Source organism: Zophobas morio, unplaced genomic scaffold, assembly GCF_036711695.1.
Source record: "Zophobas morio isolate AGI-343-1 ecotype UQ-CSIRO unplaced genomic scaffold, CSIRO_AGI_Zmor_V1 ptg000007l, whole genome shotgun sequence".
Lineage (NCBI taxonomy): Eukaryota > Metazoa > Arthropoda > Insecta > Coleoptera > Tenebrionidae > Zophobas > Zophobas morio.
In genome coordinates, this window is record NW_026972112.1 from 12,708,728 (window position 1) to 13,261,908 (window position 553,181).

The window sequence follows — 553,181 nt, forward strand, 5'->3', positions numbered from 1 at the left end:
CTCATTTTTTTCAGTTTCTCAATTCTTAATTTTTCAAGCTTTTTCATTTTCCCGATAGTTTAATTTTCATTTTCTCGATTTTATATTACAATTTTTTGTTTTTTCATTTTCGGTATTTTTTCAACGTTTCTTTCCATTCTGTAATTTTTCGTTTAATCAGATCTTCAAATTTTCAATCTCTGATTCAGTTCCTCGATTTTTGAATTCTTAAATTTTTGGATTTCTAAATTATCTGATTTTCTGGTTTCTTTAATTTTAAATATTTAAATTTTACAATATTTCGTTTTTTCGATTTTGCACTTTTTCGATTTTGAAGTTTCTCAATTTTTAATCTTTCGATTTTTCAATTTTTCGTTTCTTCAATTTTTCAGGTTCTTAATAATAATAATGAACTTTATTCCAGCGCCAACAGAGGTTAGTCTATGGTGGACATAATCATGTATAAAAAATTCTAAAATCTAAAACCCAGAACTACTTGCTACGTGCTGGTATTTTTTTTATGTTGCTTTCTTAAAATTATTATGAAAAATATCAATACTGTCATCTCAGGGTACAGTTGTTATAAAGTCTAAAACATGTAATGAATGGGCTATTAAAATGGTGGTAAGAATTTGGAATTTGTTAATAAAATAAAGCTCTTCTTGATTTCCAATTTTAAATTTTTTTTTAAGTTTATATTTTATATTTTTTCGTAATTTCAGTTTTGGCTTTTTAATTTTACAATTCTATAATTTTTCCTTTTTTTTATTCGAAAAGTTGAAAAACGGAAAAATTGGAAAACTAAAAAATCGGAAAAAATTGAAGAACTGAAAAAGCGAGAAACTGCAAAATCGATGAAGCGTAAAATCGAAAAATTGCAAACTGAAGAACTGGAACATTGATAAACTAAAAAGGGAAAACTTAAAAACTGAAAAAATTAATGAATCAACTAACACTGGAGAAATTGAAAAATTAAAAATTGAAAACTCCACAAATTTTAAATCGAAAAATTGCAAATTTTAAAAATTGCAAATTTTAAAAATTGCAAATTTTTAAAAATGAAAAAATCAAAAGTTGGAAAACTGAAAAACCGAAAAATTTAAACGTGAAAACTCGAAAAATTGTAAATCGATAAACTGAAGAAAAAAAAATGAAAGAATGAAGAATTGGAAAATTCAAGTCAAATTTACGCCATTGGTTTTAACTTTATAGAGATTATTATCAGAAAACAAAAATCGGAACATTTTTTTTTAATTTTTCAAAGAAACGAGATTTGTTGAACTGTAGGTACTTCAGGGGCAAGGGAAGTTCTGTCGAAATAACTTTCGATCATTTCTTTTTATTGCATTATTGTTCCTTCCTCTTATTGACGCCACTGATTTCATATTTCAAATGTGACAACTGGTAAGTTATTCGTTTGGTCCAGAAACTACGTACCTTAATTTTTGCAAAACCCAATTTGAATTGAAATTATTTAATTGGACCATTTTAAATTAATACTTATACCCGTTAAAATAAAATAAAAGAAAACAATTAACAATAAGAAAAAAATTTGAGACAATTTATTTTTCTTGATTGGACATTTGATTATGGTGGTAACATTACCTGACCCTATATAAAAAAAATAAATAAATCTTCTAATTGTCCCAAGAACACATTTGAAATGTATTTATCGTACTTTTAGGAACACTTTTCTTCAACGCATTCTAGAATTGGTATTTTTGTGGATAATTAAAAATCGGCCATAAATAATAATCTTTAAAATGTTTACCAAAAAATACATCAAAATGAAGATAAACAATACGCTTGAGAACTACAAATTAATCATTTATGAAAGTTCTGCTGTAGATCATAACTATAAAGCAGTTATCCCGGTTGAAGTTTGAATTTACTGTTTTCCCTATAAAACACATGCGTCCTTTACTTCAACTTCTACTTAATAATAATAATATGTAATAATATTAGGGATAAGAAACATTAATGTAGATACACGTATACATTCATTAGTTATCACTTGTGGTACAATAAGAAGCTATTGAATATAAATTAAAAATTTAATGATAACGGTAAATAAATCAATCGATGGTTCAACAAAAAAAGATCGATACTCCGTAGTACCTACAACATTAACAAATATGGATAGTAGGAAGCAGCAGCTAGGGACCCGACGTTATTGCAAAATTTCAGCCGTTTTTCAATGTAAATAAACTGAAATAAGCTCAAAGTTGTTTCCACTTCAAATATATGCACTAGCTAATACTATTACTTTGACCACGACGTGTATGTTCAACGAGAACTTTAACCCTTATTTAATTAACAAATTAATTTCCTTAATTTCCACTTGACTGTTTTTATTTTAGGAATTATCACTGTGGAATAATGTTAATCTTAGCAAGAAAATGAAAATAAATCAATATGAAGCGACCGCAAGAGTTAATCTCGTGCAATGTCACGACATATGTAATTGCGCATTTACGATAAGATAGCGCCAAAGTATCGAGGTCTGTGCGCTGCAGTTTGCCCCAGGTCAGTAACAGCAACAGCAGCGGGCGACGACACCCACGCGAAGTCTGGACCTGGAGTTCGGCCAACGCAGACCTCGAAAACACTCCTGAATGATCCCGCAAGGCCCATCTTGGAGAACTTTTTCTCCCTATTTTAATCATGCAAAATATGCGTAAACATCTCTTCGATTTGCCCATTTTGTAAATACCATTTTATGTCAGTAAATATTTTTATACACGTGGTGAGTGCAGTGTGAAAACAAGTCAGGGATACGGCCTTCTCTGATGCGTATTTATAGAAAATTTTATTTTATGGCCTTCTCATTTATATTGAATGTGTATACGTTTAATGACCGCCGTATATTTCGTTTGCAACAGTTATCGGGGCAAAGAAACACGTTCATATGTGGGTATTTATTGGCATCTTAAAATTTCAATTTCATTTCGTTCAATTATTTATCGCCAAATATTTCTGTCTGAAAAGGTTAACTTAGGCGGCATGGTCAAATGTTATAGTTAACCTTTAACAAGTCATGACAAATTATGTATTAACTGTTTGATTACTAATACATCCAACTGTTTCAACGTACGTTACGTATCTGTCGAAAGCTTCTGAACTTCCTAAAGGATTTAGGAAGGTTTAAGAACAATATATATCCATATACAGGGTTGCTAAAAAGTATGGAATTATTTTCTGTATTTTTTTAACTTTAAACTTCATTTGTTTTGAAAATGTAAAACTAACCTGATCTTTTTTAAATAGCACCACTAGATAAATCGTCAGTTTTTGGATAGCAGATTTTTTTCTAAATTCAGAATTGTATTACGTGCATACACTTTTTTTAGCTAAAAAGGCAAATAAAATAATAAATAATTTATTATGAATGAATTATAAAAAATAGAATTGTAGTTAGTTTTGAAAATACTGTAATCGCTTTGTTGGTGTGGTGTACTGAAAAGTAAACTTCTACATCCAGGTTAAAAATACAGTAAAACACTAAAATGGAACCATTACCAGAAACTGAACGAAGAGAAATTAATGATGGTAGGCTATGGCGACAGATGTCAAGGCATGTCATAGACATGAAGTAGGAGCACTTTTTAACAAAACTCAGTCGAGAACAAGTCTCTAGATCGACGGTTTCAAAAACATTGCGCAGTTTAACGAAATTGTAACAGTAATGTATTCCCAAAATCGTTCCTGATTTAAGTATTCAGTTTTGCAATTCTTGATTTAATCAATAAAATAAATTGGCTCAGTCATTATTTTTTTTGAGTAACCCTGTATAATCAAATCTAAAAAATATTAATGCAGTGATAAATCAGTATAAACTCATCATATTTTGCACATTTAAGATAGGATTTATTCAGCAATATTTTTAGGTGACGTCATCAATTTTTTAGGGAGGATGAGCCAAAACATATTGATCAAAAATTTGCCATGTTTATGATAACTTTAAAACATCTACAAGATTTCAAAGCATTCGGTTTTGCAGTTCCTGATTAAATCAATAAAACAAATTCACGAATTCGTTAATTTTTTTGAGTCACCCTGTATAAGCAAATCCAAAAAATATTAATAGAATGGTAAATCACAAGTAAAAACTCATAATATTTTGCACATTTTAGATAGGATTTATACGGCAATATTTTCACGTGACGCCATCAATTTTTTGGAGGAGATAAGCAAATATATTTTGACTAAAAATTTATTATGCTCTTCATAACTTTAAAACATCTGCAAGATTTCAAAGCATTCGGTTTAGCAGATTCAAAGTTAAATTTCAAAATGTTATTTTATAATTTTGACTTTTTTTTCCAAAAACCTGGACGTTTCGGGTAAAAACTCAACACGTACTTATAAACTACATGTGTAAGACTATGTTATTTTATATACTTTAAAACCCATTCACTATGTATAATTTTGACATGACGTCATCACATTATTGGTTAGGATGATTAGACTAATTTTGGTTAGCATTTTACCATCTACATGATATTCCAAATATAAATAGAAAATTTGACAACAATCGACCCAGCACTTTCGGAGATTATCTAATAAAAACCGGGAGGGCAGACAGACAGACGGACAGACAGACGCTTTGCTTACGCTCAGGAAGTAATAAAAAATAGTACAAATAAGGTCAAATTTGTCAGAGATTCTGGACTAGCTAATTCACAAGGGATAACAACTGTGAAAAACATGTGTTCATTTTGAATGAGTGATTTTAATGTCCTTGCGTAAATTGCATGTTACAAATTATTTAACGATTAAATAATCTTCAAGTAATTTAACTTTTATAAGGAAAAAAAAATTAATTGGCTTCACGAGTAATAAAGAAGTGAAACATTGTAAAAGAGATTTGATTTTAAGTCTTCATGGCGTTTCATAGCTCACAGTGCATGAAAATAAAGGTTTCTTGTTTACGTTTGTCTGTCTGTTACTGTTAACACGGTAATCTCCAACTACCTTGAAATTTTAAGCATCTCTACATTCTCGTCTGGATAATGGCAAAACGATAAACACCGTTGGTTTTCTCATTCGCTCCAAACAACTGATGACATCATCTCAAAGTTTTATGAAATAAATATTACTAGAAATGTACATCTTCGAAATTATACAGCGAACTTAAATAAGTATATGAGTGATAGGTAATGTGCTGAACTACTTTTGGTATATCGGAATTAGGAAATATTGGGCCTACTCGGTCTTGCTCCATCTCCTATAAAAAATTTTCTTGGGAGGTAAGGAAGATGTTTTTGTCATTTAGAATTTTTTGGAAGTCTTAAGAAACGTATGAGTCACCATTTATTTAGTCATTTTTTTAAAAAAACATCAATTTATGTATATTTTCTAAAGTATTTTTTCACATGCATATTATGGGATATGTTGATCTTCAGATGCGCAGGAAGTTCTACGTATGTATCATCATAGATTACTAAAAAAAAGCGGGAATAACGTGATAATAAATTCTGACGTGTATATCAGTAAAATACAATGTGATAGCTGTTATTAGTGAGATCATTAAAGCCGATTTATTGTTGCTATAGACAATTAAATGAAATTTTTTGTCAACTATAATAAAAACTAAACAAAATACAATGTGAAAGGATAATTTAATTTATTAATAAATTATCATAATATATTCGGAACATTCGCGCTGGAATTTTAATTATTAAATAAACTTATTTTGCTTAGAGTTTATGCATAATAATACCAAATATAATAAATAAGAAAATAACGGTTCTTGATAACGATGTTCAATTTACATAATTTAAGTTTACACAGCTTGAAAATTAATTTTTAAAATCAATTTTTATCGAAAAAGATACCAGTAATAAAGTGAGCAAAGGTCAAAAAGAAAATCGCATTTTATATACATTTTATATTTTTCTGGGTTAACACGAATTGGAGGTCGCAAGTCAAAAACTTGGCAAAAATTCAAAAATGAAAATTTATAAAACGAAGAACTTTAACAACGCACTTCAGTGACACGTTATTGTTGTAAACAATATGAGGCCCGCGGGGTATAAAAACTAATTAAAGCTTTTTACTTGTTTGTTTTATTTATCAGATATGATAATAATTAATCACCTATAGATTAAAAGATAACACTTTCAATATTGCTAATTAAGGTATTCCATAACGGAAGAAATGTTTGGCATCACTTTTATCGTGTGTCGTGTAAAATATTCCGTTAATTTTTGTTTTTCCATAAACTGTCGCAACGGAAGATATTAAGTTGTATGACCTCTAGGTACGCACCTCGCTTAATATTATCAATAAAGTTAGACGAATGATTTTATTTTACTTGAAAATGATATGTAGAAATATTTATAGCGAATCTTATGGTATTTGCAGTTTTGGTCGTTGGTGTAGTTAATTATTATCTGTTTTATAAACCAGAACGATTCCTAATCCGTTAATACAAGAGAAAGGGCGCGAGGCCAAATTCGTGAATACATTATGAATATTTTATAACTGCTTGAACTGAAGGGTAGCGTCCGTAGACAATTAAGCCATACAATAAATCTAAATAATAGTCGCTTTTGGCTTCGTAAGTTAATCTAAGCCGTTAGCATTGCTGCTTCACTTGAGCTAATTACTTCGCAATATGGGTTGGGCTGATAATAGAAGCTTTTTAGATGTTAAATCTGATAGAAAGACACCATTAACTGTTATAATAGTTTTTAAGTTTAATGACCGCTAAAAATCGTAAATTTCTTTTAACACAGGGAATTGGCCAAACCAAGGCTAATACCTCCTACACTTAATTATTTTTCACAATTAGGAAGATAAAGGTCGATTTTGACATCACGGTACAACGCCACTTCAAAGGCTTTTTATCTTAAAACTATCATCACGAAAAAAGTTGTCTTGTATTTTTAACGCTGCTATCGATGATACGCGGCATGTGGTTTGAAATTGCCATGAACAACAAAAATGTGGAAACATTCCCGTTTAAACTCCATCGACGAGGACGGAGAAGTATTTATTTAAAAAATAAAACTGATGCAAATCTCACTTTCAATGTTAAGATTTACGCAGCGGGTTCTCGATTTAAACGAGACAGGCTTTTATCAACCACGTCCGGTATTGAGCAGTCGTGTAAAGCCGATTTTCAATGTCTGCCATGACGTACACCACTGGCATTTTGGACCGTTCTGTGCCAATTTGCCATTTGCTACTCATATAGAAATAGCCCAAGGTCGCAATGATTGTGACAAAAATAATTTATGTGTATCTATAATCTTGCTCATGCCCGAAAGTCAGTAACATATGCGATTGCTGAACGATTAAACAAAAAAGGAATTCGGTTCATAAAACGGGTTTTACATTAAGTAAACGTTTTAACGGAAAAACAGCCCATTTAAAACTATTTTTGGCCGTGAATCTCTCTAGTTCGTTGTTTCGAATTTAAACCGTTCCAAAATTGTCACAAAAATAATATAAAACACTAGTTCAATGAACAAGTTTAAAGAAAATGAAGTCATTATCCTCATTATTTTGGCCAGGTAGAATATTTTCAGAGTTATTTTCGACAGGGTCATAAACAAATATATTTTGGTTCGGTTTCGCTAACAGACGTTCAAAATTAATCACTCACGCATAATTAACTTCAATATTTCTAATTACTAAATAAAATTTAATTGAGTAGATTTAGCTGGATTTTAATTGGCATTTAATTGGTATATTTTGGCTGGAATGTGAATATTTTTCCGAGCAAATTAAGGATTTACAAAATTTGTCAATCAATAATGTAAACTGTTGTAGGATAAAACAACGTCATTCGTTTCTAGAATGAATTATCGGAAGTTATTATCAAGTTCAATGACATCTATAAACGAGTTAAAACTCGCGAATCATAGAAATTAGCAAAGCAGTCATGTGGCGCAACATTTCGTCTGAATAATCTTCTAAGGAAAATAATTCCAATTTTAATGAAAGTCAGTAGGTCGCAACTATCATAATTTTCCGTTTCAGCCGGAAAATGCATGCAAGGTTGATTACAAACAAACTCTGAAAATAGAATATGCAAATTAAATACTCAATATAGAGAATAATATCCTTGAAAATACATTACAGTTGTTACCGGAATAGAATAAGTTATTGAAATGAATATGATTAAGTCTTGCAGCATTCTGTTTTGCAATCTTGGCTTTTAAGCCAATAGTAGAAATTCTACGTTTAGAAAATTTCATCAATTTGTCATCAGATTACGGAGTTAGATAGAGGTACACGTACCGGCATGATGTTATTGCGGAAGAAATTAGTTCTAGAACATTAAAAAAATCTTTGCAATTTTAATACAGTTTTATTTGCTATTTTGACGATCTACAACGCATATGTTTCTGTTTAACATATTCTTTTTTCTAATTATATTATCTGTGTTTCTTCTCCTTTTTGATACTGATAGCACAAAAATAAATCGAGGGGATCAAACAAAATCAATTAAAATTTTTATTTGACGGTACTTACTAACGGCAACAACAAGCTGTGATGATAAGTGATAACATGATGATAACACTACATGTTCTTCAAAAATGTCAACAGAAAGGGTGATTTACTTGCTTCTAATTTTTATAATATTACACAGTATTGCAAGAACTAATTTCAAACATCCGTATTGTGTATCATTATCCTTTGAAGAATAAACTGTAAGACCTTATAGTAAGAGGTCCATACTCACATCATACATAAATAAATTACTGTAGGCGGCTTTAATTTGCTGTATGTAGGCACATTTGATGCTTTGAAGTAGTGATTTCCGAATAAATGATTTCTCATGAATTTAATTTGTGCAATGTTAGTCACATTAAGAAGGATCAGGTTGGATTATGATACATAACCTTTTATTTTCGAGGTTATTTTCATTATTTATGTGCCGACTAGACTCGACCTATTTCTGTTTCAGTCATTCTTAGATGGTGATTATAATAAATAAGAATTCTCTGAACGGTACTAAAACAAAACGAGAAGTCGGTCGCTACGTGTTGACCTACCAAAAATTTTTAAATTTAAATTTTAAAATTTATTTATTTTCGTACCCTCTACGGAGCAAAGTTTTTTTTAATCGAAACTAGCCTAAACATTATTCTAATTAATTTATTTAGAAACCTCAACAAATCGCTTAGAATTTTTATAGTAACTTTGCAGTACATTTTGATTTAATACAGGCAAAATAAACCTAATAAGTTACTTACTTACCATACAAATAAATCTGTCAGAAGTTTTGTTAACCCAGAATTTCACAGAATTTCACTCCCTAGAGGGTCGAATTTGGGAAATTCCTTCATAATGATTTCCTACATGGTAACAGAAATCCACTCATAAAATCTCACGTATTTAGATCCGAGGATTTGGTTTGGTGTTGATGAAATAAATAGTCATTCACGGCCCTCCTTTTTATTATGTAGGGTTATTTTTTATAGGTTTATCATACATATATAGTTATTCACTCGAACCTCCGCGCCTAAAAAATTCAAGATGCAACCAGAAATACAATTTCAAGATGTCTGATATTTCATACCACTTTATACTATCTGTTTCGTCATAATTTATAATAAATATTGACGTAATGTCAGACTACCACGTTACAACTGGCACTTCGGAGGAATATATGCAAAATGTGTTCAAATGATGAATAGACTTGCATAATTTTGATATATGGTGACTGCAAAAAAATGCGGCTACTGTTTCGGGTTTGCATAGAGAACATTATCCATACAGGAGACAGCCTGATGACCTCTTCTTTGTTTTTGCTTTTATCAAAACCAAATAGCTAACAATGTTTAACTTTAAGAAATTATGATAGTAAATGCAAACGACTGTTATGGGAATTGTATTGTTGGTTGCGTTTTTAATTTTTTAGGCGAGGAGCTTCTCGTGAATAATCCTGTATATACAGGAGTCACTACGCGCGCTCTCCTCGATATCTCATTAATTAATAGTGATAGAAAAAGTTACAGACCCGAGTTACACAAGTAGCATACATTAAAATAATTATTTTCTATAATACGTATGTTTTGTTTCTGAGATCTAGCATGTAACTTTTTTTTAAATAGAACATCTGTATACTTTAATCTATTCTCATTAGCCTCTTCCTAGGCCATAGTTTATTTTTGAAACTGTGGTACGACGTTATGTAATTCCAATTTTCTTAAAATTTTTGGCAATGGAGGGGTTCACAAAAAATCGCAATAAGATTATTTTTAAAATTTGTATTACCGTATTTTGTTGACAGTTAAATAAAGGTACGCGCTTTATTGTGGTACCATTAAACCAAATTTTAATATACAGATTGGTTATAAATAAATCTAAAGCTTTACAATTTTCATATATCAATATTTCGGTTTTTCAAATAGGACACATTGTGTTTTATTTTTCTCACTCTATTTTTTGCCCTTCTAATATGTCGATGTATCTCTTAAGAAAGTAAAAAATCGCAGTAACTATTACCTTTAAATACAGAAAATAAAAATTACAAACAAGAAAGAAAACATAAAACAGAAATAAAATGCAGTAACAAGATACAGGTATTTGTAAAAACTGAAATATTGATATTTGAAAATTGTAATAATGATTATTTTGTTAATAAACACTCCGCATAGGAAGATTCAATTTTATTTGTCCCAAAACAAATGTCTTGATTTATCTCTCCACAAAATATTAACATAGATTTTCAAAATAGTCCTATCGCGATTTTTTCGTGAACCCTTCCAGTATTTCATTTAAAAAAAAACTAAGCTGTGTGTTAAGCCTTAAAAACAGAACAATCTACATAGTTGAAAATAATTTTGGAGTATAGTCCTCAAAGAACCGTACAACTTTGGTCTTTCAGTTTTTTTCTATTTCTAATAATAATTAATGCTTTATAGAGGAAGCCGCATTTAATGACACCCCTATGTTTCGCAATAATGAGAACAATGAGAATTCAATTATTCCTATTAACTGACGGAAATAAACACATTACTTTCATTGGATATTTATTTAACTTTTAACTTGCTCTATAGTCATTTTCCCACGAATAAATAATAACGAATAAAAATCATTACATGAAGAAGACGGGTAGCAACACATAGATAATATTCTGACGATGAAAGTGACAATAAAAACTTTTGCAAATTAGAACTACTGGATCCCCTGTTTGAGAAAGAAGACAGAAGCCAAGATGATGTATTCAGGAAATACGTTGCAAGATCACCAAGAACTAGAAGTAACGCAAACAGTTTTTCAAACTGCACCTGAAATATCAAATCAGTTTTGACCTGTAGCACCTCCAGATTTTACGCACCGTTGTTGATTTGCAGATTTTACAAGAGTATATTTTAACTTTTTTGCATTGCATTTCAAACCAATTTATATTACGAATAAAAGAAGTTCGACACTGGGAAAACGTATGAAAAAGTAAATAATGAATCTGAGATGTAGGCGTTTTTGGGTCTGAAACGACTTCTTAGCTAGAAAGAATACTCATCGAGCATACTTGAGTATTTAATGATCCGTATATCAGTTGTTTTGAACATTAAAAGATTTGAATGGGCAGTTACACACAGGCGCGGATACAGGATTTCGTTTAGGGGGGGGGGGGGGGCAACTTTTGTGCGATTTTAAAAAAAATTTACTCCTATAAAATTTTAGCTAGTATACTCTTTTTCACATAACATGGGTGACATTTGGTTGTTTTCGTTACACGTATAGTGTTCAGTAGAACCTCGATAATCCGAATTAATTGGGAAAAAGGTGTGTTCGGATTTACGATTTGTTCGGATCAGCGATTTTCCCAAAAATATGAAAGGGAATTGAATAACAACTTTATACACAGTTGAAAACAAACTTCAAGAAATAAACCTTAATTTTAACACGCTATCTTTTTGGAATCAACACGCCGGGATCTATACCCTGAATTTTTTCAAAATTTTTAGATGAATTTTTCAAAAATGAAATTTTCCATTATGTATATTACCTCCATTATGCAAATTTCAATCCATTCTCGACGATTTTCGAAATTTAACTAAATACATTTTCTTGTAGATTTTGGGCCTCAAAAGTCACTTCTGGTTTCATTTCTTCGATAACTTAAACCATTTTTCCAGATTCGTCCAGTTGAAATATCGCAATTTTTAAAAATTTCGAAAAATTCGAATTTTACACCGAATTTTCCGAAAATATTGCTCGGTTGTCATTAAATGCTATATTTTTGGAATCAGCACGTCGGGACATACATATATCCCTGAATTTTTTCAGAATTTTTAGGAAACTTTTTCAAATATGAAATTTTCCTCATGCAAATTTCGACCCATTTTCGATGATTTTCGAAATTTAACTAAATACTTTTTCTTGTAGATTTCGGGCCTCATTTCTTCGATAACTTCAACCTGTTTTCCAGAATTAGTTAATTAATTCAGTGCATTGAAATACCGCAATTTTTAAAAATTTCAAAATATTCCATACAACATATGCAGAAAGATCTTGCGTCATTTTTGCAAGTAGGTGCGTGTTTCCAAGTTCAGTTCGGATTGCAGAGTTTTTGTTCGGATTAAAGAAGCATCGGCTTCAAATAGCCTCTGTTCGGATTACTGGATGTTCGGTTAATCGTGAATTCGGATTATAGAGGTTGTACTGTATTTACAAAATGAAATGCGATTTCAAAATTTTGAAGTACAAAATTCTAAAAGTAACTTCGAATACTGGAACATTCTGATAAAAAAAATTCTTACTGGAAATCATTCGGAGATTCATCTTTTCTACAATGGTATCAGGAAGAATAAGATAAAGTAAAATCAGAATAAATTTTCCATAGAAAACACAACCCATGTGTTTTCTGAGTGTAATACTGAAAATCATCTGGCCATCAGCCCACCCGGCGACGATGTGCCATTTGTAGTACAAAGGTAAAAACTTTAGAACAAACCGGGACTTATATTTTATAAGGTACCGTACCATTCTGTTTATTAAAAACAAGATTATTTTTAAAAGTTTTATTCATAATTTTTAAAATTATTTTCTTTTAATTTAAATGTAATAAACGTGTTTCCAGGGAATTAAAAACAAATCTTTTGTTTTATGTTTTTTAAAATATAAATAAACTTAACTGATGAGCTGGTCTACAATTCAACTCACAAATCATATTTATTAAAAGCTTCGTTCTTAGTCACTTATGTTTATGCTTCACAAACGTTGAAGTTGGACCAAATTATGTGCTTACTTGTAAGTATTTGTAAAAATTTTTCCAAGTTCTAAGATTCTCACGCGTAGGTAAGTACCAAAAAAAAAAGTGCAATTCTTGTAACTACTCTGATTTGTACAACTACTAGTACAAAATCATGTAATTAAATATGGTTTATACATGTTATATGTACGACAACAATAATTAAAGAAAGTGATGAAGTTCTTTAATATTCAGATACATAACCCATAAACATCATTAGTGGTTTTGAAATGAGGAAGTCAAAAGATAAATAGGTACTTAATAAACATACTACAGGATTTTACAAGGTTTTTTTATTAAATGTGTAGTGTTGTCAAACAAGCGACCAATTAACTAAATACAACGAATCTTTGACATCGGCAACAACAAAAAATTTAAAAATACCCTATTAGTAGGAGGCCGATTCAACAAATTTTTATCTTTCGTGTCCAATTTTTAAAAATTTAGCCCCTAAATCAAAGGTAGAGAAAAAATATCTATATGCACATTTACAAAATTCATTTTCGTGTTACTGCTGGACGACCACGCTAGATTTCTTCTATTCTCCTTTTGACAACGGGGTATGAAAAAGTCAGATAAAATTTCGAGGAAAATTTCTGCCGATGACATGTAATTTGAAATATTATCAAATGTGTTTTCTAAATCTACGTATGTTCTTATACGACACAAAAGTATAAACAAAAGAAACTGGCCAAGCTCTAATACTGATTTTAAGCCTTTTAGGTACATTGATAGGTTTCATTTGTGTCAACTTCTTATGTTTTCTCTTCTAAGAGTCCTATGACAAGGTATTAAACTTCGCTTTTTTGAACAAAACCGAAACAGAAATATGTACGCATTATAGTAGGAACGACGTTTTATTATGTTTATATTACGAGTACATTGTTTATTATGGTTTATATAATTGTACCGGGACATTTTTTTAACATATGTTCAGTTTTAAAAAACGCAAATCAATGCATTGGAAGTACACAACCAATATTACGTCAACCTACTTGATTAAAAAAAAATTGGTTGAAAGTTATTTCGACAGGACTTCCCTCGTCCCCAAAGTGCAGTGCCACAAAACCCGCTTTTTTGAAAAATTACAAAATTTTATTTTGCGAATTTGTATTGATAGGGAGATTGGGCAAATTTTTGTTAGTGTTTCACCACCTACACGATATTCATAACATACATATAAAATACAATCGGTCCGGTAGTTTTGGAGATTATCTGCCTAATAACAATCTGAACAGACGGTACACAGACTGAGCCAGGAGACCTAATTTTTCACACTCTATGAGTCATGAAATGTCGAGAAAACATAGTAGCCAGTCGCCCCCCGATAGACTCGATTACCATACTTTCTTTGCTTACGCTCAGGAAGTAAAAATAAAAGCGCAAAATTAAATTTTATAATTTTTCGCACATTTTGTATTTGATAGAACGTGTATTTCCACAACACCGAAAACACAAAATATTTGTCGACGCGTTTCACCAACTGTGTTGGCATTACATATCTAAACAAAGCTAAACTATGTATTTGTTCGACTGTATTTCAAGGGAGAGGGAAGTGTATAAGTAACCCTAGACCACATTTTTGTTCAACATTCAATGAAGTAACACACTTTACTTCGCTACAGCATCCACATCACGTTTGTTTATACATATATTTGGACAAATTGTTTATATGTCTGGGCGCGACGGCGACGGTAACTCCGCCGATAAGCAACTCATGTAGTACACCTAATTCGTTATTCTGGTAACGTTTCCGGGAGAGACTTTTTTATGCATTGATTAATGAATCATACTTTAGTTTTGTTTATTACATCCAGTGCATTGATTGATGTATCTTATCAACAGTAATGGAAAATTATGAATGCGTTGTAAAGCACATGGATAAACTACAGTATAATAATAACAGTTATTTATTCTATTATTGTATTCGCAAAATGTGAAATTAGGATGTGCTATTTGATTTGAAGGGAAAAAAAAAGTTGGAACTGCCAGGAATTGTAACCGGATCTTCTGTTTGAAAACCACATACACAGATCCCTGCGTCAATTCTGCAGTAGGCGACGCATTATGTGGTAAAAGACAGTGATGGTGAGCAATAAAAATAATAATAATAATAATAAACTAAAGAAGGGTGGATTCACAAAACACAAATGTGGGAGTACAATATTTTATAAAATTTAAGATATATTAATTATAAAAAATTTTACGGGAATGTCATCACGTTGTTGGTGGGGATCACAAATTTTGATTAGCGTTGGACCATCTACATGATATTCCTAATGTAAATACAAAATTTGACAACAGACAGACAGACAGACAAACAGACAGACAGACAGACAGACAGACAGACAGACAGACAGACAGACCGACAGACCTGGGCAGAAACGGAAGAACAAACATGTGCAACTTACGATAATTCGGTCCCAACAAACACGATCAGTTCCTTGGTTTAATTTTCTGTTCAGAAGATATCTCAGCTGAAGTGTCACGTTGTGAATAAGCCTTGGTAGATAAAGACTTGCATCATTCAACCACAAACATCCTTTAATTTCCACTGTTGTCATCAGTAGAAGAGATTGGTTGTAGTCACATGTATTTTTGCTGAAAAAATTTAGCTGAAAAGTACGGAGCTTAAATGTAGAACTCGGTAAAGCTACCTGAGAAGCGAAAAAAACGTCGTTGTGAAATACATATATGCAACACAATATATGTGTTTTCCTATTTATAGCATGTGTACAGTAATTTTTGTTCTAAATAAAAATGTATGCATATTAGTATTATTCCCTTTTAAGCTCTTCTTAACTACATTAATTTAATTATTACTAAGAAAGTAAGAAGTACTGTTTTTGATTTTTTTTATTTTTATAATTTTATACCTTCCCACATTTTTGTTTTTTTTTTGTTGTTTTATAAATTTTGCTGTAACACCTTTTTTATTCATATGGATTCCATTTATAATACGATTCTTAAAACAAGTAGTATAGAAATAGGAATAATCTACGTTTTAGGTACGATGAGCTTTCTGTTGTTGTTACATTTCTCGTACAAGATTAGGAGACATAATAACATTTTTTGTACATCTCCCAAAAACGCAACATATAATGTCATTATTGTCTAAACTCATTGGTCCAAATATTACCTAAGAAATGACCTTATACCAAGACAGCATTAAAAACAAGATCATGGATTTTTTCTTTCATCACTGCAGTTTCAACTCAAACTTTCAAATTGACGATAATTTATCAAGACGAAAATTCGATTAATGACAAATCTTAAAAATCCATGGCTGTCTTTGATCGTGATTTTATTGCTCTCTCGGTACTATTGATCTAGTTTGCTTGGGACTAACCTACCTTAATTGAGAACATACAAAATGGAAACTACATTTTAAATTGAAATTTTGTTAAGATTTAACATCACCTTTAGTTCCATGGACACTTGTGGCTAACTCTTTGCAAATTTTGTGTAATATATTTGTGTTAAACTGTTTATAGTAAGAATAGCAATACAGTAGGAAGAGCTGATTTGGTGTTCTTCTTTATCAGTATGATCTCCGATATGTCGATCGTGATTTGAAGTGTCGTCTTCTAGAACTCCACTGAACAACTAAAAAACTAAATTTTGGAATCAAATTTGTACAATTGAATCTGGGATCGAATTACAGGATATTTTTGCAGTCTATGAAAACAACAGTTTTCCTGATATATATTTCTGTTATCTTTACTTGTATATTCACAGGTGACGAAATCGATAATATTTAGATTTTTTTTTTTTATTAAACCACCTTATATGTATTTTTATGTTCGTCGATAGTAATGTTTAAGTTCATAGTACAGTGTTTAATTTTTTTTTGTGCTATGAAATTCGAATTTTGTAAAAAAAAAGTAAACAAAGCAGACCCATATTTTGGTTAATTTATTGCGTTTTTGTCTATTTGTTTAAAATATGTAGAAAATGTGGATGGGTTTTGGACAAACTGGTTAAGGTTTCTAGTAAATGAGGGTGAACATAAACGAACAAGTTCTAGATTCTCTCTGATTCTAGCTACTTCTCTTTTTATCTTCTATTGATAATATTCTTCAGTTCGATGTCTGTTTTTAATAATCCTCAGATTCATTCCATAGAATAGTTAAATTCGGATTCTGAAGAGACGCTTGTTGAACAGAAAGTTGTTACCTCCTGTGAACTTGAAAGTCCATTGGTTTTATTTGCAACGGTTAAATCTCTAAAATAATTTTTCGCTGTTGGCAAGCCGTGTGTTAGGAATTTTCCTGAGATATGTTTGTATCTTTAAATTCTTTTGCTGCTTGTTGAGTTTCTATAACAGGGTGTCCTCAATTTGAGTTAGTGTTGTGTTGTGTTCGATGTAATAAGTGAGACTGACATTATTTTTAATACTGCTGAGTAATATTGATAGAGTAAAAAAATTCTAAAAGGTCTTCAGCTATGTGACAAGAAAAAGTAAAGAATCTTAAAATTTAAAATATAGAACTAGTTTCAGAAGAGTTCTATTTACCAATGAGCAGAGAACACAATGTTGATTTCTTAAATAAGTTATCGTTAAATGTGTATTCGTTTCAGTCATGAAATCCAAAGTTGAAGAACTAAAAAACAAGGTAAAGATTGTGACAAAAGAGTGATAGTCAAGGGAGAATAGAATGTACAAACGAAAAACGAATGAAGATATCAAACGAACAAAAAAAAATGAACAAAGAGGAAACAAATTAATATAGTGGTATAAGGCAGAAAAGGTGAAATAAAGAAACAAGTTAAAAAAAGAGAGAGTAGCGTAATAAGAATATCAAAAATTAGTTAATTCTAATTTTGTTGATTTGACCAAAGCTTCAAAAAAAGTATCAGAGAGAAACTGTCAAAAAAAACGAGGTGAAATGAAAAATTCCATGGTTATGCGAGTAGTACAGGAACAACTAGCCGAATATTGACATACTAGAATGTCTTGCCTTCTCTCATGTTACCTCCACGAAACGTATTATACTCAGCATTTCCTGTAGAAACTGAAAGGAGCAGTTTATCAAAGACACATCTCCAAAAAGCCATAGCTGTTTTTGATTGTGTTTTATTGCTCTCTCGGCACAACGTCGCTGAAGATGTAAATACTTGAAAAAGTGTTAAAAAATTTTATGACCATTAGACAAATTGCAATTAGCGTTATCTACATGATATGTCTAAAATAAGTATAAAATTTGACAACAATCGGCCGACAGGCAAACGACACACGAAAGACAGACGGAGAAGAAAACCTATGTTTTCGTACTCTAGGAGTCATGAAACGTCGAGAAAACATTAAGGTAGTCATTCGCCGGATGGACTCTATTACAATACGTAAATTCTTCTTTAGTCTACGTCGGGAAGTAAAAATAATAATAAAAAGCTCTGGTAATTATTAACTTTGGTCTAAAATATAAATAGTAAATTGTCGTAGAATAGTTTTAGAATATATTTAATTTTGATACATTATTATTGCAATAAATAAGAACTTCCTCACATACTTGTACTGGATGTGCTTAATTGGTTCCACGTTCTCTATAAATTCTTTAAACAATTTAACTGTAATTTGTCGACTTTTAGACATAAATTTCATTTTATTCAGATTTTGTTACCCATTAGGACATTAAAAATACACAGTTAAATATTTTTCCGCATATGATCTGAAATCAAACATGATAAACTCGACATCCGTTGCTGCAAAGATTAGGACCGTTAGAGTGGTTTCATTCACTCATCCTGTATTTGTAAAAAGTGTATTTGAAAAAGCGTGTTTTCCTTTGCTCCTTCTTCCGCCATCATAATTTGTCAACTTAACGATGCTACATTTGAACTAAGTCGATTTCTCAAGTTTTTTACGTTCGGGCGAACAAACAAATGTAAATAAAATGTCAACATATTCTTTTATAAATGTTTAAACGATTTGTTAAACCTAGCATGAAAAGAAAAAAATCCTGCATTGTAAACATCAGTGCGGTCCTCTACCGAACATAAATGTGCTGATGGCATGAGCAAGATCATAATCATAATCATTATTATACATTTTCTTATGGGCCACCGAAAACAAACATGCATAACCACTTCTTTCCTTACGGCGCATTACTGGCTGCATTGATTAAAACGAAAAAAAATTAATCCCTCCTCACGTGGAGTATCAGTAAACAATACGTACAGTAATTAGGTACATCGGAAAATACTTATTTAAGAATCGTTATCAATATTTTATTGCTCCAAATTGATTCCTCTCCAATATCGCTTCAAAGCTGTAATTTATTTAAAAATATTGATTACAACCTTTAGTTATTTAAACATTAAAAATCAATTTTAAAAAGTCTTTATCACTTAATTTTGTGTTTGTTCATAAAACAAACCAACAGAACGACGACCCCATTTTCGTTTAATTAGAACGGTACTTTATTTACAGCGCGTGATAAGCTCTGCAGATGTAAGAGAGTTACATTTATTTAAATTGTAATAAAATTAGCTACAATAACAAATGGTTGTTATACCTACACGTGTAACCAAAAAAAAACATAATCAAACTTAAAAATACTCAGTGACATTATTATTATCCACTCCACTGTGGTAAATATTTACATTAGTCAAGTGCGCAGGAAACTTGTCTAAGACATCGTTTAAAAATTGACTTAAAATACGAACACTTGGAAATACGTTCTGTCTGATCATAAAACAGCCGTTAAGTTGTTCCATGTCCTACCACAACATCGACGTCGCTTCCATGTGTGTATTTTGCGTAGTTACCACATTATTCACTTCATTGTTGTAATAGGCGTCTTTTTCTATCTCACGCCACGTGCAAGCGTAGTGTGATAAGTCGGGAGGTAAGTTTCAAGTGGGAAATGTTTATATTTATATTTAAGGTCACACGTCACTGTGAAATTTTATGCGCTGTTTGCCAATGGATTTACAAAATTATTATTGTAAATATGAAATATTATTATTGTATTTTATACTTTTAAATTATTCCACCGACCATAAATTTATTTGGTCGTTAAATACAGCTAATCATTTTCGCATATTGTCGATATGGTCAATTTAAGACCGAATTTATTAAGTTTTTATCGACAGAAATTGTTGGCAACATTTAAAGAATTTTTAGTATTCCACAGATCTCTGCTATTTGTTTCTGTAGAAGACGTTACCGATTTATTATTTTATTATATTATTAGACGTTATACTAATTTCATAAATAAAAATGCTGATGGTCTGACGAGTTTTAAATCCAAGTAGCAATAAATCTATTCCCCTCCTGAAAAATAGAATGTCCAATCTCACATGCATATTTAATAAAAGGGTTCATACTAATAAAACACTATTATTAGGTGATTTTTATAAACAAAACTATTTTGTCATTACAATATTATCGAGCAGTTTTTCAAATTTCTTAGAAAAATTGAAATAAGTTTTTTTACTTTAAGAACTCGTTTTGTGCGTAATAGTCGATGTATTTTATAAAGCATTTGTCAAGTTTTCTACTATATTTGCAATGGTTATAGGCATCAGTTTTGTGCAAGCATTACTAGGGCATTATTTCTCAAATGAACTGATTTGTGACATTTAATCAATTTTTTAGTATGATAGTCTGAAAATGGAACCCTGCGTTTCATCAGTAGCACTTTGAAACATTTTGAAAACTTGTTATTAACTAACCACTTAACTAACGACTAGCAATTGTGTAACTAATATAAAATCTAAAAAAGATAATTGAAAAAAGCGATAAACAAAATTATAATATACTTCTGGTAACTCCGAAATTACAGGCGTACAACAATCAATAAATTAGCAAAGACATTTGAATTTGTAATTTATGAAAGAATTTTGGATCAAATTTCACATAAAATATCCATTAATCATGAAATATTGTGATGAATGAATGATGTTATCATGAAAAAATCGACGATTAGTAAGTTAGATTCTTCCATTATATATATTTTTTTTTTGAAATTGAGATTGACAGCAGACTGTGGACTTACAAGAAAGAGTTCAAACCGTCCTGGCAATATCTAGTTTAAAACAATCTTGCCACTCATAGTTTTTGGCATTCATATGTTCTCACAGAGATTTGAGACTGAGTGTGGTCTTAAGCTATAATTATGACTCCATTGTTCTGAATAATTTTTTATTATGTGCACATAATTTAAATTGTTTCTGTACATTTTAGACAAAACTGATTGCACTGAGCTAAAAAACAGTCTAGCTTGTCTAATTTCTTAATATTAACACAATTTGGTCAATAAATGTCTGAAATACCTGTAGTTGTACTTGTTCTGTATCCTCTATTCAATAAAAAAACAATATAAAAAATATAATTTTGTACATATTTTTTAATTAAACCAACAAAAAAACTTCTGAGTTACCTGACATCCTAGAGGGCTGTGATTTGCTCCGCCTCCTGGTGCAATATGTAACTATAATGACAACGACAGTTCAAGTGTCAAAGATCTTCTGAGATATTAAGAACACTAATTAAAATTCTAAAAATGTATAGGTATATCATTACTAAGAAGTGGCAAATCTCCAACATTTTTAAATTTCATTTCACAGGTCACTGGATGCAAAAAATAATTATGAAAGTGCTGTGTAAGTAACACTTTGACTGAATGTTAGTAGGTGCAAATGAACTTCCATTAAAATTCAATATTGTCTGAATTAATTTGTGTTCTGTCATTGTGGATTACCTAACGCTTGTTTTAAGGTGCACAACTTCAAATTACGAAAGCATAATTGGTCCTGAATATATTCAGTTACCAATAAAACAACTGCGCTTTTGTATCAAACATTTAGTAATTTATTAATCTTCTCTTAGCGTTGTCACTGAGATAACACTTAAAGATAATTTTAAGCTTTATATTCTATACAAAGAAATTTGAATGACAAGTAACAATGTAATAATTAACAACTTTACTACTTATCTGATAACACGATTTTTTTGCAATTGAATGACGCTTATTGGCCGATTTTGACTAATACTTTTATATGTCGAAACAACCAAAATGTTAGAAAATATCAAACAAAAGATGATTCATTATCATCCGTTATCGAATTTTTAATTTTGAAGTACTAGGTGGAACATGCTTTATACTTGCACGTGCAATTTTTAATTATTTGCGTGGTTAATATGTCATTTGTTATGATAATTATGACATCTGAATTGCTCTTCCTGTTGTTACAACCCGAAAAAGACGAGAAAAATTAGTGCCCACTTAGAAGTTAGTCCTGTATTTTGTAGATATCGAAGCATAGTGCCGACGAAAGGACTGAAACATCAAAGATTTACTGTTTACTGTAGTTATAATAGCCTTCAAGAGAGTGGCAACTATGTTTATAGGGGCAACTCTCAAATAAGTAAAAAAAACAATATTTATGTTTGTCAAAAATTTAAATAAAACGATTAATTATAAATGATAAATATCTAGTCCTAAGTACTCAGCGACTCAACCAGTACTTAGCCTTCACTGCAATACCCAAGATAATCCAAACAAACGTATTAGAATTCAAATCCAGATGAGTGCATAATATCAAGCGACGCCACTGAATCCGTCAAAATGGAGCAGACGGTTTAGTAAGAAAGAATTTCACTTGTTTTTCGTTTGCTTATGTCTATTACAAACAAACATGGATCGTGTGTCGTGTAGTCATAAAATATCTAGTTTCTCTGCATTCTGGTACCTACTTCGACGTATTTTAAGTTGTGCAAAAACTTCTTGCTGTAATAACTTTGCCAAGATTACATTTAGTTTTAGTTCACAAGTTTACAAGCTTAGATGGTTCACGCTTGAAAGTGGACAGTGCCAGAAACAATAATCTTGTAAATTTGTCTTCAGATGTGGATGATTAAATCGCGTGGTGATTAAATGAACAATACAATTACGATTGTGTTAAATGTTACAAAAACAAATGTTTGAGTAAAGTTATGTTCGCTTATGTTGAAGGAATTCCGCACGTCAAATTTTTGTGATATATCATGTATCTTAACAATGCAGAAAACGAAGTGACAAGATTCCAGCAAAATTTGGCAACCATGGAAGCGATATCAGGGCTGGTGCGATACAAACATATTGGGGGATTACTGTTGGTCTTTTATTACCTTATTAGGGAAATACATTCCAATATGTTCCAAAAGGTTTCAGTAAATATATTCTTGGTATTTCTTTGTGAATACTTTAAAATTCTGTCGTGATAAAAAAAATGGTCGGAAGTTGTTTCGACAGAACTTCCCGCGCTTCTGAAGTACAGTGAAACATATCCAGTATTTTCGAATGGGCGTACCCTTAGAGGCGTCCATTTGGGTTTCTCTGTCATAATAAACTTTTACTACCAGCGATGGGTACCTGTACCTGTTTAGATTAGTGCCTAATAGATTCATTCGCATTCATGCTAGCGTTCATTTAAGTTTATGTTTCCGTGTGTTATTGTTTGCGATTTAAAAAAATTAATTTAAAAACCACCCCCTTCTGAAGTGTGGATGTTACGCTACTGACTGACAGTCCGAGAAAATGGGGTGACTCGTTCTTAATTTGACCAATAAAAAATTGGTCGAAAGTTGTTTCAACAGAACTTCCCTCGCTCCTGAAATACAATGATAATTTTTTTGAGTCACCCTGTATATGCAAATCCAAAAAATATGAATGGAATGATAAATTACAAGTACAGACTCATCATATTTTGTACATTTTAGATAGGATTTATTTGGCAAACTTTTGAGCTGACGTCATCAATTTTTTGGAGGGGATAAGCAAATATATTTTGACTAAAAATTTATTATGTTCTTTATAACCTTAAAATATCTGCAAAATTTCAAAGCATTCGGTTTAGCAGATTCAAAATTAAATTGTTTTATAATTTTGATTTTTTTTCCAAAAATCTGGACGTTTCGGGTCATAAACTACAATTTCACAACAATCGATCCAGTGCTTTCGGAGATTATCTGTCTAATAAAAATCCGGGACGGCAGACAGACGGACAGACAGATGACAGACGGATAGATGGACAGACAGACAGACAGATGAAAACGGGAAACCTATTTAAGTAAAAATTGAAAACAGATTTGAATTCAGTACTAAAAGATGCACACTAGACACATCTCTCCATTGTTTTCATAAAACTGCTATAAACTAGTGTAATCAATAATAATAATTAATCTATTTTTATAGTTTTATCTAACCACAAAGGTTTTGTTTTAAACCACATATGTGTACAAACTAAAATTGAAAAATCATAAGGTGAGTGAACTCCTTGCAAAGATGTATTATTTTGGTTCAAATTAGTTCAAACAGTGAAGCCTTTTTGTATGTCTGAACATTTTGCTACAATTTTTAGAATACCTTTTTTGAAAGAAAACCACGTACTCAACAGTTTCCCATTCTTTACTTCAAAAGAACTCTTGTACACTTCTAGAGATAACTGCAATTTCACAACGTACTAAATATACACAACCAGAACAAAAATTAAGCGATTATTGAGATTTCAGGATTACAGATTAACTTGAACACGTATCTATTATGTTATTGCCAAGTCATACAGTTATTAGTAGATTTACATTATTTGTTGTCTAAATCATTAATTATTTTGTTCTTGGTGCATCTATTCAACGTTGGGTCATATTCTTCTAACCGAACTTGTTTACAGCCATTTAGAATAGAGTGAATGTCCTCTATGTACCTCTTATATTTCAGATTCTTTTGCCCGAGTCGTTCTTTGACAACATAATTTGTTTTGATCTACCGTATTATTAGATTTTTAGTTCTATGCCTAACAGACTCTTAAACTAACCCATTATCATCGAGGTTTCTACATCAGCAACTTTCAAACAGTAATGACGATATTAGATGATTATTTTTACCTCTAAATTAACTTATCGTGAGAAATAAGTCTTTGTACTGCTTATGAGATCCCGTAGGTTTAGAAAGTGTGCACTACAGCGTTTTTATGCCTACTAACTCTCTATACGTTATACATAAAGGAAACAAAACAGCATACCCTGGGCAATATAATTATGGTATAAAACCATTTTTTCCAAAAATTTTGTACTAATATATTTTGTAATGACGTGCTGCAATATTTACCGCCTTCATAAACCAGCCAGGTTCTTTCTGACGAATGACGAATCACTGTGTTTATACGTATCATAAGATGAACAAGCATGTTTGCCGTTGTATGTTTACCAAAAATTTAAAGTTAATAAACTGTTCAAATCTTTGAATAAATATTTTTTTCGTTGCCTAAATATTTTTACCTGACCTTTGCCAACTTGAACATGGTGTGTGGGGTTATGGTTTACTTATTTTTACAATCTGTCAATCAGCAAACTTCGTATACATAAATATTGTCAAAATTTATTTATTTATGAGCTCCAGTATCGCAGCTTACCTACCATAATTCATTATGATTATCTTTTCTTAGAAACGACGATTAGGACAACACATTTTAATAAAAATCTCATATTTGTAATGTAATTATATTATTTTATACCAGTGTTAAAATCTCGCTATACACTTAATATTTTTTAGATTTATCATCCATTTACGCGCAATAAACATCCCAGAGTAGCAAGTAAATATAGACAGTGAACTAAAATTTATTACTAAATATTTATCCTGCATTAAACCTTGTCTGTCTGAGGTTGGGAGCAATTGCAGAATTGAACTGTTTTATTTGAAACCACAAGTGAAATTAAATTCGTATATACTTTCTTCTATTGTTGGTACATAATTAAATCAAAAATCGAACGGTAAAGCCGCCGCTCACGTATTCCCTTTGTAAAAAAGACCCATACCATAGATTATGGAGCTCAAACCGCAATTACAAATTGCGTTTATTTTCCGACTATCGATGTTCAATGCCACATTTCATATGGTTGCAAAACCCGAGTCAGTTCACTGACTGCAAGCTGCATATTAAAAAACCAAAACACATAAACAATATGCGCACCTTCTGCACAAGCTAACAGGCCAGACAGAGAGAATAAATGCCTTCAATAACTTAAAACACTCGTCCCTACTTGCAGTATTGGCCATGAGACTGTTTATTCGAGTCGGCGGGAAAGTATCATTGAGATTTCCTTTTTAACTGCTGTAAAAATTGCATTTCTCTTGTGCGGTGTTATACAAAATATGGAATAACAAAAAACAACTATATTAGTAATTCGGAGAAAGAATTAATCATGCACTAAGGTTCGCGTGTTTGAGCAACTAGTAAAAACGACCACAAACTTCTCGTTTGTCGCGCTACCATCTACTCACTCACATTCGTGAATAATTTAAAAAAGCTAAATGTATTAATGTTCGCATTTCTCTAATCAATACCGTGTTTTATTAAAATAAATCTTATGCGAACGCCACTTCTTTTAGCCTAGTACAACGTAATAAAAATTGGACAAAATTAAACCCAGCGAAACTGGGATATATGTAAATTTAGAGTCAAGAGTCAATTTCTCTGATACGTACTGTTGATTTTGTTCTAGTTTGGCATTTCTTGTGAAATCAGACAAAACATGAACAACAACCTACGCGGAAATCAAAAGATGTCGTTTAGGTTTCCAATAGGGTGACAGTTAAGCTGAACAATGCTTACAGTTATATTTTGTACTTTGTCTTAATATTTTCTAATTTTGCAACAGTTTTTAGCATTTAGCACATTTGTCGCAATTGCATGGGGCATGAATGGATTGTTATTATGTTTTATCTTATTTCACAAGAAATAAGCGAACAGAACACAAAAATATGAGAAAAATAGACACTGACTTTTAAATTATATTTAACCTGGTTTCAGTCCAAATGTTTTACACGCCATGCTTAAGAGTTTTGTAATTTAAATCGAAAGTCCGTTCAATTTTCTTTTTTCTAACACATGTTCCACTAAAATCAGGTGATTGAATACTGTTCATTTTATACAAAATATTACAAATACGCCCAAAACAGTTACAAAACATATTAGTAGTACAAAATAAAACAATATAGCTTGAATAAATGCCCTCGATATTTTAGAATTTACACACCTACTTACAAAAAATATGTATCGGAATACAATACGCAAATGAAAAGTTGAATAAGTGTGGTCTACATTATTTAACAAGGAAGTCGAACAGAAATTGCAAAATACACTACTAGACAAAAAACCCGGACACTTAAATATTTGTAACTTTACGCCAATGTTTAGTGTTAAAACTTTTTTTACTTTTTTTCTATTTCCACATGTATTAGAATAGAGTTATGTTTTCTGTTAATGAATACATAAATGTTTTGCTTTTTAGAATATTTTTTACAAAAGTTACACCAATTGCAGGTAATCACGCTAAATTCAAGTGTCCGGGTTTTTTGTCTGGCAGTGTATTTATTTAATTTTAGAGAGCCGTATATTTGACTTAACAACCAAGGACGGCAGACATTCTGGCACTAATGTAGCTGATAAAAATATTTTTCAAAATTTTTTCAAAAAACCAATTATTATTGTGGATTTAAATCAGATCAACACACGCTGTTTGAAAAACGAAAAGTAAATGATTTTGGAATCTTGTAATTTTTCAATAGTATTAAAATATAACTAGGAGATGAATGTTGTTTTTAATTCTACGATTTCTACGCATCTAGTTTCCATGTTTTCCTTCGTTTTTACTTTTCGAGAGTGAGTCGGGAAAGTATTGTAAAAGTATTGTAGAATCGTTAATTTTGTTTTGTCGACAATTCGTTGTCCCTACAATGTGAAAAGACAATTTCCAGTTTTCGTTTGTTTTGTCTGACTGTTGACGATTTTATTGGACAGAAAACATCCAAAACTACTGAACTGATTGTGTGAAAATTTGGATATATTTCAAAAATGTAGAGTGGATCATAAGTCCTAACCATAATTGTGTTAATTGCTAATCTACAATTTCATGAAGTAGTAATCGTAAAATTTTATTGAGTAATCCGATTCAAAATATACAAAATAATATCCTTTTGATCTTATGCATGTGGGTTTTTGGAAAAAATAGATCGAAGGTTATTTCGATAAAATTTCCCTTGCTCCTGAAGTACAGTAGAACAAATCTAGCTTTTTCAAAAAATTGTAAGATTTGATTTTGCGAATTTAATTAAACATTTTAATTAAACACTTATAAGTCAAAATTAATACATGTTTGTAATGTTAAAGTAAAAGTAAAGAAGCGTGTTAAAGTGTTTCTAAAGATATTTGGAAACAGAATTAAATGCTTCATTGCAGTGGGCCGGATTGTACTGGGATACTTTTATGGGGCTTAAGCTCATTAGCAGGCAGTTGAAGGTTGACCAGGTACTAATGACACTCATAACGTGATTAACTCTGTTTCCAAATATTTTTGGAAATACTCTACGCGTTTGTTTCAGGTGAGTGTTTCCATTTTCAAAATTTTGTGATGACGTCATTAACATTTTTGCAAGGACACGTATCTCAGTTTGGATAGATGCACTGTAATACTGATAATAACAGTACTATATTTCCAAATTTTCGGAAAATAGAAGAAACATTCGTTCTTGATTTAATTAATACAATAAATTTCCTCATTCATTAATTTTTTGAGTCACCCTGTACAGGTAATTCTAGGAACGATGAGTGCATTGAGAGGTACAGGGTCATAATATTTTGCATATTTCAGAGTGAATTTATTAAGCAAACTTTTTTTTGGCATCAATTTTTCAGAGGGAGGGAACAAACGAATTAATTGTGATTAACGATTTACCATGATTACGATAACCTTAAAACGTTCGCAAAATTTGGTTTTTGCAGTTTCAAAGTTAAACTCCAAAATATACAGTTTTATTATTATTATTATTTTTAATATCTGGACGTCTAGGGTGAAAATTCAATACGGTTCATACATCCCAAGTGAACAAGTATCTAATTTTATAAATTAAAAAAAAATTATTATGAATTTTAGAGAACACATCATCCAATGGATGGTGCCAAATTTTAGTTAGCGTTTTACCGTCTACATGATATTCCATACAAAATTTGACAACAAGCGGGCCAGTTGTTTCGGAAATTACATGTCTAATAAAAATTGACAGAGACGTCAGCCAGCCAGACAGACAGGCAGACGTAAAAGGAATATCACAAATTTTGTACCTAGGAAGCATGATGGGTTACGCTCGGGAAGTAAAAATTCAAAACTGTAATAAAAGTTTTCAATTTAACTTAAAAGTGCAGCACGGATCGCTCTGGGATTTTGCTAATCAGAATTACCTGTTAATTTCTTTCACAAACGTGTGACTCAAAAATGATGACGCTATCTAAAAATTTTGTTAAGTAAATATTGCTTGAGGTATACAGTTTGAAATGTTTATTTATTTATGGTTTATCGATGGATCCATATTTTTAAGAGACTACAGAACTTATTGTAGAAACAAATAAAATTAATATATTTTTTTTTTTAGAATCTAAAAAGGATGAGTGGATTAATTTCATTAATTAAATCTAAAATGTTTCATCAAATGTTATAGAACACTATATTATTTTTCATTTTAAAATTCACTGGATACAGTTTCAAACCAATTTTTTTACATATTTTGAATAAACGCAAACCAGTTCATTGTAGGCGACTCCACCCTATGTAACAATCAGCGCCTTGTTAGACAAATAACTATTAAACTTTTCTATCTATACAGTTATATGTACACATTTTCTACACATATATTTTGTTTAATTTTCGGATCCATTTTCTTTATTTAATTATCAAAATATTAAAAAGTTTTTTTTGACGAAATCTGACTACTGTTTTGCGTAGACTCCGCGAATTCGGGTCTTGAATGTTATGTTAAATTTATACAAATTCAAATTTCTTCGTCAACATGTTGGTGGTTTTTCAGTCTAAGTACAGCTAATGAAAGAAAATTGGTAATGCAATTGCATCAAACTGTATCTACGCAGTTTTTAAGTATACTACGCATTTATTTTAATGTTATAGATCCATCAAGCAAAGTGATAATATTTTTGAGAGTACCTATCCACTAAAAATTCTTGACTGTCTGTACCCATTCGTAAAGGAATGCATCATGTAGCTTGTGGGTTCCCACGAGTTGAAATTACTGTTTTAAATGTGGGCATTTTGTCAGATTTCATCATTATTACCAAAATCGGATAATTTCGTTGATTACTCACTTATGTCAAATTTTAGGTTAAAAACATGATAACGAAAATAGCTAATCTAGTCAATGGACAATGATGTTGCTTTTAGCCGATGTCTACTTGCAAAAAAAGTGTATGGCTTTTAAAGCTGTAAATATTTTCCCCAAAAATGTATGTTACATATTAAACGCAAACACTTGAGGCTTGTGAGTGAAATGACATATAGATTATTCGAACTAGGTACTAGCAATTGTTAATATAATATGAGTAATATGAAGTAGGTATATAGATTACTAGAAAATGACTCGGTTTTCTTTTTATTCATAAGTAATTTAAAAGTAGTGAATAAATGTTTGCGGGAAATAAACTCTAAAACTGTTCAGATTAGTCATAATTGTGGGGAATATTTACGACGGAATAATAATCAATACAGTGCGAGGATATGACATTCGTTGTATTACGGATCGATGAAATACATAAAAAATAAAATGCATTTAATGATAAGACACAACTTTTCTAGAAGATTGGTATATGGCCAGTAATAAACAATGACAAGACAATTCAAGCAGAACAATTGTTGATCAATACGCGCAGTAGTTACACCCAGAATAGTGCCTCCCTTATCATCTAAAAATTACAAAAAGAGCAGGTTGTGATGATGACTCCTAAAAATAAGTCGCAGTTTCTGTAAAAAAAAATTGCAATGTTGATTGACGTAACTGTACCTCGTAATAGGTACGTATAGTGGCTATACAGTCATCTACTTCAATACATAAACTTGCACATCATCAATCACTTGGGAGCACATTAATAACCTTTAAGAAAATTGATTTAATGAAAAAACCACCAAGATTCGATGTTTTCTATTTTGTATTAATGGTTTTTATATAATGTATAGGTACAGTGCTGTTAATTACTTTTGATACATTGAATGATTATTCTCTGGTAGTGTATTTCTACATCCTAGGTGTTTCCAGTTATCGTAAACAAAGTGAGAATTACGCGGACAATGATGGCAAATATCATCGCGCCTCATTATATCAAGCTCTCGACCTTTTTAATTCACAACAATTTGTACTAATGTCGCTGAAAACTGTAATTTGTTTCAGATTAACCGACATGATTAATGATACTTCATGTTGTCTTATTGTTTCTCCACGGTTTTTCGCGAACTTGCTCGTCGATTTCGCCTAATTACACACAAATCTAGCCATTTCTGCTAGTGGTTAATTTGGGAATGTGGCACGCTACAAGGGACATATTAGTCCTCTGATTAATTAGAAACAGGTATCCCAGCTTGTCTAATACATTCTGTACTTGTGTTTGATGTGTTTGATATACCTACATAATTAGCAGCTTTGTGATCAAACGCTTGCTAAACGTACCTATATTACAAACAGCGACCGTGGTGATTAACAAGCTGCGCAGCAATATTATTGCATTCCATATCTCCGTGAATTTAAAAAAGATGGATAGCAACAAAAATCATGTTTGTTGCAGTCAAATGCACGGTGATGAGGCATCCGTTCTACTATTTCAAATTTCGCAATTTGGTGAAACACGTCGTGATTGGACCGTATCTGCTGTCGAAACAATTTAATTTCCTATTTAGAGCACCACGGTTGATAGCCTAGACACTTTGACGCACATCATACAAACAAAATTGAAGAGATAAGATAAGAGGCTACAAAATAATTGGAATAAGTTTAAGGTTTTACTTTTACATGGATTTTGTGTAGCAACAATGCCGAGATGTTAAAAACAATATCTGATCTGCATAGTGAGGATGTTTTCGTGATGGTCGCATTAACGATGTTGCAGCACGAAGATAATTATGATTAAACACGACCATTTTTCATGTATTTATTATTGATTGTAAAATCTGTGTACACTGTGTAAGAGACTCGTTATGTGTATGTAGCGGGTGTTTCGAATTCAGTTTAAAGGACAATATTTTACATACAAAATTAGGTTATTTTTTAAACAAAATAGGTAGGTTATAAAACAATTACAGAATTCCATCAGACTTTAAAATATAAGATTGTACATTTTTTAGGATCCGTCCTAAAGTTTCTGTATTACACCAGAAGTATACTGCTTTGTAAGATGTGAGATATAAAAGGATACAAATTAATTTATGTAAGTAAATACTGTGCTTTTGTGTAGTATACCTCACTAATGTCAAATAAAAAAAAATCATCAGTTTAAAAAATTATTCGATACACGTTGCAATTAAATAACAAAACAATGGTCTCATTTCATTATGTTTTTTACGTCCCGATCGTAAGCTAAGGTCGGTGGCTACTTTAATGTTTTTTCCATATATTATGATCCCTACAGTACGAAAAAATAAGTCTCCTTTTCCGCCTGTCTGTCGTCTGTCTCGATTTCTGTTAGATAATCTCCGAACTACTGGACCGATTGTGTGTAAAACACTAACCAAAATCGTCTGTTCATCCCCAACACGTCACTTCCAAATTTTGTGTAGTAAATGTTATGTACATGTAGTTATGTAGTAAATAAAATACCCCTACACTTGTGATTTATGAATCCGTCTTGATTTTTTACCCTAAACATCCAAATTTTTGAAAAAAAAAGGATTGAAATTGTATCAAAACATTTTCCTATTTATCTTTAAAACCGGAATACTGATTGGTCTGAAATCTTGCAAATATTTTGAGGTTATCGTAAGCATCAAAATGTATCCTTTTATCTCCTCGCAAAAATTGATGAAGTCATCACAAAATTTTGCCCAATAGATCTTGTCTAAAGTATGTAAATTATTATCAATCTATAATTCTGGTTTATCAGTGCATTCATATCTTTAAGAAGTGCTGATACAGAGTGACTCAAAAAATTGTTGCATGAGGCAATTTATTTTATCCATTAAATCAAGAACGGCTGACCCCATTGGCCCGAAAATTTGAGAATTTAGTATTGTTATCATTAGTATCACAGTACACCTATCCAAATTGATATACGTGTTCTTGTTAAAGTGTTGATGACATCATCACAAAATTTTGTATTATTTAATAACTTTAAACATATTGTCCTTCTTTACTTTTACTTTAACATTACTGTAAACCTTACATACACAACTTTATTTAATTCACAAAATCAAATTTTATCATTTTTCGAAGGAGCTGGATAATAATAATAATAATATATTTGTTAGCTACGTTATGTGCAAAGTATACTTGCAGCACGTCCAATAAGATATGTTGTAGTGTACTTCAGTGGCGAGGGAAGTTCTGGTTATACATATAACCTTAAACTAATTTTTTCGTTTTCGATTAGAATACTGCATATTTTAGAACTATTCAATTCCTTTCTTATTTTTCTGAACAGTTGTTCATTAATATGATTAATTTTATAATTAATAAATAAATTAATAATACAACCATGAACAACGATAATTTATCAATTTACAACAAACATTTTTTGAATTGGTGTTTTTTCATTACAGTCCAGTATAATAAGAGAAAATTATCTAGGAAATTAAAGGCGGTCGTTTCAAAACAAGAAAATAATAATAATAAAAAATGTTTGACTATAAGAAAGAGAATATTATGTTATACACATATGTAGAGTGTCTATAAATGACCATAGGCTGAAAATAGGTAATGGAAACGTGCCGCCTCTCATTTATATAGACTTTACTAAATGCCCAAGGACTCGCGATAAATCTCACAAGTATCTGTGTAACTGGTTGCCTAAATATGTCATATCTTATTAAAAAATAAAACTGATTCATGACAATAAAAAGAAACAAATTTATTGCGGTTAAACATCATACTAAATGTTGAAAATTTGCACCATTTTATTCAAGCCACTTGTGCACTCTATAATTTAAAAAATGTTCTGTAACATTCTTTCGTCAATACTTTGGACCCATTGTTCAATTTCATATTGCAACAGGAACTCCTGAGTGCTGAAGAAAACTTGTCAAAAATGTTTGCAAATTCTACTAAAATTGTCTCAAATCATCAACAACTTCCTCAGATACTGAAGGTCTTCCAGGAGATTTCCTTTTGTCGACACTGCCAGTTCGAACAAAACTATTGATTACATCTCTAATGTGAATCTCTAACGATGTTTCTTGAATTATCAACTCACGATATTTGGCCAGATATTCTTGCTTACAAGCGGTCTTTTTTTCCTAGTACAAAAACAAAATTTTCGCACACAAGCACCAAGACTTTTGAAAACGATTGTTTTGAGCTTGGATCAACGAAAATTACTGTAATTCACGCTTGAAAAACGTTAAAACAATAAAAACGATTACTTAAATGACAGGTTACAAATGAAATTAATGACCACTGAAAACTATCATAATGAGGCATAATTTCAGCGAAGTGGGATTTTTGAAATCCATACGCAATTACGCCCTTAGAATCATTTATAAAAACCCTACATATAAAAAGTGAAAAGACAAAAATAAAAAGGACAATTTAGCGCGAGTTACGCAAGGAAAAAAACGTGTCCATCACAATTTTAAAATAGTGGTAACAAAATGCAAATTTTTAGAACAGTCTATCTATCAAGACCATTACAGTGTTCCTAATAATGGTTCTAGATCTTGCATTTCTTCACAGGGCCTACGAATCTACGACTTTTTGGACGTGTATAAGATGAGACAACTAATACGCTACTAGGATCCTAATAAGGTTTGGACTTGATTTTATTACCTTTTATTGAAATATTATGTTTTGAAGCCAATTTCAGTCTTCGTAGAGCCAGGATTTTGTTATTCTTTACCTTAAAACCGACGGAGAGAGAAAGGGAGAAAGAGAAAGAAATTCTTTCCATCCTACAAAGTCTCTTATCATACAAATTCTCGTTCTCAGGTATCGATATATACAAGGTTTTGATGTATTGGCAAAATTAGTAATTATCTTCAAATATAACAAAGGATCGGATCATGTTCTTGAGTGTACTCTGGTTTAGTATAATTTATATGGTTTTTAGTGTCAATATGTGGTCTGTCACCATAAGATCGTGACGTTATTACAAATTGCCGTTTTTCTGGTTCCTCGTCTTCTTTTTGTTGTGGGAATAGATAATGTAGGGTTTTTTATAGCAAGGTTTTCTCACCTCTCTATTTTGTCATTCAGGTATTATCTAATCTAATAGTTAACTGAAAAGACAATGGTTTAGACATTTGTCATCCCTAATGAATGAGACATTTTCGTTCCAATTTTTGTTCGGATTCTACTCCATTGTAATGTTTTTTTGTCCTAAGAAATAATGGGAAGTGTCTAAGTGTTTGGGTAGCCTTCTCCAGAAGAAACTGTAAAGGCTGTTAATAATTTGGTGTCCAAAAAGTTACGTCGTCCTTACTATGTTACCTCCTACTTAGTCCTGAAACACCAAGGGATGAACCAACGAGGTTAAGGAAGATGAGCTGTGCGGGAGAGAAGTTCTTAGGCAGAAGGTCAGGTGAAATTTTTGACGTTTTTTTTAAATAAAGCATCCAACGGGTGGTCAAAAAGATTTCAGATTAGAGTGAGCTATGGAAATATTTTTCATTTCTTTGATTAAACCTTACGCGTCAAATTTCAAACTTGTCAAATTAAGTTTCGAATTGGTTACAATTGTTTCCCTAGAGTAAAAGGGTGAAAACTGCGAACGACGATTCCATGGCGGCAAAAAGTTAATTTTAATTTGAATTGTGGCTTCCCATTTTAATTGTAACATTTTTGATTTGCTGACATTGACATTTGTAAGAATGAACTCAGGCAAGTTTTGTCAGCTACACGAATGTGCATAAAAATCCGTATTGCATAGGTAATTTGTTTTCTGGTTAAAAGACAATTCAGTTGCAAGCTTAATCCTGATTTTTCTTTAAAGTGAAATCTGTTCTGCTTAAAATGAAAGCTAAAGATAAAAATAATTTGAACTTAAAGTTTAACCATACAAGGTTTCCTAAAAAAACTTTTTGGTGCCTTTTCAAGGAAAAATAAAAAATGCATACAATACAAAGTTATGTGTTACTAGATTCTGCCATAATAATGTGTTACAATCAAAATATGACATTCTTGAAATCAAACTATTTTACGCATGGCTAGTTATTAATTACTTCTACATACAAATTTTACGACTTGTGCAATCAGGTTTCGAAAACATTTACCTAATTGTTTCATCAAACTTACATTAACTTTTCAAAAATCGGCTAAACTTTCGTACTTTGAATCATTCATTGCTTCCTCTCACCACTTTTTTAAGCTCTCTAGTTTTAAATTACACATACTGTAAACAGCAGTTAGCAGTCAAATTACAGCTGCCGCAGAATGTTGATCCGAGTTTTAATATCTTGATCTCATCGTTGCTATTTGGTAAAAGTGCCTCTGTTAATAACATTTTGCCACACATTTATTTCTTTAACTTCCCACCTACTTCAAGTTTAATTTCAAATTAGGATATGATTAAATTATAAGAAACCCCGTATTAGGTCTAGACACGTCAATATACGTCAACGTTTAATTAAACTCTGGTGAAGTTTTTGCAGTCAAACTAGCTTTGCTTAAAACTTAATATCGTTTTGATAAAATCAATTCCACATAACGCACATGTATTCGAGGTAGAAAGTATAAGAACTTAATAATAGGTTGTTATTATTTTAACGATATAATGTTAATTACAAGTTATGTATGTCCAATTTAACAATTGAATCTCTACCTTCAGTCACAACGCAAATTTATTTGATGGTAGTTTAATGTAGGTTTTTAATGGTGATACTTCCTAAAGTGCTAAATTAAAACCTTACTCCGATGCTCACATGGCTCTGGGGAACAATTTTATAAATTTGTAGAACTACCCTTACTTCTCTGTAGTGACAAAATGCGGTTTACTTGGGTAAAAATGGTATCGTGGTAGCTCTAATTACTGCAGTGACGGGCATCCACCAATAAAAGACATGCACTCTATTTGCGTGTGCAATACATAAAGTTGCATTTGACATTTGACTCGAGCATTCGTGAGGTAATTATTCTTCAATGCCCCGTGTATAATTATCTCGACTAGCTTCACACACATGCATAATATTAAAAATGATTTACGTTAACAGTCTTTTATGTTGGGTAGACGCAATGCTCAATTTGTAGATACCGTATTCGGTGAAAAATGATACCGCAAAACTCTGCACTAGAAAAGTCGCCATAATATTGCTTCAACAACATTAAATCGCTTGATTATCCAAATTGTGGTGAAAAATTGGTGGCATTTGTATACATACGCTGGCAGTTATATTGAGATATTGTTAATTGAGAGGATTTATGTTGCGTTTCAGCCGAAGTAAATTATCAAGTGACTCCAGTGAATGAAGAAAGCGGTCGCTATTTATTATTTATTGTGGTCTCTGAGACAACTTAATGCAATAACCCTGTTTTTATTTTCTGTATTGACTTAACTCAACTGCTCGAACTTGTACGTTTTGCTTAAATGAATTATGAAATGCATTTGCAAAGCAATAAAGGTAGCCAGGTTAGAAATGTTATAAATTACCTCATTTCTTCTTCGCAAGCTGTGCTTACGCGAGACAGAAGACTACACCGTCGAGCGAACAATTTATTAAAATGCATTTTATCAACATTTCTAGATCGCAGAGAAACTGATTGTTTTGCAATAATTTACGCCAACCAACAAATAACTGTCTGCAATGAAAGGTCAGCAATGTTTACTAAAAATTTAATTAAAATCGTTGATGCTGCATGTTTACGAAATGGATTATTGCTCGCGTTGGTTACCTAGCTTTAATTAAAATTATTTTATTTGGTTAAATGCACCACTCGGCTATGTAATACTTGAAAACAAATATTTGAATAATGATGGAGTTATACTAAAAGCAAATTGATTGTTTACATCATGCGTGGGAATTAAACATTTTGCAACATCTAGTCCAGCTGCAAATTTCCAACTTTATATTCAACAAATCCTTTTCAGTAGCTCTAGATATTTATTTACACAATATGAACAACATAAACATACAGTCAGTTTGAAATGTTAATAGTAAATAAATGTATTTCTGCTCCATTTCTACTTTTTCTTTATTATATACCACGCGCTCAAACACAGCAAGGGGGACATTACATACCTAAACGGGACTGCTGTTTGTTCGTCGAAGAATATTTTTTAGTTAGAAAATTTATCATTTTGAAAGTCATCCTATTAAAATTACTTGAATGGAAGAACAAATATATTTGTTTAAAATAAGCCAGGAACAAATGTTTAACGCAATGCAATCATATAGCAGAAGACATTAATGTAGCCAGCAAAATCGTGGATAAAGCAGTAGACTTGAAATCCATCTTGCCGTCCTTAACTGGCTGATAGGAAACTGGATGTTGTATTTCTGTAGAGAACCTTTAAGTATTCTATTCGACGAGAATGAAGCGACTAATTTGCAACCAGGAGATTGGATATTGTCAGCGTAAAGTTATCTTATTAATATATCACGTGACATGCAGTCAAAGGCTTTTAAAAGCTCCAAGCATCCGTCCATATGAAATTACCTTTCTCTGAAACTTGTTTCTATACACCAAACATGTATTGTATAAGAGCATCTCCATACTGCGTCCCGTCATAAAACTAATTTGACTACTAGTGAATAAGTTTCCAAAGTGCGTTGAGAGTTGTACTGCCCGGATTTTTTCTAGTATCTTAAAAAAAAATCGGTAAGGAAGATAATATTAGTCTGCAATTTCGAGCACCGTTGGGACTACTGTATAAGTTTACTGTACAACTTTGGACCCCGAAGAGAATGCTAAAATTGTGCAACAGCTTGAAATTTTTACAATTAAATGAATCAACAATAATTAATTGTCAAAATTCAAAAAGTTGTTCGACCATTAGAAACGAACATATCGCATTGCTTGTAAGTTTCTTAAAAAATTTGGTCATGATAACCAAAATAGGTTAGCACAACCAGATCAGAGTAGTGTAGAAGTAATGATAGAAGTTTTGCCTGAATGCCGGTCATTAACAATTTTACAAACAATTAAACTAACAAATTTGTTTTTCTCGGTGTATCTGCACCAATCTAACTACACTGCTTTAGTATTTCACTAATAAAATTACGACAAAATTATGTATAAATCTGTAACCAACGAAATTGGTTATTTCATGATACGAATTAAACGGAATTGATTTAAAGGGATCTATCGTTCTAATTATAATAAACTTATGGAAAAAAGTACATTAACTTGAGGTGCTTCAAGATCGCGAGTGTAATAATCTCTTCACACTACACTAACTGATAAAAAAATCCGTATTCATTTTATTTTTGTTAAATGGTATTAATTAAATGGCATCACGCTTTGCAAACAAATGTAAAAAAAGCGATTGTTCAGATGATAGAGTTTGACTTGATTTCAGATAGGTATAGTTTATTCAAGCGTTGAACGAGGCTATTAATAATTCAAAGTCTTAATGTACATTTTAGTAAATTGCCTTAAAAAAATATGACGTCAATAGGAAATATTTTAATCAATATATTTGATATCACTGTATTAATGAGAAATATACAAAGTTCTCTTCAAATTTACACTTAAAAACTGGACTCCAAACATTTATATTTAATTCAAAAATATTTAGAATGACTCAGTAAACATTTCGTTTTTACTATTTCGGATAATAATACCGGAATATAGATAGTTACGTATCAACTATAAATAACAGCGGAAACTATATTTCTTTTAACGTTGTTCCATCATTAAGAAAACCGTAAAATCCTTGAGGCTTCATTCTGTTAAACTTAATAGTGTCGATCTATGAACACTATTAGAAGTTAGTGAAATAAAGGTCAACACTAATTTAAATAAAATCCGTTAATTCCAATAGATTCTTTGTGTTTTTAATAGCTCGTTAGACTTAATTACGGTTTTTTACAGATTAAGATATATCATTTTTAGATTCGTCCATTTCGATTTAGGGGTATGCATAAATTTTCGTCTTCATTTATTTCCTTACATTCGTTAATTAACAGACAGACAGTTAAGCGTTTTGTTTCCGTAACTAATATTTAATTTATGATTATATTGCAATAATGATCTCTAAATAACATTTTACGCTTTTAAGATGCACACACATTTTTTTTGAACAATTTTAGAGTTTATTACTATTTCTTCCATTTTTTGTTTTAATCATTTTTATTTTACACTTATGTCTAGGGTGAAAATTTCAATAGAAATGCGGTCGGCAGGAGTTACACTGATTTTTCCTTTCTGCAACTCTTAATAAGTATATTACGAGAAAAATAGAAAAGAGTGAATAAATTAAGAGCTTTTCCAAAATCTAGTATTTTCTACACTTTTTTATCAGTACTCAATGCTTGACTATGTTATATGGTATTTATGAAATGCCTGCTTGTCAAAAAACGTCGGTTTCGTGTTTGTAAACGCGAACTCGGTAACCTGCTTTCTTCTAAATAATTTGTAGAAAAATAAGTTTTGTCATGAGGTTGTTCTGAAACATTTTCTACTTGTAGTGCACCAAGTGGTATTAAATTGTCACAGGCTATTTTGTTATAATTAGCTTATAGCAAGAGTGATTCCTGTCCATCAAGTTTTGTAAAGTTCTTAGACTTTACTGATAATTGTCCAACTATAGGAATATTTTGCACAAATTGTACGAGCAAAATAAAAAGCCAGCAAATAGTTTTCCTTAATTTGACAATAACTGACTCGTTTGATACGAGTTGAAATCGGAAGTGGAGGAACCAAGATTGTAGTGGTGACTAAAATACGGTTGAATGGTTTAATCATACATTAAGATATTGTCATTTTTTTCACATTTAACGATCCAACGCCTAATTTCCATTTGAGACTTGCAACTGCGGTTATCAAGGTGACTCTTCGGTTAATTATAAGCTTGACATATTGAAAAGGTCAAGTTCATGTTTAAAGATGTAATGATAATAACCTGAAAATGAAAAAAGTTATCGTTTTACATCTTCTTCCAGGTGACTCATTTCAGTAACCGAAGTTTTACAATATACATCTAAATGACTATCCTCTTTTAAAATGCTGAATTAAAAATAAGCTTGACGTTGAAAAAAAAAAGCGTAAAAGGGGTCTAGTGTTACAATATTTTGGAATTGCAGAATTTTTTGATCATGCAAAAGCGAATTTCTCTTTGTTATAATAATATGAAATTTATTTACATAAGTAGTGTTACGACGATTTCGAAGCTTTCAAAATTTAGTTCTGTCAGACAAAGATGAAATACTTCTTGTTTTAATTTTATAGCACTTATTCTGTCTGCTTGGTAAGCAATTTTGTGTAACTCTCGTTTTCTTATGCTTTGCAGTTTGAACTAACATATGATTTTGATATAGTTTTTAATGTTTTAATTTAACTTCTTTATGGGAAGATTCACAAAACCGATATAAATGAATGGAAACTTCGGCAGCCCGTTTACAAAATTTTAAATCTTAATTTAAAACCTTGACTAAATGTTAAAAAATATTTTGACTTGTAATTACTGAAATCTTAGCATTTATTCCATATTTTTTGGAGGCACTAATTTATTTATTGTAATACTAAACCTTGGTATGAAGCATTTTATTCATACTAAAAAGTTAATAATTGTGATTTGTACATATATGATAATGGAATATTAGGTTCGAAAAAATCACTAGGACCTAGTTGTGATGATGACGAGGGCTTCTACACCTCTAAAGATTGAAGCAAAAAGTAGATGCTATTTCCTTAAAGCACCAAATGTGGCAAATCTTTTGTCTTACGTAATCAGAAAGATAGCTGATGACATGCTTATTAATGGTTCTTTTGATTTCAACTGATGGTATTTGTACCGGTACGTATTGATGATCAGTGATACATCGAAATAATAAGGTAGCACAGCGTAATTTTTATTAGCCAGTAACAATAAATGTTTTCAAAAAATTGTGCAATGAAGCAAGACGGAAAAAAATAGGCGAATAAATAGCCGAACCGGGTGAATTCTCGGAACGGCCGGTGAACTTGGGACCTTGGCTGGCAAGTCACGGCGCGCCGGCCGCAGTCGTCGGACCCATGCCATGGTCTCTCTCGGCTCACAATAAAGTTCCTCATCATTCCCTATACTGTTTTGTTGCTGAATTTTCGGATTCTCACCTTAGTTGAAAATCAATAATTTCGTTACCTGAATTTATTTACATGATTCAGTTGCTGAAAGAAAAACAACTATCGATGTTTTGGAAAATTTTTCGGACACAACTCATTGACAACAACAAAAATAACTTATAAGAGACTATGGGTTTTTTATTTTTTCACATGTGTAATTTTAAAAACTGTAGAAAAGGCTGTATATAACGAGTGAACACATAGAGAGCATTGAAGATGAGTCATCCTGTTGCTTTATTTAGCGAAAAATCCTCCAAAAGCTTATTTATTGTTTTTAGGGGAGGACACATTTTGATGTCTAATTTAAAACTGTCCCCTCCACCCCCAACTGAAGAATTTGAACGCTATTTTAATAGTTTATCTAACTTAATATACTATTTTGAGACCATTCTTCCATTTGTTTAAAAAAGCGATGAAATTTTTTCAAGTTTAAAATGAAAAATATGTGTATTATGATTTTAATGATAGCTACCCATAGTAAGTACCTCCCTTTATTTAACTATTAATTAATTTGTAAGCTGTCAACAAACATTTTAAATGTATTACATATAATGATTTAATTACACTAATTAATTAGCTTTAAATTGATAAGATGTTTAAAATGAGCCACACTGACGTCCTTGCCGTGGTAGAACACACTGCCAAAGTTACTTGAAATTACACTCCCAAATCATTATTTTCCTTAATTCTTCCAAAAATTTTGATGTAATTATGTCGACTGACGAATTAAGGTAAGCAAAAAAAATCAACTAGCGTGAAAATTGGTGACTTGGCTGGTCATTCTACAAGACTTCTACCAATCCAGTGCCTCGGTAGCTAATTATATAAAAAACTAAACTAAATTCTCAGCTACAGATCAGAGAGAGAATGAATGCTCAAATAATGAATCCGAAATTAGTCGACAGTAACTGCCACTCTAAAAAGTAAAAAAACTTTTAGTTTCATTTAGAAAAGCTGTCAACGATCTAACTGCCTTGGCAGCAACATCTAGAAGATGGTATTGTTTTGTAGAATGTAATATCGATTTCAATCATATGTTAACGCGATTCCAATTAGTTCTATATTTGAAGTTAGCTGTGCATCACGGATACAATAACGTCTTACCATGATTTATCAATTTAGGCTCAACTTAAATATCAAAATCATGTTTGTGATAGCGATCATGGAACATGACATGGAATATGTTCAACGATACACAGCTGTAAACTTGAAATTTATTAATATTCATGTACAGTGAAAGATTATATGTTAATATGTATATTTAATTTTTTGCAAACTTTTAACTGTGGGTAAGCCCACTCTTTTGTCGTTAATTTTTATTAAAATGATCCTCAAATGTCACTATTATTTCATCATCAAAATTTATTTTAGTTAGCTTCGACCACTTTCGTATTTTTTTGGTGTGGTTTCGGGTTAAATAAAATAGTAATTGAAATAATGGAGATGAAAATTTCAACTTTCATGTGTCATTTCAGGTGTGGTTTCTCACGGTACTATTTTATTAAATTTACACTATTTTTCAAGTGAGTTTAGTTATAATTTGGTTTCAGGGATTAGAAAGTTTCTGTAGCATGTGCTGAAACGTACGGTAGACTGTAATAGTATATTAAAGAACGAGTTTCATAAGGCAAATATTGAGGCACGAATCCAAGTTTATAGAACGAGCGGCGAAGCCGCGAGTTATATAAAGGATGAGTGCCTCAATGGCCTTATGAACGAGTTATTTATACTATTTTTTCTACCGCACACGTTTTTTCCCAAAATTTAATTAAAATTTGCATTTTTTTTAATCTGGGGACTTTTGTCGTGGTTGGTGATGGGTTGGTCTGACACTAACCACGAAATATTTGAGGTTCGAATTTTCACAACAACAATTATAATTCGAATCAATTCGAGTTTTCGTAATTTAAAATTGGTTAAAATGTCTTGCGAAGAAGTTACGCGTCCGGAAACGTGGGAAATTTTAAGTTTAGATTTGCCACTGACATTCACCTGACATTTCTCGTCATTGCTACCAATCTTACCGATCTAAATTACACCAGATCTATTAAAGAACGCCTTTCCGCTATTAACGAACTGCTGTGACGTCATTTGCGTGCGTTAATAGCTCTATTAGAAAACCAAAAAACGTGGGCGGTAGAAAAACCATTTTAATGGCTCTACAAACTCGAGATGATCATGCGTAGACTTCAGTTTGCAAAAATATTGTCTATATAGTATCTCCAACGATCAATTTCAGGTTGTCAGTTTTGAGAAGTTATAACTTGGGGGTTTAAGAAAATATGCGATTGGCAGAATTCTTGTCTTTTTGTGTAAAAAATATATAATCAAAAAATGTCGACATAGCATTGTTGACAAACTGGCATGTACTTGTGGTTTAAGTTACGGATTATTGTAAAACTGCGTTTTTTGAGAGATAGTAACAAACAAAGAAAGTATTCGTAAACTAACGTATATGATGATACAAGGATATAGTGCAACACCTTTTTAGCACAACAGCATTTGTTTTTTTTTTTTTTTTGTTGGAAAAAATCCGTGTACACCGTTTTAACAAGTTTGTCCTAATTTAGTTTAAATATGGTATCGACAATATTAAACAATAATTAAAACTTTATGGTACTTGATAGCGACTTTATTTTTAATGTGATAAAAGGACGTTGAATGTTTTATCATGTTTATCCACCTACGCCACTTCAGAAGATATTGATTTTCACACGGTGCTTAAAAATGAGCTTTCATGTTTTTTATCTATATAAATAAATGAGGCTCAACTAGGTACATCACAAATTACAGTCGACGAAGAGGCTCACCTGGGGGTTTACACACCTGTGATGAAACAACAAACGTGTTTGAAGTGTTTTTACATTGCTGAAACTCCAAAACGCAATATCATATAACATCAATTCGTGACTATTTTAATTTTCTTTTTTTTAGATTTCGTTTTTTGTACCAATTTTCTTAGATAAGCAGTACGATTTTCGAATACTGTGATATTTACTTTGGTTTCTCGTGTCCATTGGTGGCATTTTGGTTTGTTATATTTTTGCTTTTTTAATGTTGTCGTATGGCCACATATTTAAATTTCCATACAATATTTTAGATTTTTTTAAATCAAGCATCAAGTAATGTTTCTATGTAAAATACGTTTTTTGCGAAAGTGCATTCGCTTCTGTTATAAAAACTTGCACCCTAATAAATGTTACTTCAATTTTGATTTTATTTATATCTGAAAATCTTTTTGTTTTATTTACTTTTTCTCGTTTTCCATTTATGGATTTACATACGAATGAGAAAACTGAACCCATTAAATGATTAAATTCCTGCCAACATTTAGAGAATAAATAAATCAATAACCACATTAACTTTTTCTAGTCACATTAAGTGCGTGCACTATAGTGAAAAATGTTTTTGTATATTTCATGCATGTGTGATTTAAAATGTATAGGTAGGTTCTTTATCTGCACATGTGATTTAAAAAATATTCTTTATTTTGTGTAGTTTTTCCCGAGACTAAGGTTGAAATTATTGTAATGGGATAATTTTGACTTATTTCAATTTTCGTTCGTCTATCGTATGTCTGTTGGCGGTTTTTGTAGACAGATAATTTCCGAAACCACTAGACTGATTACTGTAAGATTGTAGTTGTACTTTAAGATTAAGTAGATAGTAAAACTCAATTGAAAATATGTTTGTTGCTCTCTACAAAAAATTGATGAGGTCATCTCAAAATTTGCTGAGTAAATATCGCTCAAATAATAAAATATTTAATTTAATGGTGTAAATAATACCCAGCTTATTTTTAGCAACACACCTTTTTACATGAATAAAACAAAATTATCAGACCTGACGGTTTTCAGTTTCATTACAGATGATCATCGAAGTTATAAAAGCCAAGACTGATTTCTGTCCTTGATTAAAAATTTGAATGCTTCGGTCATTCTGTCTCGTTAGTAGTATTTACTACGTTAAAAAAATAAAGGCTAAATTAGTAAAAACAGAACAACGTAAAAAAATTGTTAAATCATCAAACAGAAGAGTGTAAATCACATTTAATAAACCTAAAATTGTAAGACCTCCAGACCTCCAACAAGAAACTTTATAAAAAGATGCCAACGAACTTTGATCACTAAAAGGATCATCATCTGTTAAAGGTATTGTGTAACATCTAATTACTACTTAATTATTATTTATAATTCCGGAATTTAAAGAAGCATTTTTTTGCTTCATCTGTTGAAATATAATTTATTTTTATCTTGCTAAATAATGCAGAATGCAGTTTATGAAAAACTGGACAGCGAATGTAATGATCGAATTACCACTGAATGTTCAAAATTGACTACTGCGATATTTTAGGTAGTCGGAAATCTAACAGGTGAAACTTACTCCAGATTAACGGTATGGTAATAAACAAAAAATGGGCTTTGCAGCTTTAGAAGGTTTTTAGTTAATTAGTTAATATAATTTTAGCAAAAACGTATTTTGGTTGTTTATAATACGTAATACAACGTGGAAGTTTGTTCGTTATTGCTGAAAATTTTTTATACAATTTGGAAGTTATTTCGGGAATCCTCAAAGCTCTATCTAATTAAATCATATAGAACTACTCAATCATCAGATAAAATGTTTTTATTTTCTGAGTGTAAGCTACAAAAGTGTTGTAATTGGGTCATATTGCACACAAGATAAGAAATCAAAATTTTCAAATCTGTTGGTTTTCTGTCAAATTTGTATCTATAAATATCTAATTAAATTTTGTTAGATGTAAAGCAGGTGCCGTTTAAAAAAAAATCGTGAAGTAACTGAAGTGTAAATCTGTGGTGTTAACAGCCAAAAAACGTGTCCTGTTGTGTTATACATGGTAGTAAAGGGCGGTAACCAAAGTGGTATTTTCAACACGCAATGCCGTGTCAAAGCCGTTTATCCTGACTGATCGAGTTAATAAATTAATATTTAATAAAATGCCATGATCGTTGCCAGATGGGTCTCACTAGATATTTGGGGATGAAATGGGAAAGTTATTCGTTTTATAGTGAGCGCAAAACACGCAAACGGTTCTACAAAGTTCATATCATAAATCTGTAAGAAAGCATTATCTCCAGTTTTGTACTTAAAGTTATGTCTCTTCCAGGCAATAAACAATTGCAGTCAGATCCTTCCTCTGCCGGTTGATTAAGTTGTCTACTTTTACGAAAATTGGTGCAGCAGCAGCAGCAACAGCACCGCTTTAAAATTATGAAATAATGAGAAACTTGGCGAATATACCCCCGCACAGTTACAAGAAAAACAAACTTGAAAAATTTTGATTTAATACACTTCGCTAGCTTTTCCTAAAAACAAGCAATTATCCGAGGAAAAGTTTGGGGAGAATCATGTTCTAATTCACTTGTCGACCGCCTTGTTATTAATGGACGTCCTTAATAACAGATAATAATACAAAAATCGGGTAGGTGTGTGAATTTCCGTTGAAACTGGTTTAATTAGAGAGACTAATGTATACCAGGCCCCTGCAGTACACTATTGCTAACATTAATAATATAATAAATTGGTTCTCCACTCTTTATGAATATTGTTGGTGTACCGGGAGCGGCCACAGTACGGCAAGCATAAAATGTGGTAGTTAGTAGTACCTATATGACGAAATGCATGCTTCAGTGAGTTTATATTCAATTTCCCCAAGCTTATATATCCACTACGTCAAAAATTTAATTTGCATATCCATAATGGCTTAAGATTAGATGCAATCGTTACCCCAACACGTTTTGATATTGCACCACTTAAATTTATTTCTTTTTACTTCCCTAAGGGAAGTACTGTAATAAGGTCGTCTTCATGAATGTCTAATTTCATATTTTCTCGACGTTTCACGGCTTGTAACATGAAAATGTCGGTCTCCGGTTTCCGTCTCTCTATCATTTCTCTGTCTATCTGCAGGCGATTTTAGTAGACAGACAGATTACTTCCAAAATTGGAGACTGATTACTTCAAAAGTTTAGTTATGATTTTAAGTTATAGTTTAACTGTACGAAGCTAATCAATATTCGTATTCCCATTTATAATTTTGTTTTTGTTAAGTAAATTCTGCTTGAAATTTGTGTTTGTTTACACGGTGTCTAGTCCTAGGAATACGAGTTATCCTAAAAAATAATAAAGTTTCCAGAACGAAATTTTACGGTTTTTATCATGTTTCTCTGAAAACGTGGAAAATTTCAAAAAGGTCTAACTGAGAAAAAATTGGAAAATAATAGGTTCCAGAGCTTTTTTTTTGCAAACTTACTTGAAACAAAAATTAGCAATATTCCTACAATGAATTATTTTATTCAATGTTGCCAACAACGTAAGGACAACCATTTGATTAAATTTACTTTATAAATAGATAATGCTAATTCAAAGGTGACATTAAGCCTGAAATGTCACAAATTATTCATAATAAACTTGTTCAACAGAATCTCCGAGATTGAAATCAAATGCAAAGATTGCAGACCGAAATTAATGAAATAAAAAAAAAACTGCGGCCCGGCATTGATCCCCGGAACTCTCATCTGCGAACCGGGCGCATCACGCTAGACCACGGCTATATTTATGGAGGTATTTAAGAGCCTGAACATTAAGACACTTTAAACAACAAAAATATAATAATAATAATAACAATAAACAAAATCAAGGTATATGCATGAACTGCAAGTACAGGGGTATGTTATTTTATAAAATTTAAATGACCGTTATTAAAAAATAATTTTCGTAGTTATTCGTTGCGTGGACCCTATTACACTACTTCCTTAAGGGGACTCGCTAGACGAGGTATAACATTTTTTTGGTTTTTTGTATGAAAAAATGATATTAATATGGATGTATCATACATCAAACTGCAGCTTTTTTCATATTCTAGAGCGCAGAGACCAGTTCAATCAACTAAAAAAATATGGCTGACAAATATCGCAAAAAAAGCACCATTGTATGTTTTCTTCACAAGTTTTTTGAGTCATAACCATCATAGAATCGCTTGAAAATTCGCACATGGATAAAACATCACTTTTTACAGGGCGCAGAGTCATTAAATGTTTATTAGTGGTCCAATTTGTTTAAATAATAATGTGTTTATTAAAATCAAAATATACCACAAATTAATGCAAAATACGTAGAATAATTTTAACAGGAATATCAGAGGAAAATTAATGATCTATTGGTTAGCAGAGTTTTTAACAAAAACTAACAATTATTGAAAAAAATGGATAACAATTCGACAGAATTTGAGCAGTTAGTTCAGTATTTTGCCGATAGGAGCGCCACTAAAATTTACGGAAGCGACTTTTCAGGTAAAACCCTTATCGCCTGCTCTACCATAAGCTGATTGTTAGAGTTCTCGGCTGATTTTTCTAATTTATGACAAGGAACTCAGTTTTATAATAAGCCACCAGGACCGGCCGTAGTAATCTATTGTTAAGGAAATTAACTTTTACGCAATGAGGTACTATCATAAAACCGAATTAAAACTGGGGAACTATAATATTTTTACTCCACTCAGGATCCTGAATTCAATACACATGATTACTAAAAATTCATTGTAATATTATTGTTAATATATATTTTACTTTGTTAATTAATAAAACTAATAAGCATATTTATAATAATAATAAAAAATATATAAAATACAGCTTTTGTTTAACACGTATAAGTAGCTAAGTGTATCTACTACTTATCCCAGAAAGGAGGTGTTTTAAAAAAGCCCTACGCCCAGTAACTTCTCCCTTCATTGTTTACTCGAAAAAAGTGCTCGTATATTTTTTAATTGGCGGGAGATCATTTTCAAAATATATTTATAATAAAAATATGCAAGTCTTGGTGATGAAAAATGTACTCCTAATAAATTATTAAAGTACATAAAAAAATAGAAACAAATTTTATTTATTTAAAAAAAATCTCTCGCAAAGGCAGGTTCCTCATTCTTCTTGAATCAATTATTTCGGGCAATAATGCGCCAAAGTTAAATCTGTCAAGTTTATCTGCCATCTTTTTACATATATTTCTTCGTCTTTATAAATTTTTTCTATATTTATTCCTTTGGGTGTCCATACAACAAAATAAACTTGTGAAATACCCCTAACAAGCATTTGTTCCTGGACTTGAAAGTAGTAATCATGATTTTTTTTTTAGTTTCAATTCTCTGTCTGTCAATGTACAAAATTTGATTATTTTTTTTCTAATCGCTTCTTCGGGAGAGAAATCTTGCGATTTTGAAGGGCATTTAATTTCGACTAATGCACTCCTATCCTCTAAAACCCTGTCTGGACTAGCAGCCAAGTGAGGAAATTGTTTTGAAATAAACAAGACACACCTTTCCGTTTTTATATTTTTATTTATTTCAAAACACTTGACAGCTTTTTCCTCACTTTGCTGTCCATAGTATGTATGACTATTACCTCTAAATGTACTGTACAACAGAGACTCCACAGTTTTAGCTATTGCTGTAGTCGGTCTATGTTTGTAAATATGTCCAAAATTTGAAGCCGTTACCCTAATTTCTCTTTCTTTTGCTCAAATGTGCCTGTTGCCTAGTGTCTATTTCAATTTGGTCTAAATCCAAAGATAATTTTCTCAAAAAAACCTCTTTGGCTGTCACAAATATTTCTACATCCATGACAGGATTTTCTAAAAAATATTTAAACCATAATCGCAATCGGGACCAGCATACGTAATTTTTTTTACGACATATTTTTTTTACGAATACTTTGTCTAAGACGAGCTTGTTTTATAGACGAACAATATATTTTTGTTATTAAACCAGGACCGTTTTAATCACAATATATTTACTTATCCCCTCCAAAAAATTGATGACGTCAGCTCAAAAGTTTGCCGTATAATCCTATTTAAAATTTAGAAAATATGATGAGTCTCTTCTTGTAATTTATCATTCCATTCATATTTTTTGGATTCGGATATACAGGGTGACTCAAAAAATTTAATGAATGCGCAAATTTATTTTATTGATTTAATCAGGAACTACAAAACCGAATGCTTTGAAATCTAATGTGGAAAAAAAACATAATAGGCTGCAGTCGTCACGTTTCCGATAGCGAGGGAAGTACTGTCTAAACTCTTTAGACCAATTTTTTCGATTTTCCCATTTTTCCATTTCTCAATTTTTCAATGTTTCAGTTTGGGATTTTTTCACTGTTTCGATTCTTTAAATTTCCTTCCATTTTTAGGTTTTTCAATATTTCAGCTTTGGAATTTTGCAATATTTCGTTTCTTCAATTTTTCAAATTTTTGATATTGTGATTTCTCGGTTTTTAAATTTTTCGATATTTTAATTTTTCAGTTTTTAAAGTTTTAGGTTTTTAGATTTCTCACTATCTCGACTTTTCGATTTTTCAGTTCCATGATTTTTCAATTTGTCGAATTTTTAAATTTTAAATTTTTTGTTCTCGATCATTCAATTTTCTGAGTTTTCAGGCTTAGATTTTTTTTGTTGTTCAATTCTTGGATATTTAAAATTTTTGTTTTTTAAATTTTCCTATTTATCAACTTACTGGGATTTCAATGTTTTGATTATTTGATTGTTCAATTTCTCGATTTTTTGAATTTTTAGTTTTTGATACGATTTTTTTTTCAAAAATTTTCAGTTTTTCAATTTATTAAGTTTACGATATTTCAGTTTTACGATTTTTAATTTTTTTTATTTTTCAGTTTTCAATTTTTGACGTTTCTGAATTTTTCGATTTTTCAATTTTTCGATTAACTGATTTTTCGATTTTCCCATTTTTCCATTTCTCAATTTTTCAATGTTTCAGTTTGGGATTTTTTCACTGTTTCGATTCTTTAATTTTCCTTCCATTTTTAGGTTTTTCAATATTTCAGCTTTGGAATTTTGCAATATTTCGTTTCTTCAATTTTTCAAATTTTTGATATTGTGTTTTCTCGGTTTTTAAATTTTTCGATATTTTAATTTTTCAGTTTTTAAAGTTTTAGGTATTTAGATTTCTCACTATCTCGACTTTTCGATTTTTCAGTTCCATGATTTTTCAATTTGTCGAATTTTTAAATTTTAGATTTTTTGTTCTCGATCATTCAATTTTCTGAGTTTTCAGGCTTAGATTTTTTTTGTTGTTCAATTCTTGGATATTTAAAATTTTTGTTTTTTAAATTTTCCTATTTATCAACTTACTGGGATTTCAATGTTTTGATTTTTTGATTGTTCAATTTTTCGATTTTTTGAATTTTTAGTTTTTGATATGATTTTTTTTTTTCAAAAATTTTCAGTTTTTCAATTTATTAAGTTTACGATATTTCAGTTTTACGATTTTTAATTTTTTTTTTTTCAGTTTTCAATTTTTGACATTTCTGAATTTTTCGATTTTTCAGTTTTTCGATTAACTGATTTTTTGATTTTCCCATTTCTCTATTTCTTGATTTTTCAATTCTTTCTTCAATTGTGATTTTTCAAGTTTTCGATTTCTGGATTTTTCAATGTTTCAGTTTTGGATTTTTTCACTTTTCCGATTCTTCAATTTTCTTTCCAATTTTCACTTTTTCCATTTTTCAATTTTCCTTCCATTTTTCAGTTTTTCAGTATTTCAGTTCTGAGATTTTGCAATGTTTCGGTTCTTCAGTTTTTCCATTTTTTGATGTTTCGATTTCTCGGTTTTTCAATTTTTCGATAGGTATTTTAATTTTTCAATTTTTGAGTTCTAGATTTTCCGTTAATTTTTTTGTTTTCCTTGATGTTTTGATTTCTCGATTATTCGATTTTTCAAGTTCTCGGTTTAGATTTTTTGGTTTTCCAATTCTTCGATTTTTAAATTGTTTAATTTTTAGATTTTTCAATTTCTCGATTTATAGATTTTTCAATTATTCGGTTTACCGATTTTTTTCATTTAAAATGTTTAAATTTTTCAATTATTAAGTTTTCGATTTTTCAATTTTGGTGTAATTTGAAAACAGTATTAATAATACATTTAGGCGAATAAACTAATAGACGGGCGTGATAAGCCTTGTTTGCTCTACAGTGTCTAAATTGTGTTTGAATAATATAATAATTATCTCGAATATTAAAATTAATATGTCAAAAGAATACCAGAAATGATTATTCTGTGCTGAAGGTATGTTGTGGGCCGCCTGTCATAAATTATCATTATTCTGCATTATCGGCTTACGATGCTTTTATGACCTACGTCCGGTAGTCGTCTATCCCAGCGCGTCAGGTAGATTTAAAGAAGAATTGCTGGTTGCGTTTAAGGCAACAAATGGCGCCTAATTCAAACTTGTCTCTCGTCTAGCGTTCTCCCTTAGGCTCATGAAGTAAACTAAAATCAGAAGTTACAGTTCTGTGATAGTTTTCATTTTCATTCCTACCACATAATTTTAGAATTACAGAGACACTTGTGATTAAAAAAATTGAAAATTTTTAATTTGAATGCCCATTATAAAATAAGTCTCGTCTTTTACGAAGGCTTTCGATCAAGTGAGGTAAACAAATAATTATACATTAATGTTAGATATAAGAGGTTACGTTGAACGGCTATTTAAAAATCGGCGTGGGTAAAACTCAACAATAATTTATTTCTTAGTAATTCAAATTTACATGACTAATTACACAACGACTATGTACAAAATAATTCCAGCGCGACTTGTCTGGATTTCCTCAACACTCGCTGGACTCGACTCGACTGAATAATAATTGTTCCCGAGGCGGCGTATCGGCTTATTTTATAACAATATATTTATTTGGACACTATAGTTCATAGTGTACTGACACCCGATTGGATGGTTCTATGACGATATTTAGGTCCAATTCTGGCAAAATTGCTTTTCTCAAACTTATGTAAAAAGTATTTGAGGTATGTGTAATAAACGGTGTATTTACCATTACGGCTATGATGTTAAATTATCATGTATATCAAAATTAATCTGCACCGAAACATTGTGCACTTGAATCCGTTTTGGCAACTACAAGTAAATTTATTTAAACCGGTCTTTTGTCAACTGAGTTACATAAGCAAAATAATAACAGTGGTTGTGGAAAGAAACATTTCGGGACATCTCAAATTAATTTCAGCTGTGTTGTTATGGTGTAATAATATACTTTAATTAATGAAGCGACGATTCTTAATCGGATAAAATGGCATTATAGAAGCAAACACTGAATATTAATAGAAAAAAGTAATTCGTTAAATATTAGCTTACTTGTGAAATAACAATGTTGACCAACCTCATTATCAAATATTCATAACTTAATGCTAGATTTATCGTCATTGCTCGGAAGGAAATTTCCATATGTTTGATCACGGATGCTTCAGAGGAGGTCTAATAGCAGGGGCGGGAATGGGGTGTATCAGCCGTGCCGCCGAAAAACAAAGTTTATTTATTACACATAGGAAAATGTGGAAGCCGGAACGAGTTTCGGAAAGACCGCGGCAACGAAGAAACAAATGCAAGCGGCTGCGCGTTTCCGGTTTACACCCAGCGTCGGAAGTGCACCGTGTTGTGTTTACATACTTATGCAGCATATGCAAATGTTCCACTCATTAAAAATGTAACGTTGTGCCAGGTTATGGCTGATAGACGAACTACGGTAAGCTTGTCATGTTGGAAATGTTCTGATAACACCCCAACTACCACTTACTAAAAACTTTTGCTTTTTCATTTTATTCTTGCTGTTTTTTTACTGTTGCGGTAAACACTTCCACGAATTGTTGCAGTGGCGTCGTTATACCTGAAACCAGAGGGGGAGCTGTAAATTTCTTGGATGAAAAATTTCCTGAATGTATAAAATTGTTTTTTATAAAAATTATTTCTAGAACTTGAAATTTCCGAAAAACTACACGTAATGCTTCCGGTGAAAAATTTTGATATGTAACTATTTTCACGTCTAACTGACCCGATTATTGTACTCGTATATATAAATACAAAAGAAAAGTTTTAAATAATCTACCTGGAATTTCATTTTGTCTTGTCATGGCAATAATTTTTATTCTTAGGCACAAAGGGGCAGGAAAGAAGAAACTCCGTCTCGAGCACGCTGAAACTTTGACTAATAATTATAGTAAATGGATCTGAGCGTACGAGTCAAGAGCGTTTTTTTTTAAGGAAGGTTTTGAGTTTTTATAATCCAACCTAGAAATTCATTTTTGCTGTCTTTGCCGTTTTACATATCCGTCGTCAATTTTCTTTCAACTGAGAAATTTATTTGAAATAAATATAGTATAAAATCTGTTCACAGTTTAAGAATCCATCAACAGTGTGATATCTAGAAAATAAACGTGGTAAGGCTGGAACTACTTATAGTTTTAGGTTAAATTTTCCAGTATTAAGTACAATTTCCCGCACATAGGAGACTTAACAGGGTACTATTAAGAAAATAGATTCGTTATTTTTTTTACGTTGTATGTTGTATTAAATTCGATTTTGTTTTTTGTGCTTGCAATCGATGACAATTAAATGGTCAGTGACTATCAATCGATAGGAATATTTATTTTGTTACAGACATGAATCAACACTTGGTTCACCTTTAAAAAGTAAATAGAAATAAATACGTTAATTGTCTAATCTGATTATTGGTAATTAAAAAAACTTGCGAAGTCGTCAACGGTTTGGGAATGCGTATCTACGGAAATTAGTCACTGACAGTGTTATCATTAAGCAATAATGTATTAACACTATTATGGACAAAGTAAATGTAAGTTTTATGTAAATTTCATATAGTATGATCTAACACATTCTGATTCACAAGTGGTTGGTTTGAATTTATAGGTGTAAGTAATAATGATAAGTAAATTTTGTAAACTGCGAAGTTTTAGAATATGTATAGGAAAATAAATAGAATTTCTGATTTTATACTTTTTGGAAATACGTATGTATAATTTGCTTTAATACTGTTACTAAATTTTTTTCATTTTAAATTAAATACATACTCACTTTACTATGTGGCGAAAAATATCACCGTTCAGTTTTAGGGCTGCTCTCCAACTAGAATTGTGCCATTTCATAATATTCAAAGTACTCACAAATAAAATCAATTTTTCTAGCTTCAGGAATAGTCTTATTGAGTCAAATTACGTTTAACATTTTCTAAATACTGCACAAATTAAAATATGTAAAATGTTTAGTGCCCTTATTTTTATAAAGCACTGGACGAATATGAATAAGAAGAATTCGATGACCAACCAGCTTTCATAATATGACGTCGCCTGAGAACTTGTTTGATCCACAGACCGGAGTGCACTCAGGCCAATATCGACTCTAATAAGCGTTCAGAATTTCTAAGGAAAGTGGTTATTATTTAGTTGCTTTTATTTACAAACGTAATATCACATCTCATATGATTCACTCGATTTTGGCATGTAACTTTTTTTTTTGTTTAACTAAGAAATAATTCTTTAATTGTGTCTGAAATTAACAAAACGCCCTACATTAGCAATACTAGTGGAACCGTATTCATGCAATAGATTTTTTTCGGGAAAGTGCAGTTATATTTATGTTTTAGAGGCATTGTGTTCTATTTATTTTGTATTCATTTTTACAAATGTTTGGTGATTATTTATTTTCCATACTTTCTCAATTTTTCGATTTCTCGATTTTTTAATTATCCGATTTTTCAATATTCCAATTTTTTTCAATTTTCGAGTTTCGATTTCTCGATTTGTTGATTTTTCAGTTTTTCGATTTTTAAATTTTAGATTTCGAATTTTTATTTTTTTGAGTTTTTAAGGTTTGGATTTCTCCTCAATTTTACGATATTTTAATTTTTCAGTTCTTCAATATTTTTTAATTTTTCAAATTTTGAATTTCTGAATTTTCAGTTTTGCGAGTTCTCAATTAATCTGTTTTTTTATTTTTCCATTTCTCGACTTCCCAAAGTTTCGATTTTTCAGTTTTTCAGTTCTTCAGATTTTTAATTTTTCAATTTTTCGTTTTTTAAGTTTGCGAATTTTCGACTCTGCTTTTTTGACCTTTCGATTTCTCAGTTTTTCAATTTTTTAATTTCCCAATTTTTGGATATTTCGTTTAATTTTGTGATTTTTCAATTTTTCGATTCAATTTTTCTTCTGTTGTTCAATTTTTCGATATTTCAGTTTTGGGATTTTTTAGTATTTCGACTTTTCGAATTCTGGACTTTTCAATTTTTTAATTTTTTGGATTTTCAGTTTTTGGTTTTTAAACTTTGGATTTTTCAATTTTTCGACTGCTTTATACTTCGATTTCTCAATTTTTCAATTTTTCGATATTTTAACTTTTCAATTGTTAAAATTTTAGGTTTTTCGATGTCTTGAGTTTTCAGTTTTTTTCTATTCATATTTTTCAATTTTTCGATGTTTCGAAATATCGGTAAATAGGCTAAAATCGAAAAATCGATAAGTAAAAATTGATAAATCGAGAGTTTAAACAATCAAAACATCGAAACATCCCAATCTCCATAAATCGAGATCTCAAAAAATTAAAAAATCGAAAATTTAAAAATTCGGAGAATTAAAACATAGACGAACTGAAAATTCGAGAAATAGAAAAATCTAGAGTTTCAAAAATTGAAAAATTTAAATATCGAAAAGTTGAAAAATTTATAAATAGAGACATAAAACAGTCGAAAAATTGAAAAATCTAAAGTTTAAAAAACGAAAAATGAAAATCCAAAAAATAAAAAATCGAAAAGTCGAAGAATCAAAATATTGGAAAATGCCAAAACTGAAAGAAATATCCAAAAATTGAGAAATTAAAAATTTGGAAAATTGAGAAATCGAACAACCAAAAAAGCAAAGTCGAAAAATCGGAAAATCGAAGAATTGAAAAAGTGAAAAATCGAAACTTTTAGAAGTCGAGAAGTAGGCAAATCAAAAATAGATAAATTGAGAAATCGGAAAACTGAAAATTGAGCAACGTCAAAATTTGTAAAATTGAAAAATAGAAATACTGAAGAACTGAAAAACCAAAAAATCGAAAAATCGATAAATCGAGAAATCGAAACTCCAGAATTTAAAAAATTGAAACATGAAAAATCGGATAACTGAAAAAACAAAACATCGAAAAATTGGAAAATCGAAAAATTGAAAAGCCAAAAAGTAAAAAATCGAAAAACTGATTAATCAAAACATCGAAACATCTGAATTCGATAAATCGAGAAATCAAAAAATTGAAAAATCGGCAAATTTTAAAAAAAGAAAGATTGGGAAATCGAAAATTTTAAAAATTCGAAATATTGAAAAATTCAAATATGTATGTACTCGTATATAAAAACTAATAATTCGAGAAATCGAAAAACCTGAATTTTAAAAATTGAAAAATTAAAACATCGAAAAGTTGAAAAATTGAAAAATCGGAGGATAAAACAGTCGAAAAATTGAAGAATCTAAAGTATAACGAAAAACTGAAAATCCCAAAAAGTAAAAAATTCGGAAATCAAAAAATCCAGGAGTTCAAAAATCGCAAAGTCGAAAAATGGAAATACAGTATAATCTCACTAATCCGGCACTATTAAAAATTGGAGGGTGCCGGATTATTGGAATGTTCGGATTACTGGATTATAGTGAAAAAGTCATAGGGAAAGAATAAAATAAAGCATTTCATAGAGGGAATAAATGTATGTAATGTATTAAAGGAGGTGTAGAGGGGCGAGGGGGGCGTGGGCGGAGGGTGCCGGATTATTGGACGTGCCGGTCTATCGAAGTGCCGGATTAGTGAGATTATACTGTATTGAAAAATTGAAAAACTGAAAGGAATCCAAAAAATTGAGAAATAAAAAAATTGGAAAATTGAGAAATCGAAAAACTAAAAAAGTAAAGTCGAAAAATCGTAAACTTAAAAAACAACTGAAACATTAAAAAGCTGAAAAATCGAAAATTGAAGAATTGAAAAAAATCGAAACTTTGGGAAGTCGGGAAATAGGAAAACAAAAAAACGATTACTTCAGAAATCGGAAAACTGAAAATTTAGGAAAGCCAAAATTTGAAAAAAATCGAAAAATCGAAATATGTTTAAAATCGTAAAATTGAAGAGAACAAAATTGAGAAATCGTATCATTGAAACATAGGAAAACTGAGAAATCGAAAAATAAAAAAATCGAGAAATCGAAAATTTGAAGAATGGAAAAATTGAAAAAGCCCAAAATTGAAATATTGAAAAATTGAGACATCTAAAGTTGAAAAATAGAGAAATCGAAGAGCCGAAAAATCTCATCTCGTACCTATTTATAAATCACAAGTTCAGGACTATGCTACTTTTTAACAATTAAATAACATTTATTCGACAGAATTGTAAGATGACATCATGAATTCCTGGGGGCATTAACCGATAAATGTTGACTAACGATTTAACATGCGTCCAAGGTATAAATTGGAAAATGTTGATTTTGTTTCCAAAAATGTTGACGCCTAAGGTAAAAACTCAACACGGATTCATAAACCGTAAACGGAGGATATAAAATTTAAATTACATCTACTATTGTAAAATTTGGAGATTACGTCATTTAGTTATTGTTGGTGACAAATTTTGGTGAGCGTTGTACCATTTGATAATACAATTTGAAATGTAAATTTTGTCATTCGGGAATGTATTAAATCGTTAAAATGTTCAAGAACTTTGTCACTTATTCGTTGTAAAGTCAGACCAGATGGTCTAAACGGGTTAGTTCTTCGTAGTGGATGTGTATCAGATCAGCTTTAACGAAAGTCGGGTTATAGATATATCTCTTAGAGACGATATTAGCCTGAGTTCGCTCTGGTCTGCAGATCAAACAAGTTGTCAGGCGACGATGATAGCTGATTGAAACACTGAAAAAAATTGGTCGAAGATTATTTCGACAAAACTTTCTTCGTTCCTGAAGTACTGTAAAACAAATCCAGATTTTTCGAAAAATTATAAGATTTGATTTTGCGAATTTTATTTTTTTTTTGAGAATCCTTACATGTTAAAATTTGACTTTTTTCCCAAAAATCTGGATGTCTAGGGTGACATGGAGGGTCATTTTGGAGATGATGTCATTTTGGTGATGGGGATGATTAGACGAAAAGTCATACGTACAAAATTTGCCAACAATCGGTCTAGTAGTTTGGAGATTAGGTGTCAAATAAAAATCGACATAGACGCTGTGCAAACAAACAGACGGACAGAAATGGTACATTACTTTTTTCGTACTCTTGGAATCACGAAACGTCGACAAAACATGAAAGTGACAAGTCGCCCCATGACCTCGATTACTATATTTCGTTAGCTTACGTTCAGGAAATAAAAAAAATAACAATAAAGAGAAAATTTAAGCGAACTTTAAAAAAAGGCACCATTCTGATTAATTCCTTCACGACTCAACATTTATGACTAAAAATCACCTTATTCTTGCATAAGGAATATCATAAAACCAGTGATCTTTCTAACAACTTACAATTCGCAAGCAACAATTAACTACTCACTGGAGGCAAACAAAAAATATTAATTGGTTAATTTTGGTCACATCTACATAAATAAATACGTTTGACTAAATATCTAATAACGGGAATAAAATTCATTACGATGACTTGCTGTTCATCGCTAAGTATTTCGGCAAATACTTTATTTTAATTGGTTAATTTTTGGCACATCTACGGAAGGCAAGAACATTCATTCGACTACTTGCTGATTATAAATAGCTAAGTATAAGCATAATAGCAAATACTACACTGCTGACGGTAATTTGATAAGCTCGTATTCCACGTTAATAATAATTAGCATAGAAGAAAATTACTCTTCTGCATCGCATGTTTCAGTGTAGTTACATTTTAATACGTGTCTAGTTACGGTAGTGCACACCAACATAATGAAGTTATTGAAAATTTAGACCTGTAGCTCTAGAATTGAGGGGTGTCAAAAAAGACCGGATGTGTGCGCCACTGGCATACTTATCGGCACACTACCCTTTGCAGGGGAAGGTAAGTTTTGACGAACTACTTTCAAGGAACGATATATACCAAGCACGCAAATAAGCCAGCCACTTATTTTATTTGCTTTAATAAACATGATGCACAAAGCACCATTTTTACCCAAGTCGAGCGATAACGTCAACAAAACTAGCCCAATAACTTACTGACACAATTGTTAAGAACAATTTTCTTTTACACTCCCGGTTTTCGCAGCTCTGAAATTATTATCAAAGTTTGGAGAACGTAAATGTTAGAACTAATGAAAACGCTGAGCAACACGAACGCTATATTGAAAAACCGAGCCCAATATTAGAGCATTCCCAAAGGATAAAGCGATGTTCAAACATGAGATATTGTAGGCAAGACGTATTAAATTATTGCTCACGTTTTATATTCATTTCTGTTGACGTTAATAAAGTAAGTACGGGGAAACTGTCGAGGGAGCTTATTACCTTGCCGTTAAAGTTATTGAATACACATTCCGTACTGATAAAAAGCCCACTTTTTTGTTAAAACGGAAAGTAGTTTTAGTTTCAAGTATGTGGTAGGAATTAGAACTGGATACAGACGTAGAAAATTTTGTTCTCCTGCGACAGGTGTTTAATCGTCTGAGTCGCGAATTTCATGATTATGTAAAACCTTAGTCTTAGCAAAAGCGTGGTGTACTTAATTAACGATTCGTATGGAGTGCTTACTTATTATACATTTCATACTTGTGGAAAAATTGTAATATACAACTTCAACTCATAGTTGCCTTCAGCTGATTCGGCAGATTATCATACTCGTGAGAAATGAATACCACTAAATGGTAGTTGCACTACTTACTATTTATTATCCATGAGATGCTATAATAGCAGGTCGTGTATAAAATAATACCAAATCAAGAAAAGTTTCTGTTGCTGGTAATACAGGTATTCAATTTGTCATTGCTTTTGGTCTGTTATTACATTTTTTCTTTTTTTTATCCCAAAATTTAATTTCATTTCATTTTTAATACTTCTAAATGTGTTGCTTGTATGTTCGCCTTAATTTAATTCAACTTGTTAGAATTTCATATCATTGTCTACAACTGCTACAGAATTTACCCGAGGTAGTATTTATTTAACATGTAGTTAATAAAACCCGTAAGTTTTACTAACGTTTTCAGGTAAATTATTTTGAGAAAAACTTGCTATACGTATTTGTTTAACTGTAGATTCAAAACATAACAATGTTTACACATACGAACATAGTGTTCTCACTGCTTATAACTCATCAGAAAGCTTTGTCTCCCTTTTGTACAAACGTTCCGCACACATGCCTGATTTCTTGTTGTAATTTATTTTGGTTACAAAAAGTATTTAATCACATAAATTAACACCAACACATTTCAGCAATTTATTATTAAATTAAAAGTTGCGCTTTATTTTCAGTTACCACTGAACGCGGGGGTTAGTTAATTGGTGCATCGAACAGATGTTTCATTGCACTTTACATTTTCAGAGGTCGACCAGCCGAAAATAGATCTACGTTTCCATATTTTTTTGGCTCTGTTTCCAAGGATTTCTGCATTAACAACTATGAAATTTATTGAACCTCAATTAAAGTTCAGTGATGTCTAGCTGATGTATATGAGAACTATAAAAGCCGGAACATAGAAAAGCAAAAACTAATTGCTCAAGATTAAAGTAAACGGGTATCGTACATATATTAGTCAGTGAAATACTGGTGCGTTACACGAAATCATGCAGAGGTCAAAAATCTGTATACCTACTCTAAATTGCTGAAATGATGACAAAGGAAAAAACACTCGATTGTACCAGTAATTTGTGATAGCATAGTATTTCCGCAACTTTGTTGCTTTAATTGGATTGCATTTTTATTTAAATTATGTGTGCATAACAGAGTAATTACTGAATATTCACGCACTAGAGGATATAGTAAAACTAGTAGTGAAAAAAATATTCATCATCATTTTATTAATATCTATTATCAAACATTTGTATCCACCCCCAGAATTTAATATACAATCTAGTAACAAATAAATAATTTATAAAGTTGGAATTTCCGTAAAAATCGAAGGGTAATTACTAATTACATTTTTCTGCTTTTGTTAATGTTCATATGATTTCTAATCCTATAAGAATATTGACAATGAAAAATTCTGTTGTTTTTTTTACTGATTTGAATATTCATAATGCTGTAGGTATAATAGTAAAAACTATTAAGTCACATTTTTGAAAAAAGAAGAACTAATGGCAAAATTAACTGTTAGATACATATTTAGTTAATAGCGAAACAGAAAATTACAACCAAAAAAATAAACCCCCTTAACACTTCATCAGAAAATAAATTAAACATACATACAACATACGTGTATATTAAATATTTAATTAGATTAGTAAAATGTATAAATTATGAGAACATCAAATATTGATTAAATTCAAGTAATAGTAACATGTCCAAACACGTGTCTGCTTTAGTTTTCAGTATTTCGTTGGATGTTATAAATTGAAACAGAAAACAATTTTGACACACCAACCTGTTTCTTGCACTAATAGTTAGTTTCCTTCTAACGGTCGGCTTCGAAGGAAGTCAACTTACATAAGAAGCTAATGCGCAAAAAAATAAAGCGATGATAAAAGCTAAACCTGAATAGAAATTTGAACGAAAACAATGTACTTGGTTTTAGAATTTAGTAATTTTTGAATACGGCCTTCGCACAACACAAGTTCTCCATTTTATTCAATTTTTCTATTATTTACAAGCTTAATCAGTTGTTTAATTGTGAGTGGGGTATTGGGGTTATTATCAACTTTATTCCAAAACTGATTAAATTATGTGGAAAAATTGTTGTTCAACTTATGTTATTAAAATTCCAAACCCAGATAATTATTTGAAACATCTTGGGAAAAAATACTAAAATCGGTCGCTATCTTTTTCAACTAGAAAGTGCTGCTATTTAACACTATAACATCTTCAATTGACATGCATATTCTTGAATATACCGAAAATTTTAATCTTTTATATTCACCTCAACAAGATTCATTTGTTAATTTTTCATGAATATAAATATTTTAATTAAATATGTAATACAAACGCTATCGTTACTTCGTCGACATCAGCTGCTTTTACTGTATCTCATTTCCGACGACAAAAAAATGTCGACACAGATTTTCTTACTGGAAAAAACCGCGTTTCAAAATTTCTATAAATAAGTGAGATATTGATTTTTAAAGATATCATGAAAAATCAATATCTCAATTATTTATGGAAATTTCGGATTGCGGTTTTTACCATCTAACCTGTGACTTTTTGTTGTATTTGGCTACCATGCTTTACCAAAACAGGACCGGTTTAAATTCAGCCGTGTGAGTTTAAAATGCTCCTTGTTCACAAACGAGGTTTCATTACTAATTTCGTTGATCTGAACTTATCCATGGGATAAGGTAAGATTATAGAACCCATCAAATAGCTAAACATGTGCGGAATTTTGTCGAGGAAAATACGGTTTAAACTTTACCTATGTCGTATGTCAAAATTTTAAAAGTAAGCAGGCTGTTCTAATTTGTTCAGTATACATAAATATATTAAGCAACGTTATGGTACAGTGCTTTGATGATGATACGTTTGCCGAAATGTTGTAGTAAGGATAATATTAAATCCGCGCTTGAGAAGAACATGACAGTGACAGTGGTTTCGGTTTCACGGTGTCTACCGATTACAAAATAATAGTCTCGGTAATAATAATTATACGTGTAGTTGCTCGAGGCGTCTAGTCGTTAGAATTTTTCTCGCGTATCTCGTTACACGATGTAAATGCATCATTGATCCGAAAAGTACCTGTGCCGAGTTGAATCCTTTCATTGCTCTAGGATATTCTGCCATCTTGTCTAAGCTGTCACTTTGACGTGAAGCGATTGTTTTTGCCCGACGTTCTGCAATGATCTAGTATCCACCCGCTTCAGTGAGGTTAGGTTAGGTCAGGCATCCACTCACGCTATTACAGACAACGGCGTTAAATTGCTATTTGTTCGGCGCCTTGCAAAAAGTAGGTGTTGTACACGGAAGAGGTGATGAACCGCGCTGAGGTCATATGCTGTTGGATTTTTTTCATCGTGTTTGAGTGCATTGACGAAGTATTTTTAGCAAGTTCGATTGAACAAAGCATCTTTAAAGCTCAATGCATGTCATTCACACACTTCCCCGAAGTGGAGTGTTTGTTTTTGTACTCTGTAACTAACGGGAAGCCTTAAATAATAGAGACATGAGGAACTCCACATTTTCATTACAAGAATCATTGATTTTTTCTTCAGCAGGCGGCTCACACAACACGATTTTGGAGAACAATGTATTAAGTGCCGATTTTTACTTCCCGGGCGTTATTTTCAGCTTTTCTCGACGTTTCACAATGCCCAGTGTATGACAAAGTATGTCCCGCATTTCTCTCTGTCTGTTTGTCTGTCGGTCTTCTGTCTGCCGTTTGTCTCTATCTCTCCGTATATTTGGCGATTTTATTAGACATATCGTTTCCGAAAATGATTGTGAAATTTTAGGCATACAGATTTTAGGAATATCGTGTAAATGGTAAAACGCTATTCAAAATTTATCTGGTCATTCCCACCAAAAAGTTAATGACGTCATCTCAAAATTTTGGAAAGAAAATCCTACTTAAATTTTATAAAACTATATTTATTTTTTACACGCCATCTATCCAAATTGACATAAGCTTTCTAGGTGACGTCATCATACAATTTTATTATGAAAATCTCACTCGGTACATATGCCTCTTTACCTGTTTAACAACTTGGAAGCAAAATTAAAAAAAATCTATTTTTATAATCTTATTTAAAATTTGTGGTATTTTACTTAAGGGATGAGGAAAATTCTACATCCCTGTTTTGCAGTCTATCTGTTATCAAAAAAACATTTTTTTCATTTTTACAAGAAACTGGTGTTCGATAATAAATTTCTTTAACCTCTTGAATCAGCTGTGGATGATGGAGCGTTTGCCGTGTTTTAGAATTGCTGTCAAGCTAATTTGACGGGAGCTTTAAACACGTACTGAACATGTACCAGTTATTTCTCACCACATGCCATAAAGTGGCATATTTTTTACTTTCTGTGAAAACCTCGTTATACAATTTTATTTAAAACAACGTTTCACCATTAGTGCAGATTATGACGTGTGGCTAATCTGAGTTTGATAATATATCTCACAGTATACACTGTGTTCCTAAAGTCTGAAATCAATTTTGATAAAAATGTAAGAATTTAATTTGACAAAAACTCTCAATCAGGTCAATTTAGTAAGTATGTTTTAGACAGCGTATGAAGTCCTATTTTAGTTTAGATGCGTTGTATAACGATGCATAGTCAAATAGATAAAGGTGAATTTGAAAAAAAAAATCAGTAATCCTTTCTTATAAATAAGATACTACAAATGCTGTTATAATTTTGATGTCATCAGATAGGTAAAAAGTTTCCTTAACTTTTTGTCTAATTCATGTCGTATAATAAAGACTAACTTTGCGTACATATCGTGGCGTATTTTTCTGTGCAAATTTATTTAACAATTTTGAAACCCAACATGCTTCCGAACATTAGTTTTTTGTAAATGCCTGTGCAAAATATTCTGAAGAACAAAAGTATATGACATATAGAACAGTAATCAATTATAAGTCATTTAATTTTTATATTTGTGTGATTAAAGTCGTTCAGTCCATACCATTTTGTACTAATAACAATAATTTCAACAATCGATTCAGTCTTTGAACACCCAGCTTTCGGCATTTTGCAGTTTCACGTCGATACAAGAACTCTTTCAACGAAAGCAAGCAGTGGAATAGCCGGAACTGGTTCACTAAATTTTTACATCTGTCTTGACGGAAGTAAGGAAATTGGGCGTATTGTATATTTTATAACAAAAATAAATAATCCGTCTAAAAATTCCTACCTGCATATTAGTGAAATGTTTATTGGAAGCCCTTTATAAAGTGCTATCAATACCATAAATCTAAGTGATTTATGAGGACTTCGGACGAACACTTTTCGAAAGAGAGAGACGGTATTCACTAAATGGTCTTTACTTTAAACTCTTGTGGCCGAAATTTTAGCCTTTAAAAGGATTAACAAACAGATGTCAATCAAGAGACAACTGTCTAAGAAAATAACAAATAATATAATCTCATTCCTACCTGCACACTTCTTGAGTTTACTACCTGCTCTGCTCAAGCAATACTAGAAAAAACATTAAAATCATAAGAAATAAAAATAATACGTAAAAAAAAGAATTATGTATAAAATATACATTTATATATGCAGTAAAAACCCAAAAATACTTAATTGAAGAGAAACAATAAAAAATATATGTACAAGTTTGAGTTCGATATGCCCAACAGTTTAGATATGCAAATATGCTTTGTCTCTATTCATAATAGACATAAAATTTGACAATAGTTTCGGAGATTATCTGTCTAACAAAAATTGACAAAGAGGGCGGACACATGGCCAAACAGACAGACAGAAACGGGAAACCCACTTTGTCGTACTCTAGGCGTCATGACCCATCAAGAAAGTATGAAAAAAAAACGTTCTACTAACGTCTTGTACTACTTATTTTAAGTGGAAATTATTTAACAAACTTTTGAGGTAACAAATCAATTTTACTTACTTAGTGTTCTACTGACCTCTTGATAAGGTAAAATTGCAGAATCATTGCGATAGTTTCCGACATTACGTCTTTACAATATTTTCAACATACAAACCGCCAAGCGGAAACGGAAAATGAACTTATTACAAAACTGCCCTTTCCTATCATCGAGAGTAAACGTAACTATAATAATTTAATTAATTAATTAATTAATTAATTATGTAAAGTGGACTGATATCGTATAATTCAATTTTGAAAATCTATTAACAATAAGATGTACTTTTCAGTAAAGCAAGTACAAGTAAAAAAAAAATGTACAAGTCGCGGTAGAGCTTATAGTTGTGATTATATTAATTTTGAATTAAAATTATCAAATTTTTGGTGAAGAGTATTGTATTATATGAAGTGGTATAACTTTAACATACTTTATAGTTCAATACTACGCTGATCATATAGTAAATTTATTCCCCAAATTTAAGGAGAAGAAGAAGCGACGTTTCGGAGACAAGCGATGAAATAAATTGGTTTATAATTAAATGCTGAGACATTCGGTGTAAGTAAATAATTATAAAAATAAAGACATTTTATCGAACCTTAGGTATTCCACGTCCCAAGACATAATTATTTCACAAAAAATCTGGATGTCTAGGGTAAAAACTCAAGACGGTTCATAAACCACAAGTGTAGGAATATGTTATTTTATAAAATCAAAATACCATTTACTTCGCAAAATTTCAATTTGACGTCATCATGGTCTGGGAATGATGAGACATAATTTAGTTAGCGTTTAATCGGTTTAGTAGCTTCTATCTACTGTCTGTAGATGATAGTAGCCATTCTACGGGCCCTCACAATATTTCCTTAGCTTATGAAGCAGAAATGAATCAATTTTATTTAATCCTTTGCAATTCCTAAATCAATGTTAGTGTCTTTTTCTTTTTTTACGTTACGCTGTGCAGATTCCGGTCTAAACTACTGTTAAAAGTAAAAGTTTTTTATGGTAAAGCTTTTTCTTTTTAAGGTCTCGAAAGTTATGTTGTACAGTAAAATGCTTTCCCCTAGGTGTTTTTCGACTTTAAAATACATATATTTTTTGTAGACAATATATTTTTTGCAGTTCCAAAAAATGCCAGAAATAGGAGTTCACAGTTTCATTCGTATCTCTTCAAATATTTATATAACAAGGTTTAATGAAATGGCTACGCTAGTGGTCAGATGATAAGACGAATGGAAATTATAGGAACTATCTAATATTAATTTAATTACCTATCTATTGAGACATTGAGAGGCTTTATACCTTGAAAAAATTAACTGTATTTAAAATTAATGGAATAGTGATGTTTAATTTTTTTTTGATGAAGTGTAAGTAACTCACACTTCTTACAAAAAAATAACTTTTTCAAAGTGAATGCCACTTTATTATTATTATTGCATTTTTGAGTATACTGTCAATTTTACTATTGTGAGAACAAAAAGCCAGTTAGTGTTAACTTGGCATGTGTTTTGATTTCGAATTACAGATTTCTTGCCTAGGACTGTGTTACGAAAAAAATGGAATTCAGGTCACGAAATTTGGTGTCATTTAGAAAATCCTCTGAATCAGGACTACCTGAAACAATTTTAGTCTAGTAATACTATTACTCCGTTAGTAGTGGTTAAAATTAGTTGCTGATACCATCATCTTAGCTTGTATTGTGATTCATTTTTATTTTTTATTACTTAATTGCCATGCACTTTTGCTGTATAAGTAGCCACTTACCTTTGAAAATCTATTAGTAACTTCCTTGTTTAACCTCTTTGCGGTAGCTAGTATAATTTTAGTATATAATCACTTGTAATGAGGAAACACTGGTTTTAGTAACCTTCTGTTGCAGACAATAATTTATTAGCAATAAGCTACCGCATTATTCTTTTACGTAGGTGAAACCCAAATTGGTCAAAAATATGTGTACACCCATTTTACTTTTAATGCATACGTTGCTAAGCGCTTAAACCAATGAGTGATTTTTATTTTTCCAAAATTATTAATTTTATTATTTAATATTTATCTCTTCAAAATTGTCCATAATTCCCATATCGTCTTCTAAAGGCGATAACTACCAGTTCCCGTTAGAGCAAGCAGTCTGATACAACAATTTGAGATTTGAGATACAATCTGCAATATCCACGAAGAACGATTTACCAACATCGACCATCTGGTTGTTGACCTCATAACTTGTTAGATAATGGTTTTGTATATGGATTACCACCACGTTTCCCGTGTTTTCCGATATTGGGCATGATTTTTGTAGAGGTCGACTCGTGGGAAACGAGTTCAAAACAATTCCGATAATGTATCTTTCACCATCGACCAATAAAGCATCTCAGTGCGTGCAAGATCATGGAAACTTGAACATTTTATCGCATGCCACCAATAATTACTCTTTTTATTTCCTCTATTTGGTCTTATTCGTGTTTGGTTCCTATTACTGTTTCATCACGGAATCTCTATTTATATTCTTAAACGACAAATTTTTAACGGTTTCAAGAAGAGTTTTATTAATTTTTTTTATTGCCTTGGAAATATTAATTCGGTAAGGATAAGGTGTTGCCACGTAGCACTTCTGTATATAGTCGTAGTGTTTGTTTTACGTTAACATGTACATACATGCACATACGAGTTTGTATCCGTAGATCATTAAACATTATAATAAATATGTATATGAACTATTAGATCTTTAATTTGATCATACTACTTTTTGACTGATTTGTATGGCTTCTAAATATTTAATTACGTTCAAGCATTTTTATATAATAATTTTACTCAGGAGTGTTGGTATAGCGTGTAAGTGCGTGCTTAAGTACAATACGCGTGTTATACTATAGGCATAAAACGTATTAATTTGTATGGAAATGCTAAAGAGAATAACACATATGCATGAACCTTGAATTATTTATTGCGTTTGGTTACACGGAATATCTGGAAGAAAGCAATTATAGCTCAAATTATGGTGATAATTTTGATAAAGATCACTGAATACAAGTATTATTTTCAACCAGAAATATTATTTGATTTACGAGTTAAAATTCGCAATTCTTTAAGAGATTAAAATAATTGCATTCCACGGTAATTTATTATGATTACAATTTAACGCAATACAGTGTGTCCTAATGCATGGAATAAACTCGATAAAGAACGTAAAAACAAAAATTCGCTACGACACTTTACTAGATCATGAAACGCTAAACAAGATCTACATTTTAAGAATAAATTTGGAATTTATTGCTACCAGTCTGATAAAGTCAAGTTTGTAATGACGTCATCGCTACTGTCTAGCCACAACTTTGTCTAATAAATAATAAAAGCTAAGTTTAATATTAATCGAAATTTTTACTTTGTGTACTGCAATGCAGGTAAAAATGACAAAATTTTAAATTAACTACACACAAAAAGCTTAACCTGTAATGACATTGTTTTCTGAGTTGTTTAACTTTGTGCTATAACATTGCAAGACACAGTGCCTAATTTTTGGTTGTTTATAGCTGAAAATAATCAAGAAGTCAATGATAAAATTGCACAGAAATTCTACTCCAATTAAATACACAAATAACTTTTCTCTGATCTATTTTATTAATTATATACGACGCAGATGAGATTTGGACCTTTTTTGTAAACCTTTTTCAAAATGTATAATTTTATAATACGTAAAATTATATAGTTCTGACGAAAACCTACATAAAGATCGAAACGCCAACGATATTTTAAGTATATAATTAATAAAACTGGTTGGAAAGAAAAAAAGAAGTTATTTATATGTTTCACCATCAGTAATAACCAGAGTGAAATCACCGTCATTATCGTCAACTTGTCAAACTGAATCAACTACAGATAAAAAGTGTCAAATGTGTTCTCAAAAATTGGTAGAACATCTAAAAACAGTTTTTTCGTATGTAATTTGTGACTTTTTAACATCTATTTTTCCGGTTCCAATCATTTAGGATTTTATGCTAACCAGTTTACAAAAGGGAACTTAGAACAAAGTTGATACAAAACGCGTTTTTTTTTTGGCATTATCTTGTCAATTTAAATAACGTGTTTCTAAAATGGTTGATAAAGGAATCATTTCAAACATGCTTTTTATTTGAGACTTCCTATGTAGGTAATCCTAAAGTAGATAAAAAACATTTGGGCATTTTTAACATGACGTCATTTTCTGCAGTCTTTGAACTAAAGGCAAACTTTGCCTACGAAAATGTGACGTCTTAGGATTAGAGTAAAATTATCACTATGTAAATAATAACTTTACCTCTAGACTTTTCTATATTCATATTTTACAATCCAGTCGTAAAATAATGGCATAGCAATACAAGACAATGTCAAAAGGTCAACAAGTGAAAAATATTAATGTTCGCTATTAATTTTCAATTCGAAGTTTTTTGTACTCTGTCTGACACCGTTACTGGCAACAAGATACATTTCACCAAAAGTTTGACGTCAGATACCAAGATCGTCCTGTTTCACCCCAGTTCCGGACCATAAGTGACGGCTTAGTGGGTAATACATTGGATTGATTACTGATCAAGGGGTGCGGATTGGAGCTCATTTCCCACAAGTATGTTTCATTTTAAATAAATGTACACACATGCCGTTTTTATATAACACAAATATGAATGGATACACCAAATTGAAGTTGGTTGGTATTGATATCTGTATAGTGGGCTTTTTTATATGTAGTTTATGGACCTACTAGTATAGAACTCAGGCATTTCACCACTGCAAGCACGTAATAGAAGGATGTTTGTTACCCCAAGTCAACATGAAACATTTGTAACATTTATAATTTTTTAAAGATAGGGTGTCTCAAGCTCGGGACATTAAATATTTCAATTTTCACGAATGTCATTACGAATACTATAAAGTGAGGAAGTCGCGGTGACTGGAGGCAGTTATCGTCAAAGTTAGCGGCGCAGAACTCGCATTTAGTAGCTTTAAAACAACAAGCTGTAAAATATAAGGCTTCTATTAAGATTACAGTTTATAATCTACGTGCAGCAACGTTATTATTTTAACATTACATGGGGATGATTTTACTATCACTGAATACCATCAAACAAATTAAATCAGTTTCGTAAAACGTAGAATGTTGTCGCGTGTTTTAGAGACAACAAAATATTGTTGTAACAAATAAAGTTTAATTTTGGCAAGTGCTGGTGCTTGGTGGGTAGAAACACCGTAACGGAGATAATAAATTACTTACCTTACACAAATCGTCATCATTTCCTCTGTACAGCTTTCACTTGTAATGAAATAAAATAGCTACAATTAAGTTGAAAAAATCTTTTATTGGCCATATAATTAATATATTTAACAGCAACTACAATACAAAATTTACACACTATATAATAACTTCAATATAGTAATATGAATATAATACATGGGTCTAGAAAAATGCAGGGATCTTTATGATACATCAAGGTAGTAATATGCAAAAATATTGCTAAATTTGTAATCTCTCAATCGTTTACCAGAACAAAAAGGGTCAACAATGCCGCACAAAATAACTTTTTACAATATTGCCTAGTTCGACCTCACACTGTGACTGACAGCATTTTATGAGATAGTCCGAATTAGTGACGTTCACAGCAGGATGTCGTCCAAGACTTGTAGCGGTAGTTATTGCAATGATTTAAAATGATTGCATAAACAGTACGATTCAACAAAAACAATTTTTTACATGAGCAAATCTATACATGTCATATATACAGGTCGCGAAATACAAGAGCAGAGCCGTTTCTCAAAAGACAGTCGAACCAAAGAACGGTAATTAATGAAAAACAAAAATAAGTTTATTATTATCAACTCGTAGCTCATAACCAGTACAGCTCAACATAAAAACCTACAATCTAAGTCAGTCACCGACGTGTCCCCGCCAACTCTGCGCTTGCACCGCGTGAACAAACATTGGGTACAAAAATACACCGAATATGTTATACTCTACATTTTCATACTGTACCAGGCCTCATAAAATTTTAAAATTCGAAAACTCTTATTATACGGACAGTCCGATCTAACTTTAAATGTTATCGTAAAGTTTATTCTATACATTGAAAGCACACGTAGAGCGTTGGTCGTGCCTCAATATCATATTATAGAAGAATATCGATGTCGCTCGCTAATCTATTTTTGTAAATTTGAAAAAATGTTTATACGCTACGTTTAATTCATTACAAAGTTTGTGCATTGACTTTGATTACATTGAACAAAAATTTTGTAAGCGTATATGTAAAATATGCAGCTTTTGCAATGACATCTGCAAATCTTAATTAAATTTTGTAGGAAAAAAAAGTACATTAAATTTGGATGGACAGTAAAGTAAAATCGAATGCCCGAGTCGTTGACAGCAGTAGCACAAACAAACCTATAGCCTATTTGGATATCTTACTGTTAATATCAATTCCTACCACTAACAAACCCACAGTGCTCACTTAACCTTACAGCTGTACAAGATTTTAGGACCATTAAGTACAATTCTGGACGAACGAATTAAAAGAATACATTTTTTAATGAAAGCAAAGTCGCCCTGTCCGCGAACAAGACGTCTTTGTGAGAATAACGATGACATAATAAAATACATGGTGAGTAAAAAAAGACAGAAACATTGCGTTCGCGGTTGGCAGTAACGAAACAATCAGCTGTTTGCCGTCGTCGCTAAATGCGCCCGAACTAATCGTAAAGCTGGAGGCAGAAATTGTAAAAACTACACTGACTTTTGACAACTAAATATTGGTCATCAAATTGATGAATCACAGCCTGATTTTGTGTCCCGTCGTCGCCAACAATGTACAAAATGGCGACCAACAGGATTTTACATGTATCGAAACTAATGACGGGCGACCCGGGTAATGTCCGACATATTATACTGAGCTAGGCACTAACAACTGGTTGAATCCGGGAATACGTATGATGATGAACCTAACATGAACGAAACGGCGACGCGCTACTACGATAAATACAAAAAATAATAAACACAAGATGAGATCATTTATCGGGGTTAAATAACAATAATAATATAAAATATTGTCGACACGGTCGGTCCGACAAATTGAGCTGGTGGAGCAACACTTGCGACCGCTTCGACTGGACTGCATCGAATGTTCGATCGATGCGCGTGTGTCTGCATCTTCAGATGATAACAATGATTGTGCCAACACACGAATTTCAGTTACCACAGTCTTAGAGTCTCTTCTTTCAACAGTCAAACATCCCGTCGCTCCACGGCGAGCCGCCCAGACTCGAGAAAATGGGGATGTCTCTGGGGCAGTCGAAGTCCAGGTGGGAACCGGACCCGTTCGACCCGCTGTCCATTATCTCGATGTCTGCTAATTCTTGGAGATCGATTTCCATCGGTTGCAACAAATTAAAATCGTCGATCCTGTCCAGATCGTCGAGGGTGGCAGTGGAACCGTGCGTGAGCCTGTCTTCGGCCTCGTGATGTAAAGGCGCCAAAGAGTCGTCGTAAATCGTCGCGCTCTCTGGAGAATCTGGGATATCGCAAGAAGGACTAGATGGCACCTTTGCCAAAATGCTTACAGGTGGCAGTGGTAGCGGCGTCATACTCGGCGATAAATCTAATCGTTCCTTCAACTTTGAAGCCGTCGATTCTGGTAATGCTGTACGCCTAGCGTACAGTCGTTCCTTAACAAGGGAATTGTTGTTGCTACTATTGTTATTGTTATCGTTCTTGTGAAGCTTTGAGGATTTTTTAGACGTTTTTTTACTCGCAGAGGATGTTTTGGGTGCGGGTTTAGACGTCTTTTTCCTAGGACGGTATTTGTAATCTGGATATTCGCGTTGGTGAAGTTGTCGAAGCCTCTCTGCTTCCTCGATAAACGGTTGACGCTCATCGTCTTTTAATTCCTTCCAACGGCGACCGAGCTTTTTGGAGATTTCGGCATTGTGCATGTCAGGTTGAACCTCGCAGATCTTTCTGCGCTCAATTTGTGACCAAACCATAAATGCATTCATTGGTCTCTTGATGTGATTGGGGTTGTTTTTCTTCGTCTGTAACAAAAGAAATAAACGATCAATAGAAATTAATCTTTAAGCGATAAATAAACAAATATATCACTTGAATACGATCAAAAACAATTTTAAAAACTACATGTTTTGTTTACTGCGGTATGTCGACGATGTGCCAAAACAGCAATAGCCAAGGATAAATAGAGACATAAGACACTCTAAATATGGACACTGTCCTTTCACGAAGTAATTCTCATCTCGTGCGCAAACCCGGAAATAACATACCAAACGCAATCTTCACGTTCACTTCGTATCAAGGATTCGACAACAGACGTGATAAACGTACGTATGTTATCTTTATTAATACGTGTATAGCTACTGAATGCAACAGATACATGTTTTTTTAACCAACTCAAAACAAGTAGTTGTCGTTTTCTTAGTTTCCAAGCTCTGGACAAAAAGTAAGTTGACATAAAATGACTGGTACAAAATTGTTCTACAGTTACCAGGTATTTAAGGTTGAGGTTATCTGCTTATAATAATAATAATTATAATTTATAAAAACATCTTATAATACGACTTCTTCAACGAAATTTTACCACGTTAATGAGCTGTAATCAAATAAGTGCTACAAGTATTTCATTATTTCATTATCTGCCAAAAAACTGAAACTTCCAGTGCCGCACCAACAGTGAGTAATTTATTATTATTTGATTTTATGAAAAGATATTCAATTTAGAGCAACCTCATGAACGTATTCATCTGACAAGAGATAGAGATTAATTTTCGAAACGCCGAAACATTCCTTTCTGTCGTTTTATTTTAATTATCTTGAGTGGAAACTTCGGGGCGAAATTATAATGTTACTTTAGTCAGATACACAATTATAGCAGAAATGTGACATTTCAGTACAAAAACGTCTAAATAAGATTTTAAAGTAATTGCTTTAGTGTAAATGGAAAAACAAGCTTTTAGCAACAGAGTTATGAAAGTGTTACAATAAAAGCTTGAGAAAGCTTCGCAGAATAACAACTCAATGGGGTTTCACATTTTGCAGTCCAAGGATAAATCCTCCTGTGTCCTAGTTGCAGAAACCTTGCACAAGGAAATAACAGGGAAGTAACATACTGTACATATTGTAGGGAAGATGACCTATAATGCTTTCTCTAGGTAAATAGGAGCTTTAAGGTCGCAAAATATCGTAAACAGCTGAACAGTTTTCGCATGACATATTCGGGTCACGTGTGGCGCCTCTGTCATGGCGGACACGCACAAACCCATTGGTATGGTACTCACGCACGATTCGATGAGTTTGCATGTTTTTGCGACCGTTCATTGAATATATAATTTTGATTTTTCACGAGGCTCGTGCTCATATTTCTTTTTCAAGTGTTTAATTGCCCGACAAGCGATCGTAAATATTAATTTGGAAAGAACACTTTTGTTTTAAAAAAAATTCAGTGGCAGATTCCACGAAGTTGTTGCACGATATAATTATGACTAACCACGTTTCTTGGCTACACCTTTTCCAACAGTCATAGAAAAAATATTGCAACCGATATTTCTATTTGTGTTATTTTCAACAATGTGTTTATTTACCCTCGCCTTTACCACAAAGTAATTGCAAAATATTTTAATTCAGATCCGACAATGATGGAAAAGCATTACGACTTTACACCTTGGCCCAGTTTGATAATTATGCCGATTTGAAACGCATCGATGAACAGACGAAAATTAAAAATATGAGTGGTACTTACAATTACAACAGGCCTTAATTAGTTCTCGTTGCGACATCGTTAATGTACGAGAGTGGTACAGTAATCGATCGCAAATACAACCATTCTTCTTCCCGTATGTAATATACCATGCAAATGTTTGCATTATGTTAACATTTTTAAAGTGTTGAGTAGATTTGTGTACAGTTTATGATGTTATTTATAATAGTTTCATATTTAATTAAGTGGCACATTAACAACATAATAGCCTAATATATTTCAGACAAACAGGAACACTTGCCTAGATATTTTTTTATGTCGCCTGTTTATCATTGCCTGCTGATATTCTTATTTTTGAAACTAATATGATTGCATCGTTATCGGCTACCGCGGTAAAATTTCCAACGATCCTTTGAATATCAGTTTACTTCTTATTTCCGTTGGGTTCGACAAAAGCAAAGTAATGGTTTTAAAAAAACATTAATCATACATGTTTAATAGCTGCCACATTTTAAACAAAATAATAAACCTCGCGTATATTGCTCATAAAATAATTCAACATTAGCAAAAATGAAGCAAACTGTTTGTGAGTGCAATTATGATGAACTTAAATAACACATAAAATCCAGTTAGCAGTTTTTGACAGGTTAACAATCTTTACATTTTTAAAATAATAATTAGATACTTGGTAACAAGTAGCAAGACAAATAATAAAGAACAATTCATACTTCTAACAAATGCGCAGATAAATTTTGCACAAATTTTCACTTCGAACAACCAGTTTCAAAGGTCTTTAATACTTCATCACGTATTTTCACAGTTATTGTAATTTGAAAATTCGTATCGGTGTGCTACCTATTTGTTATTTTTGTATCGCTGAAATTCTCTTTCGTTTTTGTGTAATTCGACTCAGCTGATCAATACACGTTTATTTGCTTCATGTTAAAACTGGCGGAAAATCTGATCCATGTGAATTGTCATAATGATTAATAAGTAAGGTTTGGAGTAGTATCGTTAGGTCCCTCATCAAGTTGAAAACGGCTGACATTTAATTGGAGATACAAGGCTGAATCTTGTAATGTAAACACATATTTGGAGACATCCTCAGATAAGAATATAAGTGATAACACAGTCTAAGTTTAATCTGCTTATAGGAAGCTGCTAGTCCGGTCATTAGGATAATTAAAATGGCCGTAATGCGTTGTCTAGGAGGCCACTAGGGGGCATGATTAGCTGGTAAAGCGTCCACAAGCCAACACTAATCTAATACCAAATTGCGTATCGATTTTCGGATTGGACGTACGATGTTTAGGCCATAACTGCGTATATTAACGGACCGACATTCCTAAAAATTAACGAAACAAACACTAAAGTGATTTACTCTGTTGTTCATTCTAACGCAGTACAAGTACTTGTTTAGTTGCACAACTAACAAGAAATTTCTTTTAATTTCCTGTCACAGTAAGAACGTTTTAGCGATGCAACATTACATGCAAAAGTTATGCGTTCAGGTGCAGACGTAATGTGGTTAATTGCAGAACAGTCAAGTTTATGTTTAACTACGTTTCGTAAAATCCATCACTTTTGAATAGTGCGTTTATTTGTATGTACTTAGAATTAGTAGATTAGTGTCCCGAAATACGAAATGCAGATTGGTCGGTTATTGTGTGGTGGTTGAATGAAAAACGCATCGCGTAAATAGATCGATAACGAAAAATTTCGCAATTCCTGCTTAGATATATTCACTGTCGCATCCTTATATTTACAATTCTAATATGTGTTCGAACATGCGATTTTCCGTGTTTCGTCGGAGGCGCTGATAGATAACAGCGTCATTTTTCTTGAGGTCGTTCTGCTTCCTGATTCATCAGCGGGTTACCAAAATGTAAACACAACAAGGACTCCACCATGTTAGGTTGACCTTCTGGTGACGATACCACCCGATATCGCTTCCGGGCCGGAAACGTGTAATTTTTACACTTGTACGCACTAAAGTGATTAGATTTTTCCAATGCGAACGATACACTAAATTATGAGAAACCTTGAATAGCAAGCATCGTCACACACAGGCGTGGTTAGAAACAAACAGATCGTGATTATGGCGGACGTTTTTCATCGGTTTCCTAATTTTTTTTTAGATACAACTGAATCTTGTTTTCAATGCGAGATGCGATTTAATTCCGACTTGACAGCGACGATGAAAGTTTTTAATGGAAGAGGCGATCGCTATTTTCAGACCAAAACTAATGATTGTAAGCTCGATCCATCAAGATCGATCATCTTTTTGTGGATGGGTGAAGTCGTGAAAGGGAGCCTCGTAGGAAAACGTAGACGCGCTAACGGTACCGATAAGTCTAGTGAAAATAATAGATGAGTAATTGAAAATTGTATACAAAACCTTGGCAATTATCTCACAGCTAGTCTCCTCATTTATCATGAGAGGATCATAATCGTCGCTGCAATAAAACACGGAATATAAAATATCTAATAACCACACTTAAGAGAGCATCGTGCTGCAAGAACTGGTTTTCAGAATAAATCAAGGTGCCTGGAGAAACAACAGCACGACTAAACAACTAACAGAGATATGAGGTAGATCGCAGCAGGTCATGCGGTTCATGGACTACTGGATCGCCGTAAAAAACTACGTTTTTTATCGCGCACCTCCCGGCCACAAAACTTGCGTGATTTACTATTTATTCCTGATCACGACAAATATTTACGAAACTCTGGCCAGCGCACATCAGATTTGGACTTTTCTTTATGGAAAGTAATTTAGCTTGTGTGTATAGTCCGAAACTCGTTTTTAATCGACGAAAATTACAAGACCTACACATCTAATAATACTAAAGTTAGGACTAATTATACGAAATTGACTAATTTGAATACTTGTAATTAGGAAAGAAGTTTTTGTCGGCGAGACGCGAATAAATAAATGATCAGGATCGAGCCATCCATAAAAAATGGTTTAATGATTTGTTTTTCGCCGGACCGCTCATTTAATTTCGTGTTGATAATTTGTAATTCATTGGAATAAAACGAGGCTAATATTTTATTTAGTTCGTTTTGCTTCGCAGAGCCCGATAGCGCGTTTCGTTGCATAATTCGCAAGTTGCTGCAGCACGAACTTTCCCTACAACTTGGGCCGTAAATTTTGTTCCGTCACTTTTCCTATATTGCAACTTAAAAATTAATACACCGCACCTTCGTCACACGATTATCTACCTAACTAACTAGCGCTTTGCACACAATTTCAACACTTCTACGGTAACTGCATCGAAAGCGAAAAGATTGTTGTCAACGCTCCGGATCTATATTTATTACGAAGTAAACAGGATTTTGATTAAAACAATTATCATTCCACCCACACATTCTATTTTACTGATGCGTTCCATAGATAAAGTCGCCGATAACTGGTTTGTGCATTATTAGTCTATTAACCATTTCTATTTTATAGAAAAAGAGGCTTTAGTTACATGTAGTTGTAACAACGGTCGCGTTCCGAAAGCGGTGAAGTGAGATCAGGGATTCCTTACCAGAAAACCATAATTTAATCAAACGAATGTTGTTCGAAGATTCAAGGTTAAGCTATTATTTCCGCAGTCGTAAAGGTTACCAATTATAATTTTTTATATATCGTGCACTGGTATCTATCTGCTACACAGCGACATGAGTCAGAGACCTTGAAAAAGCCAAACACCTCAGCAGCTGATCATATGTCGAAACAACTGGTTGCAACTTGAATTCTAGCTCGAACACGTCCGTAAGTTACACGCGGACATCCTTTTTCTGTCTTTTTTAAAACAACCTCGTCTCCTACAAATTCCCTTTTGCCATTTTCCGATTTTCTTCAATTTCGATTCCCGTTTTTAGACTCGCCGTGTTCCGTGTATGTATATGCACTGGATAAGCACATCCGTCGACTGGAAATTTTACATTTGAAAGAGGAAACAGACATCGCTTCGTTCGTTGTCTGGAAAATGCACACGTGCGAAAAATTGGCAACCTTCGTGTACGACAAGAGAGTAAATTTAAATGCGACCCGAGCAAGTCGTCGGAAATGTCTCAACGTTTATTAAATAGTGTTTTGCTCCGACTCATTTAGAAAACATGAAAGCCTCTTCAGTGCGTCGCTGAAATTCTGAAACTATTTTCAGCTGAAACTTTCTGAAGATCATTTTGGAGGCTCGAATTATACAGCTGTAGTAGTCGCGAACTGTATCTGATTTGTTAATGCTCTAAGGTTTCCTCGAGTCTGTTAAACCTGAGAGGTGAAGAGTGCAAAGTTTTACAAGGTCATCCATGTTTTCGATAATTGTCACCTATGAGTTAATGACACTCGGTCATGGCTTCCTGCGACCGCAAAATTGTTAATCCTCTGCGCATATTTCTGTTATCACAATAATGCAAAATAATTTATATTTTGCAATAACCACGATAAGTTCGAACGGAGAGTAAATTCCGATAGCGTAAGTCCATACATATTATAAATAAATACGTCTTCCGAAAAAAATTTTCTTCGACCTACCTGAGTGGCATCAGAGTAGGGTGTCGCTGAATTTTTGTCAATTAGTTGCGAGCCGAATTTGGGTATAGCAGCACTAATCGGTGTTTCTGACCTGGATGAATCCATGTTTTGTTGGGGCACCATATCCAAAAAAATGAGAAACTAAGTACACATTCACTTTACACTTAAGGGCGGAACAGTCAATCAATTCTGAACTGTTTGCATAAAATCTGTCTAAGTTCTCAAGTGCATCCACACTCGACTAAACTTAGCATATTTGTAACCTACGCTTATCACGACCACAACGCAACTGACAACCTGAACTTGATGTTTTCAGTCTGTATCCGATTCTCAGCTGTTTACCCCCACTTGCACCTCGTAGTGGGGAGGAGCATGCGTTTTATTGGCGCTACCCAGCTGATGAACACAATACGAGTCCTTTTTATATTTTTAAATTAATTATGAAGGTTTCGCACACTTTATTTTATTTTTATTTTGTTTACTTTATTCGGATTTTCTTCTATCAAGTCCCCGTAATTTTTTAATCCGTCAAAACTGGAGTTAAAACGACCGGAAAAATGATATCCAAAGGACTTATTACGCGGGTTGTAGGTGCGTAAAAATCGAAAACTCGATTACGTTAATTAGGATTAACTATATTTATCATCTCACGCCAACGACCGTTCTACTGGCACTGACCGAGCTTCAAACTTGATTTCGAGTAAATCTTTTCCCCCACCAAACATAAAATTTTAGTTAAGGTTTTTGCCGTAGTCACCGCTATGGTGGCAGCACCATCCAGCTTTCAGGCAAACTCGTACTCAAGTTTTCAAGTAAGAAAAATATACTCATTCCGACAGTCCGCAATCAAAACAAACAGTACACACTGATTAAAAAGTAAAATTCAGTATAGTTGCAGTTCTAACCAGTTTATCACAAGTTCGTATGTACGATGTGAAATTTGTAATGTGTGTTTCAACACATTTTCGGAATAATTAATTACGACGTACATATTATAGATAAAAAGAAAAGTGTTGGTACATAGCAAAATATTTTGTAAAAACTTGCTTTTAATTAAAGGAGCTGTTTTATCTCTATGAATAATATAGTGATTATTAATAAACTAGCAGTTCCCATTAGCCTTGAGTTTGCAAGATCCGTACGTATTTGACGACGACCATACCATGTCAATCTACGGTATTTGCGCACCTGAATTGTTAATAATTAAGAGAAATTGACTCACAGATTTAGAAAAAAGGTTGTTCAATATTTTATCGCTTCAATATTAAATAAATACCTGAGTCGTTGGAATTCGCAGACGGTATATGATTTTCCCAATAAAAGAGAAGTAGATAATTACATGTCTGAAAACTAAGTTGAGTTTATATTTTTTATTCTCTTTAATTATTCAAGATATTTACTACTTGCATGTTTGCAGCTGATGTTATTGTCTTTTAATTATAACTTTAATATTTCAGTTAGCGTAACACTTTACTTTCGGTATACGAGATAATTGTTATCTGTACATTAAGGTGTCATTTATATTAATAACATCCACGAAAGTTCCTTATCAAATAGAAAATTAAGCAAAACTAAATAGTAGGTGTATGCTATGCTATACTTTTGGACAGAACAAAAACGCCTATAGTTCCAGGTCCAACTACTGTGCATTAATGCATTCGCAAGGGGCGCATTCGACGGCATGTCACGGCGCACCAACAAGGTCAACTTGCCACTTACGTCTTGGTGTTGGGAATTCTCTTCGAAAGTAGTGGGTTGTTTGGGAAAGTTTTTGAGAAAAAAATGATTCATTATCTTAAGAATTCTTGCTTAAGATTAAACTGTTTTGTACCATTTACATTACGTAAAAAGAAATAAGTGCTGAGTAAATAATTTTAGGATTTTTAGGAAAATGTATACATATATTAAACGTGTATTTTGTGTATTTTCTTACTTCAGGTGTACTTTGTACATTATGAGAAAAGTTGGTAAGTTGCACCAAAAATACTCGTACTTTACTTGTAGTAAAGCAATAAGTAGACAAGTTTTTTTTTTAAAAGGAGGTACATATAAGGAAACAAAATTTTTTTTATTTCGTGATGAAATATGTGAAATGAAAATATGTTTTGTAAAACCGGTGAAAAGTAGTTCCGTCCCTAGGGGCAGTATTTCCTTGATGACTGTGTTTTTTGGAAGTTCGTAGAACTGCAATGATTTTCGTTTCGGCAGAGTTTAAGATACAGTTCAGTAAAAAGCTAATATTAATTTTGCCTTTTTATTTTTTTTAATTGTCATTATTTTGATTATATCTAAACAATTACGCACAAACTATTAAGATAAAAATAATATAAACAACAATAAATAAATAAAATAAAATAAATCTGAATATGCTACTTCATTTGAAAAAAATATTTATTTGTTTTTCTAAATAAAACTACAAACAAACATTTGAAGAACTTAATATTGGACAGGAAGCACTTATGAAATTGTAATTTTGCGTGCAACTTATGAACAAACTACTTCTATGCAAAAGCTAATTTTATTTTATGAACCTACATAAATTTTCTCACTATGTTTAAAACAGTTTTTTAAAAGGTACGAAAAACGGGCCATTATCAAACCATTGGTCTTCCTAATCTTCTAGTTGGCAAGAAAACGACAACTTTTCTTATGTTAATTAATTTACAATCATTGTTTCAAACTAATTACCTCAGTTGGGATGAATATGTCCACATTATGAATGATTACTCGCCTGTCAAGAATATGGTCTTAATAAAATAATGCTGTTGACCAAATTGTGCTTCTTTAGCAAAACAGTTAGCTGTTGGACGCTTTCCAAATTTCCTTTTTTATGCTCCCTGGAAGGCAAGTAAATAATTCTTCAGAATTTAGAAAAAAGTGCTACACAATAGATAGGGAAAACCATGTTTCAGCTTAATTCACTTAAATTATCTCTTCTTAACGTACACAAACATAAACGTCTAGAATTAGGAACTATGTGTTTGGATAACTAAGTTAAGTTTGAAAAACTTTGAAACTAATACGATAATGACGGAATGTATGCAATAAAACTAATCTGTTGACACCATTATGAAAGACTGGTTCATTAATGGATTTTCTGTCACAGTTGAAATAATTTATTGTTTATATGTGGGGTGTTAAATAATTAGCTATTAAAAAAGTTAGATAATAATTAAAGTCGCACATTTTCAGCATCGTTGATTCGAAGCTTTCAGAATGTTGTTTAATTTACATTACAAATAATATGATTAACTACCTTACGTTAGTAAGTTCTCATCTAAAACATTTATGCATGAACTGCCCTCATGTAAACCAATGCTAGGTATTTAACCATAACTTTCAACTAAAAGCACACCAATTTTGGAAACAAAGAGTAATGTCTTAATGACACACACCAGGTCAATTACACGTCGAGGTGTGTTTTACAGTCCTTGATGATAACGATATCAATTAATTATTAGTTTTACAAAAAGCAAAGTGACTTAATTATAGGTTTAAAAATTAATTTGCATGTCAAATGAGCTATTTACGTTGTTGTGTAATTCGTTTCGGCGAATAGACAACATAAAATGACGGCATAATGCAACAAAAATCGTTCCATAATTTTCCTTGAAGTATCAGACTGCGTGACTCCGAACGTTTAATAACATTCTATTAAGCCGCTCAATGGCTTTGCGTATATCGTATGCCAATCGCTCATTAATGGAAATACATACTTTATACTTCAAAATGCGGTCTCCGCATAAATTATTTAAATTTTTTCCTGCAGTACTTGCTAATGCGAAAATCTCGGGGCGAATTTAGTAATGACCGCAGTCGCCTCATTTATCTATTAATGGCAATACTTTATAGATAGATAACTTTGTTTTTTTGTCAAATTTTTTTTCAGACTATCTGTCTCCACGAGTGCTTTCGTATGCGTAGGTAAAAATTGTATATGATATCATCATAAAACTATCGAACATGTTGTTATCACAACAAAATAAATTTTTGAATCATGTGGTACTTCACAACACTTAAATAAGCATGCTTATCAAAAGTATATTTTCGGATGAACTTGTTTAATCTTGCACTGGGCTAGATGACGAAAATTAAAAAAGAATTTTTGTTGGCAAACAAGTAGTTATACAAAATAGGTGACTGTGTGGACACCTGTCGCTTTGACCACATCCGTTACGCATCCGTTTCCGTTCCGCCTCAAACTCAGGATCGATTACTATTGACTCGCTGTGTGGTGTACAAAAATACTAATTTGATTCTCTCTAAGATACACTGGAAAAATATTTCTTAGATTTATAGTAGGTACATATACCCAAATATTTGTAAAAATGGCACTACAACTGGAAGTGATACATTTGTATGGAATTTTTCCAATTTAGGAATAAAACTTATCCTTTAAATGCAGTAGCTTATTTTTGGTATTACGTCAATCACATGAGTAATTTTATAATACTTACCTATACAGAGATTGCGTAAATTTTTATAACTCATATTGCTAACGTCATAAAAATACACAGTGCTAAATTTGAAACGCTCGGTTTTGAAACGCTGACGTATAGATAGCTCAAATTGTAATGGACAAAAATGTGGTGTAATTGTTTGAAACAGTTTCGATGTTAAAACGACTGCGTTAAAACGAATTAAAATAGCTACAGAGGGAAAAAACGGCTATGCCTTTAAATACTGTATCAGTTTTCAGATTCTTTCTGTTATTTATTCAAGCGTCTGTTGTTTAGACAATATTTTGCACGATAAAGTTTAGGGTCTTTTCTGAATTTATACCTTTTTTAAAAACTCAAGAAGGCGACAAGATAAAATATTATCTAAAAACACGGATAATTTTTCTTAGTATTGATAGAGGAACCTGTCTCCAAAACTCAGTATAACTTGCATAATCAACATTTACCACGTAGTGTTGCTTTAAGTGAAAAAATATGATTGATAACAGTTTGGCTAAAATAACTTTTCTCAACATATATCATTCTATATCTAGGAAATAAGTAATTTGATTTTCTTTACTCTTTATAAACTTTTATTTACACTACAAGAGTGTTAAAAAGTGTTAAAATCTAAGTATGTACTGTACAGTGTGTCCGTAATATGTGGGAAAAATTTGATACGAGAATTCGAAATGTATTACAACAGAACTTTCAATGTCTCTCTCAAAATTATAACATTTTTTCAACAGAAAAACTTTGGAACTCATTAAAGGCAATTAAATAAATATTGAATACAATCATGTATGATAACATTACGATAATGCAGTATTACACACAGTAAAATTAAAATTAATACTACGTGCTAAAATGCATGACAGAAGTGTTCCTTAAATAACACTAAAACTGGTCAAGTATTATAGAATAAACCTGTCTATTAATCCTTTCCGGAGAGTCGATGTGTTTTTAGTGGTTTAAAAAATAATATCTACGTGTACATCTGAAAAAAAAAGATCAAATTCTCGAAATATATTTATTTTTAAATTAGCTACATATGTTTTGGAGAAATGAGAAATGTTAAAGATGTTGATAATGCTTTTTTTTTTAATATGATTTGATTTAATTATGTAAAATATTATACATAATATGCAATCATTTCGTTATGATCTTACAATGTAGAAAAACATCAAAACCATGCACTAATTTAATTGTGGCATAGCGTTATTCTCTAAAAATAAAGTAGGTAGATTAATTTTGGGGACTTGATTAAAAGAAATGGTACTAACTACCAACAGGTAAAATGATAGGAGTATTTTTTACGATTAATAAATCTGCCAGTTGTCGTTTGAATGAATCAGATAATAAACTTTAAAGATAGTACCTATTTATGAAGATATGATATGACAAATTATTTGATTAGATCAGCTGTTTTTAATAGAAATTAGTGATCACCTTGAGTATACAGTTTCGTAATTTTGGGTTAAACCTAAAATAAGTACGTCGATTGACCATACAATTGAAAATGTTAATGAATCATTTTGAATTTTTTTTCCAATAGACTACATTCATTAAAAATGAGCACGAAGTTCAAGGTAAAGATGGATTAAAAACTCACAAGTATAGAAGTATATTACTTCGTATACTTTAAATAGAACTTACTTGGCAAACTTTTTCCAAAACATTACATTTTTGGTGGATGATCCGACAAATTTTGATTGGTGTTGTACTGTCTACACGATATTATGTACTACAGTAACTCTAAAATATCAGAACAATCCGTCAATAGTTTCGGATATTATCTGTCTAACAAAATCGCAACAGATGACAGAAAGACAGATTTTCACATTTTAGAAGCTTGACAGTCCGAAAAAAGATGAAATTGGCTATTCGCTAAATGAACTGCATTAGTACTACCATAGTTTGCGCTCGAGAAATCAAAACGAATCTATAAAACTTAAAACAATGTGATTTCCGTAAAATGTGATAAATCTTGATTACTCTCCTTCAGAAAAGACTCTTTTTCCAATTAAAAGTAAAGATAAATGACAGTCGACGACGTTTGTAATAAATCGTTGAATAATGCAGTATTGTATTTAATTTGAGATTTATCAAAATTTACAACAGCTGCACATAGTATTTTTGGTTTATAAATTGAAAAATATAACCTACTACGTTATGTCCGTGGAAATAAAGTAACGACATCCTAAATAACGCTAAATAGTTGTCAAAATGAAAACTTATCCGACAAAAACCAATAAAACTATTTGTGAAGTATGCTTTAAAGTTGAAAGAAATTGGAAATAGTACAAAATTGGAAGAGAAAATTAGTTTAAAGAAAAGGTACACTCAATACTTGTTCCCAAAATCCTAGAAACGAATGTCCACAAAGAAACACAAACACACTAAAAATTTGAGAAGTGTAGTCGGGCTGGGAAAAAATGAATGCAAACCAGTTTTGAACGCTTACTTCCAAAACGCACAAGAGGTACAAGTTGTTTGAATTTAAAATATCTCAAGTTTTATCATCATTGGACCTCTCGGGTTACTTGTGGTTTCAAATGAAGCCATGCGAGAAAGCCTATTGTCAGAACGAACGAACGTGTATTTCATATTTAAATAACGCCGAAATGTTATATGACAATTAGGTCGTCGCATTTATATAATACCTTCGTGTTTTTTTTAATTTATGCGTTTTGTCTAACGGATTTTAGACCAGTAAGATACAAAGACAGGACATGGATAACAGCATTTTGAAATGCTTAACTTGGTGCATAAACTGTATAACTAAGAAATAATGAACAAAAATTATAAAGTCAGTCGTCAGCTTTTACCTATTGTGGGTAAAATTTATAATTTTTCTACCTGAACTAAACTAAACTCTCTGATCTGGAGTTTACTGCGCTCTCCAGGATCTGGCAATTTTAACATAAAATGGGTTGGAGATATTTTATTAAAAATTTTAGAACTATAATCACTGAACAGTTACCAACTAAATTTCATATGCCATGTTATAAATTAAAAATAAAATACAAGTCGGAACTTCTATTATTACTAGGTCACTTAGCTTTTACGCTCCATGAATGTAGTAGGTAGCTACCGGTAATAATAGACCTAAAAGTTAAATGTTTAATTTATTTTTTATGCACATCTTGTTGCATTATATATATACAACGTACCGCGTTGTTGATGTGTCTTATGCATAAAATGAGTAACACTTTACGCATTACGGAGTCATTCTAAAGAGTCTTTATCTTGCTTTAGATTACCGACAAAAAAAGAATTTACATATTCTAACTGTACATAGAAAGAATAATTGCAGTTAACAAGTTGGAATGTTGTATTGTTAAATGGAAATAAATCTCATTTTTCCATGTTTTAATCATCATAAACCCATTTTAAAAGCAAATAAGTAAAAGTTTTATATCGCAATGTACAGTATTTTCAAAGTCATAACTACGAAACGTGAGAGTTAAAGTTAAGTGTTCGAATCCTTTAAAAACATGAACTGATGCAGAGAAATAAGTACATAATGTACCGGTGATAAAACACTGCAACCAGCGAAGTATGAACTCTGTGTAAAAAGTGCTAGATATATTGAGTTAAGATAAATTAAAAGACTAGCTTTCCTTGATTTATTCTGCTTATATCTGTTGTGGTGGAATATGGACTGCAAACAAATTGCAACAGTCATTAAAAAATTGCTTTGATTTTGAAATAACCTGATCACCAATAATAAAATAAAACAAAAATGATTAAAGTTAATTCACAAAAGAAATTAATTATGTCTGTGAAAACCGCCTGCAAATCGAGTCAGATATATATGTTAATATTTTTACATAAAACAAGACTTATGTAAGTAAAAATTAATTAATATCGACCGTGCAAATCGTGCGTCATAGATATCTGCACTAAGTTTAATGAATTCAGGGTTTAGTTTTCTTTTTGAGTCTATACGAGATTAAGCTAGAGGAAACTAATATTTTTATAGCGTAAGACCCGTTCGTTTCTGCTTGAATAAATAATTCCTATAGACAAATGAAAGTCAACAATTCTTTTATCCCGTGGAAGTCGCTGAGATATCGTGTTATAACTCAGACACAAAAATATTTGATCAAAAACGCCGCATCATAATTCATGTGGCCTTGGTGATTACCTCCAGCCTCCGGGCTTGTCGAAAACTGCATTTTGCATAATATGTGAAGAATTAGTTGCCGGTTTGAATTAATTATTGTTTGTTCGACATTATGTGAAACCGATAGTTTATTTAGGTATACAGTTAAAAAGAGTTCAGTTTCGAGAAATGACGAAGTGATAGAAATTAATCTAGAAGTTAGCGGAGGAAGTGCATTTCTTTGTGCACAATTACACAATAAGATTGCTGATGTTTATCGAAGCACTGACAATAATATGTGATAATTAGTTATCGTTAACTCGTTTGTTGCACTGTAAACATTACGTTAAAAATTAGTGACAATTATTTTGTCTAGTAGGTTTATTACTGCAGTTTTCGCATTCTGAATTTTAAGCGAATTAATTGTTTTCTGCGCCGAGTAAATTTGGTTTTCACTTGGAAGAAATTGTTACCTTTCTAAAGAAAGGTATCATTAAAATCACTGTAGCACATGGATTTGATTCTATTCACATTTGGTAAATTTTAGGTTTATTTGAGAAAGAACTGCAAAAAACTAAGCATTATGGTCTCGTATATTCCATAAGCAACTGAATTTGTATGCAAAATTTCGTGGTTTTACTATTTATTCACGTGTTTTTGTTTCACAATGTATCACAGAATTTTTGTCATGTCGAATCTGTAAAATTTAATTTTTATCTGTTGATTAAGTAATAATTGAGATTTACTACCAGATTTAATACGTGCACATTGAAAATGTTCTTTGTTAAATTATGCTGGGTTTATGTATTGATTTCTTCGGAAACTCCTGATGCGTTTAACGTTTTCGTACAAAGTATATTATTTATGGACTCTATACAATTCCAGCTAAACGTGAACTAAAATGTAGACAGTATAATATTTAAGTTTATATCTAAGTTATAAATATTTTTGTTCTGGCAAAAATGTCGATTTTTTCGTAGGAGTATTAATATCGTTTTAGAAATATTGTTACAAAAGAAACACATACGCCGCCCCGGTACGACGCCTATGTATTCTAGTATGTACGGCGTAGATGACTCATCGGCGGTCGGCGCCGCGTTCGCTAAAGGAAAGCCTGGAAGCGGATGTCGCAACGGGCCCAGAAAACCCTCGCAGCGGCGTTCTCGATCCATCGAGAGCAACGTATAGGTTTAAATGGGAACCACCGTCGGGAGCAGTTAGTGTAGTCTAGGCAACGAGAGCTGAATTCAGTTAACAAGTCGAGTCCAACGAATGTCGAGAAAACCCAGTGAAGTTTTCGCCGGGGTTATTTTATATATAATCGCTCTGTAATTATTCGTGTAAATCCGAGTTACTAAGAAATAAATTGTTGAGTTTTACCCACGCCGATTTTATTTATCGATCAAAGTAACAATATCATTGGGGTTGCATGTACGAATATTTGATTTTTTGAATTAAATGTGAGAGACTTAAAAACTACTTCAAAATCATCACTTGAAAATTGTATAAAAGCTAGCATTTTGGCTTTTCTTGTCAAATATTTGATGCTGATTTGTTAGAAATGCACTTGACTGACTATGTTGATTATCAAAAGCTTCTCATCGAATGATCTATTTTTTAAAGAAACATTCTTACGAAATTTGTGCTTCGATCAGAGGTACAGGAAAATGTTTAACACAGTTTGTTTAGCACTGAAAATTGCTCCAAATCCGCAAGTTTAAAACAATAAAAGATTTTTACTTCCCGAGCGTAAGCAAAGGAAGTATTGTAATCGAGTCCGTCGGCCGACTCTCTACTTTTACGTTTTCTCGATCTTTCATGACCCCTAGAAGACGAAGAAATAGGTCTCACATTTCCGTCGGTCTGTCCGTCTGTCCGTCTGTCCGTCCGTCTGTCTATCCGTCTGTCGTCCCGGATTTTTATTAGACAGATAATCTCCGAAAGTACTCGACCGATTGTTGTGAAATTTTGTACTTATATTAAGAATATCATGTAGATGGTAAAACGCTAACCAAAATTTGTCTAATCATCCCCACCACTAATGCGATGACGTCACTTCAAAATTGTACATAGTAAATGGGTTTTCAATTGTATAAAATAACATAGTCCTACACATGTAGTTTACAACTCTGAATCGACTTTTCACCCGAAACGTCCAGATTTTTGGAAAAAAAATCAAAATTATAAAACAACATTTTGAAATTTAATTTTTAATCTGCTAACCAGAATGCTTTGAAATGTTGCAGATGTTTTAAGGCTATAAAGAGCATCATAAATCTTTAGTCAAAAAATATTTGCTTATCCCCTCCAAAAACTTGATGACGTCAGCTCAAAAGTTTGTGGAATAAATCATCTAAAATGTACAAAATATGATGAGTCTGTACTTGTGATCTATCACTCCATTCATATTTTTTGGATTTGCATATACAGGGTGACTCAAAAAAATTAATGAATGCGTAAATATATTTTATTGATTTAATCAGGAACTACAAAACCGAATGCTCTGAAATCTTGCAGATGTTTTAAGGTCATAAAGAGCATAATAAATGTTTAGTCAAAATATATTTGCTTATCCCCTCCAAAAACTTGATGACGTCAGCTCGAAAGTTTGTCGAATAAATCATATCTAAAATGTACAAAATATGATGAGCCTGTACTTGTCATTTATCACTCCATTCATATTTTTTGGATTTGCATATACAGAGTGACTCAAAAAAATTAATGAATGCGTAAATATATTTTATTGATTTAATCAGGAACTACAAAACGGAATGCTCTGACATCTTGCACATGCTTTAAGGTTATAAAGAGCATAATAAATTTTTAGTCAAAATATATTTGGTTATCTTCTACAAAAAACTGATGACGTCAGCTCAAAAATTTGCCGAATAAATCATATCTAAAATGTACAAAATATGATCAGTCTGTACTTGTGATCTATCACTCCATTCATATTTTTTGGATTTGCATATACAGGGTGATTCAAGAAAATAAATGAAAGCGTAAATTTATTTTACTGATTTACTCAGGAACTACAAAACCGAATGCTTCGAAATCTTGAAGATATTTTAAAATTATCATAAGCATGGTAAATTTTTGATCAAAACGTATTTGGTCGTCCCCCCTAAAAAATTTATGACGTCACCACAAAATTTTGCTGAATAAATCCTATCTAAAATGTACAAAATATGGTGAGTCTCTTCTTGTGATTTATCATTCCATTCAAATTTTTTCGATTTGCATATACAGGGTGACTCAAAAAAATTAATGAATGCGTAAATTTATTTTATTGATTTAATCAGGAACTACAAAACCGAATGCTTTGAAATCTTGCAGATGTTTTAAGGTTATAAAGAGCATAATAAATTTTTAGTCAAAATATATTTGGTTATCTTCTACAAAAAACTGATGACGTCAGCTCAAAAGTTTGCCGAATAAATCGTATCTAAAATGTACAAAATATGATGAGTCTGTAATTGTGATTTATCATTCCATTCATATTTTTGGATTTGCATATGCAGGGTGACTCAAAAAAATTAATGAAGGCGTGAATTTATTTTATCGATTTAATCAGGAATTACAAAACCGAATGCTTTGAAATCTTGGGAATATTTTAAAGTTATTATAAGCATGGTAAACTTTTGTTCAAAATGTATTTGTTCATCCCTCCTAAAAAAATTGATGACGTCACCCTTAAATTTTGCTGAATAAATGCTATCTAAAATGCAAAAAATATGATGAGTTTGTACTTGTGATTTATCATTCCATTCATATTTTTTAGATTTTCTTACGAGGTGGTTCAAAAAAATTAATGAAGTCAATTTATTTTATTGATTAAATTAAAGGCAACACTTATTATTAGTATTACACCCCAACCAACCCAATTTGGTAGACACAAAATTTGTTAAAGGAAAAACTCGGTTGAAACATAAGGGTAGCACGCTTATTTACATCGACTTTAACATTACAGACCTGCATTTGTTTTATGCGTTCACTTGGTTCCGCGAATGTGAAATAGACATGTTTATAATCAACCAATTGTGAATTTCACCGTCAAGAATTAAAATAAAACCCAATGTTTTATAATATAAGCGGAAGTCGAAGCAATAAAACCGATGGTCGTTTTGTTTACAGTTTCTCTGTTTGACTCTCACGTATGCTGTTACGCCTGTCATCTTAAATTAAGAATGTTTATACATATACGATTTTCAGTTGCCTCTGATACGTATACGTGAGTAAATTGTTTCGTTATTTTATTGATTATTACAAATCAATATTCAAAACGACCCAATTCATTTTCCCGAAAATTTGAGAATATAATAATTTTATTCTTAGTATTACACTACATCTATCCCAACTGATATACGTGTCCTTGCAAAAATGTTGATGACGTCATCGCAATTTTTTTTAAAATTCCCACTACAAAAATGTAATGAGAAAAAAAACACAATAGGCATGCAGTCGTCAAGTTTCCGACAGCGAGGGAAGTACTGCCTAAACTCTTTAGACCAATTTTTTAATGTAATTATGGAATTTTATTTCAGCTTTCTTATAAATATATATATATAAAAAAAGTCACGTCTTTTCTCACATTTATTGATTCAAGGAATTAAATAAAAATGGCTTGTGTTAATTTAATTACAAGACCCACTAATCATATTATAAGTTTTTTCGATTTTACGAAATATGCAGGATGTCCCAGATAAAATTCCCCGGTCTAATATCTTCAGAAGGGATAGCGATATTGAAATTCTTTGATCGTCATTGTTTTTAGCTTGAAGGGGAAAGCTTAATTTTAATTACATTAATTTTTACTACATTTCAAATATAACACATACATAAATGGCGTCTATGTTTTTTAAATTCCAACGTACCTATATATTTTTAACGGATTTTGATAGATTATTAAATTACGTTTACAGTGATATAAAAAAAAGTTATTTCTAAATATAAATATATAAGTTGAAAGTAATAAAAAACACATATTACATTTTACAAAAAACTGCTTATTGTAGTGTTAATTAAAAAACTCAACCACATCTACCTGAAAACCGTTAATGTCGAATTTGTTAGATGAAAATTTCTGAAGTTGTAGGATAATAATTTTGGTTTTATGTTATCATTTTCCTGCCACTGAAAATTTTCCTTGTGGTTTTTAATTGTATCTCCGTGGTAGATAGTTTAAAGGAGTCGTAAAAATGTTAAAAACATAACAGCCTTGATTTTCTTACTATTTGCTACTTAGGTAAGAATGTGGTCCCCCAGGGTACGACATAAACTCACTGACTATGTGCAGGTATATGTGCTTACATTGAATGAGTTTTTGAAGGATAAAAAGTTTGTTTTAATATATCCTCGGGCAAATGTGATGAATAGTAACGATTTATTTATTCATCACAAACTACGAGTACATTCGTTGCAGGACATTAAAATGACTTGAAACGAATGTAATTTGTGAGGACTAGAAAATCAATAGTATGTCTACAAAGCACAAAAGAGTGATAAATGTCTCCCGCAAATCAAATTTTGGGTGACAGCAATTTACACATCATTTGCGGATGTAAAGTAATTCAACGTATAAGCGAAAGAAACCCAGTATCCTATTTAGACGTTTTATTATATAAGAACCCTTTAAAAATATTATATAACCGGGAACTAGAACTTCAGCTACACTGGAAACCTTTAAATTAAAGTAAAGAACAGATCTAGTTTAAAAGATTAATTTTAAAAGTTGGTATTTGCATTTATGTGTATTTGATTATACTTAGTACTTCTATCATAAGCTATTTGGCTTCATATTACATTACTTCTGGCTTTTTTTGTTTGAAGGATGATTTTAACTTAATAGATACTGATTTAAGGCTGTACTCAGTAGACGTATGCTAAAATAATTGACATGCCAATTATTCTAAATTGTTTGAAAACGAGCAAATCTATAGACAATTAGAGAGTGATTCAATTGAAACCATTAACTCTTCAAAGCTACCCAAAAATAGCACGAGAATATTAATTTTTTGTGCTGCCACAATCTACATTTACATTATCTTGTAAAATCACTGTTATGTAAAAACCATATGCTTTCAGTATTAAGACTGAAGAAATTTTGCTAAAGTGGAAAACTGCTTTTACTGTAGAACAGTTTTACTTTAAAATTTAAGACATACGTATATAGTTATATACGTTATACCTAAGTCTTGTACTAATATGACATATATTCGTTTGCAATATTCATTATTTTTTAAATGGAGAAAAACAGCAGGTACTGAAATGATACGCAATTCATCGATCGAATCATGGAAATAAAATTCTTGTCTTGTATTTTTATAACTGAAAATTTTGGGAGCTGTACCCTCCTTCAACCAAATTACGACTTATGAACTGTTGTAGTATCAGCCGCAAATTATATATCAACATTTTAAATCTTAGCTCCAATTGTGGTTTTGTGTAGTTTAAAACAATTCAAGAGAGAAATTAATGTATATTCGCTACCTAGAGGTTTTCCTGAATTTAAAAACAGTCTGAAAACAGTGCATTTCAACTCGTTAAATTATGAAATTCCATTGAAAGTGTCAACATTAATAAATAAGCATATAAAATGCAGATAACAGAGAGAGTTCCGGACAGCATCCATGGCTGTTTTCTCTAATACACTGAGATGCGTTTTTTGCAGTTGGACGGGTATGGTTTTGATAAAAAATAAATATACTCAATTATTTTAACAATTTTAATAAGCATTGTGGAAGGATGTCCTCAGTTTGACATTATCTAGTAGATTAGTAGTACACTTGATCACTTTTATTCCAAATTTGGTTTTATTTCGTTAACTCGAACGTAACACCTTGTGAATAATAATAACATAAACAAGTGTTTATATGTTTTATATTCATCATTACATTTTATAAATATGCATGAAAAAGTTCAAGTGAAAATGCGCCGCTTTTGTACCTTGAACAGAATTTATTTTAATTTGTTTTAGTATTTGCAATTTTGCAAAGAAAATATGTAAAAAAATGTTTAGAATTTGTTCAATTACTGAAAAGTAGGTATATTATTAAACTTAATGTGGCCGCACCAGTTTGAAAGATTGCACCTTTATTATTTGGAACTCGCTGAAAGAAAATTTGCATGACATAGAACGTATTTGTGACAGCCAATTGACATCATATAAAGCAGTCACGTGGGGTGCCCGATTCATGAAGTACTAAAATAGATACTTGTCTATTCTTCAGTCACCCCTCAAGGTTGCAGTAGCACATTCTGCAGCTTGTTACCTACTGTAAATGACTTTAAAACGGAACTCGTTCAAAACTCACCCGTGCTACTGGTTAAATAGTATTCACCAATGCTTTTACAGGAACAATAAGGGCCAACCGTATTTGTATTATTAGAGGTTGTAAAGTCCTGACCGTACCAGGTCTCCGGGCGTTGCAGTTTTTTCAGTCTAGTTTTTTTCTTTAGATGTGGCGGATGGCACCGGAACAATTATTTAAATCATTGCCAAAAGTACAACGAATTGCAAAATATCTTTATCAATTCAGTGTCACACAAATGAAAAATATGCCTACATTCTATCTACGTACACCTCTTCCACTGAATACCTACTTTATGAAAGGAGTGAAGTATTAATTTAACAGCAGGAGGTTCGAGCTGGTAAGAGTTGCAAGCAAAATTGGACAGATGTGTAGTGTTTTGTAAAAAACTCTTTCTATATAAGAGGGACAGTTTAATGCTCTTATTGGTGGATTTTATGGGGCTCTAAGCTTTACTGTACCCCCCACTGGAGTTGTAAACTTTGCTATATTATTATACAAAGGGCTAGTGAACAGAATCATCCATTATGCAAAATTTGGATTAGAGTTTTCTAAACATGTATGCGTTTCTAGTAACGATTCAAGTTTAATTTCATTATACACTTCAAATGTCAGTTGGTTAAATGACGAATTTCTGCTTTCATCAGTGAAGCTCCACTTGAATAGTGTTACCTACTTATAGACAAAAAGGGATGTTTCTTTTTCCAAAGCCTAGCCCATACAAATGGTTTTGAATTTTAAAACAAATAATTTTGATTATTCACGTGTACTTTAGTTTTATTTACATATAAAAACTTAAGGTAGCATACACAATTTTAGTGAAAATAATAAATTATAGAGTAATTAAAACTAATACTGAACAGTATCATCACAAAATAAACTACATATTAAATAATGTAAAAGATGATGTCTAATAATATATTACGTAACATATAGGTACTATATTTACTCTAAGATAACAGACAAAAAATCTTTTCTATAACATTTTAATAAAGAACATTAACATTTTAATTTTATTAAATATTGTAATAACGTTTTTGTAGTAACTGAAACTCCAATACCCCAGTTTTCTTATAATATTGTCTGTGTTTTTAGGACCGCGTTGCCACTCATCGCCTTACCCGGGTCCTGCGGAGCGCTTATACTCTCCGCCACATTATAATCTGCAATAGTGACATGATTATTTGATGTAGTGCGGCTGCTGTTTCTTGCACAGGCGATTTTTCTGTATTGTCAGTTTTACTTCGGATAGAATTATTCACATAACCTTCAGCTGCACCTGACGACCACCATCCACTATATCTTTTTAACGGTAATAGATTAAATCTAGATGAGCACCAGGACCAACACGGATGGTGGTGGAAGATCGCCTGAAACAATGGCCGGTGTATTGTTTTGCATGGCACACCCATATTCCGGGAATTTTTTTGGTGCACTACTGAATTTATTTATGCCCACGCATTGTTTACTGCTTTTTTATTTTAAATAATAAGAAAAATGGTCTTCTCCTGAAGGGCGTAGGTTCCTATATTTCTTACAAGTTGAATAAAAAGTTTTAGATACAACAAAAGGAGTCTGTTTTTGAATCAGGAATAGTGATAATTAATAATTCCGGTTTAATATTTGCATCTCCTGTTTTCTGTACGTTCAATTTTTTACTTTTTGTTTTAAAGTCATCTGTTTTTCTTTTTATTAGAGTAATTTTGAAGCTATTATTTTAGGAAAAGTGGCAATGTAGCTGTTGTCATGTTTTATTTTTATTATAGTCCTTAATATCGAAGTCCAAAGAGAAGACGGTTTCATTATGATAGACAACTCCTCAATACAAGGCAACATCATCACATTCTCGGAAAACGAATTTACTTTTTTTTAGTTTAATGACTTTTTGATAAACAATTTCATACCTTCCTTTTCTCCTTTTAAAACTTCTTGATTATGTTTTATTTTTCTATCACTAACAACGTATACAATTTTCTAATAAATTCAAAGTCCCTGAGTTAGTAGAATGTAGGGATCTAAATTAGTACTAATTTGATCATGATTAGCGGGTTGTGTGATATTAACTATTTGTCATGGTGATCGTAGAAAAAACTATGAAACTAACTAGCTGTGAAACAAATGAGTTGAAGAAGTTGCGGTCAAAGGAAGAAACATTGATGAAGACTGTACAATTCGCGTGTTCGCCACACAGGATAACTTAAGTGACAATACATAAAAATTTGCACCAGTGGGTATACGACATTAAATTAAACTGATACAATTTAACTAAAGTGGATTTTTTTCTATCACTGTTAGGAAAATGTCTTATTAATGAATTCGTTTCACAGCAGATCGAGTTTCATCTTTCAAACTTGTAACAAAGACTATGGTTCATTCAATTTATGTTTTATTTAGCGGATCATACTACCATAGAATAAAAAAAACTCCCCGTAGGTTGTGTAATTTATTACTTCCCGAACTACCACTTTTATGTTTTCTCGACGTTTCATGACCCCTAGAGTACGAAAAAAGTAGTCTCCCGTTTCTGTCTATCTGTCTGTTTGTCTGTATAATATTCATAACATTTTGTTTGATTGTGGTGTAATTAATAATAATTTTAGTGCGCTGTTTTAAGAAGACAAACTTATTCAAATCAAACTATTTTCTACGTCACATTCTTTCGATGTATAAACATAAATAAATACTTGAGCTTCAGATTACTATTCCCTAGTGCTGAAAGACATTTTATCTCGTTAGTTATGTGCTTTAAATATATTTCACATTATTCGTACAGCGCAGGGGCTGCGGGGGTGTTATTTATGCCGCTGGTTTTTACTTTAGAAAAATTATTATCACAAAACGAAAATCGTAAAATCAAATTTTATAACTTTTATTGAGGAGCTGAATTTGTCGGATTATACTTATAGCCTTCGACTAATTTTTTATTGATCAAATTAAGAACCTCACTTTCTAGAAAATGTGAGAATACCCACGTCTTCATTTAATTATGATCAAATAAGAATAATAATCATATTGAAAATATTTTTTCCATTGGTTATTTGCTTTGAATATATATTGTCCGGATATCTGGGGACGGCATCCCCTTGGAATTTCCACCCGCGCGGCGCACGGCGTCCGAAGTGCCATTTACACCAGTGAATTTTACTGTACTAAGGTTATCAGAAAATAAAAATTTTGTATAATTTTTCAAAGAAGCCGTATTTGTTGGACTCTACTTCAAGGGCGAAAGAAGTTCTATCGAAGTAACCTTGGACCATTTTTTGTAAATAGTAGTAGCCAAGCCATCGTGTTCGTGTTTCTTGTTCAATTCGACAGTTGCATTCACATAACTGTCAAATAAGGGGTCAAAGAGCTGCAATACCAATATCGTTTTTACAAAAATAAGTCCCAGTTTTTTTTTAGATTATAGGGTATTTATTTTAATAGTACCTTGAGTTAAATTGAAAATATTGTCACCTTTTAATGTACAAGGAATTATATTTCACAAAGAAAAAAATTTGAATGAACAATCATTTAAATATCAATATTCTGCACATATTAGTAAGATTTCGCATCCATTGATTAAATATGACAATAAACATAAATTATCTTCGTATAATTTTTCATGGGTTATATGAAAGGGTTTTGCATAGTACAAAAGCAGCGTTGATAGATTATATAGTAAATAACAAATGCAATAATAATTAGTAATTGTCTTTTAAACTTGATTACTCTTTTATAACACTTTTATTTCAACTGACTGACTTGTATGGAAAACAAATTATACCACGAAACATTTGCAACAAAAATGTTTTTGGGAACATTATAAACTTGACTGTAGCCTACTTTGCTGAAAATAAAGTTAAGTTTTATCATGAAAAATAATTTTTGATAATTTTCGTAGTCTTGCCACTAGGTAAAATTACAACTGCTGGATAAAAAAATTATCATTTCAATCATTTCTTCAAATTTCATGACACTTATTTAAAGTACCGTATCTAATATTGGGTGATGTGTTCGATTTCTGCTCTAGTTGTCCCTTACGTCAGCCGTTTCAACTGCACTGCTGACCTACGCGTCATAGCCAACTACAGCATTTGAGAAAAATAATTTTGAAGTAATTTGATGGACGAGTTGTAATACTATATGTGAAATATTTAATTTTTAATGAGTTATTAAACAGAAGATGTCGCTTAGGAAAATTATTCAGTTCAGTGAGAGTATTTCAGATTGTGTTAATACTAAACTTCACAAAATTACTACTGATGTAGCTTAAATGTTCGCACTTAAAATCATATTGAATGGTTCGGGAATTTGACCCAAAACGTTCATTAAAATTTACGACTACAATACCTATGTAAATGAGTCAATGAAATAAACGAAGTTAAGAGACCTTTGATTGTATTAAAGACATATTGTGATCTAAGATAAATTATGCAATTCAATAATCAGTGGGGCTAAAATTATTTAATAAACTAAAAAAAAAAAAAAATTCTAAACATGTCTATTCTATTAAAATTCATACAAATGCACGTTGAGTTTAGGAGGGATTTTTCATGTCTGACTTGTTTAATTATTAATGCAAATATAAAACGTTGATGTTGAAAGATCTTGTCAGGGGATTAAAGTTAACACCCCACATTATGTTTAAAAGTAGTAAAAACTGTACTTTATGTATACGATGTTGTACACAATGGCGTCGTCCCCACATAAGATTAGGATTACTGGTACTATGCAAAAATGCGTTTCTTTAGTGTCGATCTAATAAAACATATCTATAACCGTTCATACGTGAATGAAGGGAGTGTGTTTGTTATTATTCAGTAGGGAGGGACCAATGCGGAGCTGGTTCTTGCTTTTCGGAGTCATATGTCAATATAAATATTTTGTAAGGGCTGTTAAAACTTGGTGTTGGCATATGCGGTTGTTTTCTCACGGACATTAGGGTTTCACATAAAAATTTTATTACTCAAGTGATTTCTTTTATATATAAAAAATGTCCGTTATCCGCTGATGTTCCCAGCCAAATTTACAAGTTAAAACGAAGTGTGTGCAGCTCCATTGTCGTATGTATGATCTAATTAACGGCAAAATCATGCCGAAACGTTACAAAAACAGCCAAGTCTAGGGTGAGGATAATAACACATCCACATGTAATTTCAGCATCCTTTCCACTCATTAGATCGGTAGGTTGTTCATACTATCTTTGTTTAGCACTTTGCATGTTATTTGATTGACACTTTCAGAAAAACTAGTAATTAGAGGGTACTTATTCTCGCTATTACATAGTTAATCCTTTGTCTGTGTATTCCTAGGAACAGATAATAGCCACAGATATCGGCAAGTTCTGCTTATTTACTTTTTTGTTAATTCGAACATGAAATTACTGCTATTTTTAGGATACGCATTTCGAATAAGTTGCGTATGAAGCACTTTTAAAGATTTAATTTGCTTGTTTCGTAATAGTCCGTGATATCGTTAGAAGATCAAAAACAAAGCACTAATCAAAAACTTCTGACCAACTGTTTTTAAATTCAGATCGTATTCACCATTCTTTACCTATATAATCACACCCTTCATTATGCTGGTTGAATGTCAGTGAAATGATGAAAAGATTATGATTTGGCGTTGCTTTGGATTCGTGCGAGACGTATTAAAACTAGACCTTAGAATAATCATATCTGAACAAGCGCGTAATCAAACGAAGTGTTGAACGTGAATAATAAAAGACAATTATAATCAAACGTGCAGCAAACTTGTGAAATAATGAAAGTTAATAAAACTATGGAAGCTTTTAGTTGGGGTGTAATTCAGTGCACATTGTTCTATTTTGGCCGGAAGCACTTCGAAAACACCATCACCGCTCGGCTTCTTATTAAATAATAAATTTTCAATTAACTCCTGTCTCAAATGCTTCATTAATTTTCTTCTAGTCTTGAGGGACTAGCGATGTAGGTCAAAATATTTACATGCCCTTTGGCTATAAACTGCGTCCAAGTATCCATCCATGCTAATTATCTGTAGTTTGACTTCAAAATATTAATCAAGAAGACAACTTGTTTTTCTGTCAGCGATTAATTTTTGCTCAGCCATGAAGGTTTCTCACGATTCGATGCAGATTTGCCAAAATAAAAGCAACATAAGTTTACCCTGTTGACGGACCTGCAGCAGTTTATATTTTTTCGTTTTTTTATCGTCTGCACACGCCAGAACTATTTTAAATGACGTGTTTATAGAGAAATAGAATTTTGTGTAATGGCTGATTATTTTCCAATAGCTAATAATTTATTGGGTTAACCTCCACCTTTACGATATGCGAGCCGGCCAATTAATTTGGTATATTGTCAATATAAACCACTAGTTTCAAACGAGCCGACGAATACCTGAACACATATTTTGATGTTGTTGACTAAGAATTTCATTGCTACTAAATGGTGACATTCGGTCTATTTTAATTATCTTGATTTATCTGTGTCTTCATGGAATACTAATTGTTCCTAAGAAATTATTAAATACAGTAAGATTTAGATAGTTATTTAGGTTAAAACACATATTTCCAAGTTCTGCTTGGAGATGAAGAGGAAAAGGAGACGTGTTTAAACACTGACTAAGTTTTTAGAAAATTTGTTAATTGTGATAGTTATTCACTTACGATATTATAAATTAAACAAAAACTGTCCCTAGTTAGTGCTGGTGTTAAGACAATCCACGGTAAATATGATTTATTTAACTTTGCGAAAGGTAGAACAGAATCAGCTTATGTATGTATGTTATTTATTAACAATTTAAATGCACCTTAGGTAGAAATGCTGGAATATTTCACCCAGAAAGTCTGATTGTTAAATCTCCGCAAAAGCTTTTAGCTAAACATCGTTGAGGCAGGCTAAACATTTTTAATGTGCGGGAATAATAGTTGAAAATAAAATAGTGTTCACACCATTAAACAGGATGGTTGGAATAGCAAATTTTATTTTATTTCACCAATTTTAACCATATTTTATGAATCAAAGACTCACGATCGGGAACAGACGACTTTTATATTTTTATTCGATCCGAAATAACAAACCTTCGTGCCTAAAAAGAAATTTTTTAAAAAATTGCGTGCATTTGACACTGCGGAGCCGTCTTGTCGCTGTGAAAGTTTTCTTTTTTAAGATAATTATTTTTAATTTAAAATATTAATGAATGAGCACGACTGGAGTCGAAAGCAAGCTTTAAAACTGCGATGACATCTATTTCTATAGAAATTTAAATTTAGGCTTGCGTTATCTCGTAATCGAATTTCACCGCAACAAAACCAAACCTCTGCAATTTCAAGAACTGGCAAAGGGTAAAATATTAATGACGGCTGGGGTGTGCACGACCGCAATAAGTAACAAACGTCTTGAATCGCAAGATGTGACAAAAAGTTCTGCTAGTTTGTTAAGCATAGAAGGAACATCCTTTGTCGGATTAAATTTAATTCTCTCCCGTCGACAATTTATATTTTCCAGTCAGTGAGAACTGCCACTTTTTCCTCCGCTAATTATCATACTTTGCGACGGATTTCCGTTTTTCTTATTAAACCACATGCTGTGGGTTTTTGAAGAAGATTTTAATTGTGATATTTCTACCGTTCTCTGTTGTCTAGTCAATGGTTATAATTGATTATTATTTATCCGCTTTAATCCGTTTGTGTCAAAGATTATGTGAATTGGTTAGTTGATATTTAATTAATTTCATTATGGTAGATCTTGTAAAGCTGGAATCACGCGTCAGTCCATTTCATTTCTAGGATTTTTCTTGAAATGAGATGCTAGAGGCGGTAGACAATTACAGATATTCAATGTGTGAGAAGATTTGTAATGAAATGTACAGTTACACAACAATCAAAGTTTGAAATTATTCAACTCTGGATTACGAATTCTATTCAAATGGAAATAACCTGACTCCACGTGCACCACTCAATAATTTGCACTTTGACACGACACTGTTGGCTGGCGGTGCTCCAGCTTTATTAAAATGTTCAATTTAAATTACAATTAGTATCTTAATTTAAATTCTTATGCATAAATGATTAAGACTAACTTTTCTTGAACAGAGTTCTGTTCTAAAGATTCATCACGAAGTTACAAGATCATAAATGCATTTAAATTGTTTCAACAAGTGACAGTTGTTCTTGTAGATGTTATAAAACTGGACAGGGGTATTACTGCGGCTGTTATGACTTCATTTCTACTTAATTCTGATTGTTAGTTAAAATCTTAACTAAGGTGACCGGATGATTTGCGTGCCAAAGTTGTTATAAAAGTCTTTATAGTGTTTTTACGAGTCATGCAAAAGAATTTTGTGAGATTTATTAATCTGTAGTGGAATTATCTAAAATTTTCAAAAGTAGTGGCACTTAAACGGCACCATAATAAAATACGATAAATACTGCTTTCGCGCAAAGAATAAATGTGTGTAATTTTTTAAATTATGATTTTATATTTTTGTAACGCAAGAAGAACTAATATAAGATTATCCTTGGAAGATAGCCACAGTGTAAGAAAATTTTATTTAAAAATCCTACTAATTGTACTCTGTGTTATCACGGATCATGGCTACAAAATTGTAGAATGAATTAAACATTTTATGGAAAATGCTCTGGATGAAATGAATATTTCATCCAGAGCATATGTATTTTTTTTTTTTTTGTTAGAAAGACCAGTAATAAAACCTCTACTATCAACTTTGCCAGTTGAATTAAATTTCCGGTCACATCGTATAACATTATACTCGAAAGGAAATAGTTCCCCATTTTTGACTGATTTATTTAACCAAGATTCAGTATCTACAATTATGTCATAAAACAATTCACATGCACTGACATAAAAATCGTGTGTCTTAGTTCGTAAACCACGAGTGCTTTGATAGTAAAGATTAAGTTTATATAAGGAATTTTGTTGGGCAAATTTAGTTTAATGGTTTGAGTGATACCACTTACTGTAGCACTCCCATTTTTATATTTAATTCCTAAGTTCTGTTCCGCAGTAGCTATACGCTTATTTAGTCAGTTTTAATGTTTTTATAAAGAACTTGTTTCAACTAAAATCGTGATACCATTAAAACTTGGGGAAGATTTGGTTTCGAAGAACTACCTAAAGCAGTCTTGACATTGTTAGTGAAGGATAGACAACCTTTTATAAAACGACAGTAGTTCTCATTATTTACTAATTTAGAATTAAAGTTTACAACGGCACGTTTTAATAAGAAAAACTATAGAAATAATACACGCTCTTTTGATAATGTCTTACATGGAATGTAAATCATTGTTTATCATAGAGGAATGTATTGTTACGAAATAAACTCATACGCCGCCCCGGTACGACACCTATGGGTTTATCGAGGGTTTTCTAGTATGTGCGACGATAATCTCATCATCAGTGACAGCGGCCGGGCGACGTTCGCGATCCATCCAGAGTCCAACGAATGTTGAGAAAAGCCAGTCAAGTTGCGCCGGAATTATTTTGTACATAACCGCTGTGTAATTAGTCGTGTAAATTCGAGTTACTAAGAAATAAATTGTTGAGTTTTACCCACGCCGATTTTAATTGCCGATCAACGTAACACAACACTAAATATTATGTCCCTTTACCACTATACGTACTGTATGAAAAGTTAGTAATCTTTTACAACTAACAATTATTGGTGTAGGGCTTGCCTACAGAGATCAGTTTAGAGGAACCAAATAAAAAATTATTGCCTCATTAGTATTTAATATTCTCCTGTCTGTTCAATGTTGATGATGTGGTGATACATATATGATCTCTTCGACACACCGGGCGCCAATACACTAAATTAATTCTTCTTGTTATTTAAATTAAAATATGTAAATAAGCATAATTTTAAAAGCAACGTTGTTACATAACTGTGTCTGCGGGAATGGTAAGTGTTAAAAAAGTAAATAGGAATATTATAGTTTTTAAAGATCTGTTTATTTAAATGACATTTAAATTTAAGTCTTAATTTAGTTATACAACTGGTTAAGTGACGAGTATGTGTGTTATAATCACACTGTGTTGTGAGGAACGTGGTTTTACCTATACACCTGGGACGCTTTATCGCTGTAGAATTTTATAGAAGGCAGACAAGTTTCTTAAAAATTCCCAGAACTCCTTTGACCCTGTTATTTTATTATCAGGATGTGTATGTCGCATCGTCAGCTGTTCCTTTGACATGAATGGTAATGGTCCATCACGTGAAAGGAACAGAAGAGTCTTGTGTACGAACAATACATTTTATGGCACGTAAAAACTTGAACTGACTGTAAAAGTTTTTTGTTTAGTTGCTATTTTTATGAATTTCGTAGGTAAATTAAATAATATTAATAGTTCTATATTCATATTCATTTTACAACTGCCCATTTTATGGCGATGGTAGTAATCATATTACTAAGTATTTTTAAGTATAGTAAATAAATCACTAATGTCAACTTACTTTGTACTCTGTAAAAAGTACTATCCCGTCTTATAAGTACATAAATGAATTTGAATTTCCTGTTTCTGCTATTATTTAAAAAAAATTCCAGAGGAAAGTGCATTATGTGAACACCTTTTCTACGATGTATTTTGATAGCACAGCAGATTTCGGTTTTTGTTAGTCCTTTTAATTTTTAAATGCCGTTCGGTGCTTAGTCAGAACCTTACCTGAGCTGGTATACAATTTATCTAAAAACCAAATGCAACCTTTTCAAAAGATACGTAGCGTGCACAAGCTGCTCTTTACCTACTTTTAACGTCTTATTGTGAAAAATATAAAGCTTATGTGTCTTGATTTCGGTACATAACATATTTACAACTTTTCAAAATAGATCGTACTGAGGAAAACTATTGTGAAATTTTGTTATATTTAGCAGTATAATCTTTTTTCAAATCTAAAAATTACACTTTTTAAAAATAATGTCAAACTAAACTATGTTTCATAAACTAAGTTGTTATTTCTCTAATTCACCACTTTCTACTATAAAATGCATCATCAAAATTTTTACGTAATTTTAGATTAAATCTGCAAAAAACCGTTTCCAATTATTTTGCAATGACTGAAAACATTATATCAAAAAATATTTACATGTGTAATGTAACTGTTCTGGCTTCTATTTATTTTTCCTCTGAAACATCAATGCAAGAATTTAATATTTAAAAATAACTGTTTCCGTGTGTACTGACGTGAAAGAAATTAATTGTAGTATAATTCCAGCTTTAAAATTATTTTTACTATTTTCTTAAACCGAAGTACCTGCTATATGAACTGCACACATATAAGAATGTAAAGAACTCCCTTCATTGTTCCCTTGTCTTCATTAAAAAATCATTTTTCATTCAAGTCGACATGGTTTCAACTAATTTCGTTTATTTATCTCGCTATCCTTTTTTTTTAAACGGGGAAGAAAAGTTTTCGCAAAAACGCATATAATGCGTCGTGCACAATTTAGTACCTAATTAGTTGCATCGAATAACTTTGTGTAATAAATACAAATAATATTGTGTTATATAGTGAACCAAGACCTATAAGGTTATATGGCCATCATAAAAGTAGTTGACCGCAAATAAATACCCCCTTTGTGTGGTTCGCACTAAGCTTACCGGTTGGCAATAAATCATCTTCTAAACATTTCTTGCTCATATTTAACAGGGCCGGCTTTCAAATCGAGTGGTTATTTCGGAACCCTCAGCGGCTGCAGATAGTAAAGAAATAGTGGAGTGGTGGATTTTCATATTTAGTGAAAGCCGCCCCTGAACGAAACCACAAGAGCCGGTCGAGCTGCAGTGGACACGTTATTTACGACTCTAAAACCTTTTCTATTGTAAACAACTTAACTTCGACACAATGGGATGATTTTATGATGGCCATATAACCTTATAACTCTTGGTTCACTATATATCAAATATATATGTAATAAAATACACCCACAATGTCGTCATCGACGTATCGAAAAGGGATAGAGTTTGAATTAGTTCAGAGCCCCAAGTAAGATTGATGTCTGGCATTAGAGCTTTCGAATATTCCAGATCCAAGCATAAAAAGAAGTTATGCGTAGGCAGTTTCACCGAACTCATCCACGGCTGGGTGGACTAAGCAGGCTGCCACATCTTCGGGAGGAAATAGATTAAAATAATCTTATGTGGCGGCAGACCATAAAACAAATTATCATTGACTACGAAATGACTGGGTTATACTAATATTTAGGTGTTCTGTGTTATTACACACAAGAAAATTTACATGGACAGTTGTATTGTTTACCTACCTGTATTTGTCTCGGTTGCCAAGTTTCACGCTTTTCATTATATTTAGTGGAATAATTATTACTATACATATACAAAAAATATATATTTGTAATATACCGATTCTGGCATATGTCAACATACTGATTTAAAATAAAAGCTCTTTTACTTATTCATTTATAACTATCGCTTCCAGGAAGTGTAATAAAGAAAATTAATAGTTTCACACAAAATGAATTTTTAATTAAATAGGTTGATCTATTTCTATTTATAGGGCATTCTAAAAATTCTTGTACTTAAAAATAAACACCATGATAAATTGCACTAAAGTAGAGTTACAAGACACATTTTTTCATGTACGCATTCAAGAATATTTCCTCAATGAAAACTCATAGGAATTAATTAACAAAACCAAATAATCATAATTATTGTAACCTCAATTAGTATCGTTTTAAGGTTGAACCTAACTATTATCTTTAACTAAATTACCTGTTTAAAGTAACTGTGTATTTGTCACATAAGTAAATACAGCAATTTGAGCAATAATCTAGTAGTGACTAATCAGAGTTAATGTTGTTCTAGTTTTTAACGTATTAGGACCATTAACGATGTCATTCTAAAAGAAACTGTATATTATATATTTGACCTGATTTTAAGCAGTTCTGAATTTATCATCTTTATTTAGAGTGTGGATGTATGCATTCATAAAGTTATTAAAAGTAAATACGATAAACAAATAATTCGGAAAACAGAACTGTGCCTAAGAACATTCAACATTTGGGCTATTTTTTTTTCAAGATAAGGATAATTTACATTTAATACAAAAGCTTGAATTTACAATAATATATATCACCAGTAGGGCGAAGACGTAGCCTCTTACAACTTTGTATAAAATGTTTCTCGTATCTCAACTGACACTGAACAGACAGATTGTAATTAGCGTTCTACCATCTGCATGTTAATCTAAAAGCACAGCCTAAAATTTTCAAGTATAATCAGTTCTGCAGTTTCGGCGACTGTTATCTGTTTTACAAAATCTCCAGTAAGCAGACAGACGACAGATAGGCGACAAACAGACGACAGGCGGACGACAAATAGACGACAGACAGATGAAAATATTTATCAAAATGCCCACATCATAATAGTTTCTTAACTTATGCCCGAAGAAATAATATAAATAAAAGATATCACTCGGCTTAAAAAAATGTATATTTTGTGTGATTTTTTTACGGCTCAAGATTTAATCGTCACAAATTGAATGATCAGTGTGAAAACTCAAAGAATTAAGAATATTGCTCACCTGTTGGAGCTTTTACGAAAACATATAATTTGACCAGTTTATAGATTAAAATTTAATCACCACTTACCCATTATAAAAAAGACCGGTATTATTTACTGCAACTTGTATAAATGAAAATTTATTTGTGTTTATAGGTCAGTGTTGTATGTGTTGAAAAACTCTGAAACAGGATGCGGGTTTTATAATTAAATATCTTTTGAATATCGGGCAGGTGCTAGCTGCATTTGCCATGTACTTTAAAAGCATCAAGAAATATCTCGTTAAAAAGTAGTTACATTCGTATTTATAAATTATATCATTAATAAGTTTAAACATTTAACAGCGTTATATTAAAACAGGTAATTAATTTCGTTAACTTATTTTACCCAGTCTGTGCACTCGGATTCAAACATCATTTCAATTTATTCATTTGTCATATACATTTCGCAAATAAATATTGCTGTGAAGCACGATTTATTTCAATTATTAATTAGATAATTATCTCATACACTGTATCTATGTACAAATATTTACTATATCAAAAATTAAAAGGAAATTGCGATTTTATAATAATATTATATATTATGTACCACCGCATTACAAATTCATAATTACACATATGTTACTATTTATGTAACCTTTTCACGAAATAAATAGATAGTTCTAAAAAGAACATATGTTTTTCTACTTTGCATATTCTTGAAAAACGTTTCCGAATTCGAATTTATATGATAAATTTGTCATGTAACCTAAGCAATAAAGCGCGAGCTTGAAAAAATTGAATAATATTTTCATTGGCATAAATGAATTTTCTCCATAATTTCAACTAAAACGTGTGAATAAAATGTGCATGTCACCCTTCCAAAATAAACCGAGTATATGCCTGTATGTATTATTTATATTATTATGTTCAAGTTCGAAACTACTGAAGCAGATTATAAACGAAAAACTGAATAATGATCTTTCGCCAACAATTTAGACCCGAATACAAGCAGGTAATAAGTATAGGCAGGCAGGTAGAGAGATAAGTCTTCTTTCGGACACACCAGTCAACGGACGGTTCTTGTAATAGCACAACTCCAACTGATGGCAACAGCTGATGGTCCGACGTATAATTGCATGACGTCACAGGATCCGCATGTTTCCTGTCACCTGGACCGCATTCTTTTACATGCGATATGCAGGTCTGTGGGACGTTTGATACCCACTGTATAAAAATAATATGGGTCAAATTTTATTGTTTGATTGTTCGGTAATAGAAGAAGGATTCAGGAAGGATCACTGTACATCCTCTATCCACTTTTAAAAGAAGATTTGTTTTATAATAACATATAGTTTTTATCTCAAATATTAAAATACTCTTGGAATCATTACAGATACATTTTTCAACAAATTCAAGATCAAATTTCCTTTTTGTATTAATTTATTTATTCGGTGTATTTAATTTCTAAAACTAAAATTAAAAAAAAAAAAGTATAATTGTTAATCAGTCGTTTTTAAACTTAACTTTAGAACACACCGTGGGGTCACACTGACTTGAAGATTTAGATTAACGGAAAAGTGCAATTAATCGATAAGAATGTGAACTTCTGCTAAATTCAGTATTTAGTACCCTGTAGTCTACGGTACACTGTTTCATCGAGAAATAAATATACTACAAGAAAAATTATGGAATTACGTTGTCACACCCTCTTCTCGCTAAATCTAAGCTGAAATTAGTTGTTCACCGTTGTAAACACTTCGTTATTGACAATTTTGTAAGATGGATTGAAAGAAGTGACTACTCACTCAAAAATAATTTGAAGACATTGCAAAACGTTTAAAAAACAATTACCAGCTTGGTCATAACTGTATACCTAATAGAGCCAAGAATTTTTCCACAAAATTCCACTTTTAAGCATAAATGTTAAAGAATTTTGTCAAATAGGGAAGCATATCAATAAAAAAATTTCTGTTGATATACTATTTACCCACGTAAAAATGCCACCATATGTGTCCACACTGTTGAATAAATTTATGTGCTGAGCACATTTTTGATGATCGTGATGCAAACTAACTAAAACATGCGTCAAAATTATTTTCGTTCGCGATATTAATTACTAGAAAACTGCTTGTTTTATATTACTCCTACCTTTTTTGTGATAAAAATATAACATAAATATTACTCCTTATCATTTATTTCATAAAGGAGCCGACAAAGTTATGCAGCTCATAATACACACTTCAATTTTAACTTGTTCACTCCTTTAAAAAATGTACTGTAATAATTATTTATCATTTTTTGTATCAGTCTACTGTAATTAACGTTGAATAAAGTACATTCGTATGTTGAATTACGGTAGCTGAAGAACCAGGAGAATTAAGAAGAGCAAGAAGAGCCGAGAAACTTGTTAGTTTACTCCAACAAAGGTTGGTGTTTTATTTTCTGATTAGTGTATAAATTTTATTCGAATTATTGCCGCTCCAAACGATGTTGGATTCCTCAAAATGTTATTTTTGTTGTTATGCTTCCACTATATTGATATTTTCCCATTTTAAGAACACTGATGTACGAGCACTTCTTCGTCTTCGAGAAGATGTTTTGTCAGTCATTTCATAATATTTAGATTTTTCCAAAGAAAATGATACAAATTTTGCTGCATTTGGTTCAAAATCTGCATCAAAAAGCAGTAGATTTGAAAAGTAATACAGTGAAAGTCGAACAACCTCTAGAAATATAGCAAAATAATAAAGGAAGAATCCACACTGATCAGTGGTAGTAGCAAAAAAATTGGTCGAAACTTGTTTTGATAGAACTTCCCTCGCACCGAAAGTACAACAATGAAACATATCCAGCATTTTCAAGTTGAGTTTATTACTTCACACAATTTTGTGATGACTTCATCAACATTTTTGCAAGGACACGTATATCAACCTGAATTGGTGCAGTGTAGTACTTGCTAAGGTAAGACTGATTGTGGCAAATTACAAACCCCCTAAGAAAATAGAGGGCGGGTGGGCATAGCTAGCATTTGTTAAAATAAGATTGATTTTGGTAAATGACTGAACAATATTAAGAGTAATCACTAGAATGAAGAGGGGGTGGGTGGGCGGGGCGATTGCTTGCTTATAAAAGATTATGTACGAAAAAGTTATATTAGCCCCGCCCACCCACCCGTTCTTTCATTTTTTATTCAGAAATAAGAAATAAATGTTGTAGCAAATAAGCAGTATAATAACAAAAAAATTACGATTAACGCTTTTTTTCAACAGCGTACGTTCTACTGGTTCCCATTCTCAGTTTACAAAAGAACACATAATTCACCCCGCCCACCCACCCTGTCTCCATTCCAGTGATTCCCAATTGAAGAGAGATAAAATCGTTAGAATGGGAACAGCGTGTGTGGGCGGGGCTAGTATCTGCTAACATAAAACTGATTTTGGTAAATGACATACCCTCTAAGAAAATAAAGCGTCAATGGGAGGGGCTAGTACTTGTTACGATAAAACTGTTTGTGCCAAACGACATGCCCTCTAAGAAAATAGAGGGCGGGTGGGCGGGGTATTACTTGCTTATAAAAGATTCTGTAAGAAAAAGTTAAACTTATCCTCGCCCACCCGCCCCTTCTGTCATTTTTTTTATTCAGAAATAAGAAATAAACGTTATGGCAAATAAGTAGTATAACAAAAAAAATGAACAGCCTACGTTCTATTAGTTCCCATTTTCATTTTACAAAAGAACATATAATTCAGCCCGCCCACCCACCTCGCCTCCATTTCAGTGATTCACGTTGTGTAGCCCGAATGAAAGGTGGATCTCAATTGAAGAGAGATAAAAATCGGTAGAATGAGAAAAGCGTGTGTGAGTGGGACAAGTATCTGCTAAGGTAAGATTGATTTTGGTAAATGACATACCCTCTAAGAAAATAAAGGGTGGGTGGGAGGTTCTAGTACTTGCTAAGATAAGACTGATTGTGGCAAACCACATATCTACTAAAAAAATAGAGGGATGGTGGGCGGTACTAGTACATGTTGAGATAAGATTGATTTTGGTAAATGACATATCTTCTGAGAAAAAAAAAAGGGAGGGTGGGCGGGGCTAAAATTTGTTATGAACAATATTAAGAGTAGTTACTGGAACGAAGAAGGGGTAGGTGGGCGGGGTTATTGCATTCTCATAAAACTAGAAAAAAAGCTAAATTTAGCCCCACCCACCTTCTTTCTCCACTTCACTGACTTATTTTATTTAGTGTAAAATTGAAATCCAAAAATAACAGTATTGTATTCCCTTCTGGGCAAATGGAGTTCTTGATTTAATCAATAAAATAAATTGATTCATTCATTAATTTTTTGAAGCCACCTGTCTAAGAAGATCTAAAAAATATGAATGCAATGATAAATCACAAGTAAAAAGTCATCATATTTTGCACATTTTGGGTAGAATTTTTTCGGCAAAATTCTGAGATGACGTTATCAATTTTTTGGGGGGAATAAACAGATATATTTGGATTAATAATTTACCATGCTTACAATAACTTTAAAACGTCTGCAAGATTTCAAAGTATTCAGTTTTACAATTCTTGATTTATTCAGTAAAATAAATTGACTGATTCATTTTTACTTCCCGAGCAAAGGACGTATTGTAATCGAGTCCGTTGACCGACTCTCTACTTTTACATTTTCTCGACCTTTCATGACTCCTAGAGGACGAAGAAATAGGTCTTCCGTTTCCGTCTGTCTGTCCGTGTGTCTGCCGTTCCAGATTTTTATTAGACAGATAATCTCCGAAAGTACTGGGCCGATTGTTGTCGAATTTTGTATATTAGGAATATCATGTAAAGTCTATTTGTTATCAGAATTCCATAGTCTTGTAAAACCGTAATAAATAATACCGAGATTATCTGTCTAATAAAAATCCGGGATGGCAGACAGGCGGACAAACGGACAGACGGACAGACAGACGGAAACGGGAGAATTATTTCTTCGTGCTCTTGGTGTTATGAAAGGTCGAGGGTCGGCCGATGGAGTTGATCACAATACTTCGTTCCTTTACGCTCTGGAAGTAAAAATGATATTCCAAGACTTCTGGCTTCGATTCTAGCATAGAAATGAAAGTTTTAGAGATTACGGCTTAATGTAACCGCCCTTTCTAAGACGATTTTTTTGTGATCATAAGCTATCACTGTGTGTGAGTAAAGTGTTTACTGTAATAAGATACATCCGGTGAATGGCTACTTTAATGTTTTCTCGATGTTTGATAATCCCCTATAGCATAAAGAATAGGTCTCCCTTTCTGTCTGTTTGTCGTCTGTGTTGATTTTTATTAGACAGATAATCTCAGTCCGAATGTTTTCAAATTTCATATGACGTAAATGGTAAAACGCTAACTAAAATTTGTCTAAACATTTCTACTAAAATTTGATGACGTCATATCAAAGTTTTGCATCATAAATGCTATTTAAAATTTATAATATAACCTGTTCCTGTACTTGTGGTTTACGAATCTGCCTTGACTGTTTACCTTGGACATTCAGATTTTTGCAAAAATGTGAGTAAATAATTATTTAAAAAAATATTTATAATAGGAACATTGTGATGAAATGCTTTTTCTTTTGAAATCTCACCAGTCGTGTAATATGAAAAGGTAGCTTTCGTATTTAGTTTTAATATGTGTCTTTTGTTGTGAAATTTGTTGTAGTAAAACAATAACGCATTTATATCATTACAAAACATTTACTCACTTCGTCGGTAGAGTCGATCAGATCAAGTCAAAGTTAATTTTCAGTTTCTTGTGTGCAGAGAAATTTAAGGTGACAATTATACTAAATTTTAACTAAAATGCGAATTCCTAAACATCACTGCATACCTACTTGTTATTTAATACCGATATGTTGCCAAAAATCTCTAACGTTTCAAGGACTAGGGTACTTCTGCTTCAGAGTCTGAAATAAATGCTTAGGTTTCCACTGCCGATACATCAGAGTACGCATCCACGATATACAAGAAAAAGTAAACGATATCTCGCGTTTGTAGAAAAGTGTATAAATAAATTGATCGGCTAATAAATCAGCACCTTATCTTTACACACACTTTAACAACACACAAAAATGTTGATTTATTTTGAAAACTGCCGGAGTTAATAAATATATACACATCCCCTAAAAGCGATCTGCAAAATACAACGGAAAAACCGACACCCCGCGGCGGCGTAGCGGTGTGCAGATTTGCGGAGAAGGGAAGGCCCATATGAGCTGCAAATCATCAGCCGGAATTCCTAAACGCACCCGCTTCCGGTCGAGTATAAATCCGAAGCCGGATCTGCCAGATTGCCTTCCAGTGTTCTGAATCATATGACTCCCGATCACAAAACGGGATAGATTTATTCAATCGACACAAAGCATTATTACCAAAACTGCAGCTTGTAGATTAAATACTTGTTGAAGTTTATTGTAATACGTCGAAGGTAATCAATCGGAACAACCTTGATTATATTGATTACTCCTCCAACAGGGACTTTAAGTGATAAATTCGATCTATAGATTTGAAGAAACCAGGCTTCATCCAGCTGTGCTGTAACTAAATTTTATGCACGAATTTACACAAAACATATGACAGTGCTTCGCTTTAATTAGATTTTGGTAACAGTAGTTGAATCCTGTGTGAGCAAAAAGAGGTAAATTGTAGAAACTGAAATATAATTATACGTTCGCTTATTTAACTTATATAGAATATGTAAAATACATATTTGTTACATATTTCGGCATATGGTGTGCGAGTCTTGTGTCGTAAATTATAGACAAAACTCTAATTAGGTATCATCTGTTTTTTCTCTTTATTTCTTAAAAGTATTTATCTTATTGTAAGAATTTTGGTATACGCTAAACATACGGAATTGTTTTCATTCGATTAGTACTTTCGCGGAGTAATGCAGGGATTTTGACGAATGACTAATTGCATGTTTTCTCGACGTTTCACAGCTCGTCTTTCGTTTGTTGATGATTTTATTAAGACAGATAATTTCCGAAATCGCTGGACTGTTTACGATAAAATAAGAATGTCGTGTAGATGGTAAAACTCTTAACTAAAATTTGTGCTTCCCTTCGCTACAGAAAAGATGACGTCACCTCTAAGAAATTAAATTTTCCAATTTGACGATTGTTTCAATTATATCTCAACTATTTTGGACCGTGCAGTACTGAAGATAAGTTAAATGTTTGTGCTTTGGCACTTACTTTCAGTATACTTTGCTTAATAGTTGCTTCAGTTTATTTTCATTTTCGCTATTTACTGGTCGAAAGCCAATTGTAAAAATGACAGGTGCATTTAGCAAAGAGACATGTTTGGGTTAACATCATGCTACTTAAAATTAGTGATGCCAACTGTAACCTGTTAGACCCAGCTGCGTATGAATCAGAAGGTTTTCGATGGTTCGGTATAAATTAAAAATAGACACTTTTTAAGCTTCTATTTTTTTGCGCCTTTTGTGCGGACGGTATTTAAGGGTAAATATTTTTGAACAAATTTTTACAATTCAGAACCTTTCTGAGGGATAATTTTAAACCCATTATATGTTGGTTAAGCTTTGGGCTGAACTTATACTATTAACTTTTGAATTATTAAAACTTGACATCTGCGGAGCGTCACTACCGCAGACCAACACACGCAAACTATAATTTTCAGTAAATAAGAGATTTTCACAAAGCTCTGTTTTGTTTGGTGAATTGGTGATGCGAATAAAAGGCGCACTATACATATTTCATTATTTTGTGGTATTCATTGACTCTCAGTGTAAGCACCTTACTTTAAAATTAACATTCCTTCTTTTATATTTCAGCAGACGGCTAGTATTTAATACGGCGTTTATTTATTAACTAGTAATTATATTCCTTCAAATTGTTGTTTAATAAAAATGTGCAAACGGATTTTGTTTTTACTTGCCGAGCCTTAGCTATGGAGGTATTGTAATTGAGTCCATCCGGAAAATGACTACTTTCATGTTTTGTCAACGTTTCATGACCTGCAGAGTTTTCCTGTTTCCGCCTAGCTATTTGTTGTTAGATTGTCGTTAATCTTGTTTTAAACGATCGGTTCAAAATACGTAACACGTTAACCAAAATTTGACGTTAACAGTTTGATGACTCTCTACATTTCCCAGAAAATTTGGGAAAACAGCATTGTTATTATTATTAGTACTACATTGCACCTATCCAAATTGATATTATGTTTCCTTCTTTATTTTTATTTATAAAAATAGGTGTAATCACAAAATAAATAAAATTTCGCAAAATTGAATTTTATATCTCTTCGAAAAAGCTGAATTTGTTGTATTGTAGGAAAATTCTGTCTAAATAACGCAGACCAATTACACTATGCAACAAATTAAAAAAAAATAAATTTCACAGAATGCACAGTATGTAGTTAAAATTTCTTACCTCAAACTCAATTGAGGATTATACTTGAAAGAATCGTATCACATCAGGTTTCAAAATGAAAAGCGTTTATTGAATTTTTTGAAATCATACAAAATTAATAAAACAAAACTTTATTTTTCATTGAAAAAGGTCTTTTTTTTCGAACGATTGACATTCCTATTGTAGCCAGATCTCGCAGTATCACTCTGAAGACACCAACAGAAGTCTGCAAGCATGGGTGGATACATAAAAGCGATATTTTTACGATTAAATGCAATCAAGTGTCCCAAAAAGTAAGAAAAACAAAACACCCGTTATCTATGTTTTGTGATGTGATATGGGTATAAAACATTTTTTCTTTAGTATATGGAGTATAGGTACCTAACCTATCACATCAGGTTTCAAAATGAAAAGTGTTTATTGAATTTTTTGAAATCATACAAAATTAATAAAACAATACTTCATTTTACATTGAAAAAGGTATTTTTATTCGAACGACTGGCATTTCTATTGTAGCCAGATCTCGCAGTATCCCTCTGAAGACACCAACAGAAGTCTGCAAGCATGGGTGGATACATAAAAGCGATATTTTTACGATTAAATGCAATAAAGTGTCCCAAAAAGTACGAAAAACAAAACACCCGTTATCTATGTTTTGTGATGTGATATGAGGATAAAACATTTTTTTCTTTAGTATATGGAGTATAGCTACCCAACCTATCACATCAGGTTTCAAAATGAAAAGTGTTTATTGAATTTTTTGAAATCATACAAAATTAATAAAACAATACTTCATTTTTCATTGAAAAAGGTCTTTTTTTTCGAACGATTGGCATTCCTATTGCAGCGAGATCTCGCAGTATCCCTCTGAAGACACCAACAGAAGTCTGCAAACATGGGTGGATACATAAAAGCGATAATTTTACGATTAAATGCAATCAAGTGTCCCATAAAGCAAGAAAAACAAAACACCCGTTATCTATGTTTTGTGATGTGATATGACTACAAAACATTTTTTTCTTTAGTGTATGGAGTATACCCAATCTCAAACACTATCTGAACTTTCTGTGAATTTTTTAGTGTTGCATAGTGTTATCACTTCCCGAGCGTAAGCGAAGGAAGCATTGAAATCGAGTCCATCGGACGAATGGCTACTTTTCTGTTTTTTCGACGTTTCATGACCCTTACAGTACGAAAAAAGTAGTCTCCCATTTCCGTCTGTCTGTCTGTATCCATTTTTATTAAACACACGTAATCTTAGAAACTTCTGGACCGATTGTTGCCAAATTTTGTAAACTGCTAACCAAAATTTGGCTAATCATCCCCACCAACAATTTGATGACGTCATTTTAATGAATGGTATTCTAAAATGATTTGAATCTTACACCAACCCACTTTTAATTTTTCACTAAACATTCAAATTTTCGCCAAAACATTTACAAGGTATAATAACGGTTTATTCCCGACACGGTTTGAATCGAAGATAATGGCGACCTGCGGTACTGCGATTGTGGTTCGATGCCGAGCTTGACCTTTTTTTTTTCTTACATTGGTACAACGCTATGACTACTTTTCTTTTATGCTGTGACTAGAATTATCTATGTCGATGACGTCTTCACGAATTTTTTATTGGTCAAATTAAGAACGAGTCTCCCCATTTTCTCGAAAATGTGAAAAATATAGAATGTCTTTACGTAATAATGATAAAATAAGAATTATAATATTCATTTTGTTCGACTGTGGTTTAATTAATAATTTTAATCCTGTTTTGAGAAGACAAATTCATTCAAATCAAACTAACTTCTACGTGACATTCTTTCCATGTGTAGACATAAATAAACACTTGAGCTTTAGATTGTTATTACTGACTGCTGAAGCAGAAGGGGTGTTATTTATGCCTCTGGTTTTTTTTACAGCGGTTATCACAAAACGAAAATCGTAAAGTTTTATAATATTTTTATAGAGCTGGATTTGTCGGATTATACTTATAGCTTTCGACCATTTTTTTACTGATCAAATTAAAAACCTCATTTTTAAATTTGTTTATACAGGATCATTCAAAAAAATTAATGAATCAGTCAATTTATTTTATTGAATAAAACAAAAATTGCAAAACTGAATACTTTGAAATCTTGCAGACGTTTTAAAGTTATTGTACGCACGGTAAATTGTTAATCAAAATCTATCTGTTTATCCCCCCAAAAAATTAATGACGTCATATCAAAATTTTGTTCAATAAATTCAACCCAAAATGTGCAAAATTTTGATGAGTTTTTACTTGTGATTTATCATTGCATTCAATTTTTTTAGATTCACTTAAACAGGTGGCTCAAAAAAATTAATGAATGAGCCAATTTATTTTATTGATTAAATCAGAAACAGCTCACTCCATTTTCCCAGAAAATTTTGGGAATACAATACTGTTATTTTTAGTATTACACTGCACCAATCCAAGTTGATGACGTCATCACAAAATTGTGTAAAGAAAAAACTCAACTCGAAAATGCTGAATTGGACTTCAGGAGCGAGGAAAGTTTAGTCGAAACAACTTTTGACCAATTTTTTTCTAAATAAAGGCTATTCTCTTTTTCTCACAATTCTTATTTTTAAAAATATTAAAAACGTATTCAAATTAGGTTACATGGCCACATTTTAAGTCTAAAATGTTGAGGTAAATTTTTGAAAATTTCTATATATTCTTTTTGTAATGTAATATAATTTATTTCCTGTACAGTTATTATTTTTGATGATCATTTATATAAAATGAAACAACTTTTGTATGTTTATTTACATATAAATTTAGATAATGAAAACTGACGTACAGGTGTAAAAAAGTATGATTTTTTTTTATTTTTCAACATTTTTTATTTCTAAAATTATATAATGTAAAGAACACAAAAATATAAATGAATTTATTGCATAATGTTTTACTCTGCTGTAGAAATAATGGCAAATGGTTTATTTAAGTCTTAGAAGGGGATCTTTTTATTATTTTGAAAAATTATACTCTTTCAAAATTATTGGCAGTAGGTAGTTATAAATTTTTGGGAACTTATTTAGACGTGGCACAAGTGAAAAATGTCTGAAATGTCACTGGGTAGTTAACGAACATTAACAATACCCCACTTTCTCCGAGTTTCATCAGAGTCTTCATTCTTATAATTTGTAAAAAAATCACAAAGTCAGGGAAATAAAATATTTTAATATTTTTGAATTTATTTTTGAAAATGCTTTGCTGAAACCTGATTTGATAGGAAATTAAAGAGATATAAAAAAGCAACTACTCAGCGAATTAAGAACTGACAACAAATTTGTTAAAAGCACTCGCAAGATTTAATAAAACATCATTCTTATTAAACTATAAACAAATTACCAAATAAAATTTTTGTATTGTAATTGTTATACAGCTCGTGGTGAAATAATGTTTTGAAATTCTAACAAAATACTGCCAGCGGTCCTCACCGGCTGCGACTGTATGAAATAAGAAAAATTATATAAGAAAACTTTTCTTTAAATAACATATGCAATTTTGACTGGCAGGCGTGACAGGAGGTTTTAAATTGCCCAAATTAGAGAAATTAGCACCTTGGCGAGTTGTCGATCGACTTGCACATGTCGTCGGATACCATGGTGGCCACATACCTTCCAGGTATTCAGAAAAGTTCAATCATTCATGTCCACCTGCTGATCAGCTGCGTTTTAGTAAGAAAGATGCAATAACTTATATTTGTGATAGTTGTAATCGCCCCAGCCGGTTTTAACTTGCCAAAAAAAGTAAATGTTCATCTGCAATTTTTTTATTAGTATTTTAATTTGATTATCGTGCAAGATTATTTATTTATTAGCTTCATAATATTTAACAAACAGTTATAGTAGAAATTTTATAATGGTAATTTTCAGCTGTCGTTCTCATTAGGAATATTTTTGGGATTCAAAGACCTCTACAAGCTAACAGTAGGAGTAAGTTTATTGTACTTAATATAACATCAATAATTACAGTATTTTAGAGCAATAAAAAGTTAAAAAACTGAGAACAATTTAACATTCTTGATGTTATGCGTAGATACCGCTTAATTATAATAATGCCTCTGTTCAGGAATAGCACATTAACGAACGTCATTGTGCGGAACGACCGTATCCTAGTTTGAACTTTAAAATGAGGAGATTTAAGGTATTGTCCATAAACGGCTTTGAAAAATGAATCAGATACAATCAGGGAAATTCTGTATTATAAATTACAATGTTTGAATGTTTTATGAACTATCTCAAAAGATCTTGGTTTCCGCATGTAACATTTTGACGGCCCAGTTCTACAAAGATGAACTTTCCGTAAATGTATACATGCATATATGTATTGTTAAGGTGAGAATCCTTTTACAACAACAAGTCAGTGTTATAAGTCAATTTAAATACATTAATATTTTACGGTGAAAATTGGTAGAAAAATAAAACTGGATAACAATTTATTTTAAATATTAACAGAAGCTCGCAAAAAATTTTACATTTTTCTCCCAAATGAGATGTTAGTAAATAACATGGAACAGGTGATTTTACTTGGTAAATGTGGTGGCACGTGGCACATCAACCTGCCTTCTGCGATCGGTTATTAGCATATCAATTAATGGACCAGCTGTCGCAGCCTCTTATTATGAACTGAACACGTGTTTACGGCAATATTCGTTACGAGTAACTATTGCAAACGGCCTTGAAAGGATTTTTTTCAGTTAGATACAGATTATTATAAATTATCATCGGTTAGATAATCTGAAACACTGCAGTGGTATTATTAATTATTAATGCTCAAAACGTTCTCACACTGTTGAATCTCGTTTGTTAACACTTAATCCGAATGAAATAACACTAAAACAAAATCTGATTAATTAAGACAGAAAATTAGTCTTTAATTAAGTTTCTACTAAATGCGTATATGATGGCATCCTATAAATTATTATAACTACGAACGTCAAAATATGATAAAAAAATCAAGTTTGTAAATGTTAGTTATTTTAATAGGGTGAAATAATGTAAACGTTACAAATTCATTATAAACCTTACTCCTAACCATATACGTTATCTGAACTGGGGGTACTGAATTTATATAAATATTTTCATAATTTAGAATTAATTCAAATGCGGTTTCTATGAAATATGTAAATACAATTTCACAACATAGGATTGTGTTCCGACAAGAGGGAAGCTTATAAAGAATTCAGAACAAAAAACTTTGAAATTGACATTGGGGAAGTTTGGCTTCATATATTGCTTCTTTAAATGGAAACTCATTTTTGATTTGATACTGAATACCTATAAAAAGCTATGTACGACTGTTTACATTTTTGATATCTAAATACTAGGTAAACCTGGAGATAAAATTTGCAAACAAAACAAATTATGTGTTTTTTAAACATTGTAAAATATTGGTTTTGTCTGTTTTTTTACTCTTACGGATTAAAACTCGAAAACATGAAAGCAATTTTTTGACAATTAGTATTAAATGTTTTCAAGTTGGCTTGAATGTTAATGAAAAGAAATATGTATCTTGCTAAACTTACAAATAGAGTGCCTTTTAAATTAAAATTATTTGTTGAGCTATATACTCATAAAGTAGGCACTCACTTATTGAATAATGTTCTTTAGTACACTCTTGAAAGTTAATGCAATAAGCTGAGTCATTTAAATTCACAGTGGCATATTCTTATAAACGATCAGTTTTTACGATTTTCGAGATATTTTATTGCTACTATTTCAAGAACCAAGTATAAGTATTTTAGGTCCTCTGCCAAAAATTATTTTAATATTTTCATTGGTTTCAGACAAAAAAATCCTTTCGAAAACTAGTGCAGATGCTAGTGTGCCATTTGTTTAACATTTAAAGCTACAGGGTAACGCTGAATGTACAAAAAAGTTCTGTTATTCTGTTTTATTGCTCTAAGTAGTAAATCATGAATTTTATTATTTTTTTATGTTTAGTAAGTGCGCACATAAAAAATAGTCAATCGCTTTGTAAATTTTACAAAACCAATAGTTAACAGCGTTGTAACGTTCATAAAGCTAAAGCTAACTTTATTTCGTGTACTTGCATATTTAAATCTGGTGTTAAACTGGAATATTTATAAAACAATGCGGTGTAACGTAAATTGCCGTAATATTATTTTGTACCCACAGTGAGAATCAATGAACTCTTCCTTTTGTGATGACGTGCAGTATATACATTCCCCAGAGCTCTTTTAAAACTTTATGTTTCATATAATTTTATGAGAATGGATAATAAAGTTTTGTCCGCAAATCGTGGAATAATGTCGTGCCATATCCAGGCTGGAGGACTATTCCCTTCTAAAAAATTAATAATTAAATTTTCCATTTGGCATTTTATGGTCAGAAAATATACCTCCAATCTCACAAAAATGCACAAAATAACTTCTGTTTGCGCTTTTAATTAAATATTTACAAAGACGGGACGCGAATGGAAGCATAAAAGCTGCATTTTCGCTTTATAAATTCATGAGCTTACACTTTTCATAAAGTCGAAGGCGTTAAAAGCAAAAAAATAGGGGTTAACTTTGTTCCGCACCACTTACAATTAAACTCTTCATTATTTCATAAATATTTATCACAGATGGTTTACTCTAAACTGTTTTCTTTTAAAAATTTTTCTGAACATTTTCCTTTAATTTATGAAAATATAATTGCGTATGCTTTTTAGACTTATGCATATTCATAAGAATAGTGGGGCTATTACATTATATATGGTGCGAGTAGCAGTTTTATAAATTATAATTTTGCCATTTATTTTTATTTCACGATCCTTAAGCATGCTTTAAACCCTCACTTTATGTAAGATACAATCTTTCTATCTAGATAATTAACACTTAAATGCACACAAAACTTGTATACTTTTGTTCGGTAAACTTAATTTTGATTATTTAACTGACCGTTCTAACGTGCTACCCAAAGATGTTATCGTTTTCGTAAATTTAACACTTTAATAGAATTATATTAAGATGAATGCTTATGCATAGTCAAATCTAACATTGTGATATAGTTAACTGATACATTATCAGTAAAGACAAAAAAGGTTATTTAATCCTTAATCATATGAAAGAATTTTAATTATTAATATTTGGTTTGATTATCATATTAACTGTTTTTCTCGAACAAAAAACTTAATTTATTTAAAAAGCAAGGAGTCAGTTGTTAAAAGGACTGCATTTTTTTAATTCTCGAACGTAAGCCGGAAGAAGTCTCGTAATACTACCTATTTGGCGAAATTTTGCATTTTTTCGACGACCGAGGAGATTACCGTGAAAAAGTGCACTTTCGGTCTATTAGTTCGTCTTCGTCTCTCTTTAAAAATATGTTGACGTCTCAAAATTTTGCTAGGTTCATCGTATTCAAAAGGTGCCCTGTAGTACTTTCTAGCTGAGGTTTATTATTACTAGTTACCTTTATTTTTAATTTTAAGTACGTAGGTAGCGTTCTGGAAAAATCGTAGTTGTACAACAAAATTGTACAGTTTAACTTAGAAACTACAGAACCAAACATTATGAAATTTTGTGCACATTATAAGATTATCGTAAAATTTTTAATCAGGATTTATATGTTCATCCCTTTCAAACTATGACGTCATCTCAAAATCTTGTACAATCTCAACTGAAATGTGCAAAGTAGTGGCATATTTATATAGTTTTATGTAGATTCTTGGTCCACCATTCTTTTTTTTAATTAAAAACTTTTTTTATTAAATCAGAAACGTTTATCACATACTTTTATTAAGAAAATTCTTGCTTTAATTATTTGTTTTAAGTAAGTTTACCAAATCAAATTTTATTATTTATCTAGAAAACTGGACTTGTTTATTTGGTTGTGCTTCAGGGACGAAGAGATTTCGGTGTACATAACTTTACACCAATTTTTTTATCAATGCTAGATAATATTTTTTATGTAAATGCACCAAACTATAACAATCTAAATCGGTGGTGCATATCTGAATATTACTTTACGATAAAAAAACACAATTTCATTTTCTGATTACCTCTCAAATTCACGCCTTGGGTTATCAAGCTCCCTCTTCACTTCATCATCCCCTCCCGATCCTGACAGATCTTTTCACGCTCTACATCTCATCTTAAATATTGCTCTTTTGACATGAAATGCAAGAGAGTGTTGAACTTAAAAAAATAATCCGACGATGGATACTTTTCACTTAAAAATTAGAAAAAGATGAATTCTTAAATTATACTGTATTGCTTTGCCTAGTGACAGGTAAATTCATAAAAAATACCTAATACATTTTTACCTTATAAAATCATGTAATTTTTATGCATTAAGCACCCTTACTAATGCACCCAAGCATCAGCGTCTTTTTAATGCTGTCCAATTCACCAAATTCTTACCACCAAATATGAATTGTGTTAAGAGTTCCAAATAAAAGCATATAAACTCAAATTCATTTTTCATGTAGGCCTGCCGCGTCCAGAATAGCACCATTACTTCAACGAAACAACATAATTTCATATGAATGTATACTAATGATGCCACAATGACGCTACATTTCTAAAGCGAAACAGAAAAAGTAGATTAAAAGCAGTTTATTTACGCAGTGTACCTAAGCTATATGTGTTACCTTGGATTTCATCACAAAAGGTTAAAGGTTATTTAGATTTAAAGTGCATTTAAATAATTCGTATGCGAGCTGACGCTGTAACATAAACCAACTTTAAATTTAACCCCTGTCAAATACCTGTCGCACTTTTAAATGTACTAATCGTTGACGGATATTACTTTCATATTACATGTGCGACATATTACAGATAACATGAAAGACGCATCAGACGATATTATAAACTAGCCTTAAGCGATGTCGTTCGTTTTCCCCTACACGTGGAGTTCTCAATTGAGCTGTACTTGGACGGACCCCCCTCGTGTATCCAGGGCAACGCTCTTGGATACGTAATACGCAGATTCTAAGATTTGGAGCGTATATTACAGTTTTTGGATTTACGGTGAAACGTACCTTCTTTGGGAGCAATTTCCTGACAGTGATTGACACGCATAACACTGTTTCCGGCAAAGAAGTAATTGGAAATATAGCAAGTGGTCTACTATTTGTGCGTTAAATTGAAACATGATTCTGGAGCAGTGTTCCATATACTGTATGTACATATTTAGATACAAATAAATATACCTTAATAAACAAATAGTGCATTCAGTTTTTTAACAACTAAACCCCTATGTAGAGAAACAACGGGGACTACTTTCAGATCAAAACCACGCTACTGATGCTTACAATTTGTATTTTATGTTTGTCAAAATGGTTCAGCTTGGGCCATTATTGTAACACTAGGTTTGTCTTAAATTTGCGATATTGCGATTGTTTCTTTGATTTTACCAAGTCGATCACACAGACTTTTTAAACTTTGCTTTGAAAATTTAAACTGTTTGAATTTCCAGGGGATATGTAAACTGCGGTGCAACTAATTCATCCTAGCGCATGATGTAAATTTTTATACCATGTAACTTGCGTCCGAATAGTAAAATCAGGTACCAACCTTTCACAGGGTCACTCGTTTACGTATAATAATTGGGAATTATTAAAATTCCTGTCTTTTTTAATCTTTTTTAGATATAAGAATAAAATTAAATGAAGATGAGGGCAGAGATCTTGTTACTTTTTACTTCCAGAGCATAAGCAAAGGAAGTATTGTAATCGAGTCCGTCCGCCGACTCTTTACTTTTACATTTTCTCGATCTTTCATGACCTCTAGAAGACGAAGAAATAGGTCTCCCGTTTCCGTCTGTCCGTCTGTCTGCCGTCCCGAATTTTTATTAGACAGATAATCTCCGAAGTACTGGACCGATTGTTGTGAAATTTTGTATTTATATTAGGAATATCATGTAGATGGTAAAACGCTGAGCAAAATTTGCCTAATCATCCCCACCAATAATGGGATGACATCACTTCAGAAATGCATATAGTAAATGGGTTTTAGATTGTATTAAATAATATAGTCCTATACATGTAGTTTACGACTCCGTATTGACTTTTTACCCGAAACATCCAGATTTTTGGAAAAAAAAATCAAAATTACAAAACAACATTTTGCAATTTAATTTTGAATCTTCCAAGCCGAAAGCTTTGAAATCTTGCGCAGATGGTTTACAGTTATCATAAGCATGGTAAATTTTTAATCAAAATATATTTACTTATCCCATCCAAAAAATTGATGACGTCAGCTCAGAACTTTGACGAATAAATCTGTCTAAAATGTACAAAATATGAGTCTGTACTTGTGATTTATAATTCCATTCATATTTTTTGGATTTGCATATACAGGGTGACTCAAAAAAAAACTGAATGCGTGAATTTATTTTATTGATTTAATCAGGAACCACTAAACCGAATGTTCTGAAATCTTCGAGATGTTTTAAAGTTATCATGGTCTTGTAAATTTTTGATCAAAATGTATTTGCTCATCCCCCTTAAAAAAACGATGACGCCACCCCAAAATTTTGCTGAAAAAATGCTATCTTAAATGTGCAAAGTATGATGAGTCTATACTTGTGATTTATCACTGCATCAATATTTTTTAGATTTGCTTATACGGGGTGTCTAAAAAAAATTAATGACTGGGTTAATTTATTATATTGATTAAATCAAGAATTGCAAAACTGAATACTTTGAAATCTTGACGTTTTGTAAGCATAGTAACTTTTTAGTCAAAATGTAGCTGTTTATCAACCCCAAAAAATTGATCGTCACCTCAAAATTTTTCCGAATAATGTGTCCGTTAATAATGTACAATTTCTATTTTACAATTTAACTGTCAAATGCACAAATCGATACATGGCAGCATAGGTTTTATTATCAATAGTGCCAACATAATGTCACAAAATACTAACATTACTGATTTAGTGATGACAAGTGTCAAAGAAACGACTCCTATCAAAGGTAGAAGAATTAGAAATTCGCAAAAATAAGCCATACAGGAGCTCCGATATTGTTACCATCAGACCGAAATCTAAACAGAACACAAGGGGCCGAAAAATGTGACCTTTGCTCAGGTAGCTCACGTGACAGTGACGTCATCGTACGTCACGATGAGATTGCAAAAATTATTTTTCATATTTCGGCCGGGAAGTTGCACATTTTCGAGGTTAATTTAATAATATTTAAACAAATTGCTTTGTTTTTAGTAACTTTGTGTTTTTAAGAAAACGGTGTTTGATTTAATTATCATATATTAATACGTATCGCATTTAAACATTATAAATAATGTTAATTATATTTAAATATTATTTAATTATATCGTGAAAATTTATAGCTTTGATCGGCCAACTTCAATCGTTTTGAAAATTTCCTCAAAATTTAAACTTTGTCGAGGAAACGAATCACGGAACCTGATAAATTAAAACTGAAGTCGTACTTATCCTGTTTTCGGTCCTTTTCGGAAAAATATCCATTTTCTTCCATGTTCACAGCAATAACACAACACATTTTCCCAAATATTTGTTAATAATAAATTAGAAATTCGCGAAATTGCTCTATTTTTATGCCAAAAGGACACGACGATCTTGTCGCCATCAAACAGAAATTAAAACTGAACACAAAGGACCAAAAAATGTGACCTTTGGTCAGGTAGCTCACGTGACAGTGACGTCATTGCACGTCACGATAAGATCGCAAAATTATTTTTCATATTTTGGCCGGGAAATTAAGACATTTTCAGGATTAACTTGACAATATTTAAACAAATTGCTTTGTTTTTAATACCATCGTGTTTTTAGTAAAACGGTTTTCGGTTTGTTTATCATATATTAATAGTTACTTACCACATTTGAGCATTATAAGTAATATTATGTCTAAATTTTATTTAATTATATCGTGAAAATGTATAGCTTTGACCGATCAACTTCAACCGTTTTTTTCCAAAATTTAAACATTGTCGAGTAAACGAATCACGGAACTTGATAAATTAAAACTGAAGTCGTACTTCCCCGTTTTCGGTCCTTTTCGGAAAAATATCCACTTTCGTTCGTATTCACAGTACTAACACAACACATTTTCACTAATATTTATTAATAATAACTTAGAAATTCGCGGAAAGAAGTCTACATTTAAGCCAAAATATTTTGCCTTTTTTTCTTGTTCGTAATCTTCTTTTCGTAACAGAAAACTTAAAACGTGTTTAAAACAAGAAATACGGATTTTGTAATTACGCTCCGCCCCTCAGTCTGGCAACGAATGAAAAATTCATCACGATTAGGAACTGAGATCGGGGTGGGGCTTATCCTTTTTTTTGTGTTTTTTTTTTTAGTTAATACATACAGTTTTCCCTGAGCAACACCGTCACTGAAGAACATGTTTCACATGGCAAGCAATTTTTGTAGAAAAATACGAATTTTACAATTAAATTCCGCTCCTTTGGCTGTCGACGATTAAGAAAAATCATCACAATTGAGACAGGATTGGTAGGTGGGGCTTATGTTTTGCATCTTTTTTTCTTCAAAATATATATTGGTTTTTCCCCATAACAAGAAACTGAAAACATGTTTAAAATGGTAAATTTTATCCCATACACTTTTCTACAAATTTACCATTTTCTTGTCGTGAAACGAAAAGTACGGACATACTTATATTAAGAAAAAAAAGGCAAAATACAAAACCAGCCCACCCACCCTCGTCTCAACTGTGATAAGGTTTTTATTCGTTGTGAGCCAAAGGGCGGAGTTTATTGCAAAAACTTCTATGTGAAACATGTTTATAAGTAACATGTTGTTGAAAAGAAACTATGTATATGTTAAAGAAAAAAATCCAAAAAATAAGCCCCATCCACCCATTTTGGGGTTGTTACGTATATCCAGAAAAAAGGTAAAATATAAGTTTCGCCTTCCCACCGCCATTTCAATTGCAATGATGTTATTCGTTGTGAATATTGAAATTCTAAAAAATCCTTATATTTCATATTGTAAATTGTGGAGATGCAAGGGAAGTTCTGTCGAAACAACTTTCGACCAATTTTTTATTTTATTACGTGTCATTTTTCGTATAAGGAAATCACAAAAAGTTGTAGAGTTTTTCTAATTGTATACTCTAAGTATGTTACAAGAATAAACATGACATGGTAAGATCTAAGCTGCGCTTCAGTAAAACTATCCTGATTAGCACAGTCAGGCGAAAAACTTGCATTCTATGGTCAATGTGTCTAGCAGAACCGTTTTAAGAATTTGTTCCCTGATTGCTCGGTTTTAATTTGGTATTTATTAATTTTAAACTAAACTTTTTGGCAATAACTAAACGGACTTCTGTATTTTGGTTAAGATTTAACATTACCTATTCTGTGGGTAACTGTAGGAATTTTGAAACTTTGTTGTGATATGAATGTGTTAAACTGTGTTTGTTTGGAATGGCACTGCCAACAACACGCAATATTTTAGTGTTTATATCAAAATGATGTACGAGTATGATGTCAGATTGTTAGCCAGATTGTTAGCTGTATTGTTTAAGTTGTTTGCGTTTTTTGTGCTCTCTTTGTGTATGTCGTAAACGATATGTGATATAGTAATTTTGACAAATTAATTTATTTTTGGTTTTAAGTATGTTGTATAGTATGCTAATGTGGACAGTATTGAAAGATTCCGAATACATCGATTCAACTGTTTTAGTGATAGTGGATGCTAGAGCCTGCACCTTACACATTTGATGTTTTAATGTAATGTTCCTTAGTTCGTTAAGTATTATTTGCTAATCCTTGGGACTTTTTAAAAACGTGTGAATTTCACGTCGTAAAGTGATTTTATTTTATCAGTTAAGAGTCGATTTACGAAAGCTCAATTAAATATTTCATTGCGATTAACTTAATTTCATGTTTTTATTTAAACAAAACAAAATGGAAACGAAGTTTTGCTGAATGCAGTACTGCAAAAGGTTTTCCAGTAATAAAGCACAAAAGAGAAAACAATTAAACTAAGACTATTGTACAGTTAATATAATAAATAAGAAATTGAAAAACTCCCTGTTTCTTCTGTAGAGCGATTGTGAAAATGACACAAGACTCGATCTTATTCCGAACTAATTTGTAATAACAAAATTTCAGTATTTCTAAAATTTTACTGTCATTTGATATAATTAAAATATTACTGTGCTTTTAAGTCTTCTCTGATGAATTTCTCTGCTATAATTTCCTCTTTTTGTAAAAAAAAAACATACGCAAGATTGATCGTATTCATGGGAATATGCATAAGGTCGTAATTTAAATTTTACATAAGGATGTTAGGATGAATGCAGTCTAATTAGCGTAATTTATGCATCATGCATTTACTGCAGGAACATTATAGAAGCTTAATAAAATTGGTGAGTTATTCATTTTTTAAATACTATAATACATTTTTTCCCTTTACTTTACATTTTACTTTTAACTAATGCGCATACTAAAGTGTGTTGTAGTTGGGTGCAAAATAAAGTGTTACAATATGAAAATCGGGGAAACAGATAGAGAATATAGAACGCGATCAAAAAACAATGCTGATAACGTGCAACGGCAATACGCCAACATGTCTTGGGTTTGTTTTTAATATTTCTCTATAATGTGTCTTGAATAGATATTGCCACATTAGAGGGTGGATTTTATGCGAAATAAATGCTTGGAAGGCGGAAGGGTATGGTCAAATGATGACGCCAACTTTTATGAAAATATGCAAATATTGCCAACAAATGTCGGAAAATTTCGATTTCATTCCTAAGCGAAAGATGATTAAATACTGTGCATGACGCGTATCGGGATAGAATTCGAAAAAGCTGAGTAAAGAGTAAAATTTTCAAGTTATCATTTCTAGAGAAAAATACATTTTTCAGCAAAATACTAAACCATAAAATGTCCCTCCTTTCTAACAATTATCTAATATTTCTTAGAGGTAAATGAAAAAAGTATCAATAAAAGCACATAATTTTAAATGCCTTCTCTTGAATTGCACGGAAAAAATTGTCAAAAGAAAATAACTAAACACAATGAAATTTTGTAGATAAATTACGAAGTTAGCTTTTGTGGTTTCTAATTTCTTTTGTGATAAGCTCTATAAGTTAAAATAAGAATAGGTATGGATTATTAAACGTCCGGTAAGGAAGCTTGGCATGCACCAAAGCAACGAGTCGGTCTCCTTGGTATACACACTTGGTATTGGGAACCACAAAAAAAACAAATCTAAATCCCCTTCTGAACTTCCAAAGAGCAAGGGAAGAAAGTGTATTAACGTATTTAATAAAAGGAAAAGTAATGTCACTACAAGATCATTCTTATCACTTCTTATCACTTATCAGTAACCAGGAAAGGAGAAAATGTTTCACAACTGGAAACCCTTGCAAAAAAGCCTTTCTATATATTACGATTATTTAACACCACCATTCCCGATCCAATGAAAAACTCTTTCTCCCTACAGACCCTTTAAAGTTGCAATTGACTTAAACAACGTGAAGACAGCTCAACAATCAAGCTTTTGGCCCAATGTCAGTCAGTCCAAAAGTTTTCCATCACGCTAAATTTAACTAAGTGACCCACTAATCTTCTAGTCATCAGTATACCATGTGTTTATTAATTATTTAAATCAAAGAATGCTGTGAAATTTTGAATGTATGTCTTCTCGCTTTCGGATACTTTTTAGATTATGTAATTAAACAAACACAGTGTAATGTTGGTTGCATACCGACTTCAATCAATTTACAAACGAAGGTTAGCTCTTGCTTGTTGAAAACTAGAAAAACTAGTGAAACAAAATAACTTCTGCAGATTTGTGAATAAGTTTACTTAAAAGACGAAAACAAAGTTCAAGAAACTGTTGGAAATGGTATCCATTCTCCTGTATACATAAATTGGCACGTCTTTTCATATTATTATCAAACTTATTTTGTAGTATAGCAGGAGTAATGCGAGCACACTCTTCGGTAATTCTGTCTTTCAATTCTTGTATGGTGTGAACGGAAGTTTTAAAAATACTGTTTTTTAGATGATTGAACAAGAAGTAATCCAGACGGGTTAAATCTGGTAACCTTGGGAGATACTCAGGAACTGAATGTAAACTTATCACTGTATCATCAAAGAATTCACGTAAAAAATTCAAATTCTCTACTATTAATTACTAATTACTAATACTATTTAAGTCGATATTAAATAACTACTTTTGAAAATAAACGAAAAAGCTTAAAAGGCTATGACAAGATTCAAGGTTAAAAGCACCTCTTGGCCTGTCTTACCTTATTACCTTACTACAGGAAACGACTTAATGTCTTGTAGTTTTAAGTTATATTTTGTTTAATTTACAAATAACACTTTTTAATTTTATTAACCTTGGACCCTATTTTACGTTAAAACTCTTCTGACCCACCCTTCACTCCTCGACGATGCTTAGTTTCGCAGGTAGTTTATCATTTTTACTTTTTTGTTTAAGAAATAATTTCACCAATGTCAAAATTTTAGTCAACTTAGTTGTGATAATGAAACTCGGCCGCTGACCTATAATCGAGAAAGCACTGGAACCACCTGAGCTCTCTCACAGGTCACCTGTGTCGGTCACAGTCTACAGATATAATCAGTCGTGGTGGATTTCGGCACATGCACTCCTTTTATTGTCATTCGTCGTTCCAGATGCGTGCTTCCTTCGCCTCTTTGATGGGAAATTATTGTTTCGTACGGAAACCAGCTTTGTTACGTGATGCAGCTAGTGAGGGTGTGCATTTCACGGTCTACAGTTTCCTTCATTATCGGCCATTGTCGTCTGGAAGAAGATTTTTCGGGTTGCAATTTTATGCAACGAGGTTTCGTTAAATTACTTAAATTACAATAAAACCTGAATTAATCGTAAGTCGCAATCGCGAATTTCGCGTGTCTGTGGCCACTTTAATTATGCTTTCCTGTATACTGTGTGTGTTATATTCCGGTAAAGTACCGATTGTTGACTCTGGTAGACTGAAGGTCTTTGAATGCATGTAGCAAACGGTTGTTCCTGGAAGGTATCTTATCGGATTTTATGTGTTACCATTGTGTGAGTAATATAATGAGATAATGTAACACAATTAGTGATAAAAACGCTTCATTATTTAGTAAATTCGAGGACGATTTGTAAGAAATACGATGTGACAGAATTGTGTAACATGTGACTAACACCATTACAAATATAGAACACACGTGTTTTTAATAGTTGAGCAAGGTGGTCATGTTAGTGGTATTTACCCACACGTCTTTCAGAAAATATTTTTTTAATTTTAGTAAACAAAAGAACATTGGGTTAAGGTCAAAATCGTTAAACCTGAACTACAAAAACCACTCGTAACGATTACCCACTTTTTTTTTAAGTAATCTTGTCGTTGTTAGTTTATCACAATTTGACACAAATGTTTTTGTTATGTTAGTAATACCTTCGAACTTTATTGTTTCGACGTAAAATATTTGAGATAATGTTTTTTTTTCGCAAAGTACCCGACAAACTGTACTAAAATTAAATGCAGAAATATGTGTCATTTATTACTGCATAGGTACAGTTGTCCCAGAGTGACTTCGTTTTTACAATTGCATCCTATTGTGGAGGAGTTAAGTTCCTCTACAATAGGCGGATTTTGTCCACACCACCCATACCTTCAGTGAATGAAAGCGGATGCGGTCCTGTATTTCGAGCTTTTGAAAACCTTAAGATGATTTATTGCATAGCCATTTACACTTTCAATAGAGCTCCTAATGCTTGCGGTACTTGAGTTCGCAGGCCTTAAAAACGAAGTCGCTCTGGGACTACTATACGTTTAGTTTGGAATTATTTTGTTTTTCAAAGAGTGACTCATACTGGCGGTTTAATCCACCTTAAATTAGTCTTTGTAAAGTGACAACAACAAACTTCAGTTTCAGTAGATACTCGTAATTCTTAGAAGAATCCCAATATGCTGTGAACAAAGTTAGAATATCTTGCGATAAAATACCAATATCCTTGAAAAGAGAAATTAGATGTAACGTAGAGATGACAATGTTTATTATTATGACAATAATAATCTTTATTAGTGAAAATGTTTCTTTTAGCTTTATAGCTGTATATATTTTTTTGATTTTGTTTCGTTTTTCTCTTACCAATCAATTTTGAGGTAATTTGTCATTACTTAAACAAACCTGTCTTGAATTATTTGGATTGTTAAAAAACTTTTGCATGACGATTCCCGTGGAACCAATAAATAAAAGAATTTCATTATTTTTATCCACCTACATTAATTTTTAATGGAAACGCAAAGTTTACTACCAAGCAGTAATAGTTTGTGTTGATAAAAGTTTTACAGATAATTAACAATTTACTTGATTATTTGAAAAACAAATTTTGTCGTAAAAATTTGGAACAATTTTGTTATACTATAAATGAAACTGTCATTAAAAAGCTTCACACTCGTTATAATGTGTTCCCATTGGTTCGTTGATTGTTAGCTAAGCGAAGGCGCGCAATTAAAATGAATCATAAAATTTATATTTACACATAATATTATTGTGTTTTGTCTACTTTTTAATTTCCAATCGCAATGCGTAATATAGTTTTGTATTTAACATAAACACTACTTACGTGAAAAATAGAGCATAAATGCTGACCTGTGTCCTTGAAAATCAACAAAGTTAACAGTGTGATAGTGATATCACATCAAATGTGCACAAGAAAACTGCACCCATTCCGGTACTAAAATTAGCTACCTAAACCTAAACTCAAACCTTGAGTTGCAGTGCGCGTCCTTCAGAAGCTTCTGTGGCGGGTGAACATAAATTTGATTTAATTGTTAATGTATTTCAGTCGAAACGATGTATAACACAAACATTTTACACATTTGAAAAACAAAAACATGCTTCAAATTTTTGGAAAGCACATGTTCCTGTGTCTTATATCACGAGCACATCCAGAGTTCTGTGATCGATTTGGAGGACCGCAAAAGTCTTGCAAAAGAGCTACTCCTGGTTCTATACATTTCACCATTTCGTTTTGAAATTCCTTTTGTTCTATTGCTGAACAATTATTGTCTTCAATAACTCCGAGTTAATTTCTCTTAGTACGTTCTTATATCCGGCATCATAAAAGTTAAACGCAATGCATGAAACTGATGAGTGATATTCGTTCTAACGGAACTCCGTTGATGCAATTTTTTAATTTTTATGATTTTAAATATTTTTCTGGTATGACTCTTAACACTGTTTTTATAGTATTAGGACAAAATACATGAGGTTAAAAAACACGAACTATATACACTCTATAATTTCCTTAGATGTATTAAAAATAAGAAGATATATGCATATTAGGGATGTACCGACTAGTGGCCGACCGGTCGGATAAGCCGACTATTCGGCCGTTTTTCATCGTCGGCTGCAGTCGGCGACTAGTCGGCTAAACAGCCGATCGGTCGGCTTTTTTTATTAAAATTAAAATAGTAAGTAGGTATATAAAACAATTAAACCCGGTTTACAGAACCTCAATGAAATATTTAATTGCGATTTAAGTTTTAACCCCGCTTTGAAGTACCATGTGACCGACTGTACGCCAATCAGACGTCGCTAATGGTTTTGTTAAATGCGCGATCAACTTAATCTCAGTTAAAATATTGTATAAACTGGCCCTAAATTGTGTTATTCTTTATTTTTGTACTGAGTTACTAAAAAAAATTAAATGTTAAAATTATCCAAACAAATTTAACACATTTTTTGGAAAACAAAGGAACTTTAGTTATTCCTTTTATTAAAATAAAACAAATTTTTAAGGTAGTCAGGGAAATTGAAAAAAAAACACACTGTCTGTTGCATTTATAAACCGGTTTTAGCAAAGCCGAACAGTCGGCCGACTAGTCGGTTTTTACTGGCCGAACAATCGGCTAGTTGGTTAGTCGGGCAGACCTACAGTCCGTACATCTCTAATGCATATATTTAAATTGGACGGTTTACTGTCATTGTTACATATTTTTCAACAAAATAATTCTGGAAATGCCTCTCTACAAAACGTTGGGAATGTCAATTTTTATATAGAAAATAAATATTTATGTGCATGTGTTTTATATTAATGCGCATGCAAATATGGTTATTTTTAGAATTACGAAAAAACAGACACGCATACAGAGTTTTAAAGAAAATTTGCGTTTAACATCAAGGGCAGAAAAGAACATGTAATGAATTAATGTAAATAGTAAACTTATTAGTTGATCAAAAAGTGAAAATAATTTGCAAAAATTCCGCAAAAATGTTAAAAAGCCGATATTGTGTATGAAAAATAAAAGCTGCTACAATGTTTAAAAACTAATTTTTTGTTAAGTTTACGTTTTAAATGTACCTATCAGAAGAAATTTTGGTGCTTGAGAAATTAAGACAAATGGCTGGAGAGTTTGGTGTGAAATTATTTAAAACGCAAAAAATAACGAATAACCTCGGCAGAGGAAAAAACAGAATATAATTTATTGTCATCAAAAACAAACTACACCACCCAGTGTACGTAATTTTAAGTTTAACTACAATAAATAACAAACTATATATCTTGATGGCGTGTTGATGGTTGAATTAACGTTTTATTCCTCGCATTACCTGGCGCGACCACCGCAAAAAACTTACAATCCTTCCCGTAATTATTTTTTTCCGTGAGATGCAGACATAAAGGTACCCACATGTGGCTGGTCGACGGAGGTTGAAACGGGCAGGTATCGAATATCTCCGTAGCGTTTTCATTCGGCCTTCTCTTCTCGCCTTTCAGATTAGACAAGGAGCGCTGGTACCCATATTTATTTATTATCAGCTGCAGCAATTAAATATCACCTTGTTCTTGGATTACTGTGAAGGAAACTGGCAGGTCCAGCTGTAATACAAAATTCAATAATAATTATTACGATTATTCTAACAAATGCTGCAGCTGAACGTGCCGATGTTTGATAAACTGCAGGCATATCACTTGTCGGCTCTGAATATCAACTAGGTTGCCCTATGTTCGTCTACTATAGGAAGGAGAGACCGGAAAATGTGTAACCTGAGCTTTTTATACAAATCAAATATTTCTACTCTAAAAAATATATAGTTTTGATGGGAGTAACCTATGTTTCAGTTCACTCCAAATTGTGGTTAGGATATATATCCATCAGAATATAATTGAGCTTTAAAATCTTCACAAAATATCACAATATCTGGATGAAAACCAATGAAGAAAGCTATATAGTAAGCGATCAGTTGCAGATGACACTATAAATCATAATTTTTTCTCTTAACTTTTTCGATTTGTTTCTAATACTGTACCTATACAAGTGTCCCAGACAAAACTCAGCGTGAATAACCCTGTATAATTCATTTTTGTGGTGTACTAAGCTAAGCTAATAACAATGTCGTTTACAAAATTTCAATATTTCTATCCATTTTCAAGATATAAGATCGCAGAATTTTTGATCTGGGACACCTGTAAATCAGATTTGGTAGTCAACAGAAAAAAGTTTTGTGTTAAAAGGTTTCATAATCTGTACTCTACACCACTGTGGACATTTACATTTTAATAATAATCATTTAGATACTATATTTAGTTTTAATTATTTCATTAATTTTACCCAGTTGAACTCACATTTTGTCAAGGGTTTTTTATAAATGATTGATATAAGAAACAACCTCCGGAAATATTTGCCAGTCGTTTTTTTTTATGAAACGTGATAATAAAAGAACAACTTTTAAGAAACGATAGGTCAATCTTTATTGTCTCAAGTTTTACTAAGGTATTCGAACAAATCCTTTACCGAGTCATTTATAATCATGTTCGTCATCATATCCACTATTACAAATCTTGCGGTTTTTACTGAAAAAAATCAGTGAGGTATTGGATCGATAAGAACAGGTTGGTGTTATTTATTTCGATGTTCTTTTCTTCTCCTTGAACTTCTTAGATCTTACAGTCGCAACGAATTAATTATGTTTTTTACAATTATTTCTACTCTCATGAATTTATGTCAACGATCGGTAATCCTCAAAGCTCAAATCTTGACCCGCTGATCTTCAACATTTTCCTTAATGATTTATTGTTAAAATGCGCCATATGATTCCCTCATTTAATGATAAGATGCAAAACTGCATTGACAAGTTCACGCTCATAAGCTTGTTTTAAAAACACTAATAAATGTTTTTATGTATCATATACGCGTAAATGAAGTCATATTGATAATTTTTACTTCCCGAGCGTAAGCAAAGGAAGTATTGTGATCGAGTCCGTCGGCCGACTCTCTACTTTTACGTTTTCTCGATCTTTCATGACCCCTAGAAGACGAAGAAATAGGTCTCCCATTTCCGTCTGTCTGTCCGTCTGTCCGTCTGTCCGTCCGTCTGTCCGTCCGTCTGTCCGTCCGTCTGTCCGTCTGTCCGTCTGCCGTCCCGGATTTTTATTAGACAGATAATCTCCGAAAGTACTCGACCGATTGTTGTGAAATTTTGTACTTATATTAAGAATATCATGTAGATGGTAAAACGCTAACCAAAATTTGTCTAATCATCCCCACCACTAATGCGATGACGTCACTTCAAAATTGTACATAGTAAATGGGTTTTCAATTGTATAAAATAACATAGTCCTACACATGTAGTTTACAACTCTGAATCGACTTTTCACCCGAAACGTCCAGATTTTTGGAAAAAAAATCAAAATTATAAAACAACATTTCGAAATTTAATTTTTAAATTGCTAACCAGAATGCTTTGAAATGTTGTAGATGTTTTAAGGCTATAAAGAGCATCATAAATCTTTAGTCAAAAAATATTTGCTTATCCCCTCCAAAAACTTGATGACGTCAGCTCAAAAGTTTGTGGAATAAATCATATCTAAAATGTACAAAATATGATGAGTCTGTACTTGTGATCTATCACTCCATTCATATTTTTTGGATTTGCATATACAGGGTGACTCAAAAAATTAATGAATGCGTAAATATATTTTATTGATTTAATCAGGAACTACAAAACCGAATGCTCTGAAATCTTGCAGATGTTTTAAGGTCATAAAGAGCATAATAAATGTTTAGTCAAAATATATTTGCTTATCCCCTCCAAAAACTTGATGACGTCAGCTCGAAAGTTTGCCGAATAAATCATATCTAAAATGTACAAAATATGATGAGCCTGTACTTGTCATTTATCACTCCATTCATATTTTTTGGATTTGCATATACAGAGTGACTCAAAAAAATTAATGAATGCGTAAATATATTTTATTGATTTAATCAGGAACTACAAAACGGAATGCTCTGACATCTTGTAGATGTTTTAAGGTTATAAAGAGCATATTAAATGTTTAGTCAAAATATATTTGCTTATCCCCTCCAAAAACTTGATGACGTCAGCTCGAAAGTTTGCCGAATAAATCATATCTAAAATGTACAAAATATGATGAGCCTGTACTTGTCATTTATCACTCCATTCATATTTTTTGGATTTGCATATATAGAGTGACTCAAAAAAATTAATGAATGCGTAAATATATTTTATTGATTTAATCAGGAACTACAAAACGGAATGCTCTGACATCTTGTAGATGTTTTAAGGTTATAAAGAGCATAATAAGTGTTTAGTCAAAATATATTTGCTTATCCCCTCCAAAAACTTGATGACGTCAGCTCGAAAATTTGCCGAATAAATCATATCTAAAATGTACAAAATATGATCAGTCTGTACTTGTGATCTATCCCTCCATTCATATTTTTTGGATTTGCATATACAGGGTGATTCAAGAAAATAAATGAAAGCGTAAATTTATTTTACTGATTTACTCAGGAACTACAAAACCGAATGCTTCGAAATCTTGAAGATATTTTAAAATTATCATAAGCATGGTAAATTTTTGATCAAAACGTATTTGGTCGTCCCCCCTAAAAAATTTATGACGTCACCACAAAATTTTGCTGAATAAATCCTATCTAAAATGTACAAAATATGGTGAGTCTCTTCTTGTGATTTATCATTCCATTCAAATTTTTTCGATTTGCATATACAGGGTGACTCAAAAAAATTAATGAATGCGTAAATTTATTTTATTGATTTAATCAGGAACTACAAAACCGAATGCTTTGAAATCTTGCAGATGTTTTAAGGTTATAAAGAGCATAATAAATTTTTAGTCAAAATATATTTGGTTATCTTCTACAAAAAACTGATGACGTCAGCTCAAAAGTTTGCCGAATAAATCGTATCTAAAATGTACAAAATATGATGAGTCTTTACTTGTGATTTATCATTCAATTCATATTTTTGGATTTGCATGTGCAGGGTGACTCAAAAAAAATAATGAAGGCGTGAATTTATTTTATTTTATCGATTTAATCAGGAATTACAAAACCGAATGCTTTGAAATCTTGGGAATATTTTAAAGTTATTATAAGCATGGTAAACTTTTGTTCAAAATGTATTTGTTCATCCCTCCTAAAAAAATTGATGACGTCACCCTTAAATTTTGCTGAATAAATCCTATCTAAAATGCAAAAAATATGATGAGTTTGTACTTGTGATTTATCATTCCATTCATATTTTTTTGATTTTCTTAAGAGGTGGTTCAAAAAAATTAATGAAGTCAATTTATTTTATTGATTAAATTAAAGGCAACACTTATTATTAGTATTACACCCCAACCAACCCAATTTGGTAGACACAAAATTTGTTAAAGGAAAAACTCAGTTGAAACATAAGGGTAGCACGCTTATTTACATCGACTTTAACATTACAGACCTGCATTTGTTTTATGCGCTCACTTGGTTCCGCGAATGTGAAATAGACATGTTTATAATCAACCAATTGTGAATTTCACCGTCAAGAATTAAAATAAAACCCAATGTTTTATATAATAAGCGGAAGTCGAAGCAATAAAACCGATGGTCGTTTTGTTTACAGTTTCTCTGTTTGACTCTCATGTATGCTGTTACGCCTGTCATCTTAAATTAAGAATGTTTATACATACACGATTTTCAGTTGCCTCTGATACGTATACGTGAGTAAATTGTTTCGTTATTTTATTGATCATTACAAATCAATATTCAAAACGACCCAATTCATTTTCCCGAAAATTTGAGAATATAATAATTTTATTCTTAGTATTACACTACATCTATCCCAACTGATATACGTGTCCTTGCAAAAATGTTGATGACGTCATCGCAATTTTTTGTTAAATTCCCACTACAAAAATATAATGATAGGCATGCAGTCGTCAAGTTTCCGACAGCGAGGGAAGTACTGTCTAAACTCTTTAGACCAATTTTTATACTATTAATGGTTTGAACTTAAAGAAGTCAGTTGTTAGAGATCTTGGTGTTTCTCAGGATTCTGAATTCACTTTTAATATCCACATTGAAGACTTCAGTAATTTAGAAAATAATTTCGGAGCCTTTCACGGTCGGAATCAATACATGATCGTTTTCCGGGTTGGAACCGTGTTAATTGAGTTTTTGGGCTCAACGTTTCGCACACTTTCGTAAGTGGCATCTTCAGGAGTTTGTTTTAGGTCCATCACTTGATGAACGTAAAGCGTCCTATTATACCTAGGGCATAATGAGTAGGCATAAAAAATTAAAGATGAATTTAAAAATGTATTCTTTATTTAACTACATATTTATTTTTACTTCCCGAGCGTAAACAAAGGAAATATTGTAATCGGGTCCATCGAACGAATAGCCACTTTTTTTGACAACTTATTTAATTATGCAAATAGAAATTACAATTTACAAACTTACTATCAGTTCCTGAAGATGCCACTTATGAAAGTATGCGAAACGTTGAGCCCAAAAACTCAATTAACCGGTTCCAACCCGGAAAACGATCATGTAATTTAGCAAATAGATCATTAAATTTTATAATATGCCTCATTAATTTGGCACCCCATCCACATGAAACAACATATTATTATGATGTTTGACAAGATACAAAGAAAGTTTCTAAAGTCTCTCTCTTTCAAAATGGATGGCTTATGTAATACCAGTAGAGGCACTGATATGAGCTTGTTACAACGCCATGGAATGCAGTCCCTTACGACCAGAAGAGATTTTCAGTGTGTTAAATTTTTTATTAAACTGCTTCATAATAAAATTGATTGCTCCATCTTATTCTGTACAATACAATTTCATGTTCCACGTTTATCAACAAGATTTGTTAATAGCCCGGTATTAGTACTCCCCGGACCAATATTTTAGCTCATGAGCCTATAACTATTACATCTTAATGTACTAATAAACTGATAAACGACATTGATAGTTAGTGTTAGCTTTGGTTGATCATGTTAATTCTGTATTTATTTTTCACTTTTACAATTTATGTTTTGTATTTAAACACTTAATTATCTTCTTTTTTTTCTTTCTTTGTTTGTAATTTTTCCTTTTTCCTTATAATACTTTGTCTTGTAGTTAGAGTCACCTGTTGGGCAATAAAGATTATTATTGAACATCCACTTTAGTATAAAATCAATCTATATTATTAATGGATGTTAAAATTGGCAATTTAATAATCAATTTTTGTGTGTATCTAGCACTACTGTTTTATTATTTTATTTTTCGCTCGTCTACAATGTTTTTTTATAACCATGATTTGATGAATGTAAAGTGGCCTGCTATAACCGGGGCATAATGAGCGGGCATAAAGAATTAAACAAATTTAAAAATGTATTCTCTATTTAACTACATATTTATTTTTTCACAATTTATTTAATTATGGAAATATAAATTACAATTTACAAACTTATTAAGTTATTCATACAAAAATTTTCAGGTAAACTTAAACTCTGCAACCAACTGCTAGCACGTAATAAAATATTATATAAAAATTCAGAATTATGTGTATTTAGTTAATTTACCTCTTTGCTGTACCACCAACAATGTTGCAGATGTGTGCGCAAACAATGGCCCGTATATTCTTTAACATTTTCTAAATTGAGAAACCAAAAATTTTGCAATGGTCATTGGTACACTGGTTGTCTGGTGCACTAATTGTTTATATGGATCTTGATCTTCCAGGTAGCACATTTTCATTGGCTTTTTGCGCTTTTTTCAAAATGGGTTCTGGAATAATTTTCCTTATTCATTTCCGCCGTCGAAAACATACGTGTTGAAACCGCCTGAATAGACTCTGTGTTTGCAACAAATAAATAATCATAGAATCGACTTGACAACAAAACAACGCCACATTTTTATTTAGGAATTAATTAATTAATAATAATAAATTAATTTTTTATTTTAGATTTTCTCGTGAACAATGTTTATATTAAACCACGGACATAACTTGATGTTTATAAATCTCGGGCAACTCGAATATAAACATCTTCATTATGCCCTTGGTGCATAAATAACTATTATGACCTCACTATTTTAATGTTCAGTCTTTAATTTTATGTTTTTTAATTCTTCTTAAGTTAAACTTTTTAGTTATCGTCTCAAATCACAGTTTAACTTTTCTGCTCTTTCTTTCATTTTTTAACATCATGCCCATCGTCAGATTGTCAGGCTAGTACATGTTGCGTGATGAATAACACTATAACCAAAATCTAAGGCTTTTTGTAAGATTCCTAATCAATTTGCACTACAGTTTAGAAAATTTTTTTCTTTAACAGATGATATTCTACAGTTTACATATACCCAGAAGGCATATAGATTTATTTATATTGTTGGGAAAAAAAGGAAATTAACACATTCAACGATGTATAAAATATTAATTTCTGCATCCAACTTTTTAAATTCATGAGTATTACCTACGTCATTCAAGTAGTAAATCCCCATTTTAATTTGTACGAGCGTTAGTAATCTCAAATTCGGAATTACCTGAATTTAATTTCGTGAAGATGTTAGACTTCGTTTTTGAGATAATTTGCACCATATTCTTTGATTTAAAAATTAGCATACATGTTTTCTTATATTTTTCACATATTTCGTAGTGTAACAGAAAGTTTTGGCGTTTAAGTCAGTAATCAGATTACTTAATAAACTGAAGTGTTCAAGGATATTAAATATCAGATAAATTAGCTTAAGAATTCGTATGTGTTTCCATTAGTTTTGTGGCAGACATTTAACGCCGTACATTTAGTTAGTTTTAATAAAATCTCGGGGGAAATTATTTTAAAGAGACGCAAGTTGCATTTAATTAAGGCACATGATAATTCATAGAAGATTCTTATTTTGTGGTCTTGAAAGCAGCAGAAATTAAAAATAGCAATTGAAATATTTATGTGTATTCTGCAGAGGTAAATGTTCCATTAATAAATTTCACATGCTGCCCCATTCATCTTAGCGACAATTAACAGATTAACACAGATAAATCAAAACGAAATCTGTGGTAAATTAGATTTCCGGTTTAGGAAGCATTCAGATATAATGAGTCATTTGATTTTTCGTCTTTAAAATGGAGAGGTATTCGTGGTTCTCTCGAATATTAAATTATAATTAAATGAACCGTGCAGTGCAACAACGTAAAAGCAGACAAGCTTTGCCTGACTCACGCTACAGGTGCTTGCTTTGTTTATTTTATGAGCACGATAGAATCATGTAAACAACGAAATAAAAAGACAGTTTTATAAAATTTGCAGGCAACCTGTTATGTTGGACCTTCTTGTAGCAAAATCGCTTAAAGCGGATGATCTAAATTAACTACTGATTAGATTTCCAGTGCCAAAAATAAGCACACCGTTTTTTTATTTCGCGCGTTTTAACAAGCAATAATGTAACGAATTATAAGTTATAAGCTAATTGTTAAAACGTTTTTTTTTCACTGTGTATCTTGTGGCTTCACTGACGTTAAAACTGAAATTCATTTGTTGGAAATGTCTGAAATGCAATTAATTTTTCTAATTCACACTGTTCAATATTTTGTGTATTTCTTCTGCAAGAATTGTCGTTCTCCACTTTTTGAAGTTTTTGGTTAAAAACAAGATCCAATCCAAAGTGGGTTGGTAATAGAGTTATAAAAAAGGTCCTGGCTTTTTATTTAGATATATTTTTTATAAGTACATACCTATTGTATAACTTAATTAAATAAAAACATTGATTTCGAAATATGAATGATCTTAATTAATTGTATGGGTCCTATATTAAAATCAGATAGTTCATTTCCAGAATTTTGCATAATCAAGAAAACAAAAGTGTGGAAAGCAAAGTAGGCAAAAACTGTAATTTTACAACTGCGACCGAACAAAGTGTGTCATTTTCAGGAAGCACTTAGCCCCCTAAGAACTGTTTCCATTGTGTGATCTAATCTATTTTTTATCGTGCACAGTAATAACACTGTTAAAACATAGTTATACAATTTTAAACTAACTATGTGCTCTATTGACTTATTATAATTCCGTTGTAGTGCAGTGAATGGATATTATAATATTTTATTATTACCATTAACACACTGGCGGTTTCTTTAAACAAAAAGTAGATATTAGAGTGTTATGTGTTCTAAGTAATTTGTTATATTCGGTCCGTTCATTGAAGCAACTATTTACTTTTTCTTTATATACTAAGTGCAAAAAAAATCCGAACACTTGGATAGAATAATAATTTTTTGAAAATCTTTTGGGTTTACAGTCTACTAGTTACTACTAGTAAATGATGAAAAATTCAAATGGAAATATTAACACCTAAGCTAGTAATGGGTTGGAGCAGCCCTGTTATTGAGGCATTCGTTTACACGTCTTGGCATGGACCTAATGAGTCGATCAATGTCATCCTGATTTAATTCATCTCGAGCAGCTTATCCTTCACGCTTCAGGTCGTTTAAAGTTTGTGGTGGCCGCTGAAGATGAGTTAAACGTTGTCCTATCATATCCCATACATGTTCTATGGGTGAGAGGTTAGGAGATCTAGGAGGCCATGGCAATAACTCCACTTCATACTCTTCAAAAAAGTTAAAAGTTTTTCTAGCGATGTGTGGACGCGCATTGTCTTGTTGAAAACCAAGCCCAAGTTGCGTTCTTAAGAAGTGAAGCAGATGTGGTTCTACCACTTCTTCCACATATCGCGGAGAGGTCGTACTCCCCCTAATAAACACTAACGTAGATCTACTACCGTAAGCAATGCACGCCCACACCATTAATCCTACTGGGCGGTGTACATGTCTTTCCACAGCAAATTGAGGATTTCGTCTTTCTCTACGTCTTCTTCTCAATAACATACGGCCATCATGCATGGATAAACAAAAGCGCAATTCGTCACTGAATGCAACAGTGTTCCATTCCTTGTCCCATCCACCACGTTCCCTGCACCATTCGAGTCGTTGACGCTTATGTGCAGGTGTTAAAGGTAAAACAAAGTGTGGGTGGTAAGTTTTAAGGACAAAAGATCTAATACGGTAGTATACGGAACTCATGTTTATAGGTCTAACAACATCAGCAAACCATTCGTTGGCAATTGCCCGAGTTGTAGACTTTCGGTTTCTTAGAGCTAACAAACGCAGACGATGGTCTTGGCGCCCAGTGGTAGCTCTTGGTCGCCCGGATCCTGTAGCTATGTGTCTTCTACCGTCTTGACTTCACGCCTGCCAACATTCCGTCACTGTAGACACAACTCTGTTAACACGAAGTGCAATTTCTCTAAAGGACAATATTGCTTCATGCATGCCTATTATTCGACCCTTATCAAAATCACCTAATTGTGAACACTGAAGACATCTTCGCACTGGGGGCATGTTAACGGCTTTTTAAGGAATTTAAATTGTCGAAATCGAATACCGAAAAACGTCAAAATTTTACAGAACAGCCCCATCTTGCTAGACCTCAAATCAGCACAATAAAAATTAAAATGACGTAAAAGTTCTTCAATTGTCTTCATATGTTCATCATTTCTTACTTATACAACAACAAATGTGTGTATAAAATTTCATTTAAAAATATTGACGTTTTCAAGGTGTTCGGATTTTTTTTGCACTTAGTATAGTTAGGTATTAACCTAAGAACCTGTGTTCAGAATGTTGAGTTTTTTAAAATAAGTAAAGCAGACAATTTTGATTCGGCAAACTACCAAAAACATAGAAATTAAAAATCGAACCACTTTCCAAAAAATCCACAAGATTAGATCTTTAGAAAGGAGTTGGATGTTGACATTCTGTTATCGTCAATTTTTTTAGTTGAAAGAGTAATCTTTATCAATTAAGTTACATATATACTTTGTATGTTTATATTTCCTTATCTTTCATTAAAAAAAAAGTAAACTGTTAGCGTAAAAAGGCTATAGCTTTGCAAACCCCTACATTTTCCTTGTTGTTTTTATTTTTTATTAAACGTTAGAATTTTGTCTGTGCTCTGATTCCTTCTCAGCGAATTTATTAAAAACAAGTCAATGCAAGGAACAGTATTTTGAGATAAATAGATACTAAAATACACACTTTTAATTTTTTTGTCTATGGACACTTCACTCACATTTTTGTAGATTAGCCAATATCGTAAAATGTATCTGCTTATTTGACCCTCACCATACCTGGCTAAAACTAGATTGTTAAGCCGTGTCGTCTTACGTTTAATCAACCGTATGCAATGCCCATAATTAAAACTGACGAAGCTTCCTCCTGTTTCATTCTGCTGGTGGCAGATTAAAATGTTTGGTTTTGTTTTCTATAAACTTTGTAAAGATCACAAACATATGACGCATCTCCTATTTAATTTACTTTTTTCATTAACCACAGACGTAAAATTATGGTTGATCGTACGCTTACTGGGCGCCGACCCGAGAAGGACCGGAAGTGCCTGTAGAGGTGAATCACAGCAGACTTTACAGGTCACTTGATCGAAACCACCATCAAGCAACCTGGTTGAGTCATCTATTTAATTTAAGTTGAAACATGGTATTTATTTATGGAACTGTAAAAATTATCACCCGATTTTAACATTTTCCGTACCGTTGCTATTTTTTAAAGCGTTATTTGTAGGAACATGTTTTTAATGAGTCACCATTAACTGTCGACAAATTCAAGATATTTTATCTTCTATGATTCATGCGTTAATTTAAATTTAATCAATTTGCGTAGGTACAACAAATAGCGCAGTTATCTTTTTTTGGGAGAAAAAAAGTTGGCGCCTTAAATGAAAAAAATTTGGTTGGTGATTCGAGTTCAGTTTGATGGAGTGAATTCCTTGTAACGTTTTTTAGGTATTTCAAGTTCAGAACGAAACATTTTTTTGTTGTTAAAAACTGTTAGTCAAAACTTGTGACGGTATGACCTACCAATTGATTGTTCTTGTTTAAAGTACCTAAAATTGGGTTAAAAATAAGAGAAGAATATGAAAAAGTAGGTTTCCCTTATCCGTTTGAATGTTCCCTATCTGTCATCTGTCATGTTATTAGACAAGTAATCTTCAAAATAGTTGGACAGATTATGGTGAAATTTCAGATTTATTTTAAACCCAAAAAAAATTATATAACCGTCCCCATCAATCACTGGATGACGTCATCTGAAAATTTTGTTAAGTAAGTCCTATTTAAACTGCAGAATAATATGCTTATATACCTGTGATTTATTGATCCACTTTTATTTTTAGCCTTCTGGAAAACGGTTCAAATTATACAACACAATTTTACAATTTAAGATAGAAATTACGAAACTGTTAACTGCGAAACTTTGCATACGCCGTACCATTATCACGAAGAGGCCGAATCACCTCTTCATCCTCTCCAAAAATTAAAATTAATAATTTGGTGTCGTGGTTTAATAATGCTTTAAAAATTAGTCTAAAGCAATTTATTCTATTGATTAAATCAAAACAGTTCACCTACGTGTATAAAATTCCACCCTTATTTATTATATTGCCAGAATCAAATTTTATAATTCATCGAAAAAACTGTTAGTTGCACTTATATTTGGTGCTGTTTGTTTTGTAAAGATGCTAGAGCCAGTTTATATTCAAATTTTTAAAGAGTGATAAGTTCTTATTTCGGTGACATACACAGATTCTTTTTTACTTAAAATCCCTTCTGCCTCTTAAAAAAAATCTGCGACGCTATTTACATTTAAATCCCTCGTCTCTGAAGCACGTATGTATCCCAGGACGTATTTTCAGCGCATAGAGTTGCTTCGTAATTCCTTGAAATAACGTCATAAACTTGTTGCTAAGATTAACATACTAATAAGTTTGATATGAACACTGTAGCACTAATCATAACGTTACAGTTCATCCAGAATTTCAGGGAAGTAGCAATAATTAACAGTTACAGTATGAATTGTAATAATAGGGAGATTTCGACTAAGTTTCTTGCATGTTTCTTATGTGTGCGATGATTCCTGTGTCTATGTTAATGAAAGTTTGCTAATGTGAGGGATCACATTATTGCTTATATCAATAGATCACCGAAAGGCGTTTTCTATTCCTGATCAATGTACGTACACTCTAAAGTAAATACTTAATTAAAATTGAAAAATTGCTGATGTTGATATAGATTTGAATAGTGCTATTAAAAAAATTATAATCGGTAAGAGCTGATTTAATTCTGCAAAGCTAATATTATGGGAATTACAGAACGACTGTAGAAACACTGGTTCTTTCAATGAATGTAAAGAGTAAAAAATTAAGACGGATTCATAAACCACAACTGTAAGTTGTTTTATAAAATTCAAATAGCATTTACTAAGTAAACTTTTAGGGTGTCGTTATCACATTGTTGGTGGGGATGGTTAGAGAAATTTTGGTTAATGTTTTACGTTCTACACAATATTCCTAACAAACAATTAAAATTTGACAGACAGCAGACGACAGGCAGATAGAGAAAACGGGAGACTTATTTTTTATACTCTTGGTGTCACGAAACGGCGAGAAAACATGAAAGTAGCTGTTTGCAACATTTCCTTAACTTACGGTCGGGAAGTAAAAGATCGATTTCAGTGAATTTTTATTTAAGGAAAGAATTTTCCTATGATTCTATTAATTGCTTTTGAGAGGAAATCAGCCAGTCATTAATAGCTGGTTTGGGGCGACGAGTTTTCAAAAATTGATGAGTAGTAGTGATTCCAGAAAATCTCCAGGAGTACTAGAATTATTTTAAATAAAATAGGTTGTGATTGGACGTTGCGTTGCATATATGTTATTTATATTATGTATAATTGTTATTACGTGGTATTTTTACTTCCCGAGCGTCAGCTAAGGAAGTATAATAATCGAATCCATCGGGAGAATTTCCATTTTCATATTTTCTTAGCGTGTCATGACCTCTAGAGTACGAAAAAAGTGGTCTCTCGTTTCCATCTGTCTGTCTGGTGTCTGTACTCATTTCTATTAGGCACGTAATCAAAATTTGGCTAACCATCCTCACCACCAATGGGATGACGTTATATCCAACATTTTTAATACTAAAATTTGTAAATTTTATAAAATAAGATACTCCTGCATTTGTGGTGTGTGAATCCGTGTTTTCACCTTAGACATTCAGATTTTTGGAAAAAAAAATCAAAATTCTAGAGTATTTTGCAATTGAACTTTGAAGCTGCAAAGCCGAATGCTCTGAAATCTTGTAAATATTTTCAAGTTGTCGTAGTCATGGTAAATCGTTAAGCAAAATTAATTCGTTTATCTCCTCCCACAAAATTGATACTTTATCTCAAAATTTTGCCGAATAAATTCTCTCTGAAATATGCAAAATGTTATGACTCGTGGTTTACCAACGCACTCATAGTTTTTAAAATTATTTATACAGGGTGATTCAAAAAATTAATAAAATAGTCAATTTATTTTATTGAGTAAATCAAGAACTGCACTACCGAACGCTTTGAAATCTTGCAGACGTTTTAAACTTATCGTAAGTATGGTCAATTTTGAATCAAAATATATCTGTTTAGCCCCCGATTGATGACGTCATTTCAAATTTTTTTCGAATAAATCCTATCCAAAATGTGCAAAATACGATGAGTCTACATATACTTGTGATTTATCGTTAAAAGTTTTTAAATTTCTTATACAGGGTCACTCATAAAAAATAACGAATGAGTCAATTTATTTTATTGACTAAATCCGAAAATTTGGCAATACAAAACTGCTATCATTAGTATTACACAGCACCTATCCAAAGTGTGATAAACGTGTCTTCGCAAAAACGGTACCTGCATACATATCTTTATTTCAACTTATTAAGGGTTCTCAAATTTTATAATTGTTCGAAAGAGCTGGGTTTGTTTTATTACACTTTAGGGGCGAAGAAAATACTATCGAAATAACCTTCGACCAATTTTTCACGTATGGGTAAATCCGTAAATCACATTTTCGGCAATTGTTGAAACACCATTCAAAACCTACAGAGTCCTCTACCATGATTTAATCCAATCACTTTCGGAAATGAGATATAAAATATATTTCTTGCATTCAGGTACAGTTTTCTTTTATGAAAATTATAGATTTTGATAGCAAAAAATATCGATCGCTATAAAAATATTCGTGGTTGCACTGTATCCAGTTAGTTCATTTCTTCACTGTAGTTGCCGAAAGTTCTCAAAGTTATCGTATTGTGTGTTGCATATCAGTCGATATTTTGCAACGAGTAAATCCGAATTTCAGGTCAAAAATACACTTATTGTTGCACACAAGGGCAAACAGTGTTTGTCCGTGTTTAACATGATTATTTTTTTAGGGCACATGCAGGTGTTTTTGGCATCTCTTCAAATATGAATACGTTACGTTTGTACATGAAAAAAATTCTCCACCACCTCCTATTGACAGAACTCTGATGTACCTATGTACTAAAATTATCGATTTAAAATAATTTAAAAAAATATGGGAATCACCGGATGTTACTATTTCTTTTTTCGGGTACTCATTAGAAAAGCATACTTTTGTTTTATCGAAAACAATAAAAAAAAGTGACAATTTTCCAGTTAGCAACTGCATTATCATTTATTTTTATATTTACTAATGTCAATATCTTCATGATCTGTAGTTGTTGTTTTATCATCGAGTACATCCACCATAAGGTCGACGCCTTTAAAGTTTTCGACTATAAATAAAACAGCTATTAAATTGATAGGTACTTAAGCAAAGAGAAACTGTAGTAAACTTTTCATAAAAGTACGTCAGCATAACTGCCTCATCCGCTTTTTCGGTATTTTTTTGTTATTGCTCCAATCATTGGTAACACTTTTCGTACTTACTTTTTGTTTTAGCGGGTACTAAATTAACTGCGACTGCTTCCGCAGCTTCGCTGAAAATGTCGAGTTCTTTCTGAATTAATCATTTTGTGAACTTGTTTACTTTGTTGTTATCAACAAATTTGTTGTTATGGTAATACGTTAGCGTAATTATTATAAATCAAAATCAAAAACGATTACACCAAAAAATAGTATGTTCCACGCGTAAGAAATAGTATATTATTAGCCAAGGTTGCAGAGCCAAGCATTCTAGACCGAGCGCAAATTAGAACCCGAGACGCGCAGCGTCGAGGGCTCTAAGTGCGAGGTCTAGAAGTGGCTTTGCAACCGTGGTTAATATACTATTTTTTTCACTAGTAGAAACCATAAGACAATAAACTGAAAAATAAACGTTAAATTTTTTGACACAACATGATTTTGTTTTGATTTCTAATCAAACTTAATCTAAATCTTCAACACAAAGAAAACCGTTTATATTTGTCGCTGAGTTAATCATTTTATCCTGTACCATCTACCAACTACCATGCGTATACTCAAGTAATGTTTGTGGCACACATTTGTTCATTTTTTAAGAAATAATCACATCAAACATTGCGTACATAACCTCAATTTTTCTTTTTGAACCGGTGGTAGCAAAAGTTGAATTTGCTACCACTAAATGAGTCGACATTTGCATGCGTCCAGGCTGCTAGTGAAAAAAGTGATTTTTTGTACGACCATCGCTTTTTCGATCATTTACCGTATAGGTTTCCATAGCAGTAAGTTCAGTTTACGGGTTGCTACGACTAACAACTAAGAGGCGAACGGTAAGTAATCATGCATTCAAGATTTTTTTTATTTTAAATTCCATGCGTGTTCGACTTCAACATTTTCGCTTTCGGAATCACTCATGACTGATATTTTAAGCAAATAAATCACTCACTAATGGTCGCGGAAAGAAAATTAACTCGAAATCAAGCCAGATCAAATCTAAATCGACAGCGGTCAAAATGGAAACTGATTTTTAAAATTGTTGTTTATACTAATCGAAACCATAGTAACAAATTTTAAATTAAAAAACGACCTTGTTGATGTTTGATATAAATTCTTTCAATTTATGAATTTGATAAAAAGATGCAAATCTTTTGATGGTCGTACAAAAAATAGTATAAGCATCACGAACGTTAAGGGGTTTACTGGTCTCAGACAAATTTTTGCCTTCGACCAGTAAACGCCCCTTACCGTTCTTAATACTTAATATACTATTCTATGCTCGTGTAAAAGTTAATTCACTCGTTGCGCTCTTGAAATAAACCTTTTGTACTCGTTGGAAAACTACCACTTTTCTTTAGGTAATTATTGTAGAACAATCTACTATTAGTTTTCTGTAAGTTAGGTATTAACAAGAAAAAAAACTTTCATAAATCTATATATATTAGGGTGATTCAAAAAAAAAAAATAATTTTTTTTTTTCGTGCAAAGAGGTTCAAAAGTTTCTTTTCAACGTAAAAAAATACCAGTTAAAATTTGAGCTCTTAATATTAATATTAAGACCGTCCGCATCGCGTTTTTCTATTTCCCATAAGAATAACATGGGAAAATTTTTGTTTGCACCTTCTGATTTTTATTGCTAGCCCGTCGTGTGTCGTGAAAAAAATTCAATCACATATTTTTATAGAGAATTGAACGCTCTACAAAAAGTGTCTCCTATGATTGTGCGAGAAACCTGATAGTTGAAGAGTTATTTTAGGCTAAAGTTAAATTTATCCAAATTTTGACGTTTTTGATGCATTACAATAAATTTGATGGTCTTATTGGAATAAATCACCACAAAAATTTATACACATTTTAAATTTAGTTTTTTAAACAGTAATTGTTTATAATTTTATGCTATAATAAGGCCAGTAAAACTCTTTCCGAACATTTTCAGCATCAGTGGGTTAAAAAATCATAGTCAGGTTTCTCGCAAAATCATAGGAGACACTTTTTGTAGAGCGTTCAATTCTCTATAAAAATATGTGATTGAATTTTTTTCACGACACACGACGGGCTAGCAATAAAAATCAGAAGGTGCAAACAAAAATTTTCCCATGTTATTCTTATGGGAAATAGAAAAACGCGATGCGGACGGTTTTAATATTAATATTAAGAGCTCAACTTTTAACTGGTATTTTTTTACGCTGAAAAGAAACTTTTGAACCTCTTTGACACGAAAAAAAAAATTATTTTTTTTTTTTGAATCACCCTAATATATATATAAAAATCAATTGCTGTTCGTTAGTCTCGCTAAAACTCGAGAACGGCTGAACGGATTTATCTTATCTTGGTTTTGAAATGTCCGTGGAGGTCTAGGGAAGGTTTACTCGTAAAAGGTGAGAAAAATTCGAATAATTGCCGGTAAAACCCTAAAAACAGCACTTTTCTTCTTGTCAACCAAGTGACAATCTTTTATTTCTAAAAAGACAAAAGACATCAAATGTTTCACAGCTCAGAACATGTTGTATTGGAAAATAGAATTTCCTTTTTTAGAATTTTTGTTTCTCACCGTTTAAACCTTCTCTGAATTTCCATAAATATTTCAAGACCAAATTTTCAGTTAAAAGATAAAAAAATTCTAAAAATTTTGCATGGCAATCGCCACTTCGAATTAATTTGAATAGTTGGCGTTCCTGACGGACATGTCGTCTAACTGACGTGTCATACAAAACTAATTCTTCCGTGCGATTGTGAAAAGTATATTGCATTTCAAGTCGTTCTTTGTTTTTTCGTAAAAAAAAACGTCGTTCATTTTAAGAAAAGTCTTGGTTAAAGTGAATTTAGTTACACATTGCGAAAGTGTCTTATTAATTTTGATCTGCCATTCTATTTACTTATAGTCACTTTGTTGGTTTCGACAAAACCTCAAACTTTACCGTTATTCCAGAATTTAATTTGAAGTTTTCCATATTTTAAAATTCTCAAGACAAAATTTACAGATTTGATTGACTGTGAAAATAATTCTGTGTCGTTTTATGAAGTTCATTACAAAGCCGAGAAGACGACAAGTTGACATAGGTCCACGAAGTCAATCCGCAATGAATTATTTCATGGGTAATTCGGATATGGAAGTTGATCAGCGTTGTGCTCATAATCAACATAATCGAACATTGAAGCGAGACATTGGGTGGTATGAATAAAACTGAATAGATACTCATATTCGAAGTACGAAGTACCTACTTCATTATTACTCTTATATACCTGAGCATCTACTCTATGTACTGAGTACCTACTTGAAAACATTGCATCTCCTGACACAAATTGAACATCTACCTATGCGTTTTGTGACCATTTAATCTAAAAATGAGCATCGGCATGGCAAATGACTGAGCTGTCTGTAAAGCAGCTTAGAAAACGAGTAGGATCGTTGTAAGAGTGAACTAAACATGGATACTTTCATGAACGTGGAACGTCGTCAAAAGGTGCATTCAGTTTGAAAAACACATTAGGAGCGGGAATATCGAAAATTTTTCAGGTAATTGACTTTTATTTATGCATAAATTGTGCAGTGCGTTTTTTCTAACAGAGAGATTCCCATCTCAAGGTGTCTACCCCATACTAACTTATATTTTGGTGACTCGAGTTTTGCCTTGATGGACACTGTCACTGTTTTCCTTTTTTGTTATATCGAGATGCTACTTGAGCATCATTTGTTACGTACTGAAGTATTAGCATTATGTAGAAAAACTAGAAATCTTTTGATTTGATATTCGAGTAGATACTTCGTATTTCGAGTATGAGCATCTACTGAGTTTTATTTATATCAACCATTGTCAAAAAATTGATCGACCGTTGTTTCGACAGAACTTCCTTCGCACCAAAAGTATAATGAAACATATTCAGCATTTTCAAGTTGAGTCTTTTCTTCACACAATTTTGTGATGACCTAATCAACATTTACGATCAACATGTATACCACCTTGGATTGGTGCAGTGTAATACTAAAAATAACTGTATTGTATTCCCAAAATTATCTGCGAAAATCGAGTAAGCCGTTCCATCAATTTTTTGGGGGGAGTAAATAACTATTCTTAACAATTTACCATGTTTACAATAATTTTAAAACGTCTGCAAGATCTCAAAGTATTCGTTTCTGCAACTTGAGTTATTTTCTAAAATAAATTGACTGATCCAAATATTTTTTTGAGTCACTGTAAAAGCAAATCTAAAAAATATTAATGCAATGATAAATTACGACAATATACTGATGATATTTTGCACATTTTAGATAGGATTTATTCGGCAAAATCTTGAGATCACGTCATCAAGTTTTTGGGCTTGATAAACAGATATATTTTGATTACAAACCTACCATGTCAAACAGTAACTTCAAAACGTCTGCAATATTTCAAAATTCAGTTTTGCAATTCTTGATTCAATCAATAAAATAAATTGACTCAGTGATTAATTTTTTTGAGACACCCCCTATAAGCAAAACTAAAAAATATGAATGGAATGATAAATCACAAGTATAGTCTCATCCTATTTTGGACATTTTAGATAGGATTCATTTGGCAAAATTTTGGGCTGACGCCATCAATTTTTTGGAGGGAATAAAGTAAATATATTTTGAATAAAAATTTATGATGCTTATCATATGTTTAAAACATCTGCAAGATTTCAACGCATTCAGTTTTGCAGATTCAAAATTAAATTGTAGGTGAAACGAAGTTCACAGGATCAGCTAGTTTAAAATAAATACCTGCCTCAATTCAGAAAACTTCGTTCTGGATTTCATCGTTCGATTAAAGAAAATAAAAAGGCTAATTAGATCACATTGTGGTGGAATAGTGTTCAAGAGGCGACTTACAAACTTATTTGAGAAATGTCTGGGATAAATTCTGCAGCATGTTAATATAAACGCCATTATACAAAAATTTGTATTCTGGTGACTGAATTTAAATCAAAATTTTCGCGCTGAAATTAATTAACAGCAGCGCGAAATCATATTTGAATAATTTGAATTTGAAAGAGAAAAAAATTCCATAAAAAAAAATCGTTAAACATAGGCAACCTGGTGCACGGAAACGCTTGCTTGGTAGCCGGACAATTTAGCGCTAGGGGTTTTTAGTTAGAGGGTTGGCTTTTAGACAGAGGCTGCATGGCGTAGCGTCAGTCTGAATGTGCTTGTGTGAGTGTAAACACGTGGTAAGAGCTAGGTTTAAATTAGTTGGTTTGGTACTTAATAAAATGGGAGGAAGCCTTTGTTTAACGACAATCAATGGTAGCCAACGTCACTGAGGTGTCTCTAACACGCGCGGTTAATTCTATTATTTCCTGCGCTCTCGACTCACACGCAATGTATGCACTTGTATGAAAAAACGTCTTCCCGCCACTTTTCAAAAAAAAAACACAACGTAGGTTCCCATTTGTTAGACGATCACAGCCAAGGCCAAATTTGATTTTTTCGCTGTCTTTCAAACTTTTTCAAGGTCAATTAAAGGCGGGAAGTTTTGATATGAAATTAGATCTTTAGATTAATCTTGAAGAGAGCCTAAACAACGAAAAAAATTACTTTGTAAATAAAACATATGGCATCAATTTGGGAGATGAATTTATGATTCAGCTAAAACACTTATTATCAATTGCACGTCAGGTAGCACTAGGTACGGTAAGCACCAATTCTCCACATGTCTCATGTGTGAGTTAACGGTTATGTTGTGGTTATCTGTAAACAGAAATAACATTTTCATTACATGTCGGGCATAGAGTTCACGACTTGGTTTCAAAATAAGGCTGATTTTAAACTTAAAAAAACTCAATGCATCACATAATAAGACAATCTGGCGCATTGGATAAGATTGGTTTATGGGCTGAATTTTTATAGCATAGAATGCCTATTTGCCCATTAAAATTTTAAGTACGGATCTGACACGAAAGACATGAATGACACATTAGCCACGCTTCGACATGTTTCTGTGAATGCGTGTAGAATGGTAGGACCATGCGAGGGATGATTTATGAGGCCAGACTATTGAAACTCTTTTACGATTGAGCGAGCAAGTGGTTGAATTTCAATCTTGAAATTGCGTCCTTGCTTGTTCAGGACTATTACAATCGACGAAAAAGTCTGAGTTAGGCAGAAATTGAAATTTTTAAGCTCGAAGTAAAACGATTCCTGGCGAGATGTCGATTTTAGCGCAAATATTCATTGTCAATGACTGTCCAACACCCACAGTCAAATCATAGAAGTTATTTATATCCAGTCTACCGACTCCTTCATTCCCAAATGTGTGACACCCAAGTACAGACCCGGTCTTGCGACAATTTTAGCTCCATACCTGATTTATTTATGGTCGTCATTGTTTAAGATTTTTTACACGCCAAGTTCATCCTTAGCAATTGCCAAAGCACAATCTTGTGCGGATCCACCAGAGAACGGCATCCGCTCCCGAGGTTCCAGACTATGTCTACCGCGGAGGCACAGTAAACACACTTCTATGATAGAAAATATATATTTTTGTTAAGCATAAATAATAACCTTAATAAAGCATACAAAGTACTTAACGTTATACCTAAACATTTACAATTTTTACAATGTAATTTTACATAAAATTACACTAAGTTTATCAAATGTTAAGTCTATTGCTTGTAAATTTAGGAATGTATTTACACAATACTCAATCCACTTGTAGCACAAGTGTCATAAATATCACGCTGTATTTTAACAGTGTACAGATTAGAGACCATCTGGTTTTAAGGCGGTATCTTCTTTATCAACTGGTGGTGGCTGCAATGCTACTTTGGCACTTGAACCTTGCGTTAAATAACCTGCTGCAGTTGGTGTTCCTGCTGGAATAGTGGATTGGTATTAGGAGAAAAAACATCGGCGGTAAATAAACAATACCTGTCAGATAACCAGCAACTGGAGCACTCGAAATAAACAAATCGTGTTTTTGGTCTTTATATTCGGCCCAAATGGGACTTTTTTCCAATATACTGACAACCCGTTCACCATAGAGCAAACTACGACTCATTGATTTCAACGCTTTCACAATTTGAGCTTTTGTCATAGCCGGGTTGTCAATGATATCCAGTCGTCCTTCCAACAAGGTTAAAAGGAACTGAACAAACTCCACGTCTAGAGCTTGTTTGACTAATTGATCTTGGTTGTTTGAAAACAAACGGTGAAGAGCTTCACACGCAACAGCGACCATGTCTTTCCGTACTTGCATCGCTTGCTTTAACGGATGCATACATTCGGTTTGTGCTATTGCCGCAACACAAATCTAAAAAATTACAAATTAGCGCATACGTAAAGCTCAGTTGAAGGGTACATACACTGCTACTTGATAATGCATTTAAAATAAGTATCGCCGACTTGGGTACAATAGTTTGTCGGATGTTTGCACCCATCTGTCTACACAATCGTGGAATATGGCCCATAGAAGGAATGAGGTCTAATAAAGCCGGTTGTGCTTGTAATAAAGAACAGAGAGCGGTGGTTCCCATTTCTAGAAGTTCAGTCTGGAAAATACATTGGTTACATTTATAAGTTAAGATAAATTTGAATGTGCACACACATAACGAAAGTACTTGGGCGCTGAAATACAAGACAGAAGAATCAGAAAGTTAACATGTGTATGATTTCTAATTTTTCGGAAAGGTGGTCGCAAGTCTAAACACGTATTAATGAAGTATCTGAAATACTCACATTGGGTTTATCTTTGGTCATAAGAGTTAAACATGTTTCCAACAGTTCTGAAAGAAATTCTTTTGGTTTTCTAAGAGTCCAGGCAGGATTGGCGATAAAAATACGGAGATAAACCCCTCCCACAATAAATTCATTTGGCGTTGCAAAATTCGTAAGACCATTGGCATCCGGTATTTTCCATAGCGCTGCAGGATTAGTGCTTTGGACAGTCTGATGTCTACAAATCAGTTTTAAAAACCCTACTTAAGTTGGACATAAAACACTTACTCTCTTCTCAAGCGAGCGACAGACGTACAAACCCGGTCTTTCGCTTCTTGGTCCCATATTAATTCGGGATGTTCATGTGCCGATTCGAACATATTAACAGACGCTTCAGGACTGTCTCTCATCGCGTCTGCGAAAATTGGTGGCAAAAAAGTTCCCAAGCATAGTCTCACTTTAGGCCCCACTAGTTTATCAGAGCTCATTCGCGCTAATAATTCTGCGCACGTTAGCCGTACTTGCGAATTGGTAGAATTGCAGAAAAGATCCAGAAGGTAGATAACAGCACCTTTGCTCAGGGCCTCTTTAACAATTTTTGTTGTTGACATTAAAGCGTAAAGTGTGTCCAATATCTGAGGTTGTGAGTCTTGTATAGTATACAACACCAATAACAAAGAGCCGAGAACTTCAGTGGCGGCGATGTCATTGATGCACTCGTTATTTCTGGTCACTACTGATATTACGTTCAGTGCACCTTTTTGTATTGGACTGTGAGTTACGTTAAGTAAACTAAATAATAAACGGAAGTGTCCTATACTCTGCATTTCGACAGACGTATTGTTTCTTATCACATTTGTTAAAGCTTCCAGAGCCATCACAGAGTGTTTCAGCCTATCTTCTATGGTGACTGAATATGCTATATTTACCAAATTGAAAAGATGCTCTGATTGTTCCGATAGGAAAGTTAGAAGTTCTGTGGCAAACATTTTAGGATTCTAAAACAAAATTAATAAAAAATATGTCACATATATCGTAATATTACTCCCAATTACCTGAATTGGATACGTTGGTTGTTGATTGTATATTCTAACGAAAATTCCACCTATTCGTAGTTCACCAGTATGTGCAGAATACGTGAATTCTGGCAAAGCACCAAAATCTAAATCTTCTCTACCACTGCGTTGAGTCTCTAGAAAATCTGTAAGTTCTGCTCTTGTACCGTTGTCCCAAACCAAGTATGGTGTTTCGCTATTGCTGTTTAGGGTTTTCAAAATCTGAAATAAATTATTATTCCGTGTTGCTTTTATATTCATTTTCTCTACACAAATTCATACTATCTTACTTTAAGTACTACTCACCTCTTCGGGATTCTCTCCTCCTAGTTGATTGGCTAAGAAATTGGTAAGAAGTGATTCCAGTATGTTTCTCGTCAAATTATTAGGGGGAGGAGCGTCCTCTGCTACAAAATAACCACCAAGTGCCCCACAAGCCTTTACAGCTTCTTTAGCTAATCGGTTACTAACTTCTTGTTGATTAGCGTCTTCGCTACGTTCGACACCGCCTTCATCGAGTGTGAAATCATAATTGAACATAAAGAGCAAAAGATGCCACAATGCACCCGACTTGATTAATTCCAACTGAAGTATAGAATCGATTGATAAAGCGCTGACGCATTCTGTAGCCACAGAACAAAGTTTGGTAAGATGCTGCAATGAACATCAAAAGTTAGCAGAGGAACATACAAACTCACTTCACCAATTACTTTGAAGTATAGGATTCGGCACAGATCTTTTACAAGTTGCTTCAAGTCAATCATTCGTTCCCGGCAACCTTGGAATTGAGCAGCAACACTAAAGCATTTGGTTATATGAGTACAAACCAAAACAGCCGTGTCGGTTGGTTTCGAAGATTTGCTTAGAACATTTACACATCTGGTGTAGGCTTCCAGCAGCACCTGTGATTTGATTGTGTCAAAAAATGGATTTATAATATTAAACACATACTTCTAAACCGTTTTCTCTTCGAAGTTCTTCGGCGTTTAGAGCTGAACAGTGCACGGTATGATATGCCAACTCACTTGCGGCTGCAAGTAATGGAGCGCTTTTTGAAAATAATTGTTCATCGGCAGTTTCCATCCTAATTGTTTTGATTAGTTGCGGATAACCGGCGTATTTATATGGTTGTAATACTAAAAGGAATTTGTAGGCCTGTGTTATAAAAAATTTTTAATGTTACCTTCCGAGTAACGGTGGAATAGGATACTCTGGGTTTGCAACACCAAAACAATGTTGTGAGGATTTGGACCATCGGTGGTCCAACTACTTCTACTACATAGAAATTCGTAGGCTTTATTCACTTGTTCAAAACGTTCCTGTGGTGAAAATGAGTCATATAGTATTAGACAACTATGAAAAATAAAAAATATACACTATAATGAAGGTTATATGTCTTATTCAGTTGGTCGAAGTGTATGTTACAATTGTGGAGTGCAAACAGTACTTCAGTTATATTAAAAAAAAAAACCTCTCATAGTTATAATAAGTAAGTAAATTCCACTATTCACAATCAAGAGTATGAACTTTGCTAACGAGGTGGTAGCCGACGTACGTAGTAACTAAGGCTCGGATAATATGCAAAATGCATATTTTTGCATATTCTACATATTTAACAATTTTTTTGCAATTATTGATTTTAAATAGTCCTAAATTAAATCAGAACTTAAGTTTCATAAATAACAACTACGAATTAATTGGTGTGACATTAATAAAATTAGAAAAACAAAAAGTATCCTTAAATGAATCCGTACATCTAATAGAAAATTCAAAAAATATGTCAATAAAGCACAAGGTCCTATTGCGCAAACAGTCTCAAAAAATTAGACGAAATCCTTAGTAACAATGGGGGTTTTACTAGAGAAATCCTTATTAACAATGGGGGTTTTACTAGACTAAGTAATGTGGCAAAAGTTTTAGATGGGCAGTTTTCAGATGAGGTAAATATAAACCCTTAAATTGTGTCGTAGGACGTAGTTTTTCCGTGTATAAACATACTTTAAGTGATCGATGACATTCATTTAAAATGGAAAATCTATAAAAACATATTATAATACATGTAAATAATAATATTTTTGAAGAGAGTAACTAGTTAACAGAGTAATAGAATATACCGACATAGTTGGTTTTAATTTGTAAATGTGTAGTTTAACTCCAAATATGTATTACCTAAATTATAAGTGTTGTAAGAAATTATATAAATTAAATATTAATGTGTAAAAAAAAAAAAGTATTTTTTTTGCATATTTTAGCATTTTTTTGCATATAAGGCCAAATTTCTCTTCATATATATGCCCATATTTACATGTTTTTTTTTCTGCATATAATTCCGAGCTTTATTAACAACGAGTGTGTTTGTTCAAAAGCGTCTACAAAATTTTTAACTACGACCTCAAAACTTGTAAATAAACATTCGCGTCGGTCTGACGCAGTTATTAATTTTACAGAATTTTAAAAATCACTTAAATTTTTAAGAGTTCATTGTGAATCATTCTGTGTTTTTTTTTTCAAGTATTTCACAGGTGCGCAATATAATGCGCACGCCGGTGATGAGTGATGACTCATCGAACGCGAACACGGCATTCGCATAAAGACACGTCTGGAACCGGCTACCAGAAGTCTCAATTGCGGGGTTTACAAGAAACCTAGAAGCGGCGTTCGAAATCTGTCATTATTCATTCAGCTAGTTGAGTCAAGAGCGTCGAGTGAAATTCGCCGGAATAATTTCTGTACATAATCGTTGCAATAGTTAATCGTGCCAATTCGAGTTATTAAGAAATAAATTGTTGAGTTTTTACATACGCCGATTTTATTCGCCCGCATCGTAACAATAATTTAACACTCACCCTGCCTTCTGGGTTTTTATCTGGATGAAACTGTTGGGCTAATTTATAATAAGCTTTACGAACAGCAGCCTCTTCATGAAAAGATCCATTCAACCCTAAACTCTTATATGCTTCTTCGACCGTCATGGCTGGTGGTTTTTTCTCCACTTCAGACTTCCAGGCATCTAGTACATCTTTCAGAAGTTTCACCTATAAAAATTTTAAATTAACACGGTAAAAACAAAACATTAATATTATTTTGCGCTTACAGGATCCGGGATAGGCCAATCAGGAAACTTATGATTATCACAAAGATGTCGCAAGTAGAAGATATTGCAAAACAGTTCCCTTTCCAGTTGCGGGTATCGAACAGCGGGAATAGGAATATAGTGATATCGTGCCATGGTATGACTACGTAGTCTTGGTGTAAAGTCTGCTATATGTCCAGCAATCTTTTCAATTAACATTCTCCTACAAAAAAAAAAGTATAGTGAAAAAAAAAACAACAACACAAAAATCAGTGAAACCTCATTTCTGAGCTCCAGATTGCTTCAGGGGTGTCAAATTCGCCAAGGAATATTTGTGCAAATTTTTCCGAGCCGTGATTTTCCAGATAATTGACCATAGCTTCTGGTAGCAATTGTCCTAAAATACTCCTCTGCATTATGTCCGATGTTGCCTAAAAAAATAAAAATGGAACAAATCACAAATCAATAAAAATAGAATATACCTCGTCGGACTTGAACGCCTGCTTCATGTGAGTCAGTTGCAAAAATCGAGCTATTGGCAAAACATTGCTTCCTGTATACATCAAGATGAAATAAAAGACTCCAGTTAAGTACACCTTTGACATCTCCGGATTATCTCGCATAATCTCGCAAAGCAAAGTGGCTACTTTTTCCACAAGTATAGGGTCGAAAGTCAGTAAAAGTTGCACGATATGTGACAAGCTGGTGGCGTCAGAAAGCAGACGTTTTACTTTAGGCAATGGTCTAATTATTGCGTCGTCTGCATCTCTGCTGGGGTAATATTCGCACATTCGTATTAAAATATTCAAGATATATGTGGTCAATTCGCTCTCATTCAGTACTGGCGATCCTTTCGCAATTAAACACCATTTCAATTGAGGTAGTTGGGACACAGTTTTCCAGCTATCTAAACCCATAGCCCAACATCTGGTTCGATGATTTATCACATTTTTCTTAAATAAGTCTTTCATCTACAAGATTATGGTCAACAAGTATGAAATATTGACAGTGAAAACTTCTAACCTCTACGAAGCTAACAGGACCGTTTCGACCTGTCTCTTCAGTATTATAATACCACTCCTTTTCTTGAACGAGATGCATACCTGGTCCAGCTTCAATTACATTGGTTTGAGTAGGAATCACAGCCCTTGAAATATGCAGATGTGCTAAGGTCATTAGGTCAACCAAAATGCGAACTCCTCCTGATTCTAAAATGTCTCTCACGTTCCGATGATGCAAAATTAATTTGCTTACGAACATAACTAGTCTATCACGTTCCATTCTATCAACGCACTAAATGCACCCACATTAATTACAAATTAAAAGAAAATTGAGCACTTACTCTTTCTAACATTCCGATGATATATTTAGTGTCACTGAATGGACCTATGTCTTCAAAGTATCTTCCATATACAATAGACATAGCCTGAAGGCACATGCACTTCATTTCTACCTTATTTGTTAACAAAAACCTATGATACAAATCATTGAAAAATTCATAGGACCGTCTGATAGGAGAATCGTCATTATGGTCATCCATTTCTAACAACAATCTTAGATAATAGTCACCAATTTTAACTTCGTCTGCAAGACACTGATAGTGCAGTTCAAATTCGTGGTGATTCCAAGCTACTAGAGCTGAACCAGCTAATTCGCGATCAGAGGCAAACATTCTCACTTCATTGTCTAAGGCACTTCTTAATTCTTCCCTGGTCTAAAACTTGGCAAATAAAATTTTAAACGTGATACTAAATAGCAATACCTTATGATTCCAAATTAAATTGGGTAGAGCATGATCTTGAGAGAATTTCCAGTAAAATAAAATCCAGTTTGCTTCAGCCTTAATTCTTTCTCGACGTTTTCTCAACACTATAGGTCTTTCTTTAATTTTTTCTTTCCGCTCAATGGTAATCCCAACACGAGCACCCCAATGTTGAAGTGCAAGATTTGTATAATGTTCAACTCGCTTCTCGACGTTTTTCAGTTGTCTTTCGACAGCCGCCCAGTTAGGGTTTTTCTTCGACTTATTGGCATGGTCTTGTGCTATCTTTAAATTGTCTCTATGATTTAATAGTTCTTGCTCTAGGGCATGCTCAGGAACTTTGTCTTCAGAATCTAAGAATGATATCAAACCAGTTGGCTACAACAGCCAAATTTTAGTTTTTTTCTAACGCACGTTACAACCAGTTACCATTATTCGCTTTAGTAGTCCCATAGCCGTCGGATTTCCTGTTACCCACAGTCCAACTAGATGCCTCGATAATTGTCGATGGGTAAGTAGTCTTCCATCGGAACCCTGAGTGTATAAAGCAGCTAGAAGATGACGAGGTAATGCACCTTCAGCTAACGCTAAATTTTGCATTTTCGCTGCAACTTCGCCTTCCCCCTCTTCAATTAAAGCTCGCATTACTAAGCCAGCACCTTTTACGATTGCCATTGACGGGTGCTGTAATTTCACATATTGACCCCGAAGCTTACAATACAATTTTGTATATCACCTGAAAGAGTCGAAATAACATTCTACCACGATCCGAAACCATTTCCAAAAGTATGTCAAACTGTTTACCATCCGTTGTTTCACTATAAGGAACACAAAGTGCAAATGTCAAAACATCAAGCATTGCTGAAACTATGAGGGCTCCAGTGCCCTGGGCCTGAAAAAGGTGTATTTCTAATAAACTACGATATATAATTAACATGAAAGGTTTCATTATTTAGTGCGACATACGATATTTTATTTTTCATGTTCAGTCTAAATAAATCCATTTTTGATTTTTGGGATTAACTTTATTTTTGTTTTTTGCTAATAAATTAGTAATTATTAATACTTCGAGTTAATTTTTAAGCTTTTTCAATCAATTATAAATGAAATAAAATCTATATCGATAAAATTCTGTTCAATGTGTTAAAAAGTACAAATTCCAAAAATGCAAATTAAAAATAATAATGTAAAAATGTTTAAAAACGTAGTAAAATCTGTCAATCCAAAAGTTCAGGGGGCTACATTAAATTATTAATGATTACGCCAATATACACCGGACATTGTGTTGCCGGACACAGCGCAGTAACTCTCTTCGCTCTAACGCACCGGCACCGGAAACGTATATTTTTGTCGAGACATTTATAATTAATTCCAGTAAATAATTTTTACGCAGATCTTTCGAAGCAAGGTGATGTGTTTATTTGCAGTAGAGAGCAATATAATTTTAAATTGACTAAATTTGCATAATTTGAATAATTAATTAGGCACTTACCGTAAAATAACAAATGCAAAACTTTATAAAACTTTTGGAACAAAATTTAATGCTTTAACTTGTTTCATTATAAACAAGCACACGATATTAGAAAGAAGTCCGCTGATCAACTGACGCTATTACGAAATTAACAACTACAGCTCATTTCTTTAAATTACTTAAAACCTAATAAGTTTTTGCATAAGTTATTTAATAATAATTATCGACATATAAACTAGCTAAATTATGTATATTAAAGTTAACGTTCCTTCGAAAAAGTGTTTGCACGTAATAAATTCAGGGTGTTTATAATGCGTGAAAGAAAAATTCAATAATGCAAATAGACAAAAACATCCGAACACGTGAATAGTTTTCACGATCTGAATGATATAAAAAAAGAAAACTAGGTTCATAAAGAAAAAGGCCGAGATCTGACAAAACTGCATAAAAATTTCAAATTTCAAAAAAGCTGCTATTTACATATTGCTTACGTATAAAAATTAGTTTAGTAGTAGTATCAAATGCGACGATACGATTACTTGTTTCAAGAGAAAAAACTTTTTAAACCCTAAAAATAAGTAATTTTTTTTTGCATATGATGCAAATTTAGTTTTGTCTTTTCATTAAAAAAAAGGCGATTTTTTTTAACGCAGGAAGTATGTTTTAATTATGGATACCACCAGCTTTTTAACGTTTAAGCAAGTGAGACGGATACTTACTATGTGAGTCGTCCACATGTTTAATAAATTTTCCAAAAAAACTTTAGTTTGTAATAAAGATGATTTATTTAATTGTTCTTGTCGAAGATCATAGTCATCATGCATTGGATGCATCAAAGCACAAATCATGTCGATAGCTGCATGGGTTAAACCAAAGTCATTTCTTTTTAAAGCAGAAACAACTTTATGACCGATGGCTTCTCTGAAACTACATTTACGGATATGATATCCAATGCTGTTGCTGGTGTCAAGATTGTCATACCCTGGCAATGTAGTAAACGCAGCATATCCAACTTTACTTGCGACTAATCTTCGTAAGGCGTGAAACTGAGCTTCAAGTTCCACAGATGAAATTGTTCTTTGATCTCCCTCTTTTTGAACAAGAGCTTGAAGGGCACCCGTAATTAATTTTTCCTTATTTTCCGAAAAAATACCCTGAAATTATTATGTTAAAAATGGTTTGTAACATTTTATGGTATAAATTACATCTTGAGTAACACTATATAAAAGTCCGCTATAAGGGACATTTGCGTTAAATCTTCGAACACATTCAAAGAATGATCGTTTAGGAGGAGGATTTTGTAGAAATTTAACATGGATACTTTCGGCCTCTTCTTCTACCGGCAAGTGAAGGGGTCCTAAACGAAGACCTCTTTCCGTCGGCACCATTATAACATGTACATCGCGGTTACCAGACGCTCTGACACCATCTAAGAGTGATGCCAAAAGAGAATCTCTACGAAATGGTAACATCTGTGTTATTTGTGTAGCAAGACAATTATTGCATTTACCTGTCAGTTGCGTTGTATGTTCTTACAAGACCATTTATGTATTCAATATTAAATAATTGGGGGTTGTTACTGTCACGTATTAGCGCGAAAATGTCACTTAAAGGTCGAAGTGTGCATATACTATATGTCTGTGGATCCCTTTCTAGGAGGCAAGTTTCGGACAAACATAGGGTTCTTCTGACTGGCTCTGGGTGTCTAGATTTATGTACTTTATATACAGGAAATTCAGATACAGAAGTGAGATGTTCATCGTCACTGTTAACGAATATGATAATATATTTGTAACATAAAAGAAATTACTAAAGAATTTACCTGTATTTACCAAACCTTTGAAGCTGAAAATCTTCTAAGGTAATAGGAGTACTAAGAACTTTTATTGTAAGACCTAGATTTTGACTTGCACTCTCAAGCATTTTGATTTTAATTTCTTCAAAATCAACAGCTTGAAATAAGTGCAATCTACCAAAACCTCCGTAAACTATCACAAATGCTCCTAAAATTTACAAAAATGCACATTACAGCAATAATTAATTTTTGCGAAAATAAGAATTCCAAAGTGAGGAAACAAAACGAAGTAATAAAAATAATACACTAAGATTAAAAAAAATATATAATTAAAAATTCTGCCAAACAGTATTGTCTAGTAATATGTAGCAACAACTTTTCTCTTAGGGGATAATGGAGCTACCGTTATAAAAATAATAACTCCAAAATCTTATTTAAAAAATGATATTTTGAAATATAACTCTTGTCCATCTTCTGTTACGGTTATATAACGGTTATCCCCACAACATCGAAAACACATAAAATATTTGTCAACCACGTTGGCATTATCTGGGGGGATAAACATTGTATTATTATAGCGCGCCGGGTGTCAAAACGATTCCTTTCTTTACGGTGCCGATTAAGTTTGCTACACATTACGCACGTTCTGTAGGTAATGATGGCCATAATTCATATCAAACAGTGATAAAATAAAGTCTGTAATTCTAAGTGTTAAACTACAAAGACACTGTCCGATTTCTTTCCCATGCTCCCCTATTAGTTGAGATATCTGTAAGCCGTAAGTTAAGTTTAACGACAAGGTGATTAGTGTGTAAAAATAGAATCAAAAGTGTTATTGCGTTGCCGGTATCGATTTTTAATGTTAAAAGGAATCGGATATTGTAAGTAGTGAAGTAATTTCTACATACATAAATATACTTCTTAAAAATAGATTTCCACATGAAGCAGCTGTTAGATAGTATAGAACGAAGCAAATAAATGTATCGTTTTTTACATTATTTGCATATTTTTTCTCACACATTTATCACCCGAACATGCTATGGTGAAGTTATAAAACATGTCAAAAATAACGTAACTTATTATTATTTAGTAGTTAATGTGTGTATGTGATGCAAAAGAATTTTATCAATAAATGTCAATACTTCTTGGTTTTATACTTGAACATTATTTAATTATGCTATCCTCATGTGACTGAATTATTTTGTATGTGTACGTATCTTCAATACAATGTTTAAAATCTTTGAATCTTGGTAAATTATTATCACTATGTAGACTCGACATCGTATTCATTTAAAACGTTTCGATAGGACTTTCAGCCAAACGAACTCCAAATTGTTTGAATTTTTGGTTCATATAAACAATTCATTACCTCATTTTATTATTTAAAAAGCACCAGCCCCGTTGTTTTCCTGTCTTTTTGTGAATTATAAAGTTTAAAAAATTTAAATATGTACGTTAAATTAGAATTTTAATTACGTTATTTTGTGCTGATTAATTTTCCGTTAAGAGGATAATTTACATTTTTTACGATATAACGGACATTGTGTTACAGATTACAAAAAATATATCTGCCGTTGGAGTAATTTAAAATTTTTAATCTTTTATAAGAGCGTGTAACAAACCAAAAAAATTGTTCTAATGTCTTTTAGACAGAAACTGAAGTACAGGGGAACAAATTTCTTTGAAAAATTATAAAATTGAATTTTGGGAATTTTATTTTGATATCCTTGTATGTTAAAATAAATATATGTGTATACTGTTAAAGTACAGGTAAATAAACATGCGATGCGGATGTTAGATGCGGTTAGAAAGAAGAAAATCACCAAAAATAGAATCGGAAATGGTGGAATTACCACATTTTAATATTATTAATATATTAAAAACACAAAATACAACATATACTCTACACATATTTTTCCTTGAAAAGTCGCGACCTTTATGTATTTGTAGCTAAATTGTAAAAAGATAATATGGACACATTCTGTTTAGTCTCTTAATTTTAATTTAATTTGGGAATTAATAGACTGGAAATTTAAGGAACCCAAAGTGGTCAAATTAATAAAAGTTACATAAACATGTATCACAGAATAATTGATTAATTATTTCTTGAATGATTCAGTCATTACGTCATTTAACCACAGTTGTTATTACTTGAAATGACGTGTTTAAATGTGGTTTAAAAATATTTGTTAATTCTAAAAAGTGGAAAATATAAATACCATTATAAAAATTATTTTTAATTGAGTAAATAATAAAATAAAATTAAAATATAGATAAGGTTCATTTACTGGGTAAAAAAAGTTTTATTTTTTAATTTTTAAGTGAGTAAAATATTTACCTGGATAATCAGATATCGTGCAAATTCCTTCGAAATCTTTAAAACAGTAACTGGCTAATACATGATTTGTTGCTGGATCAAGTTGATCGAGTGAGTAAGGTGTTACTTCTAATACTATGGGCAACCGAACATCTGACCAATGATGTTTATATGCATGATAACGCTATAAATAAATAACAAGGTAATAGGATACTTTAGATAAAGCTGGTATTTTTCAACAGATACATATCAGCGTATTTAAATTCACTTACTAGAATTTCCTTTGGTTTTTCTGCAAAACTATGCCTAAATTTAAGAGCTTCTGTTAGCAGTTGTGCTCTGTGTTCCGTTGAAAATTTCATATGATCTATCTTTCGCTCTTTTTTCATAGTAATAATAAACTCACTAGAAGAATTCCCAGCCCCTTTCTGGGGCTGTACTGAAATAAAGTCACTGTATGCCCACCTATTCGTCACCTCCAGGGTTGATGGGTTATAGGTAGTGATCCCCATTGTGCCCACCGAAAATATTCTTTTATACCTGGAATGGCAGACTCAGACTGCTTTCTTTAATTCATTTACTAACTACTTACTTTCCTTTCCAGGAGTGTTTTGTGACGAAAAAGCATGCAACATCTTGATTATCTTTAATGGGCATCATTTTTTCATCTCCTGGAATAAAGAAAATTATGCTGATAAGGTCAATTGGGTAAAAGTATTAAGATCATTTGTCTTGATATTTATACGTACGACTTTATTATCTTTTCGCAGACAGGTTATTGCAGACAACAATATTTATTTTTATAAAATAGTGTAACTTTCTTCTTGTAGAAGACACATTGCTGGGGGTGTCAGCTGTGTTGATGTCAAAACGAAATGTCAAATCGGGTTCCTAACCTCACGTTTTTCTAATAGCACTGGCGCATTCGTAATAGAAAATTGCCACTTGTGGAGGCGATAAAAATTTAACATTACAAACTTACAAAAGGAATACCACAAATGAGATGTGATTCATATCTAACATGAAAACATAATCATAGATAGCGTTTATGGATATAGGCAATACAATATACACGCTGTGTTATACACCAGGTAGTGCATCGCAGATGAAACGGTTTTTGTATATCAGGGATTCAGAAAAGTAAAAAATTCCTCCATCATTAGGATTACCATTCACGTGGTTGAGGGTACCCATCGTAAAACAGTCGTGGTTACTGTTTGGTAACTGAAAGTGACTGTCTGGATTCTTTTTGGTTTCAAAACCGATGTTGAAGGTGCAGGAACGTATTTATCCGAAAAATTTATTAATTTAATTACAATCAAGAATACAAGGACTTACATTACGTCAATTTTGTACTTCTTTCTCATCAATCATCATACTTTAAAAGTACGAGATATTCAAGCTCCGACAACTTCGAGATTGTAAAAAATATGTCAAGTAACAATAAATAAATTTCTTTGTACAATAAACGTTTCAAATAACCTTATGATTGGAGTTACACTTTTTTGTTTACGTTTTACTACACGAAATAAAATGATTGTTTTCAAATTTTGGTATAATATCTTCAAAATATTACTTTATTTTTAATAAATAGTACGATCGTAAAAATTCTTCCAAATTCTAAATATACCTATTGTTAGAAACTTACGTAGGTATAGGTATATACAGATAATATTCACGGATGTGTCATACAACTTTTTTTTTAATTTCTCCTGAGAGTACCTTTTAAAAAATTATACCCCTATCTCTTTTTAATGAGGCGAAAATAATAAAACAAGACCTACTGGTATGAATGTAGGGACTACATGTGTTGAAAGCAGGGACGGATGGGGTACAGTCTTCCGGCCCGGGAAAATAACAAGTACGGCCCAGACTGAAAAGTAATTTTTTTATTTTTGTTGCGGAGGAAACCGATATTTGTCAGACACAATTAATCATGAGTAATGTGAAAAAGATATTCACTCTTTACAAAAAAAAAATGCATTTCACAAAAAATAAAACCTATATTTCACAAAAAATTAGCAAAATCGAACTAACAACTATGTAATCTAATATATTAAAGCTTTTTTTAACAAACTACTCTCTGCCGCAAGACTGTTAATGACTTCTTCATTATCAACTGTATTTAAAATGGATTTTTCCACATTCATGATGACGAAAGATTCCAGTCGGTCATCTGTTAATCTATTTCTTAATCTATTTTTAATATATTTCAGAACCGAGAACGATCTCTCACACTCCACTTGAGTTATTGGAAGTGTTAGGAGATACTGATACGCTGTAGCAAGTGCACAATATGCCCCCTGGAACATGTTATATTTCAAAATAACAGTGTAGCAACATATTGCACAGTTTTTGCAACTCTTGCAAATATTTTTTTTCAGTTTAACATCCGTAATTGCGGAAGAATTAGGTAAATTTACAGTATCGATACCATCCTCATCATCATAGTCGTCCTCAATGATATGTAGATCCAGGGGCGGCTGGTGCCGGGGGGCACAAGAGCACGTGCCCCCCCAAAATTACAACGTCTACAAACACACTGGACATAGCAAAATTGTAATTTTCAATATTTAAAAAATTATCCGGAAATTTGTGTCATAATTATCAAAACTAATTTTTTTATCTCGCTCCACTTGTATAAAATGTATCAAAACTTACTTCCACTTGCATCTAAAAAGTGCCTTGGATATATGATATGTTATTTCTGATGAAATGCTGATAAAAGCCGAGCACAGAGACCGAATGGACCGAATCATGACCAATTTAGATGTTTTGTTTACACCGGTGCAATGGAAAGTACACGTCGTGGCCGCTTGATATGCGCCTGATACAACTGGCTTGTGAGCCCATTGCGATCGTGCTCTGGAGGATTGGGTTACTACTGCGGGTTTTAATTTTCCTTCTGCGCGAACACGTATGATAAATATTCTTGGATAATCTTCTCGGTAATAGAGACATTCGGAAACAACTACACACCGCTTACCTATATTAATAATATTCGGGCACATAACGCAAGGGTCGACAAAAATCGCCATATATTACGCCGATTGATAATGTGCATAAAATTTTGTGGAGTGTTTGAATTTGCTTTACGTGGACATGACGAAAGTAGGGAATCACAAAATCCAGATATATTTCGAGGTCTGATTGATTTTATGGCTGAATTCGACTTTATTAGGTCATTTGAAACAAGCAACGGTTTTTAAAGGAACGCCTAAAACTGTCCAAAATGAACTTTTAGATGCCATGAACACCGAAGGCAAAAGGGTATGTGGAGAAATCCTTTTTTATTTTTATTGAATGTATTTTTGTATTTATTTCCGTCACACAATTTCGTCTATTAATTGGTAATGACAACCTGGTTAATTTCTTCATATTTAACTCATCAATCAAATTGTGTTCCCCGATTTCAAAATGTCACCAGCCGCCACTGTGTAGATCTAGATCGTAATTTGTCTTGTACGTATCCTCCAAAGTTAATTTTAATTTCTCCCAATTTGAGGCAAAACTTAAAAGCTCCTCTTTAAACTGGGAAGAAGTTGCAGTCGAATTATATTTTATTATTTTCGCGGACAAGTACTTCATGCAGTTGTCTGGCAAACTTTTTTTGTTACAAATTTCTTCAAAATTATTGGGATCTAATATTGCCATATCCTTACATATATCCATATTGTTTAAAAATCGATTATTCATGGCTTCAACCGCAATGTCCATTAACACGTTAAAAGTAGATATCTTAAATCTTTCTTCTGGAGATTGTGGCTGCTCATCAACTGATTTTTCTTCATAAAATTTTTTTTCGTATCTTCGACGTACGTTAGTGAAATGTTCCTGTATATCTGCATCTATGTCTTTTGACTCTAACTCTAATTTAGCCCAACGTAAAAATGTGTTTGTAGCCTCCTGGATAGAGATAAAATCTCTCTGTATAGACCTCAGTTGTTCGATAGTCGTCTCTAACATGTGGTTACATTTAAGAAGATCTAATCCTCTAGTTTGCAGATATCTTGACAGAGGACCAGTTATACTAAAAATCTTTAAAAATATTTGCGCAGTGATTATATTTTCGTATTTCAATAAATTATCCTTATGATTTTTAGCTGTAACCCTGGTGTCAGGATTAATTTTATCATTTTTTTCAATTTTTTCCAAAGTATCAATAACAACAACATATAAACTGTTTTCCGGTTTATTAAAATCTCCAAATATTTTCTTAAGCGCCAGTTCCTTAGCCCACCAACGGGTTGCACCAATACTTTGAATCTTTCTTTGTTTTGAATCAGTAGAATTATTAGACTCCCAAATGTTCATACGTTGATAAGATTCTTTAAAGAAAGAAGATATCGAGTTTAATAAAGAAAAAAGTGAAGCAGCTTTTAAATTTGCATTCAATATATCACACAGGACTAGATTTAGAATGTGACTGTAACACCAAATGTGCACATGGTCTGAATTGAGGTTTTGCATATTTGCAGAAAAACCATTATATTCTCCCTGCATATTTGCCGCGCCGTCTGTCGAATTTGCAATACAGTTTTGAGGATTTAAGCCATTACTTTCCAATACATTTAAGACAAGAGCCTCAAAACCTTTTCCAGTTGTATCGGTACATCGAATTAGCGAAAATAATCGTTCGATAATATTTCCCATGTAAACGTATCTGGCAAAAATACAAAAATGTTAATGTTTAATGCTACATATATAAAAATTTCACTATCTTACCTTATAACAACCGAGCATTGCTCCTTTGTGGAAATATCTTGCGTAGAATCTATTTCACCAGAAAACATTTCGGCTTCTAAAATCTCCACTGACATTTTCTTTTTCATAATTTTAGTTATAATAGAGATTATTGAATTTATTGTAGTCTTTGATAGGAATGTTAAAAAATTTCCAGTTCTTCGGGTGTTACCTTTTTCATGAGCTCTTTTGCTGGCTTTGATGATTACATCCAGATGTTTTTTCAAAATTATGTCATATTTGGATATTAATAAAACTATTTCAAGAAAATTTCCATGGTCAATATTTTCATTTTCTAATGAATATGGGGCCTCATTTAAATTTCCTCTATAAGAAAGGCCTGTCTTGCCTATAAATTTAATGACGTTGATAATAGTACTTAATATTTTTCGATTGTTGATCACTTCCTGATTGCGCTTGTGGAGATATTGACTGTATAATAACTTGTCTATAGTTTTATTCTTCAGGTGCATAAAATATCCATCACAATTTTTCCCGTGTAGAATAGTTCGTTCGTGTTCTTCAATTCGCTGGTAAACATGTTTCCAATCCACCATGCCGCAGTTAGAGTTAAAGCTACTTGTTTCTTTGCTTTCAAAAGCTAAACAAACTGAACAAAATAAAGCTTTTTTCGAGAAACTGTAGGTCAACCATACTCTATTAGTTCCATTTTCGCGTTTAAAAGCCTTATCAACTTTAAAAGGCAATCCTATTTGATTTTTTGGGATGACAGGATGATGATTAAAAAACATATTCAGTTCCATAACGTCCGGTCTTTTAAGAAAGTCGTAATCATCCGAATAATTCTCAGTTGGAGTGTTCTCTTTTGCCGCCACATTTTCATCTTTTTCACAACGCAATTCACTAGGAATATAATTGATAATTTTAGCATGTTCTGCCTCATTAGCTTCTTGATTATTATTATTATTATTATTATTATTATTATCATATAAGCTCCACAGGTCGCAACCCAATTACGAAGCTTAAACCATGAAATACCAAAAAAAAAAAAACATAAATAAATTATTCATTTAAACAGAGAGTAAAAAAAAAAAAAATATGTAGTAAACTGCTGAAAAATTTAATGTTTTAACCAGTAGAAAACCAATCTCAATCTCAAGAAGATGATCAGACACCACTACCAATATCAATGCCGTTTTTGTTTAAAAAATAATTTGTTAGATGCTTTCTAAGTACTTGGCCACTGACCACGTGAATATCAATATTTACATCGGCATTGAACTTATCAAAATACATTTGCATCATATATATAGGCGAGAACTTCAAAATATTCGTCCTTGATTTTTTTATATAAAAGATGCTTTTGTCTCGCAAACTACGTGGTCGAGCCCAATAACACACTTGTTCAAGTAAACTTGGAGCATCCAATCTGTTGTTTACTAGGGAATGTAAAAACATTACTAAGTTTATAATTCTTCGGCACTCTAAACTTAATATGGAAAATCTACTCAACAATAATTTTTGAGGAATGTTTCTTATGGGATATATGCCATCAATCCGAAACACCAGATATTTCAAGAACCGTCTCTGAACTTTTTCGATAGATTCAGTTAAATACTTAAATGATGGATTCCACACAACACTAGCATATTCAAGCTTCGATCTTACAAATGCATAATATAAATTAATGAATGTACTTGAGTTACGAAAACACTTAGTATTACGGACCACAAACCCCAAACTTTTGTAAGCCGCTGATACCACCAATTCAACATGTTTGACAAAATTTAGCTGGCTGTCCAAAGTGACTCCTAAATCTTTAATGTATTCAGGTCGATTTATTACATGACCGCAAATAGTGTAACAATGAATCATTGCATTTTTAATTTTTGTGAAAGACATCACTTTGGATTTAGCAGGATTTAAAAATAATCGATTATTTATACACCATAGTACAATTCTATCCAAAACTTCCTGTAATTTGATAGAATCGGCAATATTTCCGATTTTTGAAAAAACCTTTACGTCATCAGCATATACTAAGCAGTTGTCTCCGATAATTTTAGTGATATCATCGACGAACAATGCAAAAAGCAGCGGCCCCAAAACCGAGCCTTGAGGAACACCAGAGCTCTGCCAAACATTGGTCGATCTGTATCCAAAATAGTCAACAAACTGATATCTGTCTTGTAAATAGGAGGTAAACATTTTTATCAATTTTGGAGAAAACCCATATAATTTCTCCAACTTCAAGATTAGCAAGTCATGATCCAGCTTGTCGAACGCTTTATTGAAATCTAAGAAAATCACATCCATTTGTCCCCTGCCATCCAACACACCTCGTATATTTTGCGTTAACGTGACCAAATTAGTGACTGTGGACCTTCCACTTATAAATCCATGCTGACTGAATGATATTTTATTTTTAATATACTGATTTAACCGGGAATGGACGACAATTTCAAAAACTTTGGCAAAATTACTAAGAAGAGAGATCGGCCTATAGTTACTCACATTAGATTTATCCCCTCCCTTAAAAACTGGGACCACCTTAGATAGTTTCCAAATCTTAGGTTTGGAAACTTCTTGATGTTCTGCGGTTGTATTATCGCAGATCTTAGAGGTCGAAGGAAAATTGTATTTTTCATTTTCGGAAGCTGGTGTTTTTAGGAACATGCTTGTTAACGTCCTACAAGTTTTTGCTTCTTCCATCAGTCTTCGCTTTTTTCTCTCTCTTTCTTTTTCAGCGCCGCCCCTTGCTTTGGTTTTGTTGCTGCCTTTATCCATTGAACTAAAATTAGGTCTATTTTTGTCAGTCCGCTTGTTGTTGTGATTTACCCGTATTTTGCAGTTGAAGATCAAAGTTTGTATAAATACTTTTGAGCGGACTGTACCTATATTATCTATAAATAAAAATACTAAATAGGCGGAAAAATAAACTAGAGAAAGGATTTACCTAAATTGATTAATCACTATAGTCACTAATATCAAATCGACACGTAAATTAATATTTAAACTGAAGTAAAGTATACTTTTGATCTGAACTAGTAAACTGCGAATACTGCGATCACTTTAAAATAAAATATTTGTCAGTGGTAATTATTGCGATGTAGTCAGCTCTATTTTGAATGGAACACTGCTGAAGAAACAAGGGAAGCAGAGATCTGGGGAGTGTTGGTGGTGTGTTTAACACGTGTTAGGGTTTGAGCAATTTATGCGATTTTAAAAGAGCTGACCGCTGTCGAAGATATATTACTGTGCCTGTACCAAAGCCTACTATAAACTCAAGCCACAATCATTGCTTCAGCGAAGGGCGTGACGTCACAACAGTAGTCCGACACTTTACGAAAGATGCAGTTTGCAGTTTCCGCCAGATGTAAAAATGCAGATGCAAAACGCTTGTTCTCAGATTGTGTAACAGTGCAGAACAGTGTATAATAGTGCAGGTAGCAGTCTTCAAAAAAATTTACGGTAAATGTAATAATCAGAAAATGGTAATTGATATAACAATTTTAATATTTCCATAATAGATGCCGTATCATTGTTGTGTTCCTGGTTGCAAAAGTAATTACACATCTCAGGGGGAAACCAGTAAAACAATTTTCTTTTTCCCAAAACAACCCGAAAGAACAAAATTATGGTTAAGAGCTATCCATCGAGATAATTTTATACCCACTAAATCTTCAGTGGTGTGTATTGATCATTTTGATGAACAGTTCATAATACGGGAAGATAAATTTAAACGAAATGACGGCACTGTTCTTACTCTATCTAGAAGCAGACCAAACTTAACGGACGATGCCTATCCCACAATTTTTAAAAATCAACCTGCGTATATGTCAAAAAGCATTAGTAAAAAACGGAAGGCGCCAGAGGAAAGACACCAAGAAATAAATAAGAGACAGCAGGCAGCAGAAGAGGAACTAATTCTATTAGATAAAATTAAAGATTTTCAAGATTTTTTTATGTTAAATGTTATTTTTTTATGTAAATAAATACCTTTATATCTTTTAATTCTTTTTAACATCTCAGTGTAACTACATTTTTTATGTAATTTATAATATGTTACTAGAGTTTCGACGTTACGAGTATTTATAATATGCATTTTTATTGCATGTGGTGAAAGATTCCGTAAGCAAAAATATTTTTCTGTTGATATATTCTCCTACCCCATTATTGAACTGCTAGCGCATCCGAGATCGGCCGGACTACTACCGCGGCCATTAAAACCATTGACTGTGGCTTGAGTTTACAGTAGGCTTTGCCTGTACCGACTCATTTCCAAGAAATAAGTCATTCCGATTTCCGATCCTTATTCGCAGGCGTGTTTCAAATCTGTTAATTTGGATTTAACCAATTTGACCGGCCCAGACTTGCCCAATTCGATGGGCCCTTCGGGATTTTTCCCGAATTCCCGACCGGCCCATCCGTCCCTGGTTGAAAGTTTTAAACTTGCATTTTTTCCTCAACATAACGATTTCGGGGGGTAAGTTGGCTATTTTTGAAAGTTTACATATTTCAAGCATTTTTTTCTAGAAAATGATAATCCAAGAACTTAAAACTTTCGTTACATTTTCAATTTAAGTATCCGAAAAAAATCAACTGTCTCAGTTCAATGGTGTTGGTGCATGAGCCAGCAAAAAATTATCAAAATCAGGAAATTAGAACGAAATTTAAATAGCCCACCATTGATGACTTGTTCAGATAATATAAGGTGCTTATGCTTATTTTTAAACTACACTGCTTTTTTAGTCAGTAAAATAAAATCTAATCACTTCAATATGTGTCATAAAAAACCAAGTTACAGCCCACAATAGGAGAATTTGCAATGGTACAACTTCAGACTTCTAAAGAGTGCCAGTCAGAAGTCAAGTATCGAAAAAAATAAGTGACTTTTTGGTATAGTGGTTACCTAAAAGATCATCCGCAATTTTTTTAATCAAAATCAAAAATCATCTGGCGTATTTTTTTATTCAAATTTGGTGTTTTCATATGGAGCGATCCTGGAGCTGCTTACTGCAACTGCAGACGGAACTTGGGACAAAGTTCATATATTCATAGTTTTAGTTCACTTTTTGGAACTGCGTCTATTAAATAATATTGCTATATTTGTAGCACATTTCAGGAAAAAGCGCATGAGTGGAAGACTTATGTAAACTGTAGTGGTATGCAGATACCCAGTTACTGGGCTCGATATATATATTAGCACTAAACTGTTCAAATACAATACATAATACATATACACTAATGTTGCAGAAACTGTTGTTGAAGCGTCAGCGGTAGGAATAATTTTATTTGTATTATCGAGAAATAAAAAAAAAAGTATACTTACTTATGCAACGATTTTCCCTTCGATGCCACCTTAAATGCCACTGATATTAGCATCACTAATATCAACAGAAGAAAGGAAATAACAGCAGCTGACAATGAGAGGGACGCAGTTTTAACAAGATCTTGTAAGAACCAAAAACCAATCAAGTCTAAAAATTATGTTACTAATAACTTTGTTTGATTAGATCTAGATTTACCTGGTGAACCAAATACGTCCAGATTAAAACTATTAAAAATCCAGAAAGAAGAAGACCTCATAAATATAAAATTACAGCATGATATGGAGATGGAACGAAAACGGATAGATATTGAATTAAAAATAGCCCAAATTGAAAATGAGTCAAAAAGACTTGCTTTAGAGTTAGAACGGGAAAAAAGATTGGGTGAGGAGGTCTTAAGTATGCAGGAAATATCGCAAACAATGGAGCAAACAATGGGGAGCCTCTAAATGTTCGGACCAATCGAGAAGCCAATCAGCGACAAGAGGGAAGGGGATGTAACCACCCTCTCCTACTCGAATAAGATAGTTTTAGTTTTTGTTTTGGGTAAGAGTAAAAATAAACTTCCACAAGTACAGACGTCTTGTAGCTGCTCTGAACCCTATTTGTTCAGAGTGTCATCCATTCTGACCTGGTCTTTCGAGCAAACACCGTGGTTTTTAAAATAAGTTGTGTTATATTTTTGTAATAAACAATACCAAAAAAAAAAACAAACATCTTTTCAACAAGTAATCAACATAATGTAAGTTAAGGTAAGGTAAGTTATTTTATTTACCTGACTATTGTAATTTTCGGCCTAATTATTGTCGACATCACACAGCAAACTTATTGCATTATTTGCCACTCGATTTACTGCTGTAGTAAATAAGTCAAATTCTGGACTTTTGGCAAATACATTGTTAAATGTGTTAATTTTGCTTCTTCATATTTAAAAATAAGGTCGTAATCTCACATGAAAATTTATATAGAAACAGAGAATACGTACATCTACTGCAGAGGAGCCTTAAGAGCTGGACTGACCTATCCAGGGTCCACTATACCGAACTCTGCGTTTACAGCATAAGAACTAAACTCACTTATAGGAATTTGGTGTTTATGTCGCGAATAAACTGTAAGCGATTTCACCACTTACAGCAGAAGGAATAAACTTTCTTAGGTGGAATTTGGTGTTTAGGTTGCGGGATAAACACACGTTATAAATGTAGTCTACCTATTCCAAACGATTTTTGCAGGTCCGGTTTTAAATTCTCTTACCTTGAGTGATGAGGTTTCCTATGTTTTAAATACATACCTAATATGTGATTGTGATATTTTGAATTAAAAATAATTTTATACCAAACAAAAATTATCACTTGTACAAGAATTATAAAACAAAAAAATAACTTGGATAGTATTTGGACAGTGAAATTCCTTTTATTTTCATTTCTGACGTTTGAGTGCATCTTTGGAATTTTCAAAAATTAAATTAAAAACTCATACCAAAATGTTACAAAATAACAAAATATATATGTTATACAAAATGAGCTTTATCAATTCATATCTAATACTATAATACTGCCTATTTGATATATTCATGTTTAACTTTTCATACCCTAAAGAGGAGATTAACTGTTATTTAGGTTATAGGAGATTTTTTCTTATATTTTTATATTTTATATATTTTGTAATCGTGGCAAAACTTGTTCCTCTGGTATAAAATGTTTTATTTTTGGCTGTTACACTGTGTTTTAGTTACATTTTAGTAATATTCACATAGGTACTCAGATTGACACCTCAAACACTACGACTGAAGGTTTGGCGGAGTGTTTAATAAAATTAGTGATGTACTGAATTTTGTTCTTGTATTCCAACAATTTGTAACACTAGACATTATAAATGTCATAATCTATATGTGTATTATACTTTTTCCACTACGACTAAGACAACGGATTTGTTACAGGTATTGACTTTAGTTTGTTATATTTCACATTTTCTGTACGTAGTAGCAGCAGCAAGAGCAGAAATCGGCCCATGCAACATAAAAAATAAATCAACTGTGAAGAGAAAGCGTATTATTGTCAAGGTCAAATGGTAAAATTTCTTTGTAAGTAGCCCTCAAATTTTTTTCTAAATTGAGGGCTAAAAGTTCTTTCAAAATTGGTGCTGTACAAAAGTAATTTTTATAAAAAGCTTTTGTTTAAAATTATATTTTTATAATTACAAGTATCTATTTTGGTTGCAAATTAAATATAAACATGGCAAGTCGTTAAAATAAGAATGTTGTTAAACTCTCCCAAGAACATCATGATGTTTAAAAATTTTACGTCGTAAATCTCACATGAACTGTGGAGAATAGCATATTATTGAATTTATTATCTTTATACACTTCTATTTTTTAGAGTTGCTTATACAGGATGTCTCAAAAAATTAAGATCTAATTTGTTGTTTAAATAAAAAATGTTCTTGAAAGTCTGCAAATTCAGTATATCTGAACTTATGGGAGGTATCATAAAAAATAATAAAATTAGGGGAATCATATTTCATAATCATAATTTATCGAAGAAGCTCGGCTCATTTGACTGTGCTTTAGTATTTAGAGAAGTTTTGTATAAATAACTTTCGAGCACTTTTTTTTAAATTGATCTTTAATATAAATAGGGTTGCTGCTTAAACTGTCGTTCTGTACACTAGCCTGTACTGATTCAATATTATGCTAAAATACAAGCTATTAGTTCCTGGGTCAATAAAGCGTGATTTATATCTACTTCGCAAACGGAAATGGAAAAAGCCGAATGGTGCAATTTTCTTACACGCAACATCTTCCTTTTGATTGGTTGCGTTCACTATCTCCACAGATAAAACTTGTCAACCACTTTGTTGCGATCTAAGTCGCTTCCGTCAGCAGATGTGGCTGAAACTATGAATGGGCGTAATGAAATTGGACTGTTCAAATTTTTTGTTTCCGTTTATGTTTTTGGTTCCGTTTGCGACATATAAATCATGCTTAAACACAAAATTCGCCAAAAATTTCTAGCTTTACATAAGTAAAGTTATCTAGTTATTATTGTTGGGTAGCTGATGTTAAAAATGTAATAATATTTTGGTAGTAAGTAATTCAAATGCAAACTAAACGTTCAAAGAATTGTGAAATTAATGACACGAGTCTTAATATAATATGTACTTAAAAGTACCTACCTAAATTAAATAAAAAATTGTAAAAACGGTAACAACTAGAACATTAATATTAAAATTACGACAATTTGGGCGTAAACAGATTGTAGGTTAGGAGACTTTCGCTACAGGAACGAACATCAGACTAATAAAAGATAATGTTAATCATGTGAACAAAGAAGCAAGTAAATTAAAAAAAAAATACATTCTAATATAGTGACGGAAATTTTGCAATAAATACTTTGTCGAGTTTTACCATTGCGTAATTTTTGTGACTAGAGATCAGTGAGGTTATGTTGATAGATCAATGTGACCAATGAACATCTTTATCCAAGTAGAATAAATTCATAAATAGAACTGAGGAGGAAAACACGTATCACACTGATTTTTGTGTAAATACTGAAACTTGTTACTGGAGGTTTAAATTTTCACACCAAAAAAATATTGTCGTTATAGATAAAATATTTTATCTGGCAATAGAAAAGTTATGATCGATGATACTATTTATTTATTTTTTTATCATAACATGAAAGAGACTCAAAATTGGTCCTCGACTATATTTTATCAAGGCTGAAGTTGTAGTGACAGCTGCTACTCCTAAAAGTGGTTATACTGTTAATTTGATAATTAAGAAAAGGCCATCGATTCTACAGACAAGGAAAAAAATTTGAATGCATGAAAAAGAAACAAAAGATCTGAGTTTCTGTGATTATTTGGTCAGTATATAAATCTCTGTGTTACGAACATCAGTGATAGAAGACAGGAATTCTCGAAAGTGGCTTTTTTCCTATCCACTGATATGGGGGCGGTTGATGATAAGAAGTGACTAAAGAGGAATTATCACCTACGACGATATCTTTTACTTGTGGTATCTATTAGTTCCCGTATGGGTTCTAAACTCTAAACGCTCTTGTTAAACCCAGTAGCATTACTGCTTTATACGAAGTTTTCTAGTTGTTTCCTTTACGTAAAAATCGATGTTTAAATATGAATGCAATACAGGAAAAATAGTTAAATAGTTGTTTCCAATAAGTGTGTTCTTTCAAATATTTTGCTTATAAAAGCATTTTAACATAAACTGACCTTATGGTTACAGTGGAAATTCAAATTAATAAGTTTTAAAATGATGTTTACATTCCTTTATTAATTTAAACAAATATTTGGTTTATGAAGTTTAGGTAAAGTTGGGTGAAATAAAATTCATAACATTTCATTTGATATTTTATTTATACAAAAAGTCGAGTTACTATAAATAATATCTACATCATGATTGAATAACGAAATGTACAAATATTAAACAGGAAGAAGTGTTTCTGTTAGGAATGTGAAAGTGTATTGACGTATATCCTTAATTTCCAAAGTAAAGATATGTTTTTATACATGCCTGGATAAAATATGACAGATGGAACCTGGATTTTAGTACAGTGGAAGTGATGACGGTAGGATTGCTGGACTTGCGGGGGTGATAAATGAAAGTCGTATTTACAAGAGGTTTCATCTGATGTGTTTTATTATGAAGACAGAGATACTATATACAAGGGTGCAGTGCAGCGACAAGGACAACGGCGCTGTGTTCTTGTTTCCGTGTTGCATGGCCGCTGGGTGCTCTCCTGAAATGTCACAAGAAATCATCGTTAGTTTCTACTAGCACACAAACATATGCATGTATTACAAATGGGACGGCAATTACGCGCAATTCACTCTCCAAATACGCTTCATTACCGTTCCTTCGTACTATCGTCCTGACGCCTTACATATTTAGCTACCTAGTATTTGCAGCGCGTCGCGACGTCTATTACATCCGCCGCACGGGCAGATGTTGCAACTTTGACTGACTTGTTCTGTGCTGATGTATATTAGATTAATTTATTTAGGAACAATAAATTATTCGGCAGGATGAATGTTCTAATAATGTTCAAAACTATGTTGCTTCAAGTACATTATCTGAAAGCAACAGCGGACATAAATCAGTGTATATAGTATCATCAGGTGTATTTTACATTTTTATTTCTTGAGGATAAACTAGGAAGTATAGTAATCTAGTCCATCGGGCGACTTGCCGCTTTTGTGTTTTATAACGTTTCATGACCCCTAGAATACGAAAAATCTTCCGTTTCCGTCTTTCTATCTGTCAGTTGTCTGTGACGATTTTTGTTAGACACGTAAACTCCGAAACTACTAGACCGATTGTTGTCAAATTTTGTATGTTTATGTATTAGAAATATCATGTAGATGGTAAGATGCTAACCAAAATTTGGCCAATTATCCCACGACCAATGGGATCCAACATCTCCAAAATTTACACAAACTCTGTAACGTTGTTGAATATTCCATTCTTTACATCAAAAAACTGCGTTTGATTGGTAAAGTTGTGAACGATCTCCACTATATTGGTTTGATGGAATTAGTGTGAGACTTAACATCTTCAGATGTCAAAGTTCATGAGTTAATTAAAAAACACACGCTTCGTGTATAAGGTGAACTAAGAGATTGGGTGTTTTAGTTTTGTATTAGGTAGAAATCTTAATGAAAATGTTAGTCTTCATCTAATAAGAATACCAGCTAAGGAAATGGACTGAAACTCCTAGTTGGATTTTTGACATTTGAAACAAAAACTCAAAAGAAGTAGGAAGGCATGTTTGTCATCAGGAGTGCATGAAATAAAAACTAAGCTCTTGGTCAAACATAATTTGCTTAAAAATAAGTACTTTTGTGAAAGAAACTTGATACTGAAGGTATTCTGTCGGAAATACGTATGTATTGTAAGAGCATGCTAGTACGTAAGTTATCAATCCGTTCTTCGAAGAACTATCTGTTCTTGTATACCTGGGAAATAAACATTTAGGGCAAATTTTCCCTTTTGTTTATCTGCTATAATTGTTGCAACATTTCTAAAAAGTGTGTATAAATCTAGACTTTAATAAATTTGTTATTTCCTTGCTGTACATGTTAACCACTTAATTGCTTTAAATGAAGGAGTTGCTAACATAAAATATCCGGTAGTGTGTGGGTGGTTGAAATCGCTGTCGCAACATTTTGTGTTGGGAATATTCCAAGAATATACGTTTAACAGTGTCGTTTTCGATGCAGTTGTTACTTATAGTAGTTGTTTCATTTGCAAAAATATGTCGATGCATTAACCTCATGTGCCAGAGTCGTAGTCGATTTATTATAAGTGCATTTCTTTTGGCTTTGGGGTTTGGAGCTTTTGGATAACCAATGGGATTCTTTAATTTCTGGTTGGCTTCTCTCCATTTGTCAATGTTTTTCGTTGATATAAGTTTTCTAAGGTAATTTGGCATGATAAAAAGATAAAGAAGTTATCTTTTACGCAATGGGGTACTATCATAAAACTGAATTAGAATTGGGGAAACTATACCATGTGAAACATGTTCTTAAGTGATCGTCTATATATATTGAGTACAGGCGCGGATCCAGGGGGGGGGCAATGGGTGCAATTGCCCCCCCCTGACACACGACCGAGGTACTTTATTTTGACCAATTTCAAAATTTTGAAATCATATTTCATTTTGTAAATACAGTACAACCTCTATAATCCGAACTCACGATTGTCTCAACATCCAGTAATCCGAACAGTGACTATTTGAAGTCGATGCCTCTTTAATCCGAACAAAAACTCTGCAATCCGAACTGAACTTGAAAACATGCGTCTACTTCCAAAAATGACGCAAGATCTTTCTGCATATGTTGTATGAAATATTTTGAAATTTTTAAAAATTGCGATATTTCAAAGCACTGAATTAATTAACTAATTCTAGAGAAACGGATGAAGTTATCGGAGACCCGAAATCTACAAGAGAAAGTATTTGCTTAAATTTCGAAAATCGTCGAAAATGGGTCGAAATTTGCATGAAAAAAATTTCATTTTTGAAAAAATTTTCTAAAAATTCTGAAAAAATTTAGGGATATATATCCCGACGTGCTGATTCCAAAAGTATACCATGTTTATAGTAACGGAGCAATATTTTTGGAAAATTCGCTGTGAAATTCGAATTTTTTGAAATTTTTAAAAATTGCGATATTTCAACTGGACGATTCTGGAAAAATGGTTTAAGTTATCGAAGAAGTGAAGCCAGAAGTGACTTCTGAGGTCCAAATCTACAAGAAAATATATTTAGTTAAATTTCGAAAATCGTCGAGAATGGGTCGAAATTTACATAATGGAAAATTTCATTTTTGAAAAATTCATCTAAAAATTCTGAAAAATTTCAGCGTATAGATCCCGGGGTGTTTATTCCAAAAAGATAGCGTGTTTATGGTCACGGAGTAATATTTTTTTAGAATGTATCTATTATCCATTGTTGCTTAAGAATTCTTTAATTTTTGTTTAATAAAATTTAGGTTTATTTCTTGAAGTTTGTTTTCAGTTGTGTATGAAGTTGTTATTCAATTCCCTTTCAGATTTTTGAGAAAATTACTGATCCGAACAAATCGTTAATCCGAACACACCTTTTTCCCAATTAGGAATTAGGATTATCGAGGTTCTACTGTACACTATACGTGTAATGAAAAGAACCAAATGTCACCCATGTTATGTGAAAAAGAGTATACTAGCTAAAATTTTATAAATTTTTTTGTTTAGAACGAATTTCTGGTAGATGGGTAAAATCACCCAAAAATTGCCCCCCCCTGAACGAAATCCTGCATCCGCGCCTGATTGAGTAAAAGAGGAAACCAAAGATTAAGCTCCTCCTAAACACGGCTCAATCTCAATTGTGATGAGTTTCTCATTCGTTGTCAGACCAAGGAGTGAAACATAATTGCAAAATTCATATTTCACCACAAAAATTTACCATTTTCAACATGTTTTAAGTTTTTTGTGAAAAGAAGACCGCGTATATCAAGGAAAAAACGGCAAAATATAAAATACATTATATAGTAATTTTTCTGTTTATTCTGTCTAATTATTCTATTTGCTGAGGCTTTTGCTGCTCTATCCGCTAGTTCATTTTCTTTGATACTAATATCTGATGGAGTGAATAGAAGCGATATCTTAACTCTTGGAATTTATTATGAACTTCCTCTCTTATTACATTAGTGTGATAAAGGGTCTCGCGCTGGACGTGTCTTTTTTATTATTTTATTGCTTCCAGAATAGTAAACAGTTCAGCAGTCAAGATATCGTATTCTTTTCTTACTTTTCTATATACTTCTTTTTTATATAGTTTTACTACAACGTATCCTGTGCCTTCGGCCAACTTGGATTCATCTGTTAAGATAAATTACTGCTGCACTTTTGTGGTGGATATCTAAAATATTATGGAAAATAGCGTGGACAAGCGTCGAAGGGACGATGTTGATTTAATTTGCATCGTAAATAAAAACAAGACTTTCATACCACTATAGAAAGGTTTTGGAAAAAAATTGAAAAATGTCTGAATCTCTTGAAAGTGATATTTTAAGATCTAAAACTTCTCTGGAGTTGACTATAGATTGAACGCAGCTCGAGGAGTGAAGCATGGTGAAAAAAATTTAAACTGGTGCCACAGCAAGAACGCCAAAACTGTGTCTGAAAAGATACACTGCTCCACAAAATTAAAGCGCTATTCATGTTTTAGGTTTTTTTTTCAAAATGTGAAGACAGGGGACGTTGTGGTAGCTAAGCAAATGTGAAAACAAGTAAATACGTATATTCTATACGTGTATTCTGTAGTCTTTGAAAAAAATGAGCAAAAGCATTTCATTGTCAAAATGAAAAAGAAACTGTTTAGCTATGGAGATCAAAATTTATAACAAAAATGGTGTTGTTTATAAACTGTCAGTGTTTATTTGCATCTTTTGTTGAAATTGTAAGACAAATGTTAAATTTAATGAGTATATTCAAGCTATTACATTAGCCAATGAAGGCTACAGTTTTCGTGAAATTGGTAAAAGACTCGGGGTCTCACATACCACCATGTTTAGAATAGTTCAAAGACATCGAGAAGAGGGAAGTTATGTGAGAGGTCGGGGGCAAGGCAGACATCGTAAAACTACAGCAATTCAAGAACGTTTTTTACGAGTTACATTCTTGAGACAGAGGTTTACTACCACCACGTACCCTTAAATGGAATTTGCAGGGGCAGATAACGTGCAAGTAAGCCTGGAAACAATTAGAAGACGCCTGAATGACTGGATATATGTTAACGGCTCGTCTGGAGTTTGATAGTATACATGTAGGTTGCAACCTCTAGGAGTGGGATAGCGTACTGTTGCAGATGAGTCTCGTTTTTGTCTATATTCGTCAGATCGACGTATTCGTGTATTTAAAGGACCAAATGAGTGATATGCTCAATGGAACATCCTCCAAAAAGCTCCTTTAGGAGGTGGATCTGTGATGGTTTGGCCGGGTGTCTTCAGAGGCGCGTACGGACTTACATGTGTTTCCTCAACACAATATAAACAGTGAACGATAAATATTGGACATTTTGGAAGAATATGTTATACCATTTACACTATTTATAGAAGAGGGCTTCATATTCCAGCAAGATAATGCTAGACCACACAGTGCACGTATCGTGCAGCAATATATTCCAGAGGTAGGACTTCAACTTGTGCAATGGCCTGCACGACCCTAGATCTTAATCCCATAGAACACATATGAGACATGGTAGGAAGACGACTTAGAGCTCATGAACCGCCACCCGTTACTCTTGAGAATGTTAGTAACCAGTTGGTGCAAATTTGGAATGCCCTTGACCAAGAGGATATTCTAAGTTTTCTTTTTAAGTTTTTAATTTACAATTATTCAGTTTAGTGTTTTCGCTGATGTTTCAAGTTGTGGTGTTTTTGTTGTTTTATTTAACGTTATTATACCTTCTTTCTAAATTCAAATATTTAAATGTTTCTAGTGGTGAGTTAATTTTGTGTAGCATTGTATTATTTCATGGAAAAATCTAAGAGATTAAGTTGGGGAATAGCTCACAATAAGATTATTGCACTATGTAAAGTTCACGTATTTCTTAACCTACTTCTTTCAATGAATGGCACAGAACGACTCGGATTAAGAACCAAAAATGTGACTGATAAGAAACGTGCAAAAACACGAAAAGGGCCAGTCATGTATCATCGAGCGGTCGGTCAAGTTGATTTATGGTGAGTTTTTCTAATTCAGACTGTACTGATACGGTAATGCTTATGGCGTGCGCGAACATTTGCATTAGTGGTACAGCATCTCCAAGATAATGGTACCTTCAACCTCAAACTCACGATCGTGGCCGTGATAGGACAAAAAGAATACTGCAAGGTGAAGAACAAATTTTGGAACGCGACGAAGAAGAACTCGACATTAGCATTCGCCGACTTGCAGCTGAAGTTGGAGTTTCACAGTTTGTAGTGCATCGTACATTAAAAGAACAAGGCCACATCCATTCCATGTTCAAAAGGTGCAAGGTTTGGAGCCCGCTGATTGTCCACGTTGTGTAAATTACTGCAAATGGTTGCTACAGCAGTGTCGTGAACGCCCTAACTTTTTAAAGTACCTACTTACATTTTACGTTTAATTAATTTTTTTTTCAAAACGTCCTAATATCGATAGAGAAATAAAAACACGATCAAAGAGATAGCTGTGGATTTTTGAAGATTTGTCTTTGTTAGAAATTTGTCTTGTCAAATTACGGTCAATTTGAAGTTTGATTTGAAAATGCATTCAAAGTCAAAAATCCATTGCCGTGTTTGATCGTGTTTTTTTTGCTCTTTTGATATATACAGCGTGTTATTGAAAGGTACGTACAAAATAAAATCGGCAATTGGTCTCCAAGTATGGGTACTAAAAGTAAAAAAATGTTCAGGTAAAAGTGTTCTCCTTTTAGAGATAAAAATTGTTAAAATTTTTGTCCAAATTCGTTGTACGCCTCTGATAAAAAGGTCACCTTTCGTTTCTATAGCAACATTTAGTCTCTTATTTTTTTATGATTGTTACAGTTGCTAGGATTTACAAAAATAAATTAATTTTACCTACTTATCCTTCAGTAGCGTCTAAAAAGGTTGGATAAGGGTTAATTTTCCGCTCATAATATTGATAACACAAAATAAGTTTTTCGGACTTCTTAGACTTTACGAAGAACTGTCAATTTTTTTGTACGTACCTTTCAATAAGACCCTGTATTAGTTTGTAAAAAAATATCCACAATGATATATAAATAAAAATTCGTAGTTCTACTTCAATAAAAAAAAAAATAACGTAAAAAGAGGGAATTTCTGCACAGAGATTTATGACATATTTTTGAATTTGTAAAATGTATGGGATATGGAGACAAACCACAAATAAATAATATTTAGGTTTGTTATGCTCTATTGTTTACTTTATTTTTGCAACAAAATACAATAGTAACGAAAATAAAAAGAAATAATTACCATGTACCTAAGTAACAATAGTTTGTTAGCCACCTAGTATGTCTGACGGGGGCCAATTTATCTGATCAGCGTTCAAAAGCGACCGCGGGAGGCATCTAGTATGCGCTTCACAATAGATAGAGGAAAATATATTTACTTTAAACACGTGTTTGGTGGCTTGTATTAGCTGTCTGTAATGGCTATATTTTGGTTTTACATCCAACAAGGGAATCACAAATGTGTTTGATCTGTCTATACTTATCTAAACATAATGGAGTAACACATTAATATTCATTTTAAACCACAACACAGCGTAAATAAACAGTGGTCACCATTCTGCAATATTTCCCTCTCAGGCGCTTGTCTACTTTTTAGATTTCAACTTTATTCGGTCTTAAATTTTCGCCAAATATTTATTTTTCGCTCTAGATACACACATAACTATTTTAAAATTCCCCCATGAAGATGACGTTTTAAAGGCATTGCATTCAAAAATATGTGTAACATGCATAAATCTGCAGTGCAAAATGTTTAACTCTCTCACGTTACGACATATATTTTATCGATACTGTAGCAAGCAGGCACGACACAGAAAGAGTGGACATTTTTCTTTTTTACCTTTTTACATTGCATGTTGGATAGGTACACGGTATTAGTGCCATATCATTCATTCTCTTATTTCCGGTCGAGATTTTTAACATTTTATTTTGAGTAATACATTCTTGTCAGCTACTAAAGTAAATCAAGGGGTTTGAAAACTCATTCGTTCTTATTCCGTTCGTTGCGTTCGTCTACAGCATGTGAAAGAATCTCATTTCGTTTAAAATTTGATGTTTAATACACATTAATTGCAAAGAAAATTGTGTTAACTATGCATCATAGAATGCACAATTTGTTCGTTAAGTAAATATTTTGTAGAAAATTGGTTTCTTGTCAGTGTATTCTTAAGAATTTTAATAATACATTGTTATGCAAGTTTAATAAGAACTTAAAACGTATATTGGAGGTACACGGTGCTTCAAACGAATAAGTGGATCAGTATGTCGAATTAAAATACTAAAATGCGCGGTTCTTTTTATTTTGTGCAAGATTTTATCAAAATGTTGGGAAGTCAGTTATAACACAAATGGTAAGTAGTAACACTTAAATAAAAGCCTTATTTTGAAACATTCTTAACACAAGGTAATTCTATTGTATTTTAAGAATCCCAAATTTAATTTTTAAAATGTAGTAGTATTACGAATGTAAGGTTTGTATATCAGAATTTTCTGTCGAATTTTTTCCTTATCGCATTTCGGCTCTCAGTTACAAAACGTTGTAAATGGGAAAACTTAAGGTTATGGTCCAATAAATTTGCCAATTTAGGGACAAAATACAAGTAAATCGAGGGACGCGCAACCTGAAAATTGTGGGTCCTACAGGCTTATATCGACATTAATTAGGGGACTTGCGCATATGTTGTATGAAATAAAATGAAATACCTACGCCGTAAAAATTTCGTTCTCAAACATAATTATTTACATCACCGGAGCAAGGGAATTTTGTGCGTGAAAGTTGTAAATTTTTCACATAATGCACTGTGTAATGTATGAAGTTACCGCCGATATCGATTTCAAAATAATTTATTTGCCGTAAGATTTTTAAAACTTTTTTAGAATAACATAACAAATTTAACGTGTTAATTTTTCTGAATTCTTGAACTATAACAGTGTTGTGACTGTTATGGCAAAATTTTTGTTAGTTTTATGATGTTAAGCTATGCTGATCAGTGATTAATGTGAACAAACCATTGGAGAAATGATACACAATTTAACAATTAATTCTTTTTACTTAATGTATACGGGTATTATAAAAATAAAATTTGCGGAATCATCTTTTATAATTTATCTAAGACAATGGACTTACTTGATTGAGTTTCAGCGGCGATTCAAAAAATTGTAACCATTTTTTTTGTGTTAACAATGGAAATGTCACGGAAATGAGTTTTACTGGTGTCTTTATCAGTAAGATGTTAGTTTTGTTGTTGAAGTCTCTTTCAGTATAATTTGCAGTGGGTGTTGTCACGAAGTGGTAACGAAGCGTAAATCAGAGGACGGTATCTTAAAACAGATTTATTTAATTTTCCTAATAATACTTACTTACTTGATGAAGAATTTTGCCTTCGATGTAATTCGAGGGTTACATTTATTTTATACCATTTTTTTTTTTAGTTGACTGTCTCTTAAACTTCGATGACATGTTTTGTAGTTCATGTTATTTTTGTTTTTGTATAAATATAAATCAGACAAATCAACTAAATTTTCTTACTAGTCTGATTTTGGTTTAAGTTTTTAAAGATTTTGCTTTGAAACTAATACCATTTACCAACAGTGGAACACAAAATAAGTTGAAAAGTATACATTTTCTGAATATTATGGTAATGTAAGTTAGGTAACCCATTAATGTAAAATCGTTTTGTACAAAGATAATTAAAATAATAAAAAATACTTCTGTTGGACTTCATTTTGTGTTTGAGTACGTATATGTTGTCATTTATTTAATAGAATAGTATCATAATATTTTCTTAATTTGAAATTTTTAGTTTAACTGTAACACAGTGAAAATTTGACTTAATTATGAAAACTGTTTTAAACCAAAAATGTTAAATATAATTTTTGGTTTGTAATTTTTGGGAGTCATATGAAATTTGTGATCGAAAATTTGGTGTAGGCTAATCACTAATCAGATTTGGATATTTCTACTGACAAATTGAGGTTTCACAATTAAAGAAAAGCTGAAACAATTTTAGATTTGAAACTGCCTTGCGTTAAACGATATAAACTAAAAGTTAGGGCTATTCCTTGTTTACTTTTTATTTTTTATAATTTTTATCGCTATCGAAGAGTAGTTTAGAGTAATGAAAGTGTATAAGATTGTTCAAAATTACATGTATTGTTAAATTATCGTGCAGTATATTAATTATCTTTAAATTGAACACTAGATGTCCTCCTGTATATAGAGGTGTATGTGTGATTAAAATCTGTACCTTAAAAGGTTATATCTGTAAAAATTTGGAACGAAAGACCTTTCAAAAATATATATGCAAGACCGCTATACTAATAACTCAGGTTGATGAGAAAATGGTTAAATAAATCCGTACACCAAACTTTTGAAAATATATTATACATCAAAGTTGAAGAATTAATTTCGTAATTCTGATTTCTTTTAATGAACTGAATGTCTAATAGACAGCTAAATAATTAGTTACTAATAATAATTTGTAGAAAACGATCCACAACGTCATTTTTTACTGTTGACAGATGTCATTTTTGACAATTTTTTCGGAATTTTAGGCTGTTAATTAAATTCACATTAAAACATATCAGAATTACGAAGTTAATTCTTCAACTATGAAGTTTCATGTTTTCAAAAATTGTGTTTTTTTAACCATTCTTTCGAGTTCTTCAGCGTCTTCGTAACAACGTAGCATCTAGCTTATACGTCATTTTTTCATCAGTCTGTATACAAACGCATGGTTGCTGTGCAAAATATTTTACTATAACAAGAGACCTTTAAATATAGTTGTAGGAGAGTTTCATTGCTGGCTGTCTTAAATGAAAGAACATGGGAACTTATAAAACTACGAAAGGCCAAGTGAATGCTGTAATCAGCACAATATACCTATGCAATTTAATAATAAAACTTATGTTGCAAGAATTGTTCTACTTAGAATATGTAAAGAACGTAATAATAACCTAATTAATGGACAGATGCTTAGGTACGTGAATTTTAAACTTAATTTCAGTGAAACACCTGGAACAAACTAGAAAGAGAGTAAAAATAGTGTTTACGTTTAGTGAGCAAGTTCTGGGAGCTGAGGAGCATAATGTGAAGATTTGACGGTGTTTTCAAATTTTGGCTAACAACAATTTAAGATAAAAATATTACATTAAAGATTTCATGATTCAAATTATTTTAGTTTCTTTTGTTTTATTTCTAAGTATACAGTGAATACAGTAGATTACTTTCCATTACTAATAATAACGTAATACCGATATAACTAGACTTTTTATATATAATTAAATATTTTTATGTAAAGCCAGTGCACAATACAAAAAGCCACAATATGCCAAGATTAGTCATCACTTTATCAGACTAGGGCCAATTTGGAGATAAAGATACTCGTAAAACTGTTAACCGCCATTCTCGCTGTCACACTCCCTCTTGTTACAGTCCTCTGGAATTGTCGCCATTCCGGACAAAAAATTCCATGCATTTCTAAGAAATGCACAGGCCAGTAAACACTCTCAGTACATTTAGGACACTGAGGCATATTATATTGTGTGCTTTAAATGTCCAATATTTTATATATATTTATATGACATTTTTTAACTTTTCGCTACATATAAATTTTTGTATAGTTTATGTGTAATGCATTCACAACATTTTTAGACCGCAGCAACTCATGGAAATCTAGTAACTTAAAAATTCTGTTGATTATCCCAAGAAAGGAACACAATTAAAATTTGGCAATTCTTGTTGATTAAAATTTGCAGGAATTGGCAAATTGTTCTAAAATTTTCTAGTGTATTTTCACAAGACGCATTTTTTATTAATTTGAAATTACGATTATCCGCTGACAAGACACGTTTTTAAGTATTAAAAGTTTTAGTTATTTTCACTCACTACTAATAATTTAATTTTGCCTAACTATAAATTCTCCAGCTTATTCTTGGATGAAGGCCGAACAGTTATGGTAGGATCTAGAAATCTTATGATCACTTTCCCGTAATGTTTCGTCTGTCAAAAATCGTTTCTTCCGATCAGTTATAAAAGGTTCAATGAAAACTGTTGATTAAATTCAATACTGTGGTGACTCAACCAGTCTTGCATTGTCCATTACCACTGCAGATTTTCGTTGTAACTTGTTCAGAGCAGGAATAAGTTGATTAATCACCTAATTTTGAAAAAGTGTCTCATCTTTCTCTGTGTTTATAATCACCCACAAACTTAATGTACCTGAAAAGTAGTAAATTAGCATGAAAGATACATGTCAGTCATGGTGGCCATCAAAAGGAAAAAAATGACCTACTAAGGTCTAAAAAAGTCGTGAATATAATATACATCAATATTTTTTTACTTTACCTAAGTAAAAAGTCCAATATTTCTTCAGATTTTGAAAACTGGCAGAAAATCAATAGCGTTATCCGTTTTCTTACTCTGGTTTCGATAATAAACAAAGAAGATATTTTACAATGTTAAATATTACTTAAAATATTTGTCTATATGCTTAAAAATGCCGAATAAATTTTAAACGTATTCGCAGTTTCATCGGCTTTTGAGTTACGCAAGCTTTGAAATTACTGTCCCATTTGTAAAACACTTTAAAAGCTTTTTATGCATGCTTACCATTAATGACGTGTACGTTAACACTTGTAGGGGCTGCGATTGTGGGAACGCATGAGTAGTTCCCCGAATCAGAGAGATGTGCACTTGTGATGTGCAATCGTGACGTTAAACCATCCGTCCATTGGTTCTGTAACACATGTCGTAGCTTGTAGGACTATTGGTTTGCGTGAGATGAATTTAAATTCTGTGATTATAGGGGCAGTGGCGTAACATAATTGAGCTGATGATGCTAACCTCGATATCATTGTAAGTATCTGGAGTGGTTCGTAGGATTTATGTAACTCACCTGTACTGTGACCCTGGTGACAGTGTCGGCGTCGTTAACGTGGGGTTGTGTTGTCTGGACGATTTCGGTGCCTTTGTACCAGAAAACTGTCCCCAAATCATGTGGTCCTTGATTAATGACGCAGGTGAGTGTCACCGAGCTTCCCGCTTTTACGTGCAGGTCACTCGCTTCCAGAATCCGAGCTTTTGCTTCTGAAAGCAGTTCAAAAAATTTAGTTAATTTATGTCTTTTTTTATGTGCATGTGTGCAGGCATGTGATTACGTTGCCATCTGCGACTGCAGAGACATAAAACTCAAAAATAAAAAGAAGGTTTTAAACTAGTTAGTGGACCAGGAACACCAACAATACAGACGTGTTATTTAGTGTCCCAGGTAGTTTAACGGAGAGTAATTTCCATTGTTTTAGGCAAACCGCGCACATGAGAGGCCTTTACTCTGTTACGCAGACAGACAATGGAAGATTGAAAGCCAGCGTGTTTGGCTCGAGAAGATCAGGGATAAATCTAAGGTGGGAAATATCATGTGCGGATTTGTTCAGAATCCACATTCGGGACATTTCTCATTCTGAATCGATAGATGTAATTTACGAGCGGACCAGTTACCCCTGGAGAGGAGAGTTTACTTCGAAGGCTGTTGGTCTGAAGCCAATTTCACAATATATGTGGGATTATATAAAGATGAGAGGGCATGCTTTTCTTGTTTCGTACTACGATTTATTCGAAATTCGTGCACAAGATATTTTTTATTTATTATTATAACGTATGATGAAGACAGGTGATAGTTCTAAGGGATAACTGAATCATGGTAACATTTATTTTTAAAATAGTAGCTACAACAACCCAAGTATTTTGATTGAACAAAAAGTACTATGTATTGTAATTTTCAGAAACATTTTTCTAAAATTTAAAATTTAAAATTTGTCTTTTTGTTTATGGGAAGGTTGAAAAAATCAGATAAGTAAATTTTAACGCAAAATAAAACTGTGAGTCAGTGTGTCATGTGACGTGATTAGCGTAAGGTAAGGAAATACATATAGTAATCGAATGCATCGGGCGACTTACCACTTTCATGACCCCTAGAGTACGATAAAAGTGATCTTCCGTTTCCGTTTGTCTGTCTGTCTGTTCAGCGTCTCTGTCGATTATTATTTGACACGTAATCTCCGAAACTCCTGAACCGATTGTTGTCAAATTTTGTATGTATATTAGAAATATCATGTAGATGGTTAAACGCTAACTAAAATTCGGCTAATTATCCCCACCAACAATTTGATGAGGTCATCTCAAATAATTCTATTTTAAAATTATTTAAATGTTATTCAAAAATATACTCCTATATTTGTGGTGTATGAATCTGTTTTTAGTTTTTCCCTAAACGTCAAAACTTTCGTATAATAACATTTTACTGCTAACATGGGATATAACGCTTGGTGGAGATGTTGGTCATTTGGGAGAACACCGACGTGCAGTCGCACATTCGACCCCAAACTTGGGTGTTTCTTTTTTTGTGCTATGGCTAGTAAGTATTATCTATGTTGATGAAGTTATCACTTTTTTTTATCAAATTAAGAGCGAGTCACCCGATTTTGTCGAAAAGTTGAGAATACGCAGTCCTTATTTCATAATGTTGCATTGTGGCTTAATTTTAATCCTCCGTTTTGAGCAGACAAACTCATTCAAAGTACACTAATTTCTACGTGACATTTTTTCAATGTATAAACATAAACACTTTAAGTTAAGCGTGTTATTAGTGCTGTGAGGACTTTTTATCCCGTTTGTTATCTGCTTTAAATATATTTTACATTATCCGTACTTGGCAGCGCAAATTTTTGGTGCAGGGACTACGGGGGTGTTATTTATACCGCTAGTTTTTACTTTATTAAAAAACGAAAATCGCGAAATCAAATTTCATAATTTTTTAAAGAAGCGGGATTTATTCGAAATGATCTTCGATCAATTTTTTGAGATCATCATTTTTTTAATAGACCACCCAGAAAATATACTCCTTAGGTCCATGTTCGTCAGATCTAATTCCATCTAAACATATTAACAAATGCCTCTAGTTTCCTTGAAGGGATGAGTTAACGTAATTAATTAATTAATTCCATACCGCAATTAAACGTCTCTGAAAAGCTAGAGTTAGTTAGATTGTTTACAAATATATGAAACATTAATAATCATTTAATCTAGCTCCAGTTAGCTCCAATATTAAAAGTGTGTTATCCTTTCATTTTAATCGATTTAAGACTGTTTATTGTTGGAGTAAGCAAACGCTAGCCTCCCCATTCTGATCTGATATCTTGAAAAATCTATCTCTATAAATATTGGTAAAAATTTGTAGGCTGTTTTTATTAGCGGATCTCCATTTAATGGATTTGTGCAAACTATGTAATTACATATACATATTATAAATAAAGTAATTTACGAATTCTTTAAAGTAATTTACGAATTCTTTAAAGTAATTTACGAATTCTTTATTTATTAAATTTGTCATATTCAAAAATGCGGAAATTAAAGATTTCCAACTTTTAATAATTCAAACTAGTTCATCTGTTTAAGAGTATTAGATATGAGAACTTCTCTAGTCAAGATATTGTTACGAAATAAACTTATACGCCGCCCCGCTACGACGCCTATGGGTGCGGCGATGATGGGTGGTTCATCGTCGGTAACGGCTGCCGAGCGGTGTTCCCTGAAGCCTGGAAGCGGAAGTCGCCATGGGTATTCCAGAAAGACCTCGATCACGGAACTATAAATTTTAATTTAAATAGAGACCACCTTCGGGAACGGGATTATGCAGTTGGTCCAGTCAAGATAGAGTCCAGTCAAGTTGCGCCGGAATTATTTTGTACTTAATCGCTGTGTAATTAGTTGTGTAAATTTGAGTTACTAAGAAATAAATTGTTGAATTTTACCCACGCTGATTTTAAATACCCGTCCAACGTAATAATTTTATGTCAAAACGTAATAAATTATATCAAAATGCATCTGTTCATGCATTTGGGTTGTAGTTGTTAGTATAGAATTGTCGCTTTATTTCATTACGCAACCTCTAAAAATAATGTATTTTTATTTTCTTCTGTGGTAGTAGAAGAATTTGTATTTTATAACGCATGAAATTTTATTTAAATTTGCCTAGCAGCTCTTTACGTGAGAATTTTTAACTGTTCACTGTTTTTAACACAGTTTTTTTCCCTAAAACAAGTTGCAGCTGAACTCGCATGAAATCGTTGTCTCAGAGCTGCTCAGGGAAATTCACTTATTCGGGTTTAACTTCCTTTAGTACTGAAGTATTTTGGTGCTTTTCTTCAAGTTGACATTTACATTTTGTAACTTCTTACTCGAGAGTTTAAAATATTGCAATAGTAGAATTTAAAATTGAATTTAAACATTAATCCATTACGAGAGAAAGAACTTTCGAAAGTTGTGAACAGTAAAAGTGGACTTGAGAGATGAGGGTAGAAGGAGGGTATTTTGTGCTTGTTTTGTGTTATTATTTATTTGTGCCTGTTATACAATTAGAATTTTGAATATTTTGTTTTTGAAACGCACACTCAAAGCGAAGTGTGTGCTAAAACCACTTTATTCTTAAGCTATTTTAATTTAATCACTAATAATTTATATTGATATATATTCTAATATAATTTAAAATTCCTTATTCGATTAAAATTTGATCAAGTACAGCGTAATAAAATTTTTGTTAGATGCTAGATTTTTAAGAAAATCCACTATTCCACTTTTCTATTTTTGATAAATTCTTGAAGTTGTTTATTTAATGTCTGAGAGGAATGGCAGTGTTATGTTAACTTCTGAAATTCGCATTAGTGCATGGATTTCTATAGAAATGTCTATTTGTCCTTAAAAACAGTCGTTTGTAGTTGGAGTAAAGTCGCGTCTCCGTTGGCAAAGAACAAACATCTCAATATATTCCTTTGCTGACACACATTTCTTCTTGTTACATTGTCTTCAAATATTGTCTTGGTTAATTTTAGCGCCAGTTTTGTAATTTTTGCAGAGTCTGGATAAAAATTCACTATTAGTTGTTTTTCTGCTTCTTTTTTGTGTCGAATTTTTTAAAAGTAACTGTGGGTCCATCAGGCGCTTACGAAATTTGGGATCGGCGCTAAAGAACGAAAATTACGCAACAGAAGTAGTAATAAAAGATGTTAATTTTGTCGGGACGCCATTATATACAGATACTACATCTTGGAGGCAAAGAAAATGAAAACCTCTTTGAATTTACTGTATAGTGAAAGACGTTTTTGTTCGCCACTAGTGGAATCTCGTGAACAACAAGAGATACCAATTCGGTTAATTTAGGAAAACGTTGCGCTGTTTTCTATTAGGAGTATCTTTCAAGAAATAAACTTGCTGCTTGTTTGCAAGGTGCTACATGATGCAGAGTTGTGGATAATTAACGTCCTGGACTATTAATAACTGTCGCCACTTTGTGTATTACATTTTTTACTTTGTATTTTCGAAAGAGAAAAACATTGTATAATAAATGTTTAAAACTGCACAATTTTACAAATGTCAATTAAACAGTTTGTCAGTAAGTGTTGGATTCTGGATTTTTAAATTATGGGGGCTGACCGTAGCCAGCCGGCACTTAGGCCTCGCCTTTGGTCCCATTGTACCTTCCCCAAGTCCATATCAGGGTGTTTTCCCGCTCCTCTACTCGTCAAGCCACCCAACTGCTTGAATGTACCTGAGTAGAGAGCGGATTTTATGAAATTTGCATATCTCTTATTTTTTGCATATAAGTCTTGATATTTAAAATGTGAACGAATCATGCTAATTAAAAATGAATACAGCTATAAAAAAATTGCATATTTGCATATATTTGCCTTCTGCTGCATATTTCACGGAACGGGTGCATATTTTGCATTTTTACCAATTTTTGTGCTAATTTAAAAAAAAATTATTGTCATTCTATCGGCATTTATCTAGAAAGACGAAATTTTATGAATCATATTGCAAATATTGTCCTGAGCTTCAAATAACAAGAAAAGGTTTGGGTTTTATGGTAGTTTGGAGACACCACTGGGTGTTAAGCCATCCTTCCAGGTAAAATCGCGCCCTAATTACTTTTGGAAATAGCGTTCATTCCCAATATTTTTGTTCGTTAGTTAAGTGGTACATACGTTTAGTGGTGGTCGAAGGGACGTTATACTATTATATTTCATCGTGAGTTTGTATTGAAAGCATGTAAAGGGATACAGGTGTATCAATATGTCGAAGATAATTCAAATTAATTTATGGATAAAACCTTTTCCTGAACTTATTCTCCAAGAACGAACTGTGTTTTGTCGCGCCTGTCCTAAACCGGTAATTTTTACATCTGTGGACGTAGTATGCAGTTTTTCTATTTACAAATACATTTACTTTAGAATCACCGGGAAAACTTTTTGTTAGAATATTTCGAAAAATATCTAAAAATAAATTGTTACCAAAATAGTAATTAAATAGTGGATTACTACTATTTGTTAATTTGATCTGTTTATATATATTTTTTATCTTTAAAAACGTGATTTATGTGTTAGTGAAATGTAATTAAACACTTTGCAATGTGATTTATGTATTTTTGTAATAAAATGTAAGCTCGGGAAACCTGTTTTTAAATTTTATAAATAAATTTAGTTCGCTTACTAAGCTTTTTTTTTTAATTTTTGGAGCATATGCAACTGCATATCTCTGCATATATTAAGAAAGTTACTGCATATTTACATAAATTTGGTGCATATTATATGATCATATTTCTGAAAATTTTGCTGCATATTTTCCGCTCTCTATACCTGAGTAATGCAGAGGGTGGAAACTCCCTGATATTTGCCATACTAGGCCAGATGTCCCCTAGTATGGATTCCCTGTAGGAGGCTAGGGCTGGACACTCACGAAGAATGTGCTCAGCTGTTTCCTCTTCTTCATTGCATCCACGACAGATCGGGTGTCAGTGAGTGTTATATTAAAATATGAATTAATTCTCTAATAATTTTAATTCAACCTCCGTTACGTAACAGTCGTTTTTTTTGACTTGCTTAATTATTTATTTTTTTGGAAAACCGAAAACAAATCAGTCTCAATTGAATATTTTCTTCATAACGTACCATGTGTGTGTAAAAAATTGCTACTAAAGTTTCGACGTCGAGTTGAAGTATTTTGAACTTGTGCAATTTCACTGATTTATTTGTAGACGGTATTTACTAGTACGTCTTAACTAGTGCACACTTAACAATTTGTAAGATCTTGTAGCGCTGTAGAAGGCGCTTCAATTTTCCTTTATTTAAAAGAAACTTTTAGTTCCAAGGCTTCTGTTAGTAATGCTGGGTCATTTAGAAATGCAGGCAATGGCAATGACGTTAACATCGTCTTCTTAGTGTGAGATTTTGGTGATATATTTTATTACTTACAAAAAACACTTATTAATGAAAGAGCTGTAATGTTATTCGGGTTTTCCACTAGTCTTGTGACAGCGGTAGTATATCGCACGTAATCCGGATATATCCTTCGCCGGATTTGACGGCCGTTATAGATTAAGATATTAGAGCACAGGAATATGGATCGTTCAGTGGGTCGGTATAATAGCCTAAAAGGAACGGAAAAGACGAAGGACAAAGAAGAAAACAAATAAAGAGGGGGAAAGACTTATTGCATACCAATAGGAAAGGATAAACGGACCATCGAAAACTGCCGAGCTTTCGCTTATTTTGTTAAGGGATGTTTTTATGTATTTATACAATTTGTTTTACGGCACAAGTTCGTAAATAAAGTCGTCTTTAGACTCAGTTGGCATTTAAAAAGAGGCCACTATTCTCATTCCTTTTTGGGTATGTACAGTTGCGCAAAAATGTAAGTTTTACACTACGTTCAAGCCAGGAGTCCCATAGAATTATTAGATTAGGCTGTAATCATCTCTCGTTTGTGCTGAATATTAAGCTATAACATTTTTTTAGTTGAGTGACGACAAATGAGGTGCGCAGGAATTTGTATACAACGCCAAGCTATAAACTATTTCCGCAACAAAACGCTGGTTATTAAATGGGATTTTTATTACCTTATTTTGCGGAATTCCAAACCTTATTCTAAGAACCGTATGTGACCACAAGTGTGCGTATTCCCCTATAGAAATTTTTTTGTTAACAGTGAATACAGTTCCAGTAATTTAGTGTTACATTATCCTCAACTGGTGTTATTTTAAACGCAACTTTCCTTAAATTTTTTGGTAACGTGCTTTTACACTTTAAAAGTAATGTTTACGTTTAAAAATGTAAGAGTTAACATTTTTTTCCGAAAACAAATCCTATATACTTAATTAATTTTCCTGAACGGTGTTACGTCAAATTTGATTTAAAGCATAGTGCTGGAACAAAGTCAGTACTAACTTCGATTGTTCACTAAAGGTTTTTTCTTCTTAAGTTTTTACAATTTTTACTTCTAGAGCTAGAGTATAAAAAAGTAGGTACTCGTTTTCGTCTGTCTGTCGGTGAAACTACTGGGTAGATTGTTATGAAATTTTAGACATATTAGGAATATCGTGTAATCCTGTCAACAATTTCATGATGTTATCTCAAAATTTTGGAAAGCAAATATTATTAAAATTTTATAAAATAACGTATTTCGATACCTTAGAGACATCCCGTTTTTTGGAAAAAAATTATGGCAACCTTTTACAATTTAACTTAGAAACGCAAAACCAAATGTTGTGAAATCTAGCAAACGTTTTAAGATTAACTTATCAAAATATTCTCGTTTATTCCCTCCAAAAACTTGATGACGATATCTTAAATTTTTTATGGGTATATCCTATTGACAATGTGCGAAATATTATGAGTCTAAATTTTGGAGTTTATCAGTGCGTTATATTTTTACTTCCCGAGTGTAAGCTAAGGAAGTAATCGAGTAAGTAATCGAGCCCAACTTCGAATCGTCACTTTTATGTTTTCGTGACGTTTCATGACCCCTACACTACGAAAAAAGTAGTCTCCTGTTTCCGTTTGTCTATCTGGTCTGTCTGGCGTAATCTCCGAAACCGATTATTGTCAAATTGTCAAAAATGTTTTACAGTTACATACTGCTATAGTGTGGTCTACGAATCTGCTTTGAATTTTTCCCTAAACCTCTAAATGTTAAAAAAAAGACACAATATAGAAACAGTTTATTATTAGTGTAGGATATTCAGATCGTGGCTCAGTGCGGTTTCGTGTTGGATGCCAAGCCTGGCCGTTTGTTTTTTCTATTTTCTCTGGCGCTGTGTATTATCTATGTGTAAGTTTTTTATTGATAAAATTAAGAGCGAGACACCCCATTTTCTCGAAAAGCTGAAAATACGCATAATTAATAATTTTAGTTCTCTATTTTGAGGTGACATACTTATTCAAATCAATCAAATTTCCATTCTTCCGAAGTAGAAACACATGCTTGAAGTTAACTAAAGCTTGTTTTTATTGTTGAGGGGCCATTTTTTCCCGTTGGTTATCTGCTTCAATTAAATTTTAAGTTGTCCATACTTGTGCAATTTGCGCCCCCACGGCGCAGAGGCTGTGGGGGTGTTATTTATGCCGCTGGTTTTTGCATTATAGAGGTTATCACAAAACAAACATCGAATAATCTAATTTTATAATTTTTCAAAGAAGCGGGATTTATTGGACTTGTTTCTAAAATGGTTTTTACAGGGTAAACCAAAAAAAAAAAAAAATTAAATAAAAATGTATCAGTTTGTTTTAGAATGCAGTAAACCATAGCATGCTTCCTTCCTCGCCTGTAATTTAACAATCCATACTTGTAACTTGTAGAGCTTATAAAAAATAAAATTTGCAAAATTTATAATTTATCTATGAAACTGAATTTGTTTGATAATACAGTAGACAATAAAGTTAGTAATATGTACATAATTTTATTTTTAAAGTTGTTTTCGGAATGAATATGTGTGTTGGGTTGCATATTCATCTTCCAAAGGATTGATTTCGATTTTTAAAAACTGAATATAGGATCACATAAGATTCGTAATAATTGACGAGTGGGCCATGTCAATGATGATATTTACAGTAAAATTTTAGACGAAATTTTTTTTAAAAAGGTCAATAACGTAAATTTTCTGTTCTTTAAACTTGTACTTATTACAATAGCTTAACACGAAGACTATAGTGCCAAATGTCAATGGCAATATCTTTGACATATCCTAAATCTCGATTAGATTTTATGTTCAGTTTTTAAAAATCCATTACAAGCAGGTATGCAACCAAGTTAACATTAATTATCCTCTGTTCAGAGAAAAAAACCTCACGGTATGTATATATGTATAAGAAAGCTGCTGTGCAATATTGAATTGCGATAAGTGGATACTGAATAGTCCCAAGTAAGTCGGTAGTATTCTAAAAAAAAAAAAATATAATATTACTGGAGTATTACAGAGTTAAATACTTATAAAAGCAGAAAAACATTCAACATAATTTTCTTTAGGCTTTCTTATAAAAGAGTCAGTGTTAACTTATGTATTACTGGTGGTGAAATCTTAATGAAGTAAAAAGTGCTTTCAGAGAGAGGGAGTTTAATTTCTAGAACGTATTAGAAAAAGGCAATTACTTTTTTAAATGATGATGTCAAAATGGGAGATTACCGTAGGCTGGAAACCGACCGCTTCGCTGGTTGGGTAAACATCGAGAAAATCCTTTACCTTGAAAAAATATGTATTAATGGAAATCTCCAATTTAACTTTTCTCGCCACTCTTGGTACAGATTACAGCCTACGAGTACTTAATGATACTTAGCTGGAGTTTGATTAAAATTTTAAAATAAAACCAATACACCAAGTTTAAAACGAGTTCTCTTATCACAACAGGATTAATAATTTCAATATTGAACGATTTCAGAATTAAAATTCTGAAAGAATTTGGTTTTAAGATTAATCTCTACTCACTACTCCAACAGTTTCACCATTTATTAAATTTTAAGTTTATCTGCTCTTTTTAAGTAATTAGACGAATTTCAACGAATTGGGGGATATTTTTCCAGGTTTTAAAGAAAACACTCACACCATTAAATATTTTCTCTGCGTTGGTAGCGAAATTCTCATTTGCATTATAACGAAATTATTTTTAATGAATTTAAGGATTCAGTATCTGCTTAATCCACTTAATTGTTTGATTATTCACGTATAATTTGGTATGCTATGAAGTAAATCGAAGCAAGGAAGTTTATGAAAGAAAGTAATATTCCGCTAAGTGAATAGACTTCAAATCATGCTCTTACCGATAACGTTTAATCGGAATGGAAGCGACATTTTGGGTTCGGTGTTAACCTGACATTCATATACTCCGGAATCCCGGAGTTGAGGGAACTTAATCTGCAGCGTCCAATTGTCCGACTTGTCTGGTCGAATTACTTGGAACCTTTGGTCGGATGTGTATGTCAATATGCCTGCCGTCAGGATGTGCAGATCCCGCTTACGAATCCACGAAACCTGGAACAAAAATATCGACAGTATTATAATTTTCAATTTACACGCACTGATACCATCCAATTCCAGGGCTTTGCTTCATTTTTGTGTAAATTTAAAAAGCGCGATCAAAAAGAGGCTTATGCCTACTGCGTAGCAGTACACGAATGCAAAAAAATAAATGTGCTTAGGATAAATTGGACTGATGGGAACAACACCAATTAGGTCGCATTATTAAAACAACAGTAATGAATCCAATTTTAAAATCGATTCTTTCATTATATTTCACAAAGGAGCGATATTGTGAAACAGAATTGTGGAAGGATGTAATTTGTTCCACTCTTCCTAATTTTTGGTCGTTAAGTCGTCGGTAACACGCTGACAGATTTTCTAACGTTCTCTTCTAAGAAAAATGTCTTTTGAACTTTATGTAATTGAACGTTGCTGGTTTTGTTACCATAAATCTCCATTAATTATACGTATATCATTTTTTCATAAATATTTATTGCGTACTGTTATAAACACGTTACAAATATTGCCTACCTGACAATTTAAGTGAACTAATACATTATCAACTATTCGACAATCATAATTTGTATAAAAAAATAAAAATTCTGTGGAGATTACAAAATGTTTAAATACACCTGCTAATTTTTAGACAGAGCGACCAAATAAGTATTTTGTTATAATATTTTCAAATTTCTTGCTTATAACCCATGCAGCATCAATCAAACTAACAACTGCATTTTGTTCTGTGCTTAAATAGATATTTAAAAGTATATACTGTATAATAATAATGTTAAAGATAACATTAGTAGTGTATTAATGTAACACTTTACAATTATCTGTAAATATAATGTACAATGGAACAGTTGGAAATGTAATTATGGCGAATCACTGTTTGAATATAACAATTAATGAAGGCGAACAGAATATTGATTTAAAGCGTATAATGTCATCTGTATTTGTTTAGTTAAGTTTTATGTGAAATTTATAGTTTATTATATTAGTTAAGTAATATTTTATTTCGATTGAGATTTCATTGACTAAAGTAGAAAGCGACTGAAACTAATATATCAGTAATTTCCTAATGGTTTATACAGATTTATAACCCCACTAGAATAAAATGTATCTACCAGACTTACTCTGGAATGATCCGGGTAGAAAATTCAAATTAATTATGAAACATAAATTTTAAGTACTAAAGATACTTAAGATTACTTGTGTATTGTTCTAGTTTTTTTATTGTTTTAGTCAATGGGGCCAAGTTTTATCGAAATATCGACGTCAATTGCAAATTTTAAAAAAACAAATTTAGATAGTTATTACTGATTACCCACATTTTTTTTTAAATTTTATATATTGTATTTAATTTTAATACTAACAAATTAAAGTCAACATCTCGATTTACTCTGATACATGTACTAACAAAATAGGGAAGTACTTATACAGGGTGTTATTGAAAGGTGCGTACAACAAAATTGACAGTTTTTCGCGAAGTCTAAGAAGTCTGAAAAACTTATTTTGTGTTATCAAAATTATAAGAGGAAAATTAACCCTTATCCAACCTTTTTGGACGCTACTGAAGGATAAATAGGTAAAATTAATTTATTTTAGTATATCCTAGCAACTGTAACAATAAAACTGTTATCAAGACTAAATGTTGCTATAGAAACGGGAGATGATTTTTTATCAGAGGCGTACAACGAATTTTGACATAATTCATAATATTTTGCACATTTGAGATATTATTTAAAAAATTTAGCGTGATTATGATAATCTTAAAACGTTTGTAAAATTTCAGAGCATTCGAGGTTGCATCAGTTTCAAAGTATAAAATTGAAAAATTCTATACAATTTCCATTTTTTTCAAAGATCTGGATGTCTAGGGTAAAAAATTAAAACGCATTCATAAACCACAGGTTTAGAAGTGTGGTATGTAATAACATTTAAATAACATTTACAATGTAAACTTTTGAGGTGACATTATCACATTGTTAGTGGGGTGGATTAGACAAATTTTAGTTAGCGTATTATAATCTACATAATTTTCCTAAAATACGTCTAAAATTTCACAACAATCAGTTTTGTAATTTTGGAAATTGTTGCATTTCCGGAAGCGGCCACTGACCCTTTTGGGTATCTTTACCTGTTTTTGTAAATAGCTCTGTAATTTTAGTACTTCTGTAACCGTCCTACATTAAACATCAAAACCGAACGCTGTCCATTATTTCAATTATAACAAACAAAGGTCCTTCGAGCAATATCAGGGTACAATTCGGAAGACCATACATGGTCGTATCAACCGGATTACAAAAAACGTTGGTACTACGATTCGGGTTGTACGAAACATTGGCATTCAAGCCGGAACATTGATCTTCGAGCCGAAACATTGGTCCTCGAACCGAATCATTGGTCCTTCGAGCCGGATTGGATCAAATCGCGCAGAAATACATTTCGCTAATCGACATCATTATCATCAACTGGAAGCGACGGCAGCAGTGGGCAGTATTCCTACAAAAGGATCACCACCACGTTGCACCAAGTTGGAATCAACTTCAAATTTGGACAGCATCTTCGGCGGAGAGTCACCACCGCAATCAATCCCGCAGGACGGCAGGAGGAACACCATATCCAGAACCAGAGTCAAGGTTAGTGGACTCCATCATTTCACTTCCTATCCAATCCATAATTCGAGAATTCGATAAGTGTCGATTTCGATTTCGCGATCAATAATACTGCATTTCGTTATTCGCTAATATGCCTCCCAAAATGATAGAAAAGTTACAGCACAGTAAGAATCAACAAAAAATAATCATTAACCAGCTCAATAGGTACGATAATTTCTTAGATAATGTTAATTCTGAACATGATGTTGTAGAACTTAAATACAGACTAACACGCATTAAGCCTTTATTAGACGAGTTAGATAAATTCCAAATAATTATCGAGTCATTAGAAAGTTCCTCTACTGGCCAAACTGATGAAGAGAGCACTTCGTCAGAACCTCTTAGTGATCCCCGTGAACAATACGAATCTTTATATTATAGAGTAATCACACGCTCACAACATCTTATTTCCAAATTTCAACCCGATTCACAAAGATCGGTATCACCAAATCCTAATTTACAACCTACTAATAATATTCAAGTTAAATTACCAACATTAGAAATTCCAAATTTTGATGGTGAAATAACACAGTGGCCTAATTTTTATAATACGTTTGAATCACTTATTCACGAAAACAAAACATTAAGTGATGTCCAAAAATTACAATATTTAAAATCATGCCTTAAAAAAGAAGCTGGTAATATAATTTCCGATTTGTGTATCAACAATGAAAATTATAAAGTTGCTTTAGAATTATTAAAAGAACGGTATGAAAACAAAAATCTTTTAGTCAAAAATCACATGCGTGAATTGTTCAATTTACCTAATATTACAAAAGATTCTGCTAACGCACTCCGCATGTTTACAGATAAATTAAATTCAAATTTGAAAGCTCTTGAAGCATTGAAATTAGAAGTTCAAAGTTGGGACCCAATCTTAATTTATCTAGTAACAACTAAATTCGATTTTATTACAACTAGAGAATGGGAAAATTCATTAGTAGGAACTGAATTGCCAACAATGGCTCAAATGAAAGCATTTTTAACGAAAAGGTATCAATTATTGGAGTCATTAGAATCCAATAAGTTATTTAAAACACAACAATTTAATCCAAAACCAAGGCCCGTCAACCACAAATCTGTTCATATCGCAAACAAGTATCGATTAAGTTGTCCTCACTGTAAGGGTAATCATTTTATTTATCATTGTGAAGAATTTTTAAAATTAGCTGTCAAGCAACGCCAGTCACAGGTCAACAAATTAAAATTGTGCGTTAATTGCTTAAAATCACATTCTTTAAATTCTTGCCGATCTTCTTATACTTGCAAAATATGTAAAGAAAAACATAATTCGCTTCTGCATTTTGACAATCCAACTGAACCTACAGTAGACCTTCAAACTAGCACCACTTTAACAAATTTCGGTTCGCAAGTAAAGGATGTTAAAGTATTGTTATCAACTGTCCTTGTATACATAAAGGACAAGTATGATAATTATCATTTCTGTCGTGCCTTATTAGATGGAGGATCGGAATCACATTTTATTACAAAATCTTTAGCTGATAGACTTGAATTGGATAACTCACCGACTAAAGTGCAAATTTCTGGAATTAACCCTCAAAATTCATCTCCTACAATCATTAACAATAGTGTAAATGTTACAATCAAGTCCAGAGTTAGTTCATTTACTACACAGCTGAATTGCTTAATTTTAGAGCAGATCACAAGAAACACCCCGCCATTCAATTTTTCGCATAACATATTCAAAATTCCAAATAATATCCAGTTGGCTGATCCTGAATTTCATAAATCTAGACCTGTCGATTTGCTAATTAGCAACGAAGTTTTTTGGGAACTAATTTTAGCCGGTTCATTAAGTTTTGGTACAGATTTACCGTCCCTCCGAGAAACAAAACTGGGTTGGGTTTTCGGTGGTAAACTTAAAATTCCGGAAAGGATTAAACAGGTATCGTGCAATGTGGCAGTTAATTCATTAGAAACTCAGGTAGCTAAATTGTGGCAAATTGAGGAAATACCCATGAGTAAGCCTCTCTCCAAAGAGGAACAATTATGCGAAAATCATTTTTCGGCAAACTTCAAACGAGATGTTTCCGGTAGGTTTATAGTAAAACTACCCTTTAAAGACTGCCACCTGGAGCCAGGTAATTCTTTCAACGGAACTCTTTCAAAATTTTACTCATTAGAAAGGCGGTTGGTGAAAGCTCCTAAGCTTCATAATGATTACAGTAAATTTATGACCGAATACATTGAACTGGGACACATGGAGGTAGTAAATACCCCAAACCCTCTGGAAGAAAATCGCTTTTATCTTAGTCACCATCCAGTAATAAAGGAAACAAGTATTAGCACCAAGGTGCGAGTGGTTTTCAACGGTTCTGCAAGTTCATCCAATGGGGTTAATTTAAATCAATTACTAATGACTGGCCCAACAATCCAATTAGATTTATTTTCCATATTGATCCGATTTAGAACTCATCAAGTGGCTTTGGTTGCGGACATTGAAAAAATGTTCAGACAAATTTTAATTGAACCATCCGATCGCCGTTTTCAAACCATTTTATGGCGAGAACACCCTGAATTAGAGATAAAGCACTATCAATTGTCTACGGTCACATATGGTACTGCTTGCGCACCATTCCTTGCTGTAAGATGTTTGCATCAACTAGCTATTGAGAATGCAGATACATTTCCAATTGCATCATCTTGCATCAAGGAAGATTTTTACATGGACGACTTAGTAAGTGGTGCGCCAAGTGTGGAAGCAGCCATCACTTTGAGAGAGCAATTGACATCTGTCCTACAATCAGGAGGATTCAAATTATACAAGTGGGCTTCCAATAAAAATGAAGTTCTGCCAGTACAAGACAATAGCCATAACAATAATACATTATTAAATTTAAATCGAGAAGAAGAGACCAGAACTTTAGGTCTCAAATGGGATAGTAAGGCAGATCTTTTCAAATTTACAGTTAACTCGCATAAATCTAATATCAAATCGTTAACCAAACGGGATTTATTATCACAAATTTCAGGTATATTTGATCCGTTAGGTTTAATTAATCCCACGTTAGTTATAGCAAAACTAATTATACAACATTTATGGACATTGTCATTGTCTTGGGATGAGTCAATCCCATCCGAAATTCAAACAAAGTGGCTTGAATTATACAAGCAGTTATTGCAATTGAATCACTTTAGTGTACCCCGAAAGGTAGTTTCAGATAATCCCTCAATACAGGTAGAAATTCACGGGTTTTGCGACGCATCTCAATTTGCCTATGGTTGTTGTGTTTACCTGAGAACAATTAATACCGATAATAAGGTCACAGTAAGGCTTATTTCAGCCAAATCACGTGTGGCACCCTTAAGAACAATAACAGTACCTAGACTGGAACTATGTGGCGCCCATATTTTGTCAAAATTAATTCATAAAATTAAGTCCATCTTCAATATCCCCATTAATCGTACAGTCTTGTGGACTGATTCAACTATTGTACTAGCGTGGCTCAAGCACGAACCCAGGGAATTAAAAACATTTATTGCTAACAGGGTGTCGGAAATTCAAAATTTGACGGATTTTGCACAATGGTCACATGTTCCTGGAGAACTTAACCCTGCAGACATTGTTTCACGCGGTATGTTACCTGAACAGTTAATCCAATCACAACTCTGGTGGGAAGGTCCACATTTTTTAAAATTACATAATTCATATTGGCCCACAATTCCTCAATATAATTTATCCGATGTTCCAGAAAGGAAAACTACACTGATTGCCGCACAAACGCACAGTGTAACTGATTATTCAATTTTATATAGGTTTTCCTCATTTAAGAAATTAATAACTATTGTAGCGTGGATCTTGAGGTTCAAACACAATGCTCTGAGAAAACAGACCCAGCTTAATCAACCTAAACACAAAGCAAGATTACCTATGCAAAAACCGAAACCACTTACATTTGAGGAGATTGAAAATGCTAAGCGATGTATACTTAAACTGCTTCAGACACAAGTATTTTCTAGCGAAATTGCACAATTAACCAGTAACGGGCAGGTTAATAAACCAAGTAAGTTACTTTCATTAAACCCATTTTTGGATAACCATGGTCTAATCCGAGTAGGCGGTAGACTAGTTAATTCTGACTTACAAGAAGCACAAAAACATCCTTATGTAATCCCAAAAAACCATCATATTACCAAAATAATAATAACAGACATACATAGGCAACTAAAACATGCAGGAAGTCAATGCACACTAGCCACTGTACGACAACAATTTTGGCCTTTGAGCGGGCGTAACGCCGTAAGGAGTGTTTTAAGGCAATGTGTCCCGTGTTTTAAAGCAAAACCTACTTCCCTTAAACAATTGATGGGTAATTTGCTTAGAGCTCGAATACAACAAACAATTAGACCATTTTTCAATTGCGCAGTCGATTATGCTGGTCCCATTTTTATCAAAAATGGTTTTTTACGAACATCAAAATCAATCAAATCATATATTGCTCTTTTTATCTGTTTGGCCACAAAGGCAATTCACATTGAATTAGTTTGCGATTGTTCAAGTCAAACATTTCTGAGTGCACTTAATCGCATGGTAGCCCGTCGTGGCAAGGTTCTTAACATGTATTCGGACAATGCAACTAATTTTGTAGGGAGTAATAACGAATTACGTAAAGTATTTCAATCACAAGCTTTCGGTGAACTAACCAATAAATTAGAGATGCAAAATCTTCACTGGCATTTTATACCAAGTAGATCCCCTCATATGGGCGGGTTATGGGAAGCGGGTATTAAGTCAGCAAAATACCACATTAGTCGAGTGACGAAAAACGCATTGCTGAATTACGATCAGTTTTATACCCTATTAGTTGAAATCGAAGCATGTTTGAATTCTCGTCCTTTGACACCCCTTTCAAATGACCCCAACGACCTTTCACCTCTAACTCCTGGCCATTTCTAAATCGGGAGTCCACTAATTGCGTTGCCTCAAGAAAACTTGGTCGATGTTCCATCTAATCGACTGAATCATTGGCAGCGCATTCAACAAATTAAACAGCATTTCTGGCGACGCTGGTCCCTAAAATATCTGAACGAGTTGCAACAACGCACGAAGTGGAAGGCGGCGTCGAAGGAAGAACTCCAACCAGGAGCACTCGTTGTGCTCAAGGAGGACAACCTGCCCCCGCTTGCGTGGAAGATGGGCCGAATTCAAGAGCTCCATCCGGGCAGTGACGGGCATGTGCGGGTAGTTTCCGTGAAACCAATTAGCGGTATAGTGAAGCGTGCAATAAACAAAGTGTGCGTTTTACCAATTGAATAGTGGATATCATATGTATTTTATTAAGTTCACTTCTATTGTATATTTCTTTTTTTTTTTCATTTGTCATAGTTTGTTTTAATTTGTACAGAATAATATTGAAGAACCCTTCAAGGCCGGCGGAATGTTGCATTTCCGGAAGCGGCCACTGACCCTTTTGGGTATCTTTACCTGTTTTTGTAAATAGCTCTGTAATTTTAGTACTTCTGTAACCGTCCTACATTAAACATCAAAACCGAACGCTGTCCATTATTTCAATTATAACAAACAAAGGTCCTTCGAGCAATATCAGGGTACAATTCGGAAGACCATACATGGTCGTATCAACCGGATTACAAAAAACGTTGGTACTACGATTCGGGTTGTACGAAACATTGGCATTCAAGCCGGAACATTGATCTTCGAGCCGAAACATTGGTCCTCGAACCGAATCAGAAATTGTCTGTTTAACAAATATCGACATATGCGCCGCACACTAGACGACAGACAGATAGATGGAAATGGGAGACCTATTTGTTTATACTTTAGGGATTATGAAATGTCGAGATGAACCCTATAATACTAAAGTATAGAATCCATTTTTTTCCAACTAATAGGGGCCACCACAAAAAAGAATAATAAAACTCACAAATTCGTTATTAATTTGTCCCTAAATTGGATTTGTGTGAACCATGCACAAGAATTATTGGAAGTTCTAACTGTACAAATTTTTATAGAGTTTATAATTAATTTTGCGTTTCCTCGATATTTTATGGTTCCTAGAATATTAAAAAAACTGGTACACCATTTCCCATTCTGTATGTTGTCGTTTAACAAATTTTTTTAAACAAAAAAATCTACAATACTCTGACTGTTAGTTGTGAAATTCTAAAAAATATTTAAGTACAGTCTCGGTTCAAAGATTATTAATAATAATATTATTATCGTGTAGGGCGCCAAAACGGTTACCAAAATATGTCTATTCATCGCAAATAAAAGTTTAATGACGCTCTCTCAAAATTTTGTTAGTAAATAGTGTTTAAAGTTTAAAAATTAGAATACAATTTTATAATTAAAGTTAAAATTAAGAAACCAGTTGTCCTAAAACTTTACACAAACTTTATTAAGGGTACCTTGAACATGGTAAACCGCTAATAAGAATTCAATTGTTCATCCGTTTCAAAAACTTGATTACGCATCACAAAAATTTATTAATCATGTCATTTGAAACATATAGCACAGCATGCTTGTTGGCTTGTATTTTAGGAATTTATTGCTAGTGTTATTTTCATGTACCGGGGTTACCATAAAATATGTTGAATAGAATCAGAGGTGGAGGAAGTTTTTTTTTAAACGACTTTCGACGGATTTTAAATTATAATTTTAGCAATGTTCAGTAGTTTAAAGGGTCGACATTACTGGTATTGGGAATTTTCGTTGATCATTCGGTGTCCGATAATACTATCACGTTTCTGACACCTCACAAACATCAAAAGATATAATGTTGATTTGGGTATCTTCTATTGTTTCTACTTCTTGAGCATAAACTAAGGCGGTATTATAGCAAATGGGTCCATCTGGCTACTTTCACTTTTTTTGATATTTTATGACCCCCTAGAGTACAGAAAAATAGGTCGCCCGTCTGTGTGTGTTCTGCCGTGTGTCATCGATTGTTGTAGAATACTATATCTTCCCCACCAATAACGTGATGACATCACCTCAAAATTTTGCATAGTAAATGTTAATTTAATTTTATAAAATAACATACTCCTACAATTGTGGTTTATGAATCCGTATTAATTTTTTTGCCTAGATATCCAGATTTTTTCGTGAATTTCTAATTTTTATGTATTGTAATTATCTTTTGCTAATGCACGTTTTTTGTGTCCAAATTTACCTTTTTAGTTCCCGGGACTACGCTAGGGCAGTATTGTAATACTGAAGAATATAAATAATAATAATTTGACAAACGATATTTTGACATATGAAATAATTTCCAATATGTACATGCATTTGCTAATAAATAATAATAAAATAATAATGACCATATTAATTATTGTTAATTATTATTAATTTACACATGCATGTCATGCACGGGCTTTAGTAGAATATATCGCCATGCCGTAAAATACATTCTATCGAATGTGGTGTTCAGTTGTCAGCATGTTCGGTTTCGCTGTGTCTAGTAATTGTAGCTATCGATGGAGAGAGCTTTTTGTTAAGTGGTAAATGTCATGTGGTGTTTATCAAATCGCTCGGTAATAATATTAACGCGTTGATAATTCCTAAAGCAATAGCTCGTCTAGTTCATAATCCTTCAACACATTTGCCTGATTTATAAGGGCAAAGTTAAATCGTAACTCTGTTTTAATCGTCACACAGCGACTAGCAGTTGTGACAAATGTCTTTGCTCTCTTCGCCTTCGCCCTAGTGCACGCACGGCTTAATATGATTCAATTAACGTTCGGCGAAAGCTCACAACTCTCACGTCAAATAATATCAACTGTCGATTTTCAGGTTCGGATATTACATGTTCCATGCGTGCTTTTGTGTACAGGCTCTTTAATGGGAACTAAATTACTTCCTTGTAACCCCTAATAACTTGTTTCTGGTGTATCAGGTTTTATTATATCGATGAAAATTGATATTTCCATTAAATTGATTTCTAAACGTCACGGCAAATTGATTTCCCACTAGGGTAATATTGTTCACATTGCAGAAATCACAGCCAGAATTAGGTTTTATATTTACAGCAAACTGCAATCAAGCCTCGAGATGCTTTGCAATTTGTCCTATTGAGTGCCATTCAAACGGAAATATTCCGAGATCCTTTGTTGTCGGAAACATGCTAATACACAGTTAACAATGAATTTAGAACTTTTTCCCAGATTTTTGAAATATTGAAATGAATTGCTGCAGGTACATTTTTCAGACGTCTGAATTAACGTGAGAATTTAAAGTGTGATTAAATTTAACAAGCAGTTGTGCAGTTTTTTATATTTTATCTGGAAACTACTGGAAATTACCAAGTAGTTTGTAGAATCTCTAACAACAGTATTCATGCGATAGACATTGAAATTATCCCTTATGTAAATCTTGTCATTTGTAAACTGTCAGTCATTGTTTTTACTGCTTTAACGTTTTTTAACTGAGAATTACAGTAATTTTCGTTGATCCAAATTTTGTTTGAAGACCCTGAAAATGGTTTATTCTGTAGAACAAGACACTTTTATTCTTATGTCTTCATTCGTCAACGAAGAATGGATGTATTCTGTAACCGCTTGTAGCAAGAATATCTGGCCAAATACCGTGAATTAATAATTCAAGAATCATCATCAGAGAAATCTTCTGGACGATCTTCAGTAGCTGAGTAAGTTGTTGATGATTTGAGACGACTTGAGCAGAATCCTCAGCAGTCAGGATTGCCTGTTGCCACATGAAATTGAACATTGACGAAAGGTTTACAGAACATTTTTTAAATTAAAAAGAGAGTGAACATGTGCCTTGAACAAAATGGTAAACATTTTCAACATATATTGTGATGTTTAACCGCAATAAATTTATTTCTTTGGATTGTAATGAATTATTTTTTAATAGGATATGAAGTATTTAGGCAACCAATTATACAGATGCGTGTGGTATTTGTCGTGCGTCTTTGGGCAATTTGTAAAATGCAAAACTGAGAAGCGGCACGTTTTCATGACTTTCTTCGAGGCTATAATCATTTATAGAAACCTTATATAAGATAATGCGCATGTGAAGTTCCCTGCCCGTACTGAAAATCCAAAGTGGAATTTATTAAATTAATTAGTTTATATTAGAGAAAGGAGTGTTGAATGTTTTTTGATTGCAACCACTTACATTAAATTTTTATTAATTTCAAAATAATTAATTTAAAAAGAATTGCTAAAGTAGCACTTACCCAGAAAAATAAATATAGAAAAATGAGAGTGAGAATTAATAAAAAATTAGTTTTGGTAGAAAAAATTAATTTCCGATAAGCACACACTCTTTGGTTGCACTACAAAATGGAAAAGCAATTTAGATGTATAATAAAGTTAAAAAGACGGAATTTTCATTTGTACGCTATAAGACTCTGCCTGCAGAAAAGAAAACACTTAAAAAAATCTGTCTCGAAATTATATTTAAAGAGAACAGTAAATACGAAATGTCTTGAGCATCACCACATCTAGGAAAATCTGCTGAGTTTTACTTCTATGGTTTTATTTGGCTTTTGCATGGCAACTCGTGATTGCTAATGGGTCTAGTGTTCGGACTAAAATATGTATTTCCATTTCCATATCTGCTCAATGAATTAATTGATTTCATCATTCTATAAATTGTATTTTAATTGTTTCCTTGTTATAAAATACTACAACTGTTCATAATTTTAATAAATTCACTAATTCTCTTTTATCGGTAGTAAATAATCGTATTTTTGAGCATAAAAATTCATATAATTCCATTATTGTTGCAAATAAAAAAGTTTAATTTGGTCTTGGCATTACAATTTTTTTCTTTGCGAAAGGACGAAAGTTTCTCCTAAACCCACATGTATGCAAGGAAGAATACGGCGTCTTGGTGTCAATGTCAGCAAAAATATTTTAAAATAAAAACATATGGCAACATAAAGACATAAAGTGGTGACAGAAGTTTATATATCATTTTGTTTATACACTGCGACACATGAATATAGAAATATAGCTATAACGCAACAATTTTTTTTTACTACTTACTGAGGACAGTTATTTTCTTTACCTTGAGTTTAATATGCGTGTATATCAGACAAGGTAAAACTCATACAATCAAACCAACGAGTACAGTGTGAGGCAACAAGGCAGAAAACGTAATTATGAGTATAAAGGAAGAATACCTACATGTTGAGGTGAATGAGGGTGTAATTTGACGTCAGCAGCGTTATTTATTTATCCACACCAAATCGTAGCTAAGTACTGTAAATAATGTTTTAGCACAGGATTCATTCTTTTTCAATGGCCACTCATTGAAGTAAAACACTTTTATATTCTTTCATTATAAACGATATTACAGTTCATAATTCACAGTTTCACCATTTGCTTACATTTTTTCGTCGTTAAGTACTCTAGCTGTGTTGAGAGCTTTGTTATGGCAACATTATCTTGTTAATTCCCTCGATTTCCAAGCTCATGTATATTTACTATATGACTTCTTCACAGAGAATTTTTAAAATTCTGTCAACTACAACAGATCCGGGGTTATGTAATTAGCGTTTTGTCGATTAGTGTGGAAAGGTTAATATTTCCAAATAATTGAATATAGTCCCAATAGAAGCAATAATGTGACACTATAACAAATGAAAACTTATGTTATTTTGCAGTCAGCTAAAGTTGTTTTATCTAAACAATTTCTCTTATTACTACGTGACTTGAATTCAATAACACATTTTTCTGTAAGAATCATTAAAGAATAAATTGTTTTTATGTTAAATTACAATATTACAATTTACAACTGATCAAACGAAAAGTCACTTGGGGTCGGTTTTTCCAATCCTGGCTAATTTTAGCCGATTTTTAATTACCAAAACTGACTGGTACACATTCGTTTGAACAAATAAGTTTTAAAATTATGCCCGCGTAGTGAAGAAAGAATAACTTAGTTTCTTGCAGTTTGTTTGGTCTAGTCATCAGGCATTCAAGTTGCATCAAATTTTCACATTATTTGTTTGAAAGCTGGTTCGAATACTGTAATTGCTAACTAATCATTTACAAGTTTCCTTGCATTCAGGTTCACTTATAGAATCCAATTTTCTTCGTTACACGAATAGATGTAAAAATACAGCTAGATATTGAATGAGCGATGGAATAAGGTCGATTCTTATAAAGTTTCGCAAATGCAGTTCATGGAAATTGAGATGAAAGGAAATTTTTCTGGATTGATTTCCGCTTCAACTGCAATCAGCCGTTTCGGGACCGGAACTGACGTTTTGTTCTTCAATTTCTTTAGAGCGTCATGTCAGCTCGGTGCATAATGACGCCCTTCGAATGACTTGGAAACGTCTTTACTCTCCTAATATATAAACGTTTAAACGTGCCTATATTGCTTTTTGATGCGGTCGCCGTCAAACGGCTCTTCATGATATTGTCGTGAGGGTTCTAATGCCTACGAAATTTGGAATATTGCTTCTTATGTGCATTATCTTATGCTAGAGCGACATTATCTGCCATTAAATGTGGGGGTTATGCCGCTTCAAATTGTATGCAAAAATTTAGTTATCTGCTAGTTGTAGCTAAGGTTATTAAGTAGAGAGAGAAAGAAATTTAAATGTTCGTAACTTTAAACTGAGAAATGCGGAAAAGGAAATAAAATATCATGGCGGTTAAAATTTTTAGGGAAATGGATAAGATGAAAATCCATAATGCTTTCACGGCATTAAAGCTTTTAATGGATGTGTTTGTATTCAACTGCGTCGCCAGCGAGTGAACACCAAAACTTCATTATTTTGAGTTCCTCTTATAATTTTATTTCAACTATACAAAACTACTTATCTTCTACCATTGTGTGCGGACGAGTAATTATTTAATTTTCGTTGAAATTTAAACAATATGAAAAAGTTAAGAGAAAAGGGTACATTTTAATTAATTCTGTAGGATGGAGATTAGTATATTTACTCCAAAACGGCTTTAATTTGGTGAAAAAGTTTCAGTTAGTTTTGTGAATCCACACTTTTAAATTTACTTTTAATATTCGTGTAAACATGACTCAGTAGCACTACTATTTATTTCATAATAAAGATATTGATTAAAAGCACAATAAAAAAGAACAATGAAACAATCAGCAATACAAATTTTAGCAGTGGTAACCTAAATATGGACGCGGAAATTAAATTCAAACAAGGTTAACTTGATAGCAACGAGCTAACTTTGATAAATCAGTAAATTTTAAAATTACATTGAACTGCGTTATTCGATTGATAAATAAAATTTTAACACTCAATTTTTTGTTATTATTCGTCACTCAAAATGATATCAATGCTAAAAGTCGATTACATTTACACTTGAAAAGGGCTCGTAATAAAATTACCCCCGAAATACGTTGATTTATTTTACGTATGGTTTAATTACTTAATTAATTAAAACTTTTAACTTTTGTTCGACGATCAAGTGTAGTTTTTTTAATTAAGATGGGGAGCACTGTGAAAGAGCTACTTTGCGAGCCGTCTAATTTCATGTTTTCTCAACGTTTCGCAGCTTGAATAGTACGAAAATGTTTGTCTCTCGTTTCCGTCTATTTGTTGGTGATTTTATTAGACAGATAATCTTCCAAACTACGGGACTGATTACTGCGAAATTATGAGCGTAGATAGATAGTAAAACGCTAAGCAAAATTTGTCTTTCAATTTCGACCAAAAATCTGATGAAGACATTTCTAATGTCTGGGTAAATCTCGCCTGAAATATATATTGTTGAGCCACATGGCGTACACAACAAAGACGCTGCTATTATCATATTTCATTGTTGTAACTCTGATTATAAAAAGTTAAGAAATACTGATTACAAATAATTAGCTTTAATTTGAACTTTGAGACTGAACACACTGTACTTAAATCTGAATTAATTAACTCAAAAACAAAACATAGCTACCGTTAAACAGGTTGAAAACGAAGAAAGTTTTCTGTGAAAAAATTCGTCTTAAATTTAATACTGTCTTGCTTGAGATTATTGCTTGAATTGTATCAAATATTGAGTTATTTTAAAAGAACTCGCTCAAGTGTTTAAGCTAATTTGTTCAGGTAGGCCGTAAATTCACTTTGATTCGTCAATATTGCATTATATATATTATCTCGGTATAAGGTGTACCCACTGAAGTCGTGAAAAGAAATTACAGCGAACTGTGGATAAAATAAAGTTCAATTTAACATCCTTAGAACTCGACATATCTTTTTTACGCCGCATGAAGCTCGAATGCACTCAGTGCAAGCTTAAAGCTTCTCACTTCCAGCAACCGTGGGTTAACCTGGATCATGCCAGTCTTGAATATTGTACAAGATTATTTTACTCGAGCAAATTGAAACAGAAATAAGGCGTAATTTTTTTTAAGGCAATTATATTTTGTCCTTTTTATATTCAGATATCGTAGTCAAATTATAAAATTTGATTCTGCAAATTTAATTTTTTTTTTACTACTTTGCTTTGGGTTTTACCAGCCACACGTTATTCTTAAATTAGGTTTAAAATTTGACAGCAATCAATCTAGTTTTGGAAATTGTATCTTTAATAAAATCGCCAACAGACGACAGCCCGAAGACAGTCGGAAACGGAAAATCAATTTTTTATTTTCTGGGAGCTATGACACTTCGAGAAAATGTGAAATTAATCGTTCGTCATTTGAATTTAATTCCAATACTTTCCTAGAGTGTTACTCCCCGAGTCTAAGATAGGGAAGTACCGTAATAATACTAATAACTGTTTTTTGACGTTTCGTAGTTCCTCGAATATAAAAAAGTAGACCTACCGTTTCCACCTCTCTGACGTCGGTCCGGGGGCTGTCTATAGTCTGTCGTCTGTCCTCTGTTACTGATTTTATTATATAAACAGTCTTCAAAGCTGCTATATAAATTGGTGTGAAATTTTAGATTTGTTATAAGGATGTCGACGGAAAAACGCGCAGCAAAATTTGTCTTTTCACTGCCATCAAAAATATATTTTTGTTCAACTGTATAGTTTCAAATTTTGTATAGTAAATGCTATTTAAATTTTATGAAATAAGGTAATATTACACCTCTGCTTTATGAATCCACCTTGATTTTTTTTATCAAAATGTATTTGCTCATCCTCCCTAAAAAATTGATGACGGCACCCGAAAATTTCGCTGAATAAATTGTATCTAAAATGTACAAAACATTATGGTCTATATGTACTTGTGGTTTATATGAATTGATATAACGGGTGTTCAATTGAAAAATCACATAGACAAGGGATTGGAATTTCATTTGACACAAACGGCGTGTCTGTTTTGACAACATTCATTTGGCAGAAACATAAGTGTTGTATGCTATATGTTCTTTGCTCCTGGTTTAACAGACTATACTTATCTTTAAAATAAATATATATTACATACATATTTGTAAGAAACATATAAGTTAAAATAATTTATATGTGTTATTATAAAAAAAAATCATAATCAAATTTTACATAGGAAAGTTCTGTCTAAATGGCTTTAGATCGATTTTTTATTTATCAACTCTTCAAAACATCTGAAAACTTACAGATTTTTTATGTTGATCAAGATTTTATTTTTCTTAATCTGTCGAATTTTAGACGAATGGTTGGATATATCGAACTTGTGATGATACATTCGTCATAATTTTAGGACATGCCTGAAAGCAGCCTTAAATTATTGAACAATCAATTTTGTTCACTGTAATTGTGTGCTAAACTATTACATAAAGTAGGCTGTGGCAAATACATATATGATTTGTAGTTAATGTAAAATAATAGATTTTAAATTAATTCTATAATAATGTGTAGCTGTATTAAACTTTTTCATGTTTGTGGATAATGACTTTCCAGCATCACCCCTTTCTGTAATGTTCCAACTTTTCGCCAGGTGGCGTCATTCTACAGTAGAAAAAGTGCGGGTGTGCAAACGTTCGGCTCGTGCGTGTTTTTACAATAACTAAACTGAGAAGATCGTTTTTTCACGTAAGTGGAAAGAGAAAGATCCATACCAGGACCGCATTATGTCGCTTTTGAAAATAAAGCAACAATTACTTAATTGTGAGTGAAAATAACCAATTTTCAAGATTTTTTTATTAATAATTTCCATGGGGACCATTATACCGAGGTAAGTAGGTAGGTACATTGAAATTTTATTTGTCTAAAATAATAGTTATAATTAGTTTTATAGAAGAAAACACGCACACTGCCAATCCTGTTTCGTCGCAACTTCGCAACAGGTACTCTTGGATCCTAGAAAACCATTAAACATAACTTAAAGATTTTGAACGTCGCTTCTAAATACACTCTTGTGCGCATTGTAATGTAGGTGCGTGTGAAGTTATGCGCAAGAAGTATGCGTGTACATTTCGAAGGAGAGAAATGCTTGATATGCCCGGTATTGGTAAGCCTTGACGCACAATAATTCTGCCTTAATATCGGCGAACGGGTTAAAGACTATTCATGGAAACCGTTAGGCCCGTCTAGCTTAACAGCTGATCTCTGTGGTATTCGCAATCAGCACTCACGGGGGTGATTATCTAGCCAAGATTGCGGTACGTCCGGAACGTACAGGGTTGGCGAACTTCCGACGTCTTCCGAGACTTGCGCTCGCTCTCACTATTGAGAATTATGGCTTGATTTTGGCATTTGCCCTAATACTCAACGGCTACGTTTCTCTAATGAACCTTAAACACAAATACTTGCAACCCGGATCACCTTCCGGCGTTGTAGAGTGTGTCGGGCCCACATCCATCACTCGGCTCGTCGCACACTAGTGCCACTCGAAAAGTTAACTTCACTCTTTTAATCAGAATCGAACCTGACAAAGTGAATAATTGGTCTATGTACTAGTCGGCATTGTTCTACAAATTGTTTATTTACTTAAACAAGTTATAACGAGAACTTTGGGAAAACAACTCAACAAGCAATACAAGTTTGTTACTATATATTTTTAAACAATGTTTAAGTAGACGATCATGTAAGCAGCTATGATTGTAACCAATAATAGTTAATAAGCAAAAGTTAACAGAAATTCATTTTAACAACGACGAATACAGCGGCGTTTTCAATTTCTGGTATATTAAAATTTCGCTGATTTATGACAAATGAGACTCTAAGCTTTACCACGTAGTACTATTTTAAAACTTGTAAAAAGTTGTCGTAAAAGATTATTGATGTTTACACACAACGCATTGACAGGGGACGGAAACCGAGCAGAACCTTTATGGAAATGCCAACACCACTACGTTGATACTTTCCGATTTTTCCGGTTCCTGTAAAGGCGTTTTATATAGTATAAATATTAATAACTCCAAGCTAAAATTTTACACAAATTTTGTTTTATTGTTGTTATGAATTTTAACTACACATTGGCACTGAAGTATAAATCGTAAAGGATCTTTATTTTGTTATGATTAAAAATAATTATTTCCGAAGAATGACTGTTTTCATGTTCTCTCGACTTTTCATGACCTCTAGAGTAAGAAACAATAGGTCTCCCGTTTTCGTCTGTCTGTCTACTGTCGTCTGTGGTCTGTGTGATTTATGAACCGGCTTGTTTTTTTACCGTAGACATCAACATTTAAAAAAAAAAGTCACAACTTCACAACATCTTAAAAATTAACTTTGAAACTGGAACTCAGAATGGTCTGGAATCTTGAAGACGTTTTAAGGTTAACGTAAGCATAGTAAATCGTTAATCAAAAGTCATCCCTACATTCCACCCCCTAAACTGAGGACGTCATTTCCAAATTGAATCAATTCAATAATAGTTTTTAGAATCGCTTATATAGAGTGACTCAACAAAAATGAATGAGGCAATGTTACGTTACGTTAAAATATATGTAAAAAGCGTGCTGCGCGTACGTTTCTAATGAGTTTTCCCTTAACAAAATTTTGTGATGACGCCACTAACATTTTTGCAAAAACACGTATATTACTATGCTAATGATAACAGTATTGTACGAGTATTCCCATTTTTTTGTTAAATTTATTCATTCGATATTTTTTCTGAGTCACCCTGTAGAAGAAATTTAAGAACTTTTAATGCAATGATAAACCACAAGTATAGGTTTATTATGTTTTGCACATCTTGGATAACCTTTTTCGGAAAAATTTTGAGATGACGTCATCAATTTTTGCAGGGGTATAAACAGATATATTTTGATTAAAAATTTACCACGCTTACAATAAGTTTAAAACGTCTGCAAGATTTCAAAGTATTCGGTTCTGCAGTTCCTAATTTAATCAAGAAATTAAATTGAGCTTTTCATTGATTTTTTGAGTCAACCTGTATAAGTAATTCCAAAAACTATGAGTGTGCTGATAAACCACAAGTATCCAGTCATAATATTTTGCATATTTCAGTGAGTAGGTATTTATTAGACAAAATTTTGAGATGACGTCATCAATTGTTTAAGAGGAGATAAACGAATATATTTTGATTAACGATTTACCATGATTACGATAACCTTAATATATTTACAAGATTTCAGAGTAATCGGTTTTCCAGTTTTAAAATTAAATTGCAAAATATTGTTGTACAATTTTGACTTTTTTTGAGTGCAAAATTTGACAACAAACGGTCCGAACATTACGTGTCTAATAAAAATGGATACAGACGCCACACAGACAGACAGACCGAATAACAGACAGACAGACAGTACTGTAGAGGCCTGATACGTCGAGAAAATATGAAAGTGGCAGTTCGGCCGATAGGCTCGATTACTAATCTTCCTTAGCATAGACCTGGAAGTAAAGATTTCAAAAATTATTCAGGACAATTTGAATTTAGACAAACGTATGCTTCTGTTCTATAAGATGAAAACCAAATTTAATGAGAAGTTGAGTAGTTATGTTGTAGCCATTATTTCCACAACCTCACCACATCCCACTTATAATAATAATAACAACCCTAATAATGTCTTCGTTTTGCATTCGGAAAAATAAACATACATTGTTTATTTTTTATTTCATATACTCATCAAACAGACCAACCTTAGGGCGAAGTTCAGTTACAAAGTAACGTCTACACTGCCACTTAAACCTCGATGTTTATAAACAAAATAAAGAACAACGAATATGACACGATGATCTAAAACATAAAAGTAAAACACATTCAAATTGAACAAATATATTCAGTTACATTATGTACCTACTCATAAACTGGCAAAATATTAATACTTCTCTACATCTCAAATATTTCAGCGAAACCCTGATATTAGTGTTGTCCTTTAAAGTTACCCTTTGCGCGCTAAATATTGGGTGTCTAAATAAAAAATTTTGAAAGCTCTCACTCGCTTGTCATATCGATTGTTGTAAATTAATAACCTTTAAACTGAGTCTGGCATCGAAATGACAACTATTTCAAACACGATGACAAACACTACGATATACGGAAAAAAATGGTCTAAAGTTGTTTCGACAGAACTTCTCTCGCCCTTGAACTACAATGAAACATCCATCATTTTCAAAAAATTATAAACTTTGATTAGCCCTCTTGACAAGATTCTTAATTAAACAACCCTTAGTTGTTCTTTTTGTTTTTATGTTTTATCATAGTAATATAACGGGTGTTGAATTGAAAAATCTCTCAGAGTAGGCGTTGGAATTTCATTTGACACAAAGGGCATGTCTGTTCTTATAACATCCATTTGGCAGAAACATAACCTGTTCTATGTTATATGTTATAAGAACAGATATGCCGTTTGTGTCAAATGATATTCCAACGTCTACTCTAAGTGATTTTGAATACCCGTTACCAATAAGTATAACAAGGTAGATATTTACTCTGTAAGTAAAGCAAGGCAAAATTATAAAAAGAAAAACTGTTTTAAATTTAACGAAATGGAGAGATTGTAGTCTGCAATCTTTTTAGCTAAAATTAGCCAAAATTAAACTTTCAGATTACTTCCCGAGTGTAAGTTAAGAACTGCTAGAAGAGGGTTATTTTGACGAATGTCTAATTTCATGTTTTCTCGCCGTCTCATAGTTTATACAACAGGAGTATATCGATCTCCTGTTTCCGTCTGTTTGCTGGCGATTTATTAGGCATATAATCTGCGAAACTACTGAATTGATTACTATGAAATTTTAGTCTGTGGATTTTAGCGAGGTTTGATTATCCAATATATGGATAGATAATAATGGACCAAAATTTCGCTGTGTATCCTTACAATAAATTTGATAGCGTCATTTCAAAATTTTACCAAGTAAATCTCGTTTGAAATTATTCCATATTTCATCGCACACACAAGTTTTTGTAAAAAATTTAAATTTGTGGGACAAAATTTTAAAATTTATTTTAGAACCTACACAACGAACATTTTTCAAATTTTGGTAACAATAATGTAAGGGTAGATTTGTATTAATACATATAATATATTTACAGAATGAACATTCATCATTACTTAATTGTAAATATAGATATATTAAATTAATGAACAAGCATATATTATCGTTTAAAAAACTGTGAAAAGTGCACTAGCTTCTGTTGAAGAGAAATAATTGTATGACAGTTTTAAATTGCTTTAAGTTAGGCATATTATCTGATGGTAACACTATAACATTATAATGATTTCTGGCCAAACGATGGAAATCTATGTGAAAATATTAGGCACTTGTAAAACATTTTAATGTTCACGTAATGTTGATTAAAATTGATTTTATTTTTACAATAGTTTCGTTATGCTATTGTTTTAGGAACAGAGTTGATGTGCAAAAGTATAGTATGAATGTTTAAATAAGCTCACTTTGAATGACAAGTCTGGGGTTTGATTTCTGTCACTTCGTCGATAGTGGTACTTTATATAGATTTAATAAGTTTATGTTGATAAAAAATTACTAAGTAAATGTTTGCGGAAAAATACGTTTCAGTGTGCATCGGTTCTGTTTTGCTAATGGTTATGTCAGTTCATTACTGGCACTTCATGTTAGAATAAACGATGATTTCCGCATTACATTCCGTTTGATCTGACGCAATATACATTTCCAAGTAATAATTTAGACTTGAAACGTTCGACATTTTAATGTTGTGGTTTTTGAACAGGTATACACGAAAAGTTTCTGATTTGCCTTGACGGTATTAATCACCCAACTGATTGACAGAGTGCGTGACAAAGTTGTCCGTCCATTTGTTATAAATGCACGCTCGCATTTAGTTCGATATAAACGTATAGCAGCTTATCGCTTCAGCATTGTGAATATAATTTTGGAAATATTGTAGAAAGTTTACGCGCTAATTTAGATTTGATTCACATACCAGTCGTGTTATTTGTCATTTATACACAAAGAAGTTTCGCAACGATTAACTGGACAAATTTTTATAACTTCAGGATTCGGAGACGGTTATTGTATTGTGCAGGAAATGACGCAGATGAGGGTCGTAATTTACAAAATCTGCAGATTTCGTGAATTAACAACGCTTGAAACAGCAACGCACCGCTTGTAACCAGCAATATATTTGCTAGAACAATGGATGCGACATTATTAAAGCTGGTAATGTCATTGTCAACTTGCAAAATAGAGATGAGAGCAACATTAGCATCGCTACCCTTGGTCTACGCTGGAACTATGAACTAATTGAGGAAATGTTCAGTAAACTAGACGGACGAGAGCTGAATTTACTGTATTATTTACGAAAAGTATAAAAGCCAACGAAAAAATCCGGAGATGATGTCATAAATTTTCTGCAGAGTCTCCTTCCTGAAAGCACTTTTCCATCTGCGTTGTTTCATACCACTACATTACTACTAGCTCGTGCGATATATTAAAATATCGGTTTTAATTTGAGCGAACAGATTGTACAGTGAAAGACTTGTAATTTTTAATTAACAAATATTAAATAATTTGCAACGCTAAGTTAACTTTTATTGAATATAGTTATAAAGGATGTTAGCTCAAAATCTTGTACAGTCTATGTGGATATGGACATAAATTGTGTTACAAAAATGTCTTGGGTAGAAAGAGAAACCTCACTTGTGAGTAATTTTTTATAAATTTAAAAATTGAAAACTTTGTTGAAAAGTTAAAATGTTCAACATAGACGACCTATTTAAAACTACGTGTCATGTGTATTATACCTACACAGGTTTAGGATATATGGCGTCTGTTACAGGAACTGTAATAGTTTTCGATGCTCACATTTTATGCACTTGCTGGTTTATGTAATAGACTTGCACCTTTATTTGGTATTTGATATACGATGTTGCTATTAACAAGATAGAAGAACTAGATATAAACTTCTCAAATTTATGTTCTCTGAAAAACCGAAATGCACTCAAACATCATTGACAATGCTTACGATTTTTTTTTTATTCATATAATAATACTTATACATTACTCAGAAAAGTTAATTTGATTGTAACAAAAATAATCATCTATTTTTTTATAGTGTGTGTAAACAAACTAATTGTTTTAGCATAAAATTTATTTTTAATTATCATAAAATATTTTGCTATAAGTTGTCTTTGAAGCAAATTACTTACGTTTGATGTAATAAATGAAGGATTTGTGGATTGTCAGCGTTGCGTTAATTCATCACACTGAAATTGGGGCGACTATTATGTGCATAAAGTGGAGTTTTTGGTAGACAGATTAGAGTCGAGGATATAATTATGTAGTTAGCAGTATAGTGAACAAGAAATAAAAGTCACATATAATGATTCGTTCTGCAAATTACATTATCTCTCATGCTATGGCACTAACAACAGACTATTTTTTTTAAATATCTATAAAACTTTCAGAATGTGTATGATTCACATATAGATAACTAAAGTTATTCTCGATATGATTTTGAAAATATTAATATGACTTCTCGCACTTTTTAATAACATGTGGAATCAAAAATGTCCACAAGACATACAAAACGGCAACTCTCCAATGAATTTTATTGCTTTCATCGAATGTAGGTTTCATAACCTTCTTGCTACATTTTCTGCGACACATTTCGTGCAACAAGAAGACGGCGAAAATGTATTCGACGAAAGTAATCGCGTGAAACTTGGCGTTTTATTTATTGGTTTTATCGATTTGAAAACTTCACATGTGCTTTTAATGAAAATGTTTTTTTTATAAAAACCTATTCATTATTAACTTTTTAGTTATTTTTCCGACCGTGTTACGAATTGGTTTTGTTAATTAACAAAACACAGTAATCAGATAGGTATATTGGTACCGATTTATTACATGATACACTTTCTGTTGGGTTGTCTAGGAACTAATTTAAATGCTCTCTTTGAACACGTTGTACGTGCGAGTACTCGTATGTGCTGTTTTTACGTATTAAATCATGTATAAATGTTACCATTTGTACCTGGCCACATTAGAGTCAGATTTTATATGAATTATTGTATTTTCAGATGTTGACTGATGTTACAGTGCCATAGAAAAATAAAAAATTGAAGCGAACTGTGGTTTTTAATTTTTCGTTTATATAGAAATGGTGGATGCGCCGGGTGAAATAAATTTATTTTGTAGGTATATTACTTTAAAGTTTAAATTGTCAATAAACACATATAATGAGCACTTTGTGTAAACAAAATTGCTGTCCTATCACGTGAGTTTAAAATCTATTTGAACCCTAAATTGAAAACTAATAGTACATTTGACCGTAAAACATATCGACAGCGTGTGTAATATGACATTCATAAAGAAGAACCGCTAACTGAGCTGTCAATAGCACAGTCAGTTTTAATTTATATTCTTTTTGGTCGTAAAGTTAAAATGAAATCAGTTTTTGCCTTAAAAGTAATTTTATATGTAGCAACCCAGCAAAAATGTTCGACGTTGGACGTAAATATATAGAAGTTAAGTTTCTTTTTAAAAACGGGTATTTTAGGATTAGCTGCATATCTTATGAGTCTTATAAAAATCTTAGTACTACTCTTTGTGCTTTTTTCATTTTCCATTTAGGTTGTTCGTAGCTTCTTGACATCCTTAAAGAAGCAATATACATATTATTATAACGTTGACTTTGGAGGAATTTACGTTTTTTATTCTAAAAGTCTTCAAAGAAGTTGTCAAATGGTACATATACGAGTATGCCCCTATTGAAAGAATCATGTAGTATTAGATGGAACTCAAAAACTGTGTAGTTATTATGATTATTGCATAACTACAGGTCTATTTTTTAGCTTTACAGCATTGAATTTCCGTTTAAATAAAAGAAAAATGCAGAAAATCCGTTAGTTCTTATTTGATTTCGAAATAAGGTTTGTAACAATTTGTTTTATGCTGATAAAACTGCTGCAGTTCGTCTCAGAAACGCTCGATGCCAAAGGACAAGTTGATTGTATATATACCGACTTTTACAAGGCATTTGATCAAATCGATCACCATATACTATTACAAAAGCTTCGTATTCTAGGTTTTTCTGATTCTTTACTAAAATTATTTTTGTCTTACCTCTCTAATCGTGAATTTAGGGTCAGATATCGTAACTTCACGTCCTCTGCTTTTTCTCCCACATCTGGGATACCCCAAGGGTCTAACCTGGGGCCGTTGATTTTTCTTTTATTTATTAATGACCTTGCAGATGTGGTATTGTGTGACAAATTAATGTTTGCCGATGATTTTAAACTTTATTCGAAAATTGAGTCTTTATATGATTGTGCATTACTTCAACGAAATATCGAAAATATTGTGCAGTGGTGTCTGGAAAATCGTCTGTCTCTGAATAAAAGCAAATGTAATGTAGTATCTTATTCAAGAAAACACATAAATATTATTTACGAGTATAACATTAATGGTTCCACTATTGAGAGATGTCATACAGTCAAAGATTTAGGTATAATATTTGATAGTAAACTCACCTTCGTGCAACACATTCATGCGTCTATTGCTGCTGCACTTAGAACCTATGGCTTTATATATAGGAACTGCAGCAATTTTTGTAATATTAGAACACTTAAAATATTGTTTTGTTCCTTGATTAGGTCGAAGTTGGAGTATGGTACTTTAATTTGGTATCCGATTTATGAAATACATTGCCGTCATTTAGAATCTGTTCAAAGACGATTCCTCAAATTTTTAGTATATTTGGAGGATGGTGTTTATCCCCCTCAAGGTTATGAACACTCCCTGTTACTTTCTCGTTTTAATTGTTTGTCTTTGGCTGTACGACGAAAAGTAATAGCGGTCAGATTTTTATATAATTTATTTCACAATAAAGTAGACTGCATTGATATTCTAAATGGATTTAATATACTTGTACCTAGACTTAATTCTCGTCAACAAGTTCTGTTTTATATTGATTCTAGCCGTACAAACGTCTCAGTTCGCTCTCCAGTGTCGGTTATGTGTAATTTATTCAACAAAATTGCACATTTATGTGATATTAATTTTGATTCTAGTGTTAGTATTTGTAATTGCATCGTTAATTTGGGTTAATGTTTAATTAGCTGTAGATACTTTTGTTTTTTCAATATTTATACCTTTTTAGTTACTGTCATGAATTAGTTTAGTTAGTTTGATATTATTCCTGTAATTGGGTGTTACCTGTAGGAATAAATATTATTATTATTATAATGGTTTCATTGTGAGAGTGAAATTGATTTTCTTATACAACACTTGATAAAATTAAATGAATGTGTCACCTACCTTTAGTCCAATCCTTATTATGCAAATAAATACTTACTCATTTTTCCGTACTCTATTCTTCACTACCTGTCATGCTTGTCAGTAATAATAACGTAATAATGGACTGTATAAATAAACCTGAGCAAATGCTTTTCCAATATCTTCTTTTCTGACTCTTTAATAGTATGTACTTACATATTTATATGCATTGCTATTTTTTTCATAGCACTAAACCCTTTTGATTACTATTTCTATCACTCAGTATAAGCAAAAGTAACCATAATTTTAGCTCAGAATTTTCACTTCTCAATTGAAAATAACTCATAAGACGTTTAATGTTGGTATGCGTACACGCCACAGTATTGTTGTTTCAGGACACTTACTGGTTATATTACACTGATGACTTTTATTAGCCATTTGCATCTCAAGCGTAAGCGTATTGTAATAGGGTGATTTTGCGGATTTCATTTTGTCGACGCACTACAGTTTGTACAATATGAAAATCTGAGCTTGTCGTTCTAGTTTGTTTGTCGTTTGTCATTTGGATTTTGGCGATCTTATCAGAGAAATAATGTCCGGAATTGCAAGACCAATTATTGTGAAATTTTAGGTGTAGTTTAAATTATCTTGTAAATGTTAAAATACTAACTAAAATTTGTCTGAACAACCTTATCGGTATCTCAGCCGAGTGTGAATCTGCTTTACCAGTTAAAAATTTATTTCTATAGTCACAAATTTACCTTACGAATGCGTATAATTTTAGACCATTTTGAAAACATTTCTAGTATACCTATTTATTCGTTTCTAAAAATCACTAAATGACTTTTTTTTCAGAAACAGATTCTAAACGACCCCCAGTAATTGCTTCTTGAGCTAAATTCCTACTGAAAAAATGTTAAAAAAACATTTACTTATGCAATATTAGATAAGAACAAATCGTCATGTCAAACTGATTTCACCATGATTATTCCCTAACACATTGATCCAGAAAATTATAATTTGGAGAAACACATATTTATATTGTCATTTATATGCCACTTGAATGGAAAATTATTATTAGTCCCCAGATTACGCCCTAAAGCTAAAAGCCAATTATTAAATTAACTAATAATCACATAATTATTTCGCTTTATCTTAAAATAACTCAACCTATTACATTTTATCAGTGATGTGGAATAATTCCTATTACGCATATAATTATATTATAATTAATATAACATTTCGAATATATATCTAAAATATCTCGACGGGTTTTTCTTTGCATGAGAACCGACATAATTTTGCTGTTTGTCACGTTACAAGGTTTCATCACTTCTTTATAAACAAGGACTAGTAGGTACTGCAATGTCCTAAAAAACGTATATGGATTACCACGTGGCCTTGAAATTCTTGATACAAAAATTGAAAGCGTTGTTAACGTGTGCTTTAAAATGTTTCAGTGCATCGTAAATTTATAGGAATGTTTTATAAAACATACGATCTTTATAGAAACAGACTGTAAAAGAATATGTTAAGTCATATGCGCGTAAGTTTGTTTTTCTACTCCCTGTACTGTAAATGGCTAATTTTGCACAATCTAGTTACTGTTTAAATGATTCCTTACGCACAGTTGTGTGAATGACCATGTGTAAGGAATGAGGAATTACTTGTTTTATTAAAAATACGTTGGCAATACCATATATACCATTTATGAACAATGTTTTCTATTTTCACGATAAATCTAGATAAAAGCTATTAAATTAATCATTTTTTTGGCCGATAGGAACTTTTTTCTTTAGTATATGCGTAATGGCAAGCCTGCGCCTTTGTCTTTCGTTGATACTAAACTGTCAAAATAGACTCAATGTTAAAACTATTCTTTGGCCACACTTTTTCTTTCCACATCAAATGACACACTATCAGGGGGCCGATTTCGGATTATTCCTTCTTCAGCCCTCTAAGTCACATGTCCAATCTAACCTCACTTCTCATTTCATGTGGCATATATCTCCTACCAATAACGTCAGCTACTCTTAACAAATATATTATTAAAACGAAAAAAAAAATTCTACTACGTGGTGATTTTTTAACGTCCCCTCTCAACCGTCCTGTCATGAATTGGAGGGGTGGTTATGAAGGTAGGTTATTTATTGGAATAATAAACAAATTGTTATTTTAGGTAGCTTTAATTGTCGGAGTTATTGGGGTTTGTCGTAAACAGGAAATGAAAACTATGCGATTAGCAGATATTGAACGTATAGGAAAATCGTTCGTATTTAAAATTCCATTTGCAAAATTGCAGTAATATAACTATAAATTATTATAATAGAATAGAATAAACATATTTTTTGTTAAAATGTGCTTTTTTGTGGTCGTAGAAAAAGTATAGTACACAACTCGAATGTAAACGCCTGTTCCGCACTCGTTATAAATTATGGCTAATATGCTGTTTACGTTCTTTTCTCATTATGTAATATACTGTTAGTTTGTTATTTAACTTTTAAAAGTAATTGGTGCCTCGGTACTTCGCGTTCTCATAAACGGATCTTTTGAACATTTTTATACCGAAATTAAATCAACTAATAAAGATAATAATACTAATTATACAAAGTGAAACATTTGAAATTTTTATAATTCGAAAACAAAAGGAATCCATAATGTGAAAGCAACCATTTTAAACGTGGAAATTAGTTAATAAGTTAGGACTTTATATGTTTAGGTATGAAGAGTATAAATTAAACATTTGGCTACTACCATTTATTTAATAATGTTTATTGTAAGACTGCAACTATCTAAATTTGTACTTGGAAAGATACTTTAGATTAGCTTCTGAGAGAGCAATGCTCTTAGTAAAATCAAATAATGTAAAAATTCTTACCATTTTCTTTTATTCATAAACTTCAAGTACATTGAATAAAATTACAAAATCTATTTGTTTCTGGAAAGCAGAATAGTTTAGTACCGATGGCTGATGGTATTGTTATTTGATGTTCACTTTTCCGTGAATCAATCAATCGTACCTGAATCTATCGTTAAATTCATTATTGGGTGGTAACTTTGAAATTCCACGCAAATGGCATTGTATCATTTGTATCGAAGTGAGTATAAATAGTGGTTGGATATTTTGTGCTTTATTCTGATTGTGGCTTTAAATGGTTACAGATATACCACACTTCAATTTGATGCGATGCTACAAGTCCCATATGTTAAATCTAGAATTTTGTTTACAAAAAGTAGACAAATTTAGATTTTTGATGCAAAGTTATGCTCACCAGCACTACAGTCACGTGTCATTTGATATTTTGTAAATTATGTACATTGTTCGATCGATGTATGATATAGTTTTGTCGTAAATTTAGTGCATTAAATTAATCTGCAAACGAAACTTCTTACGACTGTAAGATTGAAGTATTGTTATTAAGTATATGTATTATAAAAGTAGGAACATCTGGAATCAAATCCATGATGGTTGATTATCAACTCTTGTCTGCTAGTGTAAGGTCAGAGAACTCGGAAGTGTTTTGAAGCATCGTGGAGGGCACAAATTAGAATAAATTATGTAATATTATTACACGTGCTAAATAATTTTGTTACGACGTTGTATATGCAAGAAAAACAAAATGTTAAAACATCAAACAAGAAAATAACGTTCCAAATTTAACAAAATTGCGTAGCTAACTATGCAAGGCCACTAATTCTGCTGTAGCTAATGAGAAACGATTAAGTTGTAATTATGTTATTAACATAAAACTAAAACCTGAAAGTGTGAAGGCTCAGTTCCCTCTTAACTAAGTATAATAATGTTCCCACGGTTCCGGAGTTTATGTATGCTGTTGAATGTAGGTTTGGTAACAGAATATAATTTTCGGAAACAAGAATAGTGTAATGTCCAAAGTTCAGTGTTAACTAATTTTGTTTAGTTTCATTACTGAACATTTAGAGTAACCGTACGTGGTCTATAAGTCCCCGATATATTCAAATCCTAATCCGCTCGGTCATTTACATTATCCTTTCTATGCGCAAAAATACCACATAAATCCGCTCGGAATTTACAAGGGAAGACAAAAGTGGAATCAATACAATGCTAAACCCGAACAACACCAGTGTGACCAGTGGTAGCCTTAAACAAAGGCTTCGTAATAATCGCTGTCCATGTATAACAAATGAGAGAAGAAACTTTTCCCTCCAATAACTGTATCTAAACATGAATTGACTCATGAAACGGTAAAACACGATTAAACCAACCTTTATTAATGTATTATTACTACAATACAAAAGGGATAGTTCACGTCATCTCACTGGGTTTGTGTATATCTCTTTATCGCACAGCTATAAAACATGGATTTGGTCGGCTTATCTGGTTGTTATTTGAAAATCAACGCCGATTAATTATCTAATCAATTCCGGATACTGCTGTCGCTTTACAGTTGGTTACATTCACGGAAACACTGTCTTTTGTATATGAATTATAGACCAATAAACACTTTGTAAAACAAAAGAAATCGGATCCACTTGTTTGGGCCGTATTTAAAAAAATTATCAAAAAGCTTCTTCGTTATAACAGAAATGATTCCTCGTTAAATTATTTTTTCTTTGAAAAAAATATTGTATTACATGGCACATAAAACAGATATTTTTTGCCTGTTGAAGTATATGAGAAGTAAACAAACTCCGTTGTTAGCCGTAAATGCGAAAAAATCAAAATACCAGTACAGTTGGTGCATTGATAATGAGATACTTCGAGTTTACGAGGGTTTTACGAGTTTTATTTCGGCAACAAAAATAGTATAAAACTTGGAACTTGACGATGCCTCATACATAAATTGTTTAGAAGACAATAAACGGTTTCAAAATTTGTAAGCTTTTACCTGCACACAACAATATGGTTAAAATGAATTTGATCTGTATCGATGTCTACATATCTTGATAACCCGCCTTATATTTGGAAAACTGGAGTACTTTTTTGCTGGAACTCTTCTGAAATAAATATAAGTCAAAGTAATAAATTAAGTTAGTGTCGAAGAGCTATCATAGTTAGAAAAAAAAGCTCTAAAGTTATTTAAACACAACTTCCCACACTCCTAAAGTACATTTCTAGCAAATACAGCTTCTTTGAAAAAAAATTTTAATTTTATTTATGATAATCCCTGTAAGTTAAAATAAAGATATGTATGGACCGTTAAAGTGTTTGTAAAGAAGTATGCTACGCGTAGTCCGCACAGGCAGCGACAATTTCAAGTCTATTTAAGGCAGATAGCCAACGTGAAAATGTATTATCAGTACATGCTTAATTTCCATTATTTTGTTCACGCATCGAAAAAATGTGACGATTAAGCACGGAGTAAGCTGTAAAATTTGAATTATTTTGTTTTGTGAAAACAGATGAAGCAACTAAAAATAAGCTACAATGGAGTAAAACGATCTGAATATTATTTCGCATAAGGCAGCTGTTATTATGATCAGTCTTATTTTATTTTTATTTTTATTATATTATAGCAGGGACGTATTCTCAAATTTTCTATAAAATGGGGTAAATCGTTCTTCATTTCCTTCATCACATGTCACTGCTCTTATATTGGTGATTACGCAATGTGACCCTACTGTCCAACTTAATAAAATTTTAAAACATTGTTATCTTAGGTGAAAAAAATAAATTGAATTTTTTTACATTCTCTGTTGTGATGTTAACACCTGGCCGCAGAGGCTCAGATCTTTGGTTTCTAGGCACAAAACCCTTCGTCAGAGTTCATAAAATTATTTCTCGTTCCTCGAGTAACCAAGTCTAACTTGATTTTTCTTTCTTTTGTGATGGTTTGCTGTTCTACGAGTTGCTACTTTGCTGCTTTTATTTATTTATTTTTGACTAGTTGTTTCAAGGCAATCGCTTTGCTGTTTCTGATCGATATCAGTAATGTCCTCTTCAAATCCTAATAGAATGACCTAAGCGATATAAAAATCAGAAGTCCATACGTTAGCTCCCCTCTTGTGTTGGCCTAAATGTGTCCAGCAATCCTTTGTAGGGGCGTTAATTTTCTATTTCACCTCAATATGAAGCTCATCCTGTACACGCCTTAAAAATCAATCGTTTTTATAATTAAGGCATTATGTCTTAACTGTCCAACAATTTTTATTTTGTTTTGTAAAAGCAAAAAGAAATTTGAATTGTCATGCCTGCTTTAGCAGCTACGCTTTATTTGCGGGCGTAGGAATGTATTATAATCAGGAGAAATTTATTGCGGTTATGCGAAAGTGAGAGCCCTCAGAACTTTGGTTTTAAAAGAAAGCTAATTGTAAATGGAGCAGTACAGATTATAGAATACGCAAGCAGCTTACGGAGACAGTTGATCCGATTTGTGATTTCACAGAACACAGATTGATTTTCAACTCCCCGGTTTATTCCCCGTCAGGGTTCTTTCAAGAATTGTTGCTTTTTATTGGATCTTAAAGTGTTTACTTGGTAACTGATCCATCTTTAGAAAATTGGCTACGCAAGCGAGCTTTTAACTTTTCAACTTACAAAGCTACTAAACATAAACCTGTTTAAAGAAAGTACATTAGAGATTGTCCGGGAGAAGCTTCGACTTCGTAGTAGTCTGCCGGCAAACAATTCATTATTGTTTTAACAGAAATTTCGGATATCTTTATAATTGGAAAAAGGATATTTTTGAGAAGATTTATGAACAATAGTAAACAGTTGAAAGCAATAAATTTTGGGGAGTCGAGCAAGTTTTGTACACAGGGGAAATTATTTATTGCGTAAATTAATATTAAATTTTAGAATTCGAATTAAATCTTTTCTGTATATGTATACAAATTACGAGTTCATTTTCGGCGTTGCGCTTTTATTCATTCTGAAATTTATTTTATAATCGAATAATAAAGCACAGATGGCAGACTTAAGTCGCACAAATATTTCAATCAGCAACCAAGTCAAGAAATTAAAGCGCCAACCAGGAGAGAAAGTCTAAACTTTATTAAAGTGTCGGGAATAACTCTGTCCTGTACCTGCCACTGGGATAAAGTAATAAGGAGGATAATAAAAGAAGTTTGCAAGTCATTTTATGGCATTTCATTAAAGCGTCACCTTGCTGTTGACAGAGTACAGTCTGCATAATAATGCTTCAAAAATAAGATATTTTTCACCAAATGCTAGAAGGAGTTTGCCAAATATTTTATTTACGGATTATAACGCCGCCATAAGCTAGGAGCTAAAGCTTTTTGCTTAGATGTACCTCTAAAGACAACATCAGGACTGAATAAACTTAAAGGATTATACCTACCTATAATAGTGGTATGAAGTTAGTAAACTCAGTTAGTTATTGATGAATACACCGAGGACAAAGTTAGAAACTCGTTAGGTGAATTTGCTCTGGTGTTGATTAAGTTATTTAATAAGCAAAGCCTTCCTTATGTTTGACTCTTTGTTAATTCATAATAGAGTTAAAATTCTTTTCTAGTATTAATGACGTTATATGTTAGGTGACGTCTTTATACAAATTGATCATTTCAATTTATCTTGGAATGTATTAATTGAGGCTTTCACGAGCCAATGCCGATGGCATAATAGGTTTGTTGGATATTACAGGTCGCGCACTACGTTCCACCCTGGTTTTGCATAATAATAATATTTATTGGTGATGAAAACGGTAGACTTACAGCATTATTACGGTGTTTTTTATTTTTATAAATTTGTATACTTTCTACACTTATTCCACGGGTCTACGTAGTATAACAATGGAACTAATAAATTTCCAATATACGACAATGTCTATTTTTCACAATTTTCTGGAAGTAATTTTTGTTTAAGAAGAATTGGATTAATGTAATTTTTTTAATTATTATCTCTAAATGTACAAATTTTAAGTATCATTATATTTTGCTTTCAAAACAAGCCATGTAGTGTGTCAAAAAATAGTGCAAATAAGTTCGTCACACGAAGGGTAAATCCGGGTTTATAGATGTAGCGGCAGTGTAAGCACTTTACACGTTATTTGTTAATAGAAATAAATGTATAATGCGGTAGAAGAGCAGCTGCTTAGAGCTTTAAAATTTGTAACAAAATCCCAGATGAACAATTTCATATACATTTGAATGATTTAATTGTACACATGCAGCTAGTTTTTGTTATTTGGATAATGAGAAGTTTAAAGAATAAAATCGTAAAGTTGGCGAATTAGTGTGATCACTGATCACCAGCTTCCACACCTCAGATGAGAAATATTCACGGTTGTAGATTTTCCAAATGTATGGTATAGTGAAATGTTACAAATTCCAATAGTAATCCACAGTTTAAAAAATAGTTAATTGCCAGTTAGGTAAATAAGTTTTGTTAGTGTGCGCAACATACAACAAACATTCAAACAATGAAAGAAAACACAGAGTTATTTAGCATACAATACAGTAAGCAAATAAACTGCTTTATGTAAAAGGTGCATTGAAAAATCGTGTAAACAAGGTTTGAAATGTATCGATCAAACGACAGCGAATTGTTAAGCGGCGTTTAGGATGCATGATGCATTTAGTGACAAACAAATTAACCTGTATCGGTTTATTTCAATATACGTAATAATAAAACAGCACAATTTAACTGATGAATTACAAGATAAAAACCAGGTGTTAAAGATCACATCCATTTGCTAAACATTTTCTTTAGTGTCACTGTTAAGAGGAAGTAAAATAGAAGAATCGATAGTGAAGTCAGCTGTATTAAAAAACAAGATAGCGAGGTCGACATAAAGAAAAGTCCCCATCTGAGATTCTTATCAAAAATAAATGATCCAACAAAAAGTCAAGTTAAATAAACAAGCAGTACATCTAAGGAATACTTAGAAGAATTTTTACACTGGTGGAAATATTCTACTCTCATAACTCTAGTTGGAAGAATACTAATTTTTGTACAAGTGAGAAAACGGGCTTATGTCTATGTCGGTAATTGTAACAGAAGATAGAGCAGACAAGCACTTACAGAGCTGTTTGTAATTAAGACATTGCTAATGCTTGAAAATTCATTAACTAAGCATTGAGAATCCCCGTTAAGTGTAAGTTACTAGACAAAATAAATTAATAGACCTGCTGAACTTTGGTCTGAAAGTTTAGTTATTCGGGGATTTTTATTTCTACTCTCAAATGCAAAAAAAGTTAACAATACTGAATGATATTTAGCAATATTCACGAATAAAGGCCATATTTTTACTTCCTGAGTAAGAAGTAATAATAAGTACTGTAAGAGGGCTCATCGGGCGGAAAGCCATTTTCATCTTTGCTCGACGTTTCATAATAATCGTTAGAGTATAAAAAATAGTTTAATTGTGGCCAACTTTGATATACATACATATATATTGAGGAATATCGTGGAGATAGTAAAACTCTACCAACAATTTGATGGCGTTACCTTAAAAATTTGCATAGCAACTGCTATCTAAATTTCATACTCATGTACTTGTGGTTTATGAATCCGCCTTGAATTTTTAACCTAGGGATTCAGACTTCAGGGTAATCGTCGTATTGGATCAGCAGCTTTAAACATTGTGTTAATAAAGGTGGAAACGAACATTGGAGGATTTTTTTTCTTACACTGTGAGTGGTATTATCTACACTGTTTTACTTATAGTTCTCATAAAAAATAAAATTTCACAAAATCAAATTTTATAGTTTTCGAAGAAGCTGAATTTGTTGGACTGCTCTTCAGAAGCGAGGCAAGTTTTCTTTTGAAATTGCGACGTTGTCAGGTTATTCCAATTTTCTTGAAATTTTTTGACAATGGAAAATTTCACAAAAAATCACAGTAGGGTTATTTTTAAAATCTGTGTTACAACATTTTTTAGATGGATAAAGAAAGGTACGCGCTTTGTTATGGTATAAACGAGATTACATTTTCATATACAGAGCGTTTATAAAATTGTTTTAATTATTACAATTTTTAAGTATCGATATTTCAGTTTTTCAAAGAGAACATCCTATATTTTATTACTGCATATTATTTTATTTTTACTTCCTGAGCGTAAGCAAGGGAAGTATTGTAATCGAGTTGGTCGGCTGACCGTGTACTTTTACATTTTCTCGACCTTTCATGACTTTTAGAGCACGAAGAAATAGGTCTCCTGTTTCCGTCTGTCTGTCCGTCTGTCTGTCCGTCTGTCCGTCTGTCTGTCCGTTTGTCCGTCTGTCTGTCCGTCTGTCCGTCTATCTGTCCGTCTGTCCGTCTGTCTCCCGTCCCGGATTTTTAAGAGACAGATAATTTCCGAAAGTATTGAGCCGATTGTTGTCAAATTTTGTACTTATATTAGGAATATCATGTAGATGGTAAAACACTAACCAAAATTTGTCTAATCATCCCCACCAATAATGTGATGACGTCACTTTAAAGTTGCACTTAGTAAATGGGCTTTAAATTGTATGAAATAACATACTCCTACACATGAAGTATATGACTCCGTATTAAAAAATCAAAATAATAAAAAAAAATTTTGCAATTTAATTTTGAATCTGCAAAACCGAACGCTTTGAAATCTTGCAAATATATTTACTTATTCCCTTCAAAAAATTGATCATGTCAGCTCTAGATTGCAGCAAATCTGATGAATCTGTACTTGTAATTTATCATTCCATTCATATTTTTTGGGTTTGCGTACAGGGTGACTCAAAAAAATTAATGAATTCGTGAATTTATTTTATTGATTTAATCAGGAACTACACAACCCAAAGCTTTGACATCTCGGAGATGTTTTAAAGTTATCATAAGCATGGTAACTTTTTGATCTAAATGTATTTACTCGTCCTCAATACTGATGACGTCACCTCAAAATATTGCTGAATAAATCCGATCTTGAATGTGCAAAATAAGATGATTCTATACTTGTGATTTATCACTACATTAATATTTTTCAGATTTGCTTACACGGGGTGTCTCAAAAAAATTAATGACTGAATCAATACATTATATTGATTAAATCAAGAATTGCAAAACTGAATATCTTGAAATCTTGCAGACGTTTTGAAGTTATTGTAAGCATGTAACCAAATATATGTGTTTATTCCCCCGAAGAAATTGATGACGTCATCTCAAAATTTTTCCGAATAAATTTTACCCAAAATGGGCAAAATATGATGAGTTTTTACTTGTGATTCATCACTGCATTCAATTTTTTTAGATTTGCCCCCTATTTTCTATGAGGGTATGTCATTTGCCAAAATTAGTCTTATCTTAGCAAGGAGTTGCCCCGCCTCTATTTTCTTAGATGGTATGGCATTTGCTAGCATTTGGCAAATGACATACCTTTTAAGAAAATAGAGGCCAGGTAAACGGGGCTAGTACTTGCTAAGATAAGACTTATTTTGGCAAATAACATATCCTCTGATAAAATAGGGGCGGGTGGGCGGGGCTAGTACTTGCTAAGATAAGACTGATTTTGCCTCTATTAATCTAGTAAAAACTTGTTTAATTTAAAAGGTGTTAAATTGCAAATTTCCCTAGTAACGAGTTAAATTCCTAAATCTGATTGGGTGTTTATTTTCTATGTTTCATTCTACTTCAGGAGCGAGGCAAGTTCTGTTAAAACAACTTTCGACCAATTTTTTGCTGAGTATTTTTTATATTTGAACTCGATAATTCCCGCGATTTTTTAATTTTTTAAGGGATACATCGCCATATCAGAAGAATGAGGACAAAAAAGTAGAGTCAGATACAATAATAAAATACAGGGTGTTTCATTTGAAAAAAGTGAAAATATCGATGTTTGAAAATTGAAAAATTTTTAATTTTGTTATAAACACTGTATACTAAAATCTGATTTAGTTGATACCACAACACATCAGGGCATATTTTTGTTTATATTTAAAAAAACTAATTTGTGTATTGTGCCCTAAAAATAGAACACTCTGTACTCTGCATAGTTAAAAATAATTTTAGCGTATAGTTCTTAAAGAACCGTACAATTTTAGTTTTTGACTTTTTTTCTATTGCTAATAATTGAATGAGACATCGAGGACCGCACACTTATTACTCACCCTGTATAACATTTTAATTCTCAATATGTAAATAATCATTAATATTGTGTTTTTGTTAACTATTCAAAATAACAAAAGAGTAGAAAATGTGATGCAAAAATAGTTTGGAATTTAATAAACAGAGGAAATTATAACAAGTTTCAAAAATCGATATTTGAGTTTTTTTTTTTTAATTAGAATATCCTGTATTTTATTACTGCATCTTGTTTAGTTTTTTGTTATCTTTATTTTTGTTAAGTATTTTCCATTATTTAAAGTTGTTGCGATTTTTTTTCTATTTTATGGGAAACATGAACGAAGGAGAAAAAACGCAGTAGTAACATACAGGATGTTGTATTTATTTGGAAAAACATACCATATATTCAAATTTGATTTAATTCATACTACAACAAAGCGAGTGTCTGTTCATATTTCTAGAAAAATGTTGCAACACAGATTTTAAAAATAACGTTCCTGCAACTTTTTTGTAAACCTTTGTATTCCTAAAGAAACTGGAATAACGTAGCAACGCCGCATCGAAATTCCAAAAGTAAAGTATGGTTATAAAGCCTAGAAAAAGGCTAAGGATATGTAAAAATACCTAGGGCATTCTATTAAAAAAAAAAGAAAGTTCTGTGCAATACCCTGAAAACAAAACCTTTGTATGGTCTAACATAATTTTAATGTATACCATAAAGACCCGTACAACTTTAGTCTGACTTTTTTCTAAAAATTAATGAAATATCGATGACCGCGCGCTTAGTGATTCACTCTGTATATAATTCACTGTGTACTTTTACTGAGGTGCTAAAATGAAAAAATACAAATTTTACATTTAAGTTTATTTACAATTGTCCAAATTTATATACTGAAAACTGTAACTTTTACAAGATTTTCAGTAGTCCATAATAATTCTAGTATTATTTAAAATGTGAAATATATATATTATTCGCAAGTATTAGCAAATTAGCAAAACTTTAACAATTTAAAATAACGGGATCATAGTCAATCACTTTACCTCTGTAAACGGGGTTTCATCAAACTTCGTTAATATGTCATTCAATTCAAAATTGTATTTGTCAAGTAGCACAAATAGAAATGTCGGGTGTTGAGGCAAAAAGATCCAGTATTAATATCATTTTAGAAGCTAATAATGAATCGAAGGCGGCACTTCCGAACTTCTTGGAAAAAAATCTTTCATCCATATCATCATCAAACTTCAGTGTTTGTCGCATATGTCACGCCAACAATACTTCTGGTGAAAATTTAATATCACCGTGCCACTGTAAAGGATCTTTAGCGTACGTACACTTATCTTGTCTGGAAAAATGGATAAACGAATCCTTTCGCTTGAACTGTGAATTGTGTGGATTCAGATACAGTTCTATTCAAGTACTAAGATATTCCATGTGTGAAAGTTTAAAAGTATGGTTGCTACATCCAAGAAATAAAGTGCATCTGCAAGCCGATCTTCTTATCGCTATTCTACTGACCCTGGTAACAGTCGGTTTATCTACAGTTTGTTTTATCGGAATGAAATACTTCATAATGGAAGGAAGTCAAGCTGGAATCTCAAAAAAGTGGATTAAGGCGACTATCTACATGTTTTTATCTATTGTTATTGTAGGTTACATAAGCAGTCTATACTTAATATTAAGAAACCACTTTGTACCCTGGTATAACTGGTGGAAGGCCACGGTTGATTTAAGAGTGCGACAAACACATTTTAATGCAGCACAAAATATAGCTTTCGTTACGTAAATTTAAGTTATAATCGATAATAAAAATATGAGGCCATAAATGTCTGGTTTTTTAAACTATAGCATTTTTATATTTTCCGGATACTTACTTGATTTTAGGGAACCCTAAACTTCTCACGTCCGTACCTTAAAACTTCTCTTGAACTGTTGTACCATAAACTTGAGTCTACATAAAAAGTTTTGAAGTGATATTGATTAGCGCTGCTTATTACGTATATTACCACTGCAGATATTTTGATTACATTGAAGTTTCTGCTGGTTAAGAAACATAGTTAACAGGAACTTTTCTTTTCTAAGTAAGATATTGATGCGGTTTTTCTAACGATTTATTATGTTTAATTTACCGGCGCCAAAATATTTTTGAATAACAATGACTATGAAAATTGAAAGGTTTGTTTCCTTGTACGCTAATAAATAGGTTACTTATCATCTTATCAAGCTATCATATTAACTGCAACAAGACGATACAGTTTTGTTCCCTACATAATTTAATATTTTCACGTAAAGTGTACAGAGTGGACGATAACCATACTTGTAGCAGATGTTTAACTTTGCCATTTTTATAACGTAGTTCCAATGAATTGCGTATGCATCAAATAACTTGAATATTTAAAGCATGGTTTCTGTCTGTTCGTTTGAAGTTTCTCTCACGATGTATCCAACTTCTCCGTACCGAGGAAACTAGCGAAAAAAATTTAACAAAATCCACAAGGGACCTGTATGACTGACGTTTTGTAATAGTGTTTTGTATATCAAAAACTGAAAACGCAGCACTGAAGATCAAATATGAAATTTACAGTTCCAGAATTGGAATTCAATTATGGAACGACTAACTACTATCTAGTTTTTTCAACTAACGTATTTGAATTGATTGGACTGCGCACTCGTCGCATTTCATTGTCTCTTGATAAATTAATGAGGTGTAATAGAAAACTTATGGTATAAATAACTAGTATTTGTATTACTTTATTATTTCCAGTGACATACAGGGGAATTGGCTCTTCTGTAAATTAGAACAGTTTAATATTAATGTATTAATTATTAGTACTCGACAATAACTGTAATAAGGTGCGAAATGTTAGAGGCCCGAGCCTAAAGCTCTTAGCAGCGTCACTAAGTACCGAGGGACTGATGGAAATACGATCAAAGGCAACCACGTATTTTCGAAGATTTGTCTTTGATAGAATTTACGTCTTGTTCGATTACAATCAGTTTGAAAGTTTAAAATACTTTCGGTTGAACAAAAAACACAATTAACTTTGTAATGGAAGAAAATTAACGAAAGTTGTAGAAGCATTTGACTTTTGTCTTAATAAATCCAGGCTGATTATTTTTCATAGATACAATAAAAGTACTATATGTACTTTAAAATATTTATCTTAAACAATTTTACAAAATTATATATAGTAGCCACTTATTTAATTTATAATACTCATTTTATTTCAGCTTTATAAATTGGGTGATTCTTTAAAATCGTTATATATGACAGAGAAAAATGATGTTTGCACAGAGAGACTGAGTAAATAATTTAGCGTTACAACAAAACGAGTAATACACTCAAATACTATAAATTTTGGCACGCTGTCAGCACCCATTGTTAGATTAGTTTCTAGTTTGCGAACAGACATTCTTTATGAAATTTTTAAAGTAGGGTTTATTCAAATCAGTCATTTACGGAAAAACGACAGTTGTATACTGGTCAACAAAATTTAATTTTTTCTCTCTAACTTTGACATAAGTGGAATGTTTTCGTTTAATTTGTCTCTGTGTTTGTAACAAAAAGCATAAATCTTATAACTTAGCTCAATTAAAAAAAAAAAATGCAAATTTGATGTTAGAAACACAAAATTAGGTAAAACAATTTAATTTTTGTATCTTTAACGGCAAAAAGTGATGTATTAACAAAAAACCAACTATAATTAAGAAAAAAACAACGATTGTAGTTTAAAAAACGAAAAAAAAAAACAAAAGAAACAGCCAAGACCGACGTTTTTTCGGTTGCCTCCTATAGATTTCATTGGAGATCTCTCTCTTGATGGTCCCACAGTATTCTACGAGCATTTCGGTGTTCCATCGATCTTGGTAACGCTTTTCTATCGACAAAATGCCCAGATGGAAGCGTTCTCCAGATTCGTCACTCACGTGGTCACAATTTTTGGGGAAAAAATCAAGGTGCGAATGCATAATATGCACTTTTAAGAATATGTTAATTTTAAATTTTTTATATGATGATAACATGTTTTCTACTAACTAAACGTAGTTTTCTTAGTGTTTCCCAAGAAGTTTGTAGCAATTTGATAACAAAAAAATACACCTCATAGAAAGTTTCCTATCACTTAATAGTAGGATTTTTGTATTTTTCAAAGGATGATATTTTAAGATTACTTTTAAATGAGAGCTAAGTTTTGGTTTAGCCGTTTATAATATTACTTAAAATTGTTAATTAAATAATAATTCACTAATATTATAAAAGTTAGAGCTTAGCTGTTGACCAGTGAATCAGTAATTTCACACACACATGTTACAACTACATTATGTGTCACATTTATGATATGGAGCATTCTATTTAAAGCCGTCTAACGACGACGCTTAGCCATTAAAAAGTATATGCTTCGTACATTATTTACTCCTACATATATATTTTCATTTTTCAGAGACAGTAAGAAACGTTTAGTCTTCTTGGTTCTTCCAGTACTGACAAAGTCGTACAAAACGATCATCATCTTAATTAGATATGTTAGGGCTTAGCAAGCTATTAAATCACACGAGGCATAAATTGAAGAGGTCTAGATCCACATTTATGTTCACAATAGTCAGTTAAAGATCTGCGATCATTCTGAGCAGTAAGTCAGTAACTTCCAGTTTTGACATGAGTAAAAGATAAATTTATTATATTTTATGTATAAAAAAAGAACGAGGACCGTAAGCCACTCTTCTAAAATTTAAATCTTAATTTCAAGTTACTCTAGTACTGTGCGCTCGAATTTCAAAAATTTAGGAGTTTTCACACGGGAGATATGAGATCCCAAACAAGACCTGTTTTAAGCCCAGAGTAAAGTTCGGACGCTCCTGGAAATTTCTGGAAAAACTATTACCCAGTTCAAATCTACGTTATTACGTACATTCTCGATGAAGGCAGTAACCAAGGGTAGAAACCACAGTTCTGATACACCCCTATCCCTTTCCGTGTGTTTTTTAAGGCCAAAAGTAGCATTGTTTCCACATTTGATTGCCAAGTCCAAAAGCTTATTTCAAGGTGAAGGAAGTGAATGTTTTAAATATTATTAATGTCTATAATTCACAGTTTTATAATTTATGGAAAGCTTTCCATATTTATGTTTTTGTTAAAAATCTTTGGTTCATATTAAGTTGATTTATTCAGTAGACTGGATGGAAAGGAGTCATTTAACTCTTCTTTAAATACTGTTAACCCTTCTGAGGTTACCTATATCGATGCTAGCAACTGATAGCAGTGATAATATTAAGTTTTCACCTAGTCAATTGGTAGGCTTAAATTAGATAACGTTTAGATTTCGACAAAAGGATATTAAACAATTTGTTTTAATGGTGTTATCTTGTAGTATTTTTAAACAAAGCTGAAATGTTTGTGTAATTAATGATGTACTGAATTTTTTTTTATACAGTACGCAAGAAGCAAAACACTAGTGATGAATATAGAGAACACGTTGAATCGTGTCAATGACTAGAGGGTAATTATTTGAAAGGAGGGTACCTATATCTAAGAGACAATGAAATTGATAGCAATGATAAGATATTACACTAATGCGTATGATACTTCACATACAGCTTACCATATAATAAGATAAAGTGTTATGCAAGTGTAATATTAAAAAAAAAAAAAATGGTCGAATGCCATTTCGACAGAACTTCCTTCGCTCTTGAAGTATACTTCGACAAATCCAGCTCTTAAAAAAATGATAAAATTTGATTTTATGGTTTTTGTTTTGAAATAACCTCTGCAAAGTAAAAAACCAGCGTCATAAATAACACCCTCCCAGCCCCTGGGCCTTACGGACAATGTAAAACATATTTAAAGCACTTAACTAACGGGATAAAATGTCCTTCAGCACTAGGTAGCAATCTGAAGCTCAAGTGTTTATTTATGTTTGTACATCGAAAGAATGTCACGTAGAAATTATTGGATGGACCCGATCACTACACTTCTTTAGTTTACGCTCGAGAAGTAAAAAGTTATAGATTTTTCTCAAAAAAAAAGATTTATATAAAAAAAGCAAAAATTAAATACATATACTATTAAATAGAAGAAACTAATCTTGCAAAAAATCATTTTAGTATAAGTTCTATTTAATAATAGATTTGCAAAAATGTGAATCGATGGTTTCGCTGAAATTTGGAAGGGCATTTTATTTGATAGAATTATGAATTTTAAACGAAATCGTTCACAATAATTTCGCTGATAAATTATATACCATGATGTGGGATGAAACAGAAACAGGAAGAGGTGGAAATGAAGTAGTTGATTCATTTATTTGTGTCGAACAAAATTGCAGTCCTAAAAAAAACTCTCACTCGCTAAGTTCAACACAACACATTTAAAGGTGATTATTTCTTAAAAGATTGCAATCTCGTAAAAAGTTCAGAGAAATACGATTTCTTTTCATAGTTGATCTGCATATTACTAATTATTTCAAAACAATAATTTGTGGATCTTGATCTCTATGTTTATGAATGACTAACGAACCAATTTCAAGTTGGATTTACGATTTCGCAAGTCCCCGTTGCCATGGAAGATGCGATGACAGCAGTCGCGATAACGAATCAAGTCGCAAATCGCAACAACTGTCCAGTACTTTCGGAGATTAACCGTCTAATAAAAATCCGGGAAGGCAGACAGACGGACAGACAGTTTTCTTACTTATTTAAACAATCAGCATCTTGAGGAATTATAATATTAATTTTTTGTCCTAGTGATATGGGTGCAATATGGGTGCAGTAACATTTTGTCAAAGGTGTTCATCTATAGATATTTGCAAATTGTGCAGTCGGAAAATATTTCTTTATCTCAGACTCGTTATTCAAATTCTAACATTTGAGCGGTATAACAGACCAATAAAAGTATTACGATGAAATTGGAGTTTCCTAAATTTAAACGATTATTTCATGAGATTTTTAAAATTCGCTAAATTGTGAAATTGAAGGCAGCGGATTGCCTCCGATTGTATAAACGTATCGACGTCAGTGATCTGTTTTATTCATTGCCTCAACAACGAAAATGTTCTCTTGTTTTTTACTGCTTGATGAACGGAAGTTCGGAAAGGTGTGATGTATATTATGTGACAAAAATTTTCATTAAAACGTTTATTGTCATCTTGTTCCTGTTATTGGGATGGGTTAACTTTTACTTTGTTGTTCATTTTTCTATAATAATCCGTTGTAAAAAAAATCCAACATACTATTGATGTTTAATTTGTGTATATTAGAACGGTAATTTTTATCAAGTGCTAATTTATATTTCGCAATGTTTTACTGCTTATAAACTAGTACAAAGTGCACTAACTGTGTAGCACGTGATAAGTATATCCAAGAGAAGAATTTACTTTTAAATTTTTCACAGTGCACTTCTGCAAGGAAGCCGCATACAGTATCATTAATCAGCGGATAAAGGCTAGTGGAAACTTGTCAGACATTTAACTCTATTCCATTTCCTAGCGAGCAAATGGGAATCGTTTCATATCAGTAGTGTTATAACCATTTCGTCTATCTATAATTCACTGTCAATAAATTTAATTTTTTTTATTTCCACTGACAAATAGAAGATTTACACACGCAATAAAAATGTATATTAAAATAAACCTCCATAAGTTTTCCAGTTCTACTTTACTTCGTGGAGATAAACTACTTTCAACTATGCTTATACATTATCTCATTCAGTTAACGCGAATTTATTGTTCATTGAAAGTGTAGTTCTTTTTCTTACACATTTACTTTTCTGTTTGTGTTTACTAGTCCATTAAGCTTAAAAACTAATTTAAGACAAGATACTTGTCATGTTTAGATAGTACTCAGCTTGCTCTGAAAAAAATCTCTTACATAAATTATACTTAGTTGGATTTTGCAAATTTATTTTTCTTTATGGTATTTCTTAAATGATAAGTGTAAAATTCAAAGAAACAGTGGTGATAAAATATAATAAATTGACAGTAGATTATGACATGGGCTAATAAATTCGGCAATTCTTAAGAGTTGCAGATTTCGGTAAGGTTTTAACTGTCACACTATGAATAAATATAAATTTTATGATTCATTTTAATTATATGGCTTTAACGGCGAGCACTGCTTTGAAATTTCTATGTGTAGTAATATAAAATCGTAGAGAATGTTGTATGAAATTACTGACATTTATGCGATTTACATAAATTTTAGCTGAGTTCGTATGAAGAAGTGTCGGAATTGAAAATTTTACTTAAACATAAGCCTTTTTTAATCTTCTGCTACTATTGTATCTAGGGAGTGTAGGTAAAGACGAAATTCGAAAATCGACACAGACACAATTTATTGACGCAACTATTTAATTGCATCGATGTTAGCTAATTCTAACCGGGAGACTTACGAGTCTAGGTAACTGCTAGAGGGTGACAACTCTGGCTACAATCAGCTGTTACGCTTTTTATTGTGAGAAATAACTTCGTTACCTATTGTATTTGTAATTTTTATTTTCTTTTTCTCGTGAAGCATAAATCGATCCGTCTTGTTATCCCTTTAGTGCAACGTGTTGTTGTGAAATTTTGTCGGTTTAAAGGCGAAAATAAGAGAAGAGGTGTAAAATCAATTCGCTGGGAATGATCTCAGAAACTTTGTTCTCCTTTTATTAAATAAACTCTCCATATTTTATAAGAAATTGACTTGACATTCTCATACCTATTTCAGAAATCGAAATATAAAAAAGCTGAAATTGGTTGGCAAAGTTCAAACAAGAAAATATGAAATAATGTAGATCGAGGCAAGTCAGACGGAAACTCCTACCTCTTTTGTATATTTTATCAAGGGAAATAAATAACCGACAAATCTCAGGTTTCAAATTAAATGCATAGAAACTTTTTTTATTACGGATATGCCTTTTGTTCCGCATTACCTAAAGGTATTGTAAAAATTTCACGAGAAATTCTTTCAATGGTTAATATCCAGTTACCGATTTGAAAAATGAATTTCGATTAGAGACGTAAATGCGCAGTATACATTGTAAGTAAACAGTTGAGATCGAGTTTTTAAATTTTGCTTTATACGAGGTTAGTCGACAAAGTAAACTTCAACCGACTTTTTATAAACAAGTAGTTTTTTCTTTATTATTCATATATATAACAAAAATACTCGTCATTACTAGGTACAAATCTTTTTATAGCTCAGTCAAAGAAATTAATGTACTTGTTAACAATTTGCCAACCATTTAAATTTGAGGTGACTAAAAAAGAGAATAAAAATATTAACTAGCGACGTCTTTCGTTAAATCGTTAAACGAGTGACGCTTCTTATATCTGTTTATATTTTCCGAAGATTTATAAAATGAAGTTTGCGAGTTTGCATCTAATTCAAACAATGCGGGAGATCTGCGAACAGTTTCTAGTGTTCGGAATCTCTAATACATAGTTAAAATTAAAGAAAAATAGCACATCTGCTTATTATTGGCAATACGTGGGGTATCTGCAAGTTTACTGAATTCAAAATTACAAACAAAATTAATCGAATTGTCCGGGAGCCACTGATTGCAAAGTGTCTGATGCAAGTGCACGAGTTGCATAGGAGAAACTTCTGAGGGAGGTGCGGAATATTACGTCCCCCAGTCTCTTTGGTATTAAATCAATGATGACCAAAGCTGCTAATTAAATTTTAGATAGAATTTACAGTACAGGATAATTTAAATATTTAGCGAATATTCAAAGAAGTATGTATACGAACATACAATCTGAAGAACGTCAGCATCGTATATAAGAAATGATAAAGTATTTATAATAAGTAGGTACTTATCATCTATCGCGGAGGCATTTAATAAGAAATCGACAAGTTTAGGAATATGAATCTAGAAATACGTTGCCTCAGATAAGAAAGTATCTATAACAAAAGCACACATCTTAGTTTACAGTATACTAAACTTAAAAAATCTAAAAAGCTGTGAAAAAATATTATAAATTGGACCTCCTGAGTTCACTCATTTACGCACTCAAGCAAATTTGTTATAATGAATCTGTCGGGAGTTACATAATACAGGTACAATCCTGTTTTATACAAGAACTCTTTTTTGTAAATTATCAGTTAAAATCACATAAGCTGATAGTATTAATATATGAGAGACCATTGTCAGAGTAAGAAACATTTATCTAAGAAAAGCACTTATGTTTTGGATAAAGTGTTTTTTCGTGGGCGAGTATGTGTAAAACTTGTTTATATTCCTTTTTGTTGGTTTTCATGATGACAAAAATGGGTTTCAAAATTGTTCGTGTGTAATAAAGTGCTTCATATAATTCGAGTATTATGTTTGTATTTGGCTTAACAGTGAACGAAGTGGATAAAGTTGGCAGCAAGTCGTAGTGACAATTTTTGCAACTATGATCATTTTCAAAACTTACTTCCCCGCCGACCAGTTACTGAAGTTAATCATATCTTATTGATACTTAAACCCGTTATCTAAATAACACTAACTGTAGATTAGTCCTCACTACAAGGTAATCAGATTTACTTACTATCCCGGAATGGTAGAAAGCGGAAATTTTAATTGCGCTGGATTGAAGTTACCAAAGATAGTAACATCTTGGTTATTACTCACAATTGCCGGAGTTCATTATATGGAGCATTAGCGCCGATGATAGTATTTTGACAGAGACGTTCAAATAAAAAGAAACTAGAACAGATTTACAATTCAACGTGAATTTTTTTGCTCAGTAGAGAAATTTCACACACATTACTCGCGTTTCCTAGATGTTAAAATTTTGCGGGCTGAATGATTGTCGTTTAACTCCACATAAATGAATCGTGAAATGAAAATTAAATTAATTGAAATTCTTATGAAAATGATAAAACACTAAATAGAATTTACATTTTCGGAAAAATGGAAGTTATTAAAATTGTGTCAAATAAATATCACATTCTATTTTATCTGTAGTTTAAGAATCCAGTAAAAAAAAACAATAACATGTGGGAACGCATTAGTACAAAAATTATATTAAGTACACTACAGTAGTCCCGTACTCGGCAAACGTGTTACGTATAATTTTCTGACAGTGTTATTCGTCTCGAAAATGAACGAACACTTCAATATAAGAGAAACATTTGTTTATGTAGTGACCGTTTTATTTGAAGAACTTTAGATCTTATTACCACTGCAACTGAAAGTCATTTTCTAAAAAGTAAACGTAAATAATTTATTGAACACAAACGGGGCAGCAACGAATAAATTGCAGCAAAAAACGTATCTTAATAATTTATGCTGTTCTCGCAATCTAAAAACGAGATTTACAATTTCACAAGGTTACAATGAAGTTCTAGAGTTTCTATTTTTCACAAGTATTTCTCGTGGACTGCACGTAGAGTTATTTATTGAACATCACAAAAACATGCAAATTAGGTACATAAAACTTATTTTTTGTTCAAGAGCTTACGTTTCACAAAATCAGATCATGGTAATTAATTCCACGCAAATGCCTCAATTCTCTTTTACGGCTCTAAGCTTTTACCATCTTTCATCGAAATATAATTTTAACTTTTCTGGAAAGTCATTGGACACCGAATATAAAATTTATAAAAGTTAGTTTCTTAATCAATTAGACGGAGTTAAGATAAGCTTGAAAAAAATATGTTAGCACCACACATTGATGAGTGAAGATGTTGAAGAAATATATGCCGTTGAAACTCATAGTAAGCCAGATGAGTTACACTTAGGTACGCCATAATTGACACACTACATTTTTTTTTAGGTAAAAGGAAGTGTTTTGAAATGAAATAAAATGTTACAGATATAACACAAGTATATTGCTATGCGTAGATGAATCATAAAGGCAAATAATGGTTTAGAGGAAAGACTAAAGAATTTAACCACCTTTAGAATAATCTGCAACAGACAAACAGCCTCACTGTTATCAAAAGAAAGTTATTTACACTAGAGTTAATTTTGAACCGTATTTAATAATCTGTTTAAAAGTTTACAAATCCTTTCTCAATATGTAGATGCGTGGAAGTGAAATATTAAGCTATGAAATTTCTGTTGGTTTTATAAGCAGCAAAATGCGAAAATTGTCTTGTCCAGAGATAACATCAGAGATCTTGCCAAGTCGCGAGCAGATAACATAAAATGTACAGCGTTTACGCCAACAGAATATTAATACACGCATTACCTAAGCGGGTGCTTGATATTTTCCTTTTTCGGTAATGAAAAGAACTGCATTAAAATATCTCAATGAAAGCTTCATTATTATCATAATGGTAATTTTTCTGCGGCTTAGCCTTATACATATTTAGTAGCTGGGAAATAAATTAGTTGTCCGGGAACGCGCTGAAGAACTCAGATAAACAAGACAATTATCTCGTATTCCGATCCAACTGCGAATTTACAAATTTTCTGGATCTAAAACTTATCTCGGTGTAACACTATGAAAATTTTGTAGTCTGAGAACGCAGATTGAGAACGTGGATTCACCGAGGAGCCTAAATAAATCTTTGTTGAGTTTGCTTTGAATTAAGTAATCGGGTAGGTTGCGTTCGACGATTCCATTACGCCATAATGCAAACCAAATTGCGTTTTGCAAAATATATGCAAGGAGACCGACAGAGCATTGCAGTGAGATAACTGTCCCTCAATGGCAGTTATGTAGAGCTACTCCCGATTTCGCACTAATTTAATGAAGACGCACAGACACACTGGAAATGCAGCAAATTTGATTTATTTGCTTAGTAATGGGTGCAATGGATTATCTAATTAACTACAACTGCATGAGATATACAGAGCAAGCACTATTAGAGTGCTTGGGGTGCATTTAACAAGTGCAAATTTTGCAGAAAACCCTAAATTTGCTTAATAGTAGTGGGAACTTGTGCAACGACAAACTAAAGACAATAATTGAGATGTTAAATAATAGAATGAGATCTCCTTCAAAATTAAAGAACACATAAAACTTAATACTATGCATAGCGGTTGGTTTCGAGCATAAAAACTCAAATTACAGGATACCTTTAGTACCGGTTTTAGTATCGTAAGCCCCAGCAGCCTGGCAGATCGTAAAATTTCAGCAGACCCGTCCTTAGCTGAAACGGATTTCGCATTACGGTTACCCGCACAACAAATGCTTGAATGTATCATTTTAAAGAATCTGCAGTGCACAAATGCAGTTTTACAGCGGAAAATTTTAAGAGTCAAGTTCCAGCGAGGCAGAAGTTCTTCCTAAAGTACAACTGTTTGATACCATTGTCACAGCTGTAGCAACAGTATCACGTTACAACAATATTACCATGACAAACTTTGATTTAGTTGATTATTGGACAGATGTGGAATATTAATGTCTATAAGAGTTATGCTGTAAGTGTCCACAGAACAATCGAAATCAAAATATTTACTTAAAGCAATCTATGACCGTTCCAAGGAATAAATAACTGTTGAATGTTGTAGAAACACCTATGACGTACTCAGTCTGTCAAGAATTCCGTATACTAATTATTTAAATAATCATCGTGGTTCTTCCACAAACTAAGTTGTGAAGTAAAAAATTAACACCCACATATACACATTTTAAGGATAAAGTGCTATCACTTTCCCTGAGGATACACTCCTGGCTTACAGAAAAGCGATCGGAAATCAAGCCTGTTGCTCTCTCAGTTAATTTTGTTATGTATTTTACATTGTCTTCCTCATTCTTTTGTTAGTGTGGATCATGTACTTCCAATTACTCCTTGTGAGAGGCTGCTCATAGTGATTAAACATTTTAGTATAACGATTTATCGTGTTAGGCGCTAGCTGTTTTGATACCTTCGACACATTTGTGATAGTATGTGGCGAACACATCTGACAAGTAGTTAGCGCTGCCAGTGCTACTTAATTAATATTATTAAACGAGCTGCAAGGGATGTTGCTAAACACATGTAATTTTATTATACCCTAGATTATTAGGACTACGTTAAATACCTAGTTTGTTTATATTTCCTTTTGTAATCACTAACGACCTTAGAATGTTGTTTTGTTGAAAACAACTAAAAAATGACTGAAACTTAGCTCTTTACTCAAACTGTTGCAAGTTATATAAGGTTCCGTTACGTTACACTAATAAAAATAACAAAATAAAATCGTATAATTTACTTCAATATACAGCGCTAATGAGTTTTAACTAGCGCGTATTGCGAGCAAACTTGAATCCTGCTAATAATGTAAATTTTACGTAACTTGCAAATTATACAAAGTTGAGAAATGTCATAAATGATAATAATGATAATACCGTTAAAGTGTTAAGTTGGTTAACTTTAATAATTTATAACAATTACAAAACGAAATTTGATATTGTACACCATTATGCGAAAATTTAGATGTACCAATTTTACTAGTCCAGCTGGACCTGAAGTGAATTTATGTAATTTTATGAACAAGTATAGAAATACACTTTAAATGGATCTTATATAATTATATCTATGTGTAAAAAGTGTATGATTAACCGGGAAGCCTTCTCTTCAAATTTTATAAAATCGTCTTTTATGAGTGACAACAGGGCAATTTTAACACATGACCTTTAGATGTTTCCAGAGGCATTTCATTTGCGTAATGTTCAACGCCCCATTAAAAATAAACGACTACTAAAAAATTGACAAGCAAATTTGGTATACCTATACAAAATCTCTGACGACGGTTTATCTGTCTAGTTTTTGTTGCAGTAGTTGAACGACCGTGTAAGTAGGAAAGAGTAAATATTAAAAGTTGATACATATGTATGTGACTGCATATTTGACTAGGCGAAACCGAGGATTATACGTCGTTTTGAGCAAAATCCAGTTGTTAAAATTTTAAATATCACATCGCATACACTGACACTTGGTGCAATACTATATATTTTGTGATATCGTAAAAGCAGTCGTTACTTTTTGATTGATAAAATGCGACACTATTTCTAAGGTTTATGAGTAGCTGTAAACAATTTTTGGATAACAATGTTTCATTTTCAGAATGCGGTATTCACCAAACGATTTCAGAGCTATAACATCGAAAATTTCATTAAATGAGTAATATCTATAAGGAATTCACGTTCGGTAGATGTAACTAGATTTGGTAATTTTTTTTTTTAAGCTGTGTAACTGCGGACATAATTGTTCTAGTGTATAATGTATTACTGGAATGTCAGAAAGTAGGTATCAAAAATGTGACATGTAAGTAAGCAAAGGTCAAATATCGAAAATGTGATGGTTTTGTGGTAATCTGGTGAATCTATTTTTGAACCAAGGAGAAAATCGCATCCCTCTAAAAGCCCAAAGAGCAACCCGCATGTAAAATTTTGAATCTTTTCCCTTCACTAGTTTTTTTAGGAGGACAAGCTTTGATGTCATCATCATGGATCCACAATTTCACCATGGATCCGTTCTGGTATATCCATGTCTCATCCAAGAAAATGAAAAGTAAATCTTCACCACAATCACGCAATTGGAGATAGGTACCGCCTTAGAAATTTGATTCTGGCAGCTATAACGTGTTTAAAATGTGAAAAACTTCGCCTTCGGAAACCTAAATTTATACGTGTATTACGTACAATTATTTTCAAAGCCGAGTGTTTTACCTCTTACAAACAATAACGATTATATAAAACTTAAAAACCAATTGTAGAACGGAACCAACAAAGCATGTAGGTATATAAATCTGCGCAGTCGTCTTTCTGATTCTGATTATAATATTAACGGCACAAGCGCCGCTGTATCTGTATTATTTTAAAATTCGAAAAACACTCGACAACACTAGCGAACTTTACGGAGAATATTTCTGCCACTGTTTCCGTTTTACCCAATTTTTTGAAAACCACGAAATATTTCTTGTTTCTTTTCCTTTAAAATGAGCTTTCTCGTGATTACTTTTATGGAAATTGTTTCCATGCTGTATTTAAGGATTTTCTTGAAACGAAGCGTGTTGAAATTAGAAAAACTTCGTTTTTTTTCCACACAATTCAGATTTGACATTTGAATTAGAAAATTAGACAGTTGATGCCAATATTAAATTTCTAGTGATCTTAAGATTGCAACTTAACCACAGAAAAGTTTCTGTCAGTTACTTCTACCGAACGTGAATGCTTATTATCTGGCATATTTTTTATTCATTTCGGTTTTACAATGAGCCCTGTCAGACTGCAGGTGCAAGCACGTTTAAATTTTAAAATAAAACAAGCATTGTATAAAACAGTATACCGATAGTGAGAGTGAGCAAATTTTTTGTGATTAATGAATATTGACTTTTATACTTCAACCCTGAAAATAAAGTAAGAAACTAGTGGCTGTCATATGAACGTAAAATATAAAATACTTTAGCTGAAAAGACCCCAGACGGTGTTTCACACCTTTATGAAGAAATAATCTTAACATATTATTCTTTCAGAAGGTATTTAGACAAGTGTATTATTATAGCTGCTCATGATTTAACAAGATTTATGGCTATATCTTTTCCTCCTGCCATATGTAAAATTATCTAATTATCCTATTCAGGATTATTTAGGATTTCGCTACATTTTCAGTTTAGGGGGTTGGACTAAAGACGACCTGTTTTTTATAGATACTAGTAAAATAGGTAGGCACATAAGTGTTTTTTATTCAAGAAAACGTATGAGAAAACAAGCGATTATGGATGGTTATCGAACAATTACTGGGAATAAACCCGGTGTTTTAGAGTACACAAACTTGTCAGTAAACGTCAGTTTTATAGGAGTATTCGTTTCAGTTGTTACCGACAAATATTTTGGACGGGCACTCTACCAGCCCCTGAAATACTTATCAACTAAGAAAGCGAAGTTACGTTAAACTGAAGAGCGCCGTTTTTCTTTTTCTGCACGCGATGCTTAATGTTGGTCGTTATTTTTTCGTGTTTCTCGATATTCTCCGAATTTTTGTGGCCTTTTTAGAGCTTTTGCAGCTTTTGGATTTCCTTAAAACGACGAAAGTCACAGTTAATCATTCTTTTCAAATCTGGAAAGCTTAAAACTTTTTTTCTCGAATGTTTGGTTAGTGTTGGCATACGGCAAATTATTATTAAAAAATATTAATTTCGTGTGTGTTTCAGTCGCACATATATTTAAACACACTTTGTGCTTATAGTAATGGCGATATTGATTGAGAGACAGTACAATGACTTGTAATTTAAAAAAAAGAAAAACGAAATCGAGTGTGTTCGGTTTGAAATAGCACAAAGTTGATTAATGACTCCATAAATTATTGACAAAATTTTATGGCGTCGACTACAAAAGGACCTTATAGACAAGATGTCCTAGTGTGTGTTGAACATCTCAAATATACTTAGCTGAACAAGGATTTTATTTCATAAAAGTACAAGACATGCAGTTACTTTAGCTTTCCTTACAATTATCACTGGTTTACATGTGATACCTAACAAAGGCTAAAGAAGTGTTATTGATACTTACGTGTTTACGTTATCAGGGTTAGCTTTAAAAGACTGTTACGCTAATTTTGTATCATCATAATGGTGTTTAATGGAAGCAAAAACTGCAGAACAGTAAAAACAGAAATAATGGTGAAAACTGATATTGTGTTCGTCCCTACATGGGAAGGTTCAGTATAAAATCCCCTGATGTCCAGATGATAGATTTTTATATAGCAATTTCGACAACGGTTAACTCATGGATGTATTATTTCCCCATTATGGAGACAGTTTTTGTGTGAACTTAACTTCAACAATTCTGTGCCAATTTTTACAACCTCTTTTTAAGTCTTTAGGTAATACGTAAAAATTGATGATAATACAGTTTCTGTTTAGAACATGCCAGGATCTTTAACAAGTTTTTTTCGTTTTTGAGGACACTACGATTTTGCGTTTAGAACTGAAACTGCTTATTTAGATGATCTTTGAAATCTTCATAATTTTTTTAATATATGTATCGAAACTATCGGCTTCTTCTTTATCAGTTCGTCTTTCAGTTCCCACAATTTCGAGTCACCATTTTATTTTATGTCTTTCACTTTAACCACTTTTGGGAGACATAGTAACGGTATAGGATAGAATAGGTCAACCTTGTCCGTATAACTGTGAAGTGTTTAAATAAACACTTCTACAGATAAAATGAGAGAGGATTTTCCTCGCGTTTGAAGCACAATAGATCCATATATGTTAAAGTAAATTTTTTAAACATATTTGTTTGATAATTTTAGATAAGGATAAACATATAAATTATTGTAATAATAAAATTATATCTAGATTAGAAAAAAATGGAATAGACTGCTTCGGAAAAAAAAGACGTTTAACTGTTACTTTCATTACAAATACAAACTTTTTGTGCTGGTTTTAAAATAAACTGTAAAAGTTCATTATAATTTTTTCGTCGCAATTCGTATGCGTAATGTCAAAAATCTCCATATATTATTAAGCCACAGACAGAGTAACATATGTTACAACATGGATTTCAAGAGAAATTTATTTCGCAAAATTCTGAAATAGCGTTATTAAATGTTTGATGGAGATGAAAAGATAAGCCTCGGTTTGAGTTTTACTCAACACGATAAACTTAAACAATGCCGTAATCCAATAAAATGGTCTATAGACAGGCAATAGACGATAGACAGGCGGACATTTTTGTCCTGCAAAAGCTGTGAAACGTTCAGAAATTATGAAATCAAAACATTCGTCAAACGGACGCTAGTACAATATTTGCTCAACTTACGTATTGTAAATAGAAAGTGATATACAGGCAAAAATGTATCGCTGAAATCGATGCTTACTAAGCCATATTTTTCTGATATTAAATTAAATTTATCATCCAAGGAAAGCCACGTAATTAAACTTCAAACTTGTCAAAGAAATTGAAAGATGTATAGCATAAATTTGAACATGGAATACGCGATGTGTCACTTCAGCAACAAATTACATGACTTAATAATTTACCTGAAAGAAATTTCCATTATACACCAAATTTTCAAGAACGTATAAATATTTATAATTTTCACTGCTTAAGTATCTACATGCTTCTCTTCTCTGCAATACGAAGAGCGATGGATACAAGTTACTAAAGAAAATAACAAGTACGAAAACGATAACAAATTTCGTTGTTATTAAACAGGTTATAAAATTAAGATCAACATACTGCACGCCATTGATGTATCCACGTTTCGCTTGGTTTACAGCAAATATTATTTCTACATTGAAACTAAAACAGTATTACAGAAAGTGTAAATAAATTAAGTAAAGAAACGTCAGCCCATAATTTTGAATCACGCCGGACAGTCGCCGCATTCTAATTTAAAGGAGGTATTTAACACAACGGGAATTCCTGGAATCACCATGATTTGTCGTCCGAATACCAAGTAAAACTGGCAACGACTTTCTATGACCATTGTCTTAAATATGTCTTTATTCCTTGTCTAATTCTATGTTTACTGATGTACTAATCTGTCATAACTAATACACTATATATTCTGTTTCCGAATCAGAGTTAATAAAAACATGTCGACCATTCGGGGAAGGTGAAGTAGTTGATGAGCACATACTAAACTTATTTTTTTCAAATGCGGGCTAAACAACTAGACACAACTACTAAATTACTGATTTTGTCACTAAGTTTTCTCACTTTTTTGATAAAAACGTGTCAAATCCATTCAAGTGTGCAACAAGGGTAAACAGTTGTAGTTCCAAAACTATAGATTTGTAATATTTCAGCATATTGTTTCTATGAAGTATAATATATTGTAAAATCATCAACTCTTTGTTCATATCATGATCGATTCTTATCTGCGAGAATTAAAATAAACTAACATTTTCAGATAATTTTGTTCAGAAATATCTTACTTTAAACATCATACATTAACAATCAACTGTATCTTTATTAACTTATCTACTTGAGAAATAAAATCGTAGAATCGAATCTTATTATGCATCTAAGAAATTGGAGTTGGGAAGCTCTGTCCAGACAATAATGAAAACTATTAAAGTTGTTCTTTGAAATTTTATTTTAATTAATTTAAGACAGAAGATTTTTGTAGTACTAAAAGTATTAAACGCAGTTGGTAACGAGAATAATATTCTTTCCAATAACTAGTTTCGGTAAGAGATTTTTACTTGGTAGATATGGAGAATTGTTCTACTAAAAAAGTTACTTTAACTTCTAAGTTAGTAGTCTATTTTTTCAGAACGTTAGATATGTATAAGTACTTATGTATGAGTAACTTTGTGAAAATAATTAAATGTGAACAGATAGCTTTTTTCCTCAGGTCAAGGTCGAATTATGAAAAAACACGTGTAATACTGTCTGTCTATCTGTCTGTCTGGCTGTCTGGCGTCTGTATCGATTTTTATTAGATACGTAATCTTCACTAATTGTTGTCAAATTTTGTATGTATGTTAGGAATATCATATAGATGGTTAAACGCTAACCAAAATTTTGCTAGTCATCCCCATCAACAATTTGATTACGTCATCTCAAAGAATTCTATTTTAAAATGATATAACAACGATATACTTGTGGTTACGAATCCGTTTTGAGTTTTTTCCCTAAACGTCAAAATTTTTGCAAAAACATGTGCACAGTATAATAACATGTTACTACCAACACGGAATATAAGCCATGGTAGAGCTACGATCGCACGTTTGATGCCAAACTTGGCCGTTCCTTTTCTTTCTCAAAAATAGAGAATTCGCCCGCCGATATATTTAATGATGATAAAATAAAAAATTATAATATTCAGAACATTTTGTTCGATTGTTTTGACGAGACATACTCATTTAAATTAAACTAATTTCTATGTGACATTTTTTCGATGTATAAACATAAACACTTGAAGTAAGCTTGTTATTACTGTTAAGAAGAGATTTTATCTCGTTAGTTATCTGCTTTAAATATATTTTACGTTGTCCGTACTTGGGAATTTGCGCTCCCACGGAGCAGGGGCTGCGGGAAATAACCTTCGACCCACACAGCTCACAACATTCTTTTCTTAAATGTGTTAAAACTATATAAATGTGGGAAAATTCAATACTTCAGTAGTTGGTAACACTCTAAGGGTTACAGAAATTTGAAAAAAAAAAAATATATAAAAAATTGCTGACCTAATTCACAAATTGACAACTTCACAAATATGCATTATTGTTAGTATATAAATACCCACAATCGGAATACAAGACGGATCCATTGTCAAAATTAACCAATACAATACGTGTCGTTACTTTTTTCATAAGCATTGACCACGGCCTTGTGACAAGAAAGATAATTACTGCAAAGCTTAGACATTTTTAATTAGAACAGTTTTTGTTTATTTTCTGCTTTACTAGAAATAAATAAAGTATTGAACCAACCAGCGCTGCTTTTAGATGAGTTGTTCCAACTGCAGCGAATCACTTTAGTTGTTAGGAACTTCGTAAGTTTCTACTACATGCATAAAATAAATTTAAATACGTTGTAATATTTAGAGAGGTAAGATAAAACTTTACTCATACTTAAAAAGGTGGTGATGCTACCAAAAGCTTTTTTATAAAAAAAAAATCACAATCCACATTTTTTTTAAAACATTATGTCAGCATTGTTGATGTCGATTATAAATGAATTAAAAACATATTGTATGGTTTAAGTGACGCCTTCGACTTATCCAACTGTGTTACAAAAAAAAAACCTAAGATGAAATCTGGATCAAACGCCGGTAAATAAAAACCGAAAAAAATTTCGAAAACCGACAAAAAAATCCATATTTTAAAAGTTATCTAGGTACAGATAATAGAACAAGTATGGATTTATCCATCAAAACTTAAGTAACCATGCTGACCGCAGGCGGACAGCTGGACATGAACACTGATAGTGGTAACAAAAAATTAAAAGAATTAATTGACAAAATGAGTTATAGTAGACGAGACTGTATTCTACACTAACGCAGAGCAATTTGTTTCTGTCACAAGTAACATCTCTCATGGCCGCATTTCTAGCTACGTAATCATTCGTCAATGCAGAACTACGGAAATTACGCTATCCTAGCTTCGTTCACAGTTTTGAAATATATCCCTTCTAATGTGCCCATGTATTATTGTGATGTGAGTTTATTAAAATCTCAACGTGTAATGCGCGATTAAGCGACCCAATTGGGGACAAAAAAAGATTTATATCGCCAGAGCGTCGTATTTATCTAACTTACGGCTTTGTCTCCTAGCTGTTCTACCCTACAATGCAGAAAGGCAGTCTGGCCAACTGCGGTGGTGACATTTCGGGGTACATTGAATTCGAAGAAGGGGTAAGTGCTGACGTTGCCGTTTAGAAACCCCTCGTTGGAATAAGTCTCCACACCACCTGAAAAAAGCAAGTAAATTAAACTTCCACAAATGTAAAAAAGAACTCTCGCGTGACTGGAAATGTCTCCATCGGCAAGAGTTATTTCTAAATAAATAAACCTAATCAAGTGGCAGGTTCTAGATTATAGTTTTTGATTTATGAGATTTTTATAGCAACCAGATGCAAGTTTTTTTAGATTTGAATCAAAGCAATAACTTTTTTATTGTTTTATATATTTAATAAATTAACGAACGGGAAATATAGCGTTTTGCTATTTAGTTTTGTTATTTTTCATAAAATTTGGTAATGGTCCGTAAAAACTTTATTTTATATTTCTGTACTGACGCGTAGCTAGCATTATTATGCATGGCAATAAATCTGAAGAGCTTAAAACCGGTATAACTTCATATTAAATCTAATTTAATGACCAAATCTAAAATACGGAGCTCAGAAGCAGTGCTTTTTTCTGCATAATGTTGAAACTTTCTTAGTTTTATATAACTTTTTGTGTTGAATCCACACGTGGTTTAAATTCTGAAAAACAAACCACAAATGTTCACAATTTATAGGTAGAAGTTGCTTACTCTATAAATTTGAAAATAAGTACCTATTTGGTTGCCTTATTTAAAAAGGGGATACAAGTTGGTTAGAACTGTCCAATAATCTAGTGCAAAAGGGGAACGAATTCTGGGTAAACGAAGCTAGCTTCTTGAGTTACAAATTGATAAAATGTTTTATTGTTTCAAATAGTTTTTCAGACTTGTTATTTTCATTTCTAGAAGTTTTATTTGCTGCTTATCATAAGATCAACACTATTTTAAGTGGTAAAGGCAAACGGGGAATATAAAATCTCATACCTCTAGCGTTGTGCTTGTTGCTCCTTTCAAATACGTGTAAAATAAGACTACCAAACAACTCTTTAAAGAAATATTGCGAAATTACGGTTTTGATGCTAAAGGCTAAAAGTTTTCAAATTGGATACCAAATTGTTTTACGTGTAACATGCATTGTTGTAGATGTGTAATTCCTTTTATGTATTTATATGCTAATATTTTCTGGGTGTAATTCAGTTAGGTTTCAGTATTTAGATTACTAAATGTGTTTTATACCTTTGCCTAATGATAAATGGGTTGTCTAGAGACTAGGTATATGAACACATACAACAAATTTTTAATAAAAAGCAGTCAAATTAAAACACGTGTAACACAGACAAAACGTGAAATATGTATTTTGATAAAACGTTTTTAATTGAAAGTTAAGGTAGTGAAAAAATTTTGTAGACGCGTTTCGCCAACGTGGTTGGCGAAACGAGTCGACAATTTTTTTTTTTTTATACAACTTTCCCACACATTTTTTAAGAAATGTTGCAATTTTGATTTCGAGAGCCTGTAATTTGTTGGTTTTTTAGTTTATGTGACTTGTGAAGTGCGTACGTCTGGTTTTTAGTTAAGCGTTTTTGTTCTCGGTGGAGAAATATCCAGGATCTTTTTTTACAGTTTTTAATCCCACAACCCACAGCCAAATATCGATCAATAATGCTGGTTCCATATTTTTATAAAATAAGTATGTGAGTAATTTAAACACTTACGGAAATAACACACAATGTAAGTCATGCCAGATTTTTCATTTATACGGGACACACGATTACTTAAATAATACAAATATCGTGTGTTCCTTAATTATTTAGATCTAAGAATGCTATGCGATTTTAAACGTCTTCTCGGTTTCGGATACTTTTCAGATTATGCAATTAAACAGACACATGTGTAATATTGGTTGCGACCTGACATAAATCAATTTACAAACGAAGGTTAGCTCTTGCTTGAAATTTTTGTTGGAATTCTTGTAAAACAGCACCACTGTTGTAGTGCCATTCGCCTTCAATGGCAACTCCATTTCGGAAGTAGGACTCAATCATGAATGTTTTATGTTCCACAGAGAAAACCATTTGGCACTTTTATTTTCAAAAAATTCGAAAGTTTGACGTTCCAAACACCAACGCGGCTGAATGTATCAAAAACATTCAGAATCTGTCAATATAACGTCCACAGCCTTCACTGATCTAAATAATTAACGAACGCACGGTATTATGTCGTATAGTGTTCCGCGAACAATCCTGCTACACAATGATTTTATAGACAAAATTTCGTGCGATACAAACTCGTTAGGTTTAATGAAAAATATCTGCAAGTTTCTTTACGATGAAAGCATCAAATTGTTAACAAAGCGGAGATGGCCATTATATTTTTATAATTAAGAAAAAAAAAATTGAAAGAAAGGAGAGTGGGTAGGCTTTGTGAGAATTAGTTATTTTTTATTAAAGCAGAGATCGTAAGAAACTTGTTCGTACGTTCACTCTTACTTAAATTTACAGTTTTTTGGCCAAAATTTATAATAATAATTGAGTGAGCTTGAACCATACATCTTTTGAGAAAAAAGACCATCAGCCGCTTTATAGCACGTGAATTAAATATGTGTGTTTAACTCGTGAATCTGAGAATTTGATAGAATTTGATCACGTGATCGATTAAGTTAATGGCGTGCTTAAGTGCTTCTGTAAACCAGGTCTTGATATTATATTCGGCGGGTAAATCCAATGAGAAAATTTTTACTAAGATCCTGTACCAGACATGAAACACAAAATTAAAAGTGACGCCCTAACGCTAAATGATGTAGAGATTACTAGTTTTACTGTAAATTTTGAAGCGAATGCAGACTGTTTTTAACACTGTGACCAGCTCGAAATTACTAATACATTGTATGTTGATCTTATTATAATAATAATAATCAGAGAAATTATGAGACTCGCAATCGTAACTAACCTAGGACCGTATAACGGAAGACACTAGTTTGGAACAATTATCAGTTGCGTTAGAATGATGTCCTAAACATAACTTAGCTTCCGACTTTGTCTGTGGAATGAGTAAACATACCACCAGACCACTTAAAGTTGCATGTAATAACAAACGGCCAAAACAAGACGTGTTTGTTGAGCTCTTATGACCTCGTAGGGTCTAGAAAGGTTGTAGTTGCACACCCTCCAGCGACCCTAAACGATGTCATACATAGGGCGTAATTTTCTCTGAGGCAAATGTTAACGTGTTCCTTGGGGTTGATGAGCTTATAAGTGCATAGCAAACACGGGGAAGGATCTTATAAATTAGTTCGTGGCAAGTACAACTAACAATGTAAATTTGTTTATTACTGTTATAGTGTAATCTCAAAACACAAACAATCTCTTCACGGAAATGTGAAAAGAAGTATTTATTCTGGAAAGTTCTCTTAGCTAAACAGAATATTTGCATGGAATGTTTTCTTAGTTCCGGCGGTCTGAACTTTGTTGGAAAGAGAAATATCAACAATAAATATACAATTTCCTTTGTTTGTTGGACGATATCTTATGTATCTTATGCCCAATAAGATAATGAGGTTGACTGCCACTTTATTATAAGGTGCCTAAGTCAATGTTTGCGACTCATCTACGGTCGCTGTTCGGGAACAATGATAACAAACTCAAATAAAATAGGCTACGTAAACAGAATTGAGTGAAATTAAACAATTACAAACCGTAGTAATGCGTTGTATATATCTAACAAAATCTCGGACTAAGTAATTAATTGGAGAATAAATAGGGTCCAGGTAGTAATTTGCTTGTATTACGTTGATTTGGTCCGTCAGTTGCGAATGTTACGTGTATTCAGGATCCGTGATGCTGCTGCTTGTTGATAAAGAAAATTAAATTAGAATATACCATTACCCAAAAAAACATCATTTCTGTATGCTTTTGTACCTACTTTGCTTTGGGATAAAATTTCCCTCTTAAAATAATAAATTGAATTTTTAATCATTAAAATTTACTTTTTTATTTAACAGTTTTCCAATGTATACAGTCGCGGAAAATCGATAGCTTTCAAAGTTGTTGAAAACAGAAGAGCTAAAAAATGCAGTCGTATAATTTATTTTGTTTTGTAAAAAAATTAATATTTTGTTAAAAAAGTATTCCATAACGAGAGTAATTGTTATTAATTTATCCACAAAAATTGTATTAGTAGAATATATCCACATTTTTTTAATCAAATCATCACTAACTGATGCCATTAAAAATATTGTATTTATCCTTTTTTTGTTCATTTGTTGTTTATAAAAATGGGACCACGTCCCACCGACAATAAATTGCGTTTAACTTTTATTTAGGTAGAGAAGAAAACTGGACAATGGTCAAGATATTGTCACATTACAGTAATAGGTATATCAAAAATTGTCCAACGTTCAAAACTTCTGAAAATACTTACAATTGATGGTAAACTGAAAGAAACAATTAGAAAGTAATAGTTAGAATTAACTAGAGTTAATCGTAAGTTTTCGAATAATCCACTGTAGTGTTCTTTAACCCGGTCTCTGACGGAAAACGATCAGCAGAGTGCTTACATATCCCGAACTGTTAAGTACTAAACAAAGATTCTGTCTGATGATCTTCTATATAAAATTCCAGTTAGAACAAATACAGATCATCATTAAAATATTTTAGAAATAATTATGTTATTTCTTTTACACATAGAATTTCAACACTACAACATGTGGTCCGAAATACAACAAAAAATAAAAGAAAAAAAAATGCTGCTCAGAAGATTAAAGATTAAAAGCTTTGAAACTAAAACGTTATTGAGTTATGCTAGATGCAAGGCAATATGTAACTAAATATTGAAAAAAAAAACCATATCTTTGACTTCTAATAGAACTCAGTTAGTGCTTCAACCGAAAGTTCTTTTCAAGGAAAAAAAAAACGCTTCATATGAAAATTACACACAGTAGTTACATTATTTCCGACGTAAATTTACTTCTTATTAAAAAAAAAGAAGAACATGATGTGAGACACAAGACTATTTTGATTGATGGTTTTCAACATATTTGCATTTTTATGTAAAAATAGTCAGGTATTATATTTAAAAATTTTCAACTGCGCCATATTTAAAGATGGAGCTTTGAAATTTTGTATACATTTTTTAATTATCTTCCTTTAACAAACGTATAAAAATCTGAATCCTGACTTATAAAGTGATATTATTTTCTTAATAATACGGATTTTGAAAACAGTTGTCACAACAAATGACCATGGGTAACAACAGGCTGTTTGGTATACCGTTATTAGCATCATTAAATCAAAAAGTGAAACATGATTTCTATGAAAACCCTTTTTAACTATTGAACTTCGAAACTTATTTATTTATCATTAGTTGAATAGATAACGATGGGTCGCTACTATTTGGGACGGTTCTGACATAAATTGAACAATCAAAGTAATAATGGTTTAAAGTTTGTTTGGGCGATGGGACCTAGTTTAAAACGCATTTAAATCACCTGTAAAAGATTGTTATAAACTTTAGGACACAAATAAACAATTTTCAGCCAACGTTTCAGTCTTGTTTTATTGAACAAACACAAGCAATAATCTATTTTCATCGTTTTTGATTTTATGGAATTGTCGAGTGGCTGAATTTGTTCAGGGATGTTTTTACTTAAAATACGGTTCCTGAAACCTTCGCTGGATTCAATATGTTTCCGACGACACAAATTAAGTTAGATGAAACATCCACATAAGTCGTCTTTGGAAGTAAAAATATGCGTTAAAATGGTATTTACGTAGTATGTGTTCATATCTACTCTTTAAATAAGATATTTTTTTTAGTTTAATGAAACTCTTCAGTATGAAAAAAAATGGTCTAAGGTTATTTAAAGTATGCAGTTATTTTCATCGCTTGTGAACCAAAATCAGTTCTGCTTGCATCTTAAAGAGTATTGTTTAGTTTTATTTATTTACTTTTTCGTACGAAGAAATAATTTTATTTTAATAATGATAATCACTAGCAGATTAGGTGTCTAGTAAAGTAGCCAACAAACGGACGACAGACAGGTGGCAAATGACATTTTTGAAAATTAATTCAACTTATTAACAAAAAAAAACGTAGTTTGTTTTGCAAATGTAATATTCCGTTTAATAAATCTTGTGTAAAATTTGATTTTACGGACATGTGCCATTTCTATTCTAAATGATTCATTTATGTTAATGTAACTAGTTTCATCCATCTCTCAGAAATGTCGCTAAAGATGGCTTTACAGTTATTCATATATTCAGACGATCATTAGTTACGGAAAGCATTTAATTGTTATGGTCTAACACGAAATAGTACAAACCTTTCGTTGCTTGAGTAAAAGTTAGACAAATTATTGGAGACACTGTATCTACCTGTACCCATTTATCATTTTTAATAAGGTTTGTTAGTTCTCCATCTATCTAGAGCACTGATATACAAAATTTAACATCCTTTTATATAGTGACATAATTTTCTACAAAATGTGTTAAACAATCTAAGACAGTTACAATCACTTTAAATTGGCGTCGAATGATAGTGTCGGAGTATTTTGTACCATTAGTTCTAACAATTTATCCGTGTTACTGACACAACGAGAAATTTATGCCCACGTTTTTACGACAATAAAAGTGCAAAAGGGCAGCAAGTAGTAATAAAAACATTGTAAATACTGGCTGCTAAGTTTAGATATTTTTTTAAATTATATTTCCGACGGATTTCTTTTTTGAGTTTTAAGTAGACATTACAGTTACCCATTAAAAAAGATCTATAGGGGCTTTGGCTTTATGTAGTTGGTAGCTTTTAGAATTGAATTGTTTTGTACCTAAAACTCTTTCGGAACGTATTGTATGATTTTTAATGAAATTGTAGAACACGCGTTATTAGACTTTATTAAAAAACATAAAATGTTGTTTGTTTGTTGGGAATAAAGCTGACGAAGAAAAACTTGTCGTAGACTTTATTTTAAACTAAATTCAGCAGTGTAAATCTACGAACATTTGTATTAACTGGATCGTGTTTTTAGATCACACAACACTGTAATCTACTGGCTACTGTATTTTGCATTAAAATTAACACATAACTAAAATTCTCAACGAAAAATTGATACCATATCACGGTGATAGCAAAATGTAGCTACAGTTTTTATTTTTTCATCGCGAATGTTCGACATGTTTGTTCCATTTGTACCAGTTTGTGTCATTTAATACAATATGCATAAGCTCTACTTTGTTGTCGCTTGTCGCGTCGCTTATATGTCACTAGTCAAAACGATTGGTTGAGATATCTATGGTACAAATATACATCATTTACTAAAACAGTATAGTGCATCTATTGGCTCTTCATTATATTTGTGTATTTGACTCTTGATTACACCTTATTTCATAGTTAGTCAACTGTTTTGAACATAGAATTTTACATAAGAAAGAGTATAAATTTTTGATTTGTGAAAAGATATAAAAGTGGAAGCTCTTAAAAAAGAGAATCTGTCTCCGGCAAGTTTTTTGAGCTCGGCATGAAGCTTGTTGTTATAAACTTTAGTCACACACAAAAATTCACTGAGTCCTATACTTTTGTTGTATATAAAAGTTTTAACAAGCCATCGGTTAAGTAATGTTCTTAAAATTTAGAAAAGCCCCACGAAGTTTATCGCCGTTTTATCGTCGTTCTCGACTTGGATATTTACGGAGACGGCCCGACTCTATATATTGCTTTGGACAGAACAATTTTACGAACAATTAAACCGATAGTTCACAGGGAAAAGATAAAAAAACTTGATTCAAATGTAACGAACAATTATTTGCGTGCAGTAGTTCAAAGCGAAGACATCGCTTCATTTCTGTCTTTCATGTTATGGTTTTACGCAGTTGCAAATGTAAATTAGCTTTGAAATTATATTGGTGGATGGGAATATTTGCGTTTTGTTCATCTAATGACTGAATATTGTCGAGATCGCGGGTTTAAAATTACCCCTCACGACAAAGGATGTTAAATGCAACAAAAAAGCGACAACCAGGGACCGAGTAAGCCTCCTCGTAGACGGCACACAAAAACCGTAATGGTGTCTTCATTACTCCCTGCAGTAACGGTAAGGTGCTCAATAAACAATAGAGATTGAACAAAAAGCTGTTGAGAAACCGCACGCACTCTCTTGAGTGTACGTATGTTATTATCAGACGTAATTAAAGTGATTTGTGGGCGTCGCGGCCAGGTACAATTGTCCTCGAGCAGGATAAGAGAGGATATACTCCAGAACTTAGCACTTAACCCAGTTGCTCTGTTGTAGTTTTGGTCGCTACGACTGCACCGTTTCATATGAACCGTTGCCTGGACGTTTGTTGTTTCCGTTAAATGGAATATCTACAAACTTTACTGATCAGATTTTACTAAAAGCAAGATTTGCCAAGCTGATAAATTAATAATGCCAGCCATTTATTTACGACACGGGAATTATTTACGCTAAACGATGCCGACGCCCAATTAAGAGTTGTTCGTCGAAATGGCTTCGCTATGTACCACGTTCCGCATGCAGCTGAGCAAGCAGCGACCTCTAATGTTGGGATAGTCGTTTCAGATTTCACTAACAACTTCTTTATTAATGTACATATTTCTGTCCCGATACAACTTAAATAAAACAAACTCTAGGTAGTTTGCTGAAGCGGATGTGTACTTTTGCAAATTAAAAGAGACGGCAAAGGCATTAATTACTAACCACTTCAAACAAATAAAAATTATTCGACAAATGAGCTCATTTGTTAATTAATTAGCAGTGAACATGTTAAAACAGAACAAATTTAATTAAACATCAAATAATGCAAGTGTGGTACAGTTTTATGTTGATCCGATATATTGTTAGCTGACGACGTATCTGCATACAAATACTAATATGTAACTGAATTTTTAATATTTTTTTAATAATATGGAACACTAGACATTGAATATTTCGAGCATTACGATTTCCAATGCTAAGAACAAATCTCTAATTGAAAAAGCCAAGCATACCTCTCAAGTTGATCGGTAAGGATTCAGAACAACATCTAATACATCTTCTTTTTCACATTAACGACACTCCAATTTCCTCGTGTGTTTATAAACTGAAAAATGTACTGATGCATTATTTGTTGCATTTATGGATTTCTACTTTAAAAATATTATTTGAGCTAACGTTGAAAGGAAATTTTGTGTTCATGTCTGTTACTGGGATTGTTCTTTCCTCTCTTCAATAATAGCTGCTCGCACAGGTTGTTGCCACAAGACTGAATCGTGTTTGGGATTAGCCGTATTGCAGTGTATGCATTTCGTTTGATTTTATGTTTTCCCCAAGCACCTTTAGTTCAGTGAAGCAAAATAACTTCCGTTTTGCTCTATTTTTCAAATTTTGCACGATACCGATATGGGTTATAGTAAAAGAATAATTACACGAATTTTTCGATGTGAAACTCGTATAAATTATAATGCGTACCTTATTTAAAAAAAATTGCCGTAGCTACGGAAATACTGCAGCTTAAGATACGTTGTTGAGTTTCAAATTTTAAGTAGTTTTAGCTTTTAGGGAATGAACGTATTTACTGTTGCACTTCTCCAGGCTTGAGACTTGAACCCTGTTTGGAGGTAATATGTACATATAAATGTTGAATCATTTAGCTGTTGCAGGGAAACTCTTAACAATTTAGCTGAAATTTCGTCGCACCCAGTTTAACTTAGTCGCTGTGCAAATATTATAAGTTCTGCCCATGTGTGTTTACAGACTGGCTTAAAACTTTTCTTGATAACGTTTATCTTTACACCTAATTAAGAAACCATTTTTTATGTCTCTTCAATTTGCGTACTCAATGCTACGATTAAAACTGCAAACGTTGCATTTCTGTAAAAGACGACCTATCCTATATTTCTTTTTCTGCTGATTCCTTTTGAATCACTATTATTGCATTATAAAATTCCAATCTGTTTAAGAATTTTTTTAACGATGGATTTTTTCGCTCTAAATACTTTCTTCCCGAGCTTAAACTAGGAAAACATTGTAATAATAATTGTCTAGACATGTCATAACCCCTATACAGTCTGTCGTCTGTCTCTCTGCTGTCGGTTGTTTCTTGGCGATTTTACAAGAGAGACTGTAAAATTTTAAAAGTTTTTTTTTGGAATATTATGTAGATAGTAAAACTCTAACCCGAATTTGTCTGATAATTCGCACCAACAATTTGATGACGACATTTCCAAATTTTGCCAAGTAAATAAAAGTATACCTGTGGTTTATGAATCCGCCTCATTTTTACCTTAGACATCTCAATGTTTTACAATTTAACTTCCAAACTGCAAAACCGAATTTTCGGTTTCTCAAAAAAAGTTGATGACGTCATCTTATAATTAATCTTAATTTTACAGGATGAATCCTATCTAAAATGTGCAAAATACTATATGCCTACACTTGTAGTCATTTATATTTGTTATAAGTAGAGAGCGGATTTTATGAAATTTGCATATTCGTTATTTTTTGCATATAAGTCTTGATATTTAATATGTGAACGAATCATGCTAATTAAAACTGAATACAGCTATAAAAAAATTGCATATTTGCATATATTTGCCTTCTGCTGCATATTTCACGGAACGGGTGCATATTTTGCATTTTTATCAATTTTTGTGCTAATTTGAAAAAAAATTAGTGTCATTCTATGGGCATTTATCTAGAAAGACCAAATTTTATTAATCATATTGCAAATATTGTCCTGAGCTTCAAGTAACTAGCTTGGGTTTTATGGTAGTTTGGAGACACCACTGGGTGTTAAGCCATCCTTCCAGGTAAATTCGCGCCCTAATTACTTCTGAAAATACCGTTGATTCCCAATATTTTTGTTCGTTAGTTAAGTGTATTAATGGTACGTTTAGTGGTGGTCGAAGGGACGTTATACTATTATTTTTCATCGTGAGTTTGTATTGAAAGCATTTAAAGGGATACAGGTGTATCAATATGTCGAAGATAACTCAAATTAATTTATGGATTAAACTTTTTCCTGAACTTATTCTACAAGAACGAAATGTGTTTTGTCGCGCCTGCCCTAAACCGGTAAGTATTTTTACATCTGTGGACGTAGTACGCAGTTCTTGTATTTACAAATACATATACTTACTTTAGAATCACCGGAAAAACTTTTTGTTAGAATATTTCAAAAAATATCCAAAAATAAATTGTTACCAAAATAGTAATTAAATAGTGGATTACTACTATTTTTTAATTTGTTCCGATTATACATGTTTATTTTTTTGTATAAGAATATTATCTTTAAAAACGTGATTTATGTGTTAGTGAGATGTAATTAAACACTTTGCAATGTGATTTATATATTTTTTGTAATAAAACGTAAGTTCAGGAAACCTGTTTTTGAATTTTTTAAATAAATTTAGTTCGCTTATTAAGCTTTTTTTTAATTTTTGGAGCATATGCAACTGCATATCTCTGCATATATTGAGAAAGTTACTGCATATTTGCATAAATTTGGTGCATATCATATGATCATATTTCTCGAAATTTTGCTGCATATTTTCCGCTCTCTAGTTATAAGTGTTAGTAGATAGTGCCTAGGATTAGTGGGGTAATAAATCATGTTGACAGGTGACGTTATCTTGACAGCTGTCAATCAAGATAACGATCTTAATGGATTTTTGACGTGTGCTGTCAATCAAGATAATGATCTTAATGGATTTTGATTACTCATAATTTAATTTTTATTCGCGAACGTAATTAAATTAATTATATCATTATTAAATTTAATTAGATCACTATGAATTTGATATCGGAATTAAATAATTTAAATTTAAATATATATTTTTAATTGTGTATTGCGGGTTGCATGCATATGTACATAAAGACGATAATGTTTTAAGATTACGCAATTGAATCAATGATTAAAATACTAATTACACCATCATTAATTCATTCTGAATATAATACGATTTGATGTGGGTTAATATCTGAAGCGTTTTGATAATTCTTTGATCGATTGCATTATTAACTAAAAATTAGATCGTAATGACCATTAGCCCGTGCCAATAGCTCAATAATGATGACGCACTCTATGCAAGCGACTCATCATCTACAAGCAGAGACTTGTTTCTGCATGTATTTTCTTGTTATACCCATTCTCCGAAGTCATTAATCACTAGCCCCACGGCAACATCTCATTATGATGTTTGTCCATTAGCTTTTTGTTATTAAAGACATACCGACGACGCACTTTTTGCAGACGAGTCATCATCTACAAGCACAGACTTGTTTCTGCATGTATTTTCTTGTTGTACTCCCTCTCCGAAGTCGTTAACCACTGTATATAAATAGAAGAAGGGTGATGAATACACATTTTACTCTTAGTTGTTGTGTCGCTTCAGCTGGTGTTTCGTTTTGCAATTCTACCAAGTGTCAGTTGTGTCTGATTGTTTGTTATTATTATTAGTTGTTGCAGTGCTAGTGTCTGTGTAAATAATAATAAGGTAAGTTATAATAACTCTGTTTTATTTATTAAAGGTTAGTAATTTTTTTTGTTTGTTTGTGTAGATAAACATGTACGGATTTAAACGTTCTGGTGATATTCCCGAAGAGTTGTCACAAGTCATCAAAAGGAGAAAGAAAAACACCAGTGCAGGTGTGGATCTTCACGCACAAGAAGAACGTTCCTTGGTTAACGTCGAAGACGCTGTACATACCAAACACCAAAACATGATGAAGAGCAATCCTCCTCTGAAAATGGAAACATCTGAAATCAGTCTCCCATCTTCTCCCGAGCCACCGCGTGCAATGGAGGGTGAATCTATGATAACTGTTGATGAATGGAACAATGTCGAGCAGTCAATCGATGCAGCGGCGAAAGCTTTGGAGAAAGAGAAGCTACGAAGAAAAGTAACAAATGAAAAGTATCGATTGGTTGATGAAACAATTTTACCATTGACTAGATCCGGTAGCAAATTTATAAGTATCGGTATGCAACCATTCAAGGATTACGAACCAGTAATCAAGATGTACAATCCGAGCCTCACAGCTGCAGCCGTTTTTAATCATCAAGAATTTATCGAATTTCTGGAGAAGCTGGAGCTCACAGAGGACAAAATTCGTGATATTCCGAAAGATGTGATGCTGTTCGAAACAAGGAAGTATGACGTTATTCTAAAGAAGGGGATGGTATTGCAGTTCAAATCAACAAGTGAAGAAGATGTATATCAATCTCTTTTTCTACAACACGCTACGATTGGAACTCTGTTGGCTCTAAAAGAATATTTCTTGGGGCATTTGAGACAGCGTGCATTTAAACAGAAGTTACTACCTGATTACGACCAATTTGTAACAAACGTTGCTTTACATCTGATGGAACATGGAAATAGTGATTCTGATAAAGGAGTGGACAAGGCTATCATCACAATCATCCAGGACACCTATGAACATGATCCGATGTTATACGACATGTGGATGAAGACACCTTATACTATAAAATCTCACATAGAAAAGAAGTTAAGCTATTTCACTCTACATAATGATTTTAATTGCCCCTCTGTTGTGTAAAATAAATAAATAAATAAATAAATAAATAAATAAAATGAGCAATCTAGTTTTTCTTATTATTATTGTTATATCACTTGTGCACAAAAGGTGTATCTCTATATGAAGTTGTACGTCTCAGTGAAATTCGCATTTTACTCTTTAACCTGTTGGAGAGAACAACTCTTTTACCTGATACAGAAAACAAGTTAAAATGGATTATCAATTCAAAGCACCTTTCACAGCAATAATAGCTGGTCCAACAAGTTGTGGTAAATCTCACTTTGTTCACAGATTTTTAAAGCACTTAAATTATTTGTGTGATACCGTTTTCAAAAAAGTGATTTGGTGTTACGACGAATGGCAGCCATTATATCAAGAATCGCAACTTTTTATCGAGTATCATCAAGGAATACCGGATATGTCCACATTTGATGGATCCGAACCGGTGCTTATGATATTAGACGACCTAATGCGTGAGACGAATGCAAGCATTGTGGATATTTTTACAAAAGGTAGTCATCATCGTCAAATTAGTGTATTTTACATAACGCAAAATTTATTTCACCAAGGCAGAGGCCAAAGAGATATATCTCTTAACGCCAATTACATAATATATTTCAAGAACCCAAGAGATCGCGCTCAGATCACTTATTTGGCTAGACAGATATTTCCCGAAAACGTAAAATTTATACAAGAGGTTTATAAAGATGCAACATCGAAACCTCATACGTATTTACTAATTGACTTAAAGCAGGACACACCAGATGATTACCGCATTCGGACGAATATTTTACCTGACGAAGAACCAACTTTTGTCTATTTGCAAAAAACACATAAAAATAGCAAGTTGCGATAAAAAAAATCATTTGGCTGTGAGATGTCGCGCACGTTACACAATAACGCTCCGCTTTTAAAATTTCTTCACAAAACAAAACCTCAATATAGAAAAGCAGTTTTAGCGTGTGCAGACAAGGAGTTAATACATTGCATATGTGAGTGTGCGCACAATACTTTATTAGGGAAAGTTCCTTTATCGAAAACGCAGAAAGCTAAGTTAGGGAAATATAAAAAAACTTTGCGTCAACTGGTTAAGCGACGAATTTCCAGAGGGGAAAAGAAAAAATTGTTAGTACAAAAAGGCGGAGCATTCCTACCATTGCTACTTGCTCCAATTATCTCTGGAGTTTTGGGAGGACTTTTGAATAAATAAACAGATAGATACATTCGTTTAACAATGGAACACGCTAAGAAAATGGTATTGGTAGATCCGTCGTTACTGGAGAAAATGAGCCAATTTCAAAAAAACGCACCCGATCCGATATCGCGCTTCGATCAAGAAATGCAATTAATATTAAATAAAAGAAACGACGACCGTGAGAAGTGGTTGTTGTACAATCAAATTCTTCAAAAATATTTAAATGTATTGAATCACACTCGAAGGCCTGTCGAACTACCCATGATAGAAGATTCGGTAAAACAAAAGAAAGAAATAGTTGACTCTGATGACGGTTTCCAAAATATTGTATCAGTTTTACCTAAATCGTGTTCAAGTAAAGCTTTGCTCTTACTTCATAAGTTAAAAGACGGCGGAGTGACGTGGAGTGACAACGGCGTCGTCAGTTTTGAAGGACGCAGTATAGAAGATTCGAATATAATCGATCTAGTGTATGACCTTGTACGGAGTAGTAGATCAACAACGGAACCCAAAGGTTGGGAGGAATTTGTAAACGTGCTCAAACAAGTAAACGTTCCACGTGTTTTAATTGCAAATCAGAAGCGATTACAACAACTTAATAAGATTTTATCAAGAGAACAGAGGTTAGACGCTGAAGAGCCAACGTCGACAGAAGTGGTCCCAGATGTTAAAAAAAAAAATAGCCGCATATCAGATGCTGTAACACCCGTATCAAGTTCAATTGGGAATAATACAACGAAATCTAAGAATCGACGAAAGATTAAGTGGTCACCTTATACGCCATGAGTATACCGGATATGCTTAATAGACGGTATTATACAACAACGGACCCTATCAGTTTTTCCGGAATAAATAAAATTCGTAAAGCCACAAACTTGCCGCATCAACGCATTCAGGATTGGCTCGAAAAACAAGACGCATACACCTTACATAAGCAAATTCGTCGCAAGTTTAAGAGAAATAGGTATTTAGTGACGAATATCAATGACTTATTTCAGGCTGATTTGATTGACATGAGAAAATTAGCATCGTATAATGATGGTGTGAAGTATCTATTGACTGTCATTGACGTGTTCTCTAAGTTCGCTTATGTCATACCGTTATACAGTAAATCTGGTTCTGATGTAGCTGCAGCTTTTGAAGAAATTTTTACCGAACAAATCCCGGGCAATGTACAGACCGATAAAGGAAAAGAGTTTTTAGCTAAAAATGTTCAAAAACTGTTTAAGAAGAACGATATAAACTTTTACGTTGCGAAAAATCCCGACGTAAAGGCAGCCGTTATTGAACGTTTTAACAGAACATTAAAATCAAAAATGTACAAATACTTTACTCATGCAAATACTTTTAAATACATAGATGTTTTACAAAATTTTGTCGTTTCTTACAACAATACCTTTCACCAAACTATAAAAATGGCTCCTGTTGACGTAAATTCCGATAATATCTTGGAAGTTTATCACAATATTAAAAATTCCACGTCGACTGTTAGCAAAAGAAGTCGTACGAAGAAATATAAAATTGGTGATTACGTTAGAATCGGTAAATATAAGCATGCGTTTGAGAAAGGTTATGAGACAAATTGGAGTGGGGAGATTTTTAAAATTACGGATGTAATAAATCGAGACCCTGTAGTATATAAAATCAGTGATATTATGAACGAGCCTATAGAGGGTGTTTTCTATCATCCCGAACTTCAAAGAATAAAGTACAACCCGGACGACGTGTTTCAAGTTGACAAGGTTTTGAAAAAGCGTTATAAAAACGGTCGCTGTGAAGTATTCGTGCAGTGGAAAAATTACCCGAAAAAATTCAACAGCTGGATCCCGATTGAAACTCTAACGCAAATATGAATAATTCAGACGAGTTTTATCTTACGCTCTTGTCTAATAGTTCCCTGAACTATTTTCCAAAAAATACATCGGCCAATTTTTGTACGCAACTTCCAAAAACTATACATTTAGAAGGAGAGTGGTGTGTTGGTTTATCAGAAATACAGTTACCGTGTTCATTTTTCACTGTCAACGATGGTGAAAATGTTATATATTGTGAATATAAAATTATCATTAAAAAGAAATCAAACAAAGCTGTCTTGGCTGGTTATTTTAACGATGAGAGACTATCGGCCTGGATAGATAGTAACGTATCGCGAGGGTATACATTAGAAAAATTGTTATCAAAATTTGAAAATCTGAATAAACCAATTGAAATACACGCTCACTATAAGACTAAGATAGATGCGGGTAACTACGAGTCAGTAGAGGGAATCTTAAAGGCGCTAAATGAGGTTAATATTTTGCAAAAAGATTGTGTTGAATTTCGACTAAACAATGGTAGTAAACGTATACATGTAGCGAGCTCTAGCACTGAGATGACTTCTTTAAGGTTATCGTCGAAACTAAGTTTACAATTGGGGTTCGAGCCCGATGTTAACATTCTGAATAAAATCTCTACATACCCTAGTAATATATTATTGGGTTTACCATCGCAACTGTTTATATACAGTGATATTATAGAACCTCAACTGATTGGTGATGTTTTTGCAAAAGTTTTGCGGATTGTAGTAGTGGATAACAACAAGTATACGTATGGTACGCATCGAGTACAGTTCTTTTCGCAGCCTCATTATACTCCTGTGCTAAAAAGAGAATTTGAACATATCGAAATTGATATAAGGACAGCTACTGGAGAGCGCACGCCATTTCAGTTTGGGACTGTGTGCGTGAAACTTCATTTTAAAAGAATATTATAATGACCTGTCATTACCACGATTACTACATAGGTCAGGCCGGTTCAGGTGTAGGATCCATTTATAAAGGCGCTGTTTACCAAAAAGGTCGAGGTTTTGGTAGTTTTTTAAGAGGATTATTTCGAACAGTTTTCCCGTTAGTAAAAAGTGGTTTGAAAACTATTGGTAAAGAAGCACTTCGTTCTGGATCATACTTCATCAACGACGTTGTAAACAACGTACCACCGAAAGAGGCATTCAATTCACGTGTATCAGAGAGTGTGGGTAATTTGAAACGCAAAGCAGAAACAAAAATCGACGATCTCGTCGGTTCAGGTGTTACAAAAAGACGTCGCCGCAAACAATCACGTCAGATGCGTTTGCCAGTCCGCAGAGTAAAGAAGTCGTCGCGATCGTCAGATATTTTTGATTGATTAATTTTTTTAATATTACGAGCAATGGCTTTTCTACATCCGCGAAGTTGTGAGTGCATTAAAACAGAATTGGATTTATTTGCTTTACCTTCAACACAAACCAGTATCGAGAGTGGGCAATGGATCGAGTACAAAACATTGTCAAGTATTTCAGACGATGCACCTTTAGAATTTATGATCAGCAGCGGCGATGAATATATTGATTTATCCCAAACGTTGATATCGCTTACTGTGAAAATAACTAAAGAGGATGGTACAAATCTACCCGACGACATTAACATTGCGCCCGTAAATAATATTTTACACTCTATGTTTAGTCAAGTCGATGTTTACCTAAATCAAAAACTAATTTCGCCGCCTAACAATACATATGCGTATAAATGTTACTTAGAAACACTTCTAAATTACGGACCAGCAGCCAAAAAATCACATTTAACATGTGGATTATGGTACATCGATACACCAGGAGATATGGACACGGCCGATGGAATAAAAAATATCGGCTTTAAAGCTAGGAATCATTTCACAAAGAAAAGTCAGCAAATTGATTTAATTGGTCACTTAAATTGTGATATATTTAATCAAGAAAAATTTCTGATCAACGGTGTCGAGCTACGTGTAAAGTTTGTAAGGTCTCGGAACAGTTTTGCTTTGATTGGAGCTGATGGTACTACGGGTAAAGTGAATATTGTGGATGCAACACTGTTGGTAAGACGTAATAAAATAAATCCAACTGTCATGTTAGCTCATGCCAGAGCTTTGGAGATGACAACTGCCAAATACCCTATAACGAGAACCGAAATAAAAGTTTTAACAATACCGCAAGGGGTCCAAAGTAAAACACTTGACAACATTTACTTGGGGCAGTTACCTAAACGATGTACTGTAGCGTTCGTTTCCAATAGAGCTTTTAATGGGGACTTTACACTAAACCCCTTTAACTTTCAACATTTTGATATGAATTATTTATCGTTATGTGTTGACGGTCAGCAAATACCCAGCAAACCTTTACAACCCACCTTTAACGGACATAGCAAGAAATTTATCAACATGTATCATACGTTATTTTCTGGTACCGGAATTCATTTTATGAACGAGGGCAACGGACTTCGCAGAGAAGACTACCCCAACGGTTATTGTATCACTGTGTACGACCTAACACCCGATCTATCTGGAGCGTCACCATTACATTGGAATCTGATTAAAACCGGTAGCTTACGTTTAGAAGTACGATTTAATACTGCTTTAACGGAGACAATCAACTGTTTAGTGTACGGCGAGTTTGATAGCGTTATAGAAATTGACAAAAAGCGTAACATCATAATCGACTACGGAAGTTAAAATGTGCCGTCGAAGGACTGTATGGTTATTTGTTGTGTAGCTGTTGACCTGTTAGCATCGAAAAATGTGTGTGTTGTTTCTTGATTACCAAGGCTTCTTGATTGAAAGAAAGAGTTTCTTCATTAAAGAATTGGCAATTCTTGATTTTCGTAAATCAGAACCAGAACATTACCTGTTTAAACCACCCGAAGACATTTCAACTTTACCGCATAGTTATCAGAAGCAAGCAGATTGGGTAACAAAACACTGCCACGGTATTTCATGGTGTGCGGGTGGCGTCGCATATGAAGAAATACCTAATATTTTAACAAAATTGTCGGAGATAGATTGTTGTGTTTATGTAAAAGGATTAGAGAAAAAACGGTATATTTCTAAACTGTTACCGAAGAATGTTATCGTAAACATAGAGGACGAACTTGACTGTATACCAACGGTGAAAAAGTTACCCGAACCAAAAGTTTGTGACTATCATCGTGATTTAACCAACTTTAACTGTGCTGTACAAAACGTACAAACCCTAAAAGAAATATACAATGAATACTATGCAAATCAAGTCTTGTCTATCGAAGATACAGAAGTTGAAGAGGTGTCATGTTCTTGTTTCTGCTAGCAATACGCTTCCATTTTATGTTAGCAAACCATCATTCATCGTTGTGAACGAAGATCCCGACTTCATGCCAGGCAGTCACTGGGTGGGTATTTATATAGATAAATACGGATATTCATATTTTTTTGATTCGTTTGGACGGAATCCTAAGGGGACTATTTTAAATTTTATACTGAGGAATAGTCTTATGTACACTTACAACACTAAACAAATTCAACATCTGATGTCGGATGTTTGTGGAAAGTATTGTATATTGTTCCTTTTAAATTACGCCCTTGGTAATAATGTAGATCAATTTATAAATATGTTTAGCAGTAGTTACAAAAAAAACGATGTTATTTGTGCAAAACTTTTTAAACAGTATTTTAAATAAATTTTAGCCTTTCTCTAAAATTGTCTTTTATTTTATTCACACACCAAACACAAAGAAAACACGGGCTGCGTGAGGCGCGGCGAGGAGGGCGGGCGGCGGGCGGCGGGGCGCGGGCGCGGGCGGGGCGCGGACGGCGGGGCGCGGGCGCGGGCGCGGGCGCGGGCGGGGCGCGGACGGCGGGCGCGGGCGCGGTCGGGGCGCGGACGGCGGGGGGCGCGGACGGCGGCGAAAAAAAAAGTGTATGAATGAAAAACAATATTTATTTCACAATTTTTAGTAAATACATCATTTCGCAAATAACTACGTACAAATAAACATCCAAACTTACATTTAACGGTACAAAAAAAAAAAAGAAAAATGTATACACATATAATTAAAAAAACATTATTCCAGGGATGTACATATTATTATTGCTAAAATACTAAAGCGCTCCTTTGTACCCGTACGGGAGCGTATCGTACGAATTGCTTAACCTACGACGTTTAGTATAGTTTACTCTATACTTTTTTGTTGCGTCTTTCGTTAATATATTAAAAAATTTATCTTTAAAAATTTGTTTATCGATTACTTCGACCACGTTTGGAGCCTCTTTATCCAGAATCATCGATTTTAATACGTTAAAATTAACTTTTTGATTATTGGAGTAGTGTAGAGTTATACCCTTCACCTTACACACTGGCTCAATTATCCCTTTGTTAGCATTCAAGAATTCATAGGCGTAATTTTTAGGTCCGCCGCTCACAAATTCCGTAATGTAACTACCTGGACCATAATCAGCTAATTCGTCGGTTAGCTGGCCTAAAAAGTCGCCGGTATCAGGTACCCATTCGTCTGGTTTGGCAGTGAAGAAAACACTGTCAGTGTCGTAATATAATACTCGTCGTCCCAACTTTTCCAAAAAATGATAAAGAACTAATCGTGCCGAAGCAGTAGTATAACTAGCGATAGCTACATTAGTGGTGCTAGAAGCCAATATATCCTCCTCCACGCGCTCCCAATTTACTAGGAGTACTTCAGGGTTGATAACGGTTAAGTTATTGACGCAACGACCGGGTGATGCAAACATTTCGAACAGCTTGTAAGGCTGATCAATGATAGCAGTCTGCTGCAGATTTTGTCTCTGCCCGAATTTGCCCCAAAATGAATTGAGCATTAATTTGGCCAAGAAACGTAACCCTGGATTCTTGCATATTTTGTTTTTTTCTAATTTAACCCCCTCACGATCGTAATACTCGCGAATGTAGTTGTCTTTCTCGTGTTCTGTATTACACCATGTAGGCCACCCGCTACACTCTTGCTTTATTTTTAAAAACGTGTTTACGTACTCCGAAAACAACCCACCTGTTTTAGTTTCTGGGTCGTATTTTACGGTGTCGTATTCCCATATTTCAAAAATTTCGATAATTCTGTACTTTAACTCCAAAGCCTTACGCAACTCGTCTGCAACGAAAGTACCCGTAAACTGACGCTGTCCGTCGTTGTGCGGGCAATCTTGTTCATACAGGGTTTCAACACACGTTTTGCAAAGAGGAAAAGTTAATTTACCATTACATTTGTACGGCAGAACAGGGTGATACAACGAAACAGGTGGTAAAACAATACATTTAATAAAACCATGGACTTTGTTTAGATCGACTTTTACGCATTCTGGATGGCCGACATGAATGGCTGTAGGATGACCGACAGGGTACCGACCGTACTTGTTTACGTACGGGTACAACGAGCAAACATCGAAATACAGTATTCTCTCGCCTGGTTGACATTTGTAATATAACTGTGACGCGTTCGTACGACCACCGTAAAAACTGTCGCGCGGATTGAGGGGTGTGTTTTTTGAAAATAAATGATTATCTACAAACTGCTTTAGTTCCCGGTTTTCCGTTATTTGTTTACGAAAATCACACTCCCATATTACATTCAAATTATAGCCGTTATTTTTGATGCGTTCGTTTTTAAATATAGTTCGTTCATACCGCGTAACCATCAGCTCATTTCTGTCGGCCAATTCAGAATCAAAATCGGGAAAGCATCTAGGGCACCCATGCCAGAAGCATCCGGAAAATTCAAAAACGGTGTTTGTTTCGCTGCAAAATCCGTCGACCACGATATTTTCTCGCAAACGAACCTCTGGACCATTTCCAGCGTGCTTAATTCGGCATTGCAATGTATACTCTTGCCATAGTAACCAAGCTATCGCTATCTTACTATGCCGATCCCTACCTCTATAACCCCCTGTAGGTATAATACCTATTGTGTTGGGTTTTAAAAAGTTTCTCCTAAATACGAGATTACATGATGACGCAATAGTTATACACTCTAACAAAGGGTCTACATTACAGCTCTCCGTAAAACATTCGCGAAATTTCAAACACCCTCTCCTCAAAATATCAACATCGGATACACAATATTTTATTATCTCATTTTTCATGGTGAATACATAATTATCGGCAACTTGCCGACGATGCCAGTCCATGAAATCTCTGCGTTCGTTCTTTTTCATGACATCACAACCGTAATACTCGACTGATGGTATGTCTCCGGTGTAATTTTGATTCTCTAACGTGTTGAAATAATGAGGAAAATATCCTTTACCACCTTCTAATTTAAAAGTTTTAGGAAATGACGCCAGTGGTAGCTGAATAAAATTCAAACTGTCTATGAACCGTATCGAACCACCGCATGTTATCGATAATATTTTCATACCTTGCTTTATAACTTTTGGCTGCCAGCGTGATATATTCGAAAAAATGTGTTGTAGTATAAAAGCTCCGTCGAAATTTTTCATGTTGTGTGCAATGGCTGTCACAGCGAAAATCTTTGACATTTTGGCAATGTGTTCCATGAGCTGTGATACAGGCTCATTATTAAAAATGTATTGGCGTTGACCACATACACCACAATTTTCGCTCATATCATCGTTCGACAAGCACTTTTTACATATTTGCTGCGTTACACATAGATTTGGTTCATGCAGAAACAATTTTTCACCAATTTTTTTCTCTTGTCTCGTTTCAAAATCAAAAAAGATGAAAAGAAAATTATTATTTCTACCAAAATGTGCTTCATTGTTGTTACGCGTAACTTTGCAAGGGTGCATGTAGCAATCGTGCCTAATATCCTTATCCTCTTTGCATGTGTTACAAAATTTTTTTCCACACTTGTGAGTACTCTTTTTTTTGTTTTTTGGTGTAATCTCGGCGTGACAAGTACTACAACGCTTTATACGATCGCAAGTCTTGGCTTTTTTATGTTTATTTAAACAAATCTCCCCTTTAAAAACCCTGTTACACATATTACAACTTATTACATTTGGGTCGTCGTTACATGGAGGCGACGTTAGGCAACACGGGCATTTAAACGGACAATTTTTATGGCGTTCTTGCTGGGAATACTTCGTCAGACAATATTCGCAGAAAAATCGCGTTGCGAATGCACCAGTCAAACTTAAAATTACATTATAATGTTGATCTTCCAATAAAAGGTTAATCCTCGGCTTGTTGATATTATAATCCCCTTTAAAATATACCGACGTTCCGTCGCGTTTATTATAAACAACTATTATATAATCTTCTTTAAAGTAATTTTGAAACCGCTGAATTTCAGCGTGTCCGCCCCCATGTGTTATATCAACATTTACTCTTTGACAAAGTGCCTGAGCTAGATTTAGCAAATCTATTTTACCCTTTTTTGTTTTAAATTTCTGTAGCACCTTTCTATTGCAACCGTTAGCCGTATACTCAATAGCAACAATTAGAGACGCCGCTAGGCAAAAATTGTTCACATCCACAACAAAAATGCTGTTTTTTGCGATACAAAATTCTTTAAAATTCACGCACTTACCATCCAGTGCGGAAAATCCTCTACCTAGTGGCATATCAATCACATCTATGCGGATAGTCATCTTATCGTTAGCGAAAAAGCTAGCGTTGCTTTGAATGATAGCGCTAATGATGTCCATCACCACGTCCGCGCTCAGCTGTGATAGTCTTCGAAAAGAAATTCCGGCAGGTTTGTCTGGAAATTCTTCATTTTCGATGACCACTCCAATCATGCTGGTGGGTTGAAATCCACGGGTAATATAATCAAGTAACTCTTGAAACGCATTCTGAAACAAACGTAAATTTTAATATTTATTTATTTATTTTTTTTTGTATAAAATACCTTCAACCAATTTTGTGGTATCTCGTCATCGTTCACATCTTTAAACGAAAATTCCATCCGTCTTGCCGTTAGCCCAAATTTACGTATGAACGCCTCACACTCGCCTTTTTCATTGAAATATTTGTGATCTCCGTTTACTGCGAAATAATAATAGTTATTATTATTAATGATCACTTATTTATTAATGTTATTATATTCTATTACCTGTATCGCTTCTTTCCCCTGCACCTCTTTGAACATCTGATGTTTCACTTTCGTCACCTTCTGTAGCCCCTAAAACGTTCCGTATTATTAGCTGTTATGAATAAATGTTCATTTTCAACATACCTTTTGACCATGTCGATGTCGATACATTTACTACGCTAGCTTCTTCTTCATCGACATCAGTTGATTGCGTTTTGTATGAATTATTATTACTGGTGCTATTGTTCGAAAAAGTCGCATTCACGACAGCCTTATCGCTGGACCAACTAGCATCAGGTGAAGATTGATGGGCAGTAGCAATGCGAGATTCATGCTCTATAAATGAGCGAAATTGGTTTTCCAAGTTATTCTTCTGTTGAATCTCGACATTATTGATGCACCCGTCCTTCTCGGCTTCGAAAATTTCTGTTAAAAAATAATAATATTATTTAGAATTTTTTCTTAAATCAATTAATTAATTAATTTAGGATATCAGCTATTATCAACTTACCCAATTGTCTTATTCTTCCTAACAAAAGACCATATGACTTTCGATCGTTGTTGTCCAAAACCGCATCCTTATATATAATTCGATTATTTATATGATCCCGCACAGTTCGCAGAATTTTCAAATTTTCAAAAAAACCACTCGCGAACATCGTAAATATTTGAACAATCTGCAGGGTTTGCAAAAATTCTTCAAATCCTGTATTCATTTTGCGTTGACACAATCACAACTATCACAAATTAACGTTCACTATCACAAACCGTAGCGGCAGACACAATTTTGTCAAAACTAAAAAAATATAATTCTACAATAGGCAAACAAGGTAATATATAGAAAAAACCAATGAGGGTGGGGTAAAAAAAGTGGTAGGAATCAGATAAACCCTATTGGCATTTATCGAGAGCTAAATGGTACATGCGCCGTTTACCCATGACTCAATACACGGAAATCTGTATCCGAAATAACTGTCGAATTAGTTAAATCGTCTGAAAAACGAAGATGCCAAAAACCGTCGACTTGCCCTTCGCAGATTTGCGGTAATGCACTCCGGCGCCTATTTTCTATTACTCTAGACTGAAAGGTTTTCTTATCATTGCTTGACATCAAATATTTCCGTCTTTGCAAGTCGCGACAGGACTTACAGTGACTGTGTCATCTTAAATTGACGAAAAAATGAAAGATGCCATAAACGTCGACTTGTCCATCGCAGATACTTAAAACTATTTGCGGTAATGCACTCCGGCGCATATTTTTCTATTACTCTAGACTGAAAGGTTGTCTTATCATTGTATGACAACAAATATACCCGTCTTTGCAAGTCGCGACAGGACTTACAGTCACTGTGCCATCATTTGGGGATCTGACTAAGTGGCTGGGTAGTGAAACATTTCTATGTAAAGTCATTTCTTCAAAAATATTTAAATGTACGGAACAATGTACATTGTCGGCTTAGTTAAATCATCTGGAAAAAGGTACTCACCGACGTCTCAGGCATTTAAAAGGGGTAATGCAATATTGGCGCCTTCTTTGTTAGTATAGACAGAAAACTTATCTTAACTTTACATCATCTACTTCTTTAAGTGCATAAGTAATTGTCTCTGCAAGACCTTAGAGGACTTAACATTCTCTGTGTGATTACCTGCGAGAAGGTATTAGCATAGTGGCGCCCAATGTTACTCACAAAGAAAATTTAACTTTCGGCAAAATTGTAAGACTCGTACCTACCTGTCGTTACCCTATCCCTCCCTTTGTCATCCCTCTGAAAAATTAGTTTTACTTTAAACTTTAGAAAATACAGACGCTCTTATTCATTCAGCTTCGTAGTACCGTGTGTTATTCCTGAGAACGATATGGCCAACAGTAAGTTTTTAAGAATGTAATTTATTCTCATTTCTTATAAGTTTTTTTCTTTTTTTCTAGATCTGTGCATTATATTATTTTCCATCAGGCGGAAGGCCCCGTCTAGAAATGATCTTCGCAAAAGATTTATATGTCGGTTTTGTGCAAAAAACCATAAAGGACCAATGTGGATAGGCCACATCCATACGTTGGCGAAGGTATATTGCGCTAGGTGCAATGTACAAATTGTAACAAGTCGGAGATTCGTTTGCCAAGGTAGACAGCTTGGATTCACGGGCGGTAGATTCAACTACACCCACTTCGTCAGAGAGCGATATTATCCACTATCGGATGAAGAAGACGACGGCGACAGTGGTGTAGAATTGTGATGTGTGTAACTATATGTATGTATATAAATATAATTATTATTATTATTAATATGTAAACCGGCTGTTCGGTAATAAAAATATCTATTTAAATTTAAATTATTTAAATTCTATATCAAGTTAACACTGATCTAATTAAATTTTAATAATGGTATAATTAATTCAATTACGTTCGCGATTAAAAATTAAAGTGGTTAACGACTTCGGAGAGGGAGTACAACAAGAAAATACATGCAGAAACAAGTCTGTGCTTGTAGATGATGACTCGTCTGCAAAAAGTGCGTCGTCGGTATGTCTTTAATAACAAAAAGCTAATGGACAAACATCATAATGAGATGTTGCCGTGGGGCTAGTGATTAATGACTTCGGAGAATGGGTATAACAAGAAAATACATGCAGAAACAAGTCTCTGCTTGTAGATGATGAGTCGCTTGCATAGAGTGCGTCATCATTATTGAGCTATTGGCACGGGCTAATGGTCATTACGATCTAATTTTTAGTTAATAATGCAATCGATCAAAGAATTATCAAAACGCTTCAGATATTAACCCACATCAAATCGTATTATATTCAGAATGAATTAATGATGGTGTAATTAGTATTTTAATCATTGATTCAATTGCGTAATCTTAAAACATTATCGTCTTTATGTACATATGCATGCAACCCGCAATACACAATTAAAAATATATATTTAAATTTAAATTATTTAATTCCGATATCAAATTCATAGTGATCTAATTAAATTTAATAATGATATAATTAATTTAATTACGTTCGCGAATAAAAATTAAATTATGAGTAATCAAAATCCATTAAGATCATTATCTTGATTGACAGCACACGTCAAAAATCCATTAAGATCGTTATCTTGATTGACAGCTGTCAAGATAACGTCACCTGTCAACATGATTTATTACCCCACTAATCCTAGGCACTATCTACTAGTGTTTATACCGGGTGTCTGGAAAATGGCGGATTAACTCTCCGCTACCCTCTTAACAATCAACTGGTGAGTCTGGGAAAAATAGTAAAAAAAATCCTTCGCACATTTTGGTGAAGTTATACTGATTTTAAAATTGGTTCTTTTGCTACGTTTAAGAACTAAACAACTCATTCATTATCAGAATAACTAGTATTAAAACTTTTAGTTAATATTTTTCTTGCCCATGACCATGTTTAATTACCATTTCAGTTAGAATGCACAAAGATATGGCTGTATTATTTTTGTAATAATTTGATAAAATTCCATTTGACAACAATGTTTGCCTGATATAAAGCGAAGGTGGATTTCAGTCACCATCGTTACTAAGAAACCAGAAAGTAAGACGGAGGTATTCACGCATTGGGTGTGCACAGTGTTGCCAATTTTACTTTTATAAAATCACGTTTTTTTCGTAATCTATATTATAGAGAATTTTTTTATTATTTTTTTGGGACTCCCGAAACCCCCGTATATAAGGTATTGAAGAGTTAATCCACCATTTTCCAGACAGCCGGTATAGGAAGACTCGAAAAAATTAATGATAAAAACACTTTTTCTTTCGATTAAATCAAAACAGATTACCTCATTTTCTCTAAACAGTACTGCTATCCAAATTAACTTGAAACAATACTGTTACGAAATAAACCCATACGCCGGCCCGGTAGGACGCCTATGGTTTCTAGTGTGTACGGCGACGATGACTCATTGTCGGTGATGGCGGGCGGAAAAAAGCCTGGAAGTGGATGTCGCGACGAGTGTTCGAGAACAAGCCTAGAAGCGGTGACGGAGACCTTCCAGAAGGACGGCGCGGCTGTTTAAATGGGAACCACCATCGGGAGCAGTTAGTGTAGTCCAGACAACGAGAGCTGAATTCAGTTAACAAGTCGAGTCCAACGAGTGTCGAGAAAACCCAGTGAAGTTGCGCCGGAATTATTTTGTACATAATCGCTGCGTGATTAGACGTGTAAATTTGAGCTACTAAGAAATAATTTGTTGAGTTTAATCCACGTCGATTTTAAACCCGTCCAACGTAACATTACTCATAATATACTCCTTTATAATTATATAACATAATTAAATTTTATAATTTATCTAAGAAAATAGCCTTGTTAATTGGTTTCACTTTGCACCTTAACAGTGAAGCTTCTACATTTTCAATTTGAACAATCACTAAGAAAAACCTTCAGATATTTTAGGTTCAACATAGTTTTGGTGGAATACAATATGTATGAGTATTAACACTACAAAACTGGCAGAAATTTTTATTATTGTTCATAAAGTTTTACTAGAAATTTATATTGTGAAATACTCTACTGTCTGTGCTTTAATAATGTGGTTATATTTTTGATCTTATTCATACGGGTTGTTGCAAAGAAAGCACAGCTTTTTCAGTGTATGTGTTACTTAGGATGCCTGATACACTTTACAAAAAAGTAAAGCAATATTATACTAATCTAAATTACTCACTATGAATTGTGGCTAAGCCATACTTCTAACTATAGCTTACAATATGCAAATTCTTTGAAACTTCTGACGCTAATGACTTTTTTATTAACTACGATGGTTTGCCTGCCATTTTAAACTGTCTCTTTAGTGATTTATGAAGAAGACTTTAAAATACTACCTACAAAAAATTATGCACCAACCGTAATATTTTTTATTCGAAACCCTAACGAGAGAAAACAGTGCTAAAAAACTAACCATAATCTTGGTGAAATTCAGATTCTTCGTTATTACTATACTTTCTTCTTATAGTTTCATTTATAACACATACTATAAAATTAAGGTAAAACTAAAACTAAAAAAATTACAATAGAAATGCTCTGATTACAGGCTTTTAATTTCCAGTTTACTCTCGTTGTCATTTATTTTAAAGAAACATTAACGAATTTTCATTCTCCCTTTTTTTGTGGAAAATATATTTCAAGTTTCGATGTGAGCCCTTACAGCCACATCTTGCTCACCGGAAAGCCGTCAAATTGTTCGATAAATCCTCTAGTAAACCTGATACTTGCGCCTTTAAAATATATGATCGTAATAAATGAAACAAATTGACCAATAATTGTCCGGAATGTTTCATATATACGTTATAACTCCAGCTACCAAAATTGGATTAGGTTCGATATATCTCTGTATTATATCCATAACAGATTTTTATTGTGTGGCTTATTACTTGCGCGCCATATATTACAATTTGGTTTATTATGGGGCCCGCAAAAAGCATTCTTTAGAACAGCAATTAGTAGTTATAAGTGTCAAATTATCTGCATTACTTAAGTCATGAATCACTTTCGAATTTATCTAGTAAGTATATATTAGTGAAGATTAAAATGGATTAAATAGTGAATCAAACTGAAAATTAAATCTATTCGCATAGTCCGAGTGATGGTAGAATAGCTTCCTTTTTCATAAGATTTATTGATGTTTGCTAGGGGAAGCTTTTTGTGGGGTTGTATGTTTTTCTACGCTTTGGTTAGCGCTGTCAATAACGTAGTCTAAATTAAGTAATGAAGGAAACGCAGACTATATTTATTTAAATGTGAAAATGAGTAATAGTATACGTAAACGCTTAATTTAAAGGTGAAAATGCGTAACAACGTTAGACATAAATGACAGCTATATTCAGCTATTGATTATATGTATACTACTATTTTCTTTTCTCATTTTAAGTTAATTTTTTTTTAATTTTGTTGCTTTCTGTTTGTTTAACTTTGTCTCTGACATGAACATGTTATGGTTTCGTTTATTATAATAACAAGTTTCCACTGTTTATCTAATAGTTAGACGATTTGTTTTCTCTTTGGTTGTTTTTTGCTATTTTTCGTGATACACGATTCTTATTTTTTGCTTAGATTTTCTCTTGAGTTTTGACTATTACAAACGACTACAAAGTCATAGCTCGTTGTAAGTTTAGTGTTTGTATTGATTTTTACGTCTTATCTTATTCCAAACGTAATAAATTAATTATGAGATATTTTTTTAACAATGTCGTTTTTGATTTCGTATGCTTCCGTAAGTACGCAGAAGGTACATTTACACTCATTTTGAATAAGCTTAAGGTTTTCCGTCCAGTCAGTATATATTACATATTCTCTTACAATAAGATTTTCTAAACTTCAAGAAACAGCTCTCTAGGGGTAAGCATAAACTTTAAACGAGGGGTCGCTATGCCCTGCAGGTCATCGAAAAGTCCACTAAAAATGGGTAGTAAATTTCTTTTTTAGTAGCAAGGTTACTGAGAAAGTATATGTCACTTTATTAATTCCTCACAACGGGTTTATTAATGGTATGGTAATTGTTAAAGTACTCATATATACGTTGTTTTATTAATTATTAATAAGAATCCAGTGCATTTCAGTGTTACCACTTTTGGAAACTTGTTTTACCTGCAGACCATTTAAAGTCTCAAAAATATTACAGTTTCTTAAAACAACCTCCAGTCAATACACTTCGACTCATAAAAAACCTAACCCAAAGCACAGCATCAAAGGTTAGTTTTAAAATGCAGCTTCAGGTGCCCCTTAAAAAAGCTTTTTTTTTCTAAAGCACTTGGACTCCAAGCCCTGTTTTCCTCTTGAATGTTATTAAGATATTTTAGCATAAGAAAATTCACTTCCTTTCATCTGCGAGTAGACTCATGATGATTTCCTAAATCATGAGCGAAATTGTATATTATCCTCATCAACTTCAATAACTAATGATAAATTAAATAAACACAAAGCGTGTGCTCCCAGCCATGTTTATCACTGCTGTTTGATTACATTGCTCATTCCTTGTTTTCAAGAGTTTGTTCAAAGCATGAAATATATAAACAGATATACTGTAAAAGAGTTTTTACACAAAATATTATTGTAACACTACCGGGTTATTTGTTATCTGTTCTTTTAGATACTACATATACAAAACTAACGTTTCGAAGAAAACAAAAAAAAACTGGGAAAGAATCTTTCCGTCTTTCTTAATTTACCCGTTTACAGTTTTGTTACTGAATCGAGACACGCGATATAGAAGAATGGCAGACTGAATTTTACACAATGCTGGCACTTTTCATGAAAATCAGTATTTGATACAATTAGTATAAGATGGTGGAAAATACATACAGTAAAATATATGTAAAGAGGTAGAAAATCTTTTCCCTGAGGGACAATCATTTGAACAAGTCCAGTTTCTTATAATTAGACATAAAATTGATTTTGTTTTATTTTTTTACGATAATCCCTGCAAATTTAAATAAAAATAAGACTGGTTTATTAAAATATAGGTAAAGTAGCCCTTATGCTGTATGTTTTAAATACAATTCTCTTATGTTGGTGAAATGTAGTTTAGCGACTTAGTAAACCCCACAAAGTGAAAAGTGCATCTACGTCTTTCTATGGGGTTCGGTATAAACATGATTTGCATATGAAGGACCGTAGGCAGGCATAACCTAATGTCCGGCGAGGCTTTTCTCCGGGAAGTAGCTGTTTCCGTGCACTGGTTGTTCCCCACACAACGCGGAAGTACGATCTTTCAGCAGAGTGTGATTACTGAAGTCTACAGCTACCCAACGGGTTACCTAGCTTTCGGTGCAAACAATGTTTGCAAGATTTCTTTAATACAATGTGTAGGTATAATAATTCTCATACGTGCAATGCAACACAATAACAGCAGTACATCGTTTATTGAACCACAAGTTAACTCTAATTACCTGTTTATTATTTTCGTGGTAACAGTAACCCTACAGGTGTGAGTTAAATTTCATAATTTTGTTGTATAATTTTGAATTTTCTTCCAAAAGTAGAGGTGCAGTAAGAATTTACAAGTATGAGAGCGTATTATTTTTAAAATGTTTCCAAAATTTCACAACTATCAGTCCAGTAGTTTCGGAAATTACCTGGTTAATAAAATCCACAACATATTATCGACGAACGACAGAGGGCCAAACGGATATACTTAGGAGATCTACTAGTTTTTCATAAATTATGGATTTTACAAAAACTGCACAAAGTGATCTATCCAACTTTCTCTTCTTGATTGCCGAAGACTTAAAAAAATATTTGGGTTGTTTTTTATAGCATTACACCTCTCAATTATCCGATTTCTTCATTTCTACTGGAATAGTGTCCATTAATATTTCAAAATGGTCCAATATATAAAAATCCAAGATTTAAGTCTGAAGATGAGTAGTTTTACTTTACTTTTACCACCCTGTAAGTAAATAATTCCGTAAATTTTTGTGGCATGTTTAGTAAACACCCTGTATAATTCATTCAACTACGTTTATTACGGTCGATTCCTGCATGCGTGACTTATGAATCCGTGTTGAGGTTTTCCCCTAGGCAATTTTACAAATTAAAGTAGAATATGCAAAACCGAATGCTCTGAAATCTTGCAAAAGTTTTGAGGTTTTAGGAAGCACGATAAATCTTTAATTATAATTTACTCGTTTATGATCTCCTCAAAAAAAGAATGGCGTCATCGTACAATTTTGTCGAATAAATATTTAAATTTTTAAAATAACATGCGCGATTTATGAATTCGTGAGTTTTTACCATTGGTGTCTAGATTTTCGGGAGAAAAATTAATTAATTAATTAATCAATTAATTAGTCTTAGTCATCTCCTTTGGAGAGACAAAATAAATCAATTTCATTTTCTTTAACGCAAATGTCGTCGCTGAATGTCCTAATAGTCGAATAAATTCTTTCAAAGTATAAACATTAAGTTCAGCAGCCGAAGTTTGGCACGTACTGACAAATTGAGAATACATTTTTTCCAGCGCGTCCTTGGAATTCTCCCCCTCGTGGCACAGGGGCTGCACGGATTTTTACTTTACAGAGGTACTATTTAGTACAAAACAAAAATCTCAAAATCCAACTTCATAATTTTTCAAAGAAGGGGAGTTTACTATAATTCAAGGACGAGAAAAGCGCTATTAAATAACCTTTGACCATTTTTTTTACTTCGGTGAAAATGTCACATTAATAAAATCAATAGGTCTTCGGTGGAAGAACTTAAAATATGTATGGTTACATGCTTGGTACACCGAACATACTGTTGTCACTGCAAATTATTGACGTGCTAACTTAGTCTAGGATATGGGGTACATCCCCTTTGAATGTTTTTCATTTGTATTTCAGTATTTAACATGAAAATCTTATTCGTATTCAAGACTTTAGTGACTAAATTCGACTCTGTCTAAAATATTCCAAATAAACATGAGCGAATGCGGTGGAATCGGATAAGAATATACCACGGCCAATGGATCTGCCCCTGGAGCTTGCGACGTCTCCTAGGTACGACTATACCGGAGTTCAATGAATAATGCATAGTAGCATGGATGTCCATTCATCGATCACGGGCCAATTCTTCTCCGGAAGAAATGTAGTTTACATGTCATAAATATTCGATGAAAGACTTTACCAACTCGCTCTTAGTGTAAATAAAGTGTCTTTTTCATCAAGGATTAACCAAGCCGTGAATTTTTCATCGAGATTATTATGACTGGGGTGTGAAAGTTTAAAGCGAATAATCTGTGCTAAATGTCAACGTTTCATTCAAATTCCGCATGTAAAATAAAACAGTAAGGGAAACTCCTGAATCGTGCAAATGCCTAGGGAGCAACTAGAGAATGTCCAGCAGTAAATGTTAACAAAAGAGGTAACCTTTTCTAAAGTTTATTCCTAACTTGAATATCTGACTCGAAACAATCCAATATTATTTTTCCCATGGGTCTGCCATTAAGCCTGAAGTTTTATAAAATTATTGGCCAAATGTGCAATTCCTTCGCAGAAGCGATGAAATACGCCAACAAGGCTGATTTAAATTCACGAGATGCATCTCTCGACACCCTAGAGAAACATATTGTGGCCTCACCTGTTGGGGCTACGGCCATCGAACGACATTTTTCTTACTCATTCTTGTGTACTCCTGCGACCCCCAACTCTGGATCTGTCCCACTCTCATTCATCTCACAACCGCAACATTTTTCAACAGATTTAGTTTGGAAAACTTTGCACAGAAACTTTGGATATACAAGCCATTCATTCGCTTATGAAAAAACGACACTGTCAAAATGCTTTAAATTGCAAGATGTGTTGCCTTAACCCATTGATCAAGTTACTTCAAAAACTTGTACGTGCGAAAAATAATTGGACAATAAATTGTTCACAAAATAAAGTTTATTCAGAAAAGTCGCCAGTATTTTAGTTTTAACGAAGTATTTTTTTTTTCTAACAAAAGAGTTTCCTCAGTATAATAGTGTAATAATTACAGCAGACTACAAACCAAAGTTTTCAATTAAATTCTATTTGAAAATTGTTTTTCTACATTGTTTAGTTTACAAGCAATAGTTCCTTGTTAAGAAAGAATTGTCTTGTTGTAGTTTTAAATCTTATTATCTTATTAAAATTGAGTGTAATTTTTATGCTATTGATAGTGGTATGAGAAGAACAACAATATATTGTCTCAAGTAGCATCCATAGCTAAAAGTACATAGGATTTAAATTCTGGGAATGTGGAGGCAGCTCATTGCATCGAATAAAGTCGGGAAGCTCTACCTGACACCATTTCTGAATAATATATGCTCAAGTATACCTGTGCATTGTCAAAGTTAGACCTAGATACTCCAAGAGAGCACAAATTGCTCAAAAATTTCTTTTAAACAATTATGGACCAAGACTATTATAGAAGATGTTTCTCCGAAAATCAGTCTTTCGATGTTTAAGTCTTCAAAAATCTTTCTAGTTAATATTTTATCATTCTGACGATGCAAGATTCTCCCACACTAGAGATATAAATCTGTATTAATATAGAATAGTAAAATCCTACTTTTAATAAAATTCAATTAGAAACACAATTACCACATTTTCAGAAGTGAATATTTCAAATAGTCAAAATAAAAAATTACTCACTTTCATTACTTAAAGAGACTAGATATTTCGCTACCTGATTTTTTAAATCTTCTTTTAACACGGAAACCATTGCTTAAGGAATATTAAAATATTATTATTTTACTGCATTTACCACGTCCTCTGTAAGAAAAATGTAAAAAGTCAAAACATGTATCATCGAAAATTGTTATGTAGTATTTAATCCAAGTCGAGTTCTCTCTTTGGCTATAATAGCTTGTTTCATTTTTTTACTTTCATTCCAACGTAGGTTAACTTCAAGTTGAAATTACTGTAAATAACGAAACAATGTAAATTTTAGTGTTATTAGTTCGGCCGTAATGTTATGCTTAGCGCATAATATACATGCATCTGATGAGAAAAGAAGCAAAAATATGGAAGTAGCTGATTAATTAATCAAAAGTGAGAGGCATTATTACAAAATTTTTACAAGCATGCAGAAAGTGCCTGCATTTTCAGGTGAACAAATACTGAAACTGTTTTATAAAGCGGGTTAATGCGTCGGTGTTTACAACCAGCTACGTAAATAAGTAATAGGTAACAGTGCAGTGAGCTATGTGTCTGAATTTATTTAAGTCTTTAAAGTGTACAATGTTTCCATTTCGTGGAGATAATCAATTAATAGGTATATTAATTTCTTTTTTCTTGTTATCAACATACTATTATTCTCTTAACAACGCGTATGGAATAGAAAGTAAAATATTTAGTAGTAATTTAAGTGTGCATGTATTACATTGCGAGGAAGTAAACATTTCATCTACTTTGAAGTTCAAACAGAACTTTTCCTTTCAGAAATAGCTTCCAGTTATTCATGTTCTGCTTGAGCTTGTGGAAATTGTTGCTACTAGAATAAAGTAGATATTCTAATACATAGCGTCGTGTGGACTTTAGAAAGTTCATTTTTTAAACAAATAATACTGTATTTGAAACTGAGAAGTACAAAGTATGAACACAAACTTCCATGATCTACCACACGGTGTGTACAAAGATTCATGTCAGTTATTTAATAATTACAATCATGTGATTAAAAATTTAATGTAACGGACAATTTTTTTTTTTTAATTTCCAAAATTTTTCATACAATTACGTTTAACAATGCTCTGCCAACCTTAGCACAGTGTTACCGCAATTGACAACCATTATACAATCACAATTGTCTCTCCAGTGTATTGAATATAATCGGTTTTGTCAAAGAAATTCATTTCCTTTAACAACTGTTGTGAAACTATTTTAAATTCAAATTAGTCTTGAACAAACTAAGTTTAATCAGCAGTAAGTGGAATGTTAGTAATTAATTTAATTACAAAATACGTATGTCATCATCTTATTGAACTTCGGAAATACGAAGCTCTTCGAAGCTGAAACTTCGTTACAATTCATTAATTGCCTTATGAGAAATGCTCCCTTCTAAATCAATTGTTTCTTGTTTCCATTTGCATCTAATATTATTGGCAATTTTCCGAAGAAAAATATATTCATGTTCCAACATGTAAGTGTACATGTTTAAATCTTTATTTATGCATTGTGAAGAGCAATTGAAAAAAACTCCCCAGAGAAAATGGTGCTATATGTATAAATCATCAAATATTGAAATATTCTATATTTTCACCCTTTTCGGTTATGGAGAAAAGTAAAAAGATTCATTGTGATTTGGTGACAATATATTGGAACCAAGTGTATTCATTTGACACGCTTATTCTTGAAATTTATGTCCTCCAATATGGGCGGTATGAATTCCTATAAAAAGGAAAAAGACATCTTTCGGTTGTATAGTAGGTCAAACAGTTATTTTTACATTTTTCCACTATTTTTTAGTAGTTGTTATAAAATTCATGTTTGTTGTATACATATTTTTAAATATGTTTAGAAGTAGAGTCGGCGCTACAGAACAGTGCAACAGTGGTAATTACTTAGCCTTCTTTCTGAAAACAAAAGTTGTTGTAAATGTTTTTAGTTGCTAGTCATTATATGCACATGTAAGTGTTATAATTGAAAATCACTGCTAAACACCTTAAACGTCTGCTACCCTTATTCTATCGACATAATCCTGTCAGCATAGGAATTTAAAGTTTGGAAGAAGTTTGTATTGCGAGAATAAACGAGCGCGAATAAACAGCGGAAAAAACGGACAAATAATGCTAGTGAAACTTGACCAATCTCATGGAAAGATATGGGTTGTTTATCGCTCGTGCTTTTTTCCACTTTTTCCTATTTGTGTTGGCCTGAGATCATTCGTATAGGTTTATATTTTGTGCAATATAAAAACATTTCCTCTTTTTTCATATAAATGTTAATTATGTTTTTTTGAAATAAGAAAAAAAGTGCTAATAGCAATTATTCAAATTTTCATAATGTCAAATGTGTTAATGTTATTATTTTTTTCCGACTAAATTAGTATTTAAAGCTTTGTTGAACCAACATTTTAAGTTCGTTTATGAATGTTTTCAACTCTCGTTTATAAATACCTTATTTATAAAACAAAACAAGATTTATAAGTTTGAACAATAAAAATATATTGACAAAAACATATTTATTGTACTTGATTATTATTATTAGTATTATCAGTACCATCATAATCATCCGTTACTGTAATTATATTTTTTCTGTTTGTAGATCGACAACTCGTAACGACTATGTGTATATGTATGGATTTTGAGATAAAAGCTTCCTTGCAATCATATGAAATATTTTTCCATAAGAAGCGTTTAACAATCATTTATGATGAACTGTAAGATTTCATAAATGGTTCAAATAGGTTACTTTAAAAAATAATTCTCGAAAAAAACCATACTCTATACACAAATCAAGGCACGGGAAATGTTTTCGCGATAACATTGTATATATCTCGCCTTCATTATTAAGCTTGAAGAAAGTTGTAGGAAAACAAACACAGTTTACTTAATTAAGACTCATCCTTACGAGTTTTTCGTTTTTAGCGCTAATTAGATGCAAACACTTCATAAAAGGTTTTTCTAAACAATTCATTGGACGTTTTTGTATCTAAATTTAAATTACGAAAATTTTAGGCAATGCATGTTGTTCAGTTTATTTACATGTATATTAACCTACTCCACCTGTTTTCTTTACTTTAACTATTCAGTTTTAAAAATTATTGTGAACATGTCAAAATAAAAATCCTTCCAATCATTCTCAAGATTCATAAGATCCAACAGGACTAAGAAATTGGTATAAACGAATGAAAATCTGGCTAAAGCAGTAAATCATTTTAAAGAAAATATTTCTGGAAAAAAAAGGAACATAAAAACTTAATATTTGTAAATAACCGAAGCACGACGAGAAAGGAACCCAAGACTGTAAACAAAACAGAGGAACTCAACTTTTCAAATTATACGAGGAAATGGGCAAAGTGTAGCTAATATTGACGATTTATAATTTTCAGTCACAAGAAAATAAGAGGTGGATTTACATACGTCGATGCAAAAAGATTTAACAGTAGAGGGTCCCCAAAAATTTCTCCTACATAAACGACTTACTCATTTGGTTAGTAGCTATTAGGTATTTATTACAAAAATTTAAAATATATATCTTCTAAGTTTCGATTTAGCTATGAATTACAAAATCAAATAATGAATCCAAATTATCTGATGAAAGCACATAGTCATTCAGATCTTTTTCGATACACACACAAAGAAGACAGACAGCCTATGAAATGTCAGGTTCGGAATAATTTCAACAATAGTAGTTTATTTAAATAATAATAATAATTATCAAATAATTTTCTAAAAAATTTACTTTATCTCAAATAAATTTCTTAAGCTAAATCAATTTCTAGACAATGAACCTGGACTTTTTCGTCCCAGATGATAAAAGCAATATGACTTATTTTAGTGATTACAAGCTCTATGCTATTTCAGTAAGCTTGAATCTTACGGGACAAGTGATATAGCACTAAATTAAATGAGTAGCTAAGGTCAACAAGTTCAGATACAAAACGTTATGTTACAACGAAACGTAGCAGTTTGGGAGTTACTCAAGGGTCAGTTTTACGACCAACTTTATGTGTTTATGTAAATAACTTGTTTAAATATATATTTAGCACATACACTGTTTCGATGTTTCTTATGCTGATAAAAAGAACTTATTGTTAATCGGTTATGTTAACTCACCTAGGTTGAGCACAACAAAGTATGTAGTGCCTAGTTAATTAAAACCCTCTGTGTGTTTTTCCAAAATATAAACTCAGTTACTCTTGAAGCAGTTCCATCTTTGTCTCTGGTATTAATAAGCCAAAAATATTGGTTTTATTAGCAGACATAAATTTGCGTTAGATAGATCCCCACAAAGATTATCTTTGCAGTAGACTAACAAAAACCTGCTATGCATTGGGAATGACAAGCAATTTATGTCGCGTCTTATCCTTCTCATTAAAGTTTTTCATGTACGATGTCAATTTCTTTTCAGTGGAAAGCATAAATAAAACAGACAAATCAGAAAAATCTATATCTGTTTTGAAATAGAAAAACTTCTCTCCGCTTCCGTTATCGTGATCCACATTGTTATAATAATCTGAAAAACTCCTTTTTGTTTGACACAATGTTGCGTTCAAATTAATTTCTATAAAAATTTCAAAAGACGTAAAACTACATGCAGTTTCTTGCAGATATTCCTTGTATAAATGACAGAAAAGAAAAGAGAATTTTGTTACCACTATTCTATTTTAATACTTCCATCATGTGGTCGGAATTATAAAAAAAATGTAAGATACTCCATTTAACATTAATGTCGTCATCTTGTACGTTTTTCCAGTACGCTGAATTTAACTGGACCAATATATTAGCTGTCCGTAGTAAAGCCAATTTCAATTTTCATGTCTTTCTATTCTTTCAAATAAATGCACGAGATCAAGCGTACCTACCAAAGAGTAAACAAATATTTCTTGAATAAATTTCTTTGTTAAGCTGACGTTTCTAGGTTTTCTTGCGACTAACAATGGCTACTTCAATAACAATGTCTGCTAACCGTCATCCGTTTTCTTTCAATTCAATATTTTCTTGGTACGTACATGTGAAAAATGTCTTTACATTTATAAAGTTATGCACTAGACCCACTGTTCAGGGGTTTATCGACATCTATAATTTCTACCTCTCAACACACAACAGATTGTTTATTCTGTATAAATTTAATAATAAATTTTATAGATACTCCCAATTATTGCACAGATCTGCATTTAGATGAACGATAAGCGGAGGTTCTACAATAATGCGGTATTGGTTGTGCTTCAGAGGCGAGAGTAAGTGTATGTGGTTCTTTCGCCTTTTTGGTGACAGCTTTTTCTTTATTTTCTTTATTCTGCAAAAAATATAGACTTTATATATCGATTTTTCTTTTAACAAATCTGTTTATGTATGGACAATGGTGGTTCAGAAATTTCTTCTACTTCTTTCTACTATCAAACCCATTAGAATTAGGGCCAGAAATTTCAACGAATGAGCGTATGTATATTTTTAATTATTACTTTCAATTTCTTCGTCAAATATACAGATAATTTGACTCTATCTTCAAGGCGGGATTTCTACTTAAAAATTATTAACTGGTGTCTTCTACTTTTTCAATTTTTAAAATGCAAATAACGCAATGTGTAGATGGTTGAAATAGAGGACTCTTTAAAAATTAAATTTTTCCAACAAAATTGTGGGGTATTTGCTGCTGTATTATTCTACCGGTTTTTGGTATGACCCAAGGAATGTTGCCATGATGTATTTAGTCATTATTACCACCCCTAAATCATTTAAAAACGTTTTCAAAAATAATTACTAACTATATCTAATTAAATAGAAATGCTTCAGCAAGAACTTAAAGTGACAGACACTAAATGATTAACTTAAACATTACATGGTGCATAGTATAGTTAACTGTGAGCTGCATCTAGACCACTAATCATTGCAACATATTGAAAAGAAAGAAATAATGAATGTTAGCATAATAAGTCCGGTCTCATATAGAGAATCTGAGCCTAAACAATGTTCTTGCCCTTTTCCCCAAAGATTTATTTTTTCTTTTTAAGATTGAAACCCGGTAGACTTAATTTAAAGGCACGTCTTTACTCTAGTTTGGATGTAACAATTCCTCACTGTCGGCGAATACTGGCTGAATACAAAATGACAAAAAACGGCATCCGGAAAATTCGGAGAGCTAATTAAGTCGCTTTGTAATAAATAGGTGAGCGGACATTAAGTCCAGACACATTCGCGAGGTTATTCCGGCTAAAATGTGTGTTTGAATGCCGCTAGAAGAGGAAATCCACATTTGAATAATCTTTTTTTAAACGAAAAACATTTTTGTAATATTCATGAAAAATCTGGGGGTTTTCGTGTCCAAGTCCAACAAATGCTCCATGACGTGGCATAAATATTAATGCCCTGCTTTGTTGACGTTAAGTATAACGTTATGGTTGCTGAAAAATCCCTTTTTAACGAATGTGTGATCAATAAGCTAATTCTGTAATTTCCTGTTCGGTATAGATTCTGTGGTCATTAAACAGAGAATAAAATAGATCAAACTAAATTACTAGATATCTGATAAAGCGCTACTATAAAGATCGTTACACCATAATGAGTTTACATTGACATTACGTGCACAATTAATTGTAGCAGCGTTATGGAACGTGCGTGATATTGACTCGTTTTTATTGCATTATGAGTGAGTCATAAATGGCAGGTGCACATACTAATAAACTATTTACTAGTTAGTCTTTTATATTTCATTTCTTAGTACAAAATAATGGTACTTAAGTCGGTTCTAAAAATAGTTTATGAAGAACTTAACACTACTGTAACATTTTTAATCAAAAATTGGTGATGGAATCATAACAATTTATATGTGGATAAACGAAGCATAGCAATGTCATAAGTTGACGAATGTAAATCATTATATAATTACGAGTAGAATGTCATGACGTATTGTAATTTGTTTCTGAAATCATTGTATTTTATATTTTAACACATTTTCTTTTGATTAAAATTGATTTTGCGTGTTTTACGCAATGTTAACAAAAATACTAGAAATTATCTTACAACTTCATTAATTGCTAGTTTATTTAAATTGTTCATAAATTATAAATATAATATCTCATATTTGAAAAGTAATGTATCTCCAATTAAGCGCCTATCTTGTCTGTGATTCCGTTTCCTCTTATTTATGGTATACACATTGTTTATGACTAAGTGTAGAAACTATCTATCTATGACAAGTAATAATCTTGGAACCTAAGATAAATTACTTTCCATCCACCATTCTTTTTAATGACAAATTACTGCTGACACTGATTGTGCAATACTTTCAGTCAATCCCGTGGGTAAAATTGATTGTCTCTGGTATTATTATAGCTGTAGATAATAATATTTCTTACGTTCGTTCAAAATATCAGTAACAGTGGTAGAAAAATCTAGTTGACAAACTCCGGTGGAGTATTCAATTCCTACTCATTTAGCTATGTTTTGCGCATTTATAGTAAATTACAATCTCTGTTCATTGTAAGTTGCGATTAACAAAAATTGTTCTTTAGTTGGACCTGGGGACAACCTATCTTTTTTATTGTTGTATAAGAGGGATGAGAAAGACAGTTGATCATCCATTGACAACTAGAGGACGCTGAAGTCAAGCGAACGTTTGGAATAATAGTAAATAATATTTTAGACTTTGTTTTGTTTACAAATTCTGATCTAACAATTGAAAAATCAGTTGTTGAATAGATACCGCAGTGGACAGTTAATTTTTACTTCCCGGGCGTACGCGAAGAGAGTATTGTAATAGGGTTCATCGGGGCGAATGGCTACTCTATGTTTTCCAGACGTTTACTATATAAACTATTCTAAAAATGTGATGCTTCGATAATCCACAAGTAAAGAAAAATTTTGTATATTTTAGATAGATATTCAGCAAAATTTTGAGATGTCATCCATTTTTTGGGAGGGGATAACGGGTTAAATTAACGATTTACTTCGATCACCTTAAAACGTTGGCAAAATTTCATGGCATTCTATGTCGCAGTTTCAAAGTGGAATTACAAATTCCCAAAATCTGGATGCCTGGGGTGAAAATTCAATATGGATTTATAAATCACCACTGAAGTAGTGGCTTATTCTACAAAATTTAAGTAACATTTACTATTTTAAATTTGGGGACTTTATCCCATTGTTGGTCAGGACGATTAGAAAAATTGGTTAGCGTTTTACCATCTACACGATATTCCTAACATACGCAAAAAAAATCACAATAATCGGTCCAGTAGTTTCGGAGATCTTCTGTCTATTAAAAATAAACACAGACAGACAAACAGAGAGCTTTTGTGCTGTAAATTTTCGACAGCAAACCTGTAAAAAAGCTTTTCGGATCAGTTAATCACATCAACGATTTAAATCTGTCTCTTGAGACACTACAATTCAAGTTCAGACAATTCCTGTATTGTAAGGCATTTGGATCATTTCAGTTACATCTTCTCGTCTTGAAGCTAATGGAGTAAACCACATAAATATCAGTTCGAAGCCTGAATTTCTACTAGTAAGTAATAAGTGGGTTTTAATTGTGTAGTCAAAAATCTTAGACATCTTAATAAAGTGCAGCAACAGAGAGTAAATAAGTCTTCAATAAAAAGTTTACATCTGCAAATAAGGTACTCTACATTGAGTTGGCAATAGCAAGATATAATTAGTGGTTACGACTGGCAGCATGAAATGATGATTTGCCGTTAAGAATAATACTATTAATTAAATCAAGTCTTGGTGTATGAAACAACAAATGAGTAATAATGTACAATTCAATAACGCAGACGTCAACAACTTCTGGGTGACTTGCCAGATTGAGTCGAAATAGTTAGTTTCGATGTGCGGTTGTGTTTTGTTTACTTCGTATGTTCTCTGCAGACCGAAAATGTAGCAAACACGTCGATGGGCGAGAAAAGTAAGATATCAGGGGTTTAGTGTTTACGTTTCCCTTTGGTGTACTAGCGAGTGTGTTTCTAGGGGTAAGTCGTCAACAGTTCATTATCAATGGCATATACTTACAAATAGTTATTTACAGCGGCAGTACAAATATCGCAGAATCTAAGGGAAATGGTGTCAACTTACACAGTGGCAAAAATCGCACAAAATGGTTTTCCATAGATCCATGAATAGTTACATGGATAGCGTCTGACACTTTGTACCTTATTTTTTTTGTCAAACAACTTATGCCTTGTGATTTATTAAATTCTTGCTCTAGTTGGCCATGACGCGTACGTCAGCAGTGGAATTGAAACGGCTGACGTAAGCATCATGGCCAACTAGAGCAAAAATTTAAAAATCACTTACTACTAGATATCACAATAGGTACATTTTTCACAGGATGAAGATAAAACTGTGCGGATGATAAAATTCAGATGTCATGGGTGTATTGTTTACAGTATTCTGGCACGGTGGTGTGTATGCTTGTGAAGAGAAGATTAACACAAAATCACTGATGATAAATGTCCGACAATTATCAAGGCTGAGTAACAACCAAGTAAAATATATCATAGAAAAATTAATATAAACAGGATTGAAATCTAAAATGATGACCAATCGTTGTTTTTCATTGATTATAGGTTCCGAACAAGACGTGGAATTGTCTTTTGTAGAATAGTTTTATTTATCAGAGAATACTAAAGGTTTGTGAATTCCAAAGGACTTTTTTTGAAAATAAATATTTAGTTAAAATTTTAAATTAAAATGTAATTATCAAACTTTACAACCCTTTGGACATACATAGTGACGCTGTAGGGAATACCTTCGTCCGTCCGGTGCGAATACTTTAGGTCAAAAGTCTTGAGCAGAGGACATATTCAGTAGAAACTTTGCATCTTGCATCTTGTGAAGAGATTTTTCTCATTTGCCTAAGCTAGAAATCATTACACCAATATTTTACGTCTTGTCTATTTTTTTTTGTGAGTAAAAAAGAATCAACAGTTAATAAATGTTTAAAACTAAATTAGAATATCTTTAACAATGCAGTGCTCCTTTAGAAGTCACAAATTGCTTCATAAGGATATCAGTTTCTCGTAAATGTCACAGCCGAGAGTTTAACCGCAACGGAAATCTAATGCATAGTTGAGTGGAATTCTAAGGAAATCAAGTGGAATTCAAGAAAATGCATTGAAATAAATAGAGTTGAAGTGGAACTGGGTGGACGTGCAACAGAAAGCAACGGAATTTTCTACTAAAACAAGAAAATATGAACTAATTTCATTGAAATTCAACTATCTGAGAGTCCGTTTGTAAGAGCTACAATTTTTTAGTGGAGGAGAGATAGTCCTCTTCTTTCACTATAATAACCCAGTATAATACAGGACCTCACCTTATTATTTAAATCAAAATCTTGAAAGCATTTATTTCGTTACCGATTGTTATCAGCAGTTCGTGTTTCAAATTTAACTCAAACTGTCGTATTTGAATTTGATACCATTGTTCTCAGTAATTTTTTTTGGATACATTTTTTACAAACAAGTGATTTTTTGTCAACAAAAAAAATTATGTAGGACTTCGTGTAAAAAAGGGTGAAATTATTACTTCTTAACATAGTAATTTTGAATTGCAATTTGATTACTTAGTCGTCCTGCAAATATGGTTAACAGTTTTATATTAAAAATACTCTGCTCATTTCTTATAAACATTCCTTTTTTGTTTTTACACAGAAAACCGGATAAAATTATTCAGTTTTATCTCCTGAAAACATAAAAATAAAATCTTACGATAATGGAGAGGTTTATTAATTTCATCGTGGTATCAGTACAAAAAGGCATTAATAATTTACTCGTTGCCACACAGTAATTATAGTTTTGTACAAAACACCCATCAAGGAAGTCGGTAAGTTTTATACCTGTTCGAGCTTTATGCTGCCAGGGATATAAAAAACTTCGTAATCATATACAGCGCTCGGCGAGAGAGATAAAATAATAAATTTGATTAAGTCGCCATGTTTAAATTCCTGTTAGCTTTAAATGATAGATGACTTCAGTTGCCTCTGGGAGATTTCAAGATTTTAGAATATGCTTTGTTAAAATAGTTGCGACACTTAATTCATCAAAAACTTGGAAAATACTAACTTGATAGCAGAGTGAAAAATTCTGGGAGAGCTCCGGCTGTAATTACTGGCACGTTCTTTTGGCATTAAAAAGAAAGCATCCCAGCTTCCCATATAAGCTTTAAAGTTGGCATTCTTGGAAGTTTTCGCGTGCAGCGTGACAGACGTTAAGAAATCGCGATTTGTGCCCATTATTTTTGTTAAGAGCGACATAAAACATAAATAAATAATGAAGTAAGCGGGAACGTGAACTGATCCCAAAACCAGCCATGTAAATCTTTAAAGTATTAGCGCCTCTCAGCCGTGTTGTGAGCCATGTAGTCCTCGAGGAATTTCAGGAAATACACGATAGGTAGAAAAGTTTCTGGTTCCAATTACACGCCTACAGTCGCAATTATTTCTTGGACAGTTTACGAAAAGTTTAATGTTTTGTAATTTATAGGTCCGTGACTTGAACTACCGCGGAGTGAATTATTAGACTGTGCTTTACAGACGATTATACCAGCTATTAACTACGCCAGCTGCTTTCTTCGGACTTTAAACTATCGCCGTTCTCGTCTTCATTTTATACCGACACCACTGAACCAATTCCAGTGTGTCAGTGGCATCCTAATTACTACTTTAATTATTCATGACAAATATGACAACTTGTTTTAATTATCGTTATACTTGGTACGAACAAGAGGTTGAGGAAATAATTAACAGTAACGACGCCGCAAATGAATCTTTTTGAAGGAAACGATCATTTTGTTTGAAATAATGGCCGAAGATTATCTTATTTGGGGGAAGAGTGACGTGAAATCTGGGGTGTTCGTGTATGAGGACACGATTCCCAAGTCACGTGACGGTGTGGTGGCGTCGCCTAATTGACGCCATTCAGTGACGACTCGCGATTAAGTTAATTGGATTGCACACAAAGACCACTGCCACCGATTGCCAATAACGAACCAATGTGTGCAACCCAAAACTTTGACCACCTGCTTCCTGGAAGATTCCGAAAGTTGTACCTTTCAACACAGGTTACAAAGAAACGACGTTTTCGAAAATAATTCTACCGATCGAAACAAACTTACGTGATTTGTTTGTCAATCGAACCTATTATTTTTATACAAGTTTTTTGAGTTAAACTGTATAGGTATGTTTAAAATGTTGAAATTTGATGAATGATGACGCAGACGTCATTCAATGATAGCATTTTCAAACTCTCCAGTCTGTGTTGTATCGGCTGGCAACGTTGGCACAAAATCTTGAATTGTTACATAATTTTACGAGTGGGCAGCTTCTAATCAAGTTCCTATTGAGGAATAACGGGATGTGGTGGTAAAAACAGATTTGGATATGTTTCTGTATGGACATTTTTTTTATGGTGGTAATGCCCGAATATTCCGTTCGATTTAGTTTACAAAGTCACCATGTTGCATGTAATGTATTGCAATAATGTTCTTATAAAACTCGGGGATTTTCTAATATTATTATCGATGCAACATTCGACGTAACAAGCTTTAAGTAAAATTCAAACTTGAGCTTTTAACACGTTTCGGTTTTTACTAAGAAATTTGGTAAATATTAAGAACGGTTTATGTGGAATCTAGGAATGCTAAACAAAATAACTATGTGTACAGCACAATGTATATTATCTTTAGTGTCTTTGTTTCATATTTACTTACCTCAATGTATATTTTAGATTTTACTGTGAATATTGTTTCAACATGCTGCGGTTTTCCAAATGTAGATTCATTCGAAATGTTCGAAATTCACGTAAACAAGGTCGATTTAACTTATTAAAGGGACATTTGCGAATATAAATGTTCCACATGTGTGTACAAAAAACCTTTTATATGATATAGATACTCTCAATATTTCACACGTGTTTTAAGGTATTAATAAGCTGTTGTATTTTTTTACCTTGACTGAAACCCTGTGACTTGAAAGCAAACATCGAAACCATTATTCTCTCTCGATAAAGATGAAACTGTGAGACAGCACTGATAAGTTCTTGCAACGCTATTTTATTTCAAACTTAACATTACACAACTAGTATGTACCTACAACGTTCACAAAGTAGTTCCAAGCCTTTAAAAAATATTGTTTTGATCTGCACACCATTCTTCCACAGTACTTATTACCTACTGATTTATGGGACGAAAACTTGTTCTCTTCCAGTTTTTTTTTTTTAATTTTGGCAATGGATAATAGTAGGCAGTTAATTCAACATCAGTTTCATCAATTCGTGGTAAGCCAATCAGAGACTTATAAATGAAAGCATTTTTCTGTAAGAAAAACACGCCTTTGAAAATTGGAAAATCAAATAAGTATTAAAAGAAATTAAATTAACTTCTTACTTTTTTCTAAAAATCTAGATGTTTAGCATAAAAAATCAAGTATAGAAGTATGTTATTTTATAAATTTTAAATAACATTTACTCCTATTACCTAACATTGAGGTGATGTTATTACATTCTCAGTGGAGATGATGAGACAAATTTTGGTTAGCGTTTTATCATCTACACGATATCCTTATAACATAGATTAAAATTTGATAACGATCGCTCCAGTAGTTTCGGAAATTATCTGTCTTATAAATATTGACACAGACGAATGACATACCACAGACAGACAGAAATGGGAGACCTGTTTTTTGATAACGTCGATAAAACGTTAAACTAGGCGTTCGCTGGGTATATAAATCTATATAAAATCTTTTCTTATATTTTCAGCCCAAAAGTAAAAGACAGTTGTTACTTCCATGAACGCGCTTCGAATTAATAAGCATTAAAAAATTATATTTCAAAAATATTTAGTTTCACTATCAACCTTATAACTTATAAGCCAGACTTCGGCACTGCGGAAGTGATGCTCATTGCCGTCCGATCGCCAGCGCTGTTGTAGTCGTGGGCTACAACTTCGGGAATTCTTAATAACAATTACTATTTTTTCTCGGTCTTCCTCAGTTATACGAGTTCTCCTAGATTTGAAAATGATTTAAAAATTAAAAATCACTGCTCAACATCACAATTTTCGTGATGATCTTGATTAAATAAATCCTGATTTGCATCAAACGCCACTGAGGTTGAGATGTGGTTGAGACTACAGAGTCGGCCACCCAAATTTATCGCCTGACGTCACGCCGTCGTTTTTAATATTTGTCTGGTTGATTGCCCATCACTTCGGCTGTGCCTAACTCTGCTTATAAGGATTATGAATGTAAAGCATGTGATGAAATTGGCAGGTACTTCCCTGATATGATTGAATAAATATTTTATGTGTAGTTAGTTCTCAACCAAGTAAGCTGTTTTTAGTCCATACTCCTCATCAACATCACTAGAACTAAACATATTCGACAACGCCTTTGTAGCAACCATCTAACTGTTTCAGAACAAATAGAATTGAAAGAGTTGTTGAAAAATTGTCGATGCTCTTTAAAGTGGTTCAAACACTTTACTCGTGAAAGTTTTCTGTGTGCGTCTGCGAGTAAGCTGGTAAAGATTTTCAATAATCAGACGTTGCATCTAAAAATGAAAACTATCTGCTGCTAAAGACAATTTTAAGCTTAGGCCTTCGTAGTAAGTATAAATTAACGTGATGTGATTAGAACAAAACATTATATTTATCTTATTCAAACTAAAAATGTACTGAAGCAGTGAATTTTATTTTCTTATGTCGGATGAAATAATAATAATAATGATGATGGTCTAAGAATTCGGTTTCGTTTCAACGTCGTGGATAAAAAAGTTAAACACAATGTGAGCTGTTTTGTTATTATATTTTTTTAAATTTTGTTGTGTATTGTTTCTTCTTTATTTCTTCTTTTTCCTTACGATAATTGAATGAGTAACTGGTTAACTGGCTGACTCACTGACAGTTGTTCACTAACTGGAAAACATTTTCACGAGTTAATTTTTGTGCTGAAATTTTCAAAATCAATAGCGGTGTAATCGTAAGCGACATAATTAAAATGATAATAAAAATAATTGTATATGAAAGTAAATTATACATTTGTTTTATAAGCAAAAACAAAATACATTAATTGAGTCTTTGTTTGTTTATTTGAATATTTCCTATATTGCTAAAAGAAGCAGCAGGCATTTATTTTGAATAAAAGTTCATATTATGGAAAACAAACAATAAAATGAATATTATGTTGCGTAACAGTGGAGAGTACTTCTCCATTAAAACAATTCTGTGTTTCTATATGTTCAACAATGTGTAAGCTTGTTAATATATCAGGTGCCACTTTAAAATCTAAAAATTACTTAACTATATTATACTCATAACGGAAAAAAACAGAAAATGGTATATATTCTGTGTTTTTAGATAATGAAAGACGTGATCGGCTAATATTTTAATTTTTTCTGTTTACATTTCTTTAAATTTGTTGCGATAAACTAATTTCAAGTTTTCTATAGGATAAACCGCATATAAAATAAAATAACAAAAAAAAGATGGGACTACAATGATTTTAAAATTAAAAATTATGCCCGAGTTCTTTAGTTTAAGCAGTTTTTATACATATAAAGAAATGGAAATTATGAATGAACAGTTTGTTATTGTTACAACTGACTACTGTTTGAGGTATTTTGGTTGAAAGTTTTTAGATAGACTTCAGTAAGTTTGTTGAAGAAAAAATTCGACACATTTTAGGCCATAGAAATCGAAAATTTATCTAAATTTGTTTTTGTCTGAGTGTCAGTATTTTTAGGCAAGTGTACTGTGCTAAAAGACAACAAACACAAAATTTCATAAAACGTTATTTAGACAACGAATCCCAAAATTACAAAACGAGTCGTTATTAGACTCGACTTATTAAAGCTCGGTTATGAACGCGAAGTAGAAAAAATGAGTTATAGTTTATGAAATAATAATTGCTGTTATGAAAACAGTCAATTACGAAAGAAAAATATGTGTTAGATATACGTGTAAATGAAGAATATCGCCACAAAAAGCATATTGGTTAAGTTTTTCTTTTTTGTTATAAACATTGTGGGTATGAGCTGCATACTGGCTGCAGTTTTAAGTATTTTATTGTGGATATTAAATATGTCGAGATTTATTGATTTAATCAAATTGGGTTTATGGCTTTATAAAAAACTATTGTATCTCTGATACTATTTTCTGCTCCGTGATTTGAATGTTTTTCATAGTTATGTATTTAAATAGCGAGTTCGGGCGAAAATTAGCTCTTCTTACAATTTATAACCGTATTATAAGTAAGTTAAGAGTTACTTACTTAATGCAACATATATGTACCTACGTAATGTTACACATTTGATCTGATTATAATGGAATGGAATACTTTACCAACAATATAAGTGATCGTCTTTCCCTGAGCTTAAATAACTCATTTTGCGAAAAAACCAAAAAACTGCGGTATGTTACTCACTTACCCATGTCACGTTTTTGTGACTACCCACATCACGTAACGGGTTAAATTGACATTTGGTGGGTATGCTCGTTCAAATTATTTAACAACCCATAATTTAGTAATGCTAAACGGTCTATTACGAATTCTTGCAAACACTTCGCTCGAGTTTTTTGTTTTCGTAATTATTTTTGGCCAGAAATTAATGGTGAAGAATGTAAACAGACTTTCCTTTAATTGGACCAAAGCCGACAGTAGTCCCTGGCTTGAGTCGGTCTGCAATTAGATCGGTTTACATAGTCTCGTTCAAATCGATTTGATCAGGGAACATGTTTGCTTACCACTCTTACTAAAGTAAATAGCTCGACGTACTTTCGTTGATCTAAATATGTTGTTAGATCGAATTTTGCTGAAATAACAGTAATTTCAACCGAAATAAAACACCGTCTAAATCGAAAAACGAATTATCCTTATGTAAATGTACAGGTGTTTCATTTGGACTGATAAAAATTGTTGAACATTACTAGGGGCTGGAAAACAAATTAACACTATGAAAAACGTGCAGAAAAAGTTTATTTGGAAACAGCATTCCTCTTTCTAAATTTTTTTGAAAATTAATTATGTTTCCTCAAAAAGACCAATGTTAATTCATTTCGATCGATAAATATAATCAATTATTGCAAATAGGACACTATGCACATTTTTCCTCATGATGTATCAATCATAAAGAACAGAAAACGAAAATTCTCAATAAGCTTAGTAATTTTATTGGTCGATTATTTTATGATGAATAGAAATAAGTTAGGCATGCACAAGAAATAATCGCCATTAGTAAAAAACTAATGTTTAATGACCTACCCATTCCTTATCGAATTTCCCTTTTCCAAGTCAAGTTTAGAGTATTAACGACGGTGTAGAACTGAATTTCAAAGACGTAATAATTTGGGGCCTCGAACAAGGCGCTCATGAACCAAGATAAAGTCCTAACTCTGATCGATACATGATCTGCCAGCAGTGGGAAACTCGGCCGAACCTTGCTCATACCAACTGACCACCCACAACCCTTTCGTTTTAGTCTGACCATACTCCTCGATTTCCATTCGGTTTTATCTCGTTCTTTCCTCTCGCCTACTTGATTTTACAAGAATTCAATTCAGTCCTCTTTATTGATTAGAATGGGCCACTAGGAACAAGGCGAAACTGGTTTTATAGTTCTAAGGTATCTAAAACCTGTTTAGTTACGAAGAAGTGCTCAACTATTGCCGGTTGTACACTTATTAAATATATTAGATACAACTTTGAGTTAATCCTTGAACTTATTATCGTCCACTGGTTATATTATCCTTTGGCTAAAGTTTCACAACTTTGTGAATTCATCCGGTCTAGAGGTGTAAAGTACGAAGCAACCAAAAAGCAGTGAGAAGTGTTTCTCCCCTTTTTACCTTAAAGGATAATTATTCTAAATGAGTAATTCGGTTCTTAGTTAAAGAATTTTTATCTTGTTTAAACATAAATACGAATATTTAAGGACATTTAAGTGTTTAATTAAAGTTCCACAGTAATTTAGGGACTATGTTTAAAACATTAATTAAAAAACAAGGTTCAGTATATTATAGTTCATTTGTTTATAAAATGTTTAGTGGGACAACAAACATTCGCATAATAGGCGTAATTTCCGTGGTTTCTACTATTGTTAACTAGTTCTTTTAATTTTTTTCAGTTTTGGAAATAGCTGACACATCGATAGAGCTAAATCAATCAATTCAAAGGCAACTTCATCAATAGGCTTCTAATCAAGAGCTTTGTCCCGCAAGAAAACCATAAGAAGTTAATTTACTTAATGTACCTATTAATAAATCTATACAATCTGTTGAAGTTTAAGCTTTCTGTAAAAAAGTAAAAAGGATTCAACTAATGCTATTAAAGAAGATTAAACTACAATTTTTATCTTTATGATGAAATTTTTAGCATCGGCTGTAATTACTCCAGCACTGATCTGAATAAACTATGCTGACATAATTATTAAAAGTAGGAAACCCAAGCGCTATTTGTACAACCTACACAAACATTTAGAGTTTACCAGTGTTTTTTCGGAAAATATTTAATAATATAACTTTGTAGGCAGTAATTTGAATGTTGAGACGAGAGTTAACAGCTTCAAATAGCACTGCACATCTTTGGCTTTTAAAAGGGTTCTTTGCGGTTTAATTGCCTCTCAAAATATTAATACCTTTCTGACTTTCATCATCAAGTAAATGTCCGTTAATGTTACGCTTTCGTTTCACCAAAGCTTTCTAACGTCTTATTAATAGGTCATGAGCAGAATTTTTATCACTTAAGATTCGTCTTTGAGTGCCGATCTTTATGTTATTAGCGGACTAAACGAAATATTTAATTTATATGTAAATTAATTACATTTCGCATTTCTGCAGACACAATAAAATGTATTAAGTTTAAAAGATATTTCGATCAAATATTAAGTTAATTGAAAATAAATAAATTCTAAATTATAAAACCCATATTGTTCGGCAAGATGAGATGTTTCAATTTTTCGCGTAACGTTTGGTGGAACTTGTGAAAATTTTCAGTATTTTGAAATGTACTGAAGCCGTTGTGGTAGTAAGTGGTCAGATTTTTTTCAAGCAGCAAACAATCTATGATGAAAATCCGATGCAATGACCAAATTTTATGGATTAATGTTATCAGTATAAATAACAAGGACATCTAATTATAGGTGAAGAAAATTACGGTGGCCTAACTCACATGTCCTACAAAATAAGATTCTTTCAAGCACCGAAAGATTATCTTGGGTAACTAAACAATATATACTTTTTCGGCTAGAATTAAAATTTTATTATCTCAGAAAACAGTCTATAAATTTTTTAAATGACATATGGATAATAATACGGATGGATGGATGAACGACTTATCCCCGAATGAAAAACTCGGATTTATTCTACTTACTGAATTTCGTAACTTTTTCTTCTCTTTTAAATTATTACATATTTTAATATTTTTCTTTGAAGTATCACAAAATGTATGTGGAAATATTTACTGACAGTTTCAGCTTTAGAACTGAAATATTAGCATTTTAAAACTGATACACACTGCTAATAATCTCTGAAACATTTTGATTTTCAAACAAATTAAAGCAGTCCAGATAATGAAACTGGTTGTGCAGATAGAATTTCAATTCCAGTTTTGGGTTAATTGTGCAAATGAATTTACAATTAATTTACTCTGAAATATCAAATTTATGTTGTAAAATTCACTTTCTTTTTAGAAAGATATTATTGCATGTTTTTTAATATCATATAATAGGACCTCGCTAATAATAACTATTTAATATATTTATTAATACTCCTATAAAATTTCAAATAGTCTAAATACACATTATAAACATAGATCTTCTGTATCTTGTGGTTTATGTAGCATTCACAAAATATCTAAGGCAAAAAACTCCGAATTTAAGAAGAGAATCTTAGTAATTTACTAGGCTGTGTGAAGTCACATGACATTCGGGATGTGCCTATAAGTTGTATACTGAGCCTTATCAAAAGAACAGGACTCTTATAGGACCCGACACAATGGAAGTAGCATACAATAGACCATAAGGCGTCCATGTGCGGCTCTCCCACACAAAAAACCCTGGTCTCAGATTCTATAATCAGATAACCAGAGCAAATCATCTTGATTATTATTCACAGTATGGTTAAATGCAGCTATTTGCGTTTAAGTTACTGGCTTTTTATTCGAAGTTTTCAAACTACCATTTCACTTATCCTGAATCTCACCGTATTAAATGAATAATACACGTAAAAGAAACTTTTCCCCTAGCGCTACTTTGCGGTGCGTGTATAGGCGCCGCAAATATTACATCAATATTTCTTAATGTTTGGACCAACTGTTAAGCTTTGTGCTTGCATTCCTTAGACCTCTTTGAGCTACTATGTTCGTTTTAAGATATTAAAAAAGGTATACCCAACGTAACCACACTTATTAATAAAAATGTATATAAGAGTATTTGCGCTTGATTTATTAGTATACTAGCTGACCCCGTGAACTTCGTTTCACCTACAATTTAATTTTGAATCTGCAAAATCGAATGCTTTGAAATCTTGCAGATGTTTTAAACATATGATAAGCATAATACATTTTTATTCAAAATATATTTACTTATCCCCTCCAAAAAATTGATGACGTCAGCCCAAAATTTTGCCAAATGAATCCTGTCTAAAATGTCCAAAATAGGATGAAACTATACTTGTGATTTATCATTCCATTCAAATTTTTTAATTTTGCTTATACGGGGTGTCTCAAAAAAATTAATCACTGAGTCAATTTATTTTATTGATTGAATCAAGAACTGCAAAACTGAATTTTGAAATTTTTTAGACATTCTGAAGTTACTGTTTGACATGATAGGTTTTCAATCAAAATATATCTGTTTATCAAGCCCAAAAACTTGAAGACGTCATCTCAAGATTTTGCCGAATAAATCCTATCTAAAATGTGGAAAACATCATCAGTATATTTTCGTAATTTATCATTGCATTCATATTTTTTAGATTTGCTTTTACAATGACTCAAAAAAATATATGGATCAGTTAATTTATTTTAGTGAATAACTCAAGAGTTGCAAAAATGAATACTTTGAGATCTTGCAGACGTTTTAAAGTTATTGTAAGCATGGTAAATTGTTAAGAATATTTATTTATTCCCCCCAAAAAATTGATGGAATGGCTCACTCGATTTTCGCAGATAATTTTGGGAATACAATACAGTTATTTTTAGTATTACACTGCACCAATCCAAGGTGGTATACGTGTTGATAGTAAATGTTGATTAGGTCATCACAAAATTGTGTGAAGAACAGACTCAACTCGAAAATGCTGAATAGGTTTTATTATACTTTTGGTGCGAAGGAAGTTCTGTCGAAACAACGTTCGATCAATTTTTTGACAATGGTTGATATAAATAAAACTCAGTAGATGCTCATACTCGAAATACGAAGTATCTACTCGAATATCAAATCAAAATATTTCTAGTTTTTCTAGATGATACTAATACTTCAGTAAGTAACAGTTGATGCTCAAGTAGCATCTCGGTACAACAAAAAAGGACAACAGTGACAGTGTTCAACCATCAAGCCAAAAATCGAGTTACCAAAATATAAGTTAGCATGGGGTAGACACCTTGAGATGGGAATCTCTATGGCCAGTGTTAGAAAAAACGCACTGCACAATTTATGCATAAATAAAAGTTAATTACATGAAAAGTTTTCGATATTCCTGCTCCTAATGTGTTTTTCAAACTGAATGCACCTTTTGACGACGTTCCACGTTCATGAAAGTCACCATGTTTAGTTAAAATTCACTCTTACAACGATCCTACAGGTTTTCTAAGCTGCTTTACAGACAGCTTAGTTATTTGCCACGCCGATGCTCATTTCTAGATTAAATGCTCACAAAACGCGTAGATGTTAAGTTTGTGTCCGGAGAGATACAATGTTTTCAAGTAGGTACTCAGTACATAGAGTAGACGCTCAGGTATATAAGATTATTACTCTTTCTAGGTACTTCGTACTTCGAATATGAGTATCTACTCACTTTTATTCATACCACCCAATGTCTCGCTTCAATGTTTGATTATGTTGATTATGAGCACAACACTGATCAGCTTCCGTATCCGATTTACCCATGAAATAAATCATTGCGGTTTGCACCTGAGGTAGTTCGTCGCACATTTGATTGACTTCGTGGACCTATGTGAGCTTGTTGTCTTCTCGGCATTTTAATGAACTTCAAAAAACGACACAGAATTATTTTCACAGTCAATCAAATCTGTAAATTTTGTCTTGAGAATTTTAAAATATTGAAAACTTCAAATTAAATCCTCGAATAACGGTAAAGTTTGAGGTTTTGTCGAAACCAACAAAGTGAATATAGGTAAAAAGAATGGCAGATCACAATGAATAAGAAACTTTCGCAATGTAAAATAAACGACGTTTTTTTTACGAAAAAACAAAGAACGATTTGAAATGCAATATACTTTTCACAATCGCACGGAAGAATTAGTTTTGTATGACACGTCAGTTAGACGACAGGTCCGTTAGAAACGCCAACTATTGAAATTAATTTGAAGTGGCGATTCCCATACAAAATTTTTAGATTTTTTTAATTTTTTAACTGTTCTTTTAAGTTATCCTTATTTTTTTTATTTATAAACCATCCCCGTAATATAAAAAAATGTTCAAATCGGTCAAGCCGTTTTTGAGTCTTAGCGAGGAACAGTAATTGATTTTTATTTTATAGACGATTAAAAAATGGGGGTTGGTGGTAGAAAGGTAAAAATTTAGGGTTATTTGTATTTTTTGATGCCAAATCTTAAAAAAATAAAAATAAAAAATTTTGTCCAAAAAATAGACAAACATTTTTTAGGATGGGCCACCCTTATCACTTAAAGGTTTAAAAAATAGTTTACAACTTATTGTCAGACCTACCGAATATGCATAAAAAATTTCATACAAATCGGTCAAACCATTTCGGAGAAGTTCGGTTACAAACACTGTGACGCGAGAATTTTATACATAATGCATTATTATTTTAGAACAAATTTCATTACCATAAAAAAGGTTATACTGACTCGACCTTAAAAGATAGACATATGCTGTCGCGGACTTTTCTTTAGATCTTTTAGAGGGGAACAATTTCGTCGTACATGATTTTCACGTAACTTTAACCGTTTAAGCAGCGTAAGCAACGGAAGCTGTCAAAGGAGGAATAATTTTCCCGTTTTTCCGAATTTTTCATTGCTACTTCGCTCCTAATTATCGTAGCGTGATGTTATATAGCCTATATGTAGATATGATACATGGACTATCCAACACAAAAAGATTTTTTGAATTTGAACCAGTAGTTTCTGAGATAAGCGTGTTCAAATAAACAAAAGCTTCAGCTTTATTATATAAGTATAGATTAGGTTTTAAGTGAATATGCTCAAACTAAATTAGTATTACTGAACAACGACTTTTAACGGAAATAAATAAGACAAGAGGGATCGATCTGTAAAAAATCTTCTAGGAGATCACGTTAACCGTAGCACTTGCCAGAGAAAAAATATTAAGAATGTTCATCCGGAATTAAAACAGCAATTGTAAGTTTGCAATAAAATTGGTTACTTGGGTAAGTGAATAGACTGAAGTTTGGTATTTTTTCAAAAGAAAGAATAAATTGACATAAGTTTGATTCTACTCTTACGTATTTGTATTTTAAGTTCATATTTTATTGATGTCAAAATAATTGTTTATTTGCTAGGATATTTTCTCTAAAATTTTTTCAGTAGCAAAAACAAAGTTAAATGGTTGATATCTTAAGAGTCAGTAATAGCAGCGAGTGATTAAAATGAGATATTTCTGACATACGAAAAATGTTTATCTTGTCAGGAAGTTTGGAGTTTACTGCTTTAGCAATATGTATATTATTAAAAGTTATTTAAATGTTCGCAACATCTGTGAAAGAAATAAAAAGTTTTAAAATGTGGTTGTAAAGATATTGTGCCTTAGGTAAAGATAGTGGGAACACGGTGGAAATACACCTCTGGGACTTGGTTGTCTCGACCGAGTATTTTAAGCAAATGTGTGTAGGAACAAGTAGTTTACATTTACTTAAAGAATTTTTTACACATGTTTAACTGAATAGGTATAATAAATTATGTTAACAATTTCCAGACAACAATATAAAAACTCACTTTAGGTAAGTAAACCGTTAGATTACAACTGCAAATCTCAACGTTAATTTTTTAGGAAACATTTAAAGTGGTATATCTTTTGTAGTGAGTACTAAGACACTGGATGGAAAATTTATAATTGATTCATATCGAACCTAGTGGACTATTGAGGAAAAGTATGTGGGAGTTGATAAGTACTTTCATTCATTGAGGGTCATTCATTATCATTTATAAGTTAAAGATGGATTTCCCAAACGTTTTCAAAATTACAAGACAAGACTTGCAAAATCAGCTTATCAATTGAAATCTTGAGAAATATTTCTTACGTTGCTTTAATTTTTATATGTATGTAAGGGAGTAACTTTACAGTGGATCGCGTAATAACTATTTTCAGTTATAAGTATCATAATACCAGTTACTCACCCAAAATAATATTTGAACCGTTTTGCTTCATTATAACTTAATTAATTCATTAGTCCTGTCCGCTGAGGAGACAAAATTGATCAAATTTCATTTTCTTTAAACGCAAATGCATTGTTTTAACCTGCCGGCAATAGTGCAAGTTATCTGTACATGCTTAATAGTCGAATTCTTTCGTATAAACATAAACAGTCGAAGTCTACTAGCGTACTAAGACTATATGCTTCTTTACCTGTACCTGTACAGTTCAGAGATATCTTTATTTTAACTTACAGGGCTTGTCATTAAAAAATAAATTTAGCAAAATTAAATTTTATTTGTTCAACTGTACTTTAGTAGGGAGGGACGATAAGTTCTGTCTAAAAAACCTTAAATTTTTTTTTTTCAAAACACATTAACACTGAATGACAATGTCGTATACGACATTTTAATCTCAGTATTTGCATTTAACCGGACCCCACTGAAATTTCCTTGAATATCGTGTATAAAAAGCGAAAATAGGAGAGGATTTTGGAAACCCTGTTGCCGTGCTCTGCTTTGTTACCTCAGTGAATCGCAAGGGGCCAAGGAACATGGCACAGGTGAAGTTTACTTAAGAAAATTTTCATCTGACCATGAATTTTTAAAAGGGATGGGTAACTACAAATTTTGCTTAGCGTTTTATTATCTACGTGATAGTCTTATTAAATCAGTTTTACAGTTTCAAGTACCATACGTTTATAAGTTTACACTCGGGAAATAAATGTAATTGCTGTAATGTTTTGTCTTTACAGTATCAAGAAATGGACTGAAATTTTGTTCCTGATTTTTATCGGTTTTTTTATGAAAATTGTGCACACTTTTGCAACTTACTTCCAAAATATAAATAATATACATAATTCGAAAGTGAATGTCATGCAAAACTCGGTTTTATAATTTATGCCACCTTATGTTACCACCCACTATATCGTTAGAATTTTTGTTTATCTACTTTATTTTCCAGTGAGCTTATTTTATTCCCCGAACGTAAGTACTGTAGGCGAAAGGCTAATTTTTTTGTTTTGTTTTCATTATTTAATGGAAACAATACTTTTAATTCCAAAAAATTCGCGTTTTTGTTACCAGAACTAATGGCTTTTGTCCTGACAATAATAACTGATACAGTAGAAAATAATATTATATCTTACAGTAGTAGGTTTTGGGGTATTTTGTGCAACTCTTACGAGACAAAAGTTCAACGTTATTAACAAGTGAAGTAAAGCGCTCACAGTGATGTAATGTAATAAGTAATAACTAAATAATACATCTAATGACAGTACGGGCTGTCAGTTTTGATTCATTTTATTCTTAATTTTATGTTAAAACTGCTACTGTAAAAAAGTCGTATATCATACGTGAGCGAAATACCATTATAAGTTCGTGAGAGCAGTATCACTCGCGCTAACGCGCTCATGACCCTACATTCCCGCTCTCTTATAATATAGCATTTCTCTCACTTATAATATAAAATACTATTATATTATAAGTGAGATAAATGCTATATTTTAAGCGAGTGAGAATTTAGGAATACAAGTCCGTTAGGGTACGTGTGCACTGGAAAGCAACTCTCACGAGAGTTCTGATTTTAATTTTATACGATCCTTAATCTTAAGTTGTCATTTCAAAATTCAGAGGTCTATTATTGCAATGCATTCAGTTATTACGAAAAAAATACACGTAAAACAGACTTATCGGAGATCACTGTCGCACTTCGAAATGCGTTCGTATTGTGAGAGTCGCTCACAAACTCGGAGAAACCAGGTAAAAACGATACGCTTACCTAGTTGAAGGCAGATCCGACCATGGCTTTAGGGGCTGATTTTGAAATTATTTCTCTCAAGCGCCCTCTCAAGTGGAGACGTACCTTTAGTGCGAGTGATACTGCTCTCACAAGCTTTATAATGGCATTTGGCCCACATGATATTCGACGTTTTATCTTACAGTAGCAGCTTTTACATAAAAGAAAGAATAAGATGAATCCAAATTGAAAGATAAAAAATCGTATTGCCGTTAGTTGTCATTAGATGTATTTAGTAACCATAGTTGTTACATTAGATTACACTACACTTGTTAATAATACAGAATTTTTGTCTCACAAAACAGTTGTATAAAGCACCCCAAAACGTACTGTAAAATAAATTTGTTTACAATATTATAGGTAAGTAAGAACTAAAAATTTCAACCAGCTAATTAAAAACAATTTTTTTGTGATTTATAAATTTGCTAATAAATATAACATGCGTGTAGGGAGTACTGTGGCGGCACAATAACACGTTGGTTACATTCGGTTCCTGAGTACCCCCCAAGGTCACCAGATTTAACCCCTTTGGATTGCTTCTTGTTCGGACATCTAAAAATACTATTTATGAAACTCCCATTCACACCATAGAAGAACTGAAAGACAAAATTACCGTGTGCTCGTATTATTCCTGTTACACTACAAAATGTGTTTGATGACATGAAAAGACTTGTCAATTTATACCATACCAATGGTTCAACGGATTTCCAACAGTTTCTTTAACGTTGTTTTCGCATCTTAGGTAAACTTATTCACAAATCTGCAGAAGTTATTTTCGTTCACTACTTTTTCTAGTTTTCAACAATCAAGAAATAGTCTCCGTTTGTAAATTGATTTATGTCAGTATGAAACCAACATTACACGTCTGTTTGTTTAATTGCATACTCTGAAAAGTATCATAAACCGAAAAGACATGCGTTCAAAATCGCACAGCATTCTTTGATCTAAATCATTAATAAACACACGGTATATAATAAGTAACTTATTTGTATAGCTATGCTTTCAACTCAGCTATTTTCGAACAGAAAGTTATGTTTTTATTGTAATTAGGTGTAATTATACGGTAGTTCACTAAGTTAATCCGTAACTGTTAATCCTAGAGTACGGATCAAATGTTTTTTGCACTCATGACCTTTTTTGATAGCTTTCGCGCATTCACCAGAGTGCGGGAGGTCGAACTTCCCGCACACGTGCATTTAACTTCCCGTTGCCATGGTAACCTTAAAATACTCGGGTAGTGTCAACATTGTGACGTGTTGACGGCGCTGTCAATGGCGTTGTTTATAAATAACTCACAGTTAATCTCTTCAGTTTAAAGGTTTATTCGTCGCAAAAAATATTGTACACAACACGTTCGTGAGCCTGCTTCCCGCATTCACGCAAATGCGGCACTCCCTTCGGTCGTGCCTCAAACAAGCGTTCATGCGGGAAGCAGGCTATCCCGAACTAGTTGCGTAAATTACTATTTCGCAACGACTTAATCCGTACTAGAAGCTACGCCTGAACTTTTTGCTTAAGTGTGCTGAATTTCATATCCGAAAATTATAAAAAACCTAAAGTGTTTTAAACAGAATGTTCTATTTGGATGGGCAAAATCGCCAAGCGTGAAACCAGATTTACATTGGAAAATGCTGACCGTTTCCCAATCACGTATATTACAGCTTGAAAATGTAGTCCGAGAGATTTGCTGCACTGACATAGTGTAGCCCTCGATCCGCTCCCATCTAAAAATAATTTCCGATTAATTTCGGTACGAATGTGCGAATTAGTTTGTTAAAGGCTTTCGTCAAATAATTTGGACCATACACTGCAGTGTTGGAATAAAATACTGCCTTAATGAAAATAAAAGGGAGCTTTCTCTTTTAATAACAAAAGCTGTTGTGCTGTAATAAATCGTCGGTAATTACGTTGCTAGTAACGATTATAAATCTAATACACACAGAGAGAGAATAAGCCATCCTATTTCCGGGGTTCTTCAATTCGGGGGGACGCTGCCACACCACTTCTGCCTGCATTGTCTCTGAAATCACCGGCTAATTGTTACGTACACACTGCGTATACATCTTTGAAGGATAACGGTAGCAGGGCTCCCTTTGTGTTCTGTTTGCTTTTCTCGATAGTTCCTCTGGATTGGAACACGTTGTAGTTATTAATTACGTCTTATCCTCTTTTCAATTAAGTAACAACTTTGTTCTCCACATATTACCTGTAAACCTTGCTGCTATTTCTATTAAGAAAATGCTCTGATTTTGTAACTTACGCATATAAATCATCTTCCGATGTCAAAATTTGGTAAATGTATTTAGTAATTTTAATCGAAAGAAACTTTAGAAAATTATGATCTATAACTTCTACTAATTCTTGAACACATTGAAAACGGATTTGTTAACCCTCACACTTTATATTTGCGTTTTTATGTTTCAGATTTATATAACACCAGTTTGGATTCTTTTTTCTGGAATATTTGATAGAAGTATCTACCACCTGAAGTTACTTTTGTAAGTTTTTTAATTTCTGAGTTAGAGAGAAGTATTTTAAAACAATCGAAAGTTCGTTTCTTGCTTTTTCAACGTTGTCTAACTCCTAGAATATGAAAAAGTAGGTCTTTCGTTTCCGTCCGCCTTCTGTTGTTCAGGTCGATTTATAAACTTGTCGCTGACGTTTCTCTTCGACACTGACGTTGCTGTTGTAAGATAAATACGCAGCGCAGGTATGCGTCGTTTATATTATCCGTTAACCTTGCCGTTGAAAGTTGGTATGCCGTTGGGATGACGTTCGAGATGAGCAACTTTTAATTTTCGCCGTTATTTTGCCATTAGCGTTGGGTTTTCAACTAACCAAATTGCGGTAGTGTGCTGTGCTGCCAACTTGAAGGAAAATCCCCTGAAGTAGGGGGACATTTTTCAAACACTAATTCCACGAAAGTCAACTTTTGATAGAGATAATGAGGTCCACTAATATTAAGCCATTTATTAATCACCTGTTCACCAAAACCCTCATTTTTTAAATAGCTGCAATCAATTTCTGCACTGTAGCTTTCTGTCAGTACTTATGCTTCGTTGAAGATAGTTCTCGACGTTTAAATAAAAAAAAGAGATTAGGTATTATGACTACAAGGGTTTACATTTTGCCCTTTTTTCTTAATAAATATGTGTTATGTGTAGTCTTCTTTTCACAAGAAGACATGGTAAAACATGCTTAAAATGGTAAATTTTTGTAGGTAAGTATCGATTTTGCAATTAGGCTCCGCCCCTTGGTCTGACAATGAATGAAAAATTTATCACAATTGTGCTTGGGATGGATATGGGTGGGGCTTAATTTCTGGCTTGTTTTTTTCTTAATATACATCGTATTCTTTGAACAACACGATACTCAAAAACATGTTTTTTATTTCTTGTAGAGAAATAGGGATTTTGCAATTAAATTCCGCCACCTTGGCTCACGACGAATAAAAGAATCACCACAATTGAGCTAAGACGGGTGGGCGAGGTTTACATTTTGCCTTTTATCTTAATATGTGTACTCATCTTTTCACAACAAGAAACTTAAAACATGTTTAAAATAGTACATTTTTGCAGGGAAACATCGATTTGCAATTACGCTCCGCCCCTCGGTCTGACAACGAATGAAAAATTCATCACGATTGAGATCGAGACTCGAGACGGATGGGTGGTACTTCTCCTTTGATTTCCTTTTTAATTAATACATTTATTTTTCTTTGTATAACACGATTACTTAAGAACATATTTCACATGATAATTTTCCAGTAGAAAAATAAGGATTTTATAATTAAGTTCTGCCTCTCGGCTTACGACGAATAAAAAAAAATCATCAGAATTGAAATAGGGCGGGTGGGCGGGGCTTATAGTTTGCCTTTTTTTCTTAATATACGTAGCAATCTTTTCACAACAAGAAACTTAAAACATGATTAAAATGGTACATTCTTGCCAGAAAATATGGATTTTCCGATTTTGGGGCGGAGCCTAATTGCAAAATCGATATTTCCTTATACAAATTTCCCATTTTAAACATGTTTTAAGTTTCATGTGAAAAGAAGTCTATACATATTAAAACAAAACGGCAAAATGTAAGCCCACTATATTTAGAAAAAAAGGCAAAATATAAAACTTGTCACATTAATGTCTAATGTCATTTGTAACCTGTCATTTAAAGTCGTCGTTTTTATTGTTTTAACGGTTTTCAAGTGCGAATTACACTAATTCTCGTTGATCCAAGCCCAAAACAACACAACGGTCGTTTTCAAAACTCCTGGTGGTTGCGTACGAAAATCGTGTTTATGCTAGGAAGCGAAGACTGTGAAAATGGTTTATTCTGTTGAACAAGACACTTCTTTCGTCGCTATGTCTTGTTAAAGCAATGGGACTTCGGAAAGGAAGAGTGGCTGTATTCTGTAACCGCCTGTAAGCAAGAGTATCTGGCCAAATACCCTCATTTAATAATTCAAGAAAGATCGTTAGAGGCTCACATTGAAGATGTAATCAACAGATTTGTTCGAACTGGCAATGTCAACAAAGATAAATCTTGTGGAAGGCTTGAGCAAAATTGCACAATTGAACAGCTGGTCCAAAGTTTTGACGAAAGGATGTTACAGAATATTTTAAAAATTAAAAACAGAGTGAACATGTCCCTTGAACAAAATGATGAACATTTTCAACATTTACTGTGATGTTTAACGGCAATAAATTTGTTTCTTTTTATTGTAATGAATTAGTTTTATTTTTTAAAAAGATGTGAAGCGTTTAGGCAACCGGTTATACAGATGCGTTTGGTCTTTGCCATGCGTCCTTGGGCAGTACAGACTTCCGTTCAGTTATATCTGAGAGGCGGCACGTTTACATGACCTACTGCGACCCTATAATCATTTTATAGAAACCCTGTACAACCCCTTTAAATACGGCAGAAGTTGAACATCAAAGTTACTATCAACGGCAACTTGGCAACGGAGTTTATAAATGACAATTTTCAGCTCTAAAAGCAACGTCAGCGGAAACAGCAACTGCAACGGAAACTCCAACGTCAAAAGCAAGTTTATAAATCCCTCTTAATAGACTAATTATGGTAAAATCTTAGCTGTACTTTAGGAATAAATATTCTGAGATTGTAAATCCTATATAAGTTTTATTAAATAATATGCTTCCACACTTGCCTTACCAGATTAAAAAAATGTATCTCAAAACTGAATAACATTATTTTACAAGTTATCTTAGAAACTACGAAACCAACAACAGACTTTTGAAGATATTTAATTACATATTAAATAAACTGACAATTTGCATTCTCTTGACATTCCGAGGAGTACTATTAATTAATTAATAATACGAAGAAACAAAATTTTCATTTAAAATGTGATATTTTTATATTATAATATTAACACTTTTATGAGTAAGAACTGTTTTAAACAAATTAATATTAATCAGTAACAATCTTGTAAATTGAAATGAGACCTTATACTTTGTGTTAACAAACCTGAAAGGAGAAATTTTTGACATAATCAACATTTATTTTAGCAACGGGAATAACAATTTTTAGCATTTATTTTTAAAGAGAAAGATACCACAAGCACCAGCTTAGTATTTTGAAGACTAAAATAAATCACGTCCTTGAGATTGAATTCTCTTTTTATAAATACTCGGCAAAAATCCAAGTTATCAATAAACTTTTATTAAATTCTTCCAAGTGTTTTTTTCACTTTTATATTCAGAACTGTTTAGAACTCTCGAAAAAATATATACGTTTTTATGTTGATTTGAAACAAGAAATATAAATTAAAATCAATACTTTAGCAAATATCCACAATATTAAATATTTCAGAATATTAAAGGAACGTTCGAATGTGTTCTTAAAACGGAGTCATGTGCATTGCTTTAAGGCTTTACTATACTCGAGATAAGAAATTCGAAATAATTAAAGTGAATAGCTAACCTCATGAATTATGATTGTGATTATAAGTGATTATCATTTTTACCATGAATAAATCGTTGGTTAATTTTAAATTTCGGGTAGTTAGAGCTCCGAATATTTTACTCGCAATATCCAATTCTTTCTAGTTCTCCTAAAACGATTTTATATTAAGCAAAGAATAGAATGAAAAAGCGTAAATTTTCCGAGACACAGTCGTTATCATTTAAATACCCTCATTATGGTCAAATTGTGTTAAAGTTAAAACTCTAACCGGGAATCCATTCATAAATAAATTAAAGTTTGCAGAAAAACTTCGTAAAAGAAATTTTAGATAGAAAGTAAAATCATTTTATTTAAAATTCAGCTTCACGTTTTTTGCTTTTTCCTTCATAAAGAGGTATCTCAAACATGCTTTAAGTGTATCATTGCAATGGCCATTTTGCTCTATTAACATTTATTACACGGTTAATATCTGCAATTTAAATTTAAAGCAACCACAAGCGAAGTTAAAAAAAATAACGTTACAATTTTTTTTACAACGTTGTGAATGCTTTCTTGTAAGGGAATGTTATATATGTAATTTTATAAAAATCGTGTGTCAAATAGCTGAAAGTAATTAATTAATTTGTTCAGTTCTTATTACTTATTTCAGATTAATTAATAATTACCTCATATTAAATAGTTCAAGTGGATTATTTAAGAAAGATCCGTTGGAATGTTAAAATTTCAATAATTTTGAAAATGGATATGAGTTACTTTCTTTACTTAACTTAAAAAAAATCTTTGTGATAGGAAAAGTATGAGCCACAATTAAAGTTCTGGTGGTTTTAGTTGATCCAGTTTTCGAAAGTACATCAAGATTTATAAAACTTAATTCCCATAGTATCTAAAATTTATTCAACTCTGTTAATTAGAAGCTACTATTTGTGAAGTTTCAAAGTTAAATACAGAATGCCAGGTAAGCCCAGAGTTTTTTTTCTATCGATCTACTCGTGTCATCGTATTAGTTATTTTTTGATTTATGGATACGATCACCAACATGCCTTCAGATGTTAATGTTTCTGATTTTCCTATACTAACAATCTATCCATCCTTGTGTAACGTTTTTGTTAATAAATCGCTGCATTTTAAAGTTCGTTACCTGCAAGTGAAGTAGTAAAACTATACGAGTTCTAAAACACTTTATACAAAGAAGATATTCTAGTGTGTCTGGGTGTTAAAGCTGACGAGATGAAATGGGATAAATGTAAGTTTACGTAGAGCAAACAACATTACATTGCGATAAGCTGGAGTAGTCGCAATCGCCTTAATTACGTAGAGAAAGAAGGAGCAGGTGAAACGACCAACTCGACGCCACTAGGTCTGAAGCTGGAACATTTTGCTTGCCTTTTCGAGCCATATCTCACAGTTCTGAAGTCAACAACACCAGAAAGCTACAAGTAGGTCACCAGATCTCCCGAGCTCCACAGCTGGATTGAACTTTGTATTCGTACGAATATTGACAAATAAGACGTTCGAATTTGCCGAAGCTAAACTGGAAAATTCTGCGGAACTCACACACATACTTTACAAAAGATTTGGGTCTAATTTTATCCATAGCTTTACATTAACACATCTTTATTTTTGCATATCAGGTTTCCTATACCATATGCAGACGAGCAAAAACATGAAACTGTATTTGAAAATTTAACAAAAATTGTAATTCACAAGTAAATAAAAATCAAATTTTGACATCAATAGATTCTAGACACAAAAATCTTGGTAATTTATGCAGGGCTCATATATTATTCTATAATTTGGGGTGCATTTCAAATTGGCAATACCGTCGTAAAGTCGCTCATATAATATGCACTGTTTATGGACTTTACATGTGCAAATAAAAGTGAACTGAATAAAAGAAAACGATACGTGGGGTTAAATAGTAGGTTTACTTTGAATGTTTTTATAAGCAATCCAAAAATGTAATGTACTGTACTATTTCAAAATACTGGATATGTTATAGCTCGACAATTAACACAAAGTTCATGTACCTTTCTTTTCTATGTGCCTTAGATTTTTCACTTCTTTATTTGTTTGTGTTCTAATAAAGATAACAATCGAATTTGTTTATAGTTTATTATTACTTTATTGTGTCAGTCCAGCCCGCCGGTGCCTTGATGAAGCAATAACATATCAGCTTAAAAAAATGGTGTTGTTTTTATTTGTTTTATTAAGCAAAAATGTTGAGACCCTATCAAGTTTGTCAAGTTTTCGAAGGGATAAGTGGATACATTTTGGTTAAAGATTTACCATGCTTACGATAAACTTAACGTTCGTAAGGTTTCAGAGCATTCGGTTTTGTAGTTGCTAAGTTAAATTACAAAATGTTGTACCTGTTTAATTTTGTTTCCAAAAATTTGGTTAATTAAGGTAAAGAATAAAAGCGGATTAATACAGAAATATGTTACTTTACAGAATTTAATTAGGATTTACTTTACAAAATTTTGATATGACATCAGCAAATTGTTGAAGGGAGTTATCAGATAAATTTTGATTAGTGTTTGACGATATTCCCAAAAACGCTATATCTAACTTTCGTAACAATCAGTTCAGTAATGTCGCGAATTATCCTATCTGATAAAATCGGTGAGAAACAGACGACAGACATCAATCGACAAATAATATTAAATAACGCAATATAAAATATCCAGTGTAGTTTTTGTACTAATCATTTTAATTAGTGTGTTGTTTCTACTATACATTGCGTAATATGTCGAGGGTAAAATTTTAAAGCAACCTTTAATTTAATTAATGGAAAAAAGGGCGTCTTAAAATTATAACGGATAATTATGTTACCCATGCTACACGTATGTGATGACAGCAAATCCCAGGACGGACAACAATTCAACACGAAGTTTTTTTTTTGAAACGCACTGGCATACATTTTAACAACATTAACGAGCTAGCGGGGCTAAAAACAACACGTCCATTATGTGAGAGTGAAATCAAATTAGAACGCTGAGAGCTTTCGCAGCAACCCCCATGCCTCTACAAGCGTGCAGGTGAAATAACGAACGCCCCATCCTTTATGCCTTTTAATTACTATTTTACTCCTTATTCAGGCTTCAGTTGCACTAAGAGTGATATTCGGTGCTAATGAAAGAAACGGTGGCACTTTAGCAAACTCCTTGAACCAGAGAATGGAACCTAAAATAATTCACAAGAATATGTGGAGAACAGCTAAAAATAAAAACCGTAGATCGCGATAATAATCGTTTCTGATTAAAACGCCATCTCGCCTGGTCTTATAAATGAATTCATTATCCTTAATTACTACCTTAAAAAGACATTTTATCCAATTAAGGAAGCGCTTGTGTATCTTTTCGGAAAAAATATAGCTTCTAACGAAGGGATTTCCTCTAGAACTTCATGTAAATAAATCTCCAAATGCAATCTTTTAATTAAAGTATTCATTCTTGCGATTTTACGCATAATTCAATAGAAATTCAGTACGGAATTTTTTTCCAGTTGTAACTTATGTGTATGGTAGTGAATATACATGGAGCAGACGTGATAGGTATTCATAAGGCAACGTGCTATGACGAATGTGTGCCTTTATGTATCATAACTGTACGAATAAAGAATGTATTTGTGTGTACGAGCCGCTGCGACACCAGATTTTCCTCTATAACGTTCTGCCGCACCGCTTTCAAATCTGATAAATATTTATAAGCCTATAACGTTTCGACGATGCTAAAAGCTTTAAAATTTGTCATAACACCCTTAGATGCATATAAATCCACCGTCATTACCTTTATTAATATAAGCGAAATATCGTCTTATAATTGACTTTTACGCAACTCAACATATTATTTTTAAGCTAACAATTAAATAATTAGTTTAATCGGCATATTTGTACATCCGTTAAATGGATAACATTTAAAAAACAACTCAAAAATTAGTTATCACTCAACAACAGCAAAAAAATAAATTAGTTTATAAGACACGTTAGACTTTTTTAATTAGAATAGATGGGTTAGAGAACAACAGAAAATTAAATTAAATACCATAGTTAATAGGGTTTTCCACTAAAGTTTAAAATCAAATTTTAACTAAACATTCTGAAACAATATCTAAATACATGTACAAAAAACAAATTTGAACTATTTATAAAACATAATCGCTTTGAAAAAAATTGTCAAAATAATAGAAGAGTGAGAGGCCGGCTCAAAGTTGCAGTATTTCGCGGTTAAAAGTGTAACCAATCACTTTGAAGCGATGGCAGCGATGCTGTGTTGCCAAACCTGCTGGTTTATTATATTGAGGTAGGTCAGAGTGTGCACGTGTTTTTGATCAACTTGGCCTGTTCGTTTTATTCCTTAAATATAAACAAATTAAATAGAAAAAATTGGCACGATGGCGAAACAGTGTTTCTTCGTTGGGTGTGATAATAACTCTACAAATAATCCAGAAAAATTATTTCTTACTGTTCCCCAAAAAGTGGATCGGAGGAAGTTATGGTTTGAAGCTGTGGGAAGAACATACATACCTGGGAAAAGTTTGTACTGTTGTGAAGATCATTTTGATGTAAGTATAGTAAATATTTCAAAAATTTGTATGTCGGTATCTACTTGTATCACCTTATTAACAAATTTTCTTTAATAAAGTTGGAAAAGGATGCTGAAAATTGGATTCATTTCAAATTAATGGGTACACGCCTAATGTTAAAAGACAATGTGGTTCCAAGAAGCATGGTGAGGAAAGAGACTTCGTCCCAATTCACACCAACTTCAAGGAAACGTAAGATGGAAACACAACAGCACAGTAGAGGGCTTCGAAGGAAACTGTTTCCTGAACCTACTGTACCTGGTACTTCACAGGATGTAACAGAGGATGTAGAAGAACTGCAATTAAAAACAGTGGCTTCACCATCTGGCATGTTTGTTAGTGCAAAATCGCCAGAAAAATCAGTTTCTCCTTTAAGAACAAAAAGGAGAACTCTTAGAAAAGCAACTCAGACAAGAGTTAGCACAAAAGATCAGTCATCAATGACCTCAGTTGAAGTGGCAGATAAAAGCACAAACACTCTTCGATCATTATCGTCACAAATATATCAAAGCCCCCACAAACCTATTCAGGGATCATCGACATCATTGTCATCATCCTCCCTTTCACTCCAAAGTGGAAGTGTTTATGAGCCATCATCGGAGTCATTGCATGAAACTAATATGATATCCAAAGAACTATTGGTGAAAGTGGAAATATTCAAAATTGAAAATAATAGCAGATTTTATCTGGGCTTGCCCAAGTCAGAATTTTTTTTCATCAAATTACTCCAAGAAGAATTAGAAGTTCCTGTAGAACATATTTATATCGTTCTTAAGAAAATACGAACAGATGACCAATTTGTACGATTAGGGACAGATTTTGCATTAAGCACTAGTGGTGTCAGTAATATATTTTCAAAAACATTGCCAAAAATGGCTACAAAACTCAATGAGTTAATTTTTTGGCCTGAGAAAAGTAAAATTCAGCGAGTTCTACCTAGGCAGTTTCAGACGTATTATAAAGATGTTGAAGCAATCATTGATTGCTTCGAAATACAGGTTGAAAGACCTAGTGCAGCTTATCAGCAAGCTTTAACCTGGAGCAATTATAAAACTTGTAACACATGCAAGTATTTAGTGTCAAGTACTCCAAATGGGCTAATTAATTTTATATCAGAAGGGTTTGGAGGTCGCACATCAGATGTAGAAATAATTAAGCAATCAGAGTATTTGACCGTTGTACCTGAAAATGCAACTGTAATGACCGATAGGGGCTTCAAGCAAGTAGCAGGGCTTTTCCAGAAAAAAAAGGTGAATCTAGTCAGACCTCCCAGCGTCACAAGCACCAGAAAAATGACGAAGGATGAGGTACGTCAGTCGAAACTTGTCGCAGCGTTGAGGATCCACATTGAAAGATTAATTCGTAGGATCAGAGAATTTCGAATGTTGGGTCCACATGCTACCACAGATCATAATTTGGTGCCACTTTTGGATCATATTGTAATTGTTGCTTGTGGTTTGATAAATTTGCAAGGTCCATTAATACAATAGTTTTTACATGGTTTTTATTTGTATTTTATTGGAAACAATAAATTAATTGTATAAATAGAAGCATTTAACTTTTTTTTATTGATACTAGGGGATTGGGGTATAACGGGATTTAGATTTATTTATTATTGAAATGAATAAGAAATAATTATGAAATAAATAAGTATAATTATTGAAAACATCAGTTAATTAAAATTGGAAAAATCGCTTTTTTCCAAAAAGCTTGTGCCTGCTCCATTACATTGTGACAAAAATTTTCATCCAAAGGAATTTCCTTTATAGTCACATTTCTGTCCGTTTCAAAAGATGGAGATGCAACGCAAAATAAACCCCATTGTTTTTTACTAAGAAACATTTGCAGCTGCAGTTGTGCATATGGTTTAGGAGTTATTTCACCCTCTGGCGTAATGTAATTTTTTACAGTATTTGTCTTTATTGGACATTTTATTTCAACGCAATATTTATCAGACATTGCATCTGCCGAGGCACCAAATATTGGGTACATATGATTTATGGTCATTCCTACTCTTTCTAATTTAATATTTTTCTCCTCAGCTATGACTTTTAAGACATCTTCTTCAAGGTTAAGGCCTCTTTTCATGGCCTTTGTTCCTCTAAATTTTGATGCTGTCAGAACTGCAGCAGTTGTAGCTCCATCAACAGTTTTGCAGTGAGCAACTTCATGCAGCTTTGAAGCTGTTATTCTCGCATATCTAACATCAAACCAGGCTTTAGATTGTGACTGCAATATTGTTAAAGTATCTATACTTTTGCAAATTTCACTATTTAAATTATTTTGGCAAAACGATATGAAGTCTTCTGCATTTGGTGCATCAGTCGTTTTTTTATAAGAAAGACATAAATGGTACAACGAAGCTTTCTCCAAAATATTCACTTCACTCTTATACATTGTAGCAAGAATTGAATGACTATCTGATTTTAATGCGGTAGAAATTACTTTGTCCAAAAATGCCGTTCCTTTTGTTGGTAAAGAAGGAACTTGCCGAAAATTAAACAACTCTCTCATTCTTTGCCCTTTTATAGTACTGCCAACTTTAGACAGAGTAGACTTCCTCCAATAACATTCAACAGAAGTCACTGAAGGCTCCAAGGTACGTCTGTATAACCAGAACAGTAAGGCTACACCATGTTTACAACCACCTGAAAAGTAGACGTAATACATACACTCATACAACATAAAATCATTCATACCTTCACTTGCAGCACAGTCATAACACTTTGAGTCAATTATGCATTGTTCAGACTCATTTATTCTTACTGAAACTTCATAGCCTTTTAGGCGAACTTTATGTTCTGGTGCAATCAAAGCTTTGACAGTACAAATCTCATCGTGTCGTCTCAACTGCACATAACCAACAGCATCGTCGCCGTAAGTTGCACGAGCTCCACTATAACAATGAATAATTACTATCAAATCATTATTACGTTGTACACTTTACCGTTCGGTTTTCACATTTTCAACACCTGGTATCAGAAAATTCACATTTCTTCGATAATACAAATCTATCATTACATCATCAACTACAGGGAGATTGGTAGAAGTAGCTTGCTCATATTCACTTTCCATTGTGACTATTTATTCTGTGCCGTATTTTCCCAGATAATCTTCCTACACAATTTTAAGTTGTAAGTCGCTGTAAAAGGTTTTGGTAAGTGGTAAATATTAAACGGCCAATTCTACTCACCGTGTTTAAACAAACAATGTCAAATAATGGAAACGACTGACTTTTTAAATTATTTTAAGCGTCAATGAGAGCAAATTACAAAACGTTAACACTAAGATCGACCAAACATAAATAAACCTAACCTATCATAACCCAATAAGAATTCAAGATGGCTAAATACCGATGTCGTCTAACTTTAAAGCAGCGTGAGCGGAGTTGCCACATCGCTACGCTGATCCCATTGGTCAGCGTTACGTACGTCATCATGACGTACGTAATGCACAACTTAACCGCGGGAAAAAATTACTTTAAATTTAACTTTTTTTTTTTGAGTTATTGAAAAGTAAAAAAAAAATATTGACCACATCTTCGCATTTTGTAGACGATATTCTTTCGTGTAGTGCATTAAAAAAAAATCGTGGAATACCCTATTCAATACGCTGGAAAGAATTGTGGTTTTTTGCTGCATGCGTTTAAAACGTTACGACTATTTGTTAAAAGCAATTTAATTGTTGAATGGATTTTGTGGATGAGTTTATGAAATTCGAAAAATGTACCTGTGGAAGGAAGTTCATTCTGCATTAACAAAACTAGTCCAATGTTATTTCAGCTGATGTTGAAATTTTCACTTTTTTATGATAATAATGCATGCAATTTAAAATGCATGCATGAATGGATTAGTAAATCATACGTACAAATACAAGTTATTGCGCACATTTTAAATAGAAATTACGTAACAAACTTACGAAGTGACATCATCAAAATTTTAGTGTTGATGGATGCATAAATTTTGGTTATGGGTCGATCGGGGTGCTGATAAATTCAAAGCTCGTGCGAATTTCAGGGCGGTTTCTAAGATAAACTGTAAAATGTTGCTGTACTAGTTTGAAACTTATCCAATAATTTACACATGTGTTAAAATAAAAATATGGGTGCACTTTTCCAAAAATCTAGGTGTTTAGGGTAAAATATAAGGGCTGATTAACACACTACAAATACGGAAGCGTATTATTTTATAAAACTTATTAATAAGATTTACGGAGCAAAATTTTGAACTGAAGTCATTAAATTGTCGGTGGGGATAAAAAAAAATTGATCTATACGATAACCTTAAAGTGTTCTCAAAATTTCACAGGAATCGGTGCAGTAATTTCGGAGATTACGGATCCAATAAAATCACTAACAGACAGACGACAGACAGGTGGAAAGAGGATATCAAGATGTACATATTATACATGCCGTATAACGTGGAGAAGACATGAAATTAGCTAGTCGTCAAATTGACCGTAATACAAATGAATGTTTTAATGTTTTTGTTCTAACTGTGATATAATTAGGCATTTTTTTTTACTTGTCATAGGATCCATGCCTCTTAATTAATGACTAATTTCGTAGTTCCTTGATTTTTCATAACTTCCGAGTGTATTAAAATAGGTCTCCTGTTTCCATTTTTGTATCGTCTCTCGTCTGTTGTCTGTTGATTTTATTAAAGCGATATTCTGGGAATCCACTGAACTGATTGGGAAGCAAAAATGTAGGACTTCGTGAGCTCGATGTTTTAAAGCTTGTAGAATAGGAAAATATATTTTTGTCGTCTATCCTCTATCTGTTGCTAGTTTTATTAGACAAGCAATCTTGGAAATTACTGGACACAGTATTGTAAAATTCTAAGTTTATCATATAATTACTATGCAGATGACAAAATGCTAACCTAAAATTGTTCGTTAATTTCCACTACCAAAAATGTGATGTGTTTATCTTAAAATCATGCAAGGTAAATCGTGCTTCAAACCTATACTGACACAAGTCCACTTATGTCTATTTTAAAAACTTATCCTCTTTTGCAAGCTTATATATAGTTTATAATATTAATTAAGCTTCTCGCAAGTCATTTAGGCCCATAGCTTTGAGATGCGTCTCCATTCCCTTCGGTTTTTTGTGTTCTTTCTCCAGTCCTGAATTTGTTTTTCTGCTAGGTCTTCCTCTATCGCTTCTTTCCACATCTTCATTGGTCTGCCTCTTTTCTTTTTGCCCTCCGGAATTTTCCATGGCACCATCTTAACTTCTCTTTCTTGGGTTATTCTTTCTAGGTGTCCTAACCATTGGAATCTTTTTCTTTTTATGAAATTGCTTACAACTGTGTCATTATATAATCAAATATTTCTTCATTAGTTCTTCTTTCCCATCCTCCTTCTGTTTGCTTCCCTCCAAAGATTCGTCTAAGTATCTTTCTTTCCCCAACTTGCAGTCTTTGTTTCATTTTATGTGTAATAATCCATGTCTCGCACACGTATGCTAGGGTTGGTCACACTATGGTTTTATATACAGGGTGTTATTGAAAGGTACGTACAACAGAATTGACAGTTCTTCGCGAAGTCTAAGAAATCTGAAAAACTTATTTTGTGTTATCAAAACTATAAGGGGAAAATTAACCCTTATCCAACCTTTTTAGACGCCACTCAAGGATAAATAGGTAAAATTCATTTATTTTAGTAAATACTAACAACTGCAACAATAAAAGATGATCTTGTTATCAGAGGCGTACAACGAATTTGGACATAAATTTTAATAATATTTACTTCTAAAAGGAGAAAACTTTTACGTCAACTTATACATATATACTTTTAGCACCCATACTTCGAGACCATTTGCCGATTTTATTTTGTACGTAACTTTCAATAATACGCTGTATGTTCTTAGTTTTGTTTGTCTTGATATTTCTTTACTTTTCATAATTTTTCTTAATTGTCCTGCACAGTTGTTACTTTTAGCAATCCTTTGTTTTATTTCTTTGTCTTCATACGTAAACATTTCTACTTCTTCAAATTCTACTTTTATTCCTTCTTGTCTTTCTACTCCCACAGTTATTCTTTAGTTCCATATATTTTGTTTATTCTATATTAAATTCTAAGCCTACCTCTTCTGGTTGTCTCATTAGTTTTGTTGTTATCCTTTCTAATTCCTTTCTGTTCCTAGCTAGTAGGACTAAATTGTCCGCGTAGGCTAGACATTGATGGCTTCTATTGAATAGTGGACCCTTCCTGTTTATATCACTTTTCCTTATAATACTCTCTAGAACCAGATTGAATAGAGTTGTTGACAACGGATCACCTTGTCTGAGTCCTTGTTTGACAGTGAAACTGTCGTAAGTTTTTCCTTTTACTTTTACTCTGCTTATTGTGTTTTTCAATGTCATTTTTATTAGATTTATTAGTTTTTCGGGAATATCTATTTCTCGCAATATGTTTATTAACTTCGTCCTGTTCACCGTATCGTAAGCTCTTTTGAAGTTCACGAAGAGTAAATGAGTAGGAATTTCATATGTAGTTTCCTACCACGATTTGTTTCAACATAAATATTTGATCGATTGTCCCTCTTCATTTTCTAAAGCCTCCTTGATATTCTCCTAGAGCTTCTTCCATATATCCTTCAAGTCTTCTTTTTATTATCGATGCCATCAGTAGTTTGTACGTAACGTCTAATAACGCAATTCCACGGTAGTTTTCGCAGCTTCTTCTGTCACCTTTTTTAAAAAGCGGCGTCATTAGTGCTTCTTTCCAGCTATCCGGCATTTCTTCCGTTTCCCAAATTTGCTTTATTACCAGCTGGATATCGTCTTTCAGTTTTTCACCTCCATATTTTAGCTTTTCTTTCGTAATTCCATTTCTCCCTGGGCTTTTGTTATTCTTCATCTGATTTATAATCTCCTCTATCTTTTCTCTTGTTGGCATTGCTACACTTTCATTAGTTAAAGTTCTTTTTTAGTACTTGTTTTTGCACTTCTCTCTGACCTCCTCTGATTTCGCTATTTAATATTTGTTCGAAGTATTAAATCTTCCTTTATCGTCGCCTATTAAGTTGCCTTCTGCATCTTTTATATGAGTATATTGGGTAGATTCGTGTTTTGTTAACTTTACGTTCTGTATGTCTTTATAAAAGTTTCTTATCTCTTTCTTCGGGTATGCTTCCTCTATAGTTTTTATTTGTCTTTCTAAAGAATCCATTTTTTCCTGCGACATATTTGCTTAGCTTTCTTTCTTTGACTGTTATAATTCCTTGTATTTTCTTCGTTGTTTATCTGCAGCATTTTCATTCTGCGTAACTCTTTTTATGTTTTATTTCTGGTTCGCATTCTCCGTCTAACCATTCTTTCCTTTCTCTTGCTTTTGCTTTACTCACATGTCTTTTTGTCGCTTTTTTACTATTCGTTCTATATTGTTCCATTTGGTATTTATATTTTTTTCTTTTGAAAGGTTTTGCTTTTCGAGGTTTCTTTCTATCTGTTTCATATTTTGCCTTAATTTCCTGCGCTTGCAATTCTTCTGTATTATACCTTACTTTGCAAGCTTATGCACTCTAAAAAAAGCTAAAATTTGGAGAATGCATTAACAGATTGTCTTAGAATCTCTGCAACGAAACATTTTAGAATTTTGGTAATAGTAATTTAATCATCAGAAAACATCTGTTAAGACTAATTTTGTTATTATAAGTAGTTTTCTTAGGGTATTTTATACGTACAGAGTTGCTCTATAAAAACCATATTATCAACATTGCTGTAATTAAGACATATAGAGCAGTGATAAAACAATGTCCGTTGTAAATGTAAAGGGGTCCAGGTTTGATTCTCAGCATTTCCAATTTCGTCCAAATTCTTAAGACCGGTTAGCATTGATGTTATTACGTTATACATCAAGACCGAGTAACCAAAAAAATCCTTCCAGTTGCGACGACACGATATGTCAAAGAAAATGAGATGATAACGAAGTGATCTGTTGCAAATTTGAATTAAAATTAATTTCACGAAGAAGCAGAACAACTGAACGAAACATAAACGACAAATGTGACAGATGACAATAAATCGGCGCATATTGGGTAGTTCTCCGGGACCTACGTTCCCAAAAAAGAACTATCAACTAGAGCTCTTGTTTCATTTGATATAACAACACAGTACGGCCCAAAAAAAAATCGAACAGCCGATTTTGCCATTATTAACTAAAAAAAATGTTAAGAGTACAAATAATTTTATAGTTCATAATATTGCACTGTTTCCTTTTGTTCCGATTACAGGATATAACCCATATACCGATTTGGTCGTGTTTGATCGTAAACGTGGGGTGTTCTTTTTTGTGAGCTCTACTGTATATATTAAAACTAATTCGATATTATTTTTAGCAAACGCTCCAAAATAAATAAAGATATGTTTAAAATACATTCCAACCTGCAGTGATTATGTTTTAGATAAGAGGAAGTTGGAAATTATGCCAAAATGGACAAAATTAAATTGTAATAATCTCAAGCACCTTGAGTAGATAATAAGATAACATTGCTATAAGTAGATATCGTACTTTTGTACACACATCGGGCGTAACTCATCTTCTGGATCGAAATATTCTTTTGCACTTACTTTTTCTGACAGTGTGAAAACGCATAAGAGAAATTTCATTTGTTTATAAGAAAACCTGTGCAGAATGTAACTTGTAATTTTTGTTTTGTTGTTATTCATTGTTCCTTTGTCTGTCGTTTTGAAGACTGCTCTCAAGTTAATGTGCGTCCTGAGGCAGAACATAAAAATTTACTCGTACCAACTCTAGCAGAATCTTATTTTTTTTGCAAGCCGCTAGTTTGGCGCCTTTAAAGAACGACGTGTTAATGAATTTATCGTGTTTAAATTTATTTTATTTTTATTGTACATTGTCTCGTAAAACTCGTAATGTTTTAATTATTGTTCCAAAGTCAAAATCTTGAATGTCACATATTATTTTTTTGAAAATTTGGTTGCTGCTGTTTTACCCTCATAAATATCCCCATGAAGTACAATTTGGCATGGATATTAAAAAGGGCTATTCAAAACATACCGTTATCATTTAAAATTTTGGATTGTTATAACTTGTCCTTTTGAAACCTTGTTTTATTCGAATAATATATAATTTTATTTGGAGTTAGTGAATATAATAATTAAATTCTATTTAAGAGGTGATGACCGTTCAAAAGTTAGTGTTGGGGAATATATAATTTTAAGTAATAGGAGGTACTTTTGTGCAACTAATTTCCTAAACACTTTGAAAAGAAGAATCCTGTTAATATTCTTGGCATAAATATAGCTGTACGTTTTTATTTTTGTTTGTGTCAAATATAAAAAAAACTTAAAACAAAAGAGTAGTAGTAAAAAAACGTATTTTTGTTTTATCCGTTGTTTTACTGTTGAAGGAACAAAACATTAAACAAAGCTAATGCAGTTTTTTTACTCTTTACTTCAGAATTATGATTGTTGAGGTTTCAGCAGGTCAGTAGTTAGCTACTACCCTTATACAATACCGATTTTAAATTTTGTTAAGCATAGTTATGCCGAAAGAATAAACCCTAAAATAAATACTATACGAGCAAACATCCTAGCAATATGTTTTTTAATAGATACAGATTACTAAATCTACAATTAACGTTTTATGTACGATGTTCAGTACTTGCGATATACACGTATAAGTCGGTTGCTTTTAATATGTACGTAATTCCACATTTTGCAGTCTCAGCTTAACTACAGTACAGACTGAAAAGTGTTTTCGTTGAACTTTGAAGTTCGCAGTATTATATTTTTAAATAACGTTAGGAGCCCTAAAGGATTAAAAACGCTTAATTTCTTGCTGCAAAAACTCATTAAAAAATAACTTTCCCGGGGTGTGTTTAATTTTGTTATAATACTCCTCTGTTTATAAAGTAAAAAGAATCAACGGAAATGTAGGCTGGCAAGGCCAACTTGATTGGCCATCCCTCGAGTGTAGTTTTCTGAAACGTCCTGTTTCTCTTGCAGAGTACTGAATTTTAATGGACAGTAATTTTCTCAGTGATGGCCTCACGAAAGAAAAGCGTCAACGTCTATGTGAAGGTCTGATTGGATGTGAGGACATAAGTGTACCTTTCATTACGAGCCCCTTTCTCATAGGCAATCACGTTTATTCCTATAAAATTTCCCTCTTCCGTAATGTCTAAAAAGATTTTTGTGTGAAATATTTGTGCGTAATAAATTAACAAAAAAATCTAGTTTTCATTCATTGAATACGTTCAATCGTAAAATGTTAGCTTTACTTTATAAATTCATTGTTGCGGCAGTTCATTTATAATTAACTGATGTATATCTTTTAATACAAAAATGTGAAATAAACCACATATTTTTTAAATTAGAAACATGGACTGCAATTTGTGTTAAATAAAATTTGAATCCAATTGGTTTATAATAACAGAATAACAAAAACAGTTGATTTAATTTTATGCAATATGTGAACAAATTGCTTCGAGATTTTCACGACGAAAACTGCAACCTTATAATTTCATTATTAATGCTAGCTAACATAGTTTTTACTTCAGATTTTAATCGACAAATATTTGCCAACCAGAATTAATTTACACGTCATGAAAGTGCAGCTAATTAGACTTTTTACTGCTTCTCAGCGAAGCCTAGGCTAGCAGCAATCAAATCTGAAAAGTTTGCATTTACGTCAAGCGATACGCAGATTTGTTTGTCCTGTTCCTGCTGTGTTAATAAGCAGTGGTTAGTGGATCAAATTGAATTCTCACAATTTGGAGAGAATTTATTTTTAAATGCAAAGTTGAAATTCCATTTGGTGCTTTGCAAAACCGTTAGTAACCCACTTTCCAATGATATAGTGAGCAGTTAGACCGATCGAGGGTATAAGGAATTGCGACCATACCTCACATATCGACCTGTCAAAACTTTATTCGCCAACCTCAAATTGATATATCTGACGTGCTTTTGCCACTAACATATTGCCCACAACTTCATCAGAATCCCTTCCAGCATTTTTTTGCACCTGCAGACTATTTAAATGACTTGACGATGCGTTCATTTTCTTAATACCAGCTTTACCAACAGAAGATGGAAATGAGTAATTAAGACGGTAATTTTTCCTAAAAGCTGTCCAATCACAGTAAAATTTTCATCGCAGAGAGGAAAGACTTGATTAATAAAATCGTAATAGAAGTGTAGCTTTTTCTTTGTTTTTGTTCCACAAGAGCTCTATAAATCAAGAGCAGACATCACAGAAAAGACGAAATCTTATATCTAGAAGTTCAACTTGAGAAAACGGAAAAGTTACTTTATATAATTAATATGGCAAAGGTTTACTGAACTTAACGATAGCGCGAACATGTACCTAATAAAGTTCAGTAAACTATTTTATTTTTCTATATATTTTATGTAATTTAACTATAAACATTAGTAGTCATACTCGTAGCGCTCCTCCTATCACTAACTGTGTTAATTTAATCTCTACTTAGTTGAATTGTCTGACAATCACTGGCACACTCTGAGATCGAATAGATAGTTATTAGTTACTAACTAACCGTCGCAGCGTGCCACGATCCTGTTTTACTTTCATTGCTAACTATCAGTCTGTTTACAAAAATTAACTTACCTGTAATGTAAAATTACATACGCACATTTGTTATTGCATATACACAGGTAATGTTGTTTTATAAAAATAATCAATTTTTGTGTGTTTTTAGAAAAAAAAAAAATGGATAATGATCTCTAAACAAAGAAAAGCTACCGCTTATAATAATAATAATTTCAAACATAGTTGGGAGTGTTCGTCATGCAGAAAAAACGGTAATGATTAGACCTTAAAGCAGACCTACAAAACTGAAATCAATATACTAATATGAATCTCATGTCAGGGTATGTTAAAAATATTTCGTTGAATACTAATATCAATAAATAAAATTATTATTATTGGTTATGTTTAATTAACGAGGAGGAATTTAAAATATATTGTGGTGTCCTTTTAAATTTCGCGCTGAAAAGAGAAAAAACAAAGCCGAAAAACTGCATTTGAAAAAAAAAAAATTTTAATAACGTAGGCTCACACCCACGATTTCGTGTTTGGGGAATTAGAGAATTAGGTTGGTAGTTTAAGGGTTGGTAACGCAGGTAGTCTTCAAAAGGATCACCTTCTGTTGGGTGTTGCGAATAAGCGTATGTCAATTTAGTTTGTAACTTCATAAAACGTCAATTGTTTAAACAAATTCGGCTCCACGGTCCCCCTTCAACGAGGGTAATTAGTGTAAGACTAGTTAATTGGCGATTTTTGCTGTGAAATGTGAAATTTTGGCGAATTCTTCAGCAGGTGATTATTATTTTTCTATTTATTTTGATTATCGATATTATTTCATGTTTATGTTGTCTTGTATTAATGTGTTATTTTTTACATCAACAAGTTGAAGTTCATCGATCAGTGTTAGTAGGGGAGAATTTTAGAGCAAATTATTCACCCATTTTTTTATTCCGTTCCGACTAGGGTATCTTGTTTTGCGTGGAATGAGTGGATTGTCCGGCCTGGCAGTCCGCAAGATAAGTGGATGATGGGGTCAATTATGTAACAGCCCTTGCGCAACACGAGCAACTCTGAAAACTGAGGAGAGCTCGATCGCCTGGATCCGAGCCATCATCCTTTAATCATAATCTAAGATTTGGTCTTGATTTGTGTATTGCCATCAAGTTACTTTAGTGGCGAATTCTTTCTTAGTTGCTTGTTTAAATTTGTAATATTCAAATATTTGTACCGATTTCTAGCTTGTGATTCATTTTTGAAAACTGCAGAGGGTTTTTGTAGCTGGCTTCCGTATTTTTTCTCTCCAGAATGAAGGAATAACATTTTGTCCTCCATATTTTGCATTATATTTAAGAGCACTTTTCAACTTTGCGGTCTACCACTTTGCATTTGAAAGTATTTCGCCACTAAAAAAAAAAAACACACACAGAATGTAGGGTTTCATTTTTTTTTTTAAATTTATGCACATGTCGCATTTTGACCGGATGTTTGGGTTATCTCAATATATGTATCTATTCCTTTATAATACTTTTCTTATATAGTACTGTCTATTCAAGTTTGTTGTCTAATTGCACTATTATAATAAAACATTGCTTACTTTCAAAAAAATTTTTTTGGATCTACTTCGGATTTTTTTATCACTTACTCAGTAAATAAGAGTCAAGAAAAAACCAAAAGTGTCAACGTTGACAGCAACAGCAGTAATATTTTGTTTTATAAACGAGAAATCAGTTTTTATGTTTTTAATAATAATAAAAATAATAATATAATAGTAAAAAAGTTACCAAGAGTTATATCACTTATTGTCCCGAAGCTAATTTTTTATAAACAACATTTTGCAAACTTTTCTGTGAATACACAGAGGGTTTTTATTTTCATTAAAAAGTTCCAAATGTTAAATGCGTCTCTGACATGCCATTATATGCCTTTATCAGACAATGGCAATATATTCAGCCTTCTGAATATAATTAATCACTGACCACTGATCCTGAAGAGAATTTAAAGATCTCGTTAGGTAAAACAAGAGTTCAATAAAAACATTTTGTACTCCATTAAATTTTATAAACTCATTTCTTCTTTCAATTAAACTACGTTTAGATTTCTTTTAATTATGTATTTTATAGCATTTCTATGTACACTGACCGGCAAAAAAGTGGCCACCCCGAAATATTTAGCATGATTAGGTATTAAATAGATGATTAAATCAAACTATCAATTCATTTAAATCTGTTGGCAAAAAATGAATACAAAATTAATATTAGTATTAGTATTCTCTGTAATCAACTTGTTATAATTAAAATTAATTTATCTACTCCTAATCCTCGGGAGAAACCTCAACCTCAACTGACCTCACATCAAAGAAATAACCTCAATCTCCTTTAATATACCTTGCATTGGCATATAGATAGCACAGAACTTGTTTTAATTCTTTTAAGACTTCACATGTTCATAAAATATGTTTGGTTTTCAGGTTGGGCGTCTAATACCTAACAGAACGAAGCCCCAAACCGAGATCTGACGAAGTCTAGCCGAAGATCGAATTAAAATTTCCTAGTCTTTTGGGAAAGCGACTCCACTCTAATCGCAAGCCGGGCTAGACGGACTCGATTTCAGGTCAACACAACAAATGGAGGCTTGATTTCGACGTTTGGTGTTAGGTGTCTGGCACTGAGCACTAATTGCGTTGGGACATCAAGTTTTTGCTGAAGTATCATCCAACATAATCTGCAGCATATTGTAAAATACATTATGAAATTAAAAGTTTACCTGAATAACTTTAATTACGTCGAACTACATAAAGTTAAACTCATTTTAACGGACAGATAAATCAAAGGTCGAGACTAAAGTACTAATGACACAAAGGGAGATGACTGTTAACATATGCTTTTCAACAATAGAAGAGCTGTTGGCGTTGCATTGTGGCCCAGAACGTAATTGCTTTTCTACACGGTTGCATAAATCACTGCAGAGCTGAGGGCGTTTAACCCCAGACCGCACACCTGTAGATAAGTCGTCAGTGTGAAGATTATGACTGAAATGAAATGACAAGCGTGTTGCATTTACGAAGTATCTGCAGTTCGGTAAAAGCTATTAATAAATGTTTTTAAATGTATTAGTAAACATCTCTATGGATTTTGTCTATGTAATTTTAACAGTTTGTATGTAGTTAAATTAAACGATAGAATATAATTTTAAAATATAGTGAAAATACGTTGTTCCTCGTTCTATTAAACTTCCTCACAAAAGTGGGTAAGGTGAATTTCCATCCATGTTTGCCATTACAGCACAATTTATCCTTAATTAGAATGAGAAGAAGCTGAATAATGTGCCGCTTAACAAGGCGTTGTTTTCCTTTTAGTTTAATATACTGATATTAATTTTAATCGTGATGTGAAAGTCGTCGAATGATTTATAATTAACTCGAAATGGCATGAGTTCAAACCAATTTATTATCAACAGCCAAAGACTCCTGCGCATTTTTCATAATAAGTTTCTCGCTAATTAGGAACACAGTGTTGTCGATTACTGATCAAATCTTTGTAAAGCAAAATTTATCGTTCCACAATAATCAAAACCCATCTGCTGAATGTGTTCCCAATAGTGTTCAAATAATACCCTTTGTTTTAATTTTAATCTAGATTTTGAGAAAACCCAGCCAAATTATTTCACATCACAATAGTCAAGTTCGTTGCTCTAACGTGGACAATAACCCATTAGTTCATAACTGTAGTTGGAAGCCTGTTTGATAAATTTGCGAAGTTACACCAACAGCGAGACGACTTCAAGTTTTCATCTGAGTGGACTTCAAAACAGACTTCTCTATTAATCTCGATCGACAGTAGTTTGACGGCGCCGTTGGACGAGTTTTAATAAAACTAATATTTATTTTATTTTGGGATGTAATTCTATTATTGGAGTTGCTTTCATGTCGAACTGCGGAATATATCATTGTCTAATATTTTCTGTCCAAGCAGCATTATTAACTTTAGATGTTAGTACAGAGTGTTTATTTTTAAAAGTAACTTCAAATTTTGCCCATTTTATGAATTGTATATTTTATTATTGAACCTACAAGACAGTTTGTACATTGTATATAAATATCAGTTAAGTTAATCACTATTTTTTTCGACTGGAATATTACTGCGCTAAGTTCAGTAATGAATGTCAGATATTTGTAATCTTGATTATCACTAGACATGTAAAAGTTTAGATGGATCAAAACATTATTGTTATTGTAAAATGAATTATTTATTTATGTGTATATGTGTATCTATTCGCATTGATGATGTGTATTTATTCACCATATTTTTCTATGATAACGATATGAATAATTACAGACCCATATTAGGTCATTTTTTTAAATATTGGTTAAAAAACCAAATAAAAGGATAAGTCGTTTTTGGTTATGTCGTTACACATAAAATGCTTTTGGAAAAATTAACTTATTATGGATTTGAATGGAGCAGTATCGAACTACTAAAATCGTATCTTACATCGTCACACTTTATTTTTTTACATGATAAATATTCGAAAATAGTTACTTTTCATATAGATAGTTAATGTGGGGTAATAAATACAACTGACGTCGTGGATTACTAAATCAGATTCAAACGAACAGAGATTCGTAAAGCATGCTACAAAGTAGGAAATTTGAAAAGGACAATCGTTGTTTGCTACCGTAACGACAAAAACATTGGATGATCGTTTATCGGTCTGCTGCAGACTAGACCGGAAATTAAGTTCAGCGGGGAAATTCACTTTTCCTCGAACAGCATGTATCTTGGCAAAAATGTTGCTTAAATCATTTAATGCATTAAGGAAAGCATTCCAGTAGCAATTTTTATAAAAAATATAACGACGAGGTAACTGAAACCCGTTTCGGTCGTTTAGGTTTAGGAAATATAAAATTTCTATTTGACGCTTTATTGCGTCATGTTCCGCTTTATATCTGTACTGTTTAATAATAATTTAATTTCTTAAACACTAAAACAAAAAGTCGTATAAGCACTGGGTGTATTTGAACTGGCAGTTTTCTTTCCTTGGTAATATCATAAGCTAATAAGCAACGATGGATGAGACATAAATTGGAGATTTTGTTAATTAACCTCCCAAAATTCTTAGAAAATAAATTACGCGGCAGAGAATCTTTACAAATGTCCAATTAGGGACCTACTGAAAGTGGTCATAGTACATACGGTTTCACAAGACACGAAGACAATTTTTGTTCTTTAATTGATTCTGCTGGATACAGATGTTAGGTCACACAAAGTTTTTTAAAAAAGATGGTCTCCTTATGTCTCTATAATTATTTCAGATCACTGGTGTATACTGTAAGTGAACCCAATGCAGTGTTAAACATTCGCTTTAAATTTTCCAATTATTAAAAAAAAGAGTTTCTTTCACTGCATTTTGAGATACTTTTTTAAAATTTTCACAAGATTTAAAATAACGTCTCTTTTTATATTTGTTATATTGAACTTAGATTACTTTGCCCATGAAAATATACAAAGGACAAAGCCCCAAGGATTGTTTAGAAATTATATAGTAGTAGAAATGTTTGATAAAATCAAAATGCTACCACCCTGTGCTTAAACCCTAACTTTAATTAAACAAGTCGTTAATTAAATATTTATTTATTTATTCAATAGTTTCTCAAATAAAGTGCAATCGGTCTGGTGAAATAATCCACAGGTTTTCCGATTTGTCTAAAGCATCATATAAAACACAATGTGTGGTTGTGAATACTTCATGAGCAGTTTTGAAACCCATTGCCATTATTAGAGAACATTTAGTTTTTTGTCCGTGATTTAATTTGGAATACTGTACCTTTTAAAATTTAAAAAAATCTACATTATATTGATATGCAAAATTTAAAGGGTTTTTAAAACGGAAATGAACTGCTTTTAAAAGCAAAAAGTTAAAGCATCGGAACAAATTAACAAGTTTCTTTCAGAAGCGAATAGAATTTTTTTTATTTGTGAAGGTAAATACCTATAATTCACTTCCACGTTAAATGTAATACGGATTTTCTGCTTATTTATTTAGTTATTTTTAATTACAGGTAACATTAGTTTTTGCAACTGTAGGTGCTCGTTGCTCACATAAGCCAGAAATTTATGAATACATTATATCGAAAATCTGAAGTTTACGTCTCTAGTAAACACCTTTAGTACAAAAACCAGCATACTTAGTTGATTCATGGTTGCTGATTCTCATTATATAATCTCCAACAACTACTTTAATCGAACCCCGTAGGAATAAGTTGCGAACTTAGGACATTTTCTCCTTAGTTACTGTTGTAGATTAAACTTTATTTACAATGTTTTGAATGAAACCGTCGGCCAATTTAGCAGGGGCGGCTGGTGTTAGGGAGCACATAGCAAAATAGTAATTTTCAATCTTTAAAAAATTATCCGAAAATTTGTGTCATAATTATCAAAACTAATTATTTTATCAAGCTCCATTTGTGCAATATGTATCAAAGATGTTCTGTCTTGGTTGTATGATACGTTGCTGAAGTGCTACTAAAATCGGAAACCAAATCATGGCTCTTTTAGACGTTTTATTTACACCGTTGCCATGGAAACCGTGCGTCTAGTCGCTGTATTCAGTTGGAATCGGATCCTGCTCGAACACTGACCACTAATAATAATTAACAGTAACTCAGTGGCGGATTACATTTTCATTCTGCGCTAGTGAACTTGTTTGATTTTAAATAAAAATAATGAATTCAGTTGAATATTTGGTGCAAAATTTAGGGAGAGCCACCTCCTATTTATTAATAAAAAATGTGTTCATGACAAAGCGAGAGACTTTCATAGATATTTTAATATTCACAACAGGCTTGGTAAATTTTGTGATGTGCGGTTGTGAAAAAAATAATAATTTTTTTTTTGTCTCATGATTTAAAACCAAAGGTACATGGACAAGTACTTTTTACTTTTCTTGAATTTATTTTTGCATTTATTGCCGTCACACAATTTCGTCTATTAATTGGTAATAACAGTCTGTTTTATATCTTCATATTTAAATCATTAATCAAATTGTGTCCCTCTATTTCAAAAGGTCACGAGCCGCCACTGCAATTTAGTAGCACCGAATTGCTTCCGGACAATATCAGCGCTGATTGTACTTGAGCGCGCATTTTGTAAGAACATTTTTGATAAAATATTTACATGATTTCAACATTGTAAGGTCATAACATTACAACATTAGCACGTATGTTATACAGACATATGAAAAAATAGGACTCTAGTTTGCGTCTATCTGTCATCTGCCTGTGTGGATCTTTATTAGACAAATAGTCTCCGAAATTACCGGTCGGATTGTTGTCAAATTTTATTTTGAATGTACTTTGGGAATATCGTGTAGATGGTAAACGCTAACCAAAATTTATCCATACTAACAATATAATGACGTCATATCAAATTTTACGTAGTAAATGTTATCTAAATAAAAAATATTTTACAATTTGACTTCGAAACTGCAACACCGATTACTTTGAAATATTGTGAACGTTTTAAGGTTATCATACGCATGGTAAATCGTGAATAAAATTTATCCATTTAGCCCCTCAAAAAATGTATAACGTCATTTCAATTTCTTATCTCAAATGTGGGTTTATCAATGCGTTCATATTATTACACAAGATGACTAAAAAAAGAAAAATAGGTCTAAGGTATTAGACAGAATTTTTTCGCGCCTGGATCAGGTGGGGCCCATTAAATTTAGTTTCTTCGGAAAATTATAAAATTTGATTTTGTGAATTAGTGATAACAGTTATAAGTTAATACAAAATATGCATGGACATCTGGGCTAAAATATAAACACGGATTCTTAAACCTCAAATATAGAAGCAGGTCATTTTATGGAATTTAAGTAACATTTACTATCCAAAATTTTGAAGTAACTCATCACATTGTGGGTGGAGATGACTAGACAAATTTTGGTTAACGTTTTAACATCTACACGATATGCCTAAAATACATATAAAATTTACCAACAATCGATCTAGGAGGTTCGAAGATTTACCTATGTAATAATAAGTATCGACAAAAACGACAGACAGATGGAATCGGGAAGCCAAGAAAACATCAAATTAGGCGTTCACCGGATGGAGCCTATTACAATACTTCCCTAGCTTACGCTCGGGAAGCAATTAATGAATGAGGAAATTTATTTTATTGATCAAATTTAGAACGATTCACTCCATTTCCCGAAAATTTGTGAATGCAGTAAAGAAGCATAGCATGCTTTTATTAACATGTTTGTTTTAATTTATAGGGCTTATCACAAAAAAATAAAATTCGAAAAATCAAATTTTATAATTTTCTGAAAAAGCTGTCGAACTGTACTGCCAAGACTACGGAAGGCAAAGGAGAAAACTAACCTTAGACCAATTTTAGTGAGGTGACATCAGCAACTGTTTTTAGAGGGTGACTAAGGAATAAATAAAAGTTCTGTTCTGTTTTAAATATCACATAAATTTATTTTTAGACGGGATACCTCAAAATGGTAAGGCTAAAATTATTTATTTTTAATTAATTAATAAATAATGTGCTAAACAACATCAGACATTTCATACATGACTTTATTTAGAATATTTGAGCATGACGTTATTATTTTTTCAGAAGAGATTTATAGAGAAACAGAATCTGGAAACTTGCATGCAATATTGTAATTTAATCTTTGTAAAATGATCCTTTTGTTCGAAAAGTCGAAGTATTCTATAAATATAGTGTTACAAGTGAATATAATTTTTTTTTCGGTAAATTGTGTATGCATATGTAATACTTCCTAACAATGATGGTAAAACTTACTCACATAATAATAGTAATACCAGCAACACTACAACACTTACGTTTTTCTGGTTATGTGATTTTTCACACACAAGCAGCGGTATAAGTCGTATATTTAATTGTTGTGTAGGTGGGTGCCTGAACATTTACAAGAATAGCGACTATGCAATAAAATTTTACAGGTTTCCTATGAAACCTTATAAACATGAAAGGCGTTTATTTTGAATTTAAGAAAGAGGGAGAAGAATATTATGGTATCATTGAAGAAAATAATTTTGTATTTATCAGACGTTAAATATACGATAAAGAAGTGCCATCGTATCGACAAGAAACACCATGTGTTAAAAAAGTTATTAGAATTGTAAATAATAATGCATAAAAATAAAACGCAATTTCTATGCAAACATTCTACTCACACATTCAATAACACGGCACTCACTTTTAATAAAATAGTTGCATTTTGCTGTGATTTTCTTTTTATAAAATCTCGAAAACCATGCACTTAATAACAGTAAAACCGTATTTAGGGTTGTGGTATCTACATCTAACAGTGTCTGACAAAGAGAATTTTAAGATGAAGTTAAAGCCTTGTAATCTGTAAATAGAATGCTGGTTCATAATGGAGATAATTTTAAGATACCGCCAAATATGAATTATGAGCTACCGTATTTACATAGTATGTTTAATTTTGTTGGTCGGGTTCTTGTTCTTGTATTAAATCCTTGCTACTAACCGAATGTTAATTAAGAGTTTCCATATTGAAGTTTATCAAAATGTATTTTATTGTGTAGTGTATACTGACTTGAACGGTTTAGTAAAGTCTGTTACATGTTCTAATAGAGAGATTGTCTTTTTGGTGACCCTCAGAGCTCAGTTTTACGAAATTTTCACAGTTTGTTGTATCCCAGTTGGGGAGACATTCATAGCTGTAGTCACGTCTAAACGACGCGTTTACGTGCCCGAAACATCTGTTGCAACAATTACAATGTAATAACAGTACAACAAAGATATCCCATGTCCATTTTCCGGGTTCCATTTAAATTAGCGATATAGTCCGTACTTTTGTGGCAAGATGGTGCCGGTGGAAAAGCGAAAGCTGTTTGCTTCGAGAAGTCAGTCGACCGCAGAGATTCGTCGGACGAAATCTTTAAAGGGAACAAAGCACTGCATGAAAGGGTTGTACGTTCCACTTTAGAAAGTCGGAAACATTAGACGACAGAGAGATATGGGTGATCAGGGAAGGCAAATAGAAAATTACAGTTTGGAATACAAGTTACGAGAAAATCTCAACTGGTAAATGTTTATTGACGAAAAAGTTGGGCGGATATATTGAAGGCGTAATCTATCAAAACAGATTTTTTCAATTTAACAGAGATGTCAAACGGGATTTTAATACATCAAAGGAGACAGCTTTCATCTTCACATTATAAAATAAGAATGAGTTTTTCTTGTTATGAAAATGAGTGGAAATGTCCTGAGTGCCACCTTTATGCGTTTTTTTGTCAAAGCCCGATGACGTAATGTTTGTGAAATTCGTAAAGAACACTTCACGTTAAGTAGGTACGAATACATCTGTAAAGATGTTTTTTCTACAAATGTAATTTATTTTTATGACAAAGAAACTAACAATTAAATTTTAAAATCAAAATTTACATGATTTAATTTTAGCATTTAGCAATAGAGCACATGTTAAATTTGCTAGATCAGATAGTGACATACTGACATACCTTAGTTTTGTAAAAAACGTGAAGCAAAAATACATAAACACCTAATTTATAGACAACAAAATTCGTAAAAATTAAGACATACTTTTACAATTTACGATAATAAGTAAAAAATAGTTTAACAAATCTAGACCACCAAACGACTGTAGCTGATATGTATGGCATTCGCACTCATTTATCAATCTGTAAAATCAAATACATTTTTTAACCAGAAAAACACCGATTTTAACTAATCCGAGACAAAATTTTCCTTGTAGAAAACTTACAAATGCAATTTTTGAATTTCACCAAATGACAAAGAAACAAGCTGCTGATATTGTAGCAAGCTTACCAACGATTGAAATTACATAAAATAATAGCTGCAGTCGTATGGAGGTTCCAACTAATAGTTTGGTTTACGAATGCTTAAGGTCATCAATGTGTTTAATTGAAGTTCTATGTACGGGGTCCAAAGAGATTTTTAAGACAAAATATAAAAATTGGGAAAATTCAAAAAGGAAGTTTCACTAGAGAATTAAATTGCAGGGCAAGTGGAAGGTATTGAGTTATTTGTCAAGGTAGATTCGACTCATATCCCCATCTGTTAATACCAAGACAATGAATTTTTATAGCGAACTCTAGGAAAGAATAAACCTGAAAATTGTTTATTGTGGTTATTTATTAATGTATGAGTTTTCTACAGGTTGGTGACAATGTCGATGTCAAGGAAGCAGAAAAAACGGTATCTATGATATAACCCAGTTCACCACATTAGTGGCAATTTAGTCTTTGTAGCGTCTTTTTGGCTGTCTTGCAGACACTGCTGTGAAGGAATTAAACATCTATTGTATTTCATTTCCGTATAAATGTTAATATTTTTCCTGCAATTTCAAATTTACATTCCCACTCGCTAAACTCCGCAGTCACTTTTGTAATAAGTAAAATCAAGCGGAAACGGAACCAGGAAAAGTAATTAAAATGAGATTTTATCTAAACCCAGAATTAGTTGGGAAATTAATATCAGAATTAACAGGAAAATGTTTTAAGAAAGTACAGTAGGGAAAATTCGTGGTGAAGAATTTTTCAAAGGTTTATTATTCCTATAAGAATTAAAAACTAGCTTGGTGCCATCGGCTACAATCCTTTAAATAAAGAGCTCCATTCAAACCTCTACGGAAGCACTGGCAACAACAAAAAGTTAGCATGACGACAACAGCTTCAGCTTTTCATAAAATGGGAAAACCATCTTTAGATTTTTTTAACAACAAAAACGTTAAGAATTCATTTTTAGAATATAATTTTGTTGTAAATTTAACATTTTAGTCGAGTCCCTTTATAAGCACTGGCAAAATTACCAAAATTCAAGTTTACTTTAAAAATTTTGATGTTTTTGATATGACTGTCAAATAATCTTATGGCATGGCTAATAGTTTTCAAACTCTTGATGATGAACATGAATAATTTATTTTTTCGTTCACTTATATAAAAATGGTATTACACATCACACAGTTCCCAACTTTAATTTCACAAAATTTTTCAAAGTATGTACTTTATAGTGAAAGTGAACTACAGTAAATTTAGTTTTTACATTTACAAATAAATGTGCCTTTTTCGTCTGTGCGAATTACCAAAAAATGAAAAAAATTGGATGTCTTAAACAAAATTCTTACAAAGAGACACATTGCTACATCATTAAATACACTTGGAGTAGAATGCAGAAAAACGGAAACTAAACAAATATAATGATCAATTCAAAATGTAAAACATATTATTTAATATATCCTTTAACTTTTGGCTTTTATTGCTTGTCACTCACTGTATTTACTATTATGAGTTTGAAAAATATGGCATGAAATACGTGATCTGTTATTGTATAAGCTATATTCGCGGAAATTGTTATCCATAATGATGTTGCGACACTAACGAGACATCGGCTGTACATAAGAATTGGTCTCTATTCAACAACAGATTTTTTATGTGTTGACAATTTGTGCGTTGCAAAATTTATAAGACATGCAATTTATGTGACATAATAGACACCAAAAATACATAAGGAATAACATATAATTTATCATTTTATTAAAATTTTAGTGTGTATTTAGAATTACTTCGTTAATTAGCTTTCCTGACTGTGAAGTAGTAACCTTACGCTACTGTCATGTCTTTATGCTTTAATATATAAAAACAAATATATCATTGTCCCACACTTGAAATAGCTTTTAAAGAGAACTATTTTTATGGAATTTAGAAACATTTTCAATAAGCACTATGCTAAGCAATAATAAAAAAAAATAATAAAATATCATCATATTACATTTAGAAAAATGTAGATATAAATGGGAGCTGATTGGTTAGAGTTTACTTTAACGGTGTTGCACTTATTCCAATTCAACCTGATATTAAAAAATGTTCTGAAACTTGGGAAATACCCTTACTTTATGGAGTAACTCAAGAATTAATTAATATTTACAGACTTTAATCTCTTAGAAAGAAAATGGTTTCAGAAATATGCCAACAAAGATTAAAGCCAATTTTAATTATTCAATATCTTGAAAAATATTGGGTATAAACGGGCTCCGAGTACTTCTTGGTTAAATATTTTAAAACTAAAAGCGTAAGTAACAGAAGCTTGTGTTTCACCGGGAATACGCTAATGCCCTACGGTGCGAATTTTATACAGCTATTGTGAAATGTGTCATTACATATTTAGCGGAAGTTATAAAATCAATCGCTATTTTAAAGTTCGTAAATATAGGATCTGCTTCTTCGATTTAAATTAAAATAAATGTCTGTGATTTTCTTAAGACAATTTTAATTGAAATCGATGGTGATAAATCATTCGACAGTTGATCGCTTTAACCGTGACTTGGTTGAGAATGGCGCCACAATGGTAATTCCCTACAATATTGTATTCAGTAATCTCTCAAGCTGGTTCTGCAATTAATTATAGACATGCAAATTCGTTGCGATGAGCAAATTCGTCTCGGATTAAGTCCATGTCGGTTGCGGAATATTGTGGTCAATTCTGCCGACCGTTATTCAATTTATGGACGCTACGGACAATCCTGAAATGTTCGGACATAAATTTCCAACTCTTCGTACATCAACCTGGCAATAAAATGAAAAATTTTCAATTCTGTTTGAACGGATTGATTCTAAATTACACGGGGAGCCACCAAATGTCGCTTCTAATTAATATTATTCGATATTGGAAAGCAATTATTCATGAAAACGGGATGATTCGCTTGCGAATTTACCGAAAATGCAATTAAATTTAATGTTGTAGATGGTGGCAAGGCAGTTATTGGAAGTTCTACTTTAATGACAGGAATTCAAACTGTTGACAGTTTTGGGAATGTCTTCATATTTGACAACAAATTACAAAGGTTTTGCAAAGGTTCAGTTCCGCAATTAACTCAATGTGACGATGCTGAAATGTGAAGCTGTGAAAACTGGCTGTAATTAGGACATCCCTGACTTTCATCAAGTGGATTGCCTTGGCTTCTAATAATCACAGACGAGTACGATTTCAGCCCTTCACTGAGACGCATCGCGTGGTCGTTATTCCTTTCAGCGAAACATTTACAAGAAAATCGTCAGAACTTAAATAATTTTAACAACTAGGCACTGTAACACAAGTAGATTCGCTTCGTTTTACATGCATAAACCTTCGTTACAAGTTCTAGTGGGAACTAGAAATTAGAATTATTATTATTAAAGGATCTGTTGAAGTAGTTCTTTTCAACAGCTCGGGGAATTCAGTTAGCTGACGTTCATGGTTTTGTGATTTTTAAAATGGCAAATCATTCTGGAAATAGATTTTAAACTTTAAAAGAACAACGTTGATTATGTTTAATATCCGACATGATTGCTTTAGTTGACAAAATTGCTGCTTGTTTCGTTTCAAAACACCAGTGGCGGCTCGTCAGATGAGGCAAGTGAGGCGGCGCCTCACAGCATATATCTTAAGAACAGATTGACTTAATTTATAATTAAAAGAGTTTTCAATGCATTTTTAGTTACAAAAATATGTTGAATGGGAAATCTGTACATGATTTTTTATTTTTTACGCTTCCTGCTGACATTTTTCGTTGAATACCGTACGATTTATGCCCCTAGTTCTTTAACTGAAGCGGCCAGAACGTCGGTTCACTTGAACCAGCGAAGCCCAATCACAGACACGGATTTCCATGGCTCGGCTCCTATACTCCTATACATGCGTTCGCTCGGAACTGAGGCGATATCTTCGGTGCTTCTCGGCCAATTTCGGCGTACTCATGAAACCATTTTTCCATTTATTTTACAGAACGGTAGGGTTGCGGGGTGCGTGGGTAATTAGCATGAACGTGAATAAAAACCCACGTGTTGGTGTTTTATGTCATTGTCTCTTTCATAGGTACAGGTGAGTGAAAAATGAAACCCGATTACGATATCGTCATGTTGCTTCTTGAAACGCCGTTTTCACGGCGAACCGAGCTAGAACGTCGGCAAATTTTGCTAAGTATCGAGCAGTCAAAACCGTTAATTCATTTAACTTCCATTGATAAGCGACAGAATCGTCAGTACTCCAAGTTTTTTAAATCAACTTGGTACCTACGAAACATATAAATGGCTCTGCCGTAATATTTACACAACATTCCGGGATATAACGATTTAAAGAATTTCATCCGAAGTGCAAAATTACATGAAAGTTCCAAAGTACACATTAAAAATTTCATGGGCTTAAAACGTTTAGAAAAGAACACAACAACTATTCCCGAATCCCTCCAAGAAAGTGCTACTTTCAACAAAATTTTAACTTGTAAAAACATTGTTGATTCAATGTGTTATGGGTGTTATTATTATTATTATTATTGGGACCTACCACTGACCCGGGAATGACCGGTATTCAGGCAAGACTTCTATTATTACTAACTAGTATGACCAAGTAATATTACTATTATTGTCAAACTTCTATCATCGCCTCACCACATCAGACAGTCACGAGCCGCCACTGCAAAACACTATGCTGATTGTACAAGATTCTTGAAGATGGACGCTGGTCAATTCTAGAAGCAAATGAATGATCAATTATTATATTATTATTTTAATAAATTTCTGTTTACAATATTTTTTCGTTTGGTTCGGAACATAACCCGAACCGCTAGTAAAACTTAATTAAGGAGATTGAACATGATGTCATCAATTCTTTGAAGCGGATCCAAATAAGTTTTCTCTAGCGTTTTCTTATTTTTATGACAATTTTATGTATGCTTAAACAATTGGAAACGGTAAAAATGTGAGTTCCAATTTTATGAGTTACGATCTTTGAAGAAAACGTGAATTTAGACATTCGTCAAACTGACCTCGTTGGGTTTCATTTGGAAAATCTGATAACGTCTTAATAACAAAAATAAACAATATAATTAGTAGAAAATAAACTGCTACACTATGATTTTATTGTTATCGTTGACTATTATCTTTACTTATATTTGTTATGAAACTTTGGAGAGATTTACACAGACAGAATTGGAGACGTTAGGTGATAATCCCCTCTACAAACACAATTCATCACTCTTCAGAAACTTTTATAGAACCATAATTTCATCAGGCCATTAGACAAAAATATGATATCGTGATTACTCACACTAAAAGACTGGTAACATGAAATTTGACTCAGAAATAAAATTTAGAATAATAGTGTTGTAACACCACTGATTAGAATCTTTTATCTATGATGAATCTGTATATCGACCCTTGTCCTCGCTCTGTCCTATTGTGTTATATTTGGATAATTGACTTATATTTCAAATGCCAATTATTTTTCGGTGGGCACAAATTATGTAAGAATTGATCATCAACACACCATTTGCTGAAACAAGAGCTTTTGTAACTAACTGTCAAAAAATTTTACACTGATAGCGCCTGAGGCCAATTTCCACAAGAATTTTAAGTTTTACCTGGGATTAAATTTCTGTCATTTTTATTCCGCTGGAGTGAATTTTCCCTGACGTTTAAAATTATATTCAATGTCGTCTAGATACGAGTGGGATGTTCATTCGTCATTGTCTGTACCATGTATAATTAATTTGTTCATTTTTGGGAGAATATCATCAACACATGTTTAAATGAAATGTTTGTGGTACTGTGAGTTGAAAAATATGCATAAATACATATAAAGCTTGCCTTGTTATTGTGAATTACAAATAATCCAGAACTTATTTATAAATAATATTTTGTATCCACAAATGATTCTGTTATCTAGTAATAAGACGACAAAATAATTAACAAACGACGAATATGGACATTTTGTTCAAAAAAAAAGACGGAAAAATATACTTCACAGTTTGAAACCAAATGGTAAATTTATGTTTAATTATTTGTGTACTCTGGTATTATTGACCACAATTAATTAGTTAAATATATTGGGTGAATTTTTAAATTTCTGCTCTAGTTAGCCATGAGGGTTACGTCAACCGTTTGAATTTCACTGCCGACGGACGCGCCATGGCCAACTAGAACAGAAATTTAAAAAAATCACACCTTAGTTAAAGTATTTAAGCAAGTAAAAGTAACATTATTAGTAACACAAGATATTGCCACAGTTCTTTTAGAAGTCTAAGAAATTGGAAGAGTAAAAACTAATCTAAGAACCTGTAAGGACGTTATTAATTGCTTTTCCTTTGAAAAGTGCGCAACAAAAATATAACGCTGACTCGTGGAAATGATGAGTTGTGTGAACATAGCTAAAACAAGTCAACGTTTCAAATAACTAGCGTTCCGGATGAAAACGAAAAATATTGGTCTAATCTAAATACATAAAAAAAAATCCTTAGATAAAACTAAGTCAACTATAGATAAGAATTACGTATGCCTACATATGTTGTAGTAGCCACCAATTCTTGTGAATATTACGTTGCAAATTTATTAAATAATAAGATACTTAAGTGAAAATCAACCACTCGAGCCATATTAGAAGGTTAACTACTTTAAAATTTGTTAATAAATGATTTATGAACTTCGTTCAACCAAAAGAAAATAATATTACTTTCAGATGCCGCAACTTAACTACATGGTTAAAACTATATAAGGTCTCCGCATCAGCATAGGGATTCACTCGAGCAGCGGAGATTAGATATAAGTTTTCTAACGTAAACGAGTTCATTAGGAATGTACGTAAAAAAACCAAGCGTCCATTAAGAATTTCACTGTACTTAAAAAAAAATACCTAAATCACCGTTGCATCAGTTGTAACGAGATCGGGTATTTAATTGGAGGAAGCAATATTTTAGGTTAATCATTTGTAAACTGCAGAGGAACTGATTGCAGTTTCAAACAAAGACGGACAATATAGCATTGAAAAAACCTCTCATCTCTAGGGAATGAACCCGCCTTCATTAAAATAAACAACAGCTTTATCGTGAAGGCCATAAATAATTTAGAAAAACAAAATGTGCTTTTAATGGAGTCAACTGAACCCGAAAATAATTTAAGTAATACATTGTTAAAGTTTCAGGAAAATCGGATAAAAAATAATTGCAAAATATTTGAACATTTTAGAAAGCGAAAATCGTGGTTTCAACGTTATATTGCTCCAGTTTTAGAGTTGTTCCCACACGTTGATTAAATTTGAAAATTCATTCTTTTGATAATATTTGAACACGAGGTATTCTATTTGGAACCAGAAGAAAACTGACAGTTCGCAAATTTAATCACCCTGTGTGAGTAAGGTTATACCGTGTATGATTTTCTCTACCTATGTTAAGTCAAGGTGACTAACATAAAAATGTAAATATGTTGAAAACTGTTTATCAAAAATATCTGAGTTTAGCTAATATCGTTTTGTTCCTTTTATGTTTAGAAAAATAAATACAATTGAGTTTTGTAAATTTTAGCTAAAACATCGTGTATATTCGAAATTAATTTTAAATAGTAGTCGAAAATCGATGGCATCAGAAAATATTAAAGAATTTTTTTCAATAAGCCCCTACCAGAGAGTTGGAACATCTTGTATATATGTCTTCGTTAAATGTTTTTTATGAGCAAAGAATTAACAACTGCTTAGTGTGTCATTAAACTTACACGAAAATACTTTTTTTGATCCATCAGTTAAAACGATTTTAAAAATCAATAATTAATGTAAACTCTAAATGTATGTATAACTATTTATACATATGTTGTTTAAAAGAATAACCAAAACTACATCACAAACAAGAAATAGGTAAACTGAAATAAGTACCTAAATAAAAACCTAAAGCTGTTTCCTTGGTAAATAATAAATTATTCAACAAGGAGTAACAAGTTTTCGTATACCTATCAATGATTTTTTTGACGTTACGTTCCCTTGATAATCGAATATGTATTATATTGTCTTTTATTGTCTTAAACCGGGTTTTAGTAGTTTTTTTAAACTATTTAAATACAAATATGAATATGAAATTAAATTTTAACAAGATGGTTATTATATTTTAATGATAATAATTAATCATAACTTTTAAATTTTGCTTATTTTATTATTAATATACAAATTGTATTTGCAATTTATAATTATTTTTGGATGTGCTTGTTATCCTGATCTATTGTGTTATTTTAAAACGTTTTAAATAGATGCTATCAAACCCAACAGCGCCGACAATATTTCACTGAAAACCTAATTACCTTCTAAATATGAAATGTTAGCCTAAAACAAACAGCTAATTAAAGCTTGTCATTTTATACAAACGGCGTTAAATTAAATGTAAAATGTGAATCATTAAATTCTTTTTAAGAGCACAAATTATCTAAGGACGACAAAATGCGTTTTTAACGAGGGTTTCGTGATACGTGATTTTTGAAAAATAAAAACTCTGTTTTCTTGTTATAATTCATTTAAAATGAAAAAATATTACCGGCATGCAACTTTCGCTTCGGAATTAATCCAAGCTGTGGAGTGTCGTACATTTCGGAAATCGAATCGAAATAACTTCAAAAGAAATACTTTCAGTGCTTGAGAACTCTTTCGAAGCAAATTAAACTTTATAATGGTGCGGAACAATTTTCCGGGTTCGAACCCGCGAATTAAAAAATAGAAAAAGATCACCCTCTCGATTTGTTGTAACCCTCCTAAAGCGAAAATCGCGTCTATTCTTAAAGCTCGGTTCGCGTGTTGGTGCGAGTCCATTAGTTAAGTTCATGTTTAGAAGTTTAGGCAGTTCGGCCGTGTTTGCAATTACGTAAACCACTGGATAATCAATCATTCCGTTGCCGGAGTAAACGAGCCACTGGATAAAAATATATTAATATACCCACCAAAGAAAAACACCACATACGTTCCCAACTTGATCTACACATATGTTGTTGATTACCTCGTTCACTTTAGTATGTTTTTTCCCAAGGTATTCTACAATAATAAACGTAAATCTCTTCATCAGAAGTTGTTTTAAGGACCCAGATTTTTTTATAAAGCTCATTTTTGTTGATAGTAAGTTTTTATATATTTTTAGAGGAAATTTGAACTACTGATAGATGCCATTATCAATCGGATAAAAGTATTTAAGTTCTGAAGTCTGTTTTACATTTACCTATTCAACACTCCCAGTGGGACGAATGTTACCAAAATTCTGAATTTTATACAATGTTTCATGTTACTGGTTATATTAAGCATCTTCAGCAGAATTTGTATTATTAATACAAGGTCTAAGAAATTGCAAAGTCGTTGGGTGGCGCCTGTTCTGTTCACTTTCTGGAAAATTCAAACTCAAATCGATGTGGTAGCATAGCAGATCGTTGCACAGAAACGTTTTCAACAAGCGCTTCCTAAGAAAATATAGTGGATGGGTGTGGCAAACGAAATAGAAACATATCTTTGTCTTTTATTTTCATTTATAAGTTTTAGTAACGTACTCAATAGGAGGAAATATTTTTTGGCAATGTGATAATTTATTTTGTTATATATATTTTTTTCATGAAAAAGTAGTATCTACTGACGCTATTTCTTCAAATAACTACATAACAATGGTCATTCAGTTCGAGTGTTTGAATTTTTGGTGAAGCATGCACTCGAATTAAATTTCCAGCTGGCATTACGCTACATGCAACTGAAAAATTCACAGCGGTAAATGAATAATTCTTGATCATCCTATTTGCGGGTACAGCTCATTCTCAATTTGTAACCACGCGCTCAGAGCTTTCAAGTTTTTTTTTCAGAAAATAGCATTTTGCCGGTTAATTTCTAAATACCAACACAAATGTTCCTGATAATCGTAAAATATTAGACTTATATGACCGTTTCAAAATGTCTGAATCGCTGCACCTATTTTAACAAGTAGGTTTTATGCTAGTGAAACATTCCTTTAATTAAACATGCCATAGGGCTGCCGGATTTGGTCACGGTACTATGGTTAAGCCACAGTCTGATGTGGTGCCTCACATAAAGAATCGAATCTGCTGTTGTTTATAAAAAATATTCCCCGAAACAAAAAAACTTAATTAAAAGGAGGATTAAACTTTTTAACAAGCACCATAAAACTTTGTAGTCATCTTTAGCAGATGTGGGTACTGAAAATACGCTTTGAAATAAATGACGAAACAGCATTGTGAAAAAATCAAAGCAAAGTGTATCATTATCTTGCATATTTCATTAAGTTGTGTAATCGGATAATTCCCTACCGTCATTCTTTGTAATCGCAGTGATTAATCATCTATATTACGAAAAAGTTGGAAAAGAAACATGCAAATATTAAGAACAAATACAAGTTTAAAGTGGATAGAAGTTCGTGAAATAACAAAGAAAATCCTTGTGAGGAAATTATTAAAAATAATGTAGATGTAAATAGTGGATGCCTAGGAAAAGTAATAAAAAGATATATAAAAAAACATATTTAAAGTATATGAGGGAAATTATGATCTTTAAGTAATTTTGATTTCAAACAAAATAAATATATAAAGAATAAAACGAAAGTATGGATTTATATTTACAAAAACACAGCAAAGAATCAAATAAGTCAAAAAAATTTGAAAGACTACTTTGAAAACCAAACGATATGAATAAGTAATAATTAAGTTTTAATTTTAATAATCCGTATCAAGATTTTTGATTATATTATATAATTATTCTTAGCAGTTAACGTAAACATAAGGAGTAAATATCTGAATAATGTCTCCATCGCTTCTTGTGCCTCAGGTGTGTTTATCCTAGTTCTAGTTCATGGTGCACAAGATTTGGAATACATGGATCAAGAAACAAAAGGAAACTATGTTTTCACAGCTGTTTGAATAATGTTTAAAACGTAACTATCCTCAGGTCAAAAATAAACTGTAATAAGGTATACCTAATTAAAGATTAAAAGATGAATAAACTTTCTTATACAGTAAAGTTCAGCACTTTGAAATAATAAATATATTGGTAAAATGATACAACATAAAAAGAAATGGCCATTTAAAGACTGTTAATACCTGTTCCTTTTGGCTAAACAATTTCTGAAATTAAAAAAAAGTCATTCTCCGAAAAGAGAGGGTGGGTGGGTGGGGCTAGTAGCTGCCAAGATAAAACTGATTTTGGCAAATGAGATACCCTCTAAGAAAATAAAGGGGGGTGGGCGGGGCTAGTACTTCTCAAGTTAAGACTGATTTTGGCTAATGATATACCTTCTAAGAAAATAAGGGAGGGGTGGGCGGGGCTAGTATTTATATCAATTAGTTCGTGTTGGGTTTTCGTAAAGTGAAGTTCAAAACTATAAAAGTGTTTTGAAACTGTATATCTGTTAGTATTTTGCCCCATTTTTAAAAATGCCCAAAATCAAATTGTGTTTAAAGGACAAGTTAAAGGAATTTTTCATCCATTCCGGGTAGGTGGCGCTAGTACTAGGAAAGATAAGACTGATTTTGGAAAACTATATACTCCTAAAGAAAATAGAGGGCGGGTGGGCGGGGTTTGTATTTGCTAAGATAAGACTGATTTTGGCAAATGATATACTGTCTAAGAAAAAAGAGGGGGGTAGGCGGGCCAAATATTTGCTACGTAAGACTGATTTTGGCAAAGGATATACCCTAAGATAAGAGTGAACTGTATCAAGAGTAGTCACTAGAATGAAGAAATGGTGTAGAAGAAACTAAACGCAGCCCCTCGTCAATCTCTTTTTTCCATTTCAGTGACTTATTTTCTTCACTGTAAAATGCGAATTGAATTCTATTTTGAAAAACGTAAGAATCTAAGATTTAAAACAAAGTCAGAAGTAGACTCGCCCACCTACCCCTATTCCATTTTGATCACTCATTACAACGGAAGTTGTAAAGCTGTTGCTTGCTATAAAACACCCTGTAGGAATTGATAAATTGATAGTTAACACAACTAGCAGTATTCCACTCGAACTGGGGGATCAAGGTAACAGTTGAGTTTTGGGTAAAAGGGTTGCCTTCCTACAACTTTATTTTTGAGTTTTCTTCTTCTATCAATTAGTTGGTGTTGGATTTTCTTAGAGTGAAGTTCAGAAGTGTAAAAGTGTTTTAAGTTGTAAGTACTAGCCCCGTCCACCCTCCCTCTATTTTCTTAGAGGATATATTATTTGCCAGAATCAGTCTAATTTTAGCAAATATAAGCCCCGTCCCCCCCCGTTTTTTTTTTTGGGGTATATCATGTGCCAAAATCAGTCTTATCTTTACAAATACTATCCCCACCCACCAGCCCTCTGTTTTCTTAAAGAGTATATCATTTGTCAAAATCAGTCTTATCTTAACAAGTACTCATTCACTTTGGTATTTTGTTCCAGTTCGATTATTTTACTAGAGAATTTTGAGTCTTCAGCATCATCCTCTGATTCTGACCCTGAATCAGACTCATCTATTGAAATAATGTAAGGAGGAATGGTTTCATACGAAAAATTTCCCACATGTTTTTTCACAATCTCCATAAAAATTTTGCCACATATTTGGAGTGCATTACGAGAGGTTAAAGCCATAAATTCTTCACCCTAGTCTTGGCTTGTTGTAGTAATTCTTACAAAACCTCCATGCCATTTGAATCGAGTTGTATCGACAATGATATGGGGATAATCTAAGAATTTCATGACCACTATCTCTGAACGTCTTGTCTACCAAAAAACGCTTTTGCGTATTTGTCGTAAAAGGTTTGATTCCCATAATTGTTTTTTCAAAAATTTTCGTTCAAATTCAATATTATGATTAAGCAGCCATTCTTCCATTTGACATTTTTTACTAGAAAATGTTAGTGGCTTGTCCAAATGCACTGAATGATATGGTGCGCTGTCCATAACCACTACACATTTATTTTGTTCAACTTAGCCAAAGCAGGAATAAGTAGATTAACCCAACTTTGAAAAAGTGCTCGTCCATTGTTTTTGGGATAATCTTTAACATTGTTTTTCGAATTTAATAAAAAGTTACAATTATTTAAAACCCAAATTGACTTCTTGAGTGTAGAATTGTAAATCTTGATCCTTCATTTTTAATTTTGGTGGGATTATTTTTTAAATCTGATTCGTGCACCCAACGATGAAGTGGTACTGAACCATTTTGGTAAATCCAAGTTTTGTCGAGATACACGAACGTTAAATGCTCACAAGAGTTTTTTTGAAATTGGAGAAATTTTCTCAGAAAAGTATAATTTTTGCTGCAACAACATGTTTACCTCTCTATATTTGAATTGCTAACTGCAGAAAGGGGATATATCACATTTTTCAAAATGTTGAGGAAATGAATAAAACGTCTCAGATTTTTACAACTACTTGTTTCCGATCCCCGTTTTCAATTGTCGGTTCTCTATGTTCTCAGTTATCAACGAGTGTTGGTTAAATGCATGTTTTCTTTTTTGGGTCAATTTGGCTGTCAAATTTGACACTTGGACTTATCCCCTTTTTGCAGTAAAATGAAAAAAAAGGTAAAAAAAACACAAAAAACAGCTTTATTTCAGTTATAATTTTACACAAACATGTTATATGTATATCTCACTAAAAAACTTAATCATTATCGCGCTCCTGTTCTACAGTTGGCCAAGTAGCAATCTCCGGCCAAAATGCGTTATAAGCGTCTGGGATAAATCGTAAAGTGTTTGTTATATCCGTCATTTTCTTCTGGCTGATGGCTAGTTATTATACTAATTTTGCACTTAATACACGTAGTCATCTTCTCACAACAAAAATTTAAAACATGTTTAAAACGGTAAATTTTTGTAGGAACTACGAATTTTGCAATTATGCTCCGCCCCCCAGTCTGGCAACAAATGAAAATTTCTCCACTATTGAGGTCGCGGCAGGTGTGGGTGGGGCTTAGTTTAATGATGAATTTTTCATTCGTTTCCAGGCCGAGGAGTGAAGCGTCACTGAATAATCTATATTTCCCTACAAAAATTTACCATTTTAAACATGTTTTAAATTTTTGTTGTGAAAAGATGACTGCGGAGATTAAGAAAAAAGGGCAAAATATAAGCCCCGCCCACCCACCCTATCTCAATTGTGATGATTTTTTTATTCGTCGTGAGCCAAGAGGGCGTAGCTTAATTGCAAAATTCTTACTTCTCTACAAGAAATTACCATGTAAGACATGTTTTTGAGTGTCGTGTTGGATAAGAATAACGCAAGACGTTGAGACCACGGTGTTTACTGCAGAAAGTCGATATCTCCTGGACATATCCCTTTTCTGCTGTAACCGTAAATTTCATCCGCTTGTAGCCCCGAGCTAAATCATTAAACATGGCCCGTTTTTGCAGTAAAGATGTGTTTAGACCTCTAGAACACGATTATGTACGAATGTTATTGTGGTAAAAAATGGGACTTGTCCCCTTTCTGCAGTTAGCAATTCACTTGCATTAATATTTTTTTGATTTGCTTAAACAGGTGGGTCCAAAAAATGAATGAATGAGTCAGTTTATTTTATTGATTCAATCAGGAATGGTTCACTCCATTTTACACTAAATAAAATGAGTAAGTGAAATGGAGAGAGAAGGTGGGCGGGGCTTAATTTAGTTTTTTTCTAGTTTTATGAGCAAGCAGTAGCCCCGTCCATCTACCCCTCCTTCGTTCCAGTGACTACTGTAAATATTGTTCAGTCCTAGCATAACAAGTTTTTGCCCCGCCCACCCACCCTTTTTTTTCTTAGAAGATATGTCATTTACCAAAATCAATCTTACCTTAACAAGTACTAGTCCCGCCCACCCGCCAGACTTAGCTGGAAGATTTATTATTTTAGCCGTGTAGCTGGTAGCAGGGAATAAACCCTATTTATTGTGTAAAATATTTCCAGCCGTTTTATTCTATTTTCTTATTTTCGCGGGCGCTCACCACCTGAGATCGGTGTGTCTGGCTTGAGAGCAACCCCGGCGCTCCCTCCCCCGAAGAGGGAGGCGCCGTAGTCGCTCCTGACTGAAGGCGCCATCCCCTGCAGCGTGAAGGTCGCCGCATAAGCCAAGGTCGGCCAGACGTGTTTGTTATATCAGCGACACAATTCGGCCCAAGGCTTGGCACCCAGGTACGCCGCTACCACACATTATCGACGAGATTCCGGACCGTCCGTCCCACTGGAATTTCGTCGCACTAGCCTCTCCCACCCATCCTTTATTTTCTTAGAGGATATGTCATTTACCAAAATCAATCTTATCTTAGCAGATACTAGCTCCGACCACACACACTGTTCTCATTATAACGATTTTAACTCTCTTCAGTTGAAATTCACCTTTCATTCGGGTTAGACAAAATGAATCATTGAAATGGAGGCGGAATGAATTATGTGTTCTTTTGTAAAGTGAGAATGGGAACTAATAGAACGTATGCTGCTAACAAAAAGCGCTAATAGTAATTTTCTTGTCATACTACTTATTTGCTATAACATTTATTTCTTCTTTCTGAAAAAAAAAAATGAAATGACGGTTGGGTGGGCGGGACGAAGTTTAATTTTTTGTGTGGAATCATTTATAAGCAAGCAATAGCCCCTTCCGCCCATCCCCTCTTAATTCCAGTGATTACTGTTAATATTGTTCAGTCATTTACCAAAATCAATCTTATCTTAGCAAGTACTAGGACCTCCCACCCACTCTTTATTTTCTTGGATGATATGTCGTTTGCCACAATCAGTCTTATCTTAGCAAGTACTAGCCTGTCCCATTCACGCTTTATTTTTTAGAGGGTATGTCGTTTGCGAAAATCAATCTTATTTTAGCAGATACTAGCCCCGCCCACACACGCTGTTCTCATTCTAACGATTTTATCTCTCTTCGATTGAGTAACATACAGAGTCATTTACCAAAATTAATCTTATTTTAACAAATACTACCTATGTCCACCCGCCTTCTATTTGTTTAGGGGGTATGTAATTTGCCACAATCAGTCTTATCTTAGCAAATACTACACTGCACCGATCCAAGTTGATATACGTGTCCTTGCAAAAATGTTGATGAGTTCATCACAAAATTGTGTAAAGTAAAAACTAAATAAAAATAAATTTTAAAATTTATTTTTATTTGCAATTTGTATTATTTTGCGTCAACGCCTATACATATGTCACTAAATGAATATTAGCACATTATTATTAAACTACAAATAACAACGCATTTACTTAACTTTAAAATTTTGTTGTACAATTTTGGATTTTTTCGAAAAACCTGGATGCATATAGTTAAAAATTGGGATGCATTACTAGATTATATGCAAACGTACATTTTAAGTAGATTTATTACTTGGTAAAATTTTGAGATGACATCACATTTTTGGTAAGATTCATAAGACAAATTTGGTTAGCATTTTATTTACGACATTTTTAAAATACATCTAAAATTTTACATCCGTCGCCGTTACAGAAATTATCTGCCTAATCGCATCACCAACAGGCAAGAGACGCACGAAAATGGGAAAGCTAATTTTTCATATTCTGAAAGCTGGGGAACGGCGAGAAAACATGATTTAGCCACTCTTCATTAAATTCTTACTATTCAGAAATAAAAAGTACAAAAATATGCACAAAGAGTGTTAGTATACCTAAGTATATTATATTTTCTTGAAAAATCAAAACACGTTAAGGTTTCACTCTCTTGTTGCAGGAAACAATGATGGAATACAAAGACCTAGATATAAGGGCACAACTTGTAAGAAAATTTTGTGAAGATCTAAAATCCGTTAATACGGTCAACATAAAAGGCTGATAAAAAGGGTTTATAGTATAATTTCCTCGCTTTCAAAACCATGACCCCATGCTTATTATCGTGGTGCCTTTGCACCAAATTTTATTCGGCAATTTTATAAGATGGCGATATTAATTTGGGACAGGAGCATAAACAGATACATTTAATTTTTTTATTAACGATTTACCATCCTTCCGATAACCTTAAAACGTTTACAAGATTTCAGAAAATTCAGTTTTGCAGTTTCAAAGTTAAACCGGAAAATGTTGCTATTGAATTTTTTTTTTTCAAAAATCTGGACGTTCTAGGGTAAAAACTCAACAGAGTTTTATAAACAACAAGTGCAGGACTAAGTTATATAATACTCCTACAATTTAAATAACATTTGCTATTATAAAATTTGGAGATGACGTCATCAAGTTCTTGGTGGGGATAATTAGACAAATTTTGGTTAATGCCTTACCATCTGCACGACATTCATAACAAGTAGTTTCGGAGATTATCTGTCCAATAAAAATCGACGCAGACGACAGACGGCAGACAGATGATAGACAGACAGACGAAAATGGAAGACTTTTCGTACTCTAGGGTTCATGAAACGTGGAAAAACATAAAAGTAGTAATTACAATACTTGGAAAATCAAAATACTCTTGTGTGATGATAACTTTAATACAGATATTAAGAAAAACGAGCTTGTTTGACATCTACGAAACAAATGAGTATAAATATTTGAGAGGTTTAATAATATGTTCAACAAGTTAAGGATATTAATGTACTGTAACTTACAGTCGGTCCATTGAAAAATTAAACATACACGAATTTTGTGAACAGTGATGTTTGAGACCATGAAAAATCTAATACTGCGATACAAAATTCCCAGGCTACTTTCCTCTGTTTACAAGCTACCATTTTCTTTGTCACCCACGAACACAAACACAGTGTTTTGGTATAATAAACTTGATAATGCAATTATTGTTCTGTTGGTACATTTCCGCATACCAATTCGAATAAATTACTTCGACTCGCAAAGCTTATTACAACCAGATTTAAACGCCAGTTCTTGCAAAATAGAGAATGAAACGCTAATATAATTTGGAATCTAATTAATTCTTTATTTGACAAACGCACTAACAACCTATTGATTTAGACAAGTCCCACAATCACGTCGATCACGTAATTTTATTCATAATACAAGAGTTGTAAAGCTACAATGTAGGTACAGGCTTCATCTAAAGTCAGTTATTGGTCATGGCAGCTTGTGAACATATTAATCAATATGAACTGCATCTTAACCCGTCAAAGATGCCAATAATTTTGAAGAACATAATTCGGTTCTTAAGCCTGCAAAGAACTGCATTTTTTTGTGAAACATAACGTTACTACTCTCCCAAAATTCCAAGAAAATTAAGTAAGACATTTCTGAAATCGGCAGTAAAAAAATCTGTTCCTTCGATACTAACATAAGGTTCAAACAATGTTTGATGAAGGTAGATTCTGATCAGCACACGTAGGGCGTGACAAGAGATAAAGTTAATGTATATTAAGTGTACCATTCCTAGTCTGCCGTTACCTCAATTTTTGGAATCGTGTTGTAAATGTGAGCCATTGCGCTGTAAGAAACTGTACATTTTATTTTCTATTTTCTCATATATTATATAAAAAATATCTCAATAAAATTTCTGAAAATCACTCCAGCTTACTTTTGTCAGCGGTTCGGCCATTTCAGTTCATAGAATAAAAATTCTATGCCACTTAACGTTTAATGCACAAATTTAGTAATTGCAAAAAATATTATACTGTGGCTTGATTGGTCGTTTATTACAGTAAACAGAACAAAAACTAGTTTTACTATTGTCGTCCAGTGCTAGTTCATTGAACGGTTGTATGACAGTCACTAAAAGATAAAAATGTAGACCGTTGCTGTTTAGCAATTGATTACTACTAAATTATTAACCGTGTAAATAAAACATTGTATCATGTATAAATAAAATATTGTTGACGGCAACCCGTTTCGGAAAGATATTATTAAATATATGATAAATTTCTAGCTAAATTTAAAGTTTCATTCAAAAAAAATCAATTCCAATATATGCGGATAATAAACGTTGCGATAGCGTTCAAAGCGTTCCATAAATGTAATGCGAAACATACGGAAAATATTGTAACAAGCTGGAAATTGCAAATACTTTAGTAAATATTAAGTATGTTAGTTCTCATATTTCAGGAAATTGCTAGTGCTACGAATAAATCCAACGCAGAATCACTCGGTGTTCCGCATTAATCATACTATGATTAAAATATTTGTATTACCACATTTCATCACGATGATAAGCTACGGGACACTGAATTATCCCTATTCACTATGTTAGATTACTCAGTGTGGCATGTTTATTAGTACATGAATTGCCCCACAAACAAAATTTCTTTCAGATCTGAATTAATTTTCGGTCTGTATGATTAGCTGGGTATTCAGTATGATACAGGATTTACTTTATATTACTTCAATTGGAGCGGCCGTCATCCACATATCCGAAAGTTAAATTAAGTTGAAATTACAATTTTGATTTTAAATAGTGTTGACTTCCCATTAGAGAACGCTTTGATCGTAACGCCGTAAGCTGGATTTTCTATGAGAGTATTTATATTAAAAACAAAATGAGTAGTGAAGTAAAATCCAAGCTTACAGTCGCACAGCTTTGGAGAAAAAAGTCGTACAACCTCGTCATATGTAACCAGATAAAAAAGTCATGCAACCACATCACAGTCCGACGACTATCTTATTCCTATGTTGTTTCGCTCTGATGTATATTCTATGACTGTTTTTCCAGGATTCAAAACTTAAGACTTGAGTTTGATATGTCTGATTTTTACAACACGATGGGAAATATTCTCACCCTTAAATATTTTACAGTAAACTAGTAACACAAAACCTGTTACATTCAAAATTATTATTTGTACTTTTCTTCAAATTAATTAGTTTTTGGATACAAAAATATTTAATCTCAAAAAACATCACTGGGAGCTGTCGGTTAATTACGCCAAAGGACATTTAATTCATTGTCAGTTGATTTATGAATTTTATTTTCTCTTTATATGAAATTATGAATTATCCCACAATAGAATGTATTGTATTGTATTGTACTGTACGCTTTCACAAAAGAAGGCAGAAAATATTGTTTAGATTTGTTACAAATGTCAGTGTAGTACCACAGAACTTGGTTTCCCGTTATGTACTGCTGTAAGCAAGTCTTTTAAAAACTAAAAATAAATAAATTTACAGTAAAACAATTAATGAGGTACAATTATCGATTATTATTTAACTTTGCGTCTAAAGCCCTACATATCAAAACTTATTCAGCATCCTATACTTCTGTATGAAGTACTTTATAGTTTTAATAATACCTATACGTTGAGAAAAGTTGTTTATTTTATTTATACTTCTTAATTTTTTTCACAAAATGTAATAAATATGAAACAACAATTAATAAACTAATACGCTATATATCACTGTGTTGATGGTCTAAATTTCTCAAAATAAGGGCAAGCACATAAACATACCAACATACTTTGCGTTTTAGAAAAGTAGCTGTTGTACTCCTCAACAGATGTATGCTTAAATTTTTAAACAAATAGAAAAGTTGTTAGTTCAGAGCTCTGTTTTATATCAAATATTGTGACAAACGTGTTTAAACTGTTGCACCTCGTGGATACAGGAATGTCGATAATACTTGTAATAAGTGGCCAATACATAACTCTGATTTTCAGTAGTGTTAATATCATCAGTATGACACCAGTGTTCCATTAAACAAATAACATGCCAACTATCTCTACAAATAAAGGCAAATAAGGTATATTAATTTATACAATAATAATTACTCTCTGCTGTGTAGGCAATTATAAAATATTACAGAACGTTACTGAAGCACAGACATTTAATAAATGTGTAAAAAAAATCGTAACAAAGTTCCAACCAGTGCAATTTAATAGAGATTTGTTCTAGTCTATTTCCAAATAATGTGATCAGTTTTGGACAATATGAAAATTTATAGTGTAGATGTTTTATTCTAAAGTGTATACGTAATGTTGTACATTTTAAGTCATTTTTATTAATACTTTTTTAAAACCACATTATTAAATTTTTTGAGGGAATTTAATCTCAAAATGCACTTAACATTTGAGAGTAATCCGTTCGTTAATTTTGTGGTCGCACGTTGTCGAGTTCTAGTTCAACTAGGAAAATTTTTATCCAGGGAAATTTTGTTGATGTTTGTGAGAAACTGAGTAATATTTCAGGTGATCTTAAAACAGTTTGTGGAACAATGGTATTTTTTTTAGAAAATTGGTAAAATTAGATTGTGTCGTATTTTCTTAGTATTACACGGTTTTCTGCGGTGTACCATATGGCCTTATTTCTTTTAATTAATCAAACTGGCATTCACAGGTGAGTGGGATTTTTTATCAGATACCTATAATACTTCGACCTACATCACCTGGTTGTTGCCGTTGTTAGATTAGTTACTCCACGAGGTTAATTTATAGAGGAAGCCGGATTTTTTGACGAAGTCGTATTTTTCGCCGAATCCGGATTTTTCTGTATGTTTACTGCTTTTACGGGCTCGAAAATTACCTTGTTTTTCTATATATATCTCGAACTCTTTTGTTTGACCCAAGTAAGTTAAAGCATTCTCGGAAATACAGGGTAAACGGGAAAGAGTGTCTTATGTAGCTAGCCGCAAAGAAGCAGTCTCAAATAAACTAAAAAGGTCAGCTATTTAAATTTAAAAATGTATTAAACCCGTCTTATTTTGTAATTGTTGCATTAGTTCAGCTATAATTTTGAAAATGTCATTTTTTTAATTTTTGTTGTAATGCGAAATTAAAAATTACTCCAAGGTTGTTTAAACGGAACATCCCTCGCCCTTGAAGTACAGTACAACATACCCAGCATTTTCGAAAAAATGCAAAATTTGATTTTGCCAATAATATTTTTTCACTCACCAAAAATGTTGCAAACAAAACCCTATTTCAATTGGATAATAACATGCTTCTATAGTTGTGGTTTATTAATCCGACCCGTAATTAATATTTACCTTAAACATCTCGATTATTAAAAAAAAATCAAAATTGCATAACAACATTTTAGAATTTAATACATCAACTTCAAACGGGACACTTTGAAATCTTGCAAGCGGAATTTTTAGTGCAAGTCTTAAAGGCGACAAAACCAATCAGTTTTAATTAATGGCCCCCACTAACACACATGTCTTAGATGCCGAGTGTGCATTTTGAGGGCAGTTAGTCAGAATTCGTCAGAGTGAGGGTAAAGTAGCCGATGGGTGTGAAGGCCCAGCTGTGTGGGGCCGACTCAGATTGAGCGAAACATAAGAACAAAAAGTTTGGAGTTCAAGTGTTGATAATAGAAGGTGGCCATGAGAGCAGTATTGACGCGTAACATCTCCAGCAGATACCATGGTGTGTACCTGGGCACTGAGGTCGAACACAGGTGGGGTGCATTTGGCCTATGACACATCAGTGCGTGGTGGCAACCGAATGCAACAAAGAATACGTTTACTGGTTAGGTTGGGAGATTAACCTCGTTTCTGGAGGAAATACAGTGACGTATGGACGTGGACCTGTCCTCTCCACTTTGGCCGTGACAGTGCTCCTTTTGAGGGGGCTGTGGGCGAACGGTACATCCCAAAGTGTACAGCTAGGGCGTTGTCAGATAACTCGACAACGTCACCAGTAGATCGCGCGCCAAAGACGACGAAGTGTCCTACGCCTAGACTATGACAGGTGATATATTTATTTTACAATGTTGGGAAAAAATTAAATAATGCTTGCGTTATATTTTTGGATTCAGAAAAAAACCACATTTGACTACTATGTAGTGCTATTTTAAAAAAATCAAGTTAGCCCCGAATTTCAAAAACAAATGAAGTATAACATTTGAAAAAATTGCAGAAAATAGAACTAGAATATTCCTAGGAACAGCTCAAATTTCAAAAAGATTCAACAAAGACTCTCTATGTCACGAAATTGGTTAAAAAAAAATTACTTGGAACATAAACATAATAGTGTACTGGTAGTTTAATAATGGACAACCAGTTTTTTTTTAAATATAAAAGTTATCATAATATAAAATAAACTTCGCAAAATCAAATTTTATAATTTACCTAAGAAAGTCGACTTGTCTGATTCGAGTTCAGGGGCGAGGGAAGTTCTGTTTAAATATTATCTAACACCTGTAAAAAAAAGTAAAAACTTATTACAGCACTTCCCTTAATTATTATTGGTCGGAAAATAAAAAACAGTGTGTAATAAAACAAAGTTAGAATTGATTCCAAGCCAATAATCCGTTAGTCTGTTCTTTCTCGATTTTTACTCGGCTAGTTTAGGAAGTGTAAAAGTACAACCGCAGTTATTAAGCGCAATTGTCTTATTCACAACAAAAGAAAATAAGAAAGCCGAGTTTATCTAAAGTGTTGGCACTCATCCCAAACGGAAGTTGATTACTGGTAGTTGGTAGGTCGAAGGCATAACATGATGCAACCCTGACTCTCATCTGGCCACTTATCTGCGTGGCTCCATGGGACTGTAATTTCCGGTGGCAGCTATACATTCTCTTTTGCCGGCCGGCCCAGCCTTCAGGCTGCGAGCACGTCCAACAAATCCCTAAAAATTTTCCTGGCGCATTTTAATCGTGTCAGGACATAATCCTACCGCGCGCTGTGGTCGCTAATCAAATCCGGCGCTGATCCTGCTGATTCCGGCTTCCTGCCGCCGCTATCTATTTATCGATGCATCGTAAACATATCACTTTCTGAATAAATCTTCCCCGGACCAATTCCCAGCATCTGTTTACATTGAACGAAACGATTTTATGGCCTAGACCCTAACCGAATTCCTCCTGAAAACCTGGAACACAAATTAATAAAATCCAAACGTCTTGAGGGAAATAGTTGATGGACATCGATCGTAATTATGCAAATATTTTTACGTAACTGGCTGGGATGAGCCAGAAAAGACGGATGCGTTAGCGAGATTATGAAATCTTTAATTAAATTGAACAGGTAAATTATTAAGGATGGTGATTAAGTGGAATAACATGTGGCGTCCGGATTAATTCGGTTAGTGTTGCGTGCTGAGGGCAGTTAAGGAAACGTTCATTACTCTTATCGATATTAACTCTATAATTAAAATAACACCTTCATGTTAGAGTTTTTGCTATTTTAATTTAACAGTCTTTAGCAGACGACTGCATTAATTATCGAGTAGAAGGCGAGACTATATATACAGGTTGGCCCAAATAAAACGAAACAGACGGAACTGTAGGCGATGTACTTGATTATGTGAAAAATGTTCGACAAGGTTGATTTTCGATTCAAGTATAAACGTTAAGAAAAAAAATTGGTCGAAAGTTATTTCGACAAACCTTCCTCGCTCCTGAAGTACAATCCAACAAATGCTGCTTCTCTGAAAAATGTTTTCGTGATAAGTTCTATGGAGTAAAAATAACATAGAAGGCTACTAATCACAGTCTAATAAAAAAAAGAAGGTTTCACCTTCTTAAAAAAAAACAGTTGGGAGACCCGAGAAGATTTAATATTCTTAAAAGACAATTGGGGCCCCCAAGAAGATTTCATATTCTTAGAAAAGACATTTGGGGCCCCGAAAAGGTTTTACATTTTTTAAAAAAACAGTTGGGGCCCCCGAGAAATTTTCACATTCTTAAAAAACACATTTGGTGCTCCCGAAAAGGTTTTACATTTTTAAATAAAGAGGAACATATTCTCACCTTGTGAGAAAGTGGGATAATTTCATCAATAAAAAATTGGTCATGACGTCATAAACATAGATAATACACAATGCGAGAGAAAAAGGGTTTTGCAATTAAGCTCCGCCTCCTTGCTCACGACGAACAAAGAAAAATCGTCACAACTAAGACAGGGCGGGTGGGCGGGGCTTATGATTTGTCTTTTTTTTCTTCTTAATATACATACTCTTCACAACCAAAAACTGAAAACATGTTTAAAATGGTAAATTTTATCTCCCACTCTTCTCAACAAATGTACCATTTTAAACAAGTTTTCAGTTTCTTGTCGTGAATAGAAAACTACGTACATATAGAAAAAGCAAAAATACAAACCCCTCCCACCCGCCCTCGTCTCAATTGTGAAAAATTTTCTTATTCGTCTTGACCCAAAGGGCGGAGCTTAATTGCAAAATGCGTATTTCTCAATAAGAAACTAGCATGTGAAACTTGTTTTTAAGTATGACGTTGAAAGAAAAGTATATATACGTTACGAAAAAAAAAGTTAAGCCCCACCCGCCCACCCCAATCTCAATTGTGATGAATTGTTCATTCGTTGTTCGACCAAGAGGCAAAGTTAGTAGCTGAAGTTATCCGGAATCAATATGAAGATGTCAATGGTTTAATTTCTAACATCAAAAAAGTATTTCTTAAAATTCATTTGAGGATTCAAGCCTTCAGGGAAGCCTCACCGGATTGTGCATTACGTCCAGAATCTGTAAGTCAGATATATAAAATACAAAAAAGTAGTTAAGGTTGTCATAAATAAAAGAATATATGAACTTACGTTCAAAAAAATAAGGACTAATTATTACTTGAGCTTAGTTACATTAAAATGCACAATTTTAGACTTAAAATAATATCATTCACCAAATTTCTTTGATGCTTAATTTTTTGTGTTTTAATAAAGCTACAACTTAGAAGCTGAATTTTAAGAAAATTGTGATTTCATTTATAATTGGATTTTAACTTTGCTCTGAAATTTGACGTAACTCTTTAGATTTGCTTGAATAATGTGGTGAAATTCTAAATAAACTGTAACTACTCTCCAAGATACTGATGACTTTATCTTAAAATTTAATTATTGAAAATTTCGTTTAGAATCTGCAGCGTTATATACCCATAGACCACGAGTTATAAAAAAAAACGTACTGTTGTTGTTGGTTTTGTTCCTAATGATTGCAAAATAGTACATAAAATTCACCCTCAAAACTTAAATAAGTCAACACAAAAACTTATTGTAACGGAATATCTATTTAAAAAAAATGCCTTAATGTACTTTAGTAATATGTTTTTACAATATTGCTTAAACAAAATGCATTTATACAATATCTCAAAACTGGTTTAATAAAAAAAATTGGTCCAAGTTCGACAGAAATTCCCGAGCTCCTGAAGTACACATCCAACAAATCCCGCTGCTGAAAAATTATAAAATTAGATTTTGTGATGCATAAAGTAAAAACCAGCGGCATAAATAACACTCCTGGAGACGTAAATTGAAAGGTATTGTGCAAATTGCACAAGTAGAGACAATGTAAAATGCATTTAAAGCAGATAACCAACGGGAAAAAGTGACCCCTCAGCAATAATAACAAGCTTTAACTTCAAGTGTTTGTTTAGACATCGGCAAAAAGTCACGCAGAAATTTGTTTGGTTTCAATGAGTTTGTCGCCTTAAAACAGGGGACTAAAATTATTAATTAAACCATAGTCGAACAGAATGTTTTGAATATTATTATTATTATTATTATTCTTAATTAAAATATGAAATTAAAAAATTTGCTATGACCTTATAAACAAAGAAAATACACAGCTTGAAAGAAAAAACTATCAAACGGCCAAGTTTGGCATCGACGTGCACCCGCCTAAACCCCATGACCACGGACAGTTATGTCGTGAGTTAGTAGTGAACTGTGTAATTTTTTTTTGTATATTATTATGTAACATTTAAATCGTTTTAAAATAGAATTCTCTGAAATGGCGTCATCCAGTTGTTGGTAGGGATAATTAAACAAATTTTGCTTAGCATATTACCATATACTTGATACTCCTAACATACATACAAAATTTGACAACAATCGGTCCAGTAGCTTCGGAGGTTACATGTCATAAAAATCGACACAAACGCCACACGGACAGACAAACGAAAACGAGAGACTACTTTTTTCTACTCTACGGGTCTTAAAACGTCGAGAAAACATACAAGTGGCCATTCGTCAGATGGACTTTTTTATTTTTTTAGCTTACACTCAGGTAATTAAAAAAAAAACGCATCACCAACAAAAAGTATTTTAAGAAATGAAAAAAAAAAGTTGAAAAACGTTTTTATTGGTTCATTTATTTTTAAGAGACATTGCTTTTCTGCAATAGCGGAACAATTGTACTTTTAAATATATGTATTTGTATTTTCTGATCGAACGCGCAATGTGTAAACCAAAATTTCAAAACTGAATTCGAATTAAACAAAACAGAACAGAACAAAAAAGGCATTGTATTTATCTAAAACTACCGCATTTGAAGGTTATTTCTCATTTGTCGCACCGTTTTTAATTAATGGGGAAAATCTAAAATTTAAATGATTTTTAGGGTGGTTTATTTATTTTAAATAATTATATTTGAATATTTGTGTGAAAAATAATATAATTAAAATTATTATTTCATCAGGAATACAGAAAATAATTTTCATTTTGACGTCATCAGTGCATTTTATTACCTACAACGGAATAAAAAATTGATGTAACTTTCCTCGTTCCTAAATTACAATTCCTAAAGTTAAGAGGAAGAGGTATCTTTGGATAGTACAGGCACAAAAGCATGGTAGCTCTCACCCACACAAATATACTTAAAGCAGATAACCAACGAGAAAAATGTGTTCTCAATACATACTTAACTTCAACTGTTTATGTTTATACTTCGAAAGATTTCAACTATTACCCACTGATATAACCAGCAACAACGGCGACAGAACGAAGTATGGATTTGCGTTAAAAAATAGTGAAACCTGATTGATTCTGTCTCCTCAAAGCAAAGGATATTATTAGTTTATTAGTTTATTATTAGTTTATTAATATTATTACCCAGCAGACTAAAGTCCAATTATAGGGTACCAAAGTGAAAAGATACAGTATCTGTACGTACACAAATGACTACCTACTTACTAATTAAATTAAAAATAAAATACAAATTACAAAAAGCAGTTTACAAATAATAACAAATGTACAACAATGATTATAAAATATCAAAATGAGTTTTACAAAGTTTTTTAAACTCGCTAAGTCTAAGATAAAAAATTGGTCTAAAGAGTTTAGACAGTACTTCCCTCGCTGTCGGAAACTTGACGACTGCATGGCTATTGTGTTTTTTTCTCATTACATTTTTGTAGTGGGAATTTAAAAAAAAATTGCGATGATGTCATCAACATTTTTGCAAGGACACGTATATCAGTTGGGATAGATGTAGTGTAATACTAAGAATAAAATTATTGTATTCCCAAATTTTCGGGAAAATGAATTGGGTCGTTTTGAATATTGATTTTTTATAATCAATAAAATAACGAAACAATTTACTCGCGTATACGGCAACTGAAAATCGTTTATGTATAAACATTCTTAATTTAAGATGACAAGCGTAACAGCATACGTGAAAGTCAAACAGAGAAACTGTAAACAAAACGACCATCGGTTTTATTGCTTCGACTTCCGCTTATTATATAAAACATTGGGTTTTATTTTAATTCTTGACGGTGAAATTCACAATTGGTTGATTATAAACATGTCTATTTCACATTCGCGGAACCAAGTGATCGCATAAAACAAATGCAGGTCTGTAATGTTAAAGTCGATGTAAATAAGCGATGCTACCCTTATGTTTCAACCGAGTTTTTCCTTTAACAAATTTTGTGTCTACCAAATTGGGTTGGTTGGGGTGTAATACTAATAATAAGTGTTGCCTTTAATTTAATCAATAAAATAAATTGACTTCATTAATTTTTTTGAACCACCTCTTAAGAAAATCTAAAAAATATGAATGGAATGATAAATCACAAGTACAAACTCATCATATTTTTTGCATTTTAGATAGGATTTATTCAGCAAAATTTAAGGGTGACGTCATCAATTTTTTTAGGAGGGATGAACAAATACATTTTGAACAAAAGTTTACCATGCTTATAATAACATTAAAATATTCCCAAGATTTCAAAGCATTCGGTTTTGTAATTCCTGATTAAATCGATAAAATAAATTCACGCCTTCATTAATTTTTTTGAGTCACCCTGCATATGCAAATCCAAAAATATGAATGGAATGATAAATCACAAGTACAAACTCATCATATTTTGTACATTTTAGATACGATTTATTCGGCAAACTTTTGAGCTGACGTCATCAGTTTTTTGTAGGAGATAACCAAATATATTTTGACTAAAAATTTATTATGCTCTTTATAACCTTAAAACATCTGCAAGATTTCAAAGCATTCGGTTTTGTAGTTCCTGATTAAATCAATAAAATTAATTTACGCATTCATTAATTTTTTTGAGTCACCCTGTATATGCAAATCGAAAAAATTTGAATGCAATGATAAATCACAAGAAGAGACTCACCATATTTTGTACATTTTAGATAGGATTTATTCAGCAAAATTTTGTGGTGACGTCATAAATTTTTTAGGGGGGAGGACCAAATACATTTTGATCAAAAATTTACCATGCTTATGATAATTTTAAAATATCTTCAAGATTTCGAAGCATTCGGTTTTGTAGTTCCTGAGTAAATCAGTAAAATAAATTTACGCTTTCATTTATTTTCTTGAATCACCCTGTATATGCAAATCCAAAAAATATGAATGGAGTGATAGATCACAAGTACAGACTGATCATATTTTGTACATTTTAGATATGATTTATTCGGCAAATTTTCGAGCTGACGTCATCAAGTTTTTGGAGGGGATAAGCAAATATATTTTGACTAAACATTTATTATGCTCTTTATAACCTTCAAACATCTGCAAGATGTCAGAGCATTCCGTTTTGTAGTTCCTGATTAAATCAATAAAATATATTTACGCATTCATTAATTTTTTTGAGTCACTCTGTATATGCAAATCCAAAAAATATGAATGGAGTGATAAATGACAAGTACAGGCTCATCATATTTTGTACATTTTAGATATGATTTATTCGGCAAACTATTGAGCTGACGTCATCAAGTTTTTGGAGGGGATAAGCAAATATATTTTGACTAAACATTTATTATGCTCTTTATGACCTTAAAACATCTGCAAGATTTCAGAGCATTCGGTTTTGTAGTTCCTGATTAAATCAATAAAATATATTTACGCATTCATTAATTTTTTTGAGTCACCCTGTATATGCAAATCCAAAAAATATGAATGGAGTGATAGATCACAAGTACAGACTCATCATATTTTGTACATTTTAGATATGATTTATTCCACAAACTTTTGAGCTGACGTCATCAAGTTTTTGGAGGGGGTAAGCAAATATTTTTTGACTAAAGATTTATGATGCTCTTTATAGCCTTAAAACATCTGCAACATTTCAAAGCATTCTGGTTAGCAGATTAAAAATTAAATTTCAAAATGTTGTTTTATAATTTTGATTTTTTTTCCAAAAATCTGGACGTTTCGGGTGAAAAGTCGATTCGGAGTTGTAAACTACATGTGTAGGACTATGTTATTTTATACAATTGAAAACCCATTTACTATGTACAATTTTGAAGTGACGTCATCGCATTAGTGGTGGGGATGATTAGACAAATTTTGGTTAGCGTTTTACCATCTACATGATATTCTTAATATAAGTACAAAATTTCACAACAATCGGTCGAGTACTTTCGGAGATTATCTGTCTAATAAAAATCCGGGGGCAGACGGACAGACGGACAGACGGACGGACAGACGGACATACGGACAGACGGACGGACAGACGGACAGACAGACGGAAATGGGAGACCTATTTCTTCGTCTTCTAGGGGTCATGAAAGATCGAGAAAACGTAAAAGTAGAGAGTCGGCCGACGGACTCGATTACAATACTTCCTTTGCTTACGCTCGGGAAGTAAAAATATCTATTTTTTTTATCAACTTTACATATTTCATTCTAAGAAATACACATATTATATACAGGCGAGTGCAAATGTTGATTAGTATGTGGTGTTTTGTACGAAAAAGTTAATAAGTCTCTATTGGAAACTTGAGGAACAGTAAAATTTAATTGTTCTAACAATAGAGGGGAATATGTAATACCATTTACAATTTTATACAAATAGATAACACAAAAGTAATTACGTGTAACTTGCAAAGGACATAAGCCAAACTCATTTAAAAGTTCTTGATGCGGATAACCTTGAACAGGATAAGATTGGTGCGATACATAATAAAGAAATTTACAGAACTTACGCTGTAGGTACGTTTTCGAGGGACTTAATATGTTTATCGTAGAAAGGATTCCAAACAACGCAACAATAATTAAGCTTACTTAGAATAAGTGCCCTAAATAACGTCCTCAAACAATCAATGCTTTTAAAACCGAAGGTATTCCTCTTTATAAAACCTAACATGGAATAGGGATCTTTGCGAATCTTATTAATATGGGGAATGAATGACAACGTATTGTCCAGTATTATACCAAGGTCCCTGATTTCTTTACACTTTTTCAAAGGAGTATTACTTAGAGAATAATCAAAATCATGTGCTTTACGACAATAGGTTATCACGCTACATTTATCCTTATTAATTATTAGCTTATTAATTTTACACCACAGCTGGAATTTATTAACGTCTTCTTGTAGAATCAGACAATCGTTATAATTTTTGACTATTTTCAGAATTTTCAAATCATCAGCATAGAGAAAAACTTGACAAGAAAGGTTCTTCGTTACGTCATTCATGAAAATGTTGAATAAGACTGGACCAAGATTAGAGCCTTGAGTGACTCCGCTATTTGTAGTAAACAACCTAGATTTGTGGCCACTATACTCTACATATTGGGTCCTACCATACAATAATGATTTAAAAAGACCTAACAGACCGTTACACAGACCAAATTCAGAAAGCTTAGCGATTAATATTTCATGATTAACAACATCAAAGGCCTTTGAAAGATCAGTATAGATAACGTCCACTTGATAGCGCTCATCTAAGGCAGTAGATACTAACTGAATGTATTCACTCAGGTTTGAACAGGTAGATTTTCCATGCATAAAACCATGTTGGCAGCTAACCATTTGGGTGACAAAGTGACTGTACAAAATACTAGCTAAAATACTATCGAAGATTTTGGCAAAATTATTGATAATACAAATAGGACGATAATTAACGATATCTGCTTTACTACTTTATATTAGATATAGCCAGGAGCGACATTACTGTATTCTTACTTTTTCGAGAAAATGGGGTGAACCGTTCTTGATCTGTTTAATAAAAAAATTGGAAATGCCCGGAGATCGAGTTCGAACCCAGGGCTTTTATTTATATGCTCTTTATTTTACCTGCTTACAAATTATTTATACAATTAGTCGTAAAATCAAATTTCGACACAAAACGTGGTGCTGTAGTCTTATATAATGAGTGCACAATCGATTTCATGCTACTTCCAATAAAAGTGTGTAATTATACGTGGTATATATGTATAATTGAACAACATAAAAAAGACAGATTGAATTATTGTATTCTGTATATTAATACCTTTAGAGAAAGAAATGGTATTTTCTTTATGGAACGGATTTCCTTATGCGCATACTACATATAAAATCTTATAAGTAGAATGAGCTTAACTTAATACTTTTGTTTTTGTTTCAAATGAAAGTAAACACTATACATCTCAGGGGTTAAAATTTATACACTAACAAAAGTAGCTGTCACCAACACACAAAAGTTTAAATGGATTTCAAACCTCTTACACTAGATTTCTTAGTGCAACAACAAACTATTAAGTGAATGAAACCACGTTTATGAAACGGCTTTGTTTTCAGTGTTTATATAATCTCATTTGAAAATGAGCTTAGGTTTTATAAGCATTGCATGATTTTAAACACAATATTTCTTCCGGAGCACAGCGAATCGAATTCAAGAAGCAACATTAAAAGAAAACCTTTTATTTCCTCTATTTTATTAATCTTTGTTCTTGCTCCTAATTGCCTCTTTTTATTATTAGAAAGAGCTCTGCAGACTGTTGCTGTTGTATAAAAATTACGTTTGGAGATTCTTAATTCTATTCTGCGATCGACAAAATTAATTAATATTCATTTCAAAGTCCCGTTGCCTCTTACTTTTCTTCTTTCATATTGCATTTGTATTATAAAGAAAGACCCCATATCAATAACTGCTGTAATTATTTCGCGTAGAGAGAGATATTTTTCTTAATTAATTGTACCGTAATACCTACCTTGTTAAAGGCTTATTTAGGCACTAGTAGTATCTGCCTCGTTTGTGAAACTAATTTTCTTTCTTCGGTAAATAATAATACAAAAGTAACATATTATACAAGTTTCAATGTGATTAATTTGTGTCTAATTAATTAGCTGTCTACTTACACTTTGAAACGTTTGAGTATTAACAGTAATTTTGATTTACAAGATGATTTATGCTAACTTGTAAAAATAATAAATACCATCTAACATAGTTTAGTTGTAGTAAGGTTGTCTTATTTTCAGCAATATTGCGTTTCACAAAAATTTAGATTCTCGTGTACAAAAAAATACTAGCAATTTTGTTTTTGTTTTCTTTTGTGTAACAATATCCGACCGAAAGGATTCACATATAAAAACACTGTGGGTTAGTAGGGTATATACAAGAAACTGTATTACGATGACCAAATGTCCCCAAATTAATTCGGCAACCATAAAATAAGCGGCAGTTGTCAGAACGATCAGTGACAAACGTTCTTTAACCGGAAGATCTGGCCGGAGTTTGCGCGCTCTGTTGGTCCCGGATATAACGAGAACACGCTAATGATGCGTGCCATCCTGATGATTGGGAAAATTCCAAACAGGACAATACTGGCAAATTATCATTTACAACAGTTGTGTTAAATAAACACGGACGTCAGCATATTTACAAAGCACAATTGCAACTAACGAATTTAAAATTTGCATAGACCTAATCCGGAAAACTCTTTGAATGAGTTTAACGTCATCTTTTATAATGACATTAATAGTACCAAAGAGAAGACGTTCCGAAGACAGAAGAGTTTAATTTATGTTATAGTTAATGTCAAATAACTTAAGAGATTTTCTTACCCTAGGAAAAATTATAATTCATTTTAAGAATTCCTCGAAGCGAACTTTACGCCATCGCAGCCGTTCAATGGACAAAACTTTATAATTGCTTCCCCTTTAAAATTATGTTGTGTTAAAATAATGATAAAATTAAACAAGCCGACAATAAGCTTTTAAGTCGCTTAATTTTCTGACGATGTAATATACAAATAATCGTTTTTATTTCTGGAGTAAACACGAAATGTACAAGGGACCTTTAACACTTTTCTACAAATTTATTCAAGCTTGAAAAATTTATTACACGTTTGGTAACGTGAGGCCAATAATCGATAGAGTGCAAGAATACATAACGAATAGCTGGCGATATTGTGAGCCTCAGGTTACACTTGCGAATAAAATTTGATAGCGGGGTTGGTAGATAGAAAACGAAATGTGTTTGTGAAAGGTCGAAGCTTTTCTTCGCACATTTCGTGCACTTTTTCATAAAACCATAAATGAACCGACCAAAATATTAAAGGAAAGGGTCTATACAACTCTTCAAAAGACGAAAATATTTTACTTGAAAAGCAGGGGTCCGCAGAAGACATAAATTTTATGCTTTCTTATAAATCGCATAAAAATTGATAGACCTACTATACACTTCATTCCATCCAGTTCAAGAGAAATTAATTTCTAAATAAAATCCGAGTGTTGGCATTGTGATTGGGTGGACGAGTCATTCGTGCTGACATTTAAATTATTTCATATTGGGAACGCCACAACAAATTAGTTTTTTCATTGTTGGGGTCGACCTGGAATTAAAGCCTGAGCATCAGAGGACAAACAGAGGGTTTTGTATATAAACATTTTCTCCAACACGAAATTGATGAAAAACTGACTTACTTAGTAAACAAGTGAATATAATATGATAATATTTAAATTTGATATACGTAGTCTTCTTGACGTATATAACCAAGAAAATTGAATTTCACAAACAAATAGATAAATCAAGAGTTCCGTGAGTTTGAATCTATATAAAAATTTTCTGAGGAGAGAAAATGTCACGTTATTCTAAAAAAATATTTGATTTAATTTATTGTACAACATGGCGTCTACAGTTACGACTCAATTGAATCGACCGATTTTACTAAGCTGCCTCTTTCTTTCAGCACCAAAATTACTTTCGGCGATACTTCAGTGACCCAGTGTCACAAAGTTCCAAGAAAAACACTTCTGATGATTCATTGTTGTTCTCGCTTTCGTGTTATTATCCAGAGATTTCTCTGTCAGGACTTCGCGAATTAAACTCCCTGATAATCTTTTGCACTAATTCAAATTCAATTCATTGACGAGAAATTACAACTAAACCACTGTGTTCCCTGTTGGTCTGGACAGGTATCTTAACGACGTCCTGGATAACAAGGTATTGTCTCCAGATGTGCTTTTCAGGATGAAAGCCGCACTGCCTCCAATTAACTAGAGCTTTGTTACCTATGACTATAGAAAGGATAACAGGAAATTCCCTGTTAATTGGAGACGAATTGAGACACCACACATGAAAAGGTCTTTAATCAAATTCTGTCTCATTATTGGGTGATATTAAATACCTTTTAAATTTGAGACAACGGGAAACCAAGAAATCTAAATGTATAAACTCTACAACTAGTATATTTGTATTGTTTTAAAATGTATTTTTAGAAGTATTTAAATTATTATGCTGCTATGGCGACGATAAATTAACACATTTCCATGTGCCGTGTGTTACCTAACATCGTATACGAGAAACATAATCCGGAGTTCTTTAGAAATAAGATTGCCATCATGAACAAGGGATGCATCTGTGTCCTATATTCAATAATGTTCGGATGAATGGGACACCAGCAGGGCCAAAACATTATTCCTCGACATGAAATTCCACCAGTCTACCAAACGCTACATTACAAGACCAATATTTGCTCTTGAACGCTTTTCAGAATATTACGCTTCCAGTCAACTTAATATGACCTTCATTGCTTCAGATTAGTTGATATTACACAAAAATAATTTAATAAAGTTACAGTGCAATTTCCAGCTTGAACACTGTATCTAAAGCAATGGAATGAAGTAAAATTTGAGGGCAAACAGATTATGTGCTTATTTAAAATTTTGTCTTGTTAGTTTTATTCCCTAATAACTATATTCTTGTCAAAGCAAAGTAAACAACTTCTTAAATTCTGTTATTATATCCACTAATCTTATTAAATTGAATAAAAAAACTGTTATGGCCTTTGCTTACAAGATATTCTACCAAACATTTTTTCTCAGAAAATGGTTTTTTCTTCTGTGTGTCTATTTTATGGGTTAAGACAAGAACACCTGGAGCTAATTTAATATTATTTTTTATAACGTTCTAAATTCCGGTACTTTTACTATTTTACGCAGTTAATTCACATTTTTGACTTTTTAGAACTTTTGTTCCACATTTTTAGATCGTTAGTTTTCTGGAAACAAACTCATCTAAAAATTTTGAGTGGTTTTCTTTGGTCAGTATAAGTTTTCATCTTTGATCACAAGAATTTTTAAGACAATTGCATAGCTCACCTATACAGAGATTTTGAAAACAAACATCTACGAGGCCTTCGTAATTTACACAAAATATGCTAGTAAGCCATAAACTTATTTGCAATGAAATTACTTTTTTTTTAATGTTGTTGTTTGATGTTAATACCCTGAAAGTTTTATTTAAGTGATTAGAAAAAGTGAAACATCATTTTTCTAGTACCTGAAAAGTAGCACATAAAATACATGTTAGATGTGAGAGAGAAAAAACACGTTCATGGTAGCCAACACAAGGACAAAAAAAACATAGTTAAAATGCCAAAAATTATGTTGTGACAACAAAAAATTTCAATAAAAAGGTGCAAATGGAAAAAGGTGGTCCTCAACTCAAGCGTCAAGTGTTAATGATGAGAATAGTGAACATCATTTTTGGGATTTTTAAAGTCTTACAGAGAAGATTTTCGTCACTAAAGACGAAAATTTCAAAATTTTATCTTCTGGCAATAGATAGACTCTTCTACCTCCGTGCACCAGACACACTTTCGGCTGATTCTCGAAAACATTTCGAATTCAAAGGGGGGCGAACAACCTTGTCAAAAATTCTCAAGTCACTGGGTTACAAATGAATTGCTAACTGCAGAAAGGGGACAAGTCCCATTTTTTACCACAATAACATTCGTACATAATCGTGTTCTAGAGGTCTAAACACATCTTTACTGCAAAAACGGGCCATGTTTAATGATTTAGCTCGGGGCTACAAGCGGATGAAATTTACGGTTACAGCAGAAAAGGGATATGTCCAGGAGATATCGACTTTCTGCAGTAAACACCGTGGTCTCAACGTCTTGCGTTATTCTTATCCAACACGACACTCAAAAACATGTCTTACATGGTAATTTCTTGTAGAGAAGTAAGAATTTTGCAATTAAGCTACGCCCTCTTGGCTCACGACGAATAAAAAAATCATCACAATTGAGATAGGGTGGGTGGGCGGGGCTTATATTTTGCCCTTTTTTCTTAATCTCCGCAGTCATCTTTTCACAACAAAAATTTAAAACATGTTTAAAATGGTAAATTTTTGTAGGGAAATATAGATTATTCAGTGACGCTTCACTCCTCGGCCTGGAAACGAATGAAAAATTCATCATTAAACTAAGCCCCACCCACACCTGCCGCGACCTCAATAGTGGAGAAATTTTCATTTGTTGCCAGACTGGGGGGCGGAGCATAATTGCAAAATTCGTAGTTCCTACAAAAATTTACCGTTTTAAACATGTTTTAAATTTTTGTTGTGAGAAGATGACTACGTGTATTAAGTGCAAAATTAGTATAATAACTAGCCATCAGCCAGAAGAAAATGACGGATATAACAAACACTTTACGATTTATCCCAGACGCTTATAACGCATTTTGGCCGGAGATTGCTACTTGGCCAACTGTAGAACAGGAGCGCGATAATGATTAAGTTTTTTAGTGAGATATACATATAACATGTTTGTGTAAAATTATAACTGAAATAAAGCTGTTTTTTGTGTTTTTTTTACCTTTTTTTTCATTTTACTGCAAAAAGGGGATAAGTCCAAGTGTCAAATTTGACAGCCAAATTGACCCAAAAAAGAAAACATGCATTTAACCAACACTCGTTGATAACTGAGAACATAGAGAACCGACAATTGAAAACGGGGATCGGAAACAAGTAGTTGTAAAAATCTGAGACGTTTTATTCATTTCCTCAACATTTTGAAAAATGTGATATATCCCCTTTCTGCAGTTAGCAATTCAAGTATAGACTCATCACATTTTGGAGAATTAGGATTTATTTAGCAATATTTTGAGATAACGTAATCAATTTTTTAATTGGCCAAATATTTACCATGCTTATGATAACTTGCTTTTTTTTTATTTGTAGATTTGGTTGCATCAACAGCTAGGTCATTAGCAACCTTACATGGTGGTAAAAGACTTAGACTTAGCTAAAAAAAAAACATTCTAGATGCACTCAAACAGGTGGATATCTTTAAGAAACAAAAGGATGTTGACTAAGTTCGGGATGGTACTTCCTAGAGCTTCGACGAGGTTGGGTGATACTTGGAAATGGTTGCGTTGGGTTTGCCAGTGGGGACAATCGCATATGAGATGCTGGAGAGTTTGACGGCATCCGCATTGCTGGTCCATTTACTATATGTAATTTTGAAGTAACGTCGTCACATTATGGTAGGGATGATTAGACAAATTTTGGTTAGCGTTTTACCATCTATATATACAAAATTTAACAACAATCGGCCTAGTCCTTTCGGAGATTATCTGTCTAATAAAAATCCGGGACGGCAGACAGACAAACGGACAAACACACCGACAGACAGACCGACGGACAAACAGACGGACAGACAGACCGAAAGATGGAAACTTGGGACTTATTTCTTCGTACTCTAAAAGTATAGGGTCAGTTCATCGGCGTTCTGCAACTGCTGTTTTCTTTTGAATGTTCAGAGGCGCAATATTTTCATCATCTAAATCGGACGTAACCATCTCGACAATCAACTAAAATTTATTAAAACATTATATGCATAGGTAATTATACTATCATCGATGCGTTAGCTGCATAAGATTCGCATTTACATATACCGAATCAACTGAAATTTTTTATATAAAATCACTCAGCTAATAAATAGTTCTCTGCAGCTACGGTTAATATTTAATGGCGTCTGGTGCAAATGCCGCTGTAATTTGAAACTTTCCGTTTAACATTTAAATTTGTCAATATATGTAATGGAACTAATGGGTATAAATAGTAAAATTTCATGCTTCTCTTCACTAACATGAAGTAGCAAAATAATGGAAGTGTTTTTTTCGAGCAGCTGCAATAATAGAGCGATTATTTTTTCGAATATCGTGAAAATACGTCGTGATTCGTCCCGTTTTGCCGAGAAAGTATGCATTATTTATCACAAGTCTGAAGTCACGATTGCTTTCATAAACAATGACAAGTCTCAGAACGACCAGCCTTCTTGATCGTTTCAGACGAGTAAAGCTGAATTTTTGATTCATTTGTGTTATGAAGGAAAACTTTTTATATTCTGCCATCAAGGCGTACTTGATGTGATGTCAAATACATTTTTGAACCAGCAAACCCAAATACCACCTGAAAAATAACGACGTAAACACGACATGTTCAAACGGTTCTGTTCGCATGATTGGTTCGTTTTGTAATTTGCCCTCAAAATAAATCATGTAAACCGCATTATGTTTACATGATTTTCCGCAAGCAAGCATTCTACTTCTCATTATAGATCTGCGCATGTAATTAATTGGCGAAATCGATGGAGATGTCAGACATGTGGTAATATAAACAAGGAGGGAGGGAAGCTCGGTGAACGTGTCCACGGGATTCTATTAATTAATATCGTATTGTTTACCAAAGCGAACAGAGATCTCGTGCTGTTACGTGGGGAAAGTTTTCTACTGACAGGACTAATTAGGGACTGCAGTGGCAATTGAGTTGTCCCGACGACAAGGTGACCACCAACCATGTGGTGAGCTCAATTGTTTTCAGTCTGATCTGATGAAATCAGGCTATTACTTCCATTTGTCTGCTCGATCAACGTTGTCTAAATTAGATTTTGTACTTTGATGTGTATTATTTTATTGTATCTTCGTCAATCTTTCTGCCTGAAATAAATATCGAAATGAAACTTTTTTTATTAATCGTCTTTTTACCTCCCGTTCCATAACTGCGAAAAATACTGTAATATTATTTTGGCGAATGTCTAATTTCATGTTTATGATATTTGACACTTGTGGAACATAATAGCAACATAAATTTTCCCGTTGACGTCCGCTTTTTGTCGATTTATTAGGCAGATAATCTGTGAATCTAACCTAACCTCTTCGTAAATCTTTTTTTTGCAGCTGCTATATTGTCATCGGAAGTTAATTGGCACGCGTCACTAACTCTCCTATTGTGCCGTCCACCCCCTCATAACGAATTCTAAATTCTAATGGATACAAAAATAATGTTCTAATTTCAAATATTTTAAAATTCTAGTTGTACTCTTTGATTATTCGAAGATTATATTAAGGGTAAGCTTACCACGCGTATAACAAATTACTACGAACATGAAAACAAATCACACTGATACATGTTGTCTTCCTTTTATAATACGTACCATTATTTACAGCTAGATACATCATAAAATTGTTTTATGATTAATTAGCTTATAGGTCGATTCTGTAACAATCAGTTAACATTATGTTATTTTAAATTTCTGTTATTAAAATTGCTATGTTATCAGGACGTTAACATAAAACAACAAATATCGTATTCTGTAAACCGTTATGTTAGTACCTAAATAACAGATGTGCCATTTGTCCGAAAATGTTATTTTTCGAAGTAATGACACCATTTTCATCATCTGTCACTGTCAAAACAAATACACCACGAAAATGTGTTTTTTCATAAAATTTTTGCTTAGTAGATATTATCGCTTCTGCTGTCGTTGGGAACTAGATCCAGACAGGCATTAAAATTTCACTAATTAGGTGACAAATTTAAGTCATGACCCTGCTAACCGATGGTTGACTCATGACAACAGAAGAAGACATTCCTGCGCAGTGTTGGTATGGAGCCATGGCCTAAGAAGTTCAATGTGGCTAAAATTTTTAAGTATCCCGGAATACCACTGGCACGTAGATTTCCCAAATGAGGTTCCAACCTCTCCAGCAAGAAACGGGTCATATTTTTGGTAAAATGAAAGGACTTTCTAAATTCCGCCTCTGTTAAATTTTCAAAGGAAATTTGATTGTCGCGAAGCTCTCTCAGCCGAATTCTCATTCTGTTCATATAATACATGTATTGTAATATTTTTAGTAATACTATGATATGAAAGACCTACCGTTGAATTTCGTCTTCTAATAATAAGTAACCGAAGACGGGTAGAAAATCATCCACTTCTGTCATTTTACTTCTTTTGCCACCTCAGTCAAATTTGTGATATTATTAATTAATAAACCTCAAAATAACCGCATTATGTTAATAACATTGACTCAAATGTCTCTGTTATTTTACAGAGTATTTTAATAACATAATGTTATTAACATAACAGAAAGAAGCTTAGCGAATTGCAATTTATGTTAAATATGTTATTACATAGCAACAACAGAATGTTAGCTGTGTTTACATAGTGATAACAGAATGTTATTAACATAACAAGTTACAGAATCGATCTATTAAGTTCGAAGTGTGTAAGGTTCAAAAAAGCATACTGCGTATACGGCAGTTTTAGAGATTTTAATTAAAACTCTAATAAAACCGTAACCGTTACTAATAAACAATGAATTTTTGGGCAACGAAATGTTCAAACACGCACTGAATTTATGCTGAAACTCGAGAGAAAGTGCTGCTACCGTTTCACGTTTGCATACAAAATATTTTTCATGTAGTCGCCAAATGATAATAACTGGGAATTGAGGTCTACAATCGAGGGGTGGCTCGGTAATTGTAAATGAACAAAATGTATACCTAAATTGTTAAAAGTTAGACATTTAAATTGTTGACATTACGGTGTTCAAACAGATAATAATAGTAATTCCCAAAAATGATATCCTGGTGTGATTTAAAAGGTAAATTTCATTTTTATCGGAAAATAAAATTGCTGATTCGGCACGCAGTGAATTATTCCTTATGATATCTGTTTCGATATGGGAATACAATTGACATTCATCAAAATTTAAATATTTGCGGCCAGTTACAGAATATTTTAATTCAGATTAAGTTAATTGCGTTTTTAATTGGCTTAAAGTTTTAAATACCTCTGAAATTAAGTTTGATAATGCAAGTGGCTTATAATGGATACATAACTTTAAAATTAAATTTGGTTTTTTAACATTGACAGTATAATTGTTGATTCAAAGATACTTTTTTTAGTTTTGCGTACTATATATCTCTTATAATGTGTCTTCTGCCAATGTAAAAGCGCATGTTGGTAGTGCATGCTTTCTAAGATAATCGAATAAAATCAATTTGTACTAAGAAAAACATCCACTTAAAGAAATAAATACTGTAAATACGCTCTTTACAATGTAATGACAGTAATTTGAAAAGATTTATGTTCCAATTCTACACAATGTTTGTATGAAAGAGTTTGAATGACAACGAGAATTTCAGACATTTAATTTACTTGCAGTGGTTGCAATGTGTCTATATATTTATTCTCCTACGAAGTAGTTACCTTATTTAAGACGACATCAGTATGTCGATTTTATGGTCAGTTTGGGAGTATAAATATACTATAAAAAAACTTTTTCCATCAAATGTAAAATGCTGTTGGTGTTTGTACATAAAACTTTTTTAAATACACCAGGGAATCACAGTTTGTTATTAATGTTTTGTCTAACAAAGGGTTTCGCTTCGAGTCTGATGGTAAACGAATTACTTTTTAGGAGAGTTGATGTTGATGAATTTTTAATTTAACTGCTCGGAACGTGACAGCATTGAATATTGATTGATTCTGAATAATTTTAATTTAGTATTCTGCGATCGTAATAGAGAAATGAATGTTTTCTAAATACAAATGATCAAATGAAAAATTGCGATACCTATTCAGCCATGAGAACTTTTGCCCTAACAAATGAACTTATTAAAAGAAGAATAGCATTTGCAGATGTAACAAAAAGTGAGTAACGCATTCATTAAAATGGCAGGGGTGAGGTTTTAGACTACATTTTAGAATAATAATTAATGATATTCCTAGAGAAATATTCGTATAACAGCAACAATATCATATATTTGATGGATTAATTCAGCGAAAAGGAACTTTAGATTATAGTAGTTTGTGAGCAAAGAAGCAAAAATAACAGCAGCATTTTTACAAAGAATGGAAATTAGATGGCGACAATACTCCTACGATCTTCTGTAATCCAACATAGCTAGCGGTCCAACGTGATGAGTTTTCTTTCTTCAGTTTAAATTAGTTGTAGCCATTGTCCTAGATCTGAAACTTGCCTGTAAAGGAAATGCTTCCAAGCAAGAAAATTTAGACTTTTTGTCAACGAATTGTTAATTAAACTTTCAAACAAGTACAATGAAGTAAAAAAAAATGAGTATGTATATGTTTTCGCAAATATTTCATTCTAAAAATAAGGAAATCGCGTGTATGAATAATAATAGATATACATAAATAGCTTTTACAAGCAGAATTATTTTAAATATTTTCTCCATTGGACGTTAGCACGACATATGTAAATGTCATGCTGTCGCATTCGCCTTACGTAGTGTTTTATTTTAGTTCATTTAACGCTACTTATTTATTTATAACTTCAAAATGTTGGAATACTGTGGAAAAGTAAACAAGCACGGTCCGTATTATATTACATGTTTTTATGGTGATATATACAATGTAATGAAATAACATTTGAGGTATCCTCATTCCATGTAAGTAAAATTCCTTTCTCGTCAGTCTCTGAAATATAAAAAAAACTTGTAACCAGAGCGACTGCTCGTAATGTTTCAAATTAAAACATTATATAACAACGTAAAATAAAAGAATGCTTTAAATGTCCTTCAGAATTTTCATGTTCCGGAATTTTCGCACGCAAGTTTGTTATTCCTTTGTTATACTTACAATATAAATTTTTAAGTTGCGTACAAGTTATCTTCTGCAATATGTTAAATTTTACCTGTTCCAATTATTCGTTTTTAATTCGTTTGGACTAAATTTTGTCAAGCTGCATTTCTGAATATATTATCCACTTTAATTTATATTTGTATAATAACTCTGTGCTATGTGTTTCACATAAATATAAACCGTTATATAGGTAGTTTAAATACAGCTGAAAAAAAAAATTAAGTTACGTATGAGATTATTGGTGACAGCAACTAAAGAAACATCTTTTACATTAATAATAATTATAAAGTTTGTTTCTGAAGGGAAATATACTTAAATATCATGATTCATTGTTCCATAATGTTTTTTCAGCCACCGTCACTGTATTATGCAAATATTATTGCGACGTAACTGTTACACTGAACGACTGCTTTAAAATAATCTATAATTTAGAGTACACTCTACGCATAAAAAAGTATTGCGAACTGGTGGTTAACTCCGTACTTGTGTGATCTTTTATTGTGTGTTGTTCTATGAACGAAGGGCTTTTCACATTCCTAAACTAATCGTTAGAAGGTTTTACATTCCACTGGTTGTTAATCGACTACACCAGTCTTCACAGTGTTGATTACTAAGCCAGATGAGCATGATAGCTTTGAGCTGTTTACGAAATGAAAAGCTGCACTGAAACTGAATGTAACATATATCCTAAAGTGAAAAATAGTATTTGCTTTAAAATTAATGTTCACTTAGGTATTCATGTTACTTTTCAAAACGTACTTTTGACATTTGCTCGTTCTTATTTATCTGTGTTTCAAGCATTTCAATACATTACACAGAATTTTTTATGAACTTTATCGTAATCGGGGCTTTATAAAATTCATGAGTTTTTTTTATCCAAATCTGCAAACACTTTGTCATAATTGTAGATGATGGATTTTGCGATTATTCAAGTTGAGCGCGCAAGCTGTATTAAAATTCGTGCATTACTTACAGAAAAATTATTCATTTTATGACTGATTAGTGATTGCTGACGTTATATATTATATAGTTAATCAATAAAGATTTATTGCTTGTGTGCAGCTTAAAATCTTGTAAACTAAATTCAGAATGATTAAAATTATTTGTTTGTTTGAGATAGGAGATTTCCTTACGCACACAATAGTAGACGTTATTCAGGAAGCAATCGATTCTGCATCTAGTTTTAAAACGCTAAGACGTACCGAGGAGACCACTCACTCAAAATTTTTTGTAATAACTATATGTATCCTTGTTGTATGTAGCTGATACAAGAATAACGTCTTCAACATGCAATTTATTACCCACAACATAGTCACGAGTTGTTTCCTATATTCCTGTAGGTATACATATTAAAAAAAATACTGTTTGAGAGATCAACAAAAATGAATTCTGTTGAAAAATATTCTTACGTATACAGTTTATATTTCTTATGATATAGGAGAAAATGAAAATAAGCTAAACTAAGATGGCGGTCACAATTTAAATGTTATGTTAATTCAAAATATAAGACATTCTTCTAATTTTACATAGGTACAGTGAACGCTATTGTTTGTGAATCCCGAATTTCGGCTATTTATCGCCACATGATGCTAAACTTTCAATGATAAGGAGGAGTAGGAGAAATATTCTAGTGCTCGACCTAATTTTGCATATTTTTAGCCATAATACAACCGCACAAATACAATATGAAAATATTTAGACAAATTTAAGAGTGGAACAAGACGGTAGTTAAAAGAATATACACACTTTTTAAAAAATAAAATTTTATAGCCTTGAAGTCTCTAAAAAGCCCCACTTAACTGAAGTACAAAATAATATATTGTGTAGAACTGTGTCAGACAAATTGTTTGCAGGTGTTGTAAGACCGAATTCTTAAACATTATGCTGTCACATGTACGAGAGTTATATTTATGAATTTAACTCGTTAAAGTAAAATTTTGGAAATGTTTATCAATTTCAATTCACGAAGATAAATGTATACACAAGCAAAGGACATCGTTTTATGTTTAAATGTTTAACAAAAATGGGATGGCTCTCAGAAACATTTACTCGTACAACTTCTTTTTATACTCGACATAAATAAAGTAGTGATATTGCTCTTGAAATTACAGCATTATTATTGAATTACATCACTGGGAAGTGAAATTCTGTAAAGTATGCGGTTCCGATAGAATTTAACAATAAATTTACACAGTATTTCTTAATTTCCTTCCGAAACACAAAAATGTGGCCAATATATAATTCAGAAAGCGGAGAAGAATCAGTCATATTGCTTTTTCGTAGCGAGTTTGAAGTGAAGTATGGCTGAGTTAAGACAACTGGATGATATCATCGGCAAACAGCAAACAGTCAGTTTTATTTTACTTGTCGAGCGTCAGCTAAAATAGTACATTATGGAACTAGTGGATGAAGTTGAATTTCAACGGCGAGAGTGATTTTTTCACACGAGCGAGTGCAACGAGCGAGTGCGAAAAAGAAACTCGAGCCGTTGAAATTTCTTCATCCGCGAGTTGCATATACTATTTTTTCTAAGAAATTAGGAAATAAATGTTTGTTTATGGTAGGTATTTTATTTTTGAAATACATTAACTGTAATAGAACAATTTGTGCAATTATCACCAATAATATTTACACTTTTATCGTAAGTATTATTTGAACTTGTATCTTTGTTTAAACTTAGTTGGCTGCTTCCTGTATCAATAACTGCACTTGTATCAGATTCGAAAATGCCGCATTGGCAGCATTCAAAATTTCTTCAGAAACTTCGTCAGTCTCACTCATGTTCATTGTTTTCACTTGTGTAAACTAGCAGTATTAAACGTCAAACACTAACGGGTCGTCCAGCCTAGGCGTCATGATTTTCGAAGCGCGCGAAGCGGACGGTGCGGTCGGTGCAGGCGATACGCGACACGTTTCGCTAGCTGCGAAACGCTCAGGCTGGACGACCCGTTAAAATCGTAGACGGCCGAGTATTTTTCCACTAGAGGGTGAAATGAAATTTCATCCACTGCCAGCGATGGGAAAATGACAAACTTCAACCTTAATGAGTAGAAAAAAGTATTATAATGGAGTTTTTCGACATTTCATGATCCCTAGAGTACGAAAAAGTAGGTCTCGATTTTCCGTCTATCTCTCGTATGTCTGTGTCGATTTTTATCAGACAGATAATCTCTTAAACTACTGGATCGATTGTTGTCAAAATGTATGTTAGGGATATCGTGTAGATGCTAAAACGCTAACCATAAGTTGTCCAGTCACACCCAACAACAATTTTCTCACATCATTTTATAAAATAATCTACTTTTGTGTTTGTGGTTTATAAATTCGCTTTGATTTGATATTCTAGACATCTAAATTTTCGTGAAAACTCCAAATTGCATCGTCACATTTTAATAACCCTGATGTGTAGTAAATTCGATTGACTCATGGTTCACATTTTTTTTTTCATTGCGAATCTATATTTTTCTTTATTAGTATTGCACGTGTACTGCATGTGTCGAAATTGATATACGTGTGCTTGCTTAAATGCTGATCGGAACATCGCTTTATCAATGCATTCATACTGTTGGAAGTCACAGAGTGTGTTCTCGTAACATAATGTGTTCGAGTCAAAGGCAATGGCGAGTGTGGGTGATTAAAGTATGATACATTAATCAATTCAGCAAAACAAGCTCTATAAAAAATCTCCCAGGCGTAACCTATTTTTTAAATGTGTATCTTCGACTAACTTTTTTTATACGAAAATAAAAACCGCTGATATAGAGTTTAAAAGAGAAGAGTTTAGCTTTGATTAGATAATACTAACGTGGTGGAGTGATCAAAAAGATTCGAAAATAGAAGAGGTCCAAGGACATGCCTTTGTGGGACCTCATCTTTAGAGATATACAATTTGATGGTGTGCTGTTCATTTTGACACACTGTTCAAATGCTAGATTATTAATTCAAACTATAGTTTGAAATTTATCTATATCAAAGGTCTCACATAGATCGACACAACACTACTACCGTTGTTTATCTATTCTCTAGGATATCTATCATATATAAAATCCTTTTGCTCCGTTACGAAGCATAGGGCCTACAAGAAGCACTTCCACTGTTTTTTTCCTTCGTCATTCTTGCAAATCCTCCAGGTTAAATATGGTGTTCCCCTGTTTCGTTCTTCTTCCATAATTCATTTCAGTGCATGTCTGTGGATGTCATCAAGCTGTTTTCTCAAAGTGTGCCCTATCCAATTCCATTTCGTTCGTTTTATTTCCTTTCTTATTGGTTCTTGCACAAATCTTGCCCATAGCTCTTTATTCGTGATGGTTTTGGGCCAAAAGGTTTTTAAAATTTTTCGCAACCACTTTATAATAAAACTTTGCAGTTTATTTAGGTTGTTTTTAGTAACAAACCATGTGTCACATCCGTGTAATAGCAGTGACTTAACGTTATTGTTGAAAATTCGTCTTTTTGTTCGTAGGCGGAGCTTCGATGATATCCAGATATTTTTCATTTTCGCAAATGCTCCTCGTGCTTTCCATATCCCATGTTTTATGTCTAATTCTGCCCTGCTTTCCTGATGATTATGTCTTCTTCCATGTTTTCATTTCAACTGTTTTCTGTACATTAATGTCAAATCCAAATTTCATTGCTTGTTCTTCTAAATTTTGTAACATATTTCCCATATCTTCAATTGATTTTGAAATTAAGCAAATGTCGTCTGCGTACTTGAGGTCTGTTAACATTTTTCCTTTGAAGTAGCTCTACGCAATCCCGTTTTTATTTTCTCTTGCTTTATCCATTCTATAGTCTAAACATATATTGAGTGAGATGGACGATAGAATACATCCTTGCTTAACACCTTTGTGTATTTTTATTTTATCTGACAAATGACCTCTGTGTAATATTTGGCATGTCCGATCCTCGTACATTCCTTGTATTAGCTTAATCAGCTTTTATGGAATTCCTTTGTACTTTAGGATCTGCCATGGACTTACGTGAATAATACTGTCGAAGGCTTTAGTTAGTAAAAACCAATACTCTTAAGTTTCTGATTTTTTATTTTGCTTCTTCTATTACTATTCTTAGTGTTGCTATCTGATCTATGCATGATTTCCCTTTTCTGAATCCCGCTTGTTCTTGTCTAAGTCTCTTGTCTAGTTCTCCTAATATTGTTTGATATATCATGTATGCTACCATTTTATTTATTGTACATAACAAAGTTCCACCCGCCAGTTCTTACAGTATTTGGTCTCTCCTTTTTTGGATAGATTTATTATAATTTCTCCATTCTTTGGGAATACTTTATTTCTTCCATATGTCTGTTATTAGGGGTGTTATTATCTCTGCTGTTTTCGGCTATCCGCTTTCCATATCTCTGCTGGCAGGTGGTCTACTATTGGTGTTTTATTCTTTTTTATATACTTACTTAGTAGCTTTCTCAAGTTCTTTTTTTGTGGGTTTCTGCGTGTCAATATCTAAAAGATTTTCTTCTTCTTGTTGCACTATTTGTTTACGCTTTAGGTCTCTTTTGTCCTCTTGTAGTATCCCTTTATAATATTCTTGTCATTGTTTTACTTGTTTTTCGGTTGTCGTTAGCAGCTTTCCCTCTTTATTATATAGCGGTTTTGCGTTGTTGTATTTCTTAATTATTAAGAGATTGCTGATTTTGTATAGTTCTTTTGCGTTGTTTGTTCTTTATTGTTACCTTGTTCTCTGTGTTTGTCGTTTTAATTAGTTTTGCATTTATTTTTTTCTTTTCTTGAATGTCTTCCATGTATCTTCGCTTAGCCATTCCTTCCTATTTCCTTCGTGATATACCAAAACTTCTTCAGGTGTTTCATAAAATATTTCTTTTATGCCTTTCCATTTCTTTTCCATGCTGTCTCCATCTTGCTGGTTGCTTAGTTTTATTACTTTTAGCCGGTTGCTTCATTCACCTTTTGTTTCTTCTTGTTTCAGATTTTGCAGGTTAAATCTCTTTCGTCTTATAAGATTTGCTTGTTTTCTTCTGGCATCTAGTTTCATCCTTATATCGCTTATTAATAGGTAGTGGTCGCTTGCAACAGCTGTTGATCTTTTGTTTCGTACATCCATCAAAGATCCTTTCCATTGTCTGCTTATCATTATATGATCAATTAGGTTCTGTGTCTTCTGGTTCGGTGATACGGATCTTATCTTACTGCAAGTTTTATCTCGAAATATATTCCTCCTATTACCAAGTTATTTCCTAAACATAGCTCCACCAGTCTTTTTCTATCGTCGTTCATCATTCCCATCCCGTCTTTACCCATTATCTTCTCGATTCCTTCGTTCTTGCTTCCTACTTTAGCATTTAGGTGTTTATTGTGTTTGATAGTTGCTGGTAGAAGTTTTCTTTTTGCTCCTGTTCCGCCACTTCTATAGGTGCATAGCACTGGATAACATTAATTTTCTTGATGGAGGTTTTTATTCTGGCAGTTATTATTCTGCCCGAAATTGGATTTCAGTGTACTGGCTTTTACTTGCTTCTTTGTCTAAAATGATTCCTACACCTCCCATTAGTCATAAAATTTTGATATTCAAAAGGTCCATCTCTTTTAGAATTTGGGCCACCTTAGATATTTCCAACATGGTTGTAAAATTCCATGTTCCTATTCTGGTTCGTTGTTTTGCTCCGAAAATTTTTTTATCATGGTTGCAAGAAAATGGAACAAATTTTAAACTTTTCCAAAAAACTACTGAATTGCAAGTTAGTCACTATATACTTAGTTCCTACGATTATAGTACCTGGTTGGTTCTTTTATTACATGTATTTGTTCTCGTGATATTGAAACTATTAATAATGTTTCAGAACACAAGTCATATGATTGAGAATCTATAAAAAAAGTCATTTGTGCTTGCATACTAAAAATATTCTTAAAATTATTAATAATTAGGACTAGGACATTCCAACATTTGCACATTTTTATTGTCTATCTTACTCTATTCGTATACCTACCAACTTAGTTTGCACATGACAAAAAAAAACAATACTTTTATTATAAATTTTTACGACACGTAGCCGAATTAAATCAATTATTCCAGAGATTGAAAGACGTTTCACGAAATCACATACGAAATTGCTTTATACTGCAATTTTTTGGCCTGAAATTCAAGTATGAAAGAAAATACATCAGTAGGTCCTAATGTAGTTACCTATTATTTGAACTTGTGAGCACTGATATAAATTTTACAAAGATATATTTTTAAATGAATATTTTGGGATAGTAAAATACAATCAGAGTTGTGCTTTGCAGTTCTATGAGGCCATTAAGTGATTGACAGATATGAAGCTGCTAATTCTGATGAATAAAATAGTTTTCAAAACAGACAAGATGATACTGCTCATCAAAGTCATTTCGCCGAATCTTCGACTAGTGGACACGTTTTATGGACAATAACCTAACAACCAACACCCCTATATTGATTAAAAATTTTATTTTAATTTAACATATTTTTTAGGCTAATTTATTTTTCAAGCAATATAAATTCTAGATTTGTGGTAATATTTGATGTATATTCTTGCAGCTAAATATTATTTACATGTAAACTATTCACAAGAAACTTGCAAAGAATGTCAAATATACCTACTCATAGTTTCGAATATGGATTAAATTAGTAGATAAAGCGCGTTCGCAACTTCTGCGAAATTAACTAGTTTTATTTTAATTCAACATGTCGAGTTAAAGAAATTTTAAAACTTAATTAAATTTACAACGGTGTAAATCAGCAGCTCATTTTTCTTCCAGATCGTCGATTTGCAGTCAGGATAGGTTTGAAAGTTAAATTAGCTATCCGCTTAGAGTAGCAACAGCCACGTTATCACAGCCGGTCCGAAACTACTTGTGTTAGTTGAGTAAGTGACGGCTAATATTGCTTGCTTATTTAATTAATTGTGAAGCAAAAGTTTTAGCTACAAGATATCCGTCCAAACAGATGTATTGACACTACTAAAACAAGCTTTTGTTTTATTGTACTACTTACGGTTGCCTTAGCCACTTGTATCACAAGGATAATCTGTTTCACAAAGCTACAATTAAAGTGAAAAAGAACAATGTGTTGCTATTAAAAACGGTAATAATTCCACTGTTCGCGCTTTTAATGACCTGAATTAACAATGATTTTAATCTGTAAGTCATTGTTGTTGGGTCTTAAAGAGTGTTAAGCTCGTTCTGTAAAAAAAAGTAATCAGAATTGTATTGTAATCGTGTTACTGCAATGAACAATGGGTTAGACACCGCCTCTCCTGCGCCGTTTATCTCCAACCGCGGGGGCTGTTCAAAGGCGAATTTCTCGCTTTGATCTCCGAAATATTTACAGGGCAGCTAGGCGTAAAGACATGATTGTTTGGTTATGAAAATAAAACTAAATTTGTATAAAACTTGCGCTTAGGATGATATCCCCAAGCTTTTGACATTTCATTGTTTTCCCACAGAAATAATTACCGTTATAGTCATAACAGAAAACCTTTACACTTATTGTAACGCAAGATTAATAAAAAACATGACATTCGACCCTGTAATACTCGAAGATCTTTTCAGTCATATGTCGCAGCTGCATTGGTATGCAGCTTGTTGCACAGAACTGAATTTGGTAAACTGTCAATTTGACAAGCTGCACAGCAGCGGAGTTATGATTTACGATTAGCAAGTAAGACATTTTAGCGTCGAGTGAGAATTTTGCTAAACTGAAACATTATTGCCGGCTAAACTCATAAGAACATGGAAGTGTTCACACACTCACACATGCATTGTTTGCTGTATGAAGAACATATTACCTTCATAGCTAAATTTTCTCAATATTTTACGCCACGGACTGTTGTATTCTTCAAATCAAATTTGTTTCCGTCTTGCATAAAATATAATGTCTCTCCGTCTTTTATTCTGACATTTTCTCGACAACTTTTCTACAAAAATTTAATTAACGGTGGGTGCAGTTTGTTTGCTGTGCGTAAAAAGAGAATTCTACCCTTTGTGGAGGAATTCATACCTACATCTTTGTTCTCAGTGTTTGAAACTGTGCAGTACTTGTAACGATGTAAGTTCGCCATCATATAGAATTTTATTTGTTTTACTATTGTAAATATATTCTTTTGAGAGAGTTAAATTCTTAACGTAGTCATTAATAACGAAAATGCTTTAAGTTTTCTTTATATTCAACCACTTGTGTACTAAAATAAATTACTAAAAATGTTTTCTGTATTTTATCTAATAAATTTTAACGAGATTTTCTCTGAAAGCAAAAGCGTTCAAACTGTAAATATTATATTTCTTGAGGTGTAATAATAAGTGTATTATATTAAAATTGCTTGGAGGGGTGTGATTGAAAAAATCGTTACCGAAAAAATCATCAAAATGATTTTTCCTTGCCGGAAATTTAGGATAAGTACGTCACTAGTACTTAGTACCATTATTATAATAATTGTGCTATTACACAACTTGTCTAACGCCTCGTTGTGAGAAAACTTCATGATCTTTGAGTAATTATGCTTTTATCCCACTTATAATGGAAACAATTATTATCTACTACATTGGGATAAATTTAAGTTATGTCATTTGAGTTAGGTAATTGGTTACGTTATCGCTCTGAGTAACTTACGCAACTCAAATGAGGGGGAAAGTTAGATTACTCCCTTCATTTCGCGGAATAAATAAAAATCTTCTTTATTTATTGAAATTTGGACAAGTTTAGATTTTCGGTGATAATCTGATATGTTATGTTTTTATTACTTATGAAAAAATCTAAATTTTATTAATTTACAACTTCGTATAAAAGAAGGCTTTGTTGCTGAGAAGATGCTTTGTTCAAAAGACAAACTGAAAAGCTGCAATTCTAACGTCGTTACACTTATAAGGTATTTCAGACGAAGAAAGTTTGCATTACTTAAAATGCAAATTACTTTTGGTAGCTACTTATCGTTAAGCTTTAGCATGTAAAGTTAACCCGTCAATTTATTCAATAAAATGTTATCGATCTTTTCTGCTAAATTCCATGGTGGCTTTCCTTCTAAGAGAAATGTATATCAAAACTCATGCATTTTGATTTTTATTACTATATTTTCTGTATTATAGTGTTAAGAGAAAATGTGTTTTTGGAATAAAATAAAATAGTTTTCACCTGAATTATAAATAAATTTTATTTAATTATAGCAATGCCATTTTGTTTAAATTAAATATAAATAATGACAACTTTAAATTTTGGTAAAATTACATTTAATGTGAAATGAAAAATTAAATAATGAGGGGTTACATAAATGGCTGTTTCGTCGGACTGTGTAATATTTATTCTGACACAAGATGTCATATTACCCACATTAATTAAAACTTTCGAAAATCTACTATTACCAGGAATGGCACTCCTACACATGTTTAAATTTTTCAAGCCAAGAAACACTTAAGAAAGCGCTGCATAATTGTAAGTACAGATATACAATTTGAGAGAAAATGTTTAAGAAAAAACGATTTCCTCAAAATCAATCTTGGCAGTTTTTTAAATTACAAATAAGTTATCAACTTACTTATTCGAAATAAGTAGGCGCTAACCTGAAAATTTAATGCAGAAAAGATTTTGTGGCCTGTTTTAGAAATGGAACTTTACATAATGTTACATAATTTATGCGAGGCCGACAATCTTATGCTTTTTTGATATCTGCAAAGTCATCGTACATTACAAAACCGTCCCACATTTGGCTTGTGTTTAGCAACTCCCGTCAGTATGATTTGTGATACCAATGCTTTTTATAAATGTTATAAAAATTGTCACAATTTCAATGTCTCAGCATATAGCAAACATTAGTAGCTAACACAACAATGCTTCTTTTATATTTTCATATTTTGTACTTTTGGTGGATCTCAAGTCACCAATTAGCTTCAGAACTTCCAATTTAACTTAATCTTTGCCATTTCTTATTTGAGTTTACAAATATGTTGCTTAAACATATTTTTAGAAGTTGGGGTTCTTGTGTATTAAGACGATATTATTTATATTTGTTTTGCTTTTTAAAAGATAATGTGACCTTTGATATTTTTATGATTTTAAACAAAAGTAGTGCTGATTAGTGAATAACTAAATGAGATCAAAACAAAAAACTCAATTGTCTGAAATAGTTTAAATACTGAAGTAGGATTTAGGTTATTACAAATTGTGTACTTAATATGTAAGTTGCAGTGTAGAACCTGAAATAATTTCAGTAAACAAAATGGCTATTCTAGAATAGTGTTATATATAAGAATTGTTTATTTCCTAGTAGGTACTGTGCATTCCATTATTGAGTGGTTCAAATACAAAGCTTTCCAAATGGAAAGAATATGAACATGATATAACATATAATAACAATAATAACACTTATTGGTTAAAAAATAATATCAATGAGAGTAAGAGGAGAGAACTGGTGAGGGGATGCCTGCTTATTGGATTAGTTTTGGAAAAACTGCAAGCTCGGAGGATAATTTGGGATTCTTACAGTAAAATGGCATTACTGCAGCAATGCGGAATCATTATTTTTAATAAATGTGGTTTACTCTTAGCAAAAATATTTTATTTTATTTCATCTAAAGTATACTTTTGAGGGTTCACCACTTCACATTTCCGAGCACATTCCGTGATTTTAAACACAACGTATGTTTTCCTTTTTGTTGACGATCACAGTTCTTTGCCAAGTTTAAATTTTTCGCATGTTTTTAATTCCGGAGTATGTGCCCCTGCTTTTGGCTGAATCATGCTGGAATTACACTAACAAAGTTAATTGCACATTTTATTCTTGAAACATTTAATTTTTGTGTAATATCTACCAGCACACTAAGAAACTTGAAATTTTAAATTCGTGTTGGTATGGTATTATTATGTAAAACCCCTACACGTATGTGCGTACGTGCAAGTGTCGGTTTGTAAGAAAGTACGTCACATATTTTTCCCAGGTAAAAGTCTCCCGGATCGGAATGCTACCCCAGAGTTATGGCGAAGAGAATTCCGGAGCTGTAGTGGGATATTTCGAATATCTTTTTCCGAAGTCGCCTCATTGAATATCAGGACGTCATGTGACAAATGGGTGCTGTCTCGGCTTGTTGATGTGTCGATAACCAACCCCATGCTTGAATATTCTCTTCCACATTACCGCGGTATGAAGATTGATTGATTCCTTCCCATTAGAATACGTTTATCCTATCAGTACAACAATAATTTTGAGGACGACACGCTGACAAATTTTTCCATTACCTACAAAAATATTTACAGGTGACAAATTGATTTTTTAGACGCTGCCTTATTCGCTTTTCCGTTTGTTTCCTCAAATCGTTTCCCTGAAGTATTAAAAGCAAATCACGGTCGAGTTTATTCCAAATGATTCTGTCAAATTCGAAAGAAACTTTTAAAAGTTTCCAAGTTGATACTTCTGGCACGTCCCGACATTTTTTGATCCGAAGTTTTTCTCTATTCGGCGAAAAATTTTACTTTCGCTCAGCAACAAGCGTAGATGCGCACCTTTTTGTGAGACAAGACTCGGATATAAAGAAGACGTTGAATATTTCATGTTTCAATGTATCGAACAAGCCATTTATCGTCTAGTGCATAATGAAATAAAAATGAATCAATACAGACGACTCATACGCAAAACCACACTAAATCAGAATTTTATTTATTCATGTGCTGGTTAAATATAACAAGCATTTGCCTTTGAAAGTCTTCACTGGAAATACAAAAAGTTCCCGACCAATTTAAAATGTATTTGTTGTCGGAAATGTTAAATTTGGTGGCATCCAGGTTAAAACGAGAATGTTTACCTAGAACATTTTAGATTAAATCTTATACTATTAAACGAGCAAAGTTTGTATATATATATATAAATATATATCTATATATATAATGGGTTTCTCGAAAACGGCTCTAACGATTTCGATGAAATTTACAGGTTGGGGGTTTTTTGGGTCAAGAAATCGATTCATCATAGTTTTAACTTCAGTAAATTACAGCTTCATACATTTTCAGCAATTTTCAGGCAGTGAATTATATTCGTTGCTAGGTAACATCGGATGACACTACACGAACACGAGATTGTTTTATAAGAGAAGTTTGGGTGACAGTCTGACAGTACGTTTGACGTACCTTTTTATCTTCAATTGTACGTACCGAAACATACTCCACTGTATAGAGGACGTTAAAATTCACCCTCTGAGGTAACAAAATTTACGGAAAACTAAACAGTGAGCGGATAAAAGGCACACGAAAGTGCGTTGAGTTAAGGTTATGTTGTCAAGCATTCATTTCAGAGGTTCGACGGTCAGGGTCAATATGTGATTGTTTTCCGGGATGGGACCGTATTATTTCAGTTTTTGGGCTCAACTTTTCGCACACTTTCGTAAGTGGCATCTTCGGGAGCAGGGTTGAGATTGAGAAATTAGGAATAACGCAAAAGAGCACGGTAACTCAGTATGTTAATCACACCAGAGGCGAAACCATTCTGGCAGTAAGAAAGTGGTTGTGACCTTTTTCTAGAGTCGAGAGAGAGAACTAGGAAAAAAAGAGAACGACAGAGAGAGAACTTGGGTAACAAATGAGATTTTAATAAAAATGTCAAGCAATAATTCCAGTTTTCCATTCTTTAATCTCTACATGTCACTCATCACTATTTAAAACAAAGACTGCTTATGGAATTTCTTTTTTAATGTGTATTTTTAACTAGCGCGTGTACTTCAAAATGCATACTATACGCATATTTATCTGTCCTAATCTGATCTAATACTACCAAACGAGCCGAGTGAAGCTCGGTCAACCAGATATTTTAGATATTAGTTTAGTACTAAAACATAGCAATATCGTACTTGAAAGCCATAAATTGTGTTGTTTTTCTGTATTCCAGGGATAACAACGTGTTTCAGTTAGTGTCACTTCCCCGAGTGGTCATTCAGAAGGTTTTAAAATTTGTTAAATTGCTAACTGCTTATTTTATTCTTTGATTTTTAAATTAGTTAATAATTTTTTTCCCTCCTGGGGCTAAAATTGATATTTTAGTCCCTGTAAATCGAGACTAAAATGGCTCCTTTTGACCCTAGGAATAAAAACTGTTTCCATGACAACCAAAACACTTTTTAACTTAAAGTGGTAATACAAACACATCGAAAAATTCAGAATGGCTCGTCTTATTTACACCTGTAGCCTTGGTTACCCAACAAGGCTTACTATCGCGATTGATGATAGGTAATTTCGAATATTTTCTTCCAAGTCCATTTCAGTACACCCAAAAATCTCAATTGACAAATTTTTTGCAAATAAACAACGTTGCTATCAAAATTAGCGAATCTGTCTCTACGGTCCAGTCCCGTCAGGTGCTTCTCAGTTGCTTTCAATTTATGTCAAATTCTTCTCGAAATGAATAATATAGTAGATGCACCGCAGGATTAAACTGTTTTTTATTCCCCCTCGTTGGAACAGTTTAATTCCTTGGTGCATAATATACTATTTCAAATTTATTTTTGACTTTGTTAGATTTTTACAAGAAAAAACTAAATTCTGAGTTGAAAACTCCTTGAGATTTTTTTTCCACTAACTTCAAACTACGCTTACAATACTCAGTTAAGTAAGTTTTCTATCTTTATTGTTTTCATTTTAACCACAACTTTTTTCTATAACCTTAAGGACACATGTACGTTTTAATCAAACGAGAATAGTAATAAGAAGAAAAAAACCATGTGTCCAAAAATACCACGATTAAAAAAAACGATATTAACTATTCTACGTTACATTCTTCCGATGTATAAACCAACACTTGACGTTAGAGCTTGTTATTATCGCTGAGAGGCCATTTTTCCCCGTTGGTTGTCTCTTTAAATATACTTGAGTTTGCACAATCCCTTGCAATTTGCAAGGCGCAGGGGCTGCGGAGGAGTTATTTATGCCGCTGGTTTTTATTTTATATGTATTTACTATATATAAACACCAAACAAACATCGCAAAATCTAAAATCATAATTTTTTAAAGAAGGAGTTGTTGGACTTTTACCTCATTAGCAAAGAAAGTTCTGTCGAAATAAACTTGGACCAATTTTTTGTAAATGTTACGTTTTACCCATTACATTTTTTAAGAAAATTTTCAAAATTGTCAAAAAAATGTTGGTAAAATTTGTTTAGCTATTTTTATTATATTTCTAAAACACCGTCCAATAGCGTACAGAGTGTAGACAGTTGAGTCTTGTGGTAATTAACACCGTATCACTACAGAGATATGTTGTAAATATATATATATATAATTATCTTATTTCATATTGATGTAAAATAGAAAGGTGAATGCTTGTCTACGAAAAAGCTCAAAACAACTAAAAATATCGGCAGCTAACTCTGTACTTTGAAGCTTGCAAGATTTAAGGTAAAATATAATTAGATATTTATTTGGAAACTTCAAAAATTAGTTTTTAAAGTATAAACTAAGCGCGCATTTTTTTTGAAAGATTGGCTGATGTTCTCCTCTCTGAGTTATTTAAATTTGATTTGTACGCGTGCACCTGAACATTATAGTATTAACAACTGCAGCAACAAAAAATTGGTCTAAAGAGTTTAGACAGTACTTCCCTCGCTGTCGGAAACGTGACGACTGCATGTCTATTATGTTTTTTTTTCTTAGTAGATTTCATTTTTTTTTGAGTCACCTGGTATATGCAAATTTAAAAAATATGAATGGAATGATAAATTACAAGTACAGACTCATCATATTTTGTATATTCTAGATAGGATTTATTCGGCAAACTTTTGAGCTGACGTCATCAGTTTTTTCTAGAAGATAACCAAATATATTTTGAGTAAAAATTTATTATGCTCTTTATAACCTTAAAACATTTGCAAGATTTCAAAACATTCGGTTCTGGAGTTCCTGATTAAATCAATAAAATACATTTAACCATTCATTAATTTTTTTGGGTCACCCTGTATACGCAAATCCAAAAACTATGAATGGAATGATAAATCACAACAAGAGACTCACCATATTTTGTACATTTTAGATAGGATTTATTCAGCAAAATTTTGTGGTGACGTCATAAATTTTTTAGGAGGGGACGACCAAATACATTTTGATCAAAAATTTACCATGCTTATGATAATTTTAAAACATCTTCAAGATTTCAAAGCATTCGGTTTTGTAGTTCCTGAGTAAATCAGTAAAATAAATTTTGCGCATTCATTAATTTTTTTGAGTCACCCTGTATTTGCAAATCCAAAAAATATGAATGGAGTGATATATCACAAGTACAGACGCATCATATTTTGTACATTTTAGATAGGATTTATTCGGCAAACTTTTGAGCTGACGTCATCAAGTTTTTGGAGGGGATAACCAAATATATTTTGACTAAAGATTTATGATGCTCTTTAGAGCCTTAAAACATCTGCAACATTTTAAAACATTCGGGTGAGCAGATTCAAAACTAAATTGCAAAATGTTGTTTTATGATTTTGATTTTTTTTCCAAAAATCTGGACGTTTCGGGTAAAAACTGAATTCGGAGTCGTAAACTACATGTGTAGGACTATGTTATTTTATACAATTTAAGACCCATTTACTATGTACAATTTTGAAGTGACGTCATCGCATTAGTGGTGGGGATGATTAGACAAATTTTGGTTAGCGTTTTACCATCTACATGATATTCCTAATATAATTACAAAATTTCACAACAATCGGTCCAGTACTTTCGGAGATTATCTGTCTAATAAAAATCCGGGGCGGCAGACGGACAGACGGACAGACGGACAGACGGACAGACGGACAGACAGACGGAAATGGGAGACCTATTTCTTCGTATTCTAGGAGTCATGAAAGATCGAGAAAACGTAAAAGTAGAAAGTCGTCCGACGGACTCGATTACAATACTTCCTTTGCTTACGCTCGGGAAGTAAAAATCGTGGTAGTAATAATTATTAAAAATGACTTCAGGCTCAGTTTAAGCACAAAAACCAGCAGTGCTGTTTATGAAGGCAATCTAGGGACCAAATTTCGTTTGGAAAATACAAGGAGGTATGATAAGTCCTTGCTTAATATAGAGAGCCATACTATGTATGTTTAAAAAAATTACTTTATCTATTCAGTATAATCACTTTTTCACTATGTGCGATACACCTACATTTAATACAATGCTTATAAATTAGTTCAAACTTGTTTAATTGTCCCCACCAACATTGGAGTGACGTCATTTCCAAAATTTACAAGTAAATGTTTATGAATCCGTGTTGAGTTTTTATCCTAGATATCCAAATTTTTGGAAAAGATATTAAGGTTATCCTAAGCATGATAAATCATTAAACAAAATTTATCCCTTTCCTCCTTCCCAAAAAATTGATGAGGTCTCAAAATTTTGCCGGATAATCTAATACGGTAATACGTGAAAAATATTATCACTCTATACCTACTTGTGGTTTATGAATGCATGCACAGTTTTTAGGATTACTTATACAGAGAGACTCGAAAAAATTAATGATTCTTTTCGAAGAAACTGTATTTGTTAGCCTATACTTCAGGGGCGGGTCTAAAAAATTACTTCTTCATCTCTTTGATGTATTTTCTAGTTATAACAAGGAATAAATATTTTGTCCATATTCTGTTGTAATAGGATTCAAAAATTTGTAGAATTCCCTTCAAAATGGCAGCAAAGTGATTTTGAAATTAACATGCATTTAGGGGTTGAATTCGGTAGATAATAATTAGAAAGAAATTTAGTGTCCAAAAACTGACAGAAAAAGTAATTGCAACAATTTTTTGGACAAAGACGAAATTATTTTTTGAGAAGATTATTTCTCAAACCCAAATCATGATGCGAAAAATGTTCCTAGGAATTTTTAGAACGTTAATTATACGTTTCAACCCATTTCATCAATTCTCCAAAATTATGCCAATTTTCAGGAGAGGACATAAAAACAAGTCCCTCTACATTATGTTCATCTTTAACGACCCTTCTTAATTAAGGCAGGTCATTTTTTATGGTGCTGCAGGAAGTAATATGATCCTTTAGTGCTGACCGACCTGTAATCATTTTTATTAAAAACGAGATTTTTTATTTGACATATTTTCTTAAAAAATTCACAATGTGTAATTGACTAAACTTTTTATCACCAAAACTAGAGAAACTGTTTTTGAAACAATACGCTCTTTGTCATGGTAAACGCTTTCAGTTTTGTTTCTATTTGTCAGAAAGTTCCAATGCTAGGTGTTTATCAATACCTCTTCGTATATCGCGTACATCTCATTGTCAGTATGTCTGTCCGCTTGTACATTTTTTTTAAGCTACGCTCACAATTCCATTAAAATTTGGCATTGCTTTTTAAAATCATCAATAAAGGAATTAATGCAACAGCAAGTACAGTTATAATTTTAAAAATTAGGACGAAACTTCTAGTAGATTCTGAAAAACGAAGTAGTAAACAAGTAAAAGTATTAAAAAAATATATGTAAATTTTAAAAAATATGAAAATTCAGCAAAAACTGCCACCAATTTGAACAGCTGTAGATACAACAGAAGTTTAATGATAAATTGTCCTGGATTCATCACCAAAGCGGTGTGTTTTATTTAAATGACTAACAACACCACGACGAAGTTTGATTGATAATTTGAAAATGTGCCACTATTCAAACAATTTTTTTAGGTACGTGTTAGTCGGTATGATATCACTCGAACAGATTCGCTCAAGTGGCTAAGTTGGTACTTGCAACTGTTACATCACTGTCACAAGATAAGTCAGTCACTGTTCCAAACAAGTACTTAGTAGTTTCTACTCACTACTTTTGAAACTTGTTTTTCATGTTACTTAACTTGTTTTTAAATTCAGCTTTTACAACATAAGGATAATTTTACTAATAGGACGTTATTGCCTATAAAGTAAAATTTGAAATGCCCGCTGTTGAGCAATAAGTTTATCAAACGACGCATTTTATGGGTAGAATATTTTGTAAATAAATCTGTTGGTATTTTGAAAAGCCCAACAGAATTTACTTCCGTATTACCTACGTAGTTCAACTACCAAGCGTGCCTGATGTAGATGCTGCTGTAATTCCCTGTCGCTACTCGACGTGTGGACATAAAGTTAGCAGGTTTACTGGTTACTGCTTCACGTAAGTTCTCATTGCTTTGTAATGTTATTGTCTTGGCTGACAACAACTTTCAACTGAGGAGTTCAAGGTACTTTGAAAATAGCGATGTAAAGCTGTAACGACCTATTTCTGGTGAAGTAGCACCTTGGGGCACTTACTTTAGACAAAGTGTTTAATTTTTTTTTAACTCAAATTTCCTCACTCCGGATGCAGATTCGCGCTTCAGCTGAGCAACTCCATTTTGCATTTCATCGATGAAATCGTTTTATAGTCGGTCGAAGTGATAAAGTCCAGAAAAACTGCCATTATTAATCGACTTTTAAACAGTTCAGTTTCTGTGCATTCGTGTGTGATTTTCAATAAAACCTATCATGTTTTTGACCATTCACGATCATCTCTTATAGATAATCCCTAACGCGTCCGCAAATTTTATCCCGTTTAAGCGAGAAGGAAAAACTGCCGCACGAGTATTATTAGGACGCGTGAAGGCGATTAAAAAATCGTCACGGGCAAAATAGCCACATCTAAATTTCCCATTCATCATTCGATACTAAAGGTTCGGCCCGATTTCAATCTAAAATTGATTGTCTATAAAAATGGAATAATTACAATCATCAATCATTTCTCATTGTATTTTTACGTCTACAGTATTTTTACAATTGAATTATTATTACCTGTTGTCATTCAGATAACAGGCCGTATTTTTCATGCATATTGTGATATCTTAGAAACTGAATTATTTATTTTCGACCCTCCTACTGAAAACTTTCAAGGCAAGCGACTATTATCAAGAGATTTCAGTTTTTTAATCAAAATCGTAATTGTATTTATATAAAAAATATTTGCTTAAGCGGTTCTCATCTGAAGGAATAATTAAAATTCAATATTGAGTTTGAGCTTTCTTAAGAGGTTTAGTGAACTATGTAGTTCGTCGCTGGCAGATTAATATTATTGTAAAATTATCAGTCAAAGCTCAGGTTTTGTCGCTTTCTAGTTATAATTATAAATCTGAAATAATCGAACAAGTTACTTCCAGACTAGTTTCTGTACAGGAGAATAACATGGCAGTCAAAAAATAAAAGAACGTCTGTTTAGGGATACCGTAAGTTGGATTGTTACACTTCCGGTTTTAGCGGATAACCTTTTTTTAAAACTACCGATTTTTCGCTATTCTTGAAACGATTTTGGTTCCCTTACACAACAACATGAAATGTACAAAAACTACGTGACGAGGTTTTCGAATACAGCACGTCACAAATGTCCGCGCAACCGAAAAAATTTGACACATCCAAGTAATTTTTGTCTGAGAAAACAAAAAAACAACTTGATGTGTCAAACGATTTTGATATTGTGGGTGGCATGTGCACCAGGTTTTATGTATTACATGGAACAGTTGAACAGAAAAATTGAAATAATTTTACCAGTCAGCTGACGCAAGATTAGATTTGAAAGGATTTTTCAAAAAATGTTTCTTATTGTAATACGAGTTTTTGATAAAAGAGGAAAAATGGAAAAATTCGATTAAAAAAAATATAATTTTAATGTATAGGTTCTTCACGTAGTTAGCAGTTTGAAAGTTATTTTTATTGATTACTTTAGGCGAAACACCCTGTACGTCCTTGGGATTATTATAGCTTACATTTTATTATACTTTTACGTCCACTTGTGTGTTGAACTTGATGTAATCAATCATTTTTAACAACGACGCCTTTCCATGTTCACATTTTTATATTTTTCACTTTATAAAATATGTATCGTGGTTTTGGTGTGTATTATTTTATAAATAAAAAGCGTCTTTCATAATTGTCAGTTTTTTGTTTTGTAGTACAGCCAAAGTATTGGGCTAAATATTGGAACGCTCAGTACTCATAAATTAGGAATAAATAAACATTTACTTTCGACCATGTTTTCTGTATTATTTTTAAATTACCGGTTTTGGGCAGAATTTGATTACTTAAAACATAATAACCGACATTAACATTACTGAATTAAGTACGAACTGTGAAATCAAATATTGTATATAGCTTTACTTTATTACAGAATGAATTTTACGATGGAGAAAACTTTTCTACATTTTATTTGAATCAGTTAATACGGTTAACGATAAATGAAATGCATTATTGTATTTATTGGGTTTTAGCTATCAGACGAGCAAGTATTGATCTCTAAAACTGTCTTTCAAAAGTAAATTTTAATTTGATTTAAATGTTTCAGCACCAAGCCATTTCAAATAACTAAATCAATAAGAGTAAGTGTTGTTGTATTCCGATTTGTTATAATTATTCAGACATGTGTTTATCCGCAGCACTTGAAAGACAAATAAAATAATATATGATGTTGTACGCAACAGCAGAGGAAAAAAGATAGGAGGATTGTTTATTTAATCCTCATCATTCTGCAAACACTGACAAAACGTTACTAAAGCGAAGGTTTCTATGACATAAATGCTACTTAAACGCTGGCGGAGATAATATACCACACGTTCAAACTAAAGATTTCCTTACGCAAATAAAGAAAAAACAGCTTAAGTATTTAACCTATAGTGTGCACTTTGATTCTGCAAAGAAGACGAGAGTTTGGCTGTAAATAACTTCCTACAATTTTTTTTTTATTTTTGGTGCTACACAGTTAAAAGTTAGCCGGTAATATAACTCTACAAACTAAATGTTGCCAGTAAGGTACCAGAAGATCAAACTATGTACAACAATAGAACTAAACATCTTTCCAAAATTGATTCGAGGACAAAATGTCTTGAAATAACCCAAGGAAAAATCCCGCCGAATTTTTGTCGCATATTTAGTAAACATCCTGTACATAATAACAGTCACAGTGTGAGGAAAACTCGGGGCCTTCGCATTTTTTGCATAAATTTCTAAAAAAACCTGGATGCTTTGTGTAAAAACTCGAGGCGGATTCATAAACCGCAATTACAGGAGTGTGTTATACATATTAAAAAAAATTGGTCTAAAGAGTTTAGACAGTACTTCCCTCGCTGTCGGAAACTTGACGACTGCATGCCTATTGTGTTTTTTTTCTCATTACATTTTTGTAGTGGGAATTTAAAAAAAAATTGCGATGACGTCATCAACATTTTTGCAAGGACACGTATATCAGTTGGGATAGATGTAGTGTAATACTAAGAATAAAATTATTATATTCTCAAATTTTCGGGAAAATGAATTGGGTCGTTTTGAATATTGATTTGTAATAATCAATAAAATAACGAAACAATTTACTCACGTATACGTATCAGAGGCAACTGAAAATCGTGTATGTATAAACATTCTTAATTTAAGATGACAGGCGTAACAGCATACGTGAGAGTCAAACAGAGAAACTGTTAACAAAACGACCATCGGTTTTATTGCTTCGACTTCCGCTTATTATATAAAACATTGGGTTTTATTTTAATTCTTGACGGTGAAATTCACAATTGGTTGATTATTAACATGTCTATTTCACATTCGCGGAACCAAGTGAACGCATAAAACAAATGCAGGTCTGTAATGTTAAAGTCGATGTAAATAAGCGTGCTACCCTTATGTTTCAACCGAGTTTTTCCTTTAACAAATTTTGTGTCTACCAAATTGGGTTGGTTGGGGTGTAATACTAATAATAAGTGTTGCCTTTAATTTAATCAATAAAATAAATTGACTTCATTAATTTTTTTGAACCAACTCTTAAGAAAATCTAAAAAATATGAATGGAATGATAAATCACAAGTACAAACTCATCATATTTTTTGCATTTTAGATAGGATTTATTCAGCAAAATTTAAGGGTGACGTCATCAATTTTTTTAGGAGGGATGAACAAATACATTTTGAACAAAAGTTTACCATGCTTATAATAACTTTAAAATATTCCCAAGATTTCAAAGCATTCGGTTTTGTAATTCCTGATTAAATCGATATAATAAATTCACGCCTTCATTCATTTTTTTGAGTCACCCTGCATATGCAAATCCAAAAATATGAATGGAATGATAAATCACAAGTACAGACTCATCATATTTTGTACATTTTATACGATTTATTCGGCAAACTTTTGAGCTGACGTCATCAGTTTTTTGTAGAAGATAACCAAATATATTTTGACTAAAAATTTATTATGCTCTTTATAACCTTAAACATCTGCAAGATTTCAAAGCATTCGGTTTTGTAGTTCCTGATTAAATCAATAAAATAAATTTACGCATTCATTAATTTTTTTGAGTCACCCTGTATATGCAAATCGAAAAAATTTGAATGGAATGATAAATCACAAGAAGAGACTCACCATATTTTGTACATTTTAGATAGGATTTATTCAGCAAAATTTTGTGGTGACGTCATAAATTTTTTAGGGGGGACGACCAAATACGTTTTGATCAAAAATTTACCATGCTTATGATAATTTTAAAATATCTTCAAGATTTCGAAGCATTCGGTTTTGTAGTTCCTGAGTAAATCAGTAAAATAAATTTACGCTTTCATTTATTTTCTTGAATCACCCTGTATATGCAAATCCAAAAAATATGAATGGAGTGATAGATCACAAGTACAGACTGATCATATTTTGTACATTTTAGATATGATTTATTCGGCAAATTTTCGAGCTGACGTCATCAAGTTTTTGGAGGGGATAAGCAAATATATTTTGACTAAACATTTATTATGCTCTTTGTGACCTGAAAACATCTGCAAGATTTCAGAGCATTCGGTTTTGTAGTTCCTGATTAAATCAATAAAATATATTTACGCATTCATTAATTTTTTTGAGTCACCCTGTATATGCAAATCCAAAAAATATGAATGGAGTGATAGATCACAAGTACAGACTCATCATATTTTGTACATTTTAGATATGATTTATTCCACAAACTTTTGAGCTGACGTCATCAAGTTTTTGGAGGGGATAAGCAAATATTTTTTGACTAAAGATTTATGATGCTCTTTATAGCCTTAAAACATCTGCAACATTTCAAAGCATTCTGGTTAGCAGATTAAAAATTAAATTTCAAAATGTTGTTTTATAATTTTGATTTTTTTTTCAAAAATCTGGACGTTTCGGGTGAAAAGTCGATTCAGAGTTGTAAACTACATGTGTAGGACTATGTTATTTTATACAATTGAAAACCCATTTACTATGTACAATTTTGAGGTGACGTCATCGCATTAGTGGTGGGGATGATTAGAAAAATTTTGGTTAGCGTTTAACCATCTACACGTACATACGGTGCTTTTTATACATCGGGCGACTTGCCAATTTCATGTTTTCTCGATGTTTCATGATTTCTAGAGTAAGAAAAATGATCTCCCGTTTCCATCTGTCTGTCTGTTTGTGTGTCTGTCTGTCTGTTACTTGTATTGATTTTTATTAGGGTCATAATCTGCGCAAGTACTGGACCGATTGTTGTGAAATTGTGTATGTAATGTATATTAGGAATGTTATGTAGGTGGTAAACCGCTTACCAAAATTTGGCAAATCAACCCCACCACCAATGGAATGACGTCATCCCCAAAATTTACAACAATAATTTTTACTAAATAAGGTACTCCTGCACTTGTGATGTATGAATCCTGTTGAGTTTTCACCCTAGACATCCAGATTTGTCGAGAAAAAGTCAAAATTGTATAACAATATTTTGCAATTTAAATCTGAAACTCCAAAATCGCATACTCTGCAAACGTTTTAAGGTAAACCGTTAATCAAAATTTATTCTTTTATTTCCCCAAAAAAATGGATGACCTCATCAAAATATTCTGACTCTATACTTATGGTTTATCAGTGCACTTATAGTTTTTGGAATTACTTATACTCAAAAAAAAAAAAATAATGAATGGAGCAATTTATTTTATTAATTAAATCAAGTTTGATTCATTCCATTTTCCCGAAAATCCTTACAAAAATGTTAAAGACGTCATCACAAAATTTTGAAATGGAAAAACTATTTTCTTTACTCTAACATTACACAGATACATACATATCTTTCTTTTGACTTATAAGGTTATGATAAAGGAATAAAATTCCGAAAACCAAATCTTTTAATTTTTCGAAAAAGCTGGATATGTTGTTGTTCTGTCGAAATAACCTTTGACAATTTTTTAAACGCTGTCCATAGGGATTTACGTGCTAAAAACTTTGTGTCTTTTTAATAATTTTTCCACTAGAAATTTTGGAGTGAAACTTCGCAGAATATTAGACTAGTTTTTTATAAATTAATTTTAGTTGATTCTGTATGATAAAATGAGCTGAAATTGTATTATAAAATGCTAGTCTTTTTGATCATAACATTGAGAACATATCTTACAGTATGTAGTGTAAATAGGTAATATGTTTTTTTAATTTGCCTTTAGTATTTGATATTAATTTAGTGGTAAATATTGTGTTTCATCTAAAAAACTATGATGATCTTCCTCCTTTATACATTAACTTTTTACTCAACATTTTATTTGAGCTGTAGCTTTAGAAACTTTATATCACGCGTAAAAGATGCCTCGTAACAGTGTAATTATATTTGGGACATCATCTGCCGGTCGTTATCATAACAAAACACAATTTGCTTAATTCCATCTTGCCTACATCCATTGTCACTAATTTAATCAACTTTAAACTTACTTAATGCTATAGTTAACAGACACTAAGCACGATAAAGTGATATTGGTCATTCTTAAAGCAAAACAATTTGTTTGGTGGACAATATAGCGAACAGTAAATGCCAATGATATCAATAGATTCCATAAATTTCAGTGCGCATTGCCATGAAGGAATGTGTGCAATGCAATGTGAAACTGAAATTCGGAGTCATCGCTGCAGAATCAATGACAATATTGGCATAGTTTTGAGAAAGCTTCCAATACAAATCAAAGACGTACAATGGACACATGTGCAGAGGCAACAGCAGTATAACAGCATCTGAATTCGTTTTGAGATAACTCGAGTAATTCGACATCCGACGGAACCATAATCGAGTTTTAGTCATAACACGAAATATTCAGCTCACTTTTTCAAGAGACTTATGCCGAATTCTGCACACCCACACGTCACTCAAATTTCAGACGTTCCATTTTAGTGTCCTATTTATATAACGTAATGCCACTCGTATGCGTTTTATGGCTTGTAATATTTTATGTTAAAAGTTTAGCAAAGTTCGCGGATGAAGTAGAAAAGCAACACTGATAAAATAAAGATACAGAAGCGCATGACAACATTTACGTTATGAATGAATTATATTGTTTTCCTGCTAAAACCTCACAACAATAAAGCCTCATAACTCTAATAGTTTTACGCTCCCCCGCTTTGTTTCGACGAAATTAAATTTGAAAATCTCACATAATTGAGTTAAACGTTGTCGAAAATAATCCATTAAGTTGCCTTACGCTAAGAATCGTAATTTTTGCGGAGCTATTGATTGAAATGCCTAGCTGCTTTTAGCATTAATTGTATGGGAGAGCAGTGTCAAAGGAGTAACCGCAGCTTTGGATATGACGATAACACTCATGTCAGTGGTTCTCATAAACAACAAATCCAATTATACAATCATAGCCTAAAGGAGTTTGTTTGGTTTGATCCAAGTTTTACAAAGTTGCGTTCTCATGCACAGAATACCGCTGGAATTAATAATGTCTCTTGGAAACACAATTTAAACTGCGATAGCTGCTTAGTGCATGCTGAAGAGACAGAAAATATCGGTGCAGATATATAAAAGTAGATGTGGAAAATCATGCAAATTTAGAAAGAATGTTATTATAGTTCGTAAAGTTTTCAAGTAAACAAACAGAAAGTCAGATCGAAGAGAGTAGAGTAAGGCGCCCCCTTATCGTCTTTGATCCGAAAAATTGTTGCCAAATTTCCTTGGAAATAATGCATTGACAAACAAAATCATCTACGCCAGAGAAAACGGAACGTAAATTATGTTACTTATTTGCTGCTTCCCTAATACACGAATGTCTTTTCGCAGAAACTTAACAACCTTATTTTTTGTGTTTTATGAAAATTGTAAGGAAATATAATTTACTCTAATGCTAGTGAAATAAATACAGAGTTGTAGTTAAACCAGTCCAATTACGTGTTTGATACATCCGTTATAATAAAACAGATACTAAATAATATACATCAGTATCAATTAATGAAATGTGATGTGAATATTTATAACGATAATAATTAATTGCTTGTAACGCTTTAGTGTTCTATAAAATATAAGTTTGACGTGGACAGTCTGCATTATTGCTTTGCTGTGATTACTTCTAACAGTAGAGTTTCCGTTTTGTTGACGTACGTCACAAATTACATGCTTTTGTTAAATTTATCTGTAAAAATATCAGAAATAAGCTTATACATAGTACTAAAAATTGTTCATGGTGTATATGTATTTTACCAGATTTATATAGATTTTTTTTGTCAATTACATTGGATTGTTTATATGAGTGCAGATAACGTACCGCAAAAAATATTTTGAGGATCTATTTAGTACAGTGCGTTTGGGATGCAATCGTGTATTTTGGGTATTTTTTTGTTTCGTAGGGATTCTGAAAACAAAGTTGGAAATAGTTTTTTTTTTTATTTACCTCCACTACTTAAACCGAAGTATACTTTATAACTTCTATTAATAACTTTTCGATATAGGTAATATAATAAAAAATGTTCTGAGCAGTAAAAGATAAACAGTCTGAGGAAAAACTTTGAGGTGAGATACTTTTGTACTGTTAATTCTATTTTTAGTTTAGTTTTATTATTAGATAGTCGTGTTGTAAACCGGTTGAAACAATAGTTAAGAAAAAAGAAACAATAAATTAATTAAAATTCAATTAGGTAAGGGGAAAAACGAAAGATTTACAGGGAATGGAAATGGAAGAAGAAGTAAGACGGATAATGGGCGAATTATGTTTAAATGCGTAAGAGCGAACAAAGCACACACATCAAAAACACCATACAAAGGATATTTTTTGTTTTTCGACGAAAGGTAGTATCTAGTTGTACCTAATACGGCTTGGATAATGCTAATTAATGAATACTAATTCGCAAAACAGTGTACAGTTGTCAAAAAAAGTTGGGACTTTGCACACAATTTTTTCCTCAAGAATGCTATTTTAAGTCTCACTTATCTTTCAATTACGAGAAATTCAGAGTGTCCAAAATATTCGAATTTACGAAATCGTTATTTTTTTAAACACCTGCAGTTTCTAATTTTGGAATTTGTGCAGTTTTAAACATTTTTTTCTTAAAAACGTTACATCGTTAGAGAAGTATACTTTTCAGCATTTTTTGCAATTAACCCAAGGACCTACGTATTATGCTGAAATATTTAGCAAATATCGTGAAACTACGTAGCTCTAATTTATATCTTTTTGGCTAGAAAATTCAAACAATAAGATTTTTTGTTCGACTTAGGATATCTACATGCTGTTTAAGGGCAGATACAACAAACTGAAGATGTATTAGAAACAGAAACTATGTTTTTAGATATCATATGAACACAATGAATTTGCCTTCACTTGTATTTTACGTTATGTTTTAGCAAAATTTGGAACTGCATCATGTTACATTATAATTCTAGATTCTCATATAAATACATTATTTCTGTGTATAAAGCATTAACAAATAAAACAACAGAACAATGCAAATGTAATGTATATATCTTTTCCTAGTTATCTAAAAGTTAAAGAAAATGTAAAATAAGAAACGTTTTAAATTTTATCAAATAATTTTAATTTTAATTCAAACAATTTAATTCTGGCAAAAGAACCAACTTACTGTCAAGCTATATGTTCTATAAAATTTTATGGAAAAACAGGACTGTGATATTACCTCATATTCTGCTATATCTACTTACCAACATGCCTTTATTTGTTAGAATAAATTTACTACTTGGAATAATTACTAAAGGAAAAATCTAAATTTTCTCTTTGGATTTTTAAGCAAAATATTCTTTTCACTAAAATTTTTAATTCAGGCTAATTGGCTGCTTTTGTTTTTGGAAAATTATACACAGCTCCTTTTGTATGGTTTTCCTTCCTCTACTACTGAAAAATATCAGACTGCGTATTATACATATAATGCAAGAAATTTAAATTTTCTACTTTCGTGAAATTTATCCAAACTAGGTTAAGCAATGCCTGAAACATTTTTACTTCTTCCAGAATACTTCGTTGTGACAGAGTCTATTAACTAATTATTGCCAATATATCTACATATAGAGACTTACTGCCAAAACCGAAAGAGCAAACCTAAAAATTGTAAAGGTTTTAAAAGTTAAAAAAGTCGGCTAACAGTAAGATACAGGTAAGGTAATTTTATATATAAGAAATTATTCCTCGAAGACTTAACAGATATTTGTTGAATAAAAGTGTTTTTTTTTATGTTAGTCTCGCTTACAGAAAGGAAAAATTAAGTAGTCCATCTACTTGAAAACGTGAACAATGAAAGAAATGTCATACAAGTTGAAATACCCGATATTTCAATATTTCAGCTGTTGAAACGATTTTGATTCATGAAAAGCAATTATTTTATGGCAACTTCCACTTCAAAGAAGTGATCAGAAATTAATTTAGCTGTATATGGTACATGTCATTAAAAATGGATACATTCATTTCAGTGTGTTTGATACATTCTGTTTGTTAATTGTAATTTGTTAATTCTGAAAAAGTGAAATTCATTATGTTGTATGATAATGGCACAATATACTTATATAAACGGCCGCGGAATCAGTAAATTACTTTAGTATTAAACTTAGTGCGAAAATAACTGAAACTCTACTGATATCTGACACTATTTTCAGATTAGATTGCGGTAGACGGTATGGTAACAGCGGAATAGTGGATTTCACTTGGGAAGCAAATTTTCATTTATGATTATTCCATTTTGCAAAATGGTTCCTTTACCTCCAAAGAAAATATAAAAAACTTTAGACTTTGTTGTCACTTTATTAGAGACAAATTTTCTCTTTCGTTGTATAAAAATATATAGCGCCAGCATTTTTTTTTAAACAAGACATTAATTTTGAAACATTAAGCTGAAAAGTGACAACAAAATGAACATTTAAGATCTTTTACTTAAAACTGATGGAAGTTAAAAGCTTTATTTTTGTAAGTTGTAAGAAATATACAGAGCCAAAAAGAAACTAAAAGCCATTTTTAGACGACCATTTAAATGCCTACAATTTTTTCTTTTGCAAGTACATATGTATACCTAACAGTTGGCACGTAAAATACTCCTTCAAATTTAGATTCACAAGTAACGAGGTAAAATTTTGTTTTAGTGTAAATTTATCCAGTAGCTTAATTTTTGCTGTACAATGTTACAATGTTACAACTTTATTGTTTAATTCACCAGTAATTGTACGATTTTTCATTACAGTTTTATAACTTCGTTGTTACAATATGTATGTTTTATAAGTTGTAACAACATGTTGTACAACTGGAATACACGCATACGTTTTTTATAACGTGTTATCGTATTTTGTATGCGGAAGTTTTCATGTTTGGATTTTATTTAGAGACTAATCTGTGAAAGTTTGCAAACATATTTCAGTATGTTATGTGTACACACTAATGGAAAGGTACGAGAAAATTTATTTAAACACAGTATCTGTTTATCAGAGTTATAGCTAAATAAGGAAAACGTACACAGTGCTGAAGTCATAATGTTTTTGTAAGATTTACCTTTGTCTCACAGTTACAAAATACTGTCTTTTTGTTTTGTTTGAATACTACTTTTAACGGTTCCTGTTACCCTTGTAACAATTTTCAACGTGCTTGTAAAAAATCTCCTTCACGCTTTAAAAACTAGTCTCAGTAAGAAATACTTTGGCAAAAAACGTTCCTTTAAATATGTAAAAGATTCTTCTTTATTTTTGTAGGAGGCGAGGGTGTTTATTACATTTCTTTTCAAGTAACATTATGCCAGCAAAACTGGGTTTATTAAATATTTTCTATTTACATTGTCATTTTAATATTAAGTTTTATGTGGTCGTAATTCTCCACGTTTTATATTTGCTGCCAAGATTTATTAGAAAATTTGCATAAGTAACCCGGTAAAAAATTATTAGCTCCATTTCTGTGTTTCCGCTAATTAAAATTTGGCAAAACTTGGTATTCCTATTTTCATATATTTGAATAAGTTGTTTTCTAAAAATAGTTTAATCGTAAAAGTACAATTTCAACTGAATAAAGTTAGATACCAAAAAATTACCCTCATATGTCTTATTACTTCACAAAATTCCAAGCTTTATTATGTAGAGCTTAGAGTTAAAGTTATCATTCAGTATAAAAGCATGATCGTGTCTAATGTTTCCTACATTCTTTACGAGTTTTTACACATGCGTTGGACTTTCAGTTTTCGTAAAATCTTTCAGTGAATACGTTAATAAAAGGGAAATGGACAATGACACAATAATTACGCGTTATAGAAAGTTTCTACGTTTTAAAAGTCTATTAAAGTTTTAATTACAAAATTCGCGATCTTTTAGGTTCTTAAATTAATTTGTTACTGTGTTGGAGAAATTAAAACGAAATAAGCAAAACTGACAATGATGTAATTAAAATAACTGCAGGATTAATAAAAACTGGACGAAATGGTAGTTGGTAAAGTCAGAGTCTTAAAATTTTCATAGGCAGTAAACTTTAGTAACCCTAACGTAATAAATGTATTGAAATGCTTAAAACTAATTGAAGAAGTAATTTCGTCTCTGGATAATTAATTCAGATTTTTTTTACTTTAATCAAGATATAGTGATTTTACTGCTACACACTACATTAATTTTCATTTTTCTGAAACTGACTTTAAGAAATTGTGTAATTTTCTAAAGCACGCAAGGGATGGCAACAAAAATACTAAATAAATCTACGTTGATGAAATTATTATGTAAATTACATAAGACGTGCCCAATAAAATTCATACATTTTTTTATGAAACGTTTTGCTGCAATGGAATCACAAATCTTTATTTATGTAGTAAATGCCGACGGGCCTCATTTTTCACCGGCACAATAAATTGTGCACTCGAGTGGAAGGTTTTTCTACTTATTTTTCCTAATTTATAGGGTACTGTTACGGATATCGCTGAGCACCGAACTTAAAAATTGATTCAGTTAAGAGGTCCATGTAGCACTGTGCCTTCTACTTGGAACAATGAATTACTTCTATTTCTGCAGTTTAATTGCACGTTAGGAGACTATTGAGTAACAATAGTCACTCATACGAAGCTTTCAGAGTCTGTTAAATTTTATATTCTTTTGAATTCCGAGTAAATGTTCATGTCGTAACTCAAATTATTGTAAAATTGTAGCCTTTATGAAAAATTAATGTTGTTTAAAATACTTTAGATGTAAGTAAACATATATACCATTAAAACTCAATCAACATATCAACTTAACCTTAATCAAAAACCTTCATAATTATGTTGAAGTCTAGAGCAATCTCAGTAGCCGTTGTGTTCGTCTATTTACCTTTAGTTTCGTAACTAAGTTGTTGTAACCTAGAAATCTATTAAGTTTTCGAAGTCAATCAATCATCGTTTTAAGTAATTGTAACTTGTGATCGTTTGTGTAAGTACTTCGTTTAACTTGACGACAAAATTATTGTGTTTAGTTCCTAACTTGTCTCTGCTAATGAAACCTCTAATGTTGATTGAGTCAGTGAACCAAATTTGTGTGTATATTATAGCGTTTGCGGAGACGTGTTTTCATTATGCAATTATTTTCAGTGTAGAGGTATTTCCATTATTACCTAAGTTCTAACATCACACTATACACTAATTAACAGAGTAAGTAGGTAGAATTTATAATATGTGTTGGTAACGGTTTTCAGTAAACAATTCTCGACACTGTAGTATATTTAATAAAACCTAATTTTATGTCTTCTAAAAGCTGTAAAAATGCTTGTGCATAAAAGATTTTGGACATATTTTCATTCAAACACCTTAGACTATATTTTCACCACTGATTAGATCATTGCATTAATCAACATCGCTTTTATTGTTACAAATTGTTTGAAATAATTTTATAATGAGCTCAGGCCGACTTTTTTTAAGTTTCTTGACTTATGTGCTTATATTTTTGTTGCTTAACTGTTGACTTCAAATATTTAATTGAGCTTTTGCAAAGCGTCTCTTAATTTATTAAGTTAAATATGCATTTCTCGTGGATATTAAACAACTTTAATCGTGAACGTTTTGAAATTCATTTTCGTACTGTTGCAGATATAAATGAAGATAAAAAAAGTTAACGCGATTCGAAAACCTGTTTGAATTCTCCACAAATTATTATCCTTTCTGATTTTGCTATCGGGTGATTTTTTAAATTTCTGCCCTAGTTGGACATGGCGCTTACGCCAGCCGTTTCAATTGGACTGCTGACGTCCGTGTCATGGCCAGCTATAGCATAAATTTAAAAAATCACACGATAAGCATCAAGGGAAACATTTTGCCGATTTTTTAAATTTACAAGTAAATGTTCCCAAATGTCAAAAACGAATCACCACCCGCTATATGGAAAACAAAAAGATAGTATCATTGAACCCAGATAAAGCCTTTGTAGTCAAAATTGTATTTACTAAATTTTATTCACTTAATTACCCGTTTTCTTTGAAATCCAAGCTGATTAAATAAATAGAATTACTAATATGTTCAATAAAAAGTGGAGCTTTCAGTTAAGGTCGTTTTGATTAACTTTATCATTCTTTGTCCACAGTAAGTGAGATGTTATTTGTGACGAAGATGTCATATACTTTGTTGGAATGGAAACTCTCTAAATTTATAGCTGTCATTTTCGAAAAATCAATATTATATAATCAAAAAGGAGTTCAAGGTTTAACAAAGTTTCCGTTTCACAATCACAAAATGAGCCGAGAGAATAACGGTTGTTATTACAAAAAGATTACTATATAAGCATAGAAAGTTATCGAAGTTAGAGTACCCGAAAGCTCCATAAATTTTAATAAATTCCCAGTGTGAATTATCGGAAGGCTTCGCACTTAAAACTAGAAAGATCCAAATTTAATGTCTTTCCGAACGTTCGCACGATTAGCTCGTCAAAAAATGTATCGTAAGATGAGAGCCGTCGAAATTTCTGTGATGGGCGGGTGATGGGGTTGTCTCCAGCTCCACAGAGCTGGAAAATAGGTTATTACTTGTCCGCGTCAGGCTCTCTACTCCAGTGTCATCGATCTCACGCTCACTGCATTTCCTGCTGCTTTTGTCGTGGAGTTGCATCCACAATGCTCTTCGGCTAACCCCTCGAGTCCAACCCCTGCAGCCACTCTACGTAATCGTTCACGTACCTCGCGAAACTCTTTTTCATCGATTGTTTGCCAGAAGCATTAGTGCCGGTTCATAGCACTTCACTTAATTTTGAATAAACTTTCTAAATCGACAAGAACTAATGCCAAGTCGTCTAGCCCACCGACATTACTGTATTAATACAGTGTTAGCAAATTGCCAATATCTCTCGTTGATTCCAAATTCTGCACACGTTAGCAAAGGAAGGTACAAAGAATAAAATCAATAGTTCTAATTCTCTCAAGATATTAAGGTCGCCCTATCGTATAAATTTTGATTGAGTTTCCCACTGGTGGGCTAGACCGCTTTCTAGCCGTGGAAATATTAGTTTTGCAGCTTGTCTTACTCTATCGATTATAGATGATATTAGCGTCAACCCTGCCACTGCCACTAACAACGACTAATAGGCTACCGACACCATGTATTTACTGAGCTGACAAATTTCAGATTTCCAACTTACCTTAAGGAAAAAAAATATTGATTATTATTGCTATTAATAAAATGGAATACTTTTAATAAAAAAAAAAACTTTTAACGTTGATGTGTACTTTCAGTTGAATTTTCTTATGTGTTTCATTGGTGGAAAATAGTTTCTGAAATTTTACGGCAGATAACAATAACGTGGTTCACAATAGCTCGCATAATACTGCTCGTTGTGTATAGCTTTTTGTTTAGTCTATCTCATTATTTTTAACATTACTTTTTTGCTCGAAACTTTACTCTGTGCATTATTCCATCAAGTTTAACAACCAGTTTCCGATTCTGTCTAACTACTTTTTGTGAATTTCTGTCTAGGGTGAGTTTACTTACTTGTAATTGCTTGTGTTAACGCGGAGGGAAATTCACTTTAACTGGTTAAAATTTAAAAGAATTATATATGACAATACTTTACAAAAAATAACAGGAAGGCGTTTTCTGCGTTTCGACCATGTTAATTTTTGGAAGGGATTTCAATATTTCGCCCACTTTCGTAAGGGTTCAATAATAAGAAGAACCAATAGTTCAGGAAGGAAGAAAATGTGTTCAAATAATGAGTGTTGCCTGTTCTTGATGTGTTAGCCGAACGTTTATCCCATGGTTACCTAGGGTATTCCGTTTATTGAAAAGACACACAAGATCACTATCTTCATTGTGAATCTAATCAAGATCCGTTCCAAAAATGTTCTGTCATCAATTCTTTACTTCAGAAGGGGTTGCCGATTTCAGATCTGATAATCTTGAATCCCAATTAAATCACGTCTAGCAAAGTCTTTTCCATAATGGCTGCAAATTGAGCGACATCCAATCACCATTCAACGTCACACAAACTCACAATACCCAAAAGCAAATGAGATACCTTCCTCATTTCTACGTCTTTCATAAGCTAACTAATTGTATCGCCCGGTATATTTATCATTAAAAAAAAATGGGGGTCTTCGGGAATGATATATGAAAATCGGTTAAAAAAATATACATTGCAATTAAAAAACCATAGGTCATAAATTGACACATACATGCAAATGTAATATACCTAGTTAAACTTCCTCCTTAAAGGTAAAAACAATGGCGTTTATAAAATTTCAACATTTCTGTCCGTTCTCAAGATACAAGGCGACGGATTTTTGTTTGGGACACCTGTATATGAATATATTTTGAAATTCCATGTATCTGCTATATTGTAAGCTATAAGTGGCAAAGTGTTTTTATAATTCTTTTGAATGCGCTGGAAAAATATGACATATTTATATAGCTGCATGAGTTTTGGAAACGTAGTTATTTAAACAACCTGAATTTTTGCAGATTATCTAAACTTGTATTCCTTTAAATAAAAAATTCAATTTGTTTTGTACATATAACTTTAGCTAGGGAGCTTCGTAACATAAATCCAATATTAACTTTTCTGTTACAAATTAAACCTGTATAAAAAATAAATTAATGTAACATCTTCGATTTATACGGTATAACATCCGTCCCGTTTGCACTATTACAAAGAAAACTGTGACCCTACAACAGAAAGCCTGGAGCTTTAAAAGTGATGTTAAGATGAGATCTACTTTAATATTTTATAAAGAGTGACGGGCTGAATGCTTCTCTTGTAAATTTTTTGCTGAGTCGTTTCATATACACGTTAGTATTTACAAGACTTTGTGTCAGTTATCCATTTGAGAGAATTTTTTTAAAGCTTTCAAAGAGAGGTTGAAATTCTGCGTTTTGTTTTTAATATTTGAAACCTAAGTGCATGGCTGTCCGACGAATTCCAACGAAATATTTCGAGCTTAGCAAGTTTAATTGGCAAATGAGGGAGTGAGAAAATGTCTTTGGCGAAATTAATTCATATAAAAAGCGAACAATTTTCACGTTTTACAAAGTTTCGTATCCCATGAAAATTGGAAGTACATAATTGAATCGATGTCGGAATTGCGGTCTGTAATCAAAGTGCTTTCTGCTTTCTGGTGCTTTCTAATGGCATTGGCGGCACGTGAATTTCAATAAGATACTGAAAGACAGAGAAATTTTAAAATCCAGTCTCATACTTGCCAGTTCAGGAAAAATTCGCCTCGTAATATCTGGAACCATCTTGAATTTTACGATGCAATGGCTGTACTTCCTGGTTCCCGATATTAAAGACTTATTTCGTTGCTAATACCTTGCTGTTGTTTTTGTTGCTTTCAGCTTTACTATTACGAAGCAGCTGTCTGTGAGATTTGTGCATCATGCAAGACTGTTGTACAAATTTGTCAACTGCATTTCGAAGCAATTAAAAGTTCCGTTGTAAAAGCTTGTCTTTATTTTTAACGCTGAAATTCTTCGCATGTTATAAATTCAAACCTTATTTTTCTTTACATAAACACGGATTTAGAGGCAGAAAAACTTAATGCGGCTTCCTATCGTAACGTGTACTTCTGAAATTCAGTTTTATTACGCTAATGGCAACTGCACCGCATATCATCAGTTTTAGTAAACATGGTGCAATAATTTCTCTTCATTCTGCTTTTTGTATAAACAACAAAAATATACTACTCAGCTAAAATAAGTATAGCAAGAATAATAATTATTAAGATGTAGGTTATTTTAATTATGTAACTTGTAGCTCTAATGCCATCCTGAAGTATTTGTTTTCACTTGATATCGATTATTTGTTATTTTTATGTACCATGTTGTTTTTTTTAAATTTTGTATATGTATACTCTTTTTTCTTCTTCTTTGCAAATGCACTGTAAAGAAATGTTTGTAGTATTAGTGTCTTGCTTGCTGTAATATAGGAAGTTTACTTACATTAACATAATCAACTAATCAGTTAACTATTATTAAGTAAGGTAAAATACCTTTGAATTTAAGAAAATGTATACTTACACGTTCCGAATAATATACCTATAAAATACTTATATATACTTTAATGCAATTTAAGTAAAAAACACACATATAAAACAGGGATGTCTAAGGTAAAAATAAAGGAGCATTCATAAATCACAGGTCTAAAAGTAGTTGTTATTTTATAAAATTTAATGCGCTTTACTTTGTAAAACTTTAAGATGACGTCACCAAATTGTTGGCGGGGATGATCAGACAAATTTTGGTGTGGAATATATGTTTTTTTGTCTTAATATTTCTAAATCGATATTATTTTCTTTAGGTTTGTATATCAGATTAGTGACAAAATATTGACACGGTATTTTGTACTGTATAATCATATTGTGTGCATTTAAGAACAAGATAAAAACAACAGTAAATAATTTTGGAACACTTTATGCAACTTTTTAATCACAAATAAAAATCTTGTATTTGCAAAATTAAATATTTGCCTCAGTATTAATTGAAAGCATTGTTTTCTCTTTAATGTTTCATCATATGGTACTTTAAAAGGTCAAGTGCAATAAAAGCACTAATTTCAAATGTTAAAGTTGATGCTAAATTTGTTCATGTCACGTACACATATTAATTAATGAATATTCAGAAACGTGCATGTGAAAAATTGTGTTATAATAATTTTATACCGGCATAGATTTTATTTCTAGTGGATGCGTGTTTATATTCATCAGCTGTGGAAATCTGAGTGCGTTAATTGAAATGTCGCCTACGTTCAGTTGCCAGAATTTTGACTATTAGTGGATTAGTTTCAAAATTGTATGTAGTATCTGCGCTAAAATTACGAATGTTGTTTTTACAAAAAATGTTCAAATAAAATACGGGTAGTAAAATGTTGGTAAAAATCAAAAAATCATATAAAACTTAAAACGCTTTAACGCCAATACTGATTTTCGTGTTTAAATAATGTACAGGGCACATAGTTTAAAGCAAAATTGTGAAGGAATTTGGAAGAAGGTGTTTGTGCTGAAATAAATCGTAACTGATTCGTTATAAGAAAATGAATATGTACTATTTTACCGCGGTTTAGATCAAATTAATGTTCTGTAATCACTTTTCACTAAAAAATATTAAACTTATCACTACAGTCTATTACACACTTCAGTTTTTCATTTTATTATGGATTTTTAAATTTACTCTTTAACAGTGACTAACATAAATCATAAATCTATAGCTACGAGTATTGAGAAAAATGTTTTCCATTTGTTGCAAATTGATAATGGAATCAAAAGTTTGCTGAAATACTGCTATTCTTCCGAAAAGTATAATATTTCACTGACAAAAGTCTACCTAGTTTAAAATCTTGTCTCAAACTCCTTTAGGTGTGTTTCTTTGAAACTCCGAACTAAATTATAAGTTTGAAAGCTCTAGCTTTACTGTGTTATTTAAGATGTAGGTTTAAACACTTGGGCAAATGTAACCGCTGGAGTTGCATGATAATCGCACATCATTGCCGTGTAAGAAATAATGGTGGATGCGCCGGGACAACAAATAAAAGGATTAGGTATTTTTCATTTCAAAATATTTATATATACATAGATGTTTTTAAATATGAATAACGAATATAAAACATTAAATTCTGGTGGTACAAGGGAGCAACACTAGTTACAGCATTTAATTATCCAGACGTGTGTAGTGAAATAATGTTTGTTAGGAATTTCACAATATTATATAAAGTTACAAACGTCGCACTTATTTTAGAAATGCACCACAGTTTAACAATATATAACAAAAAATGTCCAAAATTTCAGATGTTTAGTATATCTTTATTCTGAGTATTGACGAAATGAAATAATTGTTATTTAGTATCTCATAGTCATAACAGCTGCAACTTATATGGAATTTAAATTATGTAACCGAATATTATAATGTTTCTTAAATAAAGATTTACCAAATTAATGAAATATCGCTATTAATTCGCATTTAAAACCATTTTGCTTACACTCTCCCTTTTACATATTCAATTTCAAATGCTATTAACGGAAACTGCTTTTTGTTCAGTTCATTTCTCAACATGTTGAAACTTCTGGTATTATTGCTAACCATGTTTGTTTGTATTTGAAATAATTTTAGCTTCTGTGTTTTGTGAGTAAAATTACCTCAATTATTTCCTTTACATTGTGTTAACTTATTAAGCTCAAAGTTTCATAAACCAGAAAAGGTTTCCACTTTTATAGCGGTGACCATCGGTATATAAAAAATTTTAACGAACCAATTGTTTGCATAAAATGCCTTCCGTTATAAGATGATATAAAAAAATTCAATCAATAAACTTAATACCACTTTCTAGGTGGTCTCTCGCGAATATTTTCCCCATCTTATGACTTTCTTCGAATATTAAATGAAAAGGGGAAGTATGAACCCATTACTTTTTCTATTGCTATAAAATTTGCAAATACTCCATATAACCAAGACGTGATCCCTTCAGCCTCACCTCTTAATAGCCTTTTTGGGGTGTTAACAGAATGTATGTTATAGATTAAGTACTTAAAGCTCTTCGAGCATACATATTGCTAATGATGAAACCTGCAAGGCTCGTTTTGAGGATACCTCTTACTTTATTTAATAACGTAAAATTTGAAATGGTTGAACTTTCTCCGAACTAAAATTGGTGCCCCACAGCAGCTGACACTGTGAGTTATATGCATGTAGATGAACATGTGGGCATCGTTATTTGCAGCTATATATGTTGTGATTAAGGTAAATTAACTAATTTAAGTTGCACAAATTGTTTTAGGAACTTTCGCTCCCTAAGCACACTTTTGTTGCATGTACTCCGAATCCTTTGCTTCTGAACAACTTTGCTCCGGCCTTTTCATTTAGATAATAAACATGGCTGACTTTATTTAACGTTTTACAGCTGCGTTTTTTCACTACCATGAGGACGAAAATTGAATTAGGAAACTGAAAGAAACACTTTATTGAAAATTTATCTTTCAGACTTTATACAAAGTAAATAAAGTTCAAGTTGACTGTTGCGTGTTGATTCGGATCCAAAATCAAATTAAATTTGCACAACGACGAAGCAAAAATTTTATTTATTGAGCACGTCACACACCCCCTCTCGGCAAGTGGTAATCCATGTTTCATTTTGCGACTTTTATTTTATGTTATTGATGCTCTAATGCAAGGGGAACTCTAGGGAAACCAAACGGAGACCGTCAAATAATTTATTTGGAAACGTGTTGCCTGAATTCCCAGGATTTGTAACAAAATATTCATAGGTTGGTAAACTGCCACCTTTGTAGGCGGTAGTGGTTTTTATTGAGGTTATGTGATTCTACTAATGCAGGAATGCAGAGGTTTCAGATAACCAGACAACTTACGTAATAAAGTTTCGCAAGCGACACAATGCAAGTAGGATTGTGAAACATTTTTGCACATGAATGAAACCCAGTTACATGTTGTTAAAGCGTGCACTCTAATTTAGTAAATACTTCGTAATAAAATAAATCCGTGCTATCTAAAAAAAGTAAAAAATGTGGTATACAGGAAACAATAAGTAGGCCTGAAATACGTAAGTAAATTTTATTAATTTGGGCTTAATAGTAACATATGTATTTATTTAAAATGAAATAGGTATTGTAAAAAAAATAAAATTTCAAAAGAAATAAATAGACTCCGAATAAGCCGTTTCTAAATCTTGCACTAAGTGCTCCTCGTCGAATGTTTATTTATCTGCTCTTTCGACCTTCGTAGAAACTAAATTGCGATTTTCATCAAAAAAGGATTTCGACGTTTAGGAACTACATTTGACGGTGCACGGAACACATCCTTTACGTGTTACATGTTAGGTTTTAGAATATACGAGATTTTATGTTTCCGACAATGAGCGAAATGTCTAAGAAAAATTTCTTAACAAAAAACAACTACAATATTAATCAGAATTCCTCGATGATATTAAATACGTTGTAGAAGTAGAATTGTTTTTACTATGAGTTCTGCAAGGAAAGAAATTAGTAGTATAACACAGTACAAATAAATAAATTTAAAATAGTGTTTTAAAAATGATTAAAAAAGTTGATTGAAAAATAAAATATTCAAATACTCGTAGCTGTGTGTATTAGGATTTTTGTTTAATATTTAGGCAAAGAAGTTTCTCATTTTAAATCAAAACGAAGAATATTTTATAGCTCCTTCTATTATATTTCCTGATGTTTTTCCAAAAATTGGTAGATTTTGTCCAAAAACTAACGCAACTAACAATAAGGAATGGTGAATTACGTCAAAAGGAATGTGCCTCTTGATTATGTTTACGGCTACAGTACGTTCTCTAGTCAGAGGTTATCAAAATATATAGCCAAGACTGTGACGATAGTGATGTTATACGCATCTGTCCAACTCCAAATACGTTTTATTGTGAACACAGACTTGAATCATTGTTACGTAAACATTTTTAAGAGCGCTGACTCCAGAGAACCCATAGAAACGACTGAGACTGACCTACACTTTGAGTTAACTTAAGTCAACTCTCAGGTATAACGCCATTTTCTAATAGTTTTTGAAGACAAGAAGAACTTCGAATTTTAAAGAGTTTCAATGGTTTAACTGTGATCATCTTGACTTTACTGTATATCTTAGTAACTTCAACTAAACTGTGCTACAGATTTTATAAATAAGTTAAAATTTCTAGTAAAACCTGCATACCTAATATGACCATAGGCTTCATCGGATACTGGCTACTTTCATGTTTTTTCGATGTTTTATTTCCATGAATTTGTCGTCTATGTTGACTTTTATCAGACAGATATTCTCCGAAACTACTCGACGGATGGTTGTCAAATTTTATACGTATCTTAAAAAAATATCGTGTAGATGGCAAAACCGTAAACCAAAATTTGTCGAATCATCCTCACAAACAATTTGATGACGTCCCTTCACCATTATGAAATAATTTACACCTGCAGTTGTGATTTATGAATCCGCCTAGGTGTTTATCACGATTTCTTTACATTTTTTGTGCAGTATTTAGCATGTGGTTTATGTAGCCGCTATCTCGCCTCTGCATGAGATGCTTCGTAGTCGCTGGAAATGATGACTGATTCTCGAATTTGTGCTCCTCCTCGTGTGGGTTCGAAACTTATCGAGTGTTTTTTTCTGTGACTTGTATCAGCTATATTTTTTTATTTATAGGATTACCATAATGCAAATAAAATTTTACAAAATCTAGTTTTATAATTTTTCGAATTAAGGATCAAAGTTCTGTGTAAATAACTTTAAGTCAATTTTTTTAATTGCTGTAAGGTAGAACTATATATACTGTAAAGGGTGTTACAATTTTCGGACAAGGCTGCCCAACATTTGACTATTTCCCATTATTTTTAATTTTTATTTATATTTTATAGACCGCAGACAGAGCGTAAGCTAAGCGAATGACTACTTTCAAGTTTCTCAACGTGAAAAAATAGGTCTCACTTTTCCGTCTGTTTGTTATATATTCGAAGTTTGTCGTGTATGTGATTTTAATTAAACAGACAACCGCCGGTACATCTCGAAAGAATGTTGTCAAATTTTATATGTATTTTGGAAATAAATAGTAAAACGCTACCCAAAATTTCTTCCCACTAACATCATGATGACGTTATTTCAAAATTTTGGTCGCCGCTTCCAGATTCAGGAGGAGCCTATCCTTACCGTACAGAAGGGAACGACTTTGTCGGACGGGTTATGTTTTTATTTATTTATTTATTTATTTTGTAGAGTTGTACATAATTAAGAATTAGCCGTAAAGCTGTAGCAGGGAATAAACCCAAATTATTGTAAAGTATTTCTTTCCGTTTTTTTTTATTTTCTTGTTTTTCGCTGGAATTAGCCGTAAAGCTGTAGCAGGGAATAAACCCAAATTATTGTAAAGTATTTCTTTCCGTTTTTTTTTATTTTCTTGTTTTTCGCTGGTGCTTACCACCTGGAGATTCGTGCCTTGGCCTTGAAAGCAACCCCGGTGCTACCTCCCCCGTGCTACCTGGGAGCTGGCGCCCGAGCAATCGCCGCTCCCGACCGAAGGCGCTAGCCCCGATGGCGTGAAGGTGTCCGCATTAGCCTAGGTTGGCCAGACGTATTTCTATTTCAGCAACACTAGTCGGCCCTGGTACAGTGAGACGAAATCAAAAATATGCGGCCAAAATTCTGAAACAGCCTAAATTCATTAAAAAAATTTATGATAATTATCAAATTGCATTGATTTTATTTTAAAACATGATTTACTAATTTTGTGATCGAACATTTACTGAAATGGGGTAATAAAATAAATAATTAAAATAAAAGATATAAATTTTCATAATTAAAAGTTGTTAGTGTTTAATAATAATCATTATTAATACAATAAGAATTAAGAAACAATCAAAACAAAAAAATGACCATAAAGTTAACTTTATTAGATGAGCAATTAAATGCTCCCTCTGGACTGAGCGGTTTTGTTCGCGTTTTGCGCGAAGAAGAGTGAATAATTCCTTCCTGCAGAACATATTAAACTCAAATGTATCTCAAAAACACACTCATTAGTCTAAGTAACACATATAAACTTACATCAAATTGCTGTATTAAATACAAAAATTTTTTTAATGTGCTGAACCGATAGGTCTACTTCACATGTTTTGTCAAATATTTCGAAAAGGGGTCAAAAAGAGCATTTCAAATTTTGAGGGATTTGTCATCAAGCCTTACAGATTCATATCCCATTTATATAGGGTGAGGCATTGTGGGGCTTTTTTTATAAGTCACCGCAAACATAAGTATTTCCAAGTTGACAAAATTTACGACACAATAAAAAATGTTTTATTTAATGTAAGGTACAAACAATAACTACAATATAATTAATGTATGAAAAAGTACTTAACTTGAAGTATATTGAGGGATAATTTCAATAATATATGTTTAATACGAAGCTGAAGACACGCGTTTAAAATAACTTGATCATCACCAGTCTGAACGCCACTGAAAAATGAATAATGGCAAACGGAAAGTTTGTGCGCCCTCAGACAACGTAAACAGTTTTACAATTAGCAATAGCTAATTGTACATAATCCCTTTGGGTGTTCAGAGCAGGTAATATTATTTAGAAAAACAGATGTTAATTTTTCACAATTTTGACCACGTATTTTCAGTTTCATCCTACTGTTCATGGCTTGGCACCGAGGCACGCCGCCCCCACGTGGTATTGGCGAAATTCCGGACCGTCACCGTCCGACCCATCGGAATTTCATCGCAATTTGTCCTTTTATCTCTCCCCAAAAAATTGGTGACGGCTTTTCAAAATTTATCGATAAACCCATATGCACAATATTGTGAGTCTATTCTTGACCTTTTCAAATACATTCATATGTTTTAAAATAACTTACCCAGAGTGACTAAAAAAAATGAATGAGGCAATTTATTTTATTAAACAAATCAAGAACGGTTCATCCCATTTTCCAGAAAATTTGGGAATACAGTCGGTACTGTTATTGTTGTAATACACTGCACCTGTCGAAACTGGTATACATGTCCTTGGTAAAATATTGACTTAATAATTTTTTCAAAAAGCTGGATATGTCGTACTGTGCTTCAGAGGCGAGGAGTTCTATCTAAATAAACTTGGGCCAATTTTTTATTTATATTTTAAGCGGATCCATTATGTTTCACCTTAGACAACGCAACGATATTTTAGGACCGAATATCAACACCTTAATGCAAGTCTTACATATAAAACTTATACTAAAATTACTAATTGTAAGATAAAATTGCGCTGCGCCTTTTGAAATATTGATAAAATATTTCAATTACTACCTGTTTATGTGTTATTAATCTTGTTACAGATGTAGAGATTATTATTTTGTATTATTCAGCACAAGCTGTTCAACATTTGAGCGTGCTTTCGTTAATACGTAATTACGGCTAATCCTTTAAAATTGTCTAATTTAGCGGGTTTCTATTTGGAACTTGTATTACTTGTGTTATTAGTAATCCAACTAATCTGAGTTTATTTTGCACAGGCTTTTCATGGTTGTTACTACGTATATATTGTTCATAGCAAAGTCAGCTATTATTACTTTTATAACATTAACATTAACAGAAATCAAAGTTATTATCGGAAACTATTTATAAAAAAATAAAAAACAATTTTTAATTAATAAAGCAACCGTTCCACCGTGATATAGTGTTATGATATTTAAGAGTAACTCTGCGAAGTGTATTAACAAAATTTGTAGAAAGTTCTAAGACAAATTGTAATTTTTTTTCTAATTTTAGCTATCCCTTTAACGACTACACAATAACCTCAATACCAACCAGTTTAAGGATTCGTAAGTTATCTGTCCAATCAAATCATCTTCAACAGACAGATGATAAAAAACTATCAGAGGCGAGACACCGTCATTTTTGTATTGTAAAAGCTGTGAAACCAAAGCTATAATTGAATTTCCACACTTTTCCTAGATATTATTCAAAATTAACTTGGTTTTGTTTAACTGCATCCTCCTAACCAAAAATCACCATGTGTTGATAAAAACCACTATTATGACTTATGATAAGTGATTGGTAGTGATTTATGTACATTGTAAAACAAAATTGTTGATGAAAGTTATTACGTAGGCATCTTAAGAATTTTTAAATTCAGCATGTGTGGGAGCCTGTTTCAACTTTGCGACACTATAAAGGGAAATGCGTGAATGTCAACATGATGCCTACATAATGACATCATTAAGTTTTCCTTTATGAAACAAAATTAGGTCGCAGAAATTTAATATTTGTATTCCGAAGATGGCAGATAATTGATGTGCTTCTCCACGGTTCACAAAACCAGTATATTATTATGACAAGCACCATTATTAAATATGGATTCTCCCAAATGACATTTATAATAGGTAGCTTATTAACTCTATCAATAGATTTCAAGAATGTTTGGTAATTTTTGCTCTAAAACGAATGAGGCAATTTAGATCGAACGAGAGGAATTTAAAAAAGAATAAATTAAAAACCAGGAGCTTACTTATGCTCGTAAGCGAAGCTCGGGATTTGATATTGATTTTTAGAGCCGGAAGACTTGGATAGTTTAGAGTTGGCAAATGTTAGTGATAAAATCAATTTAGAATGGTTAGTGTTGGGGAACAAAACATTAATAAGAAAGCAGCTCATGGAAATTGCAGAATCTTCTCTCATGTACCTGCTTTTTCGTTTATAGTGAAATATTTATTACATTTGAAAAATTGAGGGTTGTTTAAAAGATTGAGCTTTTTGAATAGTCTTAACAAATAGACTAATACATTTCCCTTGACAAAAACTGTAGAACTTGTTTCCTATTTGGTGTCGCAAACTTCAACTAATACACAAGCAGCACTTGTAATTATATTTTTACAGTGATTAAGAAACTAATAATTACGAAATATGTATCTATCTATAAAGCATACATTCCTGCAATACACATTTATATAAACGGTGATTGCGTGCAGACTCCTCGGTAACTCATTAATTAATTATTATTAAAAATATAAAAAAAAGATAAACATATTTATTTTTGAAATCCCGTTGCGACGTTGCCACGTTATTTAAATTTCCAATGACAGGGTTGACAAAAAAATTGCAAATAAGGCAATTTGTTTAAATCTGTGTAACAATATTTAGTGGAGAAATAAATAAAGATATGTACTTTATTGTGGTATAAATAAGACTATTACAGAGTGTTTATAAGTTTCAAGTATCGATATTTTGGTTGTCTCAATTAGAACACCCGTATTTTTATTACTGTATCTTCATAGGTTTTTGTTCTTTTTCTTTTTCCTATATAGTATTTTTTATATTTAAAGTTGATAGTTATTGCGGTTTTTCACTTTTTAAAGAGACACACCGACATATCGAAAAAAGAACAAAAAATTGAGTAAGATGCAGTATTAAAACGAAGATTATTTTATTTGAAATAACTAAAATACTGCTTATCGTTATTTGGAAATTACATTATACATATTAAAATTTTATTTAATAGATACCACAATAAAACGCGTGCCTCTGTTTATTTCTCCATAAAATATTACAACATAAATTTTAAAAATTACATTGAATTACTAAAAAAAGTCAAGAAAATGTTAATAACGTGGCAACGCGACATCAGAATTTCAAAAAATATGGTTATAATATTATAAAGCCTAAAAAGAGCTTAATGAGATGATATGCAAATACATACATCTACGTGTCGTATTAAAAAAAAACCTAAATTATGTGCTGTACTTCAGAAACAAAACATTGTTTAGTCGAAAATAATTTTAATGTATGCTATTCAAAGTACCACCGTACAAATTTAGTTTTTAGTAGTTAATTTAATAATAATTTTAATAAGTATAATTTGCAGTAAAAATTATTTTTGTAGTATACATAGTATAAGGGCGGGAATGGTTTTGACCCTATTTCATCAGTTTTAATTGCTGGTATTATTTTCCTTGTTTGGAAGAAATGTTTTCAATAATTTAACAGACATTATTTGCTCCATAACGGGTTGATTCAAACTTTCACAAAAAATCTCTGATAAGAAGTGCGGTGAGAATTTTTTGTTACTTCATGTTGTGCGAGGAATTTAAATGCGACTGATTACAGTACATTCTTGACTTTGGTGACGGTGTTCGGTTCGCGAAGTGGTATATTCATTATAGTTTAATTGTCGTGAAAATAATTTTTTTCTGTGCCGTGACTGTGCCGTGAGGAATCTTCAGGAGTCGGCGCGGCAGGAAAAGAAATCCGGCTTTAAAGGGTAAATAATGTCATTACGCTATATTTGTCGGTTTATTATTTTTTATTTATTGTATTTATATTATCTCTATATTTTACATACAACGTCAGGGTATTAACTGCAGCTCTGTTATGGATCAGTTTTAAAATGTCCAATAATTAAAAAATATATCTCGCCTATTAAATATTTCAAAACACGTTTGGTGCAGATAATAAAGCAAAATTGTTTTTAAATAACTTTAGAGGTTTCATTACAGTAAATATATACTACAATCACATTTTTATAACTGCTAATTTAAGCAGGAATTTGTTATTCTTTCGTGTACCGTTGGTGTTCCCTAGTTTCTAAAATACGAAAAGGTCAGAAACCGTTTCCGTCTGTTTCTCGTATGTCTGCAACAGATATTATATTTTATAAAACTATTGGACCGATTACTATTTAATCACTGGTATACTTTAAGATTTCGTGTAGCTGACAAAGTGTGCTGAGTATATAGATCCTCACAAAATACAATTCCTAAGAAAATATTTTGATACTTATATTGTACTGTTATAGTGTAACAATAACATTGATTTTATAATAATAATTAATTACAGACCATCCTCTAAAATATATTTAAAAAGCGGACGATGACATCTCCTAAATTGTTTGTATAAAATTTGTTAAAAGCATGCTCCAAGATGCAACATCATTTGTACATATAACATACACACACTTTTTACTGTTCATATACAGTGTCCCAAAAAAATGAAGCAATTTATTTCATTTATTAAACACTGAAAAAAGTATGTAATCTTTTTCAAAATTCTGTGAAAAAAGTACGACTGTTTTTGTTAGTGTTAGATTAGGGATATCAGCATCGCAAAATCATCGCAAAATGTTATGAAGAATACTTTTAAAGCCTTTATTTATACGTTGCACACAGGTCTGGTGTTATTATGAAAATAATAATAATAAAATTTCCAGAGTTAAATTATACATAGACACAGTTCGCTTAAGAATATCGACTAATTCTATATTATTCCTAACATTGTTTTGTGATAATAAAATATTGATGACATCATATCAAAATATTGTTACATACATGTTTATTAAATAATATATATATATATTTACCGTAAAATTTTATGATGTTTCAATAACACTACAACTGCTTACTGAGGATGTCCGGGAATAATGAAGATGTGCACCGAATCATATTTTCAGTTTTCTCAGGAATAATCGGTTTTCTGTTAATTTTAGAACGATGCATCTGATTTTCTTAAATTTTGTAGAACAGGGTAACGTTGTATTGCAAGTACGCTTTTATTAAAGAATATGTTCTAACATTGACTGTATCTCAGTAAAGGTCAGTAACCAGCTAATTTTTTGTGTTTTTAGTAAAACGTTTTCCCGTTTAGTATGTTTAAATGTTGTGTATCTAAATCTACTTTTGTAATGTTGGTCTCGATCGTTTTTAACAATGAGTGTTAAGAAAATTCAAGTTAATTTTAATGGTGTTTGTTGCAGTGGGTTCGTGTACGAAGAAGAGGGGACTCGCTGGTAATAGCAGAAGAAGAAGCCATAAAGGTTAGAATTTTGTATTGGTCTTTATGTGGTGACGGATATTTTAAAATTTTAATTAGTCTTTCTAAAGTTTTATAAAGTCACTATGCCTTAACGTGGCTGTTTTTTTTCTGTTTTTTGCATTTTTACTTATTGACATAGGTCGAATTAGATCTACTTAAGCATTTTAATAAAAGAAATCATTTCAAAATTTTGTACTTTGAAAATAAAGGTCTTAAACTAAATCTCTCAAAATAAATAGGTAATAAATTAACTATTACTAAATGTATATCTTCCTTAGTAGTGTAAGCAACATATTACTTGAAAAGTGGCCGTAAAAAATTCAATGTGAAAGTTGCTTTTTAATTTCATGATATATTGTTGCAGCAAAATGTTAGACCTACATCTTGTTTGATAGAAAATATAAATGTTGAATTGCAACTTTTCAAATGCGGAGATAAAAATTTCTGTAATTAACATTTTCTCTAATTTTGTGGAGGTACAACGGATGAAAACCTACCGACAAAATCAATTCCAGCAGTATTTCAACACACTGAAATAATTAAATTCGACCCCATATTCCCTCTCTTGTTTACATTTAAAGAAAATTATTTTTAAATAAGTACCTAAATAAACAAGTGAAACACGTTACGGCAAAATGTTTGTTTAATCAACGAAATAAAAAATTTGGCTTCAGCAAACGTAATGTTTTGTCAACAACATTTTTAATTATCTGTTGTTTTATTTATTATAAAACAAGATGAATAGTGTGGTAGAGATATATCACTATATATGTAGCTTAGTTGTAACTATGGTGCAATTTTATGCAAAATTAAGAGCGCACAAACCAACGGTTTCATTTGAACTTCACTGACATTTTCCCGACGTACTGAGGATGCTGTTCTTCTTAAGATATCAATATTATAATAAGTGGAAATATTTTTTTATACAAATTTTAGGTGTTGTAAAAACTTAAAAATTTAGAATTCTTGTCTTGTTCTTAATATTTTTGTTTATTCAGATTAGATGAACACATGAAAGCCTTAAACACAGATAATCTCACCTTTTTTTCATGCTTTGAACAGCCTCGGCTCATCAACATATTATGACGATACCCATTTTGCAATTAGGGATAAGAATAAATTATTTTTTGTGCTCAATTTTATAAACTTTGTTGTTTAAAAAATTGCCTGCGATAGGCTTTTATCTCCTTGCAGAAAAATTATATAGCTCTTAAGCTGTTAGCCAACATCTAGTATCTTACTTTAAGAAGACAGCTTGTGTACAGAGGAGTGTTACAACTTTGAACCTTTTGCTTGTCTGTGTGTCTGCTTGTATTACCGTAGCTACCAAACAGATAAACCGATTTCAATCCTTTTTGTAAATGATGTAGATTCATTCGGTAATGTAAGCCAGTTTTTCCCACCTGAAAATTAAAAAATCAATACCCTAAATATTTAGGTTATTCTTCAGTACATTATTAACTTTCTATTTCAACAGTAACGCAAAAATAGGTTAACTCAAAATATTTCCAAGTATATAAAAACATTCAGAGAGAAATCTACTAGAAATAAGTATTCCAATACAACAAGAGTTTACAATGATAGATTTATTAACTTTAAGAACGTGAGTTATTTTCAACATTTTTCTTATTTGTTGAAAAACGAAACCTCAAAAATTCAGATAATTTCTAGGAAACGATAGAACATCGACGCCTTCATTCTAAAACTATTTTTTAATTTTTGCTCAAACCATTTTTCACGTTAATGAGACAAGGATAGTAGTAAAATTGTAGGCAACAAGTGTGGTCGCCTCCGACCAAGTCCATTGGCAATCGTGAAGTTTTGTCTATAGTGTAGATAGAATAAATTAAACCAAATTTAATGTTAGAAATTTTGCAAGAAAAATATTCTGTATTTTGATGGTAAAATGTACAAGAAATCACGCAGATGTTCAAAACGTGAACAAATGATCATGTTTGCGCAATTTCTTGCGAAGTAAGTATAAATTTAATTTACAAAAAAATCAAATGATTGTATAGAATAAAATGTCAGTTCTACCAAAGCAACGTGGATATCAAGTTGGCCACTTGTTCTGGTTAGCCAGTAGGCAACAGCTACGTCCCCATCTACCTTATTACGGACATTATCCTGTTCTTAATACTTTTCACATACTGGTAAATCATCTGTATTAAAAACTAAATGTGGTTGTTGGCACTTATTTGAAGTCAAATTCAATATGATAATTTTAGATGAATTTTGAGCCCCAGAAACCTACTTTCCGTGTACAACTACTATTATAGTTTACTCTTCGCGTGTTGTTCTAGTCGAACTTTAGTGTCGGCGGACAATATTTTCGTTACAAAATGTATAAAGTTTTGTCTACTTTAGACAAATAACTGTTAAGTTAATCAAGAAAAGTAGTAAATACCAGGTTTTATGATTTATATACGTAAGCATATGCCTTTGTCACTGTGTTTAATTTTATACCCACTCAGCAACTTGAAGAGACTCCTCGCCCCATATTCAGCCTTTCGTGATGATGACATCGAAATTCATAAAACTTAAGAGTATTTCGGCTCCTCAGAGTCGAAGCGGAGATTTGTTTACCATGTTCATGCAATAAAACCAAGTCGGTTGAAGACAGCGTAAATGTATGTGTCGAGGAGTTACGTCTATTAAACTAAAACACCCTTCTGACATTTGAGAGAATTACGCTTGATGTACTTGCGTAAAATCAAAAAATAAGTAGGAAATAAGACGTCGCATTGAAATAGTTTGCGTTGAAATTTGCATGAAATTGTATTCCAATGTAAGATAAAATGTGCGGAAAGTCGGGTGCAATCGAAGCATCATGTTATTATCTAGACAGAAAACAAATTATACGACGAAGACACGTATTTAGCAACTAGTACCCAGTACGCAAAATGCTACAAAATGAAAATGAGGTCTTGTTGACAAGGTCTGTTTAAATTTAAAAATAGCATCTGAAAACTCTAGACATGTTTTCATGTTCGGAAACAAATTTTTTGTAGATTCTGTGTGATATAAATGCCAAGTTATCGTTGAAGTTTGTTGTGTATCTGATATAATAAAGTAAACTCATTATAAACGTTAAGCTCTATATTATAAAAATTTAAATAACAATGTAAGGAAAAAATTATAACAACAAAAAATCTGCAGATACCATAATTTAATTTCTCCATACATGTGAGCATTTAAAGAAGTTGGTGTTTTGCTTTCAGAATTTTGTTAGCAACGTTGTGCAACTAAAAAATCTGTGTGATTGCCGACTTATTTTAAGGTACGTATTCATTAATTACATGTCTTTTTTTTTGTCAAGAAAATCGGATTTCCCAACTTTGATTATGTTGTAGTTAGTAGTTTCTTGTAATTACCAAAATCACCCTACAAACAACAGTTAGTTATTAACTTTCTTTATCTCTGCAGTACACCTAATGCCGCACTGATTAAGTCGACAATTGAAAAGTTCAGTGTTTCTAACTTTGTAGTTTCTCTCTGATTTTCATATGTTTACGAACAGAAAAATATTATCAGAAGAATTATCTTGGAAAATGTTCGTGTGCTCTCGGGGTTTCAGAACTCAAAGAATAGGAAAACATTTGTTTCTCGCTTGTGGTTTCTCTTCAAGACAACAATTCGAAATATTACTAGACCTTGGTGCTGACGTTAGATGATGTTATTTTACGTGTGGTTTAAAATGAGACTTTTTTTTTACATTTTAACTTACAAATTCCAACTAAAAGTAAGGTTAAACCATCATATTTAGAGTTTATTTAGAGACTTTATATGGATTTCGCAAATTACTATAAAACAAAAATTTGGTAAGATGATGTTTGACAATTATTATTAAATAAATAAATATGTAAAACATAAACCGTATCTTATCGACCTTAGAAATAGCATAAGCAATATCGCATCTGAGGTTACAGTTTTTTATAAAGATTAATTTCAAAACTTAATCAATATTTCGCAGGAGATGATAAAATGAAATTTATTAATATTTTTTAATATCTAAATCTTTCTTAGTTTCTTCAAACGTTTTTTTTTTTAACAAATCATGTATGTAAAATTTAAAAATAGAAGTGTATTATTATTATTAAACTACAGATTAAAAAGCATATATTGCTATGCTTTTAAAAAATTAGCTTACATTGTAAATTTGAAGTAATCGTGTTTTTAATTTCTTATTAATAAAAGCTAACAATATTGCCAACTGACGAAAGAAGATGTTGTTGTTACTGATATGTAAATCGTAAAGTATTCTTGCATATAATATTGCATGTAGATTAATTTCAAATTTACTAAATGTAGGCGAATAGTATAATTTTCATTGTTACTGATGTTATAATGTAACTGGCGCAAATGTTAAGTATGATGTAATTTTTTGTCGTGAGAAACTCTGCAACGACTATTATTTATATTTCTGGCAATAAAGTGTGAAGTCGATTTACAGTTATGTGATTCACTGTTTCAGAAGTAGGGAAACTTAATACTATTGCACAAAACAGCAATAAATTCTGGGCAACAACTATGCATACAAATTCAGTAATAATTATACATGTATAATTCAAGCGAAACAATATTACAGTTTCCATAATTTGTTCTAGAGTTTGCGTTCATTAATTTTCTGTTTAAATTCAAATAAGCGTACACATAAATTAAGTCGGAGGGAATTTTTTTTATTCGTTCATGTCGGTGCGAATTTGCTCACTAACAGTATCAAAGCAATTGTAAAACATCATCTCGGAGATGGGCTGCCCATGAGAACAACAAAAAGAAACAAAATACCCTAAGATAATATAATTTAGTTCCCCAGTGTTGGAACTCTTTTCACTGGAGATATCTAGATTCTGTATTTGCACACTTTCTTTCTCAAGAACGCCAATCTACAATGGAAAATAAACGACAGAAAGCTAAATTAAAATTACGAAACAATCGGATGTAATATCTCTGGAACAAATTTAAATCCTTCAGCAACTGTCATAACTGGAGAAATAATAAGTTATAAATTTCCACTGTGATAATGGTAAAAATGGGGCTAGCGTTTCCGTAATGTGCTGAAATAAAGTTTTCATGCGAGTAAATAATCATATTGAAAACTATCCAGCGGGTCTGACATGTCCAAAAACCATTGTTTGCAAAATTTATTACCAAAATGTTTTCAGATTTGGATATGACTGAAATTGCCAATTTAATGGCGTCTGCTTTTATGATGCTAAATATGTTTTACGAGAACCGTGTCTGCTTTTTATCGCTGAAATTGGTGTAAACTCTTATAATTGAAAGTATTATTTGCCGTAAAGATATAATATTCCATGGGACAGCGGATTTATCTATTTTTATTCACTGTGTTATTTTCACTGCCTTAATACTACCCTGTAATTTCTCACTATAGCATTAAAACTAAAAATCGTAAAACTATAGGTATAGCAGCAATTCCAGTTAGGATTAAATTTGTGTATAAAAAAACTTACAGGCTTTAGTGAATAGTTTTAGTATCAACCAAACAAAACGTGGCAACGTAAGCAATGGTGATATAATGGTTACATGGATTAAAGAGGTTTTTTTTTACTTTCATAAACAGCATACGCTGTAATCATTAAATGATTTACATGTTTACAGTTAGCGGCAGTTTCACATAAACTACCACATGTATTATGCATTAAATGTACAGCAAATATTATTTTAAGCTGTTTTACGAATTGTCACCCTCATCATTTATTTCATAGATAAAAAAGTTTTCGGATTATTTATGAGTGGTTCCATCCCACAAACCACCCTCCGGCAAATATGTAATGGGACTTCTTGAAAATACTTCTCCAGTTGACCGATGAGATGCGGTAGGTTTCTGCTTATGTTTCACAAACTCTTGAAATAAAGTAAAAGAAATATTCCAACGGATATAAAAGTTTTACAAGAATTGATTTTGTTGTAACTTGGACGTTAATTGTCTGCTGGAAAATTTTGCGAATGAAGTGGAATTATACTAGCAATGGAAAAGAACTTGCTTTAATAAAACGTGTTCCTGTTTATACGAATTTTGCTTATTATCATTATTCTCTTATATCTCAACATTCTTATTCATATTTTGTTTTTATTACTGCTAGATATGTGGCTGCGACATTCTTATTCATATTTTGTTCGTTTTTACAGGCAGATATGTGATTCCAAAAATTTTAGGCATATTTACCCAAAAAAAGTTGGCTATATTATGAATCACACCATAATTTCTATATAATTTCATATATTTTCAACAATAATTCTCCTTTATACGTTATTTATTGTCTCAGTGATTTTCAGCATTAATGATTTAGCTGAATCGCCTATACAATTCAGTATTATCTGTTTTAATTCCAGAATTCGATATTGTCTCAGATTGCCAATTAAAATAATTTGTATCAGTGTAATATAAATCCATTGAATTATATCAATTTCAAAAATAGATTCGTTTCTGTTGCTGTAAATATCTCAGATCGCTAGCTCCAAATGTTTTGAATTTCTCTTCAGAAATTAAATTAATTTTTTTGCTTTTGGAAATCTCCATATAATTTTTAGCCTGTCAAACTTCTAACCGTGCCTTTAAAGATCTTTTGAAGTTCCCGTGGTGTATATGAAAATTTAAAATCATTATTCATGATGTTACGTTACAAAATTCAAGATGCATTCAGAAATAATTATAATTTGGTTTAGTCTCCTTATTTTTTGATCACCAACGTAGTGGAAAAAAGTTTATTGATTGCCTACTTGTTTCGTAGTAGTTCATTGAAGATGAGCTCCCTGCTGATAGTAGCTCCAACTGGACAGAAGTAATGTGGTTTGTATTTAAAGAGTAAGAACAATGTGTATAACACATTTTATCTTCAAGTTTTTAAGTGACATTTTGTACTAACCACGCTACTGCAATAAAAAATTTAACATATTTTAAATTAAAAAATCGATATAAAGACACTAAAAATTATAAAAATAAAATTCCCTAAATGATGTTTTCCTTTATTTAAGTCCCTTATATTTATTACGACACTCGTCAAGGCTCATGCCATTCTTATATTCGTACCTTAATGGCTATCATTAAATAATGTCGGTGTCCAAATGTGTTATGGATTTTACAAAAAGTTATACAAAAAAATATTGTACGTAATTCGTCGATCGCAGTTTCAAACTATCTTTTCTCTCACTCTACATTAGAACTTGTTTATCAAAATGTATCTAACTGTTTTTAATCATTTTTAACACAAAATTTATTTTAACCTATAGTTTAGGGTATGCTAGCAGATACATTACAACGTGTATTTTCCATGTTTTCTTTTTAAGCACAAAATGTAAAGCAAAACAATGTGAAAATAGGTATAGATTCGTATTTTAATCAAAAGCGAAACAGGGAATTCACGTGACAAGACACAAATGCAATTATTCTGTGAAATTATTTTAATATTGAAGTACAGTCGTACAAAAAAAAATCTTTAGCGCTCTCAAATGAGTTCTTTTAACTCGACTCGTGCCTCATTAAAACTTCATGTTTGTACACTAAAATATTACTTCGTACAGCAATCGCAAAAATAATCTCGAAATGTTAAAAACTATGTATATCTACATGTATGCAGGATGATTCACAACGACACAATTGTAATGCCAAATTATATGGCAAAAAATAAGTAGATGACTAATGTTAATGAGCGCATGGTCAATTCTTTAAAGTATGGCTACCAGAGAATTTTAAAATTACTTTCCATTGTGGTTAATAGTTGTTATGAAAAAGTCTTATTGTAACATCTTAGTAACAATTCATTTCATTTTTAGACGTCAGGAAAAAAATACATATTAATAGCAACGTAGCAAGTAGTTCTGAATCACCCTGTATATGTTTTTAGTTGTATGACTTTGTATGTTCATGTAAATGTTAAACACGTTATTTGCTTTGCTACGTTAACCATTAGCTTTTTTTGTATTTACGGACAATCCATTATTTTATTTTAACGTTTTATAACTGAATGTGTTAAAGTCAAAAGTTGCTGCTAATCAAATCGGTGTATCTTCGACATATGGCGAGTTAAACTCGAACTAATGCTTTATTCAAAGTAAAAGTTTCTAGCCTCACATTGCTGTTGCAAACAAAACTAGTCTTTATCGACAAAAGTATTAAAGGGCTTCCGATAATGACTAATGGGGCTAATAGTAGATATTTACTGCGTGGATGAAAATAATGATTTTGTTCTACTTTAATTAATCCACCCGTTTTAAGAGTTATTCACAGGGTTTTAAATAACCTGTAATGTCAAGTAATGTCAAGAGAAACTCAAAGCAGATGTTGCTAAGATACAAAATACACTTACCTAAACAGTAACGTGAAGTTAGCAACATAATTATGCGGAATTGAAATGTTCGTGACCTGCGAAAAGTAGCGGTAAACGACGATAACTAAAAAGCAGAATAGTAAAAACTCCAGTTAGGTATTTAGCAAAATAATACTTGAATGATACGTAACATTTCATTATAAAATGATTAGCTCATCATTTCCACCACGCCAAATTTAATTATACATTGTTATGGTTAGTATGAAAGCAACCCGAAAATTAAGCAATATCAGTTTCAACCTGTGGTAGCCATTTAAAAGCATCAGGAAGAAATAAATCCTTAAATGTATACAACTCTGATATGCGAATTTCAAATGGACTTTGGCATTTCACAAATCGAAATATTTCATATATATTTTTTTAATTTATTAGTCGCTTTAATATCCGTCATTTAAACAGCAAATAACGCTTTATGACAACTTTTATTTACTTATTTTCTAAATTTTCTTTGATGAATTTTTTATCTCTGGGGTAGCTAGTTACATAGCTCATCACTTCTTTTGGACGCAGTGGACTGTATCGACTTTAATCTCTGCATGACGGTGACGATACACTTGTGTGCCAAATGACGTTTTGATGATACGGCATCCAGCGTCTGTTGCTTCTGCAGGTGACGTATTATGAGGGCGATGCCACGCGTCGCGGCGACGTACCTCCAAAGTGCCTATCGAAGCGGACGTCGCTCACTCACATTCACGTCCTCGATACTCATTCATCCTCCGACCGCATTATTTTGGGAGTGCCATCCTGCGATGTCTCTTCTAAGACTGTCTAAGGTCGTACGGTTGTCAGCTCATGTACGTGTCATTAATCCTGGCAGTCGTGCGCCTCCTACACATCAATCAAATAGAAGAAATATTTGAAATTGCACGCACGACAGTCCATAACCATTACCTAGGCTTATAGTGAAGACATTGTATCGTGTACGAGTGTGCTGCAGTATTCAAGCCAGCTTTTAAATATTTACTACGGTTCGAAAATGTTTAAACTTATCATTAATTTCTTTGCATATTATGTAATGTTAGAATTAGTGCTTGAATCGCCATTGTGTGGTGTAGCGACACCCCTAATCTTCACAGTAACTACACACAATGCTAAATACACGTAGGTTACTCAGTTGTAAATATTTGAATGGGCATAAACAGTACTGGTGGCATATGAGGAGTGTATGTGTCCATAAACGTGCTCTGAAGTAAACTAGTGTTCCTACAAGGTGTTTTTAATTTAGGATATAGTCTGGTGGTCCTTTTGTGGAGAAGTTTTTGTTAAATGAGTAGGTGTTATAACATTTTGACAATTACTCTAACTTAAACTGTCACAGCATGCCACAGGTGGTCAACACTGCTGTCAATCTCGCTTGGTTAAAACAGCGCCATTTTTATTTATTAATCGATAAATAAACTATTAAACATTCATTCATGTTTTCAGGACATTCTATCCACATAAACAGATTTAAAATTCAAAAACCGAAAACGTCAAGTACAGATGTATATTATTTACAAATTTTAACCAGAAGTTACTTAGCAAACTTTTGAGGTGTCGTCATGGGGTAAACCATTTTTTTTTACTTTTTCCAAATATCTGCATATTTAAGGTCTAAAACAAGGACGAATTAATAAGCTATAAATATAGAGGCACATTATTTTATAAAATTTGGACAGAAGCTATACAGCAAAATTTTGATGACGTCATCAAACGATTGCCATCGGCAGGTAGACGACCACTAAACGGAAACAAAGAATGTACTTATTCATATTATAGAGGTTTTGATATATCGTGAAAACGTGAAATTAGCTCTATGATAGATGGACCTTATTACAGTATAATAGATATATGATTCCTGATTAGCAATGGATCCTAGATAACGTAAAGTTTTTGACACTTGTAACGTGAATGTAACTATTTTAAATATTACACTTTAAAGTCCATAATTTATTAAATAAAATACATATACTGTAAATAAAAGTGTAATTAGAACATATTTATGGATTTTCCAGCACTGAAAAATGTGGGAATTTTAGCATGGAAAAACTGGTGTGGGTTTTAAATGATGAAGTGCTGAACGCGCGAGAAAAGCTATTATAACGATTTTAAACAAGCTATTGCTTAGTCTCTGTGGAAAATTAAAAGTAAATTAACTCCAGAGAACTACTAGAATTAATATAATATCACAATGGATCTGTAAATTGTATTTTAATAAATGTTTTCTAAGAAGTAATTTATTTAAAATATGAACCCCTGGGACATCGATAAATAATTTTATCGCAAGCTTTTGAAGCACGTTTCTTCCAACAAGTTATCAAGTAACGTGCTTTCAAAAAATTCGATAAAATTATTTGGTTATTAATGCTGTTGAGTCGTTAATACTGACAATTTTGTGCATTTTGTTCATGATTGATCACTTCAGCTCCAACCGATTAGCACAAATCGCAGGGACGTCAGTGGGAGTGGGAGTGGGGACCGTGTTGTCGCCTTACGGGTTGAAACGGCTTACGAGTTTCAGTTGTGTTTGACTTCGAGGCGATTTTTCCATTTTCGTATTTCGGTTCCCTAGCTTGTCGTACCCGACTTTCACTTTGGATTTGTTTTTTGTGGATTAATTTAAGTGAATTTCGTTTTTCATTTACGGTTTTTAAGAATTTATTTCATTTTGCTGTATTCTTTGCGTTCTCAGAAATTAATTTCATATTTATTCTGTATGTTTTAAGAGAATTTATTTATTAATTTAATTAAAATATTGTGCGTTGTTTCGCATTACATGTTTATATGTATCTGAAGTTATTAAATTAAAACACTGTTCACAATAAGATTTAAAATAATTGTCTAAAATTTATTCGATGACAGTTGACACACGGAAATGTCAATTATGCACAAGAGTTTATGTATAAATGAAAATGAGGCAACAGATATTATGTGTACCTTTTTTAACCTTCACCGAATTTATTGATACGATTAATGATTCAAAAAAGTATTGCGGTCATGCTATATATGGCAATGGCAAAACTTTTAAAAGAGCATTATCCAAATGCATTAGAAGTAATATATTCTTCACATGCACGTTATCGAGTTTGTGAATTAATTCAAAAAGAATTCGCGTACGTTAACGTATAATCAATACTTTTAAAAATATCATGCTCGAGGCATACTTCCGAATTTCTCTGTACAAAGAGATAGACATGTTCAAATTTACCTTTGCCATCGCATCCTATAATTATGTGATGGAAAACTTGGATAAAAGCTGGTCTTTAACATTCTAAAAATTTTGCAGTAGTTCAGGATTTTGTGTTAAAATTGTAAGGCAATACAGTAAGGATTAAGGAAGGACTCAGGTAAAAAGTGTCTGAAAATCAACTTACCATTTAGTGGTGGCTCTAAATAACAAGATATTATAATGGAAATGTTTTGCCTTTGGTTAATTAAAAATTAGTAAGTCCTTCAAAGCAAAAATATTCTGCAAAGTAAAAGAAATTGGAATAAAACCCAATGATTCATTCACTGAGTTCAGTTATCCTCTATTTAGAAAAAAGAAAAAAAAATGGTTATAGCATTTAGTTCCGTCTCATCAGTATCCTAATTAGTAATTACTTATTTCCTTATTTCAACTAATAAATATCCAAACTTTTGATTTTAAATTATAGAAGCTACAACCACCGTTCAAAAAAAAATTATAAAAAGTAATGATCTCAAGAACAATACAATTTTATGTTAACGATATCACGAATTTTAACAGAGTAATTTGAAATGGACGGCTATCCTCGCATATATTTATTTTTATATTTTAATGATGTCTAATTTTACAGCATTTTAATCAACATGCCTTTCCGCCTTCGTCGAGGTTCTTACTGAGTTTTATGTTTGAAAATTCGCATTGTTGCTCCATAAATTTTCCTTCGTTCTTTCTAAAGTAATTTTATTCATACGAATTTCGAATTCGTTTGTTAAACCGCGAAGTGTTCTCTCTACATATCCTGGACCGATAAAATAGGTTATAGGAAACGAACTCAGCTGTTAACGTGACAAAATGTTGCCCAAAAAAAACCTTCATATGTTGAAGCCTCTCTTGTTCACAAATTGTAAAATAATCTATTAAAAATATTACTTTTGAGAACGTGTATAAATTAAAATGTGGTGACATTATTAAATGTTTCTTAAATAAATCGTAAACTTTCACAGATGGTTGCCCTTGTCCTATTACACTTAAACAAACAAGTGGAAATAATCCTACTCGTACTAATGAATGAAGTCACCCGTACAATTAGTTGTGAAAACTTTAATATAGTTAGTTGTCCAAGAATGTGATGTACTGGTTTCTACAACTATAAGCGCCTAGCACTTACTTAAGAAACCCCAGTGTAAATTTTTGTACAGATAAAACTCCATAACAACAATTGAGCTTCCGAGTTAAACAAACATCAGTTGCCATTTGTAGCCTTAATAGTCATGTTGCTGTTCCCGTTTTGTCATTACACAAGATAAAATGTTGAATTCCCTTCAAAATATATTACAGTTTACTATTTCATGGGTTTTCTAATTTAACAGTCATCGCTGCAATTCCGGAAAAATCCATAATAGTAAAAATAAGAAAAATAAAATCACAAAGATCCAATATAAAGTGGCCAAGCAGCTAGTTTTTTTAGCGCACTATTTAATTATGGTAAAACTAAAAATGTGTGTCGTACTTAGAACTAAATATGGTAATTGATCAGTTTATGCATATTTAAAATCATGTCCAAAGGTATACCAACAGCAGCAAAAATGATACAGTGGGAAGATCATTAGTATCGCATTAAAGCATTGCCTATTCAAAATCGCCCTCATTAGACATCAAAGGCGAGTAAGCACATTATTGATTTGGTATATGTACAAGTAAATATCATGTATTTTTATATTTTGAGTATTGATACAACAAAATCGACCTGGATAAAGTACATAATGCCCTAAATACATGTAGACAAAAAAAAAATATGAATATGAACATGAAATTGTCTATTACTATCTTACAAAGGAATTTTGAAGAAATTAAAAAAAACGTAGTTCATAGTACCAGTTTGTTGACAGTAATTATTTTATTAGTTTAGTGCCTAATGAAAAAAATATTTACCTATGCTTAAAGAGATCTCGTTGACTTACCTTCCAAGAAATTCCAAACACAAATTTTCGGGAACAACTTAAAGCAAGCACTTTACCCGGAGACTTACAACTAGTTCGAGCAACTGAACAATAGGAGCTCATCCGTTAATTGACGTTTAGAGATTTTGTAGAATTTCAACATGTAGGAAACAAACACTTTAGGTGGACATTGGTTACGAATTTTTTTGTTATTAACAAAAATTCTTCCGGAAATTAATGTCACATTTTTAGATTTTGTGTTAAAGATTTTTTAATTTTATAGCTTTTCATAAATTTATTTTAAACACTACTATTTTTTACTCAGCTTAATTTCTAAAACAGCGAAAAGTTATCAACTACATAAAATCTATATTTCTGTTTTCCACCCAGTTAGGTAGAAGTCAAGTTCAGAGCTTTTTACTTTTAATAGTGTGTTCTGACAATATCGGAGTCTATTTTTCATCGAAATCTGGCCAACTGTCAGACATCCCTACGTCCTTGCTTCAACGAGTGCTTGTTTGTATGATAAATGACCACGATCAAAGCCTTTTGAAATGACAGAAAAACCAACTACAAATGTTTCATCTAAAATATAGGTAACCCATAATATTACTGACGCATCTCTTGATTATTCATTACCTTGAGTTAACCCAAAGCACAAAATTAATCACAACTTCATAACAACTGACAAATTGACCACTAAAATCATAATATATTTTATAGTAAAAAGTTGTGAGGCATTTATAAAAGACAGTAGTTACGATTGCTCAAATCGATAGTTAAACATACAGAGAATAGTTTTAACTTTTCTTTAAAATAAAAACTATTATTATAGTAAACAAATGGTTTTGTAAACGTTGGATCTAACCGATTGTTAATTAACCGACAAACAATCGTCGTTCCTACATCATGTAAATAAACATGTGAAGACGCCTAACAAACACCAATTATATGTCCTTTGTACGAAAATGGTGTAATTTAAACAATTTAATCCGTTATTCCAACTAGTCTTTAAAAAAAAATGTTTTGCTCTCGTATCACTACTTCAGTCACTTAAAAAGCAAAAGATGGAGTTCGCTGTTTTCTTAAAACTTTTGTTGATTCTCCGGGTTTGTGAGTATCACATCATATGCTTTAAGAATAAATTAAATTTTTTAATGATATGAAGTAGCTAGTCAAAATTTTTTGTTGTGACAAATAATAATTAACAACATTGACTAAGGGGTTTTGAGATAATAATGAATAATGATAAAATAAATCTCGCCCCTGATGAAAACGTAAGATTTACGCTGCAGCTATCAGCAGGAAAGACCTGACGCGCATGACTGTTGTAAATGTCAGTTAGTATACACCTAACCGCAAAGATATATATCAGTAAGAATCAAATACTTCGTTAAATAAGACCACAAAAATAGCTAAAATGTAAATCGTCATTCAAAAAACAGGTGTTAGTTGATAGTGGTAAATATCTAAGAATTAAGAATTTATTTAAACACTTGCATACATACTCACCTTTCACTTATTTTTAAATCGGGCAAGTAATTAATACAGCTTTTCCAAGTGACCCTATTCTACACAAACGTCAGATAAGATACGACCGGCCTACCCATTTTTTCACAAAATTAGTACCGCGCTAACGAAATGTAAAAGTATGCTAAGGTGCAAGCAGATCGATACGAGTTACATTTTAATGTATTTTTTTCATTTCCGAAATTTTACCAAAAATAATAAAAACTACAAATTAAATTGAACCACACACAAAAAAAAGTTATACCGGCTGATACAAAAAAGTAAATATTAATATATGTATATGTATATATTCTACTTTTTTTTTAGTTAATTGACTTATTTTTCCATAAATAATATGTTTAATATTTATCCGCAGTCTCACTGCTAAACCGTTAGTTGGGCGTATCTCTATCACTTTGTAGTCAGAAATGTCGATTAGTATCACTACATGTTAACTATCCACAGTAGGTACAGAAAAATCAATTGCAATTACAGTGTAAATAATTAAATAATAACCGGAAAGGTACAAAATTTTATGAAAAACACTGTCATTCTGTATCTTATTATAACTAGAAATCTCTGATATACAGAGGGTAGTAATCCTGATAGATACAAATTAAAACATAAATTATTGTATATTTCTCTCAATCCACACAATTACGACCAATTTATTAATTAATGTCAATTTGCATAATTTATTACTATTTCAAAATTACTAAATCATTCCATGATAATGGCTTATTAAACGTTTAGCCGATCTTTAGACAAATAGATTAATATTTTATCATAACTAATAATAAGCCTTTAGTTGGGTTATGTTTTATATCACTAAACTATTTATCGGTATTTCTAAGTGTTTTTCTGATCGTAAGTAGAATTTCAAGACTGCATAAAAATATTTTTATTCGACCATTCAGTTATATATTCTGATTTCGATATTTGAGAAACGTTCCAGGAAAAGAACTTCCAGAATATTTGATTGATTCTGATTTGCATAATATTTGCAGGTTGAAAATGAAGAAATATCTGAAATATTTATTTAGCTTTGCCCCTATCTAAACTTAATTCGTTCCAGTTGATGTATGGTAAAACGTAGATTTATTTGCAGTGATATTATCGTTCGCATTATTGCTTGAAGTCGACGTTTGTCAAACCGAAGTGTGCCATTGTCGTGCACATTACAAATTCTCTATCTGGCACACAATCGATGTTTGTTCTTTCGTGTAAGTCATTGTGCTTCATCGCACTGATGACAGAAAATATCATAACGGTAGCAATGCTACAATGGAAAAGTAAAAGAGAAGGTCGGTGCAACTTACCCACGCAGGCTACAAACAAAAGACCTAAGAACAAAAGTTCTCGTGCGTTCTCCATCGCTCTTAGAGGGGTTCTTCAACATTACCACCAACACTATAATTTGTTACCATTATTATTTCTTCTCTAGAGCTCACTGCGAATGTGTCATTTCTATCCAATTGTTCTGTGGTGCTGTCTCGAGCATCCAAACTTATTAATCTAGGTGTCCATCAAGCTTCAAACACTAACATCCAAATGGAACACTTGAGAAACACTTTACACAATAACAAATTTCAAAAATCACAGAAGAAGAAGCGGAAGTTCACTAAACCTCTAGCAAGGTACACCTTAGAAGACTACCTTATTTTAAACGACAATTACTTTAAATTTCTAAGAATGTTTTCTAATTTCAGCTAAAAGAACACTGGAACTACTGAAGTTTAATATGTAAGAGCGCCGTTTGTGGTTATGAAAGAGTTTTAATGCTGGTAATTAGCGCGCTTATCAGGTGGTGGTCGAGTGCGCGGGTTGCGGATCGAGAACATGCCGCGAAGCGTCTGGAAGGACCTACCGGGAGCGAGTGGCGTCTCGACGCCGCAAAACCCGGTTGGCCTTCGGCGCCTGCGTCTGTCCCTTTAATTCTATTATGATTATAGTCATCGCTGATAACACAGATTCGATATTGATGGATAGTTGCTCGGATCTACTTCACTTGTAAATCTGTCCTTTCTTTATCAAAAACCCTTTGCCGAGCCCTCGCCAAGAAGGTTATTTACGTCAGTGGCCAGTCTTCTAGATAAAAAAGGTACTATCGGCTTTTCAAGAGCTTTGCACTGTTAGCCTGCTTCACACAAGTGCCAACTCAAATCTTCAAATCGATTTTAATTTCGCTCCAACGCGATTGTAACCCCCGCATAATTGCGAGGGACAAGCTGTAAAAAAATTGTCGCAATTTGACTACGCCGTCCGTCGCCCATTTAAGCAGTTACATGTTGAAGTGACAAAACTCGATGTAAAAATCTTTTAGGTGGTGAATGAGAGTCGGAAAAGAGATTTACGGCCAATCAAAGTTTATTTCAATTCACTCGGCCAATTACCATGCCAGCGTAATTTAATTTTAACGAAATGGCTAATGTGTAACGTATATTTAGATAAAAAAGTCTCAAGCGGGTAATAGACTTTCAGCTAGATTTCACGGAACATTTTATAACAGGCGCTGCAGGTGGGTTCTAATTAAAATTTCGAGGAAAATTATGCAAAAATTATCTTATGCACGTCTGTTGAGAATTTTTGACCTAAGTATAATTTAAAATGGAAATACGCTCAATCCGCATTAAAAATACAACCAATTAAAATTCTAAAACATCACTAGTCTCGTCTGTTTTTTTATAGCATAATTATGTATACTCCAAATTTAAATAACATATATTCACTGAAGTTTATACACTGAGTACAACCTAATTGGCATTTTAACCACAAAAATAAGTATTTCAAAAAAATATTAGCTGTAACGAAACTACAGCATAACTTTTTGAAATTTGGTATCGTTGGCTTATAAACAAAACTTTATTTTAACAAGTAACTTTCAAATATTCATAAAGTAGTAGCAGTTGATTTCAAGGATTTGTGAAGATAATGACAAAAATGTGAATTAGGTCTCTAATAAATTTTTTATATTTCTTGCTATAGTGAGGAAATGACGTCATATTGTTTCAAAATTAACCTTTTTCTTTCATTTATATTTTATAGTCCGTGTGTGAATAAAGTTAATGAACAAAAGTTGCGTACTGTTGTGATATTGATAAAAACTAAGAGTACTTGAAGTATTTTTTAATTAATGTACCATTTACCGACTCTTATATGACCAGTATCTTGTAAGTTATTGAAAAGTTAGAGATCTGAAAGAGAAAATACGTTCCCTTTAAATGACAAGTTTAAATTCCAATTCAATGTTATGAAGTTATGATATACATATATACTATAATTTACTTCAGTTGATTTAATATATTTATTATTACGTATATTTTTTTCTAACATGACATTATTTCTTGTAAGAACATATCACGTTTATAGATAGATAAAAGTGACATAACTTTTGAAGCACTCCTTTAGTGATATTTATACATATAACGACTGTACATTGTATACATGTGTACTATAGTTAGTCAATAATTGCCAAAACGCTAAAAGGTATTTCGTTAGGAATATGTGACATTGTTCGTAAGTTTCTATAGCACACTTTGATCATGTCAGTCAGAATAGGTTAGTACTAGAAGATCAGAATAGTGTAGGTCACTTTTTAAGTGATGCGCGGATAAATCGGTAGTTACCCTAGGCCCTTGGGGATGAGGTGAGATTAGAGAATAATGAGATATAAGCAGATGAATTAAAAATTAAATTAATAAAAACCATTTATTGTCCAACAGGTAATGCCTAGTTACAGAAGAGATCTTAAGAAATGGGTGAAATGAAGCAAGTTGTAAAAAAAGTAACGAAAATATGACCCGGAAATGTTGAATAATTAATAACATTGAAAATTTCACAGTAAAGAAAAACTAAGTCAAACAGTAATCAAACACGAACTAAGTGGAACTAGGAAAAGGAGCAATAATACCGAGAGAACAATAAAAAATACGACTAAAAACAGCCATGAATTTTTAAAGATTTGTAACAGATAGATTTTTTTCATTTCAGATTATCGTCAATTTGAAAATTTGACGTGAAATGCAACGGTCAAAGACAAATCTTGAAAAATTCATACCTATCTTGGATCGTGTTTTTCACTACTCCCTAAGAAACAATAAGAATTTGTTCGTCAATAAAATCCCCCTATGTAATTCGAGTTTTTAAATCTAGTGTTAAAATATGTAGCTCATGTATTCGGGGTTTAAAAATTCAATAGTTAAAACCCTGACATAATTTTGCATTATACAAAAATGAAAACTGGCGTGTTGACACAAATATCCATGTCGTGGATGTGTATCGATATCATTTCGAACCGTATGTTACCTGTAGCTCACTGTAGATGAGTCGCTGTTTTTGCGATGGGGAATAACACATGATCTCAATTGTGATTGTGAAATTTCAAAAAGTTATTTTGATTTATAAATTCGCATTTGCAGGTCACTCTAATGAGTGTCTACACACATCCAAATCAAAATTTCACAATTTGTAATATGTAGAGAGCGGAAAATATGCAGTAAAATTTTGGGAAATATCATCAATATGTATTCAAATTTATCTTGTACGGAATTGAAACATTGTTCTAATTCATTTGTATGCCACTTGAAAAGAGAAGTCCTTACATAGCTATTTATACATGTTTTGTGTACTTAAAATCAAAACAATAATATCATCATAAAAATACAAGGTTCATCTCATAATATGAAATTATGCTATCTAAAAATAATGTAACGAAAATATTGTAAACATAAACAAACACACAATCAGACAAATAAATTTGCTTGCTCCAGCAACGTTGTTTCGGTTACAGAAATACTTACCATGCTTATTTTGAACACTAAAAGTTAGCCGAACTCATAGAAGAGTTTTCGTAACCTAAAATAGGCTAAAAATACCTATAACAAAACAAAAATTATGGCAAACATGATTTACAGTTGCCATTTTGGTGTTTTTGGAGCTTACGGAACTCTATTCAACGATTTAAGCGTTCGTCCATATTGTTTGTTCCTCCAGCACAATTTTGTAAAATTTTTAATCGCATTAGAGTAGTCAATTATTTTCTTGCAAATTATACAAATTTACACATAAAAAACTTGATTGTAATCTTTTTCTATCCTTATAAATAAATAAGGTAGCGAACTTCTTCACCGGATAGATAGTTCGACGAGTTAATTATTAATTAACATTGTTACGATATAATTCATAAGTGTTATTTATTGCTTGTCGTATTTTGTCTTGGTTTAAAGATCTTCTAGTTATGGTAGAACTTATACTGTTTGGTTTTCCTTAATTAGTGTTATTTCGAAGTTGGTGTTGGCAAACTTTGCTTGTATGCTGCATGTACTGCATCAACAAAGAGCTTTCTGTTTTTCGGGTCCCGCAAAAATTAATAAAGTACCCACTCCAAACACTAGTTTTATTTCGAGCTTCTTGCCATGCGTTAACTGATCTGTTACTTCTTGTGTAATACCTACTCATTTTCTTATTTCTTGTTGCTCTCTTAGACGATATGGATTTTTCCGGATGATTAAACTTTTCCTTGGGAATTATTATTTTCTTTGGTTCACAAACCTTTTTGCGCTGAATCATTGTCTTCGTTTTTCTTGGCAGATGTGGTTGATGAGTTTTTATCATCTTCAGTGACAAGTCCTTTTCATAATAGCGGATCTTTATTTATGTTGGTTTAATGGTTTAATCCCAATCAAATAACTGCTAATTTGATTCTTCACTTCATCCTTAATTAAATTTCCTATTTCCAAATGTAATGTTAATTGGTAATCTTTGAGTGCTCTCATTTCCATTGAGGTCGCAGTTTCATTACATTGTCAGTTAAGTTTTAAGTTTTCATTCGGAATTATCATCTTTGCATTCTTCGTTGAAAAATCGGGTAACGCAACAGTTTCTTCGAATTGCTAATTCCACAACAACTTTAGTGAAAAAACACACTTTACAAACTTCACTTTTCGTCTAAATACAGGAGAGTTGCAATAGCTGTTTCTGCTAGAGCAAATACTCGTATGTAGATTGTAATTCGAACTTGGAAAATTCAAGCTTCTATTCTGTAAGATTCGTTTTTAGTTATGTTTGCAACTTACAATCTGTCTTGTGGGGTAAGTGAGGTAGTTGGTATAAAAATTGTTCTACTGGCGTAAATAAAGTGCGTAAAATAAACAACAGAAAAAGGAAGGCAAATTCAAAATTTCCATGGCGCATCCCTTTTAAATTTAGAAAAGTTACGTCTTTCTATAAAACCAAAATAACTTGAGCCGCTAAAATTTATTATTGTGTAAAACTGTAGGCAAATTTTTCATTCGTTAAGGTATGGTCCAATAAGAGTAGTTGATATTGTTCTTGGTTGAATTACCTTTGAAAATTGACTCACCAATATTTCAACTTTGGAAAATCAAACACATCAAAAAAAAAAAATGTAAAAATGTGAAAATATATAACACCTCGACAAATCAGTAACAGATAAGTAAACTGTTGTTAATACAAGTATATAAAAATGTGATTAATAACTAAAGGCATATTGTTACTATTTTTGTTAAAGCCATAAGCAATTAATTCTTATTTTCAACTACCGCACAAAAAATAAAACACATGCCTACGACAGCACAATTATAGGTGTAAAATTTGCCGTTTAATTATAAAATAAACTGTCACCACATCGATATGGTTTTAAAACCAATGTATTCTGATATTTATATTTGTTTTTCATAGATAATGGCATATCTGTCAATAAATAAGTACAGTTTAAAACTTCGATCTGATTTTATAATTTAGTGAGGCTTTTTGATGATTTCTATAATATTAAAGATATACTGTCATCAAGAAAACGATTTATCTGAGTCGTTACCCACACAAAACATTTCGCATTCTACAAACAAATCAGTCTGATTTTCCTTTTTTTTATTATAACGATAAAAAAATATTTATTTAATGCTTGTTAAATCATGGTCGGTCCTTATTAAACTTAGCAGTTTCGTCTTGTTAACCTCTGGATAGAGGACGAGATGTTAGCTCTTTTAAAATTAATAATGTATAAGCTTGCTATCTAATCGATCATCATTGATGAGACGAGAATATAATTAGGTTAATGGCGATGATCGATCAAATTGAGAAGTTCTCTAAAATTTATAGCCTACTTGATGCATCCTTGTTAATTACTAACTTTCTTAAACATGGCTTAATGAAACTTTTACACTCGCAAGAAATAAGATGTAGCAGTCAATTAATTTTCGTCGAGGGTTATCATTTTATTAGTCGGAAAACATTTGCTTTCGCTGAGTTATTTCGAAACGAATTATACCTATTTAATTTTGAAACGAATCACACTTTCGTAAAAAAAAACTTTAACTATACATATGCAGATCCCAATAACAATTATGGAACAAATATATGTACATATCAGAAAAATCCATCCTTAATTAACAAACAACTGGTGGGTGTAACTTTTAAACTGCCATCATAACATTTAATTGACTGAATCGTTTGGTCAGATAATTTTTTTGTCATAAATTGTTCGAAGTCAGCTTTAAGCGATCATCCAGTGCACATCTGTTAAAGTTAAACATACTTTATATATTAAAATAATTAAATCAATGAAACAATTTCATGATGTTCAACCTTTATTGTACTAGTCTTGTTATCCGAGCAATTTACATTATCTAACTAGACACAAATTTCAAAGTGTTCCTCTGAACAATGATCTCACCACCTATTGACAAGCTTGCAATAATATTTGAAGGGTTTATCTGTGGGTCTGTGGAACCAAGTGTTCCGTTGAAAAGGCCAGCACAATTAAGATCGAACATTATAAAATCGTTGGACCTGTTTAACTGTGCTTAAATCTTTTCATCCGAACACTCTTCGTACGTAACTAGGTAGATGTTTATAAGAAATATTGTTACAGATCTCACGTGTATGCATTATATAGAACTAATAATGTGTAAGTTTTCCTTTAAGAAGATACATCGTAATTACTCTTCTAAATCACAACGCAAACAGAATCTATGCTAAAATACTCCAAAGGTTTGTAAATAGGATCCCCATCCTGCAGATTTCCAAATAAACTCAATATAGGAACCTTTGCAAGCAGCTGCGGAAATGTATGAATATGCCTTAATGTCAGTTTCAGCCGAATGTAAGGTCCTTTGATGCACATACCTCTTGTATTAAAAATTTCTTGTATGAGACTTACAAAAAAAAAGATATTCTTAGTTTTTACTTAAAGTCTTATGATATTTGTCAATATCTTAAATTTGAAGCTGTTTTTTCTTCTCATGCACGTCTGTTGAGAATTTTTCTCATGTGTGTAGGAAGAATGGTTTTACAACAACTCATCATTTAGTCCATGATGGTGATTTTTGAGTTTGACACTTTTAATTTCCCTAAAACTACATACCTACCTATTTATCTATTCGAATTCTGTTCTGAATTACAATACATTATGTATTTTTTAATTGAAAAGTTAGCGATAAAAAGCAAGTTGTGAACGCAATTTAAAACACAAGCCAATATTTCGGTTATTTTTAACTTGGATGTCAAAATGGAAGAGGTGTGGGACCTCTCGGCTAGGTTATTTATTTTAATAGAGAAATTTTATTGTATGTAACTAAGAAGGTATACTTATTTTCGATGTTTGCATATTTGTTGGTGACAGAGAAGCGTAAAATTCGAAATACTGTCGATTCTACACGAGAAAAAATTGGCTCATAATAATAATGCGATTTGCTTTAGTCTGAAATGTTGCCTATAGCAATCAAAATTTGATTAGTAAAATGGACTTACTTCCATGAAATTGATGTAGAAAGTGGAAACAAGTATTTTGCAAAATTCCAAATGTCAATATTTAAAAATGGGGTACCTACGTATGAATTTTTGGATACTGCAAAAATCCTTGTTTTCTCCGTTGTAATTAATGACAATTTTTTTCCCGAGAAAAACAGTACATTACGACATTGTTAACGATAAAAGAACTCTAAAATATTAAAGGTCTTTGCGTTTTTCATAACAACAGTTAGTCGTTTATAAAAGCGATAGAGTAGGTAATTTAGTTTTTTACGTTACTTCTTATGATGTTTTTTATTTGCTTGTGACACTATTAACGTTTCAGCTATTACGTCATAGGTACTTTTTTTAGGAAATAATATATTGTTTGCCAGCTTGTTTACTAAAACTTTCAAACACGCTTTCGGTAGCCATATACAATAGTCCGGTCGTTAAAGGTTTTTACTACACACCTTTAATTTTATCTTAAGAAAATAAAAGTATTTCTGGGAAAAAATAAAACTTTATAACACAATTTGACTTCAGTTATCGAACAATCAAGTCTTAAAATCTTAACAGATTGATAATATCTCATTAAATATAAAAAGTTCAAAAAGATACCGTAAAGTTTCTGGGTTTAAAAGTTTAAAATAAAATTCCGATAAATCTTTAACTAAATAAATTATATTTTCAACCTAAGGTTTACTCCCTAATTAATATAATTTAATATGCAACGAGAGTAGAAGACGGTTGCAGTCTTTGCCAAGTCTTAACATAAACAATGTACATTTTAGTACAGTGCCTGAAAACTTTTCTTCTGATCTGACCACAAGATTAAATAAATCAAAACTTATTTATACTGCTGTTATACATGAACTGTTCAAATTTGGCGACTTTGCAATCCCTAAGAGTCGCATGAAATATTAAATGCAGCTATATAGAGACCTTAATTTGGCCGTGAATATTTTATAAGGTAGAAAAAAATCGTGTTTAAATTCATTCCATAAATCGAAAGAATTTTATCCTTCTTAATCGTGTAGCTGTTTGAAATATTTACTTGATGGATTCTTTTACTTTGATGTTGGTAAAATACACAAGGATCATAGTCTTTAAAGTGTTCTCTGCGTTTTTTTTTGAGCGAATAAACTTTCGATACAGTTCAGCCTTACAGTTCAATTTTAATTTTTCAGGTAACAACAATAGCTAGTTAATTATCAACTTCCAGAATTCTAGTAATTTTACGAAAGCTAATGAAACATTCTGTGAGAATATTGTCATAAGTTCTTACAAAAGTGATTATTAGTTGAGAATTGGTCAGTTCAAATTTTAAAAACTATGTATTTTAAAGAGAAAAATATTATAAGCTTTGTTGATTTAGGGGGAGATTCTCGAAACTCGATAAGGCCTTGCAAGGATCTGCAAATTCAAAACCATAGCAACATCTATTGTTGTTGCATTGTATTTGCAGTTTCGATAGCGATTTGCAACTTATCGGAGTTTCCAGAATCTCCCCCTTAGTTACTAATTTTGGCTGTTTTTGACAGTGTCAGATGTTAACTATGTTAAAAATAATTTTGCCATTTTGCAAAGAGAAATTTTGTTCATGATTTGTTGGATGGATTTATTAAAGTTGTAGCCGAAAAAAACTAACTCTATAAAACTAAAATTTAACATACTGAAGGGAAACGTCACACTAAATTTATTAATCAATTTAATTAAAACAAAATGCTACCATCTCAATTCAGAATTAATGTAACTAACTAAAACAAAACATTTTTGATAAAAAACTTATACCGTATTAAATAATTTTATTACATTTTTTTATTTATTTGAATTCAACTTAGTTTAACTTAGGATCAAATATTATAAAATTTATACACATGACTAAGAACCCCTCGTCGATTTTTGACGAACTACCTATCATCAAAATGTTATATTAGCTTCCCCTGTGATCATCTATGCGTAAGTAACGACGCAAAAGATTAGAGTTTACCAATAACGACAAGAAACTTTTATTTAAAAATCTGAAAAAGACACGCAACGGCTTTTAGCAGTGATACGTCGTATTTCGTGCAGGTGTACACTAATAGGTATGAACAATTTGTAAAGAAAACAAACGTCATGATGACGACGGGTTGTCCATTACATTACGCGCCCCTGGCACAAGGGCACAACCAGGGGAGCATGTAACACGTCATTACTGCGGTCGTAAAGGCAATCATATTGGACCGCACTTATTATTTTTCCAGATCATAAAGTCCACCAGTCACAAATCATTTTTTCTCCACCCCCGTGTACAATAGAAGGAGACGATAACAGGCGTCGTGATAATGGGATAGATAAGGAACGCAACTGATGATTACGAGGGTTTCAGGCTCGGACTGCATTGTATATTGCAAAATAAATGTTCGCTTTTTTATGATGGCCATCAAAAATCGTTCCAACTCTTGCAATACTTGTGAAAAAAATGGCCTTCGTTGTCTTTTAGGTCCGTTATATGGATTTTCAAGCACATAATAAAACTGCATTACAACCAAACCCGCACTGAAAACGAAATAAACAATTAATCAAATAACATTTCTCATATCATGAAAAAGTGGATTGTTAGAAACAAATATTGAGTTACATGGTAGTTACTACAAATTTGTATTTCGTCTATAGAAATGTAGAGATTTAATCATTTTGGTAAACGTAAAATTAGGTTCTAGGTATCTTCTTATCGTTTGACAATTTAGTAAACTCGAAGGTGGTTATACAAGTTTTTATATTTATCCTCCAGTGTCGTTCTACCAATTTTCGACAGGACTTTTAAACTACGAACTATTTAGTTGAGATGGTAGGGAAATATATCACTAGTAGCGAAGAAGCCAATTAAAAAAATATCAAGATTTATGGTTAAATCCAGTACTACTACAGAAGAAATTCAGTGTTCTATTAAATGAACTCTGGCAATCGGTGGAGTATATTCAAACTGCAGTTGAAAATCGTTTGCTCTAGCAGAAAATTGTGTGGCTTAATTTCTAGGGAATGAAGTTAAAGTAGGCCATAATATTATAGATAACAAAAACGTATTGTACAAAAAATCAGGAAGCAGAGAATGTAAAGAACAACTTCTCTAAATAAAAAATAAAGTCTTCACCGGTTTAAATTTTGTACGTTAATAATTTTGCAGGAATATCATATTCATTCACTTTTCATGAATCGTAAGTAAATGTTATATTGCTTTGTGAGAAACAGGTTTATTGAAATACCTATTGAAATATAATTCATCAAAATATTTTCTTCTTTCACTGGAACTTAGAATTTGTTTCAGCATTACATTGTTCCTTAGTAATTTTGACTTAAAAGATTATACTGACAGAGCAATAAAAATACGAACAAAGCTAGTCATGGATTTTAAAAATTTGTCTTTAATAAAATTTTCATCTTGTCAGATTAACGTCAATTTAAAAGTGTAACGATCAAAGACAAACGTTCAAAAAAACCATAACAAAGCTCTCCATGATCGTGTTTTTAATGTTCTCGCACTACAAGCTGATTATAAAAGATTGTCCATCAAGCTGGCTTTGAGCTGTCGTGAATTTTCCGCCTCGTTGTGATAATTGATGACCAGTGCTGGTCGCTTGTCACAAATGTCAAATATAACCTAAGTTTCGTTGTCGCATGTCAGAAATGTCAATCATTCCTAAGCTTTCTCAGTGTGTTTGCTGCCTGATAGATAGGCAACTAATAATTCAGGTCGCATGATAGATTGTTACCTACATCACGAAAGCCGCAAATTCTTATTAACAATACAGTGTCAGATTTCCCAAAGCCACTTTGATGTACGATATTTTATGATCACCCTCTATAATAAAGAATAATATTTCTATGTATAGTATAGCAAATTCAAAACATAACGTATCTACGATGTTATGTGCTAGTAGGTGTGTTAAAATCGTGTAATTTTTATTCCTGTCAATAAAATTTAACATCTACTAATTATGCAGTTTTCTTACTAAAAGTAAAGAGCACGCAAAAGCAATCTCGTTAAGCACGAGAAAACTCGGATAATTAAATTGAAACCTAGTTGATACAGTTTCTACCAATCGAATGAGAGCAACAACACAACAATGAAATAACTTAATTATTGTTTATCGACGTATCGGTTCGTTTTCCGTCAATCCGGTTATTCGAATTTAACCACTTTTGATGAATTTTAATAAAATTGGTCGACACAGCAATTTATTCGAAATTTCAACATGATCTTGGCTTCTCAATTTCAACACCTTACTCTCTAAGCTAATCAGGGGTAATAATCAGCGGAAATTACGGTTCGAGATAACAGAGGCTGAAGCCGCCGGAACGACAAATCACTATTTTAAGGTTGATTAAAGTTGAACTTATTGCTATTATTCAGAAAGTAAAATTCTGATATCAACAGTTTTAAAAGTATCCGAACCTCTCTGTGGCTCCGCGCTTCTGCTTTCACCCCCTTTTAAGATAATAATAAATGTATTTTACTTTTTAATTTCTTTAGTTAATATCTTTTGCTGAAATTAAATTTCAGTATCGAGAGTGTAGGCTTTTTTTTGTTTGTTCTGCATGTGAGGGATTTTGTTTCATAATTTTCCCGCATGACCTACTGGAAGATGCCTGCAGGCAATATAAAATTTTACAGTGAATAAAACATTTTTTTAAGCGGAAAATAACCAAAAGGTAATTAAAATCTAACAGTTGCAGGAAAAGGTAACAAAATATACGAAATTAGCTTTTAGTTAAATATATGATTTTTGCAGAATAACAATAAATTTAAAAAACTGTTTATTGATCAGATCACTAAACTACAAGAAAAAATTTGGTTCGCGTTCAACTGTCAGACAAAACTGTACATGAATGATTTGCACCAAATTTGTGTAGAACCATTAGGAGTAGGACAGGAATTTCAGTTTTTTCCACGTTTTCTTGTCCGAAACAGAAGTCGGTTCTAAAGTGTTGAAATCATGAGGTGGTAAAAACAAATTCAAAGTTTATACCGTAACTATTGGAATACAACTTGAATCATTGTTTGAAAAGTTGGTCCCACAATATGAATAAATAATTGTGCATGGTTCCATATAATGTTTACATCATACGAGTTGCTTGTGTTAGTTGTGATGAATTGAAATCAAAATAAATTCAGGAAATTCACAACCGGATAATAATTAACTCCAAAAGTAGAAATTACTGGTATACTTATTTCACATCCCTGATAAAAACCAAGAAAGGTCTTTGAGGGATGTTGAATGTAGGGGTCAAGAAAATGACAACAAGTGAAGTAGGACATTATCCTCTCACGAGTTTCAGAGCTGAGATCGACAGTCAACAAAGATGGAATGTTTAAATGGGTTATTTCGAAATTCTGGAAAACGGAGGTATCGACTATACAATCATATCTTCTAAGTTCCAATCGTGTTTGAACAACGGTATTATAAGAAATATGTATACCCTGAAATTCTAATGGAGGAGTCAAGAAAATAATTCTCTAGATATGTTTCCGATATAATATAATGTATTTCATTTACAGAACAAGCTACTTAAACAGATTAACTGTCAACAAATTTAAGATAATTTACTAATTTTAAAAAATACAGCAATTCAGTCGAAACTTCTGACTAATATTTATTGGAGTAGATTATATAACATTAAACAAATCGCTTCAATATAGAGCTTGTAAGCTAATTCAGTTTGCAGCGAAATATATCTTATTTGAGAGTTCGTGTGAAATGTTTTGTAGTATAATATAATCGAATACGTCTTATTTTTACTTCATCTAGCACATTAAAATAAAATAATAAGAATCTCGTTCTCGCAGCCAAGAAAATTATGTAAATTTTGTAAAACAATATTAGGGCACTAACTATTATAAAGAATACATAAGCCTGCACAAATAAAGAACACTGATTAAATTTTGGTGAATAAAAAAAGCAGTTTGTATAAAATGACATATTAATAAATACTGTTATTAACTTTTTTAGTGTTTCAACACTGCTGAACTGAGCCTGCAATATTGGATTAGCGTAACTTTTTTTTCGGAGTCAATGCGTTGCAAGAACAAATCTTACGGATTGAAGTTCATTTATTTTAACTGGCATCTTGCCATCATGAATCTTAATGTGAGGAAAGGATGGAGTGGCTTGGCACTTTTGAAGTCCAAGAATGTTCCTTACACACTGCATAGTTTTTATTTGAGTTTTAATATTTGTACATATACGACACGTATCGTGCGGTGCGAGGGGGATTTTTTGCATCGTTTCATCTATTACGTCTTTAATTTATCAGACCTTCACTGATTCATTAATTTTTTATGTTATTTCATACAATTTAAAACCCATTTACTATGTACAATTTTGAAGTGACGTCATCACATTAGTATGGTTGATGATTAGACAAATGTTGGTTAGCGTTTAACCATCTACATGATATTCCTAATAGAAATACAAAAATTGACAACAATCGGTCCAGTACTTTCGGAGATTATTTGTCTAATAAAAATTCGGGACGGCAGACAGACGGATAGACAGACAGACGGACAGACGGACAGACGAACAGACGGACATACGGACAGACGGACATACGGCCATACGGACATACGGACAGAGAGATGGAAACAGGAGACCTATTTCTTCGTCCTCTAGGGGTCATGAAAGGTCGAGAAAACGTAAAAGTAGAGAGTCGGCCGACGGACTCGACTATTTTATATCGATAGGAGGCAATGTAAATATTTCAAATGACTATCCATTAAAAATCAGAAGAGTACATGAATTCTTTTTATTATTGCCTGTCACAGAGGCCGAAGTCGAAATTTGATCATATCCGGATGAATATTTCGACTTTAAACTTCGAATTGCTATCTCAATATAACAATAACAAAAATTGGACATTTTATTATATGTAGATCCACTAAAGTATTAATAAATAGGTCATTTGAACAAGGTATTTCTCAAAGCAAATTAAAAATCTATATATTTTACAAAAAAGGCTGCCATTTTTCAGTTGAAGGTTATAGACCAATTAGTTTGATCAGTTCCTTTTCGAAAATTTTTGAGAAAATTAGAGGCTTTATATCCTCCTTTAGTGCAAAAAATATTCTGTCTAATAGTCAGTATGGGTGTTGGACAAAGCTTTCTACGATTACAGCAATCTTTCGATTTATAACAAAATGTATATGGCATTATTGACACAAGTAATATTGGTTTAGGTGTTTTTTTATACTTATACAGAGCTTTTGACAATGTCAACCATAAATTGTTATTAAAAAAATTGGAAAACTACGGTGTAAGAGGTAATGTACACAACTTACGTGATTCATATTTAAGAGACCAAAGAAAATTTTTGACTTCATCCGCATCAAACAAGGCTACACTAGAATTCCTGGATCTATGTTTAAAAATGACGGTTGCTATGATACTCCCTTAGAGATAGTCAATGCGTTTGCTGATCATTTCTCTAGTATTTATCTTCAAAATACTAGTGTGTCTGAAGACCTGGCTTCTTATTGTCCACCTTTTAATTTACAAATGGTTACTGAACAACATATCTTGGATATCCTGTCAAGTCTTCCTAACAAAAACACCGCAGGTGATGATCAAATACCGAGTTTCTTATTGCGTGATGCTAGATATGTGTTAGCATACCCTCTTACTGTCATAATTAATTTATCAATTGCTACAGGAGCTTTTCCTGAAATATGGAAGCATATACGTATTACACCTGTTCATAAAAAAGGTGACATAACTCACATACAGAATTATCGTCCTATTTCTATACTTTCTAACTTTGCTAAAGTTTTTGAAAGAGTAATCTACACAGCTTTATGTAAGAATACCTGGTCATATCTGTCGTCTGATCAGCATGGTTTCCTGTCAGGTAGATCAACCATTACAGATCTCACAACAATTACCCAGTTTATATCTCAGGAACTTAATAAAAAAGGTCAAGTAGATGTTGTGTATACTGACTTTTCAAGTGCCTTTGATACCGTTGATCATGGTAATTTACTCAATAAGCTCTCTTCTTTCGGCATGGCCCCACGATTTTTTAAAATTAATTCAATCTTACCTAAGCAGCAGAGTTAATTATGTGTTATATAATGGGTATAGATCAAATCCGTATACAGCATCATCTGGCGTACCCTTAGATCATATAATAAATAGATACCAATACTCAAACTGAAAGCTGTGACTAGATATGAAGCTATCTGTTGTCGTTTTCTACGTCAAGGGGAGTAGTATAGTGTTATCCTTGTGTGATCACCACATCTTCATCTTTGTTATATGCATTTCATCTGTATATGTCTATTTCACTTCCATTCTTGTACCGCACCACCGCAACAAATCGCTTTTGACAGATGTTTCTTCTAACCTCGCTTTAGAGTTCTTGTAAGAAAAATAATTTTAGAATTTAGAACAAAGATCCTATTTTAAGTGATGTAATCATAACGGATAACAATCGCTGCCCAATAATTTACTATTCCTTTCGTTATCTACTGTGAATTATTTATAAAATCAAGCTGTCAACATCTTTCGTACGAAGTTAGTTCAGACATACTTCCTAAAATTTAGGCGCGCAAAATTCAAATAGTGATCAGGAAAGGATAGCTTCATTGTAATCCCTCTATGTACAAGAGAGATGTGGGACAGGAGGATGTCGTCACAGGCTCTCATAGGGAAAGAACACGGCGTGTTGGTATCTATATTATTGTATATAATTGCCCTCTATATGATCTAAGGGCGTACCTCAGGGTTCCAATTTGGGACCCCTACTATTTATTATTTTCATTAATGATCTTCCCACGTCACTTAGTTGTAAGAAACTAGCCTATGCTGATGATCTAAAAATTTATTACAACAATTGCTGGTCGTAATGGTGTAGAGCATTTGCAGTACAATCTTGACTTAATTCGTGAGTGGAGTGTACTAAATCGTGACCTGTCTTCTTCAGTGTGTTAATCAGTGGTCCTTATCTCTTGATGAAGGCAGTCCTGTTGGCATTGTTTATTTGGACTTTGCTAAAGCTTTCGATCGCGTCCCGCACAATAGATTATTTTACAAATTAGAATATATTGGAATCCGAGGTCGTTTATTAGAATGGATCGTTGCGTTTTTAACCGCTAGAACTTTTTCCGTACGCATTGGCTCTTGTGTTTCTACTGAGCGTTCCGTGTGCTCAGGAGTTCCGCAAGGATCAGTTTTAGGCCCCGCGTTATTTCTGTCCTATATTGCTGATCTTAGCTTCCAGATTACATCGGATCACATATTCTATGCTGATGATTGCAAAATTTATGCCAATCCGCTAACTGATCACAACTCCTTACAATTGGATCTGCACTCTGTGAAAAAATGGTGTCAAAATTGGCTAATCCCATTAAATCTGGATAAATGTGTCTTAATGCACTTAGGAACCAACAATCCTTTACTCACGCTTAACATTGCCAACCAACAGTTAAAAGTTGTTAAATATCACTATCGGTGAGATAGTGAAACGAGCTAACAGATCAATTTTCCTGTTCTCCAAGGCTTTTCGCAATCTCGATTTCCAGTCTTTCTGTTATCTGTTTAAATCATATATTCGTCCACTTCTCGAACACGCTGCCGTGATCTGGTCACCGATGCTTATAAGAGACAACAAACTAATTGAAACAGTTCAGCGTAGAGCGACAAGAATAATGTTACCATCCATTCGTAATTATTCCTATCAAGAACGACTTAAATTATTACATCTCCCAACGTTGAATCAACGTCGCCTCCGTGGAGATCTGATTTTCGCATATAAAGCTCTAAATGGTTTTTTTGACCAGAAGACGCAACATCTTTTTGTCTTAAATCAAGATAGCCGACTACGTGGACACCCCTTAAAACTGGCGAAAGAAAGGTTCAGGACCAAACAACGTCAATTCTTCTTTACAAATAGAATCTTCGATTCCTGGAACTCATTGCCTTTAGAAGTGATATCTGCTCTCTCTATTAACAGTTTTAAGAACAGATTAGACTCAATACATGAAGTTGGTTTAGACACAGTGTAACCTAAATGTAATTAATTTTGTTCTAACTGTACGTTTGAAGGTAATTGTTATTATTTTTATTTATTAATTATTATTTTTTTTTTGTAAGTTCATTAGTAATTTATCTAGATACTTGTATATGATTATTATTTTTCACACGAATTGTATTAGGAGAGCATCACAGGCTTTGCCTCTGCTCCATTCTTATTGCATAATAATAATAATAATAATAATAACCATGACGATATACAACGCTCTAGGCCCGTGCCATTATTACACATCTTAGCAGGCGAAGGGGGTACACCGGCCTAAGAGTTTAATGGCTTTATAGTGATTCTACTCATATTCAGATGGCGATGAAGTTGGTAAGTCAGAAATGGCATAACACAATTTGTGTGTGTCTCAGCTAGTCTCTTAGGCCCGAATATTCTCTAGCCCCGTGGAACGTTTATGTGTTATCCTGACTGTGTTGAAAAATTTACCAGGATGTCTACTTGGACATTGACAACTCCACCATCATATTATAATTAACATTTATACAAAATATTGTAAACATGAAAGCTTGAATAAATCTATTTGATTTAAAATTCGGAAATTGATATGTTTTCATGTAATTAAACGAAAAATTGAGCAAGGTTGGTTGCATACTACATTCGCAATGATTTGCAACACTTACAACAGAACACAGCGGCTTTACAATTAAGCTTTCATCTTGAGAACAGCAATGCAAATCTTAAGTTTTATATTTTCGTTTATTTAGTCTCGAATTCAACGGTTTTGCAATTCTGCATTCCTGTTTGCAGAAAGCAATTACTTGCACGTTTGTGTTTACTCTCGAGTTAAAAATACGAGCTGTGAATTTAAGACATTTTTTATTATATTATAAAATTTAATACAATATTAACATGTAAAGTCAGTGTTTAAAATTACAAAAATATCAAAAATTATCACAACTTGTAAACAAAACAAAAAAAAAACAAAAGAGACAGCTGATCCACTAGTTTCATCTTCGCTTAGTTCTCTGATACTGGATCCAGTTGTACACGTCTCGACCACTGCGATCAGAGAAGAGCTGGTTCGTTTCAACAAATTCTGCACACAGCTTCGGTGGTGCCAAATGACCCCTGGATATGTATTGCGAAAAATGTCTCTGCATTAAAGACATTTGCTCTGAGGTGAATGGTTTCTTTCCTCTTCTCTTTACAGGAGTTATTTGCAATTTCTGCTTTATCTCCGCGATTGTCGTTTTTCTTGGTGATTTCTGCGATTTTGGTGACTTCGTGTTCAAAGTTCCCCTGTGACTCGATATTTTTTTCTTTGGTGTTTCAATCCTCCGGTCTTCAGTACTGGCTCTCGCTATAAAAAATATCAGCAATGATATACAATTTTCTAGACTTTTCAGCATACGTACCCCCTACTTTTTCAGAAAGCGCTTCTTGTGTAGTATGTGTAACTTTGTCACACTTTCGACGATCCGAAGGCACTTCAGTAATATTGTCTGTAGTATAACATTCTATCACACCTGATTGTGAGACTTGAGTGTCTGTTGATACCTCCTGCATGAGGTTCGTTTCCATTCTGTTGATTGTACTTTCTGTTGAACAGGTAGTTTCAAACGAATCCAAACTGAGATTGTCTCCTAATAATTCTTCAGAGGTAATATGATCGTCTAACGCCGGATCCTCTTCAGGTACTGGTAAATCTTGTGCAATAGTGAGTATTTCGTCGAGACTTTTACCTCTGTATGAAAAGAGTTCTTCTCCATCTACGATAGTCAAAAATTTTGCCCACCCTGTTAGTTGAAATAAAAGTTCGTCTTGTCGATATACTTGTTCATGGACTTTCTGACTATGACCCATCAATTTTGCAATCTGACCGATTTCATTGTCATTCATTGTTAACAATTGGGAAAGGGTTGCGACTTGTTTTCTTAAATAAGTGGAACGTAAAAGATGCGGTTCTTCAGCACCACATTTCTCTGAGTAATCTCTTAAAACAACTGAAGCATCGATAAACATCGCTCTCGTAGGTATACCAAAAAGGTAATTGTTTGAATAGGGAACACCAGCTTCTTTTCGATATTGGAGAAACATATCTAGATACCTACAACACAATCAAAAATCTTTTAAAAAGTAGAAAAATCAAAGTACTCATTTACCTGCATTGATTTTCGTCCAACAGCACATGTAATATATGTAGACGCTTTCCAATCAAAGTCATAACTTTGTATTTATTCGCTAACTCCCGTTGATACATTGGAAGGGATTGAAGTATTTCATCATCAAGTTCGATTTTTTTGTTATACAATTCCAACGACATACTTGCAACTTCACTGACTCTACGTCTATTGTACACAATAACTCTTGCCAACGCAGCCTTTCCTAATTTTAGCCATGTGTCGAAATCGAAACCGTCCTGTAACCGTTGATACGCCTGCTCCGCTTCAGAAACTATCAATGTGGAAAATAATTTAACGTCCTTTGCCTTTGGTAAATTATGTAATTTGGCTGCTTTTCTTTGCAAGCTGGTTCGACCAGCTGACCTGCCAACATAGATTCCATAGTTTTTATCATGGAGAGTTTTGAAATTGTCGAAACGGCCACGCTCTTCACATTGTGTGGGAAGATTATGAGTTAAATAATCAACGTTAAGTGCGTCTAAAAGAAATGTAATACTCGATCGTAAAGCTTTTGCCAGACTTGGCTTTCCAAACTCGCCTGTTTCCTTGTCAAGTGAACACAAATTGAAAACTCCCTCTAGTAAGGCATCATAACCTCCATAGAGTATCAGATCTTCAAAATCCAGAATGGAGGGGTTTATGTCTTTAACATCTAAAATCAATCGTGCCATTCTACGCAAATGTTGGCGATCGTTCTTTAATGCGCTGTATGAACCACGATGCATTAAGGAATATCTTTCAGCAACAAGTTTCAAACATTTATCTTCTAATATCTCGTGTAGAATTAGCCCAACTTGAACAGGCTCTAAGAAAGCGAGAAAAAGTTTCTGACTGAAAGAATTCGCTGTAAATTCCTTCTGGATAATCTTAAAGCGAGCTTCTTTAAGCACATTTCTTCTATTTGGTGGCCGTCCAGTACATTTGCGTTCATGTCGAGCAAAGTTTCTGGTCATTATTTCACCAAAACAATTTGGGCAAGTAATTAAATTGGAGGCTTGTCCTGTCACTACTCTCCTTATAGCAATTTTTTCCTCACAGGTGGCATTTTTGTTAAAATTATAATCACCCTTTCGCCTGATCTCTCGTAACGCAGCATTCCGTTCCACACTATTAGCTTTCATAGTCATAATATTTTTCACTTCTTCCTGATCTTTGTGTTTTCGAAGAATATGTGAAGACATTTCAACAAAAAACTGTTCACAGAAATAACAACAATGGCGTTTTCCTTTGGTTTTTGACGTTAATGGGTTTACTAGGGCAGAAGAACCACAATCCATAATTAACGGTGTTATGAACTTACGTTCCTCTTCAATCGGCAGTTCCTCCCCTATTAATTTTCCGACGGGGAGACAGTAACGAACTTTCACTTGGATTTCACGTTCGCCAAAATTTCTAGACAGCAGCACAAGTGTTCTGTTTTTGTCGGAAAGTTTATTACCTACAACAAAAATTAAACTTCGATTTGCATTTTTTTGTTACTATACATACATTTATGGTCTGTCGCGGGCAAACCAGAATACAAAAATCCGCTGATGGTATTGTCATCTCCACTGCAAGCATCACAAACGTAATGCCCTTCATGTAAAACGGTGTGTATCTTCATTGAAACGAAACATTTCTTTATATAAATGGTCAAATGAGCGGAAATCCTGCAGTTTGATTCTTCAACAGGCGAAACCAATGGCGTAAACATCAAGTCAAAGTCTTCATTGCGGTTCGAGGTAGTGGGCATTGAAGAACTACTTGAACTTTGTCCTTCTATAAATATTTGAAAAATTATTAGAACATTATAAACGACTAATATTAGGTATAACGTAAGTTGTAAAAATCTCTACAGATGAGAGTAACTTACTTTTCAAATGGCATTGCATACATTATTTATTGGGTTGTTCCAGAGAATTATACAGGGTTAGTATAAAGTCCCGAAACGTTTGAATAACTTTGTTATTTGAAAAGTTTTTTTTTCTGAAATTTGCTTTGGATGTATAATTAAACATGGCAACTTTAATGGAACACCCAGATGTTGTTTCACTAGAAATAAACAAGTTGATAATTTCTGAAATTAGTTTTTTATTCTGCATCAGAAAATGCCAAAAAACCTGTATGTTGTAATCAATGCAATCAATGTTGTAGGTATATATCCAAAAAAAATTTCAGCAAAAAACTTTTCAAATAAAGTTATTCGCCCGTTCCGGGACTTTATACTAACCCTGTATATTAAAATATACTACATTTAGGTATCAGGCATAGCTAGAAAAAATTTTTCTAGTTATTTAAAAAAAAAAGTTTTGGTATGCCAAAAGTCTTATTTGCAACTTACATAACACCCGATTGGTGGTTTGGAGTTTAACATTTGAGTTAAGAAAAGATTTTTCAGATGGACGAATAAAAATATGTGATGGATGTGTGTAAGTTGTTTGTTTTCAAAAATGTGTAATATTGGTTTATGTTTATGCACGAAAGTATATTGGAAATAGCATATGTATAATGTATAGGTAATTAGTGTTACATGTGTTATGTAAGTTACGTTTATTATGTTAAGTTAGGTACTAATCATTTTTATAGCATCTTTGGAAATGTTAGCAAGAAAGCTAACGAAAAAAAATTGACATTTTAATAAAATTGATCAGAATCCGAGAAAATAGAAACCTGAGTTTAAGACAAGAGTAAAAAAATCTAAGTCGGCCATTAAAAAGACGTTTTGGATTTTTTTTACAAAAAGCCTGAATATTTCGTAATTATAATTACTTAATGAAATACCTACCTCCTTCAAACAATCTTTTCTTGCAAGTCTGTAACTGAGACTTCGTGTGCTCAGATGTTTCGCCATTTTCATCGCTTTCTTCTGACACTTCAGAAGTTGGCTCATATTCTTCGTCGGTAGCATTACTTTGGAAAGGTTCTTCGTCGCTGTCACTTATCTCGTATCGGCTGCAGGGTACGTATTCAAAAACGATCTCTTCTATTGGTCGCACCAAATCAACTTGCCAACATTCTGTGTCCTCTAAATGTTGTTTTGCCAATTTCAAAACATTCAGATCTATAGAAGAAGATTGACATGAAATAGATTGATTATAAAGAGTAGAAATGAGTTACCTGAACTACTCATTATAACATTGTCCAGCATCCTTTTTTTGAGTGTTTTATGCCATATTTGAAAGATTTTAGGAGTTCCCTCTGAATATGTCAGGTGATGGGTAAGACGTTTTTTTTTTCTGAAAAATAAGTGATGAACTCGTTAAGACCATAACACAAACACTGGTTCTAAAATTTCTTGGGCGAAACGAAAAAGAAAAAATGCGAAAACATGACAATTTTTTGCTTTGAGCCAGATACACCTTGCCACATATTGGTGTATCGAACTTTTGAAATATCGTGTTTTAATTTTTTTGTTTTGAAGCAAGAAAACAAAATTCCCGTTTTGTTTCTATTTTGAAACCGGAAAACGGGTTTTTCCTGCTTGTTAAGTATTTTTGTTTGAAGCGAATAATTACATAATTATAAGTACCAAATGAAGTTCCAAGATTCCACTACTGATCACAAGCTAAATTTCTAACAATTTTCTACGAAAGCAAAAAGCGAAACTACTTACCAATGCAATCTTTTGACTTCAGTCATTGAAGCGCACAAGGGATCAGGGCAGAAATATAAAACTGTGTCGTCCTCTTCTAAGACCACCACTCTGGCATGAGATAAGCATTGTTCACAAATAACATGCCCGCATGTGACTAAGTAGAAAGACTTACTGGGCAACAATGGCAATCTACAGGAGTGGCATACAATTTTTCCTAATAAAAAAAAGTGAAAAATAAAATGTCAAACACATTTTGTCATAACATACTCATGAGGGGCAACGGATAGTTTTCTTGAGGCTTACAGACTACACATGTTTTTCTTATACAAGTTTCTGTTCTTGTGAGCTCCCTTGTACACATATGATTCTGGATATCTGCTTTATAACTATTTGTTATAACATAGGCTAGCCGACGCAGTTCGATATTAATATTTTGTGAAAAAGGCATCTCCTCACTTTCAACCTGCTCTATTTCCTGCGGAGTTAAATTATGTACCATGATGCACTTTAAACTGCCCAAACATTGGATCTTGTTACATATAATAAATTCATGGCGGTATTTGCACTGAACCCTTCTACATCTCTTCATTAAGAACTCTCTGCAGGGAGTGGGTGTTAAAATTCTAAAAACGAGATCATATAGCACATAAAATTTCAGCGGATCGAACCGATGAGCTACTGAAGCTGATCGATTAAATTGGAGTCAAAGACGAAAAATTAAAAAAAAAAGTACCAATAAAAGAAAGTGGACAACTTCCCTCCTCTATTTGGCCTCTGCATACAGGGCATTGAGGCATATCACGTGCAATCAATTCTCTTAAACAACCTTCGCAAGTACTATGCATACAAGGGTTCAAAATGCACCAAGAGGTCATGCTTATTTCGGAGAAACAGACTGGACAAATAAACTTATCATTTTCTTGTTCCTCTATTGTCCTATGAGTAAATTTGCATTTGCTTCCGTATTTACAGTTGCCGAATTGTTTAAATTCTTGACAAATGCCCGAAATTTGTAATGTTCTCAACGTCTCGTACCTCATGGTGTCGCTTTGATATAGCGTTTCTCTGTACTGGATTTCATCTTTTGAGGACACATGAAGGTATCGACAGTACTCTCTATGACATCTCTCCATTTGAAAGTCCCGACAGAACTTATAGGGATGCTTTAAATTGCACATCGGATCTTTACATTCCCCCTTCGAGAATTTCGTACAATAACTACGACAAAAATAAATACTGAAACTTTGACTTGAAGTGTTGCACTTTAATCAAAATATAATCTAGTGTTGAAAAATTGTGACTTCAAAGAGATTAATTAAAAACTGTTTTCAGGGAACAATTTGAATATACACCGTTTTTTTAGGAGTTGCGTATTTTTTACTTTTATACAGGATGGCAGGTTTGAATTGCCAAACGTTAACGCAAGCTGTATCACTTCAAATCAAGCAAGAAATCATCCTTAAGAAGTTGGGGTCGCAAATGTGCTGTTATCGACCTTGCCAATTTTGCCGTTAGTACTCTTTCTGACCCTGCGTTAATAGATCCTCAAAAGCGTATTTTAATTCGGATTGGAGCAAACTATGGCCCCAACTTCTTAATAATTGTTGGTTTGTTTTGACGTGATAATGCAGCTTGTGTTATCGTTTGACACTTTGTATAACATAAAATTGTAAGTGAATTATTTTAAAATGAAATCAAAACATGCATGTTGAACTTACTATTTCTAAATTTCACGTAAACAATACGTTACTGTACTTTTTATCTTCTGTTAATGGGAAGAATATATCCAATAATTACAAAATTAAAAAAATGCTGATATGTACTTATCATTTTTGTTATTTTTTTGTTCTATATCGCTGCTTTTCTAAATGTGCATGTCCAGAGTTTCCCTCACTTTCAGAGTATTCTAATTTTTTTATTATTACCTATTCGTAGTTTTTTCAAAATACTTTTTAATGAGATATTACAAATTTCGCAGGGCGAGTCATTTACCGCGCGTTCCTTGATGTTTCATCAATTATTAGAAATGATAATTTATTTTTGAAATTCCGATGCCACGTTGGCACGCTATTCCAATTTTCTTCAATTTTTTTGGGAATGAAAGTATTCACAAATAAAATCGCAGCAGGGTTATTTTTTAAATTTGTGTAACAAGATTTTGTGGAAAGACGCGCTTTGTTGTGGTATAAATAAAATTAAATCTTCATGTACATAATGTTTATCAAAAAAATAAGTATTACAATTTTCAAATAACGATATTCCAATTTTTTCAAATACAACATCATGTATTTTATTATCGCATCTCATTCTATTTTTTGTTTTCTTCCCCATTTGTTAAGTATTTTCTATATTTAAAGTTGAGAGTTCCTATGTTTTTTTTTTTACTTTTTTAAGAGACATTGACATATTGAAAAAATGAGCACAAAATTAGAATAAGATATCGTAATAAAACACTGTGTGCTAATGGAAAAATATAAATATCCATATTTGTAAATTGTATTAAACTATCAGAACTTTTTTAAACAATGGGTATTTTAAAATTTGATTTAATTGGTACGACAACAAAGTGCCAAATATTGTAACACACAATTTGCGATTTTTTTGATAACTCTTTCATTGTCGAAAGAATTAAAAAAAAAAGGAATAACGTGGCAACCTCGCAATCGATTTTAAATGATAAATTATGCTTATAAAAACCAGGAAATGGCTAGTAAATGTAGAAATATATGGGCGTTTCATTAAAAAAAAAAAAAAACAAGCAGTGTCCCAACCCTAATAAACTGAAGATTCTGAGTTAAATAAAAATAATTTTAGCATACAGCCCTCAAAGTATCGTAAATTTTGGTGCTTGACTTTTTTTCTAACAATTTATGAGTTATCGATGACCGCGTGTTTTGTGACTCACCCTGTATAATGATATGAAATTTTTGCGATAAAATTCAGGTCTGTTAGAAGAAGAAAGAAAGCAAGCCAATACAACTAGATTTTAATAACTACCCAAGCTCTAATCTACTCCCACTACTAGCACTATTAACATATACTCTTTTCTACTGTGTTGTTAAATAACTGCGTAACACATTAGACAAATTTTTTGATTAATTGAAGCCAATGGACTTAAAATATATTCAAATTGATAGCAGGGCGTTCCGATTTTATTGTTCTGTTGTATAACTGACGCGAAGTAGTTTTTATCATTTGCGAAAGTTGCAGACTCGATATTGTCCCTAGACCAGGGTTGGCCTGACTTTTTGATTTAAATCGTAATTTAAACCAAGTATTTTTTTTTTAATCATTGATTTAAATCATTCTTGATTTTTTAAATTTTCTTTTTGAATTACGAGCATATAATGCATGTTACAGTCTTTTAAATGCAATTTAATTCAATAAGGGTACTACCTGAGTGCCGCCGCAATTTACGTAGATTTTTCCGGGACACCACGAAGGCGAAAGATCCGTTACAATTTACAAGTACAATCCAATTCTCCTAACTTTGGCAGTGTCGTAAATTAATAGCAAAAAACAAGCATCTGGCATGTTTACGTTTACGTCTACAATGGATGCAGACCCTTTCAAGCTTTCAATAAAAGAAACTGACAATGGTTTTACGACACTTTCCCAAAATTAATAGAATTAGACTCTTGGAACGTAAAGTATTTATTTCGTCAGCTGCAGTTTACATTTGCCGATAGAGGCACGATTCAAACTAGGCAGAGCCGCATTTGTGAATGTATGAAAATACCTAGAAAATGAAAATTACAACAACTACTAAAATATAGCTTTTAAAAACTGAATAAAAATAATTAAAAGTTAAAATTTAGTTACATAACTTTTAATTTTTGTCTCACTACTTTTGAAGTTTGAATTACTGTGGGTAACCGAAAAACTAAAAAAATCAAAGAAAAATTAAAAACATTAAAAAAAACAAAAAAAATGTAATTTAAAAACTAATCATTGATTTTTGATTTTTTTTTTAATCCGATTTTTTCCAACCCTGACATAGACATATATGTATTTATAAAAATTTAGCAAACTAGCATTAGCATTTTTATTGTTTTACTCTTAGAAAGCCATTTTTGTGAAAAATTTTGTTTTTGTCGTAGAAGCTTATCGATTGAAATCAAACTGTATCACTACAAGAGCAGCATAAAAATGCAAGTACTAAAAACAATCTACAACATTTTTCAACTTTCGTATTCCTTATGGGCAGCATATGTTTTTAAACTTTAACAAAAGCAATAGTAAGTTAAAAATTTGAAAAAGAAAAAAATACCAGGCTACGGCAAAAACGTTGAAACAAGATCAATTTAATAACACTAACAGAAAGATCGCTAAGAAATAAATATCTGAATTTTTATGATAACGGAACTTTAATGTTGTTTTAGATGTAATTTTTTTCAAGTCTGAGGTCATTGATAAATGAGCTTTTTTTCTTGATTACCAATATGGATCAACCACATAATTTAACAGTATTTCTAACTGAATTCAAAAAGATGGCACACTGAAATACATTTACTTTTAAATATGAAAGTATTCTCTATTCAGGCCCTTATTTTACGCCACCCGACTCTACGACTACTTTTGCGTTAAAATTAAGTTTTTGATTTTTTTTATAATTACTTTGTGTGGTTAATGGCGGTCGTCATTCAACAAATACATCGGACTAATGATACACAACTAAAATGTATAAAAATCTAAGTGAAAAAATGACCACCAAACCACTGTGGCCGGAACTCCCCTAGCGTTATCTGCACAACACGTTTTGTTCAACAATTTAAGCCAAAGTATAGAATCACCAGAAATTATTGTTATTGAAGTGCGTAATAAAAAAAATTATTCACCTACCTTTCTCTAGAACGACCTAGGCCAGAACTTCCTGCTTCCGAGTCACACATATTGTGATAAAATTCACTTTTTTTACGTAACAACGATGGCAGAATAAACAACGATGGCAGAATAAACAACGATGGCAGAATAAACAACGATGGCAGAATAAACAACGATGGCACAATAAACAACAATAGCGTGATAACAACAACAGCGGCTACATTCGACTCTTCGTTACAACTACAAATTGGAGACTGACGGGACGCGGTGGTAGGCTGGTAGGTTGGCGGCAAGTGCAGTAGACAGTATTGCACAATATTATTACACTTGCTACAGATTTCCAAGGTCAACGAGACAACGCTGGATGCATCAGATGCAGATGCATCGTTCCCTAATTTGATTTAAATGTTTGCAGTAAAATAACGATGAGTAACATTTTCATGCTGGCATATAACGCAGACAAATAAACTTTAAAATTATTCAATACGCTACGATACTGCTATCAATGGTTACCTATTTATCAGTAAAAAATTAGAAATTTGTCATTCTCGTTAATATTTTGAGCCTCAATAAAGTGGCAACAGCGCTGAAAATTTCAATTCAAGTCAATTTTTAATTAAAAAAGCGATATTCTGTTTAACATTAAAATAACAGAGACGTTAATCTCTTACTATCTTATTTGTAAATATGCAAATTAAGTTTCGCATTGCTGTTCGCAATATGAATGGAAAATTGCAACACCGTTTTGGTAATACCAAACGAGAATTCTAATAATATAACCTATAAATTTTTGACTTTATTTCTGCTTTCAGGACTAAGAGACTTCTCTTAGCGGTGTTACGGGGATAAGCACGTTATGATACGATTTCACCTTTGATGCCTAAATAATTATTACTTAACAAGATATTCCGCTTCCTTTTAGGGATGAATATTAAATTTTGATTTGGAACTTTTGAAAGTCAAGTTCTTACTGAAAATTCTATTTTTATGAATCATTACAAAAAAATTGTTACAAAACAACGAAAGCGGCTTCATAAATTTACGTATCTATTCTAGAAATTGGTATATTCAGAAAAATGCAGTTTGTTGAGTTAACTATTAAAATTTTGGTAATGACGGAACGCGTCCTATGAAAAAAAATGCTTCTTTAATTTCAAAACGTGTATTTAACTCGAGAGTAAATAAACGTAAAGATAAATATGCAACTTAAGTTTAGCATAGCTGTTCGCTTCATGAATGCAAAATTGCAACACCCTTTTGGCAATACAAACAGAAATGCTAATAACATAACTTCAAAATTTTTGGCCCAATTTACGTTTTCGATCCAAATAGCCGTCTCTTATCGTATGAGGATCGCGGAAATAAAGCACCTTAAGCAAATTTATAGACGTTTACGAATAAATGATTATTTAATCACACATTCCGTTTTTACATTCTGACTGTTAGACAGATTTTGAAAACTCTGAATATAGCTGCTAATATAAGTTAGTATAAATTTTGGACGCTGTGACTTACAAACGATGAACGCCGTACTTTATACATTCTGATTTATAACCAACGCGCGGAGTTGTGTTTCATACGCTCGATCCAGTGCTGTCGCGGCGATAGTTTGATTACAAATATATTTTTCTTTTGGACTACATCAACATAATATAACATTTTGGAGACCACAAATGTGTGGTCCTGTGTTTGAAAAATTAAAAATTGCATCGAGTATTTTTATTTGAAGTAATATAGTAATCAGTGTTGGGGACAGATACTTTTAAAAGTATCTAGATACAGATACAGATATATGGAAGATAAAAGTATCTAGATACAGATTGTTTTCGACTTTTTCGAAATGTATCTAGATACAAGATACAAGAAAACAGATACTTTTTGAAACTTTGGCGAATAAAATAACTGAAAACTTTTTATGTATTTTTTTATGTATTGTTTAATGAATTTTTTAAAATTAACAACATTTCAAAAGTATTATCACCTAAATTATTTCTTCGTGGTGTCAGAATTTGGTTTCCAGTACTAAACACCCGTTCCACAGGTGCAGAAGAAGGGATTGTGGTATTAAATTTAAAAAATAAACATTTTACAGTTGCATAGTTATGCAAGACTGAAAAATCTTTTCTTTTTTCCTGCAAATAGGCCATCGCTTCGCTATTCGCCAAATTTTGTACCGCTTCCTCGGATACGTAATTGCGAATAATATGATTCTTACATTCAATCTTTTGAATATGAAATTATGAACCATGCAGATGATATATATTAATTAATGACACTGATGACAGTAATTTATTGTAGACACTACTGTTTCCGTCGGATATTATTTTGCCATAAATTAGACCATACATACATAATTTCCTAAACCCTTCTAAAACAACGTCCACTTCCATAGCAGTAGAAGTGCCTTTATAATGTTTAGAACATGTGAAATTTATTTTTAAACTCTCATTGATTGATGTGTCGCAAATTGTCCAATATTTATTACGTACGCTTAAAAAGAATATGTTTTTTTGTTTTTATTCCCACACTGTCCAAATTGTGTTTGAGTATATCTAATAATTATCTCCAGCATTAAAATTATTATTTCAAAAGAATACCGGAAATGATTATTCTGTGCTGAAGGTCTGTTGGCGGCAACCTGTCATAAATTATTATTCTTCAATATCGGCTTACGATGTTTTTATGACCATGTCCGGTATTCGTCTATCCCGGTGCCGCAGGTATATACATTTTATGAAGCATTGCTGGTTCCGTTTAAGGCAAAATAAGTACAATTTCTTAGAAAGGTATTTAAATCCCTTATAGGATCAAAGGCTGCCTGGCAGGCAGAAATCGCCAGAGTGCAACTTTAAATTTTCAGATTTTTGTTGAAACTCATTTTATTTTAATCTCGTTTCACGATTTCTGAGAATATATCACGAATCACGATAAATTATTCTACGGAAGGTTGTAAAAATATTAATTTTATTGCCCAAGATAATTAATTACATTTAAACATAATCGGCACATTCTAGGGCAAAACGAACCTGCCAAGCCCGCCTCGCGTTAGGTCCAACAATGAAAAAGTGAAGAAATGACACATGTGGCAACAGGAAAAGGTGCTACATTTGTCCGAAAAATAAAGATATAAAACAGTAACAAATATGCAATTTATGCGAGAGAAATGTATGTATTGAACATTCGATTAGTCGATTACAAACTAATTTGTGCTAATTGAAAACATTAATCATTATGTAACACGCAATTATTATTTTCTAAAAATAATAACATACCTTAAACACATATTTTCACTATTAAAATTACTCTTATTTTTAATAACACAAATACAAACAGCGGGCCTACCGGACCCGGGTTGCTCAGGTACACAGCAGGGGCGGCTGGTCAGGGGCGGCAGGGTCGGCCACGCCGTACCAGTCATTTTAAAATACTTAGTAAGCGTTGAAATTAGAAAATAAAAAAAGAAATAAAGTTTGAATGTACGTTAGGATAGATCATATATATTAAAAATATATTTTATTATGTTGTAGGTACAAAATAAAGCATTTGTTGCTAATTTTAAATGCTGATAAACACGCTTTGCCGGCGAGATTTCGGCAAGCCGTACCCAGGAATGCATTATGCTCGATGTTTCGACTTCGTAGCAGCTTACGGTTTCATCGTTCTCTTTGTCTAGTACACTGTAGTAGACAAAGACCTGGCGGAACGTATGTTGTGCCAGGTCCGGCGAAATCCTCCTTCGCCGTACCCAGCAACGCGAATTTAGTTTTTAAAACGCTTAATATTTAAGATAGCTAACCAAATTACAAGACAATAACGGCTTCGATGTTCTTCAGTGCATACTATTTTTTTTTAAATAATAATTGTCGATTTAATACATTTTTCTGTGTATGAATAATAAACGAAAAAAATTACATTAAATTATCTAAAATTTTATTTTTCGTACATAACTTAGCTACACCATAAATGCGCTTTTTCTGTATTTTTAGCATCTAAGCGTTTTCAGATATTTCAGAAACGAATTTAAAGTTTTAAATCATTTTAATTTTTCAATTATTCAATTAATTTATTTGACAATTTGTCATATACATTAAAAATAAATAAATGTAAATGAAGATAGTTAACAGTTGGTACTTTTATTATTACTTTTTTTATATTTTTTAACTGCATGTCATTATTTAATTATTATTATTTAATTGTGGATGTCCGGGGTCGGCAAGCCGTATAGCCGCCGGTCGACGCGGAACTCAGTAAAAATAATGTTTTCGGTGGTTCTCAATTAATGATAAAGCAGAACAAGTAGAATTAAGGATTAATAGTATTTGGAATCAAACTGACATTGTCAATTTCCTATAAAAAATTATTTTAACAGGTCGAAACATTTGAGATGTTTTGTACATCCTGGCACGTAAAATGTCAGTGGTTAATGAGTAGCAGCCATACATTACGAAAATATATAACACCAAGGTGTAGACTCAAAATATTTGGCCGACCCGAAATTTTGACCCACCAGCCGCCACTGGTACACAGATAAAGTACATTGCCCCGACAAGGGTAAAACGCAGTGAATAGTGAATTGCGGTTTATGGTTTTTAAAATATCTTCTTACGATGGCTTAGATTTATTACCCCTCAGGATTATATTTAAAGATGTATAAGTACTGAAGGCTACCATGTAGGAAATGATGGTATTTAAAATATGAAAATTTCCGTGACAGAACACTATTAGTGTACCTCTTACCTCTACTTTTGTTTATGTGACCAAAATCACCAACATGAAGTATCAAAAATTACTACTAGTAGTATAACTCAACTAATAATTACTGAAAAAAAAAGTGAAATAAAAAAATGTATCTGTATCTGCGCCACTAATTTTGTATCTAGATACAGATATTTAGTGCTTAAATTCGATTGTATCTAGATACAGATACTAGATACCCAAAAATGTATCTAGATACTTTATTTAGATACAAGTATCTAGATACTGCCCAACACTGATAGTAATATAGAAGTAGTTTTTTAACAAGCTGTAAACACTCCTAGCGACGCACTGGCTACGACCTTGTGGACCAGATCAAAGCGTCCCCGCTACTCGCCGTAAAACACACATTGCTTCAACTGGGGAATTGCATCCGTAAGATACTTTTCCGCCTAGTGTTTATAACATAAATGATGACTGCCATCCTTCACGAATGACGAAGGTCGTAGTTTAACAGCGAATTGAACTCTGTCTTTTGTAATAATAATTTTAGTTCTGGTAATAAAAAATTTGTAAATTTTGAGAGTTGTAGTTTCAATTAAGAATTGCTTATATATGCTGGTTGAAAAGACTATAAAATTAATCAGTTTATTTGAATGAGCAAACCAAAAATGGATTTCCCCATCTTATCGAAAATTTGAAAATGCTGTACCGTTTCGGTTATTTTTGAACCGCGCATACCCAAACAGATGCACGTGTCTTTGAGACAATGTTGATGACGTTATCAGAAAATTTTCTTTTAACAAAATTTGCATGAAATCTGCTCTTACTATTTTTTTTATCTGTACATTAACAGATCATTTATGTTTTTTTTTATTTATCAGGATATAAAAACCAAAAAATAAAATTTTAAAATTCTGCGATTGACTGAATTGTTATACATCGGGTAAGGAAGATCTGTACAATACCACGGACAATTTGGGTTAATGGTAAATGCTAAATTACAAATTTGAAGTTGATACCTTAATGTAAATTTCAATTCACAGTTTATTCCAAAAAATATATTACAAAATTACGGCACCAGGTGTTAAAATTTACGTATGTATTCTACAAATTGGTTAAATGAGAAATATTCATTTTGCTCCACGATGAAAATTTTGGTCGGGGCAAAGCACGCTATATATTGAAATAAATGTTTCTCTAAATTCTCATGTGTTTAATTCGAAACTTAATAAACAGAAATATGCAACTTAAGTTTTCCATTGTTTGTCGCAACACGAATGTCAAATTGCAACACCGTTTTGGCAATACCAAAAGAAAATTTTAATAACATAACCTCCAAATTTTTGACTTTATTTCTGCTTTCGGGCCTAAGAGACTTCTCTTAGAGGCGTTTCGGGGACAAGCACGTAATGATACGGTTGCTTTTTTGAAGCGTAAATTATTACATAGCAAAATATCGCGCTTCTTTTTAGGGATGAATATTAAATTTTGCCTTTGCTGTTAACATCTTATCGTAAATTTCAACTTGAGGGTTTATAACAAAAAAGGTATTTCAAAACACAAAGGCTTTACAAATTTACGTATCCATTCCACAAATTGGTATATTGAGGAAAATTTAGTTTGTGTAGGTAACCATTAAAATTTTGTTGATGACGAATCACCAGGGTGCCCAGATCAGTTGTCACAGCAATCGCCAATAGAGGGACTCGAAAGCCGCCAAAATCGCCAACCCAAAACCATATATTAAATATAGGGACTATAGCCCCTAGAAATACCAGAGATATAGAGAAATACATAGTACCGTTATCCATTGTTGTACGAGTGGAGCAAACGGAGTTGGTAACGCAAAAAATTTCCCTGGTTTAGAACCAAATTGTGTCAGCAGAGAGTTGACAGCGCGTAAACCGTTGTTGTCACGTGGTCTTGGCGTGGTCTTTTTGTTTAAAGTCAATTAATTGTCAATTAATATAACTAATAATTATTAAATAAGATTTTATTGATTAAATTTTATATTTTATTCATATTAAAAATCCATATTTTGTACATAAACTACAAACTTTAAATCCAACATAAAACCATTTTAAATTTCGCGATCTGTCAAATGGTGTTAATAACTTTTGTTTTTGTTAAGTTTCCGCCAGGTTTGCTCCACGGTGACGATACTATGTGTTTTCTAGAGGCTATAATAGGGACTTTGCCAACAAAATATATTGTTGAAATCTAATGAAAGCACTTATCCTTTTTTTAATATTTATTTTAATTAAAAAATGCATTGACCCTTTCAGTGTGATGAACTGACGAGTGATGACTAATGACTGACGAGCGACTGTGAGGGGATGAGAGTGAGAGTGATAGTTGATTGTTGACTTTTTCGATTTTTTTCATTACTTAACTGTACACAAAAATGGAAAAATAATAGAGTCCCCAAAATTCGCCAAAATCGCCAACTGGCGCCGACATTAAAAAACAGCGCTAATCTTGGGCGCCAAGTCGCCAAAATGGCGATAAATCGCCAAATCTGGGCACCCTGCGAATCACGCTTAATGGAAATAATTGCTTCTTTAAATTCAAAACGTGTATTTATCTCGAGAGTAAATAATCGGAGTTATGCAGCTTAAGTTATGTATTGCTTTCCGCAATTCCAATGCAAAATTGCAACACCGTTTTGGCAATACCAAACGAGAATTCTAATAACATAACCTCCAAATTTTTTTATCTTATCTACGTTTTCGACCCTAAGAGCTGTCTCTTAGGCGGGTTGCGAGGATAAAGTACCTTAAGCAAATATAAAGATGTTTATGAATTAATGATTTTTTAATTACACATTCCGTTTTGACATTCCGACCGTTAGATAAAAGTCTAAATTTAGTTCTTTATAAATTTGGAAGATGTGACTTACAAACGATGAACGCCGTACTTTGTACAATCCGAACGTCATGATTTATTTATAAATGCTGGCCGCGGTCCTTCATGAATGACTAAGATCATAGTTTAATAGCGATGGACGGCGCAATCCTTTATTCTGAACTCTGTATTTTGTACTGAGCGACTAACGCCATAATTTTAGTTCTCGTAATAAAAAACTGATAAATTTTGAAAGTTGTATTTTAAACTAAGAATTGCTAATATATGAGGCTTGAAAAGATGAAAGAATTAATCAGTTTATTTTAAATAGTAACTCAAGAATGGTTTTCCCCGTCTTAAGTAGTAATGTAATGATGGATCACAAGTATAAACTCATCATATTTTGCATATCTTAGACATTTATTCGTAAAAATTTTGACATGACGTCATCAATTTCTTGAGGAGATAGAGATATATTTTGATTAAAAATTTACCATGCTGCAATACCTTCAAAATATCTGCACGATTTCAAGGCATTCGGTTTTGCAGTTGTTGATTTCATCAATAAACTAAATTGAGTCATTCATTATTTTTTTTGCATCACCCTGTATCAGCAAATTGAAAAAATAATAATGCAAATGCAGTAATTTCAAAAGTGTGCGGTACACTTTTAAAATTATTGAACTATATGTAGGAGAGAAAATTTGGAGAAAACATGTTTTTTATGTGTGTGTGTGTGTGAGGGCGTTACATTATTTTTTTACCATTTATCTACATTATCAAACGTCAGATTTTGATATAACATAAATTATAAATTCACTTTTAAGTCATTGCAAAGTGTTTAATTACATCTCACGAACACATAAATCACATTTTTAATGATAATATTCTATACTAACATAAATAGAACAAATTAGAAAATAGTAGTAATTGACTATTTAATTACTATTTTGGTAACAGTAATGCAGGTGGCTGCTTGGCTGGAAGTCGTATGTGCCAACAAACGCTCAGTTGAAAACGAAATAGTAATTTTGTAATAATCAAATTAAAAACAAATAAATTTTATATTCCGTTACATTTGAGCCAGAAGGGCTTGAGCAGCATATCCGTCTTGTTTGTTAGCGCCGCTGACGATGTGTTGCGACTCGAAACTCAAGGTTGAACTTGCGCTAATCGCCCGACGAGTAAGATGACCAATTTTGCAAGGTCAGGAGACGTGCCAAGAAATTCCCACAGACTGACTGTTCCATGCGTCAAGCGTCATTCCATATCGGAGACTGCACGGAGTGTTCGGAATCCGTTGTAAAAAGGGAGCAGCGAATAAAGCATTTGTTAAGACGCTGTGTTTTTCTAAATTTGGGGAAAAACAAGCTAGTAGTATAAACAGTCTCTGCACAAGTTCAGACATAGTAAAATATTATACAAGACGATAAACAATCTTAATCTAGTCGTGAAAAATAATCCACTCATGGCTATTGCCACTCGTGAATTAACACTTTTCACTCATAGATAAAGAATTTGTTTATCGTCTTGTATAATACACAACTATTAGTCAGCTGTTTTGAGGCGATAAACTTATTCAAATCAAAGAAGTGTCTAACTGACATTCTTCCGATGTATAAACACAAACATTTTTAACACCGCGCATGATGTTGAAATACTCGTATTGCAGTTGGTAATGTGTTGTAAATGTATTTTATTTTATTTTGTACCAAATTTTAAAAATATTCCAAAGCGACTGTAGCAATACCTACTTTCAATACGCCGCGCTGGCAAAAGAAAACGCTGGCTCGTCCGGTTCTTTATCATAATTGTGTTTATAATGTATTAAAGAATTTTTAATGTAATACTTTCAATTATGCAATTTAAAAATTGGTAAAAAGAGTTTAGACAGTAAATACAAAATGTTGTCCTCAATTCTCAAAATTGTTGATTTTTAAAGTTAAAATTACATATTAGAAATAATTTATGAATAAATAATAAAACTTCGGTTACTTACATCACAGAAAATTTTATTATGTTGATCATCTTATGAAAATAGTAGATTTTTTTGGAGATTCTTTTATTATAAACATGATCATGAATGTGAAATGACTTAATTAAAAGAAACATTTAAAAACTGATTAATGCTATAAAAGTTATCCTCAATTCTCAATCTTGTTTATTTTTAAAGTTAAAATTACATATTAGAAATTATTTTGGAATGCTTCTTTAATTTCAAAACGTGCAGTTAACTTGAGAGTAAGTGAACGTAAAATCTGCAACTCAAGTTTCGCATTACAGTTTGTAACATGAATGCAAAATTGCAACACATTTTTGGTAATACCAAACGAGAATTCTAATAACATAACCTCCAAATTTTTGACTTTATCTCTGCTTTCGGGCCTAAGAGACTTCACTTAGAGGCGTTTCGGGGATAAACACGTTATGATACGATTTTATCTTTGATGCATAAATGATCATTACATAACATAATATTCCGCTTCCTTTTAGGAATGAATATTAAATTTTGCTTTGGAAGTCAAGTTCTTACTGAAAATTTAATTTTTAAGATTCATTACAAAAATTTGTCACAAAACAACGAAAACGGTGTCTTAAATTTACGCATCCATTCTAGAAAGTGGTAGGATATTCAGAAAAATTCATTTTGTTGAGTTAACTATTAAAATTTTTGTAATGACGGAACATGTCATATGGAAAAAAATGCTTCTTTAATTTCAAAACGTGCAGTAAACTTGAGAATAAGTGAACGTAAAATCTGCAATTTAAGTTTCGTATTAGAGTTTGTAACATGAATGCAAAATTGCAACACCTTTTCGGTAATACCAAACAAGAATATTAATAACATAACCTTCAAATTTTTTACTTTATCTCTGCTTTCGGGCCTAAGAGACTTCTCTTAGCGTTGTTACGGGGATAAGCACGTCATGATACGCTTTCGTCTTTGACGCATAAATAATTAATACTTAACAAAATACATATTCCGCTTTCTTTTAGGGATGAATATCTTAGATCATATAATAAATAGATACCACCATGCCGTGTTCTTTCCCTAGCAGAGCCTGTGACGACATCCTCCTGTCACACATCTCTCTCGTGCATGGAGGGATTACAATGAAGCTATCCTTGCCTGATCACTATTTGAATTTTGCGCGCCTAAATTTTAGGAAGTATGTCTGAACTAACTTCGTACGAAAGATGTTGACAGCTTGATTTTATAAATAATTCACAGTAGATAATGAAAGGAATAGTAAATTATTGGGCAGCAATTGTGATCCTTTATGATTACATCACTTAAAATAGGATCTTTGTTCTAAATTCTAAAATTGTTTTCTGTACAACAACTCGAAAGAGAGGTTAGAAGAAACATCTGTCAAAAGCGATTTGTTGTGCTGGTGCGGTACAAGGATAGAAGTGAAATAGACATATACAGATGAAATGCATCTAACAAAGATGAAGATGTGGTGATCACACAAGGATAGCATTATACTACTCTTCTTGACGTAGAAAACGACAACAGATAGCTTCATGTCTAGTCACAGCTTTCAGTTTGAGTATTGGTATCTATTTATTATATGATCTAAGATGAATATTCAATTTTACTTTGGAAGTCATGTTCTTACTGAAAATTTTATTTTTAGGATTCATCACAAAAAATTTGTTACAAAACAACGAAAGCGGCTTCTAAAATTAACGTATCTATACTAGAAATTTGTATATTCAGAAAAATTCAGTTTGTTGAGTGAACTATAAAAATTTTGGTAATGACGAAACACGTCATATGGAAAAAAATGCTTCTTTAATTTCAAAACGTGCAGTTTACTTGAGAATAAGTGAACGTAAAATCTGTAACTCAAGTTTCGCATTACAGTTTGTAACAAGAATGGAAAATTGCAACACCTTTTTGGTAATACCAAACGAGAATTCTACTAACATAACCTCCAAATTTTTGACTTTATCTCTGCCTTCGGGCCTAAGAGACCTCTCTTAGAGGCGTTTCGGGGATAAGCACGTCATGATACGATTTTATCTTTGATGCATAAATGATTATTACATAACAAAATATTCCGCTTCCTTTTAGGAATGAATATTATATTTTGCTTTGGAAGTCAAGTTCTTACTGAAAATTTCATTTTTATGATTCATTACAAAAATTTGTCACAAAACAACGAAAACAGTGTCTTAAATTTACGCATCCATTCTAGAAAGTGGTAGGATATTCAGAAAAATTCATTTTGTTGAGTTAACTATTAAAATTTTGGTAATGACGGAACATGTCATATGGAAAAAATACTTCTTTAATTTCAAAACGTGCAGTTAACTTGAGAATAAGTGAACGTAAAATCTGCAATTTAAGTTTCGTATTACAGTTTGTAACATGAGTGCGAAATTGCAACACCTTTTTGGTAATACCAAACAAGAATACTGATAACATAACCTCCAAATTTTTGACTTTATCTCTCCTTTCGGGCCTAAGAGACTTCTCTTAGCGTTGTTACGGGGATAAGCACGCTATGATACGATTCCATCTTTGACGCATAAATAATTAATACTTAACAAAATACATATTCCGCTTTCTTTTAGGGATGAGTATTCAATTCTGCTTTGGAAGTCATGTTCTTACTGAAAATTTTATTTTTATGATTCATCACAAAAAATTTGTTACAAAACAACCAAAATGGCTTCTAAAATTAACGTATCTATTCTAGAAATTTGTATATTCAGAAAAATTCAGTTTGTTGAGTGAACTATAAAAATTTTGGTAATGACGAAACACGTCATATGGAAAAAAATGCTTCTTTAATTTCAAAACGTGCAGTTTACTTGAGAATAAGTGAACGTAAAATCTGTAACTTAAGTTTCGCATTACAGTTTGTAACAAGAATGGAAAATTGCAACACCTTTTTGGTAATACCAAACGAGAATTCTACTAACATAACCTCCAAATTTTTGACTTTATCTCTGCCTTCGGGCCTAAGAGACTTCTCTTAGAGGCGTTTCAGGGATAAGCACGTCATGATACGGTTCCATTTTTGATGTGTAAATTATTACTTAACAAAATATCGCGCTTCTTTGAGCGACTAACGTTATAATTGTAGTTCAGGTACTAAAAAATTGTAAATTTTGACAGTCCTCTTTTCAATTAAGAATTGCTTTTATATAGTGATTGAAAAGATTAAAAAATTAATCAGTTTATTTGAATAAGCAAACCAAAAATATTTTCTCCATCAAATTGAAAATTTGAAAATTCTGTACAGTTTCTGTTATTGTTGAAAAACGCATACCCAAACATATGCACGTGTCTTATTAGCGACGGTTTTGATGACGTCATCAGAAAATTTTCTTGTAGCAAAATTTGCATGAAACCTACTCTTACTATTTTTTTATCTGTACATTAACAGATCGTTCATGTTTTTTTTTATTTATCAATATATAAAAATTAAAAATAAAATTTTAAAATTCTGCAATTGACTGAATGGGGTAAGGAAGATCTGTACAACACCACTGACAATTTGGGTTAGTGGTAAAAGCTAAATTACAAATTTGAAGTTAATACCTTATGTAAAATTTAACATAGTCAAATCCGGTAGCTTCGAAGATTATCTGTCTAAGAAAAATTCATATATTTTTTTAAACAATTCAAGGCGGATTCATAAACTACACGTGCAGGAGTATGTTATTTCATGAAACTTAATCAACATATATTATGTCAAATTTTGGTGTGACGTCATCACAGCATTGGTGGCGATGATTGGACAAAATGGTTAGCGTTTTACCATCTACACGATATGTATAACATATGTGCAAAATTTGAGAAACATCGGTTCGGTAGTTTCGAAGATTATCTGTCTAACATCAATTCATAATTTTTTTTTTCTGAAACAAATCAAGACGGATTCATACACTAGACGTGCTGGAGTATGTTATTTCATAAAATTTAACCAACATATATTAAGTAAATTTTTGGTGTGACGTCATCACCGCGTTGATGGAGATGGTTACACAAAATTTGATTATCGTTTTACCATCTACATCATATGTATAACATATGTGCAAAATTTGACAAATATCGGTCCGGTAGTTTCGAAGATTATCTGTCTAACAAAAATTTATGAACTGTATTTTTTTTCTAAACACTCGGAGGTCTGAGGTAAAAATTGAAGACGGATTCATAAACTACACGTGAGGGGTATCTTATTCCATAAAGTTTAACCAACATGTGTGAACTAAAATTTGGGTGTGACGTCATCACACGGTGGGGATGGTTAGACAAGGTTTGATTAGGGTTTCACCATCTACACGATATACGATATGCGTAAACTTTGATAAAAATCGGTACAGTGGTAAAAAAATTGACATCGACGACAGACGACACCAGACACGTAACCAAGGGGAGGCCACCCCTGCAAAACCCTGTGCCACCCCTGGTGCCCCCTTAAATTAATTTTAAATTTTAAAAGTAAAGAAAATTCGAAATTTCAGGTCAGAAGTAAATTTTATCTGTGAGTAGTCTTATGTTCTTATCTTGTAATATAACTCTCTGAGTAATGCGATACTGCTGTGAACAGTTTTGTCGATAACTTTTTTAAGCAATTAGCCGGTACAACTGATATGCCTTTTACACACTATGCAGTATTGGCACGCAGACTTTAAATGCATTCTCATGGTGTTGGTCAATTTCAACTATTTGCACCCCATTAAATTTATATACTGGTTGTGATTCAAGTAAAATATTGATTTATAATAATGAACACTTTTTTTAAAGGCCCCCTTATTTGAAATTAGTGCCCGGCTGGGCCCCTCCAAAATAAAGGGCTGGTTACGTGTCTGGACGACACATTAGAGACGACAGACGACAGACGACAGACAAAAGACGACAGAAGACAGACGACAGACAGACGGAAATGAGACACCTATGTATTCGTATTGTAGAGGTCATGAAACGTCGAGAAACTATAAAATTGGCCATTCGTCCGATGGATCCGATTACAATACTTCTTTGGCTCACTCTCGGGAAGTAAAAATTGAAAAAACGAAATCTCTCGACAATCTCAATTTCAAGCCCGATTGTCATACAAACAAAAAAGGTTAAACTATGTTACCTCAAATCTAAATCATCTATCTGATATCGTAACCAAATTATTTCTCTCATCAGGCGTTCGTTTTCTCTTTAGTTAATTTGTCTCTACTTTCCGTTGTCTACCCACATTTCATCACCCTGCCTTTGCAGCGCTTATTTAGTGCGTTTTATTACTTTGAATATTTTTAAAAATACGAGATAATTGACAGTCCAGATTTTTTTGGTGAAAACACCATAAAACATAGGGTCGCCCAGATGGGCGGCATGACGCATAAAATTTAGTGCGTTTTATACCTTTCAAGATTTCTAACAACCCGTGATAATTGACAGTCCCGACCTTTTTGGTAAAAACACCATAAAATACACGGTCACCCATCTGGTTTGAATGTGTCTGCGAAAATTAAAAATAAATGCCTTAACACTGTTTAAATACAAAATGTTATCCTCAATTCTCAAAATTGTTTATTTTTAAAGTTAAAATTACATATTAGAAATAATTTATGAATAAATAATAAAACTTCGTGTACTTACATCACAGAAAATTTTATTATGTTGATCATCTTATGAAAATAATAGATTTTATGGGAGTTTCTTTTATTATAATCATGATCATGAATGTGAAATACCTTAATTAAAAGAAACATTTAAAAACTGATTACTTAATGCTATGAAAGTTATCCTCAATTCTCAATCTTGTTTATTTTTAAAGTTAAAATTACCTATTAGAAATGATTTTGAAATGCTTCTTTAATTTCAAAACGTGCAGTTAACTTGAAAATAAGTGAACGTAAAATCTGCAACTTAAGTTTCGCATTATAGTTTGTAACATGAATGCAAAATTGCAACACCTTTTTGGTAATACCAAACGATAATTCTAATAACATAACCTCCAAATTTTTGACTTTATTTCTGCTTTCGGGCCTAAGAGACTTCTCTTAGCGTTGTTACGGGGATAAGCACGTTATGATACGATTCCATCTTTGATGCATAAATAATTAATACTTAACAAAATACATATTCCGCTTTAGGGATGAATATTAAATTTTGCTTTGGAAGTCATGTTCTTACTGAAAATTTTACTTTTATAATTCATCACAAAAAATTTGTTACAAAACAACCAAAGCGGCTTCTAAAATTAACGTATCTATTCTAGAAATTTGTATATTCAGAAAAATTCAGTTTGTTCAGTGAACTATAAAAATTTTGGTAATGACGAAATACGTCATATGGAAAAAAATGCTTGTTTAATTTCTAAACGTGCAGTTTACTTGAGAATAAGTAAACGTAAAATCTGCAACTTAAGTTTCGCATTACAGTTTGTAATATGAATGCAAAATTGCAACACCTTTTTGGTAAAACCAAACGAGAATTCTAATAACATAACCTCCAAATTTTTGACTTTATCTCTGATTTCGGGCCTAAGAGACTTCTCTTAGAAGCGTTTCGGGGATAAGCACGTCATGATACGATTTTATCTTTGATGCATAAATGATTATTACATAACAAAATATTCCGCTTCCTTTTAGGAATGAATATTATATTTTGCTTTGGAAGTCAAGTTCTTACTGAAAATTTAATTTTTATGATTCATTACAAAAATTTTTCACAAAACAACGAAAACAGTGTCTGAAATTTACGCATCCATTCTAGAAAGTGGTAGGATATTCAGAAAAATTCCTTTTGTTGAGTTAACTATTAAAATTTTGGTAATGACGGAACATGTCATATGGAAAAAAATACTTCTTTAATTTCAAAACGTGCAGTTAACTTGAGAATAAGTGAACGTAAAATCTGCAATTTAAGTTTCGTATTACAGTTTGTAACATGAATGCGAAATTGCAACACCTTTTTGGTAAAACCAAACGAGAATTCTAATAACATAACCTCCAAAGTTTTGACTTTATCTCTGCCTTCGGGCCTAAGAGACTTCTCTTAGAGGCGTTTCGGGGATAAGCACGTCATGATACGATTTTATCTTTGATGCATAAATGATTATTACATAACAAAATATTCCGCTTCCTTTTAGGAATGAATATTATATTTTGCTTTGGAAGTCAAGTTCTTACTGAAAATTTAATTTTTATGATTCATTACAAAAATTTGTCACAAAACAACGAAAACAGTGTCTGAAATTTACGCATCCATTCTAGAAAGTGGTAGGATATTCAGAAAAATTCATTTTGTTGAGTTAACTATTAAAATTTTCGTAATGACGGAACATGTCATATGGAAAAAAATACTTCTTTAATTTCAAAACGTGCAGTTAACTTGAGAATAAGTGACCGTAAAATCTGCAATTTAAGTTTCGTATTACAGTTTGTAACATGAATGCGAAATTGCAACACCTTTTTGGTAATACCAAACAAGAATACTGATAACATAACCTCCAAATTTTTGACTTTATCTCTGCTTTCGGGCCTAAGAGACTTCTCTTAGTGTTGTTACGGGGATAAGCACGTTATGATACGATTCCATCTTTGATGCATAAATAATTAATACTTAACAAAATACATATTCCGCTTTCTTTTAGGGATGAATATTCAATTTTGCTTTGGAAGTCATGTTCTTACTGAAAATTTTACTTTTATGATTCATCACAAAAAATTTGTTACAAAACAACCAAAGCGGCTTCTAAAATTAACGTATCTATTCTAGAAATTTGTATATTCAGAAAAATTCAGTTTGTTCAGTGAACTATAAAAATTTTGGTAATGACGAAATACGTCATATGGAAAAAAATGCTTGTTTAATTTCTAAACGTGCAGTTTACTTGAGAATAAGTAAACGTAAAATCTGCAACTTAAGTTTCGCATTACAGTTTGTAATATGAATGCAAAATTGCAACACCTTTTTGGTAAAACCAAACGAGAATTCTAATAACATAACCTCCAAATTTTTGACTTTATCTCCGATTTCGGGCCTAAGAGACTTCTCTTAGAGGCGTTTCGGGGATAAGCACGTCATGATACGATTTTATCTTTGATGCATAAATGATTATTACATAACAAAATATTCCGCTTCCTTTTAGGAATGAATATTATATTTTGCTTTGGAAGTCAAGTTCTTACTGAAAATTTAATTTTTATGATTCATTACAAAAATTTGTCACAAAACAACGAAAACAGTGTCTGAAATTTAGGCATCCCTTCTAGAAAGTGGTAGGATATTCAGAAAAATTCATTTTGTTGAGTTAACTATTAAAATTTTCGTAATGACGGAACATGTCATATGGAAAAAAATACTTCTTTAATTTCAAAACGTGCAGTTAACTTGAGAATAAGTGACCGTAAAATCTGCAATTTAAGTTTCGTATTACAGTTTGTAACATGAACGAAATTGCAACACCTTTTTGGTAATACCAAACAAGAATACTGATAACATAACCTCCAAATTTTTGACTTTATCTCTGCTTTCGGGCCTAAGAGACTTCTCTTAGTGTTGTTACGGGGATAAGCACGTTATGATACGATTCCATCTTTGATGCATAAATAATTAATACTTAACAAAATACATATTCCGCTTTCTTTTAGGGATGAATATTCAATTTTGCTTTGGAAGTCATGTTCTTACTGAAAATTTTACTTTTATGATTCATCACAAAAAATTTGTTACAAAACAACCAAAGCGGCTTCTAAAATTAACGTATCTATTCTAGAAATTTGTATATTCAGAAAAATTCAGTTTGTTCAGTGAACTATAAAAATTTTGGTAATGACGAAATACGTCATATGGAAAAAAATGCTTGTTTAATTTCTAAACGTGCAGTTTACTTGAGAATAAGTAAACGTAAAATCTGCAACTTAAGTTTCGCATTACAGTTTGTAATAGGAATGCAAAATTGCAACACTTTTTTGGTAAAACCAAACGAGAATTCTAATAACATAACCTCCAAATTTTTGACTTTATCTCTGATTTCGGGCCTAAGAGACTTCTCTTAGAGGCGTTTCGGGGATAAGCACGTCATGATACGATTTTATCTTTGATGCATAAATGATTATTACATAACAAAATATTCCGCTTCCTTTTAGGAATGAATATTATATTTTGCTTTGGAAGTCAAGTTCTTACTGAAAATTTAATTTTTATGATTCATTACAAAAATTTGTCACAAAACAACGAAAACAGTGTCTGAAATTTACGCATCCATTCTAGAAAGTGGTAGGATATTCAGAAAAATTAATTTTGTTGAGTTAACTATTAAAATTTTGGTAATGACGGAACATGTCATATGGAAAAAAATACTTCTTTAATTTCAAAACGTGCAGTTAACTTGAGAATAAGTGAACGTAAAATCTGCAATTTAAGTTTCGTATTACAGTTTGTAACATGAATGCGAAATTGCAACACCTTTTTGGTAATACCAAACGTGAATTCTAATAACTTAACCTCCAAATTTTTGACTTTATCTCTGCCTTCGCGCCTAAGAGACTTCTCTTAGAGGCGTTTCGGGGATAAGCACGTAATGATACGTTTCCATTTTTGATGTGTAATTTATTACTTAACAAAATATCGCGCTTCTTTTTAGGGACGAATATTAAATTTTGCCCTTGAAGTCAAAATCTTATTGTGCTTTTTAGTTGAACAGTTTGTTAGAAAACATTTATTGCAAAATAAAGGAAACTGTTTTTCAAATTTACGTATTTATTCCACATACTTTTTAATTAACGAGAATTCGATTTGAACCCTGGTAATTTTGGTAAAAACAAATCGCGTTTAGGGAAATATTCTTCTTAAATTCAGAACATTTGATTAACTCGAGAATCAATAAACGAAAGTAGGGAAATTAAGTTTCGCATTGTTTTTAGCAAGATTTTAAAATCATTTTGACAAAACCAAACAAAAACTCTTAAATAATCTTATCACAAAATTTTTGACGTTATCCATGCTTTCGGGCCTAAGAAACTTCTTTTAGATAAGATGACCAAATCTAGTAGTAGTTTTTAGAGTTTTGTACTGTTTTTAAATCATGTATTCTCCAATTTAACAGCATACTGTAAATGTACTCCTCTCCGACAAGCGTATTCCCAAAACAGCTTCTTGGTTTATTTTTCTTGTTGTATTGTTTTTGATGATGGGATATATATGAAAAGGATAACGGACCCACGATATGAGTTGTATTTAAAGTTTAAATAATTATAATGACTGCAATTTATTTCCTGTTTAATAAAATTTTTGAAGCAGCATCTTGAGTGGTGAATCATCGAAGTAATATTCAAAAAATACAAAAAATGTAGCCACTAATATGTGTGAATTGAGAATATTTCATTTATTAGTTTCTAATAAATTATTCTAGTTAGTACGTTCTTGTTACAATTATACGTATATTTACTATTTTAGAATTTGTCGAAACAATCATTTAACTGAAAAGCTAAAAAATAGGTTTCCATTTATATTAACTTCAAAAGTCAAAAGAAGAAATCAAGTTTATCTATAAAAACATTGTTCGCTGAACCCAAAGTAAATTAAATCATAAATGATTTTGACAGTAACAATGTGAGTGAAAAATTAATTACTGGAGAAAAATGAAACTAACAAAAAAATCAATTTATAAACAAATATAAGTTTTTTGAATAGTAAATTGTATTCGTTAAAAATGATGTTTTTTAAGTAACAGTTCCGTATTTTTGGAAAAATGTTTCTCGCTTATGTACTATTTTTGAATTTATGAAAGTTGCACACCTTGGTTTAACAGGAGAATAAATTAAGGTAAATGTGCAGTTCTAACCTCAAAAATTCTCTTATCCATGTTTCGGGTATAAGAAGTGTTTGATTGATTCACAAGCCTTAGCAGTGTTGCTCTGAATTATGGATTCGAAAAAGTTTTCCGTTCGGCAAAATTGAAGCATTGAGTTATGCAGCCAGTAATTTTTCATTTAGAAATCAGTTGAATTTCTTTTCCCAAAATGCATAGAGTCCCCATCTGTTTGTCGGGAGCTTAAGCCCGAATTTGGTGAAATCTTTTCGAGGATACGACGGCAATTTCCCCCTGTAAAGACGAACTGCTCTTAGGCCGGACACGGTACTTATAGAAGCAGATTGCGTACTCTTAAGCCCGACAAGCGCACGGGCTTTTTCGTGATTTTACGCCCGCGGCACGGGTCTGTAGAGTCGCTCAGCATAATAATAATAAAAAACGTTGAAATATAGTTCAAATTCAATAAAAATCGACAAAAATACAGTTTCTAGCTAAAATTTGATGGTTTCGTTGCACTTTCCGAGCCCGTAGGGTATCTGATTGGCTTAAAAGTACAAGAAAACACTTCAATAGTGACGTTTCTGAAGAATTTTAACAGTTTTCTTGTATCTACGAACGCCAGAATGCATAAAATTGACCTAAACGTCTCCTTTTCCTATTCTGAGTCGATTCTGCATGCTTTAAGTGTGTTTGGTGGCTCAGAACCATCAAAAAACGTTGAAATATAGTTCAAATTCAATAAAAATCGACAAAAATACAGTTTCTAGCTAAAATTTGATGGTTTCGTTGCACTTTCCGAGCCCGTTGGGTATCTGATTGGCTTAAAAGTACAAGAAAACACTTCAAAAGTGACGTTTCTGAAGAATTTTAACAGTTTTCTTGTATCTACGAACGCCAGAATGCATAAAATTGACCTAAACGTCTCCTTTTCATATTCTGAGTCGATTCTGCATGCTTTAAGTGTTTTTGGTGGCTCAGAACCATCAAAAAACGTTGAAATATAGTTCAAATTCAATAAAAATCGACAAAAATACAGTTTCTAGCTAAAATTTGATGGTTTCGTTGCACTTTCCGAGCCCGTAGGGTATCTGATTGGCTTAAAAGTACAAGAAAACACTTCAATAGTGACGTTTCTGAAGAATTTTAACAGTTTTCTTGTATCTACGAACGCCAGAATGCATAAAATTGACCTAAACGTCTCCTTTTCCTATTCTGAGTCGATTCTGCATGCTTTAAGTGTGTTTGGTGGCTCAGAACCATCAAAAAACGTTGAAATATAGTTCAAATTCAATAAAAATCGACAAAAATACAGTTTCTAGCTAAAATTTGATGGTTTCGTTGCACTTTCCGAGCCCGAAGGGTATCTGATTGGCTTAAAAGTACAAGAAAACACTTCAAAAGTGACGTTTCTGAAGAATTTTAACAGTTTTCTTGTATCTACGAACGCCAGAATGCATAAAATTGACCTAAACGTCTCCTTTTCCTATTCTGAGTCGATTCTGCATGCTTTAAGTGTGTTTGGTGGCTCAGAACCATCAAAAAACGTTGAAATATAGTTCAAATTCAATAAAAATCGACAAAAATACAGTTTCTAGCTAAAATTTGATGGTTTCGTTGCACTTTCCGAGCCCGTAGGGTATCTGATTGGCTTAAAAGTACAAGAAAACACTTAAAAAGTGACGTTTCTGAAGAATTTTAACAGTTTTCTTGTATCTACGAACGCCAGAATGCATAAAATTGACCTAAACGTCTCCTTTTCCTATTCTGAGTCGATTCTGCATGCTTTAAGTGTGTTTGGTGGCTCAGAACCATCAAAAAACGTTGAAATATAGTTCAAATTCAATAAAAATCGACAAAAATACAGTTTCTAGCTAAAATTTGATGGTTTCGTTGCACTTTCCGAGCCCGTGGGGTATCTGATTGGCTTAAAAGTACAAGAAAACACTTCAAAAGTGACGTTTCTGAAGAATTTTAACAGTTTTCTTGTATCTACGAACGCCAGAATGCATAAAATTGACGTAAACGTCTCCTTTTCCTATTCTGAGTCGATTCTGCATGCTTTAATTGTGTTTGGTGGCTCAGAACCATCAAAAAACGTTGAAATATAGTTCAAATTCAATAAAAATCGAAAAAAATACAGTTTCTAGCTAAAATTTGATGGTTTCGTTGCACTTTCCGAGCCCGTAGGGTATCTGATTGGCTTAAAAGTACAAGAAAACACTTCAAAAGTGACGTTTCTGAAGAATTTTAACAGTTTTCTTGTATCTACGAACGCCAGAATGCATAAAATTGACCTAAACGTCTCCTTTTCCTATTCTGAGTCGATTCTGCATGCTTTAAGTGTGTTTGGTGGCTCAGAACCATCAAAAAACGTTGAAATATAGTTCAAATTCAATAAAAATCGACAAAAATACAGTTTCTAGCTAAAATTTGATGGTTTCGTTGCACTTTCCGAGCCCGTAGGGTATCTGATTGGCTTAAAAGTACAAGAAAACACTTCAAAAGTGACGTTTCTGAAGAATTTTAACAGTTTTCTTGTATCTACGAACGCCAGAATGCATAAAATTGACCTAAACGTCTCCTTTTCCTATTCTGAGTCGATTCTGCATGCTTTAAGTGTGTTTGGTGGCTCAGAACCTTCAAAAAACGTTGAAATATAGTTCAAATTCAATAAAAATCGACAAAAATACAGTTTCTAGCTAAAATTTGATGGTTTCGTTGCACTTTCCGAGCCCGTAGGGTATCTGATTGGCTTAAAAGTACAAGAAAACACTTCAAAAGTGAGGTTTCTGAAGAGTTTTAACAGTTTTCTTGTATCTACGAACGCCAGAATGCATAAAATTGACCTAAACGTCTCCTTTTCCTATTCTGAGTCGATTCTGCATGCTTTAAGTGTGTTTGGTGGCTCAGAACCATCAAAAAACGTTGAAATATAGTTCAAATTCAATAAAAATCGACAAAAATACAGTTTCTAGCTAAAATTTGATGGTTTCGTTGCACTTTCCGAGCCCGTAGGGTATCTGATTGGCTTAAAAGTACAAGAAAACACTTCAAAAGTGACGTTTCTGAAGAATTTTAACAGTTTTCTTGTATCTACGAACGCCAGAATGCATAAAATTGACCTAAACGTCTCCTTTTCCTATTCTGAGTCGATTCTGCATGCTTTAAGTGTGTTTGGTGGCTCAGAACCATCAAAAAACGTTGAAATATAGTTCAAATTCAATAAAAATCGACAAAAATACAGTTTCTAGCTAAAATTTGATGGTTTCGTTGCACTTTCCGAGCCCGTAGGATATCTGATTGGCTTAAAAGTACAAGAAAACACTTCAAAAGTGACGTTTCTGAAGAATTTTAACAGTTTTCTTGTATCTACGAACGCCAGAATGCATAAAATTGACCTAAACGTCTCCTTTTCCTATTCTGAGTCGATTCTGCATGCTTTAAGTGTGTTTGGTGGCTCAGAACCATCAAAAAACGTTGAAATATAGTTCAAATTCAATAAAAATCGACAAAAATACAGTTTCTAGCTAAAATTTGATGGTTTCGTTGCACTTTCCGAGCCCGTAGGGTATCTGATTGGCTTAAAAGTACAAGAAAACACTTCAAAAGTGACGTTTCTGAAGAATTTTAACAGTTTTCTTGTATCTACGAACGCCAGAATGCATAAAATTGACCTAAACGTCTCCTTTTCCTATTCTGAGTCGATTCTGCATGCTTTAAGTGTGTTTGGTGGCTCAGAACCATCAAAAAACGTTGAAATATAGTTCAAATTCAATAAAAATCGACAAAAATACAGTTTCTAGCTAAAATTTGATGGTTTCGTTGCACTTTCCGAGCCCGTAGGGTATCTGATTGGCTTAAAAGTACAAGAAAACACTTCAAAAGTGACGTTTCTGAAGAATTTTAACAGTTTTCTTGTATCTACGAACGCCAGAATGCATAAAATTGACCTAAACGTCTCCTTTTCCTATTCTGAGTCGATTCTGCATGCTTTAAGTGTGTTTGGTGGCTCAGAACCATCAAAAAACGTTGAAATATAGTTCAAATTCAATAAAAATCGACAAAAATACAGTTTCTAGCTAAAATTTGATGGTTTCGTTGCACTTTCCGAGCCCGTAGGGTATCTGATTGGCTTAAAAGTACAAGAAAACACTTCAAAAGTGACGTTTCTGAAGAATTTTAACAGTTTTCTTGTATCTACGAACGCCAGAATGCATAAAATTGACCTAAACGTCTCCTTTTCCTATTCTGAGTCGATTCTGCATGCTTTAAGTGTGTTTGGTGGCTCAGAACCATCAAAAAACGTTGAAATATAGTTCAAATTCAATAAAAATCGACAAAAATACAGTTTCTAGCTAAAATTTGATGGTTTCGTTGCACTTTCCGAGCCCGTAGGGTATCTGATTGGCTTAAAAGTACAAGAAAACACTTCAAAAGTGACGTTTCTGAAGAATTTTAACAGTTTTCTTGTATCTACGAACGCCAGAATGCATAAAATTGACCTAAACGTCTCCTTTTCCTATTCTGGGTCGATTCTGCATGCTTTAAGTGTGTTTGGTGGCTCAGAACCATCAAAAAACGTTGAAATATAGTTCAAATTCAATAAAAATCGACAAAAATACAGTTTCTAGCTAAAATTTGTTGGTTTCGTTGCACTTTCCGAGCCCGTAGGGTATCTGATTGGCTTAAAAGTACAAGAAAACACTTCAAAAGTGACGTTTCTGAAGAATTTTAACAGTTTTCTTGTATCTACGAACGCCAGAATGCATAAAATTGACCTAAACGTCTCCTTTTCCTATTCTGAGTCGATTCTGCATGCTTTAAGTGTGTTTGGTGGCTCAGAACCATCAAAAAACGTTGAAATATAGTTCAAATTCAATAAAAATCGACAAAAATACAGTTTCTAGCTAAAATTTGATGGTTTCGTTGCACTTTCCGAGCCCGTAGGGTATCTGATTGGCTTAAAAGTACAAGAAAACACTTCAAAAGTGACGTTTCTGAAGAATTTTAACAGTTTTCTTGTATCTACGAACGCCAGAATGCATAAAATTGACCTAAACGTCTCCTTTTCCTATTCTGAGTCGATTCTGCATGCTTTAAGTGTGTTTGGTGGCTCAGAACCATCAAAAAACGTTGAAATATAGTTCAAATTCAATAAAAATCGACAAAAATACAGTTTCTAGCTAAAATTTGTTGGTTTCGTTGCACTTTCCGAGCCCGTAGGGTATCTGATTGGCTTAAAAGTACAAGAAAACACATCAAAAGTGACGTTTCTGAAGAATTTTAACAGTTTTCTTGTATCTACGAACGCCAGAATGCATAAAATTGACCTAAACGTCTCCTTTTCCTATTCTGAGTCGATTCTGCATGCTTTAAGTGTGTTTGGTGGCTCAGAACCATCAAAAAACGTTGAAATATAGTTCAAATTCAATAAAAATCGACAAAAATACAGTTTCTAGCTAAAATTTGATGGTTTCGTTGCATTTCCGAGCCCGTAGGGTATCTGATTGGCTTAAAAGTACAAGAAAACACTTCAAAAGTGACGTTTCTGAAGAATTTTAACAGTTTTCTTGTATCTACGAACGCCAGAATGCATAAAATTGACCTAAACGTCTCCTTTTCCTATTCTGAGTCGATTCTGCATGCTTTAAGTGTGTTTGGTGGCTCAGAACCATCAAAAAACGTTGAAATATAGTTCAAATTCAATAAAAATCGACAAAAATACAGTTTCTAGCTAAAATTTGATGGTTTCGTTGCACTTTCCGAGCCCGTAGGGTATCTGATTGGCTTAAAAGTACAAGAAAACACTTCAAAAGTGACGTTACTGAAGAATTTTAACAGTTTTCTTGTATCTACGAACGCCAGAATGCATAAAATTGACCTAAACGTCTCCTTTTCCTATTCTGAGTCGATTCTGCATGCTTTAAGTGTGTTTGGTGGCTCAGAACCATCAAAAAACGTTGAAATATAGTTCAAATTCAATAAAAATCGACAAAAATACAGTTTCTAGCTAAAATTTGATGGTTTCGTTGCACTTTCCGAGCCCGTAGGGTATCTGATTGGCTTAAAAGTACAAGAAAACACTTCAAAAGTGACGTTTCTGAAGAATTTTAACAGTTTTCTTGTATCTACGAACGCCAGAATGCATAAAATTGACCTAAACGTCTCCTTTTCCTATTCTGAGTCGATTCTGCATGCTTTAAGTGTGTTTGGTGGCTCAGAACCATCAAAAAACGTTGAAATATAGTTCAAATTCAATAAAAATCGACAGAAATACTGTTTCTAGCTAAAATTTGATGGTTTCGTTGCACTTTCCGAGCCCGTAGGGTATCTGATTGGCTTAAAAGTACAAGAAAACACTTCAAAAGTGACGTTTCTGAAGAATTTTAACAGTTTTCTTGTATCTACGAACGCCAGAATGCATAAAATTGACCTAAACGTCTCCTTTTCCTATTCTGAGTCGATTCTGCATGCTTTAAGTGTGTTTGGTGGCTCAGAACCATCAAAAAACGTTGAAATATAGTTCAAATTCAATAAAAATCGACAAAAATACAGTTTCTAGCTAAAATTTGATGGTTTCGTTGCACTTTCCGAGCCCGTAGGGTATCTGATTGGCTTAAAAGTACAAGAAAACATTTCAAAAGTGACGTTTCTGAAGAATTTTAACAGTTTTCTTGTATCTACGAACGCCAGAATGCATAAAATTGACCTAAACGTCTCCTTTTCCTATTCTGAGTCGATTCTGCATGCTTTAAGTGTGTTTGGTGGCTCAGAACCATCAAAAAACGTTGAAATATAGTTCAAATTCAATAAAAATCGACAAAAATACAGTTTCTAGCTAAAATTTGATGGTTTCGTTGCACTTTCCGAGCCCGTAGGGTATCTGATTGGCTTAAAAGTACAAGAAAACACTTCAAAAGTGACGTTTCTGAAGAATTTTAACAGTTTTCTTGTATCTACGAACGCCAGAATGCATAAAATTGACCTAAACGTCTCCTTTTCCTATTCTGAGTCGATTCTGCATGCTTTAAGTGTGTTTGGTGGCTCAGAACCATCAAAAAACGTTGAAATATAGTTCAAATTCAATAAAAATCGACAAAAATACAGTTTCTAGCTAAAATTTGATGGTTTCGTTGCACTTTCCGAGCCCGTTGGGTATCTGATTGGCTTAAAAGTACAAGAAAACACTTCAAAAGTGACGTTTCTGAAGAATTTTGACAGTTTTCTTGTATCTACGAACGCCAGAATGCATAAAATTGACCTAAACGTCTCCTTTTCCTATTCTGAGTCGATTCTGCATGCTTTAAGTGTGTTTGGTGGCTCAGAACCATCAAAAAACGTTGAAATATAGTTCAAATTCAATAAAAATCGACAAAAATACAGTTTCTAGCTAAAATTTGATGGTTTCGTTGCACTTTCCGAGCCCGTAGGGTATCTGATTGGCTTAAAAGTACAAGAAAACACTTAAAAAGTGACGTTTCTGAAGAATTTTAACAGTTTTCTTGTATCTACGAACGCCAGAATGCATAAAATTGACCTAAACGTCTCCTTTTCCTATTCTAAGTCGATTCTGCATGCTTTAAGTGTGTTTGGTGGCTCAGAACCATCAAAAAACGTTGAAATATAGTTCAAATTCAATAAAAATCGACAAAAATACAGTTTCTAGCTAAAATTTGACGGTTTCGTTGCACTTTCCGAGCCCGTGGGGTATCTGATTGGCTTAAAAGTACAAGAAAACACTTCAAAAGTGACGTTTCTGAAGAATTTTAACAGTTTTCTTGTATCTACGAACGCCAGAATGCATAAAATTGACCTAAACGTCTCCTTTTCCTATTCTGAGTCGATTCTGCATGCTTTAAGTGTGTTTGGTGGCTCAGAACCATCAAAAAACGTTGAAATATAGTTCAAATTCAATAAAAATCGACAAAAATACAGTTTCTAGCTAAAATTTGATGGTTTCGTTGCACTTTCCGAGCCCGTAGGGTATCTGATTGGCTTAAAAGTACAAGAAAACACTTCAAAAGTGACGTTTCTGAAGAATTTTAACAGTTTTCTTGTATCTACGAACGCCAGAATGCATAAAATTGACCTAAACGTCTCCTTTTCCTATTCTGAGTCGATTCTGCATGCTTTAAGTGTGTTTGGTGGCTCAGAACCATCAAAAAACGTTGAAATATAGTTCAAATTCAATAAAAATCGACAAAAATACAGTTTCTAGCTAAAATTTGTTGGTTTCGTTGCACTTTCCGAGCCCGTAGGGAATCTGATTGGCTTAAAAGTACAAGAAAACACTTCAAAAGTGACGTTTCTGAAGAATTTTAACAGTTTTCTTGTACCTACGAACGCCAGAATGCATAAAATTGACCTAAACGTCTCCTTTTCCTATTCTGAGTCGATTCTGCATGCTTTAAGTGTGTTTGGTGGCTCAGAACCATCAAAAAACCTTGAAATATAGTTCAAATTCAATAAAAATCTACAAAAATACAGTTTCTAGCTAAAATTTGATGGTTTCGTTGCACTTTCCGAGCCCGTAGGGTATCTGATTGGCTTAAAAGTACAAGAAAACACTTCAAAAGTGACGTTTCTGAAGAATTTTAACAGTTTTCTTGTATCTACGAACGCCAGAATGCATAAAATTGACCTAAACGTCTCCTTTTCCTATTCTGAGTCGATTCTGCATGCTTTAAGTGTGTTTGGTGGCTCAGAACCATCAAAAAACGTTGAAATATAGTTCAAATTCAATAAAAATCGACAGAAATACAGTTTCTAGCTAAAATTTGATGGTTTCGTTGCACTTTCCGAGCCCGTAGGGTATCTGATTGGCTTAAAAGTACAAGAAAACACTTCAAAAGTGACGTTTCTGAAGAATTTTAACAGTTTTCTTGTATCTACGAACGCCAGAATGCATAAAATTGACCTAAACGTCTCCTTTTCCTATTCTGAGTCGATTCTGCATGCTTTAAGTGTGTTTGGTGGCTCAGAACCATCAAAAAACGTTGAAATATAGTTCAAATTCAATAAAAATCGACAAAAAGACAGTTTCTAGCTAAAATTTGATGGTTTCGTTGCACTTTCCGAGCCCGTAGGGTATCTGATTGGCTTAAAAGTACAAGAAAACATTTCAAAAGTGACGTTTCTGAAGAATTTTAACAGTTTTCTTGTATCTACGAACGCCAGAATGCATAAAATTGACCTAAACGTCTCCTTTTCCTATTCTGAGTCGATTCTGCATGCTTTAAGTGTGTTTGGTGGCTCAGAACCATCAAAAAACGTTGAAATATAGTTCAAATTCAATAAAAATCGACAAAAATACAGTTTCTAGCTAAAATTTGATGGTTTCGTTGCACTTTCCGAGCCCGTAGGGTATCTGATTGGCTTAAAAGTACAAGAAAACACTTCAAAAGTGACGTTTCTGAAGAATTTTAACAGTTTTCTTGTATCTACGAACGCCAGAATGCATAAAATTGACCTAAACGTCTCCTTTTCCTATTCTGAGTCGATTCTGCATGCTTTAAGTGTGTTTGGTGGCTCAGAACCTTCAAAAAACGTTGAAATATAGTTCAAATTCAATAAAAATCGACAAAAATACAGTTTCTAGCTAAAATTTGATGGTTTCGTTGCACTTTCCGAGCCCGTAGGGTATCTGATTGGCTTAAAAGTACAAGAAAACACTTCAAAAGTGAGGTTTCTGAAGAGTTTTAACAGTTTTCTTGTATCTACGAACGCCAGAATGCATAAAATTGACCTAAACGTCTCCTTTTCCTATTCTGAGTCGATTCTGCATGCTTTAAGTGTGTTTGGTGGCTCAGAACCATCAAAAAACGTTGAAATATAGTTCAAATTCAATAAAAATCGACAAAAATACAGTTTCTAGCTAAAATTTGATGGTTTCGTTGCACTTTCCGAGCCCGTAGGGTATCTGATTGGCTTAAAAGTACAAGAAAACACTTCAAAAGTGACGTTTCTGAAGAATTTTAACAGTTTTCTTGTATCTACGAACGCCAGAATGCATAAAATTGACCTAAACGTCTCCTTTTCCTATTCTGAGTCGATTCTGCATGCTTTAAGTGTGTTTGGTGGCTCAGAACCATCAAAAAACGTTGAAATATAGTTCAAATTCAATAAAAATCGACAGAAATACAGTTTCTAGCTAAAATTTGATGGTTTCGTTGCACTTTCCGAGCCCGTAGGGTATCTGATTGGCTTAAAAGTACAAGAAAACACTTCAAAAGTGACGTTTCTGAAGAATTTTAACAGTTTTCTTGTATCTACGAACGCCAGAATGCATAAAATTGACCTAAACGTCTCCTTTTCCTATTCTGAGTCGATTCTGCATGCTTTAAGTGTGTTTGGTGGCTCAGAACCATCAAAAAACGTTGAAATATAGTTCAAATTCAATAAAAATCGACAAAAAGACAGTTTCTAGCTAAAATTTGATGGTTTCGTTGCACTTTCCGAGCCCGTAGGGTATCTGATTGGCTTAAAAGTACAAGAAAACATTTCAAAAGTGACGTTTCTGAAGAATTTTAACAGTTTTCTTGTATCTACGAACGCCAGAATGCATAAAATTGACCTAAACGTCTCCTTTTCCTATTCTGAGTCGATTCTGCATGCTTTAAGTGTGTTTGGTGGCTCAGAACCATCAAAAAACGTTGAAATATAGTTCAAATTCAATAAAAATCGACAAAAATACAGTTTCTAGCTAAAATTTGATGGTTTCGTTGCACTTTCCGAGCCCGTAGGGTATCTGATTGGCTTAAAAGTACAAGAAAACACTTCAAAAGTGACGTTTCTGAAGAATTTTAACAGTTTTCTTGTATCTACGAAAGCCAGAATGCATAAAATTGACCTAAACGTCTCCTTTTCCTATTCTGAGTCGATTCTGCATGCTTTAAGTGTTTTTGGTGGCTCAGAACCATCAAAAAACGTTGAAATATAGTTCAAATTCAATTAAAATCGACAAAAATACAGTTTCTAGCTAAAATTTGATGGTTTCGTTGCACTTTCCGAGCCCGTAGGATATCTAATTGGCTTAAAAGTACAAGAAAACACTTCAAAAGTGACGTTTCTGAAGAATTTTAACAGTTTTCTAGTATCTACGAACGCCAGAATGCATAAAATTGACCTAAACGTCTCCTTTTCCTATTCTGAGTCGATTCTGCATGCTTTAAGTGTGTTTGGTGGCTCAGAACCATCAAAAAACGTTGAAATATAGTTCAAATTCAATAAAAATCGACAAAAATACAGTTTCTAGCTAAAATTTGATGGTTTCGTTGCACTTTCCGAGCCCGTAGGGTATCTGATTGGCTTAAAAGTACAAGAAAACACTTCAAAAGTGACGTTTCTGAAGAATTTTAACAGTTTTCTTGTATCTACGAACGCCAGAATGCATAAAATTGACCTAAACGTCTCCTTTTCCTATTCTGAGTCGATTCTGCATGCTTTAAGTGTTTTTGGTGGCTCAGAACCATCAAAAAACGTTGAAATATAGTTCAAATTCATTAAAAATCGACAAAAATACAGTTTCTAGCTAAAATTTGATGGTTTCGTTGCACTTTCCGAGCCCGTAGGGTATCTGATTGGCTTAAAAGTACAAGAAAACACTTCAAAAGTGACGTTTCTGAAGAATTTTAACAGTTTTCTTGTATCTACGAACGCCAGAATGCATAAAATTGACCTAAACGTCTCCTTTTCCTATTCTGAGTCGATTCTGCATGCTTTAAGTGTGTTTGGTGGCTCAGAACCATCAAAAAACGTTGAAATATAGTTCAAATTCAATAAAAATCGACAAAAATACAGTTTCTAGCTAAAATTTGATGGTTTCGTTGCACTTTCCGAGTCCGTAGGGTATCTGATTGGCTTAAAAGTACAAGAAAACACTTCAAAAGTGACGTTTCTGAAGAATTTTAACAGTTTTCTTGTATCTACGAACGCCAGAATGCATAAAATTGACCTAAACGTCTCCTTTTCCTCTTCTGAGTCGATTCTGCATGCTTTAAGTGTGTTTGGTGGCTCAGAACCATCAAAAAACGTTGAAATATAGTTCAAATTCAATAAAAATCGACAAAAATACAGTTTCTAGCTAAAATTTGATGGTTTCGTTGCACTTTCCGAGCCCGTTGGGTATCTGATTGGCTTAAAAGTACAAGAAAACACTTCAAAAGTGACGTTTCTGAAGAATTTTAACAGTTTTCTTGTATCTACGAACGCCAGAATGCATAAAATTGACCTAAACGTCTCCTTTTCCTATTCTGAGTCGATTCTGCATGCTTTAAGTGTGTTTGGTGGCTCAGAACCATCAAAAAACGTTGAAATATAGTTCAAATTCAATAAAAATCGACAAAAATACAGTTTCTAGCTAAAATTTGATGGTTTCGTTGCACTTTCCGAGCCCGTAGGGTATCTGATTGGCTTAAAAGTACAAGAAAACACTTCAAAAGTGACGTTTCTGAAGAATTTTAACAGTTTTCTTGTATCTACGAACGCCAGAATGCATAAAATTGACCTAAACGTCTCCTTTTCCTATTCTGAGTCGATTCTGCATGCTTTAAGTGTGTTTGGTGGCTCAGAACCATCAAAAAACGTTGAAATATAGTTCAAATTCAATAAAAATCGACAAAAATACAGTTTCTAGCTAAAATTTGATGGTTTCGTTGCACTTTCCGAGCCCGTAGGGTATCTGATTGGCTTAAAAGTACAAGAAAACACTTCAAAAGTGACGTTTCTGAAGAATTTTAACAGTTTTCTTGTATCTACGAACGCCAGAATGCATAAAATTGACCTAAACGTCTCCTTTTCCTATTCTGAGTCGATTCTGCATGCTTTAAGTGTGTTTGGTGGCTCAGAACCATCAAAAAACGTTGAAATATAGTTCAAATTCAATAAAAATCGACAAAAATACAGTTTCTAGCTAAAATTTGATGGTTTCGTTGCACTTTCCGAGCCCGTAGGGTATCTGATTGGCTTCAAAGTACAAGAAAACACTTCAAAAGTGACGTTTCTGAAGAATTTTAACAGTTTTCTTGTATCTACGAACGCCAGAATGCATAAAATTGACCTAAACGTCTCCTTTTCCTATTCTGAGTCGATTCTGCATGCTTTAAGTGTGTTTGGTGGCTCAGAACCATCAAAAAACGTTGAAATATAGTTCAAATTCAATAAAAATCGACAAAAATACAGTTTCTAGCTAAAATTTGATGGTTTCGTTGCACTTTCCGAGCCCGTAGGGTATCTGATTGGCTTAAAAGTACAAGAAAACACTTCAAAAGTGACGTTTCTGAAGAATTTTAACAGTTTTCTTGTATCTACGAAAGCCAGAATGCATAAAATTGACCTAAACGTCTCCTTTTCCTATTCTGAGTCGATTCTGCATGCTTTAAGTGTGTTTGGTGGCTCAGAACCATCAAAAAACGTTGAAATATAGTTCAAATTCAATAAAAATCGACAAAAATACAGTTTCTAGCTAAAATTTGATGGTTTCGTTGCACTTTCCGAGCCCGTTGGGTATCTGATTGGCTTAAAAGTACAAGAAAACACTTCAAAAGTGACGTTTCTGAAGAATTTTAACAGTTTTCTTGAATCTACGAACGCCAGAATGCATAAAATTGACCTAAACGTCTCCTTTTCCTATTCTGAGTCGATTCTGCATGCTTTAAGTGTGTTTGGTGGCTCAGAACCATCAAAAAACGTTGAAATATAGTTCAAATTCAATAAAAATCGACAAAAATACAGTTTCTAGCTAAAATTTGATGGTTTCGTTGCACTTTCCGAGCCCGTAGGGTATCTGATTGGCTTAAAAGTACAAGAAAACACTTCAAAAGTGACGTTTCTGAAGAATTTTAACAGTTTTCTTGTATCTACGAACGCCAGAATGCATAAAATTGACCTAAACGTCTCCTTTTCCTATTCTGAGTCGATTCTGCATGCTTTAAGTGTGTTTGGTGGCTCAGAACCATCAAAAAACGTTGAAATATAGTTCAAATTCAATAAAAATCGACAAAAATACAGTTTCTAGCTAAAATTTGATGGTTTCGTTGCACTTTCCGAGCCCGTAGGGTATCTGATTGGCTTAAAAGTACAAGAAAACACTTCAAAAGTGACGTTTCTGAAGAATTTTAACAGTTTTCTTGTATCTACGAACGCCAGAATGCATAAAATTGACCTAAACGTCTCCTTTTCCTATTCTGAGTCGATTCTGCATGCTTTAAGTGTGTTTGGTGGCTCAGAACCATCAAAAAACGTTGAAATATAGTTCAAATTCAATAAAAATCGACAAAAATACAGTTTCTAGCTAAAATTTGATGGTTTCGTTGCACTTTCCGAGCCCGTAGGGTATCTGATTGGCTTAAAAGTACAAGAAAACACTTCAAAAGTGACGTTTCTGAAGAATTTTAACAGTTTTCTTGAATCTACGAACGCCAGAATGCATAAAATTGACCTAAACGTCTCCTTTTCCTATTCTGAGTCGATTCTGCATGCTTTAAGTGTGTTTGGTGGCTCAGAACCATCAAAAAACGTTGAAATATAGTTCAAATTCAATAAAAATCGACAAAAATACAGTTTCTAGCTAAAATTTGATGGTTTCGTTGCACTTTCCGAGCCCGTAGGGTATCTGATTGGCTTAAAAGTACAAGAAAACACTTCAAAAGTGACGTTTCTGAAGAATTTTAACAGTTTTCTTGTATCTACGAACGCCAGAATGCATAAAATTGACCTAAACGTCTCCTTTTCCTATTCTGAGTCGATTCTGCATGCTTTAAGTGTGTTTGGTGGCTCAGAACCATCAAAAAACGTTGAAATATAGTTCAAATTCAATAAAAATCGACAAAAATACAGTTTCTAGCTAAAATTTGATGGTTTCGTTGCACTTTCCGAGCCCGTAGGGTATCTGATTGGCTTAAAAGTACAAGAAAACACTTCAAAAGTGACGTTTCTGAAGAATTTTAACAGTTTTCTTGTATCTACGAACGCCAGAATGCATAAAATTGACCTAAACGTCTCCTTTTCCTATTCTGAGTCGATTCTGCATGCTTTAAGTGTGTTTGGTGGCTCAGAACCATCAAAAAACGTTGAAATATAGTTCAAATTCAATAAAAATCGACAAAAATACAGTTTCTAGCTAAAATTTGATGGTTTCGTTGCACTTTCCGAGCCCGTAGGGTATCTGATTGGCTTAAAAGTACAAGAAAACACTTCAAAAGTGACGTTTCTGAAGAATTTTAACAGTTTTCTTGTATCTACGAACGCTAGAATGCATAAAATTGACCTAAACGTCTCCTTTTCCTATTCTGAGTCGATTCTGCATGCTTTAAGTGTGTTTGGTGGCTCAGAACCATCAAAAAACGTTGAAATATTGTTCAAATTCAATAAAAATCGACAAAAATACAGTTTCTAGCTAAAATTTTATGGTTTCGTTGCACTTTCCGAGCCCGTAGGGTATCTGATTGGCTTAAAAGTACAAGAAAACACTTCAAAAGTGACGTTTCTGAAGAATTTTAACAGTTTTCTTGTATCTACGAACGCCAGAATGCATAAAATTGACCTAAACGTCTCCTTTTCCTATTCTGAGTCGATTCTGCATGCTTTAAGTGTGTTTGGTGGCTCAGAACCATCAAAAAACGTTGAAATATAGTTCAAATTCAATAAAAATCGACAAAAATACAGTTTCTAGCTAAAATTTGTTGGTTTCGTTGCACTTTCCGAGCCCGTAGGGTATCTGATTGGCTTAAAAGTACAAGAAAACACATCAAAAGTGACGTTTCTGAAGAATTTTAACAGTTTTCTTGTATCTACGAACGCCAGAATGCATAAAATTGACCTAAACGTCTCCTTTTCCTATTCTGAGTCGATTCTGCATGCTTTAAGTGTGTTTGGTGGCTCAGAACCATCAAAAAACGTTGAAATATAGTTCAAATTCAATAAAAATCGACAAAAATACAGTTTCTAGCTAAAATTTGATGGTTTCGTTGCATTTCCGAGCCCGTAGGGTATCTGATTGGCTTAAAAGTACAAGAAAACACTTCAAAAGTGACGTTTCTGAAGAATTTTAACAGTTTTCTTGTATCTACGAACGCCAGAATGCATAAAATTGACCTAAACGTCTCCTTTTCCTATTCTGAGTCGATTCTGCATGCTTTAAGTGTGTTTGGTGGCTCAGAACCATCAAAAAACGTTGAAATATAGTTCAAATTCAATAAAAATCGACAAAAATACAGTTTCTAGCTAAAATTTGATGGTTTCGTTGCACTTTCCGAGCCCGTAGGGTATCTGATTGGCTTAAAAGTACAAGAAAACACTTCAAAAGTGACGTTTCTGAAGAATTTTAACAGTTTTCTTGTATCTACGAACGCCAGAATCCATAAAATTGACCTAAACGTCTCCTTTTCCTATTCTGGGTCGATTCTGCATGCTTTAAGTGTGTTTGGTGGCTCAGAACCATCAAAAAACTTTGAAATATAGTTCAAATTCAATAAAAATCGATAAAAATACAGTTTCTAGCTAAAATTTGATGGTTTCGTTGCACTTTCCGAGCCCGTAGGGTATCTGATTGGCTTAAAAGTACAAGAAAACATTTCAAAAGTGACGTTTCTGAAGAATTTTAACAGTTTTCTTGTATCTACGAACACCAGAATGCATAAAATTGACCTAAACGTCTCCTTTTCCTATTCTGAGTCGATTCTGCATGCTTTAAGTGTGTTTGGTGGCTCAGAACCATCAAAAAACGTTGAAATATAGTTCAAATTCAATAAAAATCGACAAAAATACAGTTTCTAGCTAAAATTTGATGGTTTCGTTGCACTTTCCGAGCCCGTAGGGTATCTGATTGGCTTAAAAGTACAAGAAAACACTTCAAAAGTGACGTTTCTGAAGAATTTTAACAGTTTTCTTGTATCTACGAACGCCAGAATGCATAAAATTGACCTAAACGTCTCCTTTTCCTATTCTGAGTGGATTCTGCATGCTTTAAGTGTGTTTGGTGGCTCAGAACCATCAAAAAACGTTGAAATATTGTTCAAATTCAATAAAAATCGACAAAAATACAGTTTCTAGCTAAAATTTGATGGTTTCGTTGCACTTTCCGAGCCCGTAGGGTATCTGATTGGCTTAAAAGTACAAGAAAACACTTAAAAAGTGACGTTTCTGAAGAATTTTAACAGTTTTCTTGTATCTACGAACGCCAGAATGCATAAAATTGACCTAAACGTCTCCTTTTCCTATTCTGAGTCGATTCTGCATGCTTTAAGTGTGTTTGGTGGCTCAGAACCATCAAAAAACGTTGAAATATAGTTCAAATTCAATAAAAATCGACAAAAATACAGTTTCTAGCTAAAATTTGATGGTTTCGTTGCACTTTCCGAGCCCGTAGGGTATCTGATTGGCTTAAAAGTACAAGAAAACACTTCAAAAGTGACGTTTCTGAAGAATTTTAACAGTTTTCTTGTATCTACGAACGCCAGAATGCATAAAATTGACCTAAACGTCTCCTTTTCCTATTCTGAGTCGATTCTGCATGCTTTAAGTGTGTTTGGTGGCTCAGAACCATCAAAAAACGTTGAAATATAGTTCAAATTCAATAAAAATCGACAAAAATACAGTTTCTAGCTAAAATTTGATGGTTTCGTTGCACTTTCCGAGCCCGTAGGGTATCTGATTGGCTTAAAAGTACAAGAAAACACTTCAAAAGTGACGTTTCTGAAGAATTTTAACAGTTTTCTTGTATCTACGAACGCCAGAATGCATAAAATTGACCTAAACGTCTCCTTTTCCTATTCTGAGTCGATTCTGCATGCTTTAAGTGTGTTTGGTGGCTCAGAACCATCAAAAAACGTTGAAATATAGTTCAAATTCAATAAAAATCGACAAAAATACAGTTTCTAGCTAAAATTTGATGGTTTCGTTGCACTTTCCGAGCCCGTAGGGTATCTGATTGGCTTAAAAGTACAAGAAAACACTTCAAAAGTGACGTTTCTGAAGAATTTTAACAGTTTTCTTGTATCTACGAACGCCAGAATGCATAAAATTGACCTAAACGTCTCCTTTTCCTATTCTGAGTCGATTCTGCATGCTTTAAGTGTGTTTGGTGGCTCAGAACCATCAAAAAACGTTGAAATATAGTTCAAATTCAATAAAAATCGACAAAAATACAGTTTCTAGCTAAAATTTGTTGGTTTCGTTGCACTTTCCGAGCCCGTAGGGTATCTGATTGGCTTAAAAGTACAAGAAAACACTTCAAAAGTGACGTTTCTGAAGAATTTTAACAGTTTTCTTGTATCTACGAACGCCAGAATGCATAAAATTGACCTAAACGTCTCCTTTTCCTATTCTGAGTCGATTCTGCATGCTTTAAGTGTGTTTGGTGGCTCAGAACCATCAAAAAACGTTGAAATATAGTTCAAATTCAATAAAAATCGACAAAAATACAGTTTCTAGCTAAAATTTGATGGTTTCGTTGCACTTTCCGAGCCCGTAGGGTATCTGATTGGCTTAAAAGTACAAGAAAACACTTCAAAAGTGACGTTTCTGAAGAATTTTAACAGTTTTCTTGTATCTACGAACGCCAGAATGCATAAAATTGACCTAAACGTCTCCTTTTCCTATTCTGAGTCGATTCTGCATGCTTTAAGTGTGTTTGGTGGCTCAGAACCATCAAAAAACGTTGAAATATAGTTCAAATTCAATAAAAATCGACAAAAATACAGTTTCTAGCTAAAATTTGTTGGTTTCGTTGCACTTTCCGAGCCCGTAGGGTATCTGATTGGCTTAAAAGTACAAGAAAACACATCAAAAGTGACGTTTCTGAAGAATTTTAACAGTTTTCTTGTATCTACGAACGCCAGAATGCATAAAATTGACCTAAACGTCTCCTTTTCCTATTCTGAGTCGATTCTGCATGCTTTAAGTGTGTTTGGTGGCTCAGAACCATCAAAAAACGTTGAAATATAGTTCAAATTCAATAAAAATCGACAAAAATACAGTTTCTAGCTAAAATTTGATGGTTTCGTTGCATTTCCGAGCCCGTAGGGTATCTGATTGGCTTAAAAGTACAAGAAAACACTTCAAAAGTGACGTTTCTGAAGAATTTTAACAGTTTTCTTGTATCTACGAACGCCAGAATGCATAAAATTGACCTAAACGTCTCCTTTTCCTATTCTGAGTCGATTCTGCATGCTTTAAGTGTGTTTGGTGGCTCAGAACCATCAAAAAACGTTGAAATATAGTTCAAATTCAATAAAAATCGACAAAAATACAGTTTCTAGCTAAAATTTGATGGTTTCGTTGCACTTTCCGAGCCCGTAGGGTATCTGATTGGCTTAAAAGTACAAGAAAACACTTCAAAAGTGACGTTACTGAAGAATTTTAACAGTTTTCTTGTATCTACGAACGCCAGAATGCATAAAATTGACCTAAACGTCTCCTTTTCCTATTCTGAGTCGATTCTGCATGCTTTAAGTGTGTTTGGTGGCTCAGAACCATCAAAAAACGTTGAAATATAGTTCAAATTCAATAAAAATCGACAAAAATACAGTTTCTAGCTAAAATTTGATGGTTTCGTTGCACTTTCCGAGCCCGTAGGGTATCTGATTGGCTTAAAAGTACAAGAAAACACTTCAAAAGTGACGTTTCTGAAGAATTTTAACAGTTTTCTTGTATCTACGAACGCCAGAATGCATAAAATTGACCTAAACGTCTCCTTTTCCTATTCTGAGTCGATTCTGCATGCTTTAAGTGTGTTTGGTGGCTCAGAACCATCAAAAAACGTTGAAAAATAGTTCAAATTCAATAAAAATCGACAGAAATACTGTTTCTAGCTAAAATTTGATGGTTTCGTTGCACTTTCCGAGCCCGTAGGGTATCTGATTGGCTTAAAAGTACAAGAAAACACTTCAAAAGTGACGTTTCTGAAGAATTTTAACAGTTTTCTTGTATCTACGAACGCCAGAATGCATAAAATTGACCTAAACGTCTCCTTTTCCTATTCTGAGTCGATTCTGCATGCTTTAAGTGTGTTTGGTGGCTCAGAACCATCAAAAAACGTTGAAATATAGTTCAAATTCAATAAAAATCGACAAAAATACAGTTTCTAGCTAAAATTTGATGGTTTCGTTGCACTTTCCGAGCCCGTAGGGTATCTGATTGGCTTAAAAGTACAAGAAAACATTTCAAAAGTGACGTTTCTGAAGAATTTTAACAGTTTTCTTGTATCTACGAACGCCAGAATGCATAAAATTGACCTAAACGTCTCCTTTTCCTATTCTGAGTCTATTCTGCATGCTTTAAGTGTGTTTGGTGGCTCAGAACCATCAAAAAACGTTGAAATATAGTTCAAATTCAATAAAAATCGACAAAAATACAGTTTCTAGCTAAAATTTGATGGTTTCGTTGCACTTTCCGAGCCCGTAGGGTATCTGATTGGCTTAAAAGTACAAGAAAACACTTCAAAAGTGACGTTTCTGAAGAATTTTAACAGTTTTCTTGTATCTACGAACGCCAGAATGCATAAAATTGACCTAAACGTCTCCTTTTCCTATTCTGAGTCGATTCTGCATGCTTTAAGTGTGTTTGGTGGCTCAGAACCATCAAAAAACGTTGAAATATAGTTCAAATTCAATAAAAATCGACAAAAATACAGTTTCTAGCTAAAATTTGATGGTTTCGTTGCACTTTCCGAGCCCGTTGGGTATCTGATTGGCTTAAAAGTACAAGAAAACACTTCAAAAGTGACGTTTCTGAAGAATTTTAACAGTTTTCTTGTATCTACGAACGCCAGAATGCATAAAATTGACCTAAACGTCTCCTTTTCCTATTCTGAGTCGATTCTGCATGCTTTAAGTGTGTTTGGTGGCTCAGAACCATCAAAAAACGTTGAAATATAGTTCAAATTCAATAAAAATCGACAAAAATACAGTTTCTAGCTAAAATTTGATGGTTTCGTTGCACTTTCCGAGCCCGTAGGGTATCTGATTGGCTTAAAAGTACAAGAAAACACTTAAAAAGTGACGTTTCTGAAGAATTTTAACAGTTTTCTTGTATCTACGAACGCCAGAATGCATAAAATTGACCTAAACGTCTCCTTTTCCTATTCTAAGTCGATTCTGCATGCTTTAAGTGTGTTTGGTGGCTCAGAACCATCAAAAAACGTTGAAATATAGTTCAAATTCAATAAAAATCGACAAAAATACAGTTTCTAGCTAAAATTTGATGGTTTCGTTGCACTTTCCGAGCCCGTGGGGTATCTGATTGGCTTAAAAGTACAAGAAAACACTTCAAAAGTGACGTTTCTGAAGAATTTTAACAGTTTTCTTGTATCTACGAACGCCAGAATGCATAAAATTGACCTAAACGTCTCCTTTTCCTATTCTGAGTCGATTCTGCATGCTTTAAGTGTGTTTGGTGGCTCAGAACCATCAAAAAACGTTGAAATATAGTTCAAATTCAATAAAAATCGACAAAAATACAGTTTCTAGCTAAAATTTGATGGTTTCGTTGCACTTTCCGAGCCCGTAGGGTATCTGATTGGCTTAAAAGTACAAGAAAACACTTCAAAAGTGACGTTTCTGAAGAATTTTAACAGTTTTCTTGTATCTACGAACGCCAGAATGCATAAAATTGACCTAAACGTCTCCTTTTCCTATTCTGAGTCGATTCTGCATGCTTTAAGTGTGTTTGGTGGCTCAGAACCATCAAAAAACGTTGAAATATAGTTCAAATTCAATAAAAATCGACAAAAATACAGTTTCTAGCTAAAATTTGTTGGTTTCGTTGCACTTTCCGAGCCCGTAGGGTATCTGATTGGCTTAAAAGTACAAGAAAACACTTCAAAAGTGACGTTTCTGAAGAATTTTAACAGTTTTCTTGTATCTACGAACGCCAGAATGCATAAAATTGACCTAAACGTCTCCTTTTCCTATTCTGAGTCGATTCTGCATGCTTTAAGTGTGTTTGGTGGCTCAGAACCATCAAAAAACCTTGAAATATAGTTCAAATTCAATAAAAATCGACAAAAATACAGTTTCTAGCTAAAATTTGATGGTTTCGTTGCACTTTCCGAGCCCGTAGGGTATCTGATTGGCTTAAAAGTACAAGAAAACACTTCAAAAGTGACGTTTCTGAAGAATTTTAACAGTTTTCTTGTATCTACGAACGCCAGAATGCATAAAATTGACCTAAACGTCTCCTTTTCCTATTCTGAGTCGATTCTGCATGCTTTAAGTGTGTTTGGTGGCTCAGAACCATCAAAAAACGTTGAAATATAGTTCAAATTCAATAAAAATCGACAGAAATACAGTTTCTAGCTAAAATTTGATGGTTTCGTTGCACTTTCCGAGCCCGTAGGGTATCTGATTGGCTTAAAAGTACAAGAAAACACTTCAAAAGTGACGTTTCTGAAGAATTTTAACAGTTTTCTTGTATCTACGAACGCCAGAATGCATAAAATTGACCTAAACGTCTCCTTTTCCTATTCTGAGTCGATTCTGCATGCTTTAAGTGTGTTTGGTGGCTCAGAACCATCAAAAAACGTTGAAATATAGTTCAAATTCAATAAAAATCGACAAAAATACAGTTTCTAGCTAAAATTTGATGGTTTCGTTGCACTTTCCGAGCCCGTAGGGTATCTGATTGGCTTCAAAGTACAAGAAAACACTTCAAAAGTGACGTTTCTGAAGAATTTTAACAGTTTTCTTGTATCTACGAACGCCAGAATGCATAAAATTGACCTAAACGTCTCCTTTTCCTATTCTGAGTCGATTCTCCATGCTTTAAGTGTGTTTGGTGGCTCAGAACCATCAAAAAACGTTGAAATATAGTTCAAATTCAATAAAAATCGACAAAAATACAGTTTCTAGCTAAAATTTGATGGTTTCGTTGCACTTTCCGAGCCCGTAGGGTTTCTGATTGGCTTAAAAGTACAAGAAAACACTTCAAAAGTGACGTTTCTGAAGAATTTTAACAGTTTTCTTGTATCTACGAACGCCAGAATGCATAAAATTGACCTAAACGTCTCCTTTTCCTATTCTGAGTCGATTCTGCATGCTTTAAGTGTGTTTGGTGGCTCAGAACCATCAAAAAACGTTGAAATATAGTTCAAATTCAATAAAAATCGACAAAAATACAGTTTCTAGCTAAAATTTGATGGTTTCGTTGCACTTTCCGGGCCCGTAGGGTATCTGATTGGCTTAAAAGTACAAGAAAACACTTCAAAAGTGACGTTTCTGAAGAATTTTAACAGTTTTCTTGTATCTACGAACGCCAGAATGCATAAAATTGACCTAAACGTCTCCTTTTCCTATTCTGAGTCGATTCTGCATGCTTTAAGTGTGTTTGGTGGCTCAGAACCATCAAAAAACGTTGAAATATAGTTCAAATTCAATAAAAATCGACAAAAATACAGTTTCTAGCTAAAATTTGATGGTTTCGTTGCACTTTCCGAGCCCGTAGGGTGTCTGATTGGCTTAAAAGTACAAGAAAACACTTCAAAAGTGACGTTTCTGAAGAATTTTAACAGTTTTCTTGTATCTACGAAAGCCAGAATGCATAAAATTGACCTAAACGTCTCCTTTTCCTATTCTGAGTCGATTCTGCATGCTTTAAGTGTTTTTGGTGGCTCAGAACCATCTAAAAACGTTGAAATATAGTTCAAATTCAATAAAAATCGACAAAAATACAGTTTCTAGCTAAAATTTGATGGTTTCGTTGCACTTTCCGAGCCCGTAGGGTATCTAATTGGCTTAAAAGTACAAGAAAACACTTCAAAAGTGACGTTTCTGAAGAATTTTAACAGTTTTCTTGTATCTACGAACGCCAGAATGCATAAAATTGACCTAAACGTCTCCTTTTCCTATTCTGAGTCGATTCTGCATGCTTTAAGTGTGTTTGGTGGCTCAGAACCATCAAAAAACGTTGAAATATAGTTCAAATTCAATAAAAATCGACAAAAATACAGTTTCTAGCTAAAATTTGATGGTTTCGTTGCACTTTCCGAGCCCGTAGGGTATCTGATTGGCTTAAAAGTACAAGAAAACACTTCAAAAGTGACGTTTCTGAAGAATTTTAACAGTTTTCTTGTATCTACGAACGCCAGAATGCATAAAATTGACCTAAACGTCTCCTTTTCCTATTCTGAGTCGATTCTGCATGCTTTAAGTGTGTTTGGTGGCTCAGAACCATCAAAAAACGTTGAAATATAGTTCAAATTCAATAAAAATCGACAAAAATACAGTTTCTAGCTAAAATTTGATGGTTTCGTTGCACTTTCCGAGCCCGTAGGGTATCTGATTGGCTTAAAAGTACAAGAAAACACTTCAAAAGTGACGTTTCTGAAGAATTTTAACAGTTTTCTTGTATCTACGAACGCCAGAATGCATAAAATTGACCTAAACGTCTCCTTTTCCTATTCTGAGTCGATTCTGCATGCTTTAAGTGTGTTTGGTGGCTCAGAACCATCAAAAAACGTTGAAATATAGTTCAAATTCAATAAAAATCGACAAAATACAGTTTCTAGCTAAAATTTGATGGTTTCGTTGCACTTTCCGAGCCCGTAGGGTATCTGATTGGCTTAAAAGTACAAGAAAACACTTCAAAAGTGACGTTTCTGAAGAATTTTAACAGTTTTCTTGTATCTACGAACGCCAGAATGCATAAAATTGACCTAAACGTCTCCTTTTCCTATTCTGAGTCGATTCTGCATGCTTTAAGTGTGTTTGGTGGCTCAGAACCATCAAAAAACGTTGAAATATAGTTCAAATTCAATAAAAATCGACAAAAATACAGTTTCTAGCTAAAATTTGATGGTTTCGTTGCACTTTCCGAGCCCGTAGGGTATCTGATTGGCTTAAAAGTACAAGAAAACACTTCAAAAGTGACGTTTCTGAAGAATTTTAACAGTTTTCTTGTATCTACGAACGCCAGAATGCATAAAATTGACCTAAACGTCTCCTTTTCCTATTCTGAGTCGATTCTGCATGCTTTAAGTGTGTTTGGTGGCTCAGAACCATCAAAAAACGTTGAAATATAGTTCAAATTCAATAAAAATCGACAAAAATACAGTTTCTAGCTAAAATTTGATGGTTTCGTTGCACTTTCCGAGCCCGTAGGGTATCTGATTGGCTTAAAAGTACAAGAAAACACTTCAAAAGTGACGTTTCTGAAGAATTTTAACAGTTTTCTTGTATCTACGAACGCCAGAATGCATAAAATTGACCTAAACGTCTCCTTTTCCTATTCTGAGTCGATTCTGCATGCTTTAAGTGTGTTTGGTGGCTCAGAACCATCAAAAAACGTTGAAATATAGTTCAAATTCAATAAAAATCGACAAAAATACAGTTTCTAGCTAAAATTTGATGGTTTCGTTGCACTTTCCGAGCCCGTAGGGTATCTGATTGGCTTAAAAGTACAAGAAAACACTTCAAAAGTGACGTTTCTGAAGAATTTTAACAGTTTTCTTGTATCTACGAACGCCAGAATGCATAAAATTGACCTAAACGTCTCCTTTTCCTATTCTGAGTCGATTCTGCATGCTTTAAGTGTGTTTGGTGGCTCAGAACCATCAAAAAACGTTGAAATATAGTTCAAATTCAATAAAAATCGACAAAAATACAGTTTCTAGCTAAAATTTGATGGTTTCGTTGCACTTTCCGAGCCCGTCGGGTATCTGATTGGCTTAAAAGTACAAGAAAACACTTCAAAAGTGACGTTTCTGAAGAATTTTAACAGTTTTCTTGTATCTACGAACGCCAGAATGCATAAATTGACCTAAACGTCTCCTTTTCCTATTCTGAGGCGATTCTGCATGCTTTAAGTGTGTTTGGTGGCTCA

At 32.5% G+C, this 553,181-nt stretch overlaps 8 protein-coding genes and 1 long non-coding RNA gene across 18 annotated transcripts; 3 read left to right on the forward strand and 6 right to left on the reverse strand.

Moving 5' to 3' along the window:
- Window positions 1–73,231: 73,231 nt before the first annotated feature.
- On the reverse strand, window positions 73,232–82,834 carry LOC135124651 (sex-determining region Y protein-like). Of its 3 annotated transcripts, none has more exons than XM_064049879.1 (2): window positions 82,263–82,834; window positions 73,232–75,970 (listed from the first exon to the last, which is right to left on the reverse strand). In XM_064049879.1, the coding sequence occupies exon 2, from the start codon at window positions 75,932–75,934 to the stop codon at window positions 75,158–75,160; it is 777 nt and encodes a 258-aa protein (XP_063905949.1). In that variant the 5' UTR covers window positions 75,935–75,970; window positions 82,263–82,834; the 3' UTR covers window positions 73,232–75,157. The 3 variants fall into 3 exon arrangements, with proteins under 3 accessions (XP_063905949.1, XP_063905947.1, XP_063905950.1); XM_064049877.1 differs by having other exon boundaries at window positions 82,172–82,834; XM_064049880.1 differs by lacking the exon at window positions 82,263–82,834 and adding an exon at window positions 77,686–77,780.
- A 79,606-nt stretch (window positions 82,835–162,440) lies between these two features.
- Window positions 162,441–176,121, reverse strand: LOC135124652 (dnaJ homolog subfamily C member 13). 2 transcript variants are annotated; one of them, XM_064049882.1, is made up of 28 exons: window positions 175,860–176,121; window positions 175,703–175,781; window positions 175,383–175,650; window positions 175,132–175,294; window positions 172,821–173,001; window positions 172,509–172,763; window positions 172,204–172,453; window positions 171,980–172,152; window positions 171,718–171,925; window positions 170,264–170,419; window positions 169,957–170,211; window positions 169,528–169,905; window positions 169,108–169,479; window positions 168,789–169,058; window positions 168,248–168,736; window positions 168,045–168,196; window positions 167,787–167,988; window positions 167,539–167,727; window positions 165,876–166,011; window positions 165,644–165,828; window positions 165,403–165,594; window positions 164,999–165,346; window positions 164,693–164,914; window positions 163,926–164,635; window positions 163,659–163,875; window positions 163,286–163,471; window positions 162,852–163,233; window positions 162,441–162,793 (listed from the first exon to the last, which is right to left on the reverse strand). In XM_064049882.1, exons 2-28 carry the CDS (start codon window positions 175,768–175,770, stop codon window positions 162,684–162,686), a joined length of 6,717 nt encoding a protein of 2,238 aa, XP_063905952.1. In that variant the 5' UTR covers window positions 175,771–175,781; window positions 175,860–176,121; the 3' UTR covers window positions 162,441–162,683. The 2 variants fall into 2 exon arrangements, with proteins under 2 accessions (XP_063905952.1, XP_063905951.1); XM_064049881.1 differs by having other exon boundaries at window positions 162,441–162,796.
- A 13,654-nt stretch (window positions 176,122–189,775) lies between these two features.
- On the reverse strand, window positions 189,776–479,568 carry LOC135124656 (zwei Ig domain protein zig-8-like). Of its 2 annotated transcripts, none has more exons than XM_064049888.1 (6): window positions 479,025–479,568; window positions 273,977–274,128; window positions 212,550–212,760; window positions 202,303–202,490; window positions 202,017–202,143; window positions 189,776–189,904 (listed from the first exon to the last, which is right to left on the reverse strand). In XM_064049888.1, exons 1-6 carry the CDS (start codon window positions 479,077–479,079, stop codon window positions 189,789–189,791), a joined length of 849 nt encoding a protein of 282 aa, XP_063905958.1. In that variant the 5' UTR covers window positions 479,080–479,568; the 3' UTR covers window positions 189,776–189,788. The 2 variants fall into 2 exon arrangements, with proteins under 2 accessions (XP_063905958.1, XP_063905957.1); XM_064049887.1 differs by having other exon boundaries at window positions 202,303–202,493.
- LOC135124507 (uncharacterized) lies at window positions 285,923–287,529 on the forward strand. Its single transcript, XM_064049619.1, has 2 exons — window positions 285,923–286,466; window positions 286,531–287,529. The coding sequence occupies exon 2, from the start codon at window positions 286,537–286,539 to the stop codon at window positions 287,527–287,529; it is 993 nt and encodes a 330-aa protein (XP_063905689.1). The 5' UTR covers window positions 285,923–286,466; window positions 286,531–286,536.
- On the reverse strand, window positions 294,608–299,251 carry LOC135124508 (uncharacterized). The gene is made up of 5 exons (XM_064049620.1): window positions 299,042–299,251; window positions 298,675–298,956; window positions 298,552–298,620; window positions 298,348–298,484; window positions 294,608–298,291 (listed from the first exon to the last, which is right to left on the reverse strand). The coding sequence occupies exons 1-5, from the start codon at window positions 299,244–299,246 to the stop codon at window positions 294,608–294,610; spliced, it is 4,377 nt and encodes a 1,458-aa protein (XP_063905690.1). The 5' UTR covers window positions 299,247–299,251.
- Window positions 299,186–300,855, forward strand: LOC135124653 (uncharacterized). The gene is made up of 2 exons (XM_064049883.1): window positions 299,186–300,397; window positions 300,458–300,855. The coding sequence occupies exons 1-2, from the start codon at window positions 300,388–300,390 to the stop codon at window positions 300,763–300,765; spliced, it is 318 nt and encodes a 105-aa protein (XP_063905953.1). The 5' UTR covers window positions 299,186–300,387; the 3' UTR covers window positions 300,766–300,855.
- LOC135124654 (uncharacterized) lies at window positions 348,157–349,999 on the reverse strand. Of its 3 annotated transcripts, XM_064049886.1 has the most exons (4): window positions 349,715–349,999; window positions 349,469–349,663; window positions 349,221–349,417; window positions 348,157–349,169 (listed from the first exon to the last, which is right to left on the reverse strand). In XM_064049886.1, exons 2-4 carry the CDS (start codon window positions 349,594–349,596, stop codon window positions 348,190–348,192), a joined length of 1,305 nt encoding a protein of 434 aa, XP_063905956.1. In that variant the 5' UTR covers window positions 349,597–349,663; window positions 349,715–349,999; the 3' UTR covers window positions 348,157–348,189. The 3 variants fall into 3 exon arrangements, with proteins under 3 accessions (XP_063905956.1, XP_063905954.1, XP_063905955.1); XM_064049884.1 differs by having other exon boundaries at window positions 348,157–349,417; XM_064049885.1 differs by having other exon boundaries at window positions 348,157–349,417; window positions 349,469–349,999.
- A 17,151-nt stretch (window positions 479,569–496,719) lies between the features above and the next one.
- LOC135124658 (uncharacterized) lies at window positions 496,720–497,069 on the forward strand. Its single transcript, XR_010279819.1, has 2 exons — window positions 496,720–496,839; window positions 496,893–497,069. It is a non-coding gene; the product is annotated as an uncharacterized LOC135124658 (long non-coding RNA).
- A 260-nt stretch (window positions 497,070–497,329) lies between these two features.
- Window positions 497,330–507,373, reverse strand: LOC135124657 (uncharacterized). 4 transcript variants are annotated; one of them, XM_064049892.1, is made up of 10 exons: window positions 507,070–507,373; window positions 502,495–503,445; window positions 502,246–502,441; window positions 501,750–501,868; window positions 501,418–501,693; window positions 500,142–500,411; window positions 499,192–500,091; window positions 498,633–499,131; window positions 497,886–498,577; window positions 497,330–497,830 (listed from the first exon to the last, which is right to left on the reverse strand). In XM_064049892.1, exons 4-10 carry the CDS (start codon window positions 501,778–501,780, stop codon window positions 497,478–497,480), a joined length of 3,021 nt encoding a protein of 1,006 aa, XP_063905962.1. In that variant the 5' UTR covers window positions 501,781–501,868; window positions 502,246–502,441; window positions 502,495–503,445; window positions 507,070–507,373; the 3' UTR covers window positions 497,330–497,477. The 4 variants fall into 4 exon arrangements, with proteins under 4 accessions (XP_063905962.1, XP_063905960.1, XP_063905961.1 ...); XM_064049890.1 differs by having other exon boundaries at window positions 498,633–500,091; window positions 502,495–502,850; window positions 502,961–503,445; window positions 507,070–507,370; XM_064049891.1 differs by having other exon boundaries at window positions 498,633–500,091; window positions 502,495–502,850; window positions 507,070–507,370.
- Window positions 507,374–553,181: the final 45,808 nt, after the last annotated feature.

What these genes read in the sequence shown, in the direction of transcription:
- LOC135124651 (XM_064049877.1), bottom strand. Translation starts at nt 82,294, where the DNA reads ATGGTGCCCCAACAAAACATGGATTCATCCAGGTCAGAAACACCGATT. An exon ending in CCTACTCTGATGCCACTCAG is followed by an intron (nt 75,971 to 82,171) that starts GTAGGTCGAAGA and finishes CTTTTGTTACAG; the next exon opens with ACGAAGAAAAACAACCCCAA.
- LOC135124652 (XM_064049881.1), bottom strand. Translation starts at nt 175,770, where the DNA reads ATGATGCCCATTAAAGATAATCAAGATGTTGCATGCTTTTTCGTCACA. An exon ending in ATTTAATTTGGAATCATAAG is followed by an intron (nt 169,480 to 169,527) that starts GTATTGCTATTT and finishes GCCAAGTTTTAG; the next exon opens with ACCAGGGAAGAATTAAGAAG. An exon ending in AACCAACGTATCCAATTCAG is followed by an intron (nt 164,636 to 164,692) that starts GTAATTGGGAGT and finishes ATTTTGTTTTAG; the next exon opens with AATCCTAAAATGTTTGCCAC.
- LOC135124507 (XM_064049619.1), top strand. Translation starts at nt 286,537, where the DNA reads ATGTACGGATTTAAACGTTCTGGTGATATTCCCGAAGAGTTGTCACAA.
- LOC135124508 (XM_064049620.1), bottom strand. Translation starts at nt 299,246, where the DNA reads ATGAATACAGGATTTGAAGAATTTTTGCAAACCCTGCAGATTGTTCAA. An exon ending in GACATCGACATGGTCAAAAG is followed by an intron (nt 298,621 to 298,674) that starts GTATGTTGAAAA and finishes GGAACGTTTTAG; the next exon opens with GGGCTACAGAAGGTGACGAA. An exon ending in AGGGGAAAGAAGCGATACAG is followed by an intron (nt 298,485 to 298,551) that starts GTAATAGAATAT and finishes ATTATTTCGCAG; the next exon opens with TAAACGGAGATCACAAATAT.
- LOC135124654 (XM_064049884.1), bottom strand. Translation starts at nt 349,596, where the DNA reads ATGGAAAGTGAATATGAGCAAGCTACTTCTACCAATCTCCCTGTAGTT. An exon ending in GAAAATGTGAAAACCGAACG is followed by an intron (nt 349,418 to 349,468) that starts GTAAAGTGTACA and finishes TCATTGTTATAG; the next exon opens with TGGAGCTCGTGCAACTTACG.
- LOC135124656 (XM_064049887.1), bottom strand. Translation starts at nt 479,079, where the DNA reads ATGGAGAACGCACGAGAACTTTTGTTCTTAGGTCTTTTGTTTGTAGCC. An exon ending in TTTGTTTGTAGCCTGCGTGG is followed by an intron (nt 274,129 to 479,024) that starts GTAAGTTGCACC and finishes TGCTTTTTTCAG; the next exon opens with GTGGTGTGGAGACTTATTCC. An exon ending in AACAGCTAGGAGACAAAGCC is followed by an intron (nt 212,761 to 273,976) that starts GTAAGTTAGATA and finishes TTTTTGTTCCAG; the next exon opens with GTTTCGTGGATTCGTAAGCG.
- LOC135124657 (XM_064049891.1), bottom strand. Translation starts at nt 501,780, where the DNA reads ATGCTGGACAATGTTATAATGAGTAGTTCAG. An exon ending in GAAAAGATTGTTTGAAGGAG is followed by an intron (nt 500,412 to 501,417) that starts GTAGGTATTTCA and finishes AAATATTTATAG; the next exon opens with AAGGACAAAGTTCAAGTAGT. An exon ending in GCCCGCGACAGACCATAAAT is followed by an intron (nt 500,092 to 500,141) that starts GTATGTATAGTA and finishes TTTTTGTTGTAG; the next exon opens with GTAATAAACTTTCCGACAAA.